Genomic DNA, 576,716 nt, shown 5'->3' with positions numbered 1-576,716 from the left:
CTCAGAGCTCTATTTGCTGCCATGTGCTAGCAATTTGAGAGAGTGGTGGGGTATGTAGGCTGTGTGTGTTATTAGCTCTTGGCTTTATTGTTCACTTGTTCTTATTTTCCTATTGTTTGAACTCTCTTAGAAATCATTTATATTTTGAATTGCATAATTAAAAAAAAAAGCTTCCCCAGATCCTGGTGGAAAGGGATATGTACTCACACTTTTATACATTCATTTATGAATGCATTCATAGTCTCTTACTAGTGGCATGAACGGGTATGTGGTTCCCAAGCCACAGCAAATTAGAAGCCAGAGGCCCTGGCCAGTTGGTCAGTGGTCAAGTGTTGGCCTGGCATGTGGATGTCCCGGGTTCAATTTCCGGTCGGGACACACAGGAGAAGCACCCATCTGCTTTTCCACTCCTCCCCCTCTTCCTTCTCTCTTTCTATCTCTCTTTTCCCCTCCTGCAGCTATGGCTTGATTGGAACAAGTTGGCCCTGGATGCTGAGGATGGCTTCAGGGCCTTGCCTCAGTTACTAAAAATAGCTCGTTTGCCAAGCAACAGGATAATGGCCTCAAATGGGCAGAGCATTGCCCCATAGGGTGTTTGCCTGATGGATCACGGTCAGACGCATGCAGGAGTCTGTCTCTCTGCCTCCCCGCTTCTCACTTCAGAAAAAAAAAATTTTTAATTAGAAGGAGAGGGATGATTGCTGGAGAAAAGACAGTGAGAATATCAACTGCTATGATGAGCTCCACTGAGGGCACAAGAAACACAGTCAGGGCTGGAAACGCCCACATGTGTCTGTGAGCCAGGACTGGCCACATGCATGATTCTTCACATGCTGTGTGATCAACTGACCACCACAGTAAGTCCAGCTTACATTGTATTCCTCATACTCTGTAGTAATGAGGTGGTGTTCTGCTTACCGTCAGTTAGAAAGGTGTACCTACTCTCTTTAAAAGCCTACATCCAGTTATTGAGAAAATGGACTTAGCCAGACAAACTTTACTTCTCAGTGAGGCTGACCTAAGGTTTCTCATAGAGGTGCCACCTGTGAAACATCTGCTTCACGGCCACGCTTCACAGGAGTAGTCTGTTCTGAACTGTTCACTGAGGGGTGCGCACCCAAACACTATGGTCTGCTCTGCTGCATCACCCGAGTGATGTCACTATTGACAGCGTAGGCCCATCAACGGTGGCGTGATGAGGATCATTCATCCAGGAAGGGGAGGCTTCGTTACCAAGGGGTGAGTAGGTTGAATCATAGCAAACCAATGACCTGCTCTTTACTTGGTAAAGTCAAATGACCTTTTCTTTTCAGAAGACACCAGAAGGTCCTCAGCTCCCCTGCCGGCCAGGGGGAGGGCTGTGTGTTGCCTTGGGAGGCGGATGTGTTTGATTCTGATTTGGGAATGACCAAAGGCAACAGAAATGTTCCCTGAGCTAGTGCAGCATGGAGCTTAAAAGGATGGACTTGGCAGTAGGAATTCCTGGGTTTAAATCTTGGTTCCACTACCTACTAGCTGTGGGGTCTTAATATATTATTTCCTTAACTTCTCTGTGTTTTAGTTTCACCAGCTTCAAAATGGGGATAGTAATATTTCATACCACAGATGGTTGTTGTGAATGTGACTCTTAAGTGCTTAACACAGTGCCTGACTCTATGAGATATACTCTATATGACAGAAATGGAAACTATTAAGTATTGCCATTAATAGTTGATATGGAATAATATTAACTATTACCATGTGAGTCAGAAGAAGAGAGAAATTTATATGACTCTCTTCCCGTTACATTCACAAACATATATATGAATATCCACATTCTACTCTATCAATGGCCTCTGAAAACCCTTAAAAGGCATTCGAGTGTGGAGAAATACATTTGTGTCTTGGCACTAAATGTCATTGGGGTCTATTAAGACTAATTCCATATATCAAACCATAGATCTCACTTTTAAAATAGTTTGTGGCCTTGATGCTATTTTAAAAGCAACATAACCACATTACAAAAATTCATCTATTCTTTATTTAGTGCAGCCACATGAACAAAACCAGCACGATGGAATAAATGACATGGCGTGTTCCTATCCAGTCTCTTTTCTGTATATGAGCATCTGTGGGTACATTTATGTGTTAATGACAGTGATTCTTAAACTACTTCTGTCTGCCACCCTTCATGGATGCTGATGTAAACATGCTCAAAATATTCCTGGAAATATTTCTTTGCATGATGACTACATTCTACCCCTTCACTGAGATATAAGTAAAATCATTTGCAAATTTGAACATCTTAATAGATTACTTGTAACTCAGTATCAACACTTAGCTCATGATTAGTGAAATGGTTATAGTGACGCTGAATAGGCAAATTTCTATTCTGCCTTTTCACTCAATAGGATTTATAATAAATTTTTTACATAATTATGAGTTTTAAAATCTTTCAAGTATACAGACACGCACACACACACACACACACAGAGGAAAAAAATACAATGAACCCTAATGCCCGTCATCAAAATTAAACGATTATCTACAATTTGTCATAGTTGCCACTTCTCTCTACTTTCTCCCTTTGGTGGAAGTATTTTAAAGCAAATCCTAGCCCTGGCCAGGTCACTCAGAGGTATAGAATGTTGTCCCAATATACCAAGGTTACAGGTTGATCCCTGGTCAGGGCACATACAAGAATCAACCAATGAACATAAGTGGAACAACAAGTGGATGTTTCTCTCTCTAAAAATCAATCAATACAAAATATTTTAAAAAATAATAAAGCAAATCCTAGACATTTTGCTATTTCACCGCTACACGTTTTAGTGTGGGCCTCTAAAATGAGGCATTTTTCACATAACCACACATCTTTATCACAATTAACAAAATTAACATGGAGCTCAAAGAACATCATACGCATATCTTCACCACAGACTGAAGCAGGTCATTCTAAGTTGGTTTGTTTGCTTCAGGAGCCAACACAATCCACACACGACATATGGTTGTGTGTCTCTGAAATCTTTTACATCTAAAACTGTCATCATCCAATATGGTCGCCATGGGCCACAAGGGACTTTCTGAATTTAAATTAATTAAAGTGAAATGAGATTACAAAATTCGGATCATAAGTCATACTGGCCATAGGTGAGGTGCTCAGTACCCCACAGGTCTAGGGAACACATCTGGGATAGCACAGGTGCAGAAGGGTCCCGTCACTGCGGAACTCCCCACTGGACCACGGGCTCTAGGAAACAGCCCTCAGGTCAAGGAGTTACTGAAGAAACCAGGCCAGTTAGGATTGCTGATTTATGAACAGTTTAACATGTTCTCCCCAACTTGATATTTCCTGTAAATCGTAACTTTATCTAAAAGCTTGATGAGATTCAAGGTCACGATATTTTCTGAGGGGGGTAGGAAGACTTCACAGATGGTATTGTGTACTTCAAAACCTCATGATTTTTACGATCGCTTGATTTCATTGTGTGTGTATAGAGTGATATTACACTTAACTTGTCTCTTAGTTCACGTTTAGTTTGTTTCTGTTTTTAACTTGATGTGCAGTATTGCCTTAACTCTTTCTATGATCGGAGAGCTTTCTGTATTTCATGTCTACATGTCTTTAGGATAAACGACCAAAAAGGAAATTCTATATTTAAGCTAATAGCAGTTTTATGGCTCTTGATACATACATATTATTCAATTACGTTCGAAGGGATTGTACCAACTGCAGCTGCCCCAGTAATAGACGGGCACTAGTTTTAACACATCTGCACCAGCATTGAGCATTATCATGGAAATGATCGTACTTTTTTTTTTTTTTATTTACTAGTGCCCTGCTATTTGAATCCTTTTTCTATTCCCTCACGTCTTGGGCAGGCCCCTCCTCTGACCGAGTACCATTTTCAGAGTCTTAGACTTGAAGGCAGGATGCACTGGGAGGCTTTGCCCTCGGTCTTTCCTGCCTAGATCCTCTTTGGGCTAATAATCCCTTTTCTCTCTCCCGGCCGCATTCTGAGCAGGCTTAGTGGTTAATCTTCTGTTTCCCGTTTTCCGCTCTGTTCCTCCCTCTCGCCTGGATCTGAAACACCCTTGCCTTCAACCATTCAAAGCCTTTTGGCTATTCATTCTCCCTCCTTCGATTCGGAAAGCTCTGGCTGTCCATGCTGCTCTGTTGTCAGCAACCGTTTTTATTCTTACTGGCTTAGCCAGGCTGTCTGCCCAGCCTTTCTTTCTAAGTGTTTTTTGTGTAGAATGTTTGCCTCCTAGGAAGCCCGCTATAATATGACATAATTAAGCGACAATGTATGAGGTGCTGGGGCTTTGCATGCAGTTTCGTGACTGGCTGGGCGATTTATAAGCAAGGGGTGAAATCAAAGAGAACTAAATGCTCAAGGTTTACGTAAACAAAGAAATAGAAAAATTAATGTGGTTCAAATGGTTGTTCAACAGATATGTGAACACATGCAGATGAAATCTTGAGATGTAGCTGCACATTCACTCAGCACAACGCCACCGATGCATGGATTTCCTTTCCTGGTTTCCCAAACCTGTGCTCCCAGAACTCAGAACTCTCCTCTTCGGCCTTGACTTTTCAGCTGGTGACCTCTGGCCCTCCTTGGAGTCTCCACTGCTCCCTCTTACATTTTCAGTAAAAATACAACGAGGGCGACTGAGGTCACAATCTGGCTCCCAAAGTTCCATATGGGAGAGGCCAACGAGTCCAGATAATATGTGTCCCGGGGAAGTGAACATTCCGACCTGGGCCGGTTCACCCCTCCTTAGGCAACCTGGTGGTCCCCCGCTCCCGGGAGGTCACCATATTGATGCCGAACTTAGTGCGGACACCCGATCGGCATAGCGCACTACAGCCCAGAACTCCTGGGCTCAAGCAATCCTCCTGCCTCAGCCTCCCGAGTAGCTGGGACTACAGGCGCGCGCCACCACGCCCGGCAGAAGTGAACATTCCAATGAGAAACTTACGTTTCTGGCTCGTGGATTTGTTCACAGTCACTAACTTGACCAGGAAGTTAGGGAAAGTCAAAACCCTTCTTTTCTCGTGTGTAAGTGGAGACATCCCTGAGCCCGGGGTGAGGTCTTGCCTCTGATGGATCGGGATTGAGCTAGAACCAGAACACTGGGGTCTCTCGCAGAAAGATATGTTAACCCATGAAAACATAAGGATGATGCCCCTCACTGTGCACATTAGCAGAAAGAAGGAGAAAACACCCTCCGGGAGCGGAAGTACCTCCTGTAGCATTGCGGATGGTGACTTTCTTTACTATGAACTGGTCCTTTTTCTTTTTCAGTCATTGAGTTTTGAAATTTTCCTCCTGTTAGAGCGTTGCCTCATCATGGCATGTGTACCACGGAGCGCCTGACGGCCCTACCAAGAGTGGATTAGCTGGGTGAGGGACAGTGGAGTGGGGTGGTTTCTCACATCCCTTCTCTCCTGGGGACATAGCACAGGTGGGATGAAGTGACATTTTCAGTGTTAGTGATTCAACAGTGTGTTCACTGTCTTGCTCAGACCAGCATTTTTGGATCCCACCCCAAATCCTCTCTTCATCTCATATCAATTGCATCAACTGCCCCTGTTCTCTTTATGAATTATATGTTTTTTAAAATTGTGTCCTCCCCCACCCCCCGAAATGTAAGGTCCCGGAGAGCAAACACTTTTCAAATTTTCAGCCATACCCCTGGGAGAACGATACATCTGCAAAGAAACGGTACATTGTCAAATAAGTATCTACCCTAACCTGTTGTTGAGCTTACAAGCTGTTTCCTTTCATTATGATAAACTCCTTGCAGGGACAACTTTGCAGCTCTTTCTTTGTGCCCACCTTTGCTGAGCTTAAAGTCTTAGAAGCAGAATTTCTAGAGTGAACTCTTAGCCTATTGGACAATGATTGATTTATATTGACAGCTTTCCTCCAAAGGGTTTATACCGTTCTACCAAAGCATACACCATTTTACTAATAGAACGTGGGTCTGAGAATGTTTCTAGTCTCTCAGCTATACTGGGCATGAATCTTTAAAATCTTTATCAATAGATGAAAAAAAAGGATCCTGATTATTTTAAGGTAGTTGCACACTTTTTTGGATTCTTAATTCAGAATGTGATGTCCTGATTCTGTAGCCAGATTTTGGGTGGATTGGGATCATACCACTTATTCCGGACTGGAAGGAGGACTGCGTTATCACATCATACTTGACTGTAAAATAAAACATAAAACAATCACTCCTCCCAAAATTGAGCTTCAGCCCATCAGCACTGGAGGGTGCGGCTGCCCCTCTGCGCATTTGTTAGTAGTTCGGGAAAAGCTTTTGTAGACATGTCTGACTTTTACTCACCCAATCCCTTAGGCCTTTTTCTTTTTAACCAATAAATAAAAAAGAGATACATGTTTTGCTGTAATAAAGCTCCATATACAAGAGTGTAAATGGCTACCTTTTGAGGAAAAGGAATAAATTATTAAGAGTTCCTGCACATTGTAATGTGCCTATTAAGAGGAAAATAGTGAATTTACACATAATGTTTCAGTTGTAATGGCTGTCGTGAGATGAAGCCGGCCTCTGGGCCATTGGTGGGCACTTACCTCCCAGGATATTGGAAACAGCACAATTTATAATGGGGCAGAGGCATCCCAAGCCAGCCTCTCATGTCTCTCGCTCAGCAGAGTTATGCACTTTCGGCTAATAAAGTTGTCTGTATCAAGCAATGGTTCCTCGGCGTTTCCTGTGCCTTGTAGCTCCCCAAGAGCAAGTTCTGTCTCTAGCTCTCTGAGCCCAGAGACCTTCGAAGCCAAAGATAATGCGCCATTTTCCTCTTTGTGCTACACTGCTCCCTGCAAAAGTGTGAAAAGCAGCAACGTCGGCGAGAAGGGAATGCGTGTATACACGTGTGTGTCTGTACACTTTAGGTCAAAAAGGCTGAAGGTTTCAAGCGAAACATACAGCACTTCAATGGACTATTGGCTCTTATTATTTCGCATACAAGCAATATCTCATAATTGTCATCTTGTTTGTCTACAAGCTGTCCACACATTTTCCTGCTTACACATGACCAAGGAATATTTCAGCATTAGACTGACGGGCACCAGTATCTGTCCATATAGTGTCAAATGAGTAGTTCTCAGAAGAAAGAACTGGTCATGTAGCGAGCTCTCATTTACCTTTTTTGGCTTGTACATGGATTTTCACAGACTGCAATGGAAATACTGTGGACGAGGATTATCTCTTCAAGCTTAGGTGTAAACACTGGAGCTTACTATAATAACTTGGATCATGCACCAGCCTAGAAGCAAGGGTTATTTCCTCAAGACATTTGAGTGGATGGATCAGTTGCCAGGCAACTTGAATTCTTGCCGGGGCCAGGCTGGGGAACGAAAGGGTGCCAGGTGGTAATACACAGGAAAATGACAAAGACACGTGGAAAAATAAAGCCTCTGTCTGAGAACAGTCGTGCACAACTGTTTAGAAACTTGGACTATGTTCCCCCCAATAATTCATTTCAACAGCTATCCGTCAATGATTACATCTTCCAATATTTATGAGTCTCTCCATTTATGCTCCACCCACCCTGGATGACTGATTTGGGGATTAGAAATTACAAGTTGCAAACTGGACCTGTATGCCTTATATTAACTACTTGGCCAATAATTGTTGTTCACTACTTTCTCATCCATTCACATAATTTCCTCTGCTTCCCCCCACCCCGTCCCTCCCCCACCCCCCTGCCCTGCAGACCTCATGTCTTACATGTCCTGGTCACCTCCTGGTCACGTGCTTCCTCTTTCTTTGTCTCTCAGGACTGATTTTTATGGATGAGACTATTGCTTCACTGAGAGTTGGTGCTTAGATGCTAACTAAGGTCAGATGGAAACATGGATTGCAATAGGAGATTGTCAGAGCAGACCTCTGGTTGCCACGCTAGATGAGACCCTCTCCCCCAGGCACCCATGTGCTGACATTTAGCATCCTGATATCCAAGTGGAAAACAATGGTGACTGTCCAAAATATCACATGGTACCGTAAACAATCCTACATGAAATCAGCTTCATAGATTTGAAAACGTAATTCAGTTCTGTTTGTTCAAATACCCTATAAAAGTAAATACTTTCTTACAGTAGAAACTAAAGCGAAAGAAAAACCTATGAGTTCTTTTTTTGGAGATTTCTGCCCATGTCATATCTGAGTTCATTCCTCAGGGTTTGGGTTTTCAATAGGCTGTCCCTGGCCCCAGAACAACCTATAACAGCCTAGGGCTGTGTAACAGCAGAAATCCAGTTGTTCAGAAGACCTTCAGGAAAATGAAAGTATAATCTAATTTGGGGACATGTCCACAGGAACAAGAAACTATTTATATTTATTTAGTGCTTATTATACGCTTGGCATTGTACCAGTCATTTCTTGATAGATTTTAAAACTTAATCTTCAAAAATCCTTGCATTGTGTGTATTGCACACATTTAAAAATATGAAACTGAGGTTTGACATGGTTAAGTAGCTTACACAAAGCCACTCGGCTCCTGAAAACCAGGGTTTCTGTCTCTGTATTTAATTCTTCTAAGCTACACTACTGAGGAAATATTTACTCTTGAGACGCAAGTAAACCGGTAGAACAAGTTTAGAGGGAGGGTGTGGGGTGGGTGTTGTTTGGTTGGTATTCTTTGTGTGTGGAGGGGGGGGTTGAGGGGGGGTGAAGGAAGGGCCTGTCAGTGGCTGTTGGAGATCTGGCAGGAAAGGTGTGAATGTTGAGACAATTGGGCTCTTCCTCACTTCTCCCTGGTTTTGGCTATCCATTCACACTGAGCTCAGCTTTCCCTACCTAACTTTTCCTCTTCCCCAAGTTTTTGTTCTTTCTGTTCTTTTCTACTGTTACTGCCCTTTGGCCTTTGCTGGCCCGGTTTCGCCCCTGGGGTGGAAACAGCTGATGCTCCACCGAGACCCACGGCTTCCTTTTACCTTCCCGTGTGCGCTCCCTCCCTGACGCCCAGGGTCTCGCTGCTAACAAGCCATGGCTGTAGCTCTCTTCGGAGGACTGGAGCCCCCCTTCCAGCGGAGAGCCAGGGTGCCTAGGAGTTTACCCTGTTCCCCTTCCTCCTGCCCCAGGGGCACTTACCCAGCAATCGCCTGGTGCAGGACCAGAAAGACCAGTGTCTTTGCCTTCCATCTGGATCCTTCACTCTCGGTTAGAACTTTCCACTTGGACACTCACCAGTGAGATCAGTCCACGACTGGGGCTTGGCTTGACGGTGCACCTTTCCTTGGCTTTGACCTTTCTTTCCATTCTCTTGCTGCCATTCTCTTTGCAGTGTTCCTGGGAACACTTGCTTAATAGATCATTTGCTTATGAATATCTGTCTCTGAGATTCTGGGGAAACACTCAGATGTTGAAGTGTTGTTGGATAGAGGATCTGAAACGACATTCTTACTTGGGAACCCAAAACACTTTTGGGTTAGACTGAGGGAGAATGGAGGTCAGGTCACAGATGAACACAGTTCTGGTCCCAGAACCATCTCAAAGTGGGACCAGTGGTCCTCGGACTCATCTTGCAGTCGTTTCTCCATTTCCTGAGTAAAGGATCAGGGTGAGCACACGGGCATCTGGCAGAGTACTCACGGTAGTTCTCTATCTAACCTTGATGGCAGAGCTCCTGGGGTAGGAAGGACCATGTGGATGTCACCCAGGTCAAGATGATTAGCAAAAAAAAAAAAAAAAAAAAAATCACTCTGCCCCCCTCCCCCCGCACGAGTGGCAGAGATGAGGATCACCCTTCAAACCCACACAGACGGCCGACCCCGTGTTAACTGTATTTCATACGTCCTTCTACTTGCTGAAGAAATCAGATAAGTCGTGGCCGGTGCCCTTGGATGACCTGAAACATCACCCAGGGACTTCCTCTGTGCGGCTGCTGAAACATCACCCAGGGACTTCCTCTGTGCGGCTGCTGAAACATCACCCAGGGACTTCCTCTGTGCGGCTGCTGAAACATCACCCAGGGACTTCCTCTGTGCGGCTGCTGCGCTGCCTGCGCTGGACTTGACTCGCGCTGACCAACGCTGCTTCTCATCTGTGCTGCATGGCGATCAAGTTGGCAGATGTGTCCTTTTTGATCCTGACTGTGCACGAGGCTCAGAAACAGCTCCCCAAGATAGGCGACGGGGTGCAGTCACAGGCTGTCCTCGGCCCCAAGGAGACTCCTCTGCTTCTGTCACAGTACAGCTGGAAGGGACCCACCCTGATTGTTTAGACATTCCACAAAAGGTTACTCAGGTCCGCTAGGCTGGTGACAAGCTGTTTGTTCTAGATGAGTAGGAAGTGGCAGATCAGACCCTTTGGGCTACCCTGTTAAGACCTTACACTCCAGAGACGGAGAGAAACGACAAAGCTTTAGGAACTTGGTGCGTCAGGAAAGCTTACCGGGTGCCGGTGGTCTGGGGCTCACCAGGACTTTGGCAAAAGATGGCCGTGGGCCTCGGCTCATGGAAGTCACTGGTCTTTCCATGTTGCCACCATCCTGCAGCAGCCAGTACAATGGAACAGTGGGACAGCACCAGTCGGGTGGCATTACCGTTTAGGGTTGGGGCGTGCTTCTCCAGGAAGCTGTCTATGTGGTGGATCAGTGTCGGTACACCGTGTGGTTTCTCCAACCTCCGAGATTCACGGGTCTGGGGAGCCTGGGGTGGAAATGGGGGTGGTAGCATTACTGCTGCACCCAGTGACCCATTAGGAAAACCTTTGCTTCCTGTTCCCACGGCTCTGTGCTCTGCTGGCCTGAAGTTTTCAGTTCCAGAGGGAGGAACGCTTTCACTGGGAGACACCACCACCGTGATGCAGCTGAACGGGAAGTTCAGACTGCCGCCCGCCTGGGTGCTTTGGGCTCCTTGTGCTGCTGAGTCTGTAGGCAAAGAAGAGGGTTACTGTGCTGGCCGGGGCAGTGGATCCTGATGGCCAAGGGCAAGCTGGACGGCTGCTCCCCAGTGGAGATGGGAAGACCACGTCTGGGACACAGGAGATCCCTCAGGGCATCTCTCAGTAATGCCATGCTTTGGGAGTAAGTTTACATGTGCAGCTGGTGGGAAACTCCAGCCCAGCACGGTTGACTAGGGACTCAGAGCCTTCAGGAATGAAGGTGTGGGTCACCCCACCTGGTAGAGAACCGCAGCCGGGTGAGGGGCTTGCTGAAGGCACAAGGAACACAGAATGATCAGAGGAAGAAGGTGCTTATAAATACCGACCGTAATCTTTGTTTTTCTTCTCTTATTCCTTTAAGGCAGCGATTTTCAATCTTTTCCATCTCATGGCACACATAAACTAATTACTAAAATGTACTTTTTTGCTGATCTGACAAGAAAAAATGTGTAGTTTTGATTTATTTATTAAAAAATAATAATAATAGCAATTACCTACCCTTTTTGCTCCAAAGTGACTTTTAAAAAAATCTGGTGCCAATAGTTGGATTTCTAGTACCATGAGTTAACCAATCAGACACAACCTTATTATGTGATATGACTGATAAGGTGCAAATCTATTATATGACCCATGTGTTTACGGTTCAGGACAGGGCATTCACACTGGAGGACTATTGTTGTTTTGGCTGTTGTCATTTTTTAAATTCTATTTGACAATCTAAGGGAAGAGAGATCAGTACTCCTGACAAATAGGTACTGCATGCTTTAAAAATTCTTGCAGCACACCCATTGAAAATTGCTGTCTCATGTGTATAGTATGAGATGTATTGATTTTATGTCACCATGTGTGAGTTGTGGGATATCAAGGAAAAGCATCAACATCATCCAAGAACTTTACCTCCTCTGCTGCGGAAAGGGCTAGCAGGTGTGTTTTAGGCCATTTGCAAGATGGTTTTATCTCATTAGGCATCATCATGACCTTGTTATTGTCTTTATTTGGGGATCCAGTAGGGTTTAAGGACTTGGGTTGATAGTTAATGTTAGTTGGCCATAGGTGCTCAGGGGAAACATGACTTATGCGTGTCCCTGAGAGGGGGTTCCCAGACGTGATTAGATTTGAATCAGTAGACTCAGTGAAATAGATTTCCCTGCCCAATACATGTGGGCACTACCTAGTCCTTTGAGGGACTGAATGGAGCAAAAGGTGGAAGACCGAAGGATGTCTCTTTTTTACTTCCGCCCTCAATTACCTGAACTGGGGCATCTCGCCTCAGCCTCCCCAGCGCTGGTCTGAGACCATTATGGACTGGCCCAGCCCTCAGGCCTTCAGAGAGATGAGGACTGAGTCATAGCACGGCTTTCTGGGGTCTGCAGCCCACAGATAGCCCAATGTGGGTTTTTTCTGCCTCCCAATTCTCATAGAAAGTATCCTTTCCATAATGAGTCTATTTTAAAATAAGCATAAATTTAATAATTGTATATATTTTACTGGTTCTCTTTCTCTGGAGAACACTGTTGCACCCTCTAATTAAAAGAATAAGTTTTGGCACTTTTATGTTCCTACCACTTAAAAATAAGCACAGCATTTGTTAGGTCTCCCTGTGTTTTGGAAGCCGCACGTACCGCACTGGGAAATATTGCTCTGACCCATTTACTGGCTCGTGTGGAAGGTTTCCAGTTGGGAGCGGGGCACAGAAAAAGTAAAGGGCTACTGGGTTGGTCCAGGCTGCAGCAGAGGAGCCTGCCCCGTGGGATTTCTGCCTGAGTGGAGCCCATGGTTCTAGAGGAACGGGTCATGAAGACATCACATGGAGTCTCTAGCAAGATCTAACAGATGAATCACAGAGCAGAACCCAGGTGTGGAGAGCCACCAGCAAGTGAGTACTATCTACCATTCATAAAGCAATTCCTGGCCCGCTGTTGGCACTGGTTGATACTGGCCATCTCGCCATTGGGACATCAAATGATTACATGACCAGAGCTGCCCATCATAACGTGGGTGTTTGTAGACCCGCTTAGGTCATGAGGTTCAGGGGACCCAGCAGCAAACTATCATCAATGGAAGTGGTATATAGGAGGTCCTCAGGTTACGACATAGTTCCATTCCTATGACAGTGATGTAACACGAATTTTGGTAGAGATCAAAACATACCCTAGTCCAGAGGTCTCAAACTCGCGGCCCGCGGGCCGCATGCAGCCTGCCGAACAATTTTGTGCGGCCCGCAGACTAATCCACGAAGTTCAAAATATTTTGGATAAAATTAAGTAAGCCTAGGGGCCTACTTGTATTTTTCATTTCCCAACATCCTAGCTAGATATTAGCTTAGTTAACAGCAGTTGTGATGCGAACTACAGTTTCTGGTCGTTTTGTGACACTGAGTAAACTGCATGTACGATTGTGCTTGTTGTACTGATTTTTTTTTGTTTTCAACTGCAGTGAGAAAAGTGTTGCATAACAGTTGCCTTTTGTAGTCCTAGTGCGGCCCGCCGAACAGCTGTGATCTTGCTCTGCGGCCCACATGCTGAGTTGAGTTTGAGACCCCTGCCCTAGTCTAACACAAACAGAATGAACACTTGTGCTTTTAACAGTCAAAAATGGCATAGGTAAGCTTACTGGGGGACGCCAACTCCCTCACACACAGTATTACTGTGTATTCTTCTTCAACACGCAACCAAACTAGTTTGCCCACGTGGTTCATAAGTATGACGCTAACAGCATAAGCCAAAACACTGACATCTCAATTATTTTAAGTTTTTATGGGAGTGAACATCATAAAATCAAAACGTCGTCATAATGTTGTCATATGTCAAGACTGTCGTAACCCGAGGACCCCCTGTATCCAGAATCAGGCACCCGAAGGTCCTGGGAGGGCACCAGAGACCACCTGTGATTCTGACAGATGGGTGGCTCAGCTCTCCCTGTCACCTACCTGCATGCTATGTTAGGGGCCCATCAATGGAATGCTCCCACTGTGTTTCGTTCCTGAACTGTTTTCTTATCCAAGGAGTTTCTTCTTCAGTGTCATCCAGGGAAGACATTCTTCAGTGCCCAGTGTCTGAAGAGATTCCCTGTTCTCTGTCATGACCTCCTCTGAGTTGGCTTTTTAGCAGAGTTCACACTAGCAGTATATCCCTGGTTGGTTCCCCTGTGTTTGTTGAAAGTCTCCCTGAAGAACTGAAGCCGCACAAGGCAAAGCCCCTGTTCACCTTGCACATTGCTGTGTCCCTAGTGCCCTGTGCAGGGCCGTACCCAAGTGAAGGGCTTAGAAACTTTGTTGAATTAATTATAAATTTGCAGAGTTCATGGTAAGACTCAAGCTTATGTTATTTTCTTGAAAGAGTGCTTAGGAAAGAGACCAATTAATTATGTTTATCATAAATTCTTTTCTGGATGACAATGGAGCCTGTTGTGATGATGAAGATGATGACATCAGCTGCCCTTGCAGCTGCCGTGCAGGTGAACTGAGTCAGGTCGATCAGGAGGGATAAAAAGACCTGCTGAAGCACAGCTTCAAATAGTATCCTTTAATCTCTGACTGCTGGGAAGACTGGCCACAGATTGCGCTGTGCACCAGGATCCCCAGGGAGCTGGCACAGTCTGAGCAAAGTCAGCACTTGAGGAAAGAAAGGCAAAGTCACTGATAGCAACAGGTATTGCAAACAGTGCCCCTGTTGCTAAGGAGACGATGGGCCTGACAGGCCGCCTTTCCAAGGGGAAGGCCATGACGTCATGGTGACGCACTTCCTGCTCCCTTCCTACGCAGTGCCGGTCTGTCTAGAGAGGTACACAGAGGCATTGGCAGCAGTTCTATCACACCTTTTCTCCCGTACTTTAAAATATATTTTACATAAGTTGAAAGTCCATACCATGGAAACAAAACCTTTTTCTTCACATGCCCTGAGTCACATGGTTAGGCACTATTTATTATTTCTTGGAATGTTCATCTCAAGTATTAGGAAATGTGTGTGTGTGTGTGTGTGTGTGTGTATAGCTATTTACAATTTTAAACATAACCAAACTTCAAATATAAAAAAGAATCAGGCACATCTTTGTGAAGTCCATTCCACACTCTTGTAACCAAATAAGCACCAATATAACCTTAGGAATACATGTTACTCTGACTGGACTATGGTGTTGGCCCACATCTCGAACCTGCAAGGGGCTGCATCTTGTACCCAGGGCTCTGGTTTCTGGCTTCGGCCAAGACTCTGCTTGGAAGGACTGTTTTTTCTTTTGTTTTGTTTTTATTTCTAGTTCGGGGTGGTAGTTATAACGTAGAGAAATGTTTGGGCAAACTCCAGAAAACAATGTCAATGTCGAGAACCTCAGACTGTGAGACCCATGGACACGCAGCCATTTCCACGGAGTAGCTGGCACATTCTGAAAAAAACCTCGTTTGTGAGATGCAGCGATTCCGGGGACGTTTCCCGAACCAGCTGCCTACAGCCCATAGCCCCTAGGTTGAAGGATTCTGGAAGGCAGAGCCCTGGGCGGTGACTCAGGGAGGTGTCAGGTAAGCAGGCTGCTCTCTGCTGTGTCCTTAAGCACACGCACTGGGCACCGAGAGCCCTTGCCCGCTCTATCCCTGTCTGCTCTGCCCTTGCCCCCCCCACCCCCCCTCATTCTCATTTCCCCTCCCGCTGCCGAGGAGCTCTCGTAATGGGCTCCGACATCTGGTACGCAGCAGACCTTTAAAAATCCACGCCAAGGACAGGCTTCTAGTAGGAACTTGGGGTTTGCTTTTCTTTCGGGTTTAATAGGACTTGCTCGGTTCAGCCTGCTTCACAACGTATTCCTCAACCGCAGGATCAGGAGGGCAAAGTGCCCCAGGGGGGACAGTGGCCCTGGGAGTTCATTCGCTCCATTTGCTGGTTGTCTGTCTCTTCCTTTCCGGTATTAGCTGCTCCCGCGGCAGGGCTGGGCTGGCCCTCCAGGTCCCTGGCTCCGATTTAATGTGAGCCAGAGATGCAAAGTCCCAGGCTTGGTCTGTCAGAACTTGATAGCTCTGTAAACATTGAAATCTTTGTTGCCATAACACTGGGAAAAATAATATGAGATCCTGCATATAAATATAGTAGAGGCCTTCGGGGAACGGGAGCATTTCTAAGTGACTTGGAGCTATGTCATGGCATAATCTCCTATAAATAAATGCCAGCGCAGTCACCGAAGGCCTGCCCGAGGTGCTCAGCCCTAGACAATGGTTATGATGAGGGATTAGCTTTGAACAGCGCAGTTATCTTCTTTGTTTTCTTTTTTCATTATTCACGTAAGCCAAGGGAAATGAAAGCATCTTATTTCAAGCAGAAGGGCCTGTGAATGATTAACTCTGCTTCCCTGCATTGGTTCTTTGCATAGCAACCCTTTGGTTTACAGCTAGAAAAAGGCTTACGGTAGCAACAGCGGCCCAGGGGGCCCAATCACGTCCTCACACACAGGTGGTGAGGACCCAACTGAGCCTAACCGTGTGTTGATGAGTAGAATTCTCCACAGCCGGCTCCTTCCACCACACGTGGGTTTTATTGGCCTTTTCCTGGTGGAGATGTGTTGTGCTGGTCCCTACTTCCATAAATACTCTGGCCTCTGGAGGACACTTGGGGATCTGAGTGACACTTGGCCGTGGCTATGGCTTAAGCTGGTGTATGCCACCATGTTTTCTCCCTCATACTATCTAAAACTGGGCTCACGCTGCCTAAATTTTACAATTAAAAAAAATAAAACAAAACATGGAATGGACAGAGAGCTTCAGAATGGTCTTCTGTTTTGATTTTAGCTCAACCAAAGTTCTGTGAGTAAACTTTGGCAGTCTTGGAATTATATATATATATATATATATATATATATATATATATATGGCACAAAGTATTAAATGGAAGAAAGAGAAGCAAATGGCATTGATTATATGATTCCAATTAAAGGGGCCTCCATGAAACAAACTATGAGGGATGAAGTCCAGGCCGATTCCACCCACACCTTTCTGTGGACATGTCATGCTTCCACACTGATATGACAAGGTCCAGTGTCACGGAAAAACAAGACCCGAGTTAGAGTCGCAGGAAACAAAGTGTAAGCTCAGGACAGAAGGAACACTGGAGAATGTAGGAAAATGCCGCACAGTTATAATAGAGCGAAAATATTTAGGACACTTAAATTTAGACTACAAGTCAATCCAGATGTTTATTTATTAACATTAATAATGTTTCCAGCCTTGTTATAGAATACCAAGTCCCAGGGGTTCCACTTCTTGAGTTTAAAGATGAACACGTGGGCTTTATTCTTTGCCAACTCTGTTTTGGTTTTCGGGCTTTTCTCTGGGCCACGGTTTTCCTGAAAAAGTGTTTGTTCAACGTGGAGCTGCTCCGATGCCCTGCAGGAAGCCCGCGGGGGACACGGGTCTCGCAGAGCGGTCCCCTCGCCGCCTTTGCCTTTCTCTTCGCGCTTCTGCAGCAATAAAGAAAGAAGATTGGCGTCAGGGCACGATCCGTCCTTGCCCATTTTGCAGCTGAAGTCATATAGCTCTGCCATCCCACTCAAGACCAGAAGGGCAGCTAGCATGAAAGCAGCTGTCTGCTCACAGGCATATCCGCAGTCACCAAAGGCAACCCCGTTTCAATTTATGGCCCCGAGGTTGCTCTCCAAACCCTCACGATCTCTGGGTCGTGTCCAAGCAGAAACCATTGAGGAAAAGGGACAATTTACACCCTTTCTTAGGGTTTCTGACACACTCTGTGTGTTGATGTAGTTGAGAACATTCTACCCTTGACACGTCTCTGGATGGGACGCCGTGAGCAAAGGGGGCTGAGGCACACGAGCGAGGTCAGCCAAAGCATGTCACAGTGTCTGGGGGACGAGTGTCCTGTCCGAGAAGTGGCTGCTGTGCAGTGTTCCCCAGAGTGACCCTGTAGGATTGTGGGGCTGGGCCAGCCAGTTGTTCTGGTTTGCCAATGGACCTTTTCAATCCTGATTTTTTACGTTGAGTTCTGCATAGTTTTAAATGTTGGCGACTAATTGGAACTGAAGTCAAACATCGTGAAGGTCACTCGAAACAAGGCTCTGAATGTTTGGGGCGGCCGGAGTTGCAGCCCCAGGCTTTGCCCCTGAGTCACTGCTGGAAGACTTGGTATTTCTCAATGTCTTAGCGCCTAAAACTGTCAGGTAGCATCTTTATTTACGCATTTCACTTTCTAGTCTAGGTAATGTGGCAGAAGTCAAGAAACACAGGCTTTGGAGTGAGGGGGTGGAGATTGTACTAGTTCCAGATTTTACCGAACTGTGACCAGCAGCCGCTGAATCTCCGGAAGCCTCTCGGACACGTGGGGAGATGAAAACCGATTTTACAGGGTGTCTGAGGGATTTAACAAACCCCAAATCTTAGCTTGGCCCCTAGGTGCTCCTGGCCTGGGTGCCACCCTTCTGGTCATTTCCAGCGGATGATCTGCTTTGGAAGACACACGCCTCCGTCTGGGTGAGTTTCTCTCTGAACGGGAGGAAGGAGTGCTCTGTGCATCTCCTACGCTTTGCGATACACATTTTGGAACTAGAAAAGGCTGGGAGGAAACAAACTCCAACAGTTAAAGCTTAACAGAAAAATCTTTTTTTTTTGCCTCAGACATTAATATTATCGCAGACAATAGTTGAGTGCTGTCCGTTGATATGCGGTCCGACACATTAAGACTATATGACTTGCTAAAAAAATAAAACCAGAGACCATTTATCTGGAGCGATGTGGTGAAGTCAAAAAAAGATGTCAGCTAGGTCCTGGCTGGTTGGCTCAGTGGTAGAGCGTCAGCCTGGCATGCAGGAGTCCCGGGTTTGATTCCCGGCCAGGGCACACAAGAGAAGCGCCCATCTGCTTCTCCACCCCTCCCCCTCTCCTTCCTCTCTGTCTCTCTGTCTCTCTCTTCCCCTCCCGCAGCCAAGGCTCCATTGGAGCAAAGTTGGCCTGGATGCTGAGGATGGCTCTGTGGCCTCTGCCTCAGGCGCTAGAATGGCTCTGGTTACAACAAAGCAATGCCCCAGAGGGGCAGAGCATCACCCCCTGGTGGGCATGCCGGGTTGATCCCGGTCGGGCGCATGTGGGAGTCTGTCTTTCTGACTGCCTCCCCGTTTCCAACTTCGGAAAATACAAAAAAATAAAAAATAAATAAAAGATGTCGGCTAAACTCTCTCTTCCCAAATGAGTGGGTGAGGGGCGCCTGGGATGTTCCTTTTCTTGTGTGTGCTCCTAGGGAGAGTCCCCTCTCCTGGCTTAGGTGTATGATCGGTGCGTGACGGGGTCCCAGGGGCCACCCAGCTGACGGGCTGCACAGATATGAGCACGAGTCCACGAGCGGACGTGGGCCTCTTGTTGTCTCTTCAGAATGAGGTGCGAGTTAGGGCTTCGGCATTCAAAGGAACAGCCTCTCTTCCTTCCTCTTCCTGGAACAGCTGCAAATAATAACAGAAAACAGCAAAACAAAACCCCAGTCTAACAAACAGTTCCTGTGGTAAAAACAAAACAGGCTAGTTACATAAAATGGTCCCATCTATCGGGCCTCTTCAAAGGACACCCCCTTGCTTGATTGGAACTCCTTGATAGCACGGTGGGCAGTGCAGTATGGCGGTGTCACAGGTTGTATGAAAGTGTCCACCGGTGAGCCCTGGATCAGTTTACTGACAGATCTATTTTATCCCTAAGAACTGTATTAGGAGCTTAGGAGACATTGCTTAAAATCCTCAGTGCCCTGTATTCAGGTCTCAGGCACGCGAATCTTCTCTCAGGTCACACAGATGGCTAGACGAGGCAAGGGTTAAACCAGATGTGCTGCTGCTCTAGACCTTTCTACCCTAGGCCTCCGTAAGTCTGTTAAGGTGCAGCTTGCCCTGCTTGTGGGGAATGGAAGTTACTGTCTTTCCCTGCCTTGTTTTTGAAAAATTTGGGTTCCAAAAACTGGGTGCATCTTATATAGTGGTTGTAGTTTTTTTTTAACCTACATTTCCTGCTTTTTTGCGCTTGTTTTTGTGCTCATTGTTGAAGACAGTGATTTGTTATCAGACGCAGATGAGGACAAGCTAATGGATGGGAGTTTTGACAGTGATGAGTTGTATGAATTTTATGATAAATAAAACTTGAGTTCAATCACTTTTTTTTTTTAATTCAGGCCCTAGAATTAAGGTGCATCTTATACAGGGGAGCATCTTATACATGGGGCAATACGGTACCTAGAAGTCTTTGAGGATGCCAGAACATCCAGGGATTCAATAGCCACACCAGAAATAGAACAAGACCACTTGATACACTCCAGTGGCAAAATCATTTACAATACTCACTGCTTCATAGAAGAGAAGGAAAGTCTCCCTCTTGTGCTTAATACATATACAACATGGAGGGGAAAAGAGAAAAGAATTGAAAAAAAAAATAGGAGCGATAAGGAGTTGAATAATGAGAGATTGGCTCTGACAAAAACATGAAGAAGCTGGCTCTCCCTCTTGTTTCTCGTAAGTGTGGTCCCCTAAAACGAATAAAGAGCTAGTAAATTTGACTGTAGGAAATGTCCAGGACTAATGGTGTCTGACATGCCATAGACAAGCAGTGGTGGTCCACTAATGTGGCATCAACAACTCAGGTCTGTGGTAACTTTGCTTGCATTCTCCCCCCCCTCTTATTTTTGATGTTTTCTAAAAGCTCCTACCTTATTTGCAGCTCTGCTGACAGCATCCCTAACTTTATGGATGAAAAATCCCCCAGGGTTAAACCTGAACAGAGAAGGTTAGAAGGCACGAGGAATGAACCTGTAAGTGGGCGATGCTCCTAAGATGGTGTGGGCATGTGATCAGAGAAGGATGATTATGACCTAAAGTTGAGTAAGTGACCTTAAGATAGTGGTAAGATTCAGCTGGTTCGCACTGGTTTGGCAGAACTGATACCTAATTTTATGTTGAGTTCAGCGAACTGGTTGATAAAATGACACTTGTCATCAGGGTTCTCTCTGAGGTGGGCACCTGGGCAGCTGCCCAATGTGGAAATCACAAATTTACATTCCTTACTCATTTTAACATTCATCTGCGCAACAGCATGTTCTCGGCGCCCGAAGTCATGTTCATTCCATTTATAGGTGAGGGAATGGGGTTCTCCTCATACAGTGAAAAAGATGGTTAAGGATAAATCACACAGCTGATGATGCTTGGATAAAAGCGAAGAAAATTGCAAGTGAGGACACCAATCAAAAAGCAATACGGAAATATCTTAAATACCAGTTTTATTGTTTTTTTTTTTATCAAATGTTATTTAATATTTTTTCATTAATATTTTAAAACTTTCTTATAGCATAATCTAGTTTTATGTACCTCTTTTGTTGTTCTTATTTAAGTATTAAATGCATGAAATAATAAACTACCTTTTGGTATATCATTTTTTTATACTTAAAATGGTCATAAAGGCAGAGAACCAGTTGTTAAATTATTCGAGTCCCACCACTGCCTTAAGGGTGAGGCAGAGAAGGACCCGGCAATTCCAGGGAGAGGCATAGCCTGCCGCAGGAAGTGAAAATGAAACCAGTGAGGACAGGGACCCTCAAGGGTCAGGGTTAGGAGAATTACCCATGATGAGAAATGAGGTAACCACAGGGCTTGGAAGAGACTAACGCTCAAGTCTCTGCTGAGCCAAGTCACACAGAATGATAGACTTGTGACGTTGCTCATCTGGATATAGTGTGTGTCTTCACAGGCCTTTAAGTTTTGGTAAAAATAGTGGTGCACTTTAAAGGACTGGGTGCGCTAGGTCCTGGTAGACGGATAGACAAACAGCCAGAGTGAAGGGAAAGGAGAAAGTCAGAGGCATAGTGTCTGCGAGAAAATCACCCCTGTTAGAAAGTGGTTGTCTGGTGGCTGCTGGACGTTTCGCAAGAGAAGCAGTCTGTGGGAACCTAAGAGCACTGTCTGTTGGCGGGGGCGACTGCAGCCCAAGCCAGCAGGTGCCAGAGCCCCAAGGACAGAACCGGGAGAAGATGAGAGGGCATGTCAGTGAAGTTTTAAAATGAGGAGGCTCTAGGGTGCTGGATGGAGACCATTCATAACAGAAGAGCAAGGGCAGGTGACAGAACACAGGAGGAGAGACCTGAGGGAGATGGACTAGGAAAGCACTTGGGAGAACAGAAAACTGAGTGTGGCACTTAACACCCAGAAGCAAATGGAAAGCTATCAGTGGTTCTCAAAGTGTGTGCCAGGGCACACCGGTGTGCCCTAGAAGATTTCTATTGTAGCTGCGCCCTATGGTATTCCAGAGAAATATGTGCCTGTTGGGGACCAAAAAACCAACAGGGTTTTTGGAGTTTAGATTTTGGGGGGACAGAGGTGTGGGGAATTGGCTGTAAGCTGACAGTCTGCCCAACCCCCCATCTCACTTGCCTGATTAGGTTGCAAAAGGCTGTTAAGCTGTGGTGCTGGATTGTTTACACGACCCCCCATGTTCCCTGAAAAGACTGGAGGCAAGTTTATTCTATCTTTTGGTGTAAAGTTAAGATATGTATGGTGGGGGTTTTCTGCACTCAACATAATTAAGAGTAAAAAGAGAAGAATTCTTCAATGTATTGATGAGGAAATGAGAGTTTGCCTTTCAAATATATGCTCAAACATTGAAGAAATCACTAGGACACATCAGGCTCATGTTTCTCATAAACACAAGAATGAAAAAACTTAACACATTTGTGCCGAGACCTGCCAAATTTACTAAATCTTACTAAGAATGTACCTATATATATAAAATGATAACCTATTTGTTGTTGTTTTTTTTCTTTTTTTAAATCCTCTTTTTTATGAATTCTAAAAAGCATAACTCAAATAATGTAACATAGGCCCTGGCCGGTTGGCTCAGTGGTAGAGCGTCGGTGTGTGGGGGACCCGGGTTCGATTCCCGGCCAGGGCACATAGGAGAAGCGCCCATTTGCTTCTCCACCCCCCCCCCCCTTCCTCTCTGTCTCTCTCTTCCCCTCCCGCAGCCAAGGCTCCATTGGAGCAAAAGATGGCCCAGGCGCTGGGGATGGCTCCTTGGCCTCTGCCCCAGGCACTAGAGTGGCTCTGGTCGTGGCAGAGCGACGCCCTGGAGGGGCAGAGCATCGCCCCCTGGTGGGCAGAGCGTTGCCCCTGGTGGGCATGCCGGGTGGATCCTGGTCAGGTGCATGCGGGAGTCTGTCTGACTGTCTCTCCCTGTTTCCAGCTTCAGAAAAATACAAAAAAAAAAAAAAATGTAACATAAAAATGTTTTTTAATGTCAGAATAAATTTAATTTTGTTGTATTTATTTTGTTTAATTATAAAAGCACACTTGGACTTTATATTTTTTCTTTAATATTTGACTTAATTATTATCACATATTTCTCAGAAATTTGTATATAGTGCGCCTACAATTATTTGTAGGATTTTAAATGCGCCCCGACTTCAAAAAATTTGAGAACCACTGGGCTAACCAGAGACTCCTTGAAAGGACAATGCAGGGTGATGCCCGGACAGAGGGGGCAGTGCTGAGCTGCTCAGACACCATTTAGACCTGATGGGAAATGAGGGCCGGGAGGCTGAGTGGGTCAAGATCCCTGCTCACTCCCTTAGACCTGGGGAAGGAAGGAGGTGAGACGAGGCTGGATGTCTATAAAAAGGAACCTTTTGGGGCCATCCAGAAAACGTAGTACAAAAGAGAGCCTCGTGAAACTTTTTGAATTCCCAAGACTGCTGCCAAGTAGGGATGGTTTTGTAACTGAAATCCCCCCCACGAAATAGGTTAGGTGCACGTTAATGATCTGCCAATGTTGGACTGTGGCTGAGATAGAGGAAGGAATAATCCTTGGGAATACCAGACAGTGGTCAAATTACCCAAGGGATGTTAACTCTGGAAGAGAAGATTTCCCCGTACTGACTATGAGATGATTATGTAAATTAACTCAGGTCTAGTGGAGAGGGGGCACCTAACAGAGGAGTCTTGACAACAAGACTGTTTTAAAGGGGTTGCTTAGAGACTATAAGAAACTGTGTACTCATTAAAGAATGAGAATGTGTAACCAGCGTCTGTTTAGTGTCATATAGGGATGTAACATAAAATATTTATTAAAATTTGTACAAAAAAAAATCAGTACAAAATACCCAAAAGTAGTATTTAAGTACTACTGGAGTTTTTTTAGTGGAAGGAGGAATTTATATAGATTAAAAATTCCAACTTTACAAAATGAAGAAAAATCAATTAGGACTGCTCATTGTTTCAAGCAGGCCACTTTGTCAAAGACTGGTCTATCCTGTATATATCTTTTGATTTCTGCACTTATTTCTTCTTTGACCCATTCATTTTTTAGAAGTATGTTGTTTAGTTTCCACATTTTTGTGGGTTTTCCCCCCTCTTTTTTGCAGTTAAATTCTAGTTTCAAGGCTTTATGATCAGAAAATATGCTTGGTACAATTTCAGTTTTTCTAAATTTGCTGATATTGTCTTTGTGGCCCAACATATGGTCAATTCTTGAGAATGTTCCATGTACACTAGAGAAAAATGTATACTCTGTCGCTTTGGGATGAAGTGTCCTGTAGATGTCTATCATATCCAGGTGTTGTAGTATTTCGTTTAAGGCCACTATATCTTTATTGATTCTCTGTTTGGATGACCGATCTAGAGCCGTCAGCGGTGTATTGAGGTCTCCAAGTATGATTGTATTTTTGTTAGTTTTTGTTTTAAGGTCAATAAGTAGCTGTCTTATATATTTTGGTGCTCCTTGGTTTGGTGCATATATATTAAGGATTGTTATGTCTTCTTGATTCAACTTCCCCTTAATCATTATGAAATGACCATTTTTGTCTCTGAGTACTTTTTCTGTCTTGTAGTCAGCATTATTAGATATGAGTATTGCTACGCCTGCTTTTTTGGGGGTGTTGTTTGCTTGGAGTATTGTTTTCCAGCCTTTCACTTTGAATTTGTTTTTATCCTTGTTGCTTAGATGTGTTTCTTGTAGGCAGCATATAGTTGGATTTTCTTTTTTAATCCATTCTGCTACTCTGTGTCTTTTTATTGGTAAGTTTAATCCATTTACATTTAGTGTAATTATTGACACTTGTGGGTTCCCTACTGCCATTTTATAAATTGCTTTCTGTTAGTTTTGTATCTAGTTTGATTCTTCTCTTTTGTTTTTCTATCATTTGTTTTTGTTTGTTTGTGTTCCATACTTCTTTCCTCTGTTGCTACCTTTTTTAAGTCAAGTGTTTTTGTGGTGGTTTTTTTAAGGGTGGTTAAAGACTGCTCTATCCTGAACCAGAAGAATGCATGGTGAAATGAATCAAGAGGACACTCTATCTTGTTCTTAAAAAGTGCTTAATATGTATGTGTTGTGCAGATAAAATAAGCATATATTGAGTCACTGAACAAATTAATGAATAAATCAAAGGAATAATTGCATATTCCATTGGGAAGTCTTTCTCCAAGATGGTAACTGCCCTTCCTTGGGCTCCCATGCTGTCATGTATATCATATCCCCTCTCTTATCCTACTGTGTTCTATGCTCTCCTACTAAGTGCAAAGCTACTTGAGGGTAGGAACTGATCCTTAGTTTTCATAACTCCAGTACTGACCACAGTATCCTGTACATAGCAGACATTTAAACAATGTATAAATGAATGATGTATTTACCAGAGTGCTAGTTGAACCCAAATATTAGATTAGAATTATACATGGATGTGTAAAAGAGTGTACTTGTTCTTTAAATACTTGCATAATATCTTAATGGACTTGAAGTCCATTAAAGAGCAGAAGGACAGACAGGGCTGCTACTGTAATTTGAACGTGTATCTAGATTGGAAAATGGGTTATAATGATGCAGAGTGAACAATCCATTTCTCGGGAATGAAAGAATGAAGGACGGGAACATGCTTTTTACCAAAAACACAGAAAGAGGGTGTCCTCCCACATCCCGCCAAATATCCAGACCTCAGATTATACAAGGATCAGTTCTTGAAAACATTTTCCTAGAGGAAATCCAGCATCTATCTCCCCCTACTGGCATCATATTAAGAGTGATGTCTGACTTGTTTTTTCTCCTTTTAACTGAGAAATGTTCTAATGGGATGAATATTTTCTCTCATTATTTGGGGAGGGGATCTTGTTCTTAAAGTTTAAGCACCCTACAATGGAGATGTGTGTTGCAGTGAGCGTTTATCATGATTTGGAGTATAAATTGTTCCGTCACAGATGAGGAATGGTTAAATATTGTTGCTAGTGCATTTGTAACGAATTTTTTGGTGACAGTCGATTATATAGCAGGCTGATGCAATGAAAATTTTTAATAAACCTTTGACTGTAGAAAATTCCAAACACACACAAAAGTAGAGAGAAAAATATAGCAAATTCCCATGTACCCATTACCCAGCTCCAGCAAACAAGTCAAAACCAACCTTGTTTCTTTCATTGTTTCCTCAGAGTCCCATGTCTGGATCATACTGAAGCCAAGTCCAGGTGTTGAGTCCCCTTGTAGGCAGATATTGCAGTATGACCTGCAAAGTACAGATACCCCCGTAATGTCACTGTCACGCCTAACCGAAATTAGCGATAGTTCCTTAAGATCAGCACATATTCAGCGTTCACATTTTTACAATTATTTTAAAATGTGTAATTATGTACTTTACAGTTTAATAAGTTCTATATTGGTACTTGTTTGATATGTTTCTAAAATCTCATGTAATTTGTGAGGTTTGTTTCCTCCCCTGTTAAATTTGTTTTTGTAGTAACACTTTCCATTTCAGAACAAAATTGCATCGTTTGTTCTAAAGAGCGTTGCACAATCTGGAGTTTGCCAACTGGATCCCCATGGTGTGGTGTAATACATTCCTCTGTCCCCTGTGTTTCTTGAAAACTGGTAGCTAGATCCAGGAGCTTAATATTATTCAGGTCTGATTTTTTTTTTTTTTTTTGCAAGGTGCTGTTGTGTATTTCTATTACTCAATGTCTGGCCACAACTGAAGTTCATTGTCTAGGGTAAAATATCTAGAGCAACACCTTCCAACAGAAGATTCTGTGATGATGGAAATGTTCTGTCTCTGTACTGTTCCATCTTTGGTCTATGTCCCAATATGGCAGCCACTAGCCACATGTGCTTCTTAAAGAGTGGCTTGTGTGGTTGAGAAGCTACCTTTTAAATTTTTAAAATTTTAGTTACCTTAAATTTAAATAGCCATGTGTGGCTCGGGGCTGCCATATTGAATAGTATATAGCTCTAGATCCAGTAATTCCTTAAAGGCTGCAGGATAATAATGCTGTGATTCTGTTATTTTTGCTTTAATTATTATTCAGAATATTTTTATAAGGAGGAATTTCCTCTTTTCAACTGTGTTGCTACCATGAGGTTCATTTCATACAGGAAAGGCAGAAAAGTTGCTCAGTTCTTTCCCTGTGTGTCAATTGTCAGTCATGAGTCATGTTCCTGAGCATTCTCCAGAGGTGATGCCTGAGGGTGTTTGTTATTGTTGGTGTTATGTGGTTGTATTTTGTGTTTTACTTCATTGCACTTATTCCTCTTGGTGATCAAATTGGTCCATCCTTGGCTGGAGAGGTGTCTATTCAGAGTATGTCCTGTGTGCTCTTAATATGATCCTTGGAGCCTCTGGTAGTGTCCTGGCTTTTTGGTGTGTATTAAGGTGTTTCGGAATTATCTTGCACATTTCCTGCCTCATGTCTGAAATTAGCTATCTTTCCAAGAAACTTGGGTGCTGCTTAATGGTCAGTGGTACTTCAAGAACATACAGTCTGGGTTCTAGGGCTGATCGTTGTGATTGGGCTGGTCATTGCTTCTTTTACAAAAAACAGAGTTAGAAATACAGATTAAAAAAAATAAACTACAGGGTTGACTCTGATTTTAAGGCTTTTTTTTAATGCTGAAAATTTAGTATCTTTTCAGTGACATTAGTATAATTACCTATTTCCTTCATGCCACAATACATACACAATAATTTCTAGATAACAATGAAATTAGCATTGAAAAAGTGCACAGATTTTCTGTTTGTTTTATTGTTGCATATTTTTTAATCCCTAGACGACATACTATCACTGCCGACATACTATTGCATTTCAGAGTCATTGAAATAGTTCTTCCCTGTGTGGTTTTGCCACAAACTGGATACACATTTCTATTTCTTTGCTTCCTTTTATTTTTAGGGGTTATTAAAAAAAAAAAAAAAACTATAGTTTAATTTCATGATTATGTAAAGCGTTTATGTAGTCCCTGAGTAAAACTTACAAGACAAGGTATATTCAAAGAAGTCTAGCTTCTTACCCTCTGTCCTCAAATCCTATTGTCTCCCACCCTCATCAATGTTCATTTTCTAAAATTATTGTTTCATACCTCATTTATTATTACTAACAAGGATGTATATATATATTTACAGGTATCTTTTCTTGGATAAATTATAATACACTCTATACACTTTTCTCCCCTATTTGTTTTACTTAATCATGTATTCTGGAGGCCGCTGAGTAATAATGTGTAGGAGATTTCATTCCTTTTTGTAGCTGCATAGTGTGCCATTGTGTGGGTGTACATCGTTTATTTGATGGAGTTTTTGGTTGTGGCATGTTCATTTTTAAAACGATAGCAGCAGCATTAACAAATGCATTACCGTTCTCCATATTTTTTTATTTTTTCACTAGGTTCATATAGATATTCACAAAGATTAAAAGCATGACTGACTTAAGATGAGTATTGGTGAGAAAATATTTTATTTTAAAAATTACATTTAAAGGGGTGACATTGATCAGTAACAGTACAGCCATAGGTTTCAGGTAAACATTTCTATAGCATTTGAACTGTTGATTATGTTGTGTGCCCATTGCCCAAAGTCAAATCATTTTCTGTCACCACAAGGAGGAAAGGGAGTCAAGAAAGACAAGTATACGAGATCTGCACTTTTTAACACTCAATGATTTGGATGATTTGGGTGGAGTGAAGCAGCCAGACTAAACACAGCTCACCCCTAATGAGAAGACAAGAAAACTAACACTGGCTGCTGGATTTGTCAGTCTTTTATTAATAAAAAATTAAAAAAAAATACATTACTACCTTGTTTGTAGAGATGGTTTTCCTACTTGGAGCTTTTATATCACCAGGCTGCTTGTGAGATCTGTATGTTTAAAATAAAATTTAATGTTTACTGGATACTGAAGCTACTTGCTGGCCAATAATTCCAATAATATATTATGTATGCACTGCATCTTTTCCTAGCGTTTTATTTTTAGTTTTTCTTAGCCTCTTTTAGGGAAGAGTTTAAAGTGATGTAAGAATTTAAGGGGGTTTCAAAAACCTCAATAATAAAGACAAATGCTATTTAATATAATTAAAAAAAAATAAAAACAAGATTAAGGTGAAACAAAAGTCCCTGATAAACGTTTTTAAAATTTTAAATGAGGACAGGATCAGACCCTGGTCTTCAACAACTCTGCCTCATTCACCTCACCCTAACTATGGCCTTGGTTTCAACAAAATTTTATTTAAAAAAATAGCTAACTGAGGAGGCAGAATATATTCATATTAAAAAATATTGCCTTAAGCTATTATATATCTTGGCCCTGGCCAGTTGGCTCAGTGGTAGAGTGTTAGCCTGGCATGTAGATATTCCAGGTTCAATTCCCAGTCAGGGCACACAGAAGTGACCATCTGCTTCTCCACCCCTCCCCCTCTCCTTTCTCTCTCTCTCTCTTTCTCTTCCCTTCCCATAGCCTTTGTTTGGTTGGAGCAAGGTGGCCCCGGGCACTGAGGATGGCTTCATGGCCTTGCCTCAGGCACTAAATTAGCTTGGTTGCCAAGCAACAGAGCAATGCCCCAGATGGGTGGAGCATTGCCCAGTAGAGGGCTTTCTGGGTGGATCCCAGTCGGGGTACATGTGGGACTCTTATTTTTCTGCCTCTCTGCTTCTCACTTAAGAAAAAAACAACCCATTATATACCTTGATTACTCCATTTTTTAGTATTCCCTTTCCTCCCAATATATTTTTCAACCTAGTCCTGACCCTATTTTTGAGCTCAACTTAGAATTGATGAAATCTCAATTTTTTTCACTTTTGCCTGCAAGGTTCAATGTGAAGGCCCACAGAAGTGACACAATGAGCCCCAAGTGGAACAGTCGAGAAACAATGGGGTCAGGACTCATTGTGGTTTTGTGTTCACTGTATCTTCAGCTCAGTTCCTGAGGATAAGATTCAGGCTCTCATTTCTTTTGTTCACGCAATGTGTGCGAGAGCAGCCTCTAGACTTGCTATTGTCCTGCTCTCGGAGTTCCGGAGTTCCATCGTTATTGATGTGACCTAAAGAAGATGCTTACTTTTTATCATTTTAATTCGTGTCTACATGACACCTGATTCTGGGTCAATTCAATGACAAGAAACAGAAAGAAGGCAAAAGAAAGCAAAAGAAAACAAAACCTTCCACTCAATCCAAAAACCATTTATATGCGACTTTATGAACAAAATAGCTGATTAAATGTTTAAAAAAGTTTTTTTTTTTAATAACTGGTTTGTGGTGTTGTTTTGATACAGGCAAGGTTTGCTAATGCTGAAGAGAAATTAATCTCAGAAGGAGTGTGTAGAATTCATCACTAATAACTGAATGCTGTCTGCTGCAAAGACTATTATCCTTTGGAATTGGTGATTAGTAGACCAGGTGGTTAGTGTTTCCTCATTTTCTCAAAAGATGAGAAGACAATGAGGGTTTTCTGTCTATTTATGGAAACTAGAAGAAGGTACTGGAAGGGATGTGAGTGCTGGGGGTGGGCAGGGTGGGAGGGGTTGGAGGGGAGGAAAGCCCAGTCATATAGTTTTTTGGTTAAAACTAGGAGAGATTTGTGGGTTTCACATCAGTCAGCTTTCATTACTCTTGTTCCCATCTTCTTTGATTCATGTGGTTTCAGTTTCTTTCCAAATGTCTCTGGTGCAAAACTTTATGGTCGTGAAACAGAGCAGTTGAAAAATGTTGACCAAAAAGTTTTGAAAGCAATCACTGAAATTTGCACAACTTTACTAGCAGTTATTTTTAGTGTGAAAAATGGTGCTACTCTATAATAAATGTAGGTTGGGAATGTTTATGTCATTATAACTTAGCCACCAAAATAGAGAAGACCACAATGTTATATCTGTTGGCAGAAAATAGACTTACTGTAAAGCTAGAAAGTAGAGATTTTCTATATATATTCTTTAAGGTACAGGAAGCATATTTTGGTGTGTGGAAAATAGGATTTGCCTACACTGGAAGAGAGTTAGCTATTTTGCATACCACTAACTTGTATTTAGTACTAGATATTAAATATATGAACTTTAAAATGTTTAGAATCCCCAGACTTATTTTCACAGTGACATAAAGTAAGATAAAACAGTCAAGTTTTTGGGAAGGGGCAGTGATTTTCAAAAAATAATTTAAAAGCGTATTTTCTTGTGGAATGGTATTTATACAAACAGCATAAATGTAATCCTTTGTCTCACTTGACTGCTAATACTATGATAGACAATAAATTCATGATTCCGTAAATTGCGTCCATTGTATATACTAACTCGCTTAAGGACAATGAGCTGTGATTATCATTGAGAAGTAGTTATGGGGTGACTAACAGCACAAGGTGCTGGCTTTACAATGTCAGTAAACAGACTTTGTACTTCCAGGAAACTTGACCGAAAATTAAAAATAAAACGACATCTGGAAAAGGATAAGCAGACAAAAAGTGATCATGCAAGACCCATGCTGGACACAATAGAAACTAGATAATCATTCACAGGTTCATTCATGATTGCCCCCCGAGGGCATTTTCAAAAAAAAAAAAAGAAAGAAAGAAAACAAGGAAAAAGAAAATGTGTTGAGTACCCACTATTGCCAGATTCTGTAATAAACACTTTGACTCTAATTGTGGTCAGATGGAGGGCATGAGGCAGAGAGGCAGCCCGCAGCTGTATGCACCTGTGACAGAGGAGAAGGGCTTCGTTGAGCGGGAAGGGCTCCAGAAGCAGGTCCACTGGACAGAAGCAGAGGAGTTTAGAAGGTAATTTGGGGAAGCTGGTTAGGCTCGGATTATGTTGTGGAGGACCCTTTTGGACAAACTCAGGCATGCTGCCATTTTCATCTTGATAAAAGACACACAAAGTGCTTTCAAGCAGGAACTGTGAGCCGGCCAGGAGCTCAGAGTAGCAGGGCAGGTGCACGGCAGGCTGAGCTTTGAAGGTGAGTTTTTTTTTGTTTGTTTGTTTTTACAGAGACACAGAGAGAGAGAGAGAGTGGAGAGAAAGATAGATAGGGATAGACAGGAACAGAAAGAGATGAGAAACATCAATCATCAGTTTTTTGTTGTGACACCTTAGTTGTTCATTGATTGCTTTCTCATATGTACCTTGACCGGGGGGCTACAGTAGACCGAGTAACCCCTTGCTCGAGCCAGCGACCTTGGGTCCAAGCTGATGAGCTTTGCTCAAACCAGATGAGCCTGTGCTCAACCTGGAGACCTCGGGGTCTCAAACCTGGGTTCTCCGCATCCCAGTCCGATGCTCTATCAACTGTGAAGGCGCGCTCTTTTAAGGCACGGTGTCAGTAAGCTCTCCTAGGCTGGTCCCGAATGGTAGTGGTCCATGGATTTAGTCATCAGTACTTCAGAACCACAAATATTTACTCTGATGTGCTGCCCGTCTGAAAGATCTGACGTTGTGAAATCAGTGTCGCATAAACAAGATGTGTCTAGTGACAGTTTGTGGGGTGCTAGACAGAAAGCCAGCCAGAGGGCTCCTCTTCTCGCCTTCCTGCAGAAAGCAGTTTCTTGACAGAAGTGGGATTTCAAGAGGTCTCGGACAGGAGGACGAGTGCACATGTATGACAACTCGGGAAGCCCTCATCAGGGCCCTCCGTGTCCAGTCCCCATGAGCATTCTTAAACCCAGGCTCCATGCTGCTCCAGCCGCTCCCTTGAAGGTCTCTCGTAAAACCCCTTTTCTCTTCCTTACTCCTCTTTTTAGTTCATTATTAAATTTTGAGAATTCTTTGTTTTAGATTTTTTTTGTCAGTTACAGTTTACTTTTTTGTGTGTGTGACAGAGACAGAGAGAGGGACAAATAGGGACAGGCAGGAAGGGAGAGAGATGAGAAGCAGCAATTCTTTGTTATGGCTCCTTAGTTGTCCATTGATTGCTTTCTCATATGTGCCTTGACCTTGGAGGTTACAGCAGACCGAGTGACCCCTTACTCAAGCGAGTGACCTTGGGCTCAAGCCAGCAACCTTGGGCTTCAAGCCAGTGACCTTTGGACTCAAGCCAGTGACCATGGGGTCATGTCTATGAGCCCGTGTTCAAGCCAACAACCTCAGGGTCTCGAACCTGGGTCCTCTGCATCCCAGTCCGAAGCTCTCTCCACTGTTCCACCGCCTGGTCAGGCACAGTTTACTTTCAATATTGTATTGGTTTCCAAAGTAACACAGTGCTTAGATCATCAGTGTTCCCTCTTGATATTGCCAGCACCCACCTGGGCACCATCCAAAGTTAATACAGTATTACTGACTCTATTCCCTGTGCTGTATTTTACATCCCTGGGACTGTTTTATGACCACCTATTAGTACTTCTAACCCCTTCACCTCTCCCTCCTGGTCCTCCAAACCCCCTCCCCTCTGACAGCTGCCAGCCCCATCTCTGTCTAAGAGGAGCCTCTTTCAGTTTTGTTTGTTTGTTTGGCTCTTTAGATTCCACATAGAATTAAAATCATATGATATTTGTCTCTGAGTAACTCATTCCACTGAGCATAGTACCCTCTAGTTCCATCCATGTTGTCACAAATGGTAAGATTTCGTTTTATTTTGTGGCCAAGTCACATTCCCTCGGAATATACCACAGCTTTTTTTAATCCACTGGTCTATGGCTGGGCACTCGGGCTGCTTCCAGATCTTGCTATTATAAATAATGTTGCAATAAACCCAGGGGTGAATATATTTTTTCGAATTTAGGTTTCTTGGGATATAGGTATTCTCAGAAGTGGAATTGCTGGGTCATCGGGCAGTTAAACCTCCTGCAGCAGGCTGTGCTATTTCACCTCTTCTCATCACTCTGTTGGGTGTTCCATTCAAGGAGACATGGTTATCACAAGGTACATTTATTTACTTGCAACAAGGAAGGAGACAGGGGATTCACCTGTCTCCGGGCAGCAAGGCTTAGCCATTACTTACAGACACTATTTGGTGAACGACACACTGCCTCTATTTACTGATGGCTGCACTTTTGGGCTTGGGTTCTGGTAAAGCTCATCCTCTTTACAGCTGTGTCTGCAAAATACTGGATGACTTTTTTTTTTTTTTTTTTTTTTTTTTTTTAATTTTTCTGAAGCTGGAAACAGGGAGAGACAGTCAGACAGACTCCCGCATGCGCCCGACCGGGATCCACCCGGCACGCCCACCAGGGGGCGACGCTCTGCCCACCAGGGGGCGATGCTCTGCCCATCCTGGGCGTCGCCATGTTGCGACCCTCCTGGGTGTCGCCATGTTGCGACCAGAGCCACTCTAGCGCCTGGGGCAGAGGCCACAGAGCCATCCCCAGCGCCCGGGCCATCTTTGCTCCAATGGAGCCTTGGCTGCGGGAGGGGAAGAGAGAGACAGAGGAAGGTGCGGCGGAGGGGTGGAGAAGCAAATGGGCGCTTCTCCTGTGTGCCCTGGCCGGGAATCGAACCCGGGTCCTCCGCACGCTAGGCCGACGCTCTACCGCTGAGCCAACTGGCCAGGGCACTGGATGACATTTTAACCTTAAGCAAGAACATTTTGTAAGAACAGGCCCCAACCTTGAGACCCTTGTTCTATCTGGTAGCTCCATCCACATTTCTCTGTTTATATCTCTCATCATCATCCTTATCACCTTCCCCTTAATGAGGTCCCAGTCATCTGCCCTCAGGGATTCTCCTGTTATTAACGCTGGAGGGAAGTACAGTCCTCAGATTTGCAAAGAATTCTTTCAAACCGTGGCTAAGCTTACCTGAGAATCCCTTGCAGGGACAGGACACCTAGGTGAGTTTCAAACACAAAGGCTACCACCTCACCACACTGGGTGGCAGAAGACTATTGTCTTGGTGATGTACTCAGAGAGCAGAAAGCAATTTATGCTCTAGTCAACTCTCTTCCTTTCAGGCTTGGAGGGAAAAATCAACATGCTCGATTCATGGTCTCTTACAGAACATTTCCTTAGGACGGTCAAAAGGAACTGAAGCTATTTGTTACTAAATATCCCAGAGGTAGCTTTTTTGGGATACACCAGTGTGTGGTGGGCGTTTGGGATGCCCCTCCACCCCAGTTTTCACACTTTCGATACAGTAACACTTAATTGAGTTGTTTTTTTTTGTTGTTGTTGTTTTTTTAAGTGGGAATATATTCTGTTGCTAGGAAATGGAGATCAAGTCTTTCTGTTAAGCTTTCTCTGGGCTTTATTGCGAACTTTAAATGAGGATTTTCTGCCAATTTTCTGGCAGATGCAGAGGAGGCACAGAGGTGCTGTGGGTGGTCCTGATTATGGATCCTCTATATGACATCCGTAAAAACAACTAGACCTGGGTCTGATGGGAACGAAACTTGCTTAAAACGCGGATAAAAATCTCAAGAGTAGGGAATAGATCTCGAATTTTTAAATACTTTTTCTCATAATACCTATGGAAAGACCATTTCTCAGTATTTTAGTGTTAAATGGATAATAACTGGAGGGGAATGTGTTCTCTTCAAAGTGCCAATAAGAATGCAAAATGTCATTTTCCAGGGCAATGCGGCCTGGAATCAGCCTGTTTTATGGTCATGAGGGAACTCTGCCACCAGAACACAGCAGCGCTTTATTTATTCATTTTAGAGAGGAGAGGGAAAGACAGAGGGAGAGAGAGAGAGAAGAGAGACAGAGAGAGAGAGAAGGGGGGGAGGAGCTGGAAGTATCAACTCCCATATGTGCCTTGACCAGGCAAGCCCAGGGTTTCGAACCCGCGACCTCAGCATTTCCAGGTCGATGCTTTATCCACTGCGCCACCACAGGTCAGGCCACAGCAGCGCTTTAGAAAGACTGAATGAGTGATTGGGTCCCACCTCCCGAAATAGGAAGTGTATGAAATGATTTGTGTCAGGTAAGACCCAGAGAGCATGTCACCCTCCCCACCCGGAGTCCTCGCAGAGAGCTTCCCTTCTGCCGGGTGGGAGTCCCATCAAGGCGAGGGAGTGGGTGAGAAGAATACTTTCAGGACAGCGGAGATGGTGGGAGGGGAGTTCATTATAAAGGTACAAGCTGTGAGAAAAAGGGGACTATGCTCAAAGTGGGTGAGAGGAGCCTTCCCCGGGCAAGTTCTGGGGCATGGCCGTGATAGGAAAGACCGTGCCTGTTTCGCGACCCCGCTGCATCTACCACGAGACCCCAGGAACAAGCCCTCACGTGCCCCCTGGCAGCGGATTGGCAGGTGCTTCTCGCACCGAGAGAAACGTGACTGCACTTCTCACATCCCCCCTTTTTCCAGGGGGGGGGAACTGGAGCTCCCCGGGAGACAGGTGTCCTGGCACGGGGCTCGCCTTCGGTCTGTTTTAGTCAAGTTGGAGACATATCAACATACTTAGATCTCACACAGTATTTCAGGTGGCCCAAAGGATAGGCCCCGCTACAGGAGGGGCTGAATCTCCCTAAGTTTTTTTTTTTTTTTCATTTTTCTGAAGCTGGAAACAGGGAGAGACAGTCAGACAGACTCCCGCATGCGCCCGACGGGGATCCACCCAGCACGCCCACTAGGGGCAAAGCTCTGCCCACCAGGGGGCGATGCTCTGCCCCTCTCCGGGGCGTTGCTCTGCCACGACCAGAGCCACTCTAGCACCTGGGGCAAAGGCCAAGGAGCCATCCTCAGCGCCCGGGCCATCTTTGCTCCAATGGAGCCTTGGCTGCGGGAGGGGAAGAGAGAGACAGAGAGGAAGGGGGGGGTGGAGAAGCAAATGGGTGCTTCTCCTATGTGCCCTGGCCGGGAATCGAACCCGGGTCCCCTGCACGCCAGGCTGACGCTCTACCGCTGAGCCAACCGGCCAAGGCTGAATCTCCCTAAGTTTTATTTATGTTTAGGTCAGAATTGTATGTGGTGAAGGGATCCGTTTTCCATGGATTTTGTCACACAGAGCCACCAGTCTCCCACAGTCTCCTCCGAACGCTTCTCTTTTCTGCGGTCACCGTTTTCAGCACAAGAAGCCCATACTCCGTGTTTATTCGCATGGCTTGAGGGGGGGGCGCAGTCTATCACTGCTTCTCCACATTTCAGCTTCTGGCATTGGCTGTCCCTCCACCTGGACAGGAAGGGGACGTGAGCTCTCTCTTCCAACCCCCCGTCACACACACAGGCCCAGACAGACAGACACACATGCATGTGCGCGCGCGCACACACACACACACACACACACACACATACACATACTTGGGCCCTTTGTTTTTTTCAATACAGTCATTTAAACTTTTGCTTCATTTTATACTGGGAGTTTTTGTTCTTATGATTATGTAAATGCTGTTTCTAACTTAGCCATGCAGGTTTTTGTTGGTTGGTTTTTTATGATTACTCCTTTATTGCACAAGTTTTTTTTTTTTTTTTTTTCCTGAAGTTGACAGTTGTCTCGGTCTTCTGATTGTGTATTTGATTGGTTTTCAACATTCCCATCAACTGCAAGCTCCCCTCCTCACTCAGTACGTCCCCACACAGGAAGCGTTTGTGGAACGGGTCTTCTCAGCGGGTCCCCTTGGGTCTGGACACTTGCTATGGTGGTCACTCCTGGCACCCTGTGAATTCTCTTTGCTTCTGTCCCATGGGAGGCCTCTTGCTTCCTGGAAGCCACGCCTTCCTCTTTCTGGGTTTACTCTCTTGTTTTGTTTGGTTAACACAGTTCTCCGTTCTTGCATGGAACGTTCATGTTTTGAGACCTCATATGTTTAGAAATTTTATTTTATTTTATTATTATTTTATTTCTTTACTGGGAGTCTTGGCATAGATGTCCAGGTTGGGAATAATGATCTTTTATTGTCTTTCAGAAATTTGATGCCACTATTTCATTTTCCTCATGTTCCTCATGTTACAACAGAGAAATCTGAAACTATTATAAATCTTGATTCTTTGTTTTATTTTTGACATGCCTCTTCCCCCTGCACACACACCTGGAATCTTTGTCCTTAGCATGCTAAAATTTGTGACAGGTGTTTAAATGTGTATCTGTTTTAGCTGGGCAGAACGTGTTAAATGTCAAAGGAGAGGTTCAAAGTAGGGCCATAGCAGTGCAGAACAGGAGTGGGTGGCAGCCAATAACCCAAGCCAATAACCCACAATCTCCACATATGTTTGGGATTGAAAAAATAGCTAATGGGTCAGGCCGACGATTCACTTTCCATTAAAAGATCAGAACTCTCTAATAATCCTGATCTTGGTGCAATTTCGGGAGGAAGCCATACACACAGTTTTAAGAAATTCTGGTTCATGCAGTTCATGCATGAGAGGGGAATTTTGTTTTAAATAGGATCAAGTAGGCGAATTACCCATAAAACTCTTCGTTTTCTACATCTATCTCAAAAGATAACAAGGCGTTCATTGTATCAATCTAGTCCTCAAAAACCTGTCAATTCTGTTTACTTTGATAAAGTGCTTTCTAATTGATAGGAGTGGAATGCTTAGTCATTAATTATTGATAATCAATGTCATTTATCCTTTTATTCTTTCCATTTTCTTGATTAGCTAGCATTGACTGAAAATACTATTTGATTTCTGTTGTAACAATAAAGTTTGATGTGCCTTCTCCTCCTTTTCCCCTGTCCCTCTCCCGTTAACCCTTCCCCTCCCCGCTACCTCCCTTTTCTCCTTTTTTCTTCCCTGTGTTCAGTTATCAACCCATTCATGTGGCATATACTAGATGCAACATAGCAATGATTTCTTTTTTTCTTTTTATTAAGTGAGGTGCCTGGACCTTCACCATTTCAGGCACAATGCTGTATTTTTCATACCATATGGTCTTTGAAATGTTTACAATGCTTCCCCTTTGGTAAAAGGGGTATGTTTATAGATGTCATAAAACCCAGCATTCCTCTTGGCTCGCATAATCATAATCACCACCAACACCGCCATGATGGCAGTAACCTTTAGGCTGAATAGACCGATTAATTTTATAATCTGGTATTACGTGCTTCACAATTGTGGCTTCTATGCATTGGGGGGGGGGGGGGAGGGAAGCAGAGAATAAAAGCTTAGTAGTTTACATGCTGTAAAAATTAAGAGGACAGGATTTAGGATTAAAGGAGGTAATGACTGAAGCTTGGAGTTGCTGAGCTGAGCTCTGGTGGTCTGGGACCTGGGACACTCCGGGGCAAGCCTAGATGTCACAGGGACAGAGCCAGGTGGGCATATGTTATGAATGCCCTTGCAGGTGCACTCAGGGAAGGCTTTTCAAGTCAAGATGTGGCCTTATGTGACCTCAGGACACAGTGGTTCTCCCAAGGTTCTACGTTGGGCGAGGAGTTTCCTGTTCAGCCAAAACTTGAAAGTATTTCCCCTTGACACATTATTTGAGAGTTATTTAAAATGGTATGGTTTGCAAAAACTATTAACAGGATGATAAATACGTGGCCTTTAAGCCAGTAAAAATCTATTGATCGTCTTTAGACAGATTGAATTAAGGTCAATATTCCGGAATTTATGGTACACTTCCGGTGCTTTCTATATAACTCTCGTGTCTGTATCTTTGCTTTCGTTGATGCACTTGAAATAGCAGTCCCGGTGTGGGGCCCATGTGAGCCTCTCTGGGACATCTGTGTAGACACTGTAGATAGTTTCAAGGATTCATGCAAATGTTAATAGTCCGTCAATACTTTCAAAAAGTTTGAAAATGTGTATTTTTGGTTTTGAACTTACTTCTCAAATCCTTGACCCCGAAGAACCATTGATTATTTTTGTACACCGTTCACTTGCTCATAATTCTTTCTTACTTTCAAGCAGGGCTAAGAAATCCTGTGTGGCACACTCATGACCACACATTGGTGGGCCAGTTCAGAATTCACCTACAGGAGCTTGACTGTCTGATGAATCTAAGCCGATACCATGAAAATATCTTATTAACTGCCATCATCTTTAAAGGTATGCGACAGACCCTATTACTTGTAAAGACTTTAACATTTCATCCTACAATATTGCTTGAGTCCCTGTTCAAGAATGGTTTCTGAAAACATGAACGTTCCAAATGTTAAAGGAAGAAATAGAAATTTTGATTTTTTTGTTTGTTTGTGTGACTATTGGGAGCTGCGTACTGACAATAACTACCCAGACGTTGTACTGAGACATTAACTTGACGTGATGGTATGTTTTAGCTTTGTTTGGACTTACTGTCAGACCCTTAAAAACATTAGTAAACGGGACCTGTACGTTTAAATCATGAAAAGAATCCTAGATTTGTTTGCAGATTTTTAATCTGTTGTTAATAAACTTGAAAGAACACAGCCCTGTCTAATAAACACATCTAACTAATGGGTACCAGAGCAGTTCAGAAGAGTGTTTGTTGTTTGGTATTTAGATTTCAGTCAGAATTAATCAACAGTGGATGGGGCCCGCTGCATTTATTAGCAGCTGAAGTCCTGTGATTTAATGCCAGGCCCCTCTGACTCATTCCAGTGAATACTGGCGAGGTCACAGCACAGATACAGGCTTCCCTCCTCGGGTCTGACACAGACAGGAGAAAGAGAACCTACAATCAGACCACAACACTGGCAAGAATTTCCCGAGGGCCATTTTGAATTTAGCCCTATAGAGTGATCCTGTGAATAGGAAGCAATTGATTCAGGAACAGAGAAGCCTTGTTTTTTTTTTTTAATTCCCCTGCACCTGAGGGAGCCCTTAGCTGTGCAGATGGCTGGCTGGCACGATCCAGCCTGCTTTTGTCTTCCCTTCTATATATTAGGCGACTTCTTCTTCTCACACTTTATTTTGCTTGTGTTTTCTCTCTTTTTTCTAAGCCTCCAAATTTCGGGGGCAACGAGAGGTTGCAGGGTTTAGTGAGGGGCTGTGCCCAGTATGCACCATCCCCCCTAGGTATGTGTATCCCAAGTGCATAGCTGGCCAGGCCATCACCATCGGGACCGGGGTGCCCCTTGGACAAAAACGTCCCCTTCTGCAGGCGGCCTCTGGAGACAGGTGCAAACAGAGGTTCATCTCTAGACTGCGTTTTTCCGAGGCTCCCCAGCTGTGGTCCACATGTACTCTAGCTCCCACCACCCACCTCCCAGCCCCTGTGCTGGACGGTTATTTTTCCCCAAAGCGTTCTCATTTCTTGGGGACAACGACTTACGTTCCTTACTGTTCAGGCTCAGAAAATGCCACAGCTCTCAGCCCTTCTTTCTGTTTCCCAGGTCCAGGGGCTGCCTTTGGAGAGCAAATTATTTGTGGAAAGACATTTGTTATCTGGCAATTCTTCCAGTGAATACTTGATGGAGCCACGGTTGCCCTAGGGACCATCGATCTCCCTCTGCAGATAAGAGCTGGGGGGGGGGGGGCCTTCCTACAACTTCCGAGGGGGGTGGGGGTGGGGTGGGGGGAGAGCCCTCTTCTGGCCTGATAAGGCCTTTCACGGTGGGCGAGGCCATGCTGTCTCCCACGTCCTTTTCTGTCCTTCCCTCCCAGCAACAAAATGTTCTCTCCACTTCATTCTAGGTCCTTTTGTCTTTTTTTTTCTTCTTATTTGGATGCAAATTTTGAAGAGCAAATAGGCACCAAAATGAGCATTGGTTCACGTGTTTCCATGTTAAATACTAGGACAGATCTTGAAGTGTTCTGAAATTAATCTGTATTTTAACTTTTTTTTTTTTAAGGAAACACTGAGACTGTTGGTCCCAGCTCTGCATTCTCCTCGGTGCCCATCTGCCCAATGGCCTCTTTCCTTTCCGCAGTAGAAAACTTTACGGAAATGATGCAGGCTTTTATTTTTTTTTTATTTTTATTTTTTTTTTAAATTCTAAATGTTCCACATACAGAGAATAAATAACACAGAATTCACCACTTTGGAATGACTTGTTAGTGAGTCAGTGCCCTTGTTTTCCCTCCTTAAAAATTGTCTCTTCCATTTGTATGGGAAACACATGCAGATAGTCCCTCCTTTCCTCTCACTGAACGGTGTGTATAATGCATTTCAGCATCGTCTATTATCTATTTCTTCTTATGTGAGTTCTGGCCGACTGTGTCCTGCAAGGAATTGATCTGTCAAGTTTTTTGGTATAGAATTACACATAAAGTGCCTTTATTATCCTTTTAATATCCGTGGGATTCACAGTGATGTCCTCTCTTTTGCATCTGATATTAGTAATTTTTGTTTTTTCTCTTTTCTTAGTTATCCTGAGTAGAGGCTTATCAATTTTATTGGTCTTTTCAAAGAATTAGCTATGAGTTGCATTGATTTTTCTCAACAAATTTCCCTTTTTTAAAATTTTACTGATTTCTGCTCTAATTTTTATCATTTTATTTCTTCTGTTTACCTTGGATTTTCCTTTCCTAGTTTCCCAACATAAAAGCTTAGTTTATTGATTTTGGATCTTCTTTTTTTCAGTTCTCCACTAAGCACTGTTTTCTGAGTCAGAGAGAGGGATAGATAGGGACAGACAGACAGGAACAGAGAGAGATGAGAAGCATCAATCATCAGTTTTTTGTTGCAACACCTTAGTTATTTATTGATTGCTTTCTCATATGTGCCTTGACCATGGGCCTTCAGCAGACTGAGTGATTCCCTTCCTTGAGCCAGTGACCTTGGGTCCAAGCTGGTGAGCTTTGCTCAAACCAGATGAGCCTGCACTCAAGCTGGTGACCTCAGGGTCTCGAACCTGAGTCCTCCACATCCCAGTCTGACGTTCTATCCACTGTGCCATTGCCTGGTCAGGGCGCTAAGCACTGTTTTCATTGAATCCCACAAGGCTTGATGAGATGTATTTTCATTTTCATTTAGTTCAAAATAGTTTTCAGTTGCTCTTGAGAGTTCTTCTTTGATCCACGGGTTATTCAGAAACATGGTATTTAATCTCCACGTCTCTCAGGATTTTCCAGCTAACTTTCTGTTGGATCCAGTTTACTAATATGCTGTTGGGTGCCTCATAGTGAAGAAACTTCCATCAACTTCTTTTCTTCTACCTCAAGCAGTTTCCCCTCTATTGTGCTCAGTGTCTGTGGTTTAAAACTTAATTCAAATGAATCTTTATTATATTTCTCAGGGGTTCCCCAGAGCTACAGACACGTAGACATTGTTAGACTGACCCTATTCCAAAATTAAAAGAAAAATCCAATTTATATTTTGTTTGTTGGGACCCATGGTGCCTTTTGATTTCAGTATTTTTTTTGCTTTTTGATCTCTCAGCTGAATCTCAAAATCTGAGTGACATCTTTCCTTGCCAATGTCAACAACTGCTGCTACTTCCTGCCCTGCCACGACCTGGGCCTTATCCCCTCCATCCAAGCGCTGCGGTAGCATTCCTGTGTGACATCTATGCAGGCTTGAACTGGCCTGCTCTACACCATGGGTTCCCAGAGGGCGGTGTTCCTGTCATTTCGTAGTTTACTTTTTTCTGCCAATCAAGTGACCTGTATAACATAGATTCTCAAGTCAGTATTAGGTGACTAGGTAATTTAATAACGCCAATGGCCTAATAAAGGCCATGGAGAGATATTCCCGTCTGAAAGGATTTGGAGTAGGTAGAATGTATAGACCTGTCATCTAAGGGCTTAATTTCCTATGGCAACTAACGTGGTGCTAAGAGGACATTCTGTGCAGTTCAGCAATTAGAGGAAAGCCGCAGCTGGACGGGGAGAAAGGGGCCAGCGTGTGGAGGGGGCAGTGGGACCTGGGAGGAAATCCTCAAAGGCTCTGCCCACTTGTACTCCTGGAAAGAGTGGGGACGCAGAGTGAGCGGAAGGCTACCGCTGCCTCAAATAACTCAGTCAGCCAACCCCTCGGAGAGCAACCCCCATGTGTGTATGGGGAAGATCATTTCTGATAAAAATAGAGGACTTTTTTTTTTTGTTGTTCCAGCACTTTAAAAGTAACTGTGGGAAGTTTTAATCATAGGGTGGTTCTTTCTTTTCTGAAAGAAGAAGAAAGACATTTCAATTTTAAATGCCAGGGGTTAAAATGATTGTGTCATTTCAGCAAGCGCAGAGCATGTCAACAAGCGGACATGCTTTCATGGTGGAAAGTGTGACTTGAAGATGTGACACTTCAAATTAAAAAAAGCAAATGATTTCTGTTGTGGGTTTTCTGCCTCCACAGGAACACTTGGAACTTGGCTGCATTTAGAAAGAAAAAGTAAAAATATCAGGCATCATATTTCCTATTGTCTGAGAAATAGAAATCTTAGGATGTGGGCTGGGTTTCTTAATATGGTCAAGGGATACTGAAAACAGCACAAAGGTTGCACCTGAGGAGATAACTTGCTTACAGGTGTCATGAGAATCTAGCTGGCCAGCTTATGTAAACATTTATGCTTTGAATATGGGAGTTAGTAGGTCAAAGCAAGTGGTGGGGTCCCTTGTAAGGTTCTTGATTTCCAGTTCTGTGCCTTACTCGTCACTAAAATGCTCCCTAAAGTTCATTGTACCTATCAGACATTTGATAAAGATTTGCTGAATGAATGAACTTTAAGATGTTTGAAATGCGGAGACCTGAAGATGGCAGCGGAGTAGGCAGATGCACAGACTCCCAGCTCACACCACCAAACTGGATTATAAACTACTTTATGAACAATCAGCATGAAAAACCAAATCTGGACTACAAGAACAGCTTTCAAAAACCAAGGAGCAAAGAAGAAGCCACAACAAACATGGTAGGGAGTGCCTGAATCTCCCCTGCTTATAGGAACAGAGGAGGTGGGGGGTGAGGCTGGGCTCTCACTCCAAGGAAAAGAGCATTAAATACTGCTCACAGCCACTTACCTGGCGACCAGGGAATGAGGTGTGTTGAAAGGGCCCGCTTGTCTTCCAAAAAGAAAGGAGAGAGAGAGAGAGACGGATGGTGAGGGGGAGAGGAATATAGGTGATGACATAAAAAGCTGACTCATTCAGTGCTGGAGGTGGCCATAACTTGGGGAGGGGCTGATCCTTCCACAAAGCAAAATACAAAAGTACTTCCAGGTCACAGAGATACAGACATCTCTCCAGCTCCAATCAGAGCAATAAGACACAGCTGAAAACAAGAAGTGGGGAGGAGGAGTAGTAACTTAGGTCTCCATGGAGATCTGAGATACACTTCCCCCTACTGAAGCTGAGAAAGCAACCCACCCCCAGAGAGATTAACTGGCAGAAGAGGACTTCAGAGCCTCAGGTCACACCAACCACATTCCTGGATACAGTTTCAAATAAGCCCCCTGCTGAGATCAGCAAACAAGACAATCACCTGTTAAGAAAACAAACAAATGGCCTGACCTGTGGTGGTGCAGTGGATAAAGCCTCGACCTGGAAATGCTGAGGTCACTGGTTCGAAACCCTGGGCTTGCCTGGTCAAGGCACATATGGGAGTTGATGCTTTCCAGTTCCTCCCCACCTTCTCTCTCTGTCTCTCCTCTCTAAAAAAAAAAAAAAGAAAAGAAAAACAAATCAAGACTTCAAAGCTGCCCAAATCCTAAAGTGGATTACAAATAATAGCTGATGCCAACCCAAGAAGACCTAGAAACAACACAAGTAAAAACCGGAGGCAGACAACACCAAGCCTAGACTCAACCAGCTCTACAAAGAAAACACCCAGACACCCAGACACAATGAGAAGACAAAGAAGTGCAATCCAAATGAAACCACAAGAGAGACCTTCAGGAGATGAACTGAGTGATATGGAAATAATCAAACTTCCAGATGCAGAGTTTAAAATAATAATTGTAAGGATGCTTAGGGATCTTAGAACAACAATGGATGGTCATCACGAACACCTAAATAAAGAAATAGTAAGTATAAAAAGGATATTGAAATATTAAAAAAGAATCAGTCGGAGATGACAAATACAATATCAGAAATGAAGACCACAATGGAAGGAATTAAAAACAGGATGGATAGAACTGAGGATTGAATCAGCGAGTTGGAGGACAACTGGAATGAAGGCATGAAAGCAGAGAAGAAGAAAGAAAAGAGACTCAAAAAGTCTGAGGAAACTCTTAGAGAGCTCTGTGACAACATAAAGAGAAATAACATCCGCATCATAGAAGTTCCTGAAGAAGAAGAGAAAGAACAAGGGATAAAGGCTTTATTCAATCATATCATAGCTGAAAACTTCCCCAAATTAATGCAGAAGAAACTCTCACAAATTCAAGAAGCACAGAGAACTCCACTAAAAAGAAACCCAAAGAAACCTACACCAAGACACATCATAATTAAAATACCAAAGCTAAGTGATAAAGAGAAAATATTAAAAGCTGTGAGAGAAAAAAAGGCTATCACCTAGAAAGGAGCCCCCATAAGGATGACATCTGACTTCTCAACAGAAACACTGGAAGCCAGAAGGGAATGGCAAGAAATATTCAAAGTAATGCAGAACAAGAACCTACAACCAAGACTACTTTATCCAGCAAGGCTATCATTTAAAATTGAAGGAGAAATAAAAAGTTTCCCAGACAAAAAAAAAAAAAAAAAAAAAAAAAAAAAATCTCAAGGAATTCATTACAACCAAACCAATGCTGCAGGAAATGTTAAGGGGCATGGTGTAAACAGATCAAAGTGGGAAAAGAATATAGCAAAAGAGGAATACAGCTTTAAAGAATAAAATGGCAATAAACAACTACATATCAATAATAACCTTAAATGTAAATGGATTAAATGATCCAATCAAAAGACATAGGATAGCTGCATGGATAAGAAAACAGGACCCATACATATGCTGTCTACAAGAGACACACCTTAAAACAAAAGATGCACATAGGTTGAAGGTAAAAGGATGGAAAAAAACATTTCATGCAAATGGAAATGAAAAAAAAGCTGGGGTAGCAATACTTATATCAGACAAAATGGACTTTAAAACAAAGAATATAGTAAGAGATAAAGAAGGCCACTACATAATGATAAAGGGAGCAATCCAACAGGAAGATATAACTTTTATAAATATCTATGCACCTAATATAGGAGCACCTAAATATATAAAGCAGACTTTGATGGATATAAAGAGTGAGATCAACAGCAACACTATAATAGTAGGGGATTTTAATACCCCACTAACATCACTAGATAGATCCTCAAGAAAGAAAATGAACAAAGAAACAGCAAACTTAAAGGACACACTAGGTCAACTCGATTTAATAGATATCTACAGAACCTTTCACCCTAAAGCAGCAGAATATACATTCTTTTCAAGTGCTCATGGTACATTCTCTAGGATACACCACATGTTAGGGCACAAAGTGGACTCAACAAATTTAAGAAGATTGAAATAATATCAAACACTTTCTCTGATCACAATGGCATGAAACTAGAAATCAACCACAACAGAAAAGCTAAAAAATTCTCAAACACATGGAAACTAAATAGCAGGTTGTTAAATAACAAATGGATTAAGAATGAGATCAAAGAAGAAATAAAAAAATTTGTAGAAACGAGTGATAATGAGCGTACAACAACTCAAAATTTATGGGACACAGCAAAAGCAGTACTGAGAGGGAAGTTCATAGCACTACAGGCACACTTTAAGAAGCTAGAAAAAGCTCAAATAAACAACTTAACCCTGCATCTAAAAGAACTAGAAAAAGAACAGCAAGTAAAGCCCAGAGCTAGTAGAAGGAAGGAAATAATAAAGATCAGAGCAGAAATAAATGACATAGAGACTAAAGAAACAATACAGAGGATCAATGACACTAGGAGCTGGTTTTTTGAAAAGGTAAACAAGATTGATGAACCTTTAACTAGACTCACCAAGAAAAAGAGAGAGAGGACTCAAATAAATAAAATTAGAAATGAGAGGGGTGAAATAACAACTGACACAACAGAAATACAAAGGATTGTAAGAAAATAGTATGAAGAACTGCATGCCAAAAAACTAGACAACCTAGATGAAATGGACAAATTCCTTGAAACATACAATCTTCCAAAAATCAATCTGGAAGAATCAGAAAACCTAAACAGCCCGATTACACCAAATGAGATCGAAACAGTTATCAAAAAACTCCCAAAAAAGAAAAGTCCTGCGCCTGATGGCTTCACAAGTGAATTCTACCAAATATTCAAAGAAGAACTAACTCCTATCCTTCTCAAGCTATTTCAAAAAATTCAAAAGGAAGGAAGACTTCTAAGCTCCTTTTATGAGGCGAACATAATTCTGATTCCAAAACCAGGCAAAGACAACACAAAGAAAGAAAATTATAGGCCAATATCCCTGATGAATATAGATGCTAAAATCCTCAACAAAATATTAGCAAACCGGATCCAACAATATATGGAAAAAATCATACACCATGATCAAGTGGGATTTATCCTGGAGAGGCAAGGCTGGTACAATATTCACAAATCTATCAATGTTATTCATCACATAAATGAAAGGAAGGAGAAAAACCACATGATAATTTCAATAGATGCAGAAAAAGCATTTGATAAAATCCAGTACCCGTTCATGATCAAAACTCTCAGCAAAGTGGGAATACAGGGAACATACCTCAACATGATAAAGGCCATCTATGAGAAACCCACAGCCAACATCATACTCAAAGGGGAAAAATTAAAAGCAATCCCCTTAAGATTAGGAACAAGGCAGGGGTGCCCCCTTTCACCACTCTTATTCAACATAGTCCTGGAAGTCCTAGCCACAGCAATCAGACAAGAAGAAGAAATAAAAGGCATTCAAATTGGAAAAGAAGAAGTAAAGCTATTTTTATTTGCAGATGATTTGATATTGTATATAGAAAATCCTAAAGTCTCAGTCAGAAAACTACTGGACCTGATAAATGAATTCAGCAAGGTGGCAGGATATAAAATCAATACTCAGAAATCAGAGGCATTTTTATATACCAACAATGACCAGTTGGAAAGAGAAATTAAGGAAACAATCCCCTTCACTATTACAACCAAAAAAATAAAGTACCTAGGAGTACATTTAACCAAGGAATCTAAAGACTTGTACTCGGAAAATTATAAAACATTGATAAACGAAATCAAACAAGATACAAACAAGTGGAAGCATATACCATGCTCATGGTTAGGAAGAATAAACATCATTAAAATGTCTATATTACCCAAAGTAATTTATAAATTCAATGCAATACCAATTAAAATACCAATGACATACTTTAAAGATATAGATCACATATTCCAAAAATTTATATGGAACCAAAAGAGAACACGAATAGCCTCAGCAATCTTAAAAAAGAAGAATAAAGTGGGAGGTATCACACTTCCTGATATCAAGCTATACTACAAGGCCATTGTACTCAAAACAGCCTGGTACTGGCATAAGAACAGGCACATAGATCAATGGGACAGAACGGAGAACCCAGAAATAAACCCACAGTTTTATGGACAACTGATATTTGACAAAGGAGGCAAGGAAATACAATGGAGTAAAGACAGCCTCTTTAACAAATGGTGTTGGGAAAATTGGACAGCAACCTGCAAAAAAATGAAACTAGACCACCAACTTACACCATTCACGAAAATAAACTCAAAATGGAAAAAAGACTTAAATGTAGGGTGTGAAACCATAAGCATCTTAGAAGAAAACATAGGCAGTAAGCTCTCCGACACCTCTCGCAGCGATATATTTGCTGATTCATCTCCACGGGCAAGGGAAATAAAAGACAAGATAAACAAATGGGATTATATCAAACTAAAAAGCTTTTGCACAGCCAAAGATAATAAGAACAGAATAAAAAGACAAACTACACAATGGGAGAACATATTTGACAGTATGTCTGATAAGGGGTTAATAACCAAAATTTATAAAGAACTTGTAAATCTCAACACCAGAAAGACAAACAATCCAATCAAAAAATGGGCAAAAGAAATGAATAGACACTTCTCCAAAGAGGATATACAGATGGCCAATAGACATATGAAAAAATGCTCAACATTACTAATCATTAGAGAAATGCTAATTAAAACTACAATGAGATATCGCCTCACACCGGTCAGAATGGCGCTCATCAACAAAACAACACAGAATAAGTGCTGGTGAGGATGTGGAGAAAAGGGAACCCTCCTGCACTGCTGGTGGGAATGCAGACTGGTGCAGCCACTGTGGAAAACAGTATGGAGATTCCTCAAAAAATTGAAAATCGAACTGCCTTTTGACCCAGCCATCCCACTTTTAGGAATATACCCTAAGGACACCATAGAATGGTTCCAGAAGGAGAAATGTACCCCCATGTTTATAGCAGCATTGTTCACAATAGCGAACATCTGGAAACAGCCCAAGTGTCCGTCAGAGGACAAGTGGATTAAAAAGCTTTGGTACATATATACTATGGAATACTACTCAGCCATAAGAAATGATGACATCAGATCATTTACAATAACAGGGATGGACCTTGATAACATTATACGGAGAGAAATAAGTAAATCAGAAGAAACTAAGAACTATGTGAACACATGCATAGATGGGACATAAAAATGAGACTCAGAGACATGGACAAGAATGTGATGGTAACAGGGAGTGGGAGGGAGGGGTGGGGTGGGGGCAAGGAAGGAGAGGGAGGGAATTGGGGGAGGGTAGGGTCACAAAGAAAACCAGATAGAAGATGACGGAGGACGATTTGACTTTGAGTGAGGGGTATGCAGCACAATCAAAGGTCAAAATAATCTGGAGATGTTTTCTCGGAACATATGTACCCTGATTTATCAATGTCACTGCAATAAAATTAATAAAAATAAGATAAAAAAAAGATGTTTGAAATGCAACTATGCATTCATCAATCACTTAACAATAACATCGGCTGCCAACAAGTATTAATAATCATAATAAAGGCATTCTTCTTTAAATGGGTCAATGTAGATATTAGAAGTACAAAAACACTAGGTTGGCCTCCTCAGAGCTGACGTTATTCCATACTGGAGTTAATTACTCCATGTTTGTGAACTGGAACGGTATTCAGGACCCTGGCCTTTTACTGAGCAGCCCGACCACCAGCCATACTAACTCTGCCCACAGACAGACACACACTCAGAGCCGTGTAGAGGTACAGGCTGTCAGCTCTGGAAAAGGCGTTCAGTAAACTCCTGCTCAGAGTCATTGGTTGCTCTCCTGATCTACCTAATAGAAAGATACAGTTAATTAGAAGTGGACTTTGCTGACCAAAGAGCTTTTCCAGAGAGATTTTCCCACCGCTTCCTCGGTCATAAGTTGAGGCCGCTCCCTCTCTTTGGCCGCTGGACCTTACGTGCCTGTCATTTTTTTTTTTTTTTTTTTTTAGACAGGAAGATCTGTGTATGCATATGAAGGAGGGTGTGTTGTTTAGTTTCTTATCAAGTGTGTAAAATTGCTTTTTCCCTACAGATTTTTTTCATTACAAAGCCAGGGGCTTTGGTGTTGGTGACAGGTTCTTCACGCCAGGCCGCCTAACGGATGGCGGAGCACTGGGCGCAGGGTGGAGGCCAGCGCGGGCGTCAGGGTCTGTCACGTGGACATGCTGAAGAGCATTGCAACAGTTTCTTCTTCTGTTTTCCCGTGACTTTCGAGTTCAGAGAAGCCTCTTTGGGCTGCTTCCCTGGATGCCTGGTTCCTCCCCAGAGCTGTCCCCTCTCCTACACGGGCGGCCTGGGTCTCGGCTCCAATCCCCCCCTCCAATATGACTTGTTGGATTCAGTTCCACAGCTCTCCTGTTCTGCCTCTCTGAGCCTCGGTTTCCCCCTGTTGTAAATTGGGGGAAACCATTGGAGAGCTGTCTGAGGATGAAAGGACGTGCACTGAAGGCCCCCAGCAGGGTAGCGCAGCAGCATGCCGCGGGCGGTCCCTAACGGCCTGACTCTTCTGGCTGGTGTTCGGATTATTTCTTCTCCTTCATTCAGCCTTTAAGTTTTTCTCCTCCTCAGATCCACTCTCTCACTCAACCTTTCCATAGATACTTGTTTTTCTTCTTCTTTTTTTTGGGGGGGGATCATCTGTTAATTGATTTTATATGGATAGAGTATAGCTTCTAAAGCAGTGGGTCTGGTTTCCACGTGAAGTTTTTGGAATAGATCCCATTATAATTCCACCTCCTACTATCTCTGTAGAGATCACTTACTTACTGAAGCAGCAGAATAATGTTTCACGTGTGGGATGAACCCAGGTATGTGTGCTTACGATGACGTGTGTTCTCCTCAGGGCTCCTTCCTGGCTAGGCCCCGTCTGGTCCTGGCGAATGTCTGCGCAAGCCTCTGCCCTTGCCCGCCCTTCTCTCTGTCAGCTTCCTTCTCTGGCTGCTAGCTACTGAGACGTGTTTTCCTTGTGTTCGAACTGACATTTTTTTCTAATACAGCGAGGCTGCAAAGGAGGAGGGTTCACTTGGATCCGGAACCAGCTGGTCCTCCCCCCCTCCCCCCTCCCCCCGGTCTGAGGGACTCAGCACAGTCCTCAGGACAGGCAGGGGACAGTGAAGGGACCAGGGAAGTTATGCTTCCCAGGGGCTGCCAGAACCCGCTGGATAGTGTCTGAGCTCTTCAAAACAGTGCACGTGCCCTCCGAGGCCTGCACCCCGGGAGCCAGCTCCACTGTCACAGTCCCATTTTCAAATGGGCACCCTGGCAATACCAAGTGGCTTGCAGTGGCTGGCACAGTCACCCGGCTCTGAACCCACCTGTCTTTGCCCACACTCTGTCGTTACTTGGAAGGTTCCTCTGCCCACCTTCCGCTCACAGACTGCACATCGCCAGCCCACCCTCCCGAGCTCAGCCCAGGGACAGTCCCCTCCAGAAGCTTCTTGGACGGCTTTTCCCCTCTTCACAGTGGACGCAGGGCCTCTCTTCCCTGGGGTGCTCCCAGCTGGGAGCAGCTCTGTCATGATGTCCTGCCTTCCTCTGGAATGATCTATTTTTGGGTCTGTTTTCCCTGCTGGACAGCATTCCACGAGCGGGGGGGACAGAGGGGATCCATTTCTGTCTTCCCACCCTGTGACAGGGTGCGCGGGGCCGCTCCGCACGCTGCAGTTATTTGTAGACATCTTAACCCACTTGCCCGGGGTCCGCAGGCACGGCAGCGCTGGCTGGGACGAGGTCATCCTTCCTGCGGTTCCTGGCACTGGCCTGACAGTGGCCTCCACACTGGCATTCCTTCCAGACAACTTAACCGGCCAGATAATCTAGCCCTTGTCCAACCTGCGGTCTGGTTCCAGAAGCAACTCTGTTTTCTAACTTGGAGTTCATTTCTTTACATTATTTGTAAACTGTTCCTTCTGTGGTAACAGAGCCTGTTTGCCAACAGGCCACATTTTCCCATGTAGCCGTTTCTTCTCCAGAACACGTTAGAAAGATGATGGGCTTTCTAAACACAGGAGACAATGCCTCTGAAATGCAGGAGGCTCGAGGGGCTGCTGATGTTCTCCTAGAAGAAAACCCGTAGGCACATAATAGAAAGCCTCTCAGTACAAAAACAAACAAGCAATTACCTGAGTTGCTTCCTGTGGGAAACTCTGCCTCCTACCACCCATGTTGATGACGTCTAGGACTTCTGCCAGTTTTTTTTTTTTTTTTTTGGAGGTTTTGCATCATTCTAAGGAAATTCACTCATGTTTCCCAACAAATGCACATTTTATTTTCTTGGGTGGGAAACTATATGTCTTTGTTCAAGTTTATTTTCCTCTTGCTACTTTGCTTCCTTTGTGTTTAAAAAAATATATATGGGGGGGGGGGGGCTGGGGGATTTTAAAAGGCATTACCAAAGATCGAAGGGGAGTTGTCATGGGCTGATACATGGGCAGACAGCTGTGGGTTCAAGGAACATCTGGGAGGTTTCTGATGTGGTGGTGGCCTGCAGGGTCTTCTTCTAGGTTTCAACATTAATCAATGACTTCTAGGACTTAATTGAGCCAGGATGTATTTAAATTGAAGATGTCTATTGTTATTAGTTTGGTAAAGATCCTATTTGATGCTTCTGCTCTTGGTGTTTTTTGTTTTTTTTTTCCCCTGTATTCCATTACCTCTTACACTAATCTAAAGCCTTCAAGAATACCATACAATAAAGCTTGGAATAAATCATATTTGAAAATATCAGGGAGAATAGTTCTTATAAATCCATCAAGTAAAGTAATAGATATATCTACCCTCAATAGACAGAAGGCTATTATGAGAAGTGATCATTCATTATCATTTTTAGAGTAACAACAGGCCCAGTTTTGTATTTACCCACTTTCTATTTGATAAAATAGTTTGTATCCTCTGGGACTTCACACTCAAAGTTTGGCTTCTGCTTTTTCATGTAGGGAAATTATCAATTCATGTTGAGATTTAGTAGAAAATTACTTGTTTAAATGAACAATCCTCAAGTTTCACTTTTCCCTGAAAATTGATGTCTTTGCTGTTGTAGGACCTAAATTGATAGTTGGACCCAAATTATTTCATGAAATTTGAGGTTTAGAGAGAATTGTTAACCTCCAAAGTATATTTTTGGCATACAAATTAGAGACAAATTATAAGACACTATGTATTTTCCATACTGAAATGACTATTAGATTTTGGTAGAAAGTCTTGAAAGTGTCATATATATTTTTTGTTTGTTTGTTTATTTGTTTTGTTTTGTTTTTGTTTTATTTTCAAGTAGCTACTGCAAGCTGCCCTACTAATGTTGAGAAGGAAATGCTTCAAGGGGCCCACGATTATTATTATTTCCTATCATACGGTTTGTTTCTCATACCCTGTTGGTGCTGGACAGAAATAAAAAGGGGGCCTTTCACTTCGGAAGTTAGCGGCCGGGGAAGAAGGCTGCCCAGGGCTCACTGAGATTAAGAGGCACCATTTTCCTTGGAGCCATGTGGTCCGACAGAGATGGGTGTTCAGAAATAGCAACATCGAATTTAAAGTTGGAGAGTGTGTGGTTGGCGCGTTGGCCCTATTGGGTGGGAGTGGGGCTGGGGGTGGGGAATCTGGAAAACAGTTCCACATTTCTTCACCAGGAAGTCTTGCTGCATTGTGATGAAAGATGATAAAGACACATCCTAAACAGGGCTTTCTGTTTGTTTAAACCTCCAACCTGGGAGAAAATCGCTTCCAGTCTCTTCTGCGCCACCATGGTCACGTGTTTGCTTTGCAGATGGTCAGCAGGCTGTCCAGCCTGTGCCCGGCGTTCCTGTCCTTCCTGTTGCTGTGAGGGTGGGCCGGAACCCGGGGCCTAGGTGGAGTCTCCTGAGGAATCTGAGGTTGGAGGACCTGTGCAATGAACCCCAGCCAACTGCCCTTTTCTCTTTAGCCAACACATGACTCACGGACTCACGTTAACTGATGATCGGCTCCGTGGACAGTGGGCAGTGCTTGCTGTGATGCATGTGAAAGAAGGGAATACTAGTTGCTTCTGTCCAAAGAGCTGGCATTTCCTAAAGGAAATCAGATCAGAGAGTTGAGGTATGCTCAAATTGGAAGGCAGGAACCGCTCTGAAGGAGTGACTGGATTCTTTTCCTCCGAAGGTGGGGCGCTTGAGCAAAGTGAGGTTTTTCATTCTGTGAATGGGTTAGGGGCTACGAACGGTACAGAAGAGAAGAGGAAACGCTGGAGAAGGGTACACACTTTGGAGAAAGAGACGGATGCTGTTCCTAGAATCTTGGGATGTCCGCACCATGTCTGGGGCAGGGGATTAAAAAACGGGAAACTGATCTCAGCTTTATTTAGATGGGGATGTTTTGATTTAAAGAGTTAGGCTAAAGGTCACTGACTACGGTAGATTATGACTGGTTTGACTGTTAACTAATTTTTTCCCCCAAATATTCTTTATATATGATAAACTCTCTGACCTGTAACTGTATTAATAATTTATGAAAAGGAAGAATGGTGAGATTTGACACCTGTGTAATTGGTTTTTAGAAGATGAAGGATGAAGTTATATTAAAATGGTAATGTAAGCCCTACGAATAGTTACAGTATTCTCACTGTTGACTACACTAACTAATGCTAGTAGCTCACATGTATCAACCATATGCTTCTCCCTGACAGCCTTGCGGGTGGTCCATCCACCTGCAGCTCCTCATACCCTTGGGCAGAGCCCTGTGCCCTGATAGGTGGGTACATCTTACAGAAGGGAGAACTTGGGACAAAGGTTAAGAGATCTCTCCATGGGCAACGTCGGTGTCTGTGCTTTAAACTTCCACAGGAGTCCTTCCTTCCCAGGAGCGTGTTGATTTCCTGGCTTCCGGGATTTCCATCTGCTGTCATGTCCTTTTCCCTTTCTGCACCCTGTCGCTGGATCTTGTCACTTGCTTTCAGAGCCCCTCGTTCCCTTTTCCGTAACACTCCCCTGGACTGTCCTAGAGTTTCTTGTTTGACACGTGGGCCCGAGACCCGTGGTTGCTGTTGTACTCACAGTCAAGTGCGTGGATAGTGGTGCCCCCCACTGTTACAGCGCAGTGGAGGCGTGACTGTAATGCTGGCTGCATGTGCTGTGTGTGGTCAGAAGTAGAAGTATCCACTGGTGCCTGGTGTAATTCCTTCTCATAAAGGGGCAGAAAAAATACGAAGGAATAAGACACTTAGTTATTGCTCAAAACATTTGTCTGTGCGCGCGCACACACATACACACACACACACACACACACTCTCTCTCTCTCCCTGTTTTTCTTGGGAACATATGACACAGCCTCTGCCCATCAAAGGGGGCAGCATGTTTGGTCATTTTGTAAAGAAGCCCAGCAAATAACCCCCCCCCACACACACACATAAGGTAACTGTCTATTAGAACACACCTTTTCTTTCACCCACTGTGTCCCTCTCTGACACCTATGATGGCAGGGATTTCCTGAGCTCTCAGCCTGCTGAGAGGTACAGATATTCTGTCAAACCAGTCTCTTTAGAATTTGCACTGCCTTGACAGTTCGGGGTGCAGTTGGAGCTTGGTCACACTCAGAGCATTAGCCAGACCTGAAATTCAGATGCTGTGTGGGAGTGGTGGAGGTGATGGGGGTGGGGGACACTGTCCTGTGGGATGATCGTTATTTTCAAATGGAGCTGTAACCAGCATGGAGGCCAGGCAGCCACGGGAGAGGATCAGCTAAGTAACCATTTTGTGTAGGGAAATTATGCTCCGTGTGGCTGCACAGGTCATTCAAAAGATGGATTTCCCTGATCAAACCAAAAATAAAATAAATCTCAAATTGCTCTATTTGTCTTCCAAGGCCTAGTTATTTCAATGATCACATAACAGTTTGGCATACATGAGTTCTCTGACAAGGTCTAGGATCTCAAATTGTAAAAATACTTCAGCTCAGGATCCGGAATGAAACTGATTGGCTGAGCAAGTGTTTTTACATCATGATGGACTCTCGCTGGTTAGTCCTTAATGATTTTACCCAATATGGAAATCTGAGCTTAATGGCTTCCCTTCGGGCTGTCGGAATGATTTACCTAAAGAGATTTAAAAATGTACACGAATGCTTTTTCATTGAAAACATTGAGTGTGTTCATTAGAAAGGATGTAGCAGGAGTGTTTTGTTTTCGTTGGTTGGTTTGTTTCTGTTGTCTTCTCCGGGCAGGGGCGGGGTCAAGGGAAGGGGTGGGTGGCACAGGTGGGGTCACAGGCCGTTGCCATCATGTTACAAGAATATAGCTAAGCTTTTTATCTATTTTATATATATATATATATATACTGGGTCCACGTAGAGTTTTATTTGAAAAAATAACCCTGCTTCTAAAATTGTTTAAAAGTTCAGTTTAGTAAATGACTATTTGACACCATGAGAAATGTCCACTTTATAGAACCTGAAAAAGAAGAGTTGATTATAAAACTAGAAGATGGAGTCAGTAAAAAAGAAAAAAAAGCACGCAGGACAAAGAAAAACTGGAAAACAACAACAACAACAACAAGAATGTTGAGTATATTTATAAGACCTTTTTGTGTGTAAGCAAAAAATGCAAACAGCATGTTTGCACTGCTCTACTGGTCCAAACCCTTAAAGGTTACAGGAAGAGTGTGTGCTTGTTGCTTAAGACAAGAATTTATATTAAAAAAATAAATGTAGCATGTCAGCAGGAAGGGGAAATGACCTCATTGATTACCTGGTTATCTTATCGGGGCTCTAAGTTTGGGGTTTTCTGGAATGTGGAGCAGGCTTCAGGGGCAGCGCTGAGCTGGGCCAGCAGTTATCTGAGCGGGAGATTGCTGCAGGGCGTTCGCTGCCTCTGTGTGTCACAGAGCGAGGCTCTGCCCAAGTGTGCCTGGTGCCCCTCGGTGTGAGAGCCCATGCCCTGTAGCTGGGGCCCAGGAAAGGGCCATGCCTCTGTTCTTGTTTCAGTCTATGAAGTTACACCTGTCATGGGCAGATTTTATTGTCTTTATCTTTTGGAGTAATAAGAATATAAACATTTTTTTTTAATTCTAGTAAAAAGACTACATAATCTGTATTTTTTAAAAGGAAGGAAATACTGCAAGCGCAATGCGATATATGCCATTAGAATATTTATATTTTCTTAAATTATAGTGTAGAAAATAATTTATTTTTAACTGCAGGTTTGAATGTGAATCTTATTTCCTGCATGAAATCTTTATATTTAAAACTTAATTTCTATTTCTTGATCTCCCAAATGTATGATATTTGAAGTCTCAATTTGTACAACATCTGAATGATGCAACTGGTAGCCCAAATGCATGTAATAAATTACAACAATTATTATGCCTCATAAATCTCCCCTAGATCTTAAAAGATGAGGTTTTAAAGTATCTAGGGTAAAGGCCAGAAAGGAAAATAATCTGTTTATCAAAATAATAATGATAAGCATAGTAATAAAAGTACCAACACAATAATAGTGGAAATGATAATAATGATAAATACTCTAAATAGTTTGTTCTTTGAAAACAAATTATATGGGAATTATTAAAAAAGATCATCTCTATTTTCTAAATGTTTGTGTTTTAGAAAACTGACATAAAATTGATGTAAGACAAGCCTGGTAGGTGGGATTTGTGATCTATTTAACAAAATCTGTACTAGATGCATCATTTACACTGGCTGGCTCCTTGATGTTGCTCAGCCAATAAAGTTGGGGGAGGAGGCTGATAGCTGATAATAAATATTATCTATTTTGCATAACTTTCATATAACTTCATACATATGACCTTATTTCAATGACATATAAATCCTGTGAGATAAGTGGGTTAAAAATCACACATTATGATACAGATGAGTAAAATGAGATCTTGTCAGGTTGGGCAACTTGCCTACAATTTCTAAGAGTCACGTGAGGCTGGGTTAGGACCAGACTACCTGACTTCCATCCAGTGCCTTATGCATCCAATTTCCTTCTGCTGAACTGGTGGACTCCTGCTCTCCCCTCTCCAACAGTCTCAAATTTGGCGGGAATTAATAAGAATATTATTCTCATTTAAAAAGTTAAGAATCCATGGGCCTGGCCGGTCGGCTCAGTGATACAGTGTCAGCCTGGTGTGTGGATGTCCTGGGTCCAATTCCCAGTCAGGGCGCACAGGAAAAGTGCCCATCTGCTTCTCCACCCTTCCCCCTCTCCTTCCTCTCTATCTCTATCTTCCCCTCCCACAGCCACAGCTCAGTTGTAGCAAGTTGGCCCTGGGTGCTGAGGATGGCTCCATGCCCTCACCTCTAGAGCTAAACATAGCTTGGTTGCCAAGCAACAGAACAACGGCTCCAGATGGGCAGAGTATTACCCAGTAGGGAGCTTACTGAATGGATCCTGGTTAGGGGCACATGCGGGAGTCTGTCTCTCTGCATCTCCACTTCTCATTTAAAGAGGAAAAAAGTTAAGACTCCATTCTTTTCTGAACCCTGACTTCTTTCAAACAATGAAACTGAGGTCCAGGTGCAAAGATAGTGCTGGGCTGCAAGCCACATACGTTATCCCTCTTCTCTGCTCTGCCATGTTAGTTTTCACCTGGTGGCAAAGAGGGGGAAAAATACCATTTGAAAACACATTTGATTACAGCTACATCTGCCCCAAAGGAGGGAAGTGGTGGCCCTCCCTTCTTCCGCCCCTGACTGTGGTGGGGATTTATATACAGCCTGAGCAGCAAGACAGCTGGTGAGAGGTCGCGTGAGACGTGCCAGCCAGTGAGAGGCTTGTGTAGGCCAGGAGGCAGACTCCTTTTAAGAAGAGGATATGTCACGATGAATATTAGTTCAATATGCTGTCGTGCCACCTCCTTTGTTGGACTCCAACCTTGGTGAAATCTGCTGGATTTTCCAGTGCTTTCAGTGAGTGGTGTCTCGAGAGGGTAGGGACGAACTGAACAGAGGGACGGTGGCTCACAGCATCTTCACTGGAAAAACAGAAAGAACAGCTGCTAAAGGTCAGAGTCTAGATTTCAGCGGAACCAAGAAAACTGATGTCAACCACAGGGCACAAGCCACCCAGATCTGCGGGATTTTGAGCATGGCCACGGCTTTCCCGTATGATGTGAATTTGACGGACATCACAACGGTCATGAGGACTTCAGCTGGCTTCTTGCTGACACAAAGAAGAGGCGAAAAGTTCTTATCGATGACTCTTCAGAAATCTGAGAAGAGGCCATGGCCAGTGAGGTATCTCAAGAAGGCTCTTGGGTTTATGGAACTGTAGAAATAACTTCCATAAACTGGTTCAACCCTTCTTCTCACTCTTTTTGCCCTAAAGGAATCTAAATCTGGATACATTATCCCCAAGGCCAGGTGGCCGATGTGTGGCCACAGGTGTCGGCCTGCAATCTGACCGAGGAAGCAGAGTCAGAAGCCTGGGGTCTGGTCCCTATTTCATGTCCTGACTTTCTTTACTTTCTTGAACCCCAATAAAGCAGGGTAAGTCAAGTCACAGCTCACAGCTTGCCTGGAGGACCAGATAAATTCATATGGGTTTGAAGATGCTCAAGGAATGTTAGGACATCTATTGGTTTAATTAGGAGGTTCTGCACGGTTCAAGAATTAGATGGAGAGGCTTACTGTGGCCTTCTTGGAAAAGTGTAAGCACCAGAGAGGTGGCAGGATTGACTTGCTGTTCCACATGCATGCTGTTCCATGCGGCCGAGGCCAGGGACAGGCAGCGGAGTTCATAGAGCATCTTCTGGGGTAGTGATCTTTTGTGTTCTTGGTAGATCTAAATACCACCGATTTTCTCTTTCTTTTTTTTTTCCTGCAAGAATTAGAATGAAATTTAAAAGTGTTCACTTTTTTTAAGGAAGTTAAAGATATATCTCAGTAAATCAAGAAGTTCAAACACGCTATCCATAGCAGCCAGAAAATAAACTTCAGTGATATTTCACTGTGCCTCGAGAGACTGAGAGTCCAGGGACCAGTTTAGAGCCAGTGATGAGGACAAGCAGGGGCCTGGGCCTCTCCCAGGCGACCGGGGCTGGGAGCACTGTGTGCTGCCCCAGCCCGCATTGCCTCTGTGGGGGCTAAAACGACATCAGGGCTTCCCCTCCCACCTTCTAAATTCTTCTGGCTGGGCTGATCGTCAAATTAACAGAGACAGGTTAACAGGAGAAAATCAGAGTTCAGTGCAGGCGCATGGGGAATCACATAGGCATGAGAAAGCCATGAAAATTCCAGAGACAGAGAGGCAACATTGGCTATATAAGACTTTTTGGATAAGGGAGAGAGAGGGGACCTGACCAGGCGGTGGCACAGTGGATAGAGCGTCGGACTAGGATGCGGTGGACCCAAGTTCAAAACCCTGAGGTCACCAGCTTGAGCCCAAGGTCGCTGGCTTGAGCAAGGGGTTACTCAGTCTGCTGTAGCCCCCGGTCAAGGCACATGTGAGAAAGCAATCACTGAACAACTGAGGTGCCACAACAAAGAATTGATGCTTCTCATCTCTCTCCCTTCATGTCTGTCTGTCCCTATCTGTCCCTCTCTCTGTATCTTTCTGTCCCTGTCACAAAAGAAAAAAAAAGAGGAGAGAGACAGGGTAGGGACCAGATTTCAGAAGGGAGAGTGGGTGACTCACAGGGCATTGAAGAAGGGGGACTCAGAGATAAGAGGACATGGGTGTGTCCAGCTAACAGGCAGCCCGTTGTTTGCATCCTCAGTTTACACTGGGCTAAGGCGACACCCTAAGAGCTCCTTCCCAAAGCAGGCTTTGCTGTCTGACTCTCTTGGGCAGGAAAGGGGGGAGGGTCAAAGTTTCTTTCTCAGTCTTTTGTTACTTGATAAACAGCTTAAAGTCCATATCCTAAGAAGGCAGCTTCAGGGCAGCCAAGCTCTATCCCTTCTGCTCCATGGTCCCAAAGGGCACCGTGGGAGAAAGCAGGGTGTGTGTGTGGGGGAAGTAGGAGCAGAAGCCGACATGGTGTCTTTCCTGAGAGAACAACCATCAGATGCATTGTCATCCCCAAGTGCCTTTATACTCAGTGGGAAAAAATGAGAACATTAGAAGACATTACAATAATCATTCTTCAAGTTTTATCTCTTCTTAGATTTTCAGTTTCCAAAACACTTTTAAAGCTTCCAGTCATTTTCCCCTGGACTATTTTAATAGCAGCCAAGTTTCTTCTGGGGGGGGGTGTTCCCTAGACACGTTTGCCTCCAGGGCCTGAGAAAGGCGTCTGTTCTGCCCCCGAAGCGGGGGAGGGGGCTCCCCAACCCCTCCCAGTGAGCTGTTGCCCAGGGTCAACCTCTTTCACCTCAGAGGCAGGGAAACACCTCAGAGGAGGCTGGTGGCAGGTTGGTCAGGCCGGCGTCCGCTGGCTGCCCGGGTTCAGAGTGACGGGAAACTGGGGGCCGCACTCTGTCCGGTCATTAGTCAGGAACGGAGGACACTGATGATTAGTCTTCGCAGCCCTGGAGAATGTTCCCATATCTGGCTTTGGGAACACGGAGGTCCCAGAGCACCCCAGACATTTGGTCGTCGGCCTTTTCACTCCCCTGTCTCTCAGGAAGTTATAAAGAAAAGAAAAACAAACAAAAAAAAAGTATTTTTTAAAGCATACAAGTTGTTTCTTTCATTTTCCATTTCCTTTGACAACGTAATTTTCCAACATTTGAGCGAAATGTTAAGTCCCAGATACTGGGGTGTTGAGTGTAACCGCACATGGCATACGGGCACACAAACCCTGGTCTCCGCTGGGCATGAAGACACCAGGAAATGCATTTTGTTCTGATTCAACTTTCTCAACCAAAGGAATACTAGACAGAGGACAGCAGGGAATTCACGATCCTGTCTGGAACATGAAGAACAGCTCTGACAACATTATCTTGAGGCCACAGGGAGAAAGCTTGGCAGGGGGCTACAGGCCACCGGGACTGGGGAGTAACAACAGCTCAGCGCCCCGCAGTGAGGGTCAGGAACCCGGCCCCTGCAGTGGGGCCACTTCCTCCTGCTGTCTGCCCACCGGCTCCGCAGACACACTGTAATCACCCGGTGGGCCCAGGGATCAAGTGACTGCACTGCTCAGGGATTAAGAGCAATTCTATCCTCTTGGTTTAGGCTTTGGAATTTTTGTTAAAATGACCTTGGGTGAGGTGATAAAGGAATTTGGGCAACAGGGTCAAGTCTTACCTGGGAAAACATTGAAGGGTCCCTTTTCAGAAGAAGCCCTCTTTCTGGGCCTCAGGCAGAACAAAGCCGTCACGCTGGTGTCCCTAAGTGTTTCTCACATGGGATTAACCTCCAGATACGTGACAAGTATGAAGTTTAAAGATCTGAGGTCGGCAGAACAGGGGAGGGGAAGGGAATAGACTGTACGAAGCTAGTGGCAGGCCAGACTGTTCTATTTCTCAGGCTCTGTAGTGGGTGACACTTGTGGAGAGCGACCTCCCTCCTCTTCTGGCCCCTTGGCCTCCATCCGAGTGATCATTGTGATGACGGGGTCCTGTGGAGAGCGCTGTCAGCACGCTAAGGCGAGAGCTTCCAGTTCAGGGCTGGACAGATTCACCGCAGGCCTGAGACTTACAGTGGGAAACTGGAGGAAAGGGAGAGGTCTCAGGAATTTAATCATCCTGCAAATGGGAAGATTCAGGGGACAAAGTAACTTGGGAAAGCCTCAGGAAAGTCTGTCAGTGGCTCCCATGCCCATGGGCTCTCAGGCAGGCTAAGCTGAAGGGGCTAAATCATAGCAAGATCCTCTTCGAGGGTCACCAGTGAAGTCAACAGACTCAAGACAAGGAGCAGTAGCGACTGGAAATTGGAACAGGGTTAGTTAGACAGGAGGGCTGGGCGAATGGCAAGGAAGCTCTGTTGGTCTTTCCCTATGTCCACTGTCTCGGTCAGCTCAGGCCACTATAACCAAATGCTACGGGCTGGGTGACTTTAGAAAACAGAAATGTATTTTTTCACAGTTCTAAAAGCCAGAAGTCTTAGATCAAGGTTGCAGCTGATTTGGATTTTTGTGACAGCTCTTTCCCTGGTTTATAGTTGGCTTCTTCCTCCCTCTGTTCTCAAACAGCTTTCCTTGGTGGATGTACGTGGAGATCTAGAGATAGAGAGAGAGACAGAGGAAGTGGGGGGAGGGGAGATCGTCTTCCTATAAGACTGTTAATTCTGCCATATCAGGGCCGTATTATTATGACCCTTTATAACTTCAATTAGCCCTCTAAAGGTCCTATTTCAAATACAGTCACTTTGGGTGTTAGAGCTTCAGCATACGAAGTTTAAGGTCCAAAGCACTCACCAAGAAGTAGATCTTGGTATCAGTCATGTCTAAGATCATTCATGCTTAGTTCTTAAACTAAGCAGGGCTGGGGGTTCACAGCTTGATCACATCAGGGTCTTATTTCTCCATCAGTGGCTGAGGTGATGAGGAGGTGGGACCTGGTCCTACACTGGTGATAGAGTGACAACAATTAAATTTGGCCCTTGAGACTCATGAGTGATCATGAAGCTACAGGCTCCTAATCTAACCACTGCCTTCATTATCATCATCATCATCATCATCATCATCATCGCTACCTATATGATCAAGTCCAGGCCAGATAAAGAGATACATTGTTTGTGCTCTTTTCTGATTTGGAAAACCAAGGAAGTGAGTCTCCCTCTGATGCCGTTGTCATGACAAGAGCTCTAAATGACGACACAGCTTGGGAGCTGTTTGGGGGCTGAGTTTCATGCATCAGGAAACTAGAGGATCATCTTGCAGAGCACGACAGAGAAGATGTAAGTTACAGAGAGATGATGACCAGGGAGTTACCCTGAGCCACAGCCCCAATTTTATCTATGCTGTATTTTACACGGTGTTTGTGTAGTAATGGGAAACGGTAGGTGGATGAAATAGTTGTGCTATTTTGTTTTTCCATCCCGAGGGCAAGAATTCAAAAATTCCTTTTAAGAGGAGAGTCAATAAGTACATGATTGTGGACTTAGAAAATCTGGAAGAATTTACAAATACACTATTATAAGTACATTTAACAAGGTCACTGTATAAAAATATCAATATGTAAAAGTCAGTTGTCTTCCTGCATGTCAGCCAAAACCAAACAGTAAGTAAAATTCTAAAACACTGCGTGAAGAAAAGAGTTAGTATGGAAGGTTTGTCCCTAGAAGAGCCACCTTGCGAGGTTGGCCTCTCACTGCTATCTGGGCACTTGTGTTTTGGGAGGGTCCCAGTAATCCTAACAGAGAAGAATTGTTCACTGTGCCTGCACTGTGCAAACCATGTGGTTGATTGTGAACATCTACTTTTCTTCCAGAAGTCTAGAGCTTTGGTGATGGTCACTAAGTCTCTAAAGAGGTCCCCTGGTAGACAACATTTGCATGTATTGTCCCAGTTTGCTGCTGGGGAGTTAAGCAGATCCCATAGGACTCCCCAGGACAAGGCTCTGGAAAGCTTGTCCTAGGGTTCCCTTGGACTTTGCACCATGCTCCTTGTCCTTTCGCTGAGTTTGCTTACTAGCCTCTGCAGCTAGGAATCACAGTCATGACCGTGACCAGAGGCTGAGTCCCGTGACTCCACCTGGAGAACCAGGGAAACAGGAGGTGGTCTAAGGGACATCAGACACAGATCAAATCTACTACGTTAGCAAGAAACATAAAAACTAGGAACACATATAAAATGTATGCAGTAGCTCTACATTGAGAACTTTAAAATATTATTGAAAACAATCAAAGACCTAAATAAATGCATTTAATCTTGGGTGGGAAGATTAAATGCTGTTAATATTTTAATTCTTTAATTTTTTTTCCATTTCAAAGAGAGAGGAAGGAAGAGACAGGTGAAGAGAGAGAGAGAGAGAGAGAAAAGAATCAGCTCATTATTCCATTTAGTTGTGTACTCCTTGATTGCTTCTTGTATGTGCCCTGACTGGGGATTGAACTCACAGCCTGTGTGCTGAGATTGACACTTTATCCACTGAACTATCTGGCTGGGGCCTATTTCAATTCTTACCAAATTAATCTATTCAGTCCAAGTAGTATCAAAAATTTTTCAGTAGGTTTTTTTTAGGAGATTAATTTTGATAAAATTTATATGAAAAGATAGTTTTTACATTATCTGTTATAAAGATTTATTATGAAGATACAATAAATAATTGAGACAGTATGATATTGGCATAAGAAAAAACAAACATCTCTGGAATACAGAGTCCAGAAACAGACCCACACATACAAGTGATTAGAAATTTAGGGGGAAATTCTTATAAAGAGTGAGCAATAAATTTTATGTGTAAAGTCTTTCAAATACTTGTCTCATCCTTGATTTTATTGATTTTAGAGAGAAAGAAAGGAAGAGAAAGAGAGCAACAAACATTGATTAGTTGTTCCACTTATTTATGCATTCATTGGTTGATTCCTGTATGTACCCTGACCAGGGATTAAACTCACAACCTTGGTGTGACAAGATGATGCTCTAACCAACTGAACCACCCGGTCAGGGCCTGATTGTTGATTGTAATATGTACAGGGGAGACTTGAAGAAGTCTATTAGAAAACATCACTGAAATGCTGAAAGAGCTGAACAGATATTTCAACAGATATCCACCAGTGGGGAGACAGGGTTTGGACTTGGAATTCTCATTTAGAAGGGCGTGGTAAACACTTTGGGCTTTCCATTTCCTAAAAAGCAGCATTTTAAAAGCAAAGACTAAGTTCTTTAAGGAATTTGCCTTTGCACAAAGGGCTAAACTTAGACATGCCCTAATACCCTAATAAAGTCTCTGCATTTGTAGATATTTCATTAAAGAAAGTTCCTCAGATTCAAGTTGGTTGACCAGTAGTGGTCAACTACTAGAACTACTAGAACAAAAATCGATATTCTTTAGAAGACTGTAATAGAATCCAGTGTCTTTTGAATGTATCATTCACAACGTATTGTCTGCTTATAATTTTTTTAATCCTTGTGAACACCCAGGAAAATATGACTTTGAGTTGTGGTGAAGGCAGCTAATACAAATGGATTGGGATGACATCAATCTTGGAATCAGACAAGCACCTACACGTATTCGAGAACCTAAAGGAAAAGATTTCGTAATGAGGGAACAAATGAGGTATCTCATCAGAGAAACGGAACCTATAGAAGAGAACTGAGTGTAAATTCTAAAATGGAGAAATGGAACAACCGGGAAGAGATATTCAAAGGGTGGGCTTAATGGCAGACCAGACAGCCGATGGCAGGGCTGGGTCAATGACCTTGGGTACTGACTAATAGAATTTATTTATTTTGAAAAACACACAGGAAAAATACTGAAAAATCAATGAATGGAGTCTTAGCCAACGGGCAAAGATGAGGTAGGCTTTCTGCTTATTAGAAAAGATACAAATTCCTGAAGTTTGGGCTTCTGTGCTGGATTGCAAGCGGCTGTGTGTACAAGCATCACCTGGCCCTCTTTCCATAGGGGCTGGGCTCAGGGAGCTGGCAGGGATGCAGATACTCTGGCTGCTGTTCTTGTTGTGAGTCATGGAATTCTTTCTCTCCTACTCAGGAGCCTTGCATGTTCTGCCAGCATCCATAAGTATGTCGCAGCTGAAATTGTTAGGTTGCAGGTGGGATACATTGTCAGACCTTTCCCAGTGCTTGATAGTTCCCTGACTACCATAAAATTAAACCACCATCAATTACAATGTAACAATAAAACTCCCTGAATACTCGGAAAAAAAGTTAAAAACCCACATTTCTAAATGACTCATGGGTAGAAGAAGTCACAAGGTAAATTAGAGGATGTGCTCAACTAATAAATATACAGTACACTAAAACATTTGGGGATAGTGATACAATATTGTATAGGGAAAAATCGATAGCTTCCATCCTTATGAACAAAAAACATCAGTTTCTTTTTAAGTGAGAGTAGGGGAGATACAGAGACAGACTCCCACATGCACCCCAATCAGGATCCACCCAGCAGTCCTTGTCTGGGGCTGATACTCTGCCCACTGGGGCCGCTTGCAACTGAGCTATTTTTAGCACCTGAGGCAGAGGCTCCATGGAACCATCCTCAGTGCCCAGGGCTGACATGCTCAATCAAGCCATGGCTGTGGGAGGAGAAGGAGGGAGGGGAAGAGAGGAGAAGCAGATAATTGTCTCTCCTGTGTGCCCTGACTGGGAATCGAACCCTGGACTTCCACACACTGGGCCGACACTCTACTGCTGAGCCAACTGGCCAGGGGCCTAAATAAAAACTTCTTAAAGCAATGATCCATATTTCCACTTTAAGCTAAAAAAATAAGATCAAGTTAAAGTCAAGGTAATTTGAAGGAAGGAAATAAGAAAGATAAGATTAAAGACCAATAAAATATAAAACAGCACAGCACAGGGAACCTGGCAGATGTGTTTAGATGAAGAATTTTGAGATGGAGAGATTATCCTGCTTTATCTGGTGGATCTGAAATGTAATCCCAAGTGGTCTTGGGAAGGCAAAGGCATAATTGACTGCAGAAGGGAAGGAAGGAAATGTGATGGGACTCTGAACAGACCAGAGCCCAGAAGGAAATGTGATGGGACTCTGAACAGACCAGTCTCCCACCAGACACTGGGAGAGGCAAGGAATAGCTTTCTCTCTGGGGCCTCCAGAAGGAGCCAGCCCACTCACACTTTGATTTTGGCCACGTAAGACTCATTTCCGATGATGGCCTCTAGAATTCTGAGAAAAAATTTCAGTTGTTTTAAGCCACTCCTTTGTGGCAGTCTGTCTTAGCAGCAGTGGGAACACACCCTCTTAGCAAGACTGATTCAGGAGGAAGGAGAGAGCACGTCTATTTCCAGTATCAGAATTAAAAGAGGGTGTGTAACTGCAGATTCTACAGATATTGAAAGAAGAACAAGAGGACATTTGAAACAATTTTTGCCAAAGGGCACAAATACTAAAACTGATTTCAGAAGGAGAAATTGGAAAGCTGAGTAGTCCTACATTCATTATAGGAATTGAAATGTTCACTTAAAACTTTCTCACCAAGAAAACTGAGGTCAAGATGGCTTCATGAATAAACTCCATCAAATATTTTTTTCAAATACTAGTTCTACAAGACTTTCAGAAAAGAGAAAGAAAGATTCCTCAACTCACTTTACGAGGTCAATGTTAGCTTGTTGAAACAGAAAAAGACATTACAACAAAACTATTGACAACTATCTCTCTTAAACATCAATGAAAATATTTTTTTTAATGAAAATATTTTTAATAAAATATTAGCCAACTGAATCCAGTAAAAGGAAAAAAAGTTAAGGCATCAGGATCATTTAGGGCAGAACAGAGAGACCCTAGTGAATGATGGATGATTACTAAGCAAGGAATCTTTCAATTTGTTTGATGAGTTCAAAGTGGTCATTTTGTATCTATCTGTTCTTTCTCTTTGGTTAAACAATATCAGATTCGGGTTCTAAGTCCCTAAAACATCTATTGCATAACTTGATATCCAAGTAAACCTTAGCTGTGCAGAAGAAGAGGTGGAGATTCCGATATTCTTATCACATGCATCAACTCATTGTTCCGCGTAGCTGTTCCATACAGTTGTGTACTCACTGATTGCTTCTTGTACGTTCCCTGTTAGGGGATCCAACCCATGACCTTGGTGTGCTGTAAAGTAGGACAACACCTTATCTCCTGAACCAGCCGAGACTTTTATGAAATTCTTTAGATGAGTAAATGCAAGGTCAGAATTCGTCTTTGAGAAGCACGGTGCCTAGCAGAGCTGTCCTGAACCTTCCACATCTATGCTCTCTCATGGAAAGCAGAACAGACTGTCAGAATCGCTGCCTAGCCCTCCTGCTTGGGAAAGGGGGAGGCTCGACCAGCCCACGAGGAACTGACTCTTTTGTCTCAGGCGAACCTGGCAATAGACCCAGGATTTGATGGCTTAGTTCAATGCCTCTACTTTTTATTCTGTTTTGTCTATATTTTAAAAAAATGTTTAAGGTTCTATTCAGAAAGTTTGGTGTATGCTTCATAAGAAGCATTTTCATTTGGGAGAATCCTTTTAAAAATAAAATACTGGGCTCCTGTGGTTGTCCTGATATAATCTCTATCATGAAAAAGGACGAGGCCGACCAGATCTTTGCAACTAAAACACTTTTTCTTTTATAGACATCTTTTGTAAAGGAGAAGTATTTATTTTATTTATTTTTGTAGAGATGGTCTTTAGTTCTATGGCAAAGCACACTGCTGAACACAGGGCTGAAAAAAATTTCACGGGCACAAAGCCAGCCTTGAAAATGGAGACCTACTGGGTTTCAACCAAGCCCACTGACAATGTGCCACAGGTGGACACCACATGGGACAGCGAAAAAATGTGATTATGAGGGCCATGTTGACAGGTCCGTATTCATAATCTGCTCCTCTTAAATTTGATCTATGCATCTGGTACATGTTTATGCATGTATTTTTACTGTGGGAGCTTAGCGTTCTTTAAGTGGGTCAAGAGTGGTCTATATCCAAAACCTTCTGTTGGGGAGAGATGGTGGGTCAGCGTGAGTGGGCTGGCAAGGACCGGTGGTCTTGGACTCTGCAGAGGTCTCTTAGAGTGTTTGAGGTGCTCAAGGATCCCCACCTCTGAGAATATGGTTATTGGAAACTATTCCTCAAAAGGATCATGTTGTACTTGCTATAAGCCGTAAAAGCCAGGAAAGCCACTGATGCAAACTGACTTGGGGACAGGAGTTGAAAAACCACATGGTTAGGACCAAGCCAGTGGTCCTCAGCTTCTGCTACTTGTATCAAGCCAAGAATAAACTACTCAATAGAGGAGGATCCGGAGACACGTGAGACAGAGAACCACCACTTGCAGTGCTGAATAAGCCCTACCAAAGGGCACATTTCAAGGTTTTTGTCTCAGCCTGTGTAAATCACTTCTTGACCAGTGTATCGTATTAGTAACTTCTCAAAGCAGGATTAGCACAGACATCTGGCCACACCTACACCCTTGTGAACGGTGAAGGTGCCCCTTAGGGAGAGTTGCTACACTTCTTACATTTCCTTGTAGAAGGTACGGTTTAGGGCAGGGGTCCCCAAACTACTGCCCACGGGCCGCATGCGGCCCTCTGAGGCCATTTATCCGCCCCCCGCCGCACTTCTGGAAGAAGCACCTCTTTCATTGGTGGTCATTGAGAGGAGCACATTGACCATCTCATTAGCCAAAAGCAAACCCATAGTTCCCATTGAAATACTGGTCAGTTTGTTGATTTAAATTTATTTGTTCTTTATTTTAAATATTGTATTTGTTCCCGTTTTGCTTTTTTACTTTAAAATAAGATATGTGCAGTGTGCATAGGGATTTGTTCATAGTTTTTTTTTTTATAGTCCGGCCCTCCAATGGTCTGAGGGACAGTGAACTGGCCCCCTGTGTAAAAAGTTTGGGGACCCCTGGTTTAGGGTCTCATGTCAGGAGATGTGGCCGGGGTTTAGAAATTGTGACATAGCCTGACCAGGCAGTGGCACAGTGGATAGAGTGTCGGACTGGGATGCGGAGGACGCAGGTTCAAAACCCCAAGGTCGCCAGCTTGACTGCAGGCTCATCTGGTTTGAGCAAGGCTCACCAGCTTGGACCTAAGGTCACGGGCTTGAGCAAGAGGTTACTCTCTCTGCTGCAGCCCCCCGCCTTCATCAAGGCACATATGAGAAAGCAACCAATGAACAACTAAGGAGCTGCAACAAAGAATTGTTGCTTCTCCTCTCTCTCCTTTCTTGCCTGTCTCTCCCTATCTGTCCCTCTTTCTGTCTCTGTCACAAAATAAAATGAAATAAAACTGGAAAGTGTGACATAAAACAAGAGGAGCGCCTTGTGGTTCTTGGACTCCGATTTGACCACTTGTTCCAGCATTTTTAGAGTCCCCTTCCCCAGGCGGAGTCCCCTCACCATCCTACCATCATCATCTGTCCCACTGATGAGGTCTGTTTCATGTCAGGACAGCTCACCTGTCTTTTTCCTTAGTCTTTATTTTCTGCCCTTTCAATCACAAGCTTTGTAAAGGTGGAGTGTCGCTCTCTCTGCACGTTTGTCACTCACTCGGTTCTGCCGTTCTGTAGCTGGTGACCTTTGACGATGTATTAACCTTTGTGCATCATTGTCTCATCTCAAATACGGGAAAATAAATGCTTCTAATGTTGTTCTGCGGATGACATGAGCAGACACGTGCAAGGCCGTTAGGACAGCCCCTAACCCACTGCAGGTCATACGTAAGGTGTTAGCTCTCACTTCTTCTCTTGCTTAACTAACTGTGCTGAAATTCTGGGTCAATGAATTTGACCAGCTCTACTGTGATTTCACCCATGTTTTGGTTTTTCTTTTTTTCTTTTTTCTTTTTTTTTTTTCTGAAGCTGGAAACGGAGAGAGACAGTCAGACAGACTCCCGCATGCGCCCGACCAGGATCCACCCGGCATGCCCACCAGGGGGCGACGCTCTGCCCACCAGGGGGCGATGCTCTGCCCCTCCGGGGCGTCGCTCTGTTGTGACCAGAGCCATTCCAGCGCCTGGGGCAGAGGCCAAGGAGCCATCCCCAGTGCCCGGGCCATCTTTGCTCCAATGGAGCCTCGGCTGCAGGAGGGGAAGAGAGAGACAGAGAGGAAGGAGAGGGGGAGGGGTGGAGAAGCAGATGGGCACTTCTCCTGTGTGCCCTGGCCGGGAATCGAACCTGGGACTTCTGCACGCCAGGCTGACGCTCTACCACTGAGCCAACCGGCCAGGGCCTATTTCGGTTTTTCTATGTCGGAACAGCCAAGCCCAAGAACGGTTAGACTCCCAAGCTTTTAATGGTTATTAGTCGTCTGTCATGTGTGGTGGAGAACCTAACTGAGTCTCTTCTGCAACTTGAAAGCTGCCTGTAGACTTGATTAGTGGTTTGCCCCACATTCTGCCTTCTGGAGTGTGAGCCTCACCCAGACCTGGGGCCACATCTGTGCCCCATGAGCTCCACCACAACCAAACTGTGGATGGAGCTGGGAGTGAAGAGCGCACACCTGACACAAGGGGGTAAATGCACACCCCCAGTGTTGCACCCTGGAGGATGCCATGAGCACGCACCTCCAAAGAGTCCAAGAGTCCGTGCGCTGCCATAGGAGGGACATAGTAGGGACGCAGTCGGGACGTAGCCAGGAATTGCACCCTGGGCAGGATTGGACGTTCCTATGCCTGGTGATTTAAGTCAAAGGTGTAAGCTACAAACTTTTGTGCTGAATCTATGGTCACAGAATGGGTTTCTGCAGAACCTCATCTATCTGGAAAAGGGGTTCTTTGCTGGAAAAAGAGAAGTTAAAACCAGAACCTAAAAGGATTTGACTCCGAGTTTCTTATCACCAAGTGCTGGCAAATTCTGGAAGCGCGGGGCATGTGTGTGGCACTGAGTACCCCCTAGACTTGAGGTGCTAGACTGTGCACCCACACTTCATCCGAAGGCGGCATCTTGGGGAGTCTTAGAGGCTTCCCTTGTGGCCGTGAGCACCTCAGCGTCTCACTGTGTTGCCTGTAGGCATCTCTGGAAGGGCCTGGTGGCTGGAATGGGGCAATAAGCAGAGATAAAGACTTCTTGGCTCAATTTCTGATGCAGGTAAGAGCACAGGTTTGCTATTTCCTTTGGATCAAGTTTTTCCTCAAGATATTTTTCCATTTTGACTGAAACCATCGGGCTAGTTAAGATTGTGGTAACCTCTCTCCAACACCCCCAATTCCGTAATACCACCTGAGTGACCAGTAGGACATGAATAGGCACTTTTCAAAGCTAATATGAATTTTTTAAAAATAAGATGAAATGATTTAAAAAACCTAATAATATTCAATGCTAATAGAATGTGGAGAAATGGGCACTTACCTATTGACCATCAGGGCTGTAGTAACAAAAACTTTAGTAGGGTATAGAGTAGGAGCTATGAAAATAAAAGATGCTCATTCTTGGTGGCTCAGCTATCCAACTCTAAGAATTCAATTTTTTTTCCCCCTTTACTTGTTCCCAGTTTTAATGGAAATACTTCTTGTGCCATTAAATATAATTTCTGCAGAAGTTTTCTTTTTTTAAAGGTACTGGTCATTTCTTTAAGGACATATACTTCTATTCTTAATTTCTATCATAAATCAAATTTGAAATTTATTCATTTATTTTCTTGTATCTGTTGAGATGGTTATACTTAAATCTATTAAACTAATGAGTTTGATTCATAGAATATTTAATAACAAAATTATTTCAGCACTTCTGGGGTAAACTGAACTTGGTATAACATATTATTTAAATTATTTCCCAGGTTTGGATTGCTAATATTTGGTCTAGCATTTTGCATCAGTATTCATACATGAGATTAGCCTGTAATATTCCTTCTTCAGTTTTCACTCCTACTTCAGGAGTGTAGCAGTTTCATTAAATGAGTTGAAAATTTACATTTTTTTTTTTTCTGAAGGCGTTTGTATAATATTGAAATAATCTTTTTCTTGAATGTTTTGGTCGATCTTACTTGTAAGATCCCAGTTGTTTTATTTCTTTTCATGGTATTAATTTTACTTAATCTTTGTTTCCCCCTCTCAATTTATTAATGTTACAGGACTATTGGAGCTTTCTCTTTAAACACAAGACAGTTTCAGTGAAATACAATTTCTACAAAGTTGTCTATACTGTTTGATCTAAATAACACACTTTTTCATAGTATTCTCTTTAATATCTGTTGTGTCAGATAATGTCCACTTCTCATTCTTAACGTTGTTTCTCTGTGGCTCTCTTTCCTTAGTTCCCGCTTTTATATCGTTCAGTCTGGTGACCGGATTGCATGCTTCAGGGTTTCCTGAACATGTGAGGAGCTCACCGTCACAGTGTGAATGGAGGTACACCTATCATGTCTAGACATTTAAAAGTTATAAGATAGCCTCGTAAAATGTTAATTAAAGTAGGTCCTATCCTCCTGCTTTGAAAAGGGGAATTCTTGGAACCCTTTCAAGTTCCACACAGGGACGTGGCGGCCTGCAGTAGCCTCTGGCTGCGGCCTATTTCTTTTCCTGTCTCCAATTCTATTGAAAAGTGTCTATAAACTAAAGGCCGTCAATAAGGAATGTCTAAATTCATGATTCCATCCATATCACAGAAATTTACTAGTCTGTCTTAAAAAGAGGAGACAAATCTATAAAACCCTGACCCAGAAGCACATTCGTGACGCGGCCAGTGAAAAACCATGTCGTCAAACCTGGTGAAGTGTCATTCCCCTTTGGTAAAGATAAGGAAAAATTGAGGAAAATATCACACTATGAATATCATCCGATTAACATCCTTTGGAGAGAAGATTGTAAAGGATTAAAAGGAACTTAAATGTTTCTTACTTTTTTTTTTTTTTTTTTTGCATTTTTCTGAAGCTGGAAATAGGGAGAGACAGTCAGACAGACTCCCGCATGTGCCCGACCGGGATCCACCCGGCATGCCCACCATGGGGCGATGCTCTGCCCACCAGGGGGCGATGCTCTGCCCATCCTGGGCTTCGCCATGTTGCGACCAGAGCCACTCTAACGCCTGAGGCAGAGGCCACAGAGCCATCCCCAGCGCCCGGGCCATTTTTGCTCCAATGGAGCCTTGGCTGCGGGAGGGGAAGAGAGAGACAGAGAGGAAGGCACGGCGGAGGGGTGGAGAAGCAAATGGGCGCTTCTCCTGTGTGCCCTGGCCGGGAATCGAACCCGGTCCTCCACACGCTAGGCCGACGCTCTACCGCTGAGCCAACCGGCCAGGGCCTGTTTCTTACTTTTTTAAAGTCAAATAATTCAAATAGAGCAGTGATAGTCAACTTGGTCCCTACTGCCCACTAGTGGGCGTGCCAGCTTTCATGGTGGGCAGTAGCGGAGCAACCAATGTATAAATAAAGAGATAGACTTAACTATAGTAAGTTGTTTTATAAAGATTTATTCTGCCAAACTTAGCGAAAATCTGACATAAAATACTTGGCAAGTAATTATTATTATATGCTTTAACTTGCTGTAACTCTGCTTTATGAATTTTATAAAGTAAAGTTACTTCCCTACTTTATAAATCACCATTACTGTGGAACCAGTGGGCAGTTAGAAAATTTTACTACTAACAGAGATACAGAAGTGGGCAGTAGGTATAAAATGGTTGACTACCCTTGAAATAGAGCATGTAAGAGAAACATTTATTTATCAACTCAAACATTTAGATTTTCTGCAATAAGCGTGTACTACTTATGTAACCATAAGGAGACCCAAGATTTTATATGTACACTTGCATATATATGTGGCTATTACATGCCTATATAATAGGAGTGCATTATTTTGGGTCAGCCCCTGAACTCTCTCAGAACAGACAAGGTTTACAGCCCGGGAGAGGGATAGTGCTTGTCACTAAACACAACCAGTGAGTACTCGTCTGGTAACAAAGTGTTTCCTGTTGTATATGTCTTCCTCTTATGTCCAAAAACACAGCTTACCGATTTAGAAGGCAAAAAAGGATTTTAGCTTGATTCCGTTATAAGAATGTCAGAGAAGGAGTTACTTCTGGAGAGGCAGGGTATGGAGCCATGGAAGCAGATTTTAATGGGACAGTTTCTTTGGGATGAAAGAATGGAAAGAAAGTGACACCACTGAAAAAGGCTCACCAATCAAAGATACAACTTCTTGTACAAACTTGCATAAAAATAAAAAAAATCCATCATCCGGTATTTTATTTCCTCTAGTTTTTTTTAATAGTTAATTATGTCCTCCCCCCACCCCCCAAAGCCCCAGTCTGTGAACACATGGTAAGTGCCAGGTGTGTTGCTATGTGCTTCCACGTAGGGACAGACACATGGTCCTGTCTGCAGGAGTTCAGTCCAGAGAGGTCACGGAAAATAGGCAGGGACAATAGAGGGCTGTAAGTGCTCAGCAGGGCTGTGTCCAGACCCCAGGGCAGCACTGCTGTAGGGAGTCTATACCACAAACACTCACTTTGAATTCCCTGCCACTGGTGCCTCCTGGGGCTCATGAGAATGTGGCTTTCTGGAATTGGGTAACTAGATGACCTGGACTGAAAGTAATCTCAGAATGAGTAGGAACTAAGTACTGAATGGTAATGGAATAATCAGAGGAAAGCATTGAGGATGGGCTGGCAGAGGGAGACACAGTCAGCAAGAGGGATGCTGAGAACAGGATGGTTTCTGTACATGGGGGAAGGTCTCAGGCAGGTCCTAGAGGTCCGTATGTGTGGTACTGAGTAGTGTAGATCTTGACGTCATGGTGAAGGGAATATACTAAGGGATATTTAGTGTGGAATGAGAGGAATCAAATTTACATCTTAGGGGAATGGATAGTGTACTTGTTGAGGAAGAAATAGTTATGCTATTGCTTACTCATAGAAGAGATTACGAGGATTCAGGTGAACACACGTGTGCAGAGGAGGAGATGAAGGAGCAGGGGACAGGCCATGGCCGACTTATACCACTCTTCCTTTGATTTAGCTGAATGTGACTTCCTCCAGGCCCAAAGCAGAGTCTCCTGAGGACTCTCTCCCAGCCTACTGTCCTGTTACTCCATTAAATTTACAACACTCTCTAATACAAACCCATCTGTGGGGCAGTGGGTTTAGCTTCTGGCCTGCTACTAACCTACAACCTCTACAGCGAATGGGGCTTTGTCTGCTTTGCTTGTTATTATTATTATGCTTCTCCAAGTATGTTGCACAGGATAGGGGAGATGTTGAATTGGAAAAAATAGTTGAAATAGAAAATACAGAGAGTTGCTGAATGAATGAATGAATGAATGAATAAGAAGAGACAAGAATGACTCTCAAGCTTCTAGTTTAAGAATTTGGGTTGTTGCTGTGCTGTTCACTACATAGAATAATGTAGGGTGATGGACAGGTTTATGAAAAGCAGAGCATTGGACACACTGGGTCCGAGGGGCTTGGGGTGCCGTTTCTGGCAGAATTGTAGGACAGGAACTGAACCTGATGGGGGACTTGGAGAAGGCGCTACTCCAATATCTGCTGGTCAGTAGGCTCAGCAGTGGTTGTGGGGGTCAGAGGGCTGGCCTAGGAGAGCAGGTACCATGGAAAAAGAGGGGCACTTGGAGTAGAACCATGTGGATCAATCAACACTTGAGGCCCTGGCCAGTAGGCTCAGCGGTAGAACGTCAGCCCAGTGTGTGGAAGTCCTGGGTTTGATTCCCGGCCAAGGCACACAGGAGAAGCACCCATCTGATTCTCCACCCTTCTCCCTCTCCTCCCTCTCTGTCTCTCTCTTCCTCTCTCGCAGCCAAGGCTCCATTGGAGCAAAGTTGCCCTGGGCGCTGAGGACAGCTCTATGGCCTCCGCCTCAGGTGCTAGAATGCCTCTGGTTGCAACAGAGCAATGCCCCAGATGGGCAGAGCATCACCCCCTGGTGGGCATGCCAGGTGGATCCTGGTCGAGTGCATGTGGGAGTCTGTCTCTCTGCTTCCCTGCTTCTCACTTCAGAAAAATACAAAAATAAATAAATAAAGATAGGCAAGGAGGAGTCTTGCAGGAAACTTAGAAGGTGGTCCCTGAGAAGTGGAAGGCAAAGCGACATTACTCAGACAAAGGGAAGCACGGTAGCCACACACTGCCAAGAGGTCTACCAAGATTCAAATTGGAACCTCTTTACTAGACGTGTCAACAAAGATCTCTGCAGGAACAATTCTATTGTGTGAGCAAAGGCCAGATGTGGCTGAACTGAGGGGTAAGACGGGGAGAGGAAGTGTGTGGCGTGGATGGCTTTTCTGGGCACTGCCCTGTGAGATGATAGGCTCTGTGGGTGGGGGTTGAGGACAGGTATGTTGGGAACGAAGCCCTCCTTGAAGGATTTACAGCAGGACTGTGACCCAACCTTGGTAAAGGGAGGTTATAAAGGGCTCCTGTTGAGTATATATCTGGGTTTGGACTGCACAGTTTCTGAAGAAGGACTGAGCAGTGGTTCTGAGGAATTGCCCAGATGTTTGATCATAGTAAAGAACACTTTGAAGATGTCAAGTGGGACAACTATCTCCAAGTATGAGGTGTGCAGTCCCTCTGGAAAGGGTGACTGTTTGTACTCTTCCTCTCTGAGGAGAAAACGTGGGAAAAGACTTTGGCTGCGCCACAAAGACTTTCATTCAGAAATCAAGACTTCCTGACATGGTGATTGAACCTCCCAACAGGTTATAGACGTTGCCCTGAAATCGCTCTGGAGAGGTCTCGGAAATGTCACATTCATAGATTGGGACTGAGGCCACGAGGAGTACATAGTGGCGATTTCGATTCACCCTTTCTGAGAGAGTGGCTGGCCACTGGCTGCGGTGGCCAAGGGACCGACCGGCCCCAGCAGCTGTGTGTGTCCCCCCGCCAGTGACCGGGCGGATGTGACATACTGCATTTGTTTGCGAGCTCTCAAGAGGCCTTTCTGCGTCCCAGGCCCCAGAGCTGCTCACATACAGCACTTCCTCTGGGCTTCAAGTTATACCCCAGTAAATGTGGAAAAGCCATCTGGCATGGGCTGGGTCTAGAATTCTGGAATGAAAGCTCATTTGTACAAAAGCAGAGCGGAGTGAAGACCTCAAAGTACTAGTGAAGTGTGGAGGCTTAAACTTCTTTTCATTTTTCTCTTGCATTGCGTGGAGTAGGTGTACAGCTCACTGTGGGTGGTTTATGTGGTATAGGTATTATTAGTCATCTTGCAAACGTTGTGGGACTCAGGCCACTCCCACCACCAATTATATATATTTTTGGAGGGAAAAGAATATAAACCAACCACATGATCTTTACTCAGAATGCCTTTCGTGCTGATAAAATTGTATCTTTGTGCAAGAAACATTTTGTGACTCTTTTAAAGGAATGATTCCATGAAATGTTTTTATAATGACATTTGTTTCATATTTTTAAAGTTCTCATTGGTATATAGTTATTGCATCTATAAAGAGCTGTGTGAAAATGTATTGACATAGATGTTATTTAAGCGAAAACAGGAAAAAAGAGAGGCATTTTTACTTAACATATGATTTGGTATCATAATGGTCCCCAAGTTTAAAATTGTGGTAAGCTTAGAAAGGATGTTGATTTTACTTTTAACTCATATAATTTGTTTTTGAACCAGTAATAAACAAGACAAGTACCTATTTCCATGACTACTTCTGTTTATGTGTTTATCTTTGTATATGTTTTCTATTTCATCTTTCTTTTTAGATTAATTATATGCTTAAATTAGTTACCATAGGACCGAAAACAGTGGCAACACATCAGTTATGGCCAGAGGCAAATGATAGGTTGCTGATGAATAGAATAATTATCTCTTAGTATAGATTTATGAATCCATAGTATTGTTCACTTAACTCATTCATTCTCTCATTTATGAATTTGGTGGCGACCCTGTGCTGGAAGTCATGCTGAACACTGGGGATGAATAATACACATCCCAGGCATCCAAGAAGCTTGTAATCTGTTGAAAGGAAACAGGCATATGAAAAAAAAGGCCAATTGTACAGTTAGTCAGGATTCTTAGGGTTGCATGTGACAGAGACCCAACTGAAACTACTTTAAGAAAAATGGAGACAGCATTGGCTCCTAGAATTCAGCGAAGTTTTGAACAAAGCATGAGAAGACAGGGGTGCAGCCCAGTCTCGGGGACAGCTGGCCACGATCATTTCCTCCAGGGCTGAATTTCCTTCTTTGACGTCTGTCTTTTCTTCAGAGTGACACGGCCATTGTCCCTCATGGCAGGCCAGATTTATTCCCTGGGGTGGCAAACTCAGGGAAACTTTGACTGTCAGCGGGATGAGTTCCACAGAAGAGAAGAATCCACTGGCTTCTGAAGCTTCGGTTTAACATTATTTTGAGATGTTCTCTGATCACCTTGGCTTAGAGCAGTCACGTGGGGCCACTGGGGGAGGGTCATGTAATAATCTGGTTGCTCTTGAAACAGCTGCTTGGGTAGAGATGGGGAGGGCAGCTCCAGATGCAGAGTTCCAGACTGCCGAACCAGGGATATCCTGGTAGCACAAGGTGCCGTGACAGAAACCTGAACAGACTTCACTGAGGGCATAAGGAGGGATTTTTCTACTTAGGGGAATGTGTCAACTCTTACGGGCAAAGGCACCACTTGACCTTGGCTCTGAAACATATAGTAGATTGTGGGTGGAGGTTGAAGTTGGGGAAGTGGAAAGACGGTGTAGGAGCCATGAACAAGGCAGTCTGAAGAGGTGGGTTGGGGTCAGAATGGTGACAGTTTTCTTCTGCTTTATGTTTTGGCCTGCAGACACCTACTCAAAGACCTTTTTTTGGGTTTTCTTTTTTTAAAGAAGCACTTAAAATTCCTTCAGAATGCTTTCCAGCTAAGAAAAAAAATATGTGTGTGTGTGTGTGTGTGTGTGTGTGTGTGTGTGTGTATATATATATATATATATATATATATATATATATATACCGTATTGTTTTTCTTCTCAATAAAAATATAAAAGATACATTTTTCTGGAAAGCCTGGCATTTTGAAAGAAGGTTCACGTATGTCTATTTCCAAGAAGTAGACCTGAATTTTTATAGATTGTATAAAATATGTTTGCATCTAGGTTTGTAATTTGTTGTCTATGGGTAAAGATGTTAGCAATGGGATCTTGATAGCAGTGTCTGAACTTCCGAGCAGAGAGGAGGAAAGACTCAAAGAATGGACTAGAAGCTTGAGCACGTGGGAAAGACAAGAGCCAGAGCCCAGCGGGCGCTGAAATGATGAGCAGACGCTGCACATCCAGTTTCAAATGAGAAACGGAAGTGGTTCTAAACAGAAAAGAAACGGCTCCAGGTGCAGGCAGACATTTCAAGTGGTGACAGTAAGGCTAGAGGAAGGCATTTCTGAGCAGAGAAGTCCATTTCAGGATGCTATTATTCCAATCAATTGAACTTGAGCACTGAAATTGACCATCATCGATATGAAATGATTGCATCCCTATTAAACGTTTTTGACTTGGGGTTTGCAAATATTAGTAACCGCCCAACTAATGAGGCACAATCAGGCGGACAAGGCTTTGTCTTTCAGGACTTTCCACGTGGCCACCTCCCTCTGGGCTGAGCACGTAAAAAGACGGGCTTATTGATTTTTCTAGCCATTTAACAAGTACATCTTATGGGGTATAGAAGATAGGTACTTAACTAAGATACATTTAAATTAACTAATTTCCTGACTGGAAATGAGGAAATCAAGATTTTCTCTAACTGGTGAACTGCTCCTTTACTTGTCGTCAGTGTGGTAAACCAAGAACACTCACACAGTGTGTGGTTAGGTGTTCGTTCTGGGTTTGGGAAAGATTTGTTTCAAGTGGAGCAGACTTCAGAATGACAAAACAAGTTCCTGACAAGTTTGGTATCAAGCTTTTGTTTTGTTATACTTGATTATGTACTTTGGCTGCGTAAACCAAACATATGCTCCAATCCAATTTAGTCTCTGCTCAGAGTGATTCTCCTTATTTGTCCAAAAGTTTCAGAACTACTTCTCTCTCTCTCTTTTTTTTTTTGCACTTACTGTGAGCATTCAGACCTATGTATTCCGGGGACAACAGGCACCCCAGGGATTTGGGATTGACTCACGATTTTTATAGTTAAGAAGCAGGCTGTGCTATTTTAGTCACTTCTAATGGTGGCAAGTTGGACACCAGATGTTTCAGAGGATAAAGTATCTTACTCCTGACACAGATGATAGAGAAGTCACTTAGACTCCCATGTGTCATAGTTTAAGCAAAATGCTTCCTATTCACAGCCTATAGTCCCAAAATCTCACGTCGTTAGTGTAAAAGTCTTTAGCCTATTCTACTCTTGGCCCCAGAGCTCAGGACTTTTAGAATCTCAGGGTATAAAGTGGAAAGGCAGCCCGGAATCTCCCTCCTGCTGCAGGGCACACTACAGTTCTTCTCTCCTGTGCTTGTCTGCCCCACGTGTCCCCTTTCCTCCTCACACAGGACACTTACTTCACGGCTGGCGCTCTGGTGGCTAAATGCATGGAGGCTCTTCCTCATAGCAACAAGCAACTTTCCGGGACGCCAGCTGGGCGTCCTACCATTGTGCTTAATTCTAACCCTATCTACCTAAAGACAGTGTCTGATTCTCACCAGCTGGGTCAGGGCTCTGTCCCACAAGATCCCCCCCTCGCCTATTTCAGATGCCAGTCACTAGTCCAGGTGGTCACCTGTACTTCTGACCAACTGGCCATGGGTCGGAGAGTCCAAGGTCCCCGTCCTTGAGTCTGATCAGTTTCTTAGAGCAGCTCACAGAACTCAGGGCAATACTTCCGTTTCCCAGTTAAGTAAAGGATGTGACAAAGGATACAGATGCTTAATCAGGTGAAAACACACAGGGTAAGGTCTTGGAGGGCCCCAAGTGCAGAAAAGCTTCTGTCCCCATGGAGTTGGGGCGTGTCACCCTTCCTAATGGGGATGTGCTCACCAACCCGGAAGCTCTCTAAACCCCCTAGTTTAGGTACTTTTTGGAGTTTTCATCATGTAGACACAACTGACGATTGGCCCCATCTTCAGCCTTTCTCCTTTCTCAGAGTGTGGAGGGTGGAGCTGACAAGTCCCCCCTTCTCATCACGGTGTGGTCTTCCCGGTAACAAGCCCATGCGCTGGAGCCCACCCAGAGTCACCTCAGGAGAACAAAAGGGACTCCTGTCACCCAGAAAATCCCAAGAGTTTCAAGAGCCCTGTGCCAGAAACCAGGGTAAAAAATCCAACTATTAGAACATTTATCACTTAGAAAATTACAAGGTTTTTAGGAGCTCTGTGCCAGGAACGGGAGGCAGAGACCAATATAGATATATTTTCTTTTACCTCACACTTACTTAATACAGCTCATGGATCCAAATGTTTGGCATAGACAGTGAGCAGTTTTAGGTAAAAAATAATTTTCTAAAAAAGAGAATTGCATTAGATATTAAATTCCTAAAAGTATTTCAGAGAATCATACAATTTAAGCAACAAACCTAATTTTTCTTTTTGTGTGTGTGTGTGTGAATTCCTTTTACACTTGTTGAATAGTTTCCTCAATGCTCCTGTCAGTGATGTGAATCACAGACTCCTTGTTATTTGATAAATGTGGAATATGAAGCTTAATATATTTAGACTTGACAGAAGTCATCCAACAAGTGAGTCACAGTGAGAATCATCCAATACAAATATTCCATTTCCCCTAAATTCTGATTAAGGAAAAGAAATGTATTTTAATATTTATTTTCAATCACTTTAAGAAAGAGTCATAACAACATTCTAATCAAATATTAGAGTTGGACAGTGTCTAGAAGTGATCTGAGCTGGGAACTTTCAGCCTTACCCTCACATTCTTGAGAAAGGGGAAAGGCTGGAAATGGAATGAATGATTGATCATGTCTATATAATGAAACCTCCGTAAAATCCCCAAAGTATGGGGTTTAAAGACTTGGTTTCCAAGTCTTTAATTTTCAGATAAGAAAGACAGGCCTGGAGAGTTGACCTGTTACAGGCTTATTCATCCATCCAGGGACATCTCCAGTCACATCTCAGAGGGGCCCTGTGACAGCCTCCCACAAGCATGCATAACCACAACCAACATCATTTGTACATTGGGTGTTGCCAAGTACCAGACACTCTACTAGTGTTTTATTTAATCCTTGCAATAATCCAAGAGTCACTTGACATCACCATTTCCAGTTTCACCAGAAGAGAGGGTACGGAATGGATGGAGAATTAGACGGGTGAATTCACTTCCTCAACTTAGTGATAAAAGAGCTTTGAACCCAGGTCTCCCTGCCTTCAAAACTCAGTCTCTTTTCAACTATTTTGCCATTAAGTAATGGTGCCATGGTGATGTAATGAGTGACAAGGTCAATGCAGAGATTTTGATAGAGTAACCTAAACAGGATGTGTGATTCTAGAAGGGGAGAGACTACTTTCTTGTCTGGTGGAATCCCTTTGAATGGAGGGGGTAGGAGATTCAGCACTTTATTAAGTGCCCTCTCTCCTTAAATTGTCCTGACACAATCTTCAGAGTCTTCCTCCTTCCCTGCCATCAACCCAGATTTAGAAGGTGGATGGAAGAGGTAAGCAGAACTCTGCGCTGATTCTACAAACAGTTGTGTAGTAAATACACGTGCTAGATGCTACTGCTGACCTCATTCAGTTTACATTTGTGTGTGTGTCTGTGTGTATGTGCATGTGTGCATGCGTCGGACATGCATAAACAAGGAACTTTATTTCACTATAAATAACTTTTCACAGGAATAGCTCCTCACATGAGTGAACACATGTGGGGAACACTGATTAATATTTAGATATATTTTTTAAATTTCCAATAAGTTTCTACTAAGTTCAGAGGCTGCAAGTTTGACCCTAGAAGATATTGATGCTGAACTCTGATCTCTTAGTTGCTCAAGGGCTTTGTAGTACTAAAACGGCTGTTCTCCCACAAGCCTTTTCAGAGGTCTCTAAAGCCTCATGCACTCTTCATTTTCTGTACATGTTATAACTTTTTGCTGTAAAATTCATCCTGTAGATGGCTAAAAACTCCAGAGTATAGATGGAGTGAGAATAATGAAATAGGATGTGGTCTGAGAGTAAATGGCCAATAGGGAGAAGAGAAAAATTGTTAGTTTGCTTCTGCTTAGAATAAAATATGCAGGAAACTCTTATGTTAATGGAAGCCTATGCTTCCCCCCCTTTTCTCCTTCCTTCCTTCCTTCCTTCCTTCCTTCCTTCCTTCCTTCCTTCCTTCCTTCCTTCCTTCCTTCCTTCCTTCCTTCCTAACTATGGAGATAGTTTAAAAACAAAACCAAAAATAAACAGCATCTGGAAGCATTTTGAGTTGAGGCACTATAAAAGTTTGTTGCATGATATATTGGAAGAAGAGTTGGTTTAAAGTAACACTAAAATTCAAAATAAGACATTTTATGTCTCTGGTTTACATAAACGCGGGTGTGTCTGGAGGAAAGAAGTCCAAGGCTATTAGCAAGGCTGCATCCATGAAGCCTCAGGTCTCTAGGTGCCTCGCACTTTGGTGTTTCACTACACGTGACCTCTCTCTGGAGGTCACCTCATGGCCCATAAAAGCTGCTTCAGCGCCAGCCATCATGTCACTTTCCAGGAAGCAGGAAGAAGGAGAAAGAAGGAGATATGGTCACCCTCTTTGTTTAAGTATATTCATCATAAGTTGTATATATCACTTCTACTTACATTGCTCAGGCCAGAATTTAGGCCATTCGCTATGCCTCAATGCAAAGAGGCCAGGGAAAAATGATCCCAGGCAGCCAAATGCCCACCTAGCTCAGGACTTCTGTGACTGATGAGGATGAGAGAAGGGACAGTGAGGGACGACTGTAGCCATTTCTGCTGCAGATGACTTCGCTCTTCTCTCCGCCCCGAGTGTCATGAGTCCATAACTTTAAATCCAGAATGAGCATGACTTGTTGAGATCTGTTCTTTCCAACTTGTTTCTGAGATGCAAAAACACCTCTTCCTGCCCAGAGATACAATGTGGGCAGGGGCCGGTTTGGGGGGGGGGGGAGAAGGGCAATACCAAGTGGATTTGCAGCTCGCTCTGGGTCTTACTAAAATTTCACAGAAGCAGTCACATCATTTCCATAGGACCTGTTCCCATCAGGGACGCCTTGGAAGAGGTACAACAATAGCTCAGGTCCCTTCTGGCACCTGGAACGCGGGTGTGCCGTCACCTGACTCACTTCAGACACAGTGGGGACCTGGGAGTGAACCCCCGCTGCCCGATCTCAGGAGGACTTTCTGTTCTGGGGTTTTAGTAGGTGTCATCAGCCCAGGCAGGGAGACTCTTGGCAAAGCGGAAGCTTTCCGTTTCCAGAACCTCACTGACCTGGCCTATGTGAAGGGGCCAGATTTGTCAGTGGGAAAAGAATTTTAAGAAATATCATGAACTAAACTGTTTGCCATGCCCTGAATATGGACCCTTTGTGATAAAAGTGTCTTCCCTTTTCAAACACAGCATGTAGGCACCTCCTTAAATAATTAGCAAGGAGAGAGACGAGATGCAGGAGGTCCCCCCAGCTCCTTAGAAAGGAAAACTTCCATCGACATGGGTTCATCGGGGAGGAGTGAGTCAAACAGAGGTGAGTTCCACTGTTCATCGTTGGGGACTGGGACTATTTCCTAAGAGATCTTAGCCCGTGAACCGCACAGGGGGGCCACGGTCTGACGTCTGCCCATGTTGATGAGATGTGTCCGTAGGCATTTTTCAAGTTAAATATTTATTACTACGAGAGGGTAAGCATGCTCTTCATCTATTTCTTTCCCCTCCATCTCTTCCCTCACCCACTTAAAAAAATGACTCAAATGTTCCACTCCTGGAGTGTGGGAAGACACAGAGCAGGAGAGAGAGAATGACAGGAGCTTGGGGAAGCCATCGCAGACCTCGACCAGGACATACTCCCAGGAGGTCACCGGTGGTCACGTGCTGGTGCTGGCAGGCTCCCTTCACCATAAGCACATCCACGGCCCCGCGGGGTCTGTTATCTATGTACAAGCAGCGACTTGCATTTTAATCAGCTACTTTTACACGGCTGATTACACGGTGGAAAAAGCTGGCTGGGCCTAGAGGTTGGTCGGTTTCCTGAGTTTTCCAAAGCTTTACTCATTACACCAGTGGAGCCTGTGCCTTTTCCTCTGTGGCCACCATTCTATCGGTTTCTGGATTCAGAACCGTGGCAACATCCCAGTAGAGTACCCTGTGTTCTTTTTACAGAACAACAGGGAAGGAAAGAACAAGTATCAGATAAAGTAGGAGGGAGTTTCTTCTTCTCTAAAAAGTCCCTCCCCCAAGAAAGAAACAAAATGAAAAAACAAGGGACCAGAAAGTAAATGAATGCAAGCCTGGGACTCGAGGGATTCCTTTCCTCCTCCTCGTCTACCTGCCTCTGTAAGTGCGGGCAGGGGCCAGGTGTGCCTTCCTGGTCCTCGAATGTCACAGCTTCCCTTTGGTCTCTCCTGGTGGGTTCAGTTTCTCAGCGGAGTGATGCATGCCCTGTTGTTTCCAGTGTTTTCACTGAACGAGAATCATCTGGTGCATAATCCAGGGCTGGGCTGGAGGCGGGGTTCAGCCAGCCACAGCTGGCCACAGCTGCCCGCGCAGCCTGAGAACTTCGCTGTCCGGAGAAAGTGACTGCAGAAGGCATTTGTGAGTGGGGGGACCGCGGGCTCCGTGAGAGTCTCAGCTGGTGATGGCGAGAACCCTGTGAGGAAGGCACACAGGTTATTGGAGGACTCAAGGACATCGCTGAACAGAAGAGCAGAGCGTCCACTGCCCTCACGGCTGGTTTCCCAGCCAAGTCCCCACCTCTGCACCGTCGAACAGATGTGCCCACTCTAGGGAAAGGCTTATGCCCCTTCCTTTTCCTCCCTTTGAGGTTTTTCACCACAAATTCCACTTGGGAGGAATCTTGCCAGTGACACACCATGTTTTCATTGATATTGAAGTGTGTATTTCTACGGACTCTTCAGATAACCTGGACGTGGTGGATTCTGAACAGCGTGCGATCTGTTTTCTTTAGGGGAGAGCTGGTCTTCACAGCACACAGACTCATGCCAACTGTCACTCTGGGCAGCAATGGACCAGGAATGACGAAGACAAACTGGACCGAGAATGGGCTGGCAGGAGCGGCTCAGTGTGGTTTGGTTTCAGACAGCCTGAGGGAGATGTTTGGACTCATGGAGTGAGATAGGATTGGGTGTCACAGGGTAGAACGGGAAGGGGTCAAGTCCAGAGATGAGCATCACAGCAGGAATGTTTCACTGCTAAGCTATCGGAACAAGTGTGGTCCGGGCTCTAGAAGATGTAGGGATGCCAGCACACGGGAGACGCTGAGACAAGCTTTTAACAAAACAGATGATGTTTTCATTTTTTCCTTTTAAGTACTTTGACGATGTGTGCGCTTGTTGCCAAAGGCAGGCTATGGGCTGTCCCCTCCTGATTGAGCAATGCCCTAGGTGGGAAGGACTTAGACTCCGCTATCTGAAAATGGTCATGACCGTATGATCATCCCTTATTTTGAAAATTCACTGCCAAGTGAAGTTACTTTACTTCCAATTTGCCCCATATCCAAGCAGGGGATCATTTTAAATCCTTTTTTGAAATTCACAGAAGTGGTTTAAGGAAATGTTACCTTACCCACTGTTACTTTTGGGATTAAATAAGAAAGATTAATAGTAAAAATCAAGCACCAACATGTTAGAGAACGTTCTGTTAAGGTCAGTGTCTTCTGGGATATGGAAACAGCGTTTTCCTTGGACAGTGGAATACATTGTGGATTATTGGCGTGTAAAATAAAATAGTCAGGATACTGTACTAAGGCAAGAGCTATGAAGATGAAGGCTCCTAAGGTTGAAATTTCTTAGTAGCATTAATCAAGACAGTGCTGCTTCAGTTAAATCTCTTAGACCAAATTGGTGGATCTGGTCTGTGTTGTGTGTGTGTGTGTGGCAGGTAGGATGGGAATGGGCTATCTCTCTCTCTTACCTTTATACACATTTTCAGGTATATTGACAAATGACTAGGAAGAAACTGAGAGAAAGCTTGCCTGGTGCCTCTGGGGGTCCCATGGTAATGACTTCCCTAAGTCAAAGCCAACGGGGGAAAGGCCAAGGCTGCTCTCCCCTCCCCAGGGCTGCCCAGGGGCTACCGGGCTCCGGTAGCTGAGGACAAGAACTTGCTTTCGGTCTGTAGGGCAAACAAACAGATAGAGTGGGATTCTACGGTGGGCCATACTATTCTTTGGGCAGCAGTACTTTTATTGCTTTGTTGCCTCTGTCTCCATCCAAAGACCATTTATCCTCCTATTTGAGTTTCTGCCTTGAAGAGTTGTGAGTTTCATGCATTTTTTCTCCTCCTTTTCCAAGCAAGAGGAGGGAAGATAGAGAGACAGACTCCTGCATGTGCCCTGGCCAGGATCCACCCAGCAACCCCTATCTGGGGCCAATGCTTTGCCCATCTGGGGTTGTGCTTGCAACTGAGCTATTTTTAGTGCCTGAGGTGGAGGCTCCAGGTAGCCATCCTCAGCGCTTGGGGTCGATGCGCTAGAACCAATCAAGCATGGCAGTGGGAGAGAGAGAAAGAGAGAGAGAGAGAGAGAGGTAGAGAAGAGGAGAGGAGAGGAGGAGGGTTGGAGAAGCAGATGGTTGCTTCTTTTATGTCTCCTGACTGGGAATTGAGCCCAGGACATCCACATGTCAGGTCCACACTCTACCACTGAGCCAACTGGTCAGGGCCTTCATGCATTTTTAAAAACAAGTATTCATTGTGTACTCCTGTGGGCCCTGCACCCAACTCTGGACTGTGTCAGGAGGGAGAACTTGGTGACATGACCACCCCGTGGCTGTCCTTACATGCAGTAACAACTAGGTCCAGCCAGCAGCATAGTCTGCAGAGGAAGGAATTTCAGTTGAGCTGGAATGAGCAATGTTATAAAGACATGTTTTGATGGAAACTGAACATTGTAGAAACCAAGTGTCCATGGACTCTGGATCCTGATTTTTCCTGTGCACCTTTCCTGACATGGACCTCAGGGACATAAACCTGGGCTGACCACACACTTATGGGTTGCTGGTTAGCATACACTCATTTCTTTCCCACAGTTGTTTTCTCTGAATGTCAGTCACAAGGACACCAAAACTAGTGGGAAAAGGTCAAGGAGGAAATTCTTGGGGAAACACACACACACAAATAATATTTACATTTCTAATGAGAAAACGCAAAGTGGGAAAAAGGGACTCAATACACAGAGGATGCTTGTGAAACACTTTACTGGTTTTGATCAGGTTACTATTTCCTCTGGGATAGCATGTGATTTGTTATAATTTTTACATAATCTGCTGACCTCCATGGTGGCTTCTTTTTTGCTCATTGACAGCTTATGCAGGAATACTCAGGGAACGTCATTCTGTACGCACAGTAGGCTAGCTTGGGGAGCTCTAGAGAGAGTTCCTAAATTTCTCCATTCACTTCGCAGTTGAGGTGACACGGATTCTTTCCCTTCCTCCTCAGATGTGAGTCTGTAGCTGGAGCCCTGACTGTTGGCACAGCACCAGCTTTCATGGCCCGCACGATCTCTAGAAAAGAAGGAAATTCTGTAGACACAGGAATCAAACGGGAGACTTGGGGACAAGTGGCACCTCCTTCTCTTGTGGTATGCGGCTGACTTATATGCATTGCCAGTGCATTTGCTTTGTACGTCTCACCCTCGCCTTTCTACCTCACAAAGTACAAAACGCAGATAGTGACATGATCTGGTGGTGACATGGATGACAAGATCATCTCTTTGCAGTAAAAGGTGTCACCAACTGTGCGTGGGTATTTTTGTCATTGTGTTGAATGGGCTTTCGTTTGCAATTTGGCTTTGTAGCTAGCAGAATGCAGAGCCAAAGGGTCAGGCCGTGCCTCTGCGGTGCCCATGAGTCATGGATCATTCTGGCACAGAGACTGGAACACAGTGACATGTGCTGATTGAAACCGGAGAGCCCATTTCTGAAGTCTGGAGCCGCTGAGGACAGATGAGGGTAACAGAGCAACCTTGTTGCTCACCTCGGCTGCTCCTGCTCTGCCAGGACACTCTCCTCCCATTGTTTCACGCGGACCTGATAGGAACAAGGCGCCCTGCAGACCCTCACTCCCCCCCCCCCAGCCCTGCCAATTAAGGAAGCAGGAGATCAGATTACATGCCTTAGCGCACGCACTGCGTGTCATGAACTTGCCATGATGTTTGGCTCCGGACCACACAGCAGCCTCCCAGACTTCCCTGGATATGCAACTCCTTGGAGATTTGGTGGGTCCAAGGTCGAGCTCAGATGTTCTGCAAGTGTAACCAGCTCCGAGGAGGTGGTGGTGCTGCTGGTGTGTGCACCACACTTGGGTACCAAGGACCTAGAACACGATGCCAAAGTGTGCCAGAGGTCGGGTCTAACAATGGTGCCAACTTATTAGTTTGCTTCTGAGCTGCGGCACCCAGTGAACTCTGAATCTCGGTTCCCCTCCTTTTATGTCTTGCTGTTGGCCCCAGGGGTGAGGGGTGTCTGGTGTTGACAGAGGAATGACAGGGCCAGGCCAGAGGACATAGGAAAGATCTCCGGGTACTCGTATCCCACACTCCCATGCTCCCACGTTCCTTCCATCCTACCAGGTAGGGAGGTATTTGTATTCAGGAGAAGTCCCTTTAAAAGGTGAAATCTTAGTTCAAGTTAGCCACACTGGCTGGTTCCTGGAGACTGCTGATGGATGGGCAGGTGGTGAGCAGAGCCTGGGAAGACGGGGAGTGCGGGCACTGGTGTGGTAGAGCACTCCCGGGTGTTCCCTCCCCTCTCTCACTACCCTACACTGCTCCCCACTCCTGACACTCTGTCCCCACGTGTGTGTGTGTGTGTGTGTGTGTGTGTGTGTGTGTGTGTGCTTGTCCTGCATACCCAGCCATCTCCGACATGAGCCGAGTGTCCTATGGTTGGCCTCATTCTCACGCCACTTAGCTGATGCCAGTTGCATGTCCCAGGTTGTCACTGGCTGTAAGTCAGTGCTCACATTTGTATCTCTATACTGGTTTTACTGCAATGGCACGAGGGTGACTTGTATGCTGGCGAAGGATGCAATTTCCTAGAAACTTTTGGAAGAAAAACATTAAGGAACGTATTTTGATGACCGTGGGTCTGGGGGCTCAGGCACAGGGGACCGGGCGCGCACACGGGCGTGGGATTGTTCCATTTGCACCATAATCTTCCATTCCCAATAAGCTGATTATTTTTTTAAAAAAACAATGAATATGGAGAATGAGAAACTTGGAAGAGACCATGGGGAAATGATAGGTGCTATATGCTTGATACCTATAAATTATTCTGTTGAATCATTATAATTACATTAGTGTGTAACTGCCTTCAGAAGAAAGACAAGGTATCTAAGGGAACAAGATTGAGGAAGTCAGGACCCTGATTATTATTGAAACTTATACCATTTAATTCCATCAGGTATATCACAAAATTTTAATTCTTGGTGTACCTGGTCCATGATCCCTAGTTATGGTGTTTTAATAATAATGATTAAGTAGTAAGAGTTACCATTTATTAAAGATAAACTGCATGTGTAACATTGTTAGGCATGCATATTCAATCTTAACGCAATCATAGCTTCCCCAACAGCCTGTTCTCTGTACAGTTACTATTATAATGACCATTAGTGACCGCCAACGTGTTTACAGCACTTTGCATTTATAAGGTACTTTCTGTGTGTAGTTTCAGTTCTTCATGAAGGAATTCTAATTTCCTGACACAACACTTTGCTGAGATTTCATAGAGTATCTTGACTGTGAATTAAGACCTCTTTGCTTGTGGGGTGGAGAGAGACGTGCAGACAGCACAATCTTTTCTTTCTCTCGAGTTTCAACTGTGAAGAGGGAGATGGAGGTCCCGGGCGGAGCCACAAGACTGATGGTTTCCATGAACAGCCTCAGCCCTGTGAACCAGGTGTTTGGGCTTCCTGACACATTTCCTGTTTCTGTCTTGCCTATCGAGTTATCTCACCCCATATTGCACTTTGTTCTTTTATTTTGTCTTGTTAAATTTGTTCAAGGTCTGTTGGTTTAGATCGTCTGGTGGTCAACTTACTCTTGACACTTAACTCTGGCTGGCATTGTAAAACTCTCCTGCTATTGAAGGCAAATGCAATTACAACTTAGTTGATAAATGGCAGGCCTTCACATAAGTAGGCCTGGTAGATATCTGTTATTGAGAGTTTAATGAGATTACCTGTAATCATATTGGCAAAGCAGTTTCTTGGGACCATCTGCTTATTTATTAAAGTGATTTTTAAAATATATTGAACCAGATGGTTTTCAAGTAGAATTTCACTTGTATTAAAGTATTAAAAAACACTTTAATATATATATATTATATATAATTTATTGGGGTGACAGTGGTTAGTAAAATTATTTAGGTTTCAGGTGTACAATTCTGTAATCCATCATCTCTATACTGAATAGTGTGTTTACTACCCCAAGTCTCCTTCATCCTCACTTATCTCCTTTTTTACCCTCTTCTATCCCACCCCCCTCTTCCTCTGATATCACCGTCTGTTCTCTGTGTCTGTGAATTATGGGGGTCTTTTTGCTTAATCCCTTCACCTTATTCACCCAACCCCTGCAACCATCCTCTCCTCTAGCAGATGTCCGTCTGTTCTCTGTATTTATGAGTCTGTTTCCATTTTTTTCCTTAGATTCCACATATAAGTGAAATTATATGGCATTTGTCTTCTTTTACATTGAATTTACTGAGGGTGACATTGGTTAAAAAATTATACAAATTTTAGGTGCACAATTTTATAACACATCACCTGTACACCATATTACGTGTTTACCACCCCAAGTCAAGTCTCTGTCCATCACCATGTGTCTCCTCTCTTCCTATACCCTCATCTACCACCCCCCACCTTCTTCTCCCAATAATCACCACGCTGTTGTTCGTGTCCATGAGTTTTTGTTTTTATATGCACCCTTATCTTTATTGCTGCATTATTTACAATAGCCAAGATCTGGAAGCAGCCCAAGTGTCCATCAGTAGAGGGAGGATAAAAAAACTGGTACATTTACACAATAGAATGCTACTTGGCTATAAAAAAGAAATAAGTCTTATCTTTTGTGACAGCATGGATAGACCTAGAGAGCACTGTGCTAAGCAAAAGAAGCCAGTTCAAGGTATAATGCATATTACCTGGGTATCCCCTCCCCACAGCCTACTAACATAAGATCCCCCAGAGTAAAGGGATCTCTCTTACTAAATCACTCTGCCCATTTTTCTACTTGTTGAAAGAAAATGTTATCATTTTCATTAGAATATGAAATGAAGCCCTGGCTGGTTGGCTCAGTGGTAGAGTGTTAGCCTGGCATGTGGAAGTCCCAGGCTGGATTCCTGGTCAGGGCATACAGGAGAAGTGACAATCTGCTTCTCTGCCCCTCCCCCTCCACAGGCAATTTGGCCCTGGGCACTAAGGATGGCTCCATGGCCTCACCTCAGGTGCTGAAATAGCTTGGTTGCTGAGCAATGGAGCAGCAGCCCCAGACGGGCAGAGCATTGCCCTGTAGTGGGTTTGCTGGGTGGATCCTAGCTGGGCACATGCAGGAGTCTGTCTCTCTGCCTGCCCACATCTCACTTAAAAAAATGAAATGAGTGATCACTGTACACCTACCTCAATAGGAAATGTTTAGGTATGGGTGTGAATTGAAGAGAAAATGCTTCTGTGTTCACAGGGATTCATGTCATTAATGATGTTTTTTTTCCTTAAACTTTTATTTTCCCCCAAAATAGAACAAGATGGACACTGTCAGGGTGACATAAAGAGGAAAATAGAATTGTATATTCTCTGCTCTGGGTAGTCAGATGTCTCTAGAGAGGGAACAAAGGCAAGAAAGACAGTTTGCAATACAGCCTGCCCTGGTTCTTCTCTACCAGGTCGACCTGCACAGGGCACTGGAGAAGTATATGTGTCACCAGTCCTGGCCCATGAATGCCAGCCAGTGGTTGGAACAGACAGGGCGATGTGGGCGTGCACCTACATGACTGACAGCTCACTGACATGACCAAGGACTGCAGAAAAGCCATGGTTTGCAGGTTGCCCAGGAGTTCTCAGACATGCATGGGTTCTGACAGTTGAATTTACGTCTGTAGGCACAATATAAAACATTCCTCTCTTTGTTCTTGCTGAAGAGTCCACCCAGCTCCCTGCCCAGTCCTTCCCTTGGGAGCAGTCTTAGGGAGCTGCCCCAGGACCCTCCGTGGAATCAAAGGGACCAGAGGAAAAGAGGACAGAGGGAAAGGGGATGATAGGATGGGATAAACCTGAAGGGGAGGGGGGAGGGTGCTGTAGGGAGGGGAGCAAAGGAGATGTTGAGGGGAATAGGGGGGACGGCGGATGCGTTCGGGGTGACCCTAGAATATATGTAAACACAATTAATTAAATAAAAAAATAAAGAAGAAAAAATAAAATGGGAGGCCCCCAGGATTTCTTTCTGATCCACCTCTAGGATAGCACCTGTGTGCCTCTCACCGTTCTTGGTCCCTTGGTTCTGGTTTTAGACAGAGGCCCATTTTTTTAAGATTATGTTTACTTTTATTGTTTCTAAAGTACTATGACTTCTACTTGTTAGCATACTTTATTCTCCATCAATGACACTTAACAGCAAAGCTGGAAAATTGATGTATGCTTTATATGTGCAGCTCGGGTATCTTTTCTCTTTGATCTGTATTTAATAGAAACAATGGGTGAGGTGAGAATTGAGCTGGAGAATAATGATAGGACATAGGAGAGAACGAGTTTACTGAAAAGAAAGTTGAAAGAATACTAGAATGGAGGTGGAGAGAGGAATTGTGCCAACAAGTGTGTGTGTGTGTGTGTGTGTGTGTGTGTTTGGCAGGGGTTGAGGTCACTGGGCATACAGAATAAAGGCAGAGCATCTCTTGGACCCATGGTTAGCTGGCTTAAGGGGAATTTTCTTTTATTGTCATCTTTAGATGGATAACTTTATCCTAATGCCTCTTCTGTAGTGAGATAAGAGGAAGCATTTGAATTTTAAAAAAGTGAAAAAGAGACCCAAACAAGAGTCTACATGTTTCATATACAATTAGAGGGAGCTTGATTGGTGATTGGTGGTAGGAGAGAAATAAAGGCTCAAAAAGTCTATTCTTTATCAAATTATTTCTATTTTCATCACAAAATAGAATCAGCACAAAAATGGGGTTAGTAATTTACATATGTAATGAACGCTCCTTTAACACAAAAGGCCAAGGATGTTGGAGGAAGGAGATGTAGATCATGGGGACAGAATACACAGTACAGGAATTGACTGATTTTGGACCAAGATGCAAAAACAGCTCATGGAGAACACTGGGCATGGCAGTTAAAGATATGCATGTGTGTGTCTGCCTGCGGGAACAAGGGTACATGAATGTGTAAAATGAGTCTTCATATGTACTTCGTATCATACATGGAAATGAAATCAAAGTGGATTATAAAACTTAATGCAAATTCAAAAACTACCAAAATTTTAAAGAACATAGAAAAAATCGTTGGGATATATAAAGAACTCTTGGATACAACATCACAAGCATGATCCCTAATAGAAAATATTGATAATTGGTCTTCATCAAAATTAAATACTTCTTCTCTTAAAAAAAAACACTTAAAAAATGAAAATACATGACTGGCCAGTGGTGAGCATTGACCTGGGTCACTGAGGTCGCCGGTTCAAAATCTTGGGTTTCCCTGGTCTAGACATATAAGACAAGCAGTCAACCAATGAACAACTAAAGTGAAGCAACTATGAGCTGTTACTTCTTGCTCCCTGTCTTTCTCTTCCTTTTCTCTGTAAAATCAATAAATAAAATATTTTTTAAGAAGGAGAGAAAAAAAGAAAATATTGCTAAGACACCTTATCTGATAAACAACTTGTATCTAGAATATACAAAGAACTCTCAAACCCCGTAATAAGAAAACAAACAACCCAATTAAATAAAATGGGCAAAACATTGAAGCAGAAACTTCATTAAAGAATATCTGGATGACAAATAAGCCCTCAAAAAGATACTGAGTCTCAGTAGTCAGCAGGAAAACACAAATACCAATACCAAGTGTTGGTGAGAATATGGAGTAAGTAACTCACTCATATGCTGCTGGTGGGAATGCAAAATGCTACAACCACTTTGGAAAATAGTTTCCTATGAGGTTAAATGTAGACTGACTATAATACCCTGCAGTTATGCTCTTAGGCATTGAAGTGAAATAAAACCTATTTTCACACAATAAATTGTACTGGATGGTTGTCTTTTTTTTTTTTTTCTTCTGAAGCTGGAAACAGGGAGAGACAGTCAGACAGACTCCCGCATGTGCCTGACCGGGATCCACCCAGCACGCCCACCAGGGGCTACGCTCTGCCCACCAGGGGGCAATGCTCTGCCCCTCCGGGGCATCGCTCTGCCGCGACCAGAGCCACTCTAGTGCCTGGGGCAGAGGCCAAGGAGCCATCCCCAGCACCCGGGCCATCTTTGCTCCAATGGAGCCCCGGCTGCGGGAGGGAAAGAGAGAGACAGAGAGGAAGGGGTGGGGGGTGGAGAAGCAAATGGGCGCTTCTCCTGTGTGCCCTGGCCGGGAATCATACCCGGGTCCCCCGCACGCCAGGGCAACGCTCTACAACTGAGCCAACTGGCCAGGTTCGGAAGGTTGTCTTTTAATGAAAATCTGTTGCCCAGCCGCTGGAAGCGCTGTCCCCAGCAGTCTTCAGCTGCCAGTGCCAGCAAGGCACTTCCTCAGCTGCACAGAGCTGCCTTGCTTTAGATCACACCTTCCCTGGGGTGGACCATACTCAATGACTGCTCAAGGAGTCTTACCACAGGCAATTCTGATGGCCCGTTTTAGCTCTAAAGCTCCCAGTGGAGTCAGCTAACATTGTCATCCTCTTGGGCAGACTGAAACAGAGTTAGAGTAATAGATCATTTAGGAGAGTGAGGATACTCTTCCAACATATTGTTATCTAATCTTCACACTGACTCCCTGAGGTTGGTATCATTAGTTCTATTACAGAGGTGAGAGATTTTGACATAGGCTAAATAACTTGCCAGAAATCACACATGCTGGTCTATTTAGCAGCAATATCCATACCTTTTTCAGGATATCACATTGTTTGCTGATAGGATTAACAGTAGACACACAACTTCATGCATGTGCAGTAAAGATCAGATAATCACTGGTATACTCTCATTTGACAGCTATATACTAAATACTCACCAGAAATTTTATAGTTACAGAAGAAAGAAACATGACATGTGAGATAGATTTGCTGTGTGGAGGCTGTTTAGACATGGAAAAGAATCATGTTTCTGCTCTATATTGCCCTGCTATCAGTCTAAGGTCAACTTGGACAGCATCTTTGAAGACCAACACTTAGCAGTGACCTTTCCTTATGGAATTATAACATTTAATTAATGATTAAAGAAATTAAGGGAATATAAATGTGAGACCAAAATAAAAGTATTAATTGGAAAGACTCAATAAAGATGAACACTAAAATATGCTGCCAAACTAGTTGTAACCAAGACAACTCTAAAATATTGGAAGATGTTGTACATATCTAGGAAGGGTATGTACCACTATTGCTTCTCAAATTTATTTAAGTTTTCACTTTAAAGAAAAAAAATGGAAATCTTTGATGATGCATTTTGAGTATGGTTCATGCTGGAAAGAAAATTCAAACTAAAAAAAAAATTGGCTCAACATCAAAAGATTGGCAAATAAATATGCATTTATATGTTTTGAATTAGAACGAAATATTTAATATTTAAGGTATGTATGCATCATTTTTTATGATTCCCTGTGTCAACAAATTTTTCTATTGGCCATAGTTGCTGTTAAACTGAGATTCTCCACTGTGGTTATTAAGACCATGTATCTCTATCCCACAAATAGTATCTCTCATAAAGAATATATTCAATAGAAGTTTACTGTAGGAATGAATCATCCAAAAATGTATGAGAAGAAAATTATTTTATGTAAGATATCATGTAGATAATGTGCAAGAACCACGTGTAGATTTCAGTTCAATTTCGAGTTTGCTTCATTGGGGACTAGGTTTTACCTTTCTTCTTCTGGAAGGAATATTGTATCTATCTTTCTGAATATAGTTAATGGAACTACTGAATGGATTCTGCTTTTTCACTTTCGTTGTGTTAATTTTCCGTGACACACTTAAAATAGTTTTAGGGTGGAGCAACACATTGGAAAGACAGACTTAGCAAAAATAACAGCAGAAATTTCCTATTTATAAGTTAATCTTGATTAGAACCAGAACAAAAGAAATTCTTAATTTCATACCTAACTGCAACTATTTAACTTTTCTATAAAGGTACTGACCCTTATCCCAAATCTCTGGACAGTAACAACCTCTCTTTCCACTGAAGGCTCACCATACTTCCCTGCACATGTAATGTCTACTTTGGGAACTGCTCCATTTTGAACATGCAACTTCATAAGGAGAGCATGCTATCTTGGCTTTCCCCGACTTTATATTGATTTTTCACATGCAGTGGTGTAAGGAAGGACACAGGGAAACATAGAACTCTGTTGTGTTGGCCAGGAGGCTAGGATTAAGGTCATTAGTTGGTATTTTTTGCTAGCCCTAAAATTCTGGAATTTTGCTGTGTTTGGTGAAAAAAGCAAGAACAACACCAGTAGTAGGTTGGTATTTCCACTCTATACTGGCAAATTTTAAAAATAAAAATTACCGTATAAATTAGAGTGCAAATTTTGATTACTTTGTTTTGTAACTAAGTCAAGATAAAAAGAAATCAAATTTAAAGAAATAAAATCATTTGGGAAAATACTGTTACTGCCCTCACTCTCATCAATATTTGGTACTATGATTTATCCTTGTAAAATAGAAGAATAAATCATCACCTTCATTTATTCTGAATCCTTGTTCCAGTCAATGCTTTTTATGACTTATAGTTTACTCTTAATTGGTGATGGAAGAATTTAAAGTTTCAGTGTAATTCAATTTCTTTCCAAAACTTTCCAATACGTGGAGTGCTAAAAATATAATTTCATGCAGTAGCAAAAGCTCCTACAAGCTTAATTATGCCATCAGAGAGAAGACAATTTCCTTATAGCAAATCAACGCATAGCTGTGAGTTGGGATTTGTGTGTTTGGTCCTGTGTCCGTTGGTACAAGGTGTCGGAAGACATGGAGACATGGTCAGGACTTAATAATTTAGTTAAGGAGACAGAATATATCAAATTGTTCATGTTTTAAATACCAAAGAAATGCTTACCTTAAAGTCAAATGAAATGTTCTAGAAGTAGAGAGGGAGAAGGTCCTCCCTCTGGTTAAGGGAGGTCAAGCTGAGGTCAATGTCAGGGCTGGGCAGGATTTGAATTTAAACAGCTGGGGTGAGCAAGTTGGCATTCAGGATGGGCTGGGGAGGTGGGAGGGGGCTGGGTAGAAAAAGCTGAATTTAGGAAACTTAGAATCTACTCATAAAATAATAAATAAGTTGGGTAGAGGTTTGTCTGGAGAAAGCAGATGAGATGATGTACTAAGGGAGATTTGAGTCAGAGAAGAGAGTAAAGAATATTGGGTTACAGATTAAGGAGCTTTGGCTCCTCTAAATACACGTGGGTTTTGTTGTCTTTTTTTTTTCCAAATTATGTCCCATCGGAACAAAAATTTTAAAAGTTCTGAGAAGATGTTCCATGGGAGAGAAAACAAAACAAAAAACAGTTCCAGACAATTTCATTTAGCAAATACTGAGTTCAATAAATTAGTTTTTTTCCCTTTAGGGATTATCAGATTTACTATATTAATGTGCATTGTAAATTTCCAAGAGAGTGGAGATATAGCATACAGTATTTTATAAACCTATGGAAATTAAAAGGAAACCTCATATAATTCAAACCTTGAATAAAAAATTAATGCAAATTGGTGGCTGATAAAATATATGAAGTAAGAAAGCATGTAAACAAAAATGAAAGGTGTTGCAATTGAGAGATTATAAAAAAATCCCTCTATAGTTATTGCTATTCTTTGCCAGGCACTGCAGGTGAGTGGCTGAGATTCAGTTTAAGTAATTTGTCTGGGGTCATGGAGATAATTCACGGTTGTCACAAGAGTGCAGTTGCAGCGGGGTGCGATGATTGATGGAGAGATACCAAAGACGTCAGTGGAAGGAAGTGAGGTTCCTTTAATCACTGAGGATGTAGGGGCTTATGGTACCAATTACACAAAGCGGGGGGCAACACTGTGCACTTCCAGGGTCCCAGATGGAGGCCCAGGTGCAGCCAATACCTACTCTACAGTGTGGTGATTCTGCCAGATGAGCTTTCTTTTCTTTTCTTTTTTTTTTTCTTTCTTTCTTTTCAAGAGATGTGTGTGACCATCTGCAAGTTCCTGGTACAAAATAACCACCACAGATTCCTGAGTGCTTATGGTTGGATCCTGGTGAATCAAAGGTCAACGTCCCAGGAATGGCATCGCTCAGAAGGCCCAGGCTCTGGGTCTGTCTGAAGTCCACTCTTCGTCATAGTCACGAGTGATGGGGACAGGCAAGCTTTCAGTCCAGGTCTGCTTTGTTTCGAAGCCCCCCCCTTGCCCTCTACTTGACGCCGACGTTGTGCACCAAGAGAACAGGGAAGCCATTAGAGCACCGCTGCTCACTGGTATTCCCCATCCGGGTCTCCTGAAGAACTTGACTTCAGAGCTTGGGCATCGAAGTGCCCCCCGTGGCTTAACTTACACCAAAAAAAATCAGTACATGTTTTAAGGGGTTCATTGGGTATTTGACCCCTGGACGGTTTATTCAAAGCAGAAGTCACTCAGTGGTTGCACGTCTTGGTCTTGTGTTTCTAAGACACGGCTAATATAACACGGACCCCACCCCCCGCCCCGTGCTTTGCCAGGACAGGCCCTCCTCCTGAAGGAACTGCTCTGACTCCTGACATCTACTACTTCCTTATTGAACCGCACAGTAATGGGGTGAGAGATAATGGGATAATACTGTCAGAATCCTCATTTAAAAAATCTAAGTAACAAAGAGGTTAAATAATTGTCCCAAGTTCACGTACAGTGTTTGGTAAAGGGTAGAACTCAAACCTGGGGGGTCAGACTTTATAGTTTAAACTTTTAGTCTGTCGGAATGGCCATAGAAATGCTGTTGGTCTCACCCTCTGCGGGTTTCTGCCGCCGCCGCCGCCGCCGCCGCCGCCGCCGCCATTACTTTCTCTGACACTCTGCTGCTTCTCCCATCTGTACCTTGAAACTCGGTTTTCTTTGTCTCTTTTGACAATGTTTAACTTGATGTCCTTCCCTCAGGACAAAGCCTGTCTCCGGGCTCCTTTCTTTGGCCAACACGTTGTGGGTGTGAGGGAAGTGCTCTTGCTTACAGAGCGGTGATGCTCTCTGTCTACCTCTTCCTTGTTTGTTCTTACCGTGCCTGCACTATTGCTGGTGTTTAAAACAGACCATCTCTTTCCTTCTGCTGAGAAGCTTAGAGATGTTCTTTTGGGAGGCAGAGGAATTCAGTAGACGTTCAAAATGGACCAACAGTCTCTCTTCATTAATAACTTTTATTATAACTCTTTCCTTAGTTCTCTAAATTGCATCTTTTTTTTTTTTCCTTACAAAACCAATATCTACAATGACATGGAAAAATATTTCATGTTCATGGATTGGAAGACTCAGCGTAGTTAAAATGGCCATGTTACCCAAAGCAATATACAAATTTAATGCAATTCCCATCAAAATGCTAATGTCATTTTTTTTAAAGAAATAGAACAAAAAATTACCAGGTTTGTATGAAACCATAAAAAAACCCCGGATAGTCAAAGCAATCCTGAGGAAAAAGAATAGAGCCAGAAGTATCACACTACCTGACTTCAAATTACACTATAGAGCCACGATAATCAAAACAGCACAGTATTGGCAGAAAAACACATCCAGACCAATGGAACTGAATCGAGAGCCCAGAAATAAAACCACATATATATGAGCAAATCATCTTTGATGTCTGGGTGTCAGACTGCTCCTACTCAGATCCTACCTATGTTTTCTGGAAAGGGTGGTCATTTGCTATCCAAATTTATGAATAAACATTATTGTCATGTTTTTCCGGCTTTATCTTGATAATATCTTTGTAAATCCATTTTCTTGCCTGCATTGCTCAAATCTTTTTTAAGGAAAACTTGTCATACCACAACCCTGGGAAAGCAATGTGACCTCATGACCTATATCCCAATTTCCCAGTCATTGCATGAACATCTGAATGGGGACAACTGGTCCCAGTGATAAAACAAAAAAATTTTAATACTTTCTTTTTCATTAAAAGAGCTAGAGTCTGTAGATAGTATTGTAAATATTAATTCTTTGTATCAATTCTTATGTTGAAATAATCCTTCTTAAATTTCCTTCATCCTAGCATTTTTAGACTCAACTGAGTGAGAACACGCACAAAATATTGTATTTTCTTTCCATGAATATTGTGTGTCTATTCATGAATTTAACAGGTAGGTATTTTGTGTCGCCAATATGTATGGTGGTAAATTCATTGTCATAAAACCTAATCCTCTCTGGCCTGGTCTGAGTATGTTATTTTTTTTCTTTTTTTTAAAATTTTCTATTTATTTAGAAGAAAGGGAGAGAAAGGAATTAAAAAGAGGGGGGGAGAATGAGAAGCATCAACTATTGTTCCACTTAGTTGTTCCATTTAGTTGTTTAGTTGTGTGTTAGGGACTGAATAAACAGGGTGTTTTTGTAATCTGGACAGAGGTGCTGGGCCCAAACCCCTCCTCACCTGCCTAGTTAACAAAGAGCTACACCTGATTCTCATTTGTCTCACCCATGTTCTCCGGAGGAGGCTTGAACCTAGTTTCTTATTAGTGTAAAGTAGACTTGGATGGTATGGTTGGGGTTGTCTTTGAGTTGCCTTGGAAACTTAATTGAATTGCTGATGGACCACATTTTGTTCTATGAATAAAATTGGATGTGCTTCTGGGAGCATGGATGTTACAGCTAAGGAACAGTAGAGACTGTTTGCCGTGGCGTCTTCCTGAATCCATCTGTGTGTGGTGTGTGTGTGTGTGTGTGTGTGTGTGTGTGTGTATACATATCTTTAAGTCCCTGTCTATCATTTATTTCAATTCCATACCTTTTCCTGTTCGAAGACTCCATAATAGACTCATTGTGGCTGGACCACGACAGTTGTGCACGCATTGGTTGCTTCTCATACGTGCCCTGACCAGGGGTCGAAACTATGACCTCTGGCGTGCCAGGTTGATGCTTTATCCAATGAGCCCCAGTCAGAGCCAGGCTGAGTAATTTCTAAATAACCTTTGTAAAATGTTTATACCCATTTTTGCCAGGGTGGTGCTGTGAAACAGATGAAATACTCCCCATACCCACTTCTATTTACCATGTAGTTAATATGTTGATTCCCTATTGTCTGTCTTCAAGCAGGCGTAGTTGTCAGCTTTGTATCATGACCAAATCAAGGGTGACGTGGGCTGTCAGCCAGGAAGAAGGGACGTGTGCAACAGACTCACACACATGCTCTTCCTGCGCACCCACACTGATTTCTTTAAAGGGCAAAAGAGTTAAAGGGCAAAAGAGTAATGACTAAAGACAGTTGACGTGAGCGTGGCCTGGAGGTGTGGCTTCATTCATTTTCTGACAACTTCGTGTGTTTGTGTAATTTCAGGAACTTAAATGAATGTACATAGTCGCTAATGCCTTGAGGCATTTTGTATAAATGAGGAACCACAGCGGGAGGAGTCGTCCGTTGGTGCCTCTGCTTGGTGGGCAGGTGCACTGACTGCTGATGTGCCCACACCCTGGGCTGACTGCCGTTGGCTCCGTCCTCATCCATGGCCTGCCGCCGCCAGTTCTGTGCATGGTGTGAAGGAGAAGTTTAGGGTCCTGTATGATTCATGAGAGAGCTCTTTATTTTTATTTCTGTTACTGTTAACTAGATGCAAGACCTGGAGAGTCCTGTTGGGCAGCAACTCAGTTCGCTGGTTCTGTTTCTCCTGAGCATGCATTTGGTGTGTTCTTATGTAACCTTTCCACACCTTTTTCTTTCTTTGGATTTATGAGTTCCTCTCCTTTACCTCAGAGATGGGGCTGGTAGGGATATGCCAGGACCTCGAGGTCCCGTGGCTTCTGGCACGAGGCAGTAGACAGCCCTGTCACCCAGCCCTGCCCCGTTGGGGGGCTTGCAGCCAAGACTGCACCAATTGCGAGAGATGGCAAACAAGGCCACATAATGGAGGGGATTAGATGAGAACAAAAACTTCTTTGCTTTATTTATAGTATCATTGTGGAAGGATGAAAAGTGTAAGTCAGCTTTGCTTGGGTGTGGACTGGCAATAATCCACTCAAAACTTTGATTGTTCCCCTGACTTCGCCTTGTAAAAAGCTTCTGTGGGTTATTACTTCATAAATGCTTGGACAAACATCAATTAACACACATCACAATGTTTCCATTTGTGTCCCTCTATGAATGGAGGAGACCAAAAAGACGCAAGGCGCTGGGAGCCCCCGCATGGGGATTACGGGGGGGGGGGGAGGCTAGGCTTGCTGAGGACACAGGTGTGCTCCGCGAGCCCTGTTGGAAATTCACATTTCTGTGGACCTTGGAGTAATTATTGGAAACCTTAGCTATTAGAAGGAGCTGTATTTTTAAACCTAGGAAATTAGTTGTTGAAAATCAGATGAAATTTGTGAGTCTGGCTGTTGAAATTGGAGACAGCAGACGTTATATTCATTTTCACAGCCACTCGAGAACTTTTTCATCTTTCTCAAAATGTTCTCAGAGAGTGTAAGACAGCACTTCTTTCAAACACTATGAATAATAGGAATCTACTTGACATAAATGTTTGGCAATATTTATGTAATAGTCAATGCCCAAGAACAGTATTCCCATAGTGTCTTATATTAAGAAGCTTTTAGCCTGACCTGTGGTGGCGCAGTGGGTAAAACGTCAACCTGGAAATGCTGAGGTTGCTGGTTCGAAACCCTGGGCTTGCCTGGTCAAGGCACATATGGGAGTTGATGCTTCCAGCTCCTCCCCCTTCTCTCTCTCTGTCTCTCTCTCTCCCTCTCTCTCTCTCTCTCTCCTCTCTAAAAAATGAATAAATAAAATTAAATTAAAAAAAAAAGAACTTAAAAAAAAAAGCAAGTTTAATTTTAAAAGAAACTTTAAATATAGACACCATTTCTCTCCATCTGGTTTACACTTTTAGGAATATTTTCTATCCGTGATGTCGATACTCTGTGCAGCAGCTGCAACACATTCATGGCCAACTTATTATCTTTATTGTCACTTATAAAAATTGACAACAGATTTTTGTCCGGTGTTAGAGCCCCACACTAATGTCAGCTCCAAATATCTCTCTCTCATTTCGTGTTTATCTTACAATAATGAGTATATTTACATGGCAAGCCTTCAGAACATATTAATGTTGCTATTAAAACACTGTGAATGATTTGAAAAAGTACAGTGGAATAAACCAAGAATATTTCGGGATTTTTTTTTATGTCCAGTTCCTGGGGAGTTCCATTAATAAGCTTCAATAATCACATCAGGCCAATTAGCTATAATTCACAAAGCTATGTTGTCCGAGCATACATAGTCCTTTTCCCAGAATGTCTTATGAATCACACAGAAGGGTTCCCTTTTGCATTAATGTCTTCTGTGAGTATTTGTTTTAGCAAAAATAATAGTAACCAGGTTCTTCTCAATAAGAAATAAGAAATCTCTCCTTTCATATCTGGACACTTTAAAAATCTTTTTTTTTTTTTTACTATATACTTGTTTCTGGTGTATAGCGTCGTAGTTAGACAATCACACACTTTACACAGTGTTTCCAGATATTTCCAGTATCCCAAGTGGCACCGTACCTAGCTATCACAGCATGGGCTATTTTCCCTATGCTGTACTTTATGTCCCCGTGACTATTTTATAACTGCCAATTGGTGCTTCTTAGTCCCTTCGCATCTTGTATCCAGTACCCCGCCTGCCCGCCCGCCCCTCTGGCCCCCACCAGCCCCCTCTCTCTCTCTCTCTCTCTCTCTCTCTCTCTGTCTGTTTGAATTTGGTTTGTTTGTTTCTTTTGTTCATTAGATTCCACATGTAAGTGAAATCATATGGGTTTTTGTCTATATCTCTGACTGACTTATTTTGCTCAGCATAATATGTATATGTATATCCAGGCTGTTGCTAATGGTAAGATTTCCTCCTTTTTAAAGGCTGAGTAGTATTCCATTGTGTAAATGTACCACCACCTTGTATACACTCCTCTACTGATGGGCACTTGGACTGCTTCCATAGCTTGGCTATTATCAACAACCCTGCAATGAACATAAGGGTGTGTATATTCTTTGCAATTAGTGTTTCGAGTTTCTTCAGGTAAATCCCCAGAAGTGGATTCACTGGGTTATAAGGCAGTTACATTTTTTATTTTTTGAGGAATCTCCATACTGTTTTCCACAGTGGCTGCAACAGTCTGCATTCCCACCAGCAGTGCAGGAGGGTTCCCTTTTCTTCACACCCTGCCTGCAGTTGTTTGTTGATTTATTGATGACAGCCATTCTGACAGGTGTGAGGTTGTATTTCATTGTGATTTTAATTTGCATTTGTTTGATGCTTAGTGACAGTTGAGCATATTTTTGTATGTCTATTTGGCTTCTGTATATCCTCTTTGGAGAAGTGTTTATTCAGACCCTGTACCCATTTTATAATTGGATTGATTTTTTTGATATTCAAATCTTGGATATTAACCCCTTATCAGAGGTGTCATTGGTGAATATGTTCTCTCATTTAGTAGGTTGTCACTGTGGTTTTTTTGATGGTTTCTTTTGCTGTGCAAAAACTTTTTAGTTTGATGTAGTCCTATTTGTTTATTTTTTCTTTTGTTTCCCTGGCCCAAGGAGATATTTCAAAAAAAAAGTATTGCTAAGAGATATAAGGAAACATCTTGGTGCTCTGGAGGGAGAGAACAAACGAGCTACCTATGATTTAGGTTAAAATAGGGTGAGTATGACCTTGGAGACACACCTGGTTATGAGGAGCATCTTTCACATTCAGCTGACACTCTTTAGCCCCCAGGACAGGTAAAGTGGACCTGTGTTTTTCCTGGGTCTTCAGCTGGCCACCCGAGGTAGGTGATTCAGGCGAAGTCCTTGCCTGGGGCTGCCTGCAGGGCTCCACATTTAGACCCCTTGGGTCTGGAGCTCTGCTCTTCTGTTATGGATGTAATAAATAATTGCGACCCCAGGTGATCTCTTTTCATAAGCTCATTTATGTTAAGTAGCTTCTATTACCTGTGTGGATGGAATCCTAGTCTGTAAAATCATTGTTTATTATACTGTTTGAGTTGAATACAACCGTCCTTAAAGAGATACACTCCCAACTAAGCCAGAAATTACCTTCTGTGTTTTGGCTCTATATAAAGGTGACTTGCTCACTCATTTAACTGAGTTGGAGGAACATGAGGAAACTGTCTCTTTCTGGAGCTTTGGCACAGGACCCCAGGGAAGAAAATTTGGCACTGTGGAAAAAATGTGGGTGGAAAAAAAGTTGGCAAGACCTGGCTTCTGATGCTCTGTCTGTTGCGTTTATCACAAGGAGAGCTAATCACAGCATACGACATGTCCAGAGCCTATGTTGGCATTTGGTGGAAGCCCAATAAGAAGTCGGTAGCTATTATGGAAAAACCATCCCATTTCTCCCATTTCAGCTCCCCGATTTTGCAGTTTGGGTTCCATTTATCCAGAAGTGCTGGGTGGCTCCATCACCCCCCATCACCTTATTTGTCTGCAGATGTGGAAAGAGGAGGCTGAGGAAAAATTAACCAGGATGAGGAAACGCAGGCAGCCCCACAGGCAGGTGTGTTTCCTGTGCATTGATTACTCTCCCCTGGGATAGACGTTGCCATGGTTATCACAGGCGATGCTGCTTTGAGGAAGGAGCCCTGATCTGGTTAAATTTAAGGTTTCATTTATTTCTATAAAAACATTTATTGAAAAGGATATACTTCCAAGGTCTTTTTCCATCAACTTGCTTCTTTTCTTTTCTTTTTTTGGTTGGCCATCACGTGGCTATATCATTTTCATTTTTAGACACTAAATGAAAAGCATGTGTAACAGAGCGCAGAAATGTATTTCTAGTCCATGTTACCATGGGTACCGTCCAATGTGAAATATGGGTTTTCTTGAAGTAAAACACACTACTTTAATTATTATATGCAGTTTGGAAACATGAATATTTATACAATTAGAAACTTGGAAGCATTGCACAAATTCTTTCTAGTTGGACTCTGACATAGGCATTTTTTCCCCCAAATCTGTTCTGTAAATGCAAACCAAAAGACAAAATTTTGTGGCAGCTTTAAATTCATTGGTTCTAGGGGAAAATGCTATAAAATTGGTCACATAAAATAAAAACATTGCTTGGGTTATTTTTCAAACTTTTTATTGATAGAGTTTTTAGAGAGAGAGAGGAAGGGAGAGAGACAGAGAAAGAGAGAGAGGAGAGAGAGACGCCATTTTGTTCCACTTATTCCTGCCGTCATTGATTGACTTCTTGATGTGCCCTGACTGGGGGTCAAACCCACAACCTCGACGTGTCGGGGTGATGCTCTAACACACTGAGCTACCTGACCACAGCTGCTTCGATTGTTTTTTGCTTGTTTGTTGGTGTGTCTATTTTCACTTAAGTGTTTGTTATTGAGGATGTTTATTGTCTTCAACTCTGTGTGATGAAAGAAATCTCACAAAAGAAGTATATGGCTTAGAATTTTGAATAGTGCAATTAAGGCTATAAATCAGGTTTTTGTTATAATCCCTTCTTAACTGACTTTTTCGTATTTTCCCTTTTTGGGTTCTAACTTTTCAGTGTAAAGATAGATTTTACATATTTTTACAAATTAATTTGACTTGTGGAAATGAATAAAATGGATTTTCTTCACTGAAAGCACATACACATATACGTGCACAAGCACACACAAAGCTAAAATTCAAAACACAAATCATTTTTAGAATTTTAAGAGCAAGGGTGCCTCCCTCTTGTCCTCATAAAGAGTGGGACTCTGCTAAAGGTTTCACTTTTAAATTTCCTAGATAATAGTGGTTAAGTGTTTTTGATTCCCTGCTAGTTTTATATGTCACTTATTTATTGCTGTTAAAATGGATTTACTTGAGTTTTTGGAATATAAATTGCTGGACTTTGTATGAATTGTGCCCCAGGCTTTAAGATTTATCATAAATCTTATATTAATAGTAATTCTGTATCTGATTGAGTACCAAATTGGTAATATTACTTAATAGGAAAAGGAACTTGTGCAGGTGTTAGTAAATCCTTCGAGCCAGAAAGCTCCCCATAATGTAAATTTAATGGTGGTATTTAAACTGATTCTCAGTAACAAGATAATATCTGCCTTAAGTTTTCTTTAAGTTCCAGTATAAGTTACTCATTTAAGATTTTTCCATTGTGAGACCTCTGACAAGTAACGAGCCTCCACCAGACACACTTCTGCTAGATCTGTTTCCTACCTTAATTTGGTCATATAATGTGGGGGCACATGTATCAGAACACCTAATTAGGATCTATAAGGGCAATTAGAACTGGGACTCTTTTCAATTATTTTGGTTGAAAATATGGTACTAACTTTTTATAATATTTTTCACTGTTTCCATTAAGCGAATAAGAATATAAGAAATACATGAAAAATCCATCAAATTTGTCATGTTCATGATGGTACCACTAGGTTTATTGAATAAATGAATACATATTTTTGGAAAATGATACTACCATTTACAATGCTGAAAGCAGGCAGTGATATTAAGATATCATATTACTGTCTGTGAAACTTGACAAAGACCTGGAGGAAAAGCTTATGAATTTAATGCGGTATATTAAGCACACTTTCGGTACACTATATGAATCAAGCCCCAAATCACTCATTCTTTTTAAAAATTTTTATTAAATTTTGGGGGATGACATTGGGTAATACAATTCTATGGGCTTCAAGTGTACACTTCTATAATTCCTCAGCTGTGTGTTTCTTTTTGTGCAGCGCTGGTGGTACAACATGAGTATGGCTGCCTTCCCACATGCCCTGGTTCCCAGGGACCACTGAGTGTGGTCAATCAGTGAAGGAAGGGAAGCATTTGGTTTGAAAGCATCCATCGGGCCTCTCTGGCTACAAATGCTGAAATCAGATAAGGTGTCTGAATGTCCTTTACTGTCTTGTATGGTGAGCTGTGGTATGGTCATGTGGGTCCTTGCCAATATCCGAAACGGGGAAAGCCCGGGGTTAGGGAGAAGGTTCCTGCAGTGAGCTGGTTATCACAGGCGGCTCCACAAACCCTGATGACCCCCTGTTCCTTTGAGGATGTATTATTCTAAGTCTGTAAGGGATGCTGCAACTGGATCCTCTCCTTCCTCACTCACTCGCCTCCAACGAGGGCCGCCATGAATGCAGAGCTTAAACAGATAGGAACAGAAATTCAGATGTGAGCCAACAGGCAGCCACACAACCTGGCCTCCGTCCCCTTCAACATCTTCTCTTCCCCAGTGTGTACCCCACTCTTACGGAAACGGATACGGGTTTCATCCTCACCAACATTTTTGCTTTCGACTGAAGACATTCAAGACATTTGAGACCCTTGGAGGCTTTCTGTCTTAATCAAATGCTTTGAACAAGTTTCAGAGACAATAGATGAGAGTGGAGGCAGGGGAGAGTTTTCACCCAGGGTCTGTCACCAGGGAAAATGTTTCGCAAGAAGGACTTGGGAGGACCCACGGGTAAAGAGGTGGAACAGACTTTGTGTCCAGACGCGGAGTGGACAGACGGTCTGGAGACTGGGGTGGGAGGCAGACCATCCCTCTCCGGCCCAGCTCACCCTGTCCTCCCGTTGGACAGACGGTCCGGAGACTGCGGTGGGAGGCAGGCCATCCCTCTCCGGCCCAGCTCACCCTGTCCTCCCGTTGGACAGACGGTCTGGAGACTGCGGTGGGAGGCAGGCCATCCCTCTCCGGCCCAGCTCACCCTGTCCTCCCGTTGGACAGACGGTCCGGAGACTGCGGTGGGAGGCAGACCATCCCTCTCCGGCCCAGCTCACCCTGTCCTCCCGTTGGACAGACGGTCCGGAGACTGCGGTGGGAGGCAGGCCATCCCTCTCCGGCCCAGCTCACCCTGTCCTCCCGTTGGACAGACGGTCCGGAGACTGCGGTGGGAGGCAGGCCATCCCTCTCCGGCCCAGCTCACCCTGTCCTCCCGTTGGACAGACGGTCTGGAGACTGCGGTGGGAGGCAGACCACCCCTCTCCGGCCCAGCTCACCCTATCCTCCCATCCCGGCCTCCTTGGACCATGCAACAGCTGCTTACTGTCCACCCCCTTCCGTTATTTACTCAGCCAATTGTTTCTGGGAATGAATAATCCTGATTCCTTTACACTTTCATCATGGTGTCTGTGTCCTGGCTGTTTGTTCACATGCACTGGGTTTCTCTCCAGCTCTTGTCGTCAGAATTAGGAGGGGGACACCCCTGTCAGGGTAATGGGAATGGACGAAAACCACCTTTAGCAGAATGCTCCGCTGGCCCAGCCCAAGCTCTCTGGGGGCTCACTCTGTTCATCACATGATCTGATTTCAGTAACTGGGGGCAGAGGAGGCATTGCCTAAAGAAAAGGGAGTCACCAGTTTTGTTTTGTTTTTAATAATTTCTGAAAGGGGAAATTTTAGTGGTAGTCTGTACTTGCATCTCATTTCTCTCTTAATTTTTTTTTCCTGACTATGTTAATATGAAATGTATGGACAAATGGAGCATATTTGACTTGTTTTAATTAGAGTTAAAAAGTAGAGTAGTAGCTTCTGATGGTGATGACATTCATTCTTTCATCCATTCACTCGCTCAGGAAACATTACTGAATGCCTACCATGTGAAAAGCTGTATCCCGATGGTACAGGGAAAATGGTGAACAAGGACAGACACAGCATCTTCAGCAGGGGTCCCCAAACTTATTTCACAGGGGGCCAGTTCACTGTGCTTCAGACCATTGGAGGGCCGGACTATAAAAAAAAACTATGAACAAATCCCTATGCACACTGCACATATCTTATTTTAAAGTAAAAAGACAAAACTGAAATAAATACAATATTTAAAATAAAGAACAAGTAAATTTAAATCAACAAACTGACCAGTATTTCAATGGGAACTATGCTCCTCTCACTGACCACCAATGAAAGAGGTGCCCCTTCCAGAAGTGCAGCGGGGGCCAGATAAATGGCCTCAGGGGGCCGCATGCGGCCCGTGGGCCGTAGTTTGGGGACCCCTGATCTACAGTATCCTGGGGGAAGAGTGGCATTTAAAAATAGTAGTATAAAAAGGATTCCAGATTCCAACTGAAATATGCGACTGGAGAAAAGAGACTCTGTTGTCTGAAGAAGGGCAACTGAGTTGGAATGAGATAAGGTTGTCTAGGGAAACGAGAGGCACTTGAGCTGAGTCGGAAGGGCAAGTGAGATGCACTGATTGCACAAAGGGGCCTGTGGGCCAAGAAGTGTGTCCTACGTAAAGAGAACGTCATATTCAAAGTATACATGTTTGTACCATAGGATCAGCAGAATTCAATTTCCTGGCGACTGTGCCGTCTCCTTTAAACCCCTTCCCTTGGAGTTCCCCCTCTACTTTATGATAAGGAGCCCCCCAGTTCAGAGGTCTGGTGCACGCTCATCCTGTCGAGGGTCTTCTGTCTCTCCCAATTAAACAACAAGACTTTGTACCATGTTATTGCCGTCTTTAATTTCAGAGCTAAGTGAATTGATTTGTAAAATGAAATGGAGGAGTTAAGCTAAACGTTCCTAGCAGGTAATCTATCTGGCTCAGGTGAGTGGACGTGTGGCTAAGACTTCACATTTGCAGTGTTTGTGTGGGTGTCTTCTAATGGATATTTCCAGGACTGGACACAAGTAGCTAATCAAAAAGATTACTTTTTTCTTTCTTTCTCTCAATCCATGTGGGCAGGCATCGCCACTGGAACACTGCTCTTTTCCCTGCTTGTCTCCGGAGAACAGACACTAGGTTTCCCCAGATTCGCCATATTCTAAGAACATCTCATCATACAGGCAGCCTCCTTATTTAATGGGGATCGCCGTATTTTCCCCACCCTGAGCTCCTGATTCAGATGCTCCTGCATATCCCAATGGATCAAGACTCTGCTTTGAGCTCCTATATCTGCCCATTGAATCAAAACTCCCCAGATCCCTTATTTTCTTGAATTCTGTAACTCCTAAAATTTGACCAGCTCACCCTCTCAGCTATTGCTGAAAGGTCTTGAGCCCTAATTAACCGTTCAGGTATAGCTGTTCTTTAAGTACTGAGCAAAAGTCTCAGCGTCATGAGCCTTGGAGCTGTGGTGGTTGATGTTTATCAGGTATTCCGCAGGCGGAAATACAAGAGACAATGACAATGGAAACTGGAGGGTCGGAGAGTCCCTGCACCTGTTGTTTCTTATGTGCCTTTAATTCAATAGAACCAATATGCCAAAGTGACAAATTTGGGGGTGACATATTCTGGTTCCTCTCTCTAGTTGTGTAATTGTTTTTGATGCTTTGAATCCTAAACTCCTAATGATATTTCCTTTTGAGGGAAGGTTTGTCCAGTTGTGGGAGACAGAGTGAGATAAATCACCTTTGGCGGTGTTACTGTATACATAATATTAGCAAACTCAACCTCATTTCGTGAAGAAAATGCGCCCAAATCCTTCCTATATTTATGAATATATTCCTTTACAATTTCACATTTCCTAATTGAGAATCGAGGGCGTGTCAGGCACTGTGCTCCTAATTTGGTGGTGGAAACAACGTGATTCCCGCGTCTTGAGGAGCTGACATGGTCTGTGGAGACAGTAAGGAGATTGTGAGGCAATACGGTGAGTGTTTTAATAGTAGGAGACAGGCACTGTGGGAGCTCGGTCTGAACATATCACTAAACTCACAGGTGAGAGGCGGCCTGCTGGAGGCAAGTTTCTTAGGCTTGTCATTGTATGTACAGATCTTGACAAATTCCGCTATTGAGATCAATGTTTACCTGTAACAAATCGATGTGAGGTTCTTTTCTGTGTAGCTACTAAAATAAAAGTTCCTAGTGCACTTTACAGCACCTTTCAAAATCATCTGTTTTATTTAAAAAGAAAAGGGTCATTTTTTTTAACCACTGCCAACAAAGACTTCTGCTTATATTATATTTCCAAGGAAGTTCATATTGTCACTAAGTCTGTGTGGAGGACAAATTATGTGAATGGAATTCCTCAGGTTCTAATTTTGTCCTTTCTACAGTCTACTCAAGCGAAGTCAAGGCTCCCCTTTCCCTGCTTGGCTGTGAAGTCTGCTGTCTTGTTGGCTTTGCAGTCGTGTCCCATTACCTTCCCTCAGTACACGAAAATTCTCTGAGAGATTAATGTGTGTTTAAGACCTAAATACGCATGGAACCATATATTTTGACACTTGATCAAATATATTCAACAATCATAGTGTGATATTTTGTCCTTTATTATTTTATGTATTAAGCCATTAATACTTTCAAACCTTAGTAATACAATAGAGTGAATACTTTCAAACCTTCATAATACAATAGAATGAATACTTTCAAACTTTAGTAATATGAAAGAGACGTTGAAGGAAAGTATTGTGTAACTTTTATACATAGTAGCTACTCAGATATTATTGAATGCAGAAAGACAACCATATTTTATTAAAAATACAACCTTCTAGAAGATTTTCCAAATAAAATGTATCAGAATAACACAAGACAATGACATAAAAGTGGAGAAGGTATTCCTTCTAAGTAAGGCTCAGCATGAATTCATTTATTTAATTCTCTTACCAATGAGGTATTAGTCTTTCTTTGTATGTTCTTGCTCTACAAGGTCTATAAAAAAACATGCTTTCTCCTCTGTTGTTGACTCAACTTGACTATCAAATATTAAGAATAAAACATCCAAAACTTGGAAGGAAGGCAAAAAGAAAGCTAAGTGATTTCTATCGCTAAGCCATGGCAACATCTAACAAACCCACTTGAAGGTCACCTGTCTAAAGAATGCCACTTCGCATGACCTGGTGCTTACAGGGATCCATGAGGACATTTACAACTTTGTAAATGTATATATAAGTTTGCAGAAAACCAACAAGGTGCACGTTGATCTTTCTGGTGCCGATTCAGATGGTTTCAACCCAGTAGTGAAGATGAACCAGAGTTTGTAATTGTTGGCCCTGAGGTGGGGACAATCTGTTTTTGTTGTGGTGGTTGTTGTAACTGAGCAACCTCGTTACAGAAGGGTTTTTTTGTGTTGTTTTTTTTATTTTACTGACTCTCTATATATTGGTCAGTAGGTTTCAGTATAATAAACTAGCAAGATTAACTGGCTTTCAATCCTGATGATTTTCTTTTTAATAAGTTCAGGAAAACTCTGTATAAGAATTATGTTGTTTTAAGTTTTGAAAAGTATATACTTGATGACCATCTTCTGACCTCTTTCTTGCATTATTATAATAGCTTATCAACAGGTGCTCTTCCCTGTAATCATCCCTGCCCTGACTCCCTGTTCATCTTGATCTCACTTCTAAATAACCTGTAAAGCAAAAATAAAATTGTCGTTTGTCAGAGCAGCCTAGATTGTGGAACTCAAGGCCCTCGAACTTAGATTCCATGGGCTGTCATAACAAATGACCACAAACTGGGTGGCTTATAACAAAGGAATGTATTCTTTCACACTTCAGAGGACAGAGGTCCAAAGTCAAGGTATCTGTAAGGCTATGCTCCCTCTATGGGTTCTAGTGGATAATCCATGCTTTGCCTCTAACAGGATCTGGTAGTGGTTGGCATTTCTTGACTCGTGGCTGCAGAATTCCTATATCCGCATCATAGTGTCTCTTCCTTGCTCTGCTGAGCCTTCTTCTCTGTGTCAACTATCCTTCTGCCTCATTCTTACAAGGATACTTGTCATTGGGGTTAGGGTCCCCCCCACACTGATAATTCAGGATGATCTCCTTTCTCAAGACCCTTAACATTTGCAAAGACCTTTTCCCAAATAGATTATACAGGTTCTGCGGAGGAAGATATAAGCATATCTTTTTTTGGGGGGGGCTATCATGCAACCCCCTGTGTCGTTAACAGCCAGCCCCAGCTCAGCTATTCCTCCTGACATCCCAGTGCTTCTCAGCAGTCTTTCTGTTTATTTCCTGACCCTTCCCTCACCTCTAACCCACACACTGTGCTTATCACAACGCATTGTTTTTGTCATTCGTATGGTATCTCTGCCCTGTATGGGCTGCCTCCTCCTTTTTCCACATGTCTGGTGTCCAAGCTTCCTCCAAGTGGAAGTGGAGGTGGCTCCCAGCCACCCCCATTCCAGGCCGGGTCTGTGGCCTTCTCTCTGTGCCGCCATTGTGTCCTAAACACGCTTCTGCTGCTTAGTGAATTTTATTGCCTTTCCTTCTCTGTGTATACCTGTGTCCTCCAAAGATCTTTTCCATAAAGGTAATGGACTCTGACATATCGAACTTTCTATAACCTCCCACACAGCGCCTGTAAATAATGGTAACAACTAAGTGTGGAAAATGAGTCAATGAGTCCCCATCTTTGTTATTAAAATGTAGCCAACAACATTTTTTTCTTTTCTTTTACATTTTCTAAAATCTTATTCCATTCTGTACAAGTTAGCACTTGGACCACCGATTATTTCGTGTTCTGGTAGTTCTTCATCTATCTGGCCTAAACTTGCTCAGTCACCTAACTTAGACACTTTGAAGGACAGAATTCATGTGTTCTCTGGGTATGTACTGGGAATATGTAAATCACTTGCTAAAGACTTGTTAACCTAATCTCCAGCGGAATCATCAAGAATATAAATATTTTTGGGGAGGAGGATAGACTGGCTTAAATTAATCTTTTCCTATTCCCCCCCCCCCCATAGAAAATCAAACTGTGTTTCTCAACAATTTACTAATGCTTTAGAACTAAGATAAGTGACAGACCGATTGGAATTCCTAGTTTCTGGGTTTAAGAAAACTATTAGCCTTCACAAAGTCATTTTATTGACTTTCTTTTTATTTATTTTTAATTGAATTTATTGGGATGACATTGGTTCACAAAGCCATACAAGTTTCAAGTGCTCAACTCAATAGACCGCCATTGGCCCACAGCATCACGTGCCCTGTGCCCCTAGCAATCTCTTTCTGTCCCTATTTTCCCTGCCTCTGCCTGCCCCCACCTGGCCCCACACCCTTTTCCCTTTGGCTGTCAATCACCAAGACAATGACTGTGTCTGTGTGTTATAGATACACATTTTCAGGCTCATCACTTCACCTTCTTTCATTCAGTCCCCCCAAATACATTCCTCCTGACAGCTGTCAGTCTGTCCCATGTGCCCATGTCTCTGTTTCTATTTTGTTCATTAGATTTCACATATAAATGAGATCTATGTATTTGTCTTCCTCTGACTGGTTTATTTCACTTAGCATAATACTCCCCAGGTCCATCTGTGCTGTCACAAAAGGTAAGATTTCCTTCCCTTTTTTTTTTTTACGGCCATGTAGTATTCAGTTGTGTAAATGTACACAGCTTTTTACCCATTCATTTTCATTTCATGTCTTCTCCTTATGTCTTTATCATAACCACTGTATAAAAAGTCTGTTGTTGATTCAAAACCTCCATTCACTCATATATTTTACTCTTATTGACCTTGGCTTAGGAAATTTGGATGGAAAGAATCACTAACTAGGAAAGGAAAATTTGAACTTCAATTCTGTGTTTCAATGTCTTGACTGAGACCTCGCCACCTGGAATCATGAAATTTTTATATGCCTACTTTGGGGAAACCATCAGTTTAAAATGCAGATGTATTGTATTATATGATAGCTTACTCTGAGAAATTTCATTTTCTGCTTTTTGGTATCATCAAGTGATTATCTGAGTAATAGAGACTTTTTGTTTTCTATAGTCTTATAAAATTTTAGCATCAAAATCATTTTAAAAATTCACCTGGCGTCAGGTATCATTAAACACGCTATATTTGTGCCAGATTAACTGAAAAACTTGGCCCCAGATAGCATAGGAAATTAGGGCCAAGTTTTAGGCAAACTTGGGTATTTATTTTGGTTTGAAAGCATATAAAATTCGATGCATTCTTGCCCTTTGACCTAAAACCAACTAAAACTCAACAATTTGGCTATGGTTTTCTTTGAGGTTTTTTTGGCTATAAAATGTGAACCTAGGTCAAGAGACATATACCAAAGCCTCAATATTAGCAAGATAAATATTTATGAACTAAAAGAAAAATATTTATGAGAATTCTACAGAAACTTGATGTCTTAGTACAAAACTTTAAAACTTAAAACAGTCAGTTTGGAATATTTGGGACTAGTACACATTTCATGAAATTTGCTCTCATGTTTCTTCTTCTTTCTATAATTCAAACTATAGAGTTCTTCACAGGTTTTTTTTTTTTTTCTACAATACATTAATAGTTTTTTGATGGGTTGGGTTCTATAGAGAAACTTCTAATCTCTTCACTTGCCTTCAATGTCATGGCTTCTTAATTTGAATCTCCACCCCATCCCACCCCCTGCCACCACCCAAGCTCTTTTTTTATTTAGAAAAGCCCTTTGAAAACCGAATCAGAGGGTGCAGTGCAGGAACCCAGTTATACTGCACCCAAAGTCCTCTCCTGTGAACACTGTTTGACAACATCCTCTGGACAAGGACACAGCTTGGTGATTTGTTCCAACTGAGATGAGTTTCTTACATTCCAGGGAAACCTTGCCCAAGAGGTGAAGAGGTGACCTCTATCCTTCCACCTGTCTGGACACCCCCATTTTGCAGCTCACACCATTTCCAAAGTATTTTCTTGCTGTTCTTCCCAGGAGTGTGTTGAACCCTTACACCAGGGGTCCCCAAACTACGACCCACGGGCCGCATGTGGCCCCCTGAGGCCATTAATCCAGCTCCCACCGCACTTCTAGAAGGGGCACCTCTTTCATTGGTGGTCAGTGAGACTGGTGTACTGTATGTGGTGACGCCACAAAGCACGGCATCGTTCACGTACAGTACTACTTCTGGTGATGCGGGATGCACACATCACGGCTCTGGAAGCGTGTCATATCACTTGTTACGGCTAGCAGTGACAAATATGGAACCGGACATGACCATCTCATTAGCCAAAAGCAGGCTCATAGTTCCCATTGAAATACTGGTCAGTTTGTTGATTTAAATTTTCTTGTTCTTTATTTTAAATATTGTATTTGTTCCCGTTTTGTTTTTTTACCTTAAAATAAGATATGTACAGTGTGCATAAGGATTTGTTCATAGTTTTTTTTTTTATAGTCCGGCCCTCCAACGGACTGAGGGACAGTGAACTGGCCACCTGTGTAAAAAGTTTGGGGACCCTGCAAATTAAGCCTTTAGAGGTCTGCCTAGGCTTGTCCTAAACGTCCACTGAAGATCTTTCATACATAGCTTTTTTTTTCTCTCTTTTCTTCTCTTTTTTCCCAATAATCTCTTTACTCCTTTCAATGAAAATATGTCCATGCTCTAGAACAACATTGTCCTTGAAGAGAGGGGAGAGGGGAGAGAATGTCTGTCAATCTTTATTATAAAACAACGCCCCATTTTCTGGTGGATTTTGTAATACATCATTTGAACTATTCTGTAACTCCTCTTTAAGCTTTAGCTCCCACAATTCTACTTTATATATCTTAGGGTCTAGTCAGATTAGACTCTTTGCTGTCAGTTACACGTTTCTTTCATTCAGCAGATAGTTTCCAGGGTCTGCTATGAGCCAGGCACCATTCTCAGCTCAAAGCTACAGCAGCAAACAGAACAGACAAACATCACGCTCTTATAGGCTTTGCATTCCAGCGTCTCTTGGGCACCCCCCAGCTTTTTGGACATCTGCTCATCTCTGGTGGTGCCTCCTTTACATGGTTGCCCAGCCCAAACTGTGTTTGGTATTTCTTAACTGGTACCTGTGTTTCCAAGCTAAGTTCGGGTTGTCCTTAACCCATAAGGTGCCTTCAAAAAAGTAGGCTTGGCCCTGGCCGGTTGGCCAGTGGTAGAGCATCGGCCTGGCGTGCAGAAGTCCCTGGTTCGATTCCCGGCCAGGGCACACAGGAGAAGCGCCCATTTGCTTCTCCACCCCTCCCCCTCTCCTTCCTCTCTGTCTCTCTCTTCTCCTCCTGCAGGGAGGCTCCATTGGAGCAAAGATGGCCTGGGCTCTGGGGATGGCTCCTTGGCCTCTGCCCCAGGCGCTGGAATGGCTCTGGTCACAACAGAGTGACGCCCCGGAGGGGCAGAGCATCGCCCCCTGGTGGGCGTGCCGGGTGGATCCCGGTCGGGCGCATGCGGGAGTCTGTCTGACTGTCTCTCCCCATTTCTAGCTTCAGAAAAAAAAGAAAAAAAAAAGAAAGAAAGAAAAAAGTAGGCTTGTGGTTAACATTTGCAAGGCCTAGGACTGAAGTATGAATGAGATTCACGTATCATTTGCCTAAATATTTAAAAGATCTCAATCTAGCTAAAGACCTTAAGAGCTAGTCAAAACTAAAACATGCGTAAGACTATGCTGTTGATATAAGTATCTGAAAATTGGCATAATATCAAAGACCACTCAGTTTGCTGTGGTACATATCTGGGTAGTCTCTGTAGATCAATTGCCATTATTTGGATAAGTGATACATAAATATATAATAAGTTATTGTGTATTTATTTTAAATTTTTTTTCTTATCTTTATGTCAGCAAAGTCAATAATGTTGTTATAATCAAGATTTTTTTAACGTAATTGTGTTATATTAGCATTGATACCAATTTAGAAAGCATTTCTTGAATCACCATAGTTCCTAGACTTTTTTTTTTTTAATTTTCACTTTGGAGAATTCTGTTGAGGCTATAGTAATGAGAACTACCAATGAAATCCCTAAGGCAATATGTGATTCTAAGTGACCATAAATGTTACACATCATGTTTAGCATTTTAATAGGGAGCTTTATGACAAATTATTATCATCACAGAAAGTATTTAAGTATTTTTAACTTCCTGGAATAAAGTGCTATCAAGAGCATATTGGTTTTACTACCTTTTAAAAAGCAATATCTAAACCCATCTGGTAATGTAAACAATCAGCATCACAGGTCCTGCATATGACTTCCAGACTTACATATGGTAAATTGAAGAAAAATCTGAAATGTTTCACATTGCACACCATTTCTCAGCTTCCCTGCGCACCAATTGCATGTGTGCTAATTCATGGGAGGTGTGTCCAGGCACCACACCTGGAACTTACGGAGAGGAAAACGGATACTCAGCGAGAGCTGAGGAAAGACTTCACTACGCGAACGTCTGTTGCACCCATGCTGAGGAGAAGGATGTGCCAGGTTCACTCACTTGTGTTTTCTCCCACTGGACTGATGCTGCTGCTCAGGTCTCGTCCACATAACGGAGTAGCCTCACCTCTGAGGTCAGCGGCGGCCGACTTCGTGTCATCCTTTGTTTTGGGGACACACAGCAAGAACTCTGCAGAAATGACTATTTGGGAAGAGGTTTGACCTGAGAGCCAGCGTTTAGAATTACAGGTGGGGCTGATCAGCTCGCTGGCGGGGTCCCTGATGACGCAGCGTCCGTGTACTCAGATTCGGTTTGTGTGTTTACAATACGCAGGGCGTGGAAAGAGTGGGGCACAGAGAGGGTATCCTTCTTACCGAAGCGTAACGCTCTCTAGAAGGAGGTGTGCACGTAGGATAGGAGTGACTTAGAATTCTGAAATCCCCAAGCACTTTGCCTTTTTTTTCGTTCTTTAATGCCTGGGAAAATGTGACCGATACAATAATAGCTTGCCCACATGTCATACCTCCTCCTCGAGAAAACAAGTTCTCTGTGACCAATGAAAGGTATCTGTTTGTCTTTTCAACCACCACCTGTGGCTAGGACAATAGAATCAGGATTGCAGAGTCTCAGATTTACTCTAAAAGGTGTTGAACAGCTAAACCCAGTAAATAAAAGAAAAACACAAATAACTGTAATTCATAATCCTTGTGGGGTTTTTATAATTATTATTTTTGTTTTAATTAGGAGTAAGTTACACATCCCAGTAGCAGGGTAATTAACAAAGCCACTGACTGAATGAGGTCCGAGTCAGAGTGACAGAGAGAATAATGCTGGTGTCAAAAACTGAATTGTGAGTGCCAGTACAGTACGTGTGCATGTGCACATGTGTGTGTGTGTGTGAGCACGTAATTATGTGTGCGTATGTTGAGAGGAAGATGGGGAAAAAAAACCATGGGAATCAGTTTAGTTTAAAGCCAAACTGGTAAAGATTAATGGAGCAGTTCAGAAGGAAGTGAAGTGCTGTAAGGTCAGAGTGCAAGACAGAGGGGGGTGTTGGGCAAATGACTTTGTAAAATTTGTGTTTTTTGAGTTTGCTCACTTTTATTGTTAAAACTGACGCTGGAGCCCTGGCCGGTTGGCTCAGCGGTAGAGCGTTGGCCTAGCGTGCAGAGGACCCGGGTTCGATTCCCGGCCACGGCACACAGGAGAAGCGCCCATTTGCTTCTCCACCCCTCCGCCACGCTTTCCTCTCTGTCTCTCTCTTCCCCTCCCGCAGCCAAGGCTCCATTGGAGCAAAGATGGCCCGGGCGCTGGGGATGGCTCTGTGGCCTCTGCCCCAGGCGCTAGAGTGGCTCTGGTCGCAACATGGCAACGCCCAGGATGGGCAGAGCATCACCCCCTGGTGGGCAGAGCGTCGCCCCTGGTGGGCGTGCCGGGTGGATCCCGGTCGGGCGTATGCGGGAGTCTGTCTGACTCTCTCCCTGTTTCCAGCTTCAGAAAAATGAAAAGAAAAAAAAAACTGACGCTGGGCAGCCATGTGTGTGCTTGCCCTCAGAGCAGGGCTGTTGATAGCAAATTGTGGATTGCATTCCTGGTTGGGAGGGGCCATTGTTTTGCTAATGTTTGCTGGAGGAGGGGTCTTTGTGGGCCCAGGCAGTTTTGCAGGGAGAGGGAGAGAGAAGGCAGAGTGCTGAAGAAGAAGCCATGTTGGCAGGGAAAGAGAAGGTGTGCGGATGAGGAACCAGAGCTGAGGGGCTTTGCGAGCTTCCCTGAGACTGGTGGGGCCTTTGATTCTAGGAGGAACCGGAGAAGACTCTCCTGGTTGTGGAACTGGAGAATGTCTGCCCGGGCCGCTTTGGGAGCCCTGAGTGAAAGGGAAGTGTTTTCCCTGCCTGTTTGCTTGTCGGCCGGTGTGAGACTTGAATAAAGGAATGGCCCACCATTTTTGGCTCCACTGTTTCTTACCATCTGCCCATATCCAGTGTGAACTCGCATGGCCACGATGGTGGCGGCCACTGGCCGTACGTGGGGCTAGTGAAATACCTTTCTTTGTCTCGTGGTTCTGAAATGGTATGGGTAACATTGGCCCGGGTGACGACAGTCACTGAAATTTGTGTTGACGGTGTGTCAAGCATCCTGTGAAGTGCTCTCTGTGTACCAGCTTGTTTACATCTCGGAATCACAGAAGACTGACCCCACAATGGGAGTGAGGCTCGGAGATGGCAACCCACCAGCATGGCCATGCTGGTAACAGCACAGGAAGCGAGCAAGCCCCGAGGGTCTGCCCGGGCTGTTCGTGCTCCCTCCATCACCAAGGGCCGTGGACGCTGGGGGACTGGACTCTGGCTCCTTGGCAGAGGGAAGGAGAAATGAGAGAAGAAAATGACACAGGGACGGTAACATCAGGGAGGAGGAAAAGAAGCTTTACTAATTAGTCCCTTTAACTGCTAATGAAAGACATCCCACTTGAATTGGTTTAAACAAAATGGCACATTTTAATGGAAGGATCAGCTATGAAATCACTGGAAAGCCACGACTTGAAGAAAGGACATAACTGCTCATCACATCGGGGCCCAGAACCCTGAGCGTTGGGCTTCTTCCTCTGTTTCTCACCCCACTTCTCGCACATGTCATGTGCACTCTCTCCTTTCTGTGTGTGTGTGTTGGCGGGGTGTGTGGGGGAGGGGCGGACGACATCTCTGTGGCCAGAATTCAGGTAACCAGAACGTTTCAGAATTTCATAACCTGTCGTTTCAGGCAGCAAAGGGACATTGATGGAACTCTCTGCATCCCAAGTCTGAAAATTCACAGCGGGGCTCTAACTGGCCCAGCCTAGGTCAGGCGCTCCATCAGCTCGGATACTTTGTGCCATGTGACCTCAGAAACCTAAATGACCTCTTATGGTATATTTTCCCTCGTATCCCAAGAAATCTGGAAGGAGCCGGCTCCAGGGCTGGCTCGGAGCTCAGTGATAACCAGGGGCAGGATGTCTAGGATTCTTTCAGCATTCCGCTCATGAAAGATGGCTGCTGCTCCTGCAATAACCATGTCCTTATGGTTTGGGGCAGGTCACAAAGAGGCAGGAAGGGAGACTCTCTGGGGAATGTTCTCGTTTTGTCAAGAGAAACACTAGGGCAGTTCAGCTTTACTGGGGCCTGAATGAATACACTGTTGGGGTTCCCCTTTAAGAGAAACAGAACAATATTAAAAGCACACAATTCAGCACAGGGTTTTGGTTGGGGTCCTTGTGAGTATGGGAGCCTGAGCTTAAGCCTCAGTAGCATCCTGGGGGGGGTGTCGAGTCTCTATTGCACTGCTCTTTGGTCACTCAGTCACTCCTGGCTTCAAGGAGTCCAGGTCCAAGTCCCTCAGATGCGAAATTTAGACACAGGTTTCTAAGATGAGAAAAGAAAGAAAGAAAAATGCCTATTGAATGAGGGCTGATTTGTTTGCAGATTTTTATCACTGGAATATTTAGACACAGAGGTATAAAATCCTAGCATAAAATGTGCCTGATTTGGAAATTATTATGTAGGTGGGTGTAGTGGGATAAATAGTGTCTCCCATTATTCTGAATTTTGCCTACCTAGGTTCTCGGAATGTGGTCTTATTTGGAAATAGGATCTTTGCAGATGTCATTAGTTAAGGACCTTGAGATAAATCATGCTGGATTCAAGGTGAGCTCTAAAGCCAACAGTCGACTGGTGTTCGTGTAGGAAGAGGAGAGACACAGAGACTTGCAGAGGAGCAGGATGTGAAGGGGAAGGCAGAGGCTGGAGTGAGGCTGCCACAAGCCAAGGCTGCCTGGGGCCACCAGACACTGAACACGGCCAGGAGAGGTTCTCCCTGAGAGCCTTCAGAGAGAACATGGCCCTGCCCGCACATTGATTTCTGACCTCACAGCTTCCTCAACCTTGAGAGAATACATTTCTGTTTTATCAAGCCACCCAGTGTGTGGTTATACTAGGGAGCCCCAGGGCATGAATACAGCGGGGTAAGGAGTGGTTTTCAGAAGACAGGAACTTGGTGTTGGTGCTCATTGTGGAATTTACAGGAGCTGTAGATCCAGGAGGAGGGCCAGGTTGGTGTATCAGCTTGATGGTCATGACAAGGCATGAGAATTTCAAGGCCGTGCAGAGTTACAGGGTGCAATCCAGACAAGGGTGCAATCCAGATCTCGAGACAGGGGGACAAGCACTCTCCCTTCCATCTAGACAGGCTAATTCCCGAGCATTTCTACCTGTGACCTGCCTCTCTGCCCAGGAGTGCTCTCTGGCTGACATGTCCTTGCCCCCTCACTCTCCCCTCATTCACTCCCTCACCCTTCCCCCTGTGGAACTGACTTGGAAGGCACACTCCTCCTCTCTGTCCTTCACATCCTTGGTGTGGTGGTGGGGTGTGCAGGAGTGTGTGTGGATAGAGTGAAATGTTAAGTGACAGAAGCATAATCTCTGTCTCTTTTGTGTTCTTTTCGAGGTAGGAAGTTCTTGAAATTATCCTTGGGTGCTTAAATAAGGTTGATAGCACGTAATGCATGTGTGTGGAGTATGAGCATAAGAAAAAGAAAACACTGGTATTATAAATTCTTAATTATAAGTCCTCTCTATTTGAATATGGTAATAAAAATTCTGTGATTCTGAGACAATGAGGTAGCCCATGTTTATTTAGTTTAGACATAAAGGAAACCAGCTCCTCTGAAGTACTACAATTTCTACTTTTATGTTGTTTGATGTGACTATACCTTAAGTGTATTCTAGATGTCCATGAATTCTTATGTAGACTCTGTCTTTCCCTTGATGGCTCAGGGTCAACATCGCACACATCTGTTATCATTCTGTGCTGTACGGTGATGTCTGGGACCTCTGTCCTAAATGCCCCAGATGATCACGTTGCTCAACCATTGCTCTTTTCTCTATCTCTGAGGGGGCCAGATGTGTGTTTGGCTGTTGCCAGCACACTCTTTCTACCAGAACCCTGTCTTTCTGTAATGTGCTGTTTCTAATCCACTGTGGCCTGGGAATCCAATAGCACAGCTTGTTAGAATAGAAGAGTCAACGCTCCAAGCCAGCATCTGTGTCCTCCAAGTGAGTTTCTTTGGGAGCCTATCCTATGAGTTAGGTATTATAAGTGTTAGTGCACGGATGGCCAGAGTAATTATTTCTTTGCTTCCGAACACCCGGATGAATCCAGCTGGCTGACGAGGTGCTTGACGGCATCCAGCAAATTCTCAGTAGGAATCGTTTCTTCCCCTGTACATTGTTTTCCATGTCTTAACTTAAAAAAAAAGTATTGTATGTGTTTTTTTTTTTTTGTTTCATGTTAGGATTTCAAAGGGATAATATAGCTGCTGAAATACTTCTTTGCTTTTAAACCTCCATCCTGGGGAGCGACTTTGGCCAAACTGTGGATAATGATAAGGTGTGGCTTATTTTAGCCCAAGAGTCTGTGTTGTGAGCGACTGACACAGCTCCCCGGTGTGTCAAAGCCGAGGCTAACTAGAAGGAAAAACTCTATTAGAGCCACGCGGTTGTGCCAGGAGGTAATATTGTAAACGCACAGAACAAAGTCATAGCAGGAGTCACAGGGGAAAGCAGTGTTTCCCAGGATGTCACAATTTTTAGGACAGGTTGCAGGACATCTTTGGATCTTGAAACGACGTTTATGCCCAAATGTCACAGGTAGGGATTCTGAGTCAGAATCAGTAAGTATGTGGCTAGGAGGCATTGGATTTTAGGAAACAGATTTTGAGCAGACCCGGTTTCCCTCCGTCACTTTTCCTGATCATGGCCCCTTCTCCACCACAGCACGCACACACACTGTTGCCAGAGGGCGGGCGGGCAATGAAGGGGCGCAGCCCAGAGTATATCCGAAAGTTGCGAGAGCGGAGTTCTTCGGTTTTCCGAGGCTTTACAAATCATGCAGGTTTAAGAAAACAAGCACCTCCATAAATCATCAGAAAACTCGATGATGATGCTAACAGCAGATGGGCTTTTAAACAAGTGTGCAAGCTTGCTGCTGCCTCTCAACTCCCAGTTGGATACTTAAAAAAAAAAGGCTCTTTCTCAATTTCCTGTTCTTGTGCGTTATTAAAATCATTCTGTGTCTCTGACTCCCGCCTCGGCCTCTTTCTTCTCCCTACATCTGTGTTTGTGTGTGAAGGATGTGGCCCACAGCTCTCGGCCACGAAGAATGCGTGAAAGTTGTGGGGTTGAGCCTGTGACCCAGTTATGGTGTGTGCAAAGTGAGTGATGGGGAGAGACAGACAGACAGACAGACAGAGACAGAAAGAAAGAGACATGAAGAGAGGGAGAGGCAGAGAGAGTTCGTGGTGGTGCAGGGTTATGAGTTGTACAGTTATTTCTAGCTTTGAATTGCTTCCAAATCTCATACATTCACAGACAGCCTCGCCAAAGCCCACAGCTGTCACGCATTTTCAACAGATTCCACAGGGCCTAGATGAGGTTGGAAGGAATTCCTTTACTCTTACACATTAGCTGAAAGGAATTACCATAACATCTGATACTGGGGAAGTGGGACATTTGCCATCCTGACCTTGCCCAAAGTGGTCCGGAAACAGGGGTCCAAGAATGTGTTATCTCATCCAGCCTCTGAAGGTCACCAGGGGCCCTGGGTGGTGTCCCAGCAAGACCCAGGCTCCCACCATGCTCTGCATTGGGGGAAACTGGGCAGCTTTGTGTGGACACTGTGGGCAGACATGTGTTCCCATTGCTCTTGGGATGTTTGTCATTGGAAAGGCATGTTTCCCTGGAGAAATTCCCAGCTGTCAGTAATGTGCTGATACGCCAAGGCCAAGCATCAGAGGACGAGCCAAATAAACAGGATGTTCACAATGTGTGTGATTGCCTGACTGTGTAAGGAGACTTCTGCCCATTTCACAGCCTCCACAGGCAGTTCTTCATCTGCGTCTGTCTGTTTAGGACAGACACATACCAACGCCATGGAAACCATGTGCAAGAAAGCTTTTTTTTTTTTCCCTGTATGGACTGTTGATAGGATGAGATGAAATCTGGTGTAAATTGGGAAGGAACATTGCTTTAATGTCATGAGTTTACTTGCTGGGAAGTGCCTTCAAGTCATCCAAACAGAGAGAGGAAATGCTCAGATCATTAGGGGCTATTCTGAGCTGACAAAGGGGCTGGGTCTATAGGAATAGTTTTACAGATCAGCAGAGTCATCTTCATTCTTTCTTCATGTAAGACACCCAGTTGAGTTATTTATTTAAATGTACAGAAACAAGTCAAAGTTATGTCATTGCCTTTTTTTTTTGTTGTTGTTGTTTGGCAAGGCTGCTACAGTTAACTGTTAGTGTCTAAACTGGTGTTTCCCAACGTGGGGCCCATAGGGGGGCAATTCCATAGTTAAGGGGGGCAATTTGAAAATGGACTCGACACGACTTTAACTCTTTCGCCCCGGGTCATTTAAATGCAATGCTAGATATCGGTGCCAAATTTAACAAAAAATGCAATTCTTAAATAATTGTGGTAAATAATTATTAAGTATAATTTCGTTTGACGAGACCAAAATATCAACTGGGTGATTGGCCTCGTCAAGTAAACTTCGTCCTGGGTTCACCGCGGAGCGTGCCGTCTGCCGTGGGGAACCCCGGACGTTTTAAAAACTCGCTAAACAACGCAGTTATTCTCACCTAATTGGCCCATCGCAACTTCTGTAGTGTTTCACATCATTCAGTTGGTGTTAATTTGAAATAAGTGTCAGTCAAAACTGTTGTAAAAGCTCGTTGATTTAATAAATATACATATATATATTGTATAGATATAATTGGTAAGTATTTGATTTTATTTTATCAATATTAAACTCTTTATTAAGTACTTCTTGCATTGGGGCTAGAAAGCACTAATATTTTATAAATAATATTGGGGCTATAATAGTGCATGCACAACAATTTTAATTTTAGAAGCATAACTTTCCAGAAAATTTTGTCAAGTGGAAAAAATATAGCTACCTTTTGATTTGCGGTGGTAGTGTAGTAAATGTGTTATATACATTTAAATAAATATGAATTTTTAGTATACATTTACTCTATGTCACATTGAATATATTTTAACACATATTTTAATATTAGTTTTTAATTGATCTTATTTTTATTATAGTCCATAGTAAAATGAGTGGTGCAAGCAAGAGAAAAACTCATCAATATTCAGAGGAATATTTAAAATTTGGGTTCATACCCATTGTTCACGATGAGTGGATTCCTTTTTGTCTTTTATGCCAGCAATGCTTGACCAATGAATCAATGAAACGAGGTCGTCTTGAGGCGCATTTGAAGGCGAAACATAGTGCTCATATTAATTCAGATTTGAGTTACTTTAAAACTTTAAAGAAAAATTTTGAAAAAAGAACAACATTAAAGTCTCTATTTACTGCTCATACTTCAACTAATAATCGTGTTCTTGAGGCTAGTTATCAAATTTCTTTATTCATCGCTAAAACTGGAGAAAATCACACTATAGGAGAGAATTTAATAAAACAGTCAATATCAGCATTTCTTAAAACGGTTCTTGAAAAAGATAACAAAGATGTAAAAGCTATGCCACTCTGTGACAATTCTGTTAGCAGAAGAATAGACAAAATGAGTGAGGATATTGAAAAACAACTTATTGAAAAGCTGAAAACAAGAAAATTCTCCTTGCAAATGGATGAATCAACTTTGAGAGACAGTGAGGCAGTATTGATAACTTACGTAAGATATATTGATAAAGGACATTTTGCTGAAGAAATGTTGTTCTGTAAAAGATTAGAAAGCACCACTACCTCCAAAGATATATATAATAAGCTAAAAAACTACTTAGATGTCAATGATATACCAACAAAAAATATCAATATAACATCTTGTGCTGCAGATGGTGCTCCCAATATGATGGGCAAGAAAAATGGCTGCTTAAAATTGATGAAAGATACAAATCCAGAAATGATTCTTGTGCATTGTGTTATTCATAGGGAAAACTTGGTAGCTAAAAACATCTCGCCTGTTCTGAATGAAGTATTACATACAGTAATAAAGTGTGTTAATGCTATTAAAGCTAGTGCCAAATGTGAGAGTCTTTTCAAGTGTTTTTGTAAAGAACAAAATGAAGACCATGTGAGACTTTTACTTCATACTGAAGTCAGATGGCTATCTAAAGGAAACTGTTTGAAAAGATTTATGGAACTGTTTGATACTCTTAGTGATTTTTTAAGCGACAAACCTGAAATGAAGTATCTGTTAACAATAGATGGTAAAGCATTTGTGAGTTATTTAGCTGATATCTTTGAAAAACTAAATATATTAAATAAGCAACTTCAAGGAACAAATAAAACTCTTGTCGATGCAAAAGCAAAGATATTTGGTTTCATTACCAATATTGAGTTATGTCAGAAACATATTAACAACAAAAACTTTAAACAGTTTTATTGGCTCCAAAAATGAAGTAATTGATACCACTTTACTTGTTATTGTCAATCATTTGAATATTCTATTGGCTGATTTAAATGAAAGATTTTCTGATTTAAAACAAATTGATTTCCCAACATGGATGATGCAGCCAATGTTAGTGGATTTGTCTGATATATCAAATATGCAGTATCAAGAAGAACTCGCAGAATTGCAAAATGATAAGTCAGTTGAAGCTTTATTTAATATCAAAGGAGCAATGGCATGGCTTTGTGAGGAAACAGAAATCAAATACCCAAATTCAACCAAATGTGCAAGAAAACTATTGCTACCGTTTCCATCTTCATTTTTAGCTGAATGTGGATTTAATGCTGTAAATGATTTACTGGTAAAAAAAAGAAATCGGCTGGATATAACACAACATGGAGACTTGAGACTAAAGCTAACCAAATTGGAACCTAATATAAAATCTCTGTGCAGCAAGCATCAAGCGCAAGGATCACACTAAATTAAAATAATAAATTGGCCCTGGCCGGTTGGCTCAGCGGTAGAGCGTCAGCCTGGCTTGCGGGGGACCTGGGTTCGATTCCCGGCCAGGGCACATAGGAGAAGCGCCCATTTGCTTCTCCACCCCCACCCCCTCCTTCCTCTCTGTCTCTCTCTTCCCCTCCCGCAGCCAAGGCTCCATTGGAGCAAAAATGGCCCGGGCGCTGGGGATGGCTCCTTGGCCTCTGCCCCAGGCGCTAGAGTGACTCTGGTCGCGGCAGAGCGATGCCCAGGAGGGGCAGAGCTTCGATCGCCCCCTGGTGGGGAGAGCGTAGCCCCTGGTGGGCGTGCCGGGTGAATCCCGGTTGGGCGCATGCGGGAGTCTGTCTGACTGTCTCTCCCAGTTTCCAGCTCCAGAAAAATACAAAATAAATAAAAATAAATTAATATAGAAAAATCTGTATTAAAATTATTTGGAATTTAAATTTCTGTTTTTCATTATAGTTTTGAAATTTTACTGTGTTTTGTTAACAATTTCATAGCGATTTCTTCCTAGAACCTATCATTTATGTTTATTAAGTGAACAAATCAATTTTTTATTTTTTAATGTTAAAAATTATGTATGTTACATAGGGGGGGACATAAAAATTTTAGAAAGGTTAAGGTGTGGCATGGCACAAAAAAGGTTGGGAAACACTGGTAAACGGAGTCCCGAGGCAGCAATGTGGGGAGGGAGAGTTGACTCACAGGGGACTGGATTCTTTGAAAAATAGCAATGAGTATCCTTTTCGGTGTCAGGCATCTTACGGCTCTGGGTATACAAATCCCTTTTGCTCAAGTTGGTATGCTGATTAACGTTAGTGACAGTCGCTAACATTTATTGTAGTTTCTGCATGTGCCAATACTGTGCTAAGATTTTAACGTATGTAAACTCTTTTAACTCTCACAAAAATACTTGCAGAGGTTGGTGTTCTTGTTACTCCTCCTTTAAAGATAAGGAAGCTGGGGTCCCGGCCTAAGAAGACAGAGCTAGCCGGGAGCTAGCTTGCGGCCAGGAGCACACAGCCCAGGCGTGTGCTCTGCGCCGCCCTCCTCACCTCCACCTTCCGTGCGACCAGATTCTGTCGCAGCCTCTGAGGCGAGGGTCCCTTGGACGGCGATCACTGCATCTCCCTGAACCGACTGGATACACACAGAGGACCTCGGTGCTCTAGAATCTCTCTGTGTAGAACATTTCCGCAACCAGGCAGGGTTGAATGTGACGACCACGGCCTGAGGCCTTGCTAAAGATCTTTTTCTATTACTCACTTTCAGTTTTTCTGTCATGCTTGTGACATGCTGCCTTTGAAATGTATTGCCCAAGACGCACAGATTTAAACCAAAATCATATATCAGGTTGCCAGCTCCTAAAAATTTTGACACTCAGTAGTTGTGTGGTTTTTTTTTTTTTTTTTAATTTAAATGTGATCAACATAGTGGGAAAAAGAAAGAGTCCTAAATGCACAGAGTGCGGGTGCTTCCTTTGGCTCATGACGTCCTTCAGACTGGCACTGTGATGTCATCCGTCAGAAGACAGGGCTCCACAGTGGGGAAGGCCCAGGCTTTCACTCCTTGCTATCTCTGTGACCTTGGGAACTTTTTAAAAAATGTTTTATTTAATTTTATTTATTCATTTTAGGGAAGAGAGGGGGGGGGGGGGAGGAGCCGGAAGCATCACCTCCCACATGTGCCTTGACCAGGCAAGTCCAGGGCTTCAAACCGGCAACCTCAGCATTCCAGGTTGACACTTTATCCACTGCGCCACCACAGGTTAGGCGACCTTGGGGACTTTTAATTGATGTTTTTGTGCTCCTCCCCATTTAAAAAATTTCCACCTGTGAAACAGGCATAAAGAACTAACAATGAGATCATTGTTAGGATGAAATGAGGGAACACACGTGAAGCACGTGACCTCTGATAACTATTCAGTAGCTGTGCACCGACCTACCTTTCGGCACCACACCCCCGCCACAATCCCTGGAGTGCCTTCCTCCTCGGTCCTCACCATGGTCAGACACACTGGCTCCTGTGTGGCGATGTCACCTCCCTCGAGTAGAACGTAAGCTCAGGGAAGCCAAGTACGTTTTGTTCCCTGCTATGTCCTCATTGCCTCAACTAAATCTTCACAAATGTCTGTAAAATACATGAGTATGAGCTATTATGACTGTGATGACTTTGTTTCAGACCCAGATACTCTGCTTGAAAGTCTTCAAAATAGTGTTTTAAGTTTGAATCGTTTCCAAGAGGCTTAAGATATATTTGATTCCCAATGAAAGACTATAACAGCTTCTAGAAACATCGTGAAGATGTTTTTGAGTATACTGAATTTAATCTCTTCAATTCATAAAGTGTTGAGCACATAAAACACTCCTAGGCCTGGTGACAGTAAGTGAAGTTCCCTCAGTCAGTAATTACCGAGGTGTAATTGATGTATAACATATTAGTCTCAGGTGTGCAATATCATGATTCGTATTCACATATACTGCAAGACTCCCGCACTAAGTCTTGAAAGGTTTGATTAGTTTTATTAATTAAACCATATGTCATGATATCTATCTACCAATCCAAAACTGAATAAGCAAATGCAAATTATGGAGAAAGCACAAGGAATGGGATGCGTTTCAGGTCCGTGCAGCACAGTCCTTCTTTGTGTAGGCCTCACCGGACCCTGGACTTGGGCCAGTGCCGAGTGGGCGGAGCCAGCAATTCTGGGTGGGCAGAGCCCATGGTGCTGTGGACAAAACCAGTGGAGCTGGGTGGGCGGGCCTGGCAGAGCTGCTGTGCTGTGGGCAGAGCTGGGTGGGTGGAGCCAGTGGTACTGTGGGAGGAGCCGGTGGAGCAGGGTGGGCGGGGCTGGCAGAGCTGGGCGAGCAGAGCTGGTGTGCTGTGGGTGGAGCCAGTGGAGCCAGGCGTTGGAGCCGGTGGTGCTGTGGGCTGTCCCCCTTCGGCATGCTGCAGTTGGTCTGTGCTGTTCTGGCCTCGGTTGGGTCTTAGCTGCTGTGCTGCTTGCTGGCCCCCTAACCCCGCCACGGTAGCCTCGCTTCTTGATTCTCATGTGGGGTGCGTGGACAGATGTGCTCACCAAACATTTTAACCAACACACTTCCTCGGGCTGCTTCTGAAGCTGGTGGAATTTCCAAAACAGTCTGTGATCCTTGGACATAGAGAAGGTGACCTGGACCGGACAGGCCCAGGATTGGGGGGGAGGGTGTCTGTACTCTTAACAGGGCAACAGACTGACGGTGTTGAGTGGCTCTCGGGGGCCACAGTCTCTCAGGTTGGCAAGCGAATGGGGACAGCGTCCTGCAACCCTGTCGCTGTGTCTGGCTGTCATTAGCTTTACCCTCGAACTGGATCTTAGACCAGATTAGCCATTGCTGTTTGTGCAGACACATCAACCAAACTTTTTTTGGAGCTATCTTGGGACAGGTTTCCTGAGGTCATGAAAATACGAATAGTGCTAGAAGAATGATTTATCACCAAATATTTTTTGAGCTGTTATTATGTGAAGGAGACTTATCTAAAGGGTAAATGTTTATGCAAGACACAGTCCTATCCCAGGGGACTGTGTGCGCGGTTGCTAGAACTAGTGAGGGCCCTGCCTGGCGGAAGGAAGTTAAGGGTTGTCATTCAGATGAAGTGGGTTTTCCAGTCCTTGATAGAACACGCGATCTGAGAGGCCTGTCCAGAGTCACTCACTCTTTCCATCTTATTCTGCAGATGTGATGACCGGAATTGTGACTTGCCCAAGATTACTGAGAAATGGAGCAGAGAGCTATAAACGTATTTCTCTTTCTTCTAAATCTGGTGACTTTTTAAAAACTTAATTTATTTTATTTGAAATTTTTATTTATTGATTTGAGAGAGAGAGGAAGGAAGAGAGAGAGAGAGTCAGGAACATTGATCTGTTCCTGTATGTGCCCTGACTGGGGATTGAACCGGCAAATTTAAAAAAAATATATATTTTAGTGAGATGAGAGAGAAAGAGAGAGGGAGAGAGAGAGAGAGCAAGAGAAGGGGGGGATCAGGAAGCATCAACTCCCATATGTGCCTTGACCAGGCAAGCCCAGGGTTTCAAACCAGCAACCTCAGTGTTTCAGGTTGATGCTTCATCTACTGCACCACCACAGACCAGCCTAAACACAATTTAATTTAAGTGAATTAGGTGAGTGCTTATTGTTCATTGTTTTAATTCTAATGTGTTAAATCTGTGTTCCCCCTGTGACTCCCTCCATGTTGTATATTTTAAGCTGTGAGAAAGAGGGCAAGAGAAATTCTCTATTTTTGTACTTTAATTTTTTAATTTTTATTAGTACTAATAAGTGATAGAATGTTAATTGAATAGAACCAGAAAATATAGATAAGGAAAAAGAGAAAATGAAATTCAATTGTAATCCAAGCAAGCCCTCTGAAATAAACACTATTTTCCATATAAATGTATATGCTTCATTATAGTAAAAAAAGAAAATGGGGTCATAGTTAACCTACTGTTTTAGACTTCAATGTCAGTTTTCAATTTTTAGTTTTTGTTTACCAGGTGTGTTTATTCTGTGGATTCTGGGATAGCACTAGGAAAACGTGCTGAAATTTTTATGACTGCTATTTTTGTGGATAATGTAGATTTCGCACTTCAAAAATACACTCAGCAAATGTTATAATGTCTGATAGGTGTATTCTACTTTGAAGGCAGAGAAAGACTGTCACAATGCTCGAACAGAAAACAGGCACAATCGGTGAGACCAAGAGAAACAGGGGACTATAAAACCCTGGAACCTAGGTAATTCCTGGCTCAGGCAGACGCAGCTCTGGGCTGCGTGAGAGGTCTGAGGGATCACTCAGTGTAATGAGGATCATGAACACCTGCCTGGGTGGGTGTTTGTCCACCTTCAGAGCCATGTTCCACTTGACTTTGAGACCTTCCGTCAACCCAAATGTTTGCTCTGGACTGTGTCTCTCCCCTGTGATGGTCTCTCCCTGCTCACCTTTGAATTACAGTGGAGGGCCCACTTCTTCCAGGATAGTTTCTCTAGAACCCAGTGATGCCTCAACCACTGGCACCATTCTGGCTCCTCCCTACTGCTGATCACTTTTGTCATCACTATGGCCCCCATTTTCATGGATGGGCTTTGCATCTGTGCTGTTTCCCTTATTAGACCGTCATTATGCAGCAGGGACCGTGTCTCCTGCTGGCTATGTCCCCGACACTAAAAAACACAGTCATGTAGCTGAGCATTTCTAAATAAGTGCAGCCCCCAGGGCAATGCTATAGAGATTTCTTTACGAGAACGTTGAAAATATTTTTGTTCATTAGGTTAAAAGGAAGGAAAGAAGAGAGGAATGAGTCCGATCATAAGATAGCTGTTGAAGACTGCTTCGTGCTGGACTTTACACTGAGCAATTTTTTTTTTACACATTACATAATTCTCACCACCACCCATGTGGAAGACACTGTTAAATTCATTTTAGCGATAAGGACATGGAGAAGTTTTCCCTGGTGAGGCTTGGAGGGGTAAGAGACTTGGTTGGGGACACATAATGAGTAAGTGGAAGCATTGTACCAAGAATCCAAAGATGTACAGGAAACATTCAAACTCTGTAGCCAGTTCTAACGTCTTTGTATCCATTTTGTATTGGGCTGGTTTTAATGAAGTAAAGTAATGCTATAAAACCTCTTTTTTTAAATCATAAATATTTCAAAACCTGGCCGTGAGTTGATATTTTAGTCATTGATCCTACCACAGGGATTGAGAATTTTATAGTCAATCAGTCCACAGTAGATGACTGCTTACTGGACCTATAAATAGAGAAACATTTCCCTTTTAATCTGGAAGGAACTGTAGGGATCAATTCATTTCATAAAGCCATGATTGGGCATCTCTGTTACTTACAAAAATATCCGATTAAAATCTGTTCTGGAAAGAAGAGTCAAAGGTCTTTTGTTATTGTCTTTGTAGGCGTGCCAGCTAATGGTTCCGTGTTCATTGTATCTCACATGAGGTAGTAGTGCCTATTCGAAGTTCTGTTCTTTTTCCTTTACTATGTTATAAAGTACCGCCAATTTTCAGCTTTTTGGTACCTTACAATGTGTCACAGTTGTTTTCAAGTGAAATGTGACTCAATCTGTTTGAGTCAAGTAATGCCTAAATTGTAATCTTTTACAATATTACACACCGCTCTCTACCAGCGTGGTATAGGAGGTAATAGAACATATTTTTAAAATGCAACCCAGTCAGAAAAACTTTGATGGGTGGCTGCAGAAAGGTGTCTGCCAAATTCATGGACACAGCAATTCCCCACCAAATGACAAGCGCCTTTAACCTAAAAGGAAGATCTGCTTCAGAATGTTACTGACATACCCTCCCCTGGGGCAGCATTGACAATTAAGGCCATGTTCTCCTGGTGAGACATCCATTTGAGTTTGGTCGTAAATGTTCTCATGCATTTGAAATGTCAGTGGAATGAACAGCCGTTATTATTTCAGGGTGATAACTTGTTCTTAGACACTGCTGCTCTGCAGAGGACGCTGAGCGCCTTGGCCCATGGAGAGGGGTTCCGGGAACACGCCTCACGTGGCTGTGAGACCAGCTTTCAGCGAGGGCAGGGACCTGGACACAAGGGCAGTGCCTGGGGAGGTCCGTCCCCTGCCCTCGCCCCCTCTTCCATCCCATAAACCAGTCTATGTGAATAGCTTCCGCTTGCTTAAGAAACATTTTTTTTTTTTTTTGAGACAATGCTGCTCTTTCTCTGGCTTGCAGAGCCAAGTGCTCTCTTTGTTTATGGTCCCCTCTGCTTTTAGAGACACAGCTTTTGTTTGTTTTGTAGAAGATCTGCAGGGGCTTGACGTCTGTGGCCGGCTTTGTTCCGCATTAAGAGACAAGGACGTGTGTGTGCTCAGACTCCGTGGCACGGGAGAGCCACAAGGACAGATGCACAGAGAACGGAAAGGAGCCGTCCGTGTGATGGGAGGCGTATCAACGGGAGAGAAAACTTCAAAGGAGATGTCTAATTCCTCTTCTTTTTTTATTTTCAATTAACGTGTATGTTTAATATTATTTTGTGTATTAGTTTCAGGCATGCAACATGGAGGTCAGACAATCGTACACGTTAGTGTTCCCCCTGCTATCTCCAGAACCCCCTGACACAGTTATTACACAGTTATTACAGTATTAGTAACTAGATTGCCTGTGCTTTACTTACAACTCCAAGACTATTTTGTGTAACTGTCAATTTGTTCTCCTCAACCCCTTCCCCATTTTCGCTCAGTCCAACAACTGCCCTCCCCACTCACAACCAAGAGTCCGCTTTCTGTGTGTTTCAGTTTTGTTCATTTATTTTGTTCTTTAGATTCCACCCAGAAGTTGCAGTCATACGGTATTTGTCTTTCTCTGAATGACTTATTTCACAGAGTGTAGTACCCTCTTGGTCCATCCATGCTGTCGTAAAGGGCAAGATTTTGTTCTTTTTTATGGTCAGTTTTAATACATGTAGAGCTTGGAAGCTGTCACCCCTTACAACAAAGAATCTAAACACATTTCAAACAGATGACTTTTTTTGAACGCATCAGAGAGCAGAGGTTGCAGGGCAAACTAATACCCACAATTTTTGTGAGGAGGCAAACCTAGGGTCATACCTGAGATCTTACCTGGAGAGACAGAGGCTTATTCCATAGTCTGGTAGGGACACTTCACTGGTCATTTAAAGGACATGCTGGAGGCTGAGTATGGACTAGAACGAGACTGGGAAACTTGTGGGGGTTGCAGTTTTCTGGGGCCCCCAAGAGCCCTACACTCTGGGAACTCCACTAGATTCTCACAGTGAAGATCCAAGAAAGAGGCTTTTGTGGCTTTGGCATGGAAGGGGCAAGAATCATCATTTTTAAATATTCTCAGAGAGTTCTCCACCACAAAGGCACACGTGTGAGGAGGAAGACTTCACCAGGCCTTACCCAGCTGGGGAAGGACATTTCTCAGTCCAGCTAGCCTTCTAGTTTCACCGGAGGGGAAAGGTTAGAGCATGGAGATGGCTTTGTGAAGGTCACAGTTCAGGAAGGCAAGATGACTAAAAACTGAGATTTACTCACAAGATGACAGAATGCTTTTTCCCCCCATACTTTTATCACCACACTGACAGGGATCCAAGGTCATGAAAGTGGATTATAATGGAAAGAGCTGTAAAATTCAGATGCTCTCTAAACAAGAGTACTTAGGGAAGCCCGAAGTCAACAGGGAAGATAAAAACAAGCATACCAGAGAAAACTGAATACTCTGGCACCTACACTTATAGCAAACATTAGTACATGTCTGTCTTTAAAAAGAAATTACAAAACATGCCAGAGAGGCAAGAAAAACACAGTCTGAAGACAGAAAGCAAGAATGAGAATCACACTTTGATATGACACAGCTGTTGGAATGATCAGAATTTAAAATAATTATGATTAATAAGTTAAAGGCCCTAAAGGAAAAAGTAGGCAACATGCAAGAACAGATGAGTAATGTAAGCAGAGAGATGGAAAATATAAGAATAAAAGAAGAAATGCTAGACATCAGAGACATAAAGGAAGTTTATGTTTCATGCACTCATCAGTAGATCGGGCATATCTGAGGATAGAGCGAGTGAGAATGAAGAGAGGGCAATAGAAACTGACTAAATTAGAGGTAAAAGAAAAAGAATAAATAACCCCTTGAACCTTCCAGGAACTGGGAGACAACTGCAAAAAAATGTAACTATGCATAATTAAAATACCAGAAGGAGAAGAAAAAGGAAACAGAGCAGAACTATATGAAGTAAATGGCTGAGAACTTTCCAAAATTAATCACTCAAGCTAAACCACAGATCCAGGAAACTCAGAGAACACTAAGAAAGATAAATATCACCCTCCACTAGAATAACAACAACCAAGAAACTGCACTTAGACATATCATATCCAAGCTGCAGAAAACCGAAGACAAAGAAAATCCTGAAAGAAGCCAGAGAAAAAAAATACATCTTATGTATAGATGAACAGGGAGAAAAATTGTAGTGATCTCATCAGAAACAGTGCAAATAAGAAGAGAAAGGAGGAATACATTTAAAGTTTTGAAAGAAAAAACACCAATATATAATTCTACATCAGTAAAATAATTCTTCAAAAGTAAATGAGAAATAAAAACATTCTCAGATGAACAAAATCTAAAGGACTTTATCACCAGCAGACCTGACCTGAAAGAAATGTTTAAAGGAAGTTCTCAGAGAGATTCAGACCAACATAAAAAAGAAAGTATGTTGGAGAACAAATAAATCAAAGTAAAATGAAATCTTTCAACTTTTCTTATTATTAATCGCACTAAAAAAAGCTGTTTAAAGCAATAATAGTAACAATGTATTGGGTTATTATAGCATATGGACAAGAGAAATGAATAAATGAGTAAGGCACAAAGGGAGGAATTGGGAGAACTCTACATGAAGAAAGAATAGAGTTATTTGAAGGTGGACTCAGATTCGTTAAAATGCATATTTGAAATTTTAAGTCAATTACTGAAAGTATTTTTAAAAGAAGTATATTTGATATGCTAAAAGAAGAGATAAAGTTAGGTCATAAAATGTTCACCTAAAACTGGAGAAGGCAGAAAAAAGAGGCTGGGTGAAAAAGGTGAGGGGATTAAGCAAAGGAAAAAAACCCTCAAAGACACAGACAACAGTGTGGGGATTACAAGAGGGGGTGGGGGCAGTCATAGAGGGGAAAGGGAGGTCCCTGGTGGTGGAAGATGACCCAGGTAGTGGACACACAGTGCAGTGTACAGATGATGTATTATAGAATTGTACACCCGAAACCTTTATAATTGTATTAACCAATGTCATCCCAATAAATTCAATAAAAAAGTAAAAAAAAAAAAAATGAAGAGAAGAAACAAAAGAACCAATGCAATACTTAGGACAGTTAAACATAGTAGATACTAATTCACCTGTATCAGTAATGACACAAAGTGTTTACATATATCAGTTAAGAAGCTTTAGTATGGTCCAATTTCATTTATAAGGAGAGATGCAAAAATTCTATATAAAGAATTAACAAAAATTAAGTATTATATATATATGCAACATTTAATTTTCAAAGTATGCTGATAAGTGTTTTATAATTAAGTTGTTTTCAGTAACAAAATTGCATAATGATAAAAATTTTGCCAAACATCTGTTTTCAAAATGCTGTCTTGATAGCAGGAATTATTTTCCAAAACAATCATTTTCTCACTTTTTATTAAAAATACCTCTTTTATATTGGAACGTATTAAGGGTGTGTGTTTAAATACTGCTAAGCAGACATTTTTAATTATAGAAGAATACAGAAATGTGAAACAGTTGTGTATATTTTTTTGTAGGAGAAAAACATGTAACTCATCTTCAAATTCTCCCAACTGTTTTCAAGACTTTACCTGAAGACAAGTAGTCTCTTTAATCTCCATGTCAACTCCTTGTTTCAGTACAAATTATTGTAAATATTTTTCTACTCAATGTAATTAATGTAATCCTGAAATTTACTATTGTATAATCCCTAATCTCTCTGCCATTAAGCTTAATGGTGGAACCAGTTACAATTGTATATTAACTATTAGTAAACTTAGTTCTATTACAAGGGGAGCGATGAAACCTCGATATTTGTCTTCTTGAAAGAAAGACTTCAATCAAGAGACCACAGCCAACAAGTAAAGGAAGAAGTTACTGGCCATGCAGGAACAGTTAGAGAAAAGGGGCCTTGGGGACAGGTTGTTCCTCCTTTAAGGGAGTCTAAAACCACAGGGTAGCAACCTGCCAGGGAAGGAAAATTGAGAGGAGGGTCCGAACCCCATGACCAGTGAGATGAGATCAAGAAGTCTAAACCACATGGCTAGCTAAGGGAGGAAAGGTCACCCAGGGGCTGAGGAACTCAGCTTCCCAGTTTTGCCTGTTGCTAGGCACCTGGGACTTCCCACGTTGGTCTACAGTCCTTGTTCTGCTCATGTCTGCCTAACTGTCTACCACACTTCCTTCTTCTGGGTTAAGTTAAAAAGCACTATTCCCTGGCCGGTTTGCTCAGTAGCAGAGTGTCAGCCTGGTGTGTGGAAGTCCTGGGTTTGATTCCCGGCCAGGGCACACAGGAGAAGCACCCATCTGCTTCTCCACCCTTCTCCCTCTCCTTTCTCTCTCTCTCTTCCCTTCCTGCAGCCAAGGCTCCACTGGGCAAAGTTGGCCCGGACGCTTAGGATGGCTTCATGGCCTCCGCCTCAGGCACTAGAATGGCTCCAGTTGCAATGGAGCAATGCCCCAGATGGGCAGAGCATTGTCCCCTGGAGGATCATGGTTGGGTGCATGCAGGAGTCTGTCTGACTGCCTCTCCACTTCTAACTTTGGAAAAATACAAAAAAAATCACTATAAGCAGACCATCTTGTGCATCCTCTGGAAGACAAGGACTACATATTAGAAACTGCTGCTTGGAGGAAACAGGGCAGTCAGAAATCTTCTCACACCAAGTGTGGCCTAGTGTGGCCTGCTATCGTGAGGTTGTAGGATCACTCTCCAAAGATGGGAGTCAGATATTCTGTCTATGTTTTGAGGACAGACAATTTCATCCAGAATGGTAGGCACTGCCACTATCAATACCAAGTGGGTTTGTAGGCAATACTACTCAGAGTTCTGGTAAATTTGTAAAATATTTATATATGTTGAAATGGTAGATTTTGAGGCTCTTCTTGAACTTGAATTTTTCCTAGCCAGAGAAATGTATTATGTGGTTCTGACCACATGGCTGGCCATGTGGTACAGTGTCATCCTGGCCTGTGGAAGTCCCAGGTTTGATTCCTGGTCAGGTCACACAGGAAAAGTGACCATCTGCTTCTCCACCCCTCCCCTTCCCCCTTCTCTCTCTCTCTCTCCTGCAGCCATGGCTGAAATGGTCCGAGAGAGTTGGCCCTGGCCACTGAGGATGGCTCCATGGCCTTTGCCTCAGGCACTAAAATAGCTCAGTTGCCAGAGCAATGGAACAGCGACCCCAGATGGGAAGAACATTGCCCCCTAGTGGGCTTGCTGGGTGGATCCTGGTGGATCTGGGTGGGTGCATCTGTCTGTCTCTGCCTCCCTGCCTCTCACTTAAAAAAAAAAGTATTATGTTAATTCCAACTAATTTAAATACCAACACCTACTTCATTATGAAAGATTCATAATTATAGGGCAACATTTTAAATAGCAATTCTGAAACATTACTTAAGGTCAAGTTTCTGAGCGCTAGCTCAGTGCTACTTGGGGCAGTATGTCCTCATCTACACTAATAGAATTTTATTTTTTCTTTATTTTTTAAAATTGAATTTATTGGGGTACAGATTCAGGTGTGCAATTCCATGAAACATCACCTGCACATCATATCATGTGCCCATTGCCCCAAGCCAAGTCTCCTTTGCCCCTTCTCTCCCCACTTTGCCCACCAACCCCCCACTCCTTTTATACTAATAGAATTTCCAACTGCCCACGACATCAAGCCTCTCAAGATCCAGTGAAAGAGACGTCTAGTTTAGCAGTGGAGCTAGACTCCCTGAAAGCAAGTTCTCCATTGGAATGTCAGTGACTTCTACTGGCATTCATTAGATGAGAAGGGACTGCAGTCCTTCAATAACCCCTCTCATTAATTCTTTGTGCAAACAAGCTCGAGTTCGGTTTAAAGAGAGATAACCTAATCGATGTTTTGTGGAGGATGTGCGGCCACTTTGTTTACCAGTTAAGTTTTATCAAATCAAGCGGACCAAGGAAAACCAAGAGAAAAGTTTGCAGCTCTATAAATCTCAGGCTATGTCTATCGAATGTCCCGGAAGCAGCCGCTCTCCAGACTTGAGCTTTGAATAGATTTATGAGGCAAAGGTTACGATTCTTGTGAACAGAGGCAACAGCACAGGGAGTTTTTGTTTATTTTCTGCCTCTTAAAAAAAAAGACAAAAAAACAAAACTCAAATATGGCCACGAAGCAAATAAAATACCGATACTCAACTACTGGTTAGCAGAAGCGGGCCTGTGGGTGTGTTGTCTCCTTGGTGACCATGTGTAACAAAAACAGATGTAGAATAGCTGTCCATTTGCCTCTATCTTGCTTTAACTGAGGTTATAATACATTTGTTTTAAATGACAGAGGCATTTTTTGTAAACAGCTGCAAGGAGAAGGTAAAGCCACTGAGTGAGCTGCTCGTGAACTTGAGAATCCTGAACAAGACGGGAAGCCCTTTGGAAGAGCAGGAAGATGGCATCGTCTTCCACATGGAGGGCATCATTTTTGTTGCAAAATTTTAATTTCTTCGGCCTTGGGGACTTTGGACAAATTCTGCAAGGCTGTGGGGGCTTTTTTTTCATGTCAAGTGATGGCCATCCTCTCCGGTGTTGCTGAGAGAATTAGGAGAGATTATCCGTAAGGAAACTTTCTTTTCCGTTTTATTTATTTATTTATTATTTATTTATTTTTCTGAAGTTGGAAACGGGAAGGCAGTCAGACAGACTCCCGCATGCGCCCGACAGGGATCCACCCGGCATGCCCACCAGGGGGCGATGCTCTGCCCATCTGGGGCATTGCTCTGCCGTGACCAGAGCCATCTAGTGCCTGAGGCAGATGCCATAGAGCAGGGGTCCCCAAACTTTTTACACGGGGGGGCCAGCTCACTGTCCCTCAGACCGTTGGAGGGCCGGACTATAAAAAAAACTATGAACAAATCCCTATGCACACTGCACATATCTTATTTTAAAGTAAAAAAACAAAACGGGAACAAATACAATATTTAAAATAAAAAACAAGTAAATTTAAATCAAGAAACTGACCAGTATTTCAATGGGAACTATGGGCCTGCTTTTGGCTAATGAGATGGTCAATGTGCTCCTTTCATTGACCACCAATGAAAGAGATGCCCCTTCCGAAGTGCGCGGGGGGCGGATAAATGGCCTCAGGGGGCCGCATGTGGCCCGTGGGCCGTAGTTTGGGGACCCCTGCCATAGAGCCATCCTCAGCGCCCGGGCCAACTTTGCTCCAATGGCGTCTTGGCTGCGGGAGGGGAAGAGAGAGACAGAGAGGAAGGAGGGGGGGAGGGGTGGAGAAGCAAATAGGTGCTTCTCCTGTGTACCCTGACCAGGAATCGAACCCGGGACTCCTGCATGCCAGGCCAGTGCTCTACCACTGAGCCAACTGGCCAGGGTTATTTTTGTTTTTTAAAGTCAAAGGACCAGACCCATGTGAGGTCTCACCATGATCCTGTGCAGCTGTGGGTTTTCCACTACAGAACTGCCTCACCTGGATCCTGCTCTGGGGTCACCTATCTGCTGGGCGAGATGGGACAACCTAGGGCCACCGTGTCGGGGCATGCTTATGGTGCTATGAGCAATATTTATCACAATGAACTCTCTATTTTGTTTAAATGTCATTTCAGTGACTTTCTGCAGCTTCATTGGACAGATGGATTTATAACAGCTGTGGCCGGCCTCGTGAGTGTTCAGCTCTGCAGATGAATCACAAGTAGGAAGTGGAAATATCATCTCTGTCCACACTCATAATGAATTTAAGCAGTTCAGCCTTTCCAGAGTTAGTTTTAAAACTTTCCATTTTGTTTTTAATTTTAAATTCTAGGCCCATTGGACAAGTCCCACTTTATAATTCTTCCTAGTAAATTGTGGATTCACAAATTTTGCTGGTGAATAATATTTATACATAGCTAAATTCTTCATGTGTTTCACAAAGAGTAATGACCTTAGGCTCATGCAGTAATTTTATTTTTTTAAGTCAGTATTTTCCAAAGCTTCCTTCTGAAGTTAATTCAACTTTGGTTATACCTGACTGTGAATCAGACCATCCTACTTTATTTCTAAAGTTTCCAATTGTCCCTCCTCTTTTCAGCTCTGCATATAAAACCCCCCTGTTGTTAGTTAGGAAAATCTACGAGCCTCTAGCTTGTTTCCTGTGGGTCCTAGATGATTGCCCACTGGGCTGGAGGTTCAGAAAGATGGAGCACTCATACCATCTATCCCGGTGGTGGAAATCCTGCTCTTGCTGTTCAGAGCTAAGAGCCAGTGTAGAATGGGGGTCCTAGAGCCAAATTTTAGGGCAGCAGCCAGAGGCTGAAAACAGCAAGAGAACCCTAGAATGGCTTCGATCTTCCTGAACCAGGAGCTTCCCAGGGTTAGACAGACTCTTATGCCAAAACACACAGCACAAGGCCCATTGAAGATTAAATTTTCTTAGATGGTCATCTCCTGTGCTGTTTTACACAACTTTCTAGAGCCAAGCCTAGGACATCTTCTGTTGGTATTACCTCTTTTTTTTTTTTTTTTTTTTTGTATTTTTCCAAAGTTAAAAGTGGGGAGGCAGACAGACTCCCACATGCATCTGACTGGGATCCACCCAGCATGCCCACCAGGGGATGATGCTCTGCCCATCTGGGGCATTGCTCTGCTGCAACAGGAGCCATTCTAACGCCTGAGGCAGAGGCCGTGGAGCCATCCTCAGTGCCCAGGCCAACTTTGCTCCAATGGAGCCTTGGCTGCAGGAGAGGAAGAGGAAGATAGTAAGGAAGGAGAGGGAGAAGGGTGGAGAAGCAGATGGGCGCTTCTCCTGTGTGCCCTGGCTGGGAATCGAACCTGGGACTTCCACATGCTAGGCTGATGCTCTACCACTGAGCCACCAGCCAGGGCCTGGTATTGCTTCTTGCCTGTTGTCTTCTCAGTAACATTTTAAGATGCATCAGCAGCTCTTGCTCTCTGTAGCTTGAGTAGTAAAAATTAATATGGTTATGTAACATTGGACTCAGCACATACATGAATTAAAATAACACAGTTTTCACTCGCTATTCAAAATTATAATGTCCCTGTGAAATCTTTAGTAAGCCAAAATGGCGCCAGTAAGCAAGCTGTAACCAGTAATCCACATGGAAACATTTTGAGCATTGCCAGACCCCAAGTTCAAGTCACACACCGTGTCTTTATTTCACTCAGTCTGACCAAAAACACTCCATCTCTTAGTGTAACGCCTTTCCGAGCATTGCCAGGCTTGTTGGACAACTAAGGACGCGTCTTGCGAAAGGAGGCGCAAACTAAATTGAGATCGAGCGCAGATGCTGACAGACACGGCCCGGAGCCCCGGCAGTGGCTGGATGCTGAGACCGAGTGCTTTTCCGGGGGAGGAGCTGGGGGGTCCTCCCCTCCTGCCTGGGGTGCACCGTGCCTCGGTCACGGCTGCTGCTAAACAAACCCTGACTTCGATTTCCGCTTCTCAGTCAGGGCGTAGAAACTGGTCTTTTGTAAAAGGGAAGCAGTGCCATGCAAACTTTTGAAAAGCAGGGAATATCTGTACAATGGCATCAACCATCATTTTCTACCCACTCAGGACCTTAAGAAAATAGATGTTAGTTTGGGGGAAAGTCCCGAGTTTCATTTTACAGAAAGGAAAGACCAGCAAAGGTGAGGATGATTCTATTGGTAAAAAGTCACTAGTGTGTTAGTGGGATACCTTGATCCCAGTAGTGAAGTCTTCTGAAAACAAGGGCTGGTTCCCTAAGAGAGAGAGAGGTCGCTGTGACTGGTGAGGATTCACCTCTGGGCTCAGAGGACAGGCCATGCCACCAAACTAAGGGACTTCTGACCAAGAGAGCACCTCTTGGAGTGGTCTACAACTTTTGCATGTTGTGTGAAAGAATACAGAGTTGAGTAAGAAATGGTCTTTGTTCTAGTTTTTAAACTGTGTGGAAGCTTTTCTTAGAGAATCTCTTCTCGATAACCCAAACAGTCATGGCAATGGTAGTGTGCATGGGGTAGTTACCCCCCACTCCTTCATTTGGATAATTTTCTTGTAGGGGCAGTCAGCTATATATTTGGTTTTATTCCTAGAGTTTGTATGCAAAAGTATATCTGTGCAAGGAATGACAAAATATATTTTTTCTTCTGGACCAAGTCAACCTTTTAGGTCCAGGGAATATTTCACTTTTACTGAGGATTCCTCCTGGCCCCTTGACCTCTGTTCCGGACACTTTGAAGCACCTCCTTTAGAGCATTTATTGGTTACTGGTACGATTAAATTACTCTTTTATGAGTATTTTCTTCCACTAGATTCTGAACTCTTCAGTCCTAGCGGTCATGTATTACGTATTTGTCTTCGTTCTATTTTGACAGCTTTTATTATATTGTCAAATAGACCTACAGAGTTGAGTATTTGCAATAAATAAAACAGTTTGATTTTATTCCCATCTAGGACATATTGATGAGGAAACTATAATTTGTTATTCTTTCTTCAAACGTGTAGTTCTCAACAGTTCATTAGGTAAGACGGTAGCATTTTCTTGGGGACAGGGATGGCTTTTATCCTTTAAGACTGTTTTTAATGTTAATATTTTTTATAATGTAAGCATGCACTCTCCTGGATCTTTCTAAGTTGAATAACTTATTCTTGATTTCTTGGTCTGGATGACAACAGATGGATGTGCAACTTTGTATTTGATGTTGCCATCCTGACTCCCAGGGCGATTTTCAGTGAGCATTTAATGGATAGGAGTCATTATGGGGTACGAGCCATTGCTGTGCATGGGTTCTTGCATGGGCTGTATGAGGTAGAAGTTGTTTTAATGCTAATTGTAGGGATGAGGAAACTGTGAGAGATGAAGTAATACGTTAGTCATGTAGCCGGTAAGTGGTCCAACAAGACGTCCACCCAGCCCACTCTCTGTACACGAGGAGCTGTGTGGCTTTGCTTCCCGTAGCCATGTCTACGTATTCTTCTCTCGTGGCTCCCTGTCCCCAATCTGTTGACACCAAACGTCATTCCACCTTGTCGTGGAGCGGAGTGGCGGTCTTGGAAGGGCCCAGCGTGCATGATCCTGGCCCCCGAGTTCAGCATCCCAGACCGTGTGGATGGCTGCCCGCAGCCAGGAGCGTGGGGAGGCCGTCAGGGCTGCGGTGACCTCCTCTTAGCATGGGAGCCAATGTAAGTACACATCAAGGGGACGACACCTGAGGAGGGCTTTCCATCTGTGTAAGGGACCTTGTTCTTGGCTCTAGGCCCCCGGGCGATCCCTCTCCTCAGTCAGACATTAAGGATCCCTCTCTGACATTTCCTGTAGACCCGTCCAAAGTTCTTCCTCCTCATGTTTCACGAGGTGATAAAGATTTCAAGCTCTCAAAGACAAAGATGTCATGTACTTTTTAGATGACACTGTCACCCTAGTTCTATCTGTTGTGCTAATTAGATGTACAAAAAAGAATGAGTGACCACGGTAGTTTCTTCCCTACCTGTCAGAAGCCAAGGGAAACTCTGGGCTTAGGCTTTGACGGCCAGGATCCACATCACAGGAGAGGCTGATCGACAGTCAGATTTCTGTCCATAGCCAACGCTGCATGGTTGATCTTTCCTCCTCAGCTCTACAGCTGCATGACTGTCAGTCAGTGAGAGGTTTGGGTGCCCACCAAGAACTCAGGCTTCGAAGAATTCAGGGAGCGAACGGCAAGGTCCGTGTACACAAGGAACTGAATTTATTACTTGGAAAGGATCCTAAGAAACTCTGTGTCAATAATGTGGAGGCCCATTTTTGCTCTTGTAAACAGAAGATGAAAAGATGACAGGAGATCAGAGACGGTTGAACCGGGGTGTAAGAGCGCCACGGCCATGTGGCTTTTGAAAGATGAGAGCCCGGGCGTCTCACTCCGGTGGACCTGCACGGTGCTGGCAGCCTGGCAGCATCGTGAAAACCAAGCCTGGCATTTGGTTCTTGGTGCACTCACTGCAAGGCTTGAGTATCTGAGGTAATTAATAGAGATTAATCTTAAACTTGCTGACAACATTTTCCAAAGAGGCTGCTGACATGACTTGGTGCTATGGAAGGCAGAGTTGACATGTAATAAAACTGAAGTTAATTCCCCCTGCTAAAACATTGGGGAAGTATGCTTACTGAGTAGAAATAATCACTGAAGGATGTCTATAAAAATACCTGTGATGGATTTTTACAGAGAACGGAAGCAAACGAATCAATGGAAATGTCGTAAGTGCTCCTTTGAAAGTATTGGTTAGAGGCCGATGAAACCACTTTTGCCAGCTTCTCTTCCTGGAGTATTTTAATTTGAGGATGTATCTACTACCTCAGTGTGTAACTTGATTTTATATTTGCTTGTGCGAGATGGTGGATCAACTTTTTTGTGTTGCCACATTTCTTGTTAACATTTTCCAGTTTAGCCACTTTATAATTACAGTTTTATTACTTTATTGCAGTGTTTTATTCCCAATGTAACATGCTTCTATATTAAAAGGGCGATATGGTGCATAAAAGGTTGTTAAGCGTACAAACTGATGGCATAATTTGCCCTTGACCTTGGATCTTGGTGGTTGCGAGAACACCGAAGAGACAGCTTATTTTAGGGCCACTTGGGAGGCTACCAAAGGCATGAATTTTAAAATGAGACTGGAGTAAGTAATTACCAGCACAGTTATGTTAAAGGTTAACGCTCGTGTTATTTCCTCCTGTTGCCTGGCTTTACAGAATGTTCTGCCTCACTGCTTTTATTAAATCCAGGTAATAGAGGAAATCACAGTGTTATTAACCTCTAATACTGATGAAAAATTACTCTTAAGTAAAACATGGTTTAAAATCAGAGCAATTGTGCTCGCCGTCCTGTTCGTTCCTCAGTGAAGCACAGTAAGGCTTTGTGCACTCTCTGTGTCCATATTTATTATTATGGAAGCAAAAACAAAGTATAATGTGAAATAAATCTCTGGGGGGAGCAGGGGCTAGATTTTAACACATGCCATACTTTTACTAATAAACGTTATAGGTTTGTATGACATTATACATGTAAGTACTGATTTTAAAACATACCACTTTTCTGCGATTGCAAAAGAAATTAGTTTTGATACCTTGACTGCTTTAGCAGAAAAGCACTTAGAAATTTAGTATATAATAATTGATCCCAGGAGAAGTCCCCGATGGGATACTTCTACACACAAGTGTTTTTTGAGCTGGGAATGACTGGAAAAACTCTCTTTTCCATGCTTGTTTGCATTTAAAACATTAGTTTTAAAGTGATTTTGGAAATTTGGGCAGAAGAGAGATCTTGCCTCTCTGGATATACAATATATACCTATGGTTTTGTAGGATGTCTTTTCTAATGGAGAGCACAAAGTAACTGTCTGAATAAGTTTATTGTTTTTAGACAAATGTAGAAATAGAGACATAATAAATAAAGTTAAGGTAATAATTTGTTCCAGGAAAACATACTTTGCACAAGAGTTTATCATAATTTAATGATTAGCTACAATCCTAAATGTAATCTGTTCTGATTCATAAATATTTTATTTAAATTTAATGTTAATCCGTGGTAGAGCATCAGCCCAGTGTATGGATGTCCCAGGTTCCATTCCTGGTGAGGGCACACAGGAGAAGCTCCCATGTGCTTCTCCACCCCTCCCTCTCTCCCTTCTTTCTCTCTCTCTCTCTTCCCCTCCTGCAGCCATGGCTCAGTTGAGTAAGTTGGCCCTGGGAACTAAGGACGGCTCCATGGCCTCACCTTAGGTGTTAAAATAGTTCAGTTGCTGAGCAACAGAGCAACACCCCAAATAGGCAGAGCGTCACCCCATGGTGGGCATGTCCGGTGGATCCCAGTCAGGTGCCTGCGGGAGTCTATCTCTCTGCCTCTCCAATTCTCACTTAAGGGAAAAAAAATTTTTTAATTTAAAAATAAATGTAATATTAAAAGAACTCATTTCCTCTGTCAAGTCAAGCATATTTGTATTTAAGTAAATTAAAAGGTTTTATTGATTGTTTTTTTTTAAATAAATCTTCCTGCCTAACTTTTATCAATAAATGGACTCATTATTTGAAGGTTATTTTTCTCTTGTGAAATCAAACATATTTAAATTAAAGATACTGTTTTCTAACCTACTCAGTTCATTTGCTACCATGATTTTAACAATGAAGTTAAAATACTTCATTAAAAAGAGATTTATTTTTAATCTATAATTTTTAGCTTAAACATAGATTAATATAATTAATTAAAATAGGTATCGTTATTGAGAAAGAATATTTTGTTTTATGTACTTATAAATTCAGAGGATTATTTGGGAGGACAGTAATACAGTATTTAAAAATTATTTTGTGAACTTAGTAAAATCACCCATATGAATGTGTTTTGTAAATATGTAGGTAGGAAATACTTACTATATAATAATGTTATTCTCATGACTTACTGTGGAAAGTATAAACATCATAGAATTCATAGCATTTCTATAGTATATGTATTGCATATTCGTCTGATAGAAAATACTAAAGGAAAGTAAGCACTGTACTTCTGAATCTTTAGGCAGATATACATTCCAGATGCATGAACAGTTCTAAGGAAAGGCTCGATAACCCATTTACCCTTTAAACTAGCCACCACTTCAATGGTTAATTGAGTATTTCAAAGCCAGTAAATTACTCTTCAGCATTACTGATTGGGAGCTTAGCCAAGCAGGCATCCATGCCCCAACAAAAGGCAAAGGAGGCCTCACGTTGGGGCTGGAGTGTGAACATGTAATTCTGAACACATTAGTCCACTATATCTCCCATGCAGGGAAGCTATTGTGCACCGAGCATGTGGCCGTTTCAACACCCCAGCAGGGCGTCCAGAGGCTATGGGAAAAGGGAAAACTCTTTGGGACAACGTGTATTCGTTGGAGGGCAACACTAGGCATCTCACAGCTGGTGTCCTGCTCTGCACGTACTGTTGAAGCTGTCCTTCATGCCAGAAGTCCTTTCCTGCTTCTAGATAGTCAGGAAGCATTCTGCTGCATGCTGTTTGCCCTGGTTCCACCAGGGCCTTTGGTCAACGGGTACCATTGGCAAGCTGGTTGAAAACAGAGGCTGCAGAGACCCGCCGGGGTCCTGACAGCCGGAAAAGGCCCTTTCGTTTTTCAGCGTGTGGGAGGGGACACATGATCACACAGAGCACAGGGGACTAGTGCTCAGAAATTAGGGCTTGCAGGGAGTTCTTACTTGCACGCGAGGCAAGTTTATTAAAGAGCTCGGTGCCTTGAAACCAGGCCCACCATTTCAGTAAGACGACATGCTCAGAGAAATTGAGCGTGTTATTTTGTGTATTTGGGTACAGCACAAGCAATACTCACTTCTCTTACATTTAACATCATGCTGCTTGTTGCCCGGTTTTCTAGCTTATACTCCCCAGAGTTGCTTTTAAGCTAGGGGGATATATATTGTGTGTGTGTGTGTGTGTGTGTGTGTGTGTTGGGGGAAAGCCTGTGATGATGATCGTTGTTAGCAGATCTAACATAGAAGAGCAATCATATAATTGAATGTGCAGTTCAATAAGGATCATTCTAATGAGGATAAAGCCAGAGTGTAAAAATAGTTCATGCTTTTATATGATCATTTATCAGTACTTTCTCAAGTTTGTCTCCTTATTGAAAACAAAAACAAAAGCAGGAGGGTTTGTTATAGATGGCTTTTTGTTTGGTTTCTCTCAGAGTTTCAGTTCACATAATTTTATTAATTTTATGATGTGGGGAGATGGTGCTGTTCATTATTGTTTGCTTAAGCACAAATCAAATATACCAAAAGCCATGAAATTAGAGACTTCTTTGGAAATGAAACCTGATCTGGATGGTAAAAGTACAATAACTCTGAATGCTAGAACGTCCATCCGATACTCAGTGTGGAATATTCAGTATGAAATGAAATGTGCCGGAAGGGCTCTAGGGAGTTTGAAGGAGTTCTCTGCCAGCAGGCAGGACCATTCATTTGTTAACTTGCCCCAGTACAGCTCTGTGCAAAGCCAAGTCCTCTAACGCAAAGCAGGACAGGAGGATGCAGCCGAAGAGGCTCAGAAGAGGTTTGTTTTAATGCCACATCCACCATGGGCAGGGTTAGAGCCTGTGTATATTTCAGAGGGACAAAGGGGAGTAAGTCCAAGGAGTAATTGTGGGAATAAATTTAGAGAGTGAGATTTAAGGCAGAGGAATCAATTTATAGGAAATTCAGGATAAAAGAGATTTTGGAGTGTTCTTGAAGCTGCAAGTGATGCTGTCATACTGGGTTGGAGGCCGAGTAATGGATAGAGTGTGTGCACACATGCGTGTGTGTGTGTGTGTGTGTGTGTGTGTGTGTGTGTGTGTGTGTATGTGGTGAGAGTGGGGGTGGAGGTGGGGTGGGTCAGGTGTGGGCTGGGAGTGCAGGAGAGGCTGAAGTTTACAGAGCTAGTCAAGGGTCAGATCACAAAAGACCATGTGTGAAGTGTGCCTTTTTTTTCAATCATAATGTATAAATACTAATCTGTGCTGTTGGTAAGGTGACCAACTTTTTTACAATGAAAAGGACAAAAATAAATTGAAGAAAACAATATCGTAAATAAAAGAAACATTTTATTCATTGCAACAATAATATACTATAATATGATAAATGCATAATAAAAACATTTGTAATATTTTATATTGTAATTATGCTTACATGCCTATTAACTTTTTATAATAATTGTAAGAAAGAAGTACTCACATCACATGCAGTGGATCGACTCTGCATTGATCGAATACAGACATTTACAGATTAGTCCTCCAATATCAAAAAGGAGGACGTGTAGGAGGACACTTTTCGAGGGAGGATGGAACTTACAAAAGAAGGGCTGTCCTCCCTAAAGGAGGTCGATTGGTTACCTTACTTTTGGGTTTACTGTATTAAGTCATATTTTTTAAAATTCCTGTTTGTCTAACTTTGAAAAGAAAGCAGGAAACTTTCTACGCTGTCCTTGTGTTTGTGTTTAAACATCATCAAGTGTGACAGCTTAGGGTCCAACAGACACTGTGCTGTGGTTTAACCAGACCAAGTTTTACGTTACCAATAGCTTTGCACATAACAAATATTCCATCCGTATTATCTCTGAAAAGGACTTGCTCTTGAAAGTCCAGCCCGGGTTATTTTGAGCTTGGTACTGGGATTAGCGCTGCTTTGAGTCCCTTGACTTCCAGCATAGTGACCCTGGGCACTCAGTAGCACCCTAAGATGTGCATTTTACGTCCTTGTCTAAAAGTGGCAATGGACTTCTTCTAAACACCAGGGAAAAAGATCAAGATTTCACTGAAACGACGAAATAGACATTTTGCACTAACATCTGCAAAATCAACTTGCCCCGACGTTGTGAAGGACTACAGGAGGAATCAGTGAACTTTTTGCAATACCCTTTTACAATGTCCTCTGGAAAAGTCATTTGCCCCCCTAAGCCTCCAAAGGTTAACTGGATCTCTTGTAACCAGTGAGTGTCCCCTGTCACACGTGGCTTGGGAATTTATGTATTAATTTTACAATTGTTATTTGTTCAGGCAATAACATGGGGGCACCAAGTTCTACTCTCCTTTATTGAGGGGGATTGTTCTGAATTCACTAGTTTTATGACTCCTGTAATGAAAATGATTAGAAGCAAGTGTGATGGGCTGACTTGAATAAGAAACTACCTGTGTTGCTCAAATATGGTTTTCATTGACTTGTCTAGCAAATGGGTTTTTTTGTAAATTTGAACCTGCCTTGAGCTTTTGGAGACATGTGTATTAGCAAACTGGGTATTTGACATGTACCAGAGGTGGCATCTGAGTGGTCATTTCATTGCTCTAAGAGTCACACTTAATAGGGCGGCGGCCAGGGACAGGCAGGCTCGCACCGCTGGGCGGTGGGGAATGGGGACCTGCCTCACCACGTGGCTCTGGGTCCCCAGCTTCTCTCCATTTTCACCCTCCTGTCCTGTGTCCTCCTTTCTCTCCTTCTCCCTGGCTGGCATCAGCTCTACTTTGGCGAGTGTAAGCATGAGAGACAGTGACATTTTGGGTTTAATCAAAGGGCTTGTCTCTGAAAATTGCCAGTGTATATTTTTATAAGATGAGTAGAAAACATGGCAAGGGCCCTGAAAAAGCATACTGCCTTTGTACTCGGTAGATTTTTTTTCTTTTTATGACATCCTTAGAACTCAAGAGAGAGTGTCATGTCATTTCACCCCAAGTGAGGCACCAAGGTGACGTGGCTGCCTGTGACTCCGGGACCTGGACGGGCGGGGCACCTGTCACCGCATCACTCTGAGCCCCACGGGTCACTGCACTGGGGAGAGAGGGCGCGCCTGTGCTCTGCAGAGAAAGCAGGAGGAAGGGCTGAGGGTCAGAGCCGTGTTCAAGGTACATTTCACGTTCTTCCCTCGTCGTTTACGGAATAATCATCCTAACTAAAGACACAGGAACCATCAACTCAACGTGTGTCATGGGGCAGCTACTACAAAGGTAAGAAATAACATTTATTGCTTATTTTAGAGGTCAGTAATGTCTGGTGTATAATCTTATTTAATGAAATAGCGTATTACTTTTTATGACTCATTTTTGAAGAAAAATTATTCCAAAGAGGCTTATTATAGAGAATGTCAGGAATTCGTGTTGTCTTAGGTAGTATCTTTCGAAGCAAGACAGAGGAAGATGCAAATTAGCATTACTATGGCATCTCCATGTACCAAACAAGTTCTATGAAGGGAATAAATCTGCAGAAACAAACCCCAAGGGACCTTGAAAGTGGCGCAGTCTGTTTGAGTGTTGTCCAGAAACGCCAAGGTTGTAGGTTTGGTCCCTGGTCAGGGCACATATGGGAAGTGACCAGTGAATGCACCACTGAACAATCAAATGAATGCTTCTCTCTCTCTCTCAAATCAATAAATTAAAAAATATTTTTGAAAAGAACATTAACTCATTGTATGCCATCTCTTGGGAATTTTATTTGAGGATTAATCTGTGGTTCAGACATTGGCACAATCACTGTATCCAACATTATGGAGCAGACCCAGAACTTTGATGATTAGCCCTGTGAAACGTCACCTGGGGCTAAATGACACATTTGTGCAGGTTGTAAGGTGTGGTCTCTCCCTTGGAGGAGTCACAGCCTTGTGCCAGGGTTGATGTTGGTGGGCAAAGGACAGCTTGGGTTTCACCTCTTCCTCTCTTCCTCTTGTCTGGTGCCCTTGCTCAGTGAGGAGTCTGTACAACACTCCTGTGGCCCTGACCGCACCTGGCAGTTAGCAGCCCGATAACAATCTACCTGGTTTGCTTGTACTCTGAAAAAGCGTACCGTGTATACCCTTGGTATTCATATTGAACATACTAAAGTGATAAATTAGGGGTGCTCATTTTTATTTTGGAAGTTTATTTACTCTGCAATTGGGCATAAAATTATTTTTTAAACTAATGGCTCCCATTATTCAATTGACAAAACAGTCTAAGAATGCATCTAAGGACCTGGCCGGGTAGCTTGGTGGATAGAGCGTCATGCAAGCATACCACCAAGGTGGTGGTTTCAATCCCCAGACAGGATATATAGGAGATAGAACAATTAAGTGGAACAATGAGGCAATGTTTCTTTCTTTCTCTCTCTCTCTCTCTCTCTCTCTCTCCCTTCCCTCATCTCTTCTCTCTCCCTTTCTCTTTGTGTCTCTCAAATCAATGGAAAAAATTTTTTTAATGCATCTAGTAGTTAAATATACTTTACTTTAAATGCTTTTTGTTTGTTTAGTCCCACAGACAATATGGACGACCTGTCTCTTCCCACCAGTCTCTCCCCTTCTCAGAACGATTACAATATGCAATGTATACCCTTCCCTCTCCCCTCCCTTAAATTTAGGACATTTTGGACACACATACACAAAGATAAAAGATTCCCAATTAAAAACATCAACAACATAAAAACCTTCTTCCAGGTTTTCCAATAAGGTGTGTGTGTGTGGGGGGGAGGGGGTTCAGGACGCACACCTCAGAAAATATGTTGGTCTATGATGATCAAAGGGAAATGTGCGATGGGAACAGAAAAAGTAGCAACAGTTTGCCTACAAGAGACCCAGATTAGATGCAGAGTCCATCATATACTGAAGAGACTTGAAAGCAGGGACTCTTGAAGCCATCTGTACCCTGCTGCTCATTGCAGCACTGTTCACAACAACCAAAAGGTGGGAGCAACCCGCATGTCCACGGACAGAGGGGTGAAGAAACAAAATGTGGTCAGTGTGGTTTAATGGAGTCGTGTGTCCACCCGGAGAATGAAAGGGATTCCGATATATGCTAAAACCAGGAGGCTCCTTGGGGACATTTGTGCCACGTGGAACAAGCCAGTAACTAAAGGAAAACTACTGTTTGAGTCTTTTTTTATGAGGCACCTAGAGCAGTCAGGCTCACAGAGATAGAAAGTCGATGGCCAGGGGCTACAGGGAGGAGAGAATAAAGAGTCACTGTGTAATGGGTACAGTTCCGGCTTTGCCAGATGAGGCGTTCGGTGGCTGGACGGGGGTGACGGCCACATAGAATGTGAGCACACCCATGCCTCCTGACCGCGCACACCACGCCTCCTCCTGCTGGAGATGGTCCATCTCCTGTGATGTCTATTTCGCTGCCGTTTCAACAATTTTAGATTTCACCCCTGACAGGCAAAACTAATTCCAAATTGCCCACGACATGCCAGATGTTGAACTAGGAACTTTTCATACATTATTCTTGATGAATATTATTATTCTCATTTTTACAGATGAGGAAACAAGTTCATAGGAGTTAAAATCATGGCATGAGATCATACAACTAAACAGCAGAAGGGCAGTCTGAAAACAGGCCATGTTGTCTTTCTGTCACCCTGCCCTTCTGCTACCTACATGGAACCACCACACGGGCACACACGCACACACACACATGTATATTTTCATCTCGAGATACAGTGTATCCATAAAGTCATGGTGCACTTTTGACTGGTTACAGGAAAGCAAGAAAAGACGATAGAAATGTGAAATCTGCACCAAATAAAAGGAAAACTCTCCCAGTTTCATACCTATTCAGTGCAGTTCGATGTGGGCTCATGCACAGATTTTTTAGGGCTCCTTAGGTAGCTATCCCATATAGCCTCTACAGACTCGTCACTGACTGATGGCCTACCAGAACGGGGTTTCTCCACCAAACTGCCGGTTTCCTTCAACTGCTTATCCCACCGAGTAATGTTATTCCTATGTGGTGGCGCTTCGTTATAAACACACTGATATTCACATTGCCCTTTGGTCACAAATTCAAATTTAGCGAGCCGCAGAACACACTGAACTTTCCTCTGTACCATCCACATCTCAACTGGCATGGCTGTGGGCTGCTCCGCTGTATACATGGTGTTACGTCATCATCTGTGAGTGCACACATGCTGCCACATCATCCTATAGAAACTGGGAGGGTTTTCCTTTTATTTGGTTCAGATTTTACATTTCTATCGTCTTTTGTTGCTTTCCTGTGACCGGTCAAAAGTGCACCATTACTTTACGGACACACTGTATAATATGCATTATTCCTTAGCTTAGATTAATTGCTAATTACTATTAATGACTACAAATACTAATGCGGAGGCTAACAATTAATACAGCCGAGTTAATCCATAGAATCACCTTACAGTAAGTGACTTGGCCCAGTGCTCCTTGCAAAACAACCTTAGAGGCAGTGCCGCCTGAACACAGCCAGCTTCCCAGTTGCCGCAGGAAGTGGGGGATTAGCTGATTGCCCAGGCTGCAGGCTTTGTAATTACAACCGGGCATTTATGAAATGGCAATTTAAAAGTTTAAGTTCCAAAAAAATCTTAAGACCAAGTGTCTCATCTGACATTTATTTATTTTTTTCTCCCACAGTTTTGGGAAAAGAATACATTCCTTAAAATGTATCTTGTGGAAATTGCTAGAGGATTTTTTAAAGGTCGCTTTTTTTGTTTGTTTGTTTGTCACTGAGTAAACTAAATACGTGTTCATTGTTTCACAAGCACGGTCATCTGGTACAGGCAGAAAGTGTAGCCCAGTAAAAAAAAAAAATGGCCACAGTCTTGCTTGAGCCTGGACTCGCTAAGTAGTAGGCACAGAGCAGGGTGACTGGCTGCCTCCTGGTTGTAAGTACAGGTATGTTCACAGTGGGCCTGAGGGCGACCTGCGTTTGGGTTGTATTTTATTATTAGGTGAGGAAATGACTGGACACCTCCAGCTGCCATTAATCAGCCACAGAGTCAGACTGGAGCCAAGGGAGAAGCGTGTGGGTGGATTCTGCTCAGCGCTGTGGAAATACAAGAAGACGGAGACAAATGTTTTCCAGCCTAGCAGCACTCAACTCTGCCCTTTCACAGTCCTTAACATGCGTGTGCAAATTGATTTAGTCCATTCACCCCCTCAACCTAGCCATCTATTTTCCTTGAAAACTGACAGTTTTATGTGTGGCTACCATGTTATTGCATGTTGCTGCCCTGCCGGTAGCTATAGTATTTCAGAAACATTTAATTCCAGACATAAAGGATGAGTGAGGGATGGGGGGAGGGGGAGAAAGGGAGGTGAGGTTGTGTTTTGTTTTTCTTTATGGTGTGTAAGACATGCCCATCATGGCACCAACTGTCTCCCTCACTCTCTTATCTTTTTTATTCCTTCTCTGTGTCAGTGATTTCCATAAAAAAGCCTTGAATAAAATTTCTCACTTGAGAAGCACATCTGTCAGGTGATGTCAACGCCTGGCTCCCTCCCTTCTTGTTGGGTTGCAAACATGGTATTCTTTCATGGTCTTGGAATGCTGACATGGTTGAGTGGCCAAAGCCAAACACAGGTAGGGTCAAGCTAGAAAAAAAAAATCGACGAGGTCTTCTGTCCTCAGCTTAGCCAATGGGAAGAACCTAGAAGTGATTTATTGTCTCTGCTGCTATGTCAATTCAGAAAAGGGCAATGGTGGAAATAAAATTTTAAAAAAAGGAAAAAAGAAATACAAGATAGCAAACAGCCTCCTGTCAGCTGCAGGGACATCGGTCCATCAAGACATTCCAAGTGCTGGCCCAGTGAGAGGCCTTGGCTTCGGACTGTGCAGGAATGCAGATCTGACCCTCACCCTCCACACGTTTGGAACTGGATGAAAGTGCCTTATCTGAACGTGTAAAAATATTTCTGGCACCGAAGGCCAAAGACTAAAATTTAGCATTAAAGTATTGATAAATACTCGGAGAAGGAAAGGAAGCAGCGAGGTGGAAGGTGTGATTGGATGTGAACCGCTCCGCCCGAGCGCGCGCGCGTGCACGGATGCCACCGCGCCTGCCCTCCGCTTTGCTCTGGCGGGGTCCCATGGTCTGACCTGCAGCAGCCAACAGAGGGGCGCTCTTTTCACTTTCCTGCCTTTGTGTCCGAGGGCAAAGGCCGACAGGGCCACTGATTTATGCAGACAAATATGAGTAAGACCAGCAAAAACAATTCAATAAGCCAGTTTGAAGCGTCTCACCAGATAAGAGCATTTCCCACTATTTCCCAGGCATCAGAATTCAGTTATGGATAGTATCAGGTTCTCTTGTATAGTCATAATTCTTCCCCACTAGTAGAAAAGGGGTTTAAAATAGCAGCTTTCGGATGAATTTGCTACTTTATGATGAGACAACTCTGGGAAAGGAAATTGGGGGAGAGACATATGCTTATACACGCATTCTTTTTTCTTTTTCTTTTTCTTTTTTTTAAAGGAAAAAATACTATTACTCCAGCATAGATTAAATGTAAGGATCAGGGTTTTAGTCACCTCGTGAAAGTGCAGAGGTGTCCCCACAGCTGCTTGAGGTCACAAGGAAGATTCCCCAGGGCCAGGGGTGCTGAGATGGTGTTTGCAGTCACCCCTGCATTTTGAGCGTTCAAGTAACAGCCTCTCGGTTTCCCCTGGAGGTCTCAGGGTCTGCATGGTTGGCTGTTTGGAATCAGAGGTCACCTCAGTAACACCCCAAGTTCCTCCGAAGCAGAGCAGCAGTAGGCCCTTGGGGAAACGAGGCCTGTGGTTACTTTAGCTAGTCATTCCGTCTCCGCCGGACGACTGTGCATGGCAGGAGAAGGCTTCCTGACATTCACTGGCTTTTCCATCCTGGTGCTCAAGGCTTTGCTGTGGCTTGGGTGCTTGGAGCCCTGAATCAGACCGCCTGGCAGGTGGAGGCCGGCCGGTGAGCTAGCCACACCACTCTCCACCATGGCTGAGTTTTCTTTGACCAGGTTCCATGCAAATACCTCTTGGTAACACAAACCTTCTCAGTGTGAAGATCCAATGGGAAGCTTGGCCCCTGACAATGAACTTTAAAGGTTATTTAAAGGGTCTGAGAACACCTGCACACAAACTACTTAGTCACTGAAAAAAAAAAGTTTCCTTTATTGTTTTGGAATTGGGAGCTTTTAACATGATTGGGAAGTGGAAGGTCATACGACCATTTGTTCAGAATTCCAAATGGGGATACATGTTGTGAAACATTAGGACTATCATTAGGGGACCCACAGAACAGACTGGTTTTTTTAGTTGTTGTTTTATTTTGTGTGTGTGTGTGTGTGTGTGTGTGCAAGCAAAAGCTTTATTTAGAGCACATCCCGGGCAAGGTTCACTGGTCCGCAAGACAGAGGCTAGGGAAGTCGCCAGAACAGACTGTTTGACATCAACAATGCTCCAAAGGATTGGAACACGTGATTGCTGCAGTAATAGCAGAAATACTGAATGCTTTGGTCACCTTTAGTCGTGTTTTATCTGTGAAAATCTTTTCCCTACCAAAGTAACGTAGAAGTGAATCAGTAGAAACATTTCTACTTCAGTTGTTGAAGGAATGTCTCAGGAGGCAGAGGAAAATTTAGGTAAAGAACGCATGATACAACCGGTCACCTGAATCTGCCACTTCCTTCATCTTGCCAAAGAATTAGCAATCCGGTATGGCTTTCTGGTGCAAAATGTGAGCTTCAGAACAATCAGCAGTAGATGAAAACCTGTTATTAAAGACTTAGCAGCTTGCTTTATTGGCTTTATTTTTAAATTTTTTAATTGATTTCAGAGAGAGAGAGAGAAACATTGATTTTTTTGTTCCACTCATTTATGCATTCATTGATTGATTCCAGTATGTGCCCTGATAGGGAATTGAATCTGCAACCTTGGCGTATGGGGACGATGCTCTAACCCAGGGGTAGTCAACCTGGTCCCTACCGCCCACTAGTGGGCATTCCAGCTTTCATGGTGGGCAGTAGCAGAGCAACCAATGTATAAATAAAAAGATAGATTTAACTAGAGTAAGTTGTTTTACAAAGATTTATTTTGCCAAACTTAGCAAAAATCTGACATAAAGTACTTGGTAAGTAATTATTATTATATGCTTTAATTGCTGTAACTCTGCTTTATAAATTTTGTAAAGTAAAGTTACTTCCCTGCTTTATAAATCACCATTACTGTGGAACTGGTGGGCGGTTAGAAAATTTTACTACTAACAGAGATACAAAAGTGGGTGGTAGGTATAAAAAGGTTGACTACCCCTGCTCTAACCAATTGAGCTACCCAGCCAGGGCTGGCTTTATATGTTAAATAAGCACTCCTCTTTAACTGGAAACATCACCTCTCAGCAGCTATTTTTATTTGAATAAAATACAGTATTTAAAACTTTTAAAAATGCAAGTTTTGGGTATACATTTAATCATGACATGTTAGTGTGTGGCCTTGTTATCAAGTATTCAAAGCATCAGAGTTGAATCCATTAAAAATGTCTGTGAGATGGTAGTGGCTGTATGCTACAAAAAAAATTGTTTCATAGGAGCATATGGAGAGTAATTAAAAAAAGACAAATTAAATTTTGTTCCCAAGTATGAATTATCATAGCACAAAATGCCTATCTCTTATATTCTTTTTAATGTGATATTTACTGAAAGGGTCAATCTCCTGGTTTCCTACAAGATACTATGAGATACAGAAATGGAAACAGTCATTTTTTACCAAAGGAAAATGCCACTGGTTACTCTTTTGATTCCTTGAATTCAGAGAACTGACTGTTAAGGCCTGTGTGCCCTACGTTGAGACCTTGGGGAAGTCTTTTTGCCACAAAGCAGTAGCTTGTCTTTCGTATATGGTACTACCATGTAGAAATAAAAAAGATAATCAATGGAATACTATGGGGCCATGAAAAAGAAGGAAATCTTACCTTTTGCGACAACATAGATGGACCTGGAAATTATTATGATAAGTGAAGTAAGCCAGGCAGAGAAAGAAAAATATCATATGACCTCACTCATTTGAGGAATCCAATGAACAATATGAACTGAGGAATGGAATAGAGGCAGAGGCGGGATCAAAGGGAGCAGAGGGAAAGCAGACAGACAGAGTGAAAGGGGTTGAGAGGATGGGATCAGAGAAGGGAAAGAGATTGGTGAAATTATACATACATAACACAGCGTTACAGAGAGCAGAAAAGCAAATTCTGGAGGGAAGCGGGTAGGGCGTTGGGGGGAGGGGGCAAAGGGGGTGTTGAGGGGAACATGGGGTGGGGGGATGTATTCAGTGAGACACTTGAATCTATGTAAACACAATACACTTAAATCAATAATTAAAAAAAGATAATCAAGATACAAAAGCTACTGAGAAAAAATTTACATCATCTGGATAAATCACTCTTTCTAGTTAAATGCTCATGATTGAGTCGCACTTAGGTTCCGAGAGGAGGAATGGGATTTTGGAAGATTTTTCAGCCCAGACACCCATTGTTGGTTGTGTTGGAGTCTTACTTTGCCCATCCACACATTGTGGGAATGCAGATAATTCTCCGGAATTCCGGAAATGGCATGCCAGTCAGGACGGGAGGTCTCTGGATTCTTTTACTAATTTTGTCGTCTTAAATCTACTACTCCGCAGGCTTCACAACTGAGAGTGGGCTGGCCGTGGTGACTGTATCTCATTATTTTATGCAAACTCTGGCTCCTGTACTTCTGCATTTCAGTTTCAGTTTTAAAATGAGAGCCTGGATGCTTGCCTTTCTATTGGGCTTATTTTCCCCACCATTTTGTCTTTTTTTCCCTAATTGTTGCAGGTAGAAGTGCAGAATGCCCGTGGCCTGGGCCGGGTAGGGCCGCGTTAGAAGCAAGGAGTCCTTCAAAATACTTTTTGATTTGGGGTTTGAGACTCACATCCTGAACTTTTATGTCTGACCACATACAATGCCAAAATATTTATCAATAATTTGAAATAATCTTTCTACTCTAAACCACAGTATTCAAGGATGAGAACTTGAGAGTTTAGTAACAGGCCAGTTTCATATACATATATGTAATTTATGGGTAATTATACATGCTGTTATATATCATTACATATAAATGTATCTATACACCATATATAAATATACAGGTTTAATTTATATATGCACACATACACACAGACTTTCTCTTGGTGTGTTAATGGGTAACACAGAAATAAAGTGAAGTAGATTTCCCTTGTGCTTAAAAGTTGCCATGCCAGATGTAGCCTAATTCAACAAATATTTATAGAACAACTGTATATTAGGTGCTAACAATGGAAAGAAAGGAAGATATATTGTTTTTGTCCTTACGGTACTTTTTGAAAGTAGACAGAAAATGTTATTGCTTGACAAGGTAAACATCAGCTGTGACAACAATATGTCCAGGCCACTGTGCCCCACTAGTGTACACATGGTTTAAAATTGACGGAGGGTCTAACAGTGTACAGAGGATCGTTAGGAGAAAATCTGACATGTAAGTTTGCATTTTGATTTGAGCTTCTCATCAAATTTATACAGTAACCTTAAAACCCCACATTGTTTTTCTTAATGGTATCCCTCATTCGATGTAATTTCCCCTCCCAATCCTGACATGTTGTTATTCTGTGGTTAAAGAAGTTTGGTCTGGCTGCTTGTTTTATAAAAAGCACAAGGTTTAAAGAATAAACACTTCCCTCCCCACAACCCGTATTTTTTCGCTAGCCTGTTGACTTTGGTGAATTTTACAGAACTTAGCCCTGTATATGTTAGGGAGTGTCAGGCATTTTGTGAAACATTTAATAAATTACCACCTTGGTGCTCACCTTTGACATAACTATCGCTACATAAATTAATGCTTTCCGAATTGCTGAGTTTTGATTAGTTCTAGATGATAGCAATGTGAATTATGATGTGCTTTATCATTTATTTTAGTTATCAAAAGCATACTGGATTAGCCTGCAGGAAATCTGGTCAATTTTCATGATAAGTTGACTTGGCTGTATCACACCTAATGGGCTGTCCAGCTGTGGAGGCTGCTGTCCTCTCTGAGGGACGCGGCTTCACTTGTAGGTTTGAACCAAGTAGATCCACTCAGCTAAGTTAGATTCGTATATCAGAACTGTGTAGACAGGTGCTTACTGATTTTAAACAGAAAACAAAACTATATACTTTATTATAAACATTGCACATACTTTTTCTTTCCTAAAATTTACATGCCAGTTGTTAGGCAAACAAGTGAGTAAGGCTGGCTCGCTTGAACTTTGCCTGATTGGTGCATGAGCACGGGGCAGCACCACGTGTGTACAATCTATGTAAGGCTGCAGGTGCTTGCCCTCAGGGAGCAGACTGTAGATTGCAGACTGCCTGCCGCCATTAGGAGGGGCCATTGTCTGCTATTGTTTGCAGGAGAAGGGGTTCCCTTCCCTGCCCCGAAACCCCCAGCCTGCTTGCTCATCAGACCAGAGAGAGAGAGAGAAGTGGTTTTCCCTGCTTGTTTGCTCATCCACGGGCACGAGACTCTAATAAGCAGAATGGACCACCATTTTCTGGCTCTACAGTTCCTGTACCATCTGCCCGAATCCAGTGTGAACCTGCCTGGCCATGGCACCCGGCATTATACCAGGTTTTGAAGCATAGTATGAAACTTTTATGAATGTTATTTTTATGTTATTCGTCTAATGGATCCCTTATTTAGAAGAATCCCATTTCTTTCTGGTCATAGTCCTAATAAAAATGTTCTTTGGTAGATATTTAAAGTAGGTGTTGCAGACTCTGACTGGTTAGTTCAGAGCACTGTCCCACCACACCAAGGTTGCAGTCTGATCCCCAGTCAAGGCCCATAGGGGAAGTGACCCATGAATGCACAACTAAGTGGAACAACATGTGAATACTCTCTCTCTCTCTGTCACTCTCCCTCCCTACCTCTCTCTGTTTATCTCTAAAAAAAATCATTAATAAATAAAATAGGTGTTGCATTTTCTGTTATGAAGAGGCTAGATGGCTTAGTGGCTCAATACTGAAGTCATAGGCTGTAAGTATCTATATTTCTTTTCGGTTTTCATCATTGCTGAATACCGTATCATAACAAAACCAATAGATACAAATGTAAGTTTTTTTCATCCCTATCTGTGATTGAGGAAAGGACAGCAGGGGACTGTGGAAGTCGCTGCAGCATAGATTCAAGCCCCAGTGAAGTTATTGTTCTGGTTAACTTAGAAATAGAATTCATAGTATTAATAAAGATAAAGAAGTAATGTGAGTCTTCAGGGTGCCGAGGCCACCTGAGTTTGATGACAACAGGTCCAGTGACTGGGAAAGCTAGACAGCAGCTGTTTGGTGACAGAATTGGTTCTGAGAGCTAAGGTCATGTGCTAAGGGTTGGGGTTCCATGAACCTTTTGAAAATACACCTCTTAGCCATTAGCAGCCGAGGGCATTCCGTGACCTGGCAATGTCCTGTAGCAATCCTGTTCCACGTGGAGAACATCTGTTCTGCAGTCACAAAGTATCTTCCTCTAGCTGCAGCAAAGAGTGGTTCTACGGTTTTAGAAGGCAGGTAGAAGAATGTTTCCAGATGTTTGAAAGATATCATTTTAGGCAGAACGTGGGACAAATGAGTTGTGACTGTGGTTGTGCTTATTTTTGAGGGAGTTCAGAAATTTTTAACTTAAAGAGTGACATGAAGTCCATCTCGAAATTTAATTTCAGGTGAGTCTTATGTTTTTAATTGCCTCTGTGAAAGGACTGGTGGTCACAGAAAGACAGCTGTTTCGTTTCAGAGACATTGTGGGACACAGAGAGCCAGCTAGTCACTAAATAGTCACAACTTCTTGCTTTCTACTTTGCTTTCATTATTTGTGGCCATTGTCCTTATTCATAATCAGCAGAAATAATGAATGGAGATGAAGATGGAATTAATACTACATTTGTATTCCTTATTAGAATATTAGAATGATTATTTAACAGAGACATTTTGTGTAAGTTAAATGTCATAAGTATTTTCAGGATACTTATTTTCAGGATGCTTGCTATTACATAACTATTTTTGTGAATGGGAATAAGTTGAGGTTACTGGGTAAATAGCAAATGAAAGTGATGTTAAATGCCTATGAAATATTTTGTGTGTTTAGCAGTTTTATAGACAGATAGCAGAAACCCAAGTTTTTTTGTTTTGTTTTGTTTTGTTTTTGTATTTTCCTGAAGTTGGAAATGGGTAGGCAGTCAGACTCCCGCATGCGCCCGACCAGGATCCACCCGGCTCGCCCACCAAGGGGTGATGCTCTGCCCGTCTGGGGCATTGCTCTGTTGCAACCAGAGCCATTCTAGTGCCTGAGGCAGAGGCCACAGAGCCATCCTCAGTGCCCGGGCAAACTTTGCTCCAATGGAGCCTTGGCTGCGGGAGGGGAAGAGAGAGACAGAGAGGAAGGAGAGGGGGAGGGGTGAAGAAGCAGATGGGTGCTTCTCCTGTGTGCCCTGGCCGGGAATTGAACCTGGGACTCCTGCACATCAGGCCGATGCTCTATCACTGAGCCAACCGGCCAGGGCAGAAACCCAAGTTTTGACATGCTCAACATCCCTTAAGAGTTTGGATACTTCGTAGGACACACTTCAAAATGTCCAGATGGGTTAATTTTATGAATTCGTGATGGCAACATTTATCTAGTATAACTTTAAAAGGTAGATAATTTACTAAGATGTAATTACTAATTTTCAGTCACCTCGAATTCAGGCCTTTTGGTGTCTATTTTCTCTTGTCTCTCTCAATACATACTTGCTCCATTGAGGAAATTGCAGAAGATTACTACCCACTCATGTAGAAAAACCCAGTGCTGGAAAAGGATCAGCACAGCTGGAAATGCTAATGAACTCAGCGTTTCTAAGTGGATCCCGGAGATGGCTCTTTCTGATATAACCCACACAGTCACGAAAGCTCGGGACCCTTTCACGCTGTCATGCCAGAGCAGCCCTGTTGCCCGCATTGCCATGTTCACAGTTCTTTCTCACGCCTGTCTTTCTCCACTCCCTCATTGACTTCTGACACAGTGCATTTCTTATTTCCTCTTTAAGGAGACAAGCTGCTAATTGACCGGCGAGGTAGCCGGGCTGGGGTTAGAAGTCTGTTATTGAATTCCTATGGTGGGAGTGCAAACAAAAACACTGATGGATCCCCATGTTATGCCTACAATTAACAGAGTAAACATCTTAATAGGCGTAGAAGACACAAACAGATGTTCTAATTGCATGTCTGTGAGAAACCCGTGTTTACTGCTTCCACTCAGCTTGGCCTCCGAGACCTCCGGAAGGTTTCCCTCCCAGTGGGGATTGCAGTGATTTATTGTTCTCAGTCCAACGAGGATTTCAGAAACGAGCAGGATTTTTAAGAGGTTAAATACATCCTTACGGAGGTTAGCGCGAATCCAGGCTTGAAGGGAATTCTGCCTCAGACAGGGAAATGGTGGCCACACCGGCCCCGTTCCTGGCCAAGTAGGGAGGACCGCGCACAGGTAACGACAGGGCTTTCCTAAGCGGGGATGTAGAAATAAAACGTGAGCACAGATTTCATCCCCGAAGCTTGGAACGGAATGAGAGGGGTCTGAAAAATAACAAACTTCGACGAATTCCTGGTGGAAGCCCTGACACATCTTGCTCAAAACAGGAAAGACATGTTTGTAGACTTGTCTTTGAGACCCTCAGAACTGAATGATGTGATATGGCTCAGAAACCTGAAAGCCTTCTAAGTGCTTAAGACATGCCTAATTTATCCATTCACCTTCTGTACTGAATTTACAAACATCTTTTGATGCAATTACTTGGCCGGTGTTTACCAGAAAGAGTCTCAAAAGTAATTAATGGAGACTTTGTACTCTTGCACGCTCACTTCTGAGTCACACTCACAGATAGCGATAGCCTGATATGTTCTCACTGGCATCCATAATGATAAGACCTAGCCAGAATTTACTTCATGCCAGGTGCTCGGTAAATGCTTCAAACAAATCATCTCATTAAAAAGAATGTCATCACATCAGATGAATGATGATGAAATTGACACTGTTATTTTGTGATAAATGCAAACAATATTTTTTCTTCTTCTTAGCTTCCCTTTGAAGTTGTGTTCAGTGATTGGTTATTTGCTGTAAGATCTGGCTCAATTTCTCTTCTTTAAACAAAAATAAATAAATAAATAAAGCGACAGTTAGGAACTTTGTGGTGGGGCTGGCCTCCTGCTTGTGTATTTTACAGCTGTCTACCAGCACTGGCTACATATGGCTGTTGGTGGCGGGTCTGAATTGAGCATTTAGGATGCAGAAAAGATTTTAAATATTACCTTAATATATTTATGTTGATTAAATGGTAATATTTCAGACATACTGGGCTAAGTGCAATCATTGAAATTAATGTCAGTTTCCGCTTCTTACGTTTTTGAGTGTGGCGGCTAGAGAGTTTAAATCTGAGTAGTTAGAGTCACTTCCCCGTTGGGCACCACACAATTATGTCCGATCTTGGAATCCGACCGAATTCCACCAACTTCATTTCCTGCTCCATGCTTGGTTTGGCGTGGAACCTGCTTTTTATCCCAGCCACCGTAGAAAACCCACCTTCCAGAAGAGATGACACTATCAAAAGACAACAGTGTGATTGCAGGCTGAAACTGGGAACAGCTGTTCTCCTGGGTTCCAGCAGGCATCAGGGGCTGCTGAGGTTTCCTCGAACATTTCAGATAGCCCTCAGCATCTCTCTGTGTCCACTGAGGCTCTCTGGTGTGCTTCGGCACACAGTGCAGGAATACAAATACACGCTGTCAGACACACTGAATCATTTTTTAGTTTGTATGCATCTCATATCTCAGTTGAATGATCAATTCTATAAAGTTATCAGAATGCATAATCTAAAGTCACCAAAGTCACCTTTCTCATTCCTCGGCCCCTTTACTTAGTCGTTAATTTAGTCATTCAGATTTTATCTAAAGTGTGCAAAGCAGTGAGCGCGGGGTGCTGGTGACAGAGTGAGGAACACAGACCAGATCTCTACCGCACGCCGTGTGTGTCCTAGTCAACAGAAATGGAGACACATCGGACAACTCCAAGGCATCAGATAAACGAGGTGACAGCACTCGTGATAGGTGCCGTGGAAAAAGCAATGCCACAGAGCAGCGATCTTCAACTGGGACCCGCCGGAGTTTTTAAAACACGCAGTCCCTGACTGTTGAGTCCGGGGCCCAGGCTCCTTTCTCTTAGATTGTCAATTAAAAACCGACAGCAGCCAACACAAATAGCCACCCAGTGTGAATGCATCAAAATTATGCCTAGTTGTTTTTTTTTTCTTTCTCTGATTAGAAAAAAAATTATATATGTATATATAATTATGTAAATATTATATAAATTATACATTATATACATATATATATATATATATATATTGTGTGTGTGTGTGTGTGTGCGCGCACGCGCCACAGAATTTTAGAAACCGGTGTGCTTATGCCATGAGATGAGAAAGGTTGAACATTGCTGCCCTGGAGCTTTGCTGGGCTAGCCGTGGGGATGGCACTGCAGGTCGGGCGACCAGAGAAGACTGCTCTGTGGTGACATCCAAACAGACATCCTTCAGGGAGACAGCCAACCTGGAAGGGAACCTGAACAGAGTGTTCCAGGGGAAGCAGCGGCCCAGACCCCGAGAGAAGAATGCAGAGAGGCCAGGTGCGGACAGCAGGGAGGGTACAGGGTGGCTGGGTGGGGCCAGCTGATGGGCGAGGCCGGTGCGCTTGCCGGAGCCAGGAGCCCAGAGCCCAGAGCCCAGAGCCCAGAGCCCAGAACCCGGAGCCGGGCAGCGAGACCGGATGCTGCCGTCCTCGGTTCCCCTACAGCCAGGCGGACACCACCTAGCACGACACCCTGCATGTCACAGGCGCCAGGAAATGTTTGTTGGATGAAGGTAGGTAGACCAACAATGGGAGTGGGACGTGGATACAACAAGCAGCTTAAAAAGCAAGAGGAGAAACTCTGGGACACAGGGAACGTCGTCTCTATTATTCAGGCCCAGAATATGCACTCAAATGGTGTCTCATTCTGTTGTGTTTTTGGCCTGACCTACTGAAAAGTCAGAATTATTTTCCCAGTTCTAAACTCCTCCTGCTTTAAGACTGGGTTTTCTCGTTGACCACAAATCGCTTCCCTCTTTGACCTTCGGTTTCTGCACCAGGCTTAGATTAAAGCTATGATTCTTGGCCATTCAGGCAGTGTGTGCTTCGGACCTCTCGTTTCTGCTCCATGAAAAGCTCTTCCCTTCTTCTCTAAGCTACTTCTTCCTACCAGCTTCCAAAATTACTTTTTGGTCGATTGGATCTTTTGTTTGTTTGTTTAGGAATAGACTTGTTCTATCAATGACCAGGTATTTTTTTATTTCCTCATTTGCAATTAATCATGGTTTACACATCGGAGGTTGTGGGTCTGGGAGCCTCCACCTGGGCACCAACTAAGACTGAGATCTCGTTGTGTGGGAACATTACCTTCATTTGAGGGTAGTGTCCAGATACACTCCCAGGCAGATCATTCCAGAGCTTATGAAACCAAGACAGACCAAATGAAGGTGCATGAATCACACAGTTTATTAGACAAATGGCAGCTGTACAGTGACAAACAGAGGAAAGGTGTCTGAGGAGACTGGCACACTTGGAACAGGGAGCAGCGGACAAAAGGCCATACTGCTCACATCCTAGGTTACGTGTGGTCACACGACCTGTCTTCCCTGCCCACAGTGTGGTTACAAGAACCAGGTGTGGTGGCCAGCACAGCCCCCCAAAGGTATTCATGCTCCGACCCCTAGAACCAGTGACTATGTTGCCTTTCAGGGAAAAAGGGATTTTGCAGATGTGATTGTGCCAAGGACCTCAAGGTAGGGAGATTACAGTATTCTGGGTTTTCTGGATAAGTTTCATCTCATTCCATGCATATTTAAACTGGAGAAACGTTTCCTGGCTGCAGTCAGAGAGAGGTGTGAGGACGGATATAGCATCAGAAAGACGTGGTGGTTTTTGCTGACTATGAGGATGAAGGATGGGACCACTAGCTAAGGAAGCTAGACAAGGCAAGGAAATGGACACCTTGGTATTTGCTCGGTGAAATTCACATCAGACTCTAACCTACAGTACTGTGAGATAACTTTGTGTTGTGCAAAGCCACTAAGTTTGTGGCAATTTGTTATGGAAGCAATAGAAACTGACACACGACGTGTGAAACAAAGGAGCTCGGCAGGTGAAGGGTGCCTTCTGCCAACACACACTTTTCTATCAGAGACACAAGACTAAGGGTGCTGGCCAGCATCTGGCCACAGCTGTAGCTCCACATACAGCGATTGATTTTATCGGCAGTCTGTAAGCAGAGCATAGACCATTGCTCCACCCTCTGCCTTACTGACTGACTTAGTTTCTGACCTTCCTTATAAGTTTTATCCATTCCATTTTTTCCTGATTTCTAGAGCGGAATAGAATACTCCCAAATGATGCAGCAAACATATGTTAAGGACCACACAAAAGGCAATGCCCGCCCCTTCCCCACAGGTGTGAATAAGTTGAATGTTCAGTTGTGTCCCTTCTGTTGACTGTGTTCCAGGATGACTTGACATCTTGCGACTTGTTTGGAGGTTCTAGCAGGGGAGCGCAGCTACTCGTATACCCTTGACCGAAGAACAGTCCTCTCCTCTAGCGGGGGAGGTCATCCTCTTCTACCGAGTGTGCAGCTTTGGGAGGGACGCACATGGAGCGGTGAGGGAGACACTCAACTAGCCAGCCAGATCAGTTGAATCAACCCTGGTGATCAATGGGGTGACCGATGTTGCAGCCAGATCTCCCTCACATTCCGACTTGACATCTTGAAGAGCCCCATCTCTGCCTCACACCCATGGTGGACCTCAGGAGGATGTCTTGTGAATTTCTGCTTCTCAATGGAAGGTGTCCATTTCCTACCCAGCACTCTTGGCTAGTCAATGTCAAAATAGAGGTGCTGGTTTTTTTCCACTGAGAATCTGTAAATTCTCTGTTTACAGTCTGAAAGAGGAGTAAACTATTTAGTAACGCCAATCCCTGGGTGAGGGCGTTGTGTGCAAGGACCAGCTCTAGCTGTGACATGTGTTATGCATATAATGAACACACAGATGGAAGAAATCCATTGGCACGCTTGGAGGGATCACATGCTGTGAAAATGGCCCGAGAAGTAAAAACAGTTTAAAAACAACATTTGACTTTTGTTTCAAGTTTTAAATATTAAAAGTAAACAACAGATCACTCTGTTTTCAAAGTAATAGGAGGCCAACGAGGCTATTGTCTGCTTCACCAGTTCAGAGAGACGGGTGGCTTCTGATACAAGGTGAAGTCAACACCATAGAGCGGGCTGCTTGGAGGACATCTTCATAAACACTGCTATTGAGGGAGTGGGCTTGTCTCCAGTTTTCCTCATTTTCAAGTTGTTGATGGTGGTTGGAGATGTTCAGAAGAATGAAGTTGTTTTTCTGGTGTGGAAAAACCAGTTAATGTTTTCTTGAATCCAAATACCTGTGGTCACCCAGGTGAGGCCAGGTCTTTTGTGTCAGGAATCCTCGGTTAGTGGGGGCCACGTGGTGTCAGTTGAATTTAGTTCATTAGCTCCATAATTTCATTTAGAGGTACTTTTACTTCTCAGGTTGCATTTGAAGAATGAGAAAGCATTGTTAATGATTAATTATCTTAACAAGTTTTTATTTCTTAATATAGACACCCATAGTATATCGGGCTCTCTTTAATTATATAGAAACCATTAAATGAACCAATTTTTGGAAAAAAATCAGCCTCCAGCCAGTAATTTTCTTAAAGAATTGACTAGTGGCCAATATAATAAAATTATTTTCCTTTGGGCTGGAAAAATTCTTTTAAACTACTAAATGTTGTAGGAAGAAAGCAGCTTTTAGGTAAATGGGATAATAATTAGCTGGATAAGTATTGGTTTGATTCAGATTTACTAGGATCAGCAAGTGGCCACTATTTGTTAGTCTGATCCAATGAAGGCTTAATGTTGACTTTTCTGTTCAGGTTGTTACCAGCTTGTAATTTTCTAGGAGCTCAACCTTTAGAGAATTAAAGAAAGGCCATTTTAGAAATTAGCCCATGAAGGTGTTAATGTTGTCTTCTGACCCACTTTGATATTGCCAGCATCTATTAAATAACTGAAGGCTTACACAGCAGGGAAGAGAGATCATTGTCAAAGAGATTTTATTTATTGCAACTGAGAACTACAAAAGATGATGAAAAGTCATAACAAACTTATTTAATAATGGTCATAATATAAAATCTGAAGGTGATTTTTACATGCCATTTGAACACTTGTCATTAAGAGATGGCGAGGGCACTAGAAGCAGGTTGAATTTTAACCCCCTGTAAAGTCAGCGATGCTGCGTGCACGTGCACACGCCCACCACTCCACAAAAAACACCATCACCATCTGTAACCACACCCAGGGCAAACCCCTCCACACTATGCACCAATGCACACCACTCTGCTTTGGGACAGTTGAAAGGTTTTCTTCAGGGTATGAGAGCCTTAGTAGTAGGCCTCAAATTTAGAATTCTGAAACCTAGAATTTACAGCTGGCTCTTTCATTAAAGAAACAAAAACAAAAACAAAAGAAATGTGTCATCTTGCCTAGAGCAATAGTAGCTGAAAGCACATCCAGTGGAATTCCACAGAAGGGGCCGCCCCTTGCCCTGGGACAGTGAGGGCCATTGCGCCCTTGGCATGGTTTTCCCCTCTCACCTCGGGGTGGGAGAAGGGAGAGGCGGTAGCCGGTGAGGGCTCTGCTTGTAGCTCAAGCTGTATGGACCAACTCGGTATCAGCCAAAATCATAGTCTCACTGCTGCTCATAATACACACAACGCCCAAGTCTTTTCCTCAATGAAGCACCTAGATTATTCTTCTTCCATTCCAAGTCATCTTCAATGATTCTTTCCAATGTACTGAATAGATTTAAATAATTACATTGACTTCTGGCATCGAAGGCTCTCTGTAATAAGAATGTCCCCCTAATTTTCAGTCATGATTGCCCTGAAGTGTACTGTCCAGTTTTTTAAGAATGTGAATGGAGGGAACTAGCAGAAATGACCAAAGAGGTGACATGCATGTCAGGTTACATGAAAACATATTTCCAGTCACGGTGTCAGTGAATTTGCATATGGTGTTATGTGTATTGATTCTAATAATGTGCAATGTCAATTTATCAGCTGTGTTGACATGAGACATATAATGCAAGGTGCTCTATTGTGATGGTGCATCATCACTGTTACCATGGTGGGACAGCCCCCAGGACACCCACTGTAGGGAAAGCAGGGAAATCAAGTCCTATTTCTTCCTGTATATTGCATGGCCCCTTGATGTCTTTACAATCTAACACTCGCAGGATGTCTTAACCTTGTGGAGGAGACAGTTAGAATCGACTCTGCACAGAGAGAAGATGTAGCTGGCCAGAGTTACATCTGCAGAAGTCTCACTTCTCCTGAAAGAGTCACCAGATCTCAGTGGGACCTGGCCCGGCTAAATAATGAGGCAGTCATTGGAACGTAACCTTCTTACTCTCTGGTATGGCCACTCTGTGCTCTCTGGCCTTGAGCAGTCCCTGAATTTCAGTTCCTGTCTTTGAAAAAGTAAAATAAAAGCAATGATTAAAAAGATATTAAAATAAAACTATTTGGATACTGAAAAGAATTTTGTTTTGTTTTGTTTTTAATAACAAATAGTCAAATCCAGAGAACAAGAAATATTGTGGGGTAAAGGAATTCATCCTGGCACATAGAAAGATAGATGTTGATCACTGAGCCCTCACCAAAAAGAAGGGTCTACAAATGATACTTTATGTAGATTCACCAATGCCTTGTACTTGTTTTTAATTCTAGTTCAACATTTTCATTGCTCGGGGGCAGTGGCATGAAAAGTTCAGTAATAACCAAGAGTTTAGAATGGAGGGTCATAAATGTGGAATTGCTACTCTTCAACTACAGATATTACTTCTCTCACTCTGAAAAGAGGTCAAAGACAGCCGTTGGATGCTGTCCCGCTGATGGGGACTTCCTGATAAGTAATGCTTGAAAGCAAACACTTCTTTTATAAAGATAAAAGGATAAACACTTTATTTTATAAAGATAAGTGAGAGGAGACAAACTTCTGTTTTGAGATACTAGGCATTTAGACACACATCATTTTCCATTGTTTTTCAACCAGGTAATCTTCCAGCCGAAAAGGAAGTATTTATTTAGCGTGGACTTCGTATATTTGGAGCCACAGCAGGTGCTGTGAAGGATACAGAGACAGTTAAGTTGTAACAAATACAATACAGCAAAAATGGCATCAAAACCCCAGTGGCCCAGAAAACAGCCTGCGGTAAGCTTACTTATGTGCTAATGTTGCCTTGAAGGAGGAATACAATTCCAAAGGGCTCGAGGAGAAGGAAAACAATGGGTGTGGACCTGGGAAGGAGGGAGAGTCATTGCAAAGGTTAGGTTACTACGCTGGCCCGAGAGTCGTGAGGAGAGACAGCACAGACGAGGTCGTCTCTGCAGAAGCAGTGTGGGACACCGTGCCCTGGAAGTGTCACAGGGAACCGTTGAACTGGGAGAATGTGTTTGCCCACCTCTCGCCCCGCCCCCTCTTTTCTCTCTTGAATTCCTGGTCTTTCTGGGTTCTGCGCTACTACTGCCTCTCTGCAGTGCCCAGAGCAGCAGCGGCCCCAGGAGTGCACAGGGCAGGATGTAGGTGCAGGAGAGAGTATGTGCTCCAAGTGTCCAGGGCCGAAGCAGACCGTGCTGCTGGAAGACAAGGAGATGCTGGGGTGAGGTGACCTGTCTTTCAGCTGCAGGGCAGAGGTCTGGAGGGGGGGGGGCGCAGAGAACCGTCCTCACTGGGGCGGAGCTGAGACTGAGCCCAGCGCAAAGACTGCTCTGCACCGCTGCACCATTGTTAAAAAGACAAACAAAACAGTCGCCTTTTGCTGTTCAGAGAACTGAGGAATCACTGGCTCTTTAGAAATTGGTTTTGAACCTTTATTTTCGGAAAGAGGAGGAAAGAAACATGGAAAGTATGCCTGCACGACGCCAAGACTAATTTTTTTTTTTTTAAATAAAGTGGGTATCAACACCAGATACACAAACGTTGTAGTGGAGTATAAGACATATTCCAAAGGAACCTAAGAAACTTGGAAAGGAGGAGTGAAGGGTCACCCATACTGAATACTAACAGGGGTTTAATCGTGTTTAAATAAAAGACTTGCACGAATGGTTAGCCAGATAAAATAATGTCGTGTCTCCTGTTTCATATTTCTGGTGTCAAGAAAAGATCCTGTTTTATGACACACGAGAAAGTACAAGGTCAACTGAAAATAAATTTCTACTTTTCAAGCCTGGGGGTGACCAGAAATAGCTAGTCTTGTTAAGCTTTCTGATTTATTTATATACTTCTCTGTATCATGGAAAGCATTTTGGTTATTTCTGTAAAGATAAAAAAGCATTCATTTAAAAAAAATATATGATCACTTCAAAGAACTGCATCTGAGGGCATTTGGAGAAAAGTGTCCAGAGACCCAGGTGATATTATAAGCCGACAATTAATAAAGAGGATCCTAAATCATAAAAATCAGCAGAACCACAAGGCCTGCTGTTTGGTTCCAGGGTCACCTTTTTCCTCCCAGAGCCTGTTGTATTTTATCCTGTAAGATCAAGGGGCTTTGTCAAGGGCAAACGTAGTGCTAGACATGGAAATGTGCAGCAGAATTCTTGTAGAAAGCCTTTTGTGTAGGTAAATAGGAAGTGACTCCCTCCTCAAGGAAAACCTGTAAAACTAGTTGCTCGCACCAGAAGGAGGGGAAAAGCTGTGATTTTGGTGAGTTCTGCTCCTCAGGAAGAGGCCCTGCAGGTTGGGGCAGGCGGAGTGTGCGTGGGCGGCAGCCTGGAGTCATCTGTCTTGGGTAATAGCGCAGTCCTGTCTCAGCAGCGAGTTTTGGGTAACAATTATTGATCTAATTATCTGTAGATTCAGCCTCTCAGGGAATTCTGTTGTTGTTGTTTTTTTCTGGACCTGTATAAATCTTCTTTACCAAATTGGAAACTGAAGGTCAGGAGTCCTTTACTTCTCTTCTCCCAAAACATTCACATGAGCAACACACACGGGGGTGCAGGGATGGAGCTGTGGGCCCCTCGGGGTGACAACACCTCTGTCCGCAGGTGCCTCGCTTTCCGCCCACCTGATTGAGCACATTCGTTGTACAAATCAGAGGATGTCTTCAAGACCGTGCAGCGTAATCGTGGCCACTTCTGAACATAAGAAATTCAGATGTCTCTGTGCTTTCAAATACGTACAGCAGAGCTGGAAGTAACCCCTGTACTTGGGAAGCAGGCTTGGTGAAGAGCCCTCCACAGAACTCAACGCATCCTAGACGGTGACGTCAGCCCTCCTCAGCCCATCGTCCTGTCTCTAGTCATCGGAATGACCAAGACCCTCTGGACAGGGCTTGCACCAAGAGTCTCAGTTCAAGTAGTTCTGTGTCCATAGAACTTTCAAAATCTTATGTAGCCAACCTGCCACAGTCTGGGTACTCTACAACTTCTAAAAACTCATTAGCATTACTAATATTTGTTTCTTTAGGACAAAAAAAATACTCAATAGTATTCACTTTCACTATACATATAACGCCCACAAGCCTGGACATTCAGCATCTGATTCATTACTATAAACACTGTTGAGCATTTTATTTAACCCCTTATTAGGCTCAGGCATGTAAAGAAAACGAAGCTCAAACAAACAAACAAACATAAAATAGGAGGCAGAAAACCTACAGGAAATAAAACAAAAATCAAAGAAGATAAGGCACAGTCATCTTTTAATGTAGGGGCAAAGAGGTCTGGTTACATGATCAGGTCTCAATGGCATGATTGTATTTTAAACAGTAGCCTCTGAGCCTGAGATATCAAGAAAACTGTCATCTTTTCTAGGTCTGTTCTAATTAAGAAGGCGTGTTACACGGTATGGACCTATGGAAAGTCCACCAAAGACTGTACGGGAGATCTGTGTACTTTTTTGTTTGTAAATTATAACTCAATCAACAGAAGGAGGTATACAAGGGTGAGTTACATTACATCCAGCATCATTAAAAATGTGGGACCATCTTCCCAATGGTAGAAAAACTGCAGAGCCAGAAAGGTTTGGGCCATGTGGTTTAATAGAGTCTCACAATGGCGGATGAGCACACAGTCAGGGGAAATCGCCTCTCAGGCAAACAAACGCAAAATGGCCCCTCACAGTGGCGGGCAGGCAATCCCACATCCGCGATCCCCAGTCTCTAATCTCTTGAGCACAAGCACCCATAGCCTTATATAGGCCTTGCACACGTGCCTCTACCATGTGCTCAGGCACTAAGCAAGCAAAGTGCTTGCAACCGGTGACTCCAGGAGCAAGCCTACCACAGCTGCCCCACCGACTCCTTTGGGTAACCCCTCACCTATCTGTGCACTCATTGAGAATATTTGTTACCTGGGTTGTGTGTGGCCTGACTCTCTGTGTTCCAATGGAGAGCCTGCATTAGAGTAATATTAAATGCCTCTCTTTATCTCGTCACACTGGGTGAATAACTTAGCTTTGTAAGCACGACCATTTAAGTACCTGCTCATTTACCCCGTGCTTTCTAAAATGTGGGCAATATCTGGTGGCCAAGGCCGGGCAGAGACTCTGCGGAGCTGGAAAGCATCTGGTCGTCCCGGTTTAGTGGAGGCTCACAGAGACAGGCGAGCTAATAAACAACAAAAGGAAAAGAGCTAATGAACAAAGAAAACTGCTGTTCGGAGTGAAAGGCAGGGCAGCAGGGAAAACCGCCGCTCACGGTGGCAGAGAGTGTTTCAGGAAGACTGTCCACCTAGGGAAAGCACCCACAGCCTCACACAAACCACACATACCTGGCCTGCCCCGCACCCATGCACCAATCAGGTGAAGTGCTCGCAGCTGGTAAACCTGCAAGCAAGCCTGACACAGCCATTTTCCCCACAATACATATAATTCTCACATAGTAGTAGTAGTATATTCTTCAGTCTCATGCAAGAGAGTAATATTGTAATTATAAAATAATTCTGCATCATGTCTTGCTTTAGGGACTTTCTAGAATGCTGGACCAGGCCAGAGCAATTTTCCAGACTAACCACAGCTCTAGAACAAATATTCTGGACTCCGAGGTGCTGGCTACAGCCGGAACCCCAGACTTGGGGGCTGCTGATCTCTACTTGAACATTATGAAACAAAATAGACAAATTGGTTTTGCCGTCAGAAAGCCTATGCTTAGATATATGGCGACCAAAGATGTGAATTTGTGCAGTTTGGAGAAGGCAGAGAGATAATGTCAACTTCAATTCCTGTTTTTTCCAAACACAGAGACTAGGTCAAATGTCAAGAGTGGAAATTAAAGAAAAATGGAAAACAGATGTTAGGAAGCTCACTATAGAAATGGAAACACAAGCTGCACCAAATATTATTAAAGAAAAAAAGACCATTGCTTAAAATTAAAAAAAAATTTTTTTTCTTTAAAAAACCCCAGAAAGTGAGGAGCTTATGAAAGTTCTGTTTTCATAATGATAGATTTAAGATAGTTTGACTTTTTATATATCACTAAAGTGATTTCATTCCATATATTCTCATCCTTAAATCTACAGACATAATTTGGGAATAAAAGATGCTCTTAAAATCTTCCCGTGATAAACTCCATCTAAAAAAGGTTGGTGCCTAGAAAACAGTGTATTCTCAACAACTGAAAATATAGAAACTTCCCAGTCCCTGCTTATGAAATTTTAACAAAAAGACACTTTTCTTTCAATTGATAGTAGTTATTACTTTTCAAAATACCATGCATGTTCAAGTGATCATTTCATTAGGACCCTTGAGTAGGTTTAATAGAAGTTTTGCACATTTGCTAGGGTGAGAAATAGATAACTTAGGCAGAAATTTATTTTAGATGATAAAATATGTCCTAATGGCTCTCGAGTGGATTGTTGACATTATTTTTGTATTTAAAAAAGGATCTATGTGTTTTGACATGTTTGACTTTTATATATTAGAGTCAGCTGAAATAAAGGAAGATCTTGGAAGATCAACAGAAATACACAAATGTACGTGTTAATGTCTTACAATGTGAGAAGCAACCATACACATTAAATGCCCTGCATTTAAAAACACACACACAAAATTAAGAGACATGATTAAAGATACATATCCCTCAGCATATCTTTTGACCCAAAAGCCCCTACTAACTTATTTTCTATGTCTTTATCTGTTTATTTCATTTAGTGTTGACTCGCTGGCTTACACCTGAAACGCTGACGACCGGGAGTTGGCGCCGATCCACCCACAGTAGGTATGTAATTAAGAGGGTGTTGGCCCTGGCCGGTTGGCTCAGCGGTAGAGCATCGGCCTGGCGTGCCGGGGACCCAGGTTCGATTCCCGGCCAGGGCACACAGGAGAAGCGCCCATTTGCTTCTCCACCCCGCCCCCCTCCTTCCTCTCTGTCTCTCTCTTCCCCTCCCGCAGCCGGGGCTCCATTGGAGCAAAGATGGCCCGGGCGCTGGGGATGGCTCCTTGGCCTCTGCCTCAGGTGCTGGAGTGGCTCTGGTCGCAGCAGAGCGACGCCCCGGAGGGGCAGATCATCGCCCCTGGTAGGCGTGCCGGGTGGATCCCGGTCGGGCACGTGCGGGAGTCTGTCTGACTGTCTCTCCCTGTTTCCAGCTTCAGAAAAATACAAAAAAAAAAAAAAAAAAAAAAAAAGAGGGTGTAATTAAGGGTCATTGTGGGACGCACTTACAGTAGAGATGCAATTATGAAGAAAGAAGAGTCATCTTAGTAACCAAGACACAAATGCCAACGTAGACTAGGACACACAGAAACTGAAACGAGTTCCTTTGTAGGAGGGCCTTCCACAGTCACACTGGTCCTATGCTCCAAGGGTGATGACCGCAGTGGAGAAGGGAAGGAACTGGAAACCTCCCCTCCAGATTCATCAGCCTCCAGCCAATCGTTTTCCTTTGTCCTCTCCTGCTCTCATCCGACCCTGCCAAACAAAACCATGGCATGTCGTTTTTATATGCATTCTTATTTTCTGATGAGAAGACACATGAACGTGATGGGTTTGACCGTAGTCCATTGTGTTTATTAGACTCTGATTAAATGTTAATAGCCTGAAGTCAAGTATCAAACACAAGGATCTAGAGCTAAAGATCAAAGCAAGCAAATACTGACTGATTATCCACGGTTCTGTCGGTCCTGTTTCTTTAGAGCTTTTAACATTATCAACAGTGAACACTTACCATGCTTATTAAATGCCAGGCATTGTTCTAAGTGCTATATATATGTATGTGTGTATATATGTGAGTGTGTGTATATATATATATATGTATATGTGTGTGTGTGTGTGTATATATATATATATATACTCATTTCATTCTCATGACAACCACATGTGGCACCTATTATTATCATCTCCATTTCAAATTTGAGAAAAACCTAGGCACAGAGAAGTTAAGTAATTTACCAAAGGTCACACAGCTAGTACGTGGCAGAGCTGGATGGGACTGTGGAATCTGTGTTTTTAACCACCACACCACTGTCAGTGCCTCTTGTGAGTTGCCAGAAAAATCACCTCATGATCATTTATTGCGAGAAAAAGTAAAAATTGTTGGGTTGGACGTGTGAGTTGTTCACGCTGTACAGATAGTAATGGAGAGTTCCCCCCAGCTCTGTGAGTCTGTTTTATGTACTGAACATATAGCATGCATCATGCCACATACCACGGCACACACTAGCTAAGATCAGCATGGAAAGTCACCTCCATCCTGTCTGTTGTGTGAAAAACCCAGAGAGAGCCTCCCCATGAACAAGATAAACAGATTCTTAATAAAGCAAGAAAAGATTAAGTTAGAAGGCTAATTAAAAAGGAGGAAGCTGATCTCATGTCCATTAAATTTCTAATTTGGTCACTTGGAAAACATCCAAAGGGTTAATATATGTATTTCACTGGAAAGTAATAAAAATTCAGGACTGGCAGGAAATTAGGTCAGGGTGAAAAGAAGGGACAAGACACAAAATAAGAAATAAAGAAGACTTTCCAGAAATAATTATCTTCCTCTCATGCCATATGGAGTCTTCGTATAGAGGAAAAGGTTAACCTGAGATCCGACTGGCCCTGAATATCAGTAATCTTTATTACTAAGACACAACAACTTTATTTCATAATCATTTTCTTCCGGCCAAGCAGCTGTGGTTACTCAAGGCAAATTAACTAGAACCTGATGGATTTCAGCCCCTGTTCAGCAATGCCAGCCAAATGCTATAATTACACAGGATGCGGGCTGAGATAATGTTGACCTTGTATTTAGAGATAGTCCTAGATTAGCTGCATGGTGGATATGTAGGTCAAGCTTTTCAATCCCTGGTGCTCTCCCTGTGAAGAGAGGAGAGAGCAAAGGAGAAAAAAAAACAACAACACAAAACAACCAGCCAACCAAACAAATAACCTTCTCATCATGTTAGCTGTCCTGAAGGAAGGTATCTAATAAAGACTAAACTTCAAGAGACAGGAGTAGATTCGATGGTGCAGACCCTCATAGCCTCGTGGAGGATGTGCCCGGCTGCGGGGAGTGTGCTCTCTGTCCTTTCGGAGCCCGGGTTCTGTTCCACAGAGAGAGCCCGTGGGAGCCTTCGCATCTGACAGTCTGACAGCACACTGGTGCTATGAGATGGACAGACACCAAGCTAGAGAAACAGTCCTTGTCATGCTTTCTCCTTTCCAAGGAAATGGATGTGCGAAGTAAGAGCAGCGTTTGTTTCCCCCGGGAACTCAGATGGGAAGCACGTTCCTGGATGTTGCTCCACCAAACAGAGAGCCTGAGAGGGAATGGTTTCCTATTCTAAACATGTTAATGACCCAGAAGTAAAACAGTTTGGGTCCTTGTGTTACAGAATAAATGCTTAAGTTCCGATATCATGAGCCAAGACCTCGGAGAGTTGCCTGTTGGAAATCGAGCGAAGAGGAGGGACCCAGTTGTGTTTGTTAATAGTTCATGAATAATTCCCTGAGTCATGCAGTTATTATTAACCAGGCTGAAATGCCTTACCTGTAGGTCCCTGTAACCATATTAAACCATGCAGAAGTTCTCTTGTTTTAATAATCTTTATTAAAAGGAACCCTCGTACACTGTTGGTAGGATTGTGAATTAGCGCATCCACCAAGGAGAACAGGATGGAGGTTTCTCAAAAGGTTAAAAATGGGGCTTCCCTGTGATCCAGCAGTTCCACTGCTGGGCATTTATCCAAAAAAAAAAAAAAACCCACCAAAAACAAAAAACAAAACAACTGAAACCAAAAACACTAATTCGAAAAGATATAATATATGCAGCCCTATGATCATTGCAGCATTGCTAGTTATAACTAAGATATGGGAGCAACTTAGGAGTTCATCAATATTGAATGGATAACGATGTGGTATACCTACACAATGGAATATTATTAAGCAGTAAAAAAAAAAATTAAAATCTTGCTGTTGCAACAACACAGGTGGATACAGAAGGTATTTTTGCTAAGTGAACTACGTCAGACAGAGAAAGACATACACCATGTGATCTCACTTATATGTGAACTCTAAAACAAAATAAAGTAATAAAACAGAAACAGACCCATCGCTATAGCTAACAAGCTGATGGTTGCCAAAGAAGTGAGGGTAGGGTAAGAGAGATTAAAAAAAAGAAAATAGTAATTAAAACTAAAGCAAAAGCTGTAGGGATAGAAAAGTTCTGTTGAGATTGATGTTGTTACTCACAGATCATACAATACTGAAAAGTATACTTTAAAAACACTTGATAAGGAATCTTAATAAATTAATAGGTGAATTGTCTTAAATAGCTACAGAAGAAGACCATAAGCTAACCCCTATCACATGTTCTTTGTCCAAAAGAGAGATGAATAAAAAAAGATTCAGAGAGATGATGATGAGGCCATTTCTCCAGTGGGCACTCCTTGAGATCACAGAGGCTTATCTGTCTTTGATCACTAACACCAAAGAGACAGGAGCATGGTAGGCATTTACTAAACATTTGTTGAACGCACAGGCGCAGAGTAAATAGGAAAACATGGCACTCTACAGGAAGAGCTTACTATCTAGTACAGCTGTTCACTTTTCATTCTTTCAAAATATCAAAGAAGCAGGAGTGTAATTTCTACTATGAAAAGCCAACGGTAGGCTCAGTAAGCGGCCACTGAAAGATGGCATAGCTCCTCTGACGAGGGTGTCAGAGCTCCTCTTCCTTGTTCTTCATTTGCTCTTCATAGAGAGAGGACAGGTCCTCTTAGCTCTCTAGAAGAGTGTGAATGGCTTCCTCTACCCCACCAAAGATATGGGATGCTGATCTCTCAGTGAAAGAAAGCCACTGTAAGATTTTGAACAGGAAAGTGGTTATTTTAGATATTTTAGAAGAATCCTGTTAAGCTGCTGTATAAAGAAAATGGAATAAAATTAAAAGCAGGAAGCCTATTTAAGAAGGGTTTTATTTGTTTCTCTTTTGCTGTTTGCAATGGTCTAGCTGGCTGCTGAGTTAGAGTCAGTGAAAACTGAGATTAAGAAGGAAAATGATGGATATGAAGGATGCTTAACCTACAGCATAGATGGGGACTCTGTGGCTGGATGAAGGTGGGGTGAAGAAGAGATTTAGGGAGTAAGTCCAGCTTTGAACAGATTTGGTTTTGTTGGCTGGTTCAAGTGAAAAAACAAATCCAGAATGCAACAGATATTACATCAATGAATCTTGGGAGAGTGTTCTGAGACTAATAATATTAGAGAATTAGGCTTCAGCCCTGGCCAGTTGGCTCAGTGGTAGAGTGTCGGTCCTACATGTAGATGTCCCAGGTTTTATTACTGGTCAGGGCACACAGAAGTGCCCATCTGCTTTTCCACCCCTTCTCCTCTCGCTTCTATCTCTCTCTCTCCTCACCCCCTCCTGTAGCCACGGCTTGACTTGGAGCAAGTTGGCCTTGGGCACTAAGGATGGCTCCATGGCATCTGTCTCAGGCACTAAGAAGAGCTTGGTTGCTGAGCAATGGAGCAACACTGAAGATGGGCAGAGCATTGCCTCCCTAATGGGCTTGCTGGGTATATCCTGATTGGACCATATATGGGAGTCTGTCTCTGCCTCCTCTCACTAAAATAAAATAAAATAGAGAGAGAGAGAGACAGAGAGAGAGAGAGAGAATTAGGCTTCTTTAACAGATGAATAGTACCTGAACCGTGGGACTATGCAGGGCAAGATAGTGCCTTGATCAAGATGGCCAGGAACATTAACCCTTTGAGGAATGCTGGCAGAGCAGACGTAGGACAGCCTAGAGAGGTGTAAGGTTCAGCAAGGGGAAAGAGTGCTAGGCAGCCAAGAGAGAAGAGACTTTTTTTTTGGAAGTAGGATATATTCGTGATTGTCAGAGGCCACCAAAAGGTTGTGTTGAACAAGGACTGATAAACTTCTGGTGGTTTGCTTGATTCATCCATTATTGACGACCCATCTCAATGATCTGATCAAGCTGAGGTGGTGACAGACGCTCTATTCCAGAGAGTGGTTTGGCTAACTGGTCCATAAACGGACGTATAAAGAACACATGTGTATGTCAGCCTCATAGGGTTCTCTGCTTGTCTATTGGGTTTACAATGTTGCCTCATTACCTTTTGAAAAACATGATATTCTGAACAGATTCTCATACTGGACTTCATATTAAGAAGGAAATATTTGAATTGTGGACCTACAATAGGGTTTATTTCATGGATCTGTCTTTTTTTTTTCCTTCACATCGACATGCATTGATTACCTGGAACTGAGTGAGATTTTCAATGGTCCCAGGTGTCATGGCGTCCGAGTGGCCCACCGTGCTCACTGCATCCAGGAACAGGTGAGAAGACCATTATCGGCCACACTCTGCCTCATGGTTTGCTGGAACAGCCATCACCAGAAAGAGCTCCAAAATGTGAGCTACAGACATTACCTTTCCTGAACAGGAAACCATGACACAAAGGATGTTATCAGAGTGGAAGTTTCCAACTGCCTGTAAAATTCTTTGGGGAAAGATACAGGGAGAAATAAAAGAAGAAAAAAAAATTGTTACCATCTAAGATGTTTATAACACTGGTCTAAGAAGTTAAGGCAACCTTAAAAACAAAATAAAGACATAACAATCCTTAATATATATGCACCAAACCAAGGAGCACCAAAATATATAAGACAGCTACTTATTGACCTTAAAACAAAAACTGACAAAAAATACAATCATACTTGGAGACCTCAATACACCGCTGATGGCTCTAGATCGGTCATCCAAACAGAGAATTAATAAAGATATAGTGGCCTTAAACGAAATACTAGAACACCTGGATATGATAGACATCTACAGGACACTTCATCCCAAAGCGACAGAGTATACATTTTTCTCTAGTGTACATGGAACATTCTCAAGAATTGACCATATGTTGGGCCACAAAGACAATATCAGCAAATTTAGAAAAATTGAAATTGTACCAAGCATATTCTCTGATCATAAAGCCTTGAAACTAGAATTCAACTGTAAAAAAGAGGGGGGAAAAACCCACAAAATTGTGAAAACTAAACAACATACTTCTAAAAAATGAATGGGTCAAAGAAGAAATAAGCGCAGAGATCAAAAGATATATACAGACAAATGAAAATGAAAATATGACATATCAGAATCTCTGGGATGCAGCAAAAGCAGTAATAAGAGGAAAGTTCATATACTTCAGACCTATATGAACAAACAAGAGAGAGCCGAAGTAAACCACTTAACTTCACACCTTAAGGAACTAGAAAAAGAAGAACAAAGACAACCCAAAACCAGCCAAAGAAAGGAGATAATAAAAATCAGAGCAGAAATAAATGAAATAGAGAACAGAAAAACTATAGAAAAAATCAATAAAACAAGGAGCTGTTTCTTTGAAAAGATCAACAAAACTGACAAACCCTTGGCAAGACTCACCAAGGAAAAAAGGCACGGGACTCAAATAAATAAAATCCAAAATGATAGAGGAGAGATCACCACAGACATCATAGATATACAAAGAATTATTGTAGAATACTACGAAAAATTATATGCCACCAAATACAACAATCTAGAAGAAATGGATAAATTCCTAGAACAATACAACCTTCCTAGACCGAGTCATGAAGAAGCAGAAAGCCTAAACAGACCAATCAGCAGGGAGGAAATAGAAAAAACTATTAAAAATCTCCCCAAAAATAAAATTCCAGGCCCAGATGGTTATACTAGTGAATTCTATCAAACATTCAAAGAAGACTTGGTTCCTATTCTACTCAAAGTCTTCCAAAAAATTGAAGAAGAAGCAATACTTCCAAACACATTTTATGAGGCCAACACAATCCTCATACCAAAACCTGGCAAGGAAGGCACAAAGAAAGAAAACTACAGACCAATATCTCTAATGAATACAGATGCTAAAATACTAAACAAAATACTGGCAAACCGAATACAACAACATATTAAAAAAATAATACATCATGATCAAGTGGGATTCATCCCAGAATCTCAAGGATGGTTCAACATACGTAAAACGGTTAACGTAATACACCATATCAACAAAACAAAGAACAAAAACCACATGATCTTATCAATAGACGCAGAAAAGGCTTTCAATAAAATACAACACAATTTTATGTTTAAGACTCTCAACAAAATGGGTATAGAAGAAAAATATCTCAACATGATAAAGGCCATATATGATAAACCATCAGCTAACATCATATTCAATGGCACTAAACTGAAGGCTTTCCACCTTAAATCAGGAACAAGACAGGGTTGTCCACTCTCTCCACTCTTATTTAACGTGGTGCTAGAAGTTCTGGCCAGAGCAATCAGACAAGACAAAGAAATAAAAGGCATCCATATCGGAAAAGAAGAAGTAAAGGTATCACTTTTTGCTGATGATATGATCCTATACATCAAAAACCCGAAGGACTCCACAAAAAGATTACTAGAAACAATAAACCAATACAGCAAGGTCGCAGGATACAAAATTAACATACAGAAGTCCATAGCCTTTCTATATGCCAACAATGAAATATTAGAAAACAAACTCAAAAAAAATAATCCCCTTCACGATTGCAACAAAAAAAAATAAAATACCTAGGAATAAACATAACAAAGAATGTAAAGGACCTATATAACGAAAACTACAAGGCATTGCTAAGAGAAATAGAAAAAGACACAATGAGATGGAAAAATATTCCTGTTCTTGGATAGGAAGAATAAATATAATTAAAATGGCCATATTACCCAAAGTAATATATAAATTTAATGCAATTCCCATCAAAATTTCTATGACATTTTTTAAAGAAATGGAACAAAAAATCATCAGATTTATATGGAACTATAAAAAACCCCGAATAGCCAAAGCAATCCTAAGGAAAAAGAATGAAGTTGGGGGCATTACAATACCTGACTTTAAACTATATTATAGGGCCACAATAATCAAAATAGCATGGTATTGGCAGAAAAATAGACACTCAGACCAATGGAACAGAATAGAAAGCCCAGAAATAAAACTACATATATATGGTCAAATAATCTTTGATAAAGGGGCCAACAACACACAATGGAGAAAAGAAAGCCTCTTCAACAAATGGTGTTTGTCGGGAGCCGACCCACAACTGCTGGCTGACAAGGTCACAGCAGGAGAAGACCCACAACTGCTGGCTGACAAGGTCACAGCAGAAGAAGATCAAAAACTGCTGATTGACAAAGTCACAGCAGAGAAGACCAATGGCTGCGGGTTGACGAAGTCACCCAAAGGAGAGACACAACGATACTTCCCCCTTTGACTTTTTGAATTAATCTGGCCTTATATCCCCCCTTTCCTGGGTGTGTGCTATTATTTATGGCACAGGGATAATAGTACCGTGCTTTCCCTTTAGATTCGTAGTGATTTCTTTGGAAATGAGACAGAGGGTGTGAGTTCCACAGAAAAGCCTGTAAGCCCCTTGAACTGGGCTCATAGACATAAGAGGCTGGCTATGATATCCCTCGTAAAGGGTTAAGTCTATAGGAGAATTCCTTCTTAATCATGTTAGAAAGAATAGATTGTGACTTGTGAATGGGTAGGAGGCAGTGGCTGTGCACAGAGCACCTCTCGGCCTTCACTTAATTCAACATTTTTCCTCCCTAGCCTTTTCATGTGATAGAGTAGAGAAACATTCCTTTCTTCTTGCTTATTTGATCTGCAGATAGTGGTACATTCTGAGAAGATTAGAGTTAGAACTTAACTAGTGTTTAAATATAATAAATAAGTAATATTTGACTAGACAATAGTATCTTAGGTAAGGTATAGTAGAATGGCCCATTGTGTGGCCTAGGATGATAGCACAGTCAGCAAGAAAAGAATGTTTTACTAAGAGAATTGTCTTTTGACTAAAGGCAATTGCTAGGCTTTCTCAATGAGATGTTCTCATGAGATTTATATGCTTCCCAAAATTCTTTAATAATGAGAGGAATGTAGGGGAATCCATAGAAGTAATAACAGTTAATGTCTTATGTTGCTACTAGGCTATCTTGCAAGTACACTCTGTATATCTTTGGGTAAAAGCTACTGGTTAATGTTCTGTCAATTTCTTTATAGGCAAGCCTTTTAGAATCTTGTGAGAAAAAGTAGGACACTGCTTAAACTCAAAGCCATTTACCTGAGCAAGCGGTGGTCCATTGTTAGTCCTTAATGATTTCGTCGTCTGCTAATCTCTCTCTGCCCCTTGACTCACAACAGCAGTAAAGTTAGTTAACTATTAGTACTAATACTTTAAAAGCTTTTATCGATGTTGTTATTGCTATTCAAGTTATTTTGTATTTTGAATGACTTGCTACCTGGTTTGTGATTTATAGATATAAATTAACTGTTATCTGGAAACATGTAAACATAGTGAAACAAAAGCAATAATTAACACCATGTAATTGTAACTCAGTGTGTGTATAAAAAGGAACCTATACTAGCATAAAAAAAGGAAGAGAGATGCCTGGCAGTAAATGCTAACCAGAGAATAAAGAGAAAGAAAAGAATTCGGCTCTCTCACTCGATTTCGCCGATGCGTCTCCTCCTGTGGGACCCCTGGATCCACCCCGGGGCTGGACCCCGGCAGGTGTTGGGAAAACTGGAAAGCCACATGCAAAAGAATGAAACTCAACTACAGCCTGTCCCCGTGTACTAAAATTAATTCAAAATGGATCAAAGACCTAAATATAAGACCTGAAACAATAAAGTACATAGAAGAAGACATAGGTACTAAAATCATGGACCTGGGTTTTAAAGAGCATTTTATGAACTTGACTCCAATGGCAAGAGAAGTGAAGACAAAGATAAATGAATGGGACTACATCAGAATAAAAAGTTTTTGCTCAGCAAGAGAAACTGATATCAAAATAAACAGACAGCCAACTAAATGAGAAATGATATTTTCAAACAACAGCTCAGATAAGGGCCTAATATCCAAAATTTACAAAGAACTCATAAAACTCAACAACAAACAAACAAACAATCCAATAAAAAAAATGGGAAGAGGACATGAACAGACACTTCTCCCAGGAAGAATACAAATGGCCAACAGATATATGAAAAGATGCTCAGCTTCATTAGTCATTAGAGAAATGCAAATCAAAACTACAATGAGATACCACCTCACCCCTGTTAGATTAGCTATTATCAACAAGACAGGCAATAACAAATGTTGGAGAGGCTGCGGAGAAAAGGGAACTCTCATCCACTGTTGGTGGGACTGTAAAGTAGTACAACCATTATGGAGGAAAGTATGGTGGTTCCTCAAAAAACTGAAAATAGAACTACCTTATGACCCAGCAATCCCTCTACTGGGTATATACCCTAAAACCTCAGAAACATTGATATGTAAAGACACATGTAGCCTCATGTTCATTGCAGCACTGTTCACAGTGGCCAAGACATGGAAACACCAAAAAGCCCTTCAATAGAAGACTGGATAAAGAAGATGTGGCACATATACACTATGGAATACTACTCAGCCATAAGAAATGATGACATCAGATCATTTACAGCAAAATGGTGGGATCTTGATAACATTATACGGAGTGAAATAAGTAAATCAGAAAAAAACAAGAACTACATGATTTCATACATTGGTGGAACATAAAAATGAGACTAAGAGACATGGACAAGAGTTTGGTGGTTACCAGGGGTCAGGGGAGGGAGGACGCAGGAGGGAGGGAGGGGGAGAGTTAGGGGGAGGGGGAGGGGCACAGAGAAACCTAGATAGAGGGTGACGGAGGACAATCTGACTCTGGGCGAGGGGTATGCAACATAATTTAATGACAAGATAACCTAGACATGTTTTCTTTGAATATATGTACCCTGATTTATTAATGTCATCCCATTAACATTAATAAAAATAATAAAAAATAAAAATAATAAAAAAGATTAACTAAAGAATATTTACTCTATACTTTCTAGAATTATTTGGTTGGAAGATCCTATTGATGGCCTGATAAGGAGAATAGAAATATCTACAGATTAAGTGTGTTTGAAATAAATACTGATATTTCTCAGATTAATAAGTACTGCACAGTTTTAATATTTTGGGTTTTGTTGGTTGGGGAAAGAAAAGAACTATTTAAATTTCCATAAAATTAGGTTTTGTTAAAAGTGCTGTAATTTAATGATCTTGTCTTGTGCAGACTGATCTTCATGAAAAATGATGTGGCTGCCATGTGGGATGTCTCTCTGGCGGATCCGCAACTCAATTCCGACCATCTTTAAGAGCTCGCCAAGACTGGCCAAAAGTTGTATTGTTTTTCACTGCAGCTTTGACTTGTGCTTCTTCTCAGTGTGATCTGGTAGGAAATGCTTGGAGCCATTTTAATGCAAACAATCCCTATTTTTCTTTTCTGACCCTATGATCTTTTCTTGACAATAAATCTCTTCAATGACAAGCTTATTTTGAGTTGGTCTCAAATATTTTCCCCATTGCCTTGGTCTTCAGTTGGAAACCTGCCCGAATGGCCCTTTGGGATAACACGCTTCTAACTACATTACAAGCACAATCCTTTTTGGAAATAGATTCTGATACCTAGAGTTTGGATTTCCTATTAAGAAGTTGGGTTTTGCTGTTAAGTTATACATTTGCGATGAGTAGACACCATTTTATTTCGCAGACAATCCTCAAAGCAGAGCTGCAACAGGACAGACATCCATTTCTCAATCATAGAAATGAAATCTGGCACAAGCACTTAGGGTGAGTCATCGTGGGCTCTGTATGGGGACAGGAACCAGGGCTCCTCTGGTCATGCTGCTGCACTGCCCTCAGCCTTCTGCCTCTTGTTTCTGCCTCCAGTTTTAGGAGGGTTGGTCTTGCTGCCACCGTCTCATCAGCCCCCTGTCACCAAGAATTAAGACAGGCTGAAGACAGGCACCTCTCCCCCACGTGTCCGGAAAATTACACACAACATGTTCATTTTCATTCCATTGGCTAAAACTTAACCCATAACTAGCTGCACTAGAGTCTGGGAAATGTCGTCTTTGCTCCTGGTGACCACAAACCCACCCAAACCCTGGATTCTGTAACTAAGAAGAAAGGCGGGACCGGATCATGCAGAACAGTCATCTTTGCCACAGTTTTCTCCTCCTTATTTGGTCTGTCACACGAGTCCTCCATTAAGCTGTTTATGATCCTACTATGCCACCAAAGCAATTTTTTTTTATATATTCACCATCCTTTTCTTTCAGCTGTTAGAAAAACAATATCTACGCTCTTGTCTTCATATGTTTATATTTCTGTTCATGATGTTTTTCTCATTTACTAAATAGTATTTCTTAAGGACAAGGGTCTCCTGTATCCCAAACCTAGTGCCCAGTTATAAACCCTGATGAAATTCAGGAAAGCAGTGACTAAAAATCAGAGATGCAGAAATAAGAGATAAACATAAATATTATGGAGGATTATATTTTTTTCCCTATAATATAGGTTCTTTTAGAAATACCATAACATTGATCGTATCTTCTGGAAAGTAGCGCTGCTCTGCTGAACAAGTCTCTTCACAGCAGACGGAGGCACTCTCCTCTCTCAGCGGCTCTGTGGTTGTCCCCTCATCCGTGAAGTTAGGACAGGTTGTGCAGCCTGGAAGGTGAGACCAAGGGATAATGCACTTGAAATCCTGAGCCAGAATAGAGCCTTAAGCTATCATGTGATTAAGAAGCCAAGCTAGGCCCTTGACTGAGTGGCTCAGTGGATAGAATGTCATTCTGGTGTGCTGAGGTTGCGAGTTTGATCCCCAGCCAGGGTACACACAAGAAGCAACCAGTAAGTGCACAACTAAATAGGACAATGAGTTGATGTTTCTTTCTTTCTCTCTTCCCTCTTCCTCCCCTTCTCTCTCCTCGCTCTCTCAAATCAATGGAAAAATGAAGAAGAACAAGAAGAAGAAAAGGAGGAGAAGGAAGAAGAGGAAGAGGAAGAGGAAGAAGAAGAGGAAGAAGAAGAAGAAGCCAAGCCACATGGAGAGGCCAGCTGTAGGCTCTCTGGTTGGCAGCCTAGGTCCTCCAGTCCGTCACATGTCCCCAGCCTCTATTCCTCATGGCCACCAGCCTTTGCTCGTCTCAGCTGAGGCTCAGACATTATGGTGCAGAGTGGAGCCCTCAGTGCTGCTGGCCTTCCAAAGCCTTGACCCTCAGAATCCATGAACATTATAAAATGATCGTCTTACATGGTGAAGTTAGGGCGGCTTGTCAGAGAGCTAGAGGAACCATGGCTTTGAGTCTTGCATTTTCATTCACTGGTAATGAAACAAATCAAACCTTAAGCAAACCTCCTGCTAATAAAGAAACAAAATGATTTTTTAAAGACTTAAATTTTTTTAAAAATTTTATTGTTATTGATTTGAGAGAGAGAAAGGAAGGGAGAGAAAGAGAGAGAGAAAGACAGAGAGAGAGAAACATCGATTTGTGGTTCCACTTATTTATACATTCATTGGTTGGTTCTTGTTTGTGCCTTGACCGGGCATTAAATCCATAACCTTGGCATATCTGAACAACACTCTAACCAACTGAGCTAACCAGCCAGGGCCCAAATGATTTTTTTATATTCATAAGTGGATGTATCAATATATAAAGTCATCAAACTAGACAAAGCAACAGACTAAGGCTGATGAGAGAGACACAGGAATCAGTGCTCATGTTTAGTAAATGTTCCAATGAGGAGCAAAGAGGGACCCACTGAACGGGGTGGTCAGAGCAAATCTGAAGCGAGTCAGCCCCTGGGAGGGGGTCTAACAAAAAGAGGAGGCTTAGCGTCCAGGTTTCCTTCTAGTCTGTAATACAGAAAACAAGATCTGTTAGTGCGTTTCCATCTGGTAGTGTCTTCTTTTCTAACTCCAACTCTCTTGCACTTGCTTCCAAATATTTCCTAGTCATTTTTCTAATGAGGGCAGACCTGACTTGACTTGGGTAGGAACCTAGTCTAGCTTGAGTCATTGTTGTAGACTCTGGTGCCTAGCATGGTGTCTGAAGGCTACGTGGGATTCAGTAAACACTGGATAAATGAATTAATATACTACTGAAATTTACATCCTGAAACTTAATCCTAGAAGAAGAACACAATTCTCTATTTTTTTAAGTATGGATTATGACTCCTTTTATCATTAACCATTTCTCACAATCAACTCCTCATTGTGTATCTTCAACAGTCTCTATAAATATTAAGTAAATTTAAATATGACTCATTTACTTTGGTGTCCTTTTGGCCCTGGCCAGGTGGCTCAATGGATAAAGCGTCATCAAGGCACACTGAGGTCATGGATTCAACCCTGGTTAGGTCATGTATGAGAAACAATCCAATGAATAAACAATGAAATGGAACAACTAAGTGAAACAACAAGTTGATGTTTTTTTCTCTCTTTCTCCCCCCTTTCTCCCTTTTTCTCTGTTTCTTTCTCATCAATGGGATTTTTAATTAATTAATTTATTTTTATTTTTATTTTTCTGAAGCTGGAAACAGGGAGAGATAGTCAGACAGACTCCCGCATGTGCCCGACTGGGATCCACCCGGCACGCCCACCAGAGCGACGCTCTGCCTACCAGGGGGCAATGCTCTGCCCCTCCGGGGCGTCGCTCTGTCGCAACCAGAGCCACTCTAGCGCCTGGGGCAGAGGCCAAGGAGCCATCCCCAGCACCCAGGCCATCTTTGCTCCAATGGAGCCTTGGCTGCAGGAGGGGAAGAGAGAGACAGAGAGGAAGGAAGGGGTGGGGGTGGAGAAGCAAATGGGTGCTTTTCCTGTGTGCCCTGGCCGGGAATCGAACCTGGGTCCCCGCACACCAGGCCGACGCTCTACTGCTGAGCCAACCGGCCAGGGCTTGGATTTATTTTTTAATTGGTGCCCTTTTATGAGTTTACATGATCATTCTATCAGTTCCTTAATGCCTTTAAGTCCGTTTTTATTTTTTAAATCTCCAGCTTAACTGAATCATTAGAGGGATTACCAGAAAGTCTAGAGTTATGCACTATTGTGCAATATCACTTGGTGTTTGTTGGATAAAATCAATACATGTGTAAGAGATTAAGAAATAAAAAGGGAGAAATGAAGTAATACTTGTGCAGTACAAACAATACAAAATAATTTGTATGTAAAATAAAATAGGATGTTTAATTCAGGAAGATGTAGAAGTCAGAAGCCCTTCCTGTGGTCCCTAAGGAGCCAGGACAGAGCAGCATGTCCACGAAGGATCTTACTGATGTTTGTTCACGGCTTGTTCAGTACTGTCTGAGCACCGAGATGCCTCTCTCCACTTCCTGCCTTGAAGTCCACTGTGGAAAGTGCAACAGAGAGGATTCACATTTTCCTCCAAATGTATTACACCTAAGGAAAAAAAGAGAGCTCGTGTTTATTCAGGAATAAGTAAGCAAATGAATGACAGCCTTATTTGAATCTTTTAAAACTTTCTTCCTTTTGCATAAGCAGTGTTTGTAATACATAGTCCAGCTCACTATTTCTAGTTATAGCCATTTTAACGTTGTGATCATATAATGGCTTAAACATAGCAGTACTCTCAGTATGGGACAAAAGAAACAACTGTTCAGTGGAATAAGGATTGAAAAAAAGCAATGTAATAAGTCACATATTCAGATCTCTTTCTGGTTCCCTCGCCTCCAATTATGTTATCTTAGACTCTTCTTTTTAATAGTAAAGCAAGAACACAGCCTAAGACCTGTTTTCTTCTTATGTTGGTGATCACGTTGACAGACCAATTAACCTTACTGTTTGTCCCTCCCCTCTTTCCATAGATTGCTTCCAAGTGTAAGAAATGATGGAATCAGCATTCCGCTGAATCACTAGCAATGACTCAGGATTTATATCGGTGAACTTATTTGGTGATTTGGTTCGAAATTATGATTATTATTCAGTTTTATTTTCAACCGAGGCTGATTGTGTATTTGGAGGAAGAATTAAGTATTTTACCTGCTTGCATCAGAAGTACATAAAGAGAACTCCTGGATAATATTAAGTTATTACTTAATAATAATTAGTCTGGCACCTGACCAGAGTGCGGTCGAGGCAGAAGTATTTTATTACACACTCACAGAAGTGAGCATTCAGTGTGTGAGTCAACTCAGGTACCTGAAAAACAGCCCCTTTGGCACATTTACAACCTGCTGAGCAAATCTATGCAATTTGTGGCCCTCTGCTGATTACCTGGAGAGACCATTATGTAAAATAATGAACTTAACAGATGAAAACCGGTAAGTGCTTCTGCACACTGTCATTCTGTATCATAAGGGCAGATTTGGCTTTTTCTCACTTGGGCGTGTCCGTCCATCCTTACCTGATCTGCATATTAGAGATGTGATCCTCCTTTTGGACTGAAAACTTCTCTTGACTAGCTTTCCTTCAAATATAGTATTTTAGATATTTAAAAAAATTTTAATTTATTGATTTTTAGAGAGAAAGGAATGGAGAGGGAGATAGAACAAGATCAAGTTGTTGCCCCACTCGCTCATGCCGTCATTGGTTGACTCTTGTATGTGCCCTGACTGGGGATTGAACCACTTACGGCATATATTTAATCAGACTATTTTTTGACTCAAGTTAAGTGCATCTATTAGCCAGATAGCTTTGAGTATCCAGGCTAAAATGGCAATGCAAACACAGAAATTATTTCTTCTTTCCTGTATTTGTACTTTAAAAAATACACATGGGGCGGCTGTGTTAGGCTTACTCGCTGGTTTACTGGCTACAAGCACTTTGCCTGAGTAGTGCGTGAGCATGTGCAGTGCCCCGTGTGTGTGGCCTATGTAAGGCTATGGGTGCTTGCCCTCAGGGGCATGGCGGATTGCAAATTGCCTGCCCACCACTGTGAGGGGCCACTTTGTTGTTCGTTTGCCTTGCCTGAGAAGCGGTTTTCCTGCCTATGTGCCCGTCTGCCATTGTGAGACTTGATTAAACGGAATGGCCCACTGCTTTCCAGTGTCTCTACTTTCCACCCGAGTCCAGTGTGCACCTGCCTGGCCTTGGCCTTCCACATTCTATCAATAGTACATGAGGCTCTAATCAGCACATTTGCTGACCCGCAACCCTAAACCCTGGCTTTAGTATTGGAGTCAAGAGTGGAGCTAGTAGGAAGGTACCAAATAGAAGACCTTCTCTTTTTTCAGTGTCATGTAGTTCTTTCTGGAATGATAAGATTCACCAGTAAACCTAAACTAACGGAACCTACAGTGAGGTGGATTGTTGGAACAAACTAGGAAAGACTGACTAAGAAATAAATTGAGAGAAGTTTAAGGTTTAAAACGGTTAACACTAAATTAATTTCCAGGAGAAAACATATATCGATAGCAATTGAAAACCTGCAAACACAAGAAGACAAGAGTAGAAACGGAGAAGGAATTTGAAACAGTTAAAACCCCTTTGAAAAGACAGGAAAGAAAAGGGTGAGCACAAAAAGAAGGAATGAAACAAACAAAAGTTGAAATTTTAAGATAGGCCCGTTAACTTGATTAAGGAATGGTTTTATTTGTAACACCTGTTAGTGGGACTGATAACCCTGTGATTTTTTTTTTTTAATAATTTTATTTTTTTAATGGGGTGACATCAATAAATCAGGATACATATATTCAAAGATAACAAGTCCAGGTTATCTTGTCGTTCAATTATGTTGCATACCCACCACCCAAAGTCAGATTGTCCTCTGTCACCTTCTATCTTGTTTTCTTTGTGCCCCTCCCCACCCCCTATCCCTCTCCCATTACCCCCTCCCCCCCGTAACCACCACACTCTTATCAATGTCTCTTAGTTTCACTATTATGTCCCACCTACGTATGGAATAATACAGTTCCTGTTTTTTTCTGATTTACTTATTTCGCTTCGTATCATGTTATCAAGATCCCACCATTTTGCTGTAAATGTTCCGATGTCATCATTTCTTATGGCTGAGTAGTATTCCATAGTGTATATGTGCCACATCTTCTTTATCCAGTCATCTATTGATGGGCTTTTTGGTTGTTTCCATGTCCTGGCCACTGTGAACAATGCTGCAATAAACATGGGGCTACATGTGTCTTTACGTATCAATGTTTCTGAGTTTTTGGGATATATACCCAGTAGAGGGATTGCTGGGTCATATGGTAGTTCTATTTTCAGTTTTTTGAGGAACCACCATACTTTCTTCCATAATGGTTGTACTACTTTACATTCCCACCAACAGTGTATGAGGGTTCCTTTTTCTCCACAGCCTCTCCAACATTTGCTATTACCTGACTTGCTAATAACAGCTAATCGAACAGGTGTGAGGTGGTATCTCATTGTAGTTTTGATTTGCATTTCTCTAATAGCTAAAGAAGATGAGCATCTTTTCATATATCTGTTGGCCATTTGTATTTCTTCCTGGGAGAAGTGTCTATTCATATCCTCTTCCCATTTTTTTATTGGATTGTTTGTTTGTTTGTTGTTGAGTTTTATGAGTTCTTTGTATATTTTGGATATTAGGCCCTTATCTGAGCTGTTGTTTGAAAATATCATTTCCCATTTACATGGCTTTCTGTTTATTTTGTTATCAGTTTCTCTTGCTGAGCAAAAACTTCTTAGTCTGATGTAGTCCCATTCATTAATTTTTGCCTTCATTTCTCTTGCCATTGGAGTCAAATTCATAAAATGCTCTTTAAAACCCAGGTCCATGAGTTGACTACCTATGTCTTCTTCTATGTACTTAATTGTTTCAGGTCTTATGTTTAGATCTTTGATTCATTTTGAGTTAATTTTTGTACAGGGGGAGAGACTGTAGTCCAGTTTCATTCTTTTGCATGTGGCTTTCCAGTTTTGCCAGCACCATTTATTGAAGAGGCTTTCTTTTCTCCATTGTGTGTTGTTGGCCCCTTTATCAAAAATTATTTGACTATATATATGTGGTTTTATTTCTGGGTTTTCTATTCTGTTCCATTGGTCTGAGTGTCTATTTTTCTGCCAATACCATGCTGTTTTGATTGTTGTGGCCCTATAATAGAGTTTGAAGTCAGGTATTGTAATGCCCCCAGCTTCATTCTTTTTCTTTAGGATTGCTTTGGCTATTCGGGGTTTTTTATAATTCCATATAAATCTGATGATTTTTTGTTCCATTTCTTTAAAAAATGTCATTGGAAGTTTGATGGGAATTGCATTAAATTTGTATATTGCTTTGGGTAATATAGCCATCTTGATTATATTTATTCTTCCTAACCAAGAACAAGGTATATTCTTCCATCTCATTATATCTTTTTCAATTTCCCTTAACAATGGTTTATAGTTTTCATTATATAAGTCCTTTACATTCTTTGTTATGTTTATTCCTAAGTATTTTAATTTTTTTGTTGCAATTGTGAAGGGGATTATTCTTTTGAGTTCCTTCTCAGTTGTTTCATTGTTGGCATATAGAAAGGCTATTGACTTCTGTATGTTAATTTTGTATCCTGCGACCTTACTGTATTGGCTTATTGTTTCTAGTAGTCTTTTTGTGGATTCTTTGGGGTTTTCGATGTATAGGATCATATCATCTGCAAAAAGTGATACCTTTACTTCTTCTTTTCCAATATGGATGCCTTTTATTTCTTTGTCTTGTCTGATTGCTCTGGCTAGAACCTCTAGTACCACATTAAATAAGAGTGGAGAGAGTGGACAACCCTGTCTTGTTCCTGATTTAAGGGGGAAAGCCTTCAGTTTAGTGCCATTGAATATGATGTTAGCTGATGGTTTATCATATATGGCCTTTATCATGTTGAGATATTTTCCTTCTATACCCATTTTGTTGAGAGTCTTAAACATAAAATTGTGTTGTATTTTATCGAAAGCCTTTTCTGCGTCTATTGATAAGATCATGTGGTTTTTGTTCTTTGTTTTGTTGATAGGGTGTATTACATTAACCGTTTTACGTATGTTGAACCATCCTTGAGATTCTGGGATGAATCCCACTTGATCATGATGTATTATTTTTTTAATATGTTGTTGTATTCGATTTGCTAGTATTTTGTTTAGTATTTTAGCATCTGTATTCATTAGAGATATTGGTCTGTAGTTTTCTTTTTTTGTGCCATCCTTGCCTGGTTTTGGTATGAGGGTTATGTTGGCCTCATAAAATGTGTTTGGAAGTATTGCTTCTTCTTCAATTTTTTGGAAGACTTTGAGTAGAATAGGAACCAAGTCTTCTTTGAATGTTTGATAGAATTCACTAGTATAACCATCAGGGCCTGGACTTTTATTTTTGGGGAGGTTTTTAATGTTTTTTTCTATTTTTTCTCTACTGATAGGTCTGTTTAGGCTTTCTGCTTCTTCTTGACTCAGTCTAGGAAGGTTGTATTTTTCTAGGAATTTATCCATTTCTTCTAGGTTGTTGAATTTAGTGGCATAAAGTTTTTCATAGTATTCTACAATAATTCTTTGTATATCTACGGTGTCCGTGGTGATTTCTCCTCTTTCATTTTGGATTTTGTTTATATGAGTTCTTTCTCTTTTTTCCTTGGTAAGTCTTGCCAAGGGTTTGTCAATTTTGTTGATCTTTTCAAAGAACCAGCTCCTTGTTTTATTAATTTTTTCTATAGTTTTTCTGTTCTCTAATTCATTTATTTCTGATCTGATTTTTATTATCTCCTTTCTTCGGCTGGTTTTGGGTTGTCTTTGTTCTTCTTTTTCCAGTTCCTTAAGGTGGGAAGTTAAGTGGTTCACTTGGGCTCTCTCTTGTTTGTTCATATATGCCTGAAGTGATATGAACTTCCCTCTTATCACTGCTTTTGCTGCATCCCATAGATTCTGATATGTCGTATTTTCATTTTCATTAGTCTGTATATATCTTTTGATCTCTGTACTTATTTCTTCTTTGACTCATTCATTTTTTAAAAGTATGTTGTTTAGTTTCCACATTTTTGTGGGATTTTTTTCCTCTTTTTTGCAGTTGAATTCTAGTTTCAAGGCTTTATGATCAGAAAATATGCTTGGTACAACTTCAATTTTTCTGAATTTGCTGATGTTGTTTTTGTGGCCCAACATATGGTCAATTCTTGAGAATGATCCATGTACACTGGAGAAAAATGTATACTCAGTCACTTTGGGATGAAATGTCCTGTAGATGTCTATCATATCCAGGTGCTCTAGTGTTTTGTTTAAGGCCACTATGTCTTTGTTGATTCTCTGTTTGCATGACCGATCTAGAGCCGTCAGCGGTGTATTGAGGTCGCCAAGTATGATTGTATTTTTGTCAGTTTTTGTTTTAAGATCAATAAGTAGCTGTCTTATATATTTTGGTGCTCCTTGGTTTGGTGCATATATATTAAGAATTGTTATGTCTTCTTGATTCAGTGTCCCCTTAGCCATTATGAAATGGCCATTTTTGTCTCTGAGTACTTTTCCTGTCTTGTAGTCAGCATTATCCGATATGAGTATTGCTACACCTGCTTTTTTTTGGATGTTATTTGCTTGGAGTATTGTTTTCCAGCCTTTCACTTTGAATTTGTTTTTATCCTTGTTACTTAGATGAGTTTCCTGTAGGCAGCATACAGTTGGATTTTCTTTTTTAATCCATTCTGCTACTCTGTGCCTTTTTATTGGTGAGTTTAATCCGTTTACATTTAGTGTAATTATTGATACTTGTGAGTTCCCTATTGCCATTTTATAGATTGCTTTCTGTTAGTTTTGTGTCTTGTTTGATCCTTCTCTTTCGTTTTTCTATCTTTTGTTTTTATTTGGTTGTATTCCATACATCTTTCCTCTGTTGCTATCTTTTTTATTTCATGTGCTTCTGTGGTGGTTTTTTCAATGGTGGTTACCTTTGAGTAATGAAAAGGGTCCCTACCCTGTTCATTGTAGCGAACTATTTTGTGAGTACTTTTGCACTCCATTGTCCTTTGCTACTGTTAATCTCCATCTTCTCCCCCTCTTTCTTTTTGTTGTTGTCACAGTTTAAATTTGGTTTTATTGTGTTCTTCTTGGAGCTTTTACTTGTGGCTCTGTTTTTTTTTGTTCTTTGTATCTGGTTGGAAAACCCCCTTTAGTAATTCCTGGAGTGGGGGTTTTCTGATGATAAATTCCCTCATCTTTTCTGTATCTGTGAATGTTTTTATTTCTCCTTCGTATTTGAAGGATAGCTTTGATGGGTATAGTATTCGTGGATGAAAGTTCCTCTCTTTCAGGACTTTAAATATTGGGGTCCACTCTCTTCTAGCTTGTAGAGTTTCTGCTGAGAAATCTGATGATAATCTAATGAGCCTTCCTTTATATGTTGTATTCTTCTTTTCCCTGGCTGCCTTGAGAATTTTTTTTTTTTTTTTGCTGTTGGTTTGTGTCAATTTCATTATGATATGCCTTGGAGTAGGTTTGTTGGGGTTAAGAAAACTCGGAGTTCTGTTTGCTTCTTGAACTTGAGGCTTTAGTTCTTTCCACAGGCTTGGGAAGTTCTCATCTATTATTTGTTTGAGTATGTTCTCCATTCCATTTTCTCTCTCTTCTCCCTCTGATATACCTATTATTCTTATGTTATTCTTTTTGATGGAGTCAGATAATTCTTGTAGGGCTATTTCATTTTTTTTAATTTTTGAGTCTCTTTCTTCTTCTCTCTGTTGTGCCTCAAGTTGCTTGTCTTCTATTTCACTAATCCTCTCTTCTATCTGACCTGTTCTATTAGCTAAACTTGTTACTTCGTTTTTCAGCTCGTGAATTGAGTTTTTCATCTCTGTTTGATTTGTTTTCATAGTTTCAATTTCCTTGGACATATATTCTTTGTGTTCATTGAGTTGTTTTCTGAGCTCCCTAAATTGCCTTTCTGTGTTTTCTTGTATATCTCGGAGGATTTTTAGGATTTCTATCTTGAATTCTCTCTCATTTAGCTCCAAGGTTTCCAATATATTAAATTTTTTCTCCATAGATTTTTCCTCATCTAGCTGTGTTACCTCTCTTTCTTTTGTATCCATGATATTCGATATTCTATTCCTTAATGGCATCTGAGGGTGGTTTTGTTGATAGTATTAATGAGATTTAATAAAGAATAAAAAGTTAAAAAAAATAAAAAAAATAAAAAATCGAAAAGAGTTGTTTTTTAAAAAAAAATTAATAATGAAATAAAGAAAAATAAAATAAAAATTTAAAAAAAAGGAAATTATTCCCCCCATCCTTTTTTCCTCTCCTCTCCTCTCCCCTCTTTCTTGAGAAAATCTTGTGGTGGACTGTGAATTATAACAAACAATGCCTGTGATGGAGGGCCTGAATTGGGGAAAAGTAATAAAGGGGCAAAAATAAAAAGAAAGAAAGAAAGAAAAAAAGGGGGGTATAGACCCACAAAAAGCAAATAAGGAAAAAATTTGGGTCAAGAATAAAATGATTTGCTTTTAGGTGTTGGTTGACTAAGAGTTATAATGAGAGGAATAAGAGGGAACCAGAAAAATGGGGGGGACAAATTAAAAAATTACTATTGTATTTAGTGGAACAAGAACTAGATAAAATGGAGATCCAGGGATGGGAGCACTGTTAGTGAGTTAAAAAGGTGAAGTAAAAACCGCCCAAAATGCCACAAACATAAGTTTGAGTCCCAGATAAGATAATTTGTTTGTTATTGAGGTTTGAATGAGAGGAAATGTAAAGGAGAAAGGAAGAAACTAATATAGAGGGAGAAAAGAAAGAGAGAGAGAGAAAAAAAAGGGAACCTCTAAAAGAAGAAAAAAGAAAAAAAGGAGAGAGAGATAGTTAAGGGTTTTGGAGTGCAACCCTCATAGAGAGAAAGGAAGAGGAAAGAAAAGATAATGGGAGATGTAACACTTATGGGTAGTGTAGTTCAAGGAGAGGAGAGAGTAAGACCGGCAGAGAGTTAATCGGTCAAATTGGAGGAGGAAAAAAAATATCAAGAGTGAAGATAGGAGAAACAAACGAACAAATATAATAAAATGGGATAGGTTATAAAGTCTGCAGATTATTCTTGATTTTGGGAGGTTATCTTCTTGCTTTTTCTTTTCTCTCCCTCTTCCTGGTCGGTGACTCTGTACCCCGGTTTCTGCCCCTTTGGCATGCTCAGGTAGAGGTTTGCAGTTGATAAGTCTCTATGGCAATGTCATGTATTGTGCTTTAGTCTCGTTGGCAGTTGAGGCTCATTAGCATTTATAGGCTCCGCCAGTGAGAGAGTCTGTGTTCCTGGAGCCTTTCTCCTAGTCTTTCCTTCCTCAATTAGTAGCCTGATAATCCAGCTATGGGGTTGCTGCTGCCTCTGCCTGGATAGTAAGAGGCTCAAAGAGCTGGCAACTCCCCACTCTATTTCCACTCAGCACAGTGCTCTGGGTAAGGCTCAGTCAGTCAGAGCTGCAAGCATAATCAGGCGGGGTTTCCGCCCACTCAAAGACCTCTGGCTCTGCCACTCTGTCCGGTAACACAGGCGGGCGCCCACTTCCAGGGCGCTTGGAGGAAACTCTCACTCACTGTCTGCGACCAGGATATCCGGCCAGCAGTCTCACGCTCTGAGTGAAACCCCCAACCGCAGGGAAATGTTGCAGCGTTGGAATTGAGTCTCGCTCCGTCCCCGTGCGTGACTTTTGCAAGGCGCTGGGGCGGCCCGAGATTCCGCTTTGGCCCACACAAAGGCCCCTGACTCTGCCCCTCTGTGCGATAACACGGGTGCGCACTGCCGAGGCACTCGGAGGAATCGCTCAATCCTTATCTGCGCGCGCAAACCAGGATATGAGGCCGGCCGCGTTTCCCTCTGAGTGAAACACCCTCCAGCACGGAAAATCTCCACTGTTGGAATTAGTTCTCACTCCCTCCCGTGCGTGGCTTTCCCAGGGCGCTGGGGCTGCCCAGAGACTCTGCCCTCGGCCCACAGAAAGGCCTCTGACCCTGCCTCTCCGTGGGGCAACACGGGCACCCACTCTCGGGGCCTAGGAAGAAATCTCTCGCCCACTAACTGCGCACCGACCAGGAGACCGGGTAAAATGGCTGCTCCGCTTGTCTTTCTTTGTTTGGGTTTGGCGCGAGTGTTAGCTTGTATTGCCTGGGTTGCCACAGGATCAGATTTTCCTCGGCTTGGATCTCTGTGCCACAGCCTGGTTCTGCCGTTCGTGTCGCAGTCTGGATCTATTCACCCCCTTTGCCCGCCTCAGTTTCTATATTCACAGTTACCAGAGAAAGCCGCCCTGTTTAGGTTAGTGAGGAAGGCGGAACATTTCTTACTCCCTATTTCCTTCGGGGTTTGGTTATATATTTAGCCAATTTTTCACTCAATCATACCTTTGGGTGTATTGCGAAGCATCTGGAAGCTCCAAGTATAGGTTTTTCTGTTTCTGGTTGAAGATCTTGTTGAGTTTTGGGGGAGATTTATTGGTATCGCTTCCTACCCCGCCATTACTCTGACGTCATCTTTTTACCCTGTGATTTTTTTAAAACTACCTCCTCGATATACAAAATAAAGTGAGATTTATAATCACTGGACTATCTTGATTTTTATCTTTTGAATTTTAAATTTTGGTTTTCCTACTTGCCATCTAAAGATACTTAACCTCCCGTGACTTAGTTTTATTTTGAAAAATGGGGTCTAATGATATCATCTGTCTCTTTGAGTTACTGTGTGCTTTCAATGAGTTGATATATGTCAACTCTGAGAAAATAGTATTTATGAGATAGTACCTAAATCATCTTATTATTTTTGGATGAGGTCTCATAGTACAATGTATGTTATTGTCCCTTTCTTTAGAATTGAGTATATTTTTTCTTCAAAAGAAATCTCAAAAGACATTTACAAGTAATTAAGGCACTTCCTTGTTTTATTTTTTCTTTTCATGTTTATGTTCTGAACTGAGGGGCAGGTGGTTTTTAAAAGTTACTTAAATTATGGAGATGATGGGACAACCATATTGAGGAGTTTTGTATATAGCTAGACAAGAAAGGACCTGGCTGGGGGTTGTCATAAAAATCTTCATCTGTCAAATTCTCTAACTCGATTTTCCTTACGTGAAATCTCTTTGCCCAAGTGGTCAGGGAGCCCACTGGGAACGAGTTTGATTAGGAATTGAAATAAATCTGCCGAAAACCTGAAATTTGTGTTGGCTTGTCTCATTCCTTCTATAATCTGCTGAGCCTGGAGGACCCACATCGCACCATCAGGATCGCTGGTTTAGGAAAGTGGCTGGTGCGGGTTTAACAGTTGATAGTGGCACTGGAGAAGAAACCAGCGTCGCATATGTTTTAGTTTAATCACATAGAAGTTAGTTTAATCTCTTGATAAGAGTCGAACTTCTTTGGAAAGGGTTAATCAGAAGTCACGATACAGTCATGTGTGCAGCAGTGACTGGCCAGAGCGTTAACTGACAAAGAGAAGGACGTGGCTGAGAAAGAGTGTTGCATGCAGTTTTTGTTTCTGTTAATACTCCATGTGACTAGCAACTCAAAAGCTGCACTCTTTCCTACAAACAATGGTAAAAAAAGGCATGACTGTTAATATTATTATCTTCACTACTAGTACTTCCACCAACTGACACTCTAACAATAATAGCCTTGGTTAAGTGGCCACTGTGACAGCCCCATGTTCAGTGCATTTGAAATATAATTTCACATAACTCTTACAAGAACTCCCTTAGCTAGTCACTCACAAGCCCATTTTTTTGTGCGATCAAATTAAGGATGAGAGCCATTATTAATCCGAAGTTATCCTAATAGTAAGTAACAGAATTAGGATTTGTATCCAGTCTTGTGTGAATACCAAGCCATGTGCTTTTTCTATTGTATCAGGAGTTTCCATTTTTTTGTCTTGACAATTTCAGAGCAATCTGGAGTCCTTCATAGACCTGGGTCAGGCTATTTATTAAAAATCACTAATTTTGGCCCTGGCCAGTTGGCTCAGCGGTAGAGCGTGGGCCTGGCGTGCAGGGGACCTGGGTTCGATTCCCGGCCAGGGTACATAGGAGAAGTGCCCATTTGCTTCTCCACCCCCCCTCCTTCCTCTCTGTCTCTCTTCCCCTCCCGCAGCCAAGGCTCCATTGGAGCAAAGATGGCCCGGGCGCTGGGGATGGCTCCTTGGCCTCTGCCCCAGGCGCTAGAGTGGCTCTGGTCGCTGCAGAGCGACGCCCCGGAGGGGTAGAGCATCACCCCTGGTGGGCGTGCCGGGTGGATCCCGGTTGGGCGCATGCGGGAGTCTGTCTGACTGTCTCTTCCGGTTTCCAGCTTCAGAAAAATACAAAAAAAAAAAATCACTATTTTTAATCTCAGAGTAGGGAAAACAGCTGCGGTTAGGCTTGCTTGCTGGTGTCTGGGCTGCAAGCACTTTGTGTGACTAGTTGCATGAGCATGTGGCGGGAGAGCTACGGGGGTGTGGCCTCTGTAAGGCCATGGTTGCTTGCCCTCAGGAGTGGTTTTCCTCATCGCTGGCCCACCACTGCAAGGGGCAGGTGTTCTCTCGGCTCGCCCGCCTCTGCGGGAATCCAATAAACGGGAATAGCCTGATGCCTTTCAGCTCTGTGGTTCTTCTGTGCTCTGCCCGCGTCCACTGTGGACCTGCCTGGCCCTCAGCCGCCAGCATTATACCTGGTGCAGCAGGCAGGACTCGGTTCAGACCGGTATGGAGCCAGCATCACACTCAGACATTTACATAACATCACATTTAACCTTACCATAACTTGATACACTGTCCGCATTTCTTATTTGTCCACATGTGGCTAGAAACTCTTTTCTGCATCGGCATTGGCCTGGTCATTGAATGTTTGGGAACTGCTACAAGGCACCACAGTGACTTGATTGCTTCTGGCTGTAGGTTGATTCCATGTTTCACATGAGGGGGGTTATCGAAAACATTTTGTGGAGAATCACCCTGCCTACGTTAAACTATATTTTCTCATTTACTTCTGTTGTAAATTAAGAAATGCGTTCCCGTGGAAAATAATTTGGCTCTAATTCATAAAACACACGATGTTTAAAGATCTTAGCATTGTAATTTTCACAGTGTGAGGTTGATATGCATTTATTTTTAATCACTGCAACATAGTTAAATATTCAATCAGTATGATTCTGCAGGCCCCTTTTAAGGTAAACAATTTTAAATATTAAGATTAAAAATTTTTCCCCCATTGATTTGAGAGACAGGGCAAGGGAGAGAGAAAGAGAGGTAGGGAGAGAAAGAAGCACCAACTTGTTGCTCAACTTAGTTGTTCCACTGAGTTGTATACTCATTGGCTACTTATAATATGTGTCCTAACCAGGGATCCAACATGTGATCTCAGTGCACTGGTCTATTGAGCCACCCAGGTAAGGCCTAAATATTGACATTTTAACTGTTTTAAATTTTTTGTTTTTAGAAAGTTTTAAGCCCTGGCTGATTGGCTCAGTGGGAGAGCATCGGCCCAACATGTGGATGTCCCAGCTTTGATTCCACACAGGAAAAGTGACCATCTGCTTCTCCACCCCGCTCCCTACGCTTTCTTTCTCTCTCTCTCTCTCTCTCTTCCCCTCCCACAACCATGGCTCAACTGGTTCATGCACATCAACCAGGGTGCTGAGGATGGCTCTCTGGAGCTTCCACCTCAGGTGCTAAAAATAGCTCAGTTGCAAGCACAGCCCCAGATGGACAGAGCATCGGCCTTAGATGGGGTTTGCCGAGTGGATCCTGGTTGGGGCACAGGCAGGAGTCTGTCTCTCTATCTCCCCTCCTCTCAACTTGGAAAAGAAGAAGAAGAAAAATAAGTCTCTAAAAAGGTTTTATTTGACTTCATGTAACTTGAATTTGAATAGTATTTTGTAAATTCCTTAAGTTTCTTTATAATTTTTCAAAGACATATATAAACAACACTTGACTTTTTAACTCTAAAATTGGACACATAAGTGTACATTATTTCACACATAAACAAAGTGTTCTCCAAAGCGCTCTCTATATAGACAGAGCCTGGTGCATTTTTATGGTGTTACTTTTCTGAGCTGTTCCTAGATTTTCAATCTAGGATTGATTTCTGTGTTTCTTCTAGCATCAGTCATGTAGTCATTTCATTGGTCTTTCTCAGAATAGCGGGGGAGAAAGGACTAAACTATGTCCACCAGCCTAAGGCCAACAACACATATAACTTCATACAGTCTCTGCTCAGTTTACTCCGGTGTGGACTGATGGTTGCCCCCTCCCCCCAGCATTTCATATGCTAAATTCCTAACCCCTGATGCAATGATGTTTGGAGTTGAGCCCTTTGGGAGGTGGTTAGGGTTAGAGGAGGTCATGGGATTAGCGCCCTTATGTGAGACAGCAGACAACTCCATGACCCCCCCCCTTCCCTCCCCCATGATGCGAGGACACACACAATCCTGATCTCCCATTTACAGCCTCCAAAACTGCAAGAAAATACATTTCTTTTGTGAAAGCCGCCCAGTCTGTCTGTGGCACTTTTTATGGCAGCCCACACTGACTAATTGCTAAAATCTGGCTGCTGCTTCTTCTAGCATTCGATGTTCATTAATCTTAAACTCTCCTAAATTTGGGAATAAAAAGCATTAAAATAAACACTGTCGAGAAAAAGCCTTAAGAAAGCAAGGCGGCATCTTCAGACACCCGCAGACACCGAGGACGGACGTCATCACCTTTCCTCCGGCGGTGCTACCTGCCGCCATCTGCTGGGCCAACCCCGGGCGGTGAGTCAGCAAACCTGCCTGAAACATGTGTTTCCACTGGTTCGGGTGGATTAATTAGGAGAGGAAAGGATAAGATTTGTTTAAAGAGAAACTTAAAAATAGTGGAAAGGCTTGGCCCTGGCCGGTTGGCTCAGCAGTAGAGCGTCGGCCTGGCATGCGGGGGACCCGGGTTCGATTCCCAGCCAGGGCACACAGGAGAAGCGCCCATTTGCTTCTCCACCCCCAACCTCCTCCTCCCTCTCTGTCTCTCTCTTCCCTTCCCGCAGCCAAGGCTCCATTGGAGCAAAGATGGCCCGGGTGCTGAGGATGGCTCCTTGGCCTCTGCCCCAGGCGCTAGAGTGGCTCTGGTCGCTCGCGGCAGAGCGACGCCCCAGAGGGGCAGAGCATCGCCCCCTGGTGGGCAGAACGTCGCCCCTGGTGGCGTGCCGGGTGGATCCCGGTCGGGCGCATGCGGGAGTCTGTCTGACTGTCTCTCCCCGTTTCCAGCTTCAGAAATAAATAAATAAAAAAAAATAGTGGAAAGGCTTAATTATTTTATTTTACATATCATTTTAGAAAGAAGTATAAATATATAGTCTAATGACTTGGGAGTTTTAGCCAAAAGCCAAATTCGATTCCCATATCATTTAGTATATGGAAGTCGACTTGATATAGCTTTAAACATTTCAATAAATAAATAAATAAATAAAAACATGGCTAAATTTTTAAATAACTTTTTTTTAAATTTTTTTTATTTATTCATTTTTAGAGAGGAGAGAGAGAGAGACAGAGAGAGAGAGAGAAGGGGGGAGGAGCTGGAAGCATCAACTCCCATATGTGCCTTGACCAGGCAAGCCCAGGGTTTCGAACCGGCGACCTCAGCATTTCCAGGTCGATGCTTTATTCACTGCGCCACCACAGGTCAGGCCTGTGGCTAAATTTTTAAATGCGGGACAAATTACATACCAGGTAACACTGATGTAGTGCTTTGCTATGTTCCAGGTATTTTTCTAGAAATCAATACACATTCACTTGTTAAAGAAAGAGGTAGGTATTATTATTTCTGTTTTATAAATGAGGAAACAAAAGCCTGGAAAGTAGCTTGTTCAAGGTCGTGTCGACAGCTGGCATGTGCAGCTGCGGTGTGAGCCCGGGCCATGTGGCTTTAGACTCCATGCTTTGAACTACGTGCTATGCATGCTTTCAACTTTTTTAAAGAATTGCATTTATAGGTGTGCCATTGGTTAATAAAGTTATTTAAGTTCCAAGTGCACAATATTCTGATACAACATGTTTATCGTATTGTATATTCACCACCAGAAGTCAAATCGCCTTTTACCACCATTTATTTGACCTCTTTCCGCTTTATGACCCCTCTATCCCCTCCCCTGTTGTATGAATTTTTGTTTGTCTTGTTTGTTCATTTGTTGCTTTCAGTTTTACATCCCACATATGAGTGAAATCATATGGTCCTTAACTTTCTGTGTCCAGCTTATTTCACTTAGCATGACATTCTCAAGATCCCCCCACGCTGTCGCAAACAGCAACCTTTCCTCTGTTCCTACGACGCAGTAGAAGTTCCTTGCACATCTGGACCACTTCTTTCTTCTCTATCCAGTCATCTATCTCTTGTTTGTTTGCTTGCTTGCATTGTGCTGTGCTCTTGGGGCTGCTCTGCCGTGTAAGCAGCACTTCGAGTACTTTCTTACATTTTTCTCTGCGTGTTCTGTTTGACACCAGCATCTTCATACCATCTTTCCCTGGTAGGCTACTTCCATTTCTTTAAAGATACTGATTTTTGTCATTTAAATATTTTAGATATTAGATGAGTTCATCCCTCTTTTGTTAGCCCCTCACTTCCCAGAAATGACTGAATGTTAAGTATTGAAAGGCAAAGCTGCCCCTAGTGTGGAAATAAACACCAGGAGGAAGGAGAAATGGACTCAGTATTCTACTCTCCTTGATAAGACGTGCTCCACCCTGAGTTGGCTGTCCAGGGCATCTTTTCCCTAAAATGTCATGTTGTCACTTGCTCTGTCTTGGCTTTCTGTTTAGGCAGATCAGGTCAGGTTAGCCCGGTCGCTGCACAGAGAAAGAGGATGCCGTCCTGACTTGAAGACGTGGAGTTCACGTCACAGTTAGTTGCTTTATCAGTATAGACTGATGTAAACATTGCCTGATGATAATATGACTTCCCAAGTAGGTGTGCCTAAGAGCGGACATTATAAAAGGGACCAGCTCATGAATGGTAGGACAGGATGAGCTAACCCACTAGTGAATGGAGCGTGGCACAGGAAGCCCACAATAAATAGCAGGAGGGATTCTTGTCGTTTTGAGAAGAGGGACTGGTCAAACGACTTGAGTGTGTCAGTGCCTATGACAGTTTTTTTTAAAAGAAATATATGCAATGGTGTTCTAGCTCCTTAAAAAGAAATCTATGCCTGGGCCAGATAGATAGAATGTCGGCCCAAGCACAAAGGATGTTGGTTTGATCCCCGGTCAGGGCACACACAGAAACAGATCAATGTTCTTCTCTCTCTCTCTCTCTCTCTCTCTCTGTCCTCCCTTCCCCTCTCTCTAAAATCAATAAATAACTTTGTTTTAAATGACAACACCAAAACAAAGAAACAGAAAAGAAATCTTAAAAAAATAGTATTTAATTTTTATCATTGCAGATAGACTTGTGCTCCACATAGGTCAACAACTCCTGGTCATATCTGGGCGTCACAGAGACTTTTTGATGACATTGGGGGAAAATATAACAAACTCATATGCACAATAAACACAGTTTGAAAAAGGATAGCACTAAATCCTCTGTTGTGGTCTAAGGATTGCGTGGTGCTCACAAAGAAAAAAGAACTTAGTCGAGGTTGAAAAAGTCACAAAGATTTCAGTTTGGAGTATGAGTTTTCCCTTGGAGAAAAGGGAGTGGCTAGTGCAGGAAGAGAAATAAAACCATAAGCATCTCCACAGAAACAAGCATGGCCCAGAGCCTTGTGGGATGTTTGTAATATTAACTAACAAGTCAGCACTGATTCCTACGCCCTTCCTTTGCTGTAGCAGGCACCAGGCAAAACTTTCCCCTGTGAATGAGAACATGATTTTCAAACAAATCCCAGATCCCTGTTTCTGTCAAAATCAATGTTACTTTCCAAGTAAATGAGAAAACTAATGGCTTTCTAATGATATTTTTACAAACCTGACTTACTTATATCATCTTGTGGCTATTGAATTACTACATTGGATCTGGCAGATGAAAGTGTCTTGTGATTTGCTTTACAAATTTATTTATATCAAAGGCTGCCTCTTCAAAAAAGAACAATGACCTTAGGGTGGAGCCATCATGTCATATCATTCTAAATAAGTCTGTGCTTCTCACTTATAAATGGAAAGGGCAGGGTTGTGGACTTCAATGCAGAAAAAGTCATAATTCATTCTGGAATATCTAGGCTGGCATTTGGGGAAAATGCACAGGGAAAAAAAATGCATGGGGAAACATTTATAAACGAGAAGCGTGCTTAGAGAGTAGGTAGGTGTGAATAGAGTTACATGTCTCTCTCTTCTTCCTCTTCACTCCCTCATCCTTCTATTTTCTTCTTTGTGTCTAACCTAAGCAACGAATACCTGAACATCTATCTACTAGTTTCACTATCAGAAGTTAAGCCCACAAAATGGCCCCAGCTGGATCTGAGGCTCCCTCAGCCTGGGGCATTATCTGGGCTCAAAACAGACACCCAGCCTGCTGTGCCACCACCCTCTTGCCTCATCATTTCCCTCGGAAGTGGCCAGTCCCTCCCGTGCAGGTGCCATTTACTGGAGCAGCATCCGTCTTCATTGCCACACTTTGTGATGTCTCCCCACCTCCTCCTCCTACTTGGGTCTTCTGGACTTCCAGTGAGAAGCAGGTGTACACGGCGCACCAGGGTGCTTAAGTCATTCGACTCATCAGACTGACTTCTCGTTTCTGATGAATACCGTGGAGTACAATTTCAGCGTCTGGATTGACACTGTGTGCCTGCACATAATTGAAGAAGAATGAGAAGAGCTGTGGACTCAGTGGAATGTTCATCCCGAAACAAGGAAAGGAACCCACTGAATAGATCATGAAGAAACAGTGATAGATGTTTTTTTTAAGTTGCATTGATTATAAGTGTATACCTTATAGTTGTCGATTGCTGTATCACAAACTGCTCCAGATGGTTGTTAAACGGCAACAGTTTAATAAATTTCTCATAAGTCTATCAACTGACTGAGTCTTGATTCATCTTGCTTACTTGGTCGCTTTTAGCTGAGGGGTTGACTGTGGCTCAGCTGAGAACCGAACATCTCTCTCTCTCTCTTTCTCTCTCTGTGATTTTCCAGCCTTAAGGAAGCTAGAAAGGGCATCTTACAAGATGCTAGCAGCTTCTAGGAGTGTAAGGCTTACTGCACAATTGCCACGACTTGTATTACCTGCAGTGATATCTCATTGGCTGAAACGATTCCCTCAGCTTGGCACAGAGTCAACACAGGAAGGAAATATACAAGGATGGGGATGCTGGGAGGTGCAAAACTTTGGGAACCACTTCTGTAGCCACCCACCACAATCACCTTCTGGTCCCACTGATTCTCCCTTCTCTCATGTGCAGAATATGCTTACACCCTTCTGGCCCCCAAAGCCTCATGAGGCTGGAAGTTCATACTTTCATGTAGTGCATCAGATCTAGAGGGGGACAGATATGATTGGTAATGGGGGGGGAGGAGCACAGGACTCTCTACGGAACTGGTGACATTCCACTCTTTGACCTAGGTGGTGAACTTAACAAGGGAACATTGCATAGGCCCCTCTGCATATAAAATTCACAATAGAGAGTCAAGAATTTTTTTAAAAGTAAAAAATTTAAAAACCTATACCAAATATTTCTTCTTTCCTTCCCATCTAGAATGCTGATGCAACAATAGAAAAGGCATTGTTGGCAAATAAAAAAGAGGTCCATTGAGTATAATAAAATAATAATTCATGTAAAACATATAAAATTCCCTAGCCTAAATTTTGACTAAATTTAAAAATTCTCCAGCGAGTGACAGACAAAACTTGAGATTTACAGTAAATTTTAGAAAACCAAGTAATAATTTTGGTGCTGTTCTTACACTGCATTGAGGGCAGTAGTCCTGTGTGTTGGGGAGTGCACATTAAACGATAAAGATATATTTTCAGTAGATAATGTAATATTAATTAAAACAGTTTTATAATTTAAGTAGTTTATTCTGTAAAGCTTTGTTGAAATGAATAGATGAACAACTATTATAGTTTAATACAATTCATATTTTCCTGTTATTTACTAAATAAGAACTAATAGTCAAAAAAAAAAAAAAAAAAGATCATGTCATAACATGCCCTAAACTAAAAAGCCAAAGAAGAATATTCTTTGGTTCTTTTGAAGACTTAGTTCTTAAAGTATGAAGGGAAAAGAATTCAGGAAGATGACTTTAAAATTTTTGATGATCTGAATTGGATAGCAAGAGCTGTAAAGTTATTAAATACCAATTTTATACCAAGGCATGTCTTAAGGTTCGGTGTGGATGTGACTAATTTCAGCAAACAGGAATGTGAAAATGGAAGCCAAATAAATCAAACAATCAGAGTTGGGAGATGCTTAAGAATGAGATTAGGCTTCATTTGTCATGCATGTTTTAGTTTTAGTCCTAAATGGAAGGCAGACAAAGGATGACAGTCAGCACCACCCTAGACTCCTAGCCCCCTTTCTTTGTTCTACTTGTGCACCACGGGTCTCTGGGCACCTGTATCTGTGACATACACCATCTGGGAACTTTAAGGAGTGGTCACTTTGGCACAGTGCAGCATCACTTACCATCTGCCAATGAGCTCTGACCACAGACTCACTCATCATCACAGCCCCAACATACAACCCAGAGCTGAGTGCATAGTAGGAACTTAATAAATACCTGCTAATTAACTAGCTGGGGAAAAGAAGCGTATTTTAAAATAATAGGAAAAAGTAGTGACTTTAGAAAAAAAGTTATACATCACTATTCAAAAAGTTATTTAAGGCCCTGTCCGGTGGGCTTAGAGTGTTGGCCTGGTATATAGATGTCCTGGGTTCAATTCCCAGTCAGGGCACAGAGGAGAAGTGACTATCTGCTTCTCTACCCCTTCCCCACCCCTGTCTCTCTTTCTCTTTCTCTTTCTCTCCCATAGCCGTAGCTCAATTGGTTTCAGCGAGTTGGCCCAGGGGCTGAAGATAGCTCCGTGGAGGCTCTGGACTCAGGCACTAAAAACAGCCAAGCAACAAATAAAGGATCCCAGATGGGCAGAGCATTGCCCGAAAAGGGGGCTTGCCAGTGGATCCTGGTTGGGGAGCATGTGGGAATCTGTCTCTCTGCCTCCCCTCCTCTCCCTTAATAAATTAAAAAAAAAGTTATTTAAGTCTCTGGACGATTAGTTCAATCAGTTAAGAGAGTCATCCAGAAACCACAAGGTTGTGGGTTTGATCCCTGGTCAGGACATACATGGGAAGCAACCAGAAAACAGATGACTGAGTGGAACAACACATGCTTCCCTTCCTCCTCACCTCTCTCTCCCTTCTTCTCTCTGTCTTTAAAAAAAAAAAAAAAACCAATAAGAATTAAGCCCTGGTGGATGGCTCAGTTGGTTGGAGTGACATCCTGGAGCATGGAGGTTCAATTCCCCAGTCGGGACACATACAGGAGCTGCTTGACATTCCCATCTCTCTCCTCCTGTCTCTCAAAAAAAAAAAAAGGAAAAAGAAAAAAAGAAAGAAAAGAAAAAAAGTTATTTAAATATCTGTCCTTGCCAATCAATGCTGGGAGAGTTTCTCTGTAGTCTTGTAACTATCTCACTGGCGTGCAGTATCATCTCACATGAGATACTGAACTCAGATAAGAAAATTGGCTGTAGTGGCTTTTTTTCCTGCTTTTTAAAAAAATATACATACACACATATATATGTATATATATCTTTGTTTTTCCTTGCAGTTCTAAAATTTAACAACTTTTTTTTTGCCCTCTTTGGCCTCTTTTTGGGAATTTCAATATGTATAGCTGTGAAGCCTTATGAATGAATAGGTAGAAACTAATCTAACGATCTCACCACTATACTTCTAAAAAGAGGGATGTGAAGTGACTTGACCAGGCTAGGTGTGGTGAGGAGAAACAACCAGACGTCACTGCAGACATAGTCTGACAAGCATATGGTGCTGCTCTGTGGTTTCCCTAGCTTTCTGTCCTCTCCTTCAGGGGAAAAGCATTTGTACTATTTTCTAATTAATACAGTGATACATGTTCAGTTCAGAAAACAACCCTGGCAGTATAACTCTGTTGGTTGGAGCATCATTCTGAAGTATAGAGGTTGTCGGATCAATCCCTGGTCAGTGTTCTTGCCTCTCTCTCTCTTTAAAAAATAAAATAAAATTTTTTAAAAGAAAAATCAATTTTGCCTGTCTGGTGATGGCACAGTGGAAAGAGCATCAACCTGGGATGCTGAGGTCCCATGTTCAAAGAAGCCCCAAGGTCGCTGGATCAAGTGAAGGATCATCAACATGGTCGGTCCCATGGTTGCTGGCTTAAAGCCCAATGTTGCTCGCTGGCTTGAGCCCAAGGGCACTGGCTTGAGCAAGGGGTCACTGGCTCTGCTGAAGCCCCCCACCACACCCCATCAAGGCACATATAAGAAGCAATCAATGAACAACTAAAGTGGTACAACTACAAGTTGATGCTTCTCATCTCTCGTCCTAGCAAAAAAGAAAACAGATAAACACAAATTAAATTGTTCTCATATTCCCCCTACACACAAATAATGACTTTTAAGGATTTTACTGTATCTTTTCTTGGCTTCTATCTTTTTTCTTTTTTTTCTTTCATGTATTTATAAAATACTGGATGGGGCAAAAGTAGATTTATACTTTTGAGTACATGAAACAGTTTATTCTTGTATTATTATTATTATTAATTATTGTATTATTTCCAGATGAGCAGTTGTAAACCTACCTCTGCCCCACCCTGTATACATTTTGTATATAGGATTTGATATTTTTGTTTAGTTAGAACTATATCAGCAATGTTTCGTGTCATTAAATGTTTAAAGCTTAGAACATAATGCTGACATTCAATAATTTAATGAATAATGTTTAATTATAGTAAATTATAAAGTTAAATAAACCCCCTACTTTTAAACATTTAGGTTGCCTTTAGGTCTTTATCATGATAAAAATTATTGTATTTGGAATTCAATTTCCTTCACATACGAGATAATTTTTAAAATATTGGTAATGATTTATAGATACACATATTGGAGATAAACCAAAGGTCCCCCTTCAACTTTTGTATTTTGCCAAAATCTGATCTTTATTTTTGGAAGGCAGCGTTCCAAATGCTTATCTCAACATCACCTGGTTTATCTGGAGTTGAACCTGAGCAGTGATCATGTGACCTCACAGGTCACAGCTATTTCTTCATGTTTGTTTTTTCTTTCTCTCTTGGGCAATTAGTTATTGAGAAACTGGGCTGGCACTTGAAAACGGGGAAATAATTACTAACATACCTCTAGTCCTGGGCACCTGTTAGTCTCAACCAGTAATTGCTTACTTCCACCCATTGCAAGGACTTGAGAATAGTCTGTCTCCAAAAGTAATTTGTAATTCTTACTAAAATTATATATCATGTGATATTTAATAAGAACAAATATTGATACCTGCAAAATACCAAAACTGCCTATCTGCTGCTGAGCCTACTTATCAGCCTCTCACGCATCATCTCAAATAATCTATCTGCATCTTATCTATTATCATGTCAATTCTGAATGCATTTAAGTCATTTTTTTTCATTTAAGTCATTTTAAGTCCTTTAGTAGAATGGTATTTCCTTCTTTTAGGCTCTGTAAATAAATTGTTGTCAATTCCCAATTATACCATCAATTACTCATTCCTTATTAGATGCCAAACACTCTGCTGAGCATTTTACAAGAATGATCTTGTCGAGTCTTCACAGCAACCATATAAAGAAGAAATAACTATTATCCCGGACGTAGAGATGGGAAAACTATATATATTTTGCTCAGGACAATACCTCTGGTAAAAGGTAGAAGATTTAGAAACCAAGCCACTTGGAAATTTTGTAATTAAATTCCTTTGAATGAATATAATAATGTATATAGAGAAATGTGCAAAATAATAAATGAATAATCAATGAATGTCTACAAAATAAACCTACTTATGTAACGTCTGTCCATATAAAGACAAGAGAACGTTACCCTGGAGCCTCTCTCAGTTCCCCTTCTAGCCATTGACTCGTTCTTGTGTCCCCACAGGTCTAACCTTGGCCGCTGCAATCGGGAGGGCTGACTCTGCCTGTTGTGTTTATATATTTTTTTAATTACATCAATAGTTTTATTGGTTTGATTTTAAACAAAATATCTTGGAGATTGTTTATCAATTCCATTGATTTTGCAGTTTAAAAAAATCAACACTTGCTTACACCTGTATTAATTCTTTGTATCCCTCTTCAGTTTTTGTTTTGTTTTGTTTTGTTTTGTATTTTTCCCAAAGTAAGAAGCAGGGAGGCAGACAGACAGATTCCTGCTTGCACCTGACGGGATTCACCCGGCATGCCCACCAGGGGGCGATGCTCTGTCCATCTGGGGCATTGCTCCACTGCAATCAGAGCCATTCTAGTGCCTGAGGTGGAGGCTATGGAGCTGGCCTCAGCACCCAGGCCAACTTTGCTCCAGTGGAGCCTTGGCTGTGGGAGGGGAAGAGAGGAATAGAGCAGTGGTCCCCAACCTTTTTTGGGCCACGGACCGGTTTAATGCCAGAAAATATTTTCACGGACCGGCTTTTAGGGTGGGACGGATAAATGTATTACGTGACCGAGACAAGCATCAAGAGTGAGTCTTAGATGGATGTAACAGAGGGAATCTGGTCATTTTTTAAAAAATAAAACATCGTTCAGACTTAAATATAAATAAAACGGAAATAATGTAAGTTATTTATTCTTTCTCTGTGGACCAGTACCAAATGGCCCACGGACCACTACTGGTCCGTGGCCCGGGGGTTGGGGACCACTAAGAGAGAGAGAAAGGAGAAGGAGAAGGGTGGAGAAGCAGATGGGCACTTCTCCTGTGTGCCCTGGCCGGGAATCGAACCCGGGACTTCCACACGCTGGGCTGATGCTTTACCACTGAGCCAACTGGCCGGGGCCTTTGTATCCCTCTTCTTAAATTTACAAATTATTCTCCTAACTTCACTAACAGCATGCTCTATTTTTACTGTGTGATAGCAAATCGTCTCTGCTGATGAAGTGTTCAACTTGAAGAGAAATCTGCTCGAGAGGGTTTTGATTATGAAAGATATTTTCAGGCAAAAAAAAAAAAAAGAAAGAAAAAGAAAAAGAAAGAAAAAAAAAAGAGAGCGAGATGAATAACAAATGAATTATCCATTCCCTTTCCCAGGGCACTGCCATATCTGCATGTGTGCATGAGAAGTGTGACTTTAATCTTGCAACCTGGAGGGGAGTCAGCCACAGGGAGAAACGCACAGGAGAAGATGAAAGATGCCTCGGTCCCTTCTCATATCACAGGGTCACCCTGACTCCAATGTCCTTTTATGAAAGACCAAAAACAAAAGAAAGAAATGCTTCCCCCGGTTTTTACCCTGTTTTGAATTCTGCTTTCTGTTACTGAGCAAAGAATCTTAACTCTATCCAAATCTTTATCTGTTTTTGGACTGAGACCGATGATGAAGTGTCCTGCTGTTACTGTTTGCCTTTCTTCTTTTTTAAACCAGTTTTTGATATTTATAGTTCTCTGTGTTTTTTTATTTTTTATTAAGCTTGAAGTTTTAAGCGTCATAATTTCCTGGTGTAAGCTTATATTGTTCCCTCCTGCCATATCTTTCAAAAAAAATATTATCTATGATTTTGTACACAGGTTCTTATGTTAAAGTATCATTTCTGTATTATGTGATAAGTCAATGACTTTATGTTTTAAATTATATAGTTAAAATGTATATTCTGACATGTTGTCAAGACAATTGTTTACATACTAACTAATACTGTGTTTTAATGCTTTCTAATTCTCACTTCGGCCCTTACCCCATTAGTTCCCCTTCCTGGATACAGATACACTTCAGTGGAATACCATTTTGAGCAGTTTTTGGTGGTTCTTTTCCAGGACAAACATATGGATAATATCTTTTCAATCACGTTTAGAAGTGAGGCAAAATGTAAGTAAACATAAACACATAGCCGAACGTTTGCGCCCCTGACGCATTTGTAGGTAAGTCTCCCCACATCGTCTGACTCTTAGTGTGGCAGAAGACAGGTACTGGTTTGGGGTACTTTGTTTTTCATTGTAGGTTACATTTTTTTTCTAAGGTCGGTGTATCTGACCTGGTCATCTTTTTCCACCAGGGTGTATCCTCAGGTTGGCATTTTACCCTGTAGATGTTAACTCTTTCAATTAAATTCTTTATTATTATTATTAATCTTTCTTGTTCTGTTCTCTTTTTCAGAATCACTTTTGAAATTTGGATCTCTGTGGGCCCCAGTGTTCCAAACTTTCCTGTTTGGTGTTGATGTCAGTCCCTCTGCAACCTGGTTGAAAGCTTGGAGGTGGTTTGCCGGGCAGCTACATTGATGAGTATTAATGAGTTCTCTCTATATTGTTATAATTCATTTTATTTGGCTTTATAAATTTTATAGTTACAGCATGTTTTGGGGTTTTTTTTATATGTTTGTTTGGTTCATTTTTATTTTCTCCTGCTTGCCTGACCTTCTTTGTCTTACTCCATTAAATATACTGACCACAAACTGAAAGGAAGCATTAGGAGAAAAGAACTTTTGAAACAATCCAAAGATTTGAAGGGGGCTAAAGCAGACCCTTGCTGCTCCAGGGCATGGCTGCTGGCTGTCCCCTCGCTTAGCCTCTGTGGGAAGCCTGCCTGCTGCCGAGGGGTCCCATTCTGCCTCCTCCTCAGCTATCCAGGGAGACTCTGATTCTCAATTTCCTTTGCCTGGGGCCACGTATTTGATTTCTTGGGAACAGAATGTGAATAGAAATGGTATTGTCACTTCTAGGTCTGGCTTGTAAAAATCTTTCCATTAACAATTTCTCCTTTTCTTCCATCATTCACCAGCTGGATACAGGGGGTCCCAGTGGCCTAAATGAGTCTAGAAGCACAGCTGGAAGGCTCTCAGTCCCCATCTGGCCATAGGCAAGGCTGCCCACCGACTGGAAACACCCAATTCAACTGCAGGCGAGTGAGGAGTAAACTAGTATGCAGAGTCACAGAGATTGGGGAGATCATCTGTAACAGCAGTTACTACCTTAACTAATTCAGAAATCAGTAGTTTGAAGTGCAATGTTAAAATAATAAAAACTCTAGGCCCTGGCCAGTTTGCTCAGTGGTAGAGCGTCAGCCGGCATGTGAATGTCCCAGGTTCAATTTCCGGTCAGGGCACACTGGAGAAACGCCCATCTGCTTCTCCACCCCCCCCCCCTCCTTTCTCTCTGTCTCTCTCTACCCCTCCCGCAGCCAAGGCTCCACTGGAGCAAAGTTGGCCTGGGCACTGAGCAAAGTTGGCCCAGGCAAAGTTGGCCTGGGCACAGTTGCAACAGAGAAATGTCCCAGATGGGCAGAGCATCACCCCCTGGTGGGCATGCCGGGTGGATCCTGGTCGGGCACATACCGGAGTCTTTCTGCCTCCCCACTTCTCACTTCAGAAAAATACAAAAACCAAACCAAAACAAAAAAACCCTCTAAAATAGGGAGTACTGGATAAGTCATCAAGTTCCAAGGATAAGGCTACAACAGCAGGATTGCTGGAGGATGCTCTCAGGCCAGGGCACAACATTTGGTGAAAGGGATGCCTGCCGATGACTCAGAGACAGACCACATGCCTCCCTGAGGAGGTGTGATTCTAACAGTTACCGTCATGACGTGGGCTGGCTATGCTGGCCGCCTTTGGAGATTGATGGTAAGAAAAAAGTTGTCTGGTTTTCAAATAGAAATAGAAGAAAATGGAGACGGTCCAGTGGTCAAGGATGGCTTCTGATCTGCTGTCGTGAGAAAGAAAGGTAAAATATTATCGAAAGAGATTCGGTAAGCCTCTTCAGTCAAACAAAGTAACCTTCTCTCCTGTCACGACCAAATTAAGGGACGGCAGCGATTTCCTGGTGACGGCAGCATGGATACAGCACATACCCTGACGAAGACAGCCAGCTGTGTCAGGTACCTAAACATCCTCAGCCTGGCACTGAGTCCCGCATTTCCCGCCCCGCGGACTTCTGCATCGGAGCCGCGCATTTCCCGCCCCGCAGATCTGCATCAGGCGGCGACCCGGTATGTTTGTGTGACGCTCCTCCATCTCATGCGCACCTCCACTTCGCGTTTGGTTCAGGGTCCAGGGGCTCTGGGCGCACAGGTGGGAAGGGAAGGGTGGTGGAAGCAGCGCTGGGCAGAGGAAGAAGCACAGGTGTGACGCACCAGAATGTCAGGGTGCCCTCGAGTTCCAGTTGCCATTCATGCATGGTCCCTTTTGGGGCCAGAATGGCTGGGCCTTTGTCTCTTGACAGGATGAAAATCAGGCCTTTGTATTTTTGCCTCACTCAGTCATCATGGCAACTGCTCCCATGTGCAGGTGATGCTGGCTAAGGCAGGTCTCAGCTGACCTCGCTCCCAGGGGTTGGGCAGTGACTTCTTCCAGTTGGAATTGCCCATCCTGACCTTTTATTGTCCTCTTGTTTTTTATTTTTTCATTAAATAAAAACTGACAGTGCTCAATGGCTGTGCAGAGTAGAAGAGGTACCTATGGACAAATACCTTTTGATCACCAAATAATTACTTAAGTGGTCAGTTCCCTTCAGTTATTGAATTTCACTGGCACATCTAATGTATTTGACATCTGAAGGGAACCATTTTTTCCCATGACTTCTTCTATTTAATAAAATTATTTTGGATAAACTTCATAAAATGAAACAATCACAGGTGTACTTTAAAATTGAATTTCATATGTATAAATATAACCATGTCAGCTTAAATATACAAAGAACTTGAAAATAAAATAATTAAAACAAAGATAAACCAAAACACAAAGTAAAAAGGAAAATCGACAAGAAATATTATAAAGTATAAAATAAGAACAAAAGCACAACTAATTCAATACTTTTTATTGCTACCTAACACTGAAATTTTATTTATAGTCCTTTTTTTCTGAGAATTTATTTTTTCTTATTTATTTATTTATTTATTTATTTATTTATTTATTTAGTGAGAGGAGGGGAGAGATAGACTCCCCAATGTGCCCCGACCTGGATCCACCCGGCAAGCCCATACCAGGCAATGTTCTGCTAGGCTGGGCCTCAGCTCCATTGCTCAGCAACTGAGCTATTTGAGCACCTGGGGCTGAGGCCATGTAACCATCTTCAGCGCCTGGGGCCAACTTTGCTAGAACCATTTGAGCCATGGCTATGGGAGGGGAAAAGAGAAAGAGTGATGGGGGGGGGGTTGGAGAAGCAGATGGTCACTTCTCCTGTGTGCCTTGACCGGGAATTGAACCCAAGACTTCCATATACCAAGTTAATGCTCTACCACTGAGGCAACTGACCAGGGACTATTTATATTCTTATATAAAATTCTGCAAATAATTTTCTGGTAAGTAGTAAATGAATTAGAATAAAAACAAAACATGTATAAAACTAAAACGGAGGCAATTACTAAGACATACCTCTGAATGAATGAACATATGGTATATCCATACACAGAACATTCTTTGACAATAATAAAAAATGGTGTGCTGAAACACTCTCTACAACAGGGGTCCCCAAACTTTTTACACAGGGGGCCAGTTCACTGTCCCTCAGACCATTGGAGGGCCAGACTATAAAAAAAACTATGAACAAATCCCTATGCACACTGCACATATCTTATTTTAAAGTAAAAAAACAAAACAGGAACAAATACAATATTTAAAGTAAAGAACAAGTAAATTTAAATCAATAAACTGACCAGTATTTCTTTTTTTTGTCATGCATTTTATTTATTTATTTATTTTCTAATTTTATTTTTAATGGGGCGACATCAATAAATCAGGATACATATATTCAAAGATAACAACTCCAGGCTCCAGGTTATCTTGTCGTTCACTTATGTTGCATACCCATCACCCAAAGTCAGATTGTCCTCTGTCACCTTCTATCTAGTTTTCTTTGTGCCCCTCCCCCTCCCCCTTTCCCTCTCCCTCTCCCCCCTCCCCCCATAACCACCGCACTCTTATAAATGTCTCTTAGTTTCACTTTTATGTCCCACCTACGTATGGAATAATACAGTTCCTGGTTTTTTTCTGATTTACTTATTTCACTTTGTATAATGTTATCAAGATCCTACCATTTTGCTGTAAATGATCCGATGTCATCAATTCTTATGGCTGAGTAGTATTCCATAGTGTACATGTGCCACATCTTCTTTATCCAGTCATCTATTGACGGGCTTTTTGGTTGTTTCCATGTCCTGGCCACTGTGAACAATGCTGCAATGAACATGGGGCTGCATGTGTCTTTACGTATCAATGTTTCTGAGTTTTTGGGGCATATACCCAGTAGAGGGATTGCTGGGTCATAAGGTAATTCTATTTTCAGTTTTTTGAGGAACCACCATACTTTCTTCCATAATGGTTGTACTACTTTACATTCCCACCAACAGTGTATGAGGGTTCCTTTTTCTCCACAGCCTTTCCAACATTTGCTATTACTTGTCTTGTTAATAATAGCCAATCTAACAGGTGTGAGGTGGTATCTCATTGCAGTTTTGATTTGCATTTCTCTAATAACTAAAGAAGATGAGCATCTTTTCATATATCTGTTGGCCATTTGTATTTCTTCCTGGGAGAAGTGTCTGTTCATGTCCTCTTCCCATTTTTTTATTGGATTGTTTGTTTGTTTGTTGTTGAGTTTTATGAGTTCTTTGTATATTTTGGATATTAGGCCCTTATCTGAGCTGTTGTTTGAAAATATCATTTCCCATTTAGTTGGCTGTCTGTTTATTTTGTTATCAGTTTCTCTTGCTGAGCAAAAACTTCTTAGTCTGATGTAGTCCCATTCATTAATTTTTGCCTTCATTTCTCTTGCCACTGGAGTCAAATTCATAAAGTGCTCTTTAAAACCCAGGTCCATGAGTTTAGTACCTATGTCTTCTTCTATGTACTTTATTCTGACCAGTATTTCAATGGGAACTATGGGCCTGCTTTTGGCTAATGAGATGGTCAATGTCTGGTTCCATATTTGTCACTGCTAGATGTAACAAGTGATGTGACGTGCTTCCGGAGCCGTGAGGTGTGCATCCCACGTCACTGGAAGTAGTACTGTATGTGAGCGATGCCATGCTTTGCGTCTCTCACTGACCACCAGTGAAAGAGGTACCCCTTCCGGAAGTGCGGCGGGGGCCGGATAAATGGCCTCAGGGGGCCGCATGTGGCCCACGGGCCGTAGTTTGGGGACCCCTGCTCTACAACGTAGACGGAATTCAAAACTGTTATGCTAAGTGAAGAAGCCAGATGCATAATATTACACAATGTATTATTCTACTTATATGAAAAGTCCAGAAAGGCAGATCTGTAGAATTGGAATATAGATAAATGGTTGTCTGGTATGGGTGTGGAAATGAGGATGGATTGCAGGTGGACACAGAGATCTTTTACAACTGATGGAAATGCTCTAAAACTAGACTGTGGTGATATTTACAAAACTTGGCAAATTTCCTAAAAAAAATGCTATCTGCTTAAAATGGGTGATTTCTATGATGTGGAAATTATACTTCAATAAAACTATTTTAAAAATCACACAAAGACCAAATAAAAAATAATAAATTAAAAATATAATAAAATTTCAGCTTTGGCCAGTTGGCTCGGTTGGTTAGTGACGATAGGCAAAGGCTGTGGGTTTGAGCTTAGTCAGGGCACTTATGGGGACAGATTTGGAGATACAATTTCAGGTAAAGTGAGCATGGATGGTTCTCAGCTTTTAAACTTAATGGTTTAAAGCAGGGGTAGTCAACCTTTTTATACCTACTGCCCACTTTTGTATCACTGTTAGTAGTAGAATTTTCTAACTGCCCACCAGTTCCACAGTAATGGTGATTTATAAACTAGGGAAGTAACTTTACTTTACAAAATTTATAAAGCAGAGTTATAGCAAGTTAAAGCATATAATAATAATTATTTACCAAGTACTTTATGTCAGATTTTTGCTGTTTGGCAGAATAAATCTTTATAAAACTTACTCTAGTTAAATCTATCTTTTTGTTTATACTTTGGTTGCTCCGCTACCACCCACCATGAAAGCTGGAACACCCACTAGTGGGTGGTAGGGACCAGGTTGACTACCACTGGTTTAAATGAATGCATGGTACTGATCCTTCCTGTGTTCAGCAGAACCTGACGTTACTCTGAGTTAACCTTTCTGAGCACAGTGTTTATTAAATAAGTAATTAAAATGTGCTCATTTGAAACTTCTATTATTAAAACACAACAGTTTCCATAGTAAATTGTTTATAGAAGAAAACAAAAACATTTCAAGAGAAGTCTAAGAGTATCATTTTTTATTAAATTTGATATTCTTATTTTAAAATGTAATATAAAAGAACTACATGGGCATTTTTTTAATGTTTACTTTATTGATTTGAGAGAGAGAGAGAGAGACAGACAGACAGGAACATTAATCTGTCCTTGTATGTGCCCCAAGCAGGGATTAAACCAGCAACCTCTGTGTTTTGGGATGATGCTCCAACCAGCTGAGCTGTCTGGCCAGGGCATGGGCATGATTTTATTATAAAAATAATTTTGCTTCAGGCCTGACCAGTTGGCTCAGTGGTAGAGTGTCGGCCCAGTGTGTGGAAGTTCCGGGTTCAATTCCTGGCCAGGGCACACAGGAGAAGCGCCCATCTGCTTCTCCACCCTTACCCCTCTCCTTCCTCTCTGTCTCTCTCTTCCCCTCCCTCAGCCAAGGCTCCATTGGAGCAAGGTTGGCCTGGGCACTGAGGATGGTTCCATGGCCTTCGCCTCAGGCACTAGAAGGGTTCCAGCTGCAATGGAGCAATGCCTCAGATGGGCAGAGCATCACCCCCTGGTGGGCATGCTGGGTGGATCCCAGTCTGGTGCATGCTGAAGTCTGTCTGACTGCTTTCCTGCTTCTAACTTCGGGGAAAAAAAAGTTTTGCTTCAAAAGGAAAGTTAATATTTAATGCTCATTCACTAAAAGACCATTATTTTAACTTAGATGATGACTAGGCAATACAATTAGAAAAAAATATAAGAAATATATATATATATATTCTCAATTTTAAAAGCTGACTGTTAACCAAGAAAATGTAACAGAATCAGTTAAATAATTAGTAACTAGGAAAATTCAAGGTGATTACTGTTTTCCAAATTGTTAATTAAGAAAAAGAGTTATTCTGTATGCAAAATAACCTAGTAGAAAATAGAACTAGAGAAAGTATCCCTTTTATAGTTCTGACCCCAAACATAAGATATCCAGAAATATGCCAAATATGTATAATGTGTAATGTAATATGTGTAATGCCTAAATGAAGTATTGATGGGAACTTCTCTGAAATAAAGGATCACTGAAATAGATACAAAGATACTCTACGTTTTTTAGTAGAATCAGGATTGTAAAGGTGTCAGTACACCAACATTTATTTATGAAATCAATACGATCCCAATTATTAATATAATGCTTATATTTTTATTGATAATTAATGTATAACATCTGAAGGAATTGACATGCAAAAATATTCAGGAGACTTCTGAAAAAGAAAATAACAAAGAATTAGTCTTACTGGTTTTAAAATATATATAATAAAACAACAAAAATTAAAATTTCTAGCCTGACCAGGCAGTAGCACAGTGGACAGAGCGTCGGCCTAGGACACAGAGGACTCAGGTTTAAAACCACAAAGTTCCTGGCTTGAGCGCGGGCTCATCCGACTTGAGCTCAGGCTCACTGGCTTGAGCCTGGGATCATAGACATGATGACCCCATGGTCACTGGCTTGAGCCCAAAGGTTGCTGGCTTGAGCAAGGGGTCACTGGCTCAGCTGGAGACCCCTGTCAAAGCACATAAGAGAAAGCAATCAATGAACAACTGAGGTGCTGCAGAAGAATTGATGTTTCTCATCTCTCTCCCTTCCTGTCTGTCTGTCTGTCTATCTGTCTCTCTATTGTGTGTGCGCTAAAAAAAAAAAAAAAAAATTAAAAATTAAAAATTTCTTAGTCCGTACGAAGAAAAATAGCAGAAAAACTGAAGCCAGAATAGTCCCGAACACATCTGGAATTTAACTGCTAACAAAAGACTATACTTTCAGGGATCATTTCTATAGTTTGTTAACTGGTAACAAACTGACTAAATATTTTGAAAACAAATTAAGGAACCTGGATCTTTATCTTACTCCTTACACCAAATATTTAAGTATTTATAATAAAAACACAAAATTATAGAAGAGAGCAATGATAACTTTATTATTTTTGAGCAAGAAGGGACTTCTTAGGGTATTTAAACCTGGTATTCACAGTGTCCATAAAAACCCATAGAAAACTATTCTCCTAAACAAAATAAAACTTCTGTCTGATGAAAAGAATTGTCAACAACAAAATCTGACATTTTTTTTGGGGGGGGAGCTGCAATGCATATGGCAGAAAAATAGAGTCTTATTTCCTTGATTTATAAAGACCTCAAATAAATATCATCATTGCAGTCAAGAATCAGATCATTTATGTGAGCAATGAATTCAAGGTATATATTTATTAAATAACCGTGGACCATAAAAATGTCAGTGTTCACTTTTATCACCTTTGCTCTCATGTTCCAGATTCCTCACCAAAGATTTTACTTTGCACCTCGGAGGGCTGTCTTTAAAATGTCCCTGCTTCCTGAATCCTCTGAGTTGCTACTCGTTCATTTTTGTTGCTGATTACGGAAACAACCAAAGAATAAAAAACACGTGTTTCCTCTCTGTTTTTAATTAGACTTTTGGTAAAACAGAGATGATTGTAATTACTCTTTCATTATCTTTGAGGATCTTCTCAAGCTTCCTCAGTTTCTCAGATCACTCCTGGGCGGCCAAGGAACAAGAAAGAGGATGCTTCATTAGCCAGCGGCAGGCGGGCTGGCTGGCTGATTAGGAGTTCCCCGGGCTCTGTCTGGAGGGAGCTGTTGGGAAAACACAGATTCTAAATCCTCCCCTTGCAGAGGAACTTCCCTAGCCTGTTTGCTGTTGCCTTATCTTCTTCCTGTCCCACCTCTGTCACCCCCACCCTTGGGGTAAGCAGTGTGCCAGATGGATGGATGGACGAGGACCTGCAGGTGTCCTGGTGGAGACTGTACACCCCGCAGTTTCATGTAAACATTCAGCGTTCTTCCCCTACCCCACCCCACCCGTGTTTGCTTCCCCACCCTGGGGAAAGGAATCTGATGCTTTTATCAGTTTCTTCAAGTTGTCTTTCACACTCCTCCACCTCCCCACAAAAACTTTAAACGCTGCTTAAAAATTGGAATCAGAAATTTGGCTCCAGAAATAAAGACGTTGTTAATATCTTGCAGGCCAGCATGTCTTACCTAGAGAAAGAAAGTCTCCCCAGGGGGCATTAGCCAAGTTTTAGAAGAGCTGTTGTTGCTCCCCCCGCCCCAATGACCCAGTGATGGGTGGGGAGCTCCAGGCCCCGGGTTCCAGAGGACCAGAACACAGAAAATCGACAAGTCATCGTGGCTCAAATGCCAGCACAACAAGAGGGATAAAAGGAACACGACAGCTCTTATCTGCAAATCAGCTCACAAAGTTATTAACTCCATGGGATTCTTGAAAATGGTCACATCAGATTGAACAGCATTGAATTTTCGATGCGAAGTGCCCCGTGTGGTGGGAAGATTGGATGGTTCTGCCCAATGAGTTTGTCTGATGAAAACTTTTCCCGCGGGATAGCATCCACACGGATGAAGAAAAATGTCGAAACAACATGGAAAGTCTGTGGCAAAAGAGTCTGCGCCTGCATTATGTGAGGGGCTAGGGAGTCCTGCAGCCACACCCCGTCACTGTCACTGCGTCAATGGTAAGGTGACCAACTATTTTACAGTGAAAAGGACAAAATTAAATTGAAGAAAACAATATTGTAAATAAAAGAAACATTCATTGCAACAATACACTATAACAGGGGTCTCAAACTCAACTCAGCATGTGGGCCGCAGAGCAAGATCACAGCTGTTCGGCGGGCCGTACTAGGTCTACAAAAGGCAACTGTTATGCAGCACTTTTCTCACTGCAGTTGAAAACAAAAAAAAAATCAGTACAACAAGCACAATCGTACATGCAGTTTACTCAGTGTCACAAAACGACCAGAAATTGTAGTTCGCATCACAACTGCTGTTAACTAAGCTAATATCTAGCTAGGATGCTAGAGAAACGAAAAATACAAGTAGGCCCCTAGGCTTACTTAATTTTATCCAAAATATTTTGAACTTCGTGGATTAGTCTGCGGGCCGCACAAAATTGTTCGGCAGGCCGCATGCTGGCCCGCAGGCCGTGAGTTTGAGACCCCTGCACTATACTATGATAAATGCATAATAAAAACATTTGTAATATTTTATATTGTAATTATGCTTACATGCTGTTTGGCCAGTAGCCACAGCCACCATCACAGCCGCCTGGCCCATGCAGGTTTGCATTTGATTTGGACAGATGGTAATGAAACAATGGAGCCAAGAACTGGTGGGCTGTTACCTTTAATCCTAACTTACACCCAGCAGGCAAGAAATATACTCAGTGAGAAAACACTTCCCTTTCCATTCAGGGCTCCCAAAACCACTGACTTACCCGAGTTTCCTAGAATCAAATGTTTGTACCTCACCAGCCTTATTCATCTCTGTTCCCCATCTCCTTCTCTCTGCACAGACTGGCTTCTCCTTCAGCACTCCACCATCTTGGCTGCTTCTCCTCTCCTCCATGTGGCCTTTCTCTGCTCTCCTCCAGCATGGGCTCCTCTGCCCCATTTTATAGTGTAGAAATCAAAACCTTTAATCCAATATACAAACAAGGAAGTCTCTGATACAAAGTCACGTAGGGTGGGAAAGGCTCAGTTTTAAAACTAAGCCTTAGGCTATAATGACCCTGACTGCTTACAGCCTGTCCCCCACACCCAATGCAAACTATCAGCAAGCAAACATTTATATATTTACAAACTTATTTGATTAATACATGCCTATTAATTTTTAATAATAATTGTAAGAAAAAAGTCCTCATTTAGATACAAAGACGTCACATCACATACAATGGATCGACTCTGCATTGATCGAATATGGACATTTACAGATTAGTCTTCCAATATCAAAAAGGAGGACGTGTAGGAGGACACTTTTCCAGGGAGGACGGAACTTATGAAAGAAGGACTGTCCTCCCTAATGGTCACCTTAGAATGGGTACACACTGGCACCGCCCATTCTGCCCTCAGGTCCCCTGACGCCCTCCCCACCATACCGGCTCCCACCTGTCCCCGTGGTCCCCTGGGCTGTGCCTCACAGCATGGCACCTTTCTGTTTTCTCTTTGCCAAGAATGTTCTCCACTCTTGTATCTGCTGTACCCTTGGCCTGTAACGTTCTTTCCCTAGATCAGGGGCCCCAAACTATAGCCCGCAGGCCGCATATGGCCCCCAGAGGCCATTTATCCGGCCCCCACCGCACTTCTGGAAGGGGCACCTCTTTCATTGGTGGTCAGTGAGAGGAGCATAGTTCCCATTGATATACTGGTCAGTTTGTTGATTTAAATTTTCTTGTTCTTTATTTTAAATATTGTATTTGTTCCCGTTTTGTTTTTCTACTTTAAAATAAGATATGTGCAGTGTGCATAGGGATTTGTTCATAGTTTTTTTTATAGTCTGGCCCTCCAACGGTCTGAGAGACAGTGAACTGGCCCCCTGTGTAAAAAGTTTGGGGACCCCTGCCCTAGATATTCAAATGCCACTTTCTCTGTGACATGTTTCTCTTGACCACCCTATCTAAAGTTTCATACTAGAAATTCCTCTTCCAGATTTGGTTTTTTCTCCTGAGTCCTTACCACAATCTAATGCACTGGATGTTTTATTTACCTTGTTCATACATTAGAACAAAAGCTTCTCGAAAGTAGGAATTTTAGTCTTTTTTTCCCCCCACACTGCTATATCTTGAGTGCTTGGCACATGACAAGGTGTTTAGTTACTATTTGTGAAGTAATAAGTTCATCATGTCAAGGTCAATTTAATCCGCGCTGCTTGGTAGAACAATATAGAACAGGTTAAAATGGTTGTTAGAAATCACTAGTTTTAATTCCTGGATTTTCTTTTACTGGCAAAACACTTCATTTTCCACATCTATTATATAAGGATGAGAATATTACCTTGACCACCTCCAAGATGTTAGGAGGAGCAAATGTATCTGTAAAGAAGGTCAATGACTGGCAATTTTTAACCTATAATTATTTGAAGTATATATTGGAGTATAGCATGGGTTTGCATATTTCCTGCATATTATTTTACTCAGGATACATATATGCATACCCTTCAAAATTATTTAAATTTTTTTTCCATTGAGAGAGAGAGAAAGGGAGGAAGACAGAGAAACATCAATTGTCCCACTTAGCTGTTCCCTTTAGTTGTGCACTCACTGATTGCTCCTCGTACACGCCCTTACAGGGAATCAAACCTGTGACCGTGGCGCACAGGGGCCAGCCCCTTACAGCAAGTAATTATTCCACCCAAGATTCCCTACAGGCTTTTGGAGCTGGAGAATTTCTCACTCTCAGAAGAATTTGTCAGCTGGAGTTTCTGAAGGAAGGGATGGGCTCTTTGATGGAAAGTTCTGGAATTATGGAGCCTTCCGGGAAGACCTGGTATGTTAGGACACACGAGGCTCTGGCAAGCAGGGGGTCGAAGAGGAACCTCTAGGAGGGCAGTGGGTTTACCAAAATGCAAGCTGGCAGAGTAAAAATCTTCAGGAGCTGCTACTCTGGTCAACAATGTCTTTTAAGGTCTACAGAATTATGCAACTATACAGTGCAAGAAAAACATGGCTTTGACTTCTCAGTTCTTCCTCACTATGGGGATTCATATCTACATTCACTTTATTTGAACAATTTTTAAAATTAAAATTATGTTTCTGAACTGCTACAAATACAGTTTTATGGAAAAAGAGTGATTATTATTCCAGTGGTCACCCTTCTCTTTTATTAGAATAACAATTCTCTTTAAATGTCTTAGTAGCAAACTGGGTTCAATTTTGGATCAAAATAAATGTGGGAAAAACTACAAATTTAGATAGAAAATCAGGCAAGCAGAATTATACAAATCAATATTTATACATTAATCCTAAACAAGTTGTATCAACAATGTACTTAAAACAGATCAAACCTTGTTGCACAGTAATTCTGGGTACGAAGGAGCCTTTTCTTTATAGAAACCAAAGCCACAAGATTGCCCAGTTCCAAATTCTTTTTCTTTTGTGGCTAATACTGATTGCAGAAGTCCAAGGAATGCAGAAAACACTGTTTTCTGAATAAGCTTATTTCTTTTTTTATTTTAAAGCAATATTTATTTTTTGTGTAACCATGTACCCAACAGATCAAAATCAAGTTTTAAAAATGGATTATTAACAGCAAATGTAATTTTGGCCTCTGCTTCCAAGCAGAAGATGTGGGTGAATGACATCTAAATAAAGTATTGTAAATTCAAGGACGAGTTCCATGCATAGCTTTTGACAGATTGTTGTATATTTTTCTTTTCCTGTGACTCCTAACTGTAAAGCTTCTCACACCACAATACACACAGGCTTGAATTTGCCTTCCTTCTATACTTAACTAGAGTTTTGTTGTGCTTAACTATTTCACATAATAACGTTGAAAAACATTGTTCTTTCTTTTCCCCAGGTTTTGCATACAATTAATGAATATTTCATTCGTGGCAGCGCCCAAGAGATCTTAGGTTCCTTGAGAAAGGACCGAATCTCATAACTGTATTCCTATCTGGCAAATGTGCCTTATCACGGGGTGTCTGCGTTTTTGCTGTTAGCTCCCCTGAGATAAGATTCCTGGGCAGAGCGAGTATTTGGAAGTACGCCCACAGGGCTGCCTGGCAAGTTTATTTTGGGAAGGAAATAATCAATTTAAAGCTATTACTGCAAGAGACCTTATCGAGCTCATTTCCTCATCTAATGCTTCACGAACTAATATTACATGTTTAGTGGCAACTTCAAAGGAGCAGAACTGGGCTTTGTAGATTTTATTAATGTGGAATTTCTGTGCGGGCACCAAGTGTTTACTGTTAACAGGACGACCATCCACAGCCCTGCAAACAGCGGTCATAAAAGCTGTACCCAGGGCCCTGGCCGGTTGGCTCAGCGGTAGAGCATTGGTCCGGCCTGTGGAAGTCCCAGGTTTGATTCCCAACCAGCCAGGGCACACAGGAGAGGCACCCATCTGCTTCTCCATGCTATTCCTTCTCCTTTCTCTGTTTCTCTCTTCCCCTCTACCAGCCAAGGCTCCATTGGAGCAAAGTTGGCCCGGGTGCTGAGAATGGCTCCATGGCCTCTGCGTCAGCACTGGAATGGCTCCAGCTGCAGGGGAGCAATGGCCCAGATGAGCAGAGCCTCGCTCCCTGGTGGGCATGCCGGGTGGACCCCGGTCGGGTGCATGCGGGAGTCTGTCTGCCTCCTCTCTTCTGACTTCAGGAAAAAAAAAATAAAAAAATAAAAGCAGTACTCAGGCTTCCTGCTGCTGTGGTCAAGACACTAACAATGGGACCGTGCTGTGCTGGGGCCCGGGGCGGGGTACTCTTGTGCTCACAGTCTGGATTGCTCTGCACCCCCTTCCCTCATTACAGTTCAATGTATAGAAAATGATGACTGAGCCTAAGAGCGATGTCGTCAAAACCATGTACAGAGAAGGTCTCCCCCCAGGTGATGACAGCGAGATGGTTGGTTGGCTTGTTGGTTTGTTTTTTGTAGGACATATCGAAATGCAAGCCCTTCTCTACACAGAGAAGCATTCCGTGTTCCCAAGTAAAACAGCAGAAAAGAAAACATTTCGGCGTGGTGCACGAGATACTTGAAAGAAGGGAAGAAGAGTTAGCTCTAAGGTGAGGGCCTCGACCCTCGCAAAAATTCTTTAATTAGAAAGAAGAGTGATTGTGTGCATCTGCCAGTTACCTCAGTGCCCATTTCAAGACATTGCAGCATAATTGCCTTGGATCCTACACTTGAGAATCATTTCCTCTGTTACAGATTCCACTAGGCTCACGGGGCGGGCTGCTGTCTTTGTCATCCAACAGAAAACCCCATTGGGTAGAAGTAAGGAGATCGTTTTAATTATCTTCACTTGTCTCATATGATGTCCCATGTGAACAGGATTGCTTTCCGGCTCCCAACTTTTGCCACTCTGTCCCCTCACAAGCACCCCAGGAGTGCTTCCTTTCCATAGGCTGATTAAACCAGTGTAGAGGGGTCACAGGGGAGAAGCAGCCCTCCCAGGGCCCGGCTGGCTGTGGGGACACCCCCACCCCCGCCCTGAAGACCGGCCCACTGGGTGGCTCCCCACGGCCAGAGTTAGAACCCCAGAATAGGCCCTGGAATTTGGCAAGTGCTTTAGGAAAAACAGGATAAAAATTCGGAAGTGATAGGAAAAATAATTAGCAGTCGTTTGGTTATTTTTTCTGTGTCAAAAGACTTTTGTTTCATCGTTTAGATATTTGAGCGGTCCTGGAAGGGCTTTGGTCTAGTTTCCTGCACATTAAAAATAGCAAGTGGAGCCACCAGCTTTTCAGAGTCAGGCTATAAATTAGGAAGAGAAGAGGAAAGACAATGATATGGAACCTCTCTCAGTTAAATGAGCCCTCTTATCCAATGTAAGGTTCGTAAACTCGAGGGACACATCACACAGGGAGACTTGTTTGTCTTCTAGTTAGTTATCACAATATTTATTTAGAACTCAGAACCTCATTAGAAGGGGGATCTCGTCAGAGAGGAATCTTTTTTCCACTTAAGACAAAAAACTTAAAACCCTAAATAAAAGCTATGACAAGAAATTAAGGACAGGAAGACATTTTGCACACATATTACTTTACAGATTGGTATAATCCTTTGAAGGAGGTGTGTTGAGTTGAGATACATGTTCTGAAACTTGGACGCTGTGGAATGCAGACCACGGGAGCAGTGTTTCATGAACCCGGTCAAATCATTTTACTGTGAAACTCAAGTAAAGAGCCATAGAGGAATTATCAGAGAAGAACTTTAACTTTTTTCCCTCTATCTCCCCTCTACCATCTTCCACCTCTCCCACCCACCCCCTTTTCTCTCCTGCAATCCCCACACTTGTCTGTATCTATGTGTTTTTTCTTCTTTGCTTAATCTCTTCACTTTATTCACCCATCCCCCAACCCCACCCCCTCTGACAGCTGTCAGTCTATTCCCCATGTCTCTGAGTCTGTGTCTATTTTATTACTTTATTTTGTTCATTAGATCCCACATATAAATGAAATCACTTGGCACTTATCTTTTCCTGACTGGGTTATTGCACTTAGCATAATAATCTCCAGGCACACCCCTGCTGTCGTAAAGGGCAAGAGTTCCTCCTTTTCATGGCTGAGTAATATTCCACTGTGGACTGTACCACTGCCTTTTTTGTTTTTGTTTCATTTTTTCGAAGCTGGAAATGGGAAGGCAGTCAGACAGACTCCCGCATGCGCCCAACCGGGATCCACCCGGCATTCCCACCAGGGGGCAATGCTCTGCCACTCTGGGGCATTGCTCTGTTGCATCCAGAGCCACTCTAGCGCCTGAGGCAGAGGTCACAGAGCCATCCTCAGCGCCTGGGCCATCCCCGCTCCAATGGAGCCTCAGCTGCGGGAGGGGAAGAGAGAGACAGAGAGGAAGGAGAGGGGGAGGAGTGGAGAAGCAGATGGGCGCTTCTCCTGTGTGCCCCAGGCCGGGAATCGAACCCGGGACTCCCGCACGCCAGGCTGACTTTCCACCACCGAGCCAACCGGCCAGGGCCACCACTGCTTTTTTTAATCCACTTATTGACTGTGTGCTTTATTTTTTTAAGCTTTCTTTCTGTAATAACTTTTTCCCACTTCCTTAAATGCAAATGTAATGCAATGTTTGATTTAGTGCAGATACACATTTAGTTGAACTTTCACAATTATTTGGTTTCATAATTCCATATTTCATGGTACTCCATAAAACAGCTCACAATGTCTCTTCCGTCCCTAATGCGCCTGACAAACAGGTGCATATGCCCATCTCCTGGCTCCCTCCTGGGCTCGCTCAAGGGGATGAGAAAGAAATAATAGCCTTAAATCACAAACCCCCACACCCTCTAGGGACAAGCAGAAGATCGCTGGAAAGAGTCACTGCCCCAGGGTCTAGGTGTGATCCTGAATGTTGCCCAATTCTTCCAAAGTCTTTGACTTCCTTTAAGTCCTAGCATTGTACCACTCACGAGCTCTTGCTTTCTTGTCTTTACAAAAACTTTGATAGTATTTAAGATGAAGTTATTTTATTTTATTTTATTTTATTTTTTGTATTTTTCTGAAGTTGGAAAGGGGGAGGCAGTCAGACAGACTCCCGCATGCGCCTGACTGGGATCCACCTGGCATGCTCACCAGGGGGCGATGCTCTGCCCATCTGGGGCATTGCTCTGTTGCAACCAGAGCCATTCTAGTGCCTGAGGCAGAGGCCATGGAGCCATCCTCAGCGCCCAGGCCATCTTTGCTCCAATGGAGCCTTGGCTGCGGGAGGGGAAGGGAGAGACAGAGAGGAAGGAGAGGGAGAGGGGCGGAGAAGCAGATGGGCGCTTCTCCTATGTGCCCTGGCTGGGAATCGAACCTGAGACTCCTGCATGCCAGGCCGACACTCTACCACTGAGCCAACCAGCCAGGGCCAAGATGAAGTTATTTTGTAGAAACTCTTTTCCTCTGACTTTTTTTCTCCCTTGTCTTCCTTTTCTCTTTTCTTATCCCTGATTTTTTTTCTCTTGGAGCTAGTAAAATACCCATAATTCTTATCCTGTCTTGTACAGAAACAGGGTTACCCACATCCAGTGCTTCTGAAGTGCGGGGTACAGGTAAGAAGATACACAATGTCCACTGCAAATGGAAATAACTAATTGTTTCTCCCGAAGTGGGTACGTACATTATTGTCTAGATTTATAAAACCCATTGTAGGATATTAGGCCACTATATTAATTACTTGTTTTGTTGTTGGTGAAGAAGGGCTAAATACTGCAGTGTCATCATGATGGCTCACTAATTATAATGTCACACCTGCATTTATCAGAGACGCTATACTGATTTCCATTATTTTTTCACATTAGTCAAACCAAAAACATCAATGTCTATTTTGAAACAAATATACTTAAATGTCTTCCCCACCCCAGCTTCCTGAGAAAACCACACTAAACACAATTAACACCATTTTAGATGTTTAATTCCCTGACGTGCAATTTCACAATTGCATATGGTTTTCCTAAAACTTCAATTGCTTTCAGTTGTTACTCTAAATGGATGGAAATTCATAACATTGCTTGTGGATTTTAACTGAAATTTAGTACCAACAGAGATTCTATGAAGATGTGTCTGTACTGTACAACGAGAGAGCTGTTGGTGCTGGAGCCCACAGACCGGCCTCTCTGAGGACACCACTTATCAGTGACTTAAAGAGCAAACTCCAGTCCCTAGTGGTTCTGACTCCAGTCCTGCCGCTGGATCAAGACCATCTTTTACTAAGACTTCTGATCCATCTCCCCTTGCTCGGTGGAGAGTTGCTTCCAGCAATGTTCTTTTTCCTGTTAACACCTGTCCCAAGCTGTTGAGGAAATGGTTTTCAAAGCAATCCTTGAAAAAGAGATTCTTGCCTCTACCTTAATGGAGGGAACATTTCATGGAAACATAAAAGGCACTGCTTAAAGAGCCAAACCTGCTCATAGTCTCATCTACATGTTTAATTTTAATTGTGTTAATAAGATTATCTGTTAACTATAGTGAACAATTTTCATGTGCGTAGCACACTGAAAGTTGAACCCATGATCAATGTAACGTATTTCCATGTCATTTATCAAAATATACTCATGAATGTGTTTGTTTCCTATACTTCAAGGAAAAGGAAATTTAATTTATAATATTTTTGTATTGATACTCAATATTTTTTCCCTGGATTATTGTTAATGGTCTCATTTCTGAGAATGGTCAAAAGTAGCTTGTGAATAGATACCAGATCCATCCATCCATCCATCCATCCATCCATCCATCCATCCATCCATCCATCCCTTTGGCCTGTCCACCTATCATCCATCCTTCATCTTGGATATTCTCCATGCAAAGATATTTGACGAGATCAGGCGCGTTCAGGGTGGTATGGCTGTAGACAGCAAAGATATTTGAGACTTTGAGAATATGAAGAGAACATGTCATATTTTCTGCAGAGTTGAAGAAAAGGCAGAGGCATAAAGACTGATGTCTGAGAAATGGAGTTTGAAACATAATTCTACATTGGTCTTTTGGAAGATGTGGTCATTAGAACTCAGGAAAGGGAAAACAGAATAAAACACATCATTTGTTGAAAGCAAGCCCACTCTAAACAAAAATCACTGCAATACTACTTTTCTAGTATAACACATGGGAAATGCATCACAAAGGCGCTCAATAATTATTTCCCTCCAGAAATAGCCGGTATACAACACAGAAGGTCTTTGACATCTGTCTCTACTTTTTGAATAGAAAATAAGTCTTAGTGACAGGTGAGAGATAAAGTAGGCTCTTAAAAAGAAACTAACTACCCAAAGCAAGATCTAGAGAATGAAAATATAAATACATTAAGTATAAGAAGCTTCTTAGAAAAAGAGAGAGAGAGAGAGAGAGAGAGAGAGAGAGAAGACAGATGGAAAAAGGAAAAGAGATTAAGCAAGAAATCCTAAATAACAGAACTCATAGACAATGATATAATGATGACCAGAGGGGAAGGGGATGGGGGCTGGAGAGGGTAAAGGAGGCATAAATGGTGATGAAAGCAGACATGACTTGGGGTGGTGTACACCCAACATAATAGATAGATGACATATTATAGACTTGTATACCCGAAACCTATTAATTTTATTAACCAATGTCACCCTAATAAATTTAATAAATATAATAGAAAAAAATTACAAAAAAAGGGAATATTAATTAATGCCCTTGCCAAGGGCATCCAAAGAATATTTATGGCTGCGGCCCATCACTTCCATATCTCTGCAACTCACAGCGCCCCTCAGAACCTTGGACAGGCTGCCTCACCACCTGACCATCTTACAGACCCTAAAACGGAACACTGTACACTGGCACCCGTTGTCTACCCACCACACCCACACTCATCATGACCGCAGCCGGTTTTCTAGGTCTCCAGATGGCCCCAGCATTAGACCCTGAGTCCTGTCTCACCTCCCTCCCATGTCTCTCCCTCACCTAATGCCAAAGCCACTTCTCAGGGCTCATCCCCCGCAGACTTCCACACTGTCCACCGTGGCTCAGGCCCTCAGCACCTCTTTCCTGGACAGGGTCAGGAGGTTCCCAGCTGGTCTCTTTTTCTCACTCACCAAAGAGCATCTAGAAAGATTTTTCAAAATGCAGTTGTGATTGTGATCACATCCCTTCATAATGCTCCCCATCTCCTATAGACGACAGCACAAATGCTATCGCCTCCCCTCCTCCCCCCAAAAAAGAGAGTTCATGTCTTAAAATGTCTTTATTCTAATCTTCCTTCTTTTGAATGAGAATGTAAGAATCTAGGTTGAAGATCATTTTCCTACAGTGTTTTGAAAGTATTGTTGTATTGTTGTCAGTTCCCGGGCTGATCTTGGAGAGTAGAAGCCGTTCCAATTCCCAAGAGTTTGTATGCGACCTGCATTCTGGGAGGGATAATTTCCTCAACTTTATATTATTTATTGTTACATTTTAAAAATATTATTTACTTTTTTCTATTTGGCTTATTTATTTTATTTTAAAATACATTTTCACCCTGGCCAGATGGCTCAATTAGTTTGAGTTTTGTCCCAAAGTTTAGAGGTTGCCGCTTTGATCCCCGGTCAGGGCACAGACAGGAACAGATCAATATTCTTCTCTCACTTTCTCTCTCCCCCTTCTTCTCTCTCTAAAACCAATAGAGATAATTCAGATGATAGGAAGTTGAGAATGGTAGAATTCTGTACAAACAGACCTTGTTAACAATCATTCAAAAGAGTATTTAAAAATATTATTTTCTACAGTGCTTTTGCATTTTACAAGCTTGTTCTCGAAATATTTCTTTTCTTGTGGTATGTTCTCGCTTCATGGATCTAATTTATTGTCTTATCTATTTACCGATCTCAATGGCAGGTTTCTTTTTTTTATAAAAGTTATTCTTTTGAAATATTGCTGCATAGTTCTCATTCCTTCCGCATCATTTATTCCTTCTGGTTGATTTGGTCTCTGTGTTAACGCAGGAGAAGCTTCTCTAGGGTGGCAATTCTAGGACTTCTCATCATGGTTATGGAGAGGGGAGTAATATGGGCCGGAAGCTTTGAGACTGTGAGAAAGACCGCCAGCTTCAAACTTCATCACAGGGCGACCCTGAAGGACTAAAAATGTTTGCACGTCACATAGTTCCCCATCTCCCTTGGAAATGCAGGTGTGCAACTGCTCCTGGAATCCTTCCTTTCAAATGATTTCCATTTTATCTCCTGCCATCATTAAATCTAGGATTTCTTCGGGGATGCAGGAAGAGTAGCAGCCTGAAGGCATGGCGCAGGAGACAGCATCTTAGGGACGCTCACTAGTCCTTGAATACCTTTCTTCCATCATTCACTGTTGGGAGGAGCTCCAGTGTTTTATCTCAACATGGAATTCTATTATTAGTATTCATTGCTATTGTTATTATTTCAGTAACAGATACTGGAGACAAAGTTTTGGAAGTGCCAATAACCAATTTTTATCACCAGAGAGATCCAGCATTGGGCTCAGCCTGTCCTCAAAACTGATGGCATCTGTTTTAGAACCATCACGTGGTGGGAGAGGGGAGAAAGTTGTGATTCCTCCAGAACACATTTGAGAGAACGTAAGCAGCATCTGGAAGCCTAAGAGAACAGGGGGCCTTATTCTTTCTGGTTGGTTTGGTTATTCCTTCTGGTTCAATACCGTGGAAGAGGTCTGGTCCTATTTGTCATTATCAGAAACTTGGGGCGCCCTTGGGCTCTGTGATATAAAATATCACGGAGCTCACGTTGGAAATGTTTTTCAATACCATGACAAAGTTTCCTTAAGGCTGCTGCCTTTTTACAGTGCGATAACGAAATCTGGGGATAGTCTTCAAGGAAAAGACCAGCAATCAACTTGCAATACAATAAGCCATTTGCCTCCATTGAAAACAAGGGGAAGAGAAAGAGAGAGAAGGCTCAAGGTGGAATGTTTCCACCAGAGGTCACCCCTGTGTGCAGGGCCATGGCAGATACCTGGTGGTTTCTGCATCGCCATCCTTTGTTGGCCTGGGACGTGCTCTTAACTGTCAGGGTGCTGCTAAGAAATCGGTTCCCAAGGGTCACTGCAAGTAAGCAGATCTGACTCGTCAGCTACCCCTGCGTCTGAAAGGGGCCGTTCTGTCAGGGAGGGAAGCTGTCCATTCATGGAGGCACCCCTACGTGAAAGGTGAGAAGAAGTGGGACAAATGTGTTAAACATCACCCACCCCTGACGAGACACGGCGCAGGCTGAGCACGGCCCATAAAGCTGAATGGGCCAGACAGTGAAACCCTTCCTGTCTGGGGCGTGGACTTTGTACTGAGCCTTTCTGCGGAGAGGGAGTCTGCTGAGGAAGGTGGGCTGCGTGTTTTTACTGAGTTTGCAGATGTCAGTCTTGTGTAATCACTCTTTATGATCGCACTGAATGTATTCAATTCTTAGTCTTTTTTTCCCCTTTACGTCAACATTTCCCCCTTCCTAACATCAGATGGTCGCTGTATCTCAACCCCAGTGCTGGTTTCTGACAGGCCCCCGATCTCTTCTGCAAGTCACACAGAATTGGGTTTCTGCTGTAGGAAAAGCTGATGGGGGAGGTAATGACTTAGACCGAGTCACAGAGAGAAAGTGGCCCGAGGAAGGCCCAGCAACGTCCCCTCTGCTCAGTAATGCTGTAGCTGTTGCCTTATTGCTCCTCTAAGTATAGATGGTTCCACCCTGTCACCGCTATAATAATAGTCATTATTATTGCAAAGGCCTCAAAAGGGTTAGGGATTTATTTTGTTTCTAAATAAGCCCCCAGACATGTGGATGTTCATTCAGAGTTTATCTGAACCCTCTCGGTCTGGTAGACACTTAAGTTTGTGAACACGTAGTAGCTTCTGGTAAGCTTTGGATCCCTTTGGAAGACAGAGAAACCAGACCTCCTGGTAACTTGCACCAGTGGCCTGATGCTTTCTCGTGGAGCATCTGCTGAGAGGTCTACATGCCCATCGTTTGTTTGAGGCTGTGGTCAAGGGTTGAGTCCAGCCATGTGGCTTGACCATCATCCCTCCTGGTCAAGGGCTGCTCCCTCATTTTTATCCCTCTCTTAGCAATGTCACGCTAGTTGCCGAAACACTTAGAGCCCAGATTCTTGGTAGCATCACAGGATGGGAACTCAATTTTCACTTGTCAAGTCTTGGCAGGAAGAGCTCTCCTCCCCGAAGCATGCAGGAGCCAGGTGTAGGCATCATTCCGTGTCCAAGTGCGGGGCTTGGCCTCCAAACCCAGCCTTCAGGCAGAAGAGGCAGAGTGGCGAATCTCATGGAAGAATTGAAAATATAAAAAAAATTAACCACTCAGTCCACTTTCCACGGGCTGGGACTGTCTCAGGGCCCCGCCCAAGGTCTGAAGTGTGGGGAAATGTCTGTCCTCACTGCAAAGCGGCTGCTCCACCACTGCTGCCTGGCACGTGCCTGTGGAGCTGCAGGTGATCAGGCCGCCTACCCCCGGGGTGACAAGCAGCCTTGGAAACACACCTCCACCCTTCAGTGGACCTTCAGTGTGGGCAATCAGAAAAAGCCTTCCCCTCCCATTTCTTTTTTGCTCCCAGAGTTTCAGATACAATGAAAAGAAAATCTTTAAATTCTCAATTGCCCAATGGTCTTAAGAACCCATCCACCCTCTGAGCACCTTCTGCCCTTGGTTCTGACTGTATCTGGATGGCGATGAGCACAGTCCCGGGCCACCCGATGGTCTGCCCGTGGGCTGGGAGTCCTTTCTGGCTCATTGGTGGCCTGAAGGTCTCCCTGGATTTCTAGCTGCTTGGTAGCACATCTGGGGGCTGTACGTTAAAGTAGTTAATTTTAACAAACCAAACTAACATTATAACTTTTGAAAACTGAAGAGGTTCCTATGGAATGAGATGTGCATTTTTTTATATAAGCCATGTGACTATTTTCCCTCAGCTCTCTTTATCTCTTTATCTCTTTATCTGTGATAAAACTGATGTTATTAACCGTAATAGTGTAACCACTCATCATGGCCCTGCTCAGGTGCGTTAGAGGAATTAACCAGTTTCACCCTCCTGACTACACTGTGAAGTAATACCGTTAAGACCTCCACCTTACGGGGGGGGGGCACTGAGACATGGCTTTGCCCAGTGTCAGACCTGCCCCAGGGAGGGAGCTGTCGTTCAAACCCAGGGACCATGGCTCCAGAGTCCAGGCTGTCATCCGCCGCTCTGGGATGCTGTTCTGTGGGTTCCTTTATGAGCTGGTTAGATCAGGGTCATTGCTAGAGTGAACATTTATTTTCTAATTTAGGAGAAAAAAGAATAGGTGTGCTCAGCTGAGTCCTGTGTTTATAAAGGGAAATCCTATCTCTTACTGCGGTGCCCTGACTTCCAGTGTTCGGTGAGAATCGGGGAGTAGGAGGCATCAATCAGACACCTGCAGGGAGATGGGAAGACGAAGTCAGTGTGTTGTTGGGTGGGGTCAGCTGAAATGGATATAGCTGTATGCTTAGGCAACACAAAACAACAGCTACAAGGAGGCTGTGTTTCCCTAGAGTTAAGGTCAAGTGAAGAGCATGTGATTCTCATCTTCACAGCGCCAGCCTTTTCCATTCCAGCCTGTCCCAGCCCGTTCCTTTATCCAGCACGGAATAGCTCTCTCTCTATCCTCCCAATGCAGGTCCTTCATTCGCTGCACTACAGCTTAACATTTTATAAGCTCATAGTGGTCTGTGGTCTGTTATATCTTTTCTCACTATGATGTGACCCTACTGAGCTCCGGTGATGGCTACCTATGCCATCATGTTAATTGATACACCTGAAACTCCATTGTGGGGGGCATTCATATTTAGAAGGAATATCTATTTTCAGCTCTTAAATATTTATTCTTTCTGCATTGTTTTTAATATGCTCTGTAGTAAAAAATGGGGGGGGGTTTTGCATTGATTTTTCTGTCTTCGCATTTATTTTTCAAATTTCCTCCTCTCATTTTTTAAATTTTCATTTAAAAGTTAAATTTAATGGGGTGACACTGATCAATAAGATTATACAGGTTTCAGGTGAACATCTCTGTAGCATTTGAACTGTTGGTTGTGTTGTGTGCACATCACTCAAAGTCAAATCATTGTCTGTCTCTGTATATTTCCCTAATAACATGTGGCTCGTTTACTTTTAATATAATTATTGATATAGTTTGGCTTGCATTCGACCATCTTTTGTGTGTGTGTGCTATTTGTACAATCTGTTTTATATTGCTCTTTTTAATTTTTCTGCTTTCCTTGTGATTGTGTGGTTTTCTGCCTTGCATTCTTTTTTCATCTTCTAGTTAGAATGTATAGGTTTTTATTCTTTAGTGTCTACTCTAAAAAACACATGACACTTAATTTATCAAATACACAGTTATTCAGTTCATTCTTTTCTGAGGGGCAGTCGGGATTAAAAATCAGAAGGTCAGCCTCCAGAGTCTATGCTTTTTCCAGCCATTTCCATTTCCACTGAAGATTGAGAAATTAAGGTCACATCACATAACTGCATTTGAACTCTGCTTTTCTGATGCCCCGGGTCAGGCCCATTCCTGAATACACTGGAACTTAACCTCAGAGGCCTCATAAAATCATGAAGAATAAAACCCATTACTTTGGGTAGAAAGAGGTTCAAAATCTCTTCTTTAATTCATTATAGAATTTCTTCAGAATCCCATATGTTGTTTTTGTTTGAGTAAAATCTGAAATATATTAAAAAGATACCCACTGCTGTGTCGCCTCTCTGCTTTTCTCTTTTAAAACATCCTATTGAGAAGCGGTGCAGAAATTCTGTCTTGACATGGGGGGGCCCAACTTATTTCCTGACACCCTCAGCTTAGGGGGCATAGCCTCTGGGTGATACTCTTTTGAAATTTTCCTGCTGAAGTGCATGTTTTGATTTTGGGGTTTTGCAAATGCTTTATAAGCAGGTCCCATGTGTTAGCACTTGTGGAAATTCTGCGTGTTTCTCAACGTGAGGCACCGAAGGAGCTCACAAATTTAGGGTAGCTCATCTTATTAGCTGAAATGAGGAGACTGCTGTTTAATTTTATTTCATTCTAATGTGTACATATTATATGTTTACTCTTATATGTTTTATGTTTATTTTGCTTTGGGTTTGGTTTTTTTTAAGTCTCTACATTTAGCATTTTAAGCAATTTGATTTTAGTATATGAGTATATCCTCTGGCTACTTCAATGAAAGACACATCATAAATATAAAGCAAATAAAGATAAATGTATGCTCTGTTCACTGCTGACAGGAGCTTATCTAAAATGTTCTGCTTGTTTCAAGTCTCAGAATCACAACATCACATAATGTTAAGAAACTGGAAAGAAAGTTAAGTACCATGTCCATAGACATGGTCACCTTACTCATGAGGAAACTGAGACCACAGATGTTTAACGGATGAGTCAAGGGTGAACTAGCCCAAAAACCCTAATTTCCTCATTCCTGATCCAAAGTCCAGAAACATATGTCGTGTGTCTTAAACATAATGGTTTCAAACAGTAATGGACTGTGATTCTGAAATAGTGCAATGTTCACGGAAGTCTAAATTGTAGTCTCTGCTTAGCTATCTGAAAGGTAATCCTGTTGTCTCCTTATTCTTACTGGGGCCAAACCGCTTGCCGGTCTCTTTGCTGGAAACCGTTCATTTCATAACAGGGGTGATCTCCGCTGTCAACAGGAAATGAATCATACAAATAACATGAAATAACAAGTGCTGTGAATGCGTATCCTCCTTCCCACTCACCCAGCCACTTCTCGCAAAGCCTTGCAGCCCCAGCCAGAGCTCCTGTCGGGAGAGAACCTTTCACAGGGGGGGCAAGCCAGGTCCCCAGCCGCCCACTCTCACTTATCCTACATCATTGGTGGGCCACATACATCCGAGGTGCGAGCTGGACCGTGCAGGGTCTCAGAGTCATATCGATGGTTGGGGTTTTTATCCATACATACTGAAAGGCCGAGCAAAGCCTTAATAACATCTACACGTTATAAAGACGGCTTGATCGTCTACTTGTGCGACGTGAGTGTGGAGGAGGGGGAGGCTGCGCAGTGGCCCGAGGGGAGGGAGCGGCCGCTCGCTAGAGTCTAAGGAATCACCCTGAAGAGCAGAACGGGTGACCTGGTGAGCTACATGGGCCGGAAGTGGAAAGGACATGCGTGGAGAGATACTGCCGATGTGGTGAGTGGAAAAATAGTGACAATATTTGCAGGTCTTCATAATTAGAAATGGAGACTTTCTCCCTTTTATTGACTATGGACTGGCATTGTGACCAGCTTTGGTGGATGGGATAGCAGGAAACAGAGGCGTAGGAAGCATCTGCGTATTGGGCAGCTCTCCCAGGGAGCTCAGAACGGCCCTGTGCGCCATGCAGGCCACTGGAGGACTGGAAACCGTGGAGCCAGCCGCTCCTGCCAGCGTCGCTGTGCCAGCGAGAGGCCCTGAGGCCGCAGCTCAGCAGTCGGCCTGGGCCGCCCTGGGAGGGTGGCAGGCAGAGTGTGGCCCAAACGGAGGGCTGGCTCATGTCTGAGCTAAGTGGTTGTGACCTGAATGCACTAAGTTATGGAGGGGTTTGTTACATAGCAAATGCTGTGTGTGAAAGAGAATGAAGTTTACAAAATGGATAGCATTGATATTTTTAAAGGGATGTGTATTACTATATGTATGAGGATCCCTAAAGTATAAACGTTGTCTCCTCTCATCATTGTTTGAGTATCGGAGATTTAACGACCAGTAGGTGCATCCAGTTAACAGACCATTTTATATGTGTTCGTTCCATTAGCCCAACAGTTTTTTTCTTTTGAAGGTTTGTTTTCTAATTCATCTTTGATTTATAGAATTTTCTCCCTGCGTATGGTGTGGGGGATGTGTAGTCTGAGCAGTGCATAAAGAGCAATTTTTAATATCAGATATAAATAGCAGTGATTGGAAATGGAGAAAACGCTGTCAAAATGTAAACAATAGACATGTCCAAGTGGCCGGGTAAAGATTTCATTATCGAAAAGCTTTGATGTGGGAATCACTGATATGCATTATTAATTAAAAAGATCTCTTTAAAAATCTGAACGTTGTAATACAACTGCTTGACATAAAAAATCTTATGAAAATACAAGGGAGGCTTTATGTATCTGAATAGAAAATGCACCATGTTTATATTAGCTTTCAGGTTAGTTTTAGATCTTGCACAAAATATAGAGAGATTTCTATTCTCTAAAATGTATTCCTTGAGGATTTGGGGTAACAATGGGTCAGTGGTTATGTCTATCTGAAGTAAGTGAATAGTTTATTTTCATGCACAATAAGATTTAGTAGGAAGGCCCTGGCCAGCTGGCTCAGTGCTAGAGCGTCAGCCCAGCATGCGGAAGTCCCAGGTTTGATTCCTAGCCAGGGCACACAGGAGAGGCACCCATCTGTTTCTCCACCCCTCCTCCTCTCCTTCCTCTCTATCTTTCTCTTCCCCTCCTGCAGCCAAGGTTCCATGGGAGCAAAGTTGGCCCCAGCGCTGAGCATGGCTCCATGGCCTCTGCCTCAGGTGCTAGAATGGCTCTGGCCACAATGGAGCAACAGTCCAGAAGGGCAGGGCATCGTCCCCTGGTGGGCACGCTGGGTGGATCCCGGTTGGGTGCATGTGGGAGTCTGTCTCTCTGTCTCTCTGCTTCTCACTTCAGAAAAATACCAAAAAAAAAAAAAAAAAAAGATTTAGCAGGAGAAAATAGTAGCCATAGAAATCAATATAAATTTTGGAGATGTCCTCTCTCTCCTGGTCAGCAGGACTGTTTTCTTCACCACTGCAGAAAGTCAACCTGGTCATTTTGGGACACATCAAAAAGTTATCACATTGCTATTTATTTTTGTGATATGTAGATCCTTTAGCCTTTTATGAGAAGAAAAAAGAACTCTGGAAAGAAACAGAAATCAAATATGTTTTAATTTCCTTGTGATTTTACAAGGTCTCAGATATTGACATGGTTGATAGTCTCATGCTATTAAATCTAATTGAAAAATCCATCAGATTATTTATTTGTTTGTTTGCTTATTGCTCTAAATTTATAAAATTTTCCTCTTTGCCTCAGAAATGGTTAAATGAGACTATGCCTTTAATGCATATTTTAATAAAGCAGCAATTTTTACTTGATTCTGATATGACAGAACAGTTTTAGAATGTCACTTTATCAAATTTGGGTTTTAAATGGCTAATGAGCAGAGTCTTGATTACATATAAGCCTGGTAGTTCTGAACTTGAGAACACACTCTTGAATTTCTTAATATCATTCTGTTCAAAAATGGCATGGGATCCCACCTTCTCTATGGATACTTTAATTTAAAAAGTCCTGTTATGCATCATATTAAATTAATTTGTTTTTGGTGGTTATGTGGTTCTGAAAAGAAATGAGAATGAACAGTTGCTGTCATTTACTGGGTGCTGACTACACGAGATGCACTGTTACTTACATATGATTTTATTTTATTTCCCAGCTTGTCAGGTAGATTTTACTATTATAGATAAAGCACATGTTAGCTAAATAACTGTCTGACATGACGCAGCCGGTGAGGGTGGATGTGGGGCCACACCAGGGCATGCTGTCACCTTGGCATGATTTTCACCTTGAAAGATCATTGCAACTTAGAGTAAGTGACACCTCGTATAGCCTCTGCCCAATCCGGGCCTCAGGAAATGAGAGGCATGCCAAGTTTAAACTTTGCTTTATGGTTGCACCTCTTTTACGAATGTTATAACAAAAATAGTTCAAATCAACAAGCGGGCGGGGAGGGGTGGGGAGAAAGTGATCTTAAATAACTTTTTCCTTTGAAAGTGCCCATATATTACTCAGTTTTGACACACACCATATACCAGTCTCATCCAAGTTCAATATCCAATGATTATGTGATTCTGTTGGCTGTGGGTTTTGGTCTTATAGGAACCATTTCAAATGACTTCAGTTGGTGTTGAGTAATCCTAGCATAATAGGAAAGAGTTAGGCTCTTTCTACACCCCAAGACTGACTGTATTAAACTCACCCACACCCAGTGGTGTTTTTTATGCATACTCCCTTTGTCTTCAGAGGAAGTTTCTGCACGTGGGAGAAGGGCTCAGAGGAAAACAAAATCCTGGACTCTGGCTGTGTGATGATTTCAGTGGAGCACAGAAACATCTGCTGGGTTACAGGCACCGGCTGCTGGCCATGCAGAGCAACCACGTGGATAAGGCACTGCTGGTCAGGAAATTAAGAAAACGGTGGTGTCATTGACTCAGACTGGAAAAGAGTTTTAGAAAGACTGGATATGGCTGTCCACCCTGACATGTGATCGATAACAAATGGCTTCCATAAAATAGACTAACTTCTTTTTATCCCCTCTATTTAAATCACTGCTTTTAATATAACAATTTGAGCTATTCTCAGAAAGAGATGAGCTTCATGTTGTGTTAAAAACAAAAATTAAAAAACCCTGAACCTGCAATGAAAGAGTTTTGCATCTTTAATTCGCCTGTGAATTAAATGATCATCTCCAGAGAAGCCTTGCTGATACTGAACTTCAGCAAACACTTCTGAAACTGATTTAGGTTTTCACTCACTGCTATTGGTCGTCTCTTCCAACTTTCCCTTCATCTGCAGTCCTGATTCATGACAACACAAAGTCGGAATTTCAAAATAAAACTCCACATATGCACATATTTATTTTCAGGACTCAGCGACAGTGTTTCTGTGAAATCAATAGGCTATGTTTATACCAACAAAAGACCCATGTCTCCAAAGGCTGTCCTGTCCACGTGCCATCATGGTACATCACCTCTGATGGATGACTCTGAGTAGAACATGTCCTTGACATGTGGAAGGCTTACGTTTTATACAATAAAGGAGTGATTCTTAATTATTTGGTGCATTATTTGTATTTAAGTACAAATAATTATTTTAGTGGAAAAACTGTTATAATCGAGCAAATACACTTAGCTTTGAACTTCATAGGAGCTCTGGAAAATGCATAGATTACGGAACCAATTCTCTAATGATCAGAAGCGAAGCAACACTTTTTTAATGGACCTTAAGTATTTGGACAGAAACACCTAACTGGTGCTTGTTGTTTCTACTCACACGGAGGCGTCTGCTAGTTCGCACCCCTGCCCCAGGGAGGTGGAAGGGCTGGCTGGTGTTCGGGCACCGCCCTCCCTACACCGCAGCTCAGTGATTTGAGACTGATCTATTAGATTCTTGTGAGTGGCCTTTTGCTCCTCCTCCCTCTGCCAGGTCCAGAGAAAGGGAATGATGTGGAGAAATGTGTTGTTGTTGTTGTTTTTTCTAATTTAAAAACTCCTTTGGGTTAGGTTTCCAAGACCGAAACGGTCAACTTGGGAGCCAGCTCTGCGTCACCAAGCAGCCTCCTCCTGCTCAACACTCATAAGATCAGAGTTTGGGTCTTATTTTCCAACTGGTACGGAACCTAAGCGGACCAGAACCACGCCTTTTATCAGGCCTTCACCCCTGCCTTGGCATAACGACTCAATCATTGGGGAACTTGGCGAAACAGACGAGGCATTTCATCTGTAGACATAAAAATACAAACGGAGAGACGTCGGGGTTGGGTCGGGGCTTTGAGCCTTGCGTTGTCCCCAAAGGCTCTGTGCACCTTGCATGTGGACAGTGTGCCGTGGCCTGTGTTGTGGCTGAGTGTTCGGGTGGCTATAAGATTTAGGCACAAGCGCTGTGAGAGTTCCACCTTGAAGGAGCACTATAGCCTCGGTAAGTGACACTTCTGTCCCTGGGGGAGAAGGACCAGGCCTCCGCTAAGGGACAAGGCGTGCACACACAGCTGGGTCCTGAAGAGCTGCAGCGTGCAGAGTAATCACTTCCATTTGGAAGCTCATCAAGACGTCTCTCTGGCGTTCAGGAACTTGATCAGGACATACGTCGTATTGACAGGTGCCTTTTCTGATGTGCCTTCCTTCCTGGGACTTGGTGAGCCCTCCTAATCTGAAAATTCAAGTCTTTCTTCTGTTTCGAGAAAATGTGCAAGGGCCACGGAGACCTGAGGCTTCGAGCACAGACAGCAAGGAGCCCAGCCAACTGCCAGCTGTGTCCACCACCGGTCTGGTCACCTCTGCAGGGCGCTCTCAGCGTGGCTCTAGGCAGGAGGCATGGGTTCCTGCAGCCTTGTTTTTTTTGTATTTTTCCAAAGTGAGAAGTGGAGGGCGGCAGACAGACTGCCTCCTGCATGCACCTGACCAGATCCACCTGGCATGCCCACCAGGGGGCGAAGCTCTGCCCATCTGGGGCGTTACTCTGTTGCAACTGGAGCCATTCTAGTACCTGAGGAAGAGGCCATAGAGCCATCCTTAGCGCCCGGGCCAACTTTGCTCCAATGGAGCCTTGGCTGCGGGAGGGGAAGAGAGAGAAAGAGATAGAGAAAGGAGAGGGGGAGGGGTGGAGAAGCAGATGGGAGCTTCTCCTTTGTTCCCTGGACAGGAATCAAACCTGGGACTTCCACACACGGGGCCAACGCTCTACGGCTGAGCCAACCAGCCAGGGCCCTCCTGTGCTTTGACCACCTCTGCAGCCAAGAGGTGGAGTAGGAAGAGGACAACCTGGGTTCACCAGACCTGTTCTGACCCAAGGGTTACTCCCACTGCAGCTTCCCGTGGCCCTGGGCCCGTTCGTCCCGTGAGATCTAACTGTGGCGGGAGGTTTTTCAAGACCCAAGTAATGACCTCTCTCAGATAAAAGGTAGATTTCATGACCAGTTCAATCAAAGGCACAAGAGCCTTTATCAGAATGCAGTGATCTGATAGATTTTAGAGCTTCCCAGCATCAAAATCTTCTCTGACCACCAGAGGTTCTGCTGGACATCTGAGGGGGCCGTTTGGGTCTGCGCTGAGGCTTCGTGAAGATGGGGCAGGAATGCCCTGGTCTCAGTATTTATCTTTAGGATTTTCTTCCACCTCAAATGCCTGCTATTTTGTAAATAATTAGCGAAAGTATCAACTATTTATATACTTTAAGCAAAAGTCAGCAGAGTTTAGCAAACAAGTTGCATAATGAAATTTACAACTTATAAATTCCTGCTTTTTTCTTTTCTTTCTTTTTTTTTTTAAATATTAGTTTGGCCCCTTTATTTAGAAAGGGACCCCACAATTATATTACTGTTTCCAGAAACAACTGGAATGATGTCCCAGAATTTAGAGGGAGGTTATGTATTGATATTTGGAACTGCATTTGTTTCTTCTGTGAGGCGGCTGAATTTTCCCCGTGCCTGCAAATAATAATTAAGTCCCCACCGGACCTGTGGTGGCACAGTGGATAAAGCATCGACCTGGAAATGCTGAGGTCGCCGGTTCAAAACCCTGGGCTTGCCTGGTCAAGGCACATATGGGAGTTGATGCTTCCAGCTCCTCCCCCCTTCTCTCTCTCTGTCTCTCTCTCCTCTCTCTCTCTCCTCTCTAAAATGAATAAATTTAAAAAAATAATAATTAAGTCCCCAAAGTGCCTTTGGGTGACAGAGGACAATACTTCACGGGTGTGGATGCATTGCAGAATAACAAAAGAATTCTAAGGCACTGTCCCAGCTACAGGAAACCCGCGACTCTGCTTTGCTGGGGCCCTAACCACAGGGGTACTTCTCCCATCCAGAGTTGGCAGTCCTGAGTTTTGTCGGCAGGCACACCAGAGTCAAAGGCACTAATGATGTGCGCCACCTGGCTTGTCAGCAGCCCCCTTTTCAGTGAACTAGTTAAGAAAGGTCGTCATTGTTTATGTACTTTGGCTTTTTCATTCATTTTGATACACTTCCCCTTTGTTTCCAGGGGTCAGTCAGGAGGCCCTGCCTGTGTCCTCCTGAGCATGTCATTTTGGTGAAGGTTTCCCTTAAGATGACTCTGTAGTCTGTTTGAGTGGATTCTTTACATAGGAAACTAACTGGAGGTCCTTTCTGTCATTTGGTAAACCATTTGAAAATGAGCTACTGAAAACATTTCATGAAGTCCCACTCTTGTTAGGTTAGTGTGTCGATTTAAAATTGGCAATATCTGGAAGCATGAAGGGTGTAGAGTGCTAGAGTGAATTATTTGTCATTTCTTCTTTCTAGATTATACTCCGTTTTTGTGTGATTGGGAGTGATGATAGTTTCCTGCTGGGTATCTAAAAGCAGTCTGAGGATGCACCCTAGCTTTGAAAATTAGTCTGTGCTCAGTAATTTTAGAGCCTGCATCTATTTTCGTTGTTGTTGTTTTGTTTGTTTGTTTGTTTTGTGTTTTAGGAATAAGACTAATCCAAAGACTCTCTCTGGATCCTCCTACTTTTCCTATGCTGGGTCTTTCTTTACCAAGTTGCTCTTAAATTGGGGGTTTCTCAAGGGGCAGGTCCTCATTTCACATATGAAGAAATAAAGGTACAGAGAGGGTGAGCTACTTGCCCAAGGTCACACAGCCATTAAGTGGCAGAAGTGAGATTTGAATTGGGGGTTCATGAGGTTCCAGACTCTTCAATGTCATCATTTCACAGACAGGGCACCTTCATGCTCTTGAATGATTCAGGTCCAGCAAGTCTGAGCATGGCTGGGGAATCTGACTTTTTCACCAACAGCCCAGAGGAAGTGATTCCCCTTGTCAGGAAAGCGGGAAAACTACGTCACAGAGAGTAAATGTACAATGTCTGTCCTGGAAATAGCAAAACAGTTTAATAGGAACTTTGGTTTTGCTCAAAAATAAGAATACATCTATGCAAATTTTAAAACTGTGTATGTTCTGTTCTGGGTTCCGGATTCTCACATTGCTCTCTTTTCTGATGAGAGAGTTGGGAAAAGCTGTTCTTCCTCACTATTCAGGAAAAGAACTGGAGTCGAATACAAACGGCCTCATAGGGATTAGGCAGTGGGTCTGAGAAACTGGCCGTGGCGGCTCTGTTAGAAATCACTGAAAAAGGCAGCCGTCAAGTTATAAGGAGAGAATTTTCCCCTTTGTTCAGAAGCTTCTGTGACCTGCTGGGCCAAGCCAGGGACAGAAAGTGTGACACTCCATTTCCTTGGACTAACTTTGGCCCTTTGAGGCACAGGAAGGGGTCAAAAGCTGCATGGTAGCTCCGTAGGAATGGAAAGTCCTTGCGCAAATCAGTCAGACCCGACTCCACATCAGCGAGCTGGGGTAATGTTATTGGCTAAACTTATTTGAGTTCCATCTGGATTTACTTACTGGCAAGTGCAAAGTGTTTTCAAAATACCAAATATTATATAGAGCATCCAAGCGGCTTCAATGTCAGCGGCCTCATCCTTTTCCTTCCTGCACTTTGGAGTGCCCTGCTCCATGTGTCAGGAGAGGGTGGAAGGCCCAGTCGCTGGCCCTGGGCCCTCACCTGACCCTGCTCTCCCCGCTACGAGGGCTGGCCGGAACCTGTAGGCCGACTGCATTCTCTTGGTCAACCTCCAATAGTGACTTTGGCAATCCTGAAGGAAATGCTCTTTTCGTCCTTATTGATATCAGAATAAAAATATATGAGTACTCTGAAAATTACAAAAAACTTACAACTATTAAGGAAATTTTTTACCTTTCCCAAAACATCATTTTAGTAACTACTTTTTCCCCCAAAGCCTAGGCCTGTCAGACTTAGCATATATGAGAAATGCTTTAATTTGGTGGATGTCACGAATCGAATAACTGGTCTTAGATCCATCTTTGCACCAGCTGCTAGGGAGCTCGGGCCTACATTCTGGGGGTCCTCTAGTTCACTGGGTAACCTGGACACATATTTATACCATCTATCTTCCTGTCAATCCCAGCTTCCACTCATATTGCTACTTTGTTTTTCCTTTGTTCTGTTTTTCTCAGCCGAATAATGTTAACTTTGTGTCTTAATGTATCTTCAAATTTCTTTAAACTGGTCCTGGAATAAAAAGCATGGTTGAAGAATTTGTTTAAAAATAAATAAATAAATAAATAAATTAAATAAACCTGCTTGGTAAATCCTTATATCCATCCTCCAGAACTCTGGTTGCATAACAAAGACTATGTCTAGTTTTCTTGCCATCAATATTTTTTTACTATATACTACAGAAACCCTTATTTTAAAAAAAAATTATTGATTGATTTTAGGGAGAGGGAAAAGAAACATTAATTTGTTCTATCTACTCATGCATTCACTGGTTAATTTCTTGTATGTGCCCTGACCGGGGATCAAACCCACGATGCTCTAACCAGCCAAGCTACCCTGCCAGGGCCAGAACCCCTTCTTTCTTTGCTCTTCCTGAGTATGTGGTATAGCTGGAAAAAGCCACACTGGACATCTGTAATAAATTTCCTCAGACTTGGGTCTTCTTGGGCACATCTAAAACCTTTTACCCGGATGTCCTCATGTTGATGGACTCAGAAACTATCAACATGATTTTGATTTCCTGGGAGCCCTTCTCTAAAGCAGAAGAACAAAGGTAATAAACACACACACACCGTGGGGTTGTTTTGTGTGTGTGTGTGTGTGTGTGTGTGTGTGTGTGTGTGTGTGTGTGTGTGTTAAAGCAAGTGGATACAGGTTGAGGGAAATTCTACTTTACGAAGTCCCTCCATCTCCGAGCCTATTCAGTACCTGGAAGAATTCATAACGTGGCAACATAAAAGCATTCATTCCTCCACCAGGCTGGAAGCCAAATCAAACCATTCTTTTTAATTACAGGTGAATAATAACACCCTTAGATGTCTTACAAATAACGTCAGCCTCCTCCTGCCTCCTGACTGATGGGAGTGATGAATGAAGACCGGTTAACTTGGCCCAGCTGGATGTCTTCTGTTGCACTTCCTTGCAGAGGTTGCTCCGCCGATCGGGCCTGTTTTGTCAGATGTGCTGAAAACAACCTGCCCTACTGGAGGTGGAAACAGCCTTCACACAGAAGACAGCTGCTTGATTGAGTGCCTGGGCAGGCCGGTGGGCAGCTGTGGCTGTCCACGTGCATGGTGGGAGATGGGCCATTTGTTTGAATGCGTGCAAGTGTGTTTTGATTTGATGGTTCTCCCAGGACTCGAAGGCCCCTCCGGGCACCCTTTGAGGCTGGTAGGAAAACAAGTGACTTGAGTACTGCTACCAGTTCTGAGGCCGCCCTGCAACACAGAGAGCCTACTGCCCTGCTTGGAAGTCTGTGTTCACCTATGGAGTGTAGAACGCCCAGCGAATGAGGTCTTCCTGGGGCCCATTGGGAGGTCTCCGAGCTGCAGCCTCGGGGACATCTGGAGGAGGAGTTGACTTGCAGCAGGTTGCAACTCACCAGCCTCTTCCAAAAAATGAACCCACCACTTTTCCCTGGGAAGCTGGCAAAAGGGTGGCGGCAACCCTGCACCATTACTGGGGGCTCCCTGCCAGCATGACTGAAACCAGTTATCTGTGACAGAGGGTATCGGGCAGGACCTTATCCCGGAAGTGCTGATCTGTGTCTCCAAGGACATGAGTGCCTGTCACCTGTGGAGGCTGGCTCAGCACAGACTTCGATTTACTAGGGATATAGCCTTCATGCCCCAGGGCCAAGTCACAGGTCCAACAAGCCAGGTGCCCAGACAGAACAAAGCCCTACACTGTCTGAGTTCTTTCTTTGCAGCAGACTAGGTGATTTCTCAAGCTTCTTAGGAGATAGGAATTATCTCCATCTTATAGGTTTAAAGGAATGATAACAAAATGAGCTTTGAAGAGGGGCAGAGGACAGAATTGTGAATTTAGGAAGATACAGAGGTGGTTCACACCCAGGTCTAGCTTAAAATCCTCTGCTCTCTGCCAAAGTGGACTATTTGTCATTTAATCAGTGTATCTAATAAAGCTAACAAAGATCACTGTAAAAGGAAACCGTATGCTGTACTTTAAAAAATGTGTAATATTGTGCAAAGGGTTTATATTATGAGGATTCATGTAACGTGCAAGCATAATTTGTTAGAATTTTTTTTTGTATTTTTCCGAAGTTAGAAGCAGAGAGGCAGACAGACAGATTCCCATATGCGCCCAACCGGGATCCACCTGGCATGCCCACCAGGGGGCAATGCTCTGCCCATCTGGGGCATTGCTCCATTGCAGCCAGAGCCATTCTAGCACCTGAGGTGGAAGCCATGGAGCTGTCCTCAGTGCCTGGGCCAACTTTGCTCTAATGGAGCCTTGGCTGCAGGAGGGGAAGAGAGAGATAGAGAGGAAGGAGAGAGGGAAGGGTGGAGAAGTATATGGTTGCTTCTCCTGGCCGGGAATTGAACCCGGGACTTCCACATGCCAGGCAGACACTCTACCGCTGAGCCAACTGGCCAGGGCCTGTTAAATTTTTTTTTATGTCTTCTTTTTCTACTGATAAATGAAGATAACCTAACAGTGGTTGCTTGGATGGTATTTGCATACCAGGAGAGAAAGAAAGAAGAAGACAGCTGGCAGTGAAGATTCCTTTGTTTAGAACTCTGGGTTCTTTCCAATTGCCTTTAAATTCCTATGTGGAACCACATGGCATGATTCATTCACTCAAACCCAGTGACTGGTCATTGGCTAATAAGCACCTAGGATGAACCTAGAGCATTGAACACTGTAGGCTTGTGTATACATGTATGTTTAGAGGACCTCAGGAAATGTTAAAAAATGCCCTTTATTAGCAGAAATCCTAAGTTACTGAATTAAGCCCTCTAGTTTTAAACTTCATTTCCCCAGCAGTATAGATATTTCGCGATGAATAATTCTTTGGGGGGACTGTCCTGTGCATCCTAAGATTGTTTTAGCAGCATCCTTGGCCTCCAGCCACTAGTTGTCTGCAGCATTCCTCTCGCAGTGGTGACAATCAGAAATGTCTCTAGATACTGCAAAATATCTCAAGGGAGGCAAAATAGCTCTTGGTAGAACACAACTGTTTTAAAAGATGGAGGAGCATATAATGCAAAAATTAAGTCAATAAAATCCCAGAGAATATAAGTGGTAAACTGAATTACATTGTTACAAGGATCCTATTAATTACATATGAAGTAATTCAATATAGTATCTCTTTTGTAATAACTTAAAAATAACTGTTGTAGTTTCTAGATTAACCTGTGAAAAGTAAGTAAAGAGATGTACTGTAAGCCAATAAATAAAAGTGGAATACTAAAAAGAACTAACTCAAAAGAAGGCAAGAAAGAAGAAACAAATAAGCAGCAACAACAAAAAACGAAAAAAAGAAAGAAAAAGAGGCACAGAATGGCAGACCTACATCTAATCATACCAAGAGTTGCATTACATGTGAATAAACTATTTTCCTATTAAAAGGCAAATGGTCTCAATCTGTATAAAGCAGAAAGTCCCAACTATATATGCTGTCTCCAAAAGAGACATTTTAACAACAAAGTCACAAGTAATTTAAAAGTAAAAGGATGAAAATTAAATACCATGTGAATATAATTCATAATAAAGCTGAATGACTATGTAACATTAGTCACACGGATGAATATACATCAGGAAGAACTAATTTAAATGTGTATGTACTTAAAAAGAGTTTTGAGTTTTGACAGACATGATGCAAAAACTGATAAAAAGGGAGATAAAGGCAAATCCATAATAATATTTGAAGATTTTTAATACATTCTCACAGTAGTTATAGTCAGGTTCATAGGGTTCCCCAGAGAAACAGAGTTAATAGGATATGTATGGGCCAGAACAGATTATACAAAGGTCTAAAACAAGTCTCAGTAAATTTCAAAGGACTAGATAGTACTAGTCATTATATTCTGTGAACATATAGAAACAACTTCTAAATAACCCATCATCAAAGAGGAAATCACTAAAATACTAGAAAATATTTTGAACTGAATGCTGACCAAAAAAAACTATCAAAATTTATGGCATGCAGCTAATATACTACTTAAATGCTTTATTGGAAAGGTAATTACAATGGCTTCTTAATGTAGAAACTTAGATCATTAATCTTAAGTTGATCATAAAACTACTTTAAGAAGTTAGGAAAAGATGAGAAAATTAAACTCAGGTGGAAGTAATAATAAAAAATCAAAGAAATAGAAAAGTGACAGAATTGGAAAATTCTGCAAAACTATGAGGTGGTTTTCTTGAAAAGGTTAATAAAATTTATAAACCCTAGTAGGATATGAAGGTAAAAGAGAGAAATTGCGAAATTCTAATGTCGGGGTTAAAAAACGAAATATTATTGCTGATCTACAAAAATCAAAAGGAATTTTAAAAATTTTCATTAAAACATACAACTTAACAAATCTGATACCAGGTGGAATAGGAAATATAAATGCCTTACGTGCACCAGAAAAAAAAAATCTGGTGAATTTCTTTTCTTTTTCCTATGACTATATTTAGTGATGTTGTTATATAATTATAATCATGAGACTATAAATATATATTTACTATATGTACCTCTCACAAATATATATATTCCATTATTGTGTTCATGTTTCTCATTCTCAAATAAAATGCCTATTCCTACAATTGACTGTCACGTGAGGCTGCATTGGACAGCTGAGCTGATGATTGGATTAAAGAGAAATAAGAAAGCTACATTTCCTTTGCAAATAGAAGTAATTATGTGTGACATTTGTGAGCTTAGGGTATAACAATCTCTTCTAGGCTGAAGGATGTATCACATTTCTTTCATTTGATAAATCAGATCTAGTCTTCTCTGTGACCCTCCAACTCCCGTCTCACTATACACACACCACTTTCCTAGTTTAAAACTCAACTTCCATAATCACGTGCGAGTCCTGAACTTACCTTATGAAGGGCCCAGAAGGAATAGGTCTGAGTCAGTAATAATGGCCGGCTGCTTTCATTTCCGGGCTTCCCGATGCTACTGTTTCCATTATTGCTTTTCAGCAAGCAGTCTGCTTCGTTCGGACTTGTGGGTGCTTGGCCGGGTCACCCGTTCCCTTGCCTACAGATGTGCTCACAGCTGCTGCCACTGCTTTCTACGGGCCCCCGGGCCACGGCCCCCATCTCTACAGACCTGAGGCAATCTCTTACATAGGGCCTTGTGCGCAACTGCGTCTGGACTCTGCCCCCCCCACCTCCCTCCACCGCACACCCCAGTCAGTCCCTTTGTCCTGGGGATCCCTGCTCCACTCAGCTTTGACTCTCTGCCCTGCGAGGCTGAGCAATGTCCTCTTCCAGTCACCCAGCAGGTGTCCGCCGTTGGTTTCCGGGGTGCTATCTTCGTGCGCCCAAGGACCTTCTTTTCTAAAGAGATACATGTTTACAGTCTCTTTTCAGTAGCTTTGTGCACCACTCACCAAAGAGGTCAGAGGGCTCCCCAGCCCTGCCACAGGGAAGCTGGACCCCCAGCCGGGGCTCCCACAGCGACACCAGGCTTCTGCCAGACAGCCCCAAGGTTCCTGCATCTCAGTCCATGGGGCACTCCGAACAACGGCCCTGTGGCTACAAGGATGGAAAAACCACCCATCCAAGTCTTAACTCTCTTCACTGTGCAGAGAATAAAAAGCAAGCAGAAGTTAAGACAGTTGACAAAGGGCTGAATGCGACATCAGAGGCTTGGCCTTGCTTTCGTTTATTTCTCTTGGTGATTCCATCAGTCGTCTTCCAGACCACCTCCACCCGGCTGCTAATCAGTTATCATTACTACTGCTGTTTAAAGAAACGGGCTGTCGAGGGGCTTGCAATAGAAATTCATTTCCTGAATTTTGGTGCAACCGATCATTAGATACGTTGAGTAAAAAATACCTTTTGACAACAGACTCATTATTTCAGGAAGAGGTCTTATTGGTGCACAAGATTACTGTGGAAAAACACATATCTGCATTTTACTTTTTTCTCCAAGAACCCTACACATTCAAATTAGGGTGTGTGATTTATTATGTAACAATACATAATTGCAAAACAGTAGCTACCAGAGACTGTGTTAGGTGCTTGTGGCCTCTGTTTCGGGGAACTCAGAAATTTCTTTTCTGCCTGGGTGTGGACAGAACCAAATACAGGGGGTCCTCGGGTTATGACACAGTTCTGTTTCTATAACAGTGATACAACCCGAATTTTCATGTAAGTTGAAACACACCCTAGCTTAAGTCACTTACCTATCCTAACACGGTTGTAAAATCATAATCTAGAACATAAAAACACAACTAAGCCACAGAAAAAAAAAGGGACATACGTATACTGTACTGTACACTGTACTAACAGAAAAAATGAGTGTAAAAAAAATTTCCTTGGCCCTGGGCAGTTGGCTAACTAGTAGAGCACTGGTCCGACGTGTGGAAGTCCTGGGTTCAATTCCTGGTCAGGGCACATAGGAGAAGAACCCATCTGTTTTTCTACCTCATCCCCTCTCACTTCTCTCTCTCTCTCTTTCTCTCTCTTTCCCTCCTGTAGCCATGGCTCAATTGGAACAGGTTGGCTCTGGGTACTGAGGATGGCTCCATGACCTCTGCCTCAGGTGCTAAGAAGAGCTCAGTTACTAAGCAATGCAGCAATGCTCAAGATGGACAGAGCATCACCCCCTAGTGGGCATGCCAGGTGGATCCTGGTTGGGGCGCATGTGGTACTCTGTCTCTGCCTCCCCTTCTCTCACTGAATAATAATAATAAAAATTCCTTATCTTTATTCCTGTGGTTGGTTTGCACACTGGAGGGGGCATTGTAAGGTGGGAGAGAGTGACCTATCAGGAGGAGGAAGCTGGAGAGGCAGGAGAACCTGCAGAAGGTGCTGGAGATACTGGGTCAGGTGAATCAGGATTGCCTAAGGAACACTCAGGAGACACTGGAGATGATCCTACCTGCACTACTACAGGTGTTTCATCTCGAGAAGTAGCTGATGGTAGAGGGTGCAGGATTTGATGCAGGCCTCTCTACCTTCTAAAGAATTGTTCCAGGCTAGTCTGGAAGGTAGATGACTTCTTCTCTTCAAAAATCTGCCTGTAGCATTGCAAGGCATCCATAGCAGCTCTGTAGACCTTACTGGATCTGTCATTGCTGGGGTCCTCAGCCTGAAACTTTGCCCACCCATCCTTTACCACAGAAAAACCTTCTGCCAAACCCTTGGTAGTAAATCTCTTCTCCAGCTGAATAAGGTCCTCAGCAGACAGCTCCCTTCCATGTGATGCCAGTAGCTCTGTGACATCCCTTGTGATGGTTTTCCTCTTCTTTCAAACACTACAACCTGAACACTCTGACTTTTGTTTAGGAGCCATGATAAGGGCCAAAAAATTGCCAAACAAAGCAACACAAATGGAACACTTGGGCTTTTAACAGTCCAAAATGGCGTAAGTGTACTGGGAGATTCCAACTCCCTCCCTCATACACGCGTTACTGCATATTCTTCCGCCGCGCACAACTAAACTAGTTTGCCAAAGTAGTTCCCGAGTACAATGCTAACGGCGTAAGCTGAAATACTCATTTCTCAATTCTTTTAAGTTTTTATGGGAGTATCATAAACTCAAAATGTTGTATGTCGAGACTGTTGTAAACCGAGGGCAACCCTGTACCTGGTCATGTAATCAGAAAATTTTTCTGCATTTCTTCTAATGTTCTTCAGGATTTTGGGATGAAGGGGTGAATATTTTGTTACTAGGCACCATAACAATGATGGCACTGGGAGAGACAGTTTCCTCTAAGAAGAAAATAATTATATTCATTATTTTTAACCTGCATTGGCCAAAGTAACGTCGGCTTGAGACCACAATAATGAAGCTGGGAAGAATAACATTTTCAATTTACCCACCCAAAATCAGTTTAAAATCTTGTTTTGAATTTGATATACCTTACTTTTTTATTTTATTTATTTTTTATTTTTTATTTATTCATTTTAGAGAGGAGAGGGAGAGACAGAGAGAGAGAGAGAAAGGGGGGAGGAGCTGGAAGCATCAACTCCCATATGTGCCTTGACCAGGCAAGCCCAGGGTTTTGAACCGGCGACCTCAGCATTTCCAGGTTGACGCTTTATCCACTGTGCCACCACATGTCAGGCCTGATATATCTTACGATGATGAAATTCTTAATGGTTTAAACCTATGTGGCTTCTGAGTCTAATCACATTTTCCTTCTTATAACAGCTTGCAACTGTTCAGTATTCTGTCAGGACGGCAAGCAAGAAGACATGTGTGCCTTACTAACACTGGCTCTGGATTCTTTCTTTATTATTTTTAATAACTTCTCCAAAATCTTAATCAGAAAGGAGTTATAGGACAAAGGACTCCAGCCCGGACCCTAACAGGAGGCACTGATTTGAGCATTCTGAAAATCCGCTGGAGGATGAGACCAGCAACAACAGGGTGGTGCTGCAACAGACTCCCTTCTGTGCAAACGACAGCTGGGTCTGCCTGTTGCCTCTGGCTGGTGGGGGGAGGGGACGGGTAGAAGAAACATTTTTTATTTTATTTTATTTTTATTTAGCATTGGAAAGTTTTCAGTGGAATCATGATGTCACCAGGATATGTTTTGTCTGTGACTATAATTTGCATAAGTTCCTTCCCATGGAATTGTGCGCGATACAAAGGAATGCTTCATGGTACATTTTGCGTGTATGGTGCCAAGACTTTTAAGAGTCCATGAAGGAGACATCATGTACAAAGAATTTCTTTTGTAAATTCTCTCAAAGGAAGAACTAATGAGAAAGGAAAGAAACAGGGCGTGCAAACACTACAGCCTCACATTGTGTTCATAGAAAGACTGGGGTTGTTTTGCATTCCTGATTGGTGACTAATATTTAGCTTTTGTACTTCATATTTTTGAGAAGAGGATCCTCATTTGCCTTCATATTTATGGCCTGAGCTATGTCCTCCTATTATTATTCTTCCTGTTATAATTGCCTCATGTATTTTGTCAAATTCCTGGCTTGGAAAGATGTTAATCATCCTGCAAAATGTGTTCGGGACACATTTTTTTTTTGAGATTTATTGTAATATCAAGTTAAGGAATGTCTTGCAATAAGGCAGAGATATTCAAGTATCAAATAAAATGTCTGAAAATCAAGAGCCATCGAGATTGTAGCATCACACACAGGAATTGTAATTCCAGAAACACTATTTAAACTTCGTGAGCATGGCTCAGACTGGCTTATCGGCACCGTGTAAATCTGAGGGTGTAAATGAAATGATAGGGAGGTGAGGTGGGCGGTGAAGTGGGACAGCGCTGCTATGCCAGCCAGGTACTTCCAACCTAACTGCCTCAATGTTTTTGCTCATTTAATAATAAAAATAATTGTTTTCCATTTATTGGTGACTTGAATTACTGGTCATATTTAAGACAAAGTTATTTGAACCAGCACTCCCACTGAAAACAAGTAAAAATGCTGGGTAAAATATTTATTTAAAAATTCCTGAATGCATCAAATACCCAAACCCAAGAAGAAGACTTGCAGGACAATTTCAAACCCACAGCAGGAAGCTGAAGCAGTAAGGCAGTGAGCAAAACCCCTTTTACGGAGCTTTGAAGGCCTTTGTGGAACGCGATAAGCCTGGCCTCACGTCTGCAGTAGCACTGGGACAGCAAGGACTGAATTCAAGGCTCAGGTCGCCCAGGGCAGGGAGTGAGGGGCGCTCGGCCCTGACTACATCCTCGGGATGAGCGTGGGGGGCGATTACACTTCCCCCATTCCTCTTTCCCCTCAAAAGGATGCAGACAAGCCTGCCTTAACCCTGGGCAAGCTGGGGGTATAATGGAAGAGGTCATGGCGTGCCCGCTTTCTCAGGGACCTGCAGCACCAATGACTGTAACTCCTTGTGTTACCGGACATGGCTGAAACACTGACCTGAACTTTAAAGGATTCTTTCATCGTTAAAATGATTGGTAGTATTCCCAAGTACCTGGTACAAACAAACGTGAATACTTCCTGGAGGAATCTACCGTTTTCATCTTGGGTTTTAAAAACAACTTTCTCTTCTAGTTCCAGGTGCTTCGAGACGTGAGCGTCAGTGCAGATACAACCAAATCTGAGAACCACACCACGCACGACCAGTCTCGAAAACAGCACAGAAACGGCGTCAAGAAACCCCGATCACGGCCCTGGCCGGTTGGCTCAGTGGCAGAGCGTCGGCCTGGCGTGCGGGGGACCCGGGTTCGATTCCCGGCCAGGGCACATAGGAGAAGCGCCCATTTGCTTCTCCAACCCTCCTCCTTCCTCTCTGTCTCTCTCTTCCCCTCCTGCAGCCAAGGCTCCATTGGAGCAAAGTTGGCCCAGGCGCTGGGGATGGCTCCTTGGCCTCTGCCCCAGGTGCTAGAGTGGCTCTGGTCGCGGCAGAGCAACGCTCCGGAGGGGCAGAGCATCGCCCCCTGGTGGGCAGAGCATCGCCCCCTGGTGGGCGTGCCGGGTGGATCCCGGTCAGGTGCATGCAGGAGTCTGTCTGACTGTCTCTCCCCATTTCCAGCTTCAGGAAAAAAAAAAAAAAAAGAAAAGAAACCCCGATCACAAGGGTACAGCTCTCTTAAGGGGGCAGACCCCGAGTTCCCAAGGAACGTGCGCTTTACCAAGGAACACGACCAGAAGGTCCTGGAGCAGACACGGGCCAGCAAGGCCAAGGCCGTGAGCATGTGTGCCAAGGCCGTCGAGGCCCTTGTCAAGCCCAAGGAGGTCAAGCCCAAGATCCCAGAGGGCGGCAGCCACAGCTCAATCAACCTGTCTACGTCGCCCACCCCAGCTTGGGAAACACGCTGCTGCCCACATCATTAACTATCTCTGACTCTGCTGGCCAAAGGTCCAGGCTGAGGGCTCTAACAAAGCCCCAGGCTGCAGCTGCTGCTGTAGCTCCAGCCCCAGGCCCAGCTCAGGCCCCTACAGAGTCTCCCCAGGAGAAGCCTCTGTCTGCTGACATGAAGACAGAAAGGCAGGTGTAACCTCTGGGCTAGTGTTTGCATGAGGCTGGTGTCCACCTGTGCTGTTTGTACAAATAAACCCGAGGCATGATCTCGAAAAATAGTCACATATTTTCTTTTCTTTTTCTTTTTTTTAAAGTGAGAATAGGGGAGATAATGAGACAGACTCCTACATGTGTCCCAACTGGAATCCACCTAGCAACTCAGTCTATGACTGATGCTCAAATCAACTGACCTATTTTTAGCTCCTAAGGCTGATGTACTCAGACCAACTGAGCTATCCTCAGTTCCGGGGGGGGGGGGGGAGGATGCTCAAATCAATCAATTGAGCCACTGGCTGAAGAAAGGGAAGAGGGAGAGAAGGGGGAGGGATGGAGAAGCAGATGGTTGCTTCTGTGTGCCCTGACTAGGAGTTGAACCCTGGGCTTCCATATGCCAGGCCAACGCTCTCTCCACTGAGCAAACCAGCCTGGGTCATCACAAATTTTCAAAGAATGAAAAAGAGCATGGCACATAAGCAAAAATAAGCATAAATGGAGGGAAAAATTCACATCAGCAGAACAAAGAGAAAGAACAGACGACACAGAGATGCCAATCAAAGAAAGCTCTTCTACTCCGGAAGCGGAGACAGGAAAGGGTCCCTAAGTCTTAGTTTCTTCATACACTATGGCAGAATAGGATCCGTGTTTTGTTCTTCCCATCACTTTCTGTGTTCATTCATTCTTTGTTTACAAAGAAATCCTTCTATTTTGCAAGAATAAGATTGACTTGGCCTAATTCTTTCCTCCTTGAGGAAAACAGTGGGAAAAGAACAGATTCTGGCAGTCTTTTGAGATAATAACAGAGAAAGTCAATGGATCTAGTAAATAGAAACTATTCGATTGAACCACATAGAATTACCAAGGTCAACAACTATTAAATGAACAACAGTCATTTCATATGGTTCAAACTAATACATCAGTGGAGCAAAGCTGCTGTTTTAAAGAGACCATAAATACAGGGGAATCAAATACTATTGTTTAATAGTCCAGATGTGACCAGCTTGTGGTTGGTGGGGACTCTCTCATCCTCAACATATGCCCTTCAGGTTTGCTCTTGTTTCTCCCATTTGCTAGCCATCAAGGATGCGGGTCCTTTTTCTATAAAAAGAGGGAATGCAGAAGTTGAACACATCTTATTTTCTTATCTCTCAAGCCTGACATCGAAACCGAGGGTCCTTATGACTTGGATTAAATTTAGTTTTAAATCTTAGCTCTCGAATACATCTCTATGGACAGGGTAGGGCAAAAGTAGGTTTACAGTTGTTCATGTGGAAAATAATACCATAATTAATAAATAGCAACACAAGAATAAACTTTTGTATACTCAGAACTGTAAACCTACTTTTGCCTCACCGTGTGTGTGTGTGTGTGTGTGTGTGTGTGTGTGTGTGTACGCACGCGCGCGTGCGCACGCCTCAGAGATCTAGTCTTTCCTCGGGATAATCAACTAAACCCTAAGGCACCATAAGACAGTGATCCAGAACTGACAATGGTCACATGTCTGGGCCTCTGGCAGGCTAAAGGTAACAACATCTTGACCCAAGCTATATTTCAGTTCCTGAGGTGGACCAACTCCTTGGCTACTCTCCCATGAGACCAAACAGAGGGACAGTGGAATAGACCTCAGAGATGCCCTCAGGAAACAAACAAATGATTCATCGCCCTTACCTCACCTCCGACCAATCGGTTCCCAGCACCCTGAGCCCTTAACTCACATACTCTTGTGACTTTGCCCTATTGTATCTGAAACCTATGGCCATGGGGGGTGGGGGGGGGCGGTCAGGCTAGTGAGCATTAGCTTCCTGTTCTCCTGGATGGCGCCATTAATAATAAAATAGCCAACATCTCTCCACTGCAGTTCTCAGCTGCTGGCGCCAAGTGGATGGACTCTGTTCTGTAACAAAATTAAATATAACCACCCTAATTTCAAAGCTCATCCTCTCTGTAATTCTCTCATCTTGTCTTCTTTCTTGGGGTTTCTGTTCTGATTACTTTTTTGTTTGGTTACAGTCTTTTGTCTAGTCATTGTCTCCAGGGGAGTATACCATCTTTATGTTTTTTGAAGCCTTGCATATCCACACATAGCATTCTTTGCACGCAAATGATCGTTTCCCTTTTTGCTTCCTCTGCTGCAGATGAGAAGTTCAATGTTACATGTCATTGTTTTCCCTCGCAGATAATCACTTCTGTTTGGAAGCTCATCAAGATGACCCTTAGAAATTTGGCAACTTTATCAGGACATACGTAGTTATTAACAGGTGCCTTTTCTGATGAGCCCTTCCAGAACTCACAGAGAAAATTTAAAATACTATTGGCTTAATGATTTCCTCCTTGACGTCTGTTGCTTTTCCTCCTTCTGGAACTCCCGATTTCCCAGGTTAGGTCTTGTTCGTTGCAGGACGGAAGAGATCATCCCCGGAGTCTCCTGAAAAGCCCTGGGTCACCGCCGCTCAACACTCAGGAGGGTCAGGAGATCAAGCTGTGCCAGGCTGCGGAGGCTCTGCATGACAAGCCTTTCCAAGCCAGAGCCCTGGGCAGGGCACAGCGGCCGTCACGCCATGCACTGCACATGTCATGATTGAGGAGGGTGCGCCTGTCTCCATGTTTCCAGACGAGGCTTAGGAAACAATAGACATGCATGCTCTCAGCCTGTCTGGTTCACTCAGATGCTATTAACCAGGGTGCAGGCCTCGGTGAGGCCTTGGGAGGCTGGGAGAAGTTCGTGTCCTTGCAGAACACTCTGACCTCTCTGCTATATGCTCTGATTCCTCTCGTGTTCTTCTGAACCCTGCAGACAGACACAACTTGTCTGGTTCTGTGCCTGATCTTCCCAGTCTGTTGTTTTTTAGGTATGGGTATTTATCAACACGGTAGTCATGCCCACCTGAACTGTCATCCAGCTCGGGTCGGTTTTCCTATATGTTTGCCGTGTTACATATATACCTCTTTGAGGCTAACTGCAATTAATCAGGGTATTTTCAAGTCTATATATGTTGACCTTTTTTGTTTTGTTTTGTTAATATTTTAAGTATAACTTTAAATTTTCTTGTATTGTCTGAAATATATATTTTTTCAGCCTTTTGGGATTTGAGGTTTTCCTGTTCTCCTGTGACAAAATAACATTTGTCAATGTATGTACCATGGGACCTCGATAAACAGTTTATTCAATGCGAAGTGCAATGAGTCCTAGGCTCACTTATTATTAGGCAACCTGCTTCAGATTATATACAGATCTACACTTTCAGTATTTTGGGCCTACTTAAACCATAAAATATTGAACTATATGTTAAAATCTCCACTACAATATTTGTCATTTTGTTTTACTTCATTCTGTGGGTTTTGATTCTGTATATCTCTGTAAAATATTATTCTGCTCGTAAACCTTCATAGCTGTGTTCTCTTCCTATCAGTATTAGATAACCCTCTTGTTTAATGTATGTATATAAACATATGTATATATACATTTTTTTAACCTTGCAATCTCTTTTGTCTGTATTGATTTCATAACCTTCGCCTTTGCCTAATAAATCTTTCTCTGGCTTGTACTTTTACACAGTAACTTTTAAGAAACTTGTATTGTAAAAAAGTTGGGTTAGATTTTTTTCACGTGACATTAGAAAGTTTATTATTTCATAACTTTTCCCCCCTTGATTTTAGAGGGAGAGGAAGGGAGAGAGAGTGGGAAACATCAGTTTTTTTGTTCCAATTTTTTATACATTCACTGGTTGATTCTTTTTTTTTTTTTTTTCTCTTCATTTTTCTGAAGCTGGAAACAGGGAGAGACAGTCAGACAGACTCCCGCATGTGCCCGACCGGGATCCACCTGGCACGCCCACCAGGGGCGGTGCTCTGCCCCCCAGGGGGCGATGCTCTGCCCATCCTGGGCGTCGCCATATTGCGACCAGAGCCACTCTAGCGCCTGAGGCAGAGGCCACAGAGCCATGCTCAGCACCCGGGCCATCTTTGCTCCAATGGAGCCTTGGCTGCGGGAGGGGAAGAGAGAGACAGAGAGGAAGGAGGAGGGTTGGAGAAGCAAATGGGCGCTTCTCCTATGTGCTCTGGCCGGGAATCGAACCCGGGTCCTCCACACGCTAGGCCGACGCTCTACCGCTGAGCCAACCGGCCAGGGCCGATTCTTTTTTTTTTTTATTTAAGATTTTTAAAAATTTTATTGAAGTTGGAGAGAGGGGAAAATGTCAGAGAAGAAGAAAGAGAGAAAGAGAGAGAGAGAGAGAAACACTGACCTATAGTTATACAAATCCCTGTATTCATTGGTTGATTCTTGTATGTACCCTGACTGAGAGTTGAACCCACAACCCTGGTGCATTGGACTATGCTCCAACCAACTGAGTGACCCAACCTTTAATTTTGTAATTAGATTTACAATTGTTTAGATTTACCTGTATGGTTAACTGTCTTTAATTATATTATCTCATCCATGTCCTTCATTTTTTAATTTTCTTCATCTCTAGGTCATTTTTAAAAGACCACCTGTGTTATACATTTTATGACTCTGCATGTATGTTGCCTTCTAACACAAAGGGTACATCAGTTATTGTTTTTTTCTCTCAAAACTATGCAGTCATTCTCCATTTGTTTTCTAATATTTTGTGTTTTACAGAAGATGTCCAAGATAGCCCACTCTTTTCCCTGTATAATAAATACACTAATTCTACCTGGGAGTGTCTCGTACTATGATGTGTAGTTATACAAAAATGTGGCAGAGCTACACATTGTTACAGATATTTTTGTCTGGAGTCCATGGTAAGATCTTCAGCTATACCGGTGTAGAAGAAGCTAATATATAAACACATTAAGAAAATTGTTTTCTCTGTCATACAGTCCTAGAAGCAGTTTAGGGAGTAATTAGCTAACAATCCCAAGGTTTGGTTTCCTCCTCTCTAAATGGGACCAATACAAACCAACTCAGAGCATTATTTCAAGAATTAAATGAGATAATTAAGCTAAAGGCACATAGCAAGTGCCTGGCACATAGTAAGAACATATATTAAAAGAAACTAGTTTTCAGTTCAGTTAAGCTTCCTTAACTGTTTTCTCTCCCTTCTGTTCAAATTATTCTTGTTTCTCCAGTCAGAAATGGGTCGAGTTCTTAGTGCTCTCTCCGCTCTTGTGTCCTTAATTCTGTCACCTGCCCTGATCTTTTTCTACTTCTCTTTTCTTAACATTCTGGCAAACTCTCTCAAATTTTCATCATTAATTTGTGTGCAATTAGTGCCCCACAGAAGGCAGTGTGAGGAGCAGGAATGTCACGTATGCTCTATTGGTGAGGGATATGCTGGCTTGCCCTCCACCCCCCACTGTTTGCCCTGCTCCCAATGCTGTTTCTAAGTACACTTGCCAGAAGGGCTTTACTGGAAGGTCTAAACTGCACACGCTTGGTAGATGCCAAGATGCCACATGCCACAGGGGGAGGTCCTTCTACTCTGAGGTATTTGCAAGAAGAGCCAAGATGGCGGGCACAGAGGAGAGATGTCCAATCTGGGAAAGAGACAGGAGGGCCCAGTGCAAGCATGCAAAGGACTGGGAGAGAGATCGAGTGGTCTGAGAGCCTGAGGTGATGTCATCAAAGCCTAACGAAGGCCTCTTGCCCTGAAACAGCTGCTCCTTTGTCTGTTTGTGTGTGCATCTTCTGTTCTCTCTCCATAGCAGCCATGCTTACCTGGCAGCTGTGTGGGCCCAAGCACAACAAGAACTGGCCCAAGTTGGGCTCCAAGCACCCATTTGGGTACAGCAGTGCAGCATCCGGGGAATGCAGCTGGGGACAGAGACTGAGCTGGACAAAGCTTTGGCATGGACTAAACTGAACTGTGACAGTTTTGTATGCCTGGCCGAAGTTGGGGAGATGGCACAGGGTTTCTGGATTCTGGTCTTTCTCCTGGGCCTGGTGTAGACAAGCTTGACTTCCTGCAGAGGAGCATGGACATGAGACACTGGGAACCTGAGAGCAGCCTTCTGTTCCCACTCCAGTAAACGCCCGCACACCCACCTCCCATGCAGGCCCCTGCAATCCTTTTCTTGAGAGTCCATGGTAAAGACAGTAAGCTCACCCCACAATCCCAGAAGCCTTTATACAGACAAAGAAGAATGTTTAAGGAAGAGAAGTGACTTTTGTAATGCCATTTAGTCACCGGTAGCTGCTTTGGGACCCAAATCCAAGGATTTTAACTTGAGATTCAACTTTTTTTTTTCTTAATTACAAACCACACTGCTTCTTTACTTCTTTGATGTTGGCTAATAGTCTACCTAGTCAAAATAATAGCCAGAGCTCACCCTGCCAAGACTCTGAAAACTAGAATGTTGTGACAAAAATGATGTCCTTTTCTGGACTTAATGAATAAAATCAACACAGTCAAGGTTTAGACTTTCTAAACTACATCAACTGTAAGAAAACAGCAAGTTAGGTGATTAAACTACAATAACATTTTTTTAAAAAGTGCTGCAAGTGTTAACAATAGAACTCTTGTGACAAATGACTACTACTCTTAGGAAGGCAGAGTCTTCCAAGTCTTCCAAAATTCGAAAAAGCAGAAAAGTTTAAGACCCATACAACCCTGTTTGTTAGCAGATTGCTCAGAGCAATATTCAGGGTAAACGTAGTTGCTTGCTTTCAGTACAGAAATTATTTCTTTGGCTCCTTGTTATTTTTTGTGGTAAGTGTCTCATGCTGTTCACTCACCGAATATTTTTATTTTCAGCAGTATTTCACTGCCCAGTAATTCTTCACTGTTCACCTGTGTGTTAAGAAACATAAAAGGAAGCGATGACACAAATCTCATTCCTGTCTTGTGGCTGAATGTCCTTCTCCTGCTTTGCTCACTGTGCGTGAAATTTCTCAGGTAAATACAACCGAGAGGAAGTGGGCGGTGCAGCGAAGGGGCCTAATTCTGCTGGTTTGGGGCCTTTTGCAAAAGAAGGCTGCTCTCTTTGGAAACAGAATGTCTGGAAGACGAGAGGCCACAGGCCAGGCCACCTGCTGGGCAGGATGCACAGAGGATAGCCAGACCACTTTCCACGGCCACAGCCAAGCAGAAAGAGCATTTTCTACCCAGCGTCACTCTCTTTGCTGCCACAGTTTAAACGGCCATACGACTCTGCTTTCGATAATGGCCGTGGCTCAGAACATACACTCTCCTTCACACCAGAAATTCTGCACCTGGGAATCTATGTTGAAAAAAAAAATCTTAAGAATTTCAGAAAATAATAATAATAATAGCCAAGGCTTTGAGATATATGAGGAATTGGAATGAAATGCTAGTTTTTTATATTAATTATTTAAATTAAACACAAACCCAGATACTATGACTTTTTTTTTTTTTTTTTTTTTTGGTCATAAGTCATCTGTATAAGAAGTGTTGAAAGAGTCACCCACAGTAAAGATTAATTACAATGCAGGGGATCTAACCCCAAACAGGACACCCATTTCATATGTTCACCCTATCAACCGATTTTCCCTCTTTAATTTCAAACATATTTTAGATTTTCGTGGGTGCATTCACAAAATACCACAGGGCAGGTGGCTTGAACAGCAGATTGTTATTTCTCTGCAGTTCTGGAGGCTCGGAGTTCAAGATCAAGGTGCTGGCTGGTTCAGTTTCTCCTAAGCCGCTCCCTTTAGCTTACGATGGCGCCTCCTCGCTGTGTCCCTCAGCTGGTCTTTCCTCTGTGCTTGTATAAATACATGCCTGGAGTCTCTCTCTCTCTTTTTATAAGGACTCCTGTCAGACTAGGTTAGAGACCTATGACTTCATCTAAATCTAATTACCTCCCCAAAGTTCCTATCTCCAAATACAGCCCTTCTAGGGTTAGGACGTTGATGTAAGAATGTGGGGAGGACATAATTCTCCCACGGGGCTGCTTGTGCTCCCTGGCTTAGCAGAGGAGATACAAGCTCTTGTGCAGCCAAAATTCATTCCGAGGTTATTTTTGTTAGCAGATATTTTACTGGGCAGGCAGCCTAGTCCGTGCCCCCTCAGCTGAGGCCACAGTGGGACTGCGCTGTCTTGTCATTTTTTTTTTTTTGTCTGGTAGAATTAATTACTGAATTATTAGAAAGGCAACTCCAGAAAACTATAAAAAGCAAAAGTGAGCCAGAAGAATTAAAATGATGAAAATAAATATTTAAATCCATAGCATTAGTAAGTTTGTAACTTCCTTTGTAATAATAGATGTTTGTTTGTTTTTTTAAGATTATGGCATTTAAGAGAAATGGATATGCTAGATTTAAAGTTTTTATTAAATTCTTGAATTTGATTAAGGAGTTTTATAGATGAGAAAATTTAATTTTTTAAATCTATAAATTTATTAATTGTATAAATACTGTGATTATTTAGGGGAATGCTACTTGTTTAACATAAAAAAGTTAAACCTTAATTGATAAAATAAATGTATTAAGTATTAAATAAGGAAAGTATCAATGCATAGAAACCCACTCAGACACTGACAAGTTCATCAAGAATATAAATAAACACTTAACCCAAGAATGTTCATCCACAATTATGCATAATAGTACATAATGTCTAAAGATCTAATTTTGGACTCTTGTTGAGACATTATCACATAGCTGTTGGATAGTAATAATAACTTGTAGACATAACATACAAAATATTCAGCATAATGAACTATGTGAAAAGAACAGAGGAGAAAATTGTGTGTATAATATTTATATTTTTAGTTTACACAGATGTTCACATTTTTATTCTTCAGTTTACAGAAGACAAGCAAAAAAAAAAAATGCAACCTTTGTAAGAAGTTTATCAAGCCAGAGACTAGACTATAAAGATTTAATAACACAACATTTTCTATTTGTGGTTCTTAAAAGCCTGTGTTCATGGCAGAAATTTTAGGTCTGGAAATAAGTGAGAACAGCAAAATTCATTTATTAGGAATGTATTTTTAACTTGGAAATATTTGTCTGTGGTACACCCCTCAAAAAGAACTCAATTTTTTATAATTATATGTTACATGTGCGTGCATACACATAAGCACATTTACAGAATATATATATATATGTATTTGCACAGAATATATATGTGTGTGTCCATATATGCATATATATGCATGCACATAATAATGAAAAGTCATTTGGTAACTATTTTGGGTTGTGAGAATATGTATGATTTAAATATTTTTTCCTAGCCCTGGCCGGTTGGCTCAGTGGTAGAGCTTTCGTCTGGAGTGTGAATGTCCTGGCTTTGATTCCCAGTCAGGGCACATAGGAGAGGCACCCATCTGCCTCTCCACCCCTCCCCTCAATTCTCTCTCTCTTTCTCTCTCTCTGTTCCCCTCCCACAGCCAAGGCTCCATTGGAGCAAAGTTGGCCTGGGTGCTGCGGATGGCTCCATGGCCTTCACCTCAGGCACTAAGAAGAGCTTGTTGCTGAGCAACAGAGCAACACCCCAGATGGGCAGAGCATCAACCCCTAATGAGCTTTCCAGGTGGATCTCAGGTGGGGCACATAGGGCAGTCTGTCTCTGCCTCTCCTCCTCTCACTGAATAAAAAAATATATATATAATATATATATATATATATTCTATATGCCTTTTAATTTTTCTTCAGCATGCATTTTTCTTTTGTAATTAAAAAAAAGTGACCATGATTTATTAAATCCAGTCAAAGAAAATCTTATCGTTTTGCAATTTTATTTAAGTATAGAAATCTAAGGATAGAAAAACTTTGGGAAAGAATCTTAAAAATCCATGAATAGATTTTGGTAAAATTTTGTTAAACTTTGAGCAATCATTAAATTAATATTTAAAATGCTAATAATGCAGTTAATAAAAAATGGTGAATAAGCTATTATAATATTTCATAATTTTAATTTTATAAAAACTCTGCTTTACCTTCAATTACATGCATTATCGAGAATGTGCGTGAATATTTTACTTAACAGTGACTTACTGTTTCTGAAGATTTATTTTAGAAATATGACTTCATATTAACCTCAAATATTTTTTGTAGTTTCTCAGAACAAGAGCCATCTTGTTACTTCAGACTCTTCAGCAACTGTTCAAAAATTGACGTGTGCAATTCTATTGCATAGTGTTCATTTATATTGCTATACACGGAATATAAAGATAAGACTAAATAGCCTAGGCTCTGGGCAGGTAGCTCAGATGGTTAGAGCACCCTTCAACATTCCAAGGTTGTGGGTTTGATCCTTGGTTAAGGGCTTATATGAGAATCAACCAACAAATGCAAAAATAAGTGGAACAAAAATATTGATGTTTCTCTCTCTCCCTTCCACTCTCTCTAAAATCAACCAACAAATAAAATTTTTTAAAAAGGACTGAATAGCCTAGACTTTGGGAAATATACTAATATTCAATTAGTTATTATTTGATTGTCAGAACTGCTGGGCAAAATAATACATATTTCACTGATGATTATCATGGTACAGTCCAACCCTTGGGTAGGAAACTGGGGACTTTCGAACTAGGGAGGGAGAAACTTACTCTGGGGTTTGAAGGTCTAAAGCTCTAAGGCGGTGGTAGTCAATCTGGTCCCTACCACCCACTAGTGGGTGCTCCAGCTTTCATAGTGGGAGGTAGCGGAACAACCAAAGTATAAATAAAAAGATAGATTTAACTAGAGTAAGTTGTTTTATAAAGATTTATTCTGCCAAACTTAGCGAAAATCCAACATAACGTACTTGGTAAGTAATTATTATTATATGCTTTAACTTTCTGTAACTCTGCTTTATAAATTTTGTAAAGTCAAGTTACTTCCCTACTTTATAAATCACCATTACTGTGGAACTGGTGGGTGGTTAGAAAATGTTACTACTAACAGAGATACAAAAATGGGCAGTAGGTATGAAAAGGTTGGCTACCCCTGCTCTAAGGCATGGAGGCCGTTTACAGTTCTAGGATTCAATCTTCTCAATTGTAAATGCAAGGGGCCATATTAAATGATCTATAACATCTCTAGCTCTTTAAACTTTCCAAGAGTTTACTATACATTTTGATAGCTCAATGAATAAAAACACAGAAACACATTATTTGTATAATAATTATATATCTAGTATTAGCTTTCTTGTCATTAAAAAGCATGGCTAATATGGACATGACCAAGAAGTTGAAAACAGACTTACCATATTGAATGTTGCCCCAATATGCAAAGGTTACCGGTTTGATCTCCAGTCAGGGTATATACAGGAACAGACTGATGTTTCTGTCTTTTTCTCTCTCTCTCCCTCTTCCTGTCCCTCTAAAATCAATAAATAAACAAAAGATTTTAGACATCTCTGAAAATCTGATCTGTGAGTGAACCATTCATTGGCCAACAGAGGCTCTCCTGTTTTAGTCCTGATCTATGTGTTCTGGATATCCTGAAACATTTTTGTTTTCATTTTATTTATTTTAACTTACCTGAAGTATTTTAGCCTTTGGCATTGTTTTTAAAAAAATAAATAAATAAAGAGGGATGGAGGGAGAAAAAAAGGAAAAGAAGGGAGGGAGGGAGGGAGAAAGGAAGAAGGGAAAAAAGAGAGAAGAAAGTGGAAAAAAAACCCGGAATTTAAGTTTACAGCAAGAAACAAATTCTTTATTTTAATATGGAGACAGAAAATTGTGGAATCTCTTCCTTCAAACAATTTTAAGAATAAGCTAGGCTATTATTTATCTTGTATGGTTTAGATTTTATTCTTCTTGGAGTCAGTGGTATGAATTAGAGCACCCATTAAAATAACTGCTGGTCTTATGTTTCCAGGAACTAAAAGAAATAAAAAATATGGTTCTAATGAGAATCAGACCTTAATCTTAAAAGGGAGACGCTTTATTTTCTTTCCTTTTTCTCTCCCACTCTGGGTCCTCCACCTTCTTGTTCCTCACTTTTCTAAAACACATGTCTTAGTAATGGGCCACAATCACGCAAAAAACAAACAAACAAACAAAAACAAAAAAACCTAACGAGAAGTTTTGCTGAGTGAAAAAATATTTCATGAGAACAGAAGAAATTTTTAATGAGGGAAAGAAAACTAAGATTGTTAGCGGTGTAGAAGAAAAGGTATACTGAGTCAAGTCGTGCAGCCCACCTTTGACCTTGCTGGAATGTTCTAAGTTCCCAGTAGGAAGTTGGAGAGCAGTGTCTGAGAAGGGCTCCATTCCCCTGGCGTTCCAAACACCCTTTGGGAGCTCTGTCCCCACAGGAGGTGGGCAATGGGGCAATTGTTGTCTTTAGTTAGTTTGAACATTGGGGGTTTTTAGAGGATTAAGCTTCTCCTAGTCTCTCTTGGGTTTTTCCATTCTGAATCAGCAAACTAACTTGAGCATACGGGGGGGGGGGGGGAAGGTTTTAACAATATAGGGCACTTGCCTTCCTGGACATCAACAGAAAAGACACATCTTAACAAAGCTGCACAGATGGAGGAGTGTTCTCTCAGGTTTTATATGGGTCAGTTTAGAACAAAGGTCATGTGATGTTTAAAGACCCTTGTGGAAGCCGCAATAAGTAGCCCATTCACTCATTCATTCATTCATTCAGTCAGTCCTTTTAAACACATTTAAAATTTCTTCTTGCTTGGGGGAAGCCTTTGTTCTATGAAGGCCCACCCACATTATAGAAGGTAATCTGCTTTACTCAAAATCCACTGATTTAAATGGTAATGTCATCTAAAAGCACCTTCACAGAAACACCCAGAAGAATGTCTGACCAAATATCTGGGCACTGTGGTCCCACCAAGTTGGCACAAAAAATTTATTATCCGATGGGGTAATAAACCAGCCTGTTACTGGGTTTGGGGATGGCTCCTCTCAGTACACTCACTCGTGTATATTAAAAGACAACTTACAATATTTAGTTCATTTCTTTGCCTTTTTTGTGCCTCCAAGCTGCTCTTTTCCAACATAAGAGGCACGACTTCAGTCTATCTGGACACAAAGTGGATGAGGAGGGCATGCCCTGGATCCGGGATCACCTCTCTCCCCTGATCAGTTTGAGAAGCATTTTGCTGGGCCGTGTGGCTTACACCCTCCCATCTCACCCCTTTGAGTTTAGAAGCAGCTAGACTTTCCAAACATTCAGTGTCCTGTGCTCTTTTTCCCTGAGACAGTCATTTGCCAACTAGATGATGCTTTTCTAAACGCATCCTTTTCCTGTAATAACTTGTTGAACACTACCAAGAACAGTTCTAAACACACTAATATGTATTTTCCTCCTGCTCCCCCTAGAGCTTTTCACTCATCGGGCACGCGGGCTGCCTCTCGAATTATTGCATCAGATAGCTTATCCAAATATTTTGCCACTGTGCAGCACGGATTGTCAACTGTGGGGCCTCTCACAACAGCTCCTTTGCTGGTTCCCACTGAGTGCTAAGTCAATGCCTGTCGTTTCGGTTTGTTACAACAGCACTCGACTTCGGGGTGTGGGAACAGATTCTGAGACTAGGCATGACAGAATGGGCCACGCTGCAGTAACAAACAAATCCCCAGATCTTGGTAGTTTACTAGAATGAAAGTCAATGGCTTGCTCATGTCACAGTTTGATGTGGGCTGGGAGGTTCTTTCTGGCAACTCTTCCCCGAGCAGTGACCCCAGGCTTCTTCTGTCTTGAAGCGTTGCCATCTTAAACACACAGCTCTCAGGGTTGCCACAGAATGGGAAGACAGAGGTTTTAATGGTCAGACTTGCAAATAAATATTTATCCAAAACCAGCAGGGAACATGATACTTAAGGGTGAACATTGGAGACATTTCTTTAACTGTGTCCATCTGGTTTTGCAGAGTAGATGGGAGCACATATTATGTTCCTGAATCAGAAAGCTATGTGGCATGGTTGCCATTTCTGCTCAAATCAACTTATAATTTAATAGAATTCCAATAAGCTCCCCGATATGACTTGGAGGGACTGCAGCCCATTCGGAGACAATGTTATGTCAAGGGTGTTTCTGTTGGAGAGCCTTGATGTGGCCTGTCTGAAATGTGCAGAGAGAACCGAGGCTGTCAGTCAGCATTCGGGTCGAGCTGCACCGGGGGCTTCAAAACCTGCTTCTGAAGGGAGATCCACCCAGAAGAATGGACTTGCCTCCTGAAAAGGCCTGTCCTTACTTCACATGAGAAACGGGTTCTCGGAGAAGAGTTTGCTCACCTGCGTCCCCTCACTTGCTAAGGGGTTAGTTATCAAGGGACACATATGGCATTTTCCCCTCACTTGAGCCCCAACTGATTAGGATTTCTCCATTATTCCAGTCTATTCTTACGTATTGTTACCAGTTGTTTCTTAGTGTGTCAAGACTCACGAGTGTCCTTCCAGAGAGAAGGTGTGCCCTGTGACACCATGGAGGGCTGTGTCACATGTGTTGATGTTGGTAGAGGAATCATTTTGTGAAACCAGCAGCTCCGTGGTCTGCACACATTCCCAGCCTCTGCATGCTTGCTCATGGGTCTTTTTATAGGGCTTGAACAGAAAATAATTTTGTGATAATCCATTCTTTTGACTCATCTGTTGATCACAAGATCTTTATTCTAGTTGTTTTTTGTTTATTTGTTCATGTGATCCCCTCTGTTTTTTATCTGCCGGAAATCCCATGAATGGCTCGCTTTCTGTTTTCTAGACCTAATATGAATTTTCTCTATTTTTCTATTTTCATTTGATATCAAGAGTGACATTTGGCAACCATGGACTCTGCCTCTCATCTTGGACTCTTTGATTTTTTTGGATATTAAGCGCAGAGAGGTAAGTTAATGACATACCTCAGTTCAAGGCCAACTATCACATTATCGTTTTCTGTGCAAGGCTACTTTCGTTTTGGGGGTAGGGAGTCTTTATATCAATATATGTATATTACTGTCCCTTTCATGCAAATGTTCACTCCCATTTTATACTTCCCTCATGGCTGCCACCTATCAGAATTTTTTTTCTTTTTCTATTTTCTGTTTTTTTTTTAGATTTCATGATTCAATAACATCTCTATTGCTTTTATGACTCTTATAGAATTGGGTCTTAGGGAAGGGGCCATGGCATTTGTCACTTTGTCAGCAATGGAAAGTGGGAAAACACATATTAAAATAAATAGATCTAAAGCTTAATTATTTTGACCTCAAAGTCAAAATAACGTAACGTTACTTCCCCAAAGATATAGTTTACTCAAAAGTATATCTTCAGACTGAGAATCATTTATGTGATATGTTCTGAAGAAAGATCTGAAAACAAAATGGTAACAATTTTAATCTAGCTTATAGGTTTGTAGAAATGACAACTTGATGAGTATTAAACTGCTGTTCAAACCTCTCTAGCTATGGACATGTGTGTAGAACAGAAGATGTTGGGATGTCTTGTTGATTTGTGTGATCTTAGCTCTGTGTTTTCAAAAACTGTGTAAAGTAGACATGAGTTGACACAAATTTAAACCTCACACGTGGTGTTGGTATTGGTACTTTGTGCTTTATGAGCTCAGAAATATTCAGTGACCATTGCAAGAAGGATGTTTGTTGTACTCTACTTTTAATGAGCCAAACAGGCTAACTACCAAGACCTTCACAGGAGGTATTACCACAGGAAAATCAAGAGCAGCAATGTACCGAATAGGACCCAAGGAACCCAAATTAATGAACCTCTCCAGTGTCTAATTTGCTAATCCAAAGTAAACCACATTCTGTCCATATGGAGGCCAACTCGACACGTCTGGAGCCCTGAAGTGACTTCTTTGATTCTGATGTCTGTTGAGCCAAGGAGAATTTCTTCTTAAAACTTGCTCATTGGCTTTGGTTAGATATGAGCATCTAAAATTAAAAAGCCTATTCACAAACCTGATCAGGTAGTTTAAAATTTCTACTTGAAATAACAACTGTATATTTCTCCAGCTTATATATGATTTTCCTGCTAACAGAATTTCTGGAAACTTTGCTTTTGTCTGGATTGGGTTGATAAATAGATTGACTCCAATTCTGCATTATGAATTCAGTTTTTTAACTTATAATATATTATGGCCTTGGATATCAGACTGAAAAATAAATCTATTCCCAGAACTGTAAGGTCATTTTCTTTTCAGCAATGGGATTACCTTCTTAACTCTTCTGTGGAACTATTATATAAAAAAGAAACAAACACAGCGGTAGAGCGTCAGCCCAGCATGTGGAAGTCCCAGGTTCAATTCTCAGCCAGGGTACTCAGGAGAAGCACCCTTCTGCTTCTCCACCCTTCCCCCTCTCCTTCCTCTCTGTCTCTCTCTTCCCCTCCCGCAGCCAAGGCTCCATTGGAGCAAAGTTGGCCCGGGTGCTGAGGAGAGCTCCATGACCTCCACCTCAGGTGCTAGAATGGCTCCGGCCGCAGCGGAGCAATGCTCTAGATGGGCAGAGCATCACCTCTAAGTGGGCATACCAGATGGATCCCAGTCGGGTACATGCAGGAGTCTGCCTGACTGCCTCCCGACTTCTCACTTTGGAAAAATACAAAACAAACAAAGAAAAAAGAAATGCCCCTTGAGTACATCTAATCAGCAAAATTATTGGTTTGAATCTCTGCAGTCAATTCACCTTTAAGTTTTCTTTCACAGTCTGTGGAGTCTATTGACTTGCTCTGTAAACTTCCTGCTTTTTTCCATTTGCCACCATCCTTCTTTTAACATAAACACCACATAGGCAAATGAAATTTGTAATTGACAGACATTTCAACACCTTCAGAGACATTAAAGTTAGGAGCCTGAATTCAAAATGAACAGACTTGCTTTTCTTTCTTCTCTGTTTTTCTGGCTTCCTTCCTTCCTTCCTTCCTTCCTTCCTTCCTTCCTTCCTTCCTTCCTTCTTTCCTTCCTCCCTCCTTTCCACCTTCCCTCCCTCCCTCCCTCTCTCCCTCTCTCCCTCCCTCCCTTCCTCCCTCTTCCCTCCCTTCCTTCTTTCTCCCTCTCCTCTCCCCATTCTTCCTCCCTCCCTATTTCTTCTTTGCCTTCCTTTCTGTCTTATTTCTTAAATAGAGAAGTCCCTAGCAAAGCTGTGTCGACTGTGATGGCAGCCCTGGCACAAACGTGCCCACTGCCCCCATCAACATGGCTGGGGGAGGAGCCAATTGATGTTCATAATCTGTATCTGCTGCAGGGTCCAGTTCCCGGAGGCTCCCGGGACAAAGGGCTCTCTGGGGCTTGGACCCAACCGGCAGTTCACTGCATGGCCTGAGCCTGGTGGTGACCTCACAGTTTCAGAGAGAAACGGGGAGGAACTGTGCTGTCAACAACAGGAAGTTGGTGAGAAATGAAAGATACCCTTGGGGAGTGAAATGCAGAGCAGATGGCTTTAATTGTTAGCCTTGCTGGGACAACTGAAAAGAGAAATTCTGCTCTCTTGACATTTAAAAGATACCAGCAAAATCAGTGACTGCATTCCATAGCTTCTTGAAGGTTTCCATGTCAGGGAAGTCAAACACCACTCTGTTTTCATTACTAAACAGTCCATAAAAACTGTAGGTGACAGGGACCCTGATGGACCGGCTCTCTGACAGCACACAGCGGAAGGGTGCAGGGAGTCACAGGTGACCGCAGGTGCCGGCGCAGGGCCGTCCTAAGGGCCTCGAAGGCTGCTGGCAGGAAAAGCAGGCCCACACTCAGGTGGGACACGAGAACGCCAAAGACAGGGCTGTTGCTCTGCGGAGTCGTCCAGGTGGACGTTAGCACAAGTCTGTGCTTGGGGTGTCTCTGATACCACAGTCCAACTTTAAAAGCAGTAACTTGGAGAAAAGAGAAGATAGGGCTCCTAGCTCTGACATAAAAACGCCCTGCTCTAGCATTCCTGAAGTTTCAAGCTGGTGACTATCAGCAAAGCCAATATTTCACGCAAGGGTAAGCCCTCTAATTGCGTTTGTGTTGAATGACTGCCAGGTCCGTGTGTGTGTGTGTGTGTGTGTGTGTGTGTGTGTGTGTGTGTGTGTAGCGAGTGCTACAGGCATATTTCTGATCTCACCCTCCCATCCGAGGCCATTTCCAAAGAGCCTGTGGGTGGAAGGAAAGAGAAGGGAAGTCAAAAGCACAGGAAGAATGGGTATGGGATGGATGGAGGCAAAGAAAGGAACAAGTGAAACCCCCTAGGGAAGGGAAGCTGTGTTTCATTTCAGTTGCTTAGTTTGGACGGAAGCCTGCAGAAGATTAAATAACATAAGAAAACACACTGCTGCTCCCTCTTCTCATTTTCTCGGAATGTATGTACAATAGAACTGCATTAGTAAAACCCCCAGTAAAACTCTTATGAAACTGCATTGTTTAATACCATAATTATTTATAATTTGTACAGAAAAATTAATTAAAGGGCAATATGAAATGAAGTGCTAAGTTGCTTCTAATCTATCAACAAAAATTCATTTAAGTTAGTTGTTCACTAGCAATTTTTCTTCCTTACTTTTCGTCAGTCTATTAGACAAGGATTTGCAAAAAAAATTTTCTATTAAAAATGCAAGAATGTTGTTCTTGTGGTCAAGTTTCCATTACTATAAGATAATAATAACATAAAATAAATACTAAGGAAATGTTTCACCCATGGACAGTTACAAATGAGGTCTTAAGTCTTGCTTCAAATAATTAGATTATATGAATTTGGTCATGATTATTTATTAACCTTTCTATTTTTGACTGCCAAACTAAGAGTAAAAATTTTCTAATTTCAAAAGGATTTTGTGAGTACTATGAATGTTTCTAACCTATAGTTCAGAAACATAGTAAGTATTCAACAAATATCCACATCATTCAAATTTTTGAACAGTTTAAGCCTACTAACTAGAGGAAAAAAAATCAAAAGTAAAGACAAACAGCAGATATTATAGTTTTAGTTATCTACATGAACTGTTTATCTGATGACTATGCAATAGGTTTTTGAGATAGATGTGCCATTTATTAATATAATAAATTCGTTCAGTATTTATTGAGTAACTATTAAATGCTAAGTGTTGCTCTAGTTGCCTGAGATTCAGTGAAAGGAAAAATGGAAACATCTCCACTTCCATAGAGCTAACATTTCAGAGCTGGAAGACAGACACAATCCCAGCAAAAATGTGAATGAACAATGTAATATCAGATGGTGTAGCAAGTGTGAAGAGACGAAAGTATCCTACGGGAATGGTTGGGATATTGTGTTGAAGGGGATAGTTAAGGGACTAGTGTTGTGAGATAGTCAGATTTCATAGAGGAAAACAGCACAAGACCGTGAGGCAAATTTGATTTTTAAATAAGTAACACATTTTTAGTATAAATATGGCATATCATACTAAAACCTTTTTCTTGTCTGTGTGAAATTCAAATTTAAATGGGCATCCTATTTTTACTGTCAGCTGTAGAGAGGAATGAAGATGTGAGGATGAGACTCATTTTTATATATTTTTTACAGCTTTATTTAAGTACATGTAACAAACAGAATTATATTTAAAGTGTACAGTGTGATAATATAATAATTATATATGTAGTCCTTGTAAAATGATTCTCACAATCCTAATTAACACAGTCACCTTACATATAACTTTTTCTGTGTGTGTGTGTGTGTGTGTGTGTGTGTGTGTGTGTGTGTACACATGAAAGTGTAAGGACACTATTTATTTATACTTTTGGGGGAAATTTCCAGTATAAGTTACAGTACTATGTACTCTAGTCACCATGCTCTACATCAGCTCCTCAGAGTTTATTCACCTTATAATAAGTGAGAGTTTGTACATATATTGACCCAGATCTGCCTTCGATCTTGTTTAGGTGTTGGGGTCAAGGGGGTGCACGTCAGCTCTTTCGGTTTCCCCTTGCTCACACAGAAGGAAATCAATACTGCGCTGTGATCACATGAGCCCAGTCCTGTTTCTGTCCTAATAGCATAGCTAAAGTGTAAAGATCGTTCTATATTGTTGGGTAATAAACATAGAGTCCATGCCTGCTTGTATTGAAGAAGACAGCATGCCACTGAAGGAAACACCTATTAAATGCTTTTTAAAACTTTAGGGTGTAACGTCATTTTCTAGAGTAGCCAATACTAGAAGTCACTGCTGGTGACAACAGACTGTCAGAGGTGCAGTCTTTCCTCTGTTTGTGTAGTGTGTTTCTGGGGCTTAAACACTGAACTGGCTTGCAGCCAAGTGTCTAGGACAGGGGTTGGGAACCTATGGCTCGCGAGCCAGATGTGGCTCTTTTGATGGCCACATCTGGCTTGCAGACAAATCTTTAATAAAAAAAATAATAACGTAAAAAATATAAAACATTCTCATGTATTACAATCCATTCATTTCCTACCACTCATGTTCATGGTTGCAGGTGGCTGGAGCCAATCACAGCTGTCCTCCGGGACAACATCAAATTTTGATTGGATAATGTGTAACGTACACGAGTCGTTGTATGGCTCTCACAAAATTACATTTTAAAATATGTGGCGTTCATGGCTCTCTCTGCCAAAAAGGTTCCCAACCCCTGGTCTAGGACATCGGTCAGGGACTGAGCTCTGAGCTCTCCATCCCCCTACCATCCTCTCTGGTTGGTTACTCCGGTGACTGCTAGAGTCCACAGGCCTGAATTCCAGGAAGTGGAGACAGGTCAGCCCACTGACACCTGGAACAGGACTGGATGGATGTGACCGTGGTTGGAAGGTCATTCTGAGTGTGGAGGAAAGGCCAACAGAGGAGGTCTGCAGGCAGAAGCCAGGAGTGCATCAACACCTATGCAGGTGGGTGTTAGGGGGGTGAGTTTTTTCTCTTTTCTTATTATAGTTCCAAGAGACATTCTTCTCTGACTGGGGTGAATGCAGGCTTTTTAGACCTGCTGGACCTCTCATAGGGTCTGGGAGATGGGGAGAGAGAAAGAGAGGAGAAGAAAAAAGACAAGAGGAAGGGAGGAGGAGAAGGAATGCAAGAAGAGAAAAATAGTGGAAAGAAGAAGGAAAGAGAACATAGAGGGGAATAATAATAAATTGTGTACGTCTGATATATCAAAATATTGAAAATGAGACCATTAATGATGTATCAATATATTAAATTGTAATTTTCTCACATATTAGGGAATAGGAAGACTATGAAGGCAGATTAAGAAACCGAAAGTGTTGTCTAGGGCCAGGTAAGGGGAATTTCCAGGCACACTTCAAGTACTGCTTTATTTGCTTAATGTACATAATTTCCTTTAGAAATCCAAGTATTTTATTTTTACTGCAGCTTTTAGAAACTACTTTTATGTGATACAGCCTTTTTTGCTTTACTCTATATTTGAATAGAAGTGAATTCTGCTCTAGCAGGTAGCTCAGCTGGTTAGAGCATCATCCCCATATTCTGAGGTTGCGGGTTCGATCCCCAGTCAGGGCATATACAAGAATCTACCAATGAGAGCATAAATAAGTCAGAAAACAAACTGATGTTTCCCTCTCTCTTTTTCCCTTTCTTTCTCTCTCAAGTCAATAAATAAAATAAAATAAAAAAGAAAGTGAATTCTGAAGAATTTCCTTTCAAAAGGAATTCTTTGTTAGTGTCTCATGATCTGTCTTATTTATATTCACGTGCTTAGCTGCTTTTTGGAAATAGTTATAATGTTCCCTGCCTCCTGCACTAGCCTTCTAGTCGTTTCCAATGTCACTATTGTCATCACCCATTATTGCCGCCATCCGCCTCCCCATTGTCCGGTCTGATGCCCAAGCCTCCTCTGGAAGCCTGATGATGACAGAAGACAGACCTCGGGCCCGGGCTCAGTGCACGCCCCCCCTCACTCCCCGAGCTTCCTCTCCCGACACGAGCCCATGAGTTATTTATTTATTTATTTATTTATTTATTTATTTCTGAAGCTGGAAACGGGGAGGCAGTCAGACAGACTCCCGCATGCACCTGACTGGGATCCACCCGGCATGCCCACCAGGAGGCGATGCTCTGCCCCTCCGGGGCATCGCTCTGTTGCGACCAGAGCCACTCTAGTGCCTGGGGCAGAGGCCAAGAAGCCATCCTCAGCACCCGGGCCATCTTTTGCTCCAATGTAGCCTCTGCTGCGGGAAGGGAAGAGAGAGACAGAGAGGAAGGAGAGGGGGAGGGGTGGAGAAGCAGATAGGTTCCTCTCCTGTGTGCCCTGGCTGGGAATCGAACCCGGGACTTCTGCACACCAGGCCAACGCTCTACCACTGAGCCAACCGGCCAGGGCCGAGCCCATGAGTCTTTACATCACGTCTCTTGGGCGGACCATCAGGTCCCTGAGTCGGTCAGTTGTTATTACCGTTAACATACAGAAATGGGCTTTTCTCCCAGGCTGTAACCTTGGCTGCTTTCAGAACTCTTTACAGCATCACAACTTAGCGACAGGAAAGCCAGTTTTCCAGCCGCCCTTGGCCTTCACTTACAGCTTTCCCTGCCACCAATTTATCTTAGCAGTTCTGGGGAACACTGCCAAGTCCCCTCTAGATGGGGGTAAGCACCGTAAATCCCTAATTCCCAAACTAATCTTATAGCAGGGGACAAGTTCTGGGCAGCCTTCCCGTTCTGCTAACACCACACATTCGTTTTTGTGTTTTGGTTGGGTTTTTTTTTTTTTTCATCCTGAAGTGTGTTCTATATCCTGCAGGCTTCCTTATCCAAAAGTTAATTATCAAATTTACTGCACATTTTAAAAAACCCAGAACACCTGAACCCGGTGCAGCACACATTATTTTTATTGTACAAACAGAGACATCAGCTTGAGTTTTTATTTAACCGGTGGAGTCTACATTTCCCTCAAACTGAAAACCGTTTGAAAGATGGGTTTCGTGGAAGCAAAGACAAAAGAGTCCCCATAGATGGTTCAGAACATCTGGGTCAACCTCAGCTGTTCAGAAATAGGGGGTCCAGGACTTTCCTTCAGAATTTTCTTCTGTGTCGAGGGCCGTGACTTCAGAGCCCTTGCTACTTGTTACCGTCTCTTTCAGAAGCCCGGAGGAAAATAAGGTAATATTCAAATACTGGCTGTCCCCATACGGTGCCCAGCCAGTATTTGTAAAACTAAAGAACAAAACTTCTACATAGTTTGAACAAGAAGTAGAAAAGTAATAATATTAATCAAGTTTAAAAGGCTGTGAAAGTTTGATTGGGCCCTAAAAAAACCTCAGTCGTTATCACTGAGTATACCTTTATTTCATTATTATTATGAAGAAATTGTTTCCTTTTTCACTTTGAATGTATCTCATTCAAAATAACATGCACCTATACTACATTGTACTCTACTGTGGTGTGCTGTACAACTATTAGTACCCTCACCAATACTGGAAAGTATTGATCAAGTTTAGCTGCTTATCCAAATACGTTGTTAAATATTAGGATAATGGTCATAATGACTATTTCCTGGCATCATACAGCAGAAATTTTTAGATTTCCCTGTTACTAGTGAAAATAAAGGCTATATTTTAGAAGTTTTATTTTAAATGATATTTGGGATATAACATTAGGCAATCACAATAATTTGGAAGGGATGTGGTACTCTGATAATTCAACTTTAAATAATAGATTAGAACAGAGCTACACTCTGTTCATAAAGAAGAAAAGCAGGGGGGGAGGAAGGGGGAGGAGGAGGAGGAGAGGAGGGGGGGGGGGAGAAGGAAGGGGAAGGGTTTCTGAGCTAGCAGGGTGGACAGTAGCCTGGCTTCTCTGAAAGGGGCACAGCAGTTTGAATGGGTTTGCCCAACCATAGGCAACTTGACCAGCAGCCACGGGGCCAGGGAAGCAGAAACGGCAGTGCCTCTCTGAGAACAGTGACACCTCGTGAGGCCAGCTGGGATACACTGGCTGTGCCGTCATAAGGGGTCCGTCTAGCATCAGCTAGTCAGTGAAGACACGCATTGTGTGAAGCAAGCAAGGGAATCACCCCTCTCCCCCTCCCCCCCCAACCTGGTTCTGCAGCTTCTGTCTGACCACACGATGCTCGGCTCAGACATCTTGAGCACAGCACGATGGGAGAGTCCGGTCGCTGACAGGTAATATTTCCCGTAGTACGTGAATGAATCCTTCTTCTGACTTCACACATCACTCTCTGTTTGAGACTGTCCACCAAGGACTAAATATTGTGCAGTGACTATTTAAGCTTAGCCTTGTGGTGGCTGAGATGCAAACAATGACTCCGATCAACACGTTGGGACTTGAGAGTTTGTACACTATCGGAAGAAAAGGTTGGTAACCAGTGATAAAACTGTCTAATCCTAAACTTGGTACCTACTCACAGGCCTTCTGCTTTAATGATAATAACAATGTAAGTATCAAGCCAAGTGGGAAAAGGTCCTGTAGGTAGGACTGTCTTTCCCTCTTCTCTTAATCTCTTTCTCTCCCCCTCCCCTTGCTACCATCGTCACCATCTCTTGTATCTGTACAGTATTTCATAACAAATTACTCTAATAGACCTGGTTTCCTACCCACCAGAATTTAAGAGAATGTATAGTCTGTATGCAATGGATAACATCAGGCAGTCTTCCATAAGGAAGTAGATGATCTCAGGTGGAAATTCTATTGATGAAAATAATAAATACTGTCATTCATAGTCACACGCATACAGTAGTCTCCACTTACCTGCAGTTTCATTTTCCATAACTTGAGTCTACCATCAGCCTCAGTTTAAAAGAATTACAGTAAATGGAAAATTTCAGAAAGAAACAATCTACATGTTTTAAACTGCATGCTCTTCTGAGGACTTCCTCTCATCTCTTTGTGTGGTCATTGTCATCTCACAGTGTCACATGTAGAAGAAAAATGAGCACATGACAGGGAAATATTTTGAGAAAGACACCACACTTATATAACTTGTTATGGTACATTGTTACAATTATGGTATTTTATTATTAGGTATTGATCTCTTAGTGTGCCTAATTTATGGATTAAACATTATTACAGGTATGTACATGTGGGAAAAAACATGGTATGTACAGGGCCCAGTACTGTCTGTGGCTTCAGGCATCCTTTGGGGTCTTGAAACAGATCCCTGCAGAATCCAGGGAATGACTACCTATAAGTTTATTTCCACAAAGTGAATGAAGGCCTGGGAATATTTTTTATAACATGTAGAATACGAAGAACTTGATATCAATAATATGCAAATAGTCTTAAGAAATTATTAAGAACAAAAATAAACAACTAAATAAAATAAAATGTCATAGAGCTTTAAACAGGTATTTTCCCAAAGAAGTAAATGCAAATAGTCACGATGAACATTTTGGAATTGTTCCAATTTGACTAAATAGCAAAGAAACACAGTTAAATAATGAAATATTTTTTTAACCCATACTGGAAAAAGTTAATATGCAATGATGGCAAAATTGTAAAGAAATTGTCATGTTATGCTCCAAATACCAAAATAAATAATGTACTTCTATTTTATAGACACACATACAAAAATATTGAATGAAATAGTTTACAAAACAGTCTGTACCACATAGATGTTTCATCATAAAGTGTTTATGAGACTTTGCATATCCACCCACGCACCTCCTATACAGATAGAGGCAAACATTTCTAGATCAGAAATCAGAGACATCTAGACAGATTTTTTTCCTCCAAATTTATTTGTGTTCATTTCTTGGTAATAAGTTTTTTAGGTATTTTTATTGTCTTTTTGCTTGTTTACGTTGTGTAAATTTTTACATTGGGCACATGCTTTTCTAAACTATGATTTTAAAATATAAATTGAAGATAAATCTACAAAGAGCCATGGCCACCCGGAATGCAGAGAACATGTGCACATTTCTGGGGAAACTGGACTTGTTTGACGGGCTTCACTTTCTCGAAGAGATACAAACAGATGAATCTCTAGACGTCATTAGTGTAAAAAAATATGCTCCCTTTCCCCAAAGCATGGTTTTATATTTCCTATGTTTTCATGATGTATGAATGTTTTCTTTTGTGATGCCCTGTCTCCAGGAGGAATTTTCAAATCACCCTCTTTTACACTTTAGAGATGGACATTTGGTAAGCTAGAGTCAGCAGAAATGAGTTTAACATGTTTATAAAAGCTTAACTTCTATTTTAAATGAATAAAACTTTATAGATGTTGAGATTAGATACAGTTTTATTTTAAATCCTGAGCATATGACATTTTTATGGATGCTTGTTGACAATAAAGGTGAATATAAGGTCCAGCTATGAATTATTAATTCAATTTACCTTTAGAAGAGTCACTTATCTCCATATAATTGAAGAGAGAATTAAAATTACCCAAGCTGACCTAATAGCATTAGTCCTACACTGCTTTCTCCAACACGAGTCAGTTTCTTATGTGTCAGGTCAACCTGGCAATGAGAGTGACATACATCCTTTATTCCCTTCCTTTCCTCAGTTGGTGTCGTTTAACTGTCCAGGACTGAAGTCACTGGAAACTCTGTGTAGCTTCCCGATTGTGTTATTTCATCTCCACGTGCTCCGAGGACATCTTCACCGCTTACATCTTCTTCAGTCAGCACTCAAAGCAAGCATGAGCCAGCCTTCTGCATTCTCTGTGGGAACAAGCTGGTAGGAACCAACGGAAAGGTTCTACTGGGCAATTCATCAGGCCCGCAGCTGTGGGATGGCAGTGCTCGTAATGTGCGCTTTCTGTCAGCTGTGTCCTGAGGGTGTGACGAGTGGCTGCTTTCCCAGATGGTCCGCATTCTGCAGTGACACCGTAACTACACGACACCTTTGCTCTGACGATAGGACATTTGGTCTTTGGATAAATATCATTTCCAGAACACCGAGCAGACTAAACTACTTTTATTGCATGGAATGTTTTTCTTATCTGTAGTTAGGCAAGAACAAAAGAGGTTTACCATGCTTTTTAAAGTAGCACTCAAAACATTACTGTCAGAATAAACTGCTTTCAAATTGTATAAATTCAGATATTGCTTTTATTTGGGTCAGTGTGATGGGAGAGGTGGAGAGAAAGAAGGAACAGGGAAGGAATAAGAAAAAAAGAAGAGAACGTATTTAAAAAGAAAAATGTTAAAATTATGTATTTTAAACATTACAGAACTTTATATAATGAGGGTCAGACATGTTCCTTTGTCCCTGATCTTGAGTCAATCTGTCTATGCCATCCTTCAAACCATTTAAGGATCCCAAGGCAGGAGATCAATGGTTGAGACATGGTTTTGGACTTTAATTTCATAATCTTATGCTCGTGCTTGTTGGTCCTCCTCAGATTACAATTTTTTTTTAATTAAACTTATTTACTGATTGATTTGAGAGAGAGGGAAGCATCAGGTGGTTTTCCACTTATTTATGCATTCATTGGTTGATTCTTGTATGTGCCCTGACCAGGAACAGAACCCACAACATTGGCGTATTGGGACAACTCTCTAACCAACTGAGCTAATGGACCAGGGCCTAATTTTTCTGAGGTTATTGACCACAATGCCCCATCAGTCCTGCTCCAGTGATGTTTCTGATATTGGTTGGAATTCTCTCATCTTTACCAGAACTGGACAATCGCCACATCACTGTGGATTATACAGCGCCTCATCAGGTTATATATTATACACAAGTTCCAGTTTATAGGACGCTGTATATAGATTGGATTGCTCAGTCCTCAAATTCATTTACTGATTCGACACGTAAGTATTTTTGAATAACCACCAAATGTTAGGTTCTGTGTGAGGATGTAAGGATGATCCTTAGTACGTTATTCCTTCTTCTTCTCTTTTTGACTCCTCACGAAATCTCTCTTTTTTCAAATTCCTGTGCATTCTAACTAGATTATGTATGTATTATATTATTTTCAGGTGATTTATATACAGTATGTAATTTACTTGACTCCAACCTAGTTCTTAGTATCACCACAATGTTAACATCTTTTTTAGACACAGAGGAAATATTTGACTAAACAGAATAGAGAAAAGTTCTTAAGTACCTTCCTTGCCCGTAAGTTTGTATAAAAAGTTTAAACAAGAAAAATAAAGTAGAATAATTGTATATTACATATATTTAGTACTGAGCCAAAATCCATTTTAACAATATTTTTGGTATTGTTTTAAAATCAAGTACATATAAACATTATGTCAGTAAAAGCCAGACATAGAGAACTGGTAAAAACTGCCTAATCATCTTTTTATCTTTTTTTGTTTGCTTCATTAATAGAAATTGGTCAAGGACTTTCCTTGGGGAGTCAGTCACCTATTCCAATGCCTGTGATTTTATAGCATCAAACATTTGGATTAAAAAGTGAGAAATTGCATAGGGCTCTTGATTAAACATTTGGGTAACTGGTATACTCAGATCATAGCCTAGACTTTTCTTTTCAATGATAGGCATACTAACCTAAAAATACCTTGGGATTGGTAAGAATATTTTTGTTTCCAAACATTCTGTTCCTTTGGAAAACATGCTTTAAACTTTCTATGCAATGAATTTCACTGTGGTAGTACCCTTGCCAAATTTTTGGCAAGTAACATATGCATAAAACCCATTATTGCTGCCTAATTCTTCTGCAGAACTAGGAAGAAATACAGTATAGCAAGTAGAACGTCTGCTTGATTGTAACAAAAATGGCCCACATTTGCAAGAAGACAGCTCACACCAGCTAATAGATATCTTGCCCTATCATTTACTTGCTACTGGCTGTATTTTGACTATTAAGACGGTTTCAGAACCTCAAATGAAAGGTGTTTTTTTCCCCAAAAAAAACTGTGCAGTGCACAGGATATGACAAGATTTCCCTTGGGTATGTGTGGGGTCTTATGTGAGCTAATTTTTTTCTCTAACCAAATCCTTGGTATATGGTCCATTGCAGAGTTTGAAGTGATTGGCTTTTATTTTTCTCCCCCCCCCCTCCTAGGTAGGTCTTTTGGAGGGAAACTACATGGCAGTGCAATTGTTAAAAATTTCACAGAAAGAATAAAGGAAACAGAAAGTCTAAGGACAGAGGAGTTAGGGTCTTGTTTAATTTTCAAATGTAATAAAGCCTGTGGATAATTGAGAGCTGGCAGACAAAACATTTCTAGCCCAGCCTGGCCTTCTAGAGAGGAGTATTTCCTATCTGCACCATACACTGAGCACAGACAAACACTGTCCAGGGATGCCACATGGAGTTCGTCTCTTTCCAGGATTTCAAAAGGACATAAATCCATACCATAGTGTTCTGAGTGGCTGTGTTTATACTGAATTTTCCCTTCCCATTTATTTCTGGAGAAAAGTCAGTCAAGCCTATCTTCACCCTTCTTGGCCAGAGTATGAGTCAAAACAGAAATATGCACTTAAGTAATTATTTGTGATCTCAGAATATATTTAAGATCCAAAGGAGAAAACATTAAAAATGAGAGCAAAGAAATTGTTAAAAGTGGAAACTAGAAACACTTATAATAAATACTTTTTTGCTCACCAGAGAGCTCTAAATTACTACACTTATATGAATAATTGTTAACAATCACTGCACGAATATTATTCTCATAACATTAATATAAGAAATAGTGTTACATATCAAGTACCATGAAGACTGAGTCTGTGTTGTCTTCACACTGAGTTTAGACAAAGTGGGCCACTCTGCCTAACTTTGAATTTGTTTAAAGAAAAAAATTAATTTGTAAATTGCTTTGTATTGTTGCTAGCTGTAATAAATAGCTCAATAATGTTAGTTTAAAATATTTTATCAAATGAAAAGTCTCGACTGTTTTATGTTTATGCAATAAAATTATACTTTCAAATAGGCCAAAAGTTGCCTGCTATGATCAGATTGAATGAACTCTATGCTATTATTCTTGTTTTTGGAGTGTTATATGTCACATTTTCAAAATCATTGAGTATAAGAGGAAAATTGTTTATAATAAAAATTACATACTTAAAAGTATAAAATAAATTAGAGAGCAATACTATGTGCATTATATTGCAACAATAATTAAATTGAGAGATATACTTATTTATAATATTATAATACAAAGAAAGTATGATAATAATGCACAGTTAGTTAAATTTCCAACATATACATTTGGGGTGTAAACAATATGTAGACTTTGCTTCAATACAACAACAATCTGGTGATGGTTCCTTTAAAAAAAAAAACAGAAAAAAATACTGAGAATGTTTCAGGATGCAGTTATTTTATTTTATTGTTTAGAAGAAAGGTACTTTGTTTCAAAGCCCAATTGCCAAGGCAGATCTAATTGTATTTTCTTGAAAAGGAGTACTTAAGCTAAGCCTTTATTTCCTGGGCTCTGCCCATCCACACTTCTCAGGGATATAGTAACAATTCTCCAGACAGAGTAACATTTCTGTGGTCTCCCCATGGGTGTTCCCTTGGATGGCTTGGCTTCAGCAAGACCTGGTTCCTGTGCTCTATTCTGAAAACACAGTCTGAGTTTTCCCTTTTATCTATAGCATATTTGGTATTTTGGATTTAGTTTTTCATTCCTCCAGGGTAGCATGTGCTTACAGATATTTCAAATTTTTATTATGCTATTTATTTTTTGTAATGGAAGGATACAACTTTTTTTGAAGAAGAATATGTTTTTCTCTCGTTGACGCCAAGAGAAAGCACCCATGCCATGGGGACACCTCTCTCTGTCCTACATCTCCATAAGACATTCACCCCACTGGAGTTCCGCCGTGCAGTGTCTAGGCCCCGTCTACTGTCACTGTGGGTGTCAAGGGAGCTGCTCATACAACGGCTTGGGGGACAGCAGGCACAATACAATACACAGGATTTCAGTCATTCCACGACTGATTATAAAGCTAGGAAATTTGCATATTACCATTTGGTACACAGCAATTTTTTTCAAAATGTATTCGGTTAATTGCACAACTATCAGTACCTGAACAGCTGTGCAGAAAAATATGGCTTGAATGTCAGCAGTATAAAGCTCCGCTGATCTTAGTTTTAATGAGTTTATAGGTGTAAATACCATTTAATGGCTTAATAACTTTGAAAAGGACTTTTTAATAGGAGTGTATTTTATGTTAAAGTAGGTAGTGCCAAAATCTATATATGAATGTATACAAGCCGCCATATAATGATTAAAACATGTAGACTTTAGACTTGACATGAAAAAAAAAGTGATACACTAAACCCTCAGGGAGAAAGAGGATGTAAACAATTGTGAAATCTTACAGAAAATGTTAGAACAAAAATCACATTTTATTTACTTTGGATGCTATGCAAAAGTAAAAGATGTGAGTGAATATTAAACGTAGACCATTTTGATTCTAACAAGACCATGCTAAAATGTTGCCTACAATACTCTGATACTCTTTTAAGAAAAAGAAAAAGCTAGTGACAAGTTGGTGAGACAATTGGGAAAAACTGTGAACAATTACGGCAATGGGAAGGTATTGAAATATCAAGGAAACAAGATTCTCAGGCAATCAAATATGAACAGTCAGGACTCACATAAAAAAAAAAAAAATCTCTTTTTCCAGCAAAGAAACCAGGACCGAAATAGCAACAACTTGGGTACATCCTGTACAATTAAGCACATATGCAAACTAACAGTGAAACCGCTGACAAAAGTATCCTGTTGTGTCTGTGTCTGTATCCAGCTTGTTTCTGGAAGAATGACTAGGGTAAGAAATAATTGATAAACTAAATATCTAATATATAAACATACTACTTAAAATGTTTCTGCTCTCTGATTTATCAGAAAGGGTATTAAGGAAGGGAGGGAAAGGCTAAGCTCCCTTTGTTTACAGTGGATGTAAAACTACCCATTAAAAGGAAACAAAAGATATTTTTGGAATACTCCATTAAAAATTTTTCAATGAGAATTCCAGAGCACTCATGATGCTAAACAGATGTATTATTTTTCAGACTTAAAGTAAGAAGGAACAACGTTGTACATATCTACAGAATACTGTCTTAATGTTTATTGTTTTCCCAATAAAAACAGAGATAAAGCAATCTGGTTAACAAACACTGCCTTTAAGATAATAGAGTGGTCAAGCAGTTTCTTAAACTTTAAACCTCGAGATCTTATTGAATTATTTAATTTAATGAATTTTTAAAAAGTCCTTTTCAGAATTACTTTGAAGATGACAATTTCTAATAAATTTTTCATGAGTCAGACTAAAAGCAGATCTTTCTAATGTCTATTTAATCTCCCTTGGAAATCTATTTCCCATGAAGAGGGCTCTTCTGTCGGGCTCTTGGTTTCAGCATTGTCTCTGACGTGGCTAATCTAGACAGCAAGGTACTGCATTGAAATTTCAAAATGAAATGGATATGGAAGTGCGGATACCTCTTGGAGAGCTGATGTAAATGCATTTGGACACGTAAACATGGACGGAATTCCAGATGAAAACAGAGATAAAGCGCACCATAGTCCGCTACTCTCCGGAAGAAATACAAAGCGACCTTCCTAATGATTTTCTCTTTCTGTGTCGCCTATGATCTATATGCTTCTAGAGATCGCCAAGTATTGCCAGCTGACTAAGCTATGATGCCACAGTCGGAAGTAAGATTTGATGTTGAACAATCCCTGAGCATTTATTGTACACTGTGGATACACAGACACCTAGAGGTGACGCCACTGAGCCGCGTGACGATTAAAAGATACAAACTGTTCACTTGGAAGAACTCATAATTCGTTATAATGATAAAACGGATTACTTATAACACAGGAAGAATTAGTTATAAGCCTGTATCGATAGTGGTTAAGAAAACAAAGCCGGCTCTGGCCAGGTATCAGTTGATTAAAGTGCTGTCCCCATAGGCCAAGTTTGCGGGTTTGATCCCTGGTCAGGGCACCTATAAGTATCAATCAATGATAAGTGGAACAACACATTGATGTTTCTCTCTCCCTTCTTCTTTCTCTAAAATCAATTTTAAAAAAAGCAAAGCAAATTCTTCTGATATACTTCATTCTATTCTCACTATTAGGTAAAATAATAATAATAATAATAATAATAATAAAAGTTTTATTGGTAGGTTATGCAACTCCGTTTTGCTTCACCACCATCTCGGAAGACACATCCAGGGATGGGTGTGCCAGGCTTAGAAGGTGGGCTCTGTCTTGTTTCTGATTAGAGAGTGCCTTCACTTTTTTCATCACTTGTGTTCTTCCTATTAACCCAGAACAATAACTCCCCATGGGCACAGTCTGGTTGGAACAGGCTTTGTTTAATTTCCATTAAAAAAAAATTTAAGTTTCCATTTGCTGAAATCTTTGTCCAGATGTTTAACAGAACAGTCTTTATCTCTGCCTACATATTTGGTTTCTTTTATATTCAGATCGCTAGGGATTCTTTTGTGAGAGGAGTCCCATGCTGACTCATGTGGCGCTGGTTACTTCCATGAACAGGAATACCAATGAACACTATAAGAAATTCTCAGTCTCTCCACCAGCAGGTACTCAAATCTCAGTCTTTAAGACATGGAAATGACACTGGCTGCAGTGCGGCTCATGTTTCTATTTCTTCTTTCCCCACCAAATGCAGCCTGCAGGTTGACCTGGGGCAGCACCTCTCAGAATGTGTACCCTACAACAGTGCCCAATTCAGCTACCCACGGATGGATCTTTTCTCTGTGATAAAGTCAAGGGAGACAAAATATTCCTTAGTTTGTGCTTTCAAAAAAGTTTTGAAAAGTAGAACATTTATTCAGAGAACCTGGTTTTGTGGTGACTTCTTGAATGATACTTCTTGAATGATTTTACCCTCAACCTGTGTGGTCTGAGGTGCTACTCTCTCTCATTTCATAGTCATGACAAAGGGCCCACAACATCTGTCCACAGCAGTATTTAATACGGCTCTAGGCCGTTAGTATCCACTATATTACTCAGAGCCAAAAGTAACTTTTGCAAAGCAATTTGCAAATTTCAGATTTTACGTGTCATATTGGGACAAAAAGATCCTTGAAGTGAATATGTAACAATGGAAAGATTACATCTTTTCTTCTTAATTGTAATAATAACCAACTCTCCAAGAACCAGATCTTTCTACTCAGAGACCTAATAGTATAGTAGACAACAAGACTTAAAAACCAATAATAATTATTTATAAATATTACACCAGAGCAGTTATTCTTGCCCAGGGATTTACAACAGAAACATATGAAATTCTTTTATCTTTTTCTTTTTTCCAAAACATACAGGCTTGACTGCACTGGCCCTTCAGTTGTATGAGTTTTAAGAAGCTTCTCTGATTCTGACATGCACGTGTATTACAGTCATATAAAGATGATGCCAGCTTGAGGCAGCAGGAGTGATGAACTCAGGACAGAAGGCAGCCTTCGGTCTGGGGCAACTGTCAGTCTGGGTCTTGAGGATTATGTGGGGGTTCACGAGGCAGAGAAAATGTAAAGAGCTGTAGACTTTGACAAACAGTAGATGAGAAGGCATATAGATGTTTTTTAGGCACAGATGAAAGAAATAATATTCAAGGATAGCATGGCATGGCAATGACCTCTGGAAACCGTGGCAAGAAGAAACCTAGACCTATGCTGACCAATCAACATAGTGTGTCCTTAGAAGTAAACATGTGCACAAGAATTGGAATCAAGGTCAATGACTGCGTCTGTGTAAGAGCTGACTTCATCATGTGGCAAGGAGGGAACCAGTGCAGGTGGCCGTGGGCAAGGGTGACAGCGTGCACACCAGGTCCACCCTTTCAAAAGTGTTGGTTTAAGACACTTGTTCTCTAGGCCATACCCTCCTGAATGCATGTCATAGATGAAACTCTGCCTTTTCTTGGTCAGAATTATTTTTAGTTCAGGCTCAGACATGTGCTGTAGTATCAAACATTTGCTATATGATGCTCAAACATCATTTTTCTGGAATCTAGGGCGTACTGGCCCCTTGCCAGCCTTTCTCATTCACTGAAGGATTTGACATGACTTTCTCTTTAGCCCAAGTTTCTGCCATTCTCAAGGTGGCTCCAACATGGATTAAATCTAGCTTCTCATTTTCTGTACCTCCTGTACTCCAATCTTGAAATCTGGACTCGCATCTCCAAATTCCCAACCTCATCACTCTGACTTCCCAACCTTACCATCCCCCCGGATGTGTGCCAACCCTCTTTTCTCACTCAGCCCATGGGGACAGTCTGCTCTTCATCACCCTGCTCGGCAACCTTCTTCTATTTAAAATGTTCTTTTCCATGCATTTCTGTGATACCATCCTAGTGTATCCTTTTTTCTTTTAACCTTTCTGACTGCTCCTTCTTAAATCCCCTTCAAGAGTTTATTCTCTTCTCCAATCATTTGATGTCATTCTAATTCAGAATTTCATCCACGACCCCCTCTTACTGTAAATACATTTGATGAGTAATCTCATCTTTATTCATAATTTTAAGTCTCCTCTTTCCTGGATCATTCAAGCTTAGATTTGTCTCCTGGAGACTCTGGAGATGCAGATACCTAACCACCTGCTGCTGGACATTTTATTTTGGAGAACTAGTTTCAGGCAGAAGGAACCTGTGCAAATGCCAGAGGCAACGGTGAATTGAGAGGATCTTAAAATGTTTCATGACCCTGGTCACCTAGCTCAGCGGTATAGCGTCAGCCAGCGTGTGGAAGCCCCAGGTTCAATTCCTGGCCAGGGCACACAGCAGAGGTGCCCATCTGCTTCTCCACCCTTCCCCCTCTCTTTCCTCTCTATCTCTCTCTTCCTCTCCCACAGCCAAGGCTCCATTGGAGCAAAGTTGGCCCAGGCGCTGAGGATGGCTCCATGGCCTCTACCTCAGGCACTAGAATGGCTCCAGTTGCAACAGAGCAACGCCTCAGATGGGCAGAGCATCGCCTCCTAGTGGGCATGCCAGGTAGATCCTGGTCAGGGGCATGCGGGAGTCTGTCTCTCTGTTTCCCCGCTTCTCACTTCAGAAAAATACAAAAAGAAAAGTTTTATTTTGAGTTAAACTGGCAAAACATTAAGTTGGAGAGAATGACAGATATGATTCATGAAGGTCTTTATAAAACATACTAAGGAGGGTGGATATTCTTTTAAGAGCAATAGAGTGCAATTGAAAATTTCCAATCACGGGAATAACTGATCAGAAAGGTTACTCTGGTAAAAGAATAGAAAACTGATGACTGAAGAAAAGGCAATGAAGAGGGACCAGTCGAGAGACATTTATTATAATGCAGGTGAGAATTTGTGGGAGTCTGAAATAAGATAATGCACATGGAGAGAAACTTTTAACAGTGTTGACTAAAATTAGCATCTTTTAGTCAGTAAGTGCTAGTGTTTCATGACATGAAATGGACCCCTTTCATACTGATAAATTTAGTAGAGTGTCTAAAAATCATATTTGGGGAGTATGACCAGGAAACTCTTTTAAGTGGATATAGAGAATTGAAATGTACCAGTTAGTAAATGTGTCAAATTGATTAATTCTGAAGGCTTTACTTGATCTTTGTATAATTGATTGATAAATTACAAAATTTAAAAAACAAGTAAAATTAAAAAAACAAGAAGCAAACAGAGGAGTGACGTCACGGAAATGGTGCCGTGAGCAGCGCGTCCGACAGATCTCCCCAAAATCACAACAAATTTATCAACTAGAAACAGAAAAATTTATCCTTGGAGCATTCCGGAGTTCCACACAAACTGAAAGCGAAAGGACTGTTATCACTTGAATCTGAGAGACAAGGGTGTGGAGGAAGCTAACTACTGCAGGGACGTTCATTCAAGCTGCGGAGGGAGTGCGCCTGTGGTGAGTTGGCCCTCACACAGGGAGCGGCAGCCTAAGCGCTGCGAGCAGCCGCCGGCGCACGCCTGGTGCCACAGTCCGGTCGCAGAGTGAGCACCGCTAGCGTTCCCAGCGGCCCGCGCACTGCGAGTGAGAGTCCCCAGCCACCGGTGTCCGGAGCACCCCATTCGCGCACGTGCCCTGGGCGTTCCACGCGCCCAAAGTGCCCTACTGGCCCGCACACCCAGGGTGCCCCATTATCCTGCGCCCGGTGCACCCCAGCCGCCAGCGGCGGGGCGAGCGGGAGAGGCGCCAGGGCGGTCTTTCCTACTTGGGAGATTCTCTCCGTGGGCGGGGCACCTCACCCAGCCATTCAAGCTAACAATCAAGCGTTGGGGGAGGGGCGCGCAGGCAGCCTGAAATACCTTCGGGAGCACAGCTACAGACCCAATCACTGAAATTAGCTTAACCCATGAAATCTGCGCACCCACGGGGCTCTAATTGATAAGATCTCTCTCAGTTCAGCGATCCAAGACAAGAGGCGTGATATTTTTTAGTGCCTCTCGCTAAAGGGGCGGGGGCAACTTCTGATTGATAGAGGCTTCATATTCAGGGATAAACGCTAACAAGAGGGACTTGGCAGATAATAAGATCTATACTACACTAGTCGCAAGCAGAGACTAGTGCCTCTTCTTCCCAGCCAAAACAGGCTACGAATTGTGGAAAGCCTGGGTTGAGTGGTCCAACTGAATGCTAGGCGCTGAACAGTCACCTTGACAACAATTGACTCCCACCCCCGCCTGATTACACTGGAGGTTCTGACTGCCAGAGCCTTTCCCAAAGCCTTGCGCTGAGTGGGGATAGAGTGGGGATTTCCTAGCTCTTTCAGCCTCTTACTCCCCAGGCAGAAGCAGTAGCAGCCTTATAGCTGGATCACCAGGTTGCTAATTCAGGAAGGGGGGACTAGGAGAGAGACTCCAGGAAAGCAAACTCTCTCATCGTTGGACCCTGCAAACGCCAACAAGCCTTGACTACCAGCAAGACTAAAGCCAATTATGTGACATTGCCATAGAATCCCATCAACTGCAAATCCCTACCTAAGTGTGACACAGGGGCGGAGCCTGTGGTACAGAGTCACCGACCAGGAAGAGGGAGAGAAAAGAAAGAGGAAGAAGTTAACCTCTCAAAATCAAGAAAAATCCACAGACTTTACAACTTGTTCCACTAATTTTTTTTGTGTTGTTGTTGTTTCTTTTTTCTATCTTATTGCCTTTATTATTATTATTTCTATTTCCTCCACCTCGGTCCTTTTATTCTCTGCCCATCTTATGCTTCCCTTTTCTTGAACTACACTACCCATGAGTGTTACATTTTATTTCTTTTCTTCATCTTCACTCTCCTTTAAGGTTACACTCCAAAACACTTAACTCTCACTCTCTCCTCTTTTGTTTTTTTTTGTTTTGCTTTATTTTGTTTTTTCTCTTCCTTTTTTTTTCTTCCTTCGTTTTTCTCTTTTTCTTATTTTTTCCTTTCTATTCATTTTTTTCTTTTCTTCCCATTTAATCCTCAATCACGAACAAATTATTTAATTTGGGACTCAAGGGTTTTTTTTGGTTTTATTTTTCTTTTTCGCTTTTGTTTTTGTTTTTTTTGTTTGTTTGTTTATTTTTGTGGCATTTTGGGTACTTTTTACGTTGCTTTTTAACTCACTAGCATTCCTCCCAACCCAAGGTCTCCATTGTATTTAGTCTTCGCTCCACTTAATACAACAGATTTTTACTTATTATTTTTATTTTTTTCTTCTTTATTATTCTTATTTTTTTTCCTTTTTTCTGGTTCCCTCTTATCCCTCTCATTATATGTATTAGTCGACCATCACTTACAAGCAAATCATCTTATGCTTGTCTAAGATTTTCTTCCTTTTTTTTTTGTATTTAGTAGGTCCCTACTCCCTTTTTTTGCCCCTTGAACTCTTCACCCCAAATCAGGCCCTCCATTATAGGCAGTTTTTGTTCCATTTAGCATAATATAATTCACAGGTCATCACGTTATTTCCCTGAGGAGGGGAGAGGAGGGAAAGAGAAGAAATAAAAAAGGGGGAAATAATAAATTATTACTGTTTTTTTTTGTGGGGTGTTTTACCTTTTTTTTTTTTTTTTTTTTTACTTTTTACTCTTTATTAATTCTAATTAGTGCTATCAACAAGACCACCCTCAGATGCCAATAAGAAAGAGGAAATCGAATATTATGGATACAAAAGATAGAGAGGTAACACAAATAGATGTGGAAAAATCTATGGAGAAAAGACTTAACATATTGGAAGCCTTGGAGCTAAATGACAGAGAATTTAAAATAGAAATCTTAAAAATACTCAGAGATATACAAGAAAACACAGAAAGGCAATTTAGGGAGATCAGAAAACAACTCAATGAACACAAAGAATATATTACCAAGGAAATTGAAACTATAAAAACAAATCAAACAGAAATAAAAAACTCAATTCACGAGCTGAAAAACGAGGTAACAAGCTTAGCTAACAGAACAGCCCAGATAGAAGATAGGATTAGTGAAATAGAAGACAAACAACTTGAGGCACAACAGAGAGAAGAAGAAAGAGACTCAAAAATAATAAAAAACGAGAAAGCCCTACAGGAATTGTCTGACTCCATCAGAAAGAATAACATAAGAATAATAGGTATATCAGAGGGAGAAGAGAAAGAAAATGGAATGGAGAATATACTCAAACAAATAATAGACGAGAACTTCCCAAGCCTGTGGAAAGAACTAAAGCCTCAAATTCAAGAAGCAAACAGAACACCGAGTTTTCTTAACCCCAACAAACCCACTCCAAGGCACATCATAATAAAGATGACACAAACCAATGACAAAGAAAAAATTCTCAAGGCAGCCAGGGAAAAGAAGAGTACAACATATAAAGGAAGGCCTATTAGATTATCATCAGATTTCTCAGCAGAAACTCTACAAGCTAGAAGAGAGTGGACCTCAATATTTAAAGCCCTGAAAGAGAGGAACTTTCAGCCAAGAATACTATACCCATCAAAGCTATCCTTCAAGTATGAAGGAGATATAAAAACATTCACAAATACAGAAAAGATGAGAGAATTTATCAGCTGGAAGCCCCCACTCCAGGAAATACTAAAGGGGGTTTTCCAACCAGATTCAAAGAACAAAAGAAAACAACACCACAAGTAACAGCTCCACCAAGAAAACAATAAAACCAAACTTAAACTGTTACAACAAAGGAAAAAAAGGGGGGAGAGGATGGAGATTAACAGTAGCAAAGGACGATGAAGTGCAGAAATACTCATAAGATAGGGTACTACAATGAATATGGTAGGTACCCTTTTCATTACTTAATGGTAACCACCCTTGAAAAAACCACCACAAAAACACTTGACTTAAAAAAGGTAGCAACAGAGGAAAGAAGTATGGAACACAAACAAACAAAAACAAATGATAGAAAAACAAAAGAGAAGAATCAAACAAGATACAAAACTAACAGAAATCAATTTATAAAATGGCAGTAGGGAACCCACAAGTGTCAATAATTACACTAAATGTAAATGGATTAAACTTACCAATAAAAAGACACAGAGTAGCAGAATGGATTAAAAAAGAAAATCCAACTATATGCTGCCTACAAGAAACACATCTAAGCAACAAGGATAAAAACAAATTCAAAGTGAAAGGCTGGAAAACAATACTCCAAGCAAACAACACCCAAAAAAAAGCAGGTGTAGCAATACTCATATCTAATAATGCTGACTACAAGACAGAAAAAGTACTCAGAGACAAAAATAGTCATTTCATAATGATTAAGGGGAAGTTGAATCAAGAAGACATAACAATCCTTAATATATATGCACCAAACCAAGGAGCACCAAAATATATAAGACAGCTACTTATTGACCTTAAAACAAAAACTAACAAAAATACAATCATACTTGGAGACCTCAATACACCGCTGACGGCTCTAGATCGGTCATCCAAACAGAGAATCAATAAAGATATAGTGGCCTTTAACGAAATACTAGAACACCTGGATATGATAGACATCTACAGGACACTTCATCCCAAAGCGACAGAGTATCCATTTTTCTCTAGTGTACATGGAACATTCTCAAGAATTGACCATATGTTGGGCCACAAAGACAATATCAGCAAATTTAGAAAAATTGAAATTGTACCAAGCATATTCTCTGATCATAAAGCCTTGAAACTAGAATTCAACTGCAAAAAAGAGGGGGAAAAACCCACAAAAATGTGGAAACTAAACAACATACTTTTTAAAAATGAATGGGTCAAAGAAGAAATAAGCGCAGAGATCAAAAGATATATACAGACAAATGAAAATGAAAATACGACATATCAGAATCTCTGGGATGCAGCAAAAGCAGTAATAAGAGGAAAGTTCATATCACTTCAGGCCTATATGAACAAACAAGAGAGAGCCGAAGTAAACCACTTAACTTCACACCTTAAGGAACTAGAAAAAGAAGAACAAAGACAACCCAAAACCAGCCAAAGAAAGGAGATAATAAAAATCAGAGCAGAAATAAATGAAATAGAGAACAGAAAAACTATAGAAAAATTCAATAAAACAAGGAGCTGGTTCTTTGAAAAGATCAACAAAATTGACAAACCCTTGGCAAGACTCACCAAGGAAAAAAGGCACAGGACTCAAAAAAATAAAATCCAAAATGAAAGAGGAGAGATCACCACAGACATCATAGATATACAAAGAATTATTGTAGAATACTATGAAAAATTATATGCCACCAAATACAACAATCTAGAAGAAATGGATAAATTCCTAGAACAATACAACCTTCCTAGACTGAGTCATGAAGAAGCAGATAGCCTAAACAGACCAATCAGCAGGGAGGAAATAGAAAAAACTATTAAAAACCTCCCCAAAAATAAAAGTCCAGGCCCAGACGGTTATACTAGTGAATTCTATCAAACATTCAAAGAAGACTTGGTTCCTATTCTACTCAAAGTCTTCCAAAAAATTGAAGAAGAAGCAATACTTCCAAACACATTTTATGAGGCCAACATAACCCTCATACCAAAACCTGGCAAGGATGGCACAAAGAAAGAAAATTACAGACCAATATCTCTAATGAATACAGATGCTAAAATACTAAACAAAATACTGGCAAACCGAATACAACAACATATTAAAAAAATAATACATCATGATCAAGTGGGATTCATCCCAGAATCTCAAGGATGGTTCAACATACGTAAAACGGTTAACGTAATACACCATATCAACAAAACAAAGAATAAAAACCACATGATCTTATCAATAGATGCAGAAAAGGCTTTTGATAAAATACAACACAATTTTATGTTTAAGACTCTCAACAAAATGGGTATAGAAGGAAAATATCTCAACATGATAAAGGCCATATATGATAAACCATCAGCCAACATCCTATTAAACGGCATAAAACTGAGGACTTTCTACCTTAAATCAGGAATAAGACAGGGGTGTCCACTCTCTCCACTCTTATTTAACGTGGTGCTAGAAGTTCTGGCCAGAGCAATCAGACAAGACAAAGAAATAAAAGGCATCCATATCGGAAAAGAAGAAGTAAAGGTATCACTTTTTGCTGATGATATGATCCTATACATCGAAAACCTGAAGGACTCCACAAAAAGATTATTAGAAACAATAAACCAATACAGTAAGGTCGCAGGATACAAAATTAACATACAAAGGTCCATAGCCTTTCTATATGCCAACAATGAAATATTAGAAAACGAACTCAAAAAAATAATCCCCTTCACGATTGCAACAAAAAAAAATAAAATACCTAGGAATAAACATAACAAAGAATGTAAAGGACCTATATAACGAAAACTACAAGGCATTATTAAGAGAAATAGAAAAAGACACAATGAGATGGAAAAATATTCCTTGTTCTTGGATAGGAAGAATAAATATAATTAAAATGGCCATATTACCCAAAGCAATATATAAATTTAATGCATTTCCCATCAAAATTCCTATGAGATTTTTTAAAGAAATGGAACAAAAAAATCATCAGATTTATATGGAATTATAAAAAACCCCGAATAGCCAAAACAATCCTAAGGAAAAAGAATGAAGCTGGGGGCATTGCAATACCTGACTTTAAACTATATTATAGGGCCACGATAATCAAAACAGCATGGTATTGGCCGAAAAATAGACACTCAGACCAATGGAACAGAATAGAAAGCCCAGAAATAAAACCACATATATATGGTCAAATAATCTTTGATAAAGGGGCCAACAACACACAATGGAGAAAAGAAAGCCTCTTCAACAAATGGTGTTGGGAAAACTGAAAAGCCACATGCAAAAGAATGAAACTCGACTACAGCCTGTCCCCGTGTACTAAAATTAATTCAAAATGGATCAAAGACCTAAATATAAGACCTGAAACAATAAAGTACATAGAAGAAGACATAGGTACTAAAATCATGGACCTGGGTTTTAAAGAACATTTTATGAACTTGACTCCAATGGCAAGAGAAGTGAAGGCAAAGATAAATGAATGGGACTACATCAGAATAAAAAGTTTTTGCTCAGCAAGAGAAACTGATATCAAAATAAACAGACAGCCAACTAAATGGGAAATGATATTTTCAAACAACAGCTCAGATAAGGGCCTAATATCCAAAATTTACAAAGAACTCATAAAACTCAACAACAAACAAACAAACAATCCAATAAAAAAATGGGAAGAGGACATGAACAGACACTTCTCCCAGGAAGAGATACAAATGGCCAACAGATATATGAAAAGATGCTCAGCTTCATTAGTTATTAGAGAAATGCAAATCAAAACTACAATGAGATACCACCTCACCCCTGTTAGATTAGCTATTATCAACAAGACGGGTAATAGCAAATGTTGGAGAGGCTGCGGAGAAAAGGGAACTCTCATCCACTGTTGGTGGGACTGTAAAGTAGTACAACCATTATGGAGGAAAGTATGGTGGTTCCTCAAAAAACTGAAAATAGAACTACCTTATGACCCAGCAATCCCTCTACTGGGTATATACCCCAAAACTTCAGAAACATTGATACGTAAAGACACATGTAGCCCCATGTTCATTGCAGCACTGTTCACAGTGGCCAAGACATGGAAACAACCAAAAAGCCCTTCAATAGAAGACTGGATAAAGAAAATGTGGCACATATACACTATGGAATACTACTCAGCCATAAGAAATGATGACATCAGATCATTTACAGCAAAATGGTGGGATCTTGATAACATTATACGGAGTGAAATAAGTAAATCAGAAAAAAACAAGAACTACATGATTCCATACATTGGTGGAACATAAAAACGAGACTAAGAGACATGGACAAGAGTGTGGTGGTTACCAGGGGTGGGGGGAGGGAGGACATGGGAGGGGGGGAGGGAGAGAGTTAGGGGGAGGGGGAGGGGCACAGAGAACTAGATAGAGGGTGGCGGAGGACAATCTGACTTTGGGCAAGGGGTATGCAGCATAATTTAATGACAAAATATCCTGGACATGTTTTCTTTGAATATATGTACCCTGATTTATTAATGTCATCCCATTACCATTAATAAAAATTTATTTAAAAAAAAAAAAAAGCAAACAGAAAGAACAGACTGTTTTCTACTGATTAAATTAATTGAGATTGAGTTTAAATCTGATGCTTTTAATTTTAAAATGAGTTGATATGGTATTTCTTATTAAAATTTCACTGCTAAACTAATTGTTTTCCAATAAACATTGTCATATATTTAACAATATACTGAAGAATTATCAATCACTTTCCTTTATTTTAATTTTATATACACATCTTTGTGTGCTCTGCTCTGGTCAGTTCAGAGGGCTTCCGGGGCCATCACTTAATTTATATTCTATTTTTGGTTTCGCATCAGAAAAAATTTTGGGAGTTTCTTTAGGATGACTGAAGAAAAAGTTTTTGTTTTATTATGTCAGGGGTCCCCAAACTACAGCCCGCGGGCCGCATGTGGTCCCCTGAGGCCATTTATCCAGCCCGCTGCACTTCCAGAAGGGGCACCTCTTTCATTGGTGGTCAGTGAGAGGAGCACATTGACCATCTCATTAGCCAAAAGCAGGCCCATAGTTCCCATTGAAATACTGGTCAGTTGGTTGATTTAAATTTACTTGTTCTTTATTTTAAATACTGTATTTGTTCCCGTTTTGTTTTTTTACTTTAAAATAAGATATATGCAGTGTGTGTAGGGATTTGTTCATAGTTTTTTTATAGTCCGGCCCTCCAACCGTCTGAGGGACAGTGAACTGGCCCCCTGTGTAAAAAGTTTGGGGACCCCTGTATTATGTTCTTCTCATTTTCTAGATTGAGATATTCTGAAGGTAATGTCACATTATATTAAGTAACATTCACATAGATTTTCTTATTCTTTCCCGAAGCACTCTATGGCATCAACGGGGACAAGACTTTCTAAGACGCTTGGTGAAGTGATTTACAGAGCTGTCCAGATGCATACGCGACTGCGACAGATCACAGCCAAGTACAGTATATCACTTTCCTGTGCTTGTTGTCACCTATGATGGCAACGGGAGTGGCTGAACCCCCAACAGAGCGAGGCCGCTTCATGCTTTCAGGGTGCGCTGGGTCCCAGGTCCTCCGCAGAGCTCCCTGGGTGAGGTCTGTGTGTCAGCGCGCTGGGTCCCAGGTCCTGCGCCGAGCTCCATGGGCTGAGGTCCGCCTGTCAGCAGTGCCAGGCTCCCTGTGAGGCTTGTGGAGAGAGCCATGTGCTTGCTTCCAGCCTCCCCAGGACTCCGTGTTTCTGGGACTGTCGCCTCTTTTTCAGTCTCAGAGCCAGTGCCAAAGGCTCTTCTCTCTCTGACGTTGCCGACCTTGGCTTCCTTCCCGTAGCCCTCGCCCCTTCTGTCTGCAGTTAGAGTGCCCCTGATCTCACTCTTATGAGGGTACTTATAAGGGTCCTTTCCTAGGCAATTCAGGTAAGCTCCCCATTTCCAGATCCTCCCCTCAATCACATCTGCAGAAGTCTCATCAGCCACAGAAGCGAACACTGGCTGTTTCTGGAGATTAAGACCTGGGGACCATTGGGGCCATAACTAAAACTACCACATGCAGCATCACCGCAGAAGCAGTGCTAATCCCCCCCTCCCGCCGCAGCTCTGGGTGTTACATTCTCATCCTTCTCCATGGCCGCGTTGGACAGACAATGCAATGAGTTTTATTTCCTCTGATACTGTGTTTGTCTGATGGTGCCACTCGGGTGCACAGCACACTGTGTACTTTTGGAGTTGTGGGCTTGGATAGAAGATGTGGGCCACCAGGTAGAAACATGGCTTTCCACCAAGATTCCTCTCTGAGTTGGTGTTCTCACTTTGGTGTCTCCACACTACAGAGCGGAACAGTAGGGGGGGGGGGGGAATTGTTTCTCTCAGCCGAGCAGATGAGGGAGAAGGGTGGCAGTCCTGTAACCGGAGATGTCCTCCTAATGGGGAGGGAAGACTCTTCCCTCTTCTCTTCCCCTAGGAGACATGTGCCCCTCTCCTTCCAGCCTGCACTGAGAACGCAGCCCTGGGAGGCACAGAGAATCAATAGTCATGGTGGAGAGGCTGGGCCACGGCCCTCTGATCCTCCCTTCACATGTGCCAGTGCGTCTGATCTCTGACGACGCTGAGGCGCTCTGCTCGGGAGGCATATTTTTAACCCTGGTGGCCTAAACCACAAATTCCAACTACTTAATTACATTCCGCCTCAAGTGTCCTTCCAAAGGTTCCAGAGCTCGTGGTGGTTTTCATTTCCTACCCTGAGCGGCTCGGTTGTTGTGCTGTTGTTATTGTTTAACATTCCTGTGAGCAGACGGATGCACCGTTTGAAACAGGAATATATATTTCCTATTGAATGAACTCATCAACTAAAATCTGGTTGCCATATTTTATATCCACAGCCAAATAAAAGAAATTCATTAAAGGAAACATAATAAAAGGAAACAGTGAAAGAAAATACAAGACAAGGCATCTGTCCTGGTTAAAACCCAAACCAGCTGAAGTGGAGAATAGGCCACTTTGTGACTTTGGGTCTGGCTAATGTTCTCATCGGAGCAAAAACAATGAGACATTTGTGCTCTTGTTGTAAATGGACAGGCTTATTATTTTTCTAATAAAATGACTCGAATTTGTTTGAAGGAAGGATCACAGGAGGATGGGAAGTTTTCTCACAATGACAGCACCCCTTTAAAATAACTATTGTCCATCACAGACGCAGAACAGTTTGACAGCAGAGAGGCATGTAGCAAGGGAGGTCTGATTGTTACAAGCCTCTAGCCCCTCTCTTCTATTTCAATGGAGGGGAGGTCTCACCTTAAGACGAACTCCTTCAATTGTGCTTTGATACTACACCCTCTGCCTTGGGCAATTCAACCTACCCGTCAATTCTCTCTAATCTGACTTCAGCCTCCGCCTGTCTACTTGCCTTTTGCTGCCGGTATAGAAACAGGCCAGGTTGATTTCATGTGGAATGATAGTAATAGTATTAAAATAGATGGAGATTCCTTTCTCCTTTGCCATTTCCTGAGCCAGACTTCTCTCAGCTGCCAGAACCATCTGCTTGTCTTGGGGAGGACTGGAGTGGTGGGAGCCTGGCTGCCCTGCATTGGAGGTACTGGCCCTGCAGCTCTGCCATTGGGATGAACTGTCTGAGCCGACTCCGTGACCAAAGCTGTGAGAGCCAGGCTTGGTGGCGAGATGGGGGGAGGGAGGGTTGGAGAAAAGGAAAACTTTTCTCTATATATATACAGGTAGATGGGCAGGTGGATAGGCCTGTTTTCACATGGCTATGTATGTGTCTTGAGAAATCCTCAGCATTGTTTCTGTTCATAGAAACTGCTCTGATTGTTACTCTCGTCATTACTAGGTCTGTCGCGAGCACGAATTCCATTCGCTTTCTGCACTTTGGTCCCCGTCCTCCACTTTCCAGTCCTCTGAGCTGCAGCGTCCCCTCCCATTGCTTCCCGAAACTGCCCCTTGCCACCAGGAGCGTGAGCAACAGTCTTTGTTGGCCTCTGTTACTCTTTCTCTAGCTAGAACATTTGGTATGTGATTCCTTACTTCCATCTTGATTCTTTTTAACCATTTGGCTTCCATGATTTTGTTGTCTGTTTGTTTGTTTTTGTGGCCAGGTTGTTATCTAGAAATCTGGCTCATGTTTCTCAGGCTCTACCTTCTCTGATGCCACTTTAAATACCACCTTAAAATCTCAGTTGTATTTCTCTTTACCTGGATGAACTTACAGATACATACTTTAGATACAGACATACTGATAGACGGCCAATACGTACTTTGGCAAATACATTTATCCTAAGACCTATAATCATATATCACATTATGTCTCTACCTCAAATGTGATATCCCCCGATTAAACTCAGCTTCCTTTTCCTCCCTGAATATCTCCCCCTCCTTCATTCCCATGATCAGATAATGAAACAACCATCAGTTCACTCAAAGAGCCCGAGAGTCACCGACTTCCCCTCTGTCGTTGCCATGCCACATCTCCCACGAGCCATGACACCGGACACCCCACCTCCTGGACAGTCCGCACCCACCCTGCGCTCACCATCCCTGCCAGCCACTCTTCGCCTTTGCCTTGCTGGCTGTTAACAGCCTCTGAAACCCACCCGCATGGGATTTCCTCTTCATATTTTCCACCTCCTGCAGAATAAGTTTAAAAAAAAAACACAAAACATACCGGTCACTGTTTGATTTCTCTTTTCACATCTTTCAGTTGCTCCCCATTACTCAGGATGTAGTCGGAGCTTCTTAGCCCGCACTTATTTGATCTGGCCTGTGCTTATCTGGATGCTTTATTATCATACAACTCTCTGTCTACATAGCACATTCCATCTAACTGATTTATTTGCCGTTCCCCTCATACACATGCTCTCTTGTGCACCTGTTTACATTTGCTGTTAAATTCAATTCATCTGACACAGTTGGCTTACTCCCACTCATCCATCAAAACCCATCCCTGATTTTGCACTCCGCATGTCTTCCTGCGGGCACCTCCGAAAGGCAACAGTGTCAACTCTGACATGCTCTCTGGAAAGACTGAACTTTCCAGAGGCATTTGCTGTGTCTTTCATCTAAAAATATTTTGTGGAGGAAAAGGTATCAAAATTATACATATGTTTCTTTGGAAGCTGGGTCAAGTAAGGTGCAAGAGGTTAAGTTATTTGGTGCCTGGTGCGAGAGGTTAAGTGATTTGTCCAATGTTGTATTGCTAGTACCTGACAAAAATATAACTCTTTAGTTGTATTTACTAAAATTCAGAATCTGAAAAATAATTATATGATACCCTAACCATTTCCTTTCCAACTCTGAAAAATACAGTAGTGTTATGTTACCATAGCACGTCCTCTTTTCTTAAGTCTTAGTGAAGACTTTCTCATTTCCAAATTCTTTAGTGTTCCGAGTGTTAATGGCATTATCATTTTGTATTTGTGGGAGGACGGGGCTGGCCTTAGGTAGCTCAGAGAAACTGTTATTCATGTCTTGCTTCAGAACATTCTGGGTACAATATGTACCAACAATTTTTTTTCCCTCTGGTTTCCTTCCTGAAGTTGATCTGATACTCTGATGGGCTGACTTTAATAAGATTCCACTTCAGCCTCAAGTAGATAATTTCAGAAATCCAGAGAGCAGAGGCTGCCAAAGCTCAGTGTTCCCTAGACCCGGATTGCTGTTTTACCTGTTCCACTGTGAGAAAACCCAGGCCTAGGGGACCGGCCCCAACTCTCCCTCAGAGCAAATCACTCTGTCTGGGACCCACAGGGACCACGCCGGGGAAGTGCTCCGTCTTCAGGGCCAGCATCCAGCTTCGCTTCTTGTTGCATTGTTTGTTTTTCTGTTTCAGTTTTATTGCTTTTACATCTGGACGGTGCAGCTTTCATGTGGTATTAAAAGTATGTGTCCAAAAATGTGTCCCAGATGAACATCCTGTTTGCCTTTTGATTTAAATTTCTGTTTAGTAAACCTTTGTGGTTTGGATATAGTAAGGAGTATTTTCGGCAGAACTCCTTGACCACATCCTCAAAAATAATGACCCCCCCCCCACCCCGTTCCGTTCCTCCCTTGCTCACCTCTCCCTCGCTAAATGGATATTGTCTATCAGACACATTTTCTTCGGGGTATTTAAGAAAATTTCCTTGCCTCTCTAAAGCACTGCTATTCTGGAAGCTTTTGCCTGTTTTACATGCTATGTCATTAGCAAATTTGAAAATGTTCCCATCAGGCCCTGGTACAGAAAAATAACCAATTTTTGAATTATGAGATACTAACTTCAGAAAAACATAAATAACTGCTTTTTCAAAAATAGTTTAGCAACTGTATTTTTCTGGTCAAAACCAGAAAAGAAATATGGTTAAAGTAATTCTTTAAGTCTTTCCTTCAAATTGGTCATAGAAATTCTATCAGTGATGAATAGATTTACTTGACATACGGCATGAAATTATTTTTTTTAAATAACTATTGTCTAAGCCAATTTTTTTTGAAGCAAAGAAATTTGGTTGTTTTTGGCATTTCTTAATTTGCTTACTTGGGGTATACTCTCTCCAAATCCACACAGATAATTTCCATTGCCTTTAAAAGGGGTTATGAACACACTTCTGAAGGGGAATGGACTATTGGTTTTTGATGTTCTAAAGCCAACCAAAGCACAAACCTCCTGCTTCCTTTCTGATCCCAGCCCTTTCCAATGAGGACAATGCTTATGCAAGATTTCCTAGGGGGATTTTGTGGTTTGAGGTTTTAATAATCTAGGCTAAAATTCGAATAGGGACCACAGCTGTTTGGATAAGGCTCTTAGATCTCTTTTTGTGAACTGCGGTGAGCATATCAGAATTTTTAAACATGCGGAACAATATCTGAGAGGTAAGAGTGACATGTGGCAGCTATATTTCAGACATGCCAGTATCTATATGCCTGCAAATTGTACGAAAATAAAATGACGTGTACACAACAGTCAGAAGTATGTTTAAAAACAGATTTGATTCCTTTAAAAAGCAATGGATATTGCTGTTGTGATTTGGTAAGGACACCTACTGATAATACTTTCTATTGTCTATCTTGGTGTTGAAAGTCTCACTTTGTTCACACATTGTTCTCCCCGCCGTGGTGGGAATGTTTATGACTGTGAGTTTGAACTGTCCATCAGGTAAACCACTATCTCTGTTTCATTAAGAGCTGTGTCTGGAGACTTACCTAGTTCTTTCAGTTGGGACACGTTCCACTGTTTCTTCATCTGCTTTGACTCTGTTGCTTTCTGTCTGTTCGACAGAGAGCCACCTCTCCCAGCCTTGACAAGCGTGGTCTCGTGTAGGAAACGAACCTTGTTGAACAGCCCAGCCCTCACACTCCTAATTGTCCTAAACCTCCTTCTGTGTTCTCAGTGGCTCCCGATACTGGGAGTCACAGCCAACGCCTAGATGCTGGTGGATTAGAAGGTGGGTCCTCAGGCTGTACCTAGTTAAGCCCCTCTGGGGGGAAATGGAGAGATGGGCATTTGTCCCTGTATAGCTGCTGGTGGGGTTGGGGTGGTCTGTATCCACTAAAAATTGTTTCTTTGTTTGTTACAGTCCTGTGGATCTTGTGAATGCACACCCCACTGGCTATTAGAACCAGGTAATCCAGAACCTGTCCCTCAGGTAGCTGTTGCAAATGCTGCCACTCTGACGTGTATAGAAGCTCCTTCCAGGGAGGTGCTGGTGACACTGAGTGGGCTGGAAAAAGTGGGTGTCCCCCAGCATCCTGCTCTCTGGGGAGTATCCCAGCCAGACCCTACTGTTAGGTCAAGGAGCAGTCTGGTCCTCAGGCAGCTGCGTTTCAAGTGTGCAGATAAACCTGTCCAGAGAAAGGCTGAGAAGCTGGTGGCATTGGGATTGCTTGCCCCTGTGCATGGAGTCGGTGTGTGTGTGTGTGTGTGTGTGTGTGTGTATAGAAGGCACTCCACCTTTTCAAAATCATTTGTTTTGTATCATCTGTGGGTTTCAGGGACCCAGTGGCTTTCAGAGCTAGGTGTTTGGGGAGCCCATCCACTCAGTGGGAGTCTTAGAGTGGGGACACTGGGGGTGAGGTCTAACCTGCTCATCCTTGGGGAGAAACTGGGAGGTGGGGGTTCCCCCCCATGCCCCACTGTGCCGGAGGCGGGGCTTAGGCAGAGTGCTCCAGCCTTTCCCGCCTGTTTAGATGTGAGGATTTTCCTTCATTGATGTCGAGGAGTCACTCACTAGTTTCTAGACCAGCGGTTTTCAACATCCTTCATCTCGTGATGCACATAAACTAATTACTAAAATTCTGCAACACACCAAAAATTACATTCCATTTCTTCTGCTGATCTGACAAACAATAAGAGGTATAATTTGGACAGCTATTGTTGTGTTGGATGTTGATCTTTTTTTCTTTTTTTTTTGTACTGTCTAAGGGAACAGAGGTTAGCGTCCCGGACTACACGGTCAGGTGCTGCGTGTTTCCCATGGCACAGCGGGTGAAGGTGACCGGTCTGGATCTCGCGCAGAGAGAACTGCGGGGCAGGCACCGTGTCTGCGGGAGGTGCGGAGTGCGGCAGGTGCGGGTCGCCATCTTCACCCCCATCGATGCTGACTGTCCCCCTCTGCCTCTGCTTTGCCCAGGTGGACAGCAAGTGCCGGTCTCCTCAGAATTCTTTAGGAATCAGACCTTTGGCCATCGACATAGAATCCAGTTATTTTCTGGACCAACAAGCTATGTCTTGACTATATTATCATTGTAGGGATACCTTTTTCAATTGATTTTTGTACACTTACTAAAATAAGACTGTGTTTAAAATGTAATATCTGTTTAATAGTCTGTTCATAAAATTCCCAGATCTCAAAATATGTTAAAATACAGCCGTTAAGTATATTTAAATGAGACTCCCAATATTCGTATAAAACGCAGAAATTTTAGAGTCGATCACAAGGTTATGATGTTATTTAAATGTTTACTTAATTAAGAAATAACCACATATTAAGGGATTTGCAAGTAAATATAGGAGCAGGACATCTGTAAATAACCCAGCACTAAATTTAGGTAAAAGTCCTACTCTAAAGAAAGAAACTTTTTGAGCTAGAAATTCTTAGACACTTTTGAGGCTCCTTTTCGGGGCCTAGAGACCCACAGATGCTGGGTGCTGGCTGGTGGGCATTTTTCTGGGAAAACAGAGTCTGGAAGGATACTGGACAGGAAGGCCTCTGCTCTCGCCAGGCGTCAGTCCCGTGGGCCCTTGTGCACAGCCACACTCTGTGTCTGTCATCTAACCCAGTAGTTTTCAAAGCTCTCTGCAGAACCCTGTAGATTTACAGAGTTGTGTAATAGACAGCCAGAGGAAGGAAGTGCTTCCTACTGGGACAAGCGGGCTCTGGATACCTCCTTCAACTTCTGCCAGAGCTTGACTGGTTTTGTATATTAATATTCTAGTTGAGATTTAGTTTTAAACTCATCTGCTAAATAAAAAAGGAAAAATGTAATCCCCTGCATTGCATAAGATATTTAAGAGTCTCAATCTGTTAAACTTTCCTCACAAACATAACCCTTTGAATGTGAATGAATGGTTAATAGATTAGATCACCTCTGCTACACGTGCCCAAGGCAGGCTGTGACACTGAGATGACAGAAAACAGACCCCAATGTCTCAGAATCGGTTCTGACACTAAAAGGATGGGGAGTGTATGCTAAGGGAAAACTGGGTCGATGCTGGGTAAAAGAAACAGTGGCTTCTTAAAAGAAATCAACTAAAATGTTATAAGACTGATCATTCTGGCACCTACAGATCAGATCAGAGCATAGCTTTCATGACTTTGGTCACATCCAGTCCTTCCATTTGGAGTTCCCTTCTGTCTGTGGATAGTTTTCTAGTCCTCCTCACCATTCCGTGCCTACATGGAGCACCGAGAGTTCCGTAAAACACGTTTTATAACACCACATGACATCGTTTGCGTCCTGACCCGAGCCTGCTTTCTGAAGGCGAGCCAGAGGTCTCTGCCCCCTGTGAAATGTGCCTCTAAGAGTGAAGTGACAGGCATGGGCGATCCCGCTCTCCCATCTGTGAAACCAGACAGAGGAAGGGCAGCACTTTCTAGGAGTTGGCCACCTCTAAGGGGGACCTTTGAGAACTGCAAAAACTCTTGGGAGGACCACTTCATCCAGACTCCTGCACTAAGAAGCTTGACTGAAGGGCACCACGGTCGGCAGCAGCCTATGGCCAAGATCCTGGGAAGACTCCACTTCCTTCTGAGTTCCTGTCAGAAAAAACTCAGGGCCCTCAGAGAACTGACTGCTTGTGCTAGCCAATTCCTGACCACACCTGTGGCCTCCCTTTCACAGAGTCTTCACTAAAGAAGGCTGACAACTGTGAATCCTTCCTCTGTCCCTCTGAGATGCAGATGCATCTCTTACCACTCAGCAGCCTCTTTCTCAAGGGCCTGAAGGCCATTCCTTGGAAACGGGGCCTGGTCTCTGTGGGAGGAAAGAATCCTAACTTTGATAACAGCCAGCTACCTGATACAGTCGGCCTAACTGAATTTATGTGGACAGAACCCCTGTCGTTATTTACTTTCTGGACTCTATTTGAGCCCCTGCTCACACCCTCCTCCCTGCCCCTCGTTTTCCTTATATAATACCCCATCACCTCTATGCAAATCTGCACAAACTTCAGTTCCTTTTCTTACTGTCAGTAGTTACTGAATAAATCTGGTTTCACTCCTTTAACTTCAACAGTGTTAGAACAGGAAACAGTGAACTGGTTCCTGAGGGAAGCACAGAGAACAGTTGACGAGGAGACCAAAGCTTAGCATGGAGAAGACTTGGTTCTTCGGAGCTTGTTAGTAAATCTGGGGAGTAATTCAGCAAGTGGTGGAGGTGATGGGGCCATGTGTGATAAGAATCCAAAGAATGTAACTTGATTAATAGACTAGAGACATAGAATCTTGAACTACAAAAGAAAGGAGGCCTGGTGGAAAGTGAGTTAATAACCAAGAGTAAGTCATCACCCTACTTCTACAAAGGCTGATGACTTTGAGAATTGTTGAGACAGTTCAGCCATGTTTTTCCCACTCAGACGAGAGCTTTAGGTCCTACAGAGAATTGGAGACCTTTGTTTCTAAGTAGCTCTGAAAGTATTCACTATGGAGATCCCCTGTGGAGCAGGCAAAGTGAATCGAGTTATAGAATCCACATAAAGAATGACATCAGCCCTGGCCAGTTGGCTCAGTGGTAGAGCGTTGGCCTGGTATGTGGAAGTCCTGGGTTCGATTCCCAGTCAGGGCACACAGGAGAAGTGCCCATCTGCTTCTACACCCCTCCCCCTCTCCTTCCTCTCTCTCTTCTCCTCTCACAGCCAAAGCTCCATTAGAGCAAAGTTGGCCCTGGCACTGAGGATGGCTCCAAGGCCTCTGCCTCAGGCGCTAGAATGGCTCCAGTTACAACAAAGCAGTGCACCCAGATGGGAAGAGCATCGCCCCCTGGTGGGCATGCCAGATGGATCCCAGTCCGGTGTATGTGGGATTCTGTCTAATTGCCTCACCACTTCTAACTTAGGAAAAATACAAAAAAAAAATGACATCACTGTGTACACATCTCTGAAAAACAATCTTAAAGCTCAACAAAATTATAATAAAAGCCCTGACCAGTTGGCTTAGTGACAGAGTATCAGCCCAGTGTATAGCTGTCCCAGGTTCAATTTCCAGTCAGGGTACAGAGAAGTGACCATCTGCTTCTCCACTCCTCCTCCTCTTCTCTCTCTCTTCCCCTCCTGCAGCCATGGCTTGATGGTTTGAGCAAGTTGGCCCCTGGGTGCTGAGGATGGCTCAGTGGCTTCAGCCTCAGGTGCTAAAAATAGTTCAGTTGCCAAGCAACAGAGCAATGGCCCAGATGGGCAGAGCATCCCCTTTAAGGGGCTTGCCAAGTAGATCCTGTTCGGGATGCATGCTGGAGTCTGTTTCTCTGCCTCCTCTCCTCTCAATTAAAAAAAAGCTGTAATAAATATTAGGATTATTAAATATCTAAGAACATTATCAGTTGATAAAAAACAAAAAAGATACCATGTCCCATGTCCAATAGATCAGAACTTAACAATTCTCTCTCAGAAATAATTTATACCTATAAAAAGTTTTTATCCACAGCCCAGGCCGGGAGAAGGTGGCTTCCATCTGGAAGAATCTCAGCTCCTGGGGCGTGTCCAGCTCCGTCTCCTAAAAGTGTGTCGTTTCCAGCAACACACTTGTGATTCCTCAGAGCCCTTCTGTTGACCTCTGAGTTTTCTGTTCACCTCTCTTTCGGCATGTCATAAAAAAAAAAGAGCTTTTCTTGTTACATAGTAGGTTTGTTTTTTGTTTTATTTATTTATTTTTTACAGAGACAGAGAGAGAGTCAGAGAGAAGGATAGACAGGGACAGACAGACAGGAACGGAAGATGAGAAGCATCATTCATTAGTTCTTCATTGCGCATTGCGACACCTTAGTTGTTCATTGATTGCTTTCTCATATGTGCCTTGACCGCGGGCCTTCAGCAGACCGAGTACCCCTTGCTCAAGCCAGTGACCTTGAGTCCAAGCTGGTGAGCTTTTGCTCAAACCAGATGAGCCCACGCTCAAACTGGCAACCTCGGGGTCTTGAACCTGGGTCCTCGGCATCCCAGTCCGACACTCTATCCACTGTGCCATCACCTGGTCAGGCCATAGTAGGTTTTTAAAAAGTATTTTTCCTACTTCTTCACGTTTTCTCTTTTTCTCTTTTTTCCTTTTGTCTAATTTGTTTATTTTGGTCTTTTTTTTATGTCATAGGCTTTTCCCAAAGATATTTTGTTCTTCATTAATATTACACAGAGAACTGTAGAAAGGAATTAATTAGACACTGTGTGTCTGACTGGGTGGACTTGTGAATGGAGGTGCTTTCTAATAGGATGATTAGATAATAAACTGACTTTTTCTTGGGAGACTTCCAAATGTCAGTATCTAGACATCATTCTCTGAGACCCTGAGGTTCCTCTGGAGAAGAGTCATCTCCTCTCCTGCCTTGAGCTATTTTCCAAGGCCCCTCAGCTTCTGAGAGCAGGGCTGAGGAAGGTGATGGAGGCTCCGGTGTCAATGTTAAAGGCTTTCTGATAATTTCCCATTTGTCATTATGGTACTTTCCCGCCATTCTTCCCTGTGCCTGCTGTCCCCAAGTTTGGAAACCCCTGGTTCAATTTCTCCAAATCACAGCCCATGATCTCCTGAGGTCCTGGCTGGAGGAGATGCGGAGGGTGTGTGCTTGTGCCTCGGGGTCAGGGGAAGGGTGAGAGAGGACGACCACTCAGCCCTACACACTGGGAAACACAAGGGAACAGGGGTGAGGAGATGACAACTATTCCATATACAGGTTTGTCAGTCTCCCTGTTTTCAACTCTGCACTGTCTCCTGTGGTTTTTTTGGCAATTTATTAACTCCAAGCCCAGAGTTCTTTAGGAGAAAATCATCTTTCTTTCTGATAGTCCTCTCTGATGACACTTAGCTTGTAACTTCTCCTCTGATAAGATAATTACCCATCCATGTGGTTTCCATCCTTCCAAAAACAGTTGAGTGGTTGAAATTGCCAGCCTATGCTCCACCTCTCTCCTGTTTCCTTCTATCTGTCTGCCTTTCACTTGTCCTCGTTCTCTCTCTCATCCCTTCCTCCTCCCCTTTCCCCTCCTGCTCCTCTTCCTTCCCTCTCCCTCCCTGTCTGCAAACTGAGAAGGATTTGAGAGGGAGAAGTGATAAGTGCACATGGCTGCCATGACGTTTAACCAGACACTAGGCTGAGGGTCCCAATATATTCCCCACTCTATGCAGAAGAACTGGCCTCGGTCCAGGCAGCCCTCATACTGGAGGTTAAAGGCCTAGATAACTGTGGCTGAGCAGTGAGTCCAGTAGGGGCTGACATGTCCACTCAACTGCTTGATAAAGTACTGCCCTTTTATTTTTATTTTATTTCTTTTTATTTAGTGAGAGGAGGGGAGGCAGACACATGTGCCCCGACCAGGATCCACCCGGCATGCCCACTAGGGGACGATGCTCTGCCCATCTGGGGCCCTTGCTCTATGGCAACTGGAGCTATTTTTAGTGCCTGAGGTAGAGGTCATGGAACCATTCTCAGTGCCTGGGGCTAACTTTGCTCCAATGGAGCCCTGGCTGCGAGAAGGGAAGAGAGAGACAGAGAGGAAGAAAATGGGTGCTTCTCCTGTGTGCCCTGACATGGAACCAAACTGAGACATCCACATGCCAGGCTGATGCTCTACCATTGAGCCAACCAGCCAGGGCGTGTCCTTTTATTTTATTTTATCTTAAATTTGTTTGTTTGTTTGTTTGAGTCATATCATTGATGTAACTGAGGGTTTTCCACCTCTTTGGCAGTACATTTTCTGGTCTCTATAATTCAGTTGATTACGGCATCTATTTTAAATCTATTGGTATTTATCATGTTAAAGAAATGTAGAAGTAGACATAATCCTTCTTGCAAATCCCTTCCCAACTTTTCTCTGGTTTATATCGTGGTCATCAGTCTGCTACGTCCCACGGCTTCACAGACAAATATTTCTATCTTCCTTCTGTATGCATTTCAAGGCTTTCTGGTAGGTGAAGCCTCCACCTAATCGAATCCATTTCCTGTCATCCCAGGGCCTTGGTCTGGCCAGGTGAATCTTCTGTATGTCTATCCAAACCAAAGTGTTCCTGGCACACAGCATGGGATCCTGAGCCTCTTCTCCAGACACCTGTTCCCAGGCAGAACTGCGGCCGTGACCGGGCTCCGTGCCCGGTGCTCCCTCTGACCGCCCTGGAACTTTCACTCTGCCACCACGACCGACCTTATGAAGCCCTGTCTGTCCCTCTGGCTTCGGCTCCATCTATTCTCTTGTACAACTTACACACTTCCTGGGTTTTGTCCCGTTGAGTTCATTGTTTCCTCCAAAATGATTCTTATTTCCACGAACAAATTTTTGAACTGTGATAACAGCAGCCATGTTTCATTCCTACCCAAGCCTCACAACACTAATCCTCTTTCCAAGCCCATATGGATTGTTTGGCCAGTCTCAAAAGGTTGTGCTGGTTAGCCTGTGGCTTTTAAGTTAGTGGCTTCACAGGTCGGCTTTTCTTCCTAGGAACATAGTGTGCAAACGAGAGTCTGAGGATTGGGAAGTTCAAAGTTTTTTTTGTGTGTGTGTTTTTTTAGTTGGATCAACTGGGTGTCAGAGGAAAGTTTTGTTCTCTGTAATAATCATGGCAGTACATTTTGAAATATAACTAAAAACTAGTTGGATTTACTATTACTTATTTCAATTTTTTTTTGACAGAGACAGAGAGAGTCAGAGAGAGGGACAGATAAGGACAGACAGACAGGAAGGGAGAGAGATGAGAAGCATCAATTCTTTGTTGTGGCTCCTTAGTTGTTCATTAATTGCTTTCTCATATGTGCCTTGACCAGGGTGCTATAGCAAAACAAGTGACCCCTTGCTCAAGCCAGCAACCTTGGGCTCTAGCCAGCGAACTTGGGGTCATGTCTATGATCCCACGCTCAAGCTGGTGAGCCTGAGCTCAAGTAGGATGAGCCTGTGTTCAAGCCAGCAACCCTGAGGTTTCGAACCTGGGTCCTTCATGTCCCAGTCTGATGCTCTATCCACTGTGCCACCATTTGGTCAGGCTTATTTCAATTTTTTTAAAAGTTTGTTTGCAGGAGGATAAATTAGCAACTGATATCATCTATCTTATTTTTAAATCTTCATTTGCATAAAATTTCCCAATTTCTCTTTTTACTTCTCTCCCAAGTGTTCCCAAATTTAAAAAAATTTTTTTTCATATTTTTATAGAGAATTTGTTTTTTGATTAATTTTGTTCTGTGTTATTTTGTATTTCCATCTGTTACATTTAACAGGCCATAAAGTAATTTTCTTAAAGTTTGTTCTTAGTTTATCCTGTGTTTACTTAGACTAAATGCCAAGCTATGTTTGGCAAAACCAGAGAAGGTAACTGCTAATTGAGCCAAGTTTATTTAATGATAGAGAGAAAGCAAGGGCACTCCTTTAAACTAGGTGTGAGAAACTGATTCAAGCAGGTTGAGTACTGCCAAGAGTTGCTGAATCCTCAGTGAATGATTTAATTAGTAGCAAACTGTCATCAGCTGAAGTAAATGTCTTCACACCTGTTTCTCTCAGCCAGTCCCCGGAGACTTAGACCTCTAACTTCTAAGTCATTAACGTTTCGCTGTTATTATAGCATGTTAACATAGGACTTCATAAGTGAGTTCTTTCCCCTCTTCTTTTCTCGTTACCGAGCCATCACATTTTTATATGAGTTTCCTAGCTGCTGGTGAGAAATCCTAGTGCTTCACACATAAAGGTAAATATTATTAATGGATGTTAACATTTTAGCAACCCCAAACCACGATTTAATGTGCAGAGGTGCCTCTCATTATCGAAAGTCATCTTGGGGGAACGTGAAGTCCAAGTGCCTGCCTGCCCTCCACTTCAAGAGCTGCATCAGATTCCTGGGCATTCTGTACTTGTCAGGCAGGCTGGGCTGAGGACCTGGCATCTTGGACAGTGGAGGCCTGGCTGAGATGATAGGCTGGCCTCCTGCACCCTGTTTCCAGGACTGGAGAGCACCCCTTGCCTCTGAGACTAGTTCTAGGCAGTGCCAGAGCCGTTCTCGTCAGCCTCCCCTTGAATCCTCTGAGCTCCCTTGTGTCCTTCAAGTGGAGTCACTCCTTGGAAAGCAAACCTAGAGTCAGAGTTTTTTTTGTTTTTTTTTTTTGCATTAAAATAAAGTTTTTTTTCCCCTTGATTTCAGACAGAGAGGGAAAGAGAGAGAGAAACATTGATTTATTATTCCACTTCTTTATGCATTCATTGGTTGATTCTTATATGTGTCCTGACCGGGGATTGAACATACAACCTTGGTGTATCAGGACGACATTCTAACCCACTTAGCTACACACCATGGCCTAGAGTCAGTTTTGTGTTGCTGTTTGCAAACAACTGCGGTGATATACTCACTATTATTGTTACTGTCTCTTTACATATCAATATATAGAACAAACTAGATAATGGCTTTTATTATTAATTAGAATCTTTTTGTTACTTAACATATCTTAACTACAAAACAATAAACCCTCAAAACACACATACAAAAACCTCTCTAATATTATGCTGTGTCTTCCAGTATCTAGAAAATGTGGCTCTGATGATCATGAGAAACTGAGGATGATGGGATATCAAGGACCAAGAAGATGAGTGGCCATGAAAATAGAATCGCCCACATTTTGACATTTTGAAGATGAGGAAGTTACAGAATAGTGATAAAAAGAAGGACTATGCAGGCACTTTATTTTTTAATTAAATACATACTGTTTTGATGAGAATCTAATCAGATTATTGATTATTCATTTGGAATCGTGATTAGAAATGTAAATAAAATACCATTTAATTAATGCAATTTAAAAATGAGACAAAAGAGAAAAAAAGCTAAAAAATTTTCCCTCTCTTTAGAAAAAATAGTATATACTTGATAGGGTTATAAAATGTCTTTGATGAGCAAAACAAATGGTAGTCTGATACAGGTTGTGTAATATGAAAGGGCTTCAGAGATCATTTAATAGAATGTCCCCCAGGCATTGGTCATGTGCACATGACCAATTTACAGTACTTTAAAGCTAATAGAGTTGATTGCTGGGTCAAAAAACAGTGTCACATACTAATCCTATTGGTTTGAGTTACTTGTTTCTATGACATGTAACCCTAAAGTCATGACCACTCCTTACCTTCTCAGTGAACAACAAAGATAGGTCGTCACTTTGTACCCAATTAATGTCTGTAACTCTTCTCTCATAGAACACTCAAAATTTTAAGAAGTTAAAAACAGATGCACCGCTGCAGAGAATCCTCATCTAATTGATTTTGTTTCAGAGGTGAAATTAAGAACTTAAAGGAAACTATATTATCGTCTTTTTTTTTATTTGGCTAAAAAAAATGTTAATCTGTTAAAAATGCCCTAGAGACCAGGTTATTTATGTATAACTTAATTTCACTGAAATTCTACCATGTGAAATATCTGAGACTTACAATTGATTTAGATTTCAATACATTATCTTTGAGACAATTATCATGGCCTAAAGTGAGATGTTCAGTTGAGCTATCTCATAATTAACTATTCTACTCAATGATTTCTTCCCACTCCTCCCTTCTGTCTCTGGGCAAAAGAACTCATAACAGATAATACAAGCTGAATTAAATTGCATTTACTTTATTTTTTAACTGACCTTGGGATTCTTAGGTTTCAATTATAGTTTGAGTTTGTTTTAATCAGCATTTTAGAAAGGGAATTTCTCTCAGAAAAGTATGTGAGCCATGCACTCATAAAATTGTTTCTAAACTTGGTACTTCACTGTTTTCTCTGTTTTAGAGCCAAACCCAGGGAAAGATTTGCTGATATATTTCCCTTAGTTTTCAATGAAAAGAGGATATTATAAATTTATTTGGACTTAATTTCTTGGAAATACAAATTTCTTGGAAATACATTTTCCATGTACAGTCTGCTACTAGGAAAAATAAAACCTCACCTAAGTGTTATGATTGCAAAGAAAAGGATGACAGATTTATCCTAACATCAAATAAATCAGGCAAGTTATGGCAGAAATTCTTTGTTTCAATCAATACTACTTGTGGTACTATTGCTTATATGCCACTTCTTTTAAAACTTAACACACAAGATATAAAATGCACATCAGCAAAGGTGAAATAAAAAGTGAGAAATTCAGCTTACTCTGGGTTAGATTTTCATACTGATCTTTGTGGTTATGACAGTCATGGATTTATAAGTAGGCATTCCACTGGGAAAAGAATATCTGTAATGTTTAATATCCTGATATTTCAACAAGAAATTATATATCTTGGAGTGACTTCCTTGCCAAAAGGGTTACAAAAATATATAAACATATAGCATGCATGTGCACACACACACACACACACAGCATTAATTTTGAACATCTTAATGAAGAGGTTGTGTATGACTTACATGAACGGGAAGACAGCAGGAAACAGAACAGAATTGCTTAAACCCAAGAGTCGTTAGAAGGTAAGGGAGAAAAGAAATATGAAAGGAATGACCTGAATATCAGAGACAGGAACTATTAGTTCATAAGATTATTTTTCCTACACCATCACCTGTCAGTCTTACTGTTGACTCTTTAATTTGGTTGCTGATGAGTCAGAGACAGAAGGTGTAGGACATCAATAAGGAATCAAGTCTCGAACATAAACATTTAGGTTATTATTATTTCCTTTAAGCTGTTTCATTTCAAAGTTCTATATGAAATGGATTCTAGAGGCTTCTATTGTATAGTAAACATACGTAAATGAATATTAGTTGTTACTTTCAAATGCACTGGTTCTTTGGTGATTCTTTCAATCTGGTTGAAAGGAGTCTTTACATTTTCATTCAATATTGTATTAGTTCAGGCGAGATGAGATGGGCCTTTTAATTGGAATGTTTTTTGTGAAAACTAAGAAATACTGAGGATAGTTCAAATGTAATGCAGAGATTCAGACCAAAGAGAAAGCTCTGATTGTATTACCAGACCGAGTCAGCTGCAGAAATAGGGAAGTAAGACACAGAGATAGACTTCTGCCTCAAAGGCTGGTCATTTTTTTCATTTCTAATTTATTCATCACTTTTAAAAAAATGAAGAAAAGAAAGTAGCTGAATAACTTCTGGTTGGCTGGATGCCAGTATTATTTTTATTGGCAAGAGCCTCTGAGTGGCTGAAAGGTGGCCATTAACACTCTGACAGAAAGTGCTGACAGGGTGATTATAAGATTAACACCCTATGTTATATTAAGAGTGTCAAAACCTCACTCTTACCTGTCAGTGGAAAATAACAGCATGAGTGGAAACATTATAGAAACAGAACTATTTCTTATGTGAAAGTATCAATGCTTTGGTGTGTCTAAATGTCTTTAAATGTTCGTATTAGCTACTAAATTCAGCTGATGGTTGAGGGCATTTTTTTATTCAATAATGTAATTTCAGGAGTGAAAGACTTATATGAAATGTATATTTTGTCATTCTCTTTTGGAATGGAAGTCTCACATATAATTTATTATTTGTTTCAGGAGAAAAAAATAATAAATATCATTTGTTTTATAAATTCAAATTTTTAAAAACAATTCTTACCTAATTATGTAGAAACATTTAACAAATTGCCTCCATGATGTTTTGTAGCCCAAAGCTGAAAAATCCCCAATGTTCTGGCCCAGAAATCACATAATAGAAGGTTCCCATTCAACAATTTATGTGTTTATTTGTTCATTCTTAATCAGGGGGAGTAAAAACATTCTTCCTCTGCATCATACACAACTGATTAAATATATTTAAATGTAAATTTTAATTGAGATCAACATTAATTGATTAAACCATAAATGTATCTAGCATTTTCTTGTCCAGGAATGGCTACTCGATGTGTCAAGTTGATTATTTTTTTGACAAAGTTCTGCTTAAGAAAAATGTAAAAATCAAGAATAGCAAGACAAAAAGAAATAGTTTAGGGACCTGCTTAACCTGGAGGTGCATCAGAGAACTGAGGGGCTGAGGAGAGAAGATTGTCTGTTTTCAATCATAGGGGAGCCTAACTAGGTCAGTTCCATTTTGAGTTTTAATAGATCTAAACACCACTCAGTTTCTATGCTAACCTGCACCCAGAAGATCCAGCCATGGGAAAAAGTTAATCCAGGACAGAGTCGAGGACTCTTGAAGCTTTAGGGATGCAAGAGAAATCCCCAGGGAGCAAGGGAAGGTAGGGTGAGGACAGAAACTTGGGCACGACTATGAGCCTTGCTCACTTTACAACCTTGAAACATTTCAGTATACAATATATCAACTTCCATATGCAGTCCACCATGTGTTTATGCCTCACAAAGTTAAGGGAGGACTTGACAGGGGACTATTCCTACCTGAATATTTCTTTTATTTATCCAGGTAAGTCATTTTCAAAGAGCCCTATACTATGAATTCAAAACATTAGCCATATATTTTATAGGTAGCATATTTATTCATGGTATTTTTTTAATGATGGCTAGTAACTTCCAATTCAATTATGGGATTTAATAAAACCATAAAACTAAGTTTGTGTTATTGGCTTGGTGATCAGGGAGAATCTGAGTCATTTTGTATAGACAACATGCAACTCCACTGAAGGCAAGGGAGCTAGTCCCATGATTTGTGCTAAAACACATCATTACAGGCTCATCCAACCTGAAAGGATGTTTTCCCATCAAGCAATAAAGAAGAGTGGTTTTGGAGACCACAGTAGAAGAAGCTCTAGACTCAGAATCAGGACCCAGAATTCTAGTTACTTTAACTATAGCTCTGAACGGTTTATGCTCCCTGAGCTTGTCTTCTCCGTTGTCAACTGAGACAACTGGAATATTCTGGTGGAGTCCTTATGACCCCAACTAACCCCTTAGGTCTTGCACAATGATAGGTTAGTAGGACTCAGGGACCCCCACCCTTGTTCAAGGCACAACTTCCATAAAAAAAATTATTTTTTGTATAAGATGAATCTTTAATAAGTAATCTATTGTGAAAACAGTTACAGTTTTCAAACCACAGACTATATAATTACTGAAAGTCTGTTCCGGTAAAAAATCCTATGGTTTTAATTATGTGGAAAAACAAAGAAAGGCTTTGGGTAATCAAGCCTCAATGAAACTCTTTTTCTTTGACATTAAAATAAAAAGAATGAAAAAGTCTAACAAATTGCTTTAAGATACTCTTTCCCATTGGATGGGATCCCAAACTGGTTGAGACATTTATTTTTCTGCCCTTGGAACTCAGAAGGGCTGATTTTTCTCAACACATATTCTCTGTGGATTTGTCAGTCTTCCCATGTAAACAGACCAGTTTGTGAGGATGGACAGACAGCAAATTTTGGTCGTTGAGGAACTTAAAGCCAAAAAATGAGAAAGTGGCCTTCTGAATAAAGGAGGGGAAGTTGCTGGGAGAGGTTAGTGTTGTGGACTGAATGAGAAGGCATGGAGGTGATAGGAAAAGCAGTCTCAGGATTGGAGAGGAGAAATGCCGGAGGCGGGGATTGTAGGAGAGAAAGGGAAGGGTAGTCCAGCTACAAGAATCAGGTCCCAGATTGGGCTCAGGAGGCGAGGGGAGGTGAGGGCCTGCTCACAGCTTGCCAAAGAAGACAAGTCAAGTAAGTGTCAGAACGGGAGAGGGGCCAGCATCCTTCGGCATCCCATCTACAACTTTCCTCTACTTGAATACAATTTCTCTTTTGGGAAAGGAACATTTGTCCTTTATCCTAAGTACTTTCTAATCATCCACATCCTACTATAAGGTTACATTTTAATGGAAGTCAACTTGGAGACTTCTCCAGTGACATGGAACTGTTTTCTTTCACTCTGTGGTTTAACAGTTTCTGCACAGTAACAGGGTAGCCTTTCTGTTACCAGAAAAATGGACCTTATTTGTGGTCTTCAGCCATGGCAAAAGTCCCATTAAAGCCAAAGGGACTTGTGGCTAAGTAAACCTTAGTGAATAATATTCATTTTTTACAAGGTTTGGAATATGAAGCAATCAGAATTGTTATTTCCTTATGATTTGTTTCCTTTGGTTCCCATGAAATCCCATGAAAGGATTACCACTAATAGGATGTAGGATTGTGTCTTCTTTTAGGTACAGCATACAAATTGTGACTAGAAACCAGGAAGGAAAGACCATGGAGTTTTAACCAGCTCTTGATTGTTGATGTATACATTCTCTTTTCTTTGTCCAGTTTGGTTTAATAATTGTGAAGCATTTTTATAGTATATTGTTCCTAGTAAAGGAATCATTTTTTTTTTCATTTTCAACTCCTAACAAATTGAGTCCTATTCCACCACGAGAAACAAGAAGTGAAGAGAGCAGAGTTTCATAACAAGAACATTATTATTTAAGGAGTCCTTCAGAGAAATATGCTCTAGTTCCTAAAAAAATAATTTCACAAGAGCTTACGCCAGACCATCAGCAGTGATATCTGTATGGGATGCTTTCTCATTGCGGCTCTGTGATCTGGGCGGAACTGAGCCATGCCATCAGCACTAGCCAGCGGAACCTCCCCAGTTCTGGATCCAGGCCCTCCATATGACAACAGCAGCAGCCCGACATGCTGACCATCTGCACAACACCTCCTCTCTTCATCCTCCCAATTATGACATTACGTGGTCAGTACTGAATGGAAATCATTATTATAATGTATTCAATGAGCACTAATAAGAATACTACTTTAAAACTTATTCTGTTTTTGGATTACCTTAGGAAATACGACATAAATTTCACTTGACTAACTAAAGCATTCTCTGCTTAATGGAGCTACTTTGGCAATCTTAAATCTCAGGGCACTACTGACCACTTCTTTCTCCTGGAAAGCTGTCCTACCTTTTAATGACCCAGTGTTTTGTTGGCTAATTCCCCAAATGTCTGACTCCTCTCATCCAGGCCCTTTGATCATCTCCTCTTTCTCAGCTTTCTACAAACAAAACAAAAAATAAGCCCTCATGTGCCCATCCTTACACATATATTCTTCTCTTCTGAGTGAACTTGGCCACACCCACACCTTCAAGCGTCTCTGCCAGTACATGTTGGTGGGCTGGATTTTGCAATATTAGGAATACAACCACTGTCATTCACTGTTATGGCTACTTTCTCAGGCAATGGCAGAGCTGAGTAATTGGGACAGAATATATGGCCCACCATACCTAAACATTTACTACATGATCCTTTAACCAAGAGTTTGCCAACTTCTGATCTAAAACATGGCTGGTGCCACACAGTTGCAGCAGGGGATTAAAAATTCAACATGGCCAAAACAAATTTATTTAATGCCCTTGCTACCCACTTATTTTATTTCATTATATACTTGACAAGTATCTTTTCCCTGATAATTCCCAGTAGTATAGTTTCCCTTATAGTAACTAGAATTCCGTGACCTCACTGGTCACAACAGTCTGCAAAATCTCTCTCAAGACTGAACTCTTATTGCCTATTCTACTCATTTGATTTTATCAACCTCTTATTTGAATATTTTAGTATCCAACCTCATTTCTAGCATTTTTTCCTCTAAATGTATGACATCCATACAGTAATCTTACACACCCATCTGTTCATGCATCTATTGTTTGAATTCCACAGGTATCTCCCATTACATCATGATAGAGTCCAGAACCTTAGCATGTCACTCAAGTCTTTTTACTGTACAGCCCCATCTCTTACTGCTATGAGGACTCTCTGTGTTTCCAAGACAATATTTCCCAACCACTTGATCTCCTTTATATTTCATGATGTCTTTGTTTATTATTGTATCTCTGTTTGAAATGCTCTCCTGATTTCTCTTCTCTAATCCTACTCATCTCTTTTCAGGCTCAACTCAAATGTCAACGACTCGGTAAAACAATACAGCTGTTCTCATCAGGCAAAATTAAATGTTACCTCATTCTGCTCTTATTTGGTTTAGGATGCACTCAGCCTTCTTCTATCTTTAGCAAACTCTCAAAATAAACATGGTGATTTTTCCTGTTGAATCTACATGTGGTCTCAGAGTCCTTTCAAGCAGTTACAATGAATCAACTAAAGATGTTCTGAGAGATAACATCTGTGTAATAGCATGTGATAAACTTTGCATTCTTCATAAATCCCGTGCAGCAACTTCTTTGTATGTTTATTTTAAGAACCCAGAATGGGAATAGGCACTTAAAAACCATTTAATCTGCTCAGTTGATCAAAGTTGATTTAAGCTGGGAATGCTAATGTGATATTCCAAGTTAACTGGTAAGGAGGAATCACTATAATTTCAGGTATGATTTAAGATTATTTAGAGACAAATAGCTAACCTCTGATTTGACTAGTGAGGGTATGTCTGTCCATTGACAAGAGGAACTTTATGTCAGCATAGTAATAACATGATAACAGTGATAACAATGACCATTTATGAAGTATTTTATAGCTATCAGAACCTTTATATTTTATCTCATTTAATTCTAAAACAATCATTATTATCATCCTCTTCCTGTCACTCCTTTCATCATCTCATAGATTAAAAAATATATATAAATATATATATATAAAATATATATATAAATATATATATATAAAACTTTAATTGATTTCCTCTAGATTAAACAAGGATTAAGTGGCAGATCTGGAATTCAAAGCTAGTTAAAACCTGGGTTCTTAATAAATAAAATATATTGTTCCTTTACTTAAATCTAGCTGTATAGATTCTATGAGGGAATAAGTGAATGAATTATTCTTCTTTCAAGCAGTGTACAGAGAATGATTACAACATTGAAACCTTCTAGAAATATTTTAGAGTTGGATAGTTTCGGAATGTCTTCTAGTCATTGTTGCATGGGCATTTCAGTTGAATCTGTTTCAGTGTTAGACACAAGAGGATGTGCTAAGTGGTAGCAGGTTCCCCAGTGACTATCTTCAGTGAGTTTTATTAGAAACACCCATGAGAGCTTGAGAATTAGGACCATGGTGACATTTCAAAAAGATATATTCTTTGCCTGCATCTTTTATCCTGCTTAATGTATAAACCGTTCTCTTATTTCGCAATGATACTCATCGTCTTCGATCCCTGCTTGTCTGGGGATGTATCATCAGCTCGGAGACGGTCTACTCTTTCTAACCCCTGCTGCTTGTGTTCTCTCTGTCCCACACTTATATATACATTATGTATACCACGTTATTACACATATGTCCTATGCTCTCCGTCAAAGACTTGAACTCCTATTTGCCTTTCAACTCAAAACTTTACGATCATCCTAAGTAATTTCAGTTCCAAGACACAACACATTCAACTCTTGGTTCATTTATCGTCTCAGCCATGAACTCTCAAAACAAAACCAGGATGTTGCCGTCACCTGAAGTTATTTCACAAAATCCATAAATCCGATGACTACTGTCAGAAGACAAGTCTCCGTGGTTGTCTTACATTTCTGCCCATCTTGAGAGTGAGGCACTTATTGCCCTTTCCTCTGAACTATCTTGAAAAGAATGGGTGGGCAGAAAGAAAACTGATCCTATGAATGAGAGTCACCCTTCCAAACAAGCAACATGTTTGCTTACAACCTGGAAAGGTAGATTGTGTCTCCCTCCAGAGCAAAGGGAATGTGTGCTTACCATCCAGTGAATATATATAGTGTCTTCCACCAGAGCACAGGGCAAGCATGCTCACTGACCGTTCTAAAACTTCTGGGTTCTTAAATGCAAGTTTCCCCTGTTGTCATCAAGCTACTGCAGATGTTAATGTCATCTGGCCCTTTGGTTTGTGCCAACAACTCCAAAATCTCTGTTTCTAGTGTGGAACTTCTAATTTTCAAGACCTCATATCCTGGAGCCTACTGATTTTATCTTTAAGCATCACAAGCAACAATGTACCAACAGATCTCATCATTCCTCATCTTAATCTCTGCAACTCACTCAAGTACACATTGTAAAGTTTGTATCTAAAATATTTCATCACAAATTGAATATTCGAAAAGCATGTAGTTTTTAGAATGCTATAAAGAGTGACATGTGAAAACATTACTGTTAATTTTTATTTGCAGCCATAAGGGAGCAACAGGTATCAGCTTACCTATGAGCAAATAACTGTAAGTCTGGACAAAATGCTATATGAAGTAACTGTTTTTAAGTATTGGACCCCAAATAATTTAGGGCTGTGATCCTTAAAAGAAAGGAAATATATGAAGTGACCTCCAAGTCCATCCTGGCTTTCTGCCTGGGGGCACTTTCAAAGCTAGAGAGCACAAAGAAAGAGTGGTGGTCCCTCTGGGCAGAGAGAAGAGTAGATGATGTTTATGCTAACTGAAGTGGTTGAAGTTATTATTAGACTTATTATTGTAAATACCATAAAATCAAGCATAGCACCATTAATATTTTATAAGATTTGATATATATATTAAAGTAAAATATTTAAAATGTAGTTCTAAATGAGATAAAAGACTATCAATTTTTTATTTACCTATGGATATCACCTGTTGATGCAATCGTTCCTCTCCCTAGGTTTTAAGTTTTATGAGCAAAAAGTAATTTAAGAAAACTAATGTAAACAAATAAGTATATAAAACTGAAAATCTTAAAAAATTTCAATGCCACTCATTTTAACCTACTTTCTAGAATTCCCATAGTGCTAGATCACAAAAATATTTATTAATGACATTTCAGTGTGTGCAAATACTATTGATTTTTATATATTAATCTTGTATCCATACACCTTTCTAAATTTCTTATTTCTATGATTTCTGTGGTTTCTTTGGGTTTTCAATGTAAAGAATTATTTCATTTGCCAGTTATGACAATTTTATTTTTTCTTTTTCATTCTTTAGATGTTAATGTTCTTCTCTTGTCTTTTGCTCTTTGAGCTCAAATACAATATTAAATAGAAGTGATGTTAGGAATACCTTGCTTGTCCTAATTTTAAATGGAATGCTTCTAAAGTTTTCCCATTTGGGATCATAGTTGCTATAGGTTTTTCATATATATGTTTTTTTATTGAGTTGAAAACTATCCCTAATTTACAAAGACTTATTTTATATTTTAATCATGCTGTTACATTATTTTCAAATGTTTTAACTTTATTTATTGATATGATATAATCCATTAACATTAATATGAAGATATCTTTACATACTTGGAACATACTAAACTTAGCCATTATGTATGTTTTTACTATGTTGCTATATTGGATTTACTAATACTTCGCTTAGAAATTTTGCATGTATAATTATTAGTTAAATGGGTGGGTATGGTTTTCTTTCTTGAATTATCATTTCCTGATTGTTTTAAAGAGTATGCCCACCTCTTAAAATATGCTGAAGGTGTTCCTTCTTTCACTATGAAAGAGTTTATATAGCCATCAAAACATCAGACAACCACTCAATATCTCTAGCCAAAAAGCTTAATTTATGCGTTATCCAACTGAAAGAGCTGCAGTGGTCAGGCATAGTCACTTTGGACAAAACAAATGGCTGATGACATGCTTTTTTGGGGGATGATTTGTTTTGGATTTTGATAGATGTAGGCATAGGAGCGGGTTGATATCAATGTCACAGAAGCATGGACTGCGTTGATTACAGAGGTGGGGTGGGATAATATTCTTAGGAGTATGGCTTGGAGGAATACACTGAAAATTGGCTGACTTTGATAATGTGAGGCTGTCACTGATTGGTTGGCTTTCAAAGACATGTTTGCAGGACTTTTCATTGATTAAACAGAGTTAAAAACACTTCTTATACCAATATTCTGACACCAACTAAGTTACCTATCATTCAATTAAGTTTTGACACTAAGTACCTGAAGTTAGCTCGGACCCCATGGGTTAAAGATCTAAGCCCCTGAAGACTGTCCCCCCTTCAGATACCAGTCACAGTTCTGGGGGCCTATGTACTTTCTGAATTGCCCAAATTTGGGAGTTTCCACAGCTCTTCCCCTTTCAGACCTTGTACAATTTCTACAAAAATACAGAGGACTCAGTAATTCTATAGCAAAGATTACTGTTTCATTATAAAAGATACAATTCAGGAATAGCCAAATAGAAGAGTCACAGGACAAGGTTAAATGATCAGGGAAAGAAATTTCATACTCTGCGCCTGGAAGCCAGACACACCACCCTCTCCAAACATCCATCCCAAAACACCGACCCAGAAGATCCTGAACCTCCTTATTTAAGAGATTTTATTGAGACTCACTACATAGGCATGACTGATTACATTATTGACCACATGATTAAATTCCATCTCTGGCACCCCTTCTCTCTTCACAGGCGGGGTTAAAAGTTCCAGCCCCTGTATCATGTGTTCGGTCAGTCCCTCTTTAGAAACTTTCTGTGGGCCCACCAAGAGCCAACTTGCTAGCAAAATCTCGTTATTGGAATGGGCTTGTCACAAGTAGCAAAAGACACTTCCATTTTCCATTACTCGGGAAATCCCAAAGCCAAGAACAGAGGGCAAAGAGCAGTTTCATTATGCCACATGTGACCATAGAAGAATCAACAATTTCTCAGTGTGGGAGTTCATACAATTCTCAAGTCCCCCTTTTTGTTTTTCATCAACCAAAGCTGCACATGAGACCATCAGGGACTGTCCAGCTTTCCATCCGTTTTGTTGATTCCCCTTGAAAGTGTAATTTTAAGTGCAGAAGTCTGATTTTCCAGAGTTTCAGTCAGCATGATTTTATCCTGTTTTTGGCTTTGAGTCACTTCTTGTATCATCTACTGGGACAAAGGTTATGTAGAATAATTTAATACTCTGGATAATACTTATTAGATAACATTAAATGACTATGAGGAAATAAATACAATTAAAATATTATAAAAAAGAATTGAAAGGCTCTCTGGAAGATTTCCAAGGTCTGATTAAGGAAACAAAGTTACAGATGAGGAATTAATTGGTCATACCCTTGGCCATCTTTGAAAAGATTTCCTCTTTTCTAAGTGTTTGTTTACTAAGAAGGCAAATGTGTCCTGAATATGAAGGACGCCTCATGGAAGAGCTTGTCAAGTGCCAATTTAAAACTATCTAGTGTTATCTTAATCTCATGTATTTTACAATTTGGTCATTTCCACTGTCTCTTTTCAGAATTTGGACCAAATCTGGAATAACTCCATGGATTTGTTTTTCTGCTGTAGGAGGAGTCCTTGCTTAAAGACTTTAGTCATTACAGCCTGTTAAGATTAAGGATCTCTCTCTTATATGTTCAACACAAGATAATTCAGAGCAAAACAAAAACACATGAGACTAGATGGTACAAATAGTCAAGCAAAAGGAAAAAAAATACTAAGCAGATTAACTGGAAAATTAAGTATTATAACAAAAATTTTATACACAAAGGTTTATACCTAATGTTCTTTACCTCATGTTCCCTTCCAAACCAAAAGGCCTCATTGTCATAAAGTATATTTTAGGAGTAATTGTCTTACATAAAAACCTATTGGGTATAAATTCCAGTAAAAACAATGCTACAAATAAAATACTCATTTTTAATAGGTTAACCTGGCAGCAAATTTGAAGGACACATGGAATTTGGATACAAGGTTTATTAACATGCTTATTGGTCTGAAGGCCACAAAATTAAGGGCTATGGGAGTCATTCATGGTCTGGCGGAGAAAAGAAAACTGCTGTTCTTATGTAGGATTTTAGTGAAGAGTTTGTTTTGTGTAGTGTTGGGCAGAGGGGCAGAAGTGGCTATCGTAATTTTTAAAGCATGTTTTTTACATTGGTTATAGAGGCAGGAGTGGGTTACTACCAATATTGAAGTGTGTGGGTATTTAATTTTTTTTCTAAATTTTTTATTGAATTTATTGGGGTGACATTGGTTTGTAAAATTATATAGGTTTCAGATGCACAATGCTACAATATATCATTTGTATATTGCATTGTGTGTTCAATACCCCAAGTCAACTCCCTTTAATGTGTTTTCTATTAGAACCTAAGTATGTTTTTTGTTCTCATTGATCACACTTGTAGGAATAGGTTAATATCAGTTTTATGAGCATGAATTGTAGTGAGTCTGTTGCCAACTGACTTATGTTCTAAGTGTAAGGTTGTTCCTTATTGGGAAGTTTTCAGACACAGGTTGACTGAAGTAAGTTGTCATGGATCAACTAAATAGCACTAAAGCGACTTCTAGACTTGCTATAATGGCTATAGAACAGTGACTTGTATCCTCAGAGAGTAGAATTTTGATTTTCATAAGTTAGGGGTCATTGATTCTTTGAAACTTTAATAAACTAGCCAATGAGACTATTTGTCTCTGAAGTTTTATTTTGGGGATGTTACTTTAATTCTTTAGCAGTTCCAAGACTATTCAGGCTTTTAATTTCTTCTGAACTACCAATTCTGAGTTGGTAAGCTACAGTTCTCAAAGTATTTATACCTTTTAAATAATCTTCAAAATTGATATTCTCTATTTGTTGAGGAATTTGTTCATGGAGGTGCATGTATTGTTGATGAATCAATGGCTCTTTGGGAGGGAGGGGGGTCTGGGGATTCTTATTTTGTGACTTTTCTATATCACTCACATGCTATTGTATTTTTGATACTCTAGTGTATCTTTGCTGTTATATGGCTTATTCCATTATTTTTATTTTCCTTTTATTTACAGTATACTTAGGTATATTTTGTTATTCATTTTCTACATTCATAAGTTAGACATTTAGTTTAGTAATTTACAGCCATTTTACTTTTTAATACATTCATTGAAAAGAATAATATTCTGCTAAAGCATGGCTTATACCACTCTATACATTTTGATGCACAGTGTTTTATTGACATACACTTGTATCTCATTTAAATTTTCCATTTTGACTTCTTTCTAACTCTTGAGTTATTTAGCAGTTAAAAAATTTCCAAGTACAAATTAATTTTATTTATATTTTTACTATTAACTTCTAAATTGATTGTTTTGTGGTTAGAGCATATGTTCTCTATCATATCTGGAAAACAGAATAGAAAGAGCAGCGAGGTTTCAGCTACAATTTCTACCAAACTGCTGAACGGGCAAGGGTGACAAGTCCCACCTCCTTATCCCATTTGCATTTCCACACAGATGATCCAATAACCCCAGGGAAATAATGATCATACAGGCAGAGAGGGAGACAGAGAGATAAAAGAGAGATTAAAAGAAAATAACTATTTCAAAACTACAAATAAAATCCAGTGAAACAGGGAGAGATAAGATGGCGCTGGAGTAGGCAGATGTACCAACATCTACCTCCCAGAACCAAAGTGGATTACAAACTAATTTTATGAACTATCATCTGGAAAAACCAACTTTGGACTAAACTAAGAGGACTCTTCAACCAAGGAACACTGAAGAAGCCACACAAAGACTGGTAGGAAAAGCGGAAACGCGAAGAGGGCTGCCCAGCTCCCCGGAGCGAACGGCAGCAGGGAGAGACTCATGTGGCGGGAAAGGAGTTTAGCAGAGGGGAAAGGGTCCTGAGCCCTAGGAACAAAGCCCCAGCCTGCAGGCCCAGAGTCCAGAAGAGGCGTAAGGACAGTATTTAGCTGGAAACAAGTCAGGATTCTGTTTGTGAGAAAGAGTGTGATGTCTCAGACCCAGGATCCTTCTTAAAGGGACTGCGCAGAACATCTCTCTCACAACCACTCACCCGGGGCTCCTGGGGATGGGGGAGAGAGGAGAGGACCAGAGTAACAGGAAGAGAGTGTAATCTAGGAGGCACAGGGAGAAACATTTTGGGAGATAGCCACCCTAACCCCTGGGACGAGTCACTCCCCAAAGCTGAAGTGAATATTTCCCCCGGAAACAGCAATACCAGCAAAGGGAAGCAGGAGAGCAGCCAAACAAGCTCCCCCGCGGCACTCAGAGCAGAGTTGCATAGAAGGAGGGAGTTTTCGGGTCTACAGTAGTGAGTCTTAGGATCTGAGCTGCAACGCCCCCACCCACACGGCTGAGGGCGCGCTGGAGGGCGGGCGGCAGTGGAAGACAAAAGTGCGGTTCTGCTGGCAGGGGCGAAAGCCAGCTGGCCACCACTGACTCAGGTGTGAGCTCAATCTTGCCCGGCTGGGGAGAAGGGGGCGTGCAAAAGCAGTCAAGCTTAGCTGCCAGCAGCCTGTAATCCAGCCTGCGGGAGAAGGGCGGAACCCAGAAAGGGTGGAGACCAGCCCCTGAGCAAGGGCAGAGGAGCACAGCCTTGCCCAGCCCATGCAACCCAGGCTTGCGGTCTGACTTGGTAGCCGGCTCCTCCCACGGGGGTGGAGCCAAAAGCCCAGAAGAGGCGGAGTTCCGCTACTGAGCTGAGCTTGGGCGCCCGGCAGTAGAGCCAAGGCTAGCAGCTGTTCCTTGAGTGGGCTCCTCCTGCAAGGGCAGGGAGAAAGCCCAGAAACAGGCAGAGACCCGCAGCTGAGCAAAGGTGCTCGCCAGTGCCCTCAGGACCGAGCATAACGTCACACACGGGGCGGGGCAAAGGCCAAGGCCACCAACACTTGTGCACCTGAGCACATGATCACAGCCACTCCCATGAAGAGAAAATGTGGAGGCAGAGAAATACAACACAAATAAACCAAGAAAAATCCCCAGAAAAGAACCTAAGTGAATCAGATATAACCAAATTACCAGATGCAGAGTTTAAAATAACAGTAGTTAGAATACTCAAAGATATCAGAACAACCATAGATGGCCATTACAAAAACCTAAATAAAGAGATAACAAATATAAAAAAGGACATTGAAATAATAAAAAGGAATCAGTCAGAAAAGACAAATATAATATCTGAAATAAAAAATACAATGGAAGGAATTAAAAGCAGGATGGATGAAGCAGAGAATCGAATCAGTGAGTTAGAGGACACGATAAATAAAGGAATGGAAGCAGAGCAGAAAAAAGAAAAGAGACTCAAAAAGTCTGAGGACACTCTAAGAGAGCTCTGTGACAACATGAAGAGAAATAACATCCGCATCATAGGGGTTCCTGAAGAAGAAGAGAAAGAACAAGGGATAGAGACTTTGTTCAAACATATTATAGCAGAAAACTTCCCCAATTAGGGCAGGAAAACATTACACATGTTAAGGAAGCACAGAGAACTCCATTAAGGAGAAACCCAAAGAAACCAACACCAAGACACATCATAATTAAAATACCAAAGCCAAGTGATAAAGAGAAAATATTAAAACCTGCTAGAGAAAAAAAGACTATCACCTACAAAGGAGCCCCCATAAGGATGACTTCTGACTTCTCAACAGAAACACTTGAGGCCAGAAGGGAATGGCAAGAATTATTCAAAGTAATGTAGAACAAGAACCTACAACCAAGACTACTTTATCCAGCAAGGCTATCATTTAAAATTGAAGGAGAAATAAAAAGCTTTACAGACAAAAAAAAAAACTCAAGGAATTCACTGCAACCAAACCAAGGCTGTAAGAAATGCTAAGGGACCTGTTGTAAACAGATCAAAGGAAAAAAAAGAATATAGCAAAAGAGGAATACAGTTTTAAAGAAAAAAATGGCAATAAACAATTACATATCAGTAATAACCTTAAATGTTAATGGATTAAATGACCCAATCAAGAAACATAGGGTAGCTGTGTGGATAAGAAAACAGGACCCATACATATGCTGTCTACAAGAGACACACCTTAAATCAAAAGATGCACACAGACTGAAGATAAAAGGATGGAAAAAAATATTTCACGCAAATGGAAATGAAAAAAAAGCTGGGGTAGCAATACTTATATCAGACAAAATGGACTTTAAAACAAAGACCATAGTTAGAGATAAAGAAGGTCACTACATAATGATAAAGGGAGCAATCAAAAAGGAAGATGTAACCATTATAAATATCTACTCACCTAATATAGGAGCACCTAAATATATAAAGCAGACTTTGATGGACTTAAAGGGCGAAATCAACAGCAAAACTATAATAGTAGGGGATTTCAATACCCCATTAACATCATTAGATAGACCCTCAAGAAAGAAAATTAACAAAGAAACAGCAGACTTAAAGGACATATTAGATCAACTCGATTTAATAGATATCTTCAGAACCTTTCAACCTAAAACAGCAAAATATACATTCTTTCCAAGCGCTCATGGTACATTCTCTAGAATAGACCACATGTTAAGGCACAAAAGAGGTCTCAACAAATTTAAGAAGATTGAAATCATATTGAGCACTTTCTGTGATCACAATGGCATTAAACTAGAAATCAACCACAATAGAAAAATTGAAAAACATTCAAACACTTGGAAACTAAATAGCACGTTATTAAATAATGAATGGGTTAACATTGAGATCAAAGAAGAAATTAAAAAATTCCAAGAAACAAACGATAATGAGCATATATCAACTCAAAATTTATGGGACACAGCAAAAGCAGTCCTGAGAGGGAAGTTTATAGCATTACAGGCATACCTCAAGAAGCTAGAAAAAGCTCAAATAAACAACTTAACCCTGCATCTAAAAGAACTAGAAAAAGAATAGCAAGTAAAGCCCAGAGCTAGTAGAAGGAAGGAAATAATAAAGATCAGAGCAGAAATAAATGACACAGAGGCTAAAGAAACAATATAGAGGATCAAAGAAACCAGGAGCTGGTTCTTTGAAAAGGTAAACAAGATCGATGAACCTTTAATGAGACTCACCAAGAAAAAGAGAGAGAGGATTCAAATAAATAATATTAGAAATGAGAGTGGAGAAATAACAACTGACACAACAGAAATACAAAATATTGTAAGAAAATACTATGAAGAACTGTACACCATAAAACTAGACAACCTAGATGAAATGGACAAATTCCTTGAATCATATAATCTTCCAAAAATCAATCTGGAAGAATCAGAAAACTTAAACAGACCAATTACAACAAATGAGATTGAAACAGCTATCAAAAAACTCCCAAAAAAGAAAAGTCCTGGGCCTGATGGCTTCACAAGTGAATTCTACCAAATATTCAAAGAAGAACTAACTTCTATCCTTCTCAAGCTATTTCAAAAAATTCAAGAGGAAGGAAGACTTCCAAACTCCTTTTGTGAGGCGAGCATAATTCTGATTCCAAAACCAGGCAAAGACAACACAAAAAAAGAAAATTACAGGCCAATATCCCTGATGAACTTAGATGCAAAAATCCTCAACAAAATATTAGCAAACCGGATCCAGCAATATATGAAAAAAATCATACAGCATGATCAAGTGGGATTTATTCTTGGGAGGCAAGGCTGGTACAATATTTGCAAATCAATCAATGTGATTCATCACATAAACAAAAGAAAGGAGAAAAACCACATGATAATTTCAATAGATGCAGAAAAAGCATTTGAAAAAGTCCAGCACCCATTCATGATCAAAACTCTCAGCTAAGTGGGAATACAGGGAACATACCTCAACATGATAAAGGCCATCTATGACAAACCCACTGCCAACATCATACTCAATGGGCAAAAATTAAAAGCAATCCCTTTAAGATCAGGAACAAGGCAGGGGTGTCCCCTTTCACCACTCTTATTCAACATAGTTCTAGAAGTCCTAGCCATAGCAATCAGACAAGAAAAAGAAATAAAAGGCATCCGAATTGGAAAAGAAGAAGTAAAACTATCATTATTTGCAGATGATATGATATTGTATATAGAAAACCCTAAAGTCTCAGTCAAAGTCTACTAGACCTGATAAATGAATTCAGCAAAGTGGCAGGATATAAAATCAATACTCAGAAATCAGAGGCATTTGTATATACCAATAATGAACTGTCAGAAAGAGAAATCAAGGAATCAATCCCCTTTACCATTGCAACCAAAAAAATAAAGTACCTAGGAATAAATCTAACCAAGGAGATTAAAGACTTGGTTAGATTATAAAATCTTGTAAAATTATAAAGCATTGATAAAAGAAATCAGGGAAGATACGAATAAGTGGAGGCATATACCGTGCTCATGGTTAGGAAGAATAAACATCATTAAAATGTCTATATTACCCAAAGCAATTTATAAATTCCATGCAATACTGATTAAAATACTGATGACTTACTTCAAAGATTTAGAACACATATTCCAAAAATTTATATGGAACCAAAAGAGAACACAAATAGCCTCAGCAATCTTGAAAAGGAAGAATAAAGCGGGAGGTATCACACTTCCAGATATCAAGTTATATTATAAGGCCATTGTACTCAAAACAGCATGGTACTGGCATAAGAACAGGCACATAGATCAATGGAACAGAACAGAGAACCCAGAAATAAACGCACAGCTCTATGGACAACTGGTATTTGACAAAGGAGGTAGGGAAATACAATGGAGTAAAGACAGCCGCTTCAACAAATGGTATTGGGAAAATTGGACAGCTACCTGCAAAAAAATGATACTGGACCACCAACTTACACCACTCACAAAAATAAACTCAAAATGGATAAAAGACTTGAATGTAAGCCGTGAAACCATAAGCATCTTAGAAGAAAACATAGGCAGTAAGCTCTCTGACATCTCTCGCAGCAACATATTTGCTGATTTGTCTCCACAGGCAAGTGAAATAAAAGGCAGGATAAACAAATGAGACTTTATCAATTTAAAAAGCTTCTGCACAGCTAAAGACAATAAGAACAGAATAAAAAGACAAACTACACAATGGGAGAATATATTTGACATTGCGTCTGGTAAGGGGTTAATAACCAAAATTTATAAAGAACTTGTAAAACTTAATACCAGGAAGACAAACAATCCAATCCAAAAATGGGCAAAAGAAATGAATAGACACTTCTCCAAAGAGGACACACAGATGGCCAATAGGCATATGAAAAAGTGTTCAACATCACTAATGATTAGAGAAATACGAATTAAAACTACAATGAGATATCACTTCACACCAGTCAGAATGGCGCTCATCAATAAAACAACTCAGAATAAGTTCTGGCGAGGACGTGGAGAAAAGGGAACCCTCCTGCACTGCTGGTGGGAATGCAGACTGGTGCAGCCACTGTGGAAAACAGTATGGAGATTCCTCAAGAAATTAAAAATCGAACTGCCTTTTGACCCAGCTATACCACTGTTAGGAATATACCCCAAGAACACCATAGCACTGTTTGAAAAGAAGAAATGCACCCCCATGTTTATGGCAGCATTGTTCACAATAGCAAAGATCTGGAAACAGCCCAAGTGTCCATCAGAGGACGAGTGGATTAAAAAGCTTTGGTATATATATACTATGGAATACTACTCAGCCATAAGAAATGATGACATAGGATCTTTTACAACAACATGGATGGGCCTTGATAACATTATACTGAGCGAAAGAAGTAAATCAGAAAAAACTAAGAACTATATGATTCCATACATAGGTGGGACATAAAGATGAGACTCAGAGACATGGACAACAGTGTTGGGGTTACAGGGTGGGGGGAGGAGAGGGAGGAGGTTGGGGGAGGGGAGAGGCACAAAGAGCATGGCTTTTCAGCATTTGTCATATTCCCCCTTTAATCTATAGACAGACAGCAAATATTTACTTATGGTGTTTCCACTATAAAGACTGCTGTCTTAGGGACAAATGCTGAACTATTTCAGCAGTTCCTCCTTCTTCAAAGACTTATATGTCAACATAGAGCTCCATGTTTCATAGGACATACTCAAGCTCACTCTATGCTCCCTGGAGCTTTAACACAAGGGAATGCCCTTTTTTTTCCTATATTTTTTGGGGGATTTTTTCTTTTATTTATTTATTTTTTGTATTTTTCTGAGGATGGAAATGGGGAGGCAGTCAGGCAGACTCCCACATGCACCTGACCGGGATCCACCTGGCATGCCTACTGGGGGGGGATGCTATGCCCATCTGGGGTGTAGCTCTGTTACAACCAGAGCCATTCTAGCAACTGGGGCAGAGGCCATGGGGCCATCCTTAGTGCCCGGGGTGGCTTTGCTCCGGTGGAACCTTGGCTGCGGGAGGGGAAGTGAGAGACGGAGAGGAGGGAGGGGAGGGAGAGGGGGAGGGGTGGATGGGTGCTTCTCCTGTGTGCTCTGGCCAGGAATCTATCCCGGCAATCCTGCACACCAGGCCAATGACTCCTACGGGTCTACCATATCATGCTTTTTACTTTAAAAAAAAAAATTACATTTCTTTTGAGGGCTGATGAACAGGAGACACCAAATCTTTTTCGCCTGCAAACTACTACCTTCTTTATTAGACCTAGCTAATAACACTGTTTTGTCTTTTTCCAAATAGCTCCAGATATATGGAAAAGATTTATATAGGCGGATGGGGATCCTCAAACCCCTCAGCATGATCTTCTGAGCATGGCTTTTAAGATGCCTAGAGGCAGAAAAAGCCGAATAGAGATCAGGGGAACTACCAGCTTTTAGGATACATCCTTAAAGGCTCCAACGTCCCAAAGGGGTCTCATAGGATGCCATCTGGGTCCTGCTTAAATAGTGGAAAGGAAGGTCATTGAGCTAAAGCCTGCCAGGCTTACATGCCTCTACTGTGAGGAAACAGGGACACTGGAAGGTAGGCTTCCCCCTCGCTCCTCTAAGGGAGGGTTCAGTTTCTTCCAGCCCTGTTCCAACCACCTATGACCTAACCTTGCCCAGAAAGCTGGGGTTTGCCACTGAAGGCTGAAGGTGCCCAGGGCCATCGGCCCCATCTATGACACTGTGGACGAGCCTAGGGTATTTCTTCCAAGAAGCAGGTAAACTGATCTCATTTGTACAAGGGCCACTTAACTATGTTTTGCCTGAATAGTCAGGTTTTTTGTTCTTCCCTCAAAGATCTCTGTTGTGGGTGTTGATAGTCCTTTTTTCTGCTGCTTTGCTTAAAATATAGTGTTTCCTTTATCCCTCCTACCTCAATGCCCCACTCATATTTCAGGCTGGGACCTACTCCTAATGTAGAGCTCTTCTTCCCCCTTTTGCCAAGTTGTATTATGAATTTACCTTTGCCACCCAGCTTAGTGTATCCCAAGGTTCTCTTGACCATGCCACAGTCGCAGAGCTCCAGGGAAAAGCAACCTGGTCTCATCTCTCCAGGCAGAGGAGAACAGAAGCTCCATATCCACGCATGCTGCAAATGGCTTTTCCAGTCTACCTGAATCATTACCAGCTAGAAGCAGCGGTCATTGGGACTTGGACATGAGCTGCAAAGTATAGAATGGTGACAACAACTCCAGTGCCATGAGGACTTTTCCTGGATGTGAACTTTTCCTGGACTCCTGCTCCCTGTGACAGCTCCTAACAGACTGAACTGTGGTTGGGTTGCATTTTTCAGGAATTTGGCATGGTGATGGAGCCAACTTGGACTTGGTGAACATGTTAAGGACACTACTCTTTTATGGATTCTTGCTGTATTGGCCAAGAGTTTGCTTAAAGGCTTTTAATCACTGTAAAAAAAAATAGAAGACTGGGTAAAGAAGATGGGGCACATATACACCATGGTATACTATTCAGCTAGAAGAAATGATGACATCGGATCACTTACAGCAGAATAGTGGAATCTTGATAACATTATGCAGAGTGAAATAAGCAAATCAGAAAAAAACAAGAACTGCAGGATTCCATACATTGGTGGGACATAAAAGCGAGACTAAGAGACATGGACAGGTGTGTGGTGGTTATGGGGGGTGGGGGGAGGGAAGGAGGGGGAGGGGGAGGGGTACAAAGAAAAACTGGATAGAGGGTGATGGAGGACGATCTCTCTTTTGGTGATGGGTATGCAGCAGAACTGAATGACAAGATAGCCTGGAAATGTTTTCTTTGAATATATGTACCCTGATTTATTGATGTCACCCCATTAAAATAAAAATTTATTTATAAAAAAAAAATTCCAGTGGAAGCAAAGTAGGATAAATGACCAAATAATATCACTTAGCATAATAACTAAATGGGATAAAAGCTATTTAAAATATCAATGAGGATAATAAACCATAAGAAGAACCAAGCAGAAATATTATGTGTGAAAGGCGTCATAGATTAAATAAAGAATATAATAGGTGGTATAAATAAATGATCTGTGAAGTAGAGAATTGGAAGTTTAGTTTAAGAAATGATGGAAAGAAAAGTTTGACACCCCAAAATATGCCTTTTGGGATGCTGATTATTTTAAGATGGTTATTTGTTAGAAAAGGAAATCTCAGGAAAAGCCTCCGACCTTCCCTCAACTGCCTAAAATAATTTAGATAAAGGACCTGTTCCAGGAAGGGAGATACTATTACAGAGAATTATAGTTTAATATAAACTAATGTGTGGTACACAGGAAAGAACCTAGCAAGAGCCTTTTGATCAAGTCTTCCCTGTGCCTCATTGTTATAGATGGCACAACAAATATCTACTGACCAAATATTTGCCTTCTTTCTCTTTGAAGTCCTGTACTACAACCCCGCCTTGTCCTTACTTAGCTCAGAATGGCACATAAGCTTTACCTGTTCTAGAGTCTTCTATTCTTACTGAGTCCCCATAGGAACATATGTAATAAATTTGGTTATTTCCCCCTGTTAGTCTGTCTCATGTCAATTTGACTATAGAGCACCTAGGAAACTTAGAAGGGTAGAAGAAAAATTATTTTTCCTCCTCATAGGAACACTCTGGAGGAATCAGAAAAGGATAAATTAATAGAAAACTGAAAGAAGAATTAAAGCATTATGAGGGGGAGAAAAACATAAATAAAACATCCTAACAAATATTCTCAGAAAAAAAATTACAAATAAAAATTGAAAGGATGGAGTGCTTGAAGGAAAAATAAAGAAATATTTCTCAGAATTAATAAAAAAAATAAAATGCCAAAGAAGAAAGATGGAGGAAGGGGGAGAGCCAATGTCTAGAGACAATATAGTAAAATTGTCAAATATCAAAGAAAAAAGAAAAAGAAGATTCCTGTTTGAAAAAGAAAAGAATAATTTGCTGTAAGTTATGACTTAAAAGAGAGAAAATGGCAAAACAAAGTCAAAATTTTTTTTCCGGAGGCCAGACAGTGACATCAGATCCTTTGTGGCAGTGAGATCCTGATATGTTAACATGGTGCTCTGTCCTGGCCCCGTGGATGTGGAGGTGAGCCCCTACATACTCCATCTTCCCAGGGTGCTGTCAAGGAGTGGCTGGGACTCCTGTTCACCTTGGCTCCCTCTCCTTGTGTCGTGTCCCAGAGTAAAGAGCTTCTGCACACTTCCGGCTATGTCCCTTCACTGATGAGCACCCCCTTGAGTTCATTCACCTTTGCCTCTCTGTACTGTGGAAAACCAGTGGAGCAGGCAGGCATCTTTGAACAGAATAAACTCACTTCCAAGCCAGTGGTCAAAGATTTAATGTGGTAAGAACAATATGGCACAGATTGAACTTTGAAATGTCTGTTGGAAAGGTTTGAAATTTTGGCTTCTGACCATCTTTGCTTGTTTTTCATTATAGAACTATCAAGAGAGGAGGAATAAACACATTCTGCTAAAGCCTTCAGTCTAGACTGTTACTTCAAAAAATGTCCTACTGATAGATAGATGTGGTAGTAAATTGGGTGCTGTGCTGAGGACATCCAGAAATGGATTGAAGGTGTGTGAGGAAGGGAAGAAGCTTGGATGGCCACTGGATTTTTAACTCAGCGACTAGATGAAATGAACGCTTGTGCTAGTTAGTAAATCAGTAGGTAACCTCTGGGAGGAACCAATTGGTATCAGTATTAGTAAAATTCTAATCAAGAAATATTGAAAATAGAGCTAGAGCTGAATCTACAAGTTTCAATTCTTAAACCAAGTAAATAGCAAATTAGTTCATGTGAAACACCTTACTTGTCACATTAAATCAATGTCCATTTATATGATGGTTTTATAGTTTCGCAGCACTAAAATTCTTTTCATTCTTCTAGTTTTATGAAAGTAAAGTATGGATATAAACAGGAGTTTCTCATTTTAATTTATAATTTGTATATAACTTTTATCCTTTAGGTTAACACTTTGCGTTTCCTGTTAAACAAATTGCTGCATACTACAAATTATTTCTGTGATGATTAAAATATTTTAGACTGCACTTTCTTAGTAGTTTCTAACATGTAGTTATAACCCACACATACTTACTGAGCCCTTGAAATGGGATAGGTGTGACTAAGGCACTGACTTTTTAAATTGTTTTTAACAGTTGATGGCTAGTGGTTATTGTATTGGAGAAACCATTCTAACAGTTTGTGGTATATTTTACATATTTACATCTTCTGTGCATGGAATTGACTTTGTATATAACATGAGTTAAATGTCAAGATACTTTTTCTCTATAAAAATAGCCAGTGGCTTAAACAGTTTTTTATAAGACCATTCTTTCCCACTTTACTGCAGGGTTGCCCTCATTATAAAGTAGAAGACCTTAATATGTGGTTTTAATAGGTTATCTATTCTGTTTGTACTAACCCCTGTAGCTCTTTGTATAACTGGAAAAGATTTTATAATGATAAATCTCATGGTAGTTTCTGTTCTAAAAAGTCAGTTTTCTTTTTTTTTTTTTGTATTTTTCTGAAGCTGGAAACGGGGATAGACAGTCAGACTCCCGCATGCGCCCGACCGGGATCTACCCGGCACGCCCACCAGGGGGGACGCTCTGCCCACCAGGGGGCGATGCTCTGCCCCTCTGGGGCATGGCTATGTCGCGACCAGAACCACTCTAGCGCCTGGGGCAGAGGCCAAGGAGCCATCCCCAGCGCCCGGGCCATCTTTGCTCCAATGGAGCCTCGCTGCAGGAGGGGAAGAGAGAGACAGAGAGGAAGGAGAGGGGGAGGGGGTGGAAAAGCAGATGGGTGCTTCTCCTGTGTGCCCTGGCCGGGAATCGAACCCGGGACTTCTGCACGCCAGGCTGAAGCTCAACCACTGAGCCAACCGGCCAGGGCCAAAAAGTCAGTTTTTAACCAAGCACATTCCATTCTGTCTTATTTCTGATTTGGTTCAAACACTTTATTATATCATATTTTCAATGTTTTCTTGATCACTAGGATAGAAATAATAGGCAGTCTGAGATAAAGATGGTGCCATTAATAAAATAACACTATCCATGTAATTAACAATGTTGTTAATGGAATGACATCCTTTGTTCACAATTATTTATATTTCGCTATGGGGAAAGGAGATATAAGACTGGCTAGGGAAAGTCATTTTTAGTAAAGAGCTGAGATGGGAGTTGGGGGAAATTTCAGAAGACTTCTTAAATTTGGTATGGATACTGCAGGTACTATTGATTATGAAACGGAAACAGTTATTTCCTTAAGTATTGAAATGACAGCTCTGAAGGTATTCAGTTGTAATAGCACTTGTTAGGAAGATAAAACATCTTAAAATTTTTAAATTGAAACCTCTGTGCAAAGGAAAGTTTGAAACAATACTCTCCATTAAGCTTAACTGCAGAAAGGATGCAAGTAAAATGTTTAGTTATTGGTCAAGGTCCAAATATCCATGTTCTGGACCCTGGAAGTTTTAGTTGTTTGTTCTTTCTTTTGGAGAGATGTGTGAAGAATTAGATTGTTTTTACATAAATGTCACTTTGGAAAGAGAGCCCTTATTTTCAACTATCTGATTTCCCTTTTAGGGACAGACAGTATACTGTTGTGAGAGAAGTTTCTGAACAAGCTCTTATAATAGTTGGGGCATAGTGAATAGAAATGGCAACAATGTACTTTCTAGGAATTAAATTCTGACATATAAGTATAATTATTGACACATAATTATAAATATTGATATATTCATCAATATTTTCCATTTGTAATTAATAGCAATACTCTTAATAAGTACCATTAGAGTAAACAAAAATAAGAAAATGATTCTATTTTATTTATAAATTAATTTCTGCTTTAACATATCTTATTCATAAACCAGTGTGGAAGTTTTGTAATGTTGTTCCTTGGCAAACAAGCCAGTAAATACTCTCACTACCCTACTTTCACTATAACATACAATACATACTTCTTTGAACGCACAAGTGTTTCCCTAGAAGTAAACTGTTAGGTCCAAAAGAATTCACATTCTTTTTCACTCTTATTGCCAAATGTCAGTACTATTTTACAATCCCAGAAAAATGTAATGTACTTGATTTTCCACAATATTAATACTTAATATTTTCCCATTTAAATTTTTTGTCATTTAAGAAACAGTTCTTTGTTTTAATTTATGTTCCCTTTTCATTAGTGAGATTAAGCATCTATATTGATTATTTAAAATCTCTTCTATAAATTGTGCAAAATAATATGGTCTTTCCCTTACCTCAGAGATCAGATTTGTAAATGTGAGCATTTCCTAAATACCCCACAGGCTTCTCTTTAAGACGGAAATGGTTCTCATGTAGCGCCTTCTTTTGACAGATGAGTTAAGCTGTTGAATTTTTGGTAAGGGCTATTTTCAAACTTCCCCCCTGTCTCAGCAAACAGGATCAGTTATAATTTATCAACTCAATAAGCAATTGAGGTCTTAAAGATATTTCCTAAAAATGATTGATTTCTCTTTTAAATTAAACATCTTCACTCTGGGCCCGGAATATAATCACTGAATCTCACATCTGCCCTGTATTCACTTTAAGATGAACGTTTTGTGAATCTTGATAGCATTCCTACAAATGCATTTTTGCAGGGATGTAACCGAAACCTTCTGTTTCAAACCTCTGATCTCCACAGGTAGGTTTTGTTTTTCCTTCAACTGGATGGGTAGGCTAACTAGTACTTTTTGGCCCCCAAAACGTCCCATCCCAAGTGCATACTTTGATAGTGCAAAGATGGGGGTTTTGCAGATTGTAATACCTGGGCTCAGGTTTCAAAACTGGGCTGAGAAAATAGAGTAAGAGTGACCTTTAGTGGCCACTCTGAGTAATCTCAAAGGGATGTCGTCTTGGTCTCAAGGGGGAGTGATGGACAACACAATATGTTAAAATTGGCAAACCATGGCACTTTTTATGCTCCCTCCCCTGTTCTAACAGAAGATCAAGTCTCTGTTAAGACAGCTGGAAAGGTGCATTTTTAATTGGTAAATGGAAATCTAGTCACACCAATTAATCTGAGTTAGGAACTTCAATGCCTAAATCCCCTACACAAATAGATTGAAAAAGTACCATTTAGTTGAGGCAAAAAATCCTTTGCTTTCCACAGATTGGTGAAGGCCACCTGGTAATCTTCTGAACCTCAGAGTTAAGCAGTAGGAGGAAGAGTTATTTTGTTAGCGACAAGGTTTGATCGTGGAAGGGAAAGCCCTCTCCCGTGTAGAATTAAAGTCAGTTATTGATGAGAATTAAATACTCAAAATGTATTTCTTTTTCCTTTTTGTTAAGGAACCTCAGTGCCTACAGTCTATAATCTAATCTTAAAACAGAACATCTCCATAACTAAGACATTTGATTTATTTAATATCTAGGTACTCTTTTCTTAATGACTGAGTTTTCTCTCCGATAGAAGTACTGTCTCATCAAAAATAGGTCAAAAGATAAACAAATCCCTGTGGTATTTCTGTTAAAATCATGTTGTAGCTCTATTTTTTCAAAAGAGGACTTTCACCATTATGAATAATTTACACATTCATATAAATGCTTTTCAAAACACTGTGCTTTGTTTTAAGAAATTCTGATTTTACTCATGTTATTAAAAGTACATTTTTTAAAAAATGTTTTTTTTAAAAAAATCCATTGCTATGCAGGATGACAGATTTTTATAAGAGAAAAAGGTTATAACTAGGTAAAAACTTTTAAGACAAAATCAGTTTCTAAATCAATATCTAGGGGACTGGCCCATTTTAAAAACACATGACACTTATAAAACACAAAAAATAGATAAAGCAGTGTGGTTTGATGGAAAGACCATCATTGAGAATTAAGAAACCCATTTTTATTTTTTTAGTTTTATTTGCCATACCAGTTTGTTTCCAGGTATTTGACAAATGAGGATGCTAATTCATTTAAATCCTGATTTGATTTCCTTAAAAATTATTATACTGGCCCTGGCCGGTTTGCTCAGCGGTAGAGCTTCTGCCTGGTGTGCAGGGGACCCGGGTTCGATTCCCGGCCAGGGCACATAGGAGAAGCGCCCATTTGCTTCTCCACCCCCTCCCCTCCTTCCTCTCTGTCTCTCTCTTCCCCTCCCGCAGCCAAGGCTCCATTGGAGCAAAGATGGCCCAGGCGCTGGGGATGGCTCCTTGGCCTCTGCCCCAGGCGCTAGAGTGGCTCTGGTTGTGGCAGAACGATGCCCCAGAGGGGCAGAGCATCGCCCCCTAGTGGGCAGAGCGTCCCCCCTGGTGGGCGTGCCGGGTGGATCCCTGTTGGGCGCAAGCGGGAGTCTGTCTGACTGTCTCTCCCCGTTTTCAGCTTCAGAAAAATACAAAAAAAAATTATTATACTATATACATATATGGTATCATAAGTTTGAGATAATTATAATTAAATTATAATTATAAAAATTGAGTGGGTAATTGAAATCAATTTTACATATTATTTAAGACATACACACATTATATATACACAAGTATTTATGTATATACAGGGATGGGCAAAAGTAGATTTATAGTTGTGATTACACAAAACAGAATTTATTCTTTTTTTCAATTTTTATTTATTTATTTTTATTCATTTTTTTAGAGAGGAGAGGGAGAGAAAGAGGACAGAGAGAGAGAAGAGGGGGAGGAGCTGGAAGCATCAACTCCCATATGTGCCTTGACCAGGCAAGCCCAGGGTTTCCAACCGGCGACCTCAGCATTTCCAGGTCAATGCTTTATCCACTGTGCCACCACAGGTCAGGCAGAATTTATTCTTATATTAGTATTTATGTGTTATTGCATTATTATTATTATTAACTTACTTTGCCCACCCCTGTATGTATATACTAATTCTGACCCAATAATTATTGATTTACTTTCAAATGCTGTGAAACAAATCTTCCCAGAACAGAGTAACATAAAACAACTGAGTGACAGAATTCTGCGGGTGAGGCATTTAGGTAAAGCACAGCAGGGATGTCTAGAGTCGTAAATGGTTATTCTGGGAAGTTATTTCCTTCTATGTTATTATTGGCAACCAAAAATCTAAAACAACAAACAAAATTTCCAAGTATCCATTTTCAAAGCTCTCTTCAAAGTGCACACAGTTTTTTTTTTTAAGTGCACATTTGTTTTAAAAAGCAATTATTGTTTTATTCACTGGTAAAATGGAACATATATTCAAAAGAACTTCATGGCAGAAGTCAGAAAATTTGGATCACAGGTCCCTTTTTTTTTTTTTTTTAATTAATTTCAGGGAGAGAGAAAGGGAGAGAGAGAGACAGGAACATCTGTCTCTTCCTATAGGTGCCCCGACCAGGGATCGCCAGCAACCTCTGCTCTTCGGGATGAGGTGTACAGGTCCTTTTTTTAAAGGGAAGTGTATAACTACCTCTAAGTGCTAATATCTCACAAAATAGAACTTAGGAGGAAAAATGATCACAGGAAACAAAGATGACCTTACATACTGGCACAGTAGTGCTCCTGTGACTAACAGAAAGAACTCGGATCAGAACATGAGGAAAGTCTGACCGAACTTCCTGATGTTGATTGTTCTGAAAGACAGACTTTCAGCTTGGGCCATGCTGAGTAGATAATTCATTCAGTACATCTATCTGGGAGGTTCTTGCGTTTTGATAATACCCTTTTGGCTTACCATCTTTTTCCCAACTTTCAGAGTTTGCAATAACTGCCAGTTTTAATGAGATAAATGACCATTCTGACAGACACACAGGCACATTTATGGGCATATGTACACATAAGATGAGATATCTTGAAATAGTCATCTTTGTGTTATTTTTTAGTTTCTTATGACCCTGCCAATCAGAAACAAATACATTGCTTTGAATAGGATTAGGACTGTCAAAGTAGAAATGCAAAAAGCACATTTCAAAAGCACCTTTCCCCAGACAGTAGGCCCTTGCAAGTCCAAAAGCAGAACCCAGCAGGGCAGGGCATAGAGGTTTTGCTTCAGCAAAGAACTGTAAAATGTAACAGTGGGAGAAGAGACCAGTGCTTGCTTATGACATGGGACCTTGCTGCGTTGCACCTATAGTGCCCAAATAGCACTTTTTTAAAGGCCATGACAGTGAAAAGCCAACTGCACTGAAATCCAGAGAAGTAGCAGTGACATAGGGACATATGAAAGATTTTCTTTCTAGCTGTAGTGGAATGGGACTCACACTGGTGAAACATGCCCGGAGGACATGTTTCTATTTATACCACTATCTGGATGAATATGCACAAGTGGCTCATCCCCTTTGATGGAAGGCCCCTTGGTCAAAGGTTGTGCTGAGTCTTCGAATGGAAACAGGTGTCACAATGATTGCTCCCTCCAGAATCTACCTTGACCTCTCCTTCTGGCCTCCTAAACTGATCATTAGTCAGATCTTAGCATTACCTGACTGGGGAGGCCCTGGACCTGCCAAGAGAAGAGAGACCACAGGCGACAAGACCTGTGGGACCTGGGTGTCAGGTATGCCCGGGAGTGGATCCTGAGGGCCCAATTCATTGATCAATATACAGGCAGTGGCTCATAATCCAGTGGAGGAGAGATGCCGGAATGCCACACGGAACCATGGAAGGAAGTCTGAAAGACTCATACAAGTGTATGCTAGAAGGCATCTGTTACAGAAGACCAGTATATCTATTAGCTGACCACGTTCCTCAGATGCTGCAGGGCTGCCCTGTTTCTGAGGTTGTCAGTTCCATGTTGGGTCTCCAGGGCTGAGGGCAGCAGGGGCTGGCATGAAACCATGTTCACTGACAGTAAGGGGACGATCGGATCACAGAACAGAGGCTATGTGGCAGCATTTAGCTATCAGATGCAACCTTACAGGACAGAGAAGTTAGCTGCAAAGGGACACAGAAGAGGCTCAACTGCAGTGGCAATGAAAAGATCAAGAACAGATAGGCAGAGGACTGAGGTCAGCTACCCCAGTGGAAAGTCTCTCTCCAGTTTCCAGACTTGCGCTAGTTCTTGGCCACAGAACCTATCAACTGAAAGAGAAGTCAGATATCCAGGAAGAAGGATACTCCATGACAAACCTACAAAGTAGTGACCCCAGTCCTTTTATATAGGGCCCTACGGCCATTTACTCATGCACATGTCTACCGGAGCAAGTGGAATACCCAGGTGTTTTTAGAACTGATGGATACTGAGTCTGAGGGTATCGTGTGCTGCTGCCCAGTGTGTTGCCATGGCAATCCTGCTAAAGAAGGGGTACAGGAGGGTCAGGTAATAAATGAAACCTTTACTCAAGGTCATCTCACATCAGAACTCTTGGCTTCTCAAACCCACCTGCTGTTACACTCTGGTTTTGAATATATAACTGAATAGACACACTTATTGTTGCCAGACCCTTTTATTGGTCCCTTGACATGTGCAGTAACAGTCAGTGAAATAGAAGAGGCCAAGGGGAAGCCTTTGAAAGAGTTCTTCTTCCTTCACCGAGATGATCAATAAAAACTGATAGCTCATTCCCGGAGAGAATGCCAGACACTAGTACCACTTCAAAAACTTAAAAGACGTACAAGCTGCAGAATTTAAAGGATCTTGATTAGGGTGGTGATGACTCAAATGTAATGCATTTGTCAAATCTCACTGACTTAAAATGTATGTGCTTCATTATATGTCAAATATACTTTAGTACAGTTGCTTTGAAACAAAACAAAAATTAACTCCATCTGCTTTGATCAACTTGTGTGAAGTAGATCTGCCTTTCCTGCATGTCACATTTAACCATTCTGTCCTATTACAATATGTGTCCATTCAACATGCTTCAAAAAATGCTATGCTTTGCAGAATTAAGTTATTTGGGGAAGCAGATAGCAAAGATGGAGAAGCTGTGAAGATATTTCCTAGGCTTAAAAATATCAAATGGTACAAAAATTCACCTCTCTGATAAGATCTTCGGTTTTAGTAAGACTGGTCTCAATGAAATGCCTTGTAGTATCAACATCTAAAAGGAAAAAGCAAACCCAGGGTTTAAAAATCCAAGAATCAGCTTGTGGACCTTGCTTCTGGTTGTAATGTCTGTGGAGAGGTATCCACACTCGTATTATTACTGAGACTGTTGCTTAATGATTGCATTACAAAGTTAGAATGATTTGAATGGTTTGCTTTGAACTCTACTACACACATAAACCCTGTTAATTTTAGTGCAGGATTTTGTACTATGCAAAAATTTTTAAGGAATATAGATAGGATTTGTAGGAGAAAGATCAATTCTAAGATTTTTCAACACTTTCTTTTTCAGCAATAATAAATAGTTCTTTACTAGTGCTTTGTTTTAGTTTTATATTACTGTTATTAATAAGTAAGTTATAGTACTTATAAAATCACAGACATAACTTTACAAGCTCTAATAAATATTTCAGTTGAATTAATTAGCTGAGAAAAATCTACCTAAGTCTTTATCAGTATCTGGCTATAAGATGTCCTTCAATCCTAGAAGACCAAGAAAAAATACCCTGAACTGATCACATGAGACTTTTGATTTCTTTACTCAATATCAGTATAGAATATAGCCACTTTGTAATGCACTGAAATTACTCATGTGTTTTTCTGTATTTTTCCTTTTTATTAGGCTACTGCCTTCCTAGTAATAGTATGATTTTTAGAGCTGATATTTTTAAAGTGCAGAAAACTATAAATATCTTATAATAAAATGAATAAAGAACATGGCATAGTTGGTGTCCTCACCTTACTTATTAAGTGTCTTTCAGCAAGTAAGACTAAATTTAAAGAGCCACAATTAGGTTTCACCTAAAATCTTTTCATATGCACATTATTTTATTTCACAGACCTAGCTTTTTTCTTAGTTATCCATTGCATGATTCATTTGCAAGTGAAAGGCAGTTTTATGATAGAATGTAATTTTCCTTTCTCGTATTCTTTCACAGTATGAAGAAGGATTTACCTGGATTGAAAAACATAAACAAGTGTACTTCTCTATTGTTTCTTTCCCAGTGTCAACACTTCCTTTTCTCTTTTAAACACTGGTCACAAACTGGACCTATTCTGCTTTGCAGTATTCCTTTATGACGGTGTTCATTTGTCCAATGGTGGTTCTTCCTTATTTCAGTAGTTGCTTGTTTTCTGTATCCCTACAGATTTTTGTGCTTTTGTCTAAACAGGTGAGGCATGCAAATCACCACCATCCCTTGGTAGCATCTGGTCAGGAATGGTCTCCAGAGAGAAAAATATTGATGAACCCAGTCTTCGTGGCAAAGTTGTGCTCTACACACACAAGAGCTTTTCACACACACACACCCAAACTTAGCACTTTTTATTTATTATTTGAATGAGCTGTCTGAGACACATTTTTCATGTAACACCCATTTGATTTTTTGAAAAAAGTAAAGACTTCACATTATTCTTGTAGCTCCATCATGGCAGTGATCATTTTTGCTCATCACAACTGATGCCCATTTTGAGCTCAACAAACGCTAGTTTTGTAAAGCCATTTGACAAAGAGAACAAGTTTAAACATTATTTCCTCCTTTCATGCAAGCAGGGGTTATGTTTGTTTAGAAAGCTAACATCTCTCCAGATTATACGCTCTCACCAGTGCCAGGCCAAAAACACAGGCCCCGAACCACTTATTCACTAACTCCCTCATTTTCTGACCTATGGCTGTTATTGTAGGAACTGGATCTATTAAGAAATTGCCTCTGGTGCAGTCAGGGAGTATCCTGGCACCTTGTGCAATAATTTGCAAACAGTGGCTTGAGAGAAATGGTATGCAAAGAAAGACATCCCAAACCTTGACCTTTCTACATTGTCACAGTGAATGTTTGGATGGGCTTTCTTCCAAAATCGTATAAGAAGTATACCTGAGAGCTAGGTGAGGTTGGGAAAATGTGCTTAGCAGCTAAAGATGACATCGTGGGAGATAGCAAGGAGCTTTACCTTTGGTCCTAGGCATCAGGGACACCAGGGGTCAAATCCCAGCTCACCTATGTAGCATGTAACCTTGTGCACATTATTATACTCTTTAAAACTCAGCTTCTCCATCCATAAAATGAAAAGACAAAAGTAACTGCCTCATTAGGTTGTGATGGCTCAGAAAAGAGCCTCAACTGGCATTTTTTGAATTGTTTGTTTTTTAAACACATTTTAATAACTAAAATGTTTAGTTACTGCACATAAATGATCTAGCAAAGTGATTGGCACAATGTTTAATTATATTCAGTATTTTCATAAATTATGTGACAATATTTTCAAAATGCCATTCTAAGGTCTAAGCCAATCCCAAGTTATCCAAGTCAAAGTATTAGAAAATATATTAACTTGGCAAATTCTAAAAATATGGCTCTTTAAAAATGTAGGAGATATATATCAATACAAAGTTCAGAGTCTGTAAATGTCAAAAGGACATTGTGATAAAATGAAAATACAAATTAAGATGAGAATAAAAATATAAGAGACTGTATTTTATGAGATATTTAATCAACCTAAGTTTCAAATATTGAAGTTCTTCTTTAAAATATTTTTAGTAAGGCATGAAAAGTAAAATCTTTTTATTTTAGGTAACCAAGTGAGATAGTTTGTTATCCTCTTTAGAAAATACTTTCTTGATTTGTTTTTGTTATAGTCACAAGATATATTTATGTTTTTCCCTGACTTAGAGTCCTATGGATTCTATCAACATTATTTGCTCAGAGTGGAAGAGGCACAGGCTGTGTGGTGTCACTTGCTTAACCCACCTTCCAAGCTCACTGACAAGTTGGATGGGAATTCAGCCTGAGGACTCTGACTCCTATTCCGTGTAACCACTAGATCATTCTTTCTTTTTCAATGTTTTAAAAATATGCACTCTACAGAAACCCTGACTACCTTAATATTGTTTTATTGCTTCATTTATCTTCCCACGCTCTTTTAGCTCTTAACGATCATTCATGATATTTGGAAAATGATTCAAAGAGAACACTTCAAAGTACTGTTTTATGGCTCAACAAAACAATGCCTCCCTGTCTTTTCTTCCTTGGTTATTTTTGACAAAAGTGTGTGACTGTGTGTGTGTGTGTGTGTGAGTGTGTGTGTGTGTGTGTATATATATATTCACATATGCTAGTGACCTTTACTTTATATTGGTAAACCACTATTCATTCTTCTGTTTGCATGAAAACATTTCAATTTACCTGAACATGAAGAAAGGATTGTTTTTGGGGATATTTTTGTTTTGGGGATTCATCTTTAACAAAAAGGAAAGGAACACTAAAGAGTCAAAATAATGTAATGTTAAAAAGAGAGATAATTTTTTTTATAAAGACGTCACGGAAATGGCGCCGTAAGCAGCGCGTCCAACAGATCTCCCCAAAATCACAACAAATTTATCAACTAGAAACAGAAAAATTTATCCTCGGAGCATTCCGGAGTTCCACACAAACTGAAAGTGAAAGGACTGTTATCACTTGAATCTGAGAGAGAGGGTGTGGAAGAAGCTAACTACTGCAGGGACGTTCATTCAAGCCGCGGAGGGAGTGTGCCTGTGGTGAGTCGGCCCACACTCGGGAGCAGCAAGCAGCTGCCGGCGCGCGCCCGGTCCGGTTGCAGAGCGAGCACCGTTAACGTTCCCAGCGCCCGCACACTACGAGTGAGAGTCCCCAGCCACAGGTGTCTGGAGTACCCCATTCGCGCGCGTGCCCTGGGCATCCCACGCGCCCAGAGCGCCCTACTGGCCTGCACACCCAGGGTGCCCCATTATCCTGCGCCCGGTGCGCCCCAGCCGCCAGCGGCGGGGCGAGCGGGAGAGGCGCCAGGGCGGTCTTTCCTACTTGGGAGATTCTCTCCGTGGGCGGGGCACCTCACCCAGCCATTCAAGCTAACAATCAAGCGTTGGGGGAGGGGCGCGCAGGCAGCCTGAAATACCTTCGGGAGCACAGCTACAGACCCAATCACTGAAATTAGCTTAACCCATGAAATCTGCGCACCCACGGGGCTCTAATTGATAAGATCTCTCTCAGTTCAGCGATCCAAGACAAGAGGCGTGATATTTTTTAGTGCTTCTCGCTAAAGGGGCAGGGGCAACTTCTGATTGATAGAGCCTCCATATTCAGGGATAAACGCTAACAAGAGGGACTTGGCAGATAATAAGATCTATACTACACTAGTCGCAAGCAGAGACTAGTGCCTCTTCTTCCCAGCCAAAACAGGCTACGAATTGTGGAAAGCCTGGGTTGAGTGGTCCAACTGAATGCTAGGCGCTGAACAGTCACCTTGACAACAATTGATGCCCACCCCCGCCTGATTACACTGGAGGCTCTGACTGCCAGAGCCTTTCCCAAAGCCTTGCGCTGAGTGGGGATAGAGTGGGGATTTCCTAGCTCTTTGAGCCTCTTACTCCCCAAGCAGAAGCAGTAACAGCCTTATAGCTGGATCACCAGGCTGCTAATTCAGGAAGGGGGGACTAGGAGAGAGACTCCAGGAAAGCAAACTCTCTCATCGTTGGACCCTGCAAACGCCAATAAGCCTTGACTACCAGCAAGACTAAAGCCAATTATATGACATTGCCATAGAATCCCATCAACTGCAAATCCCTACCTAAGTGTGACACAGGGGCAGAACCTGGGGTACAGAGTCACCGACCAGGAAGAGGGAGAGAAAAGAAAAAGGAAGAAGTTAACCTCTCAAAATCAAGAAAAATCCACAGACTTTACAACTTGTTCCACTAATTTTTTTGTTGTTGTTGTTTGTTTTTTCTATCTTATTGCCTTTATTATTATTATTTCTATTTCCTCTACCTCGGTCCTTTTATTCTCTGCCCATCTTATGCTTCCTTTTCTTGAACTACACTACTCATGAGTGTTACATTTTATTTCTTTTCTTCATCCTCACTCTCCTTTAAGGTTACACTCCAAAACACTTAACTCTCACTCTCTCCTCTTTTGTTTTTTTTTGTTTTGCTTTATTTTGTTTTTTTCTCTTCCTTTTTTTTTCTTCCTTCGTTTTTCTCTTTTTCTTATTTTTTCCTTTCTATTTGTTTTTTCTGTTCTCGTTTTACTTTTCCTCCCATTTAATAGTCAATCACGAACAAATTAGTTAATTTGGGACTCAAGGTTTTTTTTGGTTTTATTTTTCTTTTTCGCTTTTGTTTTTGTTTTTTGTTTGTTTGTTTATTTTTGTGGCATTTTGGGTACTTTTTACATTGCTTTTTAACTCACTAGCATTCCTCCCAACCCAAGGTCTCCATTGTATTTAGTCTTCGCTCCACTTAATACAACAGATTTTTACTTATTATTTTTATTTTTTTCTTCTTTATTATTCTTATTTATTTTCCTTTTTTCTGGTTCCCTCTTATCCCTCTCATTATATGTATTAGTCGAACATCACTTACAAGCAAATCATCTTATTCTTGTCTAAGATTTTCTTCCTTTTTTTTTTTTTTTTTGCATTTAGTAGGTCCCTACTCCCTTTTTTTGCCCCTTGAACTCTTCACCCCAAATCAGGCCCTCCATTATAGGCAGTTTTTGTTCCATTTAGCATAATATAATTCACAGGTCATCACGATATTTCCCTGAGGAGGGGAGAGGAGGGAAAGAGAAGAAATAAAAAAGGGGGCAATAATAAATTATTACTGTTTTTTTTTGTGGGGTGTTTTACCTTTTTTTTTTTTTTACTTTTTACTCTTTATTAATTCTAATTAGTGCTATCAACAAGACCACCCTCAGATGCCAATAAGAAAGAGGAAATCGAATATTATGGATACAAAAGATAGAGAGGTAACACAAATAGATGTGGAAAAATCTATGGAGAAAAGACTTAACATATTGGAAGCCTTGGAGCTAAATGACAGAGAATTTAAAATAGAAATCTTAAAAATACTCAGAGATATACAAGAAAACACAGAAAGGCAATTTAGGGAGATCAGAAAACAACTCAATGAACACAAAGAATATATTACCAAGGAAATTGAAACTATAAAAACAAATCAAACAGAAATAAAAAACTCAATTCACGAGCTGAAAAACGAGGTAACAAGCTTAGCTAACAGAACAGCCCAGATAGAAGATAGGATTAGTGAAATAGAAGACAAACAACTTGAGGCACAACAGAGAGAAGAAGAAAGAGACACAAAAATAATAAAAAACGAGAAAGCCCTACAGGAATTGTCTGACTCCATCAGAAAGAATAACATAAGAATAATAGGTATATCAGAGGGAGAAGAGAAAGAAAATGGAATGGAGAATATACTCAAACAAATAATAGACGAGAACTTCCCAAGCCTGTGGAAAGAACTAAAGCCTCAAATTCAAGAAGCAAACAGAACACCGAGTTTTCTTAACCCCAACAAACCCACTCCAAGGCACATCATAATAAAGATGACACAAACCAATGACAAAGAAAAAATTCTCAAGGCAGCCAGGGAAAAGAAGAGTACAACATATAAAGGAAGGCCTATTAGATTATCATCAGATTTCTCAGCAGAAACTCTACAAGCTAGAAGAGAGTGGACCTCAATATTTAAAGCCCTGAAAGAGAGGAACTTTCAGCCAAGAATACTATACCCATCAAAGCTATCCTTCAAGTATGAAGGAGATATAAAAACATTCACAAATACAGAAAAGATGAGAGAATTTATCAGCTGGAAGCCCCCACTCCAGGAAATACTAAAGGGGGTTTTCCAACCAGATTCAAAGAACAAAAGAAAACAACACCACAAGTAACAGCTCCACCAAGAAAACAATAAAACCAAACTTAAACTGTTACAACAAAGGAAAAAAAGGGGGGAGAGGATGGAGATTAACAGTAGCAAAGGACGATGAAGTGCAGAAATACTCATAAGATAGGGTACTACAATGAATATGGTAGGTACCCTTTTCATTACTTAATGGTAACCACCCTTGAAAAAACCACCACAAAAACACTTGACTTAAAAAAGGTAGCAACAGAGGAAAGAAGTATGGAACACAAACAAACAAAAACAAATGATAGAAAAACAAAAGAGAAGAATCAAACAAGATACAAAACTAACAGAAATCAATTTATAAAATGGCAGTAGGGAACCCACAAGTGTCAATAATTACACTAAATGTAAATGGATTAAACTTACCAATAAAAAGACACAGAGTAGCAGAATGGATTAAAAAAGAAAATCCAACTATATGCTGCCTACAAGAAACACATCTAAGCAACAAGGATAAAAACAAATTCAAAGTGAAAGGCTGGAAAACAATACTCCAAGCAAACAACACCCAAAAAAAAGCAGGTGTAGCAATACTCATATCTAATAATGCTGACTACAAGACAGAAAAAGTACTCAGAGACAAAAATAGTCATTTCATAATGATTAAGGGGAAGTTGAATCAAGAAGACATAACAATCCTTAATATATATGCACCAAACCAAGGAGCACCAAAATATATAAGACAGCTACTTATTGACCTTAAAACAAAAACTAACAAAAATACAATCATACTTGGAGACCTCAATACACCGCTGACGGCTCTAGATCGGTCATCCAAACAGAGAATCAATAAAGATATAGTGGCCTTAAACGAAATACTAGAACACCTGGATATGATAGACATCTACAGGACACTTCATCCCAAAGCGACAGAGTATCCATTTTTCTCTAGTGTACATGGAACATTCTCAAGAATTGACCATATGTTGGGCCACAAAGACAATATCAGCAAATTTAGAAAAATTGAAATTGTACCAAGCATATTCTCTGATCATAAAGCCTTGAAACTAGAATTCAACTGCAAAAAAGAGGGGGAAAAACCCACAAAAATGTGGAAACTAAACAACATACTTTTTAAAAATGAATGGGTCAAAGAAGAAATAAGCGCAGAGATCAAAAGATATATACAGACAAATGAAAATGAAAATACGACATATCAGAATCTCTGGGATGCAGCAAAAGCAGTAATAAGAGGAAAGTTCATATCACTTCAGGCCTATATGAACAAACAAGAGAGAGCCGAAGTAAACCACTTAACTTCACACCTTAAGGAACTAGAAAAAGAAGAACAAAGACAACCCAAAACCAGCCAAAGAAAGGAGATAATAAAAATCAGAGCAGAAATAAATGAAATAGAGAACAGAAAAACTATAGAAAAATTCAATAAAACAAGGAGCTGGTTCTTTGAAAAGATCAACAAAATTGACAAACCCTTGGCAAGACTCACCAAGGAAAAAAGGCACAGGACTCAAAAAAATAAAATCCAAAATGAAAGAGGAGAGATCACCACAGACATCATAGATATACAAAGAATTATTGTAGAATACTATGAAAAATTATATGCCACCAAATACAACAATCTAGAAGAAATGGATAAATTCCTAGAACAATACAACCTTCCTAGACTGAGTCATGAAGAAGCAGATAGCCTAAACAGACCAATCAGCAGGGAGGAAATAGAAAAAACTATTAAAAACCTCCCCAAAAATAAAAGTCCAGGCCCAGACGGTTATACTAGTGAATTCTATCAAACATTCAAAGAAGACTTGGTTCCTATTCTACTCAAAGTCTTCCAAAAAATTGAAGAAGAAGCAATACTTCCAAACACATTTTATGAGGCCAACATAACCCTCATACCAAAACCTGGCAAGGATGGCACAAAGAAAGAAAATTACAGACCAATATCTCTAATGAATACAGATGCTAAAATACTAAACAAAATACTGGCAAACCGAATACAACAACATATTAAAAAAATAATACATCATGATCAAGTGGGATTCATCCCAGAATCTCAAGGATGGTTCAACATACGTAAAACGGTTAACGTAATACACCATATCAACAAAACAAAGAATAAAAACCACATGATCTTATCAATAGATGCAGAAAAGGCTTTTGATAAAATACAACACAATTTTATGTTTAAGACTCTCAACAAAATGGGTATAGAAGGAAAATATCTCAACATGATAAAGGCCATATATGATAAACCATCAGCCAACATCATATTAAACGGCATAAAACTGAGGACTTTCTACCTTAAATCAGGAATAAGACAGGGGTGTCCACTCTCTCCACTCTTATTTAACGTGGTGCTAGAAGTTCTGGCCAGAGCAATCAGACAAGACAAAGAAATAAAAGGCATCCATATCGGAAAAGAAGAAGTAAAGGTATCACTTTTTGCTGATGATATGATCCTATACATCGAAAACCTGAAGGACTCCACAAAAAGATTATTAGAAACAATAAACCAATACAGTAAGGTCGCAGGATACAAAATTAACATACAAAGGTCCATAGCCTTTCTATATGCCAACAATGAAATATTAGAAAACGAACTCAAAAAAATAATCCCCTTCACGATTGCAACAAAAAAAAATAAAATACCTAGGAATAAACATAACAAAGAATGTAAAGGACCTATATAACGAAAACTACAAGGCATTATTAAGAGAAATAGAAAAAGACACAATGAGATGGAAAAATATTCCTTGTTCTTGGATAGGAAGAATAAATATAATTAAAATGGCCATATTACCCAAAGCAATATATAAATTTAATGCATTTCCCATCAAAATTCCTATGAGATTTTTTAAAGAAATGGAACAAAAAAATCATCAGATTTATATGGAATTATAAAAAACCCCGAATAGCCAAAACAATCCTAAGGAAAAAGAATGAAGCTGGGGGCATTGCAATACCTGACTTTAAACTATATTATAGGGCCACGATAATCAAAACAGCATGGTATTGGCCGAAAAATAGACACTCAGACCAATGGAACAGAATAGAAAGCCCAGAAATAAAACCACATATATATGGTCAAATAATCTTTGATAAAGGGGCCAACAACACACAATGGAGAAAAGAAAGCCTCTTCAACAAATGGTGTTGGGAAAACTGAAAAGCCACATGCAAAAGAATGAAACTCGACTACAGCCTGTCCCCGTGTACTAAAATTAATTCAAAATGGATCAAAGACCTAAATATAAGACCTGAAACAATAAAGTACATAGAAGAAGACATAGGTACTAAAATCATGGACCTGGGTTTTAAAGAACATTTTATGAACTTGACTCCAATGGCAAGAGAAGTGAAGGCAAAGATAAATGAATGGGACTACATCAGAATAAAAAGTTTTTGCTCAGCAAGAGAAACTGATATCAAAATAAACAGACAGCCAACTAAATGGGAAATGATATTTTCAAACAACAGCTCAGATAAGGGCCTAATATCCAAAATTTACAAAGAACTCATAAAACTCAACAACAAACAAACAAACAATCCAATAAAAAAATGGGAAGAGGACATGAACAGACACTTCTCCCAGGAAGAGATACAAATGGCCAACAGATATATGAAAAGATGCTCAGCTTCATTAGTTATTAGAGAAATGCAAATCAAAACTACAATGAGATACCACCTCACCCCTGTTAGATTAGCTATTATCAACAAGACGGGTAATAGCAAATGTTGGAGAGGCTGCGGAGAAAAGGGAACTCTCATCCACTGTTGGTGGGACTGTAAAGTAGTACAACCATTATGGAGGAAAGTATGGTGGTTCCTCAAAAAACTGAAAATAGAACTACCTTATGACCCAGCAATCCCTCTACTGGGTATATACCCCAAAACTTCAGAAACATTGATACGTAAAGACACATGTAGCCCCATGTTCATTGCAGCACTGTTCACAGTGGCCAAGACATGGAAACAACCAAAAAGCCCTTCAATAGAAGACTGGATAAAGAAAATGTGGCACATATACACTATGGAATACTACTCAGCCATAAGAAATGATGACATCAGATCATTTACAGCAAAATGGTGGGATCTTGATAACATTATACGGAGTGAAATAAGTAAATCAGAAAAAAACAAGAACTACATGATTCCATACATTGGTGGAACATAAAAACGAGACTAAGAGACATGGACAAGAGTGTGGTGGTTACCAGGGGTGGGGGGAGGGAGGACATGGGAGGGGGGGAGGGAGAGAGTTAGGGGGAGGGGGAGGGGCACAGAGAACTAGATAGAGGGTGGCGGAGGACAATCTGACTTTGGGCGAGGGGTATGCAACATAATTTAATGACAAAATAACCTGGACATGTTTTCTTTGAATATATGTACCCTGATTTATTAATGTCATCCCATTACCATTAATAAAAATTTATTAAAATAAATAAATAAATAAAAACTTGACTTCAGTGAAACTTTTAATTTAGTGACAAATTGGATGTGAGATGTTAGGACAGAAGGAGAGATAGAAGGGCTTACTAATTTCAAGTGAAAAGTAGCAGCTACTAGATCCTTTATGCCAGAAATAACCTGGACTTTCTTGGATAGGGGGTAGACACTTTTCAACAGAGTTTGCCTTTATATTTAGATCAAATCCATGTGGACATACTCAAAACACAGAGTCCCTAAAATGATCTGCTTAGACTTCTGTTCCTTATAAACATTTTCATTCTCCATGTGACCTATATCATTTTCCCTTCTGTATTGACTTCCTGAAGGAAGAGATTATATTCATAAATCACATCCTTATCATCCTATGATTCTTTTCTGAAATTGCTTCAGAAAACTTCAGTCCAATCAACACAGTAAATCATAAAAAATAAGAGACTCATATGAAATAGGAAGAGGAACTATAAAATGCACTCTGAGACAGAAAAAAATCAGATTAGGTAAATCTGGTTTCTTTTTATACTTTAGACATGTATTTTGGGAAAGTAAAGGGTTACAAGTATAAAAATATAACATACATTTTATTGATATACAATAAAGGCCAACCAAATTGGATTGGGGAAAATGGTTTGAGAAGTTAGTTCCGTTCAATATCTTATTCATTCATTACTTCAACAAATGTTATTTGAATACCTACTATGCTTTAGGTAATGGTCTAGATCTTTGAAGTGAAAGAGTAATTGATTCTCACAGAGCACATATTCTAGTGGAAGAGACAGGTAATAAGCAAATACGAACTTATAATATGTAATGACCAACACTATCGAGAAAGAGGGTCAGATATAAGGCGATGAGAGATTTAACTTTGGGGGTAAACACACAATGTAATATACAGCTGGTGTATTATAGTGTTGTACACTTGAAACCTGTAGAATTTTATTAACAGATATCACCCCAATAAGTTTGGTTTAAAAACAGAACAGTCAAGTGGGTGCAGGAATAAAGAATGATGCAGGAAGAGAATATTTTAGAGGGGCAGGTCAGGCAAGGCCTCTCTGAGGAAGGAATATTCCAGGGGAGACATGCAGAAGGGGAGGAAGGGGCTGCTGGGATAGTTAATGGAAGAGTAATCTAAGTACAGGAAAAAGATTTCAAAAGCACTTAACTGAGGGCAAGTTCACGCATTTGTGACCCAAGGTGCTTGGTGTGGATGGTGCTGAGGAAGGAATGAAAGAAGATGGGAGGAGTAGCCCTAGTGGAAGGTTAAGTAGAAGCCTATACATAAGTAAGACAGGACTCTTTCACCTGCAGAAAGGTGGGAAGCCCCTGGATGTTTTGAGGACAGTGAGCGGCACATGCTCCTGGTGGGGGTAATCAGAGTCCAGAGGCAGCGCGGGGGGAAGGGCTCACACACGCTGCACACCCGGAGGATCAGCCTCCCAGCTTACGAACTGCACATTCAGAGAACCCAAATCTCTTATAATTAGGTGCAAGAAAAATCTGCCTTTTTCTATGAAGGAAGATGCTATCTTTATTACCCTTCCGTCTGCCTGGGAGGGTTTCACAATCTTGATTTCCCAAGCTGTTTGCTGTGCAAACATTCTTGAAAAGATAGGGACAGAAGCAGCCAGAGCCTCTGCTCACAAGATATGCGGGAACTGGGGAACCACAGAGAACTGCCCCCCAACAAGCTCAGGATATGCACCTAAACTAGCACACCCTGGCGACCTCTGCTACCTCTCATGCCCACGATATTCAGTGAGTTCGTGAATCTCTCTGCCCCTCAGTTTCCTCACACACAAAATAATAGTACTATTAAGAACTGAATTGGGGCCCTGGCTGGGTGCTTAGTCGGTTAGAGCATTGTCCTCAAACGCCAAGATTGCCCAGGTTAGATCCCCTGTCAGGACACATACAGGAAGCAATCAATAAATTCACAACTAAGTGGAACCACAAATGAATGCCTCCCCCCAACCCTTTTCTCTCTCTGTCTCTCTAAAGTCAAACAATCATTTTAAAAAAGAATTCTATTGGTTCCGGAATCAAACTAAGTTGTAAATGTTGATTGATACAGGCAATATGGAAAACAGTCTGAAAGTCTTTCAGAAAATTACAAATAGGACTACCATATGACCCTATCATATACTTCTGGGTATATATCTGAAGGAAATGAAATCACTGTTTTGAAGAGATATACCTGCACCCGCATGTTCATTGCATTATTATTTACAATAACTGTGGCATAGAAACAGCCTAAGTGTCTGTCAATGGAAGAATGGATAAAGAAAACACACATACATACACTCACAAGATTATTATTCAGGCACAAAAAATTTTAAAAATCCTGTTATTCATGACAACATGAGAGCATTCTGCTAAGTGAAATAAGTCAGACAGAGAAAGACAAATGCTGTATGATTTCACTTACATGTTGAATCTAAAAAAGCAAAGTTCATTGAAACAGAGAGTAGCATGGTGGTTCCCAGGCATTGGGGGTTGGGAGAAATGCAGAGATGTGAGTTAAAAGGTATAGATTTTGTTATAAGATGAATGAATAAGTTCTGGAAATCTACTATACAGTATGGTGACTATAGTTAATACTACATTGTATACTTGAAGGTTGCTAAAAGAGTACATATTAAATGTTCTCCCAACAACAAAAATAACAAGAAAGTGTGAGGTAATGGACATGCTAAATAACCTTATTATTTAATCACTTTGTAATGTACATGTGCTTCAACTCATCACATTGTACATCTTAAACTTACACAATGTTCTATGTATTTTTTTAAAATTTCATTGAGAAAGAGAAGAGGTAGGGAGACAGAGAAACAGAGAGAAGCATTAACTCATCGTTATACTTACTTATTCTATCTACATTAGTTGCACACTCATTGATTACTTTTTGTATGTGACCTGACTGGGAATTGAACCCGTGACTTTGGTGCACCTGATAGACACTTTATCCACTGAGCCACATGGCCAGGGCCCACAATGTTATATGTTAATTACATCTCAATAAAGCTGTGAACAAAAGATGACCTTAAATACTAGCACAGGTAAAGACAAAACAACCAGGATTGTGTGTTTGGTAATTTCAAGTTGGATGAAGTTGGTTGAATGAACTCAGTGATTTTGGGGTTTTGTGGATTTAATTTATTAAGCTTCCTTTGAAATTTTAGTTTTGTCTTGACTGCAAAATCTATATGCCAAACAAAACCAGAAACTTCTTAAAGGCTTTATTGAATTTCCTATGTACTCACAAAGGTCTGTGGTTTTTATCATCAAACCACAAGAGAAGCAGATTAATACATGTGGGCCATACAGTGATGGTGAAAACTTCCCATTAATTACGGATGAAAGGCCTAGCAGAGCTGAGCAAGTTCAGATTGAGTTTGGCAAATTTATTGTTATTTTCCAGAAAACTAGCCAAGTATTACGTGGGAGGACACCCATCCTCTCCCCCCTCCACCACATGTTTCCCTTTGCGTCTATTGTGACATGGAGATTTTGGCAATTTTGTTCTGGATTTATGGGAATTGGAAAGAAGGCGAATAGGCAGTAAACTCTGGAGCTTTCTCTGTGGACATTCATTCCTAGTGAAGTTCATATTTTGAAATGTGCTCTTCCTGGTATCTGTCTCTTGCACTAAATCTCACCCTTACAGTGTTCCAGATTTTGCTACGATATGGCTAGTTCTCAGAAAAATCCTGCTGCTGCCAGATAACTGAGAACCCTGGACACTGATCTGCTACTTTTCTAATAGTCACTGCTTGCTAGAGCAACATGGCAAACATATATTTTGTTATATTGCAACTTTTTAATAGACCATATATCATCTATAAGTCAGTCTTTTACACCCTACATGATGAGATCTATGAATATTGGCATTTGAAGACTTGGTTTCAAATCTGGATTTTAACCCCTCTACCTGTTCTGCAGGCTTAGAAAACTGATGTCACCTTTGTAAACATCACCTTCTTTGAAAGAAATAGGGCATATAATACATATCCACGTTTAGAGACTGGAAAGGAAACAAGATGGCATATTCAACACAGTAGATGGAAAAGAGTTTAAGAAAGGAACTTGTGGACAAATGTTACAGGGAAACCAGTGAGGGAGTGAAAAGGCCCAGCATGGCACCAACAGAAAGCCATCTGTCCTCATGCCAAAAGGGGTGAGGGAAGGGAGTGCTTTCCAGAAGCCTCAAGAATGGATGCTGTTGAAGCCTCAAGAATGAAGGTTGCCCAGTAGGAGCTTATGTGAGATAATACTATGCGTAAAATGTGAAGGTAAAACAAGCATGGATGAGTCTAATATTTAGTTTATAAATGAGTTAACTAAATAATCATAGGTAGAAAGAGCAAATTTTGTTTCTTTTTAAGACTTTATTTATTTTAGAGAGGAGAGAGAGAGAGAGAGAGAGAGAGAGAGGAGGAAGCATCAACTCCCATATGTGCCTTGACCCAGGCAAGCCCAGGGTTTTGAACCGGCGACCTCAGTGTTCTAGATACATCGATGCTTTATCCACTGAGCCACCACAGGCCAGGTAAAAGAGTAAATTTTGTGAAGATACCAAGAGTTGGAAACTGGTCATTACAGTAACCATTTTTCATTAAAAAGAAAACATAAAAGAAACATTCCCTGGAACTTATTAAAATATTATAAGGTTAAAACTTAGAAAAAATATGATATTACAAACCAATGGAAAAAGGATTGATTATTCTGAATTAAAATTAAGTCTGTAAAGCCTGACCTGTGGTGGTGCAGTGGGATAAAGCGTCGACCTGGAAATGCTGAGGTTGCCGGTTCGAAACCCTGGCTTGCCTGGTCAAGGCACATATGGGAGTTGATGCTTCCAGCTCCTCCCCCTTTCTCTCTCTCTGTCTCTCCTCTCTCTCTATCTGTCCCTCTCCTCTCTAAAATGAATAAATTTAAAAAAAAATTAAGTCTGTAAAAAGAGTTGTAATATGATAAAAAAACATGGAGGGGCCCTGGCTGGTTTGCTCAGTGGTAGAGCATCGGCCTGGCGTGCAAGAATCCCAGGTTTGATTCCCGGCCAGGGCACACAGGAGAAGCGCCCATCTGCTTCTCCACCCCTCCCCCTCTCCTTCCTCTCTGTCTCTCTCTTCCCCTCCTGCAGCCAGGGATCCATTGGAGCAAAGTTGGCCCGGGCGCTGAGGATGGCTCTATGGCCTCTGCCTCAGGTGCTAGAATGGCTCTGGTTGCAACAGAGCGACGCCCCAAATGGGCAGAGCATCACCCCCTGGTGTGCATGCCAGGTCGATCCCGGTCCGACGCATGTGGGAGTCTGTCTGACTGCCTCCCTGTTTCCAACTTCAGAAAAATACAAAAAAAAAAAAAAAAAAAAAAGCAAAAAACAAACAAAAAAAACCATGGAGGGAAAATGGATTATTCAGTACATCCTGATTAGAATACTGGGCCCTGGTTGGTTGGCTCAGTGGTAGAGCATCGGCCCAGCATGTGGAAGTCTTGGGTTTGATTCCTGGCCAGGACACACAGAAGAAGTGCCCATCTGCTTCTCCACCCTTCTCCCTCTCCTTCCTCTCTGTCTCTCTTTTTTCCTCCCGCAGCCAAGGCTCCATTGGAGCAAAGTTAGCCCGGGCACTGAGGACGGCTCCATGACCTCCACCTCAGGCGCTGGAATGGCTCTGATTGCAGTGGAGCAATGCCCCAGATGCACTGGTGGGCATGCTGGGTAGATCCCAGTCAGGCGCATGTGGGAGTCCTCTGACTGCCTCCTGGCTTCTAACTTTGGAAAAATATATACAACAAAATAAAACAAAACAAAAAACTGGTCAACAGTTTGAGGGGAAAAATATAGATGCTCATCCCATAATATACACTAGAAAAAATACATGTCAAAAGCAATGCAGCAACGGGTTGAAAACAATGAATTCTGTAAAATCTAAAGAAAAAATATGTACTATATAATCTGATCCATATTTGCTCTATTTTCATTATTTAAAATATCAAAGTATTTTCTAGTTCAAATAGTAAATTATTATTCTTTGAGTTATTTAGAAATATGTATTTTCCTTATTATTTTCATTTGACTTTTAAAACTACACATTTTTATTTCTACCTTATTTATGTTTAGGAAGAGAGTATGTTTGTATCTTAGGCATTTTTAGAAACTGATTGAAATTTGCTTTATAGGCTAGTCATGGTTAGCTTTTGTAAATGCTGCCTGCATGCTTGAAAGGGTAGGTACATTTTCCATTTCTCAGGCAAAATGTTTGTTATGTGTATTGTTACAACTGTCTTTAACCAGGAGGCAAAAGCACAAGAGAGTTAGGCAAGAATTAATCTTTGGAATCTTCATGTATTTAAGGCTATGTTTTTAGGGATCTCTTTTACTCAGGTCAAATTAATTTCCTCATTGAAACATTATCTTCACCTTTCTTGATAAGTACCTATTTTTTGGGGGGAGGGGCTCCTCATAAATACTGAGAGAATTGTATTAAAATCTCTCAATAAGGTTGGGAGATCAGTTAATTTCTTCTTGAAGGTCTGACTCCAAGACTTTTAGAGTAAATGTATTGTATATTTATATATGAATATATTGATATAAAGACTATATATAAATTTATATACATCCTGAAGTGATTTGATTGAGGAAATAAAATTTAGAATAGTTTACATTCCTGATGAACTGAACTGTTTATTTTTAATTAGGTAATGAACTTTATTGCTAATCATAGTTTCTTTTCCTTAAAGTTTTTGTCTTCAATTTTATTTCATTAAAATAGCCACAAAGACTCTTTGTTGTTAACATTTGTCTATGTTTTCCCCTTCTTTTACTCAGAGATGATTTAGGTACATATATTTTAAATCTTTCAAACTTTTTAAAGCTATATTGAAAGGACACGTAACTTATTTTTTGAAAGAAATTTTATGTACCGATTGTGGAAAGAGTGGAGGAACAGAGTGAGAGGAAGAAAGCTTGACTTGTTATTCTATTTGTTTATGCATTCCTTGGTTGATTTTTGTATGTGCCCTGAATTACTTGGCTGAAGCCTAGCCTAACTTTTCAAAAAGGATTATGGTTATTGTGAAAGACATTTTTTTTATCTTTTAATTGAAAAGCTTAATTTGTTTTCACTTGTTGTGATTATTTATATAGTTGAATGTATTATCCCATTTTATAGTTACTGTGTGTCTCTCACTGTTTTGCCCCTTGAAGTCTCTTGAGAAGAGGAATATACGCAGTTTTTCTCATTTTAATTTTACTTCCTCATACATTTAGAATTTATTTTTTCTATTCTAGTTATTGCCCTTTGTGGCAGATTGTACTTTGTTTTTAAGTGAGTCTTAGCACTCTTGCTGTACTGGGTCTTGCAGAATGCCTACTGTTGGATTGTATTCCCTCCACCGACATCAGTTTTTGATACAGGACTTGCTAAACAGCTACTTCTGTAGCCAAGGTGTGTATGCAACAGTTCTTGTTTCCTTCTGGCCAATCCTAAGTAAGGGGGGGGGGGGGCTCCTTCAGCCTTGACTTGGAAAGAAGAGGAGGTGAAGCAAAGCCATACTCAACCCACAAAGGATACAAACCAGCGAGAACTAACCCTTCGTTGTTGTTGTAACTTGTGACCGCTGTGTATTTTACTGTCACCCACTGACTCAGTTTATAAAATTGAACAGATATTTGTAACAAAATGTAAAGCTGAGCAACATCTGTACCATTCTCCCAAACAATACAAAAATTTTTGAATAATTTATATGCTACTTTTGGCTTCTACATCTTTTTTTATCCTCAAAAGAGAACTGAAAAGGGAAATGATTATTTGACATCATCACTATTTGTTTAGCTTTACCCATATACTTAATATTATATCTTTTCATTGTTGCTTTATATTATTTTTTATCTTATTCTTCTAGCAGTGCTCTCTAGATTCCTCAAGGGCATCATCTGCTTCTAGAGTCTAGAGGTTCCTTTGGAGAAGTTCTGTGATAATAAATGTGCGGGTTTTGTTTCTCAGAGTGTGTCTTTATATCACTTTCATTTTAATAGTTCCAACGTACACATAATTCGAGTTTCACAGTATTCTGTCCTATACATTTAAAACGCAGTCAATAGTGCGTCCAATGCATGCTTGGCAGTTCTTTTTTGGCTGGGCTGCCTGTAAGTTTTCCTCTGTTTTACTTATGATATTTGGTTATGACATATTGGGTGCATTCTATTTATGTTCGGGGTCATGTGCTTCTTGACTTTAAGAATATAAGTCTTTCATCATTTTTGGGAAGCTATCAACCATTAAGTATGAGGAAAGATGGTCTTTTAATTTGAAAGTAATGTAAGCAATGTCTAGCTTACTGTTCTATGTGTTATATATACTAATAAATAAATAATAAAGAGTTTTAGGCTGTGACAATGAACTCAGAGATGATCAGTGCTAAACATGAAGATTACTCCTGCAAAGGCACATCCGAGAGAGCAGCCCACGTACAGACTGTCTCTCCAACCAGAGGCAATAGTGAGGATCAAGAGGCAAAAGTACCAAGTTTTACAAAGGTCATGAACCATTTCAACAAGTCCTGGCTTTGGTTCAGAAGTAGTGGGCTATAAGAGAGCTTGGTTTGGTGCAGTGGTGGGATTCAAATATCATAATTTAACAACTGGTTCTCTGCCTTAATGACCATTTTAAGTGTAAAAAACGATACACCGTAAGGTAGTTTATTTCATGCATTTAATAGTATACTTAAATTAAGAACAGTAAAAGAGGTACACAAAACTAGATTTTAAGAGTCTTAAAATATTATTGAAAAAATATTAAATGATACCTGACAAAAAAAACAATAAAACTGTTATTTAAGATATTTCTATCTTGCTTCTTGATTGGCATTCTCATTTACAATTTTTTTCACCTAAGGACAGAATGAACATGACTGCAGACGTTTAGAATATGCTGTTGTGCTGATGAACATTAAAAAAGAGTAAGGAATGTAAATTTGTGATTTCCATGTTCCTGGGCAGCCACACACCTTAGAGAGAACCCTAATGACAAGTGCCATGTGAACAACCGGCTTGCCAAACTCAATTAGGTATCGGTTCTCTCGAACCAGTGCAAACCGACTGAATCCCGCCACTGGTCTGGTGCATTGTTGAACCTTGGAGAGGATACAGTCTCAGTTGTGCCATCAGCCATTTTTTGTTGTTGATGCTGATCAGTTTTCCAGGTAGCAGTAGCTCGGTTTCCTTCGCAGGGAGCCCTGTCTACCCGATCTCTACACCCTAAGGCAAAGTCTACATGTGCTCAAAGCTCAGTAGAAATGTTCTTCATCTATGAGAGTAAAACCCTCTCTTCTATCTGCCGTCAAATAAAGCATGTGATGCCAATGCTGAACTACAGATGGCGATCCATCGGCTGGTGGCAAGAGTTGGGTTGACCTTAATGATTCCTAATAAGGTGAATCACAGATGTAGAGACAAGGACATCATCATCTGCCATATAGCAAGAGTTGGTGATTGCAGAAACAGGGCAAGCAAAGCCTTCAGAAATTAAAAGTATTTATGTTTGTTTGAAGATATGCCAAGTCCATATTATTACATCCTTGAGAAAAATCCAAATGAAGTTAGAATGACAATAAAAATCACTTTGTGGGGGGGTGCTTTTTGGTCAAGTTGCCACCAGATTGTTTTCATATTAAGGAAGACAAAGTTAAAGCACAGAGAATTAAAGATCCTGCTATTTTGTGTACATTTTCTTTTATAGGTGAATACATGCTTGGGTAAAACGTCAATTGTTACACACGAAATACTCTATAAGCATTGATATCACAATTGTAATTCTGAGTGCTTTTTGGGAGACATGCAATTATATTTCCTCAGTTAGTATAAGAACTTGCTGTGGTTCACGGAATTGAAATTGCATGAGAAATTTCACTCATTGCTGGCTTTTGAAAACAAAGCACCCTCCCCCACCAAATTAAAAATCTACAGTATAGTTTTTAGAGTATTCTCCGCAGTCCCCACTCTACTGAATGATTTTGAGAGATAACACTGAAGGAAACATTATAGTTTTTGCCTTTGAGAAAGCTCAGAAGTATAGACATTTTTTAAAAGAATGCCGAGGCTCTGTTTGCCCCCGGCCAACAGAGTACATTTGATTCGAGGGAAAAGAAAACAAAAACAAAAACAGTCTTTAACTAGCTTTCCTAGAGTGTTGACTACCGGTACCGTTTGTCAGCACCTCACTGCACACCATTGCCAGGACAGAAAAACATCCCTCTCTTTCATTTTTCTTCCTTTAAAAGGCCAAACATGCTGTCTTTGGATAGATTTCAATCCTGCTTTAATTCATTAAAAAGTGAAACAAAATCACCATTTACATCTATGACAGCTGGCAGGTTTTATGTGTTCTTACTGCCCCTGCCACGTAGCAAAGGTTTCATTCAACTCAGTCACGGATCCTTGCAGAGCTGCAAGCCGGGGAGCCCATCAGATGCGGTGGTCACAATGGTTCCGGGACCTGCGAGGGAGGGGTATTGTGCCAGCGCACCGGTGTGGAGGAAGTCATAACTTCTGAAATTTCAAAAAGAAACTACAACCAAAGCTTCGAGATGGCTCAGATCATGAGGAATTTCTGGGCCACTTGAAGAAGAAATGTATCAAAATGTTGTTGATTATCTTTAATATATTTTCTAGGTACCTAAAGGAAGAATTGTATAAATATTTTTAAGAGAACAGACATAATTAAAGGAACCTGGGAATTTAATATCTTCCATTAAAAAATAGAATAGTGGAACTTGTAATGGGTATATGAAAATAAGACAGGATTGGAAACATGGCAGAATTCTTAGTATTTAAAACATGTTTGCTTTGATTAAAAAAAAGCACTGATTTCCTATGAGAATGGGAGTGTGTTATGAGTACGGTAGGACTAAAATGATGAATTCTGAGTTTCTTTACATTACTTACTTGTAAAAATAAAAACTGAATTAAAACATGTCCATAGAAATGACCATTTGTAAGTGAATTAATTATGGTAACATTTAGATTTCTCTTGCACTTACTGTAATTTGCCAATGGCTTGAACAGCATCTTGGTTAATTACAATCATCACTAGCTTGACAGTGACAGGGAGATAATACAGAAACAAGGTGACTGTTAATTATATTTCTTAACTAACATTAATTTACACAGCTACCAAGTGATACTCAAAGAAGCTATGTAGCCTACTGTTTAGAGATCTATTTTTGAAGTCTGATTTTCTGAGTTCCTATTCCATTTTTACCTTAGTAGATTTGTGACTTTAGGCCAACTACTTAATCTCTCTAAAGTTCAATATCTTTATAAACTGGCATAAAATAACAGTATATACTTCACAGTTAGTGTGAAGATCAAATAAGATACTGGTATAAAGTATTTAACCAAGTTACACACATCATAAGCATTAAAAATGTTAATAGTCATTACCATAATTTACTGGTTTCCAGAAGTACCAGCTAAAATAATATATCCAAATGCCATACCTATTTTCCCCCTCTTCTTTTCCAAGTGAGAGGAGAGGACAGACTCTTGCATGTACCCTGCTCAGGATTCACCTAGCAACCCCCACCTAGGGCCGATGTTCTGCCCATCTGGGGCTATGCTTGCAACTGAGATACTTTTAGCACCTCAGGCAGAGGCTCCACAGAGCCATCCTCAACACCCGGCTGAAGTGCTTGAACCAATCTAGCCATGGCTGTGGAAAGAGAAGAGGCAGGGGGAGGGGGGAGGGGGAAGGGTGGCAAAGCAGATGGTTGCTTCTCCTATGTACCCTGACTGGGAATTGAACCCAGTACATCCACATGCTGGGCTGATGCTCTACCATTGAGCCAACTGGCCAGGGCCAAGTGCCATACTTAAGAAGCAGGAAGTTGTCATCCTTGGCCATCAAGGCCAAATGATTTGTAAGCCAGACCTAGATGCCACTGATAGCTTTGTTCTTAATGTTTTAAAGTAGAATCAGCATTTTAACTTAGGTCCTGGCTAGTGGCTCAGTGGATGGACCATTAGCATGGTGTATGGACATTCTGGGTTCAATTCCCCCTCTCTGTCCCACAGCCAGTGGCTCTACTGATGAAAGTGTTGCCCCAGGTGCTAAGGATAGCTTATTTGGAGCACATCAGTCTCAGGTGCTAAAAATAGCTTGGTGCTCAAGCATCAGGCCCAGATGGGGCAGGGGGTTGCCAGGTGGATCCCAGTAGGAGTGCATGTGGGAGTCTGCTTTACTATCTCCCCTCCTCTCACCTTAAATAAGGATAAAAAATTTAATTTAGATCACTATTTTTATACTTAAGATTTTTAACCTAAATGAGTGGGGTAGAAATAACCCTAGAATCAAACAAAAAGCATATCCTCTGCTTACCTTTTACTTTCTGCATTTGTATTTTAACACCTAAAATTTTTAAATCAATTAGTATGTGTGTGTGTGTGTGTGTGTATGTACGTTAGCCTTTGAGGACAATATCACCAAAGGCTTCTGGAAGGGACCCATAGCCACTTTCATAACTGAGTCTCAATCCAGCCCAGAAGTATTGCCAAACGATTATGGCTGGCTTTATTAAATAATAGCTTTAGGCATAAGAAACTATTTACCAATCTTCACTATATTATAAGAAATAGTGTTTTATTAATCGTAGACTGTTTCTACTACTTGCCTGCGTCAGGTTCATGTTGTTTCAGTTAGTTATTTTTCAATGCCTGTTATTTTATTATCTCTTGGAGGAGGAATGAATGGCTCAGAGTGACAACTACAGCCCAGAAAGAGGACCGTTTTTGGCTCTAAAATAAAAAAAGCCAGAGGCACCTACTTTTCCAGAAAAATGTAATCACTGTGGCATGTGTTCAGCCTTAGGTTGTTTCATTTATTAAGCCAACAAATTCTTAAAACAACAACTTGATTTAAAAAAAAAATCCATCTTGTTGCCTTTTGCCTGTGCATGATTCTGCTTTTTGCAGATACTAAAAAAACTAAAACAAAAAACACAACACATCAAATCCCTGGATTGGTATCTGCCACTAAAGTTAATTGGCAGAAAAACAATGAAATGACTTCTGGTCATTATTATTTTTGTGTTCTTATTCATCCTAGTGTAGAAAGATGAAAGACATATTTTATTCCAACCAGCCCCTCTAATGAGAAGTGTGGTGGGTAATGAACTTTGCAATACATTTTCAGATAACAGGAAAGACCAAGAAATCTTTATCTACAGGTCTGTGAGGCTTCACTTTGCAAGTAAGTACTGTAGTTTCTGGACTGGTATAGAATTACAAACTTCAACATATGTGGAGGATATTGGAAAGGTAGAGTCACAAAAGATGCCATAGAAATTCTCTTGCCTGACCAGGCAATGGCGCAGTGGATAGAGGGTCGGTTTGGGATACAGAGGATCCAGGTTCAAAACCTCTAGGTTGCCAGCTTGAGTGCGGGATCATAGACATGACCCCATGGTCACTGGTTTGAGCCCAAAGGTTGCTGGCTTAAGGAAGGGGTCACTGGCTCAGCTGGAGCCCCTCCCCCGCCCATCCCCTGGTCAAGGCACATATGAGAAAGCATTCAATGCACAACTAAGGTGACGCAACAAAGAACTGATGCTTCTCATCTCTCTCCCTTCCTGTCTGTCTGTCCCTATCTGTCCCTCTAGCTTGCTAAAAAAAAGATATTCTCTTTGTGAATTGTTAAAGTTCTCTCATGAATTTGGCTACAATTTTCAATTTTGAAGTCTACTGTTTCATAGGTATGCATGCTTTACACAAAAGAGAATTGTCATGATGAAAAATTTGGCTCCAAGAAAGACATTTCCACCATCTCAAAGGCAAAACATTTATTGGTGATACCTTACTCTGTGAAGTACTCCATATTTGTAAAGCATAATTTTTCTTTAAGTTGTTAAAGTACAATTTTCCAAAATTTAAAACACCCTTATAAAAATATAAAATGAACAACTGTTAATAACTGTATCCAACTTATCAACAAGGCAACAGTCTGATGATAAGGTACATTCAAAGAGCTTTTGAGGATAACGTCAGAGTAATGACGTGGTAGGAAGCGATACCGATAAATCTCCCCCAAAACTCAACAAGATCTTCAACCAGAAACAGAAAAACCTATCCTTGGAGCCTCCAGATGTTTCGCAATACACCCGAAGGTATGGTCGAGCGAAAAATTGGCTAAATATATAATCAAACCTCGAAGGAAATAGGGAGTAAGAAATGCTCCTCCTTCCTCACTAACCTAAACAGGGCAGCTTTCACTGGGAACTGAGAATATAGAAACTAAGGCGGACAAAGGGGGTGAATAGATCCAGGCCGCGGCACAAACGGCCAAACCAGGCTGTGGCACGGAGATCCAAGCCGAGGAAAAACTGTTCCTGTGGCAACCTGGGCAATACAAGCTAACACTCGCGCCAAACCCAGACAAAGAAAGACAAGTGGGGCAGCCATTTTCCCCGATCCACTGGTCAGCGCGCACAGATAGTGGGCGAGAGATTCCTTCCAAAGCCCCGGGAGTGGGCGCCCGTGTTGTCCCACAGAGAGGCAGAGTCAGAGGCCTTTGTGTGGGCTGAAGGTGGAATCTCCGGACCGCCCCAGCACCCTGGGAAAGCTGCGCACGGGGAGGGAGGGAGAACTAATTCCAATGTTGGAACTTTTCCGTGCGGGTGGGGGTTTCACTCAGAGAGTGAGACTGCTGGCCTGATATCCTGGTCTGCGCACAGTGAGCAAGAGATTCCTCCGAGTGCCTCGGCAGTGTGCGCCCGTTATCCCACAGAGGGGCAGAGTCAGGGGCCTTTGTGTGGGCCAAAAGCGGAATCTCGGGCCACTCCAGCGCCTTAAAAAAGCCGCGCACGGGGACAGAGCGAGAGCCAATTCCAATGCTGGAACTTTTCCATGCGGGCGGGGGTTACACTCAGAGTGTGAGACTGCTGGCCTGATATCCTGGTCTGCGCGCGCAGATAGTGAGCAAGAGTTTCCTCCAAGCGCCCCGGGAGTGGGTGCCCGCCCGTGTTACCGGACAGAGTGGCAGAGCCAGAGGTCTTTGAGTGGGCGGAAGCCCCGCCTGATTATGCTAGCAGCTCTGATTGATTGAGCCTTACCCAGAGCCCTGTGCTGAGTGGGAATAGAGTGGGGAGTTGCCAGCTCTTTGAGCCTCTTACTATCCAGGCAGAGGCAGCAGCAACCCCATAGCTGGATTATCAGGCTACTAATTGAGGAAGGAAAGACTAGGAGAAAGGCTCCAGGAACATGGACTCTCTCACTGGCGGAGCCTATAAATGCTAATGAGCCTCGACTGCCAACGAGACTAAAGCACAATACATGACATCACCATAGAAACTTATCAACTGCAAACCTCTACCTGAGTGTGCCAAAGGGGCAGAACCCGGGGTACAGAGTCACCGACCAGGAAGAGGGAGAGAAAAGAAAAAGCAAGAAGATAACCTCTCAAAATCAAGAATAATTCGCAGACTTTATAACCTATCCCATTTTATTATATTTGTTCGTTTGTTTCTCTTAACTTCATTCTTGATATTTTTTTTCCTCCTCCAATTTTGTCGTTTAACTCTCTGCCGGTCTTACTCTCTCCTCTCCTTGAACTACACTACCCATAAGTGTTACATCTCCCATTATCTTTTCTTTCTTCTTCCTTTCTCTCTATGAGGGTTGCACTCCAAAACCCTTAACTCTCTCTCTTTCTCTCTCCTCTTTTTTCTTTTTTCTTCTTTTAGTGGTTCCCTCTTTTTTTTCTCTCTCTCTCTCTTTCTTTTCTCCCTCTATATTAGTTTCTTCCTTTCTCCTTTACATCTCCTCTCATTCAAACCTCAATAACGAACAATATCTTATCTGGGGCTCAAACTTATGTTTGTGGCATTTCGGGGGTTTTTACTTCACCTTTTTAACACACTAGCAGTGCTCCCATCCTTGGCTATCCATTTTATCTAGTTCTTGTTTCACTAAATACAATAGTAATTTTTTAATTTGTCCCCCCATTTTCCTGTTTCCCTCTTATTCCTCTCATCATAACTCTTAGTCAACCAACACCTAAAAGCAAATCATTTTATTCTTGACCCAAATTTTTTTCTTATTTGCTTTTTGTGTGTCCATACCCCCTTTTTTCTTTTTTTTTTCTTTTTGTTTTTGCCCCTTTATTACTTCTCCCCAATTCAGGCCCTCCATTACAGGCATTGTTTGTTCTATTTAGTACAATATAATTCACAGTTCACCACAAGATTTTCTCAAGAAAGAGGGGAGAGGAGAGGAGAGGAAAAAAGAAGGGGGGGAATAATTTCCTTTTTTTATTTTAATTTTATTTTTCTTTATTTCATTATTAATTTTTTTTAAAAAACTTTTTTCAATTTTTTATTTTTTTACCTTTTTATTCTTTATTAAATCTCATTAATACTATAAAAAAACCACCCTCAGATGCCATTAAGGAAGAGAAAATCGAATCTCATGGATACAAAAGAAAGAGAGGTAACACAGCTAGATGAGGAAATATCTATGGAGAAAAAATTTAATATATTGGAAACCTTGGAGCTAAATGACAGAGAATTTAAGATAGAAATCCTAAAAATCCTCCAAGATATACAAGAAAACACAGAAAGGCAATTTAGGGAGCCCAGAAAACAACTCAACGAACACAAAGAATATATTTACAAGAAAATTGAAACTATAAAAACAAATCAAACAGAGATGAAAAACTCAATTCACGAGCTGAAAGATGAGGTAACAAGCTTAGCTAATAGAACAGGCCAGATAGAAGAGAGGATTAGTGAAATAGAAGAAAAGCAACTTGAGGCACAACAGAGAAAAGAAGAAAGAGACTCAAAAATTTAAAAAAATGAGATAGCCCTACAAGAATTATTTGACTCCATCAAAAGAATAACATAAGAATAATAGGTATATCAGAGGGAGAAGAGAGAGAAAATGGAATGGAGAACATACTCAAACAAATAATAGATGAGAACTTCCCAAGTCTGTAGAAAGAACTAAAGCCTCAAATTCAAGAAGCAAACAAAACTCTGAGTTTTATTAACCCCAACAAACCTACTCCAAGGCACATCATAATGAAATTGGCACAAATCAACGGCAAAGAAAAAATTCTCAAGGCAGCCAGGGAAAAGAAGAATACAACATATAAAGGAAGGCCCATTAGATTATCATCCGATTTCTCAGCAGAAACTCTACAAGCTAGAAGAGAGTGGACCCCAATATTTAAAGTCCTGAAAGAGAGGAACTTTCAGCCACGAATACTGTACCCATCAAAGCTATCCTTCAAATATGAAGGAGAAATAAAAACATTCACAGATACAGAAAAGATGAGGGAATTATCATCAGAAAACCCCCACTCCAGGAATTACTAAAGGGGGTTCTCCAATCAGATACAAAGAACAAAAAAAAAACAAAGCCACAAGTTAAAGCTCCACCAAGAACACAATAAAACCAAATTAAAAATGTGACAACAACAAAAAGAAAGGGGGGGAGAGGATGGAGATTAACAGTAGCAAAGGATGATGGAGTGCAAAAGTACTCACAAAATAGTGCACTACAAAAAACAGGGTAGGAACCCTTTTCATTACCTAAAGGTAACCACCATTGAAAAAACCACCACAGAAGCACATGATTTAAAAAAGATAGCAACAGAGGAAAGATGTATGGAATACAACCAAATAAAAACAAAAGAGAAAAACGAAAGAGAAGGATCTAACACAACACAAAACTCACAGAAAGCAATCTATAAAATGGCAATAGGAAACTCACAAGTGTCAATAATTACACTAAGTGTAAACAAATTAAACTCACCAATAAGAAGGCACAGAGTAGCAGAATGGATTTAAAAAATCCAACTGTATGCTGCCTACAGGAAACTCATCTAAGTAACAAGGATAAAAACAAATTCAAAGTGAAAGGCTGGAAAACAATACTCCAAGCAAATAACATCCAAAAAAAAAGCAGGCGTAGCAATACTCATATCTGATAATGCTGACTACAAGACAGGAAAAGTACTCAGAGACAAAAATGGCCATTTCATAATGGCTAAGGGGACACTGAATCAAGAAGACATAACAATTCTTAATATATATGCACCAAACCAAGGAGCACCAAAATATATAAGACAGCTACTTATTGACCTTAAAACAAAAACTGACAAAAATACAATCATACTTGGTGACCTCAATACACCGCTGACGGCTCTAGATCGGTCATCCAAACAGAGAATCAACAAAGATATAGTGGCCTTAAACAAAACACTAGAGCACCTGGATATGATAAACATCTACAGGACATTTCATCCCAAAGTGACTGAGTATACATTTTTCTCCAGTGTACATAGATCATTCTCAAGAAGTGACCATATGTTGGGCCACGAAAAAAACATCAGCAAATTTAGAAAAATCAAAGTTTTACCAAGCATATTTTCTGATCATAAAGCCTTGAAACTAGAATTCAACTGCAAAAAAGAGGAAAAAAATCCCACAAAAATGTGGAAACTAAACAACATACTTTTAAAAAATGAATGGGTCAAAGAAGAAATAAATGCAGAGATCAAAAGATATATACAGACTAATGAAAATGAAAATACGACATATCAGAATCTATGGGATGCAGCAAAAGCAGTGATAAGAGGGAAGTTCATATCACTTCAGGCATATATGAACAAACAAGAGAGAGCCCAAGTGTACTACTTAACTTCACACCTTAAGGAACTGGAAAAAGAAGAACAAAGACAACCCAAAACCAGCCGAAGAAAGGAGATAATAAAAATTAGAGCAGAAATAAATGAAATAGAGAACAGAAAAACTATAGAAAAAATTAATAGAACAAGGAGCTGGTTCTTTGAAAAGATCAACAAAATTGACAAACCCTTGGCAAGACTTACCAAGAAAAAAAGAGAAAGAACTCATATAAACAAAATTCAAAATGAAAGAGGATAAATTACCATGGGACCGTAGATATACAAAGAATTATTGTAGAATACTATGAAAAACTTTATGCCACTAAATTCAACAACCTAGAAGAAATAGATAAATTCCTCGAACAATACAACCTTCCTAGACTGAGTGAAGAAGAAGCAGAAAGCCTAAACAGACCTATTAGTAGAGAAGAAATAGAAAAAAAATTAAAAACCTCCCCAAAAATAAAAGTCCAGGCCCTGACGTCTATACCAGTGAATTTTATCAAACATTCAAAGACTTGGTTCCTATTCTCTCAAAGTCTTCCAAAAAATTGAAGAAGAAGCAATACTTCCAAACACATTTTATGAGGCCAACATAACCCTCATACCAAAACCAGGCAAGGATGGCACAAAAAAAGAAAACTACAGACCAATATCTCTAATGAATACAGATGCTAAAATACTAAACAAAATACTAGCAAATCAAATACAACAACATATTAAAAAAATAATACATCATAATCAAGTGGGATTCATCCCAGAATCTCAAGGATGGTTCAACATACGTAAAACGGTTAACGTAATACACCATATCAACAAAACAAAGAATAAAAACCACATGATCTTATCCATAGACGCAGAAAAGGCTTTCGATAAAATACAACACAATTTTATGTTTAAGACTCTCAACAAAATGGGTATAGAAGGAAAATATCTCAACATGATAAAGGCCATATATGATAAATCATCAGCTAACATCATATTAAATGGCACTAAACTGAAGGCTTTCCCCCTTAAATCAGGAACAAGACAGTGTTGTCCACTCTCTCCACTCATATTTAATGTGGTACTAGAGGTTCTAGGCAGATCAATCAGACAAGACAAAGAAATAAAAGGCATCCATATCAGAAAAGAAGAAGTAAAGGTATCACTTTTTGCAGATGATATGATCCTATACATCGAAAACCCCAAAGAATCCACAAAAAGACTATTAGAAACAATAAGCCAATACAGTAAGGTCGCAGGATACAAAATTAACATACAGAAGTCAATAGCCTTTCTATATGCCAACAATGAAACATTTGAGAACAAAGTCAAAAGAATAATCCCCTTCACAATTGCAACAACAAAAAAAATACTTAGGAATAAACATAACAAAGAATGTAAAGGACTTATATGATGAAAACTATAAACCATTGTTAAGGGAAATCGAAAAAGATATAATGAGATGGAAGAATATTTCTTGTTCTTGATTAGGAAGAATAAATATAATCAAGATGGCCATATTACCCAAAGCAATATACAAATTTAATGCAATTCCCATCAAAATTCCAATGACATTTTTTAAAGAAATGGAACAAAAAATCATCAGATTTATATGGAACTATAAAAAACCCCGAATAGCCAAAGCAATCCTAAAAAAAAAGAATGAAGCTGGGGGCATTACAATACCTGACTTCAAACTATATTATAGGGCCACAACAATCAAAACAGCATGGTATTGGCAGAAAAATAGACACTCAGACCAATGGAACAGAATAGAAAACCCAGAAATAAAACCACATATATATAGTCAAATAATTTTTGATAAAGGGGCCAACAACACACAATGGAGAAAAGAAAGCCTCTTCAATAAATGGTGCTGGGAAAACTGGAAAGCCACATGCAAAAGAATGAAACTCGACTACAATCTGTCCCCCTGTACTAAAATTAATTCAAAATGGATCAAAGATCTAAAAATAAGACCTGAAACAATAAAGTACATAGAAGAAGACATAGGTACTAAACTCATGGACCTAGGTTTTAAAGAGCATTTTATGAATTTGACTCCAAAGGCAAGAGAAGTGAAGGCAAAAATTAATGAATGGGACTACATCAGACTAAGAAGTTTTTGCTCAGCAAGAGAAACTGATAACAAAATAAACAGACAGCCAACTAAATGGGAAATGATATTTTCAAACAACTGCTCAGATAAGGGCCTAATATCCAAAATATACAAAGAACTCATAAAACTCAACAACAAACAAACAAACAATCAAATAAAAAAATGGGAAAAGGACATGAACAGACACTTCTCCCAGGAAGAAATACAAATGGCCAACAGATATATGAAAAGATGCTCATGTTCTTTAGTTATTAGAGAAATGCAAATCAAAACTGCAATAAGATACCACCTCACACCTGTTAGATTAGCTATTATTAACAAGACAAGTAATAGCAAATGTTGGAGACACTGTGGAGAAAATGGAACCCTCATTCACTGTTGCTGGGAATGTAAAGTAGTACAACCATTATGGAAGAAAGTATGGTGGTTCCTCAAAAAACTGAAAATAGAACTACCTTATGACCCAGCAATCCCTCTACTGGGTATATATCCCCAAAACTCAGAAACATTGATACATAAAGACACATGCAGCCCCATGTTCATTGCAGCATTGTTCACAGTGGCCAGGACATGGAAACAACCAAAAAGCCCGTCAATAGATGACTGGATAAAGAAGATGTGGCACATATACACTATGGAATACTACTCAGCCATAAGAAATGATGACATCGGATCATTTACAGCAAAATGGTGGGATCTTGATAACATTATACGAAGTGAAATAAATCAGAAAAAAACTGGAACTGCATTATTCCATACGTAGGTGGGACATAAAAGTGAAACTAAGAGACATTGATAAGAGTGTGGTGGTTATGGGGGGAAGGGATTAGAGGGAGAGGGAAAGGTGGAGGGGGAGGGGCACAAAGAAAACTAGATAAAAGGTGACAGAGGACAATCTGACTTTGGGTTATGGGTATGCAACATAGGTGAACAAGATAACTTGGACTTGTTATCTTTGAATATATGTATCCTGATTTATTGATGTTGCCCCATTAAAAAAATAAAATTATTTAAAAGAGCAAAAAAATGAAAACAAAAACAAAAAAAAACCCAAAGAGCTTTTGAGAAGTACAGTATCTAAAACAACTTAATACAGGATGGTTTGAATAAGATTGCAAGGGAAGATAAGATTGCTGGGTAATCTCTTAGAATGCACCCCCCAGAAAAACCCAAAAAACATAATCTTTGAAGTTATCTTTTATTTTGAACAGCAATTATTTGCATATCTATCAGATAAAAATCTCCAAGTTAACATGTAACTTTAATACGGCTCACACTTGAATCAGTTATAAACGAGTTGAAAGAAAAGATACATCCTCATAAGTGATTAAGTAATAATTGGATGGACTACTTTCATCTGCCAATTAAAAGACACCACTTTTATTCCCTTTATTTTATAAACTTTTAAATAATTTTTCCTTTATTTTAAACTTTTAGTTGGTTTATTATGGTTTTATCCACAATTTTCCATAGCCAGCAATATCGTACATCTCTTCTCTCACCCAGGTTATCAAATCCTGTTGATACTTCTTCCACAGTCTCGCCAGCATAGTGGGATCCACAGCAAACACATGTAGACATGTTGTGCTCTTTTTTCCATTGGCAATGGAGTTATAGTCAGATCTTGGATACGGTAAGAATCAGTGTGGAAGAGCGGGCGGTTATTTGCTCCATGTACATACAGCCTTAGAAAGAGCCATGATACAGATCAAGAAAAAAAAGGGCTACCATGTTAGAATAGAACTTTAGTTCCAGATAGATAAGATCTTAAAGTCCTTTTCCTCTGTGAAGATATTTATTTATTTATTGTCATTCTTTTCTAAACATTAGAGTGGTAAAGTGGATAGACATTGGTCTTAGAAATAAAATATATTCTTCAGAAGGTAGAACCGAAGTCAGGAGAAAGACTTGGGAGAAACAGATGTATAGAAATGTCTCTGCTAATATTAGTTTGTGTATCAAAATACATATCTAGTTCCTTCAAATGTAGTCAGAAGAGCTTTCATATAACATTAGCAGAAGTAATTCCTGAGACCAAAAACCAAACCACTAGAACAAGCATTTCCTTGAATATGTGAGAGTAGTTCTTGCTGTATCTTTGTCCAGAATGAGTTACTAATTTCAGTAGTGTTATTAAATACAAATAATAATACAAATAATGATCACCTGACATGTGTGTGTACTTACTGATTTTAACTATTTTCCTGTAGATCATCTTAGGTTCATAAATCTGTCATATGTAGGTGTCTGACATTTTACATAAATTCTTATAAAAATTGAATTCATTTTCCCACCAACTGCATCAAGAGGCTGATGATTTTGCAATTGTTTGAGTTGGCCATTAATAATGGTTTTGAAAACCAGTTATGTCTCAAGAGTTCTATTCTTGGGAAAATAATCCAATAAAAGTGCATGAAGAAAGTATAACACTATGAAACTAAGAGGCTATAATGTATTTTAAACAGAAGTGCCAGCAAACTCATTTTTATTAGCGCTTTGTGTACTATACGTTTAATCCTCAAGGTAAATGTTCCTGTCCTGTTGCTTGAGTTGGTTTTGTCAAAATTGCAAATCTGCTGTGCATTCGGAATTCTGTGATGTAACCCTTTATGAGTTTGCCAGGGCTGTCATAACCAAGTACAACAGACGGGGTGACTTAAACAACAGTCATTTATTGTCTCACAGTTTGAGAGGCTACATGTATGAGATCAAGATGGCAGCAGGTCGAGTTTCTTCTGAGTCCTCTCTCCTTGGCTTGTAGATGGTCATCTCCTTTTATCTTCACAGGCTCTTCCTTGTGCACATGTCTGTACCCTAATTTGCTCTTCTTATAAGGACACCAGTCATATCAGATTAGCACCCACCTTCATGACCTTACTTTAACTTACTTACCTTTTTCAAGATACGTGAGATAGAAAATATGGTCTCTGCTCCAGTTCCTGGACCAGGTCTCACGAAACCCTTTTAATTTCCTGGATGGTGGGAGTGTGTTTGCTCTAGTGATGTGGCTCTGGGTGGGATCCTGGATGAGGGCCAGTCACCAGAAAGACCAAGACACATTAGAAGCTTGGACTTTTCTTCCCAGCCTCTGATTCTATTGAGAAAGTTGAAGGGTCAGAAGTAGAGTTAATAATCAACCATGCCTATGTGATGAAGAATCCATAAAAATCCCAACAGTGTAGGGTTCAGAGAACTTCCAGGAGGGTGAACACACTCATGTACTGGGAGGGTGACACATCCTAACTCCAAGGGGACAGATGCTCATGCCTTTAGGACCTCCCATATCTCATCCTGTGTATCTCCTCATCTGGCCGGTTATCTATATCCTTTATTATACCCTTTAATAAACTGAAAAATGTAAGTAAGTATTTCCCTGAGTTCTGAGTCACACTAGCAAATTAATTGAACCCAAGGAGGGGGTCATGGGAACTTCTGTTTGTAGCCACATCAGACAGAAGTCGTGGGTAACCTGGGGACCTAATACTTGGGATTGGCATCTGAAGTATCTACACTGTCTCCAGGTAGATAAGGTCAGAACTTAGTTAAATTATAGGATAATCGGCTGGTGTCCAAGAGTTGCTTGGTAGGGAAAAGCTCTTATATATCCGGTGTCAGAAGTGAGAGTATGGCAGTAGTATGAGAGTAAAAGAGAAACACAACAGGGGGAAAACTGATTTTTCTCTGCTTAGGGGATAAACACTATTTCTGTTTTTGTTTCTGTTTTTCCCTATTCAAGATACTATCTCCAAATACAGTTACATGCTGAGTTACTGGGCGTTAGAACTTCAACATATGAATTTGGGAGGGTACACAATTAAGCCCATAATGGACCTCAAATCTGCCCAATAGCACATTTCAATCTTAAATAGTTGTAGCTGAACCAGATTTGGCAAGGGACAACCCCATTCATGTTTTCCCGGCATCTGTTTAAAGTGTATCACACGTGCTCGACATCACCTGCTCTTTTTCCTTGTATACCTTAGTTTTTGTTTTTGCTCCTTTGATTTCCAATATTGCTTCACCCAGTTCCACTATTAGCTTTAATGAAGTTAAAAAATCAGGCCCTGGCCAGTTGGCTCAGTGGCAGAGCGTCGGCCTGGCATGCAGGAGTCCTGGGTTCAATTCCCAGCCAGGGCACATAGGAGAAGCATCCATCTGCTTCTCCACCCCTCCCTCTCTCCTTCCTCTCTGTCTCTCTCTTCCTCTCCCGCAGCCAAGGCTCCACTGGAGCAAAGTTGGCCCGGGTGCAGAGGATGGCTCTGTGGCCTCTGCCTCAGGAGCTAGAATGGCTCTGGTTGCAATAAAGCGATGCCCCAGATGGGCAGAGCATCGCCCCCTGGTGGGCATGCTGGGTGGATCCTGGTCGGGTGCATACAGGAGTCTGTCTGACTGCCTCCCCCTTTCCAACTTCAGAAAAATACAAAAAAAAAATTCACCCCTGTTATGACCCTCTGTTTAGAATGTAATCCCTGAGCTTGTACTAAGTTTACTTTGATAATTTTTCATCCAAATATACTGAAACATAGAAATCAGTGAGTGTTGACACAGTGTCACGTTTTATATGTTTATTTTCTGATTTTTGTGGTGAGAGACAACAGAGAATAATGAATTTGCAGGAGATAAGTACAGAGGAGATAAACTGACGCTCTGAGAAGATGTATAAAAGCCGTAAGTGATGTATCTGTATACCGAGGAGACTCAACTTAGTGAAGTATAATAAACAGGAGATTATTCCATGTTTTGACCATTACCACCTTCAAAATTTTGGAATAAAATCTCTCTTCTCTGATGGACAACATTTTGGACAAATTTGGTTACTTCTTAGGCAACTTCAGTAATCAAAATTACTGTCTATTCCAACTTGTAACTTCACTATTATGTGATAAATGGATTCTCTTCCCCTACCCCTTTGCTGCTGGCAGGTTCTGAGATGAGAGAAAAGCCTGGTTGGCTCTTTCTTGCTCTTCGCTGCCCCTCGCATTCAAGCTCGAGCATATCTGCACAGAGCACAACTAGTTTCATGCTATTTGGTTCCTTCTACTTCCTGTTAAATTTTTGTTTCCTCTTGTCTATGGTCAGGGAGGAAGGAGTTCAAAAAAAGGGCATGTCACTCACATCTTTTCTGCAGCTATGCCAAAACACTGGATCTCTCCTATGGATGATGTATGAGTGTGTGAGTTCAGAGAACTTAGCAAGAAATCCTTCTTCTAGACACACACACATACACACACACACACACACACACACACACCCAGTCAAGAAAGATCAAGCCTCAGCTAAATTCCTTTCAACTCCTCTCAGCACCTGCCCCTGCTGGTTGATCCTTTTGTTCTTTCTTCTTCTTAGTTTTTTTTTTTTCCTTACCCAGCATCCGCCTTATTGGTGTTCAAGTAAGATGACTATAGTCCATCTACCTTCTAAAGTACTCACCCAACCTATAGAAAACTCATGAATTTTTGCCATGAAAAGAGGACTTCTGCCTCCTTCCTTCCTCCATCCTGAGATCAGTTTCCTCTTTTTATTCCTCTTCTCAGAGAGGTGTAGGGAAGTGTTTTACACACTTGATGGTTACTGCTTACTTACATGTACTATATTCCTTCTAGGCTAAATAGTAGCTGTAAGAAAGGCTAGCAAAAGCCAAGTTTGTTCAGGTCCCTGTGAGACTCCAGGCAGCACCAGGCCAGCACGCGGGGACGCAGCTGGGCTGCAGACCACAGGACCAGGGTTTCCTCTGCTGACATCATTACTGGCATCTGCAGGCGCCGCCTTTTGTGTGGGTTTCCTCAGACATATGCTGCCTTACTAGTTAATGGATCCCTTTTCAATGTTATTCTACTGGATATGGAGTTAGTTCATTTCAGTCCCAGTATTTAGTTTCAAGATTGAAGAACCACAATCTCATGGACAGCATGGGAAGATATACTGGCAGTCTCTGAATGCATTATATAAGAATGCCTCTTGATAAACTTCCTTCTAATCTTACATTGACTATGTGACAGATCTTGAAAGAATATTAGAAGGGAGACCTATGTTTTTCAGAACCTAAATACATGTTACAAAAATAAAAAAGGTTCCATGGCCAAAATAATTTGGAAAATACTGTATATATAAATTAAACAAGATTCTGCAGCAAAAAGCTTTTAAATATCTGTATTTCTGTAATGTGCCTTCTAAATCTGCAAGAAGAGAACAACTCACACATAATGTGATGGTCACGTTGCTACTGTGAATTAGCATACCTATACTACATTGGGTAGATTAAAAAACCTGCAGTATCTTGGTGCATAATATTATCTACATTATATATCTACATTGTAGAAAATATAATATCTGTCCACTTTCCCAAGAATATGTTTTCACAGAGATTCTCCTGGAAACATTCATGGAACATGCTTTAGAAAATAATTATGTAAGTCTGCCATCCTCATTTTGTCAGATGACAAAACTGCGGTCCAGAAGATGACCCTGAAAGCAACTGGAGTCCTAATTCCAGTCTGCATGAAATCTCCCATTATACTTCCCCTTCCCCACCACATCCAAATAAACCTTCAAGTGTATTATTGGAAACATAACTTGCAACTCCAGTTTGAATACATGAGCCAGTTCACACAATGTCTTTTTAGAGTAGACCACAATATCTCATGCTCCCAATTTTCTCCTACCTTTTCACAGTGGTTAGAGAAATCAGCTTTCAATATTTTCCCCTAATGTTTTATTTCTAAACTTAAAATACATGCTATCTATTCTGTAGATAGAAGCCTTTTATTTATTCCTAAATTCACCCATCTGGCACCAGGTCGCAAAATTAATTTGTAAAAGCCTTCTATGAATCTAAGAAATAGAATCCCTTTTGAATACCATTTGGTTTAGTTTAGCTAAATCAAAGATTAATGGTTGGGGGTAGGAGGTGGGGTAAAGTATATCTAATAATTAGATCTCAACCAGTCCTGCTTAAAGGGAGTCTTTGGTCTGAATTAGCAGTGTCTGTTACAAACAGTTTACCACATCCCCCATCACTTTTGAAGTCCAACAGCCCAGTCTGCTTCTGTCTCTGAGTACAACTCTTCATTGGTACTCTCTTCTTTGTGTGTGTTTCCCACATCCTTGACTTTGAGAGAGTAAGACCAGCAGACAGACCAGGAAACAAGCTTTACATACCATTTATTTATCCCCTATCTAACATTCTCAAAACAGTATCAGAGTTATTCTCATGCTGAAATGGTATCATGGAGTCTTCATCTACGGAAAGTTCTGTAGAAAGCACAAAAATCCTTAGACTCCAGAGACAGCCTGAAAGTTTGTGTCTCAAGCCAATACATGTATCTAAGTACCATATTCTCTTGCAGGAACTCTCTCTGGTTACTTTTTTTGTATTATTTGATTCATCACAGTATCTTGAGAACTGTACAATCTGTATCTGTGAATTGGACAGTATTTCTAAGTTGTGTTAGCTTTACAGATAGTTAGCTTTACACCTCCAGAAAGAGGCTTCCTATACAGTCCTCTAGTTACCATCAAACCTGTTGATTTAACAGTTCTATCATTCTTTTCTCACTTAGCTTTTCACTCCATTTTTTTTCCAATTACAGTTGACATTCAATATTATATTAGTTTCAGGTATACCATTTCATTTTATTTTTAATAGCTGTTTTCACTTCCTCCTTTTTCATTATCTTAAGACCTTAAATCCGCTTTCCTAGAATTCCTTTTCCGGACTCTAGGCTTGGTAGCCATTTGAAGACTGTGAGCCCACATGATCCGAGTTTAACTAGAGCCTGCTTGTATAGTTCTGATTTTTCAGAACAGATAAGCTCCTTTATTTAAGTGCATGATTCACACACATTTTACTTGTCATACCAAATTGTTCCTAATGTAATATAAATTACTTTTGTAAAGTTATTAAGTCTTACAAAATTTGTGGAAGAGGTAAATTGGACAAGTGAACACATTATACATAGATCAGGGCAAAATTTTTATTATATAACTTCATAATATAAAATCAGTGATTCACAAGTAGGGGTGAATTTACCCCAAGATGGTATTTGAAAATTTCTACAGGCAATGTTCATTGTCTGGTTAAGAGGATGACACCGAGTTCAGAGGCCAGGGATACTGCTAAACATCCTACAGTGGACAGCAAGAGTGTCCGACCACAGGGAATTATGTATCCCTAAAGGTCAACAGTGCTTCTGTTGAGAAACTTGATTTAGATAATGAAAGCACATTGGAAGTTATCTAGATACAGTGGACCATTTGTTAACATAGTACCTTTTAAAAAACATATGCAATAGATGAATGGGAAGCCATGGTAGAATAACATGGCTAGCAAAGACTTGAATCTTTCTATCAACTAAACAATATCTGAAGTGTCTGAGATCACGTTCTAGAATACCAAAGTTATGTAAATGAAAATAACGTATTATTTCTTTCACTTTTTACTCATATTTTCTTTTTTTAATATAAATTTTTATTTTAATGGGGTGACATCAATAAATCAGGGTACATATATTCAAAGAAAACATTTCCAGGCTATCTTGTCATTTAGTTCTGTTGCATACCCATCACCCAAAGAGAGATCATCCTCCATCACCCTCTATCCAGTTTCCTTTGTACCCCTCCCCTTCCCCCTCTCCCTTCTTCCCTCCCCCCACCCCCCGTAACCACCCCACTCCTGTCCATGTCTCTTAGTCTCGATTTTTTGTCCCACCAATGTATGGAATCCTACAGTTCCTGTTTTTTTCTGATTCACTTATTTCACTCCACATAATGTTATCAAGATTCCACCATTCTGCTGCAAGTGATCCGATGTCATCATTTCTTCTAGCTGAATAGTATACCATGGTGTATATGTGCCCCATCTTCTTTACCCAGTCTTCTATTTTTTTTTACAGTGATTAAAAGCCTTTAAGCAAACTCTTGGCCAATACAGCAAGAATCCATAAAAGAGTAGTGTCCTTAACATGTTCACCAAGTCCAAGTTGGCTCCATCACCATGCCAAATTCCTGAAAAATGCAACCCAACCACAGTTCAGTCTGTTAGGAGCTGTCACAGGGAGCAGGAGTCCAGGAAAAGTTCACATCCAGGAAAAGTCCTCATGGCACTGGAGTTGTTGTCACCATTCTATACTTTGCAGCTCATGTCCAAGTCCCAATGACTGCTGCTTCTAGCTGGTAATGATTCAGGTAGACTGGAAAAGCCATTTGCAGCATGCGTGGATATGGAGCTTCTGTTCTCCTCTGCCTGGAGAGATGAGACCAGGTTGCTTTTCCCTGGAGCTCTGCGACTGTGGCATGGTCAAGAGAACCTTGGGATACACTAAGCTGGGTGGCAAAGGTAGATTCATAATAGAAGTTGGCAAAAGGGGGAAAGAGAGCTCTACATTAGGAGTAGGTCCCAGCTTGAAATATGAGTGGGGCATTGAGGTAGGAGGGATAAAGGAAACACTATATTTTAAGCAAAGCAACAGTAAATAGGACTATCAACACTCACAACAGAGATCTTTGAGGGAAGAATAAAAAACCTGACTATTCAGGCAAAACATAGTTAAGTGGCCCTTGTGCAAATGAGATCAGTTTACCTGCTTCTTGGAAGAAATACCCTAGGCTCATCCACAGTGTCGTAGATGGGGCCGACGGCCCTGGGCACCTTCAGCCTTCAGTGGCAAACCCCAGCATTCTGGGCAAGGTTAGGTCATAGGTGGCTGGAGCAGGGTTGGAAGAGACTGAACCCTCCCTTAGAAGAGCGAGGGGGAAGCCTACCTTCCAGTGTCCCTGTTTCCTCACAGCAGAGGCATGTAAGCCTGGCAGGCTTTAGCTCAATGACCTTCCATTCCACTATTGAAGCAGGACCCAGATGGCATCCTATGAGTCCCTTTGGGGCGTTGGAACTTTTAAGGGTGTATTCTAAAAGCTGGTAGTTCCCCTGATCTCTATTGGGCTTTTTCTGCCTCTAGGTATCTTATTTTTCTGCCTCTAGGTATCTTAAAAGCCATGCTCAGAAGATCTCGCTGAGGGGTTTGAGGATCCCCATCCGCTTATATAAATCTTTCCCATATATCTGGAGCTATTTGGAAAAAGACAAAACAGTGTTATTAGCTGGATCTAATAAAGAAGGTAGTAGTTTGCAGGCGAAAAAGATTTGGTGTCTCCTGTTCATCAGCATTCAAAAGAAATGTAATTTTTTTTTTTTTAAGTAAGAAGCATGATATGGTGACCTGTAGGAGTTCCAGGATATAACTACCCCCTTTAAAATTTTTTTTTAATTGACCTTAAAATGTTTGCTGAGTACACTTTAATACTACCTTAACTTTAAAGATTATAAGCATGACAAAATACAGTAAATGCTTTTGTTCCATATGCAGGAGCATTTTCAGTTTAGCCAGTTTAGGAAATCCATTGTCTCAACAATGCATACAGACTATGAGCTATAACATGCTTAGCAGCCCCTCCTGTTCTGACAGAGGTTACTATAGATCTGGAATATGTATCCACTGTAATGTGGACATACGACTGTTTGCCAAATGAAGGTATATGAGTAACATCCATCTGCCAAAGTTGTCCTGGTAGGGATCCTTGAGGGTTAACTCCAAATGAAGGGGCAGTATAGGACCCCTTGGACAGGATTTCCCAATCTGCCATGCTGCTTCCTGAGAAAGTTGAAACTGTTTACACCGGGCTTCAGCGTTCTGGTGATAAATTGTATGAGACTGACTTGCTTGGTCTGTCATGGTTGCTCCATATAATTTTCTTTTGGGTAGCTTGATCAACAAGGGCATTCCTAGGTCCTGGCCGGTTGGCTCAGTGGTAGAGCATTGGCCTGGTGTGCAGGATTCCCGGGTTCGATTCCCAGTCAGAGCACACAGAAGAAGCGCCCATCTACTTCTCCACCCCTCCCCCTCTCCTTCTTCTCAGTCTCTCTCTTCCCCTCCCTCAGCCAAGACTCCACCAGAGCAAAGCCACCCCGGGCACTAAGGATGGCCCCATGGCCTCTGCCTCAGGTGCTAGAATGGCTCTGGTTGCAACAGAGCAACGTCCCAGACACGCAGAGCATTCCCCCCCCCCCGTAGGCATGCCAAGCGGATCCCGGTCAGGCGCATGTGGGAGTCTGTCTGACTGCCTCCCCATTTCCATCTTCAGAAAAATACAAAAAATAAATAAATAAAAGAAAAAATACAATAACAACAAAAAAAAAAAAAAGAAAAGAAAAGAAAAGAAAAAAAAGGGCATTCCCTTGTGCTAAAGCTCCAGGGAGCATGGAGTGAGCTTGAGTATGTCCTATGAAACATGGAGCTCTATGTTGACATGTAAGTCTTTGAACAAGGAGGAACTGCTGAAATAGTTCATCAGCATTTGTCCCTAAGACAACAGTCTTTATAGTGGAAACAACATACGTAAATATTTGCTGTCTGTCTATAGATTAAGGGGGAAATATGGCAAATGCTGAAAAGCCATGATCTTTGGGCCCCTCCCCTCCCCCAATCCCCTTCCTCTCCTCCCCCCACCCTGTACCCCCAACACTGTTGTCCATGTCTCTGAGTCTCATCTTTATGTCCCACCTATGTATGGAATCATATAGTTCTTAGTTTTTTATGATTTACTTCTTTCGCTCAGTATAATGTTATCAAGGCCCATCCATGTTGTTCTAAAAGATCCTATATCATCATTTCTTATGGCTGAGTAGTATTCCATAGTATATATATACCAAAGCTTTTTAATCCACTCATCCTCTGATGGACACTTGGGCTGTTTCCAGATCTTTGCTATTGTGAACAATGCTGCCATAAACATGGGGGTGCATTTCTTCTTTTCAAACAGTGCTATGGTGTTCTTGGGGTATATTCCTAACAGTGGTATAGCTGGGTCAAAAGGCAGTTCGATTTTTAATTTCTTGAGGAATCTCCATACTGTTTTCCACAGTGGCTGCACCAGTTTGCATTCCCACCAGCAGTGCAGGAGGGTTCCCTTTTCTCCACGTCCTCGCCAGAACTTATTCTGAGTTGTTTTATTGATGAGCGCCATTCTGACTGGTGTGAGCTGATATCTCATTGTGGTTTTAATTTGCATTTCTCTAATCATTAGTGATGTTGAACATTTTTTCATATGCCTATTGGCCATCTGTGTGTCCTCTTTGGAGAAGTGTTTATTCATTTCTTTTGCCCATTTTTGGATTGGATTGTTTGTCTTCCTGGTATTAAGTTTTACAAGTTCTTTATAAATTTTGGTTATTAACCCCTTACCAGACGCAATGTCAAATATATTCTCCCATTGTGTAGTTTGTCTTTTTATTCTGTTCTTACTGTCTTTAGCTGTGCAGAAGCTTTTTAGTTTCATAAAGTCCCATTTGTTTATCTTGTCTTTTATTTCTCTTCCTGTGGAGACAAATCAGCAAATATATTGCTGCGAGAGATGTCAGAGAGCTTACTGCCTATGTTTTCTTCTAAGATGCTTATGGTTTCATGACTTACATTTAAGTCTTTTATCCATTTTGAGTTTATTTTTGTCAGTGGTGTAAGTTGGTGGTCTAGTTTCATTTTTTTGCAGGTAGCTGTCCAATTTTCCCAATACCATTTGTTGAAGCGGTTGTCTTTACTCCATTGTATTTCCTTACCTCCTTTGTCAAATACCAAGTCCATAGAGCTGTGCGTTTATTTCTGGGTTCTCTGTTCTGTTCCATTGATCTATGTGCCTGTTCTTATGCCAGTACCATGCTGTTTTGAGTACAATGGCCTTATAATATAACTTGATATCTGGAAGTGTGATATCTCCTGCTTTATTCTTCCTTTTCAAGATTGCTGAGGCTATTTGTGTTCTCTTTTTGTTCCATATAAATTTTTGGAATATGTGCTCTATATCTTTGAAGTCATCGGTATTTTAATCGGTATTGCATTGAATTTATAAATTGTTTGGGTAATATAGACATTTTAATGATGTTTATTCTTCCTAACTATGAGCACGGTATATGCCTCCACTTATTCGTATCTTCCCTGATTTCTTTTATCAATGTTTTATAATTTTCCGAGTACAAGTCTTTAATCTCCTTGGTTAGATTTATTCCTAGGTACTTTATTTTTTTGGTTGCAATGGTAAAGGGGATTGATTCCTTGATTTCTCTTTCCGACAGTTCATTATTAGTGTATAAAAATGCCTCTGATTTCTGAGTATTGATTTTATATCCTGCCACCTTGCCAAATTCATTTATCAGGTCTAGTAGTTTTTTGACTGAGACTTTAGGGTTTTCTATATACAATATCATATCATCTGCAAATAATGATAGTTTTACTTCTTCTTTTCCAATTCGGATGCCTTTTATTTCTTTTTCTTGTCTGATTGCTATGGCTAGGACTTCCAGAACTATGTTGAATAAGAGTGGTGAAAGGGGACACCCCTGCCTTGTTCCTGATCTTAAAGGGATTGCTTTTAATTTTTGCCCATTGAGTATGATGTTGGCTGTGGGTTTGTCATAGATGGCCTTTATCATGTTGAGGTATGTTCCCTGTATTCCCACTTTGCTGAGAGTTTTGATCATGAATGGGTGCTGGACTTTATCAAATGCTTTTTCTGCATCTATTGAAATTATCATGTGGTTTTTCTCCTTTCTTTTGTTTATGTGATGAATCACATTGATTGATTTGCAAATATTGTACCAGCCTTGCCTCCTGAGGATAAATCCCACTTGATCATGGTGTATGATTTTTTTCATATATTGCTGGATCCGGTTTGCTAATATTTTGTTGAGGATTTTTGCATCTAAGTTCATCAGGGATATTGGCCTATAATTTTCTTTTTTTGTGTTGTCTTTGCCTGGTTTTGGAATCAGAATTATGCTCGCCTCATAAAAGGAGTTTGGAAGTCTTCCTTCCTCTTGAATTTTTTGAAATAGCTTGAGAAGGATAGAAGTTAGTTCTTCTTTGAATATTTGGTAGAATTCACTTGTGAAGCCATCAGGCCCAGGACTTTTCTTTTTTGGGAGTTTTTTGATAGCTGTTTCAATCTCATTTGTTGTAATTGGTCTGTTTAAGTTTTCTGATTCTTCCAGATTGATTTTTGGAAGATTATATGATTCAAGGAATTTGTCCATTTCATCTAGGTTGCCTAGTTTTATGGTGTACAGTTCTTCATAGTATTTTCTTACAATATTTTGTATTTCTGTTGTGTCAGTTGTTATTTCTCCACTCTCATTTCTAATTTTATTTATTTGAATCCTCTCTCTCTTTTTCTTGGTGAGTCTCATTAAAGGTTCATCGATCTTGTTTACCTTTTCAAAGAACCAGCTCCTGGTTTCATTGATCCTCTGTATTGTTTCTTTAGCTTCTATGTCATTTATTTCTGCTCTGATCTTTATTATTTCCTTCCTTCTACTTGCTCTGGGCTTTACTTGCTGTTCTTTTTCTAGTTCTTTTAGATGCAGCGTTAAGTTGTTTATTTGAGCTTTTTCTAGCTTCTTGAGGTATGCCTGTAATGCTATAAACTTCCCTCTCAGGACTGCTTTTGCTGTGTCCCATAAATTTTGAGTTGATGTATGCTCATTATCGTTTGTTTCTAGGAATTTTTTAATTTCTTCTTTGATCTCAATGTTAACCCATTCGTTATTTAATAACGTGCTATTTAGTTTCCAAGTGTTTGAATGTTTTTCAATTTTTCTATTGTGGTTGATTTCTAGTTTAATGCCATTGTGATCACAGAAAGTGCTCAATATGATTTCAATCTTCTTAAATTTGTTGAGACTGCTTTTGTGCCTTAACATGTGGTCTATTCTAGAGAATGTACCATGAGCGCTTGGAAAGAATGTATATTTTGCTGTTTTAGGGTGAAAGGTTCTGAAGATATCTATTAAATCGAGTTGATCTAATATGTCCTTTAAGTCTGCTGTTTCTTTGTTAATTTTCTTTCTTGAGGATCTATCTAATGATGTTAATGGGGTATTGAAATCCCCTACTATTATAGTATTGCTGTTGATTTCACCCTTTAAGTCCATCAAAGTCTGCTTTATATATTTAGGTGCTCCTATATTAGGTGCGTAGATATTTATAATGGTTATATCTTCCTTTTTGATTGCTCCCTTTATCATTATGTAGTGACCTTCTTTATCTCTAACTATGGTCTTTGTTTTAAAGTCCATTTTGTCTGATATAAGTATTGCTACCCCAGCTTTTTTTTCATTTCCATTTGCGTGAAATATTTTTTTCCATCCTTTTATCTTCAGTCTGTGTGCATCTTTTGATTTAAGGTGTGTCTCTTGTAGACAGCATATGTATGGGTCCTGTTTTCTTATCCACACAGCTACCCTATTAGTCTCTTGATTGGGTCATTTAATCCATTAACATTTAAGGTTATTACTGATATGTAATTGTTTATTGCCATTTTTTTCTTTAAAACTGTATTCCTCTTTTGCTATATTCTTTTTTTTCCTTTGATCTGTTTACAACAGGTCCCTTAGCATTTCTTGCAGCCTTGGTTTGGTTGCAGTGAATTCCTTGAGTTTTTTTTTGTCTGTAAAGGTTTTTATTTCTCCTTCAATTTTAAATAGATAAAGTAGTCTTGCTGGATAAAGTAGTCTTGGTTGTAGGTTCTTGTTCTGCATTACTTTGAATATTTCTTGCCATTGCCTCTGGCCTCAAGTGTTTCTGTTGAGAAGTCAGAAGTCATCCTTATGGGGGCTCCTTTGTAGGTGATAGCCTTTTTTTCTCTAGCAGCTTTTAATATTTTGGCTTTATCATTTAGCTTTGGTATTTTAATTATGATGTGTCTTGGTGTTGGTTTCTTTGGGTTTCTCCTTAATGGAGTTCTCTGTGCTTCGTGAACATGTGGAATGTTTTCCTGCCTTAATTGGGGGAAGTTTTCCGCTATAATATGTTTGAACAAAGTCTCTATCCCTTGTTCTTTCTCTTCTTCTTCTGGAACCCCTATGATGCGGATGTTATTTCTCTTCATGTTGTCACAGAGCTCTCTTAGAGTGTCCTCAGACTTCTTGAGTCTCTTTTCTTTTTTTCTGCTCTGCTTCCATGCCTTTATTTATCATGTCCTCTAACTCACTGATTCGATTCTCTGCTTCATCCATCCTGTTTTTAATTCCTTCCATTGTATTCTTTATTTCAGATATTGTATTTGTCATTTCTGACTGATTCTTTTTTATTATTTCAATGTCCTTTTTTATATTTGTTATCTCTTTATTTAGGTTTTCGTAATGGCCATCTATGGTTGTTCTGATATCTTTGAGCATCCTAACAATCGTTATTTTAAACTCTGCATCTGGTAATTTGGTTATATCTGATTCACTTAGGTCCTTTTCTGGGGATTTCTCTTGGTTTATTTGTGTTGTATTTCTCTGCCTCTGCATTTTCTCTTCACGGTAGTGGCTATGATCATGCGCTCGGGTGCACAAGCGTTGGTGGCCTTGGCCTTTGCCCCGCCCCATGTGTGACATTATGCTCGGTCCTGAGGGCACTGGCGAGCACCTTTGCTCAGCTGCGGGTCTCCGCCTGTTTCTGGGCTTTCGCCCTGACCTTGCAGGAGGAGCTCACTCGAGGAACGGTTGCTAGCCTTGGCTCTACTGCCGGGCAGGACTGCATGCCCAAGCTCAGCTCAGTAGCGGAACTCCGCCTCTTCTGGGCTTTTGGCTCCACCCCTGCGGGAGGAGCCGGCTACCAAGTCAGACCGCAAGCCTGGGTTGCATGGGCTGGGCAAGGCTGTGCTCCTCTGCCCTTGCTCAGGGGCTGGTCTCCACCCTTTCCAGGTTCTGCCCTTCTCCCGCAGGCTGGATTACAGGCTGCCGGCAGCTAAGCTTGACCGCTTTTGCACGCCCCCTTCTCCCCAGCCGGGCAAGACTGAGCTCACACCTGAGCCCAGTGGTGGCCAGCTGGCTTCCGCCCCTGCCAGCAGAACCGCGCTTTTGTCTTCTGCTGCCGCCCGCCCTCCAGCGCGCCCTCAGCCGTGTGGGTGGAGGCGTTGCAGCTCAGACCCTAAGACTCACTACTGTAGACCCAAAAGCTCCCTCCTTCTATGCGACTCTGCTCTGAGTGCCGCGGGGGAGCTTGTTTGGCTGCTCTCCTGCTTCTCTTTGCTGGTATTGCTGTTTCCGGGGGAAATATTCACTTCAGCTTTGGGGAGTGACTCGTCCCAGGGGTTAGGGTGGCTATCTCCCAAAATGTTTCTCCCTGTGCCTCCTAGATTACACTCTCTTCCTGTTACTCTGGTCCTCTCCTCTCTCCCCCATCCCCAGGAGCCCCGGGTGAGTGGTTGTGAGAGAGATGTTCTGCACGGTCTGTTTAAGAATGATCCTGGGTTTGAGACATCACACTCTATCTCACAAACAGTATCCTGACTTGTTTCCAGCTAAATACTGTCCTTATGCCTCTTCTGGACTCTGGGGCTGCAGGCTGGGGCTTTGTTCCTGGGGCTCAAGACCCTTTACCCTCTGCTAAACTCCCTTCCTGCCACATGAGTCTCTCCCTGCTGCCGTTCGCTCTGGGTAGCTGGGCAGCCCTCTCCGCATTTCTGCTTTTCCTACCAGTCTCTGTTGGCTTCTTCAGTGTTCCTTGGTTGAAGAGTCCTCTTAGTTTAGTCCAAAGTTGGTTTTACAGATGATAGTTCATAAGATTAGTTTGTAATCCACTTTGGTTCTGGGAGGTAGATGTTGGTATGTCCGCCTACTCCAGCGCCATCTTGTTTCTCTCATATTTTCTTATATAATCTTTGCTCTTTGACATTTCCTACTTTCTTCAGAAGGAGATGGTTTGTCCTTTTGTCTATGATTCATTTGCACTTAGACACCATTTTTTATTTAAAAACAGCTTCAAACCTTCTAACCTCAAGCCAATTGTATTGGCAGATCTTTCCAGTGCCTTTAGATAATATATTGTAGAGACAGTGTATTTTCTTTTAAAGCCTTAAATCCTGGGTTGGAAAGTCCTGATAAATGAATTTTTTCCTTGTGGTGGGAAAATGTCTTATTTAAAAATTGTTTAATAGTCTGTCACTATCAAAGGATAACATTTAGACACTCAGCCAAGATATTTGTGTTGATGCTAATTCCCTTCTGCTTTTTATAGCTCATGCAGAACTCTCACACACTTAATATTTTAGTTGTGTGCTATAGTTCTTCAAGCGAAGCAATTCTTGGAAACAACATGATATCATGAGTCTGTTATAGCTATTAAGTCATGGCAGCTAGAGTGGAAATGAATACAACAAAAACAATTTATATAGGAATATGCTTCTCAATGGATCAGTTTCAGCATTGCTCCCTGTGGCTGAGTCAAGTTTATCCTAAAGGCCAATACTTCAACCATCATCCACATAGACATAAACAACACAGTGATGACAGAAATTGTATTTCCTTCAGTTTCAGGTTTAATATAAGTGCATATCTGAAACTTACTTGACAATAAATAATGCTATAAGAGAAGTATAAGAGAAATTGGGGAGGCTAATATTTTGTACCGCTATTTCCCAGGAGGTCATACTCATTTCATGTTCTTTTCTTTTGGTGATTTCTATCCTTGAGGAACCTCCTGTCATTCTGGAGCACAAGTTTTAGCATGAAATCTCAAGCTTGACTTGAGAATGACTGAGGCAGCCATGCTGTTCTGCTCTCCAGGTGACTTTGCAGTGCCCTTTTGTCCTGTCTGGAGTGCGCAATGGCTGCAGGAACTCTCGGAGAAATACTGAAGCTACTGACATCTCATGCAGACAATGGCCCTTTCTACTCCTTGTCCAAATAGTGGCTCGGCTATCTACTCAATCCTCACCTCTCCTTCCACTGTGCAAACTGCTCAGTGTTTGTGATGCATAAACAACCTCGTGCACAGAGAAGACAGAAGGCCCTGAACACTTAAGATACTTTTAAAAAACCTGGGTGGAATTCAATTTACCCTTTTAAAAATATAATTTTACAACATATACCCGCATTGATTATAGTGTGGTTTGGAGAGTCAGCAGAGGAAAGAGGGATTGAGGAGTGGTGATAACAAGGAACTTGTAACTTATTTTTTTCCCATGTTCCGCCCCCCCCCATTCGCAATAGAGACCAGGCAAAGAGCCAAGGCTGAGGTGTATATGGTGGGTTGACTGTGCCTCCTCTTTCTGTACAGTCAGTGTGAGAACACAGCCTGCGGTAAGCACTGGGAGGCCCACTTGTAACTTTTCAATGAGAGCTTACTGAGGCAGTGTGCAGGGACAGAAGGGTGAAGCATGCTTACTTTGTGATTTCTTTTTCTTACACGAAAGAAAGAGAAAAAGGTGATAAGAAGAACTGACCAGCAGTAATGGATGGAAAGAAACACAGTTCATCAGAAACTGATTTTAGATTATGACAAAAAGAATAAGTAGAAAAGCATTAACTGTACTAAAAAAAGTATATTTAAAAGTCATATACTATCTGCCCGATAAAATATCATGCTAACAATATACCCCTTGTACATTATTATTAGCAGTAGTAAACCATAGAAACTTCTTTATATGATGGAATTAAGTTTCATAATTGGTTGAGTCATAGAAAAATTCAGCCAACTGTAGTAATCATTTAAAAATGACATATCTTTCTTATAATTTTAATTTTCATTGTAAGCATAAAATATATTATCATTTATCAATACTTTAATGTAGAAGACTCTTCTCTTTTTCCTAAGTAAATACCTCTTCTATGTATTTTTCTTGAATCATTACTGTAATCATCATCATCCTCTTCCAAACTCTATTCTGGTTGCCACGGTTCCCAAACTTTGGGAGTAATTGTTAAATCCTGTCCTCTAGCAAAGCTCTAAAATATATCTAGCTATGTATCATTTCTCAATCCTTCCTCTCTAACTCTTTAGTCCAAAATGGATGAGCCTCCTAACTAGCTCATGTAGCTTAAAATTCCCTGAGATACTTTGTTAGCATGACCACTTTATCAACTTTTCTTCTGTATTTTTTTTTAATTAACACTGGCAGAATATGAGAAGTTGGATGAAGATGTTTATATTATATTCATGTTTGGCTTTTAAACTTTCATTTAAACTAATTAGAATCATATTTGAAAACAATAATTTTTCACTATACTTTATCCACAATTAGCTACTTTTTAAAATCTGTGTGTGTTTAATAGGGATTATGAAGAAAAAAATACACCCTTTCTATTCACAAATATGAAAAACACAAATAGAATCCATATAAGGGTATATCCAATAAACAACTCTAAATGTGTGTCTATGAAAATCAAAGTTGCTGCTAAATAAACATGAGGGCCTGATTTCCAAAGTCTGAAAGAGAACCCAGCATAAAGGAAGGGGAGCTCTGGCTTATGACAACAGTTGGGCCCAACCATCAGAAATAAGCAAGGTTTCAGGCTGAAATGAGCTACTGCTGGAATTCCTATGGACTAAGTAAGCCTCTGGCAATGCATGGATATTGGAAATGAAAGGAACCATATGAGTTAACGTCATTTCTATATCAATTCTACAATACATCACAGAGTGAAAATGGAAGTGTTCTTGTAGCTGTTGTTGGGTGGGAACATGAGATAAAGAGGCTCCTATGAAATGGTGCCTGTCCTCTGACAAGGGGTTAATATTCAAAAATATAAACAATCCATACAACTCAACACCAAACAAACAAACAATCCAATTCAGAAATGGGCAGAGGATCTGAGCAGACACCTCTCCTAAGAAGACATACAGATGACCAACAGATACTATATATGAAAAGATGCCCAACTTCACTATTAGGTAAATGCAAATTGAAATTAAAATGGCCTACCACCTCACACCTGTTAGAATAACTATTATCAACAAGACAAATAATAAATAACAAGTATTGGAGAGGTTGTAGAGAAAACAGGAACCCTCATTGACCACCAGTGGGAATGTAAACTGGTACAGTCACTATGGAAAACAATATGGAGGCTCCTAAAAAAATTAAGAATAATCATATGACCCAGAAACTCCTCTTCTGGGTATCTAACTGAAAAATTTTCAGATATTTATTTGCAAAGGTATATGCACTCCTACGTTCATTGCAGCATTATTCACGGTGGCTAAGACATGGAAAAAATTGAAGTGTCCTTAGATAGAGGACTGGATGCAGAAGATGTGGTTCATATATACAGTGGAATACTACTCAGCCATAAGAAAAGATGAAATACTGCCATTTGCAACAACCTGAATGGATGTTGAGAATATCATGCTAAGCCAAGCAAATTAGACATAAAAAAGTCAAGAATTATAATATGATTTCACTCGTATGTGGAATATAAAACTGAAAGCAACAAATGAACAAACAAGAAAAACAAATTAAACCTCATAGACACAGACAACAGTATGGTGGTCACCTGGGGAAGGGGGCTGGGAGGATAATAAAGAGTAAAGAGGGTCAAGTATATATTGATGGAAAATGTGACTTTGGGTGGCGAGCACACAATGCAGTATACAGATGATGTATCATAGTACTGTACACTTCAAACCTACATAATTTTATTAACCAATGTCACCCCCATAAATTTAACTGAAATAAATAAATAAATAAATACATAAATAAATAAATAAAATGACTTAAAAAATGAATGGCGTCTATCATCTGGCACTAAAGGAACAAGCCAAGCTTCTCTAAAGATCGTGAGGATGGTGCCTGCCACTGCATCTCAATGAAGACAGTCAAGCTGGCCAAATGGAGGGGCTGACTGTGACATCTGGTTAGCGAAGGTCTGTTTTACAAACCAGGATAGGCAGATTCGGAATTAGAAACAACATCACAGGTTCTGGGGACACAGTCTACTACAGAAACAGGGCGCCTCAGAAACAAAACTGCTTTCAATTCATCTCTTCTCATATGGAACATCTCATTATTTTACAAAGATTTCACGTATCAGTGTTGCTGCCACTACTATTGACATTTTAAAGTGTTTAGCATGAGTGAGGTACTCTTATATTATTTATATATGATATAATCCATTTCGCAAGCCAGTGATGTAGGGCCTGTTGTTACTCCCATTTTGCTGACAGAGAAAGCGAGGGTCGGAGCTTCTATGTGATAAGTGCCAGGACCCAGGGAAAGCGAACAGCAGGGCAGAGATTCACACCCCAGTGGCCAGGAGCTAGAGCTCATGGCCTCAGGCCCTGCACTATCTGATTCTCTGAGAGCCTAGGCTTTGAGCTAAGCTGCCGGGATTCAAATATTGGCTAACATTTTCTCCGTGTAACCTGGACAAACTACGTTAACCCCTGCTACAAACTTTGTTTCCTCATACATCATCAAATCAGATAATAAAAAACTACTTATTTCATAGAGCTTTGTAATGATTAAGAAAAATATTAAATTGAAAGTGCGTAGAAGAGTCCTTGACATTACATTCGCACTCACCAAGCATGTGCTGCCTCCCCCCCCCCCCATACACATACACAACACACTGTCCTTCAGTCTTCAAGCTTGATACTGAGTGGGTGGCTCAGTTAAGTCACTTTTATAATTCTTCTAATCCTGAATGATATGATAATACTCTCATACCTGTGTTTTTAGATGTTACTCCCTTCTCTTCTTAATGACATCAATTTCATTTCTTGCCAGCTCTCTTAAGAAACATTTTATTCATTGCCATTCAAGTTACTCCTCCTTTTGTCTTTTGTTTTACATTTTGCAATCTATTTTTCAAACATTTATGGAATCTTTACTTTTTACCATAAAACATTTTCATATAAGTAGGCTATATCCTCAAATAAATTTTAAGATCCATAGTGTTGGGACGATATGTTGGGGTGCCTTTTATTTCACTGAGCACAACTCTGATTCTGGGCACAGCTATCATTCAAAAGATAGTCATTACAATTTGTGATTTTGACCAAAAAAAAAAAAAAAAAAGCTTTGGTTTTTCTCTAGAACAAAGATTCTCACTTTTTATGAGTTAGAAATAAAGAAACAATATATACATATTTAGAGAAAAACAATAACCAAACTTTGATAATCTTTAGATACTAATAAAAGGAATATTGTTATTTCTTTCTTTAAAGAAAAAAGAATACTTTAAAAGTGTTGAAGATGAATGAGTCATTGATTTCTGTTGCAATGGCTCCATTAAAGATCACATTGAAAAGGCTACAAATCCGTGTCCATCAAAATCATGTCCTATGAGTTATCTTGATAAGTGTTAATATAAAACATGCAGAGATTCCTGACACACCAAATGTATTAATTAGAAAATAATTGAACATTCATGGCTGTGAATTTTTGAATTAGATAGTAAATCCTTTTTTAATCAGTGTTTCTCAGAGTGTAACAGCTATGTGATTCCATTAAAGTTTCAACTGGTGGCCCTGGCCGGTTGGCTCAGTGGTAGAGCATCGGCCTGGCATGCAGGAGTCCCGGGTTCGATTCCCAGCCAGGGCACACAGGAGAAGCGCCCATCTGCTTCTCCACCCCTCCCTCTATCCTTCCTCTCTGTCTCTCTCTTCCCCTCCCGCAGCCGAGGCTCCACTGGAGCAAAGATGGCCCGGGTGCTGAGGAGGGCTCTGTGGCCTCTGCCTCAGGCACTTGAATGGCTCTGGATGCAACAGAGCGACGCCCCAGAGGGGCAGAGCATTGCTCCCTGGTGGGCGTGCTGAGTGGATCCAGGTCGGGCGCATGTGGGAGTCTGTCTGACTGCCTCCCCGTTTCTAGCTTCGGAAAAATGAAAATAAATAAATAAATAAAGCTTCAACTGGCACACCAATTTCAATTTCAATTTAGATGTCTACCCTTACTTCCTTTGCTGAAAAAAACAAATACATAAATGAATTAAGGTGTCTGATGGGAATTATTGGTGGTAATTTTTAAAAATTCTTGTATGACTGCTTTTCTACATGTGGATGTTACTCTACTGCAAACTGAAGCATTTGTTGCTTTTTTTTAACTTATGTAGTGAGGGGGAAAAATACGCTTGTAGCTTGAAAAATATTTTTCATCTCCACACCAATTTAGTAGTAAAAAGTTATGTAGAAAAAAATGACTGGGTTTATCAAGCTCCAAGTTAGGATTTAAAAAATTGTATTTAATCATCTCTAGAAAGTTAAACTAAAATACAATATGATTAAGGCATTAATCTTGTCATTTTTCTTTTTATATCTTTTAAGATATAAAGGACACTTACTGCTCTTCAGTTGTAAGAGGACTCAGATGGTTCTTAGTAATTTATTAGTTTCATATTTTTATATCTACCCTATTAATTTCCAGTATAAGATGAGTAAGTCGTGTGAACATAATGGATGGCATGGAGAATGCAGATAATACAACCGTATTGCATATATGAAAGTTGTTAGGAGAATAAGTCTTAAAAGAAAGTTCTCATCACAAGAAAACAATTCTATAATTATGTAGGATGATGGATGTTAACTAGACTTATTGTGAAAATTATTTTGCAGTGTATACAAATATTGAATTATTATGTTGTATATCTGAAACTAATACAATATTGTATGTTAATTACACCTAAATAGAAAAAAAGACTACAACAATATTCCAAGAAATTTCAAGAACAAGTCATGTTTTGATGTCAGAAAGCAATCTTTATCATTCAAGCTGAAAAGAAAACATTGCTCTCCTGTTTTGGTGCATGTGTGTCTTTGACAACACACTAAAAAGGTTCCCTCTTTTTCCCCCTGCATGCAACATTCCTGCTTTTAGTACCAATTTTCTATACAATTTAGGAGGCTGATGCTTGAGGAAGAAACAATAATACTTTTTGAATTTCTTTTGGGAACACACTTATCATTATCACTCCATGCAAAACAAGAGCTAGAAAGGATCATCTAAAAAGACCTTCCCTCTTCATACAAAACTTTTCCATTTTCCTTTTCAGACCAAGCCCTATTCAAAAGACACTTTGAAATGATGAGAAGAGCACTGGCCAAGAAGTATAGTTCTGATGTCATGAATGCCCAGTCAACCACTTCACTCTACCATGGTGCCACTGAGAAAAGGAACAGGGCTAATTTTGCTCCCCCTACAGAGAAAGAATGCTAGGAAAGGCACAGCAACATTTAACTACTCACTCTTTGGTGCTGGAACAGCAGTCAATCTTTGTGTTTTCAGAGTCTAAACCATCTTCCAAAATGCAACAATGCAGACCTTGAACAATCTCTTCAGGAAGTCAGGACCTCAAGAAGGTGGAGAGGCAGACCTCTCAAAGAAGTTTCCCTTGGGAAAGAAACAGCATGCTTTATTTTTCCCTACCACCTTTTTCCTTCTATGAGAAACCTGCTGAAGGGGAACATGCTCTCATTCCCAGCTATCTATCCATGCCAACTCTCCTATTCATTTTCTTTGTCCTATAGCCACATTCACGCAACTCTCTCTGACAGCAATTCTGTCAGTTTGCTCTACATCCTTTCTCAGTTGTTACAGGTCAAGCCTGAATTCTCCTTTTGAACTCTGTGATTCTTAAACAGTCATCCGGATGCTTCCGAAGCAGTAGCTATCATTTGATTGATCCACCTCCCTCCGCTCCTATTTCTCTAATTGCTAAATTGTCCATTCATCACTATGGTCCTGTAGATTGAGGAGCATACTTGTTTTGATCAGTTCTTTTCCTACTCAACAGTAATAATTGATGCTGGAAAAATAAAATGGTTTGCTACGTTTAGACTCAGCCCCTTTATTTCTGTGTATGAATTGACCTAAAACATTTTTTGGAAGAATCATGATGTCAGAATATTCATTCCTAGTCATTATGTTCAATCTTTTCTACTGTTTCCCTGTGCCACAGACGTTTGGAGATGGAAACGCTAATGATTTGAAAGGGTTTCACTTGAACTGAGGTGTCATTCAAAATCATATTCTTTGCTACAGAGTAAGAGCAAACTGTCTGAAGGCCTGTGAAAGAAGCATCAGGATTACTGGACACTAGCTGAGGCATTTGAATTTAAGAGGAAGAAGAATCCCACTGACACCATGAGAGGCCCTTTGGAGTCCCTAGATGATTCAGGGATACTGTAGTTGGCCCAGAAACTTTCCTACTGTTGATATTACTCCATGAGCACAGGTCGGGGCAGAGATTTCCATTTTCAATTCCAACCCCACAAAGACAGAATAAATATGTTATGCTAATAGTACAAATATTTGTTTCTTTACTGAAGGGTTTGTGGATTACTATTTTACTGATCTGAGTTTTTATGTAACAAAAACATAAAAACTAACTTTTAATTTTCATATTCAAATAAAGCTCAAGTTGAACTAATAATTTGTAGAGAGCATAAGGTTAATTAGACTTTTACTTGATTCCCTACTAAATGAAAGGCCCTAGAGTGTGTATGCATATGTGTGTGTCTGCTTTCAGGACATAAGAAAGAGAAGTAATTTAATGCAGTGGTTGCTCTAAGACTCGGATTTTATGTTTGTGTGAAAGCAAACTGAAGGAAATTATGAAATTCCTTTCCCAGGAGATCTTAAATAATACCACGAGTGCAACTGCTAGGATCATTATGACAAATTCTGCCTGCAGGCAGAATAATGAATTTGGAAGACCTTTCATGGAATTTTACACCCCCAAGAGTATGTGTAATCAAGTTCAGGAGTTGAAAGGTACCAGGATTCAAAATGTCTATTCCCTTCAGGTAAGTTAGTTTCCTGACCTTGGATTTGAGTTTCTTCATCTGTAAAGTTTGTGTTTCTTAACATTCGTGATTCTTAACATTTTTTTTCTTGTATGATACCGTAGGGGGAAAGAGTGGTCATGATTTTTCTGAAGCCCATTCATCAACTCTCTGGAGTTCATGGTCCTTACCTTAAAATACTTATAATGCTGGTGTCTCAGGTTCACACTGGATTCAGGCAGATGGTAGAGAAACTGTGGAGTCAGAAAGCGCTAGGCCAGATTGCTGGTCTGCCCTTCCCAGATTCTTAAATGAGAACGGCCCAATGCTTTCTGACCAGGGAGGTCTGGGCCTCTCTGCCCTTCCAGCTCAGGTCTAGATGAGTCATCCACAAGGTATTGCTTCATTGAGTCCTCACTTGGTTGGCAACCTCTATCCAGCACCTCCTTCTGCTTCTAGAATCTGCTTCCACAGTTGGGAGAAAGGCTTCCCTATGGCGTTCAGGTCTGCAGTCAGCTGGTCTTTTGCTTTCAGAACCTCTGGATCTTGACTTCATCTGGTTGTTCTGTTCCCTGACTTTCCCTCCCCAGCTCTGGGCTCTTACCAGGAGTGCCACACATCCATTTTTCCCATAGCAGGGTGTCCTCCGTGGGGCCTCCACCACTGTGTTATGGGCCTGGCTGCCGCACTGCGGCTCCAGCACACGTGGCCCCTGTACCATGGCCCCCAGCATCGGAACTGCCTGGCACAGGCTCTCCAGACATCGAGTTGCACTGAATCGCACGTGTGCTGCTGCTTGGCTGCACTCCTGTGCAGGTGCTCGCACGGCGCAGGCCTCTCTCAGGGCCGTGGGCAGCACTTCCGCTTCCGGACCCTGCAGGCATCAAGGCAGAGCCTCAGCACAATCCTTCAGCGGTTCTGCACGGCTCCAGTTAAACGAACGGACAGACCTCGAGCCTCAGCTGCCTGAGGCCACGCGCCACTGCCCTGCATCGCCCCACGTGCGCTGAAGCGGAGGCCCATAACCAGGAGCCCAAGGAGGGCGTGGCCGGAAAGCAGGAGGAGGCCCAGAGCGAGGACGAGGTATCCAGAATCCCGGGGAACTGACAGTGCTCCCCTGCGCCACCCCGTGGCCCCGCTGCGACCTGCACAGCAGGAGCATCTTAGTCCTGGAGGTTGGAAGTGCAGCTGGCTCGGGTGAGTCCCACGGGCCACAGGCCTGGCATGGGGGAGGGGCATATCTGGGCCTCTGGACGGAGGTCGAGGCCGTTCTCCATTTGACTCCTTGGGCGGGGGGGAGGCGGCCTGACGCTGTTGGTGCCATCAGAGAAGTCACATCCGGCCGCCAGGCCCGCTACTCCGCGAGGGAAGTCCGCTATGGCCTCTTTCTTCCAAGGACCGAGGGAGAGGCCCCAGCAGCCCCTGCGGCTGCTGGGCATGTGCGCGTGCGCGGTGCGTTTCTGTCAAAGCGTGGTGTCCTGCTGATGCAGCTACATAGCCACTTGTTGAATTTCCTTGGAGACCCTTTTACCCCCTTTCCCCCACCCTGAGGGGTTCATTAATTTAATTGCCCAGCAGTGAGGTACAAGTGCTAAATAGCAAGAGCACTAGCCAGGACCTATGGATGGGAACTGCTTTTGGAGACGGTAACTCTGACTAGACAGGGAAAGAGTGAAGATGACATGCTATGTCACGCACGTCCTGGCACACCGGACTTTGTGGAATTACGGAACACTGTCAATTTAAAAAGCAGCATTGCAGACTCTAGGAAAAATATAAGCGATGCATTGGAGAAAATAAAAAGGTAAAAATCAACTTAATCCCAATTTGCCCATATTTTAAAACCATGACAAGAGCCTTAAAGAGGATGAGGACTTCAGATGCATGTGACTCATGTGTGGCGTGAGAGTCTGGCCCCAGGTCTGTAGTGTCGATGGGCTTACTGGACATTCCAGTAATGACCTGTTGAAGTAACTGGAGCAGAACTGAGAAGTCTTAGATGATTCAAGACAGATTTAAGAAATATGTCCTTCAGAAGAAGGATTTATTTTTTTACTTGACTTTCTTGCTGCTCTGACAAATTCATTTAGAATTTAGTGTTTAAATTTTTGCTGTGTAAAACATTGTTTTCCTAGAATTAAGGCTGGTTATTTAGTCAGACTTTATATCCCTGCTAAGGTCTTGAAAAAATAGACATGCTCATTGCAATGGGAACCCCTTCAATATGTAATATTCTGCAAAGTAAAAATATACTAAGATTTTGTTTTATAGTGAGAGCATTAAGATACATAAAAGGTTATTAAGAGAAACATTACCTATCCTTAAAGCCACAGGGTTAATTTTTCATATTTATTTATTTTTCACATCACTTGTGAAGTGGGACAATTCTTGCCATATGATAGTTATGTCTAGTTTCTGGTATAAATTGAATATAGCTTTGGGACCAAGGACATTCTTCAGGCAATAGTAATTCTATTCATGTGTATGTTGAAAATATCCATATTAACACAAATATATCTATAATAATATAACAGCATCTCTCTGAAAAACTTATTTCTCAATGTCTTGAGGGCAGGCTTCAGTTCTTTGAAGGAAAAGGTTGGGGTTGCTGGGTGGACTACCTGTGATAAATGCACTCCACTGGATAGAGTTTTCTGAGTGTTTAGATTCTTTCCTCATACTATTTCAAGGGATTTTTGACATCTTCATTTTTTTTTAAAGTGCAGATTACTATTGAGATTGTATTTTATTAAAAACAGCCAGGCAAACAAATTAGAACCACTTCCAGCTGGGCGAGTTTGCTTATTGAATTCAGTCTCTGGTAAATGCATGTGTGCACTGATAAACAAGCTCAGTCTAAAATTATGTTCTTCTATATCTGGTCTAGTTCCCTAAGAATCTATTCTCATAAGTATCCTTCAGATTATATATATGTATGTATGTCCGTGTGACACACACACATGGATACATATAAAATTTCAAAATCTGGCAGTTATTTTGGATGTATATGTTCTCTCAGATTTGACTTTGTAATTGGCCCGCAGAGCATTGTGGAAACTGACGATAGTTAGAGACCCAGCTGGGCATGGGTATTTTATATTGGCCAGAGATGCTTGGGGGGAGTTTATGTGTTATGTTGGGGACCAGATTTCAAAGGGGAGACCGGAATTCCAGAGTGTCAGAAGCCGATAATGGAGCAGAGACCTTATTTACCAAGGCAAGGAGGGAAAGTTTATCTTGATTGGCTGCATGACTAGATGATAATCCAAATGTGTCATCATGAGAGGTACAGGTATTTGGTATGGTCACTTGATAACCAGGTCCCTAAGTCCACAACAGTGAGTCACCCTCTGTGATCCAACACTGATATATATAAACAAACCTTGGCTTTTCTACCTTTTTTCATGTCTTTCCTCAAATGTCACCTTCTTTCTGAGACGATCCCTGACATCTTATTTCATATGCACATTCCCTACTCAGAACTTGATATTCTCTGAAGGGCATGTTGCATCTCTGTCCTTTAATATAATAGGGTCTGCTGGAAACAGGGAAGTTGAATATCCCTAAGGATGGATTACGGCAGGCCCAGCACTGAGGCACTCTGCAGGGATACAAAATTTAAGGGGATGCTAAATAACTTAGTAGTCAAGACAGAAAACAGTTTTATGCAATTACTGGAAAACATCATTAATGCAAATAACCTGTGAGGAATGAAATATATCAGTACTCGAAATTAAGACAGGCTTCATAATAATACCATGCTGAGTCATATTGGCAACTGAGGAAAAAGGAAAAATCACTAATACTGGAATTTGCACAATAAAGGGTGAGTTGCTGCACCTCTGTCCCGCAGCACTAAGAGAGAAGCACAGTGTTTGGATAACTCTAGAATTTGGAGGGGACATATACCTCATTTGGGTAGATTCTCTGACCCATTCACTTGACTGCTGCCAAAGCTATCACCTTTCAGTCGAGAACAGAGAGAGAGAAGTTTTCCCCTGCAGGCTGACTGTTCATGCTGCTTACTGGTATGTCTTGGGGAATGGTTGTTACTAATGGGTCTGTGGCAGATATGGACCTTCATGGAGTCTGCAGCAAACCCTGTTAGAATAGCTGAAGCTCTGGGTTTTTAGAGCAAAAGCCACTGATTTTTTGGCAAATAATTATTGTCTCTGTAACTCTGAATTTTTACAACATCCGTCTCCCAACGTAGAGATTGAAATGCCATATTCATGCTTTTTCAGCCTTACTTGCAGGTAGGATGTGTACACATTGACTAGGATCATCAATCAGATAGCCTCACCCTAGACTTTAATGTAGGAGCTAATGATTGAAAGAAGTAGGTGCCGTGCACAATTTATTTTGCTGTGGGAAGAAGAAACTCTTTAGTTTCCAGGGCCAATAGTAGCTGAAGTTCTAGTGAGACCAGGGTCTGCACAGTGACAGCAGTGGTGGCTTCTCGGGACACTTCTGAATTACGGTGTCAATTCTGATGACATACATAGTCTCCAAACCTAGTTCTCTGGTCTCCCTGAAGGTTGTATGAGCTATCCTATGTACAGGTAGTCCTTGGGTTGTGACGTAGTTCCGTTCCTGCAACAGTGATGCAACCCGAATTTTCGTGTAAGTGGAAACACACCCTGACCTAAGTCACTTACCTATCCTAACACAGTTATAAAATCATAATCTACAACATAAAAACACAGCTAACCCACAGAAAAAGAAAAAGGACATACATATACTGTACTGTAACACTGTACTGTAGTAGCAGAAAAAGTGAGTGTAAAAAGAATTCCTTACCTTTATTCCTGTGGTTGGCTTGCACACTGGAGGGGGCATTGCAAGGTGGGAGAGAGTGACCTATTGGGAGGAAGAAGCTGGAGAGGCAGGAGAACCTGCAGAAGGTGCTGGAGATCCTGGGTCAGGTGCATCAGGATTGCCTAAGGAACACTCAGGAGACACTGGAGATTATTTTACCTGCACTACAGGTGTTTCATCTCGAGAAGCAGCTGATATAGAGGGTAAGGATCTGTTGAAGGCCTCTCTACATTCTTAAAGAATTGTTCCAGGCTAGTCTGGAACTAGTTTGCCCACATAGTCTGTAAGTATGACACTAACTGCATAAAACGTCTCAATTTTTTAAAGTTTTTTAATGGGAGTAAACATCGTAAACTCAAAACGTCATAATATCAAGATGGTCATAACCCAAGCACCTCCTGCACTTTAATTTCTTGTTTATGATTAAACTATCAAGAGATCATTTCTGTTATAATCAAGAGCCTTGACTTACATACCATTGATCGAATCCTGCCAAATAAAGAATAGTATCGTTTTAACCTTTGTTCAACTAGTTTGGCCCATTAAGAGAAAACATATTTAATTTTTTTCCCCTCAACTAATGCCTGGAAACTGACACATTTAACTTAACCTTCTTTCTGTGTATAGTGACTTGCACGTGTAGTGTGAATTATATAAATAGTGTTGGCTGAATGAACAAGAATATGACTCATGCCATTAAATAAAATTACCTTTTAAAATATATCCTAGATCCTTAACTTACCACCTATCCTATTATATAAACAAATAAGAAGTAGTGGATATTTGAGCAAAGTTAGAATGGTAGCCAGTGTTACAACACTGAGGAAATAACCAAGTTACCCAAGACAAGTGGGCCTGTGTAAAATAAGAGAAATGTATTTGGAGCAGATCGTATGTTCAAGTATAGTTTGAAACCTAGGATATCTTTTGAAGCAGTAATCAAAGTTCTATACCACGGAGCCTCTTGGAGAAATTCACAATTGTCCCATGATTCACTAAGGCTCACTCGGGGGAAGAAGCTTTGCAGATACCTGGGATGAGTCCCATGAGTCCCTGCTCATTCAGATTCCTTTTCCTTCCACCTGCATCTAGCAGATCCGTGTGGGATTTCTTGGTGGTTAACTCTGCCTTGCCTGGCTTCCTGAAAGTGCTGTGATTAAAGGGGAGTGTAGGACGTCTGCGGTGCTGCTGGGTGGCATACACATTTTGCAGTGAGTGAGGAAGGTGCCTGGGGAGCACTCTAAAGCTCTTAGTGAAGAAGACAGACCCTGGTGATTTATTTGCTTCGTCCTGTTCTGCTGTGGGTTTCAAGAGCACCATAAGTTTCTGGGGCCGCGGAAACTGGTTAGTGCAGCTGCCGAGAGAAATGAGCACATGGCCTAGTCACTGGAGCTCTCTGTAGCGTCTGAGGGTGTTCTCCTTCTGCATCATGCTCCGCCAGGGGCCGTAGCACCACGTGCCATGCAGCGAGGGCCACAGGGGAACACCCTTCTTCCTCTGGGCAGGAAGAAACTCAAGTTCTGTTAACGCAACAAGTATTTGGACAGGCTGAGCTTTTGATGAGTAGAATCCATCCCCTAACGGAAAGGACTTTTGGCCTGCAGTTTGAAGAACAAAGTGATACGTTGTGAGAATGATGACACAGGCAGCACATTTGCAGGTGTGACAAGTGTGATAAATGCGTCTTTTGGGAAACTCAGCACAAAAAGTAGTAGCCACGGAGGTGACTCCTACCTACTTCTGGCAGGAAAGGATTTTCGCTTGCGTCTAAAACTAGCTGAGTTCAATCAGCAGTGCTTACTTTGTGGTATTCCTGCAGTCACCGACCCAGGCGCTCTGTCTCAGCGACAGTGGGGGACAGCAGTACAGGACCATCACTGGAATTCAAAGCTGGCACCGGGGCTGGTAGATCTCCGCGTGCATCCTCTTACCCTTGCCAAAGCAATCAATTTAGTTCTGTTAGCAGCTGACCAAAGCAGCCAGCCTAGTAAACTCTGCTGTCATAGAAAGGAAATCTAGACACTCATACCGGTTCACATTGTTTTTCCTCCCTCAGTGTGATCTTGGGCACATTGCCAGGGGTCTGATGGCTGTCTTCTGATGATACCATGTGAAGTCTTTAAGAAGCTGACATTTCCTATTGCTGTGCTGCCATGTCTGAAGGCCAAACCAAACAGTGTTTGGACTCTGGATCCCAGACTCTGTTTTTGTCTCTTTCTCTTCCTTCTCCTGACCCAGCCCTCAGCTCTGCCAACCCTGTCTTTCCACCTATCCCGTGTAGATGTGCAGTACAAAGGTCAGGTGGCAGACACTGCCTCCCAGCCAGATTGAACTTGCCGAAAAGCGCTTGTGAGCAGGGCAGCCCGGGCGATGGTGTTGGCTGTAAACCTTGGCTGGAAGGTTTTCTGGGACAGGGAGAGGCCACTTTCTGAGAAGAAAAAGGGGAGCTTGTCAGTGGGGTTACAGGAAGAGGCAAAAACCTTGCCTGTTTCAAAGCTCCTGTGACTGCTAACTGAACATATGAGTAAAGAATAAAAATGCTGAGCCTGACCTGTGGTGGCGCAGTGGATAAAGCGTCGACCTGGAATGCTGAGGTTGCTGGTTCAAAACCCTGGGCTTGCCTGGTCAAGGCATATATGGGAGTTGATGCTTCCTGCTCCTCCCTTCTCTCTCTCTCTCTCTCTCTCTCTCTCTCTCTCTCTCTCTCTTTCTCTCTCTCTCTCCTGTCTAAAATGAATAAATAAAGTCTTAAAAAAAAAGAATAAAAATGCTGAAATTAAGAAAGTAGAAGTTGGGAGGAGGGACTTTAAAAAGAGCATTGCCAACTCAGCAGGCCTGGACTCTCATTGGCAGTGTCACTTACTACTTTGTCTTATAGCCAGTGGTAGACTGTATCTTCAGACCTAAAAATGAGAGCCCTGTAGAAGAATTCTAGAGTTTGATTTTTTTTCTTAATATTGTGGGTTAATTCATGCCAGCAAGGCTGCTGAGTGGGCAGGCTAGTGACTGGGCAGATGGCATCTCAAGTTGGGCAGGTGTGTATGGGCTGCACAGCTCTCTGCAGAAGCCTGGCACATGGACACTCTAGGATCAGGCTGTTGGTATCTTATGTGATTTTGACATCACAGGAAAATATTTTGGTCTATGAGGGGGTTGAAATGAGGTGATATGTGAAATACAGGGATAATTTAGAATGTGACTCTCGTACAAGATTTTGATGGTAACATACCAGCTGCATAACATATTGGTTGAGGTATAATGGCCCTAAAATATATATAAGCAACTATTTATCATTTTTCCTTCAGTACTTTTCACCAAAATATCCTTACAGAGGAATATTCAGATTCTTCTAATTCCTTCATTTTGTTTTCTCTATTTTAGTGCTTTTCCAAGTGTCAGGAAATGTGCTTCTTTCTACTGCAGTGAGAAATCAGTATTTTTCTTGAGGATGACTATTTTCCCAGAACTAACTGAATCTGACTCCTTCCTCTGTGTGGCTTTATCAAGAAATGTGGTTTTGCTAAATGGAGCAACATCACCTTTGTAACTCAACAGCTCACATGCTAATAATGCTGGCCAGGTTTCTCTAAATTTATAGTCTATAGTAGTTCTTTTTCTTGTATTGGTTTTGTTGGAATAGCAAACCAAAATGCCTAAAGGGTCCAAGCAAGTAATATAAGTTAGTGAAGGAGGTGATTGACACGTAAAAGACATTCATTCTCAGCATTGGGGTTTGGAAGCTGTAGGCAGAATGCAATAGCAAGGGCTCTATATTTGGAGAAATACTCAGTTCTGACTTCAGAAAGGTCTGTACAAAGAAGAATTTAATGGAGAACTTCTTCAAGGAACCCAATTAAAGCCAATTTTGTCCCTGCTTTTAGACAATATTTCTTAGTACTTATTCAATTTACATCACAAAATTTTATCCTCACTGATTTTCTTATATGCATGTTACACTACAGGCCTTTCAAGGGTCTTTACATGAACATCTGTCCTTTCACCAGGCATTTTACAATGGGAGAGGCACCCACTGGATAGCTGTTAAATTCCTTAAGCTTGCTCTCTTCTCTAAACAATATTACCTAGAAAATGGGGGTTTCAGAAATTAGGCACCCACCTAATGTAAATATGAAATCTGTATTCATAGGGATTTTGTCACTAATTTGTTCTTACTGGTATAAAAAGAAGGTAGGAATAAGTATACAAATTAAAGAAATACTTATGCTTGGGTCATATACAGGTTGATACCAAAGTAGATTTACAGTTGTAAGTATGCAAAACAGAGTTTATTCTTATATTATTATTTATCAATTATTATTTTATTTTCTATACTGCAAACCAACTTTTGCCCTGTCTTGTATAATACTGTTACTGAACTAATCAGAGTATGTGTCGTGGTGCTTTTTATCACTAGTTCTCTTCCTTTGTACTAGAATAAGACATGACATGTCAATAAATAATCAGTGTGGCATTCTCAAGAAGTGAAGACCTGGGAAAGCTAAAGTCATTGTGAATAGAAAATGTATAAATGACTACTCTGAACTGGAGCTGATTAACTTGAAATGAATAAATGTGCAATTATAGGTGTAAAAATTAAAAAAAGGGCTATTAAGGAAATTGTAGTTTTATTGAAGGTGTGTAAGAGGAAGAAATCCTATGTGATTATAGCCTTCTTGGGGAAAGAGTGTGTTTTTGGGAGTTGTCAGTGACTCACCTTATCATAAAAATAAATTTAATGAATAATATATTTATTTCTGTTTTAAATACTAAACTTTAAAAAATATTTAAGAAGAATTTAGCCTGAAAATTACTATAGAAATCATAAAAAACGTCAGATGTATATAGTGAAAAACTTTAAAGAAAACTTAGTAGGAGATAAAGATCAAATATTACTTGTTGAGGACATCATATATAATCTGTAGAATTTTGTGAAACATTCTGTTAGGAGACTCACCTTGTTTCAGTTTTGAATAAAGATGAAACTCAGGGAGGTTCAACAAAAATGTTGCCAAGGTTTGTGGACTTCCATCAAATGTGGTCTTTTTTGTTTTTTGTTTTTGGAAGTTGGACCAGTCAGTAATTTTTAACATGTTTAAACTAGAAATCCTTGAAAATGCAAAGCTGCAGATGACAGCCAACGGAAACAAATCTAAACTGCAAACATATCTTTTGCTTACTTTTTATCAAAATAATCTAGTGCAATTTTTCCTACTTTAAAAAAAAGTTTTTAAGTCAGTTTTTTGGCAGAGCAAAAATACCTTAGTTTGCTATTTTATCTTTTCTACATAGAAAACTCACCAGAATTAATATTACTTGTGATGTTACCTTTTATGAAAAATCAGTAGGTGTGAATGTAAGTGCATTTACATTGCAGTGAGATTGATATTCAGTTACTCTTTTACATGCCTTACAAGTGTTGTATCATTTAATTCCTACTACAATTCTCTGTGGTAGGTTCTTTTACAGACAAAATTAAGGTTTGGAAGAGGTTAAATAATAAATAATTATCCGATGTCATTCAGCTGATAAATTGCAGAACAAAAAGTTTAACCCGGAGAAAATAACAAAAATTAAACTCTTAACCACTATAATACTGTATCAGTCACTGCTAGCTACCTACCCCAAACCTATTCTCCCTGACTTTTTTTCCCTCAAGTGCCAGCAATGATGGTTGAGCAGTAAAATCACAGGAGCCCTGGGTGTTTGGTTACTTCATTGTTCTCTGTACCAGCCTTGCTCTTCCTACATCTAAATTTCTTGTTATCCAAGAAAAGTAAATGCCTGTACTTATCTAGACTCCCTATATCTATTTCTAAAGGAGCTAATGATACTGCTTCTCACATTGACCTACCCTACTTAAAGGTGTAAAACAGACAATCACTCAATAGCCAACACAAAAATTGAATGTATTTTTTTGCTAAATCAGGCAGAGTTATACTTTTAAGGCATTGTCTTTCTGAGAAAGCCAAGAGTTGATCTTACAAAGGGGCTTGGGAAGCATGGCATTCAAGGGCTGAGGGACTTTCAGAAACAGGAGTATTTAGAGGTTGGTTCATATTTTAGCTATAAAACTAATTATTTCAATGAGACTATAGCTGATTAGTTGACTTGTAGAAATATAGCATTCTCTTCAGTGAAGCTGAAGAGAAACTCCAGCTGTCATTGATTAACTGGCTTTCAAAGGTGTGGTTATAGGAGTGAGTTTGCATTTGTTTGATGGAATATTTAAAAACTTTGTTCTGGTGTTCGCTTATTGCTATGGCAAAGAACAATCAATCCTCCCAGGAAGACAGAAATTTCTTATTGTTGATAGGATTGTTACAAATGGGACGAAGACCACCTAGAAGTCACAGTAGGCCTGAAGGTCCTAAACTAGATTTGGGACTCATATAAAAATATGAGTTTATTTTCATATTTTGAACTCATACCTTTAAAAGGTATTCATATTGTTTGTTTGTTTGGTTTTGTTTTTAGAATGTAACCTATTCATTTGCATCTTATGCTATTGATGTAGTGAATAGATAAATAAAATGTAGAGACCCTGGGGAGAAAAGAAACTTTAAAAATATTTTTTAAAAAAACTGGGTTCCAGTCAACTGAATTACTTTTATTTAAAAAAAAATCTCAGCTGTTTCTCATCCTCTAACTTATTTAATATATTTTTTAAACTGCGAAAGTAACATAGGTTTATTAATTATCTGGTCCTAAAATAAAATAAATAAGGAACTGTGATACGCAATACAGATGGAATTTTCAAAGGTTTTAAGAATTCAAAACAGGAAATAAATCAGTCATTAAATTTCAGCTCTAATATATAATTGTTTTTAATGTAAATCTCTATATCAACGGTTCTCAACCTGTGGGTTTTGACCCCAGCGGGGGTCGAACGACCAAAACACAGGGGTTGCCTAAAGCCATCGGAAAATACATATTTTAAAGCCATCGGAAAATACATATTTTAAAGCCATCAGAAAATACATATTTTATTTTATTTTTTTCTTTTGCACTTTTCCGAAGCTGGAAATGGGGAGGCAGTCAGACAGACTCCCGCATGCGCCTGACTGGGATCCACCTGGCATGCCCACCAGGGGGTGATGCTCTGCCCCTCTGGGGCGTCGCTCTGTTGCATCCAGAGCCATTCAAGTGCCTGAGGCAGAGGCCACAGAGCCATCCTCAGCGCTGGGGCCATCTTTGCTCCAATGGAGCCTCGGCTGCGGGAGGGGAAGAGAGAGACAGAGAGGAAGGAGAGGGGGAGGGGTGGAGAAGCAGATGGGCACTTCTCCTGTGTGCCCTGGCCGGGAATCGAACCTGGGACTCTCGCACACCAGGCTGATGCTCTACCACTGAGCCAACTGGCCAGGGCCCGGAAAATACATATTTTAAAACCATCAGAAAATACATATTTATTATACAATACATTTTTAAATAAAATATGTATTTCCGATGGCTTTAGGCGACCCCTATGTTTTGGTCATTCCAACCCACAGGTTGAGAACCGCTGCTCTATATTTATTTTCACTTAAACCTATCAATATAAAAGCAATAATTATTTAATTGTGCATTTTTAACAATAATTAAATTCAGTGTACAAAATTAGCCTAGAAGAAATTATCTTCCACAATATACTTTAATATAGAATTTCAACTTATGGCTTATTTTGTCCCTGGTGGTCACTTTGATATGTATATTGCATGTAGAAAACAGAATTTGAAATTGAGTAAAATCATTCTGTTTGAATTTTTAATAAAAGCAGTTATACAATATAACATCACTTTTCTTAGAATAATAAAAGAAGTAAAAAAAAAAAAAGATTGTTAGCCTGACCTGTGGTGGCGCAGTGGATAAAGCGTTGACCTGGAAATGCTGAGGTTGCCGGTTCAAAACCCTGGGCTTGCCTGGTCAAAGCACATATGGGAGTTGATGCTTCCTGCTCCTCCCCCCTTCTCTCTCTCTGTCTCCTCTCTCTCTGTCTTCCTCTCTAAAAAAAATGAATAAATAATAAAAAAAAATTTTTAAAAAAGAAAGAAAAGATTGTTATAAATCATTGTGTTTAAAAAAAAAAAAAAAAAAGAAGAAGTAAAAAATTAGAAGGTATGGCCCTGGCCGGTTAGTTCAGAGGTAGAGCATTGCTGCTGTATGGAAGTCCTGGGTTTAATTCCTGGTCAGGGCACACAGAAGAAGCAACATCTGCTTCTCTACCCCCTTCCCTTTCTCTCTCTCTCTCCTCTCCTCCTGCAGCCATGGCTCAAATAGTTCGAACAATTGACTCTGGACACTGAGGTCAGCTCCATGGCCTTGCCTCAGGCTCTAAAATAGTTTGGTTGCTGAGCAATGGAGCAGCAGTTCCGGATAGGTAGAGAATGATCCAGTAGGGGGTTTGCCAGGTGGATCTCAGTCAGGGCACATGCAGGAATCTGTCTCTTTGCCTTCCTACCTCTCACTAAAAAAAAAAAAAAAAAAAAAAAGTATATAATCTCTAATAAAATGGCAGCATTGAAATATTAATTTGATTGCTAGTTAAACATTAGCAGTCTTTTCATGCAGCATGTTACTTTGATTATTTGCTGTGATATCTTGGAGTTAAGTTAATGAGCAGCCCAGACATAAGGCTCTCTACCTACCTTGGTGCTATGAATTGGATATGTGTATTTCTGGGTCAAATGTTCTGTTGTCATCCAAATTGCTTCTACTTCAGATTGTGGAGAAAGATAATTATTAATTAGTAGTACATTATGAGAAAGACTATAATACAACATTGAGAAAGCAGAAGACTCGCATCCCTTGACTCTCCCTGAATAAATTTTTAAGTAAGCGTGACAGTTGATGAAAATTAGTATAGAGATGAAAGTTGAGTATGTATATAAAATTCATTAAGTGAAGACATAAATTAGTTCTTGAAATAGCCTGGTTTTCAAAATAAGGCTGCCCCAGGCTTGAGTACTATCTACACGGTACATAAAATTTTATCATAATTACAAAAATATTTAATAAGCACTTAATAATTTTATTCAAATTCAGTTTTCTTACTAAGGTGAAAGCAAACAACTTAAATATTTATTGGGATATGTTTCCATACATTAAAAAATTATTAGTTAAGCAAAATATTGCCTTGATTCAGACTCACTACACTTTTTCAGGCAGCAGTTGTACGGAGGAGGTATACTGACTGCTGTGGCAGAGCCTCTGGTCTGTCGCACTGGGATGTGACAAGAGGGAGAGAAGCCTACTTGGTCAGGCAGACAAGTGAGCAAGCTAGCTAGCTGGCTAGATAGAGAAGTAACAAGGACATGTGCCATTTTAAAACCCTGTCTGGTTTTCACTTACCTTTCAGTTCCACACAACGAGTGGGAATATATGAGAATATCATATACAGGTTTGAAGGACTTTAAAATTATGTATCCACAAAATTTCTTGGATTTTAAAGATGACGTATAATTCAAAATCAAGTAGCTAAAGGCAGACTTTTACAGTGCGGGGACAGCAGACTCTGATGACAACCTTCAGTTTTAAAACTTGAACTTCTGTTAGTAAGTATATTGTTGGAACTTTTTCTCCTGCTGTGGAGATTTAGGATAGGAAGTATATTAAATGGTTAGTGAACCATCGCTCAGTGGGGCAACTATAGAAATTCACAGCTGCTTGAACATGAGCTGGGTAAGGTTTATAATAAGAAAATTATAGTTATTTACTCAGGAAATGAACTAGCCAAGTGGCAGGATAGCTCTCTAAAACAGATGCATCGCTTCAGTCTGCTATTTATTGCATGCGTATTTCCATTTATCATGGTTTTCTGGTCCCTTTGTAGTTCAACCCTGACAACTGTAAATCAGCAGGAAAGACAAGACTCAGTGGTAAATCAAAGCAAAGAACAATTACTTAAATCAGTGGAAAACACGCATGGTACTGTGGTTACCAACAATTTGTATAGTATTTAATAGGAAAATGGTACAGCCTCTGATTATGCCAAGATTATAAACAGTAGCATTTTCTAAAATCCTAAGACCATTTAGTTATTTGGCATAAATAAATAGAAGAAGAATTAATGTATGGAAACTGTCGGTTATGTTGTACCTGTTACTAAGGCTTTTTAAACGAAATTCCTTAATCTGTAAAGCTGTTTCCCATTCGTTCACTTAATCAGTTCCTGGTTCTGGTAGAAACTTCATCTTTTACTGGTCAGTTCTATCACAGTAATCTTGGGTTTCATTTGGAACCCTGTGCTTGGCTGGAGCATTCATCAAAGCTAAAAACATTCTGTTCTTGATACTCATCCAATAGCTTAACCTCTACCCTAGAGGATTTGTATTAAATATAACACTTTAGTGCACTGTGAAATTTCTCTTTGTTTAAACTACACTTGTACACTTGAAGCATATCCTGTATGTAATACATTAAAGGTAAATGCTGGTTAATCATATGTTCCTGAAGGGGGCAGGTCTGTCAGTCTTCAATTTAATCACAGTATCTGTGCTTCCTTTATTTTTCTACAAGAGAACCATTCTGAGCAAGTGCTGGCTCAGTGAAACTACAGGATGTACTGTGTGGCTTATTTCTCAATTAAGTGTTTTGATACCAGTCAACACTAAAAAAAGTTTCAAATTCTATTATAAAATGTCTTCCCAGTCCCACCAACAGTGAATGAGGGTTCCTTTTTCTCCACAGCCTCTCCAACATTTGCTATTACCCGTCTTGTTGATAATAGCTAATCTAACAGGGGTGAGGTGGTATCTCATTGTAGTTTTGATTTGCATTTCTCTAATAACTAATGAAGCTGAGCATCTTTTCATATATCTGTTGGCCATTTGTATCTCTTCCTGGGAGAAGTGTCTGTTCATGTCCTCTTCCCATTTTTTTATTGGATTGTTTGTTTGTTTGTTGTTGAGTTTTATGAGTTCTTTGTAAATTTTGGATATTAGGCCCTTATCTGAGCTGTCGTTTGAAAATATCAGTTCCCATATAGTTGGCTGTCTGTTTATTTTGATATCAGTTTCTCTTGCTGAGCAAAAACTTCTTAGTCTGATGTAGTCCCATTCATTTATCTTTGCTTTCACTTCTCTTGCCATTGGAGTCAAGTTCATAAAATGTTCTTTAAAACCCAGGTCCATGATTTTAGAACCTATGTCTTCTTCTATGTACTTTATTGTTTCAGGTCTTATATTTAGGTCTTTGATCCATTTTGAATTAATTTTAGTACACGGGGACAGGCTGTAGTCGAGTTTCATTCTTTTGCATGTGGCTTTTCAGTTTTCCCAACACCATTTGTTGAAGAGGCTTTCTTTTCTCCATTGTGTGTTGTTGGCCCCTTTATCAAAGATTATTTGACCATATATATGTGGTTTTATTTCTGGGCTTTCTATTCTGTTCCATTGGTCTGAGTGTCTATTTTTCTGCCAATACCATGCTGTTTTGATTATCGTGGCCCTATAATATAGTTTAAAGTCAGGTATTGTAATGCCCCCAGCTTCATTCTTTTTCCTTAGGATTGTTTTGGCTATTCGGGGTTTTTTTATAGTTCCATATAAATCTGATGATTTTTTGTTCCATTTCTTTAAAAAATCTCATAGGGATTTTGATGGGAATTGCATTAAAGTAGTACAACCATTATGGAGGAAAGTATGGTGGTTCCTCAAAAAACTGCAAATAGAACTACCTTATGACCCAGCAATCCCTCTACTGGGTATATACCCCAAAACCTCAGAAACATTGATACGTGAAGACACATGTAGCCCCATGTTCATTGCAGCACTGTTCACAGTGGCCAAGACATGGAAACAACCAAAAAGCCCTTCAATAGAAGACTGGATAAAGAAGATGTGGCATATATACACTATGGAATACTACTCAGCCATAAGAAATGATGACATCAGATCATTTACAGCAAAATGGTGGGATCTTGATAACATTATAAGGAGTGAAATAAGTAAATCAGAAAAAAACAAGAACTACATGATTCCATACATTGGTGGAACATAAAAATGAGACTAAGAGACATGGACAAGAGTGTGGTGGTTACCAAGGGTGTGGGGGGAGGGAGGACATGGGAGGGAGGGAGGGAGAGAGTTAGGGAGAGGGGGAGGGGCACAGAGAACTAGATAGAGGGTGACGGAGGACAATCTGACTTTGGGCGAGGGGTTTGCAACATAATTTGATGACAAAATAACCTAGACATGTTTTCTTTTTTTTTTTTTTTTTTTTTTAAAGCCATCCTCGTTTCTTTTTTTTTTTTTTTTTTAATTTTATTTATTCATTTTTAGAGAGGAGAGAGAGAGGGAGAGAGAGAGAGAGAGGAGAGAGAGAGGGGGGAGGAGCTGGAAGCATCAACTCCCATATGTGCCTTGACCAGGCAAGCCCAGGGTTTCGAACCGGCGACCTCAGCATTTCCAGGTCGACGCTTTATCCACTGTGCCACCACAGGTCAGGCTAGACATGTTTTCTTTGAATATATGTACCCTGATTTATTAATGTCATCCCATTACCATTAATAAAAATTTATTAAAAAAAAAAAAAAAGAAAAAAAAAAAGTCTTCCCTTTAAGTCCTGAGTTTTATAGCACTAAAATGAGACCAAATAAAAACTGCTGTTTTGGCCTATCATGAGTATCTAATACATGTCCTCCTTCCAGGATTTTCAATGTTATTTGACAGGTTCTTTATACTTTGCTTGAAAAATATAATAAGCTTTGCGCATTTGGAATGAAATCAGTGCAAGCACAGGTCTATATAAACTTGACAAGTTCAATTCATGGAAAAAGTTGAAATGTCAACAAGGATTTGGTCAGAAGGTTACAACATTTCCCTGCTATAATTGTTATTATTTTATCTCTCTTAGCAACAGATTATGTTTTGTTTAAGCTAAAGAATTCTTTAGGCGACTGACACTGAGATGATTTAGTGCATAATATGGCTTGTGCCTGTTAAACAACAAAGACTTAATCCCACTAGATTTCACAAATAGCACCTGCTCAAGCCTGCTGGAGTTGTCTGTCGACATGGAATGCATCAGAGCAAAATTTGGCAGGGCTTACAGACTGAATTATCAAAATCTCAGAATGTTTACTCTAAAAGAAACTTGCTTAATTTTTACCACTGAATATTTGCTTGGAAATTAACCCTGCATTAGCCTATTTCAAGTAACTAACACATGATTTTAAACATTAATATTTTAAGATGTATAATAAATGTTATTAATTGTTCTGAGTCTCCTAAATTATCTTTTAAGAAGGACTCAGAATCTTCTAGAGTAACTATGGGTACAAAACAACAAGTGCATCATTGGGTATAAAAAGTATTAGTCAGCTTGGATGTAAGGGACTTTGCAGGCTCAGTAAGTAGCTTTATCTAGTTCATGTAATAGATTGGCCTTTCCTCTCTGTCTCTTATAAGAGCACTAATCTCATCATGATGGCTGCATCATGACTAGTGTAGTCTTAATAAATCCAATTAAAAAATACCATCACATTAGGAATTAAAGCTTCAACATAAAAATTTAAGGGAGAGACAAATGTTTGGCACATAATAGTGCATATGTATATATTTGATAAAAGAACATATTTGAAATAATAATTTGGTAATGGGAATAGGACTTTAAAAATATACTAATCTTCACAGTATATAAATAAAAATTATAATGTTAGAGCATTTTTCTTATACCATTCATATTTCTTATTATATAAGTGTCAATATTTTTCTGTACAGTAAATATTGTCTTTTCTGAATTTCTGTCACTGGCAGAATAATATTGTAAGGCAAATGATCCAGTTACTGTTAGTACTAGAATCAAATATTTTATTCTCAAAAAGTGTATTTTTCTATAGTTTATTACCTCTTTTTTCCTCTCTAGACTTGGAGTGAAAATAATATGACTTCTAGAGTTGTATTATAATGTTCAAAATGTCCAGTTTTCAACAACAAAAAAAAATTACAAGATATGCATAGAAAGAAAAATCTTTTGCTTGTACAAAACAAAACAAACAAAAACATCAATAGAATTCTGGATATTGGGCTTGCTAGACTAAGACCTTAAAATAAACTATTTTAAATATTTTCAAGGACCTGAATGAAACTTTGAACAAAGACTGAAAGGAAACCAGGAGGATAATGTCTCACCAAAATAGAAAATGTCAATGAAAAAGATAAAAATTATTTTAAATAGAGCCAAATGGATATCTGAAATGATGTTCATACATCACACATATATAATTGAAATAAAAGATCACTAGATAATTTCAACAGCACATTGAGCAGAAATGATAAAGAATCAGTGACATATATAGTAGGTCATTTGAGATTATCCAGTCCGAGGAGCCAAAGAGAGGTGAATATCAGAGATGAATGGAGAGTAAGATATGGAAGACATGGAAGACGATCAACTGGACCAGCATGTGTTCAGTGGGAGTCCCAGTGATAAAGGAAGCAGAAAGAATGTTTGAAACAAGTGTCCAGAAACATCCTCTATTTGATAGAATATGTAAATCTACACATACAAGAAGCTCAAAGAACTCCAGGTAGGATAAATTCAAAGAGATCCACGCTAAGACACAGTATAGTCAAAATGTTGAAAGCTAAGGCTGCATCATTTTACCTTTTCAGCAACAATGAGTGAGTGTTCTGATTTCTCTATACCCCACCAGTGCTTGTTAAGGTTCCTGTTTTGTTTATTGTAGCCACCCTGTTGAGTGTAGAATGGTATCTCTCTTTTTAAAAAATTTCAGTTTCTCTAATGACTGATGACAATGAGCATTTTTTGATGTACGAATTAAGAAAACTTTTTTTTAAGTGAAGGGGGGAGATAGATTCCTGCATATACCCCAGCAGGAATCCACCTGGCAACCCCCACCTGGGGCTGACGCTCAAACCAGTCGAGGAGGTGAAGAGACGCAGATGGTCACTTCTCATGTGCACCCTGACCGGGAATCAAACCCAGGATGTCTGCACACTGGGCCAATGCTCTATCCACTGAGCCAACTGGCAAGGCCTGATTGGGATATCTTTAGATCAGGACATTTGATCAGGAAAAGCCTAGGCAATATTATCCATCCACATGTAATGTAATTCTCTAAAAATTATTTAAAAGCGACTCCAATAACATCAACAGAAAAACCCTATGATTTTTTTTAAATGCTAGCCAAAGAGCATGAAGAACTTTAGGCCAAAACATAAAATTAACACTTTAAAAAGTGAAAGCAAACCAAAAAGAAAAAGAAAAATATCCCCCAAACTTCCACAATTTGAAAAACTATTGCCTTGGCCTCCATTAAGTGCTGTCTTGACCTAAAGTACATCCTGTGACTCACATTCCAGTTACTGTTCCAGTCCTTCTGATCCAGATTGCTGGGAGGAAGGGAGGTACAGACACCAGCAGTGATCAGATCACCTAGTGTACCGAACCTTAGGAAAGCTGCACCCTAAGAAAGGTGCATTGTTTCGCGTTCCTTTGTTCCTCTTCACTTTTATGATCCTTTCTTGAAAGGAAGGTACATTCTGTCCCTGTCTGAAAAAAAAATCAAATCTTACCAATATTGAAAATGTGCTATAGTTGTGTTCTGTGTACTCATCATGAAACTCGCTTATTTTTTAATGTCTTTGTGCTAGGTTCCTAGTGAATATATTCCACATTAACTTCTTGTAAGAAAAGACTGAAGTTTATACAAAAGAAATGACAAAAACCCAATAACAAGGAACGATCTCTGTTTTAATAAGAGTTATTTAAATAGATATTATGCATTTACATATTTAACTTTCAAAAGTTCAGTTATATGAAATTGTTTAGCAAGGTGGTTTTTGCATGGCTCGGTGTGAATCTTGATCCTTTCAACTGGATCTCTTCCTGAATGGTAATTGGTGCTTAGATATTTTAAAGGAGAATTTTCAAAGTATTGTTTCATTTCTTTTTCTTTGTGACAAAGACAGAGAGACAGAGAGAAAATTTTCAAAGCAAATTTTCCATTACTAGGAAACATCAATTATTCTTTTTTAAATATTAAATATTTTTTCCACCCATCTATAAGGTTGTTTATAATGGATTTCATTAAGTCCCCAAGAGACTGTCTGGAATAGATTATTTAATCAAACAGCAATATGTGGGTTACCACTAATAAAATGATCTTTGGAGTAGAGAAAATACTTAACCTGGAGTACAGTGTTACTAGTTTTGTCGTTGATGGTGTTGATCTATTTTTAAATTGGGAGTTTGTAGAAATTTTTTACTTTGTAGAAAGTAAAGTGTGTGTGTGTGTATATATATATATATATATCTGTATTTTAGCAGTTTTTGTGTCAACTCCTACAGCTTGCTTTAATATGGAGGATGATTCTATAACTGCTGTTTTTTAATTTTTTCCAACAAGCACTTGCAGTCCAAGGAGAGAAGAGCAGCAGGCCGAGGATCAGTTGCTGCTATACTCAAGTATTTTTACAGGCTTATCCTAGATGTAGGGATATCTGCAATTTCTGTTTTGTCTCAGTCCAAACCAGCTTGGTTATAACCTTTGTTGGCTGGGTAACAATAAAGCAGACCTGATTTCCTTATTTACTTTTTAAAAAGTGTAAATGCAACAAAATATAAGCCAGTTTGAGTGTATTATTTTAAAAAATCCTAAGGACACATATTGACATGATCTGCACAAGTAGAGTTCCCTTGCCAGTGCCCCTGGGAGACTCCTAACTACTGGGAAGGCTTTTCATAAACAGTTTTTGAGAGGAAACCACACACAATTTTGCAGGATTTGTGCTGCCTCACAGAAACTATTCTGTTTTTGGATTCTGAGCCAGGCCACCCCCAAATGTTCATTCCAGAATGAGAGCCCCATCATCAAGCATGCAGAGTAAATAAAAGCCAGTCCATTTGCTGCAATAATAAGACATTTCCTAGCATCCTGGCCTTAACAGGGGAGAAATCTTCTCTGAGCATCTTCTGTGTGCACAGACCTGGAAATACTATCTCTAGGTGGAGGTAGGCCAGTGTTCATTGGGAGGTAGGAAGGCTGTAAATGAGAATTTAGCAAGTGTAGAAAGAACAGGGAAGTTAGGGGAATTGGGTGGATGGGACAATAAACAGCATTGTTTCTGTATACACCAATGTAGGATACTTGAACCACCAGCTATACGTGGAAATCACTCCATGTGTGAGGTGAGAGGGATTTTGTGACACCTTGCCAATATGTAATCAAAATGATCTCCCTCAACATGTTTGATGTTTATTATACTATAGATGACTCTTGTAAGTTACGATAAAAAGTTTTGGTAGACATTGATCTCTGACTTCAGAGGGTCTTACAGTTAACTGTTTAAACAAGACTCAGCAACTTCAAGTGTAGCTCTTAAGATTTAAGTAGGCCATAGACCAGGTTGTGAAACTCAGCAGAGTAGCTTGCACTTTTTCCTTCCACTTCTTATTTTGTTTATCTTTTCCTTGTTACTACTTTAAATCATTCCAAGTCACAGGTGTTTCAGGCTAGTTGGTAGATGCTATATAAATTTAAAGGTTGATGTCCACCCATAGAAGCTTATCCAACTAACTCTAAAAAGATCATGCTATTCATTACTGGTCAGCTGTGTGTGTGTGTGTGTGTGTGTGTATGTGTGTGTTTCTGTCAGCTGCGGACCTAAAAGTGTTGATTTTTACTACTAACTATGTTCATATTAAAGGAATCATTTTTCACTTTAAAATGATATACAATGGGCCCTGCCAGTTGGCTCAGTGGTAGAGCGTTGGCCTGGCGTGCAGGAGTCCCAGGTTTGATTCCTGGCCAGGGCACACAGGAGAAGCGCCCATCTGCTTCTCCACACCTCCCCCTCTCCTTCCTCTCTGTCTCTCTCTAACCCTCCCGCAGCCAGGGCTCCATTGGAGCAAAGTTGGCCCGGGTGCTGAGGATGGCTCCATGGCCTCTGCCTCAGGTGCTAGAATGGCTCTGGTTGCAGCAGAGCAACGCCCCAGATGGGCAGAGCATCGCCCCCTGGTGGGCATGCCAGGTGGATCCCGGTCAGGCGCATGTGGGAGTCTGTCTGACTGCCTCCTGTTTCCAACTTCAGAAAAATACAAAAAAAAATAAAAATGATATACAATGAACTGTGTTGTTAATCATAGAAACTTTGGTTCCTTTCCTTTGGATCATGATTTGTTTTCTGACATTAACAATAATAGTAACATTAATCAGCTAACACCATGTGCTATTAGGCTCTTTTCTAACTGCTTTACTTTTATCAATTAATTTAATCCTTCCTCATCAGAAGTTAAATATTATCCCTTGTGTTCAGTTGAGGAATTGGAAGTACAGAGAGGTTCAGTAACCAGTCCAAGTTCATTCAGTTAGTAAGTGAAAAGCCCTGAATGAAAATCATAAATCATGCTCAACCACATTCAGAAATTAACACGGTCAACTACTTAGAGATATTCTATAGTTATTCCAACTTTATTTCATTCAAATACTGGCTTATGTGTTGGTAACAGAGAAAGACTATTATATTTGGAATAATAACCACAACTAGTAATTTTATATTTTCTGCTAGGTGCCTTCTAAGTGTTTCATACATATTACTAATTTAGCTTTCACAGTCCTATGAGGTAGCTTCTATAAATATCTCCATTTTACAATGGAGGAATGAGGCACAGGGAAGTTAAATAACTTACCCCAAATCACACAGCTAATAAGTGGCAGAGCTGGAATTTAATCAGGTAATTGGCTTGAGTCTATTGCTTTAACCACTATACTGTATATTTCTCAGAAGCCATAGGGACTAAATCCGCAGTTCAAATTAGGGCCTTTCTTCTACATTCCTCTGTTTATTACCATTGCATTTTTTATAATGTTAGTGGCTGTGTTTTTATTTCCGTATTTCTAGTTCTAACAAAGTCTGTCACCTATTATGAGATCCATAAATATCTGAGTAAATACTATACATGATATATATAAGATTGTCCAAATAATATTTATGCATTGAAAAAAATAGCTTTTAACTGGTACTGCAGTGAATTACCTGAATTCTTATCAAGGAAAATTACTGAATGGCTATATTGGATTTTCTTTTTAAAGGACCCATTTTCCAGTCGGTCGTTTTTCTCTTGCTTTTTGTGCCTGGGTTTTGTATCCCTTTGGGCAGAAAGTGTTTAGGAATACCACTGCCATTGTGAAATTTGGCTGAACCACAGGTTCAGAAAATTAGCAGCATCAACCACAGGATACTGACACCAAATGGCAAGTTCCAAAGGAACCCCTTTGCCAGCAGGTCATCTCTGCTTTTCTAATAAATACTTCTCCACTTCCTTTTGAGGGATAACTTGAAAAGCAGAAATTTGAAAATTTTATAAGCTTCACAGAATAAAATCTCTTCTAAATAAGTTACTTCAGACTATAAGCAGTGAGAAAGCTTTAGTAAGAACAGTTTTAAGGATTCAGTATTTGAAGATGGTTTAGATAAGGTTTGAATAAATGGCCAGGTGTTCTGAGCCAGAATTCCAAGCCTATTAGCAATGATAATATTATTTAGCATTTAGATAATTCTTTGTAGACAGTAACCATTAATCATTGGTATCCCACTATGTACTACGCACATTTTAAGATTATCGGTTTATAGAGGCAAGTACTGAAGTTGAGAGATGAAGAAGGTTCAATGTCATAACCTGGGTTATTGGTTGAGTCAGAATTTGACATGTAGTTTTTCTGACTTTTTATCCCTGTTGTAATCTACGAGCTATTATCTTACTTTTGTGCCAAGGTTTTTTTTCTTTTGTATTTTTTCAAAGTGAGAAGTGGGGGGAGGGAGAGACAGACAGACTCCCGCATACACTGGGAATCACCCGGCATGCCTGCTAGGGGGTGATGCTCTGCCGATCTGGGGTGTTGCTCCATTGCAACTGGAGCCATTCTCGTGCCTGAGGTGGAGGCCATGGAGCCGTCCTCAGCTCCCGGGCCCACTTTGCTCCAGTGGAGCCTTGGCTGCGGGAGGGAAAGAGAGAGATAGAGAGAATGGAGAGGAGGAGGGATGGAGAAGCAGATGGGAGTTTCTCCTGTGTGCCCTTACTGGGAATTGAACCTGGGACTTCCACATGCCGGGCCAACACTTTACCACTGAGCCAACAGGCCAGGGCCTTTTTTTAAAGAAAAAATTTTAATGTGATTACCTGAATATACAAAGTCAGTTAAACTCTGTTTGCAATACTCAGGTTGTTTATAGGAGACAGTGGAAAGGAGTTATGAGGTCTACACTGCATCCCTTACTGAAATATGTACTGACTGTGGAATTGGGCAAATTTATACAATCTTTTTCTTGAGTCTCAATTTTCTTATCTGTAAAATAAAACAATATTTTTCACTTCATTGGGATTTTTTAGAGTTAATATAATATGTGAATAATTATTGGTAACTCATTTTTTTGAGTGTTTAGTGGAACTATGTAAGTCACTTTTATTCTAAATCTCAACAGCCAATTTATTTTTAATCTGATGTTAGGAGTTTATTCATTTACTCAACAGATATTTTATTGGATGCCTACTATGTATGTTTTTTCATAGACCAACAAGCAAAACAAACTTCTTGGTTTTGTAGAGCTCAAAATCTCTGGGTGGAAGACTGTAAAATAACCAATTAACTAACTAACTAAATAAAATGTGAGGTATAAATTCCATATGGGATAAACTGCCTGAAGGAAAATAGAGCTAGTAAGAGTAAAGGGAGAGAATTGAGTGAGGTATTATTTTATAGAGCATGGTGAGAACAGTTTACATATAAACGTGTTTGAGGAAGGATGTGAGGTATCAGAAGGAAATGGCCTTGTGATATGGGGGGGGTGATGCTTTCTTGGTGGAGAAAACAAAGTGACAGATTCCTGGCTTGCTTTGCTTTCTCAGGACCAGCAAGGAAGCCAGTGTGGCTGGGATGAAGCTAGTGAGGAAGAAAATTAAACGTGTAGAGGGATAGCAAATTGCAAATTATGTAGGACTTTGTACGATATGAGAAGAATTTTTGATTTTGCTCATTAGACTGAAAGACTTAAAGTCAGACAAAAGGCTTTGAGCAAAAGGGTAACATGAGTTGATTTATATTTAGAAGGCAAAAGCAAGAAGACAAGGTACAAAGCCACTGCAATTGAAAGATGGTGGCCGCAATAGAGTGTTAGCCATGAAGGTCAGATTCAATATATACTATTTTGTCATGATTGACATGTAATGAAAGTTCATTGGATAAGGTTAGAAATGAAGGTCTAGATTTAAAAGTTATCAACATGTAGACATATGTAAAGTCATGGGATTAGATGTGATCATGTATGAGGAAACAGAGAGGGGCAACCCAGGAAGGCTGAAGCTTACCAGGGGGACAGGAAGAACCAGCCAAGGAGACTGAGAAGGAAGACAGAGAAGATTTGAGCAGGACAGGTGAAACAATATTTTAAGAAGAAAGGAGTGATTGATTATATCAAATACTGCTGAACAGGTGGATGAAATGAGTGATGTTTGACCGTATGATTGCTCAGTGGAGTGGTCACCAGTGACATTAAAATGAGAAGTTGTGATGGGTGTGTAGAGTAAAGCCTGGTGGTCTCTCGTCTGAACTACTGCATTAGCCTTCACTTGTTCCATCTCCAGTCAACTCTCCACTTTGCAGTCTGAATGACTTTCTAAATGTAAATCTAGCCCTTGCAGCTCAGTTAATTAGACCATCATCCTGATCTGCCAAGGTTGTAGGTTCGATCCCCAGTCAGAGTACATACAGGAAAAAAACCAATAAATGCATAAGTGGATGGAACAACATACCAATATTTCTCTCTCTCTCTTCTTCCCCCCTCTCTAAAATAAATAAACCCATAAATATGATAATGTTTCTATTGCTTTAAAAATTCCAGTAGCTGACCAGGCAGTGGCGCAGTGGGATGTGATGGCGCGGATAGAGTGTCAGACTGGGATGCGGAGGACCCAGGTTCGAGACACCAAGGTTGCCAACTTGAGCATGGGCTCATCTAGCTTGAGCAAAAAGCTCACCAGCTTGAGCCCAAGGTCGCTGGCTCGAGCAAGGGGTTACTCGGTCTGCTGAAGGCCCATGGTCAAGGCACATATGAGAAAGCAATCAATGAACAACAAAGGTGTCGCAACGAAAAGCTGATGATTGATACTTCTCATCTCTCTCCATTCCTGTCTGTCTGTCCCTGTCTATCCCTCTCTCTGACTCTCTCTCTGTCCCTATATATATAAAAAAAAAATTCCAGTAGCTTTTGTATCTCTTTCAGGATAATTATGGAAAACCTTAGCCTATTTTTTAAAGCTCTACTATATGGCATTCAGTCCCACTGGATTTATTTTATCTTCTTATACTTCTCCTTGCCCCAGTGCCTTTGGACAGGAGAGTTGCAATTTTTCTTCCCTCTTCTTTTAGTTATTTCAGATATTAGTCCAGTGTTACTCTTTTAATGGCTCCTTTTCTGGCCACACTGTTAAAATTCCCTTAATAGAAACTTAAATAGGACTTCATAGCACTCCCTCTAGAGCAGGGGTCCCCAAACTTTTTACACAGGGGGCCAGTTCACTGTCCCTCAGACTGTTGGAGGGCCGTACTATAAAAAGAACTATGAACAAATCCCTATGCACACTGCACATATCTTATTTTAAAGTAAAAAAACAAAACGGGAACAAATACAATATTTAAAATAAAGAACAAGTAAATTTAAATCAACAAACTGACCAGTATTTCAATGGGAACTATGCTCCTCTCACTGACCACCAATGAAAGAGGTGCCCCTTCCAGAAGTGCAGCGGGGGCCAGATAAATGGCCTCAGGGGGCCACATGCGGCCCGCGGGCCGTAGTTTGGGGACCCCTGCTCTAGAGTGTTTTACGGAATTGTAATTGTACGTTTTTGTGTGATTCTATAGTTAATGAGTGGCTCCGCTGACTGAGCAAAAGCTTTTTGAGGGTAAGAACTCAGCGTGATTGCTTTTTGTAAAATGTGTTTCCAACACTCGTGTCACAGGGCAGTGTGGGTACTTCAGAATGTTTGTTGAAGGAGTAAACAGTCTCAGGCTAAGCTTCATGTTTCTTTTTTTATCTGGGAATTACGTAACTTCTCTTAGAATTCTGAAGATAATGACTCTGATGATTCTATAAACATCTACTCTAATTACTAAAACTCCATATTCTAATTACAGTAGCACAATTAAAACTATCTTATAGAATAACAGAAACATCCAACCTTTCCTTCTTTGTACAATCCTTTAATTGCAAAGTAAAATATTAGAAAGTTATTCAAGAAAAGTGAGAGCTCATGAATGTTAACTTTAGACATTGCTAATGCTCCCATTATATGACTGCTACACAGCTGAACTAATTGTTAGGGAGCAGGAAGTCCGGGTAACTCAGGAAGCTCCCATTGCTAATCAGTGCCCAAGGCCTGCTGCATGCTAGGATTCTCTTCTATTAGATATTTCGTTATTAATTAAACTTTCTATTGAGCAGAAAGAAAATGTGAAGCATTTAAACAGACCTATTTGTTAAATATAAAGTATTAGATTAATATAAGCCTTTTTTTCATGAAGCCCATTAAATGCTTTCAATTTATGTAAGTTTTTATAATATTATAATCTCCATTTTAACAAAGTGTCTTATTAGAAAAGTAACAAAACCAAAAATTTTTTAAAAGACCTAATGCCTATCTAATACTGTATATTCAGATAAACCAGTTTCCTTCAGAAAATAATGATCTACGATGTTTACCCTTCTCAACCTCATTTTCTTAAGGCTTGCTGTATAGAATTTGCTAGGAAGTCCTACAGTATTAAATTTTGCTGCAGAATATGCAAGAAGCAGTGTCAAAGTATTAGGCAGTTTGTCAAGAGTTAGACGTGCATATAAACAGTTTGTTTAGTCTTTTCAGTAAATCTTTGCGGGTGTCTAATTCATTTTTTGTTTTACTCATAAATATCATATCCCATTTGGGGATGGGGAAAAGGGAGAAGGAATTCAAATACTTGAGACAAACTTCTTAGAGAATGTTCCAGAAGAAACCACATACCTCAGGCTACTCAGAAACAGAAGTATTTTGCACTGGATATGGTACAAAAGAATTTGTTAAAGTAATCACCTTTACTATTCAGTGATTTCCATGGCAACCACAAATGACTCATACACAAAATCAGACTTTAATGAAAGGAACAGCCGATGTGCTGTGCCAGACTGTTATGTATCCCTGTCTTCTTTCCCTGTGTAATGAAAGCCAGATACTGCATATAACTGTGCCTATAGACTAGTTAGTAAGCGTCTCGTATGCTATTTCAGTGAGCCCTTCCATTAGCCATTACTATCTTCATTATGTGGATCAGGAAAGATTAAGAGTTTAAGTAATTTGACCAACATGACACCACAGTAAATGTTAAATTTTAACTCCCACGTTTTTAATTTTTTTCCAGTATTTCATGCTTACACAAGCCCCGCTGAGAAGAGGTTGTTTCTGATTATTTTAGTTTAAATATCATATATATATATATATATATATATTTAAAGTCACAGTGAAACTAGATTATGTTTTACAAAGCAATGTGTATGATATCCGGGAACTGAAGGTCTTTGGTGGGCATTTTCGTATTTTCTATCAGCATGTTGACTGGTAACCCAGGAGTGACACGTGGAACCCAGAGCCGCTGCATGTGGTGTTTCTCTGTGTTTTGCACAGGAGCCTCTGGCCAGGTAACCCCAGGGAACACTGTCTTTGTCCTGCTCTGTGTCCGGCCCGGGAACCTGCCTTAGGCCAGAAAAAAGGAAAGGAAACTTTTTCTAATTGACCTGCTCAAAGGGGCCGCCTTTCTGTAGTGTTTCCCATTTGTGGCACAGGAAAGAGCACCTTCAAGGTTACACAGTGACCTGAGTACACAGTGTTGCACCAACATGAATCCCCTTGTTTGTAGGGACTCTGTGAGATTGGAAAAAACTCAGTGATAAGCAGCTGAAAGGTGATACAGAGGCCAGCAAAGAATACAGAAGAATTCTTGATATCTGAAGCCATTAGTGTGAATGAATATACTTCATCATATTTGGGAAGACAAAACTCTAGGTCCTAATATTGCAATCAGTGAAGAGTTTCATATGTTTTAGATGTTTAGAGTGAGAAGCTCAAAATTACTTTAAAACATTTTATTTACCTCAATTCCTTTCAAGAGACCATTGAAATTAATAAATTGAGTTTTTGTAGAATCAAGTCATATTTTAGAGGAAATCCTAATTTGAAAGATAAGAATATGCTCTGCAGATAAAGATACCCTATAGCTTAATATAATATTTTGGGTATCTTTTGTATTATTTGATGTGTATTGTCAAAAATAAACATAAAGCAGTGCAAAAGATAAAATTTGCTTTGCAATTCTGGACTTTTTTACTAGTTTTTAGAAATTATCAGAAATGCCTATTGTCCACATTAAGACTTTTTTTTTTTTTTTTCCAGAGACAGAGTGAGAGTCAGAGAGAGGGATAGATAGGGACAGACAGGAACGGAGAGAGATGAGAAGCATCAATCATTAGTTTATTGATCGTTGCAACACCTTAGTTGTTCATTGATTGCTTTCTCATATGTGCCTTGACCGTAGGACTACAGCAGACCAAATAAGCCCTTGCTTGCTCAAGCCAGCGACCTTGGGTCCAAGCTGGTGAGCTTTGCTCAAACCAGATGAGCCCGCGCTCAAGCTGGCGACATCAGGGTCTCAAACCTGGGTCCTCGGCATCCCTGTCTGATGCTCTATCCACTGCGCCACTGCCTGGTCAGGTTGTTCACATTAAGACCTTTTTGTTTTGAGTTTTTATTTTTGTTATTGTCTAGCTTGTTACAAAGTAGGAGAAGTGAATGAAGGGCGTGGGTAGATAAAATCTTAAGAATATGGAGTGTGAGTTAATTGCTTCTTCAGAATATATGCATTTATTTCTCATTATATGACCAAATTTTTATTTCCTTGAAATGAGTATTTAAGACTGTTTTGAGAAGGAAATTGTTCCTTTGAGCAACTCATGTCTTAGATGCTCTCACCAGCCTTGGCCTACCACGTTGGAAAAAGGATCATGACGTTGGTGAAGTTTGCTACAAATAACTGATATTTTCCACGGTGGTATTCTTTGACTGGTACTGTATTTTTTTCTCTTTTCTTTTCTTTTAAGCTAAAATAATATGTCATTGAAGGTGTCAGATAATTTTTGCTGACTCAAGTTCATGGTAATAGAAATAATATGTCATAAAGCAAGCACATAAATAGAATTCAAGGGGAGATCGAAGTCATGATAGTCATACTCCCACAGTCTCCAAAGCTTTCACTATTTGACAGGCATTGTGAACATTTGCAGCCACACTTTTCCGAATCAGCTGCCTTTGAATGATTTTCAGAATCCTGAGCCATTACTAAATGCCAAGGAAAGAAATTAAGCAGAGAAAAATTGGACAGACTCTCAGGAAAAGTTTTCTCATTGTGAAATAAATGTGAAATAAATATCCTCTCAGGGAGAGGTTGGATGCCTACCTCTGAGGCTTTAAAAACTGGGGCTAGAACAACTTTTAGAGAAGAGAATTGAAGGCAGAATTCATTACTGGCAAGGAAGTGAGCTGGATGACATAATGGGTCTTTTCCCATACTAATTCTTCTTTGATGTTTTCATTTAAGTGGTAACTTAGTTTCAAAAGCAGATATTTGAAGCAGGGAGTGGACTCAAGTTTTCAATGAAAAACTCCCTGGAGGAAGTCAAGAATGAAGCCACTATTGATCATGTATTAGGCTTACTTTTATATTTGACCTAGGAAGACTATTGGACAGCCAGCTAATGCATTTTCTGGCACACATTTGTTGTGGTTAGTCTTCTTTATCTGTATGTCTGTCTTGCTCAGTCTAGACTTCTGCTTAGCAAAAGAACACAAGTGCTCACTTCGGCAGCACATATACTAAAATTGGAACGATACAGAGAAGATTAGCATGGCCCTGCGCAAGAACACAAATTTTTTTTTCTGTGCTTGCTAATACTATCCATGGTGTATTCATCTGTAGCCTTTGCATTCACATGAAGCTGCCAGCCTTCTGTTTATCCTGCCCTCTCTGTGTGCATATCTATAAATCTCATGTAGCTGGGCTGAAGGAGCACACAGGGAGAGCTTTAGCGTTAAGAATGTGAAGAGAGAGATGGAGGTCAATTTGAATTTTCACCATCAATTAATGCCAGCGGAAAAGCAGCTTCCAGGCTGTACAGTGGCCTCTGTGGGCTGGTACTGTTTTTCTCCCTTCACCAGGTATCCAGTGAGAGAAAGTGTAAAGGATTTGCACGTGGAACATTCCCACAGGGAGTCTCAAGTGAGTGAATAAAAGTGTCATAAATGGGATTTTATTAAATATAAAGGCCTATCTTCTGTTTTCTGAAAGTTACTTGTATTCATCTCCGCACTCTTGAGCCTTGTAGCTACCTTATTTGATTTGTTGTCTCAGGCTGGCTGTCGGTTGTGCAGGGCTTCCCAGGTGTTCCAAAATCTGTCCCTTATGCTTTCCTTAGGAGACATAGGAATGAAATAGTATAAAGGCATGAACCTCCGTGTACTGTGTCTTAAGTGTTCAATACTTAGAATTAGGATTTTAGCAAAAACACGGTATTACTGGCTAGTCAATGCAAAATTAACAAAAAGACTTTTATAATGGAATCACCTGTAAAGATCATTTTTTTTACTTATTTTTTTTTTTTATTTCTGGGAGGATCATAACATGCATGTTTATTTCCGCTGCTATTTGCAATTCAACAGGAACCCAGAAATATACATGAACATTTTCTGGAATTTATGAGATACACAACTGCCTATCTCATGTTCCCTTTCTTAGAGTTCCAGAATCAGAAGAGTATCTATCACGAAGCAATATAAATTAGCTGCTAGCATGTAATATAAGCCTTTGTACAAAGAAATAAACAACAGTCTAAATAAAACATGGCTCTCTAGTTGGGGTAAGTTGAAATATATAAAATCTATTATGAATTCTTAGCTCTCTGAAATCTTTTCACTGTACCACTAAGAATACTATAACCCAAAAAACAAATATAAAATGTCTTTTTTCCAGGGATGAGCATTACCCCAGAGTTGAACTTTAAGCCCAGATTACTAGACACTTGTAGTTTTTGTTGTTGTTGTTGTTGTTTTTTAAAAACACTTATAGTTCTGATCTGCCTTTGGGACAAGAACCAACCAAAATACTTTTTATTGACAATAGGGTTGAAGTTCAGGATAGAGAAATAAATCTGTTTGGACACAGCCATGAACAAATAAGTCACACTGAAGAGGTGGAAAATGGAGCTGCCAGAGAGACAGAAGCTAAGGAAAGTTTTGGTGAGAAGAATATAGACTGGCTGGGGCAGGGGGACTTGTCAGGTGCAGATTAGCTCTTAAGTTATTTATTGCTTACAGAATTTTTTTTTTTAAATTTTCTTAAGTGAGAAGCGGGGAGGCAGAGAGAGAGACTACTGCATGTGCCCGACTGGGATCCACCTGGGAGATGCTCTGCCTGTGTGGGGCCATTACTCCATTGCCCAGCAACCAAACTAACACCTGAGGTGAGGCCATGGAGCCATCCTTAGCTCCTGGAGCCAGCTTGCTCTAACTGAGCCATGGATGCAGGAGGAGAGAGAGAGAGATAGAGAGAAAGGAGAGGAGGAGGGGTGGAGAATTAGATGGTTGCTTCTCCTGTGTGCCCTGACTGGGAATCAAACACAGGACATTCACATGCTGGGCTGATGCTCTACCCCCGAGCCAACCAGCCAGGACCTGCTTACAGAAAGTATTGTAGTATCTTGATGTAATATAAAAGGAAGCATGTCTGTACTCAGAAAGACTTGAGTTCAAGTTCTGACTCTTATCTCTCACAGTTTGTGGGATGTTAGGTTAATTCTCTGCTCCATGCCCGGTCCAGTTCTACATCTATAAATGGAAAGATTTGAATGAAACATCCCAGCCCATGTTAGCTTTTCATTTTCATCTGTAGGTCAACCAGGTGGGTTATAATTAAGGGAGTCAGTAGTGATTAGTACTGTGAGATGATTCATGTTAGAGCATGCCCATTGGTATAGGCCTCATTCTTAGTAATTTCACGAGAACACAAACTGTGAATTGTGAGGCTAAGTCAGGATATGAGGCAAGAACCTGAAAGTTGCTTATTTGACTAAACTCCTGGTCTATAGAAAGCACTAGCTTCAGTATTATGAGCTCTGGCATACATAAAACTGAATTAGAAAGGAATATACTTTGGGCTGAGTTAGAGAAGTACTGAAATGGTAGCCTAGTAATGACTTCTAGGACTATCTGACTTGACTGATTCAATGACAGCTGACAGTTATGAGAATCTTCTGAGTTAAAAACGGCTAAGTTTTTTCCTTAACATATTATTTATGATATTTTTTTTCAGCTGATCTTCCAAGCCAGGAAATGTTTATAACATCATTAATTATTACAAAAGGTGGAAATAAGATTTATTACCCTCACTCATTTTCTAAGTAAGAGATTTCTCAGCTGTATGTACCTGTGTACATATAAGTACCTAAACTAGCAAATTAAAACTTTTATAAAAGGCCAGGTGTTCCTAGATTTTATTAATTTTCATATGTGTCAGTTACCTAGTGGGTTAGAACCAAGCCTCAGTTCCTGCGAATTCTCACTTCCCAGCTAAGCACTGTGTGCACTGCTGTCCTGCCAAAGGCGGACAAAGTGTTCTGAGTGATTGTACCCTACAGAAGGGACAGTGATATGTTTTCTAAGTCAGCTGTTTTGAGAGGTTTAGTACCATGGACATAAGCTTTGTGAGATGTGTTTTGATACACCCCAACTCTGGTTCTATGGCATCTTTCAGGACTTGGCTCTGACACCGCGTTTCAGTGTAAGTTAGGATGAACACCGGGCTTTTTTAAGATAAAACTTGACATTTGTTGTAGGACATTGAGGTAGGGTTTGTTACATTCTCGTTACAACTCCTAGTCTCAACAATTCTTCTGAAAACTCTCTGGCCTCCTTTCCTAAGTCGGAAACATTTCCCAGCTGGAAGATATCTCCAGTCACTCTGTGTGTCATTCTGCTGGTTTCTAAATATGATAGCCAGGCTGATGTCTATGCTATAGTTTATTTAGTCTTTTTCTTTGAATCCAGTTCTTGTTTTGTGCCTGCCTTGATTCCCAGGTCAGTGGAACAAAAAATGCCCTGGCCACCCGCCAGTGGGTCAGACAGCTGCTATTGGCTCCAGGAACCTGTACGTAGGCCTGAGCCATCACATGGAGCTTCCTGATCCTAACACAGGAACACCCCTTCTGCCAGTAGGTCAGGTGAGCTTTTCACCAGGAACACCAAGGGGAGTGCCTCTCAGTTCTACATTCCTGATCTGCACTTACTCTGCTGCCCCTGTTGATACCGTTGATCCAGCTCTCCTTAAAAGGCCAACACTTTTTTTTGGGCATTTTATAAACTCCTACCTGACTTACTGATGATTTTTCTTGGGGTATTCCTAACTTTTCTCGTTAAAACAGGGGTCACCAAACTGCAGCCCCCTAAGGCCATTTATCCGCCCCTGCCACACCTTCCGGAAGGGGCATTTCTTTCATTGGTGGTCAGTGAGAGGATGCTCCTGGAGTATTGTATGTGGCGGTGCCACGAAGGGCGCTGTTGCTCACGTACAGTACTACTTCCAGTGACGCGGGATGCATGCGTCACAGCTCCGGAAGTGCGTCATATCACCTGTTATGGCTAGCAGTAACAAATATGGAACTGGACATTGACCATCTCATTAGCCAAAAGCAGGCCCATAGTTCCCATTGAAATACTGGTCAGTTTGTTGATTTAAATTTACTTGTTCTTTATTTTAAACATTATATTTGTTCCCGTTTTGTTTTTTTACTTTAAAATAAGATATGTGCAGTGTGCATAAGGATTTGTTCATAGTTTTTTTTTTATAGTCCGGCCCTCCAACGGTCTGAGGGACAGTGAACTGGCCACCTGTGTAAAAAGTTTTGGGACTCCTGCTTTAAAATGTGCTATTCTCTAAAATACAAGATCAACAAATGGGACTATATCAAACTAAAAAGCTTTTGCACAGCTAAAGACAACAAGAACAGAATAAAAAGACAAACTACACAATTTGAGAACATATTTGACAATACATCTGATAAGGGGTTAATAACCAAAATTTATAAAGAACTTGTAAATCTCAACACCAGGAAGACAAACAATCCAATCCAAAAATAGGCAAAAGAGATGAATAGACTACTTCTCCAAAGAGGACATACAGATGGCCAATAGGCATATGAAAAAATGTTCAACATCACTAATCATTAGAGAAATGCAAATTAAAACCACAATGAGATATCACCTCACACCAGCCAGAATGGCGCTCATCAACAAAACAACACAGAATAAGTGCTGGCGAGGATGTGGAGAAAAGGGAACCCTCCTGCACTGCTGGTGGGAATGCAGACTGGTGCAGCCACTGTGGAAAACAGTATGGAGATTCCTCAAAAAACTGAAAATCTAACTGCCTTTTGACCCAGCTATCCCACCTTTAGGAATATACCCCAAGGACACCATAGAATGGCTCCAAAAGGAGAAATGCACCCCCATGTTTGTGGCAGCATTGTTCACAATAGCAAAGATCTGGAAACAGCCCAAGTGTCCGTCAGAGGACGAGTGGATTAAAAAGCTTTAGTACATATATACTATAGAATACTACTCAGCCATAAGAAATGATGACATTGGATCATTTACAATAACATGGATGGACCTTGATAACATTATACGAAGTGAAATAAGTAAATCAGAAAAAAAACTAAGAACTATATGAATCCATACATAGAAGGGACATAAAATGATACTCAGAGACATGAACAAGAATGTGATGGCAACAGGGGTGAGGGGTGGGGGGAGGGGGGATGGGGTGAAGAAGGAGAGAGGGGTTGGGGGAGGGTAGGAGCACAAAGAAAACCAGATAGAAGGTGACAGAAGACAATTTAACTTTGGGGGAGGGGTATACAGCACAATCAGGTGTCAAAATAATCTCGAGATGTTTTCTCTCAACATATGTACCCTGATTTATCAATGTCACTGCATTAAATTTAATAAATAAATTTTTTTAAAATGTGCTATTCTCTACATTTTATCCTCCTCCTTTGATCTCTTACTTAGCTCAGTGCTTTGATCTCTTCACGCTCGATTCTTATGGCCAGGGGTTCTCAGACTCGAAGCTATGACTTTCAGAGTTGGCCACGAATCAGAATCATTTATGATACTTTATAAATTCAGGTGCCAGGACCGCTGCTCTGAAAATTCTAGACATTTTGGGAGTGCAGACCAGCATGTACATTCTAAAATTACTTTTCAGGTGTTTTTTATCAGGGTTAGATTGGAGAATCATTCCCTATCCTTATCTGTACTTCCAGCAACAGAGGCCAGCGTTTCAGACTCTTTATTCTGGCCCCTGGCTTCAGACCCCTCCTTCAGATCCAATGCAAACCATCTTCACATGGATCACCTCCAGATAGTTCATATTCAGTACACTCGATCAATCTCAGTGTTCAGCCCTATCTCTTCCATTCATTGTCTGTTGTTTCTTTTTCTCTTACTTCTGGTAATGACCCCACTCCCCACCCCAGGACCAAGAGGAAAGCCTTGTTCATCCTCAGTTTCTTGCTTTCTTCATTTTTATTCCTTACGATCAATCTTTGTTACATACCTGTGGTAATTAATTTTATGTGTCACCTTGGCTGAGCCATGGTGCCCGGATATGCAGTCAAATACTATTATGGATGTTTCTGTGACAGTGTTTTTGGAAAAGGTGAACATTGAAATTGGTGGACATTGAATAAAGCAGAATGCCCTCCTAATATGGCCGGACCTTATTCAGTCAGCTGAACACCTGACTGGAACAAAAAGAATTGTCCAAGTAGGGGACAGCTTTATCAGCAGGCAGCCTTGGCCTTGAACTGCAGCACTGGCTCTTCCCTGGGTGTCCATCCTGCTGACCCACTCTGCAGACTTTCGACTTGCCAGCCTCCATAATCACATCTGCCAGTTCCATAAAGTAAACCTACATCTCTCTATTGGTTCTGATCTCTGGAGCACCCTGGCTAATATACAAACTAACACACAAAGCCTGGCATACTAAAACCTCAGATCTTCTTTTGATCGACATCTTCCTTCCATTTCCATGGTTCGTCCTTAACTGTAGCCTCCATTCACTTTGCCTGGGATGACCTTCACTGTGCCTCAGTTGTCAGCTCACTTCTCTCCACTGATATCCCACACGGCCTTGAACAGGCTTTTTCAAAATCAGTAAGTCTGTTTGTGTTGTTACCCTCTCACTTAGAAACCTTGGGTGTTTCACTGTTGCTTCCTGAAGGATTAAACTCTAAATCCTTTGCACACAAGGCATTTTATTTCATTTTGTCTATGTGTAAGCATTAGCCGCACTCAATTGCCAATCTCTCTCTTCCTGTCTTGAAACACACGTGCATACATGCACAAACACACACACAGTCACACATTATTTTACACAGTCATTTTAGTATCCATCTTGTAACATTATCAAAAAGCATTACATTTCCCTTTGTTTCCAAGCCAATCATTTTTGCTTTCTTGGGACGCCAGACATATGAAAGGTTTCGCTGTTTTATTTATCATTTATTTGGTTACAAGGAACACTTAGAAGGGGTCTCTCAGTTTTCCTTTCACAGCTGCGATTGTAGAGGAGTGAAAATGTGGAGCAGTGATGTTTATAGAACTGTAAATCACATTCTGTTTTCAAAGTCTGCAAAGTTCTGGAGATGAAGAAGTTCGGTGACGAGAGGCTCATTACTTTCATGCAGACATTTGTGTACTTGGGCTGCTGGGGTTATCACAGAATGTTTGGGGGTGCCCTCATGGGGCAGTCGGGCTGCTGTGTGTGCACACATCACTTTGAGAAAGCGAAGCTTAACAGCAGATGTTACTGGTGTGAGATGTTGTGCAGGCTGAAAATGCAGACCTGTTTATTTGGAAATCTTTGACTTGCCCCCAAAATATGTGAAAGGCCTCCAAAGGGTTCTGTGCTCCAGTTTGATTTTATTCTGGAACTGCTTATGCTATTAGAATTTGTGTGTCGCCCCTCTGAAAGAGTGAGTGGCATACCCTCAGCTCTGGTGTGGACCTGCATGGAAACAGCGTGCTTTTATGGAAGGAAACCTCTCTGAAGCCCTGCCGAGGGCTGTTTGCAAACCAGAGCCTCTACTTTGTGTCTGGAAAATCACTAATAGAGAAACAGACAAAAAGGGAGCAAATCTGTTCTTTAAATTTTCTTTCTGAAACTTCCTGTGCAACTTTCTTGCTGGGAGTTTGATTTCATGGTAGTGTTAGAATATTAGCGATTTGCATTTGGGAAGCTCTCCTGTGTTATTTATATCCCACATCTCTGTTTAAACTATGTATTCAACAGCTGCATTCCACACATCCATTACAGGACCTATCAGAAGGCAAAACCTTTTTACAGATAAAGACTTCTAAAACTGAACTCAAATCTTAATTACCCAATGAAAGTCATGAGGTGGCTGATGTTCTGAAACAATGGATTTTTCTAAATATTTGACATTCATAACCCTACTAAAATTTCATACGGAAGATGTACCTTTCAAATTAAGCTTAAATTAGTTAATTAAGTGTAGCTGATAGTCCCTGACTATGACAATGGAAATATAAGGTCAAAGCTCCAGGTTGTACCAAGTGGCATAACCTATCCCATGCTACACCTGCAATAACTGAGATGTGAATGTTCCTCAAAGATTTTCCTTTTTTTTTTCTTCTTTTCCAAGTGAGAGGAGGGGAGGTAGTGAGACAGACTCCTGCATGCGTCCTGACTGGGATCTAGGACCATACTCACAACCAAGCTATTTTTAGCACCTGAGGCAGAGGCTCCATGGAACTGTCCTCAATGCCTGGGGTGAATGCTTTTGAATCTATCAAGCCATGGCTGCAGGAGAGAAAGAAAGAGAAAAGGGAGGGAGAGGGGTAGAGAAGCAAATGGTCACTTCTCTTGTGTGTCCTGACCAGGAATTCAACCTGGGATACCCACACACCAGGCCAATGCTCTGCTACTGAGCCAACTGGTCAAGGTCAAAAGATTTTCTTTATTATCCTTTGGTTTAAAATAGTAACTTCAGTGCACATTGTTTTTCATCCAAGACAAATTCTGTTTACTTTATACATTCATATCTATTTACTGAGAATGATAGAATCTTAGTATTTGTCACAAATCTCCCTTACGTTTAACCCACTAGGTTGTTAGCCATATCTGTTCTTTCCAGGGATGACAAGTTCACCAACTCATAAGCCTGACCATTTGTATGAAAATTACTTATCCTCAGAACCTACTGTCACATCAGGTTAAATTTAAGGTATACAAGTTTAAAGAATATTTTTTCACATTCTTAGTTAAAATAAATGTTATTAATTGGTTAACTATAGCTTTTATTTTTATATTATAATGTAAAATATGAAGTATAATGTATTCCTCCAGTGGTCCAGTGGTCGGCACACCGTGGCTTGCGAGCCACATGCGGCTTTTTGGCCCCTTGAGTGTGCTTCCACAAAACACCACATGCGGGCGCTACCTTGATAAGGAATGTGCCTACCTATATAGTTTAAGTTTAAAAAATTTGGCTCTCAAAAGAAATTTCAATCATTGTACTGTTGATATTTGGCTCTGTTGACTAATGAGTTTGCTGACCACTGCTTTATACAACAAATATTTTATAATGTTAAATAAATCCAATAAAGTAATTTATAAAAAATTATAGAATTGTGATTTTGAAGTACATCTGTCTTCTTTTTCTCTTGCCCTTATATAATGTAATCACTATACTATTCTATCATAGTACCTATCACACGGGGCAATTGGAGGTCAAACATACCATGTCACTAGTCTGTTTAATGAATCATGTGTCTCCAATTTAGTTATAATATGAGAAATTTGGTTTAGAATTTTATACTATTTCTGAATTTTGCCTTACCCTCACCAAATATTTTTATAAAGAAAACTTGGGATTTTGTTTGTATAATATACCTCCTTTCTTCCTCCACCTTTCCCTATTTCAAGCAACAGAGAGCCTTAATTTATTTTGCTTTACTGAGTGAATTAGTTTCTAAAAATCTTATAGGTTTAACAAGCCATAAACTTGCCCAGTGAATGCACAATAACTCAGAGGCTGTACTTAGTTGAGATTAAGGACATAAAGATTGCATTGTACTTCCAACCGTGTTTCCTTTGTAATTCCCTGTTAATTTGAAATTACTGAAGAAAATTGAAAGGAACACATAACTAAATGGTAAAATATTTTAACACTTAATATTCATTTTGCCATGATTTTTTACTTTTTTTTTTAGCACATAAAGCATATCTTACAGGAAGTGACTGTATAATTGTTTACTTTTCACAAATTGAGACATACCTTTATATATACATATCTTGATGAAAAAGAATTTTAACAGAAAGAGTTACTTGAATTGTAAATGAACTTAAAATGTGAATGTGTTTCCATATGTAGTGGGTTGAATAGTGGCTCTCCCAAAGATATATTTCACATCTAAACTCTGAGACCTGTGAATGTTAAGTTATTTGGCAAAAGTGTTATTACAAATATAATTAAATTAATGATCTTTAGCTGAGGAGATCATCCTGGATTAAATCTTATGACAAGTGTCCTTATAAGAGAAAAGCAGAAGGAGATTTGTGATAGAAAAGGAAGACAGAGACTGGGGAAAGTAATGTGAAGGCAGAGTCAGATTCAAGAGTGCTGTGGCCGCAAGCCAAGGAATGCCATCTGACACAGAAGCAAGAAGTGACAAGGGACAGATGCTCCCCTAGAGTGTCCAGATGGAGAGCCGCCCTCCTCTCACCTTGATTTTTGGACTTCTGGCCACTAGAAATTTGAGAAAATAAATTTTTGTTGTGTTAAACCACCTGATTTGTCTTAACATGTTACAACAGTCACAGGAAGCTGATACATTTTATGAGCGCAATAATCTAAACATGTGTTCTTCAAGCCCATTTAATTACAAAGTCCATAGGGAAGAGGCCAGTAAGATTTTGTGGACTGCTGTGTTTAGCCCAGCAAGTTTGGTGGGGCAGAGTAACTAGGAGGGAGGATATCCACACACTGGCTGAAAGAAAAGAATGGCTGTGTTCCAGGCTGCCTGGGGTGGGGGGATGTGACCTAGGGACTGTGTCAAGTATAAAAGCACATGTGAAGTGGAAACTACAAGGATGTGCCCTTGACAGGAAGGTGCATCATATTGGATGAGCAGAGTCCATCAGTTTAGGTAAGAAATGATCTGTTTTGGTGCAAGATGAAGTGACCTTGAGAACAGAGGCAGTGCCTGGAGGAACAAAAACATAAAAGTGCTATGGAGCTCTGGAACACCTGCACAGACTTTTCTAGAAGAGAGGTTAAAAAAAAGGGCTACTGCTTTTTGAAAAAGCAATACTGACTAATTAATTTTACAAGATCTGGAATTTAAATATATTCTGTATCTTGTAGTTGTTTTTTTGCATTACTGATAAGTGACTTTCACTTTTTATTTTCTTAGATATATGAGTCTTCCTTTTCTGTTGTCTATTTGAAAGAAATTTTGCCCACATGGGCAGGCAGCAGAAATAAGACAACTATCTGATACCTAATAGTCAAGTTTTTATGCGAAGACCTCAGACATAAATGATCAAGCAGAATTTCCCTTTTTTCTTGCCTTTCTCCTTCCTCTGTAAGACTCACAGTCACCTTCTCTTCCTCAGGATTTAGATGGTTTTTCTCTCAGTGAAGAATTTCATGACCCGTGCAAGTAGGATTAACTGTTTCATTTTGGTTTCACCACTAAATAGTAGCACCCTTTTTAAACATTTTACTTTTTGTGTGGGAAATTTAAAAATAACTATCATGAAGTTCTATTCATGAACTGCTATTCCTGAAGAACTCCCTTTAATAGAGTCCTCAGTGCCCGATGAGGCAAAGAAGATCAAAGCATTGTCTTTAACTGCTGAGGGAAACAGGGGAGTGGGTGGCAGGCGCTTGCTGAGTGAGGATGAGGTGCAGAGCAGTGGCCCAAGGCTGCCCTGGCCAGTGGTGGATGGCACCTTGTCTCACGCACATGTTGGGATAGACAGTCTCTGAGTAGACACCATGGGGGTCAATGTTATACAAATACTCAGCTACACAATAAAAACTGTGTGCCACTAGGCCCTGATTGAGTTGTTCAGTGGGTAGAGCATTGTCTCAGAAAGCTGAGATTGCTGATTCAATCCCTGGTCAGGGCACAAATGAGAAGCAGCTAATGTTTGCACAACTAAAATGGAACACCTAAGTAGAACAATGAGTTGATCCTCCTTCTTCTCTCTCTCTCTCTCAATAGAAAAATTTTTGAAAAGTGTACATCTAAATAATTTAATTTTCATAGAAAAATTATCCTGGAGGGATGCTCTCATTGTGGACAAGCTTAGGAAAGAAGGAACCTCAACTTTCCTATTCATGGTTTTTCAAAGAGCACAAAGGTCATGAGTAAGTTTGGACACGTGCAGAATGTTCAAGCCCCATGGGTAAGACCAGAGAGCATTCGAGTGAGTCGGGCACCTCTGCTGCTCTCTGGACTGGTTGCAGATACCAGGTAGATATTAACAATGCTGGTGCCTCAAGTGTGGCTTGAATCCTGTGATTTATCTTTTTTTTAGGTCTTTGTTCAGAAGTTTCCTGTGTGTAATCAGTGTCTTTGCCACTTTTGGAAATGTATTAAGACAGAGTCCTTGTCTGATGTCAGCAGTCTGTCTCACACAATCAATAGTCATTTTTACTTCCCACGCAGAGCCCTGGGTTACTTTTTCACATCAGTCCCTAACTGCTCTGGGCATTACAAACTGATTCTTCTTAAGCTATATGAAGCAACATTGAGTGACGTTTTACAGCAAAACAGTGGTAGAGTTGGCTTTATTTATTGTTCAACCACCTTAATGTAAAACTCATTATGGTCAGTTGCATAAAAATCAGGGCAAGAGCTGCAAAGAGATGGCCTGGCTCGTGCCTGCCCACAGGAATGGACGTGCGTCCTCGCTTCCAGCTAAGTGTTCAACATCTGCATGCACAGCCTTTCCAAAGACCTGACAGAAATGTCATCAATGAAACAGAGAAGAAAATATTTGACAGACTTTTTTCTTCTTCTTTTTTTGACTTTCCTGGTATTCCATTTGCCAAATTTAGAAAGAAAAAAATCTTGCTCTCCTGTACTTTCCAAATATTTACTTTAAAAAAAATGAGGAAATCTGGGATCAGTGGTAGGAGATAGGATTGCAGAACGAGCTGCTGAAATAATCAGAACCAAGGAATAACAGATTCTTGGCCAACGTCACTGCCCAGGGTACAGACTTGGCTCTGATACAGCAGGAAAAAGGGAGGGGTCTTTAGCAGTATCTGAAATTCCTTTAACTACTTGACATTTGAAATGTCAAATCTATATATTTCAGGGCAGAAGTTTAATAAATAGATGTATATTTAATTCAGGATACAGCACTGAAAAGTTGTTCATCTTAAATGAAATGGACCTGGTTCTTTTTAAAAAGGAAGCTTTGGTTTCCTGTTCTCTAGTGTGTCTAGGCTCTTAGGGTAAGAGTTATTTATTGGCTTAACCACATAACCACGTAGGTGCATTACCCCACAGTTCTTGCTGTCGGGCAGCTGCCACACAGCTATTAGGTTTCAGAGCTGGAATGGGGACCCTAGTCTTATTTAACTCCAGAGCCTTCCCGTGTGCTGACCATACTAGACCCACCCAAGGGGAACAGTGCTGTGTGTGTGCTGAGGTGCACTGTGAGGATGGGACGATGTATGTTGGTCACTAGATAGCCTGTCAGCGAAGTCTCCCGTGTCTTCTCTGCCACACTTTCCACCCACCCAGGCTCCTTCTAATCCAGTCACTGCTCTTGAGCAAAGAATAAGCTGATAAGTAGGCACATTGAATTGTTTCACCCTTCTGTTTATTTTATAATTGTTTAACATGAAAATTTACCATCTACAGAGTGTACTCCAAGGAATAATGATCTGGAAATGATAGGCAAGTCCAGAGCACTCTGAAAGTACACGGAAATACCTCCCACCCTGAGGCTGGGGGGAGAGGGGTAGATCAGTGCTGCTTGGTAAGTGAAGCCATGAAAGGACAGACAGGTAACAGGAGGAGGGCGGGGCTTATAAACTTGGGGTAATAAAGAGAGGCACATAGTACCTTTGAAAAAGAATACAGTGTGTCCATAAAGTCATGGTGCACTTTTGACCGGTCACAGGAAAGCAACAAAAGACGATCTGTGCGTGAGCCCACATCGAATTGCACTGAATAGGTATGAAACTGGGAGAGTTTTCCTTTTATTTGGTGCAGTTTTCACACTTCTATCGTCTTTTGTTGCTTTCCTGTGACCGGTCAAAAGTGCACCATGACTTTACGGACACACTGTATGTAGTGCACCGTTTATTATTCAAGGTAAGAATTTGAACTGAAAATTAAGCAGGAGCTTTGTTAATCACACAGGGGCTTTGAATTTTTACCCTGTGGTAATTAATAAGTTTGGTGTGAGAACTTGCACTCAGCTACTATTCTAGAATATGTTCTAAGGTCCAGAAATTCTTAAAACTATTATATGACTAGTCTTACAAAACCCCAACTGTCCATATGTCTTATTCCTACATTACCTGCACCATTTCTCTACTGATGTAACAGAGAGAGAAGATGAACAAAAGATGAATTTAGTGGTGTGATTGTTTTTGGTCCAGGCAAACTGTATTGGGGTAGGGGACATGTCTCCCTTGGCAGAAGAAAGAGTGATGGCTTTCAGCCTGAAAACAAGAACTGTGCTGGGTGGCATTATGTGAGTCACTATAAAGGATGCCAATAGTGTGTAAAATATTAAAAATCAGCTTCAGCCTGTTTAACATTTGGAAGCAAATAATGGGAGTTATTTTTGTTGTGTGTTCAAATCTCAGTTTCTTTATTACTAACATTGTCATTGTAAATGGATTTTGAACTTTTGGAGCTGTAGTTTCTTTTGCTGTATTCTGTCTCCCTCATTGGTTTGTTGGAGAAGTAAATGAAATCACCATAAAGCACTTTGGATAGCACTTGGCATAGAGCAGGTGCTGAGTGAGAAGTGAACGGCCTTCCCATGCAATGCCTCTAGAGGAAAACATAGAGAGGAGGGCGGAGATCACGGTGCTGGCATTATTTTGGTTCCATTTCAGTTTGAACATCACACCTTAATCTAGAGTTCTAGAAGATGAAAGGTAATGCAGAAGGATTCCAAAAGTCCAGAAAGGCAAGCTCTTGGTTTTTAAAAAATCCTAGAACTATTTGAATCTAGTACTGCAAACCTGAGTAAGCTGTATGTTCCTATGATTCACTTACTGCAACACAGAAATACTGAAAGATCTAAAAGTAAAAAGTCTGTTTTATAACCCCTGGAGCATTCCATAGTGTCACTGAAGTTACCAAGAAAATAAATATGCATTTGAACAATAATCTTTAGCAATACGTTGTATTTATCAAAAAACCTGGTCCCCAGAGAAACACCCTGTTATTCCTAGATTATTGTACACATTCTATAAAATAAGTTTGTATCTGTTGGAGGCAATGAGGCAGGTGTTCAGTGGTCCTGACCTGATGGTCTTCAGTCAGCTGCACATGGTGCACAGCCGTGGTCTCACCCTCTAAGTTTCTAGACTCCTTTCTTTCTTTCTTTCTTTCTTTCTTTCTTTCTTTCTTTCTTTCTTTCTTTCTTTCTTTTTTTCTTTCTTTCATCTTTCTTTTCTTTTCTTTTCTCTTTTCTTTTCTTTTTTGTTTTTTGCCAAATGTGAGATGTAATTGTAATAAATTATCAGCCAGAAACAATAGCCAGGAAACACATTATGACAATAAAAAAAAAGCCCACTTGTAGCAAAACTTCACCCAAAAGCATAAGTAACCTTATTAGTTGAACTTCAATTGTAATGTAAAATTTTTCTCATGCAAGAGAATATAAGATGTGATTTCACCAGTCTGTAGTCTTTTTATTTGGGGAATATAAGAGCCATTCGATCCTAGTGTAAAGAATGTGGGCTTTGGAGATGGAAGTCCTGTGTTAGGGACAAGACTTTGTGCTTTGCCAGCTCATCATGTCCTTGGAGCAAAACTGGGAAGATAATATGCACATTTCAGGCTTTGTCATGTCACAGTGCTTTGAAAAGAGCAAATGCTCTTGTCTGTAATCCAGTTACACAATTACTATTAGGAATGGGATAGAAAATAAACTTAGAACTCATATTTTGAAAGACAAAATATATTCTCTTTTAGACATTATGTAACTATGTGTATGATAGTAACACATGATTAAAAGGTAAAATATTATATTTAAACAGAATTAATAAATATAAACTTTTATCATTTTCTAGAGAAAATTTCTATCCAGAACGTGATAGAGCCTTTTAAAAATTAAAATAACAAATGGGTGCTTATATTCTATTTGTATAAGTTAGACACCAAATATAATTAAAATTACAATTAAAGACACCTGAAGAAAATCTTTTTGGGTTGAGTATATATATGACTAGTAGAGATAGAATTTATTGCAGAAGGGAACTATTTTATAGTGATATAATTATATACCTAAGGCCATTGATATTTCTGTTTTACTTTTGCTTATTATAATTATTTATAAATGTAGTTGTAGCCAAGGTCAATACTTTTAAGGCTAAAATGAAGATGTACCCTCTAGTTTGCTTTGAGGTTATAAGTCCTTACACATTCCACATTGATCAGATATGAGGAGAATAAGAACATTTTGAGTAATGGGGAAACGATATTTTTATCCAATCAGTTTAGCAAGTAAGTGTAATACAGCATATCTAACCCTTGTCCCTTAATCCCCCAATGCATTCTGAATTCTACTTATAAAAACAAATGAAAAACAAGAAAAACTATTTAATATTCATGAAGGAAACCTGAGTAATTTATTTTACATGATAAAGATGACAAATTAAATGGTGGTTAATCATTTTGTTTTATCATTTAAAATGTGTTGTGTCACCTGACCTGTGGTGGCGCAGTGGATAAAGCGTCAACCTGGAAATGCTGAGGTCGCCGGTTTGAAACCCTGGGCTTGCCTGGTCAAGGCACATGGGAGTTGATGCTTCCAGCTCCTCCCCCCTGTCTCTCTCTCCTCTCTCTCTCTCTCTCTCCTCTCTAAAATGAATAAATAAAAGAAAAAAAGAAAAATAAATAAAATGTGTTGTGTAACATGATTCAGAGGACTGTGGCATAATTAGAGAAATCTACCTTCCTACTCTAAACATATAGTGTTGTCAGATAAAATGTAATCAAATAAAAAAAATACATACTTGGCCCTGGCCAGATAGCTCCATCGGTTAGAGCAGGGGTCCCCAAACTACGGCCCGTGGGCCGCATGCAGCCCCCTGAGGCCATTTATCTGGCCCCGACCGCACTTCCAGAAGGGGTACCTCTTTCATTGGTGTTCAGTGAGAGGAGCACAGGATGCGGATGCAAAGCGCGGCATCGCTCACGTACAGTACTACTTCCGGTGACACGGGATGCACGCGTCACAGCTCCAGAAGCGTGTCATATCACTTGTTACGGCTAGCAGTGACAAATATGGAACTGGATATTGACCATCTCATTAGCCAAAAGCAGGCCATAGTTCCCATTGAAATACTGGTCAGTTTGTTGATTTAAATTTACTTGTCCTTTATTTTAAATACTGTATTTGTTCCCATTTTGTTTTTTTACTTTAAAATAAGATATGTGCAGTGTGCGTAGGGATTTGTTCATAGTTTTTTTTATAGTCTGGCCCTCCAACGGTCTGAGGGACAGTGAACTTGCCCCCTGTGTAAAATGTTTGAGGACCCCTGGGTTAGAGCATCGTCCAATGTTCAGAGGTTGTCAGTTCGATCCCTGGTCAGGGCACATGTCTCTCTCTCTCTCCCCTTTCCTCTATCTTTAAAATCAATAATTTTTAAAAAAAATTTAAAAAATACATACTTGAGCTGTAAATTAACAACATGACATGCCTAGATGGCAGACATAAAAGGGAAAGTAAAAGCTAACCAGTGAGAAATACCTAATCCAAATATCCCACAGTATACTGACATCAGGTACACCAAGTACAGCCTTGTGCAGTGATTTAGTAATGTGCAAATGTTCACAAATGGAAGTTCTGGCTCTTGAATTGTGGAAGAGAATAGTTCTGATTTAGGATTGAATGTACATCTGAACCTTAGAGTGAATGCTTGTGCCCAGCCAATGACCAGGAGCTAAACTTGAGTACCCTATGTAAAGACAGAAGCCTGTTTTCCACAAAACAGGATTCAGAAAAATCTTCACCTGGTAGTGCCAGCATGCATAATAAACAAGAAGAGAATGTGCTTTTTATTTAGGTTATAGCTGGGGAAAGAATATCTTACCCAGAGAGAAGTTGGAATCCTAGCTAAGACTCTTCATGCAGTGCAGTAACCTGAAGCTGATAATACCAATAACCGTAAAAACCCCACTCGTCCCAAAGTGAAATATGCTAGGTCCTGAAAAAGACAATTGTAAAACCATGTCATAGGACTTCCTCTCTATTCCAGAGAACCTGTAAATCCCACTGTAAACTCTCTAAAGATGAGCTTAGTAAAAAGTTACAAATAGCCAAGCAAAACATGATACATGCAAAAATAGCAGAACACACACATAGAGAATTTCAGATAGTAGAGACTCTCTGAAAGAGAGACTTCAAATAAATACCTACAGATTTTTTATAACAATAGATAAAGGCATAGAATCCATAAGGCAAAAGATGGACATTATGAAAAAAAAAAAAAACAGGTGAGCTTGCAGAAGAATCAAACATGGTCATTAAAAGACATTAAATATTAAAGTACAGCAGAAGAGAGAATCAGAAGGTCTGTCTAAAAAGATGACTCAAAACACATAGAAAAATGAAACATAACAGAGAAATTAGGAAACATAGAGAATTAAAATGAATTGGTCAATATACATTTAATCAGAGTTCCGAAAGGAGAGACAAGGGATGGAGAAAAGGACAAAGAGAGTGATACCTATCTAAAGGAAGACATGCATCCTTAGGTTAAAAAACAAAAAGTGAGGCCCTAGCAAGATTAAGAAATTAAAATTCCTACACTTAGATACCTCCTAATGATAGTAAAAAAAATTTCCCCTGGCATTTAAAAAACTTAAGAATTTTTCCCTCATGGGCACATGATGAAAAACAACTAAAGAGTGTATTTCAGCAAAAATTCATTGGAACTTGGGAGGAAGAAATTGAATATAAGAAGAAATGTAAGCAAACAATTGGCAAAATAGGTTCATGAATTTAGTAAGTATCAGAGGTAAAAAGAAAGTAGTGACTGGTGTACTTCTGGTTCAAAACATGGCAGGATAGCTGGTATCACACTGGCTCCCACTGGAAACAACTGTAAAAGGTAAAAAGACATTAAAGAGCCACTGAAGCAGGTTGATCTTGAACTAGGATCCTTGACATGAGGAAAGATTATGAGATTAGCTATACATTTATGCTGGCTTTTTCTCTCCTCTGTCTCAGCCTTTCCTTGTCCAGTCTGTCTGAGGCATTACTCAGGCTCACAAGGTTTATAGTTCATTCTGTCACCCTAATTAAAATGTCCATGCTTTGTCTATATGTATTTAAAATGATTGGTAATTATAAAGTTATTGAATAGATGAAGAAATTCAATAGGAAGAACACTTAAAAATTTAAAAATTAATTATTTTTGCATATGATTCATCAAGGTTCAAAAGACATGCTGCTTTTATTTGGTTTATTGTTATGGATGGATTGCTTGTATTCTTCCAAAATTCGTGTGTTGAAATCTGATCCCCAGTGTGATGGTATTTGGAGGTGAGGCCTTTGGACCTTACCATGAAACAAACATTCTCCCTCTGGATTAAAATTTCCTGCAAATTTATTGACTAAAATTATTGGAATAGGCTCTGGCCAGTTGGCTCAGTGGTAGAACATCAGCCCGGCATATGGAAGTCCCAGGTTTGATTCCCGGTCAGGGCACACAGGAGAGGCTCCCATCTGCTTCTCCCCCCCCCCGCCCCCCCTCTCCTTCCTCTCTGTCTCTTCCTCTCCTACAGCCAAGGCTGCATTGGAGCAAAGCTGGCCTGGGCACTGAGGACAGCTCGATGGCCTCCGTCTCAGGCACTAGAATGGCTCTGGCCACAATGGAGCTACACCCCAGATGGGCAGAGCATCGCTCCCTGGTGGACATGCTAGGTGGATCCTGGTCAGGCGCATGCGGGGGAGTCTGTCTCTGCCTCCCCATTTCTCACTTCAGAAAAATACCAAAAAAAATTTATTGGAATAAAAAGCATTTAAAATATATTCTTCTTTAAAATTTGTGCTATATATGAGTGCTGGTGATCAATAAACAACATTTTATTAATATTATGGATGAAGATGACACTGAAGTGTGCATAAATTGCATAGTATTTTGGCATCTTAGTTTCTTCTTTATTTTTGTGACAGAGACCAAGAGAGAAACCGAGAGAGGGATAGATAGGGACAGACAGACAGGAAGGGAGAGAGATGAGAAGCATCAATTCTTCATTGTGGCACTTTAGTTGTTTATCGATTGCTTTCTCATATGTGCCTTGACTGGGGATGGGAGGCCTACAGCAGAGTGAGTGACCCCTTGCCAAGCCAGTGACCTTGGACTCAAGCCAGCGACCTTTGGGCTCAAGCCAGCGACCATGGGGTCATGTCTATGTTCCCACGCTCAAGCCAGCGACCCCACACTCAAGCTGGTGAGCCGTGCTCAAGCCGGATGAGCGCATGCTCAAGCTGGTGACCTCAGGGTTTGAAACCTGGGTCCTCTGCATCCCAGTCCAGCGCTCTATCCACTGCGCCATTGCCTTGGTCAGGCCATCTTAGTCTCTTTATAAGCGAGTGTTACAGGAGTGGATTTACCAGTTTAGCCAAGTATCCTCTTGATCAGTAGACAGTTTGCCAAAGAGCTTCAAGTTGTAGGATCTTTTTGCTAAGTGCTAAATAGGCATTAAACAAAATGAGGCCCTCTTATTTTTATCTGTCTTATATCCTAGATCAGGGGTCCCCAAACTACGGCCTGCGGGCAGCATGCGGCCCCCTGAGGCCATTTATCCGCCCCCGCCGCACTTCCAGAAGAGACACCTCTTTCATTGGTGGTCAGTGAGAGGAGCATAGTTCCCATTGAAATACTGGTCAGATTGTTGATTTAAATTTACTTATTCTTTATTTTCAATATTGTATTTGTTCCCATTTTGTTTTTTTACTTTAAAATAAGGTATGTGCAGTGTGCATAGGGATTTGTTCATAGTTTTTTTTATAGTCCAGCCCTCCAACGATCTGAGGGACAGTGAACTGGCCCCCTGTGTAAAAAGTTTGGGGACCCCTGTCCTAGACACTGATAGATCATGATTATATGTCCTTTATCAGAAAAAGAGAATAGAGCTAAAATTTATTTTATTTTCAGATTATTTAATTTTTTTTAAGGGGAGAAAGAGGCAAAATAGCTTCTACACAAACTACTACTGTACTAAAAGTTTTCTTTTAATCCATTTCAGCTTAACCTTTGGAGTCTTAATTTTTAAAGTTACAAAATCACAACCTTGGAAACTTGTATATATATTTTGCATTGCATAACAGATCTTCTTTGAGAATATGAAATATATTACTATCAAATCCCTTACAAACTGTTAATAATGTCCACATGGTGCTGATGGGACAGCTTTCATTGCTGCAGTCTCTGTATCACTGTTGTTTATTGTACAAAATCAACTTATTTGGAAGGAAGTTTGGTATCAATTTTACCTATAAATATATATTTTTAAAGTCCTTTAGCTATTTGTCTTCATAGCAAAATGCTGCTGGTTCATGTCAATAAATAAAAGATTATATTATCCAAATGCCTGTCACAGATTCTGTTGAATTGAGTGAAGATAATTTGCCTGCTATCAGTGTGCGTGCGTCCTGTGGAAGTACTTGACCTTTTCTTTTTTTTTTTTTTTTTTTAATTTTATTTATTCATTTTTAGAGAGGAGAGAGACAGAGAGAGAGAAGGGAGGAGGAGCTGGAAGCATCAACTCCCATATGTGCCTTGACCAGGCAAGCCCAGGGTTTCGAACCGGCGACCTCAGCATTTCCAGGTCGACGCTTTATCCACTGCGCCACCACAGGTCAGGCAACCTTTTCTAAAGGGTCCTCAGCCTCTTATCCTTTCCCAGCTTCTCTGTTTCCATTAAAAAAAAAGAAAATTTTATAAGCAGAGCTGCAGTTTGAAAACTTGTGAATTCTGTTGTTTTCTAACATGGATTCTCAATTATGCAAATTCCAGTCAGTTGGTAGTTGTTATCTTATAAAGATACCTGAAGCAGTAGTGAGGTTTTTGGGGAAACATTTTCCTCAGCTCATTAGGATGTCTCTTCAGGTTCCGAAGGAGGGAACTGTGGCACGCATGTGTCTTTGATATATTAATAATTAACTGACCATGCGGCCTAACCTTTCAGATATTGGTGGACAAAATTATGCTTAAAAGCCAAGGGAGTAATAAAAAGAAAGTGGAAATATTGCTTCTGCCTCAGGGGTTATCTGTGTGAAGTCTGTTTAGCTCTCACTGGTGGGTCGTAGGGAATCATGACTGGAGACTGTATGTTAAAGACGAGATGGTTCACTTTCTCCAGTCGACCTGGGAAGAACGGTGCAACATGGGAAGCACCATTGTAGCCCTTCCCTCCATTTAGAAAGAAAAACAGAAACAATAATAAACGATTTAATATTTACTTGATTTATAACTTTTAATGTTTTATTAGTACTATATAATACATGTTTATTGAAAAAATACAGTTATAAACAGTCCTTAATATCAGTACACTTTGAATCACACTGTTAACATTTTGATGGGGAAATTTGTATTTGCTGAATGTTCCCATGAGTTAAGAGACAAGCTAAGTGCTTTGCCTGTGATGTTATATTTGATTGTCACAACAACTTTGTATGGCAGATATTAATTACTATCTTTAAACTTATAGATAAAGATTTTAAGGCCTTGAGGATTTAATTAAATTACTCAAGGCCACATAGCAAAATTATACAATTTCATTGACATGCAGTTTTAATAACTGTGATTTTTATTATATATTTAAACTATGTAGTTAAATGTATCAAATTAAAAATGAAAGTCTATCAATATAGAAATAGTTTATATTGGCATGAGATTTTAGATTGTTTGATGATGTTGCATACATTGGAAGTGTTTATATCACATTGTTCTCAGATAGATATATGACATGATGAAAAGAGGGTTGCTCAAGTGACTCAAAATGATTGAAAATTATAGCTCAAATTAACTGAAAAAGCAGTCCAAAGGCCAAAGGTGACTTAGCCAGCAAGGGAAATGTGGGAAAAAAATGTATATACCAACCAGTGAAGGGAAATAAGACCCCTTTCCTTCATTCTAAACTCGCTATTTTATTTATACAGTTTTCAAACTTCACAGCTGATATTACTTTTTTAAATTTTAATTTTTTTGAAGTCAGAGTTGGGGAAGCCAAGAGACAGACTCCCACATGTGCCCGAGTGGGATCCACCCGGCAAGCCCACCAGGGGGTGATGCTCTGTTCATCTGGGGCATTGCTCTGTTGCAATCAGAGCCATTCTAACACCTGAGGCAGAGGCCATGGAGCCATCCTCAGTGCCTGGGCCAACTTTGCTCCAGTGGAGCCTTGGCTGGGGGAAGGGAAGAGAAAAACAGAGAAAGAAGAGGGAGAAGTGCGGAGAAGCAGTTGTGCGCCTCTCCTGTGTGCCCTGGCCAGAAATTGAACCTGGAACTTCCACATGCCGGGCCGACACTCTACCACTGAGCCAATTGGCCAGAGCAGTTGATGTTATTTTTTACATTTAAATTTTGTTGACGATAAAATGTTTGGAGGGTTTAAGTAACTGCTATGAGTTCTCAAGGCAGATGATTATAGCAAAGCAGAAATCTGAGCCCTGCCGAGGGGGTCCACAGCTTGCACTGCTCACATGAGCCACATTGCTGTGCTGCAACGAACAGTCCTCTCTGTCGACCCTGAGGAAAGAACTAAGGACTGCCTCTATGTGAACTCTAGGTTTCTAGCAACTTCAGACAACTAGGTGCTACAAGGAGGTAGATGTAGAAGATCACACTGAGTGCTTCCAACATAGGATCATTGAAGGCAGGCGGCTGGGGCTCCTGACCAGCATGGGATTTCTTTTGGTTTTGTTTTTTTACTTTTCTTAAGTGAAAGGCAGAGAGGCAGAGTGACAGACTCCTATGTGCACTCTGACTGGGGTCCACCTGGCAAGTCCCCTACTGGGTGATCCTCTGCTCATCTGGGGCCATTGCTCCGTTGCTCAGCAAACAAGCTATTTTAGTGCCAGTGGCAAGGCCATGGAGCCATCCTCAGCTCCGAGGGCTAACTTGCTGTAACGGATCCATGGCTGTGGGAGGCGAAGAGAGAGATAGAGAGAGAGAAGGGAGAGGGAGAGAGGTGGAGAAGAAGGTGGTCGCTTTTCCTGTGTGCCCTGACTGGAATCAAACCCAGGACATACACATGCTAGGCTGATGCTCTATCACTGAGCCAGCTAGCCAGGATCTATCATGGGATTTCAGGTCCTGACAAGACAAAGTCAACATTCAGGCAGTTCCGCTGTTTCCTATTACATTCCAAATAAATGTTCCTCGTTCCTACCTTTAATTTCCATCTCACTCCTATAACCAGCTTCCACTTTGCTTTCTAAAGCTCAGTGACCTGTTGCTGAGTAATCCTCATGGTCTATAAAAAAATGTATCTGTCAGTGATATTTGATATTGTTAACTACTCACTCCTTTGAAGTCTTCTGGATCTCCTACAAGTGACATTTAATCCTATCCTCCAGGGGATTGCCTTAATCATCTTCTTTCATGTCATATGTATTTTTTTCCATTTAGCCATCATAATGGGACATCCTATGAAAGCAGGCTATAGCACATCTCTGATATTTTCCACCTTGGTCCACAATGATAAGTGGGTTCTCATCTGCCCTGTTTCCGCCACAACCTCCCCCACTGTGGAGTTTGTACCAGAGTGGTACATTTGTTATTATTTGGTGAATATATACTATTGACACATAATTATCACCCAGAGTCCATAGGGTTCACTCTGGTGTTGTAGACTCTGTGGGTCATGACAAGTATACATGTATCCACCATTGTAGTACTCTACAGAATAGCTTCCCTGCCACAGAAGTCCTCTGTGCTCTGCCTACTCAACCCGTCCCTTCCCTTAATCTGGCAACCGCTAATCATTTTACCGTCTCCGGAATTTTGCCTTTCCCAAAATGTCATAATAGTTAGAAACATACAATAGGTGGCCTTTCAAACGAGCTTCTTTCACTGAGATTTATGCATTTAAGGTTCTTTCACATCTTTTCATTGCTGGATAGCTCACTTATTTTTAGTGGTGAGTCATCTTCAATTGTCTAGATGTATCCCAGCCTGCTTATCCATTCACCTAATGGACAGCTTCGTTGCTTTCAGCCACGCTTTTGTTAATCACGAAGAAAGCTGCTATAAACTTGTGCAAGTTTTGTGTGGCCATTCGTTTCCAGTACCAAGGTGTGTGATTGCTGCATCAGAGAAGAGTGTGCTCAGTTTTGTTCAAACTGTCTTCCCAAGCAGCTGGCCCGTTCTGCGTTCCCAGAAGCAGAGAACGAGTGTTGATGCTGCTCCACATCCTCGCCAGCACTGGGTGTTGTCAGTGCTTGGATTTGGGCCATTGTGAGAGCTATGTAGGGAAATCTCGTTTTAATCTGCAGTTCCCTAAAGACATACCATGAACATCTTTCCATATGCATATTTCTCATCTGTTTATCTTCTTTGGTTCTTGAGCACTTTTGAAATATCAGTTGATATGTCAGTTTACTTGAGGTAGATTTTTGAGGTATTCACTTAAGATTGAGTATTGGACATATTTCACTAAAATTGCTGTCACCATAATAAGAATGAACTGTTGTTATCTTAATGTGCCTGCAATATCTGAAAAACAGAAAATATTTAATATCCTCCAAAATATGAAGGGTCATAGAAATCATTCCTTTTATCCTCTATATTTCTGCCTACCCTAGAAGGCTCAATGACAAGTCCCTTCTTTTTATTAAAAAAAAAAAAAAAAGTTAATCGAGGAAGAAATTTTAAAATACTACCAGGTTTGTCTTTCTGTCATATTCTCCTCAGCAGAGCTGTGGAGGTGACGTGGGAGAACTCTGGGCATATGGCTAAGGGTTAGCTGTTCATTTTCATGGGTAATTTGTTAAGGGGGAATTTATGTTTACAAAGAAGAGTCCCTATAGGATACTCATTCCATATAATCCTGGAAAAGATTATTGAATTGAGCAAATATTTGCTATTTTTTTTCTATTAGATACTGAAATGCATCCTATATCATCTGAAGGCTGAGAACAGTTAGACATGAGAACGGTTAGACATTCTACTTGGTATCTGCATTTCTGTGTTTCAAACTATGTTTCCAGTTTCAGTGTTTTAAATTAAATTAGGAGTACAATGAGTAATGTTTATTTCTCATTTCTAATTTGATTTAACTGTTTGCGGTGATAATAGTGATAATATTCACTATGGCATTAATTTCAAAGAAAATAACTGCTTGAGTTCTTCCCATGTTTCTCTAAAAGGAAAGTGGCATAGACCCATGTTACATGTTCAGGGTACAGTTCATCCTCAGCTCTGCCATTCATTAAAAAGCACATCTCATTTTCAAAGTCGCATTTCGTGAACAAATTTAACTTGTTTAACAGCCTGCCCAATTCTGTCCTACCCAGTCATTGTATAGTATAGTCAGTTTACATTTAAACATAAATGAACTTGAAAAGGATAGCTAAAATTTTACTGTCATTAGAGGCAGATGGAAATTGCGGCAGTTGAATCAAGGAGAAAGGAGACATTGGTCCTTTGTGCTATCCCTTGTCTCCTGTGACTCTTCTAGTCCCACTCCATTGACTTTGAGTTATCAAGCTTCAGGAGCATGGACTTATCTTGCTTTAAATAGAGCCAGTTAAATCAAATTACAATAGTACATACTCAGTGCCTATGAAGAATATGAAGAATGAGTGGGTGTGGATTTATTTATCCCAGCAAAAAATTTTTATTGAACATGCAGGAAATTGTACGAGTTTCTGCAAGTTCACCAGTGCAAATGCACTAGTGGAAGAACATCAGTGATCAAAATAGGAAAGGATTCTTGTTTCAAATAGATGCATCAGATTTCCATTGTGAAGGAGAAACACTATGAGAGAGATGGAATGAGGGACCAATTCCAAGTATTAGATCTGGGATGGACTTTTTAATAAACTCACCACATTTATGCGTTTCTTGCTACCTCTAAACTGCCTCTAAACCTGGTGACCTGAAGGAGAGGCTGGTGCCATTGGCCACGGGGAGGCACATGTGCCGCTTCCTCAGCCTAAGAAACTGAAGGCATTGATGGCAGGGCTGCTACCCTACATCAGCAAGATGAGCCCATAGATCAGTGACAACCTGTGTCAGCTACAACAGTGCTTGGCCCAACACCAGTTTTCATAGAGAAAATGACTTCTGTTTAATTTCTCTTCCAGATCTTACACAGATTTTTCTGATGGCTAACTTTCATCTGGACCCATTCAGGGAAGTGGATTCTGTGAAACGTGTTTCCAGCTTAGTTAGTGCCCTAGAGCACAAAGCCACGATGGTGATTACGTAATTTGGGGGAGATATCATTAATCAAATAAGCCCAGAGACAAGGAAAAGTATAACTGGTGCAGGATGATGGAAAAGAGGCACAAAGTGCCTTGAGATGAAAGGTTGACTAGTAAAGAAAGTAAAAAAAAAGAAAAAAAAGGAAGCTTGAACTCTCAGCTGAATGGTAAGAACGCTGTTAATACACAAACTTAGAGATGAAGAAACTTTTCGCAGGCGGGAAGAGGGGATGCGATGCCTGAAGATAAGGTCGGAAGCGTGTGCCTGAGTCCTTGTGTAGATTTATGCTGGACTGACAAATAGTAGGCTCTATTTCTAAGTATGCCTATATAACTACATGTAAATACAGTTACAGACATACATCTGTGCATGAGATATAATGATTGCTAAATATTTACAGAAAGAGCGAAATCATTCGATTTATAGACAGATTGAAAGGTAGAGACATAGTATCTATATACAATGAAGATAACTAATGAGCTTATTTTTGTAAATGTTTAAGTTATTCTACATCAAGGCTTTGTCAATCCTTAACCTTTAAAAGATTTTTCAACTAACAAAAAGTCTGTAAGAACAAAGCAAATATGTAATTATAAAATATTTCAGTTCACTCATTTATTTAAAATTATTTGCCTACAAAGAAGCAGATTATTGTTGCAAGAGCTGAGAATGTAGACATATTAAAGTATATATCTATCCAATTGATTCAGAGTTTGCAGCAGAAAGATATATAGGAGCAAACAACTGTAGTATGTTGAAGGTATGTGTAAGATTACAGAGTAGGCGTGGATTCATCAGCTGGGGAATAATATAAGAGTGATTTAAAGAATGAATTGTTTAGCAGCTGAGCAAGCATTAAAGGAGTTTCAGGACAAAATGAACTCCACATGCAAATGTACTGAAGAGTGAAGGAGCAGACTTAGTTAGTCCAGGGAAGTCCGTGCAGCATGACATGGTTGGATTACAAAGAATGATTGGAAACAGGCTTGTGCAGGAGAGGACAGGAAGTAAGGATCAAATAGGAAGAGCTTATACATGTGTTAAGAAATTAAAACTCTATCCTAGAACTAAGAATGACTCATAAATTTTGGCCAAGAAATATGAGTGATTAGATTTATATCTAAAAAATCTAAGCAGTTGAAATGAGATTAAAAATGGGCGATACCAATATAGCAATGTTTCCATCAAGGATTTCTTACTCTCTCATTAAGTGATTGAACCTGCTTCCTGCCTCCCTCTCTCTTACATTCTTCCTGTCAACTCAGTTAAGGTCAACTGGTCTCGTTGAAGGGTATTGATACCTCTCAAATTATAGTGTGTAGGTCTGGTCCTCTTCATCCATTCAATAAGTTAAATATCTACATTGTCTTCAACATAATGCTAGGTGCAGCAGACAATGTGGAAGAAAACAATGGAAAAAAAAGCTATGAAAGGAAGGGAGAAATTGATGTAGATGATAAATGCATGCATCTTTAATATATAACCTGCAGGGAGAGAAAGAGAGAGCCATGCAAGATGAGGGCATGATGTAGAAAATGCACAGAAAACTCTTGCGGTGCAGTGACTAAAAGACTAATCGTGCCTCAGGTGTGACGTTAGCAAGTCACACCGAAGAGGTGGATTGGATTGTGCATGCAACGGGGAGCCATTGCCTTTTCATATTTTTCTCATGTAAATAAAATATAGTGGGTGAATTTAATAGACATGAATGGTATTTCTACAACTTAAACAAAAATCAGCTTTGCTATTCACCCCTTTAGACGCAATTGTAAGACAAGTCTCTCTACTCTGCTTTCTCTCTCCAGCTTAAGAACTTGCACTTTTGGATATCTCTTCACAGTCAATATCTTGTTCAGATATTCAGTACTTGGGTATTTTAAAAGCAAGATCTTTAGACAGATTAATAATCTTTATTAATGGAGGACATGCTGTACAACATGAGTTATATTGGAGTTTTGCGATAGAGCATTAAACAGTACAGAAACCATCGTTGACCTCAGTGAGCACATTGTCACGTGATGAATGCATGTGAACCGTGGTGCATCTGTTTTCTTCTTGCAAGCTGTGTGTGGCTTTAGCCAAGTTATCTATTGGCTTCATATATAAATGTGGTTATTATGGTATTTAACTCACTCACAGAAGTATAGGGAACCAGAGTAGTATACATCAAGTCCCTAACAGCTTGTCTGAAACAAAGTATGCATTAAGTAAATATTTAATGGAAAATTTTTGTTGCTATTGTTAGATACCAGCTTCATGTGTCTTTAGTGAGTATATACACTTTAGCCATAATATTGAGTGGCTCTGATGTCTCATCCCTCAACAATCAATCAATTAGTAATAATCTCACACCTTGAAAGTCACCTTGTTGACAGTCAACTCACTCCAGTGATCATGCTTCTGAGAATGACATTGAACCAATACTGCCTCTGTAACCAACCCACAATAGGACTCTCAGGCTGACATCGACCATTCTTGTTCCTGGACAAAAACAGCCTGAAGCAATCTTCTGCCCAAAGCTAGCTCTGTATAAAATTAGCAGTTTGGCTTGCTCAGCGAGGCTACATCTTATCAACATAGCTCTCTCTTAGTTATATCGGCAATAAATCCAGCTCTTTGGTTGAAGTTTTGAAGTGTTATGCTTTTATATTGTTTTGTCCAAAATAGTTTTGAAGAACCTTGCTTGAATCTTTAAACCAACAAATATACCCTGGTCTCTTAGTCCCAAATTTCATTTCTTCCCAGATTTGCTGCCCACGTGCAACTGTTTCAATAATGGTCTTGTCATATTTAATGTCATATCAGTAATTATGTTAAATATAAATTGTTGAAAATATAAGAGCCAACTATACTGTCCAGAAGAGACATTTTATATATACTGGCTCAGTTGATAAGAATAGACTGAAAATCAGTGATGATATAGAAAACCTAAATTTACAAAATACTTAATTCTACAACTGAGGGGTACACATGCTTTTGAAATACATCGGGAGCATTTACCGAGCTGGGCCGTTCACCATGGTAGTGCATCTGGAACAGTTAGCAAGGATTGTGAAGACTCTCTTTTTTATGCAGGGGCATGAAAAATAATTTCAATAATACTGAATATATTTTTATACCAAGATAAAAATCTAATTTGAAATTGATAAAAGAAAACTAACTCAAATATTTTGACATAGAAAAATACCTATTTAACTTCTGACCAAACCATGCCTCTTAAAAGTAACAAATGATTAGGAAATATTTTGAAATGCATGACATTTAACATACAATATAACAGAATGTGATATAAATCAATACATAAAGAGAATATAATACCATTAACTGTTTTTGTTAGGCAACCCTCCCCCCCAAAAAAAACTTTAAAATTGAAGACTAAGATTACATCTTAAATAATGAGAAGAAGTTCAGATTAAACCCTGAATAAATAAAACACAGAAAAAAATAAAAGTATAACAATTAACTAAAAATTAGAGAATCTGTAGAGAAAATAATCCCATAGTTGGTTCTTTAGAAAGATCGGTAAAATTGACAACCCCCTAGATAGACTGATTATGAGGAATGAAACTGACATTATAAATTCAACAGGCATTAAAAAACAGTAAGTGAATGTATTATGATCATTTCTCAGAAGTAGGATGAATTGCTACACAAAGTTTTGTTCAAATGTCAAGGCTAATGATGCCCCACACCTACCAAGAAGATATGAAAATTTCATTACCTATAAATTGAGGATTTGGGGGGAGAGAAGGGCAGGGAACTTAAGCTATTTGAACATGGATTGAAGAGCAGGGGAAGGAGACAGCCTGGGGCTTTTCACTGTGGTTATGGGATAGGGTTTGGATAAGGGTCCCCTTGTGTGGGCAGAGGCTCATGGGGGTTGAGACTCCCATTGGTGTTACAGGAATGAGCAGATAGGAAGCAGAAGGGGCTTTTAAAGCTGTCAGCACTCAAACATCAACAGAGTCAGACTTTTTAATTATAGAATATTATGAACAGCCCTGGCCTGTTGGCTCAGCGGTAGAGCGTTGGCCTGGCGTGCGGGGGACCCGGTTTCGATTCCCGGCCAGGGCACATAGGAGAGGGGCCCATTTGCCTCTCCACCCCCCACCCCCCCCTTCCTCTCTGTCTCTCTCTTCCCCTCCCACAGCCAAGGCTCCATTGGAGCAAAGATGGCCCGGGCGCTGGGGATGGCTCCTTGGCCTCTGCCCCAGGCGCTAGAGTGGCTCTGGTCGCGGCAGAGCGACGCCCCGGAGGGGCAGAGCAGCGCCCCCTGGTGGGCAGAGCATCACCCCTGGTGGGCGTGCCGGGTGGATCCCGGTCGGCGCATGCGGGAGTCTGTTTGACTGTCTCTCCCCGTTTCCAGCTTCAGAAAAGTACAAAAAAAAAAAAAAAAAAGAATATTATGAACAAATTTATGCCAATAAATTTTGTAACTTAGAGTAGACAAATAAAAGATTCAAATAGTCAAACCTTATAAAAGAAGCACTAGAATTATCAGAATAATGGTGTGTATATGTCGATATAAGTAATCAAGTTCTCCTTACGGAGAAAGACAGCTTTGCTGTTGACTTCTATAAGATATTTCAGGGAGAAATAGTACCAATCTTATGCAGACTTGTTTGAAAACAAAGAAGAAAATGCTTACCACTCATCTTTTAAGGTCAGCATTCCCCTGTGCCAGAAACAGACTGACACATTACCAGGAAAAAATACTGCTGATCTCCTAAACAGAGACACAAAGTCGGTAACAATATTTTAGCAAATTAAATCAAATGCTATTTTAAAATAACAATACATCATGACAAAGTAAGATTATTCTAGGGATGCATATTTGCTTCAACATTCAAAAATCATTCTTCACATTACAGATTAAAGGAGAAAACTATGATCATTTCAGTAGAGAGAGCGAGAAAGCGTTTGCCAACATTTAAAATCTAATTATGAATAAAATTTTCAGCAAACTAGGAATAAAGGGAGCTTCTTAAAGATGTGAAAAATCATCTATCAAAAATTTACAGCCCTGGCTGGTGGCTCTGTGGATAGAGCGTTGGCCTGGTGTATGGACGTTCCAGGTTCAGATCCCAGTCAAGACACACAGGAGAAGGGACCATCTGCTTCTCCCCGCCTCCCTCTCCCCCTTCTCTCTCTCTTCCTATCCTGCAACCAGTGGCTCGATTGTTTCAAGTTTGGCCCCGGACACTGAGGATAGCTCCCAGTAGAGCGCATCAGCCTCAGGAGCTAAAAATAGCTCCATACTCAAGGATCAGCCCCAGACAGGGTGGCCAGGTGGATCTGGTTGGGGCTCATGCAGGATTCTGCCTCACTATCTCCTCTCCTCTCACCTAAAAATAAAAAATTTAAATTTAAAAAAAAGAAAAAGGAAAGAAAAGAATTATATTCTTTTTAAATGTGTAGGTTTTATTGTATGTAAATTGTATCTCAGTAAATCTATAAAACAGAGAATTATATGGGAACAAAAATAACTTCTTTTCCAAAATATATGCAACACCTTTATAGAGTTTAATTTTCTGGAATGTAGCCTCAAAATGAATTTTCAATTTTTTTCTTCTCTCCTTTCTGATTCTTCACAGATTATACAAAATGAAAGGAAAACAATTTTTAAAAAATCATCAGCCAGAGGCATGCTTTTTTTGAATTGTAAGGACTGTGTAGGTATTTTTATATATCTTTTAATAATATGAACATTCTCATTTACTTACGTGATAAAAAGAACCCGTTTCATTGTTCTCATTGTACTGGAAATAATTTGATTTCTTTAGATGGAAACTCAGTCCTTACTGAATTGCACAACAGTTAGAGAGACTGTTCTTTTAATTTTTGTTTCTAGTTAAGTCAACATATTTATACTATTCATAGCTAATTTATAATTACTGACTGAGGATGCACATGCCTACACACACACACACATATATAATTCATATATCGATATGTGAAAATTTTTATAAAAACTAAGCAAGTTTAGAAAACAGTGCAATTACATACAATGCAGAGGCCACTGGTACAACCAGGCCCTGGAGTCCTCTTTCATTACTAGAGTTCTACTGCCCTCTCCTGGTCACAGTGTTCTGTGTTGATAGGGAAAGGCAAACTATAGGAGCTATGGGACTCCTTGCGAGTAACTGTTTGAAGATGGAACACAGAGGGGTAGTAAGTTAGAATTTTCCCTGTTAGTTGATGTTTATTCTATAAATTATCATATCCAGTAAAGGAGAAACATGAACTTATATATAGTTGGAGTTGTATCAACTGTAACCTTTGAAAATGTGAGGTACCCTTAGAAATTTAGATACCTACTCATTTTATTGAAATCACATTTGAGTCTCCCAAAACTGGAGTGAATTTGTCCAGTTAAACTCAGTGAGTCAGTGGTGAATCCAGGAATAAAATATAGAGCTTGTCTTTATTCCAAAACGAAGTTTAGCCAAGCTTCTGCTGAACACATTATCACTCATGGTCCAAATTATTTGTCAAAACCAGATAGCAGACAGTATTATGAAAAATACTTGAATTTTTTTTAGGTACCCTTAATACTATATGCAGAACTTTAATTTATTCCTTCCCTCCCCCAGCCCCTTTCTTCTTTCTTTCCTCCCATCTTACATCCATTTTTCCCCCCTTTTGAGTATCAAAACACTGATTACTGAAGACACTGTTTTTCACTGATAGGGACAGCAGAGGGTACTGATAAAGGGCTTGGCATTAGATACGTGTTTTATTCCCTTGTCTGCTGTTAATACATGTGATTCTTAGGCCACTTAAACTTTAATAGTTTTATCAGGAAATTAGAGATGGAAACAATTGCATGATGTCATGCAGGGAATATGGGTACTAAGATTGTGAGCACACAATTACATTCATTTAAAAATGTATGTGATATAAAAAAGATTGAATTTGTGCAAGAACTTAATGATTATGTACACCGTGGTTTTAAAAAAGTTCAGTAGATACCAAGTTCAATAAAATATATATAGTATTATTACTCCTACTACTGTGTTGTAATTTTATTCCAAAATGTTATACTTATTTCTTAATATTTACTATGACTGGCCTAACATTTAATATTTAGTATATTTCACAGATTTTTTTCCAAAACCAAAGTGAGATCTCTGACATTTGTGATATGGTTCAAGGATGTTGAGAACTTCTCTTCCTCCAGATTAAAATGAGTGCTTTCGTCAGTTATATCACAGTGTATAAAAGTCTTAGTGTGTCTTTGGATGAAGTACTTACAAGTTCATTTCAAAGTCAGTTTTTGTTTGGAAGAAGGAATGCATTAAACTACTATTCTCTATGGCTGTTTGTAGACAGGAACCAAGTAGACTAAGAAAAGAAAGGCAGGGAAGGGCGACAGAATTGCAGCGATGGACACGCAGTTCATGTCAAGACCTTGGGCTGTAGGTGTGCCCTTTGCTATTGGGGTTTGCTTCTAAGGACTTCAGCTGACATAGGCAGGGGAAATTATGTCTGTATACCAGCTGGTTGTATACTATCTATAAATATTTATAGAGATAACATCTATCAGTCTATATTGTTCTAAAGATGAGTTTATACTGATGTCTCAAACTTTAGTCCATAATCACATGGATTTAGTACCCACGCCCACCCCAGTTTATCCGTACACTCTCACTTCAACAGTGAGAAATTTGACTCCCACCACCTGCCACTCACTTACTTAATTGTTCATTTCGAGTATGTGTTTGTACTGGTACCAGAAGGGTCAGCCTGGACTCCCATGGGTCAGAGCTTATCAACTAGAGTATAGAGTTCGTGTCCGTTTCCTTTTCCCTCATCTTACAGATGCCATTCGTTTCCAGTTTCTTAGGTCAACACCTTTACCTTCCTTCCCTTCAGTGAAATTGTTTCATACATTTATATTCTCTTGTCACAGTGTGGATTCCATTTTGGACTCCCCAGACCTCCTAAATAATTTATTTTTTATTTAAAGACATGAAGGTTCAGTGTTTATACTGTAAAGCTCTATGGGTTTTGATATATGCATAATGTCATGTACCTACTGCTATATGACCCTACAGAGTAATTTTACTGTCTCCAGAATCCCGTATTTCCCTGTTCAACCCTCCCCTGAGCCCCTAGCAACCCCTGACCTTCTTACTGTCTCTATAGCTTTGCCTTTTCCAGAAGCACTATTTGGACAGATGTTATATAGCCCTTCCAGACTTTTGCTTCTTTCACTTAGCAATATTATTTACCCCTTGGCTACATCATGTAACTTAACATCATTGGTTCTCCACAGGGAGTGATTTAGACTGTAGGGGACAGTTGGCAATATCTGGAAACATTTCTAGTTGTCACAGCTGGAGAGGGTGGGAAATCTACTATCTAGAGGTCAGGGATGCAGCTGCCACCCTACACTCACAGGAAATTTTCTCACCAGAAAGATTTATCTACCCTGGTTGGATAGGTCAGTTGGTTAGAGGGCTGTCCCAGTATGCCAAGGTTGCAGGTTCGATCAGCACACAAAAGAGTGAACTAATGGATTCATAAATAAGTGGAGCGATAGATCGAAGTCTTACTCTCTCTTTCTCTTCCCCTCTCTCTCAAAGCATTTAATTAAAAGAAAATTTTAAGGAAAGAATTATCCAGCCCAAAAATGTCATAAGTATCCATGTTGAGAAACCTTTCTTTATAGGAATTTGAAAAAGAAGGGGAAATAAAAGAGTTAGTGTAAATTCTCCAACCTTGTTTGTTTTAAAATTATTTGAACTATTTTAATCTCTTTCCATTTCCATACAAATTTATAATCAACTTGTAAGTTTTAAAAGAAAAAAAAAAAGCCTGGTAGGATTTAAAATGAGATTCTGTTAAATCTGTAGATAGGTTTGCAGGGAAATGACATATAATAACATTGGGTCTTTTAATCAGTGAGCATGATACATTTTTCTCTATTGACCTCTTGAATTTATCTGAACTCAGGTATTTTAGCTTGCAATGTACAAGTCTGGAAAATATTGTATTATACTAACTATTTTACTTGTCCATGCTCTTAAGAAGGCACATTTATTTTATCTTACACGTGTTAGTGTACCTCTCCGGTGCGAACTTCAGATGTGAACAGAGACGCTAACAGACAGGTACGTGTCCCCATCTCGTGTGGAGGACAGGACGGCGGGACAGGAAGTTCTTCCCAGGTGCCAATCCCCTTCAAACTGATCGATGGCTTTAACAAAATCTCAATTTAAATCCTATCATTTTTTTTTTTAAACTTACAGTATACACAATCTCTTTTTGCAGGTTGGAGGTTCCGGGATTTCTTTAAAAAAGGAGTAAATATAAACATTTAAATAAATAGACTGAGCCCTGGCTGGTTGGCTCAGCGGTAGAGCGTCGGCCTAGCGTGCGGAGGACCCGGGTTCGATTCCCGGCCAGGGCACACAGGAGAAGCGCCCATTTGCTTCTCCACCCCTCCGCCGCGCTTTCCTCTCTGTCTCTCTCTTCCCCTCCCGCAGCCAAGGCTCCATTGGAGCAGAGATGGCCCGGGCGCTGGGCATGGCTCTGTGGCCTCTGCCTCAGGCGCTAGAGTGGCTCTGGTCGCAATATGGCGACGCCCAGGATGGGCAGAGCATCGCCCCCTGGGGGGCAGAGCACCGCCCCTGGTGGGCGTGCCGGGTGGATCCCGGTCGGGCGCATGCGGGAGTCTGTCTGACTGTCTCTCCCTGTTTCCAGCTTCAGAAAAATGAAAAAAAAATAAATAAATAAAAAATAAAATAAATAGACTGCTTCTAATACCTTTGTCAATGCAAGTACCTCAAAAGCAGTCTATTTGGTTGTGCTGGGTTTCGTGCAAATTAAGGACGGCCAAGGATCTTGTCTAGCCCTAGATCTTGAACGTGCCCAGATTCTTCTCAGTTACTGGCCCATTTCTCCCCTCAGTTTCATAACAACTACCTGGAGGTTGTCTGAAACAATGATTTGGAAAACAACACCTTCAGGCTAATCTGATCTGGGTGGGTTCCATTGTCTGCCCAAGATCACTGAAGTCAGACAGAAGGCCCCCTCAAACGTCTGAGGCCTAGATCTTATCTCATGTTAAAGGTTGGCAATCTTGGTTTTCCCAACACTATGAATGTCAAAATGACTTACCTTCAGTCACAGTTTATTTAGATTGCATACTAAAAGCAAAAAGAGTCTCCCTTTTCTGAACATTTTTCACCATCTCTGTTTGAACCTCATCAGAGTTTTTCTGTTTCTTGTCTAAACACTACAAACTATCAACCAACATACACCAATATTCTGAATTTTTCTCTTGAGGTCACGAAAGTATGCTGACGTTTCCTTTTCTTTCCACAATATCAGAGGTAATAGTTCTAACGAATTTGGTTAATGGTGGCTCTGGCTGTTTAGCTCAGTGATAGAGCATTGGCCCGGTGTATGGATGTCCTGGGTTTGATTCCCAGTCAGGGCACACAGGAGAAGTGACCATCTGCTTCTCCACCCCTCCTCCTCACTTCTCTCTCTCTCTCTCTTTCTCTCTCTCTCTCTCTCTTTCTCTCTTGCTTCCCCTCCTGCAGCAATGGCTCGATTGGAGTGAGTTGGTCCCGGGCACTGAGGATGACTCCATAGCCTTTGCCTGAGGCACTGAGAAGAGCTTGGTTGCTGAGCAATGGAGCAATGCCCCAGATGGATAGAGCATCACCCTCTAGTGGGCTTGCTGGGTGGATCCTGGTCAGACGCATGCAGGAGTCTGTCTCTGCCTCTCCTCCTCTCATGGAATTTAAAAAAAGAAAGAAAGAAAGGAGAGGGAATAAAATTTTGGTTAATAGCCCTAACACAATAAGAATAACTGGATTTCCAGTCAGCAGTTTCTATGTTTTCAACACCTGCTGCTTGCCTGCTAAGCAATCACACTTACCTTTATGTTCCTTCAGCATCATTCTTCCTACACACATCTTTGCTTTAATTAAACATTCAACAGTGACATAAAAAAAGGAGGTAGACATTTATTTCTCTCCCCTGTAGAGGTCCAGATGTAGGCAGTTGTTCCTGGGTGGGTGGGCATCTCTGCCGTCCTCAACAATAGGCTTCTCTTGCTGGGTTTGAGGCAGCTTCTCGCCAGCTTCCCGCCAGCAGGAAAGGGAAAAGAAACAACAGTGTACGTACAGCTGTTTCAAGGGAAAGATTCAGAAACAGCACATCTCTTTTGTCCACATCCCACTGGCCAGAATTAATCACATTGTTATTGGCATTGGGGTTCTTGGGTTCTTCAAAATAGAAATCGAGGGAAACCCCAGGGAAATTTCCAGACAGATTTTATTAAGCTTGTGCTCTAGCACAAGAGACAGCCCCAAGAGGAACCAGGTTTCGGGCTGCACCCCAGCTGGCTGGAGGGAGAGGCTTGTATGGGCAGGAGAGGGAGGGCTTATGCAGACTTTGAGTGCAGAGTGGAACTTTACACCGAGGGGTTGAAGAAGCAGGTGGTTAAAAGGAAGATAACATTCCGCAGGTTTCTTCTGAGCAGGGAGTGGAAATATATCTTATGTTTCTTCTGGCATCGGGTATTTTTGGGATACCAAGCCCAAGTCCTTCTGCTTCTTCACATCACTATAGCTAGCCACAAGGAAGACTGAGGATTTGTTCCTGAGTGGTGTGGCCATGTGCTGCAGAGCTGCTGTCCAAGTGTCCCCAAGAGCATCCCATAGGGAGGCAGCATGGCATATGTAAAAAGCAGGTGCCAGGAAGCTCTGGTTTGATGTCAGGCATTTCACTTAGATACAGGGAAACTGTCAGGGCGTCTTTCCACTAAATCCTCCCTCTTCACTCAAAATTATATCACAGCTCCAAGACTGAGTAACCTGATCCTGGCCCTTAAAAACATTTATTGGATCAAGCCAATAAGATTGCTTTTCTTTTTTTTTTTTTTTCCAGGAAAGGAGAATTAAAACAAGTTAATAGGGTGAACCAAGTGAATTCTTTCTCCCCTATTGAGAAATAGAGAACATGCAACAGAATGACTATTAGGGAATTGTGACTGCCAATAAGACAGAACTGAAGAAATGTGCAAAACCAAGGGACCATGCATAGCATGGGGAGAGGGTATGGGAGTGACTGGTGACCAGTCTCCAGTCTGCACAAGTCCTGACTCTATTCTGGGCTTTGTTTCCGAGACTTTTGTATATCATGCAAGGTCCATGGTGGTTGTTTTTTCTTGAGAAATTTAATTTGTTTTCTTATCAGCAAGTAATTCTCTGATTCAAGAGGCACAGTCTAACCCAGAAAAACACACAGATACATTGAATATTGTAGTTCAGGTACCTAACAGAATGCTACCGGAGAGGGGACAGTTTATCTCGGAAAACCCGGGAAGCTTGGTCTTGAGGATGGGATTTTATCACTTGGTTTAGGAAAGGCAAGAGGCCGCAGGGCCAGGCAGACTTCCTTAGCAGAGAGCGTTTTTTTGGAGGAGAGAGTAATTCCTTGTGTTTAGACTGTTATCTGTTCCGTAAATGTCAGCAAACTCAGAATTTGGTTTTCAGATTTTTGTTCCAAGATGTTTAGTTGCTGGAAGTATCAGAGGTGTCTTTATTAATATCCAGTACAATGCCAGTGTGATGAGGAGGAGAGGTGACAACCAGGAGTGCAGAGTTCCACCAGTGTCCCGTCCACCTCGCGTGCTTTTTCATTTCCAGTTAGGTGAGGTATTGTATAGAAAGAAAGAAGAATAGGCTTGGTTTTACTTAAAAGATTCCTCTCCAAATTTATTCTAGATGTTTGACCATGTTACTACTTTACAGAACTGTATGGCAGATAATATATCCATTTAAAAAATCTGTTTTATGGTATTAATGGTTTGTGTTCATTAGTAAAAAGAGGAGATTCATGTTGGAAGTCAGAATGACTTCTGCTTCAAACAGACAGCTATCCTTAATAGGCAGCTGTTGTCAATTAATATCCAATGTGACAGACCAGGTGGCCAGATCCTGGGAAAAGTGTTAAAAGTACACAGAGTAACTTGTGCCCTGCCATCTGGCAGGCTGAAGGATTTGGAAGAGGTGCCAAAGTGGTTGTTGGCTTACCGTTAGCCAGAAGATCATGGCTGTTTAATGTACTGGATTAACTACAGTTGTGTTCAGTTTGACTGTCTTCAAAGATGCAACTTGGAACATTAACATGATAATTAAATCTCAGTTTCTGATAACTACTGGGGAACTAAGTTTGTTGCCTAAATACCAAAGAAAATGGGAACATGTTTCAACTTCTTCAAAGTTTGCTTTCAGAAAGATATTCATTCTTAACCTGGAAAGATACTATAAGACTTTTCTCCTGAGCTTCTTACTGATATGTACAGTCACCTCCCTAACATCTCCACTCTTTCTCCCACTTAATATGTTTAAAACTGCACTTCAGGGCTCTCTCACCCACAGCTGGTCCAGTGGTTTCCTCATTCGTCTCAGTAACCAGGTCCCATGTGTTCTCAGGTACATCAGCCCCAGGTCTGCAGATACTCCCGACACTGGCCTCTCTCTCGTATGCACATCCTTTCTGTCTCCCAGAGCCCATCTGTTTTACCCACAGTGCATTTCTCCCCTGCCTGCCCTTCCTTGTTCGTGGCCACCGTTTTATTCTGTTTACCTCTCTTCTGGATGAGATAATTTCTGCACTCTTCCCGCTTCTATTCTTGCCGGTCTCAATCTGATGTACTGTACACACAGCTGTCAGAGTGTCTTTAAAATGTTTTTGGATCATTTTATTCCCTTATTCAAAACCTTTGCGTGTCACCTCATGTCACGAGGCTAGAAGACACCTTCTCTGTCCTGGGTCTTTTGTCCCTTGCGCACTCCATAGACTCTTATGCTCCTTCCACTCAGGGGAAACTTAGAGGTGGAGGAGACGGATGGGAATTTAAAAGCGTATCTTGAACAAATTGTTTTCAACCAGAATGCCTCTGTAATTCACATCATCAACCTTTCATATTCTCAGTACTTCCCCATTACAGACATTCATAGACTTTCAGATCACTTTGCCATGTTAACTGAGAATTTTGGCATTGGCTGTTTTGGGTATTTTTCTGTGTGTGTGGTTTTTTTTTCTTTTTCCCTTGGGAATTATCAGTATCCTTGTGGGTTTTCCATACACTGTTTTCATGTTTCTTGACTTCAGGAACTGTAATAAATATTATGAATTTTACAGCTTACTAACATACAGCCATAGCTATTTGATAAAATTTTATGCTGTGTAATTTTCTCATTCATTTAATTTTCAATTTAAATTTCTTCCTATTCTTTTCTGATCTTGCATGCCAGTCTTTTTTTAATTCCTGTTTTATATATCTCATGAAGTTTGCCAGTTTCTAATGCTTCCATTTCTCCTGTTGCCTTGGGCCTGTTTTAGGATCCTCTTCGCTCTCGCCACCACTGGATCTCATTTACAAAGCTGAGAACACTTCACAAAGACCCTCGATATTTTGGTGGAAAATGGAACTGTGGACATGTACTTCTTCTTTGTTCAGCTTCTGCCCTTGGAGAGTTACTGATACTCACTTATTCCACAGTTGGGCCTCTCTCTTCTGCTTGGCGTGCCTGTTGCAGTGTGGAGAATAGTACGCTAAGATGCTGGGTCTGAGACCAGAGCTGGCACCGTGTGGTACCTCAACCAGCCTTTTCCCACTCCTCCTTTCTGGGACCAGCTATAGAGTCACCATTTTCTTCAGCTGTCCTAGCTTTGTTCATAGAATAGTAACTGTTTTTCCCCCCTTTTCACTTGTAGAGCCTTGCAAAAAAAATTTGGCATATAGTAGACAATCATAAAAACAGTTTAATTTAGTAATTTTCAACCCTGGGTGTGAATTAGAATCATCAGGGAGCTTTTAAAAATACTGATGTTAGGATCCTATCCAAGTAAATGAGACTCTGAGGATGGAGCTCTAATAGGGGGGTTCTGAAGACACTCCCATGTTCTAATGTGCAACAAGAATTAAACACATTGGCCACTGAATGCTTCACTGAAGTTGGATCTGCTGACTACACGCAGTATGAGAAGGCAGTGACAGCAGCAGACGGCTGTTCAAGAACCCACATTATCCAGCCCAGAAGGCTTTGTGAATTGCTATATACCAAGTCAGCGATTTTCAGCCTTTTTCATCTCATGGCACACTTACATAAACTAATTACTAAAATTCTGCAGCACACCAGAAAAAAAATTTTTTTTTGCCAATCTGACAAAAAATATATAATTTTGCTTCATTCACACTGGATGGCTCTTGTTGGCTGTTATTTTTTAATTTGACGATCTACGGAGCAGAGGTCAGTGTCCTGACTGAACAGGCAGGTGTGGCATGTTTTCAATGTGCTGGTGGCACACCGGCTGAAATGTGCTTCTCTGGGTCTTAGCACGTTCTCCACAGAGCAGTGGTGCTGCACACACACACGTCATAGTTGATCATCAGAGTGACAGCTATGAAATACTGAGAAATGCCTTGTTTGTGTCCTCCCCGAGGCTTTGGAAAGCTGCACTCACATCTTCCTTGAATGAAGCTGTTTAAGGCAGGTAGACTGGCAGGCAGACTCTCTTACATGCTGGGGTTTGAACTTGGCTGAGGCAAGCACTTCTTGTCATTTACTTTCAACTTGACTGAGAGAAGGTGATTTTATGCCTGGGCTCGGGATGAAGGGAGCTTCTGTTTCCCACTGGGGATGCAGGAAGGATGAGAACATTTCCAGGGGGTACTTTTTTTCACTTCCTTTGAGAAGAAATGAAGCCACATTGTGCCGTTGCCGCCCTCCATTTGGGAGTGCCTCAGCTCAGCAGGTGGAGCCGGCGCAGCATGTGTCCGCTCGTGCTCTTGTGAGTGCTTGGGGGCCACTGTGTTACAGAAGGCTTGAGCGGTTCCTGATGACTCATCAGTGGCATGTGACTAGTGACTAGTTTAACTGGAACATATTTCTTAAGTTTTTCAGATTCATTTACTGACTTTTTTTGAGAGAGAGAAAGAGAGAGAGAGAGAAACATCAGTTTGTTGTTCCACTTATTTATGCAGTCCTTGGTTGATTCTTGCATGGACCCTGACCAGAGATCGAACCTGCAACCCACTGAGCTATCCGGACAGGGCTACTGTAATATTCTTAAATTCAAAAGCTTCACAGCTACGTCACATTTTCTCATCTGCAATAGAGAATTAAATCTTAGTTTACTGAGATTTCAGGTGAAATAATTTAGGCTTTTTGTCTAAATTATGCACTGTTTTAAAACTATCCAGTGCTTGGCCTGATCTATGGCGGCTCAGTGGATCAAGCATCGACCTGTAATGCTGAGGTCGCCGGTTCAAAACCCTGGGCTTGCCTGGTCAAGGCACATATGTGAGTTGATGCTTGCTGCTCCTCCCCCACTTCTCTCTCTCTCTCATTCTCATCCTTTCTCTTCCCCACCTCTCTAAAATTAATAAAAAATTTAAAACATTTTCCCAATGCTTGTTAAATCTGTATACTAATTATCACAGAGAAATATAGAAAAATATGAAGAAATGTTCACTATTTTAACAATCAGTATAGAATGCATTTTAAGGGACTTGCCTAAGGGGAAAAAAAGAATCATCTTGCATACCAACTGAAACTTATCAACTTTTATTTTGACTTCCTGTATAATTTGAATAACTAAAACAGGATTTTATAGAATTATTTTATGAAGTAAGAGAATGGATTTTTGGCTTTTGTTCTGGTTCTTTTTTTTTTTTATAAATAAATTTTTTATTTTAATGAGGTGACATCAATAAATCAGGGTATATATATTCAAAGAAAAAATTTCCAGGTTATCTTGTCATTTAGTTCTGTTGCATACCCATCACCCAAAGAGAGATCGTCCTCCGTCACCCTCTATCCAGTTCTCTCTGTACCCCTCCCCTCCTCCCCCTCTTCGTCCTCCCCTCCCCCCACCCCCCTAACCACCCCACGCCTGTCCATGTCTCTTAGTCTCATTTTTATGTCCCACCAATGTATGGAATCCTGCAGTTCTTGTTTTTTTCTGATTCACTTATTTCACTCTGCATAATGTTATCAAGATTCCACCATTCTGCTGCAAGTGATCCGATGTCATCATTTCTTCTAGCTGAATGGTATACCATGGTGTATATGTGCCCCATCTTCTTTATCCAGTCTTCTATTTTTTTTTTTACAGTGATTAAAAGCCTTTAAGCAAACTCTTGGCCAATACAGCAAGAATCCATAAAAGAGTAGTGTCCTTAACTTGTTCACCAAGTCCAAGTTGGCTCCATCACCATGCCAAATTCCTGAAAAAATGCATCCCAACCACAGTTCAGTCTGTTAGGAGCTGTCACAGGGAGCAGGAGTCCAGGAAAAGTTCACATCCAGGAAAAGTCCTCATGGCACTGGAGTTGTTGTCACCATTCTATACTTTGCAGCTCATGTCCAAGTCCCAATGACCGCTGCTTCTAGCTGGTAATGATTCAGGGAGACTGGAGAAGCCATTTGCAGCATGCGTGGATATGGAACTTCTGTTCTTCTCTGCCTAGAGAGATGAGACCAGGTTGCTTTTCCCTGGAGCTCTGCGACTGTGGCATGGTCAAGAGAACCTTGGGATACACTAAGCTGGGTGGCAAAGGTAGATTCATAATAGAAGTTGGCAAAAGGGGGAAAGAGAGCTCTAAATTAGGAGTAGGTCCCAGCCTGAAATATGAGTGGGGCATTGAGGTAGGAGGGATAAAGGAAACACTATATTTTAAGCAAAGCAGCAGAAAATAGGACTATCAACACCCACAACAGAGATCTTTGAGGGAAGAATAAAAAACCTGACTATTCAGGCAAAACATAGTTAAGTGGCCCTTGTGCAAATGAGATCAGTTTACCTGCTTCTTGGAAGAAATACCCTAGGCTCGTCCACAGTGTCGTAGATGGGGCCGACGGCCCTGGGCACCTTCAGCCTTCAGTGGCTAACCCCAGCATTCTGGGCAAGGTTAGGTCATAGATGGCTGGAGCAGGGCTGGAAGAGACTGAGCCCTCCCCTAGAGGAGCAAGGGGGAAGCCTACCTTCCAGTGTCCCTGTTTCCTCACAGCAGAGGCTTGTAAGCCTGGCAGGCTTTAGCTCAATGACCTTCCTTTCCACTATGGAGGCAGGACCCAGATGGCATCCTATGAGACCTCTTTGGGGTGCTGGAGCCTTTAAGGGTGTATCCTAAAAGCTGATAGTTCCCCTGATCTCTATTCGGCTTTTTCTGCCTCTAGGTATCTTAAAAGCCATGCTCAGAAGGTCTCGCTGAGGGGTTTGAGGATCCCCATCTGCTTATATAAATCTTTTCCATATATCTGGAGCTATTTGGAAAAAGACAAAACAGTGTTATTAGCTGGATCTAATAAAGAAGGTAGTAGTTTGCAGGCGAAAAAGATTTGGTGTCTCCTGTTCATCAGCATTCAAAAGAAATGTAATTTTTTTTTTTAAGTAAGAAGCATGATATGGTAGACCCGTAGGAGTTCCAGGATATGACTACCCCCTTTAAATTTTTTTTTTTAAATTGACCTTAAAATGTTTGCTGAGTACACTTTAATAATACCTTAACTTTAAAGATTGTAAGCATGACAAAATACAGTAAATGCTTTTGTTCCATATGCAGGAGTATTTTCAGTTTAGCCAGTTTAGGAAATCCAATAATAGAACAATGCATACAGACAATGAGCTTAGCAGCCTCTCCTGTTCTGACAGAGGTTACTATAGATCTGGAATATGTATCCACTGCAATGTGGACATACGACTGTTTGCCAAATGAAGGTATATGAGTAACATCCATCTGCCAAAGTTGTCCTGGTAGGGGTCCTGAGGGTTAACTCCAAATGAAGGGGCAGTATAGGACCCCTTGGACAGGATTTCCCAGTCTGCCGTGCTGCTTCCTGAGAAAGTTGAAACTGTTTACACTGGGCTGCAGCGTTCTGGTGATGAATAGTATGAGACTGACTTGCTCGGTCTGTCATGGTTGCTCCATATAATTTTTTGGGGGGTAGCTTGATCAACAAGGGCATTCCTAGGCCCTGGCCAGTTGGCTCAGTGGTAGAACATTGGCCTGGTGTGCAGGATTCCCGGGTTCGATTCCCAGTCAGAGCACACAGAAGAAGCGCCCATCTACTTCTCCACCCCTCCCCCTCTCTCTTCCCCTCCCACAGCCAAGGCTCCACCAGAGCAAAGCCACCCTGGGCACGAAGGATGGCCCCATGGCCTCTGTCTCAGGCACTAGAATGGCTCTGGTTGCAACAGAGCAACACCCCAGACGGGCAGAGCATTCCATCCCCCTGGTAGGCATGCCAGGCGGAACCCGGTCAGGCGCATGCGGGAGTCTGTCTGACTTCTTCCCCATTTCCATCTTCAGAAAAATACAAAAAATAAATAAATAAAAGAAAAATATTACAAAAAAAGAAAAGAGAAAAAAAATAAAGAAGAAGAAGAAAAAAAAGGGCATTCCCTTGTGCTAAAGCTCCAGGGAGCATGGAGTGAGCTTGAGTATGTCCTATGAAACATGGAGCTCTATGTTGACATATAAGTCTTTGAAGAAGGAGGAACTGCTGAAATAGTTCATCAGCATTTGTCCCTAAGACAGCAGTCTTTATAGTGGAAACACCATATGTAAATATTTGCTGTCTGTCTATAGATTAAGGGGGGAATATGGCAAATGCTGAAAAGCCATGATCTTTGTGCCCCTCCCCTCCCCCAACCCCCTCCCTCTCCTCCCCCCACCCTGTAACCCCAACACTGTTGTCCATGTCTCTGAGTCTCATCTTTCACCAACTTACACCACTCACAAAAATAAACTCAAAATGGATAAAAGACTTGAATGTAAGCCGTGAAACCATAAGCATCTTAGAAGAAAACATAGGCAGTAAGCTCTCTGACATCTCTCGCAGCAATATATTTGCTGATCTGTCTCCACAGGCAAGTGAAATAAAAGACAGGATAAACAAATGGGACTTTATGAAACTAAAAAGCTTCTGCACAGCTAAAGACAGTAAGAACAGAATAAAAAGACAAACTACACAATGGGAGAATATATTTGACATTGCGTCTGATAAGGGGTTAATAACCAAAATTTATAAAGAACTTGTAAAACTTAATGCCAGGAAGACAAACAATCCAATCCAAAAATGGGCAAAAGAAATGAATAGACACTTCTCCAAAGAGGACACACAGATGGCCAATAGGCATATGAAAAAATGTCCAACATCACTAATGATTAGAGAAATGCAAATTAAAACCACAATGAGATATCAGCTCACACCAGTCAGAATGGCGCTCATCAATAAAACAACACAGAATAATTGCTGGCGAGGATGTGGAAAAAAGGGAACCCTCCTGCACTGCTGGTGGGAATGCAGACTGGTGCAGCCACTGTGGAAAACAGTATGGAGATTCCTCAAGAAATTAAAAATCGAACTGCCTTTTGACCCAGCTATACCACTGTTAGGAATATACCCCAAGAACACCATAGCACTGTTTGAAAAGAAGAAATGCACCCCCATGTTTATGGCAGCATTGTTCACAATAGCAAAGATCTGGAAACAGCCCAAGTGTCCATCAGAGGACGAGTGGATTAAAAAGCTTTGGTACATATATACTATGGAATACTACTCAGCCATAAGAAATGATGACATAGGATCTTTTACAACAACATGGATGGGCCTTGATAACATTATACTGAGCGAAAGAAGTAAATTAGAAAAAACTAAGAACTATATGATTCCAAACATAGGTGGGACATAAAGATGAGACTCAGAGACATGTTCTGGTTCTTATTTAACATATCAGGTTGCATTTTTAACTAAAAATGTTATAAACAATTTGAAAATAACCTCAGAACAGTGATGTGTAAGTGAAACCTCAGACATAATATAATTCTATTGCTCAGAAAAGGTATTTTAATATTATATATACATTCTTTCAAATAATTTATTTACTAAATGTATGAAAATTTTAATAAATATATTTAAATATTTAATAAATACTATATTAAATAATGTTTATATAGTTCATTTGATAAAAATTATATGATTTATTTAATTGATATTTTATATTTTACAATTACTTAATATTTAAAGCAAACTAATTTCTCTATTTCATTGGCTAAACACATTCACATACTCTGAGTATGATGCCTAGAATGTAGTAAACAACAAGAATATATATTTTAACCAAGTGAGAGGCAGGGAGATGGAAAGACAGACTCCTGCTTAAGCCCTAACCAGGATCCACTGAGCAACCCCTGGCTGGGGCTGAGATCTGCCCATCTGGGGCTGCTGCTCTGATGCTTGGCAAGTGAGCTATTTTAGCGCCTGAAGCAAGGCTATGGAGTCATCTTCAGAATCTGGGGCCTACTTGCTCATTTGAGCCATGGCTGCAGGAGGGGAAGAGAGAGATAGAGAAAAAGGAGAGTTGGAGGGGTGGAAAAGCAGATGGGCACTTCTCCTGTGTGCCTTGGCCGGGAATCAAACCCAGGACTTCCACACGCTTGGCCACCACTCTACTGCTGAGTCAGCTGGCCAAGGGCAAAGAAATATTTTAGATTGATTATTTAATATCATTAATATAATCTATATTTTTACCTAATAATGTTCTCATTAGTTTTTATTTTGGTTATGCCTTTATATTTTAACTACAGTGGTACCTTGAGATATGAATTTAATTTGTTCTGTAACCAAGCTCGTAAGTCAGTCAACTCATATATCAAACTGCCCATACTGGATCCATGCTCCAATGCACTGACTAGTGGCATCTTCCCAAATCACGACTCGTATCTCAGAATTTCGCTCAAGTCTCGAACAAAAATACTGACCAAATCGCAGCTCGTATCTTAAAAAAATCGTATGTTTGTCTGTTCGTATCTCAAGGTTCCACTGTATTATCAATAGTAAAATGGGATAGGCCCTGGCCGGTTGGCTCAGTGGTAGAGCGTCGGCCTGGCGTGCAGGAGTCCCGGGTTCGATTACCGGCCAGGGCACACAGGAGAAACCCCCATCTGCTTCTCCACCCCTCCCCCTCTCCTTCCTCTCTGTCTCTCTCTTCCCCTCCTGCAGCCAAGGTTCCATTGGAGCAAAGTTTGCCCGGGCGCCGAGGATGGCTCTGTGGCCTCTGCCTCAGGCGCTAGAATGGCTCTGATTGTGGCAGAGCAACGCCCCGGATGGGCAGAGCATCACCCCCTGGTGGGCGTGCTGGGTGGGTCCCGGTCGGGCGCATGCGGGAGTCTGTCTGACTGCCTCCCTGTTTCCAGCTTTGGAAAAATATATAAAAAAAAAAAATTAAAATAAAATAAATTCAGAAATTAATTGTTAATAAAATAAAATAAATTCAGAAATTAATTGTTAATGAATCCACAAATTATATTTAATCTTCATCTTTCTGTCCCTTTTTTTTTTTTTTTTTTTTTTGTATTTTTCCGAAGCTGGAAACAGGGAGGCAGTCAGACAGACTCCCGCATGCGCCCGACCGGGACCCACCCTGCACGCCCACCAGGGGGTGATGCTCTGCCCATCCAGGGCGTTGCTCTGCCACAATCAGAGCCATTCTAGCGCCTGAGGCAGAGGCCACAGAGCCATCCTCGGCGCCCGGGCAAACTTTGCTCCAATGGAGCCTTGGCTGCGGGAGGGGAAGAGAGAGACAGAGAGGAAGGAGAGGGGGAGGGGTGGAGAAGCAGATGGGCGCTTCTCCTGAGTACCCTGGCCGGGAATCAAACCCGGCACTCCTGCACGCCAGGCCGACGCTCTACCACTGAGCCAACCGGCCAGGGCCTGAATTTATTTTTTCCATACCTTTCATTCTTACCTGGAAGAATTTTTATGACTATAAATTTTTAAATGGTAAGGGAAGTATATAAGTAAAAAGAGAAAATCTAATGAGGAAGTGAATTAGATAAAAGAATAAGGAAATATAAATATTTAGGAAAGGGCCTAAAGTGGTAATCTCTAATTAATTGAAGTATTTTATCTTATGGTGTTTTAATATATTTACAGTGGTACTTTGAGATACAAATTTAATTTGTTCTGTAACTGAGCTCGTAAGTAAGTCAACTCATTTATCAAACTGCCGATTCTGGACCCATGCGCCAACGCGCCAAGTGGTGGCAGCTTCCCGAATCACGACTCATATCTTGGAATTTCACTGGGATCTCGAACAAAAATACGGACCGAGTTGCAGCTCGTATCTTAAAATAATTCGTTATGTTGGTCTGTTCATATCTCAAGGTACCGCTGTGCTTAGTTACACACTTTTAATTTAAAAGCTGTTTTGTTCCATGTCTTTCAATAAGTGATGATTACATGTTGAAGTAGCACTAGCTGTGCCACAACATGCTAGACGTTTTGGAAACTCCACAAGGAGCATGAGGCTGGGACCAGTGTTGTCAGCATCACTGCATGTCCGCTCCTCCGAGCTGATGGGTAGAGTTTGTGCGGGATATCTATGAACGAGGTGTGTGGGTGGAGCTCTGGTTCAAACTTGAAGCCAACTTGCTTCTTCTAGGGCAGGGGTCTCAAACTCGAGGCCCACGGGCTACATGCGGCCCGCCCACCAATTTTGTGCGGCCCGCAGACTAATCAAACTTCGTGGATTAGTCTGCGGGCCAGTCTGCAGGCAGCACAAAATTGGTGGGCGGGCCCGAGTTTGAGACCCCTGTTCTAGGGTATGAGGTTGTGTTCTATAGACCTTAAGAGGGCGCTCTTTGTTGATTCACTTAGTTTAGGAGGTTGAGTCACCCGGGGACCCTCTGCACCAAACCTTTCTCTGTGATGTGTGGGTGCACAGTACAGTGACTGTGTGGGGTCTGCCAGGTACCTGGACCTCAGAGGTGGCCCTTGTTCCTCAGAGGGTATGAGAATATTCTTGCCCATGTCTGAAAGTAGTGTGCACATTGCACTGAGATCCTGAGGACTGAAGAGAGGCCCTGTGGCCAGTGAGGAGAATGCATCAGCACATGCAGTAAAACAAGACTGAGGGCCACAGAGAAGGTGTGCATCTCAACCAGTGCAGAATACAAGTGGAGCAGGTCCCGCTCTGCAGACCTGGGGCTGGTCTCTACAAAAGGATCCTGGGAGTTATAGGGAGTCTCTAAATTGAAAGGAAGCAAGTGTCTGATATCTTAGAGAACTGAATAACACAGATTGTCACACTAAGGCCAAATGTGGACTAAAAGGGGACTTGAGTAACTGAAAAAACAAACAGAAAAAAACACCAAAGCTAAATTTTGGCCCTGACTAGTTTGCTCAGTGGTGGAGCATCACCCTTTCACATCTACATATGCAGACTGAAATGTTCTTCATGACCGAAGGCTGAGTTTTTGCTTTGGTTTTGTTTTGTTTTGTTTTTGACCAACTAGAGAAATTTTGTGAACTGTGGTGGGCTGTTTCTTAAGGTCCCCTCCCTAAATGTTTAAACTTTGTGGATTTTTCCCTCAATGTTTAGAAGGTTACCAATATATTCTTTTATTTATTTATTTATTTATTTATTTATTTATTTATTTATTTATTTTTTACAGAGACAGTGAGTGAATCAGAGAGAGGGATAGACAGGGACAGACAGACAGGAACGGAGAGAGATGAGAAGCATCAATCATTAGTTTTTCATTGCGCGTTGCAACACCTTAGTTGTTCATTGATTGCTTTCTCATATGTGCCTTGACCGCGGGCCTTCAGCAGACCGAGTAACCCCTTGCTTGAGCTAGCGACCTTGGGTCCAAGCTGGTGAGCTTTGCTCAAACCAGATGAGTCTGCACTCAAGCTGGCGACCTCGGGGTCTCGAACCTGGGTCCTTCCACATCCCAGTCCGACGCTCTATCCACTGCACCACCTCCTGGTCAGGCACCAATATATTCTTTAAAAAGAGAACTAATTATATAAGTCTCTATATACCTCACTTTAATATTAAGGAGCTGTAATGGCTTCACAGAGAGTTCACATATCTATATTTTTCAAAACCATATTACACAGTGGAAGCTTTCTTTGTATTTCCAGGAGTTTATCATCTTATAGCATCCCTGGACCTCTGCTGTCTGGGCACAGTCACAATTGATGAATTAGTTAACTCATATAATTTATAGTGAAGTTTTAGTGACTAGTATACTTGTAGGAATTTTAAAGGAAGCCTTCACAGTTAGGAAGTTGTATGTGTGACTAGAGAATGTGCAATAATCACTATGCATTGGAACACAAAGAGTAGACACAGCATCTTGATGCTTTTCCAAATCATACTACATAACTTGTTCACCACTGATATTTAAGCAACTCTGTGACTTAATTCCTCAGAATTTTGAGTTGATCTTGACCCTGTCTAGACAGCAGAATCTTCCCTCTAACAGCAAGTCAGAGTGGTCATGCTTGGCCATATGTTTAAAGGAGAGATGTCAGAGGTTCTTTGCCCTGTTCTAACCCAGATCACTGTACTCTTGTGTGTCCTGGGAATGGTGCCCTCAGCACTGTCTGCCTCTGAGGTGATGGGCTCTGAGTGGTCTTGGTCTATAGGTGGCACTGGCAGGGATCCTGATGTCAGAGAGGGAGGTTCTGGGAACATATTTGCTCCCTCCTTTCCTCCCTTGCCGTAGCTCTGGTCATGGCTGGACATAATTAGTTCTTGCTGGGAGGTGCTCTTCTACTACTCAGCTTCTATTACATTTCAGGATCCCCCTTATGTCTTCTGGCCCTCTGTTACTTGTCCTGAAGACATCACCATCCCCTGTGGGTTCCATTGATGCTGCCCACATCTCTATAAATAGTCCCTTAATTAAATCATTTTTCAAAATCTCCAGTGTCATTCCTTTCACATCAGGACATTGACAGGAACATTAAACCCAGAAATCTATTTTGCATCTGCTTCTGGCCTTCCCAGGCCTCCAGAAATGTCGTCACTGACTAGAGCTAAAAATGATCTGGAAGTGCATCTTACCCAGTCAGCACCCGTCTTTTAAACCAGATATACCAGGGTGGGTTGTCTAATCATAAATCTCTTTTTCCCTCTCTATTCCTTTTCTCCTACCATTACCCACCTTACTCTACACAACATACATATCTTTTTTCTGACACTCTGTGACATCCACTCCTTTTCTACTCTCATTATTTCTCTCTTTGATATATTCTTAAAACTACAATTCAGTGGAATAAAGATGCTAAGAGAGCAGGGAATCGGATCACTTTGATGTTTTTAGCTTTGGTAACTGGAAAGCTGAATCAAACCAGCCTATCCATGAAGACATCTGTTAGCTTGGCAGTTTGACATCCAGGGTAGGACAGGTTTCAGAGTTAAGTGATTTGTGTGCTCAACAGTGTCATCTGGGACCCCGGCATTGTCTTCTCTACCATGTGTGCGATTATTAGGTACCAAAGCTGGCCTCCCTCGTGGTTATAAGGTGGCATCAGAGAGCAAATATAACTGAGAGTGCGAGTCTCCTCTTATGGTTCACTCTTTAAAAAGAAATAATATAAACACATCTCCCCTTCCCCCCCACTTTGGTCTTTCTACTTTTCAGTCGATCTGCCACAAGCATTTTTAAAACAAGTAATACCTATTTATTCAGGGGCACTGACCTCTTTTTCCTAACACAACAAGCTGTTCAGAGTGAGTAAATCAAAATTATACTTTTTGTTTTGTCAGACTGGCAAAAAATGTAGTATATATATTTTTGGTGTGCTGCAGAATTCTAATGACTAGTTTATGTGTGCCATGAGATGAACAAGGTTGAAAATCAATAATCTGGGGTATACATTTTCATTCATGAGATAATCCAAGTTTTAAAAAAAAAGAATTATCATGACCAACTAAAAATCAGGGGAAGTGCGATGGATGTGGGAAACTATTCAATATTAGCGATGGTCAGCATAGTGGTCCACTTAGGGATGTTCGCTAGGCAACTCTTGAGGATATTGCTGATGGCGTACTTACACTTCATCGTAAGGCTGAGGAATTACCTCATTAATTATAAAGAAATATGTTATATGTAAAATATTTTATCTATAAAATCTCTTTAGGTGATCCATAGAAAAGTACACTTTTCTGTTAATTCATCCTTCCAGTATGTTTGCTTCTAGCACTCTTGCCCAATGTAGTGAGGTCTAGAGATCTCATGCTATTTACTGAAAATGAATTAAAGCCATATTTTTGTGTCTGGTAATACCTATAATTCAGCATGAATTATTAGTAGTATCTAATGTTTGGCAAGAAAATAGAACAAAGCTTTAAATATCTGTATTTTAATATCTCAACTGACATTCCCTTATATATTGTATATATGATACTTGGCTGGACTGGAGGTTTATTTTAAATCTCTAAAATTACTATATGATTTTACTAAATTTGGGGGGTGAGTGCTCTTTTTCTTAATTCTCTAGTCAGAAGAAATATAGTTTGAAAATAAAATGTGACTAGGTTATTTTTTCCTGGTGCACAGAATATAAGGATAATTAGGACATCTACACAATTTTTAAAACTAAAGTGATTATATCATTTAAAATTTTTGTATTTAAAATTTTGTATTATGGCTTAGAGGATGAAGTTTTACTACTCAACACATAAACCATTTTATTTCTAACTAAATCCATTCTAACTAAGTGTCAGTGAGATGTAAAGCCTATGAAAAAGTGAATACTGTTCTCATACTTAATAAAGTATTTCTCTTTCAAAAATTATCATTGTTATTTATGTGATTAAGTTACAAAGATGGATAGTTATCTTGAAAATTCCCAGGAGGCAGCAACACCTGAGCAAGTTATTTCAATTTAATACCCAAGTGTTTTAGAAATAAATCCCTCGTTGCCACTTTAAAGCTGCCTAGATCAGTTCTCCTTTTCATCTTGAGTTCACTGGAAATCAAAGAAAGGAGAGACTGCAGCCGCAGCCTGGAAATTCCTGGTGGACTTTGAACATTTGTTTCCATACACTTTCAGTGTTATTGGTTACCTCTGGCACAAATCCCACCAAGAGCACCTTCAGATTTAGGTCATTGAAAAATAATGTGATCGCTGCCTTCTCTTTATGCAACCCTGTCCCCCAACCCACTAATCTCTATAAGCACTATGTATATTCAGGCCTCTGCTGTGACATCTTCTCCTCAACCTCTTACTAGAGGAATTGCACTTATTCATTCTGTAATTTATTAATAATCTATCTCACTGAAGAAACAGTCCACGTACAATTGTTGTCTCTGTCTCTTTAAGCCTGTTAACAACAAACTGGTACAGTAGTTCCCCCTCCTTCACACCTTTGCCATGCCTCCCACTGACCTACCAGAGCCCGGTTGTCAAATACAGCATCCATCCCTTCACTTTCACTTAGCACTTTTAATATCACATTGCTACTCAGAATATCATTTTCTCTTTCTTTGACTTTGTGACATTTTCTCAGGTTTTTTCTCCAGTTTCTCTGGAAACTTCCTTCAAGTTATCACCCAGTCATCATCCTAGTGGGCAGACCCATTACATTTGTGCTGCTTCAGAGTAGCGGCTTCCGTGTTTCCTACTAACAAGGTTAATAACTCTTTCAACACTCACATCTTTTGACTAAAATCAAAAGGAAACCACACACCTGGGCAGTCCTGAAGTCTAGGGGAAACTACTTTCATGGCTTTTGCTCAAGAAAATCTTATCTCGGGTACATTGATAGCAAGACTCATCTATGATGAAAACTGTCCTCTGCATATGTGCAGCTCCATTCGTGTGTACCCATTACTCAACAATCGGTCTCTTTAGGGAAACAAGTTCACTTCTCTGGTCCGCCTGGAATGAGGCAAAGGAATGCTACTCTGTCCTTACACGTTTCAAATTCCGGTTCTGACATGGTTCAGATTTGATCATTTGGGCTGACATAAGCACTTTCAACTTTCTATAAACTTCCAAGCAGAACTAAGTGCAGTTGAGGTGCTTTTTTAAAAGACATTTCATGTCTCTGTTGAGCGGGGAAGTAGAGGAGAGGAAGGAAAGTTAAGTGTATTAGAAGTTAGTTTTGTCGCTCCGGAGAAGGGGGTGCAAGGGTGATGCCTTAGTGAAGGTGAGGGGCTCTCTGAAAACATTTTACAAGTTCTTTGATGAAAGAAAATTCACCAAATGATGAAACGCGTCACCTCTGTTCACAGTAGCCGAGAACATGTCTCATGATGCCGTCCTGCTCCCCTGCAGCCTCCTCCCTGCAGTGGCTGTGTTAGCTCCGTGCAGTGCTCCACAGTCGTGCTGACTGGCGGTTTCTAATCACGATGCAGCATTGCTCACGGTCCTCTGTCCCCCAGGACATCTGCCTATCCTCCTGCCCTCACTGCGCTGCTGTCCGCGTATTCTCGGTCCGTAGCTCAGCCTTTCTTTATTGCCTCAGATGGGTAAGGTGTCCTCCCTGTATTCTGGAAATTATTGTCCTCACTCTTAACCCTGTGAGTTTAGTGTGCAGTTTAGGGGGCTCTGCTTTGGGATATTATTTACCTTTGCAATTTAACTTCTTGCACAGAGCCTTATATACTCTGTCTACTCACTAAATATGTTAAATCAGTGAAGTACCTGAGTGATGAGAAGCAATTCATTCACTTTTCTATGTGCTCACTTTCTTATTTGTAACAAGAAAAGGTCACTTAATATTTCTAACTTATTTTTCACTTAGTAAATTGTTATATTTCTCAGAGCGCGGGCTCTGGTGTGGGCTTCTTAGTTTGATTTTGGAAGGAGTCCATTGGTATGAAACTTACCATCGGAAAAACAGTAAAATAAAATAGGGTGTGTTTTAAGATTGTAGACCTCACACTTACTGCAGAAACTCATAAGTGGAGCTTTGATAAGTATTGATATGTATGCTCCAAATATTGTAGCCCTCCTGTATCCTGACGTCAATGGTATAGTTTTAGTATCTTGTTTTGTACTTATGGCTCTGTATCTGTGATCTGGTTTTAGTTTAATGGAAAACAAAAGTCAAAAGAGGATTTTATAGCCCATATTTTCTTGTTTTATATTAAAGTTTATGGTTGTACATAAAGCTATTATAAAACTAGATTTAAAGAATTAAAAGCTCAAAAAGTTCCTGAGGTTTTGTCTAAAAGCAAGAGATGCCTGTTTTTACAGGATTTCATTATGTGCAGCTGCAATTAAAGACAGAAATTTTCTATTTATTTTTAGAAATTTTCACCTAATGGGAAGATAGATCCATATTATGGTTCAGATTAGATTTGAGTAACCCCCTAAAAAGATTTCTTCAAAAACTAACTTATATTTTAATACATTTCTACTCCAGAGGAATTGAGTTTCTTACAAACTCAGAAGATCTGGGAAAGCAGCTCCTCAGGAAGCATGAAGAACTATGCTTTTCCTCTTAATTAAAAAATGACGAGTATAGGAAAAACAGGTCACTTTACCATGGTTACTTCACCATGGTTACCTCAACAGTGTCTTTGAGGGATTGGTACCAGTGTAATCATGAACTAGATGTTTGGTACCTGACCTTGCCAGCCAGAACACCCCATTTTGGGCTATATTTAAATAATTCTTGTACCATCTGTGCTGTTTTATGGTGTGGCAGGGAGGAAGGAGCAGTGGAAGAAGACTGAATGCTCCACTGTGGCTGGTTTGATCATCCCAATGTAGATTCAGAGCAAGAAATAAATACAGTAGAGCTGGCGGAGGCTCAGAAAATGTGTTAAGATGGTCAAATGAGAAAGTAGGCATTTCACGCTGCTGCTGAAGGTGATTGGAAGGGACGTCAGGTGACAGATACTGTCACATCTGATTTCCTACATTGATCACCTCTCCAGAAGCAGACCAGTGAGCTTGCTACAATTCATATCCGGCAAAGAGAAGGGACTGCACACTCAGTTCTCCAGTTGCACCTGCAATTCCTTCCATGCTGTAGGTAATAGAAGCCCAGTGAACGAGGCAGTTTTTTCAAACAATGAAGCAATGGGCAGGGCAAGGAAATACCTATTAGTTATAGACACAATATTTTAATTTAATTTCTCAGGCTAAAGTTCCATGTAGTTTGCTTTTAGATTAGTTCCATTTGAAAATTTAAAGGATCCATTTAACCAGAGGATAGAGACACTTCAGTCCTTTTCAGAGCAGGTATCTTCCCTTCTGGTCTGATTTTTCAAATAGGAAGCCTTGTTACATAAAATATCAAAATATACAGTAAACCAAAGTAGTCATTTCCAAAGAGGGCCGAAGCGTTTCATAGGCAGATGTTCACATGCTCAGGCACAGAAGGGCTCTGCTCACACCGCTCTCTTCTCTCAGAAGTAAACAGTTCGCCATGAGAAAGAGCAGATATGTAAAGCACACTGTTAATCAGCGTGGGTTGTTAGAGCAATGACCCTGCAGTGGGTGGCTGAGATAACATTTCTCTTTCTCAGTTTCGGAGGTGGGAAAGCCTAAGGTCGAGGTGCAGGTAGACCCAGTCCCCAAAGGGGGCTCTGGCCCTGTTTGCAGCTGGTTGTCTCCTCGCTGCATCTGCTCCTGGCTGGGAGAGAGCTCCAGTCTTCTCGTCTGGTAGGGAGGCGAATCCCACCGTGAGAGCCACACCTTCATGACTTCTGCACATCCTCAGGGCCCCGTCTCCAAATACCATCATGTCGGGGGTTCAAGTTTCAATAGCTGAACTTTGGGACAATACAAACAGAGCTATAACAGGCATTTCATTATTACAGTGCCAAATATTCTAAAAGAAATATGTGCAAACTTTTTTTAGTCAAATGCAGAATATGGTTGATATGTGAAACGAATATGGGCCCAAAATTTCATGAATCCCCAAATTTTCTAATGTCTCAATTGAATAAAATGCTAAACTATCTAGTCTGTTCTTAGCGTTAATGGTCACCAGACTCCAGATGGTGGGAAGGCATCTAGTTTTACTCACTGAAAAAAGTACTGTAGCCTGGCCAGGGAGTTAAGTTGGTTAGAGGATTGTCCTGATACACCACGGTTGCGGGTTTGATCCACTGGTCAAGACACATACAAAAGTCAAGCAATGAATACATTAATAAGTGGGACAACAAATGATGTTTCTCTTTTTTTTTTTAAGTTTTTTTTTTTTTTTGTATTTTTCTGAAGCTGGAAACGGGGAGAGACAGTCAGACAGACTCCCGCATGTGCCTGACCGGGATCCACCTGGCACGCCCACCAGGGGCGATGCTCTGCCCACCAGGGGGCGATGCTCTGCCCCTCCGGGTGGGTCGCTCTGCCACGACCAGAGCCACTCTAGCGCCTGGGGCAGAGGCCAAGGAGCCATCCCCAGTGCCTGGGCCATCTTTGCTCCAATGGAGCCTTGGCTGCGGGAGGGGAAGACAGAGACAGAGAGGAAGGAGGGGGGGGTGGAGAAGCAAATGGGCGCTTCTCCTATGTGCCCTGGCTAGGAATCGAACCCGGGTCCCCCGCACGCCAGACCGACGCTCTACCGCTGAGCCAACCGGCCAGGGCCATGTTTCTCTCTTTAACTCCCTTCCTTTCTCTCTAAAATCAATAAGTAAATTAAAAAAAAAAATACTGCACATCAAGCCCTGGCCGGACAGGTTGGTTTGTTGGAGTGTCATCCTGAAGCATATAGGTTATTGTTTTGATCCCCGTCAGGGCACGTACAGGAACAGCTTGAGTTCTCATCTTTCTGTCTCTCTATTCCTGCCTCTCTTGTAAAACACACACACACACACACACACACACACACACACACACACACACCCTGCACTTCCATCTGTCCCAGCCAGAGAGTCATATTCACACATCATGGACCTGTGGGCTCATCTCCAGTGTTCTAACTGTGAATGAGAAATCTTCAGGTGCAGGCTGCAGGCTGCACAGTGTTTCCATATCACCTGGGAAAGTTATTTATATTTATATTCCGGAATCGATGCCTGTGCACAACCTCCTTCACTGGGTTCTCCCACAAATGGAAATGCCTCGCCTTTCTTTGGTCCATCTTTTCACACGCATTTTGGACCTGCCTGGCAATCCTGAAGAAATCTCACAGAGACGAGACAGGGTTCCTCCTTATGTACCCGTCCCAAGGTACATCCTGCAGAGAGCCACCCACTAGCGGGAGCTGGTACGGACTGGTGGCGCTGAAGTGCGGGGTGAGAGGCCGGGGGTGAGAGGTGTGTCACTCCCTCTCCCCCAGAGGCATGCCCTCCCCTCTGTTTCCTCATTTGCCTGACCCCAGCCTCCTTCCTCTGTATCCACAGACCCAGGGAAGAAATCCGGGACTGAGGCTCAGAAATGAGCCATCAGATAGAGCTGGGGCTGGTGCTGACTGCAAACCCGCAGGCCAGGGGACACTCAGCATCGGAGATTTAAAACCACGAGGAAGAACTGGATGCCGTGTAGTCCACACTGTCCTGTTAAACATCAGAAAGGTGGGGTTCAGAACAGGTTCAGCCTATCTGAGACCCCAGTGGTGATAGTAGCGGAGGCACATCTAGAGCCCCCTTTCATGCATTGTATGGGATGCGGTCTATCCCTAGCTTTGTGGCAGGAGAGTTTTACTCAGACTGGTGTGAGGTCACCGCTCTGGAGGCACGACAAGGAAGTGCGGCATCCACTGTTAATGCTTTGGCCAGGTGATCATTCTTTGAGCAACTATTCATTGACTGTTTTACAGGTAGTTCCTTCTAGCTACTTGTTCTCTGATGTCTGAAGTATGACACCAGAGTTTTGCCAGCAGAGCCAGTGGAGAGTCAGGATGGGCGGCAGCAATTTATTTAGCGATTTCATTGCTCCACAAATAAATTAAGAGCAAAGGAGAGCTGTGTCAACATTTTGGGACACAGACTTATACATAAATATTTTGAAATATGATGTGCTTATGCGGTACTTTTACATCTTGAATAGGACTGAAAGTTGTTTTCTTTCAACATAGTAATTGTGGCTATCTGACCAATATATTTATACTTTTAAATGGCAAAAGAGTTATGTGACTCAGTTGCATTTTAATTGGTGAGCATTTATTTATATAATGTCAGTTTCTTGAATTTACTCACTTATAAACAAAGTTAAATAGAGTGAAGGTGTTACAGTAATATAATGTTATAGTAATTAAATATATAGGAATATAGAAAAATATAGAAGATATATAGAAATAAGTTAGGATGTAATGTTAAAAGCCGTTAAGGCAAGTGAGTAAGTCCACGCCCTCTGGGTAGGAGCTAGTCCAGGGTGTAGAGATGTGAGAGGCAGATTGTGTCCTCTGTGCAAGGCCCAGTCAGTGTGTGTGTGAAGTTACACAGAGATAAAAAGAGCTTCCCGGGAGGAACTCCCTGAAAGTGGCTTGCTGTGATACACCCGTGGATGGATACCTGGTAGAAGGCCTGTGACAGAAAGGGTACTAAAGCCAAGGCCCAGCTGCAGTTACCGTACTTTTCACTCCATGAGACGCACCTGACCGTAAGACACACCAAGGGTTGTAAGGAGGAAAATAAGGAAAAAATATTCTGAACCAAATGGTGTGTTAAAATATTTAATAAAATACCATATTTTTTGCTCCATAAGACGTACGGGCATTTTCCCCTCCACTTTTTTTTGGGGAAAGGTGTGCACAGCCGAGAGGTGCACGCCGATGAGGCCCCCTTAAGCTGTACCCAGGCACACCATAGGATCTGCAAGTAATAAACTGACTGTGTGATCCTTGCAACTAACTTGTGTGTCGGTTGTCTTTCCTCCAGTGGCAGTTGGTGTTGGCACTGATCCTCACAGCCGTCTCAAGAGTAGTCTCGAAGAGGCCGCCAGCCCTGCTGATAAGCAGGAGTGTCCCACTGCACGGAAATCGAATCGAGGACGCCTGATCAACGTAGAGCTCAGGCTCTCCTGGGACAGAAGGATTTAATTTTCTTAATTAAATTTACGAGAGTTTAAAACCCCTTTATAAAAAAACATGCATTTGAAGTACATGGTGTCCTCTGATGGGGAAGTATGTCAGGTTTCTCAGTTAGAAAATTGGTCAGCCACAGGAAGAACTGACAGAGGACAGGTTATTGTAACATTCTGATTAAATGCTCTGTTTGAATATGCTCAGGACTGACCAGCAGGGAAGGAAGTTTTAGAAGAAGTGGAGGGAAACAGCATAGCTTGATGACTCTGGCATCAGTGTGAAGCGCACAGAGCGGAGGAAGCAGGTGCTCACATCAGAAGAGGCTCCATCGGGTCCTACTCAAGAGCATTCTTGCTGAGGAGAGAACTTTCCCATGCTCTCATCCTCAGACCCTACACACGTGGCGAGAAAACCCTGAGTCCTGGAGGGTTGGTCAGCTTGAGCCTTCAGAACTTTGGACGCCCAACCAGAATATGTAACAGCTTACCCCTTCGGGCGGGAACAGTTGTTAAGCAGACTTGCTCCATAGAAGATTTCCGAATCTTTGTGGGAATTTTCTTTATTTTTTAATGCCTGTTCACTGCAGTGTCTCTTACCAGATTATCAGAGAGATGACTCTTGCTTGTCATTAAGGTCTCTGCTAATGTGGCTTCCATAAGGACGTCCCTTAACTACTTTGTCTGAAGTCATAATGCCCACCTCAACCAGTCACTCTTGATCTCCTGCCCAGTTTATTTTCTGTAACATTTATTCTCACAGCTATTGTATTCCCTTTTATCAGTTTACTTCCTACCGTCTGTTCCTCCCTGTTCAGTGAACATTCCACAAAATCAGCAATTTATTCTGTCCTATGCACTAATGAAAAATTAACATGTAGAAGATGAATAATAAAAAAACATCATGAATATGTAAATAAATCACAAGAGAGATACCTTGCTTGAAAATCATCTTAGTACTTGGACCAAGTCTTGGCCTATAGTAAGTAGCCAGGAAAGATTTTTAGAATTAATTTTTAAATAACTTTTTGTATCACTGTCCCTATATCTAAGTGAATAATACTATTAAAAGTTAATAAATACAACCAAAGTTACACTCATTTATTACCTTATTTAAAACTGTCTATGAAGTAGATATTTTAATTTTATGTGTTGGGGAAACTGAGGTTGAACTTTTATCATGCCATGCTTACCACATTATGCACAAACAAGTGGGATAAAGACAGAGTTGTAAAGACCCAAGTGAGAGAGTGAGAGCCCCTCTTACCAAAGGTATCGGCAGCAACATCACTAAGAGGGCTGGAGGGACAAAATAAGGCCAGAACGACAGTGGAGAAGACAAGAATGTCAGCAGCGCAAGGAAGAGTGGGGTCAGTTTGGTGGAAATAGCATGTGCATTGAGAAACAGGTACAGATGAGGGTTGAAGAATAGTTGACATCCATTTTAGAGGGCCTGTTTAGTAGTTATGGAGAAAATCAGGGCCCTATGAACTTTTATATAGTGAAATGACGTACTTTGAACTATTCTTTAGAAGCATTTAGAAGATAAACAAAAGTAGTGTATTCACAGTGGATTGGAAAGGAAGAATTTGGAAATAATCTGGGAGAGAGGGACTAGTAGTTAGAGGTCTCACAGATTTCCCTTAGTAAGTGTGAGTTATACTTGGAGCAAGCCTTAGTAAAGGAGATTGACAGCTAGGCCACCACTTGGGGGCATCCTACTGGCTTCAGAAATGTATGCCATGACCTAATTGCCTTAGCTACTTCTCATGCTCTAGCACCAGCTTCTGCTCATCGGTTCCTGTTTCTGACATGTGCTGCCAGCCTTTCAACACAGGCATGTCCACTGGTCCGGCTGCTGAACCACAGCAGCCTTCCTGCATCCCAGCATCGCCCCGTGGCCGCATCCTGGGACTCCTTGCTGCCTTGGGCTTTTCCACCTCAGCCCCCTGGGGATGCAGGTTCACATGGAATCACTTCTGAGAGCACTTGAAGTTGACTAATATAGAGGAATAGAAAGACACAGACCAGCTCATAGAATAGGAATCTGCCTACTCAAACTTTATCAGCAATTCCTAACTTAGTGGTTATCAAAACTTCATCATGCATCAGAATCACCCAAGGGCTTTTAAAACAGATTGTTGCTGATTTTGTTCAGTGATGGGACAGATGCTGCTTGCCTGAGGATCACATTTTGAGAGACATTCCTTTAACATAACTGACCTGCATCCTCAAAGCTTTCATTGATGTCTCTTAGATTTAGAAGTGGAGAACTCAAAGGTTTTTCAATGGCTGTAGATAGTATGAATGAGCAAATTGTTAGCCAAATGCTATATTGCGTAAAAGGTCATGGTCTTTTTTTTTTTTTATGGAGACAGAGAGTCAGAGAGAGGGATATACAGGGACAGATGGACAGGAATGGAGAGATGAGAAGCATCAATCATTAGTTTTTCATTGCGCATTGCAACACCTAAGTTGTTCATTGATTGCTTTCTCATATGTGCCTTGACTGCGGGCCTTCAGCAAACCGAGTAACCCCTTGCTCAAGCCAGCGACCTTGTGTCCAAGCTGGTGAGCTTTTTGCTCAAACCAGATGAGCCTGTGCTCAAGCTGGCGACCTTGGGGTCTCGAACCTGGGTCCTTGGTCCTGGGTCTGACGCTCTATCCACTGCACCACTGCCTGGTCAGGCAAGGTCATGATCTTTAAGAAATACTTTTCTGTACTTTTAAGAGGTAATAGGATTAATTGTTGAGTGCTTTTCATAAATAAAAATTTAACTCTAGCTAATATCTAGCAATAAGAATGCACATTTATGAGTTAAAATTGTGATCATAATTACATACACAAAGCTTTCTTAGGCTAAAAGAAACGGGATTTTATGAGTGGTAGCAATGTCAATACATCTGAGGCTTTTTTACTACTAACTACTTGAATTTGAGATGTTACTGGCATTCAGGTAACTTACTTTTATTCATGACCAATAATGACTTTATTCATACCAGCTCCAAAGTGAATAGCTTTCATATTGTAAAGTCAAACACACCCATAATTAATACATCACTAATAACTCTTCCTTTCTGAGTACAGTGGGATGATCGACTCTTCAGACTACTTCAGACAACATTGATTCTGGGATATAAAGAGAAAGATATCGAGAGGAGAGGGCTGTTTATGTAGAGAAGTGATAATCAGGGCGTAGTTTCAAAACAGAAAAAACAACAACCCCAAAACACCTAAAATTTCCCAATACTACTCCACTTACCTGCCAGGGGAAAGAACTCACTGCATGCCCTACAAAATTTAGGACAATTTTAACTTAGATTAGAAGCACTGTATGTATTTTCAGCATATTTTAACAGACAGTTAATATTTGAAATATTTGTTACTCTAGGTCCTCAGTTCGTTTGGGCTGCTATAACAAGATATCACAGACTGCAGAGCTTATATACAACAGACAGTTACTCCTCCCAGTTTTGAGGCTGGACGTCGAAGAGCAGGGTGCCGGCATGGTTGGTGGGGGCCCTTTCCCAGGTCACTGGCTTCTCGCTGTGTCCTCACGTGGGGGAAGAGACTAGCCAGGTCTGTGGGGTCTGTTTCATAAGAACACTAATCCCACTCATGAGGGACTCCTGACCAGTTACCTCCCAAATACCATCACACTGGGGATTGGGTTTTCAACATATGAATTCAGAACATACCGCCCACCATACACAGTGTGCTTTAGAAATTGTGATCATCCACATACTTGTCAAGTGTGCTAATCTTGGTCCTTCTGAATTGTATTTTTTGTGCATACAAGTGTGATTGTATTTAACTCAGATGATCTCACACACGGAAAATGTCCTGGTCCAAGCATAAGTGACAGATCATAGGACAAAGATTCCCTGCATACCTTCCCCCATCGTTAAATGTTAAAAGTGAGCTTAGAGGTGAAGTGGTAGTAGATGCCCTGAATGTTTAATATAAGTAGATAGGTTAAACCACACCTAATCATCTTTCAGTTTATTAGAGAGAGAACGATTTCCAGAATAGTTATTGGCAGCACAACTGTCACACATTTCCCTGTGTGAAAACTTTGACCCATGGGTAAGCGAGGAAAAAGCAAGAGCCAATTCTTTGCTTATCCAGTGAGTAAACAGTCTTTGTAGGGCCCTGACTCAACCTTTCATCAGACTCTCGAAATGAAGACAGTGATTTTCTTGGCTTTCATTTCAATCACTTCAATAATGCTTCTTCTTTACTATAGTTTCTCTAAGTAGAATAATATCATTTATTAACCAGTAAGTTTGTTTTCCCTACATTGGATCATATAGAATTCTGTCATATCCTGAATCCATTATCATTTTTTTGCACTTATATATATTAAGTTAAATTATTTTTTATCAGTAAAACTTACCAATTAATCAACCAACTAAAACCCCAGATTTGCTCATTTGTAATTGTAATTGATCATATAAAGTATTATTTCAGACTACTACAAAGATATGTTCATTAGTTGGTATATGTTATATATGCATATATATATATATCCATTTACACACATATATGTCTCTTTTAGCGAGATAGTTGGACAGCGATATATTCATGCCCTTATGTAATCCTGTCCCTTTACATGCAGATAGGACCCGTGACAAACAAAATAAGGCAAAGAGATGCACATGACTCCATGATTATGTTATATAATCATGTCAGATGGGAGTATCTTGCTTGGTTCGAGGAAGGAACATTTCATGAGGCAAGAAACTGCTAGTGGCTTCTGGGAGCTCAAAGGGGTGTCTAGCAATCAGCTAGAAAATAGATGAAATCTTTAGTCTTAGAACCAGAAGGAAAGAAATTCTGCTAACGACCCAAGTGAACCTGGAAGCCGATTCTTCCCCAGTAGTCCTCAGGTGAGACCCAGCCCAGGCAGGCCTGACTGCAGCTAAGACATTAGGACCAGTGCCTGCATTGTAGACTGGGACCAGCTAACATGTGTCCTGGCACACAGAGACTATGAGATGATACCTATGGTTTTAAGCTATTAAATTTGTGGCAATATTGTTATGCAGAAATAGGTAACTCCTAGAAATTTGAGAACTGGCAAGTATGATGCTCCCGCAACAAACCGAACTGAAAACGGTGGGGGCTGTGTTGGAACCAGACCCTGGGTGGAGGCTGGACGGATTTTGGGGAGCTTCACAGAGAAAGCCTCAATGTCCTAGCCGAGACTGTTGGCAGAAACCTGGACTTTGGGGATGCGGCTGGCGGGAGCTGTTAGATTTTTTTTTTTTTTTTTTTTTTTTGTGGCAGACACAGAGAGAGTCAGAGAGAGGGACAGATAGGGACAGACAGACAGGAAGGAAGAGAGATGAGAAACATCAATTCTTCGTTGCAGCACTTTAGTTGTTCATTGATTGCTTTCTCATATGTGCCTTGACCGAGGGGCTACAGCAGACCGAATGATCCCTTGCTCAAGCCAGCGACCTTGGGCTCAAGCTGGTGAGCCTTGCTCAAACCAGATGGGCCCGCGCTCAAGCTGGCAACCTCGGGGTCTCGAACCTGGGCCCTCCACATCCTAGTCCGATGCTCTATTCACTGCGCCACTGCCTGGTCAGGCTAGATTTTTTTTTTTATTAAGTGAGAGAAGGGGAAGTAGAGAGAGACTCCCACATGTGCCCGATCAGATCCACCAGGCACGCCCCCCTGCCCATCTGGGACCGCGGGAGCAGTTCAGATATGGATTTCTAATCTGTGACACCAGGATCAATACATCATTTCAGTACTTTGTCATGAAGTTAAGCACCTGAGATCATTCACTACTGAAGTGTATTTTTTCCAAGGATGACTAAAATGTTCTGTCTAGTGCAAGGATGACTAAAAAGGACAGCTTTCTGCCCTAGATAAGGCATACCACAGTGATCCAAAGTTAGCTTCTCACCTGTAAACCAAAGCAGGTGGTGGGCTGGAGTAGTGATTTCTAAATGTGTCTGGCAGCTGATGGCTCTTCACAGATGACAGCCGGGCAGACTGCAGTGAGTATGGGGCAGCATTGGGCAACCTGGTCCCTGCCCACTCAGCTCCTGTGCCCGCGCTGCGTGGCTGGGGGGACACTCCTCCAAAGCCAGACTCATCACAGTTGAGAAACCTTTAAATTACATGATTCCAAGTCAGGTAAAATATCAACTAAGTCATTAATGTCTGGAGTCTAAGGGTAAACACACACACACACACGCACAAATGTGCACACATGCGCACACACACACACGCACACCTACCTACAATGTGTGGGCCATTTAATACCTAAGTCAAATAGTCATGAAAAAATTGATTGTTACCTGCTTATAAGTAGCAGATTTTACCCAAACTTGGAGTAGTTGGAGGAATTGTGGTAGTTCAGCTCAAATGATAATTCAAAATAGTTCTGAACTTCAGAGGTCAGTCAAGACCTAAATTCTTACCTTAAAAATTTGATAAACAATTTTGGCAAAAATACTTTTTTTTCCTAGATCTAGAATATTAATATTTTTCCTCCTTTCTTTTCCAAGTGAGAGACAGGGAGATAGAGAGAAAGACTCTTGCATATGCCCTGACTGGGATCCATCCAGCAACTCTGCCTGGAACCAATGCTCTGCCCACCTAGGGCCATGCTGGAATCAAGCTATTATTAGCACCGGAGGTGGAGGTTCCACAGAGCCATCCTCAGTGCCTGGGGCTGATGTGCTCGAACCAAGTGAGCTATGGCTGTGGGAGGAGAAGAGAGAGAAAGAGAGAGAGAAGGGGAGTGAAGAAGCAGATGGTCACTTTTCCTGTGTGCTCTGACCAGGAATCAAACCTGGGACTTCCACATTCCAGGCCAATGCTGTACCACTGAGCCAACCAGCCAGGGCGTAGAATATTAATCTCACTGTTGCATTATGCATCTTGAAGAAATTTTGACAGGTTTATGTGTGACACGGAGGTCTCCTGTAAAGAGAACAATCTGTAAGGACATGCTTTGTTGCCAGCTGCTCCCTCCAAGCAGTCCGCTCTCAGAATTAAGCAAAACACTCTCCTCAGGGAGCCTTTTTTGCTCTCATAAACTACCAGCCTACTAAGTAGGGAATAAAATTATTTTATCATATTACTATCAACTCCACTTAAAAAAGAAATCCCTTCTAAGTCAGAGAAAAGCCATGGAGCTGGGACCAATATCTGCTTGAATAAGCCATGCTTCATACCTGGTGAACAGGAAAAGAAGCACCCCTGAAATTCTCCTTTTATTCTCACCACTGACCCGCTGTTTAAGGAGAGGTGGTTACAGCTAGAAACATAGTGTGAATTCTGTTACTTCCCTGCTAGTTACATTGCACAGTCAAAACCATTGTTACAAACATTTCATACAAGAGGGAACCCTCAGAGGAAGAACAAGGTCACAGAGCTAGTATGTTTACAGAGCTAAATCTTTGATTAATCAGAGTGGGGGGAAGCAACAAATAAAAACAGGAAAATGAAATAAAAACACATGTGTGTGCATGTGCGTGTGCACATGCTGTATCTGGGGGTGAGGCTTTGGCAGGTTTGTTCTATGTAGTTGCCAGGTCTAGGTAAGAATCTAACTGCACACCCTGCATCACCTCCTCAGGCTTACGAGACTGTCTCTTGTAATCAGACCTGACGTTTTTGTTCACTGAACCTTGAACCAGGGTCAGCAAACTGTAGCGGCAGGGCCAGCTCCTGTGGCCGGTTCTGTAAGTGCAGGAACTCCGCGGTGCCCTTTGTTTAGGTCTGTCTGCGGCTGGCCACAAAAACTCGAGAATGTACTGTCTGTTTCTTTCTGAAGCATTATGCCTACCCGTACTCGGGGACTTGTCCATTTCTTCCATCAGACTCCATTTAGTGCAATGGTTATGTTTCTATTGGTCTTACCCATTGAGTTGATTTTAAATTGCTGGTAGTTAGAGTCTATGTACTTACACATGTGTCCTTTTTAATATCTTTCCACAGAAGAACAGTAAATATTTGTTGAGTTAATTTGAATCAACAAAATCTGATAGTTTTGCATGTAATCAGGCTCTCACATATTTTGGACCCAGTATTTATTTAAAATTTCTGCAAAGCTCATGCAATTGCCTTTACTGGCATTTTGCATTCTCTATTTAGTCAAATAAATTATTTTATCCTTGAATGTTTACTTTCTGTGGCAGTTACAGTGAGCTAGCCACTCTCCTGCTGACTTTGCCTCTCAGTGTGTAGAATGGATGGGAAGTGGCCACACACTTTGCTGTGAGTGTGGCTATGTGACAAGGTCTTACCGATAAATATATTTTTTAAGAAGTTAGTATATATTCTGCCACTAGAGTTCAGTGGATCCCAGGGCCACAGGAGGATGGCACAGTCACAGATGGGAAGGGGTATGGCCAGGACATTTGCACTGATGGTCACACACGTGAGAACTAGCCCTTGTCTCATTCATCAGAAGCTAAGCTCCATGACTAAGTTTCATGGGCAGACACTTTTTCTTCATTTTTTCCCCCAACAATTGACTGTCCTCATTAACAAGTCAAAATGTTTTCCCTTGAAATGACATCCTGTGTCTCTGGGAAGATGTAAGATTCACCAGAAATCTATATAAGAGAATCAGAGCAGAAGCACTTAAAACCCCAAAGATGTGGTTTAACCAGTTGTCCCTCTCGAGATAACGCCCCGCAGCCGCCCCCTCTCACAGGTCACACGGGACAGCTGCTTGTGAACATACATGGCACATGAACATCTATGTGTTCGAGGACACTGGGCTCTCGGGCCTCCCCTGAGTCCCTTGTCACAGAACCAGGCCCAGGATCAGGCTGATGGGCATGTTTTTGCTTCTTAGATCTTTTGCTTTCCTTGATCTTCTTTGCTATGAGCGTGTTTGATTAAGTCACGTACTATGACAACAGAATGACTGAAACAACAAATCCAGTTAAATAGGTCTGCTTTTTTACATGATAGCTGCTATCTACTTTTAATTTTTTTGAAACTTATTTGATTTTAACAAAATTAATCAGATTGAGTTTTTGTTTTGTTTTTTTACATTGGCAAAAAATTGAATCCTACTTCTTCTGTAGATGCCAAATGATTTTCATTTCACCTGTATTTAATAAGAGACATTCAGGTGTCTTTATTTTAGCTGCAGAACTTGGTTGAATGAAGAGGTTGCCCAGTATGAGAAAGGGAGGAATGTCTGCATACTCTGGTTGAAGTCGGAGGGTGTCCAGAGTCAGAGCTTCTCCCCACTGTCTGTGCGGGGGGGCCCATACAGGTCCAGAGAACCCCACCCCTGGGTAGAGCACAGGCCTATCCATTGGAAGGAAACTTTAACTCAAATCAGTGAAATTTCTAATGGGAAGTTGTGTATATTTCTTTGGTTATTAGTATATAGGGCTATACATTCAAAAAGAAAGGAAAAGAAAGAAAGGGAGGGAGGGAGGAAGGAAGGAAGGAAGGAAGGAAGGAAGGAAGGAAAACACTAGTAGGAATGAGTCAAAAGAAAGTGCTTTAGTGCCCTGGCTGGTTGGCTCAGTGGTAGAGCGTCAGCCTGGCGTGCGGAGGTCCCGGGTTCGATTCCCAGCCAGGGCACACAGGGGAAGCGCCCATCTGCTTCTCCACCCCTCCCCCTCTCCTTCCTCTCTGTCTCTCTCTTCCCCTCCCGCAGCCAAGGCTCCATTGGAGCAAAGATGGCCCGGGCGCTGGGGATGGCTCCTTGGCCTCTGCCCCAGGCGCTAGAGTGGCTCTGGTCCCAATAGAGTGACGCCCCGGAGGGGCAGAACATCGCCCCCTGGTGGGCAGAGCGTCGCCCCCTGGTGGGCGTGCCGGGTGGATCCCGGTCGGGCGCATGCGGGAGTCTGTCTGACTGTCTCTCCCCGTTTCTAGCTTCAGAAAAATACAAAAAAAATAAAAAATAAAAAAATAAAAAAAATAAAAAGAAAGTGCTTTAGTTTTAGAAACTACAAAAAAAATTAACTAACATTTATAGAAATTCTAAACCATTATTCACCTTACCATTGCTGATGGGACATAATCAAGACATTTCATTTTACAATACTTAACCTCTTTAAAAGCTTTATTTCTAAAAATCCAAATACTTCCTTTAGTCCACGAGAGGAACAGGAAGTTCCGCTGCCTGGTGTGATAAGGCCCAGAAACAGTGTTATCCTCCTCACATAATCGGTTTGGCACGTTCCTTTCCTTTGAGTGGAAACAGAAGTGAAAATGCTTACACTCATTTCTAAACTATCAGTCAGAGTTAGAATTATTTAAATTTATTAAAACTTCTTTGTCAGTAATACAAAACAGGCATATCTAGTGAAATAGTATTCTATTTCTCATTGACCTTATCACTATTTTTATGTCATAAAGTGTTCATTTTATCGTAATTTAATTACGCAATTGTGGTTAGAGTCATAAAGCAGAGCTTAGCAAGGTACATGGTTATCACACGTATTCGTTGTTTTTCTGACCGATTTTTAATCACTTAACAGATAATCAGAAGTCTAGAGTTGAAAACAAATTGAGCAATATAATACGCTGCACCCAAAAGAAACTCTTAGCCACAAGGGGCCCTTTTCATAGAAATAAAAATGGAGACCACTGTGCCATCTAGTGGACATTCTGAGAAATGGAAATGTGCTTTTATTTCAAATATACATAGATGCATTCAATTTTACAAAAGTGCTAAGTTTTTCTTGAGCAGAATAACACCTGCTCTTTTTTAAAAAAAATCAGTTTGGCATCTATTTTGAGACTTTATTCACATATGGAATAAGATTATTTTTAAAGAGTGGTTTGGAGAAAGGGGTCTTTAGGGATTCCAGGGTAACTGAACAGTGCCCAGTGCCAGATGAATGGTTTCATGGACGGGGTATCACAGAGCAAGAGCAGGGGAGAGTTAGAGAGAGAAAAATAAAGAAAGGAGAAAGAAAGTAGTCTTTTTATTGAAGGGTTGGAAAGGGGGAGCAAGCCCTGGTTGGGTTGCTTGTAGCTAAGAGCGTTGTCCAATATGCCAAGGTTGTGGGTTTGAACCCCAGTCAGGGCACATATGAGAATCCACCAATGATGACATGAATAAGTAGGACAAGTGAATTTCTCTGTCCCTCCCTTCCTCTGTCACTCTAAAAATAAAAATAAAAAAATTAAAAGGGAACAAATGAACAAGAGGCATTGTTTAGCAAAATTCTAAAGCTTAAACCAGTAGTCCTGAGGGTTCAAGGAATACATCTTTAGTCTAACAAGGAAAGTCTGCCAAAAGGGACAATGGCTTTTTTTTTTTTTACAGAGACAGAGAGAAAGAGAGAAGGATAGACAGACAGAAACACAGAGAGATGAGAAGCATCAATCACCAGTTTATCGTTGCGACACCTTAGTTGTTCACTGATTGCTTTCTCATATGTGCCTTGACCATGGGCCTTCAGCAGACCGAGTAACCTCTTGCTCGAGCCAGTGACCTTGGGCTCAAGCTGGTGAGTTTTGCTCAAACCAAATAAACCCGCACAAAAGCTGGTGATCTCGGGGTCTCGAACCTGGGTCCTCCACATCTCAGTCCGACACTCTATCCACTGCACCACCGCCCGGTGAGGCGGGACAGTGTCTTCTGGAAGAAGTTGCCTTATCTGGGAAGAGGGAGGGAAGGGCCAACAAGGTACAGCTGCTGAGAGGAAGCGCAGCCCGTGGAGGGTGGAGGTACTCTGCAGCCCTGTGGCCCGCAGAGCAGGGGCACAGCCCACAATCTTCCTCCATGTCCCCACGGAGCAAGGGCACAGCCCACAATCTTCCTCCATGTCCCCACGGAGCAAGGGCACAGCCCACAATCTTCCTCCATGTCCCCACGGAGCAGGGGCACAGCCCACAGCCCACAATCTTCCTTCATGTCCCCATGGAGCAGGGGTGCAGCCCACAGTCCACAGCCTCCCTCCACATCCCCACGGAGCAGGGGCGCAGCCCACAGCCTCCCTCCACATCCCCACGGAGTAGGGGTGCAGCTCACTGCCTCCCTCCACATCCCCACGGAGCAGGGACGCAGCCCACAGCCTCCCTCCACATCCCCACGGAGCAGGGGTGCAGCTCACTGCCTCCCTCCACATCCCCACGGAGCAGGAGTGCAGCTCACTGCCTCCCTCCACATCCCCACGGAGCAGGAGTGCAGCTCACTGCCTCCCTCCACATCCCCACGGAGCAGGGATGCAGCTCACTGCCTCCCTCCACGTCCCCACGGAGCAGGAGTGCAGCTCACTGCCTCCCTCCACGTCCCCACGGAGCAGGGATGCAGCCCACAGCCTCCCTCCACATCCCCACGGAGTAGGGACGCAGCTCACTGCCTCCCTCCACATCCCCACGGAGCAGGAGTGCAGCTCACTGCCTCCCTCCACGTCCCCACGGAGCAGCAACGCAGCCCACAGCCTCCCTCCACGTCCCCACGGAGCAGGGACGCAGCCCACAGCCTCCCTCCACATCCCCACGGAGCAGGGACGCAGCCTACAGCCTCCCTCCACGTCCCCACGGAGCAGGGACGCAGCCCACAGCCTCCCTCCACGTCCCCACGGAGCAGGGATGCAGCCCACAGCCTCCCTCCACGTCCCACGGAGCAGGAGTGCAGCCCACAGCCTCCCTCCATGCCACTTGTGTCACTGCCTTGTGGTGGGAGACAAACCAGGAGGGAGAAGTGTAATTAAAGGCGACCTCTCAATAAACTGGATAAACCCTGTGCACTACCTCATTAAATGAAGTAGGGTCACAGAAAAGAAGCCTGTCAAACCTCTTGTTACACCGCATGGAGAGTCGTTCTCTGAGTGTTGTGACCCTGTGCTTACCAACATGCCATTGCTCGGCCTGTCCACTGGGCAGCTTTTAAGGGGCCTTCTAGAGCTATACTGTCATGAAGAATGAAGAGATTCCCAGGAGAAACAGGCCATTGGGTATTTTAAAACTCTCGGTAGCCAGGTTCACAGAACTAACGGTTCTCAGCACAGGAGAACCGTGTGCAGTGTGCCAGGTGCAAAGGGGCTCCCCGGCAGGGAGCGAGAGCAGCATGCTGGGACAGCGTTCTGGGCTGGCCCATGGTGAGGACGGATCCGGCTCTGACCTAACTTATCTAGGATTCATGCCAAAGGTTTAGACGGGGTGATAATAGATAGGGTATAAAATGAAGTTGAAGCTCCTAACATTGCTTTATGAAATCAAGAGGACCTGTTTTGAAACACAACAGGATGATGTTATGGTAGGAAAAGAATACCACCTCCTCCTCTTGCTTTCTCTTATTTGTAGCATTTTGCAAGGATAACAAGAAATGATAGTTCATGGAGCAAGCACGATGGGAGCATTTTGCAGTCGCACATGGATTTTTGGCTTGCAAGTATATGGTGTGTTCTTTGTTTTAGACAGTGGTGGGGACCTAGCTGTAGTGGGCATAGCTAGAGACTTCCAGCTACCTGGAAACTAGGAAGGCAGGGAGCCCCGTGGGGTAAGGCAGAAGTCTATGAGCACAGTGGTGCCCAGAGGCTCTTCTGTGACCATGTCGCCCGGTTCCGGTAATGTAGCACCAGTGCTGTTTGTGCTGTTGGATAAAGCTGACCGGATCGGATGTGGATAGCTGAGCAGCCGGAGTCCATTGGCTTTTCCCTAGCAGAGACTTAGAGCTGGGCCCCTCCAGCCTGGATCTGAGGCTGTGAGAAGCCGGACCTGCCACATCGAAGCTAGGGAACTGTGCTTAGTTCATGGTTTGGCCCGAGGACAGAGGAGTAGAGGAGGAGCAGAGGTGAGAGATACTGAGAGAAACATTTGAAAAGTTTTCAGTCATTGGATCCGTTGTCTTTCTATGGCCCGGCCGTATTTCTGCCCTTGAATTTCATTAGAGAGCTCTGCATCCTTAGAACTGGACCATCAAGAGCCCGCGGCACCGTTCAGGGTGTGTGCCCTGATCCTGGTCTGTGTTTCTGCCTTGGAGAACTTTTGACTGTGACCCTAACCCCCACACTTCCTCTGTGTTTACCAGAGTGGTGTCGCAGGGCTTGTGTTCCAGGCACTCTGATTTTACTTCGTAATGGCCCCAGAGTGCCTGAACCATGATAGGGGCGGTTTGGAAATACCGGAGAGAGCTGTGGAGTGTGTGTATTGAAGGGGACCCAAGTCTGGCCTTTGGGGATATTGATTTTAAACTGGTTATTAAAAAAAACAAAAGACTCAAAGAACCTTGACCCGCCCCTCATTTCCTGCCTAGGTGATTGAGATGGAAAGGCCTGATTTGGGAATAAAATCCTAGGATGTCCCCCATAGCGCAGTTTGACCTGAGTCTGGTGGACAGGAGGGTGCCAGGCAGGGGGCTGGTAGCCAGGTTGCCTTCTGTGTCCCCATGAAGCCAGAATGTGCCTGCCGTGTATGTCCTACCACCTGTGGATTGTCTCCTTCCTCTGAGGTCCCATCACTTCCCCTCCCTTTGTCCTTTGTCTGAAAAGACATGTATACCCAGTTTTACTTCGCTGCGTTTGGAATTTTCAGGCTTAGATGAATTTCCTGTGTGCATGTATTAAAGTTTGATTTTCTTCTGTTAATCTGTCTCTATTAATTTGATTATTAGCCCAGTGAAGAAAATCTTACAAGGTGGGAGGAAAGGATTACTTTTTAGCCTCCACATTATGTATAGGGAAAAACAGTGGACACCAGTTTCAGGATTAACTACTAGGGGTCTTGCAATGTATCCCAACCGGGTGAGGGAGGGCTACTCTGTAATCTACTTGATGCTTTCTGGTCCCAGCTTCTGCTTCCAAGGAAACTCCTCCTTTACTGTCCGTCCCTCACAGAGGGATGCAGCCCAGTTATTTTATGTGAAAACTACTACCACTGTTTGCTCTGTGGTTCCTGGAGCAACAGCATCCTGTGACCTGGGGGCTTTTCTATAAATGCAGATGTCACAGCCTACCCACAGACCTGCTGGCTGGAGACTGGGTGGGGCCAGCAGCCTGCGTTTTAATGAGCCCACAGGTGTTCTGATGCACAGCACACTGTGAGAACCGGGCACCTTCACCTGGATCTGCCCCCCACCCGCAGGCATGGCCAATCTGGAGACTGGCCAGAGGGTGGCATTGCCAAACTTGTCCTTGTGGAAATGGTAATGAGCCAAGCTGTGACTTCCTGAGTGTGTGGGAGAAAACTAGAAAAAATCAACCAGCTGTTAGCAGAGAGAGGCAGAGAAGACAGTTAGGAGCAGAGACCAGGAGTGCATAGGGCCGGGTCAGTGGCGGGCTGTTAGGATCCCTGTTGATGAAGGGGGGGGGGTTGTGTTTCTCACCCCCACACCTCACAGTAAGCTTCTATTATGTGAGATCTCTCACAGCCAGCGCAGTGTAAAGCAGCTCGTCTCTGTAATTCGGGGTCGACCGAGAAGGGAGAAATATAGAATAATAGAGCCAAGAAGATGGAGAAGGGGCAAAGCAGAGCTCTTCATTGATATTCTGAGAAATAAATCCTGCTGTGTACAGAAGGGTCAGACAGACAAGCTGTCAGATAAAACGTCTCTTTTCGATATAGAAATGCCTTCTGTGAGCAAGTGACCATAAGCTACAAGTCTTAATGATGGGACCTAATAAATAATACATATTGCACACTCACTTGTGCAGGAAGCTGTTGCGTGTGTGTACACACATGTATATATAATATATACATAATATCTACGTCCACATAACTCAAACATGCTTGTACTATGACTGTGTTTTATAGACTCACAGGTAACAAAATTAGGCAGAGAAAAATCTAATTACCCTGCCCAGGGACACACATATGCTGTCACTGACTCTGGATTTGCACCCTGGAGACCAGAGCCTGCAGTGTCCCCTGCTGCACTGGGTTGCTTCTTGATGGAAGTTACTCCAACTAATCCTCGAGGTTTGACATTCTATAAATTGCTTGTTTGTTTCTATGGCAACTGCATTTGAGCTGCATGATTCTGGATTCGTGTGAAATCACCACTAATCATAAGAACCGCATGGCTCCTGTGTGTCCCACCAAGCATGTGCATGCGATTACATTTTATATGACTCCTAAAATCTTCACCATGTGACTATTCAGTGTCGTGGACTCTGGTTTTAGTTCATGGAAAAATTGTTTGCATTGGATTTCCCACTTGTAATCCTGAGGAAAAGGGGGGAAGGGAAGACAGTGGGTATTGGGCTCCCCTTTCTATTGTAGATCATGAAGGTATTCAGAGGCATTGTGGTGGAGCAGTGCAAAACCTTAGTCTTTCCCAAAAGGCCTGGGGGAGGCCCTCAGCTGCGTTGAGGCAGCTAACTGGCCCCGCATGGATCCTGAGAAGGGCACACCCATCCTAAACTGCCTGTGATCAACGCTTTTATGTATTTCTTTAGCGCACAAGCTAACTCAAGGGAAAAAATAGATATGAGTGTCAATTTATGTTTTAACTCAAAATGAACAGGGCAGAGTGTACGCAGCAACTCAACAGTAAGGCAGGGCCGAGGGGCTGAGTGTTTATTGCTGTCACCGCTGTTCATCCGTGTCGTGCCAGGTACGGTACCCCAACAGAGGATGCAGAGAAACAACTTGCCCCTCCCCATCGGCATCCCATCTTTACTGCGCTTTCTTCGATGTGGCTGTGGTGTCCTTGCTCTCCTGGCCGGGCTGGTAGGCAGCACTGTGCCCTGGGCAGCGGCAGGATCACCAAGGCTCTGGGAGTGGAGACTGCCCTCCCCCTCTGCCTTCCCAGAGCCACATGGCAAGAGCATGGTGGCTCCCGCCACCTGGAAGCCCTGCTAGGCTGTGCACCTCCACCTGGTGCTAGGAAGGTATGAGGCAGGAGTACCCCCACTGGAAGTGATGTCCTACACCTATCCTTGGCCTTCACGCTTGGTAGCCCTAGAATGTTCTTTCTTTCTTTTAATTTTAATAAGAGGAGGGGAGGCAGAGAGACAGACTCCCACATGTGTCCCGACCAGGATCCACCCAGCAAGCCCACAAGGGGATGATGCTCTGCCCATCTGGGGCTGTTGCTCCATTGCTCAGCAACTGGAGCCATGTTTTAGCACCTAAGGCAAGGCCATGGAGGTATCCTCAGTGCCCGAGGACAACTCTCTCGAACCAATTAAGCCATGGCTGTGGAGGGAAAGAGGGAGAGGGAGAGAGAAAGAGAGAGAGAGAGAGAGAGAGGGAAGGAAGGGGGACGGGTGGAGGAGCAGATGGTCACTTCTCCTGTGTGCCTTGACTGGTAATCAAATCTGGGACATTTACATGCTGGGCAGACGCTCTACCACTGAGCCAACCGGCCAGGGCCAGATGTTCAATCTGTGTGTCTCTTTGGTGTGACTTAGAAGGCTGAGTGTATTCCAGTTGTGATCAGAAAAGCTAGGGGGGTTGTGCACACACACGCACACACCCTCAGGAGCATATGTCTGTGTAAGGGGATGTGAAGAGTGTAGGGATATGGGGTGGGTGGTAAGTGAAGCAATGTCAAGGACAAATGAAAGGACTTGAGGGTGAGTATCTGGCTCCTGCCCTGACGTGTCAGGTGACCCACCATTTCCAATGCGGTGGACATGGGAGGTGCTTTCTCAACAGGCTACTGAACCTAGATCCCTAATATTCGTTTTCTTTGTCTGATGAGCAAAATGTGCGATCATTTTAGAATTTCCATCTGGCATTTAATAAGTGCCTGTTTATACTGAATGTGAGACACATGAAACCACAACTTTTCATTTATATAAAAAAGATATTGATGAAGAAATGAGGTGTCTCAAGGAGCAACAGTTTGCAAATAAAAAGCTAGAGAGCTCATAGAGCTGTGATCACGAGATTACTCTTTGTATTTTATATTATGGAACCATTGGATTCTTTTTCTTCAACATAATATTAGATAGTAAGTACACAGACTGGTTAATGGACTCCCCTTTTTAGAAAATGCTATCTTATACATTTCTCCACTTCCTTTCTATTAAAATTATTTTCCATTTTCTTTTCATTTGGCATAAATCAAATAAAACCATGATATTAAGCACTATAGTTCTAAGGTTATATACTTAGAAAAATCCGGACACTACAACTCTATTGAATATTACTTTATGACAGAGTTGTTTTATAATTGAATTAAAAACAGCTGGCTAAATGCTAGATTTTAACCCCAGCAGGGAAATGCCACCAGGGGGAGCCCGTGCTTTCCAAAATTTAGGATGCTTCTTCCTTGCAGACAGCCCTGGGGTGAGCGTTTCTGCTATCGAACCACGCTCTTGTTTGAGATGGTCATTAGGATGATATGCTGGACATTTACTTGGCTACTACAGTTAGGAAGCAGGGAAGTTTGTAGAGGGGGTAACCTATTTTTCTTTCTGTACAAGTGCATAAAAGAATGCAAATACAATCATCCCATTTCTGGAAATTAACGGTCACTTAAACTGACTTTCTAGAAAAAAATAATAATTTGATAATCTTATAGCAAAGATAGTTGGCTATGGAGCAGATTTGTTGAAATGCAGTTTTCTCTTATTAGTGGGCATCAAATGTCCACTTTAAAAAGAGTTACAAGAAAATTATAACAAGAATACACTATAACATGTCTTAGTCATATAGCAAATAAAAGAAACCCATTAAAAATTATTTAGATTGCTTTCATCCAACAGTTGCAACCTTTGAAGTACATTCTGGGGAAAAAACGTAAATGCAGTGTAGCTGTCGCGTCAATGTACGCAGCCCTTCTGAGAGGACAAGGGGGCTTTCCATCCTGATGGTGCCCAGGTGAGCCTGTGAGAAAGGTTATCAAGTACTGCCTTCAGTCGTTTTTTGTTTTGAATTTTTAAGAAAATTGTAAAAGCTTTATTGAGGTATAATTGACACAGGCTGTATATATTTAAATTGTATAATTTGATAAGTTTTCTTGTACACACAGAGCACAACACAACACAGAAGCATCACCACAGCAAAAATGGTGAACATATCCATCTCCCTTGAAAGTTTCTTTGCGTCCCTTTCTAATGGCTCCCGCTGTCCCCCTCCCCTCAGATGATCACTGATTGGTTTTCACTTCCTGTAAATTAGTTCGCATTTTTAACATGGGTTTGTTCAGAACTAACACTTTCGGGGGGGGGGGGGGTTGAGTTTCATTCACCTTGTTGCACGTATCAGTAGTTCCTTCATTTTTATTGCTGAGTAGTATTCCAAGGTTTAGAGGCACTGCAATATGTTTATTCATTTGTCTGTTTATGGACACATTTTCCCCTCAGTTAGGAGTTGTTATAAATAAAGCTTCTGGACGTAGATTTTTTTTTTCCTGATAACAGTGAACAGTCATCTGATATCTGGTAGGTATCAGTTTAACTCTTTATGAAACTGCCAAGCTGTTTTCTGAGATGGCTGTGCCATTTCCCCTTCATCTATATATAGTAAAGTACACATCTCTATTTTATATTAACAAAAGCAATTGCTGTGTTACTTAATTTAAACTTGGAGAAAAAAGACACCGCCGCCTTCTGTCTGACGATGCCACGTCATCCTGTACTCCATTACTGAATCTGTCTCCTGTGTGCTGTGAGTTGCAGGACGCTCACCATCACCACCTCTGACATACTGGAGAATTTCAAACATCAGAAAATTAGAGCAGTTTCTAGTTCAGTGGTCAAGCTAAATTCAGGTAATGTGTTCATATTCTTTATTGAAAAAAAAATCAATCACTATTTCCAGCAGAAAATTGTCTCGTACAACTCAGAATATTAACTTCTCCAGTAGTAAGAGCTCTTATCCTACCTTGTAGCATGCCGTGGTCGTTACTCAACTAGGGTATGCCGGTCATCATTTCAGTAGCACTTTATTATCTTTTTGTAAAAAAATAGCTTTATATTTTCAAACTAACGAAAGTACACCTGAAGAAAGAAGGTGTCAGTTAAGTATTTAGAAAGTATTTTATTATTATCAGCTGTGTGATATATAAACTGCGTAATTGTCTTTTGGCATCTGTGAAATGGGAGTAATACTTTTGTATGCATCCTTTTTTTTTTTTTGAGGCTTAAGGAAATTAAAACACATAAATACTTAGGAAAGTGCTAGTCATATAGTAAATACTTAATAGTTAGTTTTTATTATTTTTAAAGTTCTTCAAATACATATGAAATAGTATACTAGTTTGTATTGAGAAAAACAAAACTATGCACAAAGAGAGCCTTCCTTTCTTATCTCTTGATTGCTATAAAGACCACCCCTGTCCTAACCTTAAAACAGAGTTAGGTCTTTTATACATTTCTAGAGTCCCAATGACCAGAACACCTTCTTAGACTCAGACTCTTGTCACAAAGAACTTCGTGACCCACTGTCAACAGTTTGTTAAGTATGATGTTTTGGTAATTTTCTAAAATGTAAAGATTATGTAAAATTAACTACATTTAAATCTATTTAATTTAGGATTTACTTAAATGTGTGATTATATATTACTTTGGTTAGAAAGATGTTTGATACTTTTTCAAAGACAGAATAATTCAGTTTTAAACCTGTTGCCTTGACAGATAAAATATTTAAGTACTAATAATTAAACAAGTGAGTTAAAGTACTCAGAACAAATGGAAGCTCTCTGTGGCCTCAGAACAGATGGGAATGGTACACAGCTTGTGTAGCCGAGAGGCCCTGTGACTACAGAAAGCTACCAATGGACTTCCGGCTGCAGAGGTCCTCAGTAGAGGGGGCCCTCGCCTGGCAAGAACAGCTGTCTCCCTACCCCGACTCCCTGAAGCTGCTGGGCCGTCAGCATCTCCAGTCCTACAGCTGTAAAATGCATGGTACCCGTGTTACTACATCGTTTTCATAACTGGAGCCGACTTCCATTTTGTGCTGATGTCCCAGCATTCCATTTCATGGGAAAGGCAGCCTCACGGGGAGGGGAGCAGCTCAGGCTGGGGTGTTGGCTGATGGGGAGCACATCAGTCCTGCCAGTCCCAGCGTGGACCCCCCCCCCCCTGTCTCCCCTCTGCAGTCGGGACTGGTTCAGAGACTACAGCACAGGGCTGGGTGAACAGGATAGGCTTGCGCTTCCCGAGAGCTGAGCCCACAGCAAAAACTAGGCATGGTTTGTAGAATTAGTGAGAAAAGTGAGCTCGCCCTCTATGGGCAGGCATCCTATACAGGTGATGCTTTTGGGAGATTGATGACAACATGACATACTCACTTGGCTGCTATCATATTCAGGTTTAAATACCCTCCTTCCATTGTTATCCAGACTTATTCTTTTATTGTGAACATCTAAGTGAGGCGATGGCCCTAGGTTAAAGTTTCAGCAAATGGACACCTGACCTTTCAATGGCAGGTGCAAAAGTTTACACATAGCTTTTTCCCTTTGAAAAATATATTTTTCTTGGATGGAATTTATTAGCTCCAGCTAATTGTGAGACCATGAGAGTTCAGGTCCCAGCGTGGGATGTTTTTCTGTCTAAAACTTGCTTTGCCTGTGTTTCTTTTTCTCACGCAGACCAGGTCCTCCAGCCACAGAGACAGGCTTCCTTCTCTCCCCACCCACAGCCTATCAGTTATTCTAAGCCCTGTCCATTTTATTTCTGAATGTCCAACAACTTTGAACCCTCTTTCTTATGTCCCTGTTATTCTTGTTGAGTTTCTCACCACTGCTCAGGTGGCCAGTGTTCCCAGACACCTAACCTGGCTCTTTGCAGTTGCCCTGACCCCTGAGCCCATCGGCCCTCCAGCTGCTGGGAAGAGTTCTCCGAGATGCCAGCCCAACAGATGGGGCTCCCTGTGGCCGTGCTGGGACACGGCATCCTGTCCTGCCTGGTGTAGCCTTTCCCCAGATCCCATGCCACTGTCCCAGCTGCAGGAAGGGAGGTTAAGCCCTGTGCCTTTACTCACAGGCCCGTTGCCCTCAGACCTCACCCACAGTCCTGCTGTGGTCCTGTGCCACCAATGTCTTGCTGATTGCTTTGGCTTTTGGGTTTATTTCATGCAGCCACTCCTACTAAAGCCTCTCCTGAGGTTCCACGGTGGGTTTTAGGGACCCTTGTACCTCCCTCTCTACCCCGAGGCTATCAGGCATTTGTGTTTGCGCCTTTGAATAATTAGTTCTGGTAAAATGGCTCCCAGGCTAACTTGTTCTTGATTCTCCTCCATAAGTTAGACTTGATTATTAGAATAATAATATACGAGGCTTTCATGTTTAATTATAAAATGCAGTGCATTATTAGCATTTAAATTAAAGCCTTAATACATGTAAATGAGAGTTCAAAATAAATAATTTACATGTTAGCACTACTTCTGTATTTTAAATGAAAGAAAAAATGACAGTGTCAACAATAGCATGATACTAGGACACATCTCATTCTTTTTTTTTTTTTTTTTTTTTTTTTTTTTTTTTTTTTTTTTTTTTTTTTACGATGGGTCAGGCAGGGAATAATGGAGAACTTCAGCAAACCCTGGGGTAAAGCTGCTGGAACAGCCTTTGGCTTGTCCTTTCCCGGCCAGGTGACCCCGCTCCCAGCAGCTGCAGGGAGACCACTGAGCTACATCACATCACAGAGATAAAAGCCCCCACCTACACACTCCCCTCTCTTCCCCTCCCCCTCCCCCTGTGGTATCTGTGTGGAGTGGACAGACTTCACCTCAGACTGAAGAGATGCAGGCGTCTCTAACGCCTTGTGAAAGGCATTGGAAATATTTGATTCTGTGTTAGATAGCAAAAAGATATAAAATAGTTATAATTAAGCATGTTTTGTTATTGAATACTAATCTGAAGAAAGAAGTTCTAAAATGACTTTCTGTTTGCCACATTCTGCTGCAAAACTGCATTGACACTGTTGCATTCTGTGTGGTGTCTGTCCTTCTCGCTGACAGCAGGAACCACCAGGTGGTTCGCTTTTGTCTTCTCCTTACCTTGTGTTGTGCTTACAGGTTGCAGGCATTAGTTTGATAATTGTGTGAATGAAATGAACTAATTAAATAAATGTATGACTTACTTAGCAATTTAGTTGAAATCTGTTAATTCTGTGTTTTTTCTTAAGTGAGAAGTAGAATGACAGAGAGACAGACTGCTGCCTAGACCGAGATCCTACTGTTGAGCCCCCTACCCGGCGATGCTCTACCCATCTGGGGCATTGCTTTGTTGCTTGGCAACCAAGCTATTTTAGTGCCTGAGGCAAGGCCATGGAGCCATCCTCAGCACCCATAGACAATGTGCTCCATCCAATTGAGCCATGGCTGTGGGAGGAGAAGGGAGAGATAGAGGCAGAGAAGGGAGAGGAGCAGGTGTGGAGAAACAAATGGTAGCTTCTCTTGTGTGCCCTGACCAGGAATTGAAACCTGGACATCCACACACCAGGGTGACACTGTACAACTGAACCAACCAGCCAGGGCCTCCAAACCTTAATTTTGCCATACTTTTCTTTTAGTGACTTTAGCCCAAACAACTAATAATTATTTTCATCTTCTGAGTAAAATAGGAAAGAAAACATTTGACCTTAAATTCTATCATCAATTATTCCTTAAAAAAAAATATTTCTTTGCCTGAATGAAAGCTATTATAAGCAGACATAATAACCTGGGGGAATTTCAGAGTTTTAAAATTTTATCAAATTTAAATCAAACAAAACTTACATGTTGAATTTTAACTGCAATTCGTTCATTTCAACGTAAGATAGATTACACTGGGGAACTATTTTTTTTTCCATTTTCTATTGCATGACATTTTAGAACTGTTTCTATATATATCTGCAATGCTGATTCCAAATCTGAAATTCGTTTTTTGGTGTATGCTTTAGTTTTTATGAAATTTTAATTTCTTTTTGTTACAGTTAATGGCATGTATTGGTTTTTAAATTGGATTGAACATAACCACAAGGCAATTAATGTTTCACAAACATCACTTTTACATAATTGTAATTGTTTTTAAATATAAAAAATTATTATCTGATAAAAACTCCCTCTTATTTTGTTTTAAGATTGAATTATGGCTTCTTCGAGTAGGCGTAAATGTAAGAATAGTACTGACACCTTCTGTTATATATGTGGTTGTTACACACTTCAACGTCAAAGGAGCAATATTTTATCATTTGTGACACATGCGTATATTGCCTATTTTTAAGTTCCCCTTGGCGATGAAGACAAGAATTGGGCTCCTCATATTGTGTGTCATAATTGTGAGGAAATGCCTCATGACTGGACAAAAGGAAAATGCAAAGGAATGCCTTTTGGTATTCCCATGGTTTGGTGTGAACCTAAGGACCACAGCAGTGACTGTTATTTCTGTCTGATCCATACAAAGGGCATCGGCAAGAAAAAATGGCATATGATCGCATATCCTAATATTCCTTCAGCAATATGACCTATCCCACACTCTGAGACACTCCCAGTTCCAGTTTTCAATGGTTTTATTTCTTCTAAGGACAAAGAAAGTGAACATGGTGATCAAGTGTATTTTGATAAGATGCATGAGGAAATGATTGTAGAATCTGAAGGGTCGTCTTCTGATGCCAAGCAGTCATTAACCCCTCAGCAGTTTAGCCAACCCAAATTGAATGACTTAGTAAGAGATTTGGGCCTACCAAAGAAAGCAGCTGAGTTATTAACCTCCAGGCTTCAAGAAAAGAATGTACTTCACTGGTCAGCTCAAGTATCCCATTTCAGGAAGCGTGAACAAATTTTTGTGGACTTCTTTTCCAAAGACAAACACTTTGTTTACTGTCATGATATCAGTAGTCTTCTCAGCCAGCTAGGTGTTACCACTTACAGTCCAACAGAATGGCGGCTATTTCCTGACAGCTCTAAACGAAGTCTGAAATATGTTCTCCTACACAATGGTAATATTTATGCAGCAGTTCCAACTGGTTATTCAACTCATCTGCAGGAAGATTATAATGACATAAAAATTTCCCTCAACTTTCTGAAGTATGAGGAGCATAACTGGATCATTTGTGTGGATCTTAAAATGGTAAATTTCCTGCTAGGACAACAGAGAGGTTTCACGAAGTATCCTTGCTTTCTGTGTTTGTGGGACAGCCAAACTCAGGAGAAACACTGGACACAGAAGGAGTGGCCGAAACGTGAAACTCTGGAAGTAGGGATGCAAAATATTGTGAATGAACCTGTAGTTAATTGAGACAGGATCATTTCCCCCCACTTTACATCAAATTTGGCTTAATGAAGCAGTTTGTTCATGCTTTGAATAGAGAAAGTGAATGCTTTCAACATATTATTTCAGCTTTTCCTGACTTGTCTTTTGAGAAGATAAAAGCAGGTGTATTTGATGGACCTCAAATTAAACCCTCATACGTGATGAAGAATTTACCAAGAAGATGAATAAGGAGGAGAAAGCAGCATGGCAGTCTTTTGTGGCTGTCACAAAGAACTTCCTTGGCAACAAAAAAGCAGAATACTATGAACTTCTGGTTCAAAAGATGCTGTTGGCTTTCCACGACATTGTATGTAACATGAGCGTTAAGATTCACTTCCTGAACAGTCACCTTGATAAGTTTCCCGAAAATATCGGAGGTCTTAGTGATGAGCAGACTACTGCTGGAGCAATTTCTCTTCTCAGACGAGATTGTCCTCAACAAGTACACAAACGCAAGAGCTACAAACGCAAATTTTTACCTCAATAGAATTTAAATAAGTTTTGCGCAAATTTTATGATTAAAATAAGTGTTTTAATATGTTCTATTTCGAAATTGTAGACAAATTCTGAAGCAATCATTTCCTTTAGTGTATTAGTGTATTTACTGCATTATATAAGTTATTATATTTTCACAAAGATGATGCCCAAGAAGACATTCTCCTTCATTATGTTAAACTAAATGTTGAAAATTTTACAATAAGAGGAAAACCTAAAATCTTGAATTGCAAAAAAAAACAACTGTAGCTTATAGAGAAAAACTAATATCAGATTTGAGATCAGCGCACTTGAATTAGGTAAGAACAAGTGTTTTTGTGGATGCAACAAAAATTTTGTTCCCCAGTGTTATCACTTCAAATAAGATTTACTCAGTTGTTTAAAAGAAATGATGGAATGTTGCTCATCTTGTGGTACTGTTTGTTTCTGTTTAACTGAAGCAATTCTGGGGAATTTATGAGAGTATAAAGAAGTGCATATATTTAGCAGTGTGCACTTTTTCCTATCAATATTTAGGTTATGCACCCCCCCCACACACACACACACACACAGACACATGGAATCGTTTCACTGCTTTGGAAGGAACATGAAGATTTAGTAAAAGCAGTTGAAAGGCTATGGGCAAAAGTAGGTTTAGAGTTGTAACATTCCTTTGAGTTAATAAAGCTGTTGTGGTCATTATGACCTGCATGTCCTTTCCCATACAAACAACTGCAAATCTGCTTTTGCTCACCCCTGTATATTTTTTGTTATTACTTCACAAAATGTGAACAGAAGCTACGCACATTCAACAAAATTTACAAAATTTGGGGCATCTTGTTTTTTAAGTTGGAAGGATTATATTACTGGATACACTGAAAAATATATTTATATTTTCTTTTTTTGAGGGATTGGAGAGTTTATTTGCATTAATAAAGGAAATAGTAGCATGTATATTTCTCTTCTCAGTGAACATATTACTATGAATGACTGGAAATTTGGATATTTATGTATAATTTTGAAGAAAATCTTACTAATACTTTAAATCATTTAATAAATGACTAAGAATTTGAAATAAAAACTTTTGCTCTTTTAAAATATCTAAGTCACCCAAGGGTATTTACATAATTTGTTTCAAATAGATGGTCATTGTCAACCCTGTGGAGATGACCAGGGGTGGGGCCAGGTGGATGCTGGGCAGCAGGGGCTAGGGGCTGGGCTGTGGTTAAAATGTACTGAATTCATTATACCCATGTTTGAGGCAAAACTGTGTCCTAGTATAAGGTACCTGGGTAACTATCTAGAACCGACTTTTCTTACCTATTTCCAGATTACTGGACTAAGTTATAAAAATAATAGTTATGCCTGAAAATACTGATGCTGTTTTCTATTCTGAATTTAAAATTTCTGTGGGGAGAAAAGCATTTCTAATGTCCTATTGATCCAGCCATCCATTGTGTTAATTACTGTTAATTGTCAGGCTACTGTGAATAGTGGAAGGGTCTGTCTGAGGCATTTTAAGCAGTGAGAATTTGGTTCATAAAAAGAAAACTAGAGAGAAGAGCTTGCAGAGCCACACGTGTGCTCACATCTGTGCACACACGTGCATGTAGATCATATATCAGGGCACAGAGAGTAACAGCCACAGTCAGCACAATTCTTATTTCAACTGTGCACGTTCACACAATTTGGGGGAGGCAGAATCTGAGCGACTTCTTCATGGTCATGTAATTAGTTAGTGGCAAAGATACCTGACTTTTGACTCGATGTTTTATATTATTTGGAATACACTCTGCTGAGCCCGGGTGCCCTGGGGAACTCACTGGTACACATTCCTTGTGTGGTTAAGGTGGGCAGCACTCCACCATTTGCAAGTGAAGGTCTGGTAAATTCTCTTCCATCCCTGTACTGGAGTCTGGCAGTTCTACTGCTGAAGTAGAGAAAGCCTTGTTTGCCTAAGGCAAATCTCAAAAAGTTTGGGGAATCTTGGTCAAGAAGGGCATAATAATTGAGTATAGAAATTGGCCAAAATTGAAGGCTTTTGGGGGGGAGTATTTTTCTCTATTTTTTCCTATACTCACCTGGCTCCAACCAGCCCCACTATTAGCATGTTTTAAAGCAGTCTAAGCAATCATTACATCTTGCTGGGAAAGTTCTGGGCCATTCTAAGTCTGCAAAAGAAAGTTGAGAGCAGGGAGCCATTGAAGATTTTCTGGCTGAAACAATTCATTGCTTTTGGTCCTGACCATAAGCTTGGCTCAGGCAGAAATAATGGGAGGTTCCTCTTCCCTCCATGCCTGAGAATTCATATTCCCCAAAGTGAAGGGAGAAAAGAGTAATATATGAGGGGGAGAATATAACAGCACATTCTTTTATGAAATGCGAGTTAAGAGTCCAGGGATGTGTTTTGTGGGGTTTGTTTCAGTATTTTGAAATGGGTCCTGAAAAGTACAGTTTTATTCTAATGATGCACATATGTTTGTACTTGGTGTATTGAAACGATTATTAAGAACATTTGGTTCAATGGATTGAGGCCTTTAGAAGACAGTGAGAAGTCCAAGTGGACATTGGATAATTATATTATGTATTTCAGTAAGTGAGTCTTGTTTATGTGAGTTTTGCAAGATAGTTAAAAGTACACAAAGCCTTCCCAAGTGCATTTTCTCAAGGTTTCTTGAGACCAGATTCCAAACATTTCTTTTCCTGTGATAATGTCCCTTTTTCAAGCCAATTTACCAGGTGTTTCAACTGTGCTCAGGAAGTATAATTCATGTGGGGATGTGTGTGAACTCTTCTTTAGCTTCATATTTTCTATTTCAGTTGTGCTAGGATTTATTTCTATATTTATTTATTATTTCCCCCATTGTTTTTATTGAGACTTTAATAATGTATTTGGGAAAATGAGTGTGTCTGTTTCTCTTCCCACAAGCTAATCCAGTTTATGGGTAACTTCTGAATCATTCTCTCCCATGCTCTATTAATTATATCTTAATATGAGAACAGAACATTGGAATAGATGTTATTTTTTTCCCCCAGTAAATAATATAGCAGAGAGAATCTTGTTCTAAAGTTGAGATATTTAATTTTTTAATAGTTTGTCAGATAATAACTACTTTGTATTTAACAATTAAGCCTTTGAGCAGAAATTATAATCCCTAAATATTATTCAAATATCTTCAATATTAATCAGACTGTACTAATTACGAAGCATCAACTACGTAATTTCTCTAAACAAAAGGAAATATGAGAATTGAGACGTTTTGTTGGGGGAGGACTATCTTAGAGACTTTTTTCAAATATTGAGAAGTTTTTTACAACTAACAAAACTGTTTACAACTAAAGGTGAAAAGAAAATGTCTGAGTGGAGTGACCATCTTGGGTTTGAAATCACAATCACTTTTCTCAGCTGTTTAAATAACTGGCAAAGAACTTAGTATAGCATTTAAATAAAAACAACAAAACATTCATCAAAAGCCTACCATGTGGCCAGCACTACTAATATACTGGCTCAGTTACTACCGCTAAATTGTTATATGGCTTTTAAATTATTGTTTCACTGACAACTATTACAACCTCTCCTTTTCTTTAACTTTTTATTTTCCAAGTGCACTATCTTCTCTCCATTTTTTTCGGTGTTACTCGAAGACATCAGTCTTTCATTCGTATTCATGACTATATTTACTGTTGATTCACAACCATGTTCTTCTTTTGACCTCATCTTAGATCCCTTTAGTGTCAATATTTATCAGATATTTACTGTTTTAGGACATAGCTACTTGATAGTGAACTCAACTCCATTTTTCAAACCACATCTTACTCCTTGTTATCACCTCTGAAAAATAAGAAAACTGGAAGTTTTGCTATCTGATCACAGCAGTGGTGTGCTGGTAAATGCTTAACAACCAGCTCACTGGTGGTGGGGGGGAAGAAGGCAAGAAAAGAGGAGGAGAGGGAGGGGAGAAGAGGAGAGGGAGAGGGAGGGGCAGTGGAGGGGGAGGGGGAGGGAGAGAGAGGGAGGGAGGAGAGAGAGAGGAGAGAAAGGGGAGGCCTGATGTGTAACTGTTGCTGATTATCCCAGTGCGGCTGAGTTCAGGGTAGCACCATGATCTTCCTGAATACAGAGTTGGAGAGAAATGCCCACATCAGCTTTCTTTAGCTGGGACTAGCTGACTCCAGCACACCACTGGATCATAGGTTCATATTTCTACATTCTTCATGCCTTTCCCCCCCTGGTTTTTAAACCTCAAGTTTCTTTCCTCTTGCTCTCTCCTTTCAGCTGATTAGCCTGACTGTCTTGTCTTCTGTGTTAAGACTCATTGACAATCACTTCAAACAAAGCTCCCAAAAGAATCAAATTCTCCAGCCTTTCCTTTTGTACTTTGCATGCTCAGCAAAACTAACCCAGGATCACCAAGGTCCTGACAATGCCCTCACTTAGGCAATCCGTGACTGACTTCTTGAATTCTCAAAATGACCTTTTCTTTATTTGGATGGTTTTCTGCAGCATACGAGACCCTTTCTAAAACGTTTTCTTCTGAAAAACTCCCCATTTTATTTTCTAATTTCCATGTTCATGATTTCTTCCTGTCTATTTTCCTCTTCTCCCCCCATGCCCCAGGTCTGGCAGTAAAGGAGTCTGGAGAAAATCACATACCTGTATGTTAAGATTGTATCTTAAAGCACACAGGGGTGATGGGCACACAAAGCAATCAACAGTTCAAATGCTACCGAGATGTTCACCTGAAACCTGTAAACTTCTATTGATCAGTGTCACCCCATTAAAATTAATTTCTAAAAAAAACAAAGATTGGATGATAAAGCACAATCTCTAGATTCTGGTGCGTCCTTAGCTCTCATCATTCCCTTTAGTTATTTCACTCAGTTCCTTCTGCTCACAGGACAGGGCTTACAGCCCTTTGTCACCTTCTTTAGGTCTCGCTTTACTTAGTGCCTTTCTTTGTGCAAAATCCCTTTCTGAGAATGTAGAGCTCATGAATGGCGTTTTATGTGCTCCACCCAGCTTTACTTTTGTCCTGTCCACTCCTCCCTACTCTGCACCTGCAGTTTTGAAAAATCAATACCCCTCTTTCCTTCCAAAACTTAATCTTTTTTTTAAATTTTTTATTTTATTTATTTATTTTAGAGAGGACAGAGAAAGGGAGAAAGAGAGACAGAGAGGGAGAGAAAGAGGAGAGAGAAGGTGGGGAGGAGCTAGAAGCATCAACTCCCATATGTGCCTTGACCAGGCAAGCCCAGGGTTTCGAACTGGCGACCTCAGCATTTCCAGGTCGACACTTTATCCACTGTGCCACCACAGGTCAGGCTCCAAAACTTAATCTTTACCTTTGCTTTTTTCAGGGAATTCCATCTTGTGCACTTGAGGTGCCTTAGTTCATCTTACTCCAGTTTCCTCACTCTCTCTTACCCTCTCCTTTGCTGAAACCTGGTGGAAACATTCCCTGCCTCGCAGCTGAAGCAGACAAAATCTTCTTCTCAGTGTCTTTACATAAAACTGTAAAATGCTACTTCTTTCTTTTATTGACAACCTATGAAGAATTTGTGTGCCTTGGATTTTTATTTCGCACGTCACCCATTCTTTTCTTCTTTCATTGGAATATATAACTCCTATGGGTTTGCAGGACCATAAACGTCAGAGAGGCTAACAGTATGTCTTACTCTAATCACTTTGCAGTCTGCAAGGCAATAAATAAATAGTCATTGACTATGTATAAGCCTTTGCCAGTCCTGACACTGCCCTCACTTAGGCAATTCGTGACTGACTTCTTGAATTCTCAAAATGACCTTTTCTTTATTTGGATGGTTTTCTGCAGCATACGAGACCCTTTCTAAAATGTTTTCTTCTGAAAACCTCTCCATTTTATTTTCTAATTTCCTTGTTCATGATTTCTTCCTGTCCTTCTGAGTAGCCTTTATGTTTCTTTGGTGATTTTTCTTTACTTGCTTGATAAAGTTTGATAAAGTCCTGTACCCATTTCTTTCTCAGGTTTATGTTTCCACTCTGTGATTTGCTCTTGGCATATATGAAGAATAGATACATATTAGCTTGTCTATACATCATGTCCAAATCTGTATTTTCAAAGCAGCATCAATTAAAGTAGTTTGATACTGATGTAAGAATAGATAAATAGATCAATGGAACAGAATAGAAGGTACATAAATAGGTTCACTTATACAAGATCACATAATATTTGACAAATGCACCAGAGCAATTCAGTGGGCAGTATTTTTAAGAAATGACACTGAAGGCCCTGGCTGGTTGGCTCAGTGGTAGAGTGTTGGCTCAGTGTGTGGATGTCTTGGGCTTGATTCTCAGTCAGGGCACACAGGAGAAGTGACCATCTGCTTCTCCACCCTTTCTCTCTCTCTCTCTTCTCCTGCAGCCATGGCTCAGTTTGAGCAAGTTGGCCCCAGGTGCTGAGGATGACTCCAGGGCCTCTCCTCAGGTGGTAAAATTTCTCATTGCCTAGCAACAAAGCAGTGGCCCCAGATGGGCAGAACATTGCCCAGTAGGGGGCTTGCTGCAAGGCACATGTAGGAGGCTGTCTCTACTTCCCCACCTCTCACTAAATAAATAAATAAATACATAAATAAATAAATAAATAGGGAGGGAGGGAGGAAGGGAGGAAGGGAAGAAGGAAGGAAGGAAGGAAGGAAGGAAGGAAAGATCCTGAATTCTTTGTCTTCTGGATAATCAACTGGATAATTATATGAAAAAAAGCATTAACCTTGACTGCTCCATTAGAACATACAAAATATTAACTTAAGATAGATTTTAAACATAAAGGAAAAAAGGCACATGATTTTTAAAGCAAAATTTAAAAATTATTAAATATAGCAGAGAAAATAACTGGCTTTATACAAATTAAAGACATCTACTTATCAGAATATGTCATTAAAAAATTGAAAAAATCTACAGACAATAAGGCAATATTCTCAATATATATTTTCAAAGAAAGACTTATAAATTATTAATTAAAAAAAATAACAGTAAAAGACTTAGTTTATTTCAAAAATAATATATAAATGGCCAGTAAGCATGTGAAAAGATCATCAGTATCATTAGTCATAAGAGACACAAATTAAAATCACAATGAGTTAGGCCCTGGCAGGTTGGCTCAGTGGTAGAGCATTGGCCTGGTGTGTGAAAGTGCTGGGTTCAATTCCAGGCCTGGACACCTAGGAGATGTGCCCATCTGCTTCTCCACCTTTCCCCTTTCTCTCTATCTTTCTCTCTTCCCATCCTACAGCCAAGGCTCCATTGGAGCAAAGTTGGCCCGGGCACTGAGGATGGCTCCATGGTCTCTGCCTCAGGTGCTAGAATAGCTCCAGTTGTAACGGAGCAATGCCCCAGATGGGCAGAGCATCGCCTCCTTGTGGACATGCCAGGTGGATCTCAGTTGGGTGCATGAGGGAGTCCGTCTCTCTGCCTCCCTGCTTCTCACTTCAGAAAAACACAAAAAATAGAGAAAATATCCCACATCTGCACAGTGTAGTAGAGTTGCACAGTATGGTAGAAAACGAATGCCTAGGATTGTTTGAATTCCAGCTTTTCTAGTGTGACCTTGGGTAAGTTGCTCAATTGTTATCAATCACTCAGTCATGTTCTCAGTATCCTTATCATACAAGGGTATTGTAAATATTGAGGTTATATAAGGTCTACCGGAAAGTTCTGTCTGTTTTTGGAATAAAACAAAATACAAATTTTTCTTACCATCAATAAACTTTATTAAATAATATATTTCCATACCAATCCTATCTTCCAAATATGGTCTGAAATGGTTTGCTGAGCTGAATTAAGCCTTTCTGCAATCTCCGATGTTGTCAGAAAAGGATCTTGCTCCAACATGGTCTTAACAACATCATTATCAATCAAAGATGGTCACCCAGAACATGGCTTATCAGAAAGGTCGAAATCACCTGTTTCGAATTTTTTGAATCATCTTCTGCATGTCCTATCAGAAACTGTACCTTCACCAAACACTTTCAATAAATTTCTACGTGCTTCTGTAGCATTTCTTCCTTGTTGAAATTTGTATACAATACAGTGGCGTAAATGAACTTTATCAGTAGCCATGGGTACACTATCACTTCACACATAAGACTAATGTGAATCAACTTTGTTTTAGTTAATTTGCTACATCAGTATGTATACATCAAGTAATTAAAAATAGAGAGGCACACATGCGCCAAATAAACGTGCTTACGTGTCAAAACTTGTTGTGATAGAAACAGACAGAACTTTCTGGTAGACCTTTTCTACTAAATTTTTTTACACAGTGTAAGAAATTAATAAACACTCTTATGTCATGAATGTGAGCAAGATATGATTGAAGTACTTTGTTACACTTAGACTAAAGACAATAAATGAAATTCCCTGATGACTGAAAAATATTTATATACACATTGGGTAATAAAGAGACAATGCAATCTTTATAAATTGTGTTTAAAAGGAAAAGTCCTTTCCTTATTTTCAAAATTGCTGGTTAACAATGAATTTTAATGTAACAAGTTTCTTAAATGCACTTTGTTAGCTGAGGTACTATCAATTAGATGTTATGAAGTACATTTTAAAAATGCATTTAGGCCCTGGCCGGTTGGCTCAGCGGTAGAGCGTCGGCCTAGCGTGCGGAGGACCCGGGTTCGATTCCCGGCCAGGGCACATAGGAGAAGCGCCCATTTGCTTCTCCACCCCTCTGCCGCGCCTTCCTCTCTGTCTCTCTCTTCCCCTCCCGCAGCCAGGGCTCCATTGGAGCAAAGATGGCCCGGGCGCTGGGGATGGCTCTGTGGCCTCTGCCCCAGGCGCTGGAGTGGCTCTGGTCGCAACATGGCGACACCCAGGAGGGTCGCAACATGGCGACGCCCAGGATGGGCAGAGCATCGCCCCCTGGTGGACAGAGCGTCGCCCCTGGTGGGCGTGCCGGGTGGATCCCGGTCGGGCGCATGTGGGAGTCTGTCTGACTGTCTCTCCCTGTTTCTAGCTTCAGAAAAATGCAAAAAAAAAAAAAATGCATTTAGCTAGTATGTGGATGCCACTTCTCATTATATTGATTCTGATGTCTGGACCTCAAGGAAATAAATGTTTATTCACTTAGTACATAGATGGAAGCCTCTAAAGTTTGGGTTTTTTTAAAAGAGAAAATAACATTATTAAAGCCATTCTGTTCTTGTAATTATATAGAGAAACTATGGAAGTGTAGAGATTAGAGCCTTAAAGGAGATAATTGCAGTGTTTCTGATAAATTATCACAAAGATTTAAACTAATGAGGAAAAATGTGAACAAAAAGTAAGGACTGGAGTCAAGTGAAATTTTGTAAAGAAATTTATTTTGCTGGAAATTGGGGCCTACTAAGCATGACCACTGAGGAAGGGCCAGTGCTGAGTCTAAGTACCCAGGATTTATGTTTGTTTGGCTGGCAGGTGAGTCAGCAGGAGCAGGAAGACATAGAATGTATTCACAATTCAGGGGTGGCAGATATAGTGCACTAAGTTCACGGTTGGTTGAATTGGAGATTCTTATGGAATATACAGTTAGAGATTCTTGGCGGGAGCTGAGAGAACACAGAGAACAGAGATGCATTGATCCTGAAGACCATGAGATTCTTTAAAAGAGTTGACCTATAAAAATAAAGGTGTATGGCCGAAGACAAAATCTTAGTGTTTTACTCATATATTGGAATCCAGGTAAAGTAAACAACTTGAAGAGGAGGCAGAGAGAGCAGTTAGAAAGGCAAGAGAATAGGAACTGTTAAAGACAGACTAGGAAAATTTACAAGTCAGACAAAACCAAGTGTTGAGAACATGGATTAACAAGAACTACAGATGGGTGCATATGTTTTACTACCCTTTTAGAAATGGTATCACATTACTTAATAAGGTTGAACATGTACCCTTGTATGGTCCATAATTCCACTATTTTATGTATTCTTTTTTGTGTGTGTGTTGTATTTTTCTGAAGTTGGAAACGGGGAGGCAGTCAGACAGACTCCCGCATGTGCCCGACCGGGATCCACCTGGCATGCCCACCAGAGGGCGATGCTCTGCCCATTTGGGGCGTTGCTCTGTTGCAACCAGAGCCATTCTAGCGCAAGAGGCAGAGGCCATGGAGCCATTCTTAGCGCCTGGGCCAACTTTGCTCCAATGGAGCCTTGGCTGCTGGAGGGGAAGAGAGAGATAGAGAGGAAAGAGAGGGGGAGGGGTGGAGAAGCAGATGGGCGCTTCTCCTGTGTTCCCTGGCCGGGAATTGAACCCAGGACTCCTGCATGCCAGGCCAGTGCTCTACGACTGAGCCAACTGGCCAGGGCCTATTTTCTATATTCTCAAAACACTAAAGAGATATTTTTAGAATATTTTTGTAACATTATAGAAATTATTGCAAAAGTCTGGAATCCACTCATCCTTTAAATATATTGGTAAATAAATGTAGGAATACTTTCTTTTTTCCTTTTTTTTTAAATTCAGTGAGAGGAGGGGAGGCAGAGACAGACTCCCGCATGTGCCCAACTGGGATCCACCCAATGCTCTGCCCATCTGGGAAGTTGCTCTGTTGCTCAGCAGCTGAGCTTTTAGCACTTGAAATGACAGGGGAGGGGTGGAGAAGCAAATGGGTGCTTCTCCTGTGTGCCCTGACCTGGAATCGAATTGGGACTTCCACATGCCAGGCAGATGCTCTACCTCTGAGCCGTCTGGCTAGAGCAAATGTAGTAGTATTTATACACTGGAATTATTATACCTCAATGAAAATTAAAAAAAACTAAAGTTATATACACCTATATGGATAAATCTCAATAACAAAGAAAGAAAGATGTGGCTATAAAAATAATTCATATGATTCTGCTCTTTAAAATTAAAATGGCAAAACTAAACAACACATTATTTAGAGATGCATACATATTTAAATAAATTATTGTTTAAATAAGTAACTGACCAATTTTAGAACTGCTTTGCCAATTTTGAAAAATATGGTTTTATAAATAGAAATATTTTAATTCAAATATGTAAACTATGAACACATTTCAGATGTGTAAGGACCCAGAAATCTTTTCCCTACATATTCCTTCTCAGGGAGAGATTAAAAGAGGCAATAATGTCAGTGATTATAGATACGGATATAAGATCCAGGAACAGGTAAGTCTAACCCAAGAGAATGGTCAAGAGAAGACTCAGGATGAACTACTGTGGGTTGGGTACACCTTTAAAGTAACCAGGGTGGTTGTCACCTTAGGGAGGAAGGACAGACTCCAGGACCGTGGGAGACTTAGGAAACAATAAGTAGTTAATATGAGAGAGAGTTCTAAAAGACTAGGTAATGATTTGTGAGATGGAGAAGGAGGAGAAGGAAAAGAGAGAGGAAGGGAGGGAAACTGGGAGGGCTGGAGAGAGAGCAGAGAGAGGGAGAGAAAGACGAGTGAGAGAGGCAGTTATTGAGTGAAGGACAAGTTTATAGACAGAAAAACAGCATCATAATACAATACTTGGCTCTGGAGCCAATGATAATGTACAGTTATGATGATGGAAACACTGATTGTTGAGTTCAGTAAATCAATAATTATATCAGGAGCGGAGAGTGTAGGGGAAGTGACGTTGAAGAGAGCTATATCTCCATCTGGCCTTACAAGGTGTCAGTAGATAAAAGCCAGATCATTATTCACTAAAGAGGAGCACTGTGAAGCATAGTATTTATAAATTGGATAGAATTATCTGAAGAATCATTTAAAATTATTTCCTCTTGAGAAATTGTCTGAGAGATGGGAAGACATAGGGTTAGGGAACACACTTTAATATAAGCCTTTTAGTACATAGAAAACCAATGTTGTGTACCAATTTTGATATTGAAGAAAATTAACTAAAATAATAAATAAAAATTGCCCCAATCATTAATTTTCAAGTTTTTACTTTATTTTTGTTTTGTAAAACCCCCACTAATGTTGATTGATCTGTTTGGTAAATAAACGATCTGTTTGGGAGGCATACAAAATAGAGATTTTTAAAAAATGAAATTTACTTTGCCATGGGCCACCAATTTAGAAAGCATTCTACCATCCAAGGCTCAGGCCTCCATCAAATATTCCACGTAGATGAAGTAAGTGGATGGGAGAACTCCAGAGGTATTTCCGAATGAGAGATCTGAGCTTGACTATTACGTATCTGCCAGAAAAGAGCTGCTGAGATTCTCCTTCTACGCTGGTCTCCTTCACCAAATATTTCCTTTCCATACAATTTCCCCATATACTCTTGGTAGTGTGTGGGGTTAAAAGCCCTAAATGGTTACATGTACTGTTGTTTATGGTTTGTTGTCATGGTTACAGAAACAGCAACTATAGCAGGCAGTTAAATTGACTTTATGATATGCCTTTGCTGCAAGACCAGTTCTAATTTTCCAGTTGTACTTGGATCTGAAATTTGGCTTCACATGAGTTCAGCCTGTCCCAGAACAAAGTGAAGCCAAGATGACATTGTGTATTAAATGGTCCAGTGGTTGACACTAATTTTCACACATGACACACTCTTTCTAGACTGGAACATAATAGTACTATAATAAAAATGTAAGACTTACTTAAAAAAAATTTTTTTTCTCTTCTTTTATCCCAAACTCTTTCCTTTGGAATTTCGATTTTCCTTAGTTTTTTAAATTGATATATTTTATTTAATAAAGAAAGCAGATATATATTAAACTCTGGAAAGAAAAGGTCAAAGATAACTAAATCCCTAGCAATTATTAACACTCATTTGTTTACTCTCATTTTAAGTGTCTTACCATGGGTCTCTGCAGCTTTAAAACCAGAGTTCCACTGACCTTCTACAAAGAACTGATGTTCCTTAACCACAGATGCCCTAGACATACGGTGGACTGTCCTGAAGTTGACGGGAGGAACTAGCCCTCCTCAGAAGATGGGGCTGCCATTTCCTTTTCCGAGCCACACACCGATTCTAGTCTAGTTGTAGAGGGGACTGCTAGCTTCTCTTGCACAGGAAAAGTTGGTTAAACTGTTAAAAGTTAAAATCTAAGTTTCTGTTATGGAGTAGAGTGCAGCTGGGCAAATTTACATATCCGATTATACCCCCTAGATGTTAATTTGAACTTGTAAGTGACAAGGGACACAAAGTTACTTGAAGCCGTCAATAGATAATTCTATCATGATTGGTGACCCTTTGAGTTGCAATTGAAGTTATATCTATCTGTACTTAAGACTGCTAAATTATCTGGCATTTTCAGAAAGAAAAGAAAAATAAATGCAATTTTATTTGATTTTATTTTTTGTTATGCTTACCTGTAATGCTGGGTTGAAAGCAGTAGAGTAATGAGTTTTGATGAAGGTTTGTTTTGTCACACCAGGTTGTATTCGATACTTCTGAGGAGATGTTAGCACTCACGAATGACAAGCAGATGTGTGCTTGCATATCACGCTCCATAAGGGAGTCCATTGCACCATGAACGCTGCCTCAGAGCTTAGACTGGGGTGGACACTGCAGTCAGAACTCAGTCCCCGTCGAATGGGAAAAGGAATGGAGAGCAGTGTCATTGCCAGAATAGGAGGGAGAGGGAGTCGTCGCGAGGGGCACCCCTCCACTTTCTCATGAGTTCAGTAAACAGTGGTTAAACTGAACAGAGGCCATCCATGAACATCAAATTCAGCTTCAACATGTTAACCAACCAAACTCCTCGTCCGTCTCACGGAGCCGTTCCTTTCCCTGCGAAGGGATCGTGCCCAGCTAGTCAACCTCGAAACCTGGGGGTAATTGTGCTTTTAATTCTCCCTCATGCTCTACATCTAATCGTCCATCAGGTTGGTTTTCCTACTTCAGAAATATGTCTGAGATGTTACCATATTTTTCACTCTATAAGACGCACCTGACCATAAGACACACCTAGGGTTTTTTTGTTTTGTTTTGTTTTTAATTTTACTAGGGTGACAACAATAAATCAGGATACATTTTTTCAAAGAAAAAATGTCCAGGTTATCTTGTCAATCAATTATGTTGCTTACCCACTACACAAAGTCAGATTGTCCTCTGTCACCTTCTATCTAGTTTTCTTTGTGCCCCTCCCCCTCCTCCTTTCCCTCTCCCTCTCCCTCCACCCTCCCTAACCACCACACTCTTACCAATGTCTCTTAGTCTTGCTTTTATATCCCACCTACGTATGGAATAATGCAGTTCCTGTTTTTTTCTGATTTACTTATTTCACTTCGTATAATGTTATCAAGATCCTACCATTTTGCTGTAAATGATCCGATGTCATCATTTCTTATGGCTGAGTAGTATTCCATAGTGTATATGTGCCACATCTTCTTTATCCAGTCATCTATTGATGGGCTATTTGGTTGTTTCCATGTCCTGGCCACTGTAAACAATGCTGCAATGAACATGGGGTTACATGTGTCTTTACGTATCAATGTTTCTGAGTTTTGGGGGTATATACCTAGTAGAGGGATTGCTGGATCATAAGGTAGTTCTATTTTCAGTTTTTTGAGGAACCACCATACATTCTTCCATAATAGTTGTACTACTTTACATTCCCACCAACAGTGAATGAGGGTTCCTTTTTCTGCACAGCCTCTCCAACATTTGCTATTACCTGTCTTGTTAATAATAGCTAATCGAACAGGTGTGAGGTGGTATCTCATTGCAGTTTTGATTTGCATTTCTCTAATAACTAAAGAACATGAGCATCTTTTCATATATCTGTTGGCCATTTGTATTTCTTCCTGGGAGAAGTGTCTGTTCATGTCCTCTTCCCATTTTTTTATTGGATTGTTTGTTTGTTTGTTGTTGAGTTTTATGAGTTCTTTGTATATTTTGGATATTAGGCCCTTATCTGAGCTGTTGTTTGAAAATATCATTTCCCATTTAGTTGGATGTCTGTTTATTTTATTATCAGTTTCTCTTGCTGAGCAAAAACTTCTTAGTCTGATGTAGTCCCATTCATTAATTTTTGCCTTCACTTCTCTGCCTTTGGAGTCAAATTCATAAAATGCTCTTTAAAACCAAGGTCCATGAGTTTAGAACCTATGTCTTCTTCTATGTACTTTATTGTTTCAGGTCTTATATTTAGATCTTTGATCCATTTTGAATTAATTTTAGTACAAGGAGATAAACTGTAGTCAAGTTTCATTCTTTTGCATCTGGCTTTCCAGTTTTCCCAGCACCATTTGTTGAAGAGGCTTTCTTTTCTCCATTGTGTGTTGTTGGCCCCTTTATCAAAGATTATTTGACCATATATATGTGGTTTTATTTCTGGGCTTTCTATTCTGTTCCATTGGTCTGAGTGTCTATTTTTATGCCAATACCATGCTGTTTTGATTGTTGTGGCCCTATAATATAGTTTGAAGTCAGGTATTGTAATGCCCCCAGCTTCATTCTTTTTCTTTAGGATTGCTTTGGCTATTCGGGGTTTTTTATAGTTCCATATAAATCTGATGATTTTTTGTTCCATTTCTTTAAAAAATGTCATAGGAATTTTAATGGGAATTGCATTAAATTTGTATATTGCTTTGGGCAATATGGCTATCTGGATTATATTTATTCTTTCTAACCAAGAACAAGGAATATTCTTCCATCTCATTATATCTTTTTCGATTTCCCTTAACAATGGTTTGTAGTTTTTATTATATAAGTCCTTTACATTCTTTGTTATGTTTATTCCTAGGTACTTTATTTATTTATTTTTTTGCAATTGTGAAGAGGATTATTCTTTTGAGTTCATTTTCAAATGTTTCATTGTTGGCATATAGAAAGGCTATGGACTTTTGTATGTTAATTTTGTATCCTGCGACCTTACTGTATTGGTTTATTGTTTCTAGTAGTCTTTTTGTAGATTCTTTGGGGTTTTCGATGTATAGAATCATATCAGCTGCAAAAAGTGATACCTTTACTTCTTCTTTTCTGATATGCATGCCTTTTATTTCTTTGTCTTGTCTGATTGCTCTTGCTAGAACCTCTAGTACCACATTAAATAAGAGTGGAGAGAGTGGACAACCCTGTCTTGTTCCTGATTTAAGGGGGAAAGCCTTCAGTTTTGTGCCATTTAATATGATGTTAGCTGATGGTTTATCATATATGGTCTTTAACATGTTGAGATATTTTCCTTCTATATCCATTTTGTTGAGAGTCTTAAACATAAAATTGTGTTGTATTTTATCGAATGCCTTTTCTGCATCTATTGATAAGATCATGTGCTTTTTGTTCTTTGTTTTGTTGATAAGATGTATTACATTAATCGTTTTACGTATGTTGAACCATCCTTGAGATTCTGGGATGAATCCCATTTGATCGTGATGTCTTATTTTTTTAATATGTTGTTGTATTCAACTTGCTAGTATTTTGTTTAGTATTTTAGTATCTGTATTCATTAGAGATATTGGTCTGTAGTTTTCTTTTTTTGTGCCGCCCTTGCCTGGTTTCGGTATGAGAGTTATGTTGGCCTCATAAAATGTGTTTGGAAGTATTGCTTCTTCTTCAATTTTTTGGAAGACTTTGAGTAGAATAGGAACAAGTCTTCTTTGAATGTTTGATAAAATTCACTAGTATAACCGTCTGGGCCTGGATTTTTATTTTTGGGGAGGTTTTTAATGGTTTCTCTATTTCTTCTCTACTACTAGGTCTGTTTAGGCTTTCTGCTTCTTCTTGACTCAGTCTAGGAAGGTTGTATTGTTCTAGGAATTTATCCATTTCTTCTAGGTTGTTGAATTTAGTGGCATAAAGTTTTTCATAGTATTCTACAATAATTATTTGTATATCTATGATGTCCGTGGTGATTTCTCCTCTTTCATTTTGGATTTTGTTTATATGAGTTCTTTCTATTTTTTCCTTGGTAAGTCTTGCCAGGGGTGTGTCAATTTTGTTGATCTTTTCAAAGAACCAGCTCCTTGTTCTATTAATATTTTCTATAGTTTTTTTGTTCTCTATTTCATTTATTTCTGCTCTGATTTTTATTATCTCCTTTCTTCGGCTGGTTTTGGGTTGTCTTTGTTCTTCTTTTTCCAGTTCCTTAAGGTGTGAAGTTAAGTAGTTCACTTGGGCTCTCTCTTGTTTGTTCATATATGCCTGAAGTGATATGAACTTCCCTCTTATCACTGCTTTTGCTGCATCCCATAGATTCTGATATGTCGTATTTTCATTTTCATTTGTCTGTATATATCTTTTGATCTCTGCGCTTATTTCTTCTTTGATCCATTCATTTTTTAAAAGTATGTTGTTTAGTTTCCACATTTTTGTGGGATTTTTTTTCCTCTTTTGCAGTTGAATTCTAGTTTCAAGGCTTTATGATCAGAAAATATGCTTGGTACAGCTTCAATTTTTCTGAATTTGCTGATGTTGTTTTTGTGGCCCAACATATGGTCAATTCTTGAGAATGATCCATATACACTGGAGAAAAATGTAAACTCTGACACTTTGGGATGAAATGTCCATTATATCCAGGTGCTCTAGTGTTTTGTTTAAGGCCAATATATCTTTATTGATTCTCTGTTTGGATGACCGATCTAGAGCTGTCAGCGGTGTATTGAGGTCTCCAAGTATGATTGTATTTTTGTCAGTTTTTGTTTTAAGGTCAATAAGTAGCTGTCTTATATATTTTGGTGCTCCTTGGTTTGGTGCATATATATTAAGAATTGTTATGTCTTCTTGATTCAGTGTCCCCTTAACCATTATGAAATGGCCATTTTTGTCTCTGAGTACTTTTGCTGTCTTGTAGTCAGCATTATCAGATATGAGTATTTCTACGCCTGCTTTTTTTTTTGGATGTTATTTGCTTGGAGTATTGTTTTCCAGCCTTTCACTTTGAATTTGTTTTTATCCTTGTTGCTTAGATGAGTTTCTTGTAGGCAGCATACAGTTGGATTTTTTTTTTTTTAATCCATTCTGCTACTCTGTGCCTTCTTATTGGTGAGTTTAATCCGTTTACATTTAGTGTAATTATTGCCACTTGTGAGTTTCCTATTGCCATTTTATAGATTGCTTTCTGTTAGTTTTGTGTCTTGTTTGATTTTTCTCTTTCATTTTTCTATCTTTTGTTTTTGTTTGGTTGTATTCCATACATCTTTCCTCTGTTGCTATCTTTTTTATCTCATGTGCTTCTGTGGTGGTTTTTTCTGTGGTGGTTACCATTACGTAATGAAAAGGATTCCTACCCTGTTCATTGTAGTGTGCTATCTTGTGAGTACTTTTGCACTCCATCGTCCTTTGCTACTGTTAATCTCTATCCTCTCCCCTCCCCTTTTTTTTGTTGTTGTCACAGTTTAAATTTGGTTTTATTGTGTTCTTCTTGGAGCTTTTACTTGTGGTTTTGTTTTTTTTGTTCTTTGTATCTGATTGGAGAACCCCCTTTAGTAATTCCTGGAGTGGGGGTTTTCTGATGATAAATTCCCTCATCTTTTCTGAATCTGTGAACGTTTTTATTTCTCCTTCGTATTTGAAGGATAGCTTTGATGGGTATAGTATTCATGGCTGAAAGTTCCTCTCTTTCAGGACTTTAAATATTGGGGTCCACTCTCTTTTAGCTTGTAGAGTTTCTGTTGAGAAACCTGATGATAATCTAATGGGCCTTCCTTTCTATGTTGTATTCTTCTTTTCCCTGGCTGCCTTGAGAATTTTTTCTTTGTCGTTGGTTTATGCCAATTTCATTCTGATGTATCTTGGAGTAGGTTTTTGGTGTTAAGAAAACTCGGAGTTCTATTTGCTTCTTGAATTTGAGGCTTTAATTTTTTCCACAGGCTTGGGAAGTTCTCATCTATTATTTGTTTGAATATGTTCTCCATTCCATTTTCTCTCTCTTCTCCCTCTGATATACCTATTATTCTTATGTTATTCTTTTGATGGAGTCAGATAATTCCTGTAGGGCTATCTCATTTTTTTTTAATTTTTGAGTCTCTGTCTTCTTCTCTCTGTTGTGCCTCAAGTTGCTTGTCTTCTATTTCACTAATCCTACCTTCTATCTGGCCTGTTCTATTAGCTAAGCTTGTTACCTCGTTTTTCAGCTTGTGAATTGAGTTTTTCATCTCTGTTTGATTTGTTTTTATACTTTCAGTTTCCTTGGTAATATGTTCTTTGTGTTCATTGAGTTGTTTTCTGAGCTCCCTAAATTGCTTTTCTGTGATTTCTATTTTAAATTCTCTATTATTTAGCTCCAAGGTTTCCAATATATTAAGTTTTTTCTCCATAGATTTTTTTTCCTCATCTATCTGTGTTATCTCTCTTTCTTTTGTATCCATGATATTCGATTTTCTCTTCCTTAATGGCATCTGAGGGTGGTTTTGTTGATAGTATTAATGAGATTTAATAAAGAATAAAAAGTTAAAAATAAAAATAAAAAATAGAAAAGAATTTTAAAAAATTAAAAATTAAAAATAAAATTATTTCCCCCCCTCCTTTCTTCCTCTCCTCTCGTCTCCCCTCCTTCTTGAGAAAATCTTGTGGTGAACTGTGAATTATATTGTGCTAAATCGAACAAACAATGCCTATAATGGAGGGCCTGAGTTGGGGAGAAGTAATAAGGGGGCAAAAGAAGGGGGTATGGACCCACAAAATGCAAATAAGGAAAAAATTTGGGTCAAGAATAAAATGATTTGCTTTTAGGTGTTGGTTGACTAAGAGATATGATGAGAGGAATAAGAGGGAAACAGGAAAATGGGGGGGAAAATTAAAAAATTACTATTGTATCTAGTGGAACAATAACTAGATAAAATGTAGAGCCAGGGTTGGGAGCACTGCTAGTGAGTTAAAAAAGCAAAGTAAAAACCACCCAAAATGCCATAAACATAAGTTTGAGTCCCAGATAAGATAATTTGTTCATTATTGAGGATTGAATGAGAGAGGAGACGTAAAGGAGAAAGGAGCCCTGGCTGGTTGGCTCAGCGGTAGAGCGTCGGCCTGGCGTGTGGGGGACCCGGGTTCGATTCCTGGCCAGGGCACATAGGAGAAGCACCCATTTGCTTCTCCACCCCCCACTCCTTCCTCTCTGTCTCTCTCTTCCCCTCCCGCAGCCAAGGCTCCATTGGAGCAAGGATGTCCCAGGTGCTGGGGATGGCTCCTTGGCCTCTGCCCCAGGCACTAGAATGGCTCTGGTCACAGCAGAGCGACGCCCCGGAGGGGCAGAGCATTGCCCCCTGGTGGGCAGAGCTTTGCCCCTGTTGGGCATGCCGGGTGAATCCCGGTCGGGTGCATGCAGGAGTCTGTCTGACTGTCTCTCCTCGTTTCCAGCTTCAGAAAAATACAAAAAAAAAAAAAAGGGAGAAAGGAAAAACTAATATAGAGGGGGAAAATAAAGAAAAAAAAAAGAGGGAACCACTAAAAGAAGAAAAAAGAAAAAAAGGAGAGAGAGAGAGTTAAGGGTTTTGGAGTGCAACCCTCATAGAAAGAAAGGAAGAAGAAAGAAAAGATGATGGGAGATGTAATACTTATGGGTAGTGTAGTTCAAGGAGAGGAGAGAGTAAGACCGGCAGAGAATTAAATGACCAAATTGGAAGAGGAAAAAAATAATCAAGACATGAAGATAGGAGAAACAAATGAACAAATATAATAAAATGGGATAGGTTATAAAGTCTGTGGATTATTCTTGATTTTGAGGGGTTATCTTCTTGCTTTTTCTTTTCTCTCCGTCTTCCTGGTCGGTGACTCTGTACCCCGGGTTCTGCCCCTGTGGCACACTCAGGTAGAGGTTTGCAGTTGATAAGTCTCTATGGTGATGTCATATATTGGGCTTCAGTCTCGTTGGCATTTGAGGCTCATTAGCATTTGTAGGCTCCGACAGTGAGAGAGTCCATGTTCCTGGAGCCTCTCTCCTAGTCTTTCTTTCCTGAATTAATAGCCTGATAATCCAGCTATGGGGTTGCTACTGCCTCTGCCTGGATAGTAAGAAGCTCAAAGAGCTGGCAAATCCCCACACTATTCCCACTCAGCACAGGGCTCTGGGTAAGGCTCAATCAGTCAGAGCTGCTAGCATAATCAGGCAAGGCTTCTGCCCACACAAAGACCTCTGACTCTGCCCCTCATCCAGTAACACAAGCAGGCGCCCAATCCTGGGGCACTCGGAGGAATCTCTCGCTCACTATCTGCATGTGCAGACCGGGATATGGAGCAGGCTGTCTCTTACTCCGAATGAGATCCCCACCTGCATGGAAAGTTCCAGCATTGGAATTAGCTCTCACTCCCTCCCCATGCACGGCTTTTTCAGGGCGCTGGGGCGGCCCGGAGATTCTGCTTTCAGCCCACACAAAGGCCTCTGACTCTGCCTCTCTGTTGGGTAACACGGGCGCCCACTCCCGGGGCTCTAGGAGGAATCTCTTGCCCACTCTCTGTGCGCACCGACCAGGATATCAGGCCAGCCATCTCTCACTCCGAGTGAGACCCATACCAGCACGGAGAAGTTCCAGCGTTGGAATGAGCTCTCGCTCCCTCCCCGTGCGCGGCTTTTTCAGGGCGCTGGGATGGTCCCGAGATTCTGCTTTGGGTCCACATAAAGACCTCTGACTCTGCCTCTCTGTGGGGTAACATGGGCACCCACTTCCGGGGCTCTAGGAGGAATCTCTTGCCCACTATCTGCGTGCGCCAACCTGGAGATCGGGGCGAATGGCTGCCCCACTTGTCTTTCTTTATCTGGGTTTGGCGCGAGCGCTAGCTTGTGTTAACTGGGTTGCCACAAGCACAGGTTTTCCTCGGCTTGGATCTGTGTGCCACAGCCTGGTTCGGCTGTTTGTGCCGCGACCTGGATCTATTCACCCCCTTTGCCCGCCTTAGTTCCTATACTCTCAGTTCCCAGTGAAAGCAGCCCTATTTAGGTTAGTGAGGAAGGCAGAGTGTTTCTTACTCCCTATTTCCTTTGGGGTTTGATTATATATTTAGCCAATTTTTCGCTCAACCATACCTTCGCGTGTATTGTGGAACATCTGGAGGCTCCAAGGATAGATTTTTCTGTTTCTGGTTGAAGATCTTGTTGAGTTTTGGGGGAGATTTATCGGTATCGCTCCCTACAGTGCCATTACTCTGACGTCATCTGACACCTAGGGTTTTAAGGAGGAAAATAAGAAAAAAAAATCTGAACCAAATGGTGGGTTAAAATATTTAATAAAATACCATCGTTTTTACTCCATAAGATGTATGGGCATTTTCCCCTCCACTTTTGGGGAAAAAAAAAGTGTGTCTTATGGAGTGAAAAAATACAGTAATTTTTCTCCTTATGTTGTCATCATTGTAATTCAAAGAGTTAGGACTGGGAAGGTTTCTAATCACTCTCTTCATCTTGGCCACACTGATTCATTCTTAATCTGGAAACGGAGAGCAATCTGTGAATACAACAAATCCAGTCTTTTCTTTCTATCCTTGGAACACTGACGTAGCTTCACGCTGCCTTAAAATACCCCAAGTTCATTACAACTAAACACAGAGTGGTCTCTGCAGCTTCTGCCTGATCTCCTAGCAGTTTGCCTTTGTCCTTCATGCTTAAGATGTCTGACCTTCTTTCAGATTTCAAGCATTGTTTACAGAACCTACTGGTTCTGGGATTCTTTTGCATGGCCATGTATTTGTACAGGAAGCTGTTACTCCTTCATCCTCATCCTATTCGTAGTCATCGTTTTGTGTTAGTAAGAGTTCTTTGAGGTCCACTTCCTCCTCCCTGGGTAAGTGTAGATCCTCTGGTTTGAACCCTGAACCTCTTCTCTCCTGATGCACCTCATCCTTCCATTTCCAGCTTAGTCTCTATACTTGACTCGAAGCTGCGTGTCTACAGGGACTGCATCTATCTTGTTCACATTTGACCTTATTTCTGCTATAAATCCTGGAACATAGTAGAAGCTTGATAAACATTGATTTAATAAAAATGAATGAAATATACCTGAATGATTTTAAAAAATGTATAGTAGTAGCTCCCTTTGAAATGCTCAGGTCTAGAGATTTTAAAGCCTTGTATTTATGTTGACATAATCCCAATTTTTTTTCTCCTGGTCTGCATATTGGATATTGGAATTGTTTGTGAATATACGCATGTGTGTTGGTGTGAGTGTGTGATGGAGGGTGGGAAGGATTGAGTGTAGAAAGGAGCAAGGTATGAGTGACACGGACAAAGGCCAACAATGAACTACCTTTGGCCAGTAGTGTGGAGTGCCCTGTGGGGGACAGCCTTCCTTGTATCAAAAGCCTTGCCATGTTCTGAAATCTTTTCTAGGTGTCTTGGTGTACTTGGACACTCTTATACCCCAATACAAAATAGGTTTACTAATGCCAATAGGAATCCCCCAGAGAATAAATCGTAGCCTGCTCTGATCCCTTCTTCCTTTAAAGCTGTGGGGATTCGAGAGAATGTAGAAACCCTTATCCTTTCCTGTGGTTTTAAGAAACTGTTGAGAGCATGGAGCCCTCAGCATATGTCTGCAGTCACTCCAAAGTAAACGTTTACTCTCGGCCTTGCAGGAAAAGCGATCTTGTGACTCTCTACTTTTGAAAATGAGCTAGATGTCTTTTCAAAGACCCCTTCATTGAGAATTGTTTATACTTTTGAAGCAGCATCTTTCTCAGATTCTGGACCCTGGAGTAATATTTCCCTTGAGGTGTTTGTGAGTTAACAAAAGGAACCCATACATCTCTGGGGGATGGGTAGGTTACATTATACTTTATCATACTTTTAAATTTTTGAGCAACACAGATTAATCTAGACTTTTCCAAGTATGTTATCATACAATCACATTCTGAGGTTTCTGCGTGTTTATTTGCAATGCGTATTTAAATTTGAGTCACTGCAAAGCAAACTGGCGAGCTTCTAGTATGAAGGGAAAGAACATGCAAGCCAAACAAACAAGCTTCTGTGTGTATTTTATAAATACGCTGACATCTAGCCTTAGTTGTCATCTATAAAGTGACAATAAGCACTATTACTTAGTAGCATAATGAGAATTTAATAGTAGACCAGATTTTCTACTCAAAAGACTCATTTGATCTCCTAAGCTCCCAACCACAGGAGAAAAATGATGACAAAACATTGTGTGTTATAAATATGTAGCAACATTTACTAATTAATATTGCTTCAAAAAGGAAATTTTCTAGTTTATATTATTGTAATTGCAATATTTGTGTAAATTCTTAACCCGCAACGGTTTTTACCCTGCAGTAACTTCAGAGTGAAGGCTCCAGTACAAATTCTGGCTGTTGCCATCAGTGTCCCACAGCAGGAACCGCAAGCTGTCCCAGCGCGCCCCCAGGGAGAAGCTGGCTGACCCTATGCTCAGGGTTCAGGGAGCACGCTTTACAGATGAGCAAAGCCACTGTGGAGACAGCTACTCGACTGCTCTTTCATTCACGTCACCCTCAGCAGGTCTATAAATCGTCCTGGGCCTCAGAGAGTGAGAAGTCAGGAATTGGATCTCACAGCAAATGGGTCTCTAGACAAGACGAGGTATGGAATTGGAAATGATTGATTTTTTTTTTTTATCACAGAGACAGAGAGAGAGACAAATAGGGACAGACAGATAGGAAGGGAGAGAGATGAGAAGCATCAATTCTTCATTGAGGCACCTTAGTTGTTCATTGATTGCTTTCTCATATGTGCCTTGACCGGGGGGCTACAGCAGAGTGATTGACCCCTTGCTCAGCCAGCGATCTTGGGCTCAAGCCAGTGACCTTGGGCTTCAAGCCAGCGACCTTTGGGCTCAAGCCAGCAACCATGGTGTCATGTCTATGATCCCTGCTCAAGCCATTGACCCTGTGCTCAAGTTGGATGAGCCCATGCTCAAGCCAGTGACCTCGGGGTTTCAAACCTGGATCCTTTATGTCACAGTTCGACACTCTATCCACTGCACCACTGCCTGGTCAGGTGGAAATGACTGATTTTTTAAATTCCTTGTCAGAGTTGAGCCTGCTCAGGAACCTGACCTCCACTCCCTCATCACTCCCTCCCCGCCCAATACCTATCACCTGTGTTTGATACAGGAAAATTCAAGCTAAGAGGACAACTCAGACACAGCAGAGTAGACACAGCTTCCTTCACCTCGAAGGTCACATCGAATGATTGTTCCCCAGGAGAGTTGCTGTTAGCCAGTACCTGACAGTTCACAGACGCTGGTGCATGGAAACCCCACTGGCAGTGAAAATCGCTGGATCCCATTGGAGGTGGAAATCATCAGCAGGAGTCTCAGTTATTTAAAGTGTCAGTGATTTTCCATGTGCACTTTTTGCTGAGCTCTTGTTTAAGAAACAGAAAAGTCAAAGTATACTTTCTTTTTTTATTTTAAAGGCAAGGAAATAATGGTAAAATAGAAGGTTTTGAAAATGCATGCTTAGTCTGGTTAGATGCCAGGATTCACACATCTGATCATGTGTATGTATCCCCATTGCATCTCAAAGGGTAGCATCCCGTCCAGGACAGCAAATGAGCAGACTGCAAAGATTGTGTAGAGGTATTTGGGATGGGTTAAGACTCTTTTATCTGACATTAGGTGGGAAGAAACCAGAGGCACCGGACACAGTCTGTAGCAGGTGGGTTGGGGAGGCATATAAGACGCTTGTCACAATGAGCTATCACAGAAATGCGGATGGGAATCCCATTGTGATACACGTTCATATCCACTGGGGCACTGTAATCCATAAGACAGATGATGGGAAGTGTTGGTGAGGATGTGGACAAACTGGAGCTCTCATTCACGGGTGATAGGGATATAAAACAGTCAGGTGCTCTGGAAGATAGTCTGGAACTTGCTCAGATGATTAAATGTGCAGCTACCATATGATTTAGAAATTTCATTCCTGTGTATCTACCTAAAAGAACTGAAAAGATGCTATGAATGTTTATAGCACCCTTAGTTATCATAGCCAAAAAGTGGAAGTAATTCAAATATTCATCAACTGGTGAACGGAATTGAAATGGTTTTCGCCATGCAATGAAATTTTATTCAGTGCCATAGAGTAGCAAATCATGGATGCCTTGCATAGCAGGGATGAACCATGAGGACATGATGAGTGACAGAAGCCAGTCACAGTGGATAGTGGTGGCTCAGGTGTGTGGAGATTCTCTGGGTGGGGGGTGTTAATAAATGTTTCTAAGATCAACTCTGTGAGTAATTCTATGATGTGTGAATTAGGTCTGAGTCAAGATGTTAAAATATAAGGCAGCAGGATAGAAGAGTGGTCACTGCTTACAACAACATGTGAGAGTGTCCTGAGGTTACTGCCACAGGAGTGGGGTGGGTACTGGTCATCCCGGGAAACAGGAACTTTCCAAGTATTGATATTTGCAGTGAACTGGATGTAATGTCAGGAGCTGGGCGCCCATGGAAGTGTTGGAGAGACTAAACAGGCGAATATGAGGCATCAGTCACCAGCTTCTCGGTCACAGAAGCAACTGTGACCCAGAAAGTCAGGAAGTTGTTGCCACTAGAGGTCAGGAAAATGCAGAAAATGAGTGCCGGTATCTTCGCTGCCCCCATGTCCCCAGGCAGGTGATCGCAGGTTCCACTGCTCTGCTGAGAAGTCAGTGTGCCAGAGCCTCAGGGTGAGGTGAAGGAAAATTGGGTTCTGTAGTCTGTCTTTCAAATTCTATACAAGCTCATCTCATTGGCAGAATTGAAATGGAATGAATGAATAAATAAATAAAGCGAGCATTTGTCTAAAGACTAGCATAGCACAGATGCCTGTGCAACTGTAAATGGTCATTTAATTCCAAATTGAACTGAGGCTATATTCATCTGAGTTATTCACAGCCTTACCCGCAGAGTTTAGAGGCTAATTTTTCTGGGGCACAAAAGTCCTGGCTATAATCTACAATGCCTAACTCTGATTTAATTTATTTTTTTATTTTTTATTTTTTATTTTTTTGCATTTTTCTGAAGCTGGAAACAGGGAGAGACAGTCAGACAGACTCCCGCATGCGCCCGACCGGGATCCACCCGGCACGCCCACCATGGGGCGACGCTCTGCCCACCAGGGGGCGATGCTCTGCCCATCCTGGGCGTCGCCATGTTGCAACCAGAGCCACTCTAGCGCCTGAGGCAGAGGCCACAGAGCCATCCCCAGCGCCCGGGCCATCTTTGCTCCAATGGAGCCTTGGCTGCGGGAGGGGAAGAGAGAGACAGAGAGGAAGGTGTGGCAGAGGGGTGGAGAAGCAAATGGGCGCTTCCCCTGTGTGCCCTGGCCGGGAATCGAACCCGGGTCCTCCGCACGCTAGGCTGACGCTCTACCACTGAGCCAACCGGCCAGGGCCCCTAACTCTGATTTTAGAAGAACATATTTAAATGTCATTAATTTCTCCTGATGAGTCAGTGGATTTTTATTCATGTCTCAGTGCATGCCAAGCACTATCCACGCTGTTCTCAGGTCTGTTGGTCACAGTTTGCTGTTGTGTTAGGTCATGCTATCACCTGCACTAACCTGTTCTTTTCATGTCCTTCAGATACCTGGGGGTGTCTGTGTCCCAGTCGCCAGCTGGCAGCCATTGCTAAGTCAGTGGCCCCCTTCCCTTTCTCCCGCCAGTCATCATAGGAAAAAGCAGTGTTCATATTAATGTGAGTGCCTTAAATGAATGAAAAGGAGCTGACTTTGCTCAAAGTCAAATATATGAAATTAGGTGAAATTACTTCCAGAAGAATTGAATAGGATTTGAATAAGAGAAGCTTTCGATTACACATAACTTCCCAACTTGTACATAATCACCAAACATTCATGTGTGCAATTTGATTTCCATTGGCTTTAAGTAATTCATTGGCTCTGAGTCACTTCATTTCTATTTCTTTTCCTTCTTTCCTCCAGTTACTCACCCTTATACCCTCTGTCCTTCTGTGTTTTTTTTTTATTCATTTTAGAAAGGAGAGAGAGAGAGAGACAGAGAGAGAAGGGGAGGAGGAGCAGGAATCATCAACTCCCATATGTGTCTTGACCAGGCAAGCCCAGGGCTTCGAACCGGCGACCTCAGCATTTCCAGGTCAACGCTTTATCCACTGCGCCAGCACAGGTCAGGCCTGTCCTTCCGTTTTTATGTGTCTCTTTCCTACCTGGGAATGTTTGGCTTGCGGCTGTGGTTCTAATCTTTGTTAAGTGCATGGTTTTCTCAGTAGGATGCTTTTCAGTGTTTCCCTGACGTTTTTTAACATCCAACCCCAAGTATCAGCTTGCATCCTTGTAGCTCATATGCAGAGTAGACAATCCTCTTGGGTGATGTGGAAAGGAAGCACTTGTCTGGTAGGCAGAGACATAAATTCCAAGGTGGTATGAAAGTTCACTAACTGGTACAGCTTTTGATCCTACCTGTTTATGCCAGGAGGATCAGAAGACAAAAGAGTGAAGAAGCAAAAGGAAAATCTGAATGAGCTCTGTGTGTGAAGAGGTGTTAATTAATGGTTTCCTGAGCAGAGAACTGGCATGCAGAGCTTTTGATGTTGGCAGGTCCTAAGAATGGGATTGTGAATTACAGTTTCAGATTGTAAGCACAGAACAACAAGGGCTACATCTGTGCTTCTGGCTTTGCACAGCCCAGGGCCACACTTGGTGGTCATTTAGTAAATAGCTAGTGACTGCTGTAGTAAAGGACTTCCAGTGGACTTTAAGACTACATCCAACAGGACCAATATCTGTGATGCTCAAACAACACCCTAAATTTCTCTTTCTCAACCTGGGATTAGATGGTACTGCCCATATTTATGCAAAAGTTTATTTATGAAATTAACATTGATAAGAATGATTCCCAGTGAAAAAGGTTTTAAAGGCAATAAAGAACACTAAGAAATCATATGTGGAAGGAAACTGAAAAACTGTTAGGAGAAAAAGATTTTCTTCTAGTAGCCTATCCTATTATTCCAACCCTAATTTATTTGTTCATTATGTACTTGCTAATCTCCCCTGATAATCTTGACTTGAAGTTGGAGGAGATTCGATATATATGCTATAAGATTGACTATAGAATTTTGACTGGACTATGTTAAAGACAACCTATGTGAAATGCCAGTCATGGAACCATGGCCAAGAGCAGAACAGTGGATGGAATTTTGGATGGTGGTACACATAGTTCAGGCAGGGATTTGGCAAAGATAAATCCCTAGGAGACAGGTCCCAGTTTCTTTATTGTCTTCTGTCTTCTCCCTCTTACCTGCTTCACCTCAGTTTCCAATATACTGGACTCTTGGACATCCATCTTGAAGAGTAGATAGGATTTTAGTGGGCAGGAACAACATGCAGATGTGTTTGGAGGGAACAGTGTGAACAAATGAGAGTAATTGTTGGCTAAGTAGATGAGAATGGTGGAGGAAACTAGAAGGTGTCACCCCAAAATATGCCTCTGACATAAAAATTTTGAGCCGAAGACAAGTAAGAAGCAGCAAAGGCAGGAATAGCTCCCTCTCTCTGTCCCCTTTCTGCTTCAAGGCAGGACATAATTCCCTTTTCCTGGAAACAGATTCTTAGCAGCCCAGAGCCCCAGAGAACTGCAAACAGACCTTACTCTGTTAGTTCTCTCCCGTATCTACCTTCCCACAGTGTACTTCCCTGGGAGGCTTACAACTGCTTTTCTTTCTCTGGTCATTCTCTACAGGTCTATTGTTCTTTGTTGAAGAGACTGTATAAGCCGGAGTTCTAGTTGCCACTTTGAGTTACTATTGTCAAGATTTCTCCCATGTGATGTATGTAACACACATTAATAAATTGTTTTTCTCCTGTTAATCTTTATTTGTTGTTGTTGTTAAAGAGTCTGAGGTAGAAACCTCAAGTGGTTAGAGCCTTCCCTCCAATGGTCAGAATACAGGGTACGTAAGAAGGGAAAGAGGAATAGCCCTGGCAAGGTGGTTTTGGATGGGTTATGGATGAGAGAACGTGGGGTAGGGGTTGAACTCTCCGCTGAGGAGTTTACACTTAACTCAGTGTGTAGTGAGGAGTCGCTAAAGGTTTTAATTGCAGGGAGGTGACGGTATATAAGTTGTGCTTTAGGAAGTTTACTCCGGCAGTGGTGTTAACTCATTCGTGTCTGTTTACTAGCCAGTTATTTCGATAATAAAGAAATATACATGAGTGGTGTGAAAGAGAGAAGAGATGACATGATAAACCCTCTGCTTTACTGAGCGTGCGGAGTTAGAAACCCATTACTACAGTAACGCGGCGCTGCCCGATCCACGTAGTAAATATTTTGTGCAGAAGGAACCGAGAGAAGGGAGAAGCTGCCTCTGCCATTTGAAAGACCATTTAGGAGGCTAAAACAAGAGGCAAAGCAAGAGGAGTTTAAATATTTAAACCGCCAAAGAACTCATAGAGTGCCCGAGAGAAGAGATGCTGGGAAAGGAAAAGCCAGGGGCGTGGCCACCGTTTTGATTGGCGGGGTTAGGGGAAGAAAAGTCAAAATATTAATACTTGGCAGAAGTCTTGAAGCCTCTGCACACAGGGCTTGTCCACTCACTCTCTCATTAGGTTGGCACATCTTTTGTGTGATCCCCCTACCCTCCGCCAGCATGGTTTTGGTTGTTAGGAGAAGGGGATGAAGAAACTGGTCTTCACGGAACTGCGTGTCTGAGTAGGGGAATGGTAACGTGAACAAAGAAATAGCGCCATTTGATCACAACTAAAAACGCGGAGGGCAGGCTGACTGTGAAAGGTGTTGCTTGTTTTGTAATTATTGAGTTTGAGGAGCTGGTGAGGCATGAGTTTAGACAGAGAAGAGGGCCAGCAAAACAGGCTGTTATTTCTTCTGTGTGACTAGTTCAAATCATGAGGAAAAATGGGCTCATGGGAGGAGAAAGGACGGAAAGGCAGAAAATGGGGTTTAGGGTAGGATCTCAGGAAATTCCAACATTTAGGAAATGGAACACAGAATAGCTCCACTGTTCAGTTCAACAGAATAGGAGGCAACTGGGAGGCTAAAGAAGAGGATAGGGAATGTGGGAACAGAACATGAGACACTCAGGAGCTCCACTGTTCAGTTCAACAGAGAGCACGGGTACAGGCAGACCGGGTACAGGCAGACCGGGTACAGGCCGACCACATGGCCACCGGAAGACCGCAGCAGGGACAGAGCCACTCAGTGAGCCAGCCGTGGGTGCCCGAGGTAGTAGAGGTCTCGATGACACCTGGACAGAGAGGTGAATGATGAGCAAGCTGTTTTAAGACTAAAAGTCTTAAAAGGAGAGGAAGAGGAATTTTTAGAGCCATTAAAGGAAAAAGCAAAGAGAGAAAAGAGCTGATCAGCCAAGGAGGCCATGAGAAAGAGCGAGACTGAGATCACCCACAGAGCCCTGGCGAGGCGGTGGGGAGGACCCTTCCGCAGAAGTGCACCAGGTGTGCAGGAGGAGGTGGGGGTCTCCCAGACAGGAGCGGTGACAGGGACAGCTGAGGGGACTCCCATCGGCTCGGCCCCGTCTTCCTCAGAGTGTAGGGGAAAACTATGGACTGATCTGGAGGGTGTCGGGATACATTTCTAATATGAAGAATGGAGACAATTTGAAATAACTACGCTAGAAACTAAAATTGTGACTGAACAAGAGATGAATCAAATAATTACTCACCAGCCAAAAGGCGCAGTTGAAATTAGAGCTTTTATCTGGAGCAGACCGATGCATCTGATTTTCCAATCTCCTCTAATACGCTCTAGCTGCCTGGCGGCGGAGAGAGAGGCCTGGGAGGTCCCAATTCCCCTCTCTCCTATTCTACCCATCCTGCCACTGGCAGGGACTGGGCAATCGTCTGGTGACAAAGGGTTTTTCTCTCCAGGTCCTCCGTGGTTTGTGTCTCCTCTCTGATGAAAAGAAGCTGTATGCCAAAGTGCAGAAAGCAAAGCCCTGGGAACAGAAGCGCTGCATCTGTCACTGACAGGGTTTCGGACTCCCCCAACCCAGATGTCGTGCTGCTGAGTGGGGATAGAATTGCCAGAAACCTGAGGACAGAAGTTCTCAGAAATTAAACCAAGTGGGAGTGATTCATTGTCCCAAGCATGGAATGAGAGGTCTCTCTAGGCGCAGTTGGAGGCCACAGGCAAGCCTTAAAAGCTCTCCCGGGTGCCTGGGCAGGGATGCCAGGACTTCCTGTCACTTCTCTGACTCCCTGGGGAGTGACAGGCGGTGCTGGTGGATCCCGTGAGTGTTCCCCACCCCAGCCCTCTGTTGATTGGGTTTTGGGCTTTAATATGCCTAATTGTGATTCAGATCTGAGGCTCCGCCTCAGAACCCAGCTGGGAACCAGGTGAATATAGTCTTTGTTAGGAGTGAATAAGTCAAAAACATATAATTCATACAATAATTTCAAATGTAAAGTAGTCCGACAAAATAGGGTTTAAAAAAAAACTTTAAGAGGTACCATTTTGACAATGGAAGTGTGAAAGGAAGCACACAGTCATTGTAATTTGTCCACTTGAAATTCGGAGAACTCTCTCACCCGAGCATTTTTTAACTACTCTAGTCTCTCTTTTCACCATCAGTTTTGCTAATGGCCGAGTTCCTAAGTGAGGCAATATCGTCCCAGCTCAGCTATATTCTTTCCCAAGCAAAGGGTCTGTTGAAAGGAGGCCGTAATAATATGGCCAAGATAGAGCCCATTTGTGTTTTCTGATGGAGGGAGACGGAATGGCATCAGATCGGGGATGACTGGAAGCACTGTCGCTGCTACACAAGGAGATGAAGCAGATAGCAGCCAGTGTCTCTGAGCTATTTTGAAGCAGAAGCCGGTACTCAAGTGAGGGAGGAATATTTGTAACTGGAACCTGCTGTGGTCTGCGCTAAGAACTGCGCTGGCCATCAGTA

The 576,716-nt window shown here is 41.3% G+C and overlaps 2 long non-coding RNA genes and 2 other non-coding genes across 4 annotated transcripts; 3 read left to right on the top strand and 1 right to left on the bottom strand.

Moving 5' to 3' along the window:
* The first annotated feature begins 179,373 nt into the window (after window positions 1-179,373).
* On the top strand, window positions 179,374-181,948 carry LOC136320279 (uncharacterized). Its single transcript, XR_010728288.1, has 2 exons — window positions 179,374-179,525; window positions 181,361-181,948. It is a non-coding gene; the product is annotated as an uncharacterized lncRNA (long non-coding RNA).
* Window positions 181,949-252,663: 70,715 nt separating this feature from the next.
* Window positions 252,664-265,628, top strand: LOC136306856 (uncharacterized). Its single transcript, XR_010725695.1, has 2 exons — window positions 252,664-253,043; window positions 262,511-265,628. It is a non-coding gene; the product is annotated as an uncharacterized lncRNA (long non-coding RNA).
* Window positions 265,629-417,536: 151,908 nt separating this feature from the next.
* On the bottom strand, window positions 417,537-417,666 carry LOC136321269 (small nucleolar RNA SNORA51). Its single transcript, XR_010728539.1, has one exon. It is a non-coding gene; the product is annotated as a small nucleolar RNA SNORA51 (small nucleolar RNA).
* A 39,089-nt stretch (window positions 417,667-456,755) lies between these two features.
* LOC136321693 (U6 spliceosomal RNA) lies at window positions 456,756-456,862 on the top strand. Its single transcript, XR_010728823.1, has one exon. It is a non-coding gene; the product is annotated as a U6 spliceosomal RNA (small nuclear RNA).
* The last annotated feature ends 119,854 nt before the right edge of the window (window positions 456,863-576,716 follow it).

Source organism: Saccopteryx bilineata, chromosome 1, assembly GCF_036850765.1.
Source record: "Saccopteryx bilineata isolate mSacBil1 chromosome 1, mSacBil1_pri_phased_curated, whole genome shotgun sequence".
Taxonomy (NCBI): Eukaryota; Metazoa; Chordata; class Mammalia; order Chiroptera; family Emballonuridae; genus Saccopteryx; species Saccopteryx bilineata.
This window is presented reverse-complemented; position numbering and strand designations above follow the sequence as displayed.